The following is a 575,110-nucleotide window of genomic DNA, read 5'->3' on the forward strand; positions in this document are numbered from 1 at the left end:
CTGCATCTTATGGTGCTGACCAGCAGGAGTGTACATATGAAAGAAACAAGGGAATAAAATGAATATGCCACATTTCGTTTCATTCATTTCAGTTAAAATGGCACAAACACTTTAAAGTACTATGTTTTCGGCTGTCTCAAGGTTTTGTTTCTCTGCCCAGCCACACTAGCTTGGTGCATTTGTTCATGATCACAAATCACAAACTTCTGCCTGTCTTCCAAAGCTACAAGATATTTCAAATGCTACCCTCCAAAACTGTTCTCTTGATAAATGTAACATCTGGGATGTTATAGTGTTAAGGAGATATGTAGACAAATGTTAAACAGGGAGGGGGAGGAGAAGACATATCTTCCCAGTCAGCATCCTAAAACTTTCTCACTGACCTGAGGGGGAAAACTGAAAATATAGAAAGGAGGAGTGTGGGAGAGAAGCAGAAGTTCTATGGAAAAAATAATTCCGCTGACCACCCAGGAGAGCAATGTGAGATTAAAAGCACAAATAGCTCATTTCAGACATCATGCCAAATCATGGTTTTCATTAAACATATTCCAATGTTTGCAACTTCCAAGCATACAAAAGGCAAGTCACTGCAAGCTCCTTATCCATTTTTGTTTTCTCAGAGCAATCCGTTCCTACATTCCCTACTCTTCCTGTGGCTCAGCAGCCTCTAAACTAGAAGTTGCTAACCTGTGACCCTACAGTTGTAGACTCCAGTAGCCATCTGCTCCAGCCAGCATGGCCAGTGGTCAGGGATGATGGGAGTCCAAAAACATCTGGAGGGCCAGAGGTTAGCCATTTCTGCTCTAGATGAGTCTAGAGACAGAGTGGTGTCTATAAAATCAAGCATCACACCAACCCAAGATTAGCATAAACCATGGCTTGCAATCCCACTTCCAGCAACAGTTTCTAATTCTGGGTTGTCAGCTAATTGCAAACCATGATTTGGCATGATATCTGAATTGAGTCAATGTCACCCTTTACTGTATATCTGCCTAAAAAGAGAGATTAAGAGGGTGAGTGGAAACCGAAGAAAGCAGGTAGCTGAAACCATGCAGGTGATCTGGTGTGAACAGCACAGAGTAATCCGGGGTAGCAAGAGTAGAAGTTTGTGTGAATGGACACTCCATAAGAAATATTCCATTTAGCAGCACCATGGAATATGACCAAGCCCATGCTCCCCTGTGCCCTGAAGAAGTGTGGCAGCTCTTTTGGAAAGAGTGGCATTGCCACCACTTGTTCTTTCAATAAACAGAACTTTGTATGAATACATCAGCCACAAGGATGTTAAATTTTCATTCACCTTCTCCTATCAGTAGCGTAAAATATTTTCTCGCTGCCCGCTTGCAAACGAACCTTGTTTCGGTACCAGCAAAAAACAGACACCCAACCAGCAAAAAACAGACACCCAACCAGACACCCAAGAATGAAGACATTCTTCTAAGCCACTGCCCAAATACTGCTGAGTAAAACAACACAAATCCATCTTTGGATTGAACGGTCTTATATCAGTTTGGTCACCTTCTTGATCCAGGGCACAAATTTGCTGACTTTTGTGTAAACACCAGGAGAGTCTTTTCGCCCGCACCCATATCCCCAGGAAGTGATCCCTAGAATTACCCAGTGTCCACCTGACCTTTGACACATTAGCGGACCCCCACTATCCCCCTGACAGCTGTCCACCCGGTTATCTTCAGAAATGTTTCCAGCGCACAGCATACGATTAGTGAACTTCTTTCCATAACGGGATTTGCACACTCTTCTTGGGAGTAGGGGCACCGAGCCCTGGAGTAATGTCCTTGAGTATGACCTCCCTGAAACAATAATAGGTTATATATCTAGTGTAGCTCAGATAACCAAAAATCCTACCCACCAAACACAACTATTGTTCTCCAGCACAATTTTGATTAGGTTAACATAGGAAAAAAATATCCTTCCCTAGGCCAGGATGGTATTCTAATGCAATGTGAAGTGGATTTTGATGTGATCTTCTTATACAGTCGTATCTTGGATCCCAGACAGCTTGCAACTTGAACATTTTGGCTCCAAATGCCGCAAACCCAGAAGTGAGCGTTCTAGTTGGCAAACATTCTTTGGAAGCAGAACGTCCAACAGGGCTTCCTCAGCTTCTGACTGAGTGCAGGAAGCTCCTGCAGCCAATCGCAAGCTGTGCCTTGGTTGCTGAATGTTTTCAGAAGTTGAACGGACTTCCGGAACGGATTCTGTTTGACAACCAAGGTATGACTGTAATGTGTTTTTAATGGGGCAGGGGAGCTGGTTTAAATAAAAAGTTGGCAAAATGCTGGATGTGTTTACAAGACAGGATACGCAAAGGTTAGCTGTAACTAGCATCATGTGTCTAAAGGTAAAGGTAAAGGGACCCCTGACCATTAGGTCCAGTCATGACCGACTCTGGGGTTGCAGTGCTCATCTCGCTTTATTGGCCGAGGGAACCAGCGTACAGCTTCCAGGTCATGTGGCCAGCATGACTAAGCCACTTCTGGCGAATCAGAGCAGCGCACGGAAATGCCGTTTACCTTCCTGCCGAAGCAGTACCTATTTATCTACTTGCACTTTGACGTGCTTTTGAACTGCTAGGTAGGCAGGAGCAGGGACTGAGCAACGGGAGCTCACCCCGTCGCAGGAATTCGAACTGACGACCTTCTGATCGGCAAGTCTTAGACTCTGTGGTTTAACCCACAGCGCCACCCGCGTCCCTATCATGTGTCTAGGCATACATTAATTCTGCAAAGTGAACTGCCCAAATCCTTGTAGAGCAGAGTGATCTTGCAGTGGTTGCTGGAGCACTGCTTTCCACATGCTGCTGATCATAGGAAAAGAATTAGGGTGATCTGGGGACATGCAGACTGAGATCTGGGAATAATCCATGTGTATTATGTGATCATCTGCAGAGTTCTATAACGCCAGGGTAGCTGGCAGCCTATTCAGTAGTGCCTATCTGGGATTATCCCTCTTAAACCTTGCAACTATGAAAACAGAAACAGAAACCTGCATAAATTTGTGGGTACATTTCCTGTGCACGGCCTTTCCTGTGCCCATTCTTCCTTCATACACTCCAACATCTTCCCAAGCACTTAGCAAATACGCTCAGTATTTACACATGTAGTTCACATACTGCTATGATACAGAGACACCGTAGGCATACGCTCGGTCTAATCAGCACATTTGATGGCGTTGCCTGTCCCTCTATTTCCCAACAGTGGCAAATGGGTACATCCGTTCCCAGGCCTTATGCGTTGGCAGTTTTTAAAGCTTCCAACAACTGGAATGTTTGCAAATATCTCAATAAATGCCCTATCAGATGAGAAGGGAGGGTATTTAAATTAATTGCCAGAGTTCTCAGCCAACGGCTAGTGCGGACTGTGTTTACCCAAGTCTTTTTCTTTAGCAGAATTTAAAATGAATTTGGCAAAAAGACTGTCTTTCCTGCAAATCAGCTTGTTTTGTGCTTTAATTTGATGCTGAATTTGTCTCTGTATAGTGAGCGCCCTAAAAGATTATCTAAAGCTGGGTAGAACAGACACCCCAAATATTACTATCTCTTTCCATGTGAAAAATCCTGACACAATCTACAACTTACCTGTATCTCCCCAGCCAGATATGACGCAGGCCTGTCTATCTATAGAAGACTTCTCCTTCCTCTCAGGAAGGCAGACAGGAAGGACATGGTGGCTGAAGGAAAGACAGTTGCCGCTTTTGCCCCGAATTCTGACTAAAGCAATGTCATTGTCGTTGCTGCTAGACTGGTAGTTCCTATGAAGGACAATTTTCTCCACCGGCAGCTCTCTCTCGAACTCATCCCTCACACCAGTGTGGTGGTCTCCCACACGCAGCAGGTAGCGCCGTACATCTACTCCAAACCTGGCCATGAGAGAATGATCAGTCAGTCCATTACTCATCCATAGAGATGACTCACCTTTGTCTCCTTTTCTTGTTCAGCATTGAAATTTAGATTGCAGTCTCCCTGGGCACAGACCCAGCTTTTCTGTTCATGATATTCTGCAAGGCATCATGTTAACTGATGGCACTAATGTGAATACACAAGATCACCATCTCAAGACTGCCACTCTCTTGTGTTTACAAAAGGTGGCCAATTGTGGGCTCTCTTTACTTAGGTAGGTATTTTAGGTGAGGGCCATAGGTTGACGGTTTTGAGTTGGGGACAGAATGGCAATCGTGCTTTGCACTTCTGCACTTTAAGGACTCTTTTACTTGCAAACAGCCTGTTACCTTTTGAAGCAATGTGCTGCCGTCAGCACCCAGCAGTTGCTGATAAGAGTCGCCCCACACAGCAGACGAGCATCTCTGTGAAACCCCTTTAGACGTAGCGAGACCTGCCAAGGCCAGCCTCCTCTGAAAGAGAAATGGGAGGCAACGTGAAAAATACAGAGGTAGACGAAATAAGAACAGAAGGAAGGGTTATGTGAAGGATGCTCCATGCTTCATTGATTTGCGTTTTTTCTTAAAGAAACTCTGTTAGCTAGTGGCACAACCTTCTAGAGTAAAGTGAGCGTCACCAGCATAAATATCATGACTGAAATGAGCTCATTGATGTTTGGTGCTGTACAAGTACAGACAGCAAGAGGTCATCGCTAAGGGTATTCAACTGAAGGCTCATGAAAAAGGCAATAAGAGGATGCAAAGAGAATGCACCTGCTTAGGTCCTGCCACAGCACTGGCAGAGGAGACTGGGGGCAGGTCATCCAACAGGACAGCCAAGGCAGTTTCAGTACCAAATCTGGATCAAAATGGGTCTAGATAAAGGAATCTAAGAATGCCTAGAGGTATGCAAGCACCTTGCCCCCAAATCCAACCTGATGACACTTGGAAAAATAATCAGAGTTCCGAGACCATTGCTTTCAGAGTGGTTTCAAAACTGCCTCCTTTCATAACAAGGCATTAAACGCCTACTGGGCTCAGTAAGCCATCCCGCTTCTTCCCAGTCTTATGAGCCAAGAGGTGCACAGAGCAAGCAAATAGGCAATATATCGCATTCCTACAAGCAACTTTTCTGTTATAACCTTAGTCCTCAGTAATGAAATTCATTCAATAAATTACGGCTGGAGTCTGTCCAAAGCATCCAAATCATGATGGATGCCAGCATATATATTTTTAATTCTCAAAACACACCGCAAAAACAATGTGCCAATTTTGGCTTCTTAAAACCAGCCTCTGGGCCTAGATAAAGAAAGCCCCAAACCACTCAGAGTAACTCCACTGGGTGGCACTGCATAAATGCAAAACTGGCAGAAAAGGGTTTATGTTTTTGTCATCACCATCATTGACACAGTACAGGCTCAAATGCAAGATCTCACTTGTATTTTTTAAATTTGGCTTGAGTTTCCCATCACTTGCATTTGAACCATCTTCCTGTCATTGTCCCAAGCTCCCTAGTATAACATTACTGAATAGACTCTGCTCTGTGGGAAAGGACACGAAGGAGCAATTACCTAGATTGGCCAAGCATTTTCCTGCCTAAGTCAACTTATTTCTGAGAAGAGAGTACCATTCAGTTCCAAAGAAGTATATACCTGATACTATTTCTTACTAGGGCTTGCCAATCAGAAGGTTGGCGGTTCGAATTCCCGCTACAGGGTGAGCTCCGATTGCTTGGTTCCAGCTGCTGCCAACCTAGCAGTCTGAAAGCACGTCAAAGTGCAAGTAGTTAAATAGGTACCACTCTGGCGGGAAGGTAAACGGCGTTTCCGTGCGCTGCTCTGGTTCGCCAGAAGTGGCTTAGTTATGCTGGACACATGACCCAGAAGCTGTATGCCAGCTCCCTCGGCCAGTAAAGCGAGATGAGCGCAGCAACCTCAGAGTCATCCGTGGCTGGACCTAACGGTCAGGGGTCCCTTAACCTTTAAATTCCACTGAATTCAGTTCCATTTACTCTCTAGTAAGGGTGCTTAGAACTGCAGCTGGGCAGTGTAGTCGTATGGTATTGCTACACCAGTGGCTGCAAACAATGGCACAACATTGGCATAACGTAGCCACAATCTTAAGCGACAAAGTAGACAACAAGATAAAACCTGCTTTAAAGGAGAGTCAACATAGAAACACTGGCAGACATTCCTTCGGTGTCCTTGGCAATTCTGATGCCACCCACCGACCACTGCGTTGTGCATCCCTGCTGTCACATTAGCCATGCATGAAAGGAGCCGATCAATGCACAGCAATGCCCAAACGACCCAATGACATCACCCTACACACCATGCATACAAAGCACAATGCGTCAGCAGCCACAAACGCAACCCCAGTACAGACAGCTGTGGCACAGCAAGCAGGAGCCCAGATAGACACATCTGAGGCAGATGGAACTCAGGACGGACAAATAGTCCCAATCAGAACATTTCCTGGCACTTACATATGTCAGAATGCCTGTGAGCGTGCATAGATCTTTTAACTAGTCAAGGCGCAAGTCTTTTGGTGAGGAAGGGGTTTAACCCTAGGTGAAAAGGAGAGGGTGTCTGTATTGCCCCAGGCAGGGAGGCAATGGGTGATTCTTCTTTTTCCTGCTGCTACTGGGTTGTTTTCATTTAGTGGACCCATTTCTCTATACATGATTACTGGTTAGTTATTTGTTAGTTCAGCACTGGAGCTTTTGATTGATGCAAGAACTCAGTGGAAGGTGTGTAGGGAAACTGTTGTTGTCTGTTTAGTTTTTTCGGCAAAGGATGAATGCAGGCGTATTACGCTGGGGTTACGTTCCTGGATAGCGCGTGTATACATGCAATTGTTTATAGTGAGGAACAGCAGCTAAAAAGCCGAACTCTGCCAAAAATCCGCCCAACTACAATCGCTCCCTCCAAACCTCTTTTCTCAAACCCCAACGCTTCACAGGCCTTGAAGATCGGTGCAAAGGCTCCTGGGATTGCAGCAGCAAAGACTCCTAGGACCGCTAGCTGTTTTCCTGCTCTTTTCATGCCATTTTTGCAGTTTTCCTGTTCTTTTCGGGCCGTTTTTGCTCCTTTTGCTCCTTTTGCTCCTTTTTGCAGTTTAAATCACTTATACATTATTTCAAAAACTTATGTCATGTGGTACGGCTTAATTTCTAAATACAGTGGTACCTCGGGTTAAGTACTTAATTCGTTCCAGAGGTCCGTACTTAACCTGAAACTGTTCTTAACCTGAAGCACCACTTTAGCTAATGGGGCCTCCTGCTGCTGTTGCGCCGCCGGAGCACAATTTCTGTTCTCATCCTGAAGCAAAGTTCTTAACCTGAAGCACTATTTCTGGGTTAGCGGAGTATGTAACCTGAAGCGTATGTAACCCGAGGTACCACTGTAAAATGTATATGGAGTATATGTTTTCTGGAAACCATACTTGGGCCCTCTTACATAGAAGCTCTTTCCATGTCCACAGATGTGCAGAGAACAATAAGTAGCCCAGCAGCTGACTTGTACTTCACGTCTGGTGGTACAGTCCTCCAATGCACCTGGAGCAGCAGAGGCTAGCTCAGGGAGTACACAGTGCAGGGTCAGGTGACATGGTCCTCTACAAAGTGCCGCCTGAGGCGGCCACCTTACTCTGCCTAATGGTAAAGCCGGCCCTGCATATGTCCCATCCTGAAGACAGCAGAAGTGAGCAATACAAAAGGGCGCTTGCCCAACAATCAAGACAGAGCTGGATCAACTACAGGCTTCATTGAACAGCATTGGAGTGAGCAAGAATAGAATTCCAAATGAGTCCTGCCTAGTTAACTGCATTTTCACCAGCAATTGCAAAAGACCAAAACAGAGCACAAACCCCGCTCTTAAATTTGCCCGTGTATTGCTTGACTATCAGGAATCTCACCCTTTGACCAAATGATTAGAAGGGATTAGAAATAATCCTAAACACTACTTGGGAGCAGTGTTAATCTTTCGCTCTGGGTAATTCATGCAAACCTCATGAGGAACTATGAAATACACCCAAATTAATCCATTTTTCTATCATGCAACAGAACAACTGGGCTAGGAATATAAGAGGCTGGTTTATACCAGCTCAGACCGTTGGTCCATATAGCACAGTATTGCATTCTCCATCTAGCAACATCCTTATTATTATTATTATTATTAATAAGTTGCAAGTGAGGTATTATTATAATAATAATAAGTTGCAAGTGAGGTACCTGAGAGATTTGTTTCCACCAATTATCCTTTTTTTGCGATGGTGAAGCAAGCGCCGTCCACACATGCCGAATATTGAACCTGCCAATAAAGCCAAAGTGATTTAAACACATAGCCTCACATCATAGCCCTTCAACACAATCTGCCGGTACTCCGTTAATGAACATTTTGCCCTTGTATAAAGATTTTGAAAAGATAATACCACTTTAATTAAAAGACAACTTTTCCCTTCTCTTGCACCACTATCTTGCATGAAAATTTCAATAGATTAAAACCAGGGGAAATGCTTACAAGCCATCATGAATGTTAATGGTCAATACTGAAAAGTAAAAATGAAAACAAGAAGAGTCTGGTGAAGCATTTCCCCACCCATAAAAACAAAGCATCGGAGAAAATAATTGTTTCGGACAAAATAAAACATGCACGTTACGCACACTTTTTGCAAATTCGATCTAAAAATCAGTTGCAGCCCTAGGCAGGCATAAAGGTCATGGAAACTCATGGTGTTGAGATACTTGATGTTGTAGTTGGAGGCGGTTGACAACAACCCTTAAAACTCCTTAAAACACTAACAAATGTATCATGGCATAATCTTCCTTTTAAGGACATACTTTTAATAGCAAATGTTGATGGCGGTGGTGACAATGCTAGGTTGCAGCACCATGGTCAGCAGAGGGAAGTACCATGGTTGGGAGTGGGAAGCCTTATTCTGGGGCCTTACCAAGAAGTCAACAAGCTATTGCCAGCAGTAGGTTCTGAAACAAGAGCATCAGGGAGCATTAGGACTGATCTGTCCATTGGGTAATTCGCACACTGCAAAACAATTAAGTGGGATTGAGGAAGGGTGGGGTTTTGGGAATCTAACGTAGGGGCCTGCTTTGGAGGCAGGGACTAGGGGCCTGAATAAAAGACAAGAGTGTGGATGTCACAAATAACCCTGTTCATCGGGGTTCACTTGGTGCATATTGCCTCGTGTGTGTGTGTGTGTGTGTGTGTGTGTTTTAGGGGGTGGGATCAGGGCCAAGGGTCACTGAGAGTTTGTTGGGGTGTTTTTTCACCCTTTCTTCCCATTTTGTTTGTCAGGGTGGGGGGAATAGCTCCCACAACTTGCTATTTGCTTTTGGAGTTGCCATTTGCTGTAATGCAAAGCTGCTCTTTGTCTAATGAAAGCCATGATTCTCTAGAAGCTAAACTTCATGCTAAAGTCTACACACAACTACTGAAAATGCCACGGAGAGAGAAGAGTACGGTTAATATGCCACACACCTGCATTTGTGTTTGCCTGGTTCTCCTCCTCCTCCTCTATGTAGTCACAGATCACTCCGGCATCTTTCCAACAGCTGTGAATGTTGCTCTTGCGGGTGATGCATTCCCCCAGGGTGTGCTCAGTGCCACTGCACTCCACCTTGTCCAGATGGATGGGTGCGTGTCCTTCAGCAAGGTAAGCCATGGACTTAGCTTTTGCAATACCACTGCAAGGAGGGAATCAGTTGAATGGAACACCATGGAAAACAAGCTTCTGTGCTTAGAAAAGCCCCTCCGAAAATCAATCGCCATCAGATTATGGACTCCCTTGTCCCCTAAGAATCCAGGTCACATTATGTCACCCACTGGTAGGAAGCAAACTGCACCAAACCAAAACTCAAGGAAGGACTCCCTCGGAGCAGGGAGATCATAAGCAATGCATGCCAAACTCAAATACTTCAACACACTGAGGTACCATTAAGATCAGGCCATTTCAAGGACATGGACAGCTAATTAAACAATCTATGTCCTTTTGAATTGGGGAGGGGAGTATTATTTGGTTGGTTACTATGTTGTGTAAAAAGGTAAAGGGATCCCTGACCATTAGGTCCAGTCGTGACCGACTCTGGGGTTGCGGCACTCATATCGCTTTATTGGCCAAGGGAGCCTGTGTACAGCTTCCGGGTCTTGTGGCCAGCATGACTAAGCCACTTCTGGTGAACCAGAGCAGCACACGGAAACACCGTTTACCTTCCCACCGGAGTGGTACCTATTTATCTACTTGCACTTTGACGTGCTTTCAAACTGCTAGGTTGGCAGGAGCAGGGCCCGAGCAACGGGAGCTCACCCCGTTGCAGGGATTCGAACCGCCGACCTTCTGATCGGCAAGTCCTAGGCTCTGTGGTTTAACCCACAGCGCCACCCGCGTCCCAATTTGTTGTGTATGTTTGTGTAAATTGCTGTAAATTGTGTAAATTGCTGTAAATAGCCCTGTGATCCTTGGATGAAGGGCAGGATATAAATTTAATTTAAAAATAAACAAAATAACCAGTGGCCCTACAAATGTTGGATCCAGCTCCCCTAAGCCCCAATTGACAGAGCCAATGACTAAGGGACGACTGGAGTTTCAGTCCAACAACACTGGGAGAGCTGCAGGTTCCCCATGCCTGCATTGATCAATCCTCACATAGCCTGAGAAGAATCAGCACAAAGAAGCTGCAAGAAAGAGCGCTTCAGCAATACAGGCAGACAAACAGCACAGAATCCACAAACTGCATTTGCAGATTAAACCAAAGCTGTTTCCACTGCAAAATGGAGAGAGCTGGAAAAGACCCCTTGAGGAATGAGGGAACAGAGCTCCCTTGAAAGTCCCAAGAGGCAAAAGAGGGCTATGAATAAGCACCTGTGGATTGGGGGGGGGGGCATAGCAGGCTTCACCCTTCTAAAAGCTTCATCAGGCAAAACTAGCCGTTGACCATGGACTTTGAATATTCTACCCTCCAACCTTAAACAATACATTGTGAATCAATTACCTGTAACCCATCTGCTTGCAAACTACAGCTGCATCTCTATCTGTCCAGCCCTGGTCACAGACACTGCCCCACTGTCCATTCAAGAAAACCTCGACACGCCCCTCTTTGGTGCCGTTCCCATCCACCAGCCGCACAGGGATCCCTGCATGTTAAAAAGGGCACTGTTTAGAACACACTAAAGAAAGAAGACAACTGAATAGTACAATATAGTAGAGCTGTTGTTGTTTATTATAATATATTGAACTTATTAGTCCCTTTTTAAGTAAAAGTAACTTGAAGTGACTTACAAAAGGCAACACATACATTGAAACCAACATAAAACGAAGAGTTCATCCACACTTCTGCTTGTCCCATTTCTAGAAAGGCCATGGGTCCAAGAGGTTTTCCCCTGCTCCTTTTCCAGGGAAAACCTGATCTTTAGCTTTAGATCAGAGTAAGTGGCAGGACTAACACATCCCACCCAGAGTTAGTATGGAGGCAAGCTCTTCTTGTAAATAAGATCGGCTTAATTAAAAAGGGGGAGGGGAGAGAGATACAGACAGAAAGGAAGAACGTGTTTGGGAACCAAGAAGCTCCATTTGTTGTGGAACTTAAATAACCTGGCCTGAAATCAAGGAAGTGAAATAGATAAAATGAAGGAGAAGGAAGCAATACACAGGTCACATCCATGCCATTCATTTAAAGCACATGGCTTCCTCAAAGAATCCTGGGAACTGTAATTTGTTAAGGGTGCTGGGAGTTGTAGCTCTATGAGGAATAAACTATAGTGTCAAGTATTCTTGGCATGAAGTGGCGTAAGAGCACTTTAAATGTATGGTGTGGATGTGATCACACTTGATTAGAAAAGGCTAACTGACATCCATTCTTCTGAAGTATAGTTGTACCTTGGAAGTTGAACGGAAATTGTTCCGGAAGTCCGTTGGACTTCCAAAATGTTCAGAAACCAAAGCACAGCTTCAGATTCAATCAGAAGCCACGTCGGACGTTCTGCTTCCAAAGAACATTCACAAAACGGAACACTCACTTCCACGTTTGCAGCATTTGGGAGCCAAAATGTCCAAGTACCAAGGTGTTCGGGATCCAAGGTATGACTGTACTAATTCACTCCTCAGCTCATTTGTCTGATGGGATTAAAGGTAAAGGTAAAGGGACCCCTGACCATTAGGTCCAGTCGTGACCGACTCTGGGGTTGCAACGCTCATCTCACTTTATTGGCCGAGGGAGCCGGCGTACAGCTTCCGGGTCATGTGGCCAGCATGACTAAGCCGCTTCTGGCGAACCAGAGCAGAAACGCACAGAAACGCCGTTTACCTTCCCGCCAGAGCGGTACCTATTTATCTACTTGCACTTTGACGTGCTTTTGAACTGCTAGGTTGGCAGGAGCAGGGACCGAGCAACAGGAACTCACCCTGTCGTGGGGATTCGAACCACCGACCTTCTGATTGGCAAGTCCCAGGCTCTGTGGTTTAACCCACAGCGCCAACTACAGCTAAAGGGAAACTAACAGCAAGAACAGGTCCAGGTACACTCTCTAGGAGCCAAACAAGATGCGACGCTTTCACTTGTCCTGTTCACATGTGGGATGGAGTGGGTGGGTGTGTACCTAATTCTTAACATCGAAATGAGGATGTGAAAGAAACCGAGTCTTGCCACCCGCCATATTACCTCCCTCCTGTTCTCTCACTTTCCTCACAGACCAGCTGCGATTAGAGCCAGGATCCAAGAAAAGTACCTCTACCAATGGAGAGGAGGCTTCAGTGTCCCTCGCGTGTGTACCCCTTTTAATGTAAAAATTATATCCTGCCCCTCTGATGTGTGAACAAGGTAGGTGCACACACAAACAAACCCCTATCATGTCCACTTGGCCTGAAGTAAATGGATAAAAGAAGGCCAACTACTTTGAGCTCTACAGCCCAGAATCCAAGTGGATTTCCCAGCGAGGGAATGTGCTGCACAAAGTTGCGTCAGCACCAAGCTCTCACTGCCTTGGAAAATCCATAGCTAATTACCTGTAGCCTCTTCAGTGATCCTGTTGCTATCGGGGGAGCAGTGGACACCCACGTCCTCTTCGTGTGAGCAGTCGTGCTGCCCCCAGTTGCTGTGCGGGCAGTCAAAGAGCGACAGCTCACTGCCTGTGCAAGCTACATCATCCAGTAAGATGAAGCCTTGTCCAGAAGCAAATTCCCCCTCTGCTGCCAGCTGTGCGGGGCCACTGGAGGAAGCAAGCAAACATGTTGATAGCAGATCTTTTCCTCAAGGGATTCCTGTGCAGAACATCTGTCTTAACCAGCAAGGGCTCAATATCCCTTTGAACCCATCAATGCAAAGGAAGGTCCTGTAGCTATACTTTCTTACAGGGCCCTGCAGATACTTGACAGTGTACTCAGAAAGCACTGGAAATCCTGGAAGGCCTGCTCTCTGCCTTGCAGGCCTTTCCCCGCCTGGTCTGGAAGGGCAGGGCCAGGACTGACTCCAGCTACAAAAGCTGAGGCTGCTGAACAGACTCTTGGGCTGTGGCGTTGTTTGGAGGGTTTGTTGTGGGTAGGGGTTGCTGTTGGTTTTTGTACCTTTATTATAGATCTTGTTGTGATTTATGTGGAAATTGGTGGCGTATTTTTTATGTTTTATTTATTTATTGTTTATGACTACTTTTTATGTTGCAGTTACATATTTTTTTTCATGTTGTAAACTACCTTGAGCATGGCTTGAACTGTGCAAAGGCGACATACAATTATGTATGTATGTATGTATGTAAGGGAGGGTGTAGGAATAAATAATTCCCTTGTTTCTCATTTAACTCTAACAAAACAGTGTGTTTTACAAGGACTAAAGGCAGGATCCTTTGGTATTTTTAGCTTTCCCTTCTCTCATTTTTCTCTGTTTCACCCTCACAGCTAAAATCTGGATTCTATGCCCTGTATGTATACCGACTTGCCTTTTTTGCTTATGTCATTCTGGGTATGTTCATGGTATTATAATAATAGCAAAAACCCTAATATTAATCATACATAGGATTGTGCACATTTTGTAAAAAAAATATTTTTTGTGAGCTATTGTTTCTTTTGGAGATTTAACATATTTAAACATTTGTATAAAACAGAAAATCTGCACCACTTCCACACTCTTCAAGATCTTCCCTTCTTACTAAGGGCAATACACAAAAGTATCATCAGGAGTTGTGTGTTGCTCTCCAATTGTGAAGTCAGTTTTTATATGCAAGGTTTTGTCTTGATTCAGATACCGCAACTAGTCATAGTTGAGGAAGATTAACTATGGTTTGGTGCAGTGACTAAGACGACAAACCCTGGCTCCTTGCCAGCCAGCAAGCCAGAATCAGAAACTGTGGTTTGAAGTGAGTTTGCAAACCATGGGATCTGCTAACTAGTTTGTCATAATTGACCCACACAGCTGGCTAATCTAAAACCCCTTGAAAAGAAAAAAGAAAAGAAAAGAAAAGAAAAGAAAAGAAAAGAAAAGAAAAGAAAAGAAAATTATGTCATTCTGGGTATGTTCATGGTATTATAATAATAGCAAAAAACCTAATATTAATCATACATAGGATTGTGCACATTTTGTAAAAAAAATATTTTTTGTGAGCTATTGTTTCTTTTGGAGATTTAACATATTTAAACATTTGTATAAAACAGAAAATCTGCACCACTTCCACACTCTTCAAGATCTTCCCTTCTTACTAAGGGCAATACACAAAAGTATCATCAGGAGTTGTGTGTTGCTCTCCAATTGTGAAGTCAGTTTTTATATGCAAGGTTTTGTCTTGATTCAGATACCGCAACTAGTCATAGTTGAGGAAGATTAACTATGGTTTGGTGCAGTGACTAAGACGACAAACCCTGGCTCCTTGCCAGCCAGCAAGCCAGAATCAGAAACTGTGGTTTGAAGTGAGTTTGCAAACCATGGGATCTGCTAACTAGTTTGTCATAATTGACCCACACAGCTGGCTAATCTAAAACCCCTTTGAAAAGGAAAGGAAAGGAAAAAGGAAAGGAAAGGGAAAAGGAAAGGAAAGGAAAAAGGAAAAAGGAAAGGAAAGGAAAAAGGAAAAAGGAAAGGAAAGGGAAAAAGGAAAGGAAAGGAAAAAGGAAAAAGGAAAGGAAAGGAAAAATGAAAAAGGAAAGGAAAGGAAAAAGGAAAGGAAAGGAAAAAGGAAAAAGGAAAGGAAAGGAAAAAGGAAAAAGGAAAGGAAAGGAAAAAGGAAAAAGGAAAAAGGAAAAAGGAAAGGAAAGGAAAGGAAAGGAAAGGAAAGGAAAGGAAAAGAAAAGAAAAGAAAAGAAAAGAAAAGAAAAGAAAAGAAAAGAAAAGACAGAATATTATTTAGACTTGCATTTACCTGAAGCCAAGCTGTCTGCAAGCCACCTGGGCATTAATACCTGTCCAGCCGTCATCACACACGCATCCCCAGCTTCCATTGTGGTATACCTCCACCCTTCCTTCATTGGGTTTGTGGCCTCCTGCCAGTCGAATAGTACCTTCTGCTAGCATGAGTGAGAGAAGGATAGGCAAGTCATTAAGCAGGAAGAGTCCTTCCCTCCCATCCTATGATCCTGAATACTACACACAGTTCAAGAGGTGAACACCCCCAATTACCTTAAAGAAATGTCTCTTGGCAATAAATCTTTCGAGAGAGACAGCTTAGATGCCTTATAGCAGGCATCCCCAAACTCGGCCCTCCAGCTGTTTTGGGACTACAATTCCCATCATCCCTGATCACTGGTCCTGTTAGCTAGGGATGATGGGAGTTGTAGTCCCAAAATAGCTGGACGGCCGAATTTGGGGATGCCTGCCCTATAGCCTTCTGCTGTAGAGCAAAGCCAGGAGGTCCTCATTACTCCAAACCATGACAATGACTTTATATTAAAACACAGCAGCTACAATGTCAAGCCCAAGTCAAACACTTTTAAATGCTGTTTATTTTAATGAGAACAAGTTAAGCTTGTGTTTCATGCACGCACTTAAATGAATGAGAATTAAATGCACAAATATAATATGATAATAAATAAGTTGGAAAACACCAACAATGTGCTGCCTCAGATAGGGTGGTTGTTGTTTTTTTGCATTTGAAAAGAGAAGTCAGCACTGAAATCAAATCTCAGAATCTCCACTTTATTCCTTTTCATATTATAATGTTTCTAACCTCCCTAGTTGCACAAAAGAGGCTGGAAGTATATTTTTATTTATTATCTATACCTCTGAAGATTGTGGGGCAGTGTACAATATAAAAATACATAGCATAATAACAGACAAAAACAATACCCCCCCTCACATATTATTTCATTCATGTTTTCCCTAAAGGCTTCAGCCAGAAACTGGGAAGGAGATAACAAGCCTGCCTTCATTAGATCATCCAAGTCCTCCCCAACTTCTTCTTATAGCAGCTTTCCATTACTCCCCCTCTGCGTTTAGCACAGAAGCTCCTGTGTATATACTGCTATAAGGAATCATGGAATAGTGAAGGGAGCAGACAGCAGCATTTGGGGACAAAATCACTGAGGTAGGAAACCTGTGCCTGAGCTGAACCACTTTAGACTGCAGGTGGGAGCTTATCTAAACGAAGTCATCACCCTACAAAATAAACAGATTACTGCATATAGAAAACAGGGAGGAGGCTAGGCTAGTCTCCTTTGTTTACTAGTTTTAGACTCACAGAGAATCTGGGAGTCCCCACCAGCACTCCGAAGCGGTACAATGCAGCCAAATATTTGCCATCTCAATGAGAAAAAGGGTTCATGAGGGTCTGCCTCCAACAAGCCGCATGTTCTCTGCAGAAGTGTCAGAGGCATCCATACCTGCAAAGGGGTCACAAATTACCCCTGCATCTTCAATGTGGTCACAGTTGTGTTCTTCCCAGCTACTTTTCTTGCACTGGTCCAATGAAAGCTCATTGCCTGAGCACTCCACTTCATCCAGCAGGATTGGGCCCAAGCCCTGTCCAAATTGAGCCCAAGACACGGCCTTTGGGGATCCGCTTGGAGGGAGACAAACATTGCACACCGTGAGGACCCACAGAGTTACCTCATCATCACACAAGAAATGTGATCCAGTATGGCAGCTTTGCGTTCATAAATGTCCCCACATAAAGTAGAGGCATTGACAGATTACCTGAAGCCCAGCTGTCTGCAAATCACCTCAGCATCTTTGTCATCCCACTGGTCGTCACAAATGGTGCCCCAAAGGCCACCATGATAGACTTCCACTCGACCCTCAAAGCTCTTTTTGCCCCCCACCAGACGAAGCGGAGATCCTACACCTGCTCTTCAGGAAGGGAGAGACAAAAAGAAAGAAAGAAAGAAAGAAAGAAAGAAAGAAAGAAAGAAAGAAAGAAAGAACATGGAAAGTAAAATAAAAACTGACTCCTCGTAGCAAAGGACAACAGTCATTTAGCAATAACAGTAAAACCTTTTATTTTTATTTTTTTTGTTCAACGAAACATCGTTGCTTCAGGGGTTATACTCCTAATGTTTCTACTGCTGTAACAAAAGAAAAAGGGGGAAAACCCATAATCAGAGAAAACAAGAATATTCCTCAAGAAACTAAAGGATCTATAGGGATCAAGTGTACATGGTTTCAAACACCAGCAATGGGAGTGCACAGCATCAGCCTACTGTTGGTTCTAGTACAGTGGTACCTCAGGTTACGTACCGTCCTCAGGTAATGAGCTCCACTAACCCGGAAGTAGATGCTCCTGGTAGCGAACTTTGCCCCGGGATAAAGGCGGAAGTCATGCGAAAGCAGCGCGGCGGCAGTGGGAGGCCCCATTAGCGAATGCACGCCTCAGGTTAAGAACGGTTTCCAGTTAAGAACGGACCTCCAGAATGAATTAAGTTCATAACCTGAGGTACCACTGTATATGGAGTCTGCAGGTTTTCATAATGCTTCAAAATCTTCTTTGACCAGAGACAACAATTAGGCAATGAAATACGCAAGTTGTGTTCACGTGTGCATCCTGGGCAAAGATACCTGTGTCGTGCCTTTTTCAGCACCGTTAAGAATGATGGTTTGTTGCTTGCCATTTTGCTAAAAGGGCTGGAATGGTCTTTTGGGTGTGCTTTTACTTTTAGTAAACAAAATTAAATTAATTCTCTGGCTTACCTTGCGGTGGGGCACATTTGGCCACGGCATTTCCGTGCTTGCAGGTTCTGAACATCTCTTGGTAGCTACATTGCAACAACATCTTCTCATGCCCACGGCAGTTTGCGGACTGCAGGTGGAAGGGTATTGGACCCAAACCAGAATAACTCTCCCTTTGGGCTGTGCCAATTTCGCTAAGCCGGAAAGTAGAGCATGCAATAAGTCCAATGGAGATTAAAAGTCATAGTAATAATAACAACAAAATACCATAACACTGTTCTGGTCCTGTGGTAAAAACCAGGAGGGCTATCACATGCCTGAACATTCCTCCATTAAAAAGAAACCAGTTTTGAACCTAGAAGCTGGGTGTCTATGGAAAAGGGTTCTTCTTCACATGCTTGGATTCTGTGGATATTTTTTTTTACTGGCCAGATAAAATAGGTAAAAACAGTTGTGCATGCTGCTGATTTGGGTGCCGGTGCTACAGTGGTGTGTATGTACAAATTAAGTCCCATTTTTAGAGACAACTTTTTCTTCTTACATACTATAAGCAATCCAGTTTTTCATTGTTGACTTAAGAAAAAGTTGCAAATTCTCCCATATGGAACTGAACTGCATTGTTACAGAAGAGATGAGATATGTATAGACAAGAGAGTTTCAGAGGATCATTCAGTTGCTCCAGCCCAATTGGGAAAAGTGCTACAAGTTTTATGAACCTCTCTCTATTTAAATGAAGACTACCTAAGACCACCTATGGAGGAAATGTTATTCCACTCTAGAGAGGCAGAAGCTCTCTCTCTCTCTTTGTCCAGTTGTGATTGGTTTGCCATATTTGCCCTATTCATCGGTGGCCCCTTTATCCTTGAAGCAGATTCGAACTCAGGTCAGGTTTTCCTCACATTGGGGTTGTGGAAAATTAATATATTTAGACTGCCTTTGTCTCTTTGTCTGTTTAGGAATGAGTAAAATGTATGTTTTCAATAATATTGTTATGAGTTTTTGGGGGATGGGGCAGGGAGGAAGTAGATTGTATGCAGAGATCCTTCTAACCTCTGGATCCATCAAGTGTTAAAATATCAGCCAAGCTAGCTTCCTGTTTGAGGTGATCACCTGGGTGACGGGCCATTAAGGGAAACAAAGGGAAGGGGTTCAGTGTGAGATGGCAAATGGACGGGGTCCCTCCCTCAACTCATGGTTAGTTAGAAGGACAAAGAGAGAGTTAGAGCTGAGTTGCAGTAATGTGACCTAGACAAATCAGCAAGCTGGAAAGAGAGTCAGAGCAATGTTTTAGAGCAATGATTGATTTCTGTCTGAGTCCAAGGATGTGCCTATGGGAGAAATAAGACCTTTTGGAGGCGTTAATCACAGGTTCAGGGTTGATATATGTGCAAATGAACCATATATCATAAAGAAACCACAGCCACTGTGCCTGATTCCAAAAGGAAACACGAACCGTGGGTGAACGCCTGGAACCCCTGGAATCTCGCACTGCTCGGAGATTGGGGTTGCATGCAAGAATATCAAGGGGATTATGGTCTCCAGCATCTAGCATAAGAAAGAGGTGCTGCCTCCCCACAATGAGACATCCCTACCTGAGTCCTAGCTGTCTGCAGACCACACTGGCATCCCAGTCTGTCCAGTCATCCCCACAGATAGTGCCCCACAGCCCATTGAGGTACAGCTCCACCCTGCCACTCTGAATCAGTCGCACGGCACCTGTATCAAAACAGAGAGAAGCCAAACAGTACTGCACCAAATCTTTGAAAAGGCCGAGCAATGTTTAAGCGCAATCTCCCCACATCAAAACACACACACAACAAAGCAAGTAAAAAAATTCCTTCCTGTAGCACCTTAAAGACCAACTAAGTTAGTTCTTGGTATAAGCTTTCGTGCATGCACACGAAAGCTTATACCAAGAACTAACTTAGTTGGTCTTTAAGGTGCTACAGGAAGGAATTTTTTTACTTCGACTATGGCAGACCAACACGGCTACCCATCTGTAACTACAACAAAGCAAGTCAAACAAAGACCCTGAATAGTTCTTTTAGTTTGGGGCTCCATCTTCAGAGCCCCTCTAACCATGAAAACAGGTTCCTAGAGAAGGACACCCAGAGTTGCAGCAGAAACAATGGAAGCAGTTCCTAGATTCTTAGGAATCAAAGTATTATCACCTTGGCAAAAGCTGAGACCACCCTCCTCCACTTTTTCCTGTTGCTTCAACCTTATCCTTTCTTCTTTTGCAGCCATTGACTTTCAGATCTTTTGAGTTCTTAAATGGGAGGCGAGCAGTTCCTTCCACCTTGCAAGCACTCCTAGCACATAATGTTTGCAGTCGTCTCTTTAGAAGAGTCAGTGGCAGCGACACACTTGGTACTCACCTTGGCTGCAGTCACAGTTGGCCCAGCCTACGGCTCCAGAGGCAAGTTGGTAGAAGCACCAAGGCGTGGCGCCACCTTCCGGATTCCTGCAGTAGTTGTGATTCCCTAAGCCCCGGTTTGGATACTGATGAACGTAATCAGGAAAGTCCAACCAGTTTAAGCACGCCGACCCAGACAATGTCACAGACAGCGAGCCATTGTAATATCCTAAGGGCTCCATCTCACATGCACCAGATACTGGAAGCAGAAGAGAAAAAGAAAAACTTGGCTTAAGTTGCCTCTGGGAACAACTTACTGTATTTTTCGCTCCATAAGACACACTTTTTCCCTCCTAAAAAGTAAGGGGAAATGTCTGTGCATCTTATGGAGTGAATGCGTGGTTCCTGGAGCCGAATTGCCCAGGGGCGAAAAGCAGATCATGCCTTTTTTTAAAAAAAGAGGGAAGGGGGTGTTGAAACAAAACTGCTGAGCAGCTGATTGGCAAGCAATCGGGAGGGATAAGGGACTCTAGGTATAAAGGAGGCTGCCTGGGAGGGAGAGAGGTAAAAGCACATGGATCCTCAGGATTTTTGCACTGGGTCCCCCCAAATTCACCATCAGATCACATAGCATGTCCATGGCTATAGCCTGCATCAAAAAATCACGCATCCACTGTTTCGTGGGGCCGCAATGGCGCAAAAACGTGGTTACAAAGCACGGATCCACATGGATTCTCAGGATTTTTGAATTGGGCTACCCCAAACTCACCGTCAAATCACATATCATGTCTGTAGCCACAGCATGAACCACAAAAATCATACATCCACTGTTTCGTTCAGAATCCCCCCCCCCCCGTTTTCCTCCTCTAAAAACTAGGTGCATCTTATGATCAGGTGCGTCTTATGGAGCGAAAAATACAGTAGGCAGAAGTGCCAGAGGCAAGTTATTATCTTTCGGTTTGCTCCTCATCTGCAGGTAGAGGTGAGCTGAAAACGCCCATTCTTTCTGTGGCCTGCAAAATGCGGAGCCATTTCAGCCATTTTCGGGGTGGAGAGGAGGCACCTGGTTGGCCACTGTGAGAACAGGAAGCTGGACTAGATGGGCCATGGGCCTGATCCGGCACTCTCTTCTTATATTCTTTGGCAGTGCTGGGTTATTCAGTTGGCAGACCCAGCATGGACTCAGGGCACCAAAAAAGAGAGTGCTTTTGAAATAATTTGGCATTATATATATATATATATATATATAGTGTCAAAGTAGTCATCTAGAAAAATTTGAAATGAGCTACTTTTTTGCATACATGTGCCATTTCAAAAAATAAAAGTTTATTTGACTGTTTAGTATTGATTTTATTGTGAATGGCACATGGGGAGGCACCATAAACTTTTAAGTGTTTAGAACATCGAGAAATTGAGGAGACTCGTTTAATCAAAGACTTGTAGGATTGGAAGGGAGCCAAAGAATAATCAAGTTCACCTCCCTAGGAATCACAGGTAAAGAATCCCTGGCAGATGGCCATCCAACCTTTGCTTAGAAACCTCCAAGGAAGAAGAGTCCACCACCTTTCAAGGGAGTCCGTTCCACTGTTGGACAGCTCTTCCTGTCAGGAAGGTCTCCCTAATGTTTAGTTGGAATCTGGTTTTTCATAATTTGATTTCATTGGTTTGGGTCCTACCCTCTGGAGCAGCCAAAAAGAAGCTTGCTCCCTCTTCCCTGTGGCAGCCCTTCAGATATTTGAAGATGGCCAATCATATCACGTTTCAGCCTTCTCTTCTGCAGGCTAAACGTACCCAACTCCCACAACTGTTTCCTCATAAGGCCTATATAAACTATATAAACAAGACAAAATTGGGAGGGGGGAATTCCAGAGGTAAATATTTTCTTCCATTGTATGGAAATTTGACAACAGGATAGCGAAAATGGATTCCACATGCCCCAATGGTAGCCAGGAGACTGATAACTGACGAACTGGAAGAATAGAGATATGATTCCCCTTAATCAATGGCTTGACAACATTGGCAGCATATGAACTTATGGACACAGACTTTCTTTGGATAAATACAATGAGTTTTGGAATGAGTTTTCACAGAATGTATTAGGTTACTGACAATTATGTGAGCATTAGGATAATAACAATATACACATCTGTATACAGTGGTACCTCAGGTTACATATGCTTCAGGTTATATACGCTTCAGGTTACAGACTCCGCTAACCCAGAAATAGTGCTTCAGGTTAAGAACTTTGCTTCAGGATGAGAACAGAAATCATGCTCTGGCGGCGCGGCGGCAGCAGGAGGCCCCATTAGCTAAAGTGGTGCTTCAGGTTAAGAACAGTTTCAGGTTAAGTATGGACCTCCGGAACGAATTAAGTACTTAACCTGAGGTACCACTGTATTAATGAATGGTAATGTAACAGTGTTTTTTCTCTTTTTTCCCCTCACTCACTTCTTTTCTTTCTCTCTCTTTTTTTTACTCTATCTTTTTATAAACAAAATTATTCAAATATATATATATAACCTGTTCCTCATAAGTCTTGATTTCCAGACCCATTGTCATCATGGTTGCCCTTCTCTGCCCACATGATGGCAGCAGTTTTTCTTGCTCCCCTTTTGTTTTTTGGAAGTGGCATTCGTCTATGAGCCCTCTCACCATCGCCACTTCGAAGTGCCTCACTATGTTATGATCATGACATAGCATCATCCAAGAAGCATTGCTAGGTACTGGGAATGGCAGCCCACTCTGGACAGTAGCATGGTCCAAGCATTGTTCCAGAGGCATGTTTTTTTTTGGGGGGGGGAACAGTGGGCCCCCACGCCAGAGCCCGAATAATGCCTCTAGAACGACATTACATCATGTTGTAGAATCATTCCAGTTGAGGCTTTGTGGGGAACAGGGAAGCAGCCTGTTCAGAAGAGGTGGGCAATGGGGTAGGGTGGGGAAAACAGCTGCTGTCGCTTTCTCCCCAGTAAACCCCTCACCATCGCTCCCAACTATGTTTATTCATGTTCTCCGTCTCTTTAAATCCACCCACTTATCTACCCCTTTTCATAGTAAAGGTTCCATTGGGAACTTTCAGGTCAGTGTTCTCTCTTGAGCCTGTGCCCACTATTCTGTGGGTGGGTTGAAAAAAAGAAAAAGGAAAACTGGTCCAAGCTTTGCACCATGAAAAGCTAAACTGTCTGGCCTGCATAAATTTTGCAAATGTATGCATATTTTATATAACGTTTGCATAATGCAAGGCACTGGTGCCTTGCCTACTGGAACTCTTGTTAAGCCTTCCGCTCTGGTTTGTGGCTGTATCGGAGAAGCCCAAGGCTGAGAACTTCTTCTCTTCCTGCTTGGGAGCAGAAGTAGTTCTGCTCATTAGGTAACGCTGCCACAGCTCACCTGACCTTGAGATAGGAGTGGATTCTTGGGGCTATGAAGGATTAGTATTTAAGGGAGCACGCACCTCTTCCCTGTTCTGTTCTCCCATCCTGAAGTCTCTCCACAGAGTTCAAGGAAGGAAGAATCTTTTAAATCTCATGGTACACACACTCTCTCTCTATCCAGCAAGCCAGTCTCCCCATCACACACATACATTTCCCTTTTTTATTAACCAGCGAACACCCTCAACATGCTGTAGGTCTGCCTGAGATGTTTCCATTTAATTCCCCCCACCCTTATTTGAATTTGCAAACTAATATATTTTGTCCCTTTAGAATCCAGTTTGCTTCCAAACTGATCAGCATGGGACCACACAGATCTGGTTGCAGAAAGAATGTTGATAATGACAAAGACGAAATTAGAGGGAATAACAATACCTAAATTACCGGTAATTTTCTGCTGTATTCTTACCTGTGTTCTGCAAATTATTCTGACTAGGCTGGGATCCCAAGAAAGCCTGCAAGGGGTAGTGGGGGCGGGGGGGAGGGGAGGGAGGAAGGAATAGCAAACATGCAGAGATGATTATCCCATAAAATAAACATAGATTTTTGTCCCTAATGCTGTGAAGCCCATTAAGAGCACAGTGGAAACACGCGTGCATTCGCAGGGTCGCCTGCCTCCCTCCTTGCTGTCATCCATTTGCACTTTCATCCATTTGCACTTCTGCCTAGGAGCAACTAGATGAATAATTGCTGGGCTGCAGGGGCTTTGCTCATGGGCTGCTGAAAGGCTGCTCATCCATACTTGGAGTTTATGTAAGTGCTCTGGGAGCAGGGAGAAGGGGTGGAGAGAGGCTGCAGGTGGCAGCTGAAAGAGTAATCGTTGTACCTACCACAGAGTAATGAATTGTCCACATTGGTACTTGTTTCAGTAATTTAGGAAAGTTTTTCTCTCCATTGTTTTTAGAGAAAACAGGTCACCAAAGAGGGCACCTCCCTGTTGCCCTGACCTCCCTGCATTGACCCGGCAGAATACTAAATGCTTCTACAAAGCTTTCCCTTCCACTAAATCAAGAAGGACCTGCTAGAATCATTCTCAGAAGCGCAGAATGTAACCCTCCTCTCCAGCCCAATATTGTGTTGTGCCTGGGATGGTGCTCAAAGCAGCAGAAAGGAAATCAAATTCAAAAAGGCCTGAATTTTAGCTGCAAAGAATGCACTCCTGATTATACCTTTGAAGACATGGCTTGAGCTTTCTTGCACCTGACATCAAATGACATTAAGCATGGGGATGGTGGACTTGATTCTCCCCAAATGGCCTGGTGGGCTGAAGGTTCCCTACACATGTTCTAGTGAATCTGGAGAGACCCTTAAGTATAATCATTCAAGAAAATCACACTAACAAAATTTTAATGGAACATCCCTTAAAGGAAAAAAAATTTGACCATAAATTAGGGACTGCCCCCTAACTGCAACAATTTGAAGCACATCTCAGTTAAGCTGCTTCTCTTGGCTGTTGGCTGGAAAACGAATAAGGTCCAAGCACAGGGCAGAGGAACGGATGGGCTGAGTATACTGTTCTGGAGCCCAGAGTCCTGTCCCACAATATAAGCCCACTGCCTTGAGGGAAACAGTGAGGATAAATTGTAGAACATGCTTCAGGATATTTATGCAAACTTATCTTGTGAGATTTGCTGGAGCCTCTCAGAGGCAGTGTTAGAACAGCCTGCACATCGGTTCTTCCTCTATCTGACCACGAGTGGAAGCTCACAGGGCATGTTGGGTCCAGGCTCACAGAACCATGGAGAGCTCCCAGTGAGCAACTTGCTCTAAGGAGGGCTAGGATTCAACTGATCTTCTATCTTGTTCCTGGGATGAGACCCTTCTGCAAGGAGTGGAAGGCCTTAAAGGGGCATTCCTCTGGCCCAGAGCCTAGCAATTCTCTGTTAGTTTTCTCCCAACTTGTGAACCGCACTGATGGGCAGGCATGAGGGTGCCTGGGTCCCTTGGTGTGGAGGGGGCTGGTTTCTTGAGAAGCTGCAGGCTCAGTGTTTAGGGAAGTTTTTAATGTTTGATGTTTTATTGTATTTTTAATATTTTGTTGGAAGCCACACAGAGTGGCTGGGGAAATCCAGCCAGATGGCCGGGGTATAAATAATAAATTACTATTACTATTACTGTTATCATCATAATCATCATCTCTGGAAGAAGCAATTCAGGGGTCACTCACTTGAGAGGTCCGTAGCTAACAGACTCAGGCAGGGTGTTGGTAGGGTAGACAGATGGACAATATTCCGATGCCTTTAATATTAACAAAATACACTTGCAAAATTCCCTCATTTGTACAGCTCTAAAGAGTACTGGAGTTCATGTCCTCTTTATCATCTTTGACTCTGGTGCTGCTGGTCCAGCTCATATGGCTGGTCAGGTCATTGTTGGATTCCAACCTGCTGCTCAGGGCAGAAGTCATTATAATTCTGAACAATGATATGCTGGGCATAGCTGCTGAGCAGGTTAAGTCCATTCCTCTGACCTATGAAAATGAACCCAAATCTGTGTCTGTTTGAGCAGCCCACTGCCCTGGGGATGGACAGGACTGTTTCTGATTCTTCAGGTGGGGGAATGATCTATGCTGCTGGGGAACTGCTGTGAGACCAGCAAAAATCTGGCTAACTGAGTAAGGAGGAGACATGTATCTGATTCAAGAAGACTTTGAGAGAGCGCAATGGCATCCCATTTGAAGAAGATAGATAACCATATCATTTTACTTCTGTCTTTTCTTCATTACCAAGGTTGATTGATTCAGCATTTATTTGACACTGAAGAACAAACCAAAGGTGTCAAGCTCTCTCCGTCCCACACACAACCCTGAAAGGACACCCTTCATAGCTTTGAAAGCCACTGTTGCTTGAAATTGCACTGCTTGTTTCAAGTCTTTGTTCCATATGAATTTCCAGTATCATCTCCATATGTTCGATTTAATGGCTGCTGGTGCAACTCAGTAGCTTGCAAAGCTTTAAAATGTTCTATGACTACCATCTACTGGACAAAGAACTGTTCACAGTTCCAGACTCTATATACTTAACACACACAAACACAAAACCACCTGTCCCAATTTTCCCTGTTTCATAAAGTACCATTTCCATTTCATTTGTACATAAGCAGCAGCAAAGAGAAAAGGATCTCTCCAAACTGAATGAATGGACAACATGGAAAATGAGAACCAAGGTATGTTAACTTTTCAGTGTTCAAAATTCCAACTTCACATATATACTGATGTGGTCTGAAATGGTGGTATCTATTGAGGGAAAATAACTTGGGATCATTGACAGTTCAATTAAAATGTCAAACCGAAATGAGCATCCCTGCTTATGGGCTTCACAGAAAGAAAAGGGAAAGGTATGCATGCCTCCCTGAATTCAACTCCCAAACCCAAATAAGAGTGCATAGAGTTGAGCTGCAGCATTCAAACGATGAAACTATGGGTCACTATCAATGTCGTCTACTTAGGAAGGTCCTCTGATGATAGAAATGCTCAAAATAATCCACCTCAATGGTCAGCCTCTTGAATTATCCAGTGGACTAAAATCAAAGTTTTCCAAAACACCAGATTGGCTTTGTAGAAGTAATAGCATATTTCACGGCGTTGTTATTTTTTAATTGCCTCAAGCATAAACTCGGTTTTAAATACTGTTTTGTTTTACTGGAGTTTGGCTGTCTTGCTAGCATTAATAGGTCTGTTGCTATGATTTCCCTTTATAAACCCAGCAACACAACCAAAGTGATCCTTAATGGACTAGAATCTCACTCCAGCCTTTGGAATGTGACAACCATCAGAACAGGGGGAGGAAGGGAGAGGAGAAAGTGTGTGGCGGAAGAGATGTGTGAGTTAACTCATTGCTCTTCTTCGCAATTTGAAGCAAGATTACTAGTTGTGCTGCCTTGTTTTTGAAGTCCACTAGTTTCCAATAGGCTCTGTTTGTATGTATGCTATGAAGCTCCAGGGCTCTCTCTCGCCCAAAGAAAACTAGTCCCTGTAAATATGCTCCTGGGATTCTCGCACCTTCAGGAAAGAATGAGCGTTTAAAACAATACTTTTCTCCATGGAAATGCTACTTTTAAGATGTAGACCTCTATGAGTCTTAATTTTTCAAAGCTCTTCATAACGGAAACTATTGTATTCCTCATAGTATAGGTAGGCAAACCAAAGGAAACCAAAATTACAGCACCTGGGAATCTGCTGCAAAGGAACAAATGAGACAGCCAGCGGATTTGCATTCACTGTATGTACTGGCAAGTCAGTATGCTGGCAATTCAGACAGCATGGGATGGGCTTGATTAAGGGAGCTCCACCCTAGCCCAGCATGAATGAAGATGCTACAACTCACAACTGTTGGGGAGCAACACCCTCCTTTGCTATCTGACACACACACACAAACACACACACACACACACACACTGTAAAAATACTGACAGAGGAGTTAGATACCTTTAACCATTCTAGCACCCACCTAATACTTTCAGTTTCTGAGTCCAGACCACACACCCATTTATCATAAAACAATCAACCAGCACTGGAAGAGCAAGTCTCTAATGCAGCATTTGGAACATGGGAAAGACATGCAGTCTACAAAAAAAACCCCAGTATATTTAAGGATTCCCTTAAATTTGGCTATATTCTCATGACGAGAAAGGAAATAATGAACACAACTCTTCCCCGACCGCAGCATTTGCCACCCCTTTCGCAAACCTGCCTGCGCAGCCCAGATTGCATTTTCACAGCCACATTTCCATCACAACGTTAAGCAGCCAAGAGACTTAATTCTAAGTAGATGAGATCTCCTACCTTCACAGAGCCAAGACAGGGGAGCAAATGCAGCAGCGGGAACACTTGCAGCAGCACCATCCTTCCACAAACAGTGAGCTGGTTCTTCATGTTTCACATTTTCCCTCTACCGCTGAGCTGATCATCTGGCCTCCTGCTCCTCCTCTGCCCACCCCCCTTCAGTTTCACAGAGGCTAGGAGGCTCCTGTCATCTCTGTGCAAGGAAGAGAGCAAAGGGGTGGGGAAGATGGAACAACACCAGCCTGGGGTGCTTGCTTTCCTCTGCCTCACCTTCCTCTTTCTCCCTTCTCTTTTCCTTCTCCAAAGCAAGGGAATACCATGTGATCCAGAAGTTCTGAACCAGCTTTGCAAATAACAAGGGGCAAGTGTAGACGAGCAGAAAGCAGCCTTTAGGTTTCCAGACTGGTCTCTCTCTCTCTCTCTCTCTCTCTCTCTCTCTCTCTCTCTCCTACCTCCCCCTCTCCTTGGCTTTCTCCCAATCCATTCCCTCCCCTTTTTCTTGCTGTCAAAGCTCTTTTTTTGGCACAGTTTATACACATCTCTTTCTGGTTCCAGCCTCCTCCCTTCCAACCTGGATCAATCCACCAGGGGTCTCCTTCTCTCCTCCTGAAAACATCCTTTTCATTCTCTTACCATTATTGTGGCTGTGGACACCACTGTACCTTAAAAACACAACACATTCAAAGCAAATTCCTGCTGCCAAACAATCCTGGGAACCGTAGTTTGTTCAGGGTGCTGAGAATGGTATCTCTGTTAGGGGTAAAGTACAATTCCCAAGGTAGCTGCAAGGTGCTAACTCAGAGCTATCCACTGGAAGAACAACAGTATAATTCAAGTGGAGCAAAATCCTCTGCTTGAATTTGAAAGTGATTCGAAGGAATCTGGACTTTATCCTTTCAGCTTAATCAACTACTTGAAGTTGCCCTGGACTATATTCTTCTCAGCTTCCCACCCTCCCGCCCTGCCTAGGAAAAGCTTCACACAGAGAGCATTCCTAGACAAAAGGCTCCAGACTGTGTAGGATGCTACCGATAGATTGGTGCATTAGAAGCTGATCTGTATTTCCTTCAGTTGACAGGTCTCTCCCTTGAACTAAGGCTTGGAGGTGGTTCCTTGTGGCAGGAAGAATGGCTTGGTTGCTGCTGATGCCCTCCTCTGTGGCTCACGTTGTGTGGTAGCAGACTGACATCGGCCATTGACCCAGATACTCCCAGGCTTTTTCTCCCACTGGTCGGCACAGGATTCTCTCCTTCTCAGATGACCTATTGGAAGGAACAGCAGGAACATAAGACGCTGCCATATACTGAGTCAGACCAATAGTCCATGTAGCTCAGTACTGTCTACACCAGGGTTTCCCAAACTTGGGTCTTCAGCTGTTTTGGGACTACAGTTCCCATCATCTGTGACCACTGGTCCTGCTAGCTAGGAATGATGGGAGTTGTAGTCCAAAAAAAGTTTGGGAAACCCTGGTCTATACTGACCATCAGTGGTGTTCCAGGGTTTTAGATGGGGGTCTCTCCCACTTCTACCTGGAGGTGCTGGGGACTGAACATGAGACCTTCTGTATGCCAAGCAGATTTTCTCCCACTGAGCTCCAATCCTTTCCCAAGGTGGCATATGATTTGCACTGAAACAGACCTGATTGCAGGCAGCATAGCTTTTTTTAAAATACTATCAGTGGTGAATAAACCCTTCTTCTCAATTACCATTGTGATCTAAGTGTCACCCAGAAGAACTGTTCCAGGTGCTCAGCAACTTGTGGTTCGGAGACTGAAACATCTACTGCCCATTGTGACGAACCTGCAACTTCTGCAGCTCCCAGATCACATGGTCCCTTTACCAGTTTTTAAATCTTGCATGCTGGAGAACTAAATTTGATTCATACCCACACTGGCTGGTGAAAAGCCAGCTGGGAGAGGCTTGGCATTCAGTTGACTGAAACTATTAATGCCTTGCTGAGGGAGGGAAGAGCACCAGACAAGCTTAAATCCAGAGTTATTTGGCCTTTCTTCAAAAGCTCTACCTCCTAACTGGCTAGTCAGGATTCAGACTTTCGCGCTGTCTATTCCCCTAGTTCTTTCTTTCCACTTGTAGGTGAGGTTACTGAGTGGTTGCTCTCCAGCTCAAAACTTCTCTGGATACTACCCACTTTCTAATGAGAAGCCACTCTGGTTTTCAGCCTCACTGTGGCACTGACTAGGCTCATGGCTTCCAGTCCTTGCCTTGGGATTAATAGGAATGATTGTACCCTGACATATTCTTCCAAGCCCACGTTCCCAGCATGTTCACACTCCTGTATCAGTGCTGTCTACGTTGGCTTGGTCATGTCCACAGAACGAAAGATGGCAAGGTCCCCAAGGACGTGCTCTGTTGCGAGCTGGCTTCAGGCACCAGGCCCATTTGCAGACCAACTCTGTGTTACAAAGATGTCTACAAACGTGACATAAAGGCTGGTAACATTAACCCTGCCATGTGGGAATTCCTTCCAGAGGACCACAGTGCCTGGAGACAGATAGTCAGGTCTTGAATCCGCAGCAGGGACCAGAGGAGGAACAACTGCTGGGAGGAGCACAGAGAGAAGAAACCCCATGGTGCATCTGCAACAGCACAACTGGACGCCTTCATCTGCCCAAGCTGCAACAAAACATATCTCTCCCGTGTCCCATATCAGTCTCTACAGCCACAGCAGGCGCTGCAACCTCCCAAGAGTTTGACTTCACCTCCAGAAACACGCTCCTCCATTGCCTCCCGAGACAGACAGATGTCAACTCAACTCAACCTTACTGATTCTGGTAGGTCTTTCTGCAGCTTCTGATACTGTTGATCATGATATGCTGGTGCGTCAGTTATATCATTTGGTGAGCACACTTGAGATTGCTTGAGTGTTCTGCTAATATTTGGCAAGAATACTCTTCTAACATTCACTTTTCTGTACCATGCGTTCAAACAGGCAGGACACATGAGGAGGAATCTTTGATGGCTGCTCCACAGTTGATGAACTGAACTCCTTTTCTAAAAGTCCGTCAGCCTTCCATCATATGTCCTCTGGAAGCATTGTAATAATATATTGTGCCGCCTAGTTTTTAACAGCTAGGGGAGAACAGATACAGGAACATTTAAATTTCTATGTATTAGAGAGACATCACCTTGCCAACAAAGGTCCGTATAGTTAAAGCTATGGTTTTTCCAGTAGTGATGTATGGAAGTGAGAGCTGGACCATAAAGAAGGCTGATCGCCGAAGAATTGATACTTTTGAATTATGGTGCTGGAGGAGACTCTTGAGAGTCCCATGGACTGCAAGAAGATCAAACCTATCCATTCTGAAGGAAATCAGTCCTGAGTGCTCACTGGAAAGACAGATTGTGAAGCTGAGACTCCAATACTTTGGCCACCTCATGAGAAGAGAAGACTCCCTGGAAAAGACCTTGATGTTGAGAAAGATGGAGGGCACAAGGAGAAGGGGACGACAGAGGACGAGATGGTTGGACAGTGTTCTAGAAGCTACCAGCATGAGTTTGACCAAACTGCGGGAGGCAGTGGAAGACAGGAGTGACTGGCGTGCTCTGGTCTATGGGGTCACAAAGAGTCGGACACGACTAAATGACTAAACAACAAATGTATTAAATTTGGCTATGCTGTTTAGTATATTTCCCCCTCCCTTAAACTATTGTTAAGCATGACAGCAATTGATAGAAATACATCTTGAGTCCTCTTTGATTTGATGGAAGACTGTATTCCAACACAATGGTAGAAGAAAAAATATAAAGAATAAATGAAAATGGCAAGGACAGATACATTTTCCTGCCTATTCTCTTCACCCCACCTCAACTAACCTTTTTAAAAACAAAAAACCTGTGTGATTCATTTCATTTTGTTCCATGAAAACATCAAGTTCTCCTTTAAACAAGCAAGAACTTTTTGGTTGAATTGACACAGCTCTCAATGTGCACACATCCTCCCAATGGCACCTCTCATTTTTTGATTCCCAGTACCCTGCACTTCTCTGCCAGCGCCTTCTTTCTGCCACTGCTACCAAGGTCTAATGCAGTTGTGTCAAATGATGAATTAATTGCAGGGGCTGCTGCTAAGAGAAGGGAGTGGTTTCTCTTGGGTGTTTTCTACTGCAGTGTGTCTGGCCAAGGAATTGCAATCATTTAATTAGCAGCAGGCTCTGCTTGCCTTCAGAAGTGAGACACGGCAAGGGGGGTGGGGCATGGATTTGTACAGAAATAACCTTGGCAAGTCCTCACGGATTGTATTTAGTATGGTTCACAAAGGAAGAAGGGGATTTCAGTACTGGGTTGATATACTCCTTTATCATGAACACAAGAGGAAGCTCTGGTTACAGGAAGCAAATAAAAAAATGGGATGGTTACCGGTACGTACCTGTTCCCTACAGCTTGTTTGTCCTGTCAGCATTACCCAAATCTGTTCCACCCATTACCAGGCTGACTCAATAGTTGATGGGCAGGGAATCCTGTTCTAAGCCACATTTGCATGTTGATGCATTTTAAATATTGCCTACCTTTAGCATAGGGAATGTAGCAAGGGTGGAGAATGTGTGCCACCCCCTCAGATGGTGTGGGACTACAACTCCTATAGACCCCAGTCAGCATAGCACAAATCCAGCCACATCTGGAGGATCATCCCTAGAATACACCATGGAGCAAACAAATATAAGTCTTGCTCTGTTGCCAAGAAGGACCCAGATGTCATTGTCTGAACAGTGCCAGAGCCAGATACGAAGTGAACCAACCCGGACCCTGCAATCATCATCAGAGGTGCTTTTTCGCATGCCCCCTCCATGAGAGGAAGGTGGCAACATGAGAAGTGGCCTTTTTTGCAGTGGCTCCCTGCTTTCTGAAATGCTCTCCCCAGGGAGGCTCACCTAGCACCCTCATTATATATGTGGCCTTTTACAAGTGGGTGTGATAATTTTTAATGCATTCCCCCTCTAGGCTTTAATGTATTTAGGTGTGTGTGTGTGTCTGGTTTTAAGTCGCTTTGGGTTGCCCTGAGCAGGATAAAGCAACTAACAAATTAAATAACTAAATAAATAAATAAATAAATAAAACCCTTCAGGGTTATCCCAAGTCAGTTGATTCCTATTTATTGTGCCTATAGGGTGCCATTTTGGCTACACTTTTGAAAGCAAATAAATCTTGAATCAGAAATAGCATGGTGGGGAGTCGGGGGGGAGGAGAAAGATGAGATATATAAGACATGAGAGAGTCCTGTCAACCAATTAATGGAAATTTTCTACTAGATCTGACAGGATTGTAGGAGAGTGGTGAAATTTTGCAAGATTTTGTAAACCAGATGTTATCTTTAGAAAAGTCTGAGGTTCTCAGACTGGACCTTCTTCAGTGTACAATCAGTGGTGAGATGTACCAGGGATCTGGTTTACATGCTAGAAGACCTTTTGGCTGATTGTAGAAGTCACTTTAGAAACCAAGAAAGGTGTGGCATGGCTTAATAAACTGAAATAGTTTTATGAAACATGGAAAGTAGTTAACAGTAGTTAAGATGATTGCCTTTCAGACACTGGCAGCTAAGTATCAAAGTGTAACTCGGGTCAGGAAACCCAGAACAATGTATTCATATTAACGCTATATGTACTCCAGTTTTGTGTCTTTGTGCTTAATAGTGTTCCCCTGTTTGAACTTGGGTAGAACAATCCTAAGGTCTGTGGTGAAGGAATCACTTCCTTCTAAGCCCTGCCAATCATACGGGTGACTGTGGGAAGGTGCGGGAACAGCTTTCCCAAGTTTTTCTCCCATTTGTTGTTTTAATTTTTTCCCATCCCATTGACAGTTCCCGGGCTGGTATAGGATTGTTGTTGCTTTTGCCTCTTTTGGATGTGTGTCAGTAGAAGGAAGGGGCCTCCTCTGATCTGCTGCCAACATACCAGTCTCTGCAGCCATTTCATGTGCATCTGCTGGCAGACCTGCTTCTCCACCCACAGAGAGGGAGGTCCTCAACATCCTATGGTCCTCAGTCACTCTCCCAGGGAGCAAAGTTCTGCTCCCTTAACCATTTACTGTCATGTATAGTTGACTATTACTATTATTGAATATATGATAAGGTTGTAAATTTTAAAATATTTTAAGGAGGGAGAGCCTCAAAATAAGGCCCAAATAATTTACAATGCAATATGCCCAACATGTGTTCCTCAGGAGCACAAAGACCAGTAATAAAAAGGACAAAAATAAGAATACTGAACGTTAAAATAACCTTACACATTCCACCAACCACATAAACAAATGGTGTATATCAGGGATGTTTGACAGGTCCATCGTAATCTACTGGTAGATCCCCTGGAGGTTTTGGTAGATCGCTGGCTCCCTTTCCTCAGCATTGGTAAATTAGAACCCTGTCCCACCCCCTCGTCTCATTGTTGCACAATCTGCAAAACGGAAGACGAAGTTTACTCAGTGAGGCCGTTTGCTTTCCCAGATCTGTTGGTGAGTGGCTGTTCCTTTCCCCCCCAAAAAAAACCATGGCTACCCTCCTCCCTAAAAAAAGCTCAACAACTTCGACCTGAACCCCCCAAGACTCCCAAGTAATAGTCTCTTGGGAGTTGGCCACCCCTGGGGTATATCATCCACACTATTGAAAATAGGAAATATCCAGAAGAGAGAAGAATTCCAAATATAATCTAGTCTAAATTCTTTGGTTAAAATAAAAACGTTAAACAAAAGAATGCCTTAATAAAAAAATGTAACTGTTTATCAGAACGTAAGTCACTTGCAAGGTCAGATAACTGAATTTAGCATTCTGCAGATTTAGTTTCAAATAAAGGAAAGGTCTATGGAACATGACAAAGAACAAATGTAGCAGTCAGCAAAAACTGAAGTCGTATACTCACAAGTCTTTCATCACCACCGCCTAAAATGCAGTTAGATTCTTTTTATCTAACTAAAAAACCCCCACAATCTCTCAAAGTAATCTTTGTTGTTATTAGTCAGTGACCCTTCAGAAGGCAGCATGCTGAAAAGTGTTGTGTGCAATACAGCATAAAATTGTTTCACTTCAAGCATATTTTGAGGCTTTACCTTCCCTTTAGTCCCCAGCAAACACAGCACCCTTAAATGCAATACTTTTAGTAACCAAAGTTAAAAGTTTTATGAGAAAAAGTAGAGAAGTGTTAAATCAGGGAGCAGGGAGAGGTTTTTGCCCCTCATAAGTGAATGGAATCCAGGAACGGATTCTAAGAACTGCCAAATTCTATGGACAGAATGGGGAGAACTCAATCCATTCTCACTCCCCTTAAAGCACTCCTGCTTCTCAACTTTTTCCTATCCACCACTGAAAATCAGGGTCAGGGTTAGACTGGGAAGTTCCCATAAGGAAGTTCCCTAGTTGTGAGGCAGATGTTCTGGTGGTGGCACACAGATGGCACTATGAAAAAGACTCTGAGCTTTATCTTTGTGTGATCCTACAATAATTTAACACTCATAATACTTCCCACCACCACCCATGTCATACTGGGAACTCTTAGCTGCAAGGGTCACGCTTATGGGATGCTGCTGTTTAGCAGTTTGCTGGCCAAAGTCTAAAAAGAAAGTTTGATAGCAGATAGGATTTCACAAAAGATTTTATTTCACTGACGACTCAAATTTGGTGCTAACTGAAGAACATTTCAAGCAAAAGTTCATCTGGTCGAATAACTGCTGGAACTTCTCTTGGTATCCATGGAAACTTTAGGTCTTCATCTTATCTCAACAGAAGTTTTATTCCAAAAAACAGTATGAAATGCAGGAAAACATTTCCCGTCCATTTCAAAGGGAATGACCAACAAGCGGTGAGTTTCTTCAAATTCCAGTCCTGGTGTTCACAGATACTTGGGGAAGCAATTCTCTTCAATAATTGTATGTGATATTTGGAAACCTTTTCAGTAATTTGTTGATTTGTTTTGAACCAAGTTTCCCCGACTGGCCCAGAGATTCTTGTCGAAGATTTTGCTTGCGTTCTGCCTGAAAAGAACAGAAACAATTTCCTATATTTATTAAACTGACGCACAAATCCCACCAATATTCCCAATGTTACAAGCATCAGCCTCTGGACAATTAGAAAGAGCTGCATTCAGAAGCCAGTGGTAACTCAATTTATTTGAAACAGTGAAATGATAAATATTACAGTCAAGGAAGAGGAGCTGGACTTTTTACTATCAATTCCTAGGAATAGGAGGACAATATATCCTTAAGACGTTATTTGAATGTACTTGGTCACATTTTGCGTCTAGTCAGTTTCCTGTTGATATGAGTGGCTTGTGCAGCAACAAGGGAGGATCATATTTTTCTAAGAATAAGTGTAACTCACAAAACAGAAGCCTTGGCAAAGTAACTATAGAGTATGTGTATTATATCAAAACACTTGTGATTTGAAGCAATTCGATTGACTGTAGGCCTTGAACCCTAAGAAAAACACTGGCAGGTACACTTTCTGTTTTGTGGTCCATGGTCCCTGAGAATCCTCTTCCTTCTTGAAGCTTGTTTCCATTGGCACATGCCCTCACGGTTACTTGCAATTTATGGTTTAATAACACAGTGGGGTGCACTCAAAAGTCACCCCTGCACAATGGGAATGATTATTACATGCAAGATGGAAACAGAACTTAATCTGTCTCATTACACGTTTTAACAAGGTTGAGATACAGGTCCACTATTATAAGCCTACAGCCAAATATTCCACAAAGTAAAAAAATGCCCTTGTGTAGGTGGTGGCCTACTTCTGAAAACTGCATCATTGCTTCATAGCAAAGGCAGGAATAAGAGTCCTTTACAGTGGTACCTCTGGTTAAGAACTTAATTAGTTCAGGAGGTCCATTCTCAACCTGAAACTGTTCTTAACCTGAAGCACCACTTTAGCTAATGGGGCCTCCTGCTGCCGCCGCACCGCCGGAGCACGATTTCTGTTCTCATCCTGAAGCAAAGTTCTTAACCCAAGGTACTACTTCTGGGTTAGCGGAGTCTGTAACCCGAAGCATTTGTAACCCGAGGTATCACTGTGCTCCCTGTTTAATTTAAGGGAAGGCAATTCTTGCCCTGATGTACAGCTATAACCACATTTAAAAACAACTTGTCTTGAATATATATTTTTTTTAAATGACTGTGACTCAGGTGTTGTAGAAAAAATCAAGAAGAACTGGTCAATTTCCTGAATATTGTTTACATGAATTTATATTGGTATAGCAGTGATAGCTTTAAGTCTCTCTCTCTCTCTCTCTCTCTTTTACAGTCATACAAAATGGCACAATCCCATGCTTATCAACTCAGGAATATGCCCAAACAAATTGAAAAGTACTAACCCCAGGAACTGTGTACAGGATTCTAAATTTACATGCTTAGCCTTTATTTTACTGGTTGGATTGGTTGAGAAGTCAAATACTTGATCAATCTCATTTTCAGGCATGGAGTGCACAGCAGAAGCACCCCAGATATCATAAAGTTATAAACTGGGGAACACACTGATATTTGTTTATAAAAAGAACTCTCATGGGATTTTTACATTTCTAAAGCTTACCTGAAACAAGCATTCCTTGCTGTTGTCCATTAACACACAAGGCCATATTCCTCTGCTATACAGTGGAGGTTTCTCTCCTTCCAAATTGGATTGTACATAGTACATCTTGTTTAACATATCTATACCCTGATTTTCCTCATTAAAAGCTAACAAAACCAGGCCATCACTTAAATTTAAAATGTAAGTTATTACAAAAAAACACACCATTGAGAACAACAGTAAATGCACCAGCTATTTGCAATTTCTATAACCGATTTTTCCAGCAACCTGAAACTCAAAACTGTCCATGATAAGTCAAGAACCAAAGAAATATAAAACAGAAAAAAGTTGCTAATAAAAACAGCTGCTCTTTTTCAGGTATTTTTTTATGTTTGGTTGTTTCTGTTTCAATTATATATTTTCTTATTGTTTTAGACATTTTTGCTATGAACTACTCTGAAACTTGTGTTTAAAAAGCAGGATGAGAACTTAAAAAATAGTAATAAACAAACAGATATGAAACCACAGATGCCATAGGAAATAGATGTTTCAACAATTGCAGAAGCAATTCCATCTGCCACACACCGGTATTTTATAAATATGCAGCCACACAATAGCATATCACCTGATGTAACCAATACCTTAACCTCATTAGTTTTGTAGCGATTTCATTAGTTTCAATGACACCTGGTATGTGATGGACCTATAATCTCCATGCATGGGCCCTAATGGCAAGTTCACATATTCAAACTACTCACATCATTAACCAGCACACCATATCTTTTTAAAGCTGTATTATCTGGGTTGCACCTTCGCATTATACTGTCTTGGGCAAATATGCTTACCATTTGCTAAACCACCACTGTTGCCAGTTTCACACATTCAGGTTAACATTCAGCAGTAAGCAATTAAAATGTAAGGACCTGCCTCTCAGGATAATACAAACACAATGATGGAGATTTGTAATAATAATAATAATAATAATAATAATAATAATAATAATAATAATTTATTATTTGTACCCCACCCATCTGGCTATGTTTCCCCAGCCACTCTGGGCGGCTTCCATAGAAACCAAAAATACAGTAAAATATCACAGATTAAAAACTTCCCTGAACAGGGCTGCCTTAAGATGTCTTCTAAATGTCAGGTAGTTATTTATCACTGTGAAATCTGGTGGGAGGGCATTCCACAGGGCGGGCGCCACTACCGAGAAGGCCCTCTGCCTGGTTCCCTGTAGCTTTGCTTCTCGCAATGAGGGAACCGCCAGAAGGCCCTCGGTGGTATTACATGCTCAAATTATGTATGGAAACTAATTTCCTGCAGCTTGATTAGAGGATAAATTGGGACATAATTACTTCTGCCTTTGCAGCGCAGTTGAAGAATGTCTGGATCTCTTGGGCGCAAGTTACATCACTGAACTCATTCTGCTTCCAACAGGCCATCATTAATGACATCTCTGTGATGCATGTTGCCTCTGTAAAAGAAAGGAAACTGCCATTACTCGGGAGCATTTTATAACAGTGACAACTCTATTGCATGAATACCATATGAAACACTGAAGACGGTAAAAGTAAGCAGATTCTTCACACTGTTTTCTATTGTATCCTTAATCCAAGAAAACACACGCCTCCATTGGAATTGGGAATTTCACTTCTAGTTACTAACTGAATACAGTCAAACCTCAGATACTGAACGCCTCTGTTTTGGAACATTTTGGCTCCCAAACGCCGAAAACCCAGAAGTAAATGCTCCGGTTTTCAAAAAAAATTCGGAAGCTGAGCGTCCAATGCAGCTTCCGCTGAGTGTAGGAAGCTCCTGCAACCAATCAGAAGCCGCTCCTCGGTTGTCGAACATTTCAGAAGCCAAATGGGCTTCCAGAACAGATTACATTCAACAACCGAGGTTTGACTGTACTTTTCATATGTAAGGAAGCCACAAGGATGAGGGCAATGGTTTTATCAGTCTGCCTGCCTCTTCTCAAAGCTTCATATGTTGTCAGCGGTTCAATTCAGACATCATGCTAGATCATGGGTAAGGAAGTTTGAGGAAAGTTTGGTTTGATATTTTGACTGGACAAAAATATGGTTAGCTAATGAGCCAGCAACCAGAATTTAAAAACATTGTTCGCAAATCTAATATTTGTGCTAACTATGGTTTGGCGTGACGTCTGAATTAATAAACCATAGTTATGACTGTTGTTCCACCAAAGACACTGCAACTAAAGATAAGATGGGTGACCAAACAGAGAAAACAGACAAGCATCTAAACCACAGTTTACCTATCATTTGCTTGGAAGCCCATACTATGATTTGGGTTTTAGTGTATGGTTAGTGGAAACCACGGTTTGGCATAACAACTGAACTAAGTGACCATAGTAGCACTGTTCTTTTCTGCACAAGAAACATCAAAAACTGAAGTTCTGCACAAAGGAAAGGCAAATTCTGAGTTCAAAATGAATAAAAATTTAATTTAAGCATGCTTAGGTTTCATAATGTAACTCAATTAGGGACTCGGTGTTTGCATTTCTCATGAATTTTGAATTTCTTTTTCCAGAAGGAACTGTGTGAAGGAAAATGCACGTATAAATGGTGAACAGCAGGGGAGGGAATACAACACGAGGACATTAGAGATGAACAAGTTACAAACTCTAGAACACTTAACAGCAGAAGTTTTGGCAAAAACTGTATTTTAAACCAAGGCCATATGAAATCTTTGAAAGGCTAACAAATGTAATATAACGTAAGTTTTTAAGGATTAGGTTTCACTTTTTGTAATTAAAAAGCAAGGATCTCAGAAGCCTGTACCAGTTCTTGGATTGTCTATGAAATTCTATGCAGGCTGAATTGAAGAAAATAGAGTCCTGATCACAAAGTAACAACCCATTTTTCCCTGCCAACCAGAAAGAGTATTTCCTACATACAACACATGGTTTCCTCCCTTACTTTACTTTTATAAATACTGAGGGAACAATTAGCATGTTTTACAGTGTTCCAGTTGTGGAATTTATTCCCTCTGGCCATTTGCCACAGACGAAGTCTGGTAGCCTCTAGGGCACTATGAAGCAAAATGATTCGACCAAACATTCCTATTCAGCTGAATGTAGGCAAACACACACACACCCTGCCCCATGAATTTGCATGCATGTGTGACAATGGCCAAGGAGGCGATAAAAGTATCCCTGCAAATTAGCAGCCAGTTTCAGTTAACAACATATGAGCATCAAAACATGTTTTCAGTGTGAATGAAGAACTTTAAGCTGCAGTCTTATGAAACTTACTTCGGAATAACTCCCATAGAATTCAGTAGAGCTTGAGTATACATACTCAAAGGCTCTGTTCATAAGAGAAACAGATCACTAAGCAATTTGCCTCAGGTTGCATATGTAGAACTTAACACACCAAGAGCTCTGTTCTCAAAAGCGCAGCAATGATAACGCCAATCCAAATAAAGCATGCACACAGCATAGAAGCATGTTAGAAAAACATTAATCACGATGATCACTTCCTCCTTGCCTGTGAAACACCCCCTCCCAAATAGCTGATTTGTACAATTTCTGCATTTCTATCAGTTTAGGGATGTTAACAAGAACATCCTTCACCTGTGGACAAGGTTGCATCTGACAGCTGCCCTCACATGTGCTCTGCACATACAGATGTATTCTTTCTGTGGGGATCCTGGACCAATCAGCACTCCTCCCCCCCAAAAAACCCAGGGTGTTCATTTGAAACTCCCTTTTTACATGCATAAATCCAACAGCAGGTATGAGGAATGGTTTATATACGAAAAAATGTATTTATGCATGTGGTTCCTCACCCAGCTAGGGAAAGACCGTAGCTGATTCATGACGAGTGTCTTTGTTTAAATATTGGTGTGTATATCTGTGTGCAAGCTGCAGTGTGGTTCTGCTGTGGAAACTATCAAAAACATGTCCTTGCAACACTGATTGTTTCACGTCAGGTCCACATTAGCGTTCTGGTTAACAGCCAGACGCACCGACCCATTGCACCACAGACTTACATAGCAAAAGTAGTCACAAACAACAAATAAAACTTCAAAAAGTACACAACCAAACCAAACAATTTCCACATAAATAATCACAAGACCAAAAATAAAGATACCAGAAATTAATATCAATAACAGCAACAACTTCCCCGCCCACCCCCCAAAAACACTAACCAACACCCCAGCGCAAGAGTCAGCTTCAGGGACGTTATTATTTCATTTACTATGTTATACACTATCATGGGGTTTTTCGATATTGCAAAACTACCCTGTGATTCTCAGGTAAAGGGAAAATTTAAAAATAATACAAAACAAGTGTTTCATTTGAGAGAGAGGGAGGCTTTTCCTCTGTCTGCTTTCTCCATGGCCCGAGCAGTTTTATAAACCTCCCTCATGCTGCCCTTCTGTTGCTTGCCTTTTCTCTAAGCTGAGAAACCCCAGACACTGCAACCCTTTCCTTCACAGGGTGTGGGTGTGGTTCGCAGTGCTTTGAGATTCACTCTAACTAAAAGTGACAAAGAAATACAGTGAATCAAATCAGTGTATGGGTGCTGGTGTGAAGTTTAGCACCAGTCACATTGCTACTCCATGCAGCACAACAATAAAACTGTTAGCACATTTGCAAAGCTAAGCAGGGTCTGGTATGGCTTCAAAATAGGACCGGGAATCGCATGCAGCGCCAGATTTAGTGTAGGCAGTTTCCCCTCACAGGATGTCAAGATAGATGACCCGCAGGGTCCCTATTGCTCTACAAATAAAGGATATAACCAGGGAGAAGAGTCAATGGAGGAAGATTGGAAGAAATTCAAAGACTATCTTCAGAAACATTGCAAAATTAAAGAATGTTAGAGTGATGTTGGATTGAAAATAAGTGGTTTCCAGCTGTACAGGTTAAAGTTAATGACAGACTAAGATTAAAGATTAAGATTAAAGATGTTTAAAGAAATGGAAATTTGACATTAAGAGGGAAAATTTTAATGTTATATGATACTAAGACTAAAGATCAGGTTGAAAGAAGTTGAAATTATATATTTCAATATCTTATTAAAGCTAAAGATTGGGATTAAAAAAGTGGAAAAGAAATTGCTGGACAAACAATTTGAATTGGAATACAAAAGAGGGAGGTATGAGGAAGTCCAGAAAATAAGTAACTAAAAAACGGTAATGGAAAAGAGATATGGTTTTTAATTGTTATGTTTTTTGTTCTTTTATTGTTGAATCTTGTTTTTTTTGGTGTTTTTGTTATCTTTTTTTTTGAGATATGTATGGTGTACGTTTTTCTTTTCTTTCTTTGTTGTTCAAAACTTTAATAAAAATTATTTTAAAAAAAATAAATACAAATAAAGGATATAATTGTATGAAATATTATCCCTTCCTCATAGGGGAAAAGGGGCTTCACAATCCTAATACCAGCTCATTTGGCACTGCAGAGAGTGAGCCTCTTCAATCTCAGGTTTGTATATTTGAGCCTCACTTTGGGCAAAAGATTTCTGCATTGCAAGGGGGTTGAACTAGATGACCCATGATGTCCCTCCCAACTCCACAATTACACGATATGATTCTATGAAATAGTCTCCTTCCCTCCTTCCCAGAGCAGCAAGGGCTTCACAAACCTAACAACCCCTAGCTCTCTCTTTAGAACATACGTTTGTGCGATACACCCAAGAACAGTGGGATTGAAATGCAGCCAAAAAAAACTGATATGACAAAGAAATAAACGTCAGTACTGCAAAGTCGGTAGAGCCCAAGGCTCTTAATCTCAAGGGTTGTGGGTTCAAGCCCCAGGTTGGGGCAAAAGTTCTAGATGACCTATGGGACCCCTTCCAACTCCCTATGACTCTAGGCTTCATATCCAGAGCAGCAGATACCTTGGAATTAACAGACACTGCTGAACCAGGTTGGTGTAGCCACAGCGGTCCGCTGCGCATGGAGTGGAGCGGTGTGCAGTCTGAGTTGGTAGTCTATGGTTGCCACCTTTGGTCTGGCAAAATACAGGGCAGGGCTGGGTAGGGTGGGGTGAGAAGTGACTTCAGAGCAATCTATTACAAACTATTACAAACTATTGCAGCCTAATAGGATGGCCCCTTTGACATTTGTCTCTCACACACACACTCATGAATTTGCAAATCTGTCTGCGCTTGGCTACCCAGAGCTCAAATACGTGACCTTTCTTTTTCTTTTTCTTTTTCTTAAATGTTATTTATGCTTTTCAGGTTTATACATTTCACTAATTTTTCAATCATCTTAACATTTCAAAACTTGACTTCCTTCCCCCTCTTTCTGCGGTTCCTTAAATTTATTTTTAATATCTCCTGCATATCCAAATTAACTTAATTTGCTCATTTATTCATCTACTTTAAATATACAGTGGTATTTCGGGTTACATACGCTTCAGGTTACAGACACTGCTAATCCAGAAATAGTGCTTCAGGTTAAGCACTTTGCTTCAGGATGAGAACAGAAATTGTGCTCCAGCGGCGCAGCAGCAGCAGGAGGCCCCATTAGCTAAAGTGGTGCTTCAGGTTAAGAACAGTTTCAGGTTAAGTATGGACCTCCGGAACGAATTCAGTACTTAACCTGAGGTATACTGTATACTCTTATACAACTGCAGGTTATTACAATAATCCTCTGTACAATTTATCTGGTAAATATTCAATGAAATACATGACCTTTCACACACCCTTTCAAACACGTGTTTGTAAACCATGTCCAGGGGTCCTTTACCTTTTTTTACCTATTCGGAGAGGGTCCCTAACTTAGCAAAAAGAGAGAGACCTGAAATACAGGACAAAACTGTAGTATCAATACAGGACGTAGGATTTTACATCGCAATAGGAGACAGGAGAGGGGACAACCCTAGCTGGGACTGTGGAGGAAACCCACCTCCGAGGCCCAGGCGCCGGTTGGAGACCTGGTTGGCCAGCACCAGGGGCCGGTAAGGCCTCACCCGGGGCTGCTTGCCCCGCAGCTTCTTCAGCTCGGCTAGCCGAGCCACCCAAGCCGCGTAACCCGACGAAGGAGCCGCCGCCGCCATCTTTGCGCTTTTGCGACAGCCAAGGGCCGGCCGGAAAGCAGCCCTCGCCGCGTGACTGTCGCGCGAGGCTGTAGAGATAGGAAAAGTAGAGAGTCGTGATCTCGCTCACGGGGGTGGGGGGAACGGGGGACTGTCGGGTTACTTTCCGCTTTCGCTCTCTCTCTCTGAGATGGAACATGAGAACTCGCGCTAGAAATACAGAAAGACAGCGGGGTAAGGTAACTTACCTCGGGACTTAAGTCTTGTGGGGGAAATGCGATCCGTTATATATATATATATATATATATATATATATATATATTATATATACACGCACACACACCCCCCCCATATACATATATAATATTTTAATATTATATATATTAATTATATATAAAATAAAAAATACTGTGGTTGTGGTGGGAATAACTTTAATTTTAAGTGTTAAATAAAATATTAAAAATAAAATTAAAAATAGTATATATACAATTAATATATATACTATTTTTAATTTTATTTTTAATATTTAATATTAAAATATTGTTTTTTATTTTATATCTCTGTATATGTTTGCATGTGTATGTATCATTTTATTTTTTTTACTTTATGAAGTAACTATTTTATTAAGGATTTTCTTGTTTTACAGAAGTAAGTGTAATGCCTTGTATTTCCCCCCCCCCCCCATGTAACATTTTTACAAATCCGTTTCATTTGTTGAGGCATTAGGGGGAGAAGAAAAAAAGGAAAAAAGAAGGGGGGTGGAGAGAGGGAAGATGGATGGGGGTGGGGTCGGGTGGCGGTGTTTCTATTATGTTTAATGTATGTAGAGTTTGGTGTCAGCGTTGCTTGTGTTGTTCACTTGTGTTCCTTGTGTATGTATCATTTGAAAACATTTTTAAAAGATGAAATCCCAGTATGTCAGTATGGTCACCCATCATTCCGTCTCTTTTCCCTCACTATTCAAGTTTTGAGTGTGGTTAGCTCAGCCAGTAAGAGCATGAGACTCTTAATCTCAGGGTTGCGGGTTCCAGCCCCACGTTGGGTCAAAAGATTCTTGTATTGCAGAGGGTTGGACTAGATGACCGTCGTCATATTCCACTCCGATAGCCTCCCAAGCTCTCAATGACAATGCAATGCATTGGACATCCAATTTGGACTCCAATTATCTGCAAGCATACAGGTAGCTCAAGGACAAAAGGAGAGACTGCAGGATCAGGCCAGTGGCCACTATGTAAGTGCAAATCAAAAGTGCACTAATTCCTGTTCCCCATCAGACCAGTCCCAACATTTTCCCTTTGTTATTCTCCCTTAGCCCGCTTGCAGATTAACCTGTCATTTTTAAGTAAGAAAGCAACTTCTGGCATGATGCGGGATAGGGATCGATGGTATGTGCAGCTCTGAAATGCCCATTTTTCTCCTAAGCTATGCCTATAGTGCTTGGAACTACAAAAGCAAGAATAGTGACATGCTTAGGATGCCTGCTGTAGTCAGAATAAATATCTGCAGACCCACCCTTTTCTCTGCAGTGTCCTTGTGCCTCATGGTGCAAGATATGAGATAGTGTCTGGGTCAAGCCGTAAGTATGCCGTTTATTACGGCATGGTCTATGTTGGCTCAGCAATTGCATCACTAAAAGGATTTCCTGTCTGATGAATTCTGTCTGATGAGTGGAGGTCTTTGCACAGCCTCGGGAAACGCCCACCCCCATTTGATTAATCTACTTCCGCAAGCGGTGCCTGGGGTCCAATTAGACTCAGTTATTCCTGCTAAAGGAACTCGCTGAAATTAAAAGGATAGCCATTCAATTAAAGCAGTGGCTTTTGAGAGGGAACAGCAAGGGAGTTCTCAAATACAGTGTGGGAGAGGACTGGCCAATACATAAGCTGTGAGACGGAAAGGGATGCCCATTGGAATCAGGTAGCTAACAGGGACCTAGAAAGCAGTGGGTCATTTGTTCAGTAGTTGTCACTTCTAAGTCCGCTTACAGCTGCTCTTTGTCAAAGAAAAACACTGGGCATGTAATTTGCAATGAGAAAACGTAATTCGAAAATGAAATCAAGGACATTAAAGCCATGCAATTTCAATAAGCATGTCGCCACTTACACTACACATCAGTCAGCAATGCTACTCATAATGCACGCACTCTGCGCACTGACCTCACCGGTGAGACTGTCCTTCGGGTCGCAAGAGGAGAAATGAAAAATGCATTGTCTGGCTCCCTGTGACCTGCTTGGAGCAGAGAGGCTGGAAGTGGAGAATGAGCGGCTACTTCATTGTCCGGTAAAGAACAAGGTATAGAAAGCAACATGCTCTTTTATGCTGGAAGAACAAGCACAACTACTCTCTTGCCTGGGGTGGCAGATTGCCTTACTCATCTAAAAGATTTCCCAGTACTGTGGTACCTCAGGTTACATATGCTTCAGGTTACATACACTTCAGATTACAGACTCCGCTAACCCAGAAATAGTGCCGGCGGCGTGGCAGCAGCAGGAGGTCCCATTAGCTAAAGTGGTGCTTCAGGTTAAGTACAGTTTCAGGTTACGTACGGACCTCCGGAACGAATTAAGTACTTAACCTGAGGTATCACTGTAACTGCTAGAGAATAGGAAGAGAATTTTAGGAGAATTCAACTACTGCTGCTGCTGATAAAATCTAAACACATCCTGTCATCATCCACTGTTCAAAATCAAATTCATTCTCACAAATAGTTCTCACTCACATGTTTCTTAACAGCCTTTCTACATCAGAACCGAACCGTTCAAGGTGGCTCACAAAGCAAATTAGTGTTTGGGTAATCCTCGTGGGGAAAAGGTGTATAGATTGAGCCTTCACAGGGAGAAATATCAGCCAGTATTGGCTGCTAAGAAGGCAACAACACATTTCCAAGGTCTTCTTGTTAAACCTTCTAATAAAAAATTCAGAAACAGATTTCCTGAAAGACCAACTGCCCTTGTATATGCCTTTAACATCACTTAAATATGGGGGAACTACTCATGGGACGGCACCATACATAACATCACAGAGCAGTGATATGGATTTCTCCCTGCCATGTAAGAATCATGGAACAAACCACCAGCTGTTTCAGATGTCTTCTGACAATTTATATTTTTGTCACCTGTAAGACTGGACTGTGTTGTACGTGCCTGACAATTCCGAATTCCTATTTTATCTACTTTTACGTGTTTTTATATTGCCGTTTTACAGGTTTGAGGGAGGAAAAATTGTCGCTGTGGGTTAAACCACAGAGCCTAGGACTTGCCGATCAGAAGGTCGGCGGTTCGAATCCCCGTGACGCTCGGTCCCTGCTCCTGCCAACCTAGCAGTTCAAAAGCACATCAAAAGTGCAAGTAGATAAATAGGTACCGCTCCGGCGGGAAGGGACCTCTGACCATTAGGTCCAGTCGTGGCCAACTCTGGGGTTTCGGTGCTCATCTCGCTTTATTGGCCGAGGGAGCCGGCGTACAGCTTCCAGGTCATGTGGCCAGCATGACTAAACCACTTCTGGCAAAACCTGAGCAGCGCATGGAAACGCCGTTTACCTTCCCGCGGGAGCGGTACCTATTTATCTACTTGCACTTTGTGCTTTCGAACTGCTAGGTTGGCAGAAGCAGGGACCGAGCAACGGGAGCTCACCCCATCGCGGGGATTCGAACCACCGACCTTCAGATCGGCAAGCCCTAGGCTCTGTGGTTTAACCTACAGCGCCACCCATGTCCCACAGCATGAGACCATATCCAGTATTTATTTCCTAAGCAGCTTTGTGAATGAGCAGGAATTTGAAGCTAGGTCTCCCCAGCTGTAGTCCTATACTAACCCTTATACTGCAGTCTTACTCACTGTTTGAGGGCGTAGGTGGGAGTGAATCAATGGGAATATTTTTGCCATAAATGAAATACTGCTTCTCAACATAAAATGTTGTAGCAACCTGCTACCTTTTAAGCCATACCTTCCTTCCTTGCTATGTTGCATCCTTGGGAGCGAGTTCCATTGGATCCAGAATGTCCTTATTCTGAGCAGACCTACACAGGATCATATGCAACTTCTTCCTCTTACTCTCAAACACAGGCAGCTCCCCCAATGCAACTAACCTTGAGGCTGAAGCAGGCCTGTTGAGATGATGCTTGAAGACTTAACTTTTAAGGCACACCAGCAGCAGAACTAAATAGTGAAGGAAAGCAAGTAGCAAAAAAGGCAACTGGATAACGATCGCGGTTGTGGACAGAAAACCAGGATGAATTGCTAACTCTCCAAACAAACAAATCAGGAATGGATTCCACTGTAGAAGTATTTTGATGCTCCTGTGATTGCTTCTGGACTTGGGAAACAATGGCAGCAACAGCCAATATGCAACAATTATTAACAGGAGCAGCAGCAATATCAGTGATTTAAGAGAAATAAACCTCATTTCTATTTGAGCAACCACATAAGAATTATGCAGTAGAACACTGACCAAAATGGGCTACGAAGAAAGTGCAAGATCTTATGCCATGATTGAGATCAATCTATATTCATGAAAATAGGAAGCTATGGGGGAGCATCTTTTCAAGATGGTGTTTTCATTTTATGAGAAGGCCATGTATGCTAATATGTTTCACTGCATTCCTAGCAGGAAGTGAAGGTCATAGTATTGAAAGCTGAAATGTGTTTAATCCAGAAAGCAAAACATTATAAGCACCTTACGGAATTCTTTCAGATATCGTTGCAAATAACAGTTTTATTTGCCATGACGGAACTTGATTGAGTCACCTGCACACCAGCTCTCTCTCCCATCCCCAAAATACAGGGCTTGGAAAAAAATAATCAGTATTTATTTACTAACAATGACATAAAATACATCTTCATATATTTTTATTTCTTTACAAATTAAAAGATGCATTGAAAAAAGTGAAGAAAGATTTATGATCGTATATTTTCTTTTATATTAATTCTAGAAATTAGTATTCTGGAAGTCCGGTTGTTGAGTCTTGGGGAGCAAATCTCTTCACTGGTTTAAAAGATTTCTAATTTTTTTGGTTGGAGACAGTATGTATGTTTGGCAGGAGGAAGGGGGTGGGGTTAGCCACACTTGCAAATGTGTTTAAGACTGCTGAGAAACTCACTGAGGTGTGGCCAGTTAACAGTTTTTGGGATACTCCCCTTCACTGTGTGATGAAAGGGAAGACAAACTAGCTGCAGTAGAAGGAAAAATATTTACAAACACACACGCATACACACACTATAGTTCAAGGGACTAGAAACCACACTCCTGGATTATTTAATCTGTCATGTATATAAGGTTTCAACTTCAATTTTCAATGGCAGATGGAATAAATGCTTTACTTATATTCAGTCTTAATCCATCATTTGTCTAAGCGATCTACCTCCCTGCTTTTCCTTTTTTCACGTTTCGGTGCTGCCGGTTCCCCAAGTACATTCTGGGCACTGCAAGAATTCCTAAGTGTAGCATTAGAAACAAAAGGTTAGTGTCTTTTTAAAAACGAATGAGCCCTTTGACTCCTAGAGTCTCAAACTCATCATCTTTCTGTCTAATACAAAGCAGAATACTTTCTGCTCAGCCTTGAAGAGGTCAGCCATAAGCCTGCTTGATTTGTTGTAACAAGACCACAAGCAGGCATGCCACAGATATCCTACACTGATGGACTAGTAAGTACTGCCCAGATGTAGCCATTTAAGTGCTGCATGACCAAAATTATTCAGAGCTACTAAAGGTTTGAATTTCAGAATACATTAGTGGCATGATTTGAACCTTACGTTATGAATATGAGCAACTCCTTCTGCATTGGTGCTACAGGACCTCTCAGTGCTTCTTGGATACAATTCAAACATAGACTGTCTCTCCTAGCAAACTCCTGTGTTGCATATAAACACAACTTTTTCAAAGTGATAAGAAGGGGAAAGCACGGCCATCTCCTTCGAAAAGGGTATTCCAGACAAAACCCTACCGCGTGAATGGAAAGAGGCAACAGACCACCAAAGCAAGAGGACACTGGCAGAAAAAGAAAGAAGAAAGAAAGAAAGAAAGAAAGAAAGAAAGAAAGAAAGAAAGAAAGAAAGAAAGAAGATGCTGTTTTTCTCAAGGGGTGGTGGAGGCAACACCTGTTTATACCAACCCCGAATAATTTCACTTTCCCCAAAACAGCACCTGCTCATTATCACTCACTTATTCCAAGGCATATCCACACAGAAAAGCAACTACAGTGAAGGCATGCCTACCCTGCTATTTTCCCTAACAGCTCAGGTGTTTCCTAGAAGATGCCACTGTATAACTTGCTTACAGTATATTGCTCTCTCCACTTATAAGCGAAGGTGTAAAAACCCCCAGCTTGGCTGCTTTATCAATCTCCTACTCTTTGGTTGAACAGGGCCTGCCACCTTCCACTCCCCCCCAAGCCCGCCCCCCCCCCAAAATTGGCTCCTTTTCATCCAGTGTATCACATGCACAAACTTAACACCCACTGTGTGGTTCTGAAGAGCAATCACCTTTTCACCTGATGCTTAATCTTGTATAGTGAAACTCAAATAACATTTGTTATAACAGAACTGGGGGGCTGGGAGGCAGGAGGTACAGATACCTGCCAAGCACAAGAAGAGGGCACAGGTCCAAGGCCTGGAATCAAATAACATTCCCACACCCACCCCTATAGCTGATGTTTCGTCTGTCCATGCCTCACTTCTTCAAAGGGTTTTGGGAGATGCTGAAACTGTTAATGCACAGTGTATTAAAAATTATGGAATTGTACAGCTTTCTGTATTGTCCTTCTCGAAGGAGCTGGGCCCATTCATCAGGCGGTTAGTGAACATAGAAGTGTCAGTGCTGGAATCCAGCGCATCTCCAGCTCTAGCTCAGCAACTGGCGGATCTCCTTGTGCATGTGACAGAGGAAGTCCACATATGAAGCACCCCCATTCATGCTCTTATCTTCCACCAAAAAGTGTTTGAACAGCATATCCAGTTTGTCTTCCTGCTTGACAACCATAAGCTACAAAGCAAAAGGAAAAATTTAGTAAGATGTTAGAGAGTGGTGCCTTTGGTGCAAAGTGTTAATGGAACCTTGGAAGTTCTAGCATTGGCTAGCTATGGTTTGTACAACCAAATAAGTTTCTGACACCATATAATGAAGCCCCGTTCTAATCTGCATAGGGAAAACACTGTTAGAACACACTGTGAGGTTCTAGAAACTGCAAGTACTACGGTATTGTTATTTACGTCCCCCCCCCCAATTATTCAAACATAAGTTTCATATACATTACTTGATGCACAGAGATTACAGAAGGCAACAATTAAAAAAAACCCAATCACAAGCAAGCATCAATTACCTTCATATAGCGTGATCTTTGAGACTGGAACATATCAATGACAGACCGTACTCTCTTTGAAAAGGGATTGTCCAAAACTGGCAGCACGCACTGCAACACAGAGTTAAAACATCTCACAGATGATCAAGAACCACTTCAAAACATCCATTCGCACATGGGCCAGCGGAGTTATTTACTAGTCACAAATATGTAATAATCAACAGAGGTACTAAACAGCTAGCTTGGATCTTCTCAAAACTAGCAAGAAGGAATATTCCCAGTTCAGCACACACATAAGTAAAGGTAAAGGTACCCCTGCCCGTAGGGGCCAGTCTTGACAGACTCTAGGGTTGTGCGCTCATCTCACTCTATAGGCCGGAGCCAGCGCTGTCCGCAGACACTTCCGGGTCACGTGGCCAGCGTGACAAGCTGCATCTGGTGAGCCAGCGCAGCACACGGAATGCCGTTTACCTTCCCGCTGGTAAGCGGTCCCTATTTATCTACTTGCACCCGGGGGTGCTTTCGAACTGCTAGGTTGGCATGCGCTGGGACCGAACAACAGGAGCGCACCCCGCCGCGGGGATTCGAACTGCCGACCATGCAATCGGCAAGTCCTAGGCGCTGAGGTTTTACCCACAGCGCCACCCGCGTCCCTCAGCACACACATACACACACAAAATGATGAATGAATCACAAAAACCACCCTGACCCACATGTAGAAGAGCTACCCAACCTTGCCAAAACTCTTTTCACAGCACTGCTCACTCTTACCCATGATTTGGCAAGTGCCACAGCTCAGTGGCAAAGCATCTGCACTACACGTAGAAGCTCCCAAATTCAACCCCTGGCATCTCAAGGTAGGGCTGGGAATGCCCCCAGTCTGAATCCTGGAGAACTACAACTAAACAATACTGAGCTACATGGACCAATGGTTTAGGTGTGGAATTGTAAGTAACTGATCTGTTCTATCTACTGTGTTAAGGAGTCAGAAGACAAATCAGAGAGTTGGGACCCTTACACAGGGCTGGTCCCATTATTCAGAATCTTGCCAGATCTTTTGGGGGAAATCCTGCAAGCAGAAAGTTAGGCAGCACCCTAAGAATGAGGAGAAATCTTCTTGTTGCCCAGGATGACCCCACTTACCATATTGCTGCTGATTTGGCCAAAAGATGCCACTCCAAAGAGGTTCTGGATCAGCCCTTGCTGAACATTTGCTCCTACCCACAAAAAGATGTTCAGCCCATTTTCTAGCAGATATATGTCACCCTTGGAAAGCCGCTCTTCAGAGTTTCTGATTGCTGGTGGTAAGGAGTCACTGTTGGGATCTATCTTGGTCTGTAGATATAGAACTGGAGTCACTGTGCTGCAGGACATTTGCAAGTTCACAACAGTACTAAACAGGATGAACGGTTTTGCAAATGACCACTGAATCACACAGACTGGGACAGAATGTGGCAATCATTGCAAAGCTCTCAGAATCCCATCTTTTGTTTAAAAAGACATGTTCAGGAGGAGGGTTGTAATTCAGCAGTACAGTACATGCTTTGAAAGCAAATGGGAACAGATTCAACCCCCAACCTCTCCAAGTTGGGCTAGAAAAGACTTCTGTCTGAAATCTTGGGCAGCTGCTGTCCGTGACTGGACCAAGCCGATTTGCTTCATGTATTAGGTTTATATCCCACCCCATTACATGGGACCTTGGGGGCAAGTCACAACCATTTCAAACACAGTAACAACAAAACTGACCACACTTCACAAAATATATCAGGTAGAATGGCAATGTAACTCAGTGCACAAAGAGCTCCCAGGCGCATAATGGCCCACTCAGAAAGCGTGGTGGAAGAGGTGAACCACACGCATCTACAACAGAATGAGGAGGAAATAAAAATCTACACTGGGAACAAGGGAATCAAACCAACCTTACCCACCGGTTGAATCAAAAGTTGTCACAGGGGGAAAAGGGGCCTGATTTGAATCACGCTAAGCAGTTGCAGAGCCCAGGAGACCCAGCCTACGCCATTTCCTCCCTAGGGGTAGGAGGAGACCAGCAGTGCCTAGGGAAATCCCCAGAGTGGCTGGGGAAACCCAGCCAGATGGGCAGGATATAAATAATAAAACTGTTGTTGTTGTTGTTTGCCAAGAGGCTGCTACAGAGGCTGCATGGCTGCTGAGGTAGAAGATCTGACCTCCAGAGAATGTGCCGCAGCTGTTGCTGCTACTGTGACTTTGCCAATGTGGCGGTGGAAGTGCCAGCAGCAGAGGCAATGCATTCCTTAGAGCCCAGATCTTCTGCCCCTGATGATCCTGCTGCACATGACAGTCGCCTCATGGGTGGGAAAAAATATTCCATAGCTGGGGTGCTATTGCTGAGAAGTTCTCTGGTGAGCCACGGATCTCCTAATCTCATGTAACAATGGCACTGCCAGAACAGCCTTCCCAGCTAACCTCAAACCTGGCCAAAATGATATGGGAAAGAGGCGCTGCCCCTTCAGACACCTGTCCTAAGATGTTAGTAACCTTTACATTGGCAGACCTGGTTGAGAATATGACCCAATTTCCCTGTATCAAGGGGATGCAAACAGGGCTCAACAATTCTTGGCTGGTGTTGGTACACAACCAAACGTTGTGGTCTCCAGGATGCTGACCTTCCCCTTATTAGTGGACTTGCACTGCCTTCCTTACATCCTGCTGCGGTTGCAGGTTTACAGCTGGAAAGTGTGGCAGAGGGATATTGTGTGGTATTCCACAGGAATCACAGCTCCTTGTTCAGACACTTGTGCCTAATTTCCCAAGACTACTAACAGGCTGAGCTCAAGGGTAGCACTGCGCATGGAGTCTCCTGATACTCTTACAGTACCAGGGAGAACAATACTTTTTATTTCCTTATATTGCAGGCAGCATGTCTTGACATAAACACAACTGTATGTGTCAGAGCTCCGACGCAAGAAATGTTACAATTTTTAAAGTTACAAGTACTCTCAATTTAGACAAAGCAGCCTCACCCAAAAATCTTAATTCCCCCTTATTCCGTGAGTTGTATGTTTAAACAATTACAAGTTTTCTATGTACAGAAGTGCTTACCAGTGGCAGGAGTCTGGGGTAAAAGAAAACATTTGTATCTGCCACATCCATGGAGGTGATTAGCTGGCGGATGTAAGATCGGTCATCAGTGGTGACTTCTGCCCCAGGCTGAAGCACATCACTTTTCAAAACACAGTTCAGATACACAGGGAGCAGTTTCATGCATTCAGGAAGAATCAGCTGAAAGTGGCAAGAGACGAAATTAGAGAAAATCACTCGTTAGGGGAAGGGGTGGCAGAGAGAAAGAGAACTTAAGAGCATTTTAACTTTGTAAAAATTGAAGAGAATCACTGCTAACATTGGCATAGATGCAAAACAGGTATGTCCAGTTTAATCCTGGGGTAAAATCCTAAAAAAAAGCGCAACAACTTCAATCCTAAAAAAAACTCAGCTAATATGGTTGGCCCTTATGGCCCTTCACTTCATCAAATTTGGCCCTCTTTGAAAAAAGTTTGGACACCACTGATGTAAAAGAAACAAAACCGTCAGTCTTTAACAAAGATCAGGGTAACTACTTCAGGAGATTCTTTAATTTCTACTGCTGTATTTCAGACTAAAACTGCAACCTATCGTAAATATCAGAAGAGACCTGAAAACAACTTCCTTGAACACTGCTTAGTACATACTGCATATTCTGCAGCATGTGGCTTGCTTATAGGCAGGGGCCTTTGAAGTAAACTGCCGTAAAAGCAATTGCTTCTACAACCACTTGCAGCTCAAGGCATATTATGGTCTGGATTGCGTATGTTGATCGGAGATAGTGAATGGATTTGCCCCTGTGTTGGGGTTTACATGGCCTTTCAGGTTCTTTTCACCTGCAATACTATGGTGAAGTATCTTCACTATCACTGTGCTATAGTAAGATTAAAGTTATTGCAAGAAAATAACTCAGGTTCATTTCTTGGTTTCATAAAGTTCATGAAATGCAGAAAGGCTGGAGCCACTACCCTATTTCACAAAGCAGCTATCTGGAACGCAGTTCTAAGGAGTGAGCCAGAAGGTTCCTTTCCATGTTAGCATCATTATTAGACAGACTACTTCTGGCTGCTCTCCCAGCCTCCCAATTCAGGATTAGTACCCCACAACCAAGAAGTTACCTGTCCGGCAGAAGAAGGGCTAGCACAGTTTTTCCGGTAGCATGCCAGTATCTGCGCACATTGATTGATCAGCGTATCTCTCACTGTCTTGACTGGATTGTTCAGAACTCCACGATATGCTTTAGGAAAAGAACAACATCTTGCTTAGAAAGTCCTATGCAAGCTGATGTAAAAAAGATTTAAATAAGTCGCCTGGAAAACCACCAACAAGGTATCTTGTGCTGCTGTGGTAATATGAGGCTGCTTTGGACTGAGTCAGTCCATGGCTCCACCTAGTTAAGTGCTGTCCACTGGCTGGAAGTGTCTCCCCAAAGCCTAAGGCAGACCCTTTCCCAGCTCTGCTATCAATAGATCTTTTAACTGGGGGTGTCAGGGACTGGACCTGGGATCTACTGCATGCAAATTACATGCTTCCCCACTATAGATCCTCGTGTTAGAGAAATGGGGGGGGGGGGAGAGGAAGTAATCTTAATTGCTTTGTCTTGATAAAGAGAGATCAATTGTTACTAAACACACTTTCACCATGGACATCAGTGATTTTAGCACTTATTGCTTAGCAGTTCTATTATTATTTTATTTATTTACACCCCACCTTTCCCCCGACAGGACTTGAGGTGGCTTACAGATAAAAAAATTAGCCTCCCCTAAGAACATAAAGAAGGGCCTGCTGGATCAGACCAGTGGTCCAGCATCTTGTTCTATGGGAAGCCCACAAGCAGGACCCAAGTAAAAGAACATTTTCTCCACTTGTGCTTTCCAGCAACTGGAATTCAGAAGCATACTTCTGGGCACACGTATATTAAGTTCTATACCCCAGAATCTGTTTATTTGTATAGTAATGTAGCCAACCTGCACATTCTAAATGGATCATTCTTAAACAGGAAAATTAACTTTATAGATATGATGACATTTTAAAAGATGAAGGTCTTCCTGCAAAAGATGTTTCTCCCTGTCCAAATATGAAAGATATGGATGATAGTGGGAGCTATGCATGTTGTGTTTCTCGGATCAGGCTTTTTTACTTGATATCTGATTACTTCATTAAGCCCTCTTGCTTGCAATAAAAATTATGGCCGATACATTCCATGCGTTTATTTTGGCAGCCTCTCTTAAAGGCGAGTCCATGGTTTCAGGCCACACAATGATGTAATGTAGTGCTAAATCACACGCATGCTGGCAAACCGAGGGGATAAATTTGTCATAGGCTGAAATAGCTGGGAGAAAACATAAGCAAGGTTTTTTTTCTATCATTAGCCATGGTCTTAAGACACTGTGAGAACAAGCTTAGTCAAAGCAGGTTAGTCTATTGCCAAGTCCTGGTTAGGATGCTCTTATATGTAGATCTACCACCCACTGTGCAAACTGTCTTTCACTACATAAAAAAATTGTCCAGTAGCACCTTAGAGACCAACTAAGTTTGTTCTTGGTATAAGCTTTCATGTGCATGCAGACTTCTTCAGATACACTGAAACAGAAGTCAGCAGACCCTTATATATAGTTGGAGGGTGGGGTTTTTCTCAGGAGGGTAGTAGGAGATGGGTGATTGACTCAATGAGTATGGTAAACCTGCTGATGACTGTTAACGATGGCAATTAGTCCTACAGGAAAAAGCAAGGGATTGTATGCAGATGATTAGCATATGTAATAAGACAGGAATCCAATATCTCTATTAAGACCAGGCCTCTCCATAGTTTTCATATCTGGTCTTAATAGAAATATTGGATTCCTTGCTTTTTCCAGTGTATCTGAAGAAGAATATTTTGACTTTGTCTTTAACTACATTCGCTTGGAAGGCAGCACACACCCATTTACATTAAACTATATTCACAGTACAAGAAGAATGTTCCCTCCCAAAGCTTCTTGTGAATAGTTGTCTTCTCCAGGAAACTGTTACAGGTCAACCCCTTACCAAATTTGGCCAAGAAGTTGATAAGTGTGTCCGTCTCACAGTTCCTATAAAGATCAGCCAGCTGAGTGCAGCAGTTCAAGGAGAGGTTGTGAATACGCAGTCGCCTCTGTCCTGCACAGCTTGTATACAATATAGCACACTACATGAGAGAGAAATTACAAGCAGAACCGTTAGCATGCAAAAGAAAGTTCGGTACCACTACGTGGGCTTCCAACAAATCTGACACAACTGCCGTGCTTAAATGGCTGAAGGCCTAAACAGCACTGAATATTTTGGGGCTAAATAAGAATTGGAATAAGGGAGGGAAAACACGACCCATTATCGCCCATCTCGCATGCATCACCTGAAGAAGTGCTCCACTTTCTTCACTAAGTTTATCATCATGTTTGAACTCCACGGTGATTGTTTTGTCACAGTCTAGGCCGGCTAATTCCACATCTGTGGTGTTGCTCATGTAAAAAGCTCCAAAGAAATCTGTTGCACGAATACCTGGGAGGCAAGAGAAGATGTGGTAAGAAATCCTTTAGAGTCCATCATTCCAGAAAGCTACCACTGAGCAAAAGGGATTGATACTGGCAGTATAGGGCATCCTAACTTTCTCAGGTTCGAGCGCTAGACCCCTGCACACTGCTAAAATCCAGACAGCATCTTCATAAGTACGTACCAGTGCTTGTGCGGACCCTCATCACAGCATCGAAGCCCACTTCTTTCTGAACATCTCTGCGCAAATCGTTCAAGAAGCGTTCCTGATCCGTTTCCACCTAGCGTACAGAGACAGACAGCAGGTGTCACACAAGAAGTACAGAGGTGCCCCAGGGATATTAAAAGTGCTACTATCCTTCAGTCCTAGGATCATCTTGCTAGACTCTCTCCAGGAACAAACCCTATCCCATTAAATTAACACACAAAATATGCAAGCACACCTGCAGTTTTAAAGAAACCCATTATCTGCAAGCTATACAACGATCCACTGGCTCCCCAGTTCATTTCTGGGCTCAATTTAAAGTGCTGGTTTTAACTTTAAAAGCCCTTAGGACCTTGGGACCAGGTTACATGGAAAATGGTCTTCTGTCATGCATATATACCTAAACCTGAAGCTTCTCTTAAGAGGTGCTGTTTTGTGCCCGTTGCTGCCCTCCCCACAAAAATGAGGCAAGGTGGGTGGCTACTACAGAGAGAGAACTGGTGTCAGAAATCCAGCCATGGGAGAAGCCTTCCGGAGAGGCTCACCTGATGCCATCTTTATGGCATTTTGGCACAACGGGAAGGCTGCTTGTTTCAAACAAACTAAAAATTCTGGGCCGTCATTCGGTAAGCTATGCTTTATTTTGTACTATTAAGATGGAAATTAAACCCATCTTTAGTGTATGCTGATTGGAGGAATTCACCTGAAAGCCAAGACACTCTTCTGAAAGAGAATCACTGCAAGAAACCATTGCTCTTTCTGTACGTTTTTCATCTATCCGTGACAAAATGTCAATTGTACATTTCATCATGTACAAATGGTAAGTCAAATTGGACTGCTGAGCCAACAGGTTTCAGAGAAATCATGAAGCAGGGCAGCATTGCTAGTAAGTAACAACAAGAGAACTGTTCTTCGTGTAACTGGAAAAGGCTTGCAGACTCCTAAAAAACCCAAACTGGTCCAATGAAAAAGTTAATCCAGCTTTTTATCTACTCTCCTCTGAGATCAGCAGGGCAACTACTGTCTACTTAAATCATCTACATGGAGCAGGCATCAAATCAAAAATAGATCATACCTGGAAAAATGTGTACTTATAAAGGGAGCCACCTGTTTGATGAGGAACAACCCCCAAGGTAGCCACATCCAAATACTGATTTGGGAAAAGGAAGAGGTCCACACAGCAGCCTTGTGCTACACATTCCTTGGCTAAGTTGTTATAGAAGTTTGTCTGAGGCTGAAAGAGCGTCTAGGGAGGCAAAGGGGGGAAAAGAGGAGCAGAGAGACAAGAAATAAGATTAATAATTGACAATTTATGATGCAGCAGGTTTACGGTCTGCTCGCTATTCCTGATCATGTGACAAAAAAGAAGAAGCAAAACCAACCACAGGGCACAATACGTGATGTCTTGCAGTACATCGGGGACATTAAAACGGTCTACCTTCAATGATGACAATGTTGGAACACTCCACACAAGGCCAGCTTTGCAAGACCCCTGATGAATTTTCAACCAGTTTTTAGCAAAGTTTCTTAATGTAAAATATTTTTACAGCATGCTTTAAGCCAAAGATTTACCAAGTGATTTACAACTTAGCAAATATAATAAATCACAATTTTGAAACCTTAGAAAAACCTACTACCCACAATTTAAGAGCACAAAATATCACTAAAATCAGAACTAGATAAACAAGTAACTCAAGTAACCTGCAAAAGGAAGTTAAGGTCCTCTACAGAGTTTTTTGATCCAGCGTCTCAGGTTTTCCAAGGCTTACACTACAGCGATACCTTGGTTTTCAAATGTAATCCGTTCCGGAAGACCATTCAAGTTCCGAAACATTCGAAAACTGAAAACGAAAGCCTCAACACGGAAGTCGCGTGGCATGTTCGACTTCCAAGGCGCGTTTGAAAACCGAAGCATTTACCTCCAGGTTTACGGCATTCAAAAACCAAAATGTTTGTCAACGGAGACGTTCAAAAACCGAGATACCACTGTACTGCGCTATATATATATATATATATATATATAAAATAACTTTTTATTCAAAATTAAAACAAAACATATTATCCAGAAACATATCATCCTTATTCCCCCCCCCCCATTTTTCCTCCCTCCCCCCACAGCACCAGACTGCTATATTCTAATACAGGGGTCAGCACAAATTTACTGCGCCTCAGGTCGGTGTCTCCGGACGAGTGCGTGCCTATATGCATGCGCACATGCTATTTCCGGCCCACTTCCGGGTCGGAGGAGCACCGGAAATAGCTTGTGCGCATGTGCACAGGCCTCCTCCAACCTGGATGTGCACAGGAAATAACACGCGCATGCGCACAACCTATTTCCAGTGCTCCTCCAACCTGGAAGTGGGCAGCTGCACAGCAAAGCGCTGGTAAGAGCGGGCGGCAGCAGTGGGGGTTGCTGTGGGCCAGATAAACGAGTCCCTTGGGCCTTATTCGGCCCACGGGCCTTAGTTTGGGAACCCCTGTTCTAATAACTGCAGGTTATTCTTTGTTGTATGACTAATTACTGTCAATTTCTAGGATGCTACAAGAGTAGAAAAGAGGAAAAGAGGAAAGTTTAGGTGGGGAACTACTGGAAGGAGCTTTAAAAAAAATTAATCCTGCCTGGCACGTCCTTTAAGAAACAAGCTACAGAAACCATTTTAGAATAAAACAACACACTTTGCAAATAGCTTTGTTCTGAACTAGCAAGCTCAGCTCCTCTGCTCAGAATGGGAGCTAGCACATCTTCCTGTTTAAAAAAAGGAAGGCTCTCTCAACAACTCTCTTTCCAAGTGCTGTTCAGAGTACCTCAAGAGGCAGAGTGAATATTCATAGCTAAATGTTAAATTTGGTTCTAAGAATTCTGCTAAAATGTTGTACATATATAGGATTCTTTTTTCTTCTTGTCTGACAGCTGGAAAAAAGTGACAACACATGCTTTCATACTAACTACTGCCTCTCTTAGGAATCACCACATTTAAAAACAATCATTTCATTTTTTTTCTGCAAGTTACAGCAGGGGGGTTACAACTAATGGAAGAGATCTATGCAGCTTTCTGAACCGGTATGTCCCTCAAATGTTGAAAATGACCACGTTGCTGAGAATTTCAGGTGATTTCCAGGAGAGAAAATAAGGCATGGTGTGCTTGTGTGAAATGTGCATCCTGTAAACAGGAAAGTATAATGGAAGAAAAGCAGGCAGAGGAGTTAACAAGGAAATATTTTTCTTTAAATGAACCCACTGGTGAAGAAAAGCCAAATTGCAACCCACAGAACACAAGTCCCGCTACCTTTTCTTTATCAGTGTTTATCAGTTTCTTGTCATCTCTGTTCTTCAGCTTCCCTGGGGCCTCCGCAATAGGCAGTGATGTATGAAATATAAAGAGCTTGCCAGCACACTCTGCTGCCTGCAAGTAAGCATACAAAAGCCATTAAGTAAGACACAAATATAACTGAGGGACTCTGGGTTCAGTGACCCTGGGTCTGCCTTCAGCAACCATGTTCTCCAAACATACGTTGTTTTAAGATACTGAGTGCTGTCTGCTATAAAAAGCAATTCGGCTCCCCTACAAGTAGAACTAAGGCCTAAAATACTTGACATGGCCTGTCATCCATGACAGTGCTCTGTGCAGTCTCCTTACTCTCAATATGCTGCAATATGTATTTGGAGCCCCAGATGTTTGGCAAGGGAACAAAGAAACTAGAGCAAATGCTAGTAGCCACAAGCTCATTACGTGTGCCCATTACTGAAGCCCACCATATCTGCCCAGAAGCCTGACTGCTACCCCTGAAAGCAGAAGACCGAAGTTTTTCAGTTACAAAATTTGGAAGGGAATAGTGGCCATATGAATGGGGCAGGGGGCCACACTTGGCAGCCCTCAGCTTTAACAACCAGCTACACATATACGGCTTGTACGTTTGTCAGATTAACTTAGCAGGTTTGCCAAAACTTCAGCATACCATTCAAACAGCTTAGAAGTCCGAGACTGCAAGAAGAAGCTTTCAAAAGGGAAAACATAGCACCAGGTTTCTGGCTGCCCATCTACAGTTCCTTTAAATGCGCTCTCAGATCGTTTAACTCCTTGAAAAAGAAAAGCACCCACCAAGAACCCCGTGGAAGCTCAAATACAAACAGATGTATTATGTTAAAGGTTTTTGTGGACTAGAGCTCACTTGTGATGCATGAAGTGTTGGCAGATTTTTGTATGTGCTTGCAAAATGGGTATGGGGGATGTAGACATCAGGACCAAAAGGCCATGAAGATGCACAGTGCTGTGATACTTCTATGTCAGGCTCAAAAGCATGGAAAAATTGTTCTTATCTTTGGAGACATACAATCCACAAAAGCTTACTGAGAAGTCTCATGACTGTGTTTGCTACCGCTGGTAATGAACAATTTTTAAAACAGTTCACTAGAAATGTATGGTAAGTGTGCAGTGATAGATCAAATTCTTGCTTTCAACGCATTCCTGAAACCCAACTCCGTCTCCACTTTGCAAGATCCTCTGTGCTCACGGAACAGAATACCTCTTTGCTTTTTCCCGTTTTTACCAGTTAGACTATCCTATAAGTTGCAAGGCAAGCTGTAGTTAAAAAGCCACTTTTAATTGTAAATTAGTTACATTTCCATAAATGCTTCATACATTTATGACCTCCTGTCAACACTTCAGCAACTTTCGGAAGTGCTGGGAAAGAGGTTCCAATACTACAACACAAAACAAAGAGATGTTAGAAGTCAATTTAGAATGCTGAACAAACCTTCAGAGCCTCCATGCCAGCCTGAATTACTGGGGCAAACACAGTTTCTGTTTCTCTTGTATCAGCAAACATTTCTGGTATCTGATCCAGCAAGCTGCAAATCAAGGAAGTGCAAGTCAAGAGACATGTAAAATTCACTAGGTCAATTCCAGTCAGTGGAAACTGATACTTTGCAGATTAAAGATATGGCATGTTTGTTTGGCCATTTTAACAGCTTCTGGGAAAAGGTGCTTGCTTCCTTTCCCTGCATATGGAACAGCAGGTTTTGGGTCATGTACTCGCCTTCTTTTTCCAATTGCCTGACCTTTTTTCAGGGGAGGCTCCTTTTACGGGCAAAGTGGGACAAAGCCCTGCCAAGATTCTGAACCCCCTCCCCAAAGCCAAGGCCCTGTCACACAACAAAAGACCAAGGCTGAGAGCAGAGGGAATTCCAGAGAACAAGTGTGACAGCAGGGACCCATTCCGAACCAAGATGCCAAGCACTTGTACAACTGTAATGTCGTCTGGACAGACCAGGACTTCCAAACACACTATTCAGGCTTGTGCCCTGGAGAGGTCACTTTTGGTGAAGCAAACACAGCAAACTGCTTAGATGTTCACTATTTATTTGCAAGGCAGAGGAGGAGGACCTCACAGGGAGTCACTGCCAAGGCTCTGCCCTTGTGACCTCCTGGACTCCACCCAGGAGCCCCACCTTGGTGCCACTAACATCCACTGTACTTTTTCTATATCTATAAAGGAATGCAGTGCAAGCTCTCACAACAGCGGGTAAACCAGCCCACCACAAGAGATGCTCCCTTTCTCTACCTCATCCTCAAAAACCACAATTATTTTTATGGGTTTTGGTACTTAATACATCATTTTCTTTAAGCTTATGTACGGGCAAAAGAACCTTAGAAATATGTGTTCCACGATAGCTACTGTATGTAACAGGACATACAAACCATTGATTGATCTGTACCAGCTCCTACTTACCTAGTGAAAACTGTGCGGGATTCATTAACATTCACCAGGAAACCATCGAGCAGAGGGACAAACATATCTGCTACATCCGACACAACCATCATTTGTGGCTGCCCCAGAGAGCTCTTCACATTATAGAAGTGCAGAACTTTGTTGTAGGTGACAAAGCCCACACGGATGGCTGATTCTTCCATGTTTCCTTCTCTGTTTTTTTCCCAAAAAGGAAAAAAAAGGGAGAGAATAAATTAAATACGCCATGAAAACACACATGCAAAGTAAAGCAGCGTAAGCTCAAATAATAGTGGCACCATATGATTCTGCTCCAGATTCTACAAGCAGCATTCAACTGAAAATTCCTAGCAGATAAAGAAAATATACAAATAAATAAAACAAAGCATACAATTGTCAAATGCTCCCACATTGTGAGTATTTTATTGAGAGGCAAATCACTAAATATTTTCTAAATAAATAAATGGGCAACGCAGTTATGGTTCCACACAATGAGAATGTCTTGGGAAGCTTGCATTCCACATTCATCCTACTCATTCCTTTATAATGGAATCTCATCTGTATGGTTACCTGGGCAGGTAGTCCAGGAGCGTCTTCAACTCTTCACAGATCAGCCTTACCAAGCCACTTCTTATTGCATTGTATGATACATCGATCATGAAAATATAAGCAGGGGGGTTGGGATACTTGTTATTCTGACAAGAGAAGACGAAAACACCATCACTAAGCATTTATTATTAACATGTATTTCGCACACTGAACACAAAAACTGTATACAGTTCTATCTGCAACTAGTTCCACTTCCATTGTCCACTGTTGCCTTGATAACTATGCTTCTTATGCCAACGACAGGGGGAAAAAATCACATCATGATCCTTAGCATCACCACACTAGAACGAGGTGGGTAATTATAAAGAACCTGGTAGGATGTATGTTCTGAGTTGAGAATTCCCAAACGTATATTACACATTCAGAGAGCAAAGTTGCTCTCCCAGTGGTTTTCCTACAGATTTAAACCCTCTTCCCTTGAGAACCTCAAAGGAAGAGAATGACCAATGCACCAGTAAAAGAAAAACATGTGAGAGCATTCCTCAGCTCACGCCCTGGACAGGATTTCCTAAGCTTATTAAATGCATGTAAAGAGTTTAAGAGCCTAGAGTCCAGCTCTTAGGTAAGCAGACAACTACTTTGTGTACTTTGCCTTCTAGTTTCATAAATCTGACAATGGTAACCTGGTGCAGTGCATTATGTTATTTGGGTCATCATCAAGAAAATACTTTTTCTCCCTTGGAATTAAGGGAGCTCAAGAATTAAGGACTTCAAGAACAAACCCATAAAAGTCTATTGTTCCTACCTTGAGCAATGGGGCAAAAGTGACATTTACTTAGCCCAACACTGTGCTTACAAGTCATCGTACCTTGCAGTAGTCAACAGTTGCCAAGAACTCATAGGACCCCAGTGATAACTCAGGTCTGTCATAGTAGTCCACCCGCCTGCCCGTGTGATCCAAGTGCTGGAAGTACTGAGATGGCACTAAAGAAAGGGGAAGGGGAGAAGAAAAGAGAGAAGCTCAAATACATGCAATTTCCTAGATGGGTAACCATGATGTTTACCATGGTAAGGAAGGGCACTGCAGGTACCAAACCAGGAAGATTTTGATAAGACACTTGGGAAAACACCACCAGTAAGAAAGAAACTGCAACTATCAAAGGCCTCCTGGATCCAGTTTATTGCGATTTGGCCAGCTATGGACCAATTTCATGCATGACATTTCCTATTTTTGTCATTTACCCGGACCACTTTAAATAATGGAGCAGTTCCATGTTAATGAATATTGCAGTGAGCCAATTACGCAGGGATTCTCATGAAACTGAAATTCCCTGATTTTTACGTGTATACTCACAAACCAAGTCTTAGTATAGGCACAGCATGGAAAGAACAGTCTGCTACAACCAGTGTTACCTAATCAGGTCTGCAGGTATACTAAAACTGAAGAATGCCGTACATATACACAGGTTTGATGCACAGACTTGCTCCAAAGTTTAGGAATATTTAAAGCAAGAAAAATTGCTCAAGAGTCTAGTGGCATGCCTTCCTCAGCTAGAGCATTTTAATTGATTTGCCCGGAATTTTACTATTACCATTAAAATAGGGATTTGTTATATCATTAGATAACCGTCTTTGCACTTTTTTGCAGCCAAAATAGAAGCATCTCCCTCCCCACCCTCTAGAACTGATTCTTAATCGAAAACTCTTACCCTCAGTGACACAACTACAGAAGCAGCATTGAAATCTTCTTCCACCTTCAATGAATTGCATAAAAGGGCACATGTAGGCTTTACACCTATTGCATCGGATAGGGCCTGATTCTCCATGGTCTACCAAATAAGGAGGAGCCTGAAAAAAAGGGGGGGGGGAAAGACATTGGTGCTATTTAAAGTAGCTTCCCTTTTCCTCAACAGGTGATATCTGGGAGCATGTCTTCTACCACTTTGCTCTAGCATTCATGTCAGCAAAGCAACTTGCCTTTTCCTACATCTGTCCTGTAATATAAGATCAGCTGTGTAAGACTATACCAAGCAGCAAATCCCTTATCTTTTCTTATCATGCTCTCGGTCCCAAGAAAAGAAAACCCATTCTTTAGCATAACTTTTAGCGTAGCTAAAAGCTTACAAGCTCCTTGCTTGAAACAACTTATGTTTGATTAAGAGCATCTTACTCTTAAGAGGTAAGAAATATGGACCCATTTTATTCATATTAGAGAACCAGAATCCATACTTGTGTTTATAAAAAATATGTAGTGTGCTGCCACTGCAGAGGCTATAAATGAAGTCCTTAAGGCAGCAAGTACCCCTTTTCAAGGCCTCCAAAAGCCTCCTTGCACTAAGGAGCAAACATCTCTAAAGGACAGGTGCAACATTTCAACCATTCTGAAAGTTGGGTTTTGCTAGTCTCACTTTAACACCCCTTCTCCTGGATACTTCTGAACATTAACTGATTCAGTGTCTTATTTCCCCTAACAGGTGGGGGACACAGCTGCCAGACAAGTCCCTAGACACTGGAAGCAACACCTGCCAATTTTAAAAAAAGTATTGCATAGCTAGGCTCTGCATGAAGCTATCAAAAGGCTTTTGGGTGGCCGCTGCAAAACTTTCCCTTCCCTCAATAAGCATCGGCTTCTAAAAACCAGTTTATCAGCCTGAGATAGGAGACTACTGAATTAGATTAATAGCTCTTTTTGAAAGCGAAACATCTGTCCAGCTTTCATTTCTCTACAGATAGTTTTTTTGGCTTAAAGGGTTTGAATGGCTGAAACAAGTTGTAGAAAAAATTGGGTTTCATTGTGCTGTCATGCTCTAATGCGACCTAAGGCAGGGATATGCAGCGAACAGTCTTGTTCAGCTTTTCATTCACTCCTATGGGATAAAGTAAAGCACTGGACTTCGGTAACAAAATCTGCAGCATTCCCCCATGACTTGGGGACAGTGGACAGTAAATATGGTGTCAGGTCTGGGGACACAGCTTCAGTGACTCCACCAGGAGCCTTAAAATGCATTCCCAATTGTTCCTTGAAGAGCAGGACTTACATTCCGTGCCTTTTAAATTTTGCACCAAATCCAAACCCTGCTGAGATTGGTTTTACTTGGAGCTCTTTACTTAGGAGTGGAGCCAATCCCTGCCAAAAAGGGTGCATGAGATCAGTGCCAAGGCTCAGTGGCATCAAACTTGGCTGCTAAGGATCTGGCCCACTGGGCTGAAAAGCTTCCCCACCCCAATCTAGATGTTAAAGAGGATGGGCAACACATTGAAACCTTGTGGAACATGACACAAATGATTGCATTAAAGATTGCTAGTGCTTAGGTAATAAATACAAGCACAGAAAACTGCACGGCAAGTAATTTTGAACATCTACTTGAGCACTTTTATTTGGATAGATTCATTAACTAGCAGTGCTAACAGTATGAGTGGTGACAAAACAAACAGGTGCTACTGACAAATTTGCTATTTTGTCTGAAGGGTCAGGGATATCAGTCTCACCTCTTCTGCAGGAAGTACAGCCAACGGCTTTATGACTGCAGCAAGAGGAACTTGCGACTGCTTGGCCATATCTGAGGTGCATGGGATATTATAGGATGTACATCTTATGTAGCGGGGACTGGCATTACCTGAAAAACAGAGAAGAAGAAAATCAAAACTCTATCCGTACATCAACACCAAACAAATCACTTTATTTCAATGACTTGTATCCCAACTCTTCAATTTTTACACTCAAGGGGGACTAAGAGTCACATATTGCTAGTCACCATCCACCTAACCTTGGGACACAGGGGAACCTGGAGAAGGACCTCTGAAGAATATACTGGCATGTAGGCAATTTCAAGTGGAAGAAGGGACTCCTGTGTGTATGGACATTAGGGTTCACAGCCAGGATGGTGGTGACTAGCACTGATATATCTAGTTATATGAAATAGTAAGGGAAACACTCAGATTAATCTATGATTAGGACTTAACCCTATGAAATTGATTATTTCAATGAAAGCTCATGTCATAATAAGCTAATCAATTTTAGAAAAGAACCCATGTGCGACTAACACCAAAAGGTATTATGCAACTTCAGAAATTAAAACTTTCCTTGCAAGTCAAGCCCCCACTCCAACATGCTGTTTTTAATTCTGCGGTTCTCAGAAACCTCTAGCTTAGTCTTATTTTTTAAGCTTAATATATTAAGCACCTTTTATTTCATAATGGAACATACACCAGGTTCCCAGGCAGTCTCCCATCCTGGTACTGATAAAATCCAAGCCTACTTAGTTTTATGCATAGTTCCTGCATCAGGGGCCTGTTGTCGCTTTACAGCTCTGACACTTCTTTTTTTAAAAAAACCTGTTTACTGTGTTCATGTTCAGGTTGAGTTAGTTGTTCTGAACACAAATGGTATGAGCACCTTCAAGTATCACTTGAATCTATGTGATCACCGTCTCTATGACAAAAGGCCATGTTGTTTTCCTTCTTTTTTCCGGCAACGGCTGCTACTTATCTTTGTCTGTAGCTCATGAGAGACTTTGTTGTCTTTACTGCAACAGACCGACATGGCTAGACCTATGGAAAATCTTTGGCTAGGTGAATATTTTACCTTGATCTTTGACCAAAAAATTGGTAGTGACAAGGGGTGGGACTTGCCCACGGACTCCAGTGATGAATGGCTCTGACCCACGATTATTCCTGTCATCTTCAATTACCTGGATCTAAAATGGTAAGCAGAAAGTTAGTGGTACAGTGGACGCTGTGCAAAAACTGGTGATAATGCAACTTTCAAATTTAGCGTAGCCAAAGATTTGCAGTCGATCACTAAATAACAACTACATATGGTTTAGGAGTCTATCATGAGGATTTTGGGGATAAGTGAATAGTCAATTTGAAGATAATACAATTGGCATGTTAAACTCTACATTTCCAGATATTAAGTCCACTAATCTAAAAATCCCGGGCCCAAGGAAGTTCCTGCTCATTGTTCATCAGCAACTTTTGTTGCAAACTGCCTGTCTGAGAATTTATCACCCAAGAATTTTGGAAGCATTTTGGCAGCACTGTAGTTTGCCATGTCCCAGTATGCTTGTTTTCAAAAGGTGGCTCAAGTTAAGATGATAAACAACAAGACAAAACCAATACAGTGGCAAATTTAAGAACTCGTGAGAGTTAAGCTTTAGTTTTCACCGAGATAACTTGCGTATGGGCTGTGCCACTTCTGAATGCAGGTGCGAGTGATATAATGAATTGATTTTCAAAACAAGACAAAATCCACTAAAAGCTTCACATCAGGAAGAAGGCTAAGTTGGGTGCTAATTTACACCCAGCCACACTAATTCTTCCCTCCCACTTCTCATCTTACTATGGCCATTCTGGGCAATCTGGAAGTACTAATCCCAATGTCTGGAAAGGAATTTCCACATCTGTCAAGCCACCACAGTCTTTGGCAAGCTTCTTCTCCAAAAATGCACTTCTGCAAAGCCCTTTCAGGTCCACTTATCAGGCACTTGTCCTCACCTTTGCCCAGATTGCAATCTCAGGTTACCATTCATACTACCCTGAGTTCAATTCAAATCTAAGAACAATCGCGCCATTAAGCAATAGTTGGTTAACCACAGTAGTTGCTGGTCTGTAAACCAAGGAGCGGCCACAAGTTTTTAAAATCTGGATAATCCTGCTTTCAGCCCTTCAACATAAAACAATAAGGCAAGTTAAAATGGTAATGTAATATTATTTGAAACTACTTTCCACCTATTGGCTTACAAATATGTACTTGTTCCTCCCAAAAAAGGTATAGAAAAGATGATATTCTCTGGCAATCCACCGCTGTATGGCTTTTAAGTACTAGCATGGAAATATACTTCACCTTGCGAATGAGAGTATTCAACCCTCCCTTTCCCTTCATGTCTTTATTCCTTTGCTAGTATGCCTCCTATGACAAGAGCACTAATAAATACCCTTACACTTGGATCTGAAACACACCAATGAAGAGGCTGTGTACAAAAGGTGAGTGACCATGCTGGGAAGATACTACAAACTAACTGAAGTTGTTAACAGCACTGAGGAGATTCAAGTGTTGTGAACCAACTTCAGCCTGTTCAAGACACAACAACGCAGGGGCAATAGACAAGCCACACTGACAAGTTTAATTGCAAACCAATTTGCAATTTGTCATTTTGTCTGTTACTGAAATAGTATTGTGATAGACTACCTTTCATTAATAAACCATATTCAATAAACTGCTGCCTAAGCAAGACATTACAGCAGAAAATTCAATGTATTTCTCATCTCCATTTCCCCTTAAATATATACTCATGAACTTCTTGTATTAGGAGGGAAATTAGTTAAAATAATGACTTCTGAATCTCACTAAAAATCAAAACTTGAACCCTTTTTTAAATGTCACAGAATGACATAAATAAAATGAGTTTTAGGACTTCTGTCCAGGAATATTATACAGGTTATGCACAAATCCACTGGAAATTCCCTCTTAGTTCAGTGGGCCTTGTGAAAAAACACACCATTCATTTCAGAAGCGCAGGACTGAAAAAGAGTTCCAAGTGGATTATGCCAAATTCAATGCTGAATTCATAATTATTCATAGTGCAAAACTGACAAATGTAATATTCAGAAGTATTCTGCTTATAAATTACTTAATTTCAAGAAGGAAATACCACTTCATTACCTTATAATGCCAAACTTCTATTGCCCCTTGATTTGTGGTGTGAAGAGGATTTCAACGTTCATGATATTTTATTCTACTTATTGTAATGTTGTGAGCAGAAAGAGAGGGGTGGGATGAAGATGAAAGACTAACACCAGGGGGTAGTTAGCAAGAGTAAGATTATTTTGCAGACACAAACAAGCAGCCACCAACATGCAGACAATAACAGACAGAGAGACACCGCACTTACTGGGCTAGGAATTGCATCTGGATCTATTCTGTGTCTGGGTTTCTGCTGAGGTGGCAGCTCATTGAGTTGCTTTTTTTTGTTTTAAAATAGAAAAAAAGAAGTAAAATTGCCACAAAAAGGGAAAAAGAGAGAATAGTAAAACAAAACTAACAAGCAATGTTACTCCTATCTGTCCTGTTTCCATCACTGTTAGATATATGTATAATGGACAACAGTTCATGCAACAAGAGGTGAAACAACATTATTATCTTCAGTTCTACTTGTTATTTCCACATCTTGCTCCCTCATTGGAAATGTACTTAAAATGAGCACTATTCTTGACCAAGCTGGCAGCTCACATGCTTGCTCAGTTCAGCTTTGGAGAACGACGGGCTCAAGAACATGCAACTCCTTTTGAGATGTCAGTTAAAGGAAGAGCACAGAAGGAAGCAAAGCTACTAACATATCTCAAAGTTTTCAAGCTGCAGGTTCAGTGTTACAGCAAAGGAGGCTGTAGCTTCATCCTTCACAAGTATAAGTTAGCACGACAGCATAAAGCTGGACATACAAAGAGTTACTTTGGAGAAATAGCTGTCACTGTCGCTGCTTTAACCACCTGTAGTTGTGGCCTTTGGAACAATGGCTTCACAAAACCCCACTGGAATTCAGAGGATAAAAGACCAGCACACCCAAATTTAAAGCAAGCAGACGCTCTGTACAACTGGATATATGGCTGTGGTGTTCCCCAGAACTCTCATATGTGAGTTGCAATACATAAAACTTAAGAACAAATCCTCATGTTTTCACACCAGGGTTCATGCAAGTCCTACATTCACTGGCTGGCAAGAAACTGCATGCTCAAGGGCATGGGCACGTCAAGCTTACTTTCCCAACCTGATCTTGGTACCTGGTAACAAACTGTTTTCGAAACTCCCCTTAATTTCAAAGAGGCGTGTCTTCAGGCCGTGCAGTACTGAAGTATGGAGTCTGGTGTTCAAGGCACCCAAGCCCAAAGCTCCCTTAAGAATTCTGTAATTCTCCCTTAAGATTCTATGTAGTGCAGTTCTTTGGATCCAGACTGCGCTGTGCAGCTGTTTTACACAACATGGCCTTAACCTAGCAAGGGTCATTATATGCTAGAAAACCGACCAAATGCCATTCTGTTACAACTCGAGAAGCGGCATAATAGCCCGCCATAAGCAAAGTTAAGTTGCTTAGCCCTATTTCGCAAGTTCAAAGAAGCCATTCAAAATACTGTTTTACTAACATGAACATACTCCAACCGAGCCCAATCACGTGGACAAAGATATGAACTAGACAGAATTACAACCGTTCACAGTAATTCCTGTGATCCTTTCCCAGGTAGTGTAATTGCAGGGCTTGCTGCAGATGATTATTATCTTGTGATAATCCAGTTGATACGGTACATTTCTTTATATAAGTATACAGAGATGGTCAAGATTGCCAATAACAGTAGTGCATAGGCATGCCTTGTTCTGTTCAAAGCGAGCAAGAATGAAACAAATTGATAGAAGCTACAAAGAGGCAGGTTTTTAATCTTCAGAATCACTTTCTAGGATAGGATATTTATTTCTAAAATGGATACAACTTACTGGACTAGGAATGGAGTCTGGATCTAGACGTTTTGGTGGAGGTGGCGGTGGAGGTCCAGGCTGACTCCCATAATTTGCTGGCCCAGGGTAAGCTGGTCCATAGTTTGGCTGGGTACCTCTATTCTGTCCAAAGGACCCTGAAAAATATATATGCTAGATTTAAGTATGCAATAAAATTAAAATAAATTCAACTTTGATAGTAAACACATCACCACAAAAGCACCTATAACCACTTTTCAATACATATTATTCCAAGATTCTGATAATACAAATTTCCAATTATGATTGATGCTTAAAATCCCCGTAGAAAAGAAAGCAGAGGTGTATTTACTAGGTTTATTAGGGAAGTACATCCCACAGGAAAAGAAAACAATTTTTCTATACGCCACGACAGCCACCAGAATAGTTCTCGCTAGTAAATGGAAAGGTGAGACAATACCCACAAAAGAAAATTGGGTATGTATATTAAGTGAATTTATAGAATTGGCAAAGTTAACAGCAGCCATAAGGCTCCGGACAAATCAAATATTAAGATTAGAATGGCAATGTTTCGAGGAGTATATGGAAAAACACTGCTCTAAAAAGAATACGTTGATATGCATGGATTATGTATGTAAAGTATAAGCGAGAATATAAATCAGAAATGGGTATAAGATGTATTATCTAAAGAATGCAATGACAATATTCAAATTTGAACTAAAGGAAGTTGAGTCGTGATGGAGGGAAGTCACGGGGGTGTGTAGGGTTTATGTTTGTAGTGTAGAGTGTATATCTGTTTAGTTTTGTTTTGTTTGATTTTGTATCAGTATTTGTTTATTTTACTTTTTTCCCCTGTATCATTTATCAAGAAATAAATTTTTAAAAATTCAAAAATTCAAATTATGATTTAGATATATGACTAAGAATGAAACCAATTTTAAGATGACTGATAAACATACCTGCAGACAGATTTTTCAATACTGTAAAGTTCAGTAAGGAAAATCAGCTTGAAAAGGCAACCCTTTCCCCAATAATTTCTGTTCCAGTGCCTTACACTGCTCTATCCTAATGCATTCCAAATAACTCCATGGTGAAACAACTACGCAAATAGAATGAAAAGGGTTGGAATTCAGAGGAACTTAGTCCCACTTTAGCCTCTCTGAAAATAAAGGAGTAAGTTAGCAGTGGCTAACTTAAGTCTCGCTGATTTCAACAGGAGCAATGCTATGGCAGAGTTTCTGTAGCTCCAACCTATTGCGTATATCGCATCTCTGCTGGCAGATTTTGCATTCCTTCTTCAGAAGTTTCATACACAGAACTATGTGTGTTTGGTAGCCGCAAGACTTAACAATCCAGTTCTGTACACCAAGTAATCCAAAAACAGCATGATTCTGAGTATAGAGAAAAAAGGACGGGCCAAAAGATAAAAAGACCTCCCCAAAGAGAAGCAAACAGTTCTTATACAGGTTGCAAGCAACTTTCTAACTCACTGTTCACTGAGCTAGGAAGCAAAGGAAACTCAACTTTGGAAGTCTCCATCAGAGGAATGTAGGAAAAAACAGTAGCTGATTAACAAGCCAATCCCCACCTTTATATTTAGGTTTTAAAATCCACAGGAAAAATATATTTGTTTAAACAACTACAGAAAAAAACATTGATGCAATAACAGCAATCAGAACCACCCTGTACATCAAGGGTAGAGAATGTGATGTCCACTAGATCAACTCCAACTCCCATCAGCTCCAACCAGCATGGCCCATCAGTTATGATAGCTGTAGTAGTCCAATATCTGGAGGACAGCCTATTGGCTACAACTGCTTTACATCCTAATAGGAATGACTTCCTGAGGAAACATAGCTACCAAGTTCAGTTATCTGCAAGTTGCTAATTTCCATTGAATTCAACGTATTTTAAAGACCTCACTACAAATTAGCACAGACATCTATTATAACAAGTGTTAAAACCCAATTGACCTTTATTCCTTAGCCCTCTCTCAGCAACGTACTGAACATACCATTCTGCTGCAGTGCATATCCTGGTTGGGAAGGATGGCTGGGAGGTGGTCCTTGCAAGCCTGCCATTGGTGGTCCGAGGGGTGGCCCTGTCATAGCTGGCTGAGGTGGTGGTGAGGTCACATGGTTTGGCTGGGAAGTGAGTGGCCCAGTAGCTGCTTGTCCCGGTAATGATGACCCCTGCATCGGGGGAGGCCTTGAAACTCCTGCAGCAGGAGGGTAATTGGAAGCACCGACCCCAGAAGATGAAGGCGGCGGGGCAAACCCAGGAGCTTGATGTGAGAGGTTCAGGGCTGACGGAGGACCAGAAATAGCAGGCTGTGCCATAGGAAGACCCTGAGACAAGGTGGTAGGAGGTAATCCATGGGGCACAGCAGGAGGTGGCGGTCCTTGGTTTGAATAGGGCACATACTGCCCAGATCCACTCGAAGTAAAACTTCCTGAGGCAGGAGGAACTGATGTTGGCGGACCTGAGGAGAAGAAGTTAATTATGGTCACATCTTGCTTTATAAAAGTGTTCTTCTTCTCCCAGTGTGCATGAGGTGTTTTAGTAAACTAGCCCCTCACCCTGGATCCAAAGTTATTTCAAGGTGGAGAGAGAGAGAGAAAACAGAAATGGGGGTGCTTATTAACAAGCAGGTTTTACCATTCACTTTCATGATTACCAATACCAATACTTGGTATTCGTCACTGGACCTTATGGTATCCTATGGTAAGAAAACCATTGTAAAGAGCTACTTATCAAAACATTCAGTTTTAAGAATGGAATGGAAGTGAGAGCATGATGAAGTTGCAGTTCTCCCACTTCAATTTTGCCCTGAGCTCTTTGGATGAATGACGGTATACTTTTTTTTTTTAACTACCGTACTACTGCTGCTACTACTACAGTTGTTGTTGTTGTTGTTGTTGTTGTTGTTGTTGTTGTTGTTGTTATCTTTAGTGGAGCTGAAATAAAGGCCAAACATAACAAACTCTATGTGCATTTAAATGGGCTGTCTCTGCAGTTCTCAGAGATTCTTTTAATATGAATACCCCAGATTACTTTGACTGGTATCTCAATACTCTGAGTAGCTTAAATCAATAGTTTTAGCGGATCTAGTGCGAGTATGACCTACGCTGGATTATCAACCTTAGTTAATTTAGTTGGTCCTTTTTCCTTGCTTAATATCTTGGAACCATTTTATATATTATACTACTTGAGTTCCAACTAAGAGCTGTTGCGACAGCATGCAATAGTTGCAACACAGGGACCTGTTTATTGCATTTTATAGAACTTGCAAAAGAGAGAAGTAATTGTACCCATAGCAGTCTGGAAGATCCTTCTCAAGGGAACTCCAAATCAGTCTATGCGAGCAAGCAGCATTCAAACGTTCTGGTTACTCACCATAGCCCAGTACACCTGGGGAGGGAACAGAGGTCGATGCACCACCTATATGCATTCCTGCCATATGATTGGTCAGCTGCTGTGTGCTCGTTGGAGGTGGCCCATATGACTGGAAAGTAGCTGACTGGGTAGCAGATGTGGGCGTTGTTCCAGGCATGAACTGTTGAGAAGCAGGAGGTCTAAGAAAAGGAAGCAGAATAAAGACAGTCCTTTGTTACTTGAGCCACTCATGTATTATTATTATTATTATTACTGATGATGAGACAGTGGTGATGAAGAAGATCTTCCCAGTGGCTCTGCGGTTTACAGAATGGGAAGGTTCTAAAACCCCTTTGCAGCACACCAATCAATCAAAGCAACAGACGTTCAGGCACTTCAACTTTCCTAATCTAAGATGAAAAGCAAAGGAGAAACTATCCAGTTCATCATCTGCTGGCTTCACAACCCTCTGTTGCATTTATTGCCTGGGATGATAGGTTGAAATCTCTGTTCTTAGGAAAGCAGACAAGGGTGGGTAAGTGGCTTGCAGAGGCAGCTCTGGGGTTCTGCACTAGTGCCAATGCTGCCGCTCCCCTACTCCTAAAGCCTGTGACCACTCAAAACGTGGTTGCTTTGTTTCAAAGTAAAATATGAACTTGCAAGCTGTGGTTAATGGGTTCACTTTCTTCCCACTTAATTTTTGATCTATTTTTCCTTCTAGTTTTTAATGATTTCCACTGTGATGGTGTCTTTTGGTTATGTGTGTGTATAAATATTAAATTAAATAATAAATTAAATATTAAATTAAATAAGAAAGTTATGTGCAAGCTTTTGCCTACACAGTAGCTATCAAAGACATACTATTTTGCAAAAGCAGTGGAGGCAGAGCTCCTGCTCTGCAGAAGGGAGAAAGGCACAGCCCAATTGTGCAAGCAGCAGTCTGATTACCCAGATGAGTAACTTACTCACTCAACATGGCTGAATTAGGCGTGGTGGTGAACTATGTATTGTCCCTGTTGCCTAACCGCAAATTCAGCTGTGGGTAGACTGCTTGACTGAGACAGACGTACTGCTCACCTTTTTTCTAAAGTTTTACTGTAACACTAATTGCTAACTGTCTTGAGAAGAGCATTCTGGTGCATTACAAATAAATGAAGTATATCCAATTAAGTGTGCTTATAGAAAATAGAAAATTACCACCACATTTAGTAGCTGTAAGAAGTCAGCCCAACAACTTCTCTACGTAACAAACCAAAAACACACCACTTTGCCCTACAGGGAGTGGATGGGTGCTCTGTCCCCAAAATTTGATAAAGACGGCAACTATTTTGCATGGGGGTTCCATTACTGACCCCCACACGCGTTGGTGGAGTGTGCATAAGCCCTGCCATACCCCATTTTCGGGCCACTTCCAGGTTGGCAGCGACAAGTGTGTGTGTCATCGAGCATCTGACTGTAAAATTGTCGCTGTCTGTACTGACAGGCTTAGAATCTGATGACTGTTGTCCTAATTACCTTTGCAATGGAGCTGTAGATGCAGGAATCCCATTGCGTACATCTCCTTGTCCAAACTGACTATAGGCCGGCTGCCCAGGAGGAACTAATGTGCCAGATGCTGAAGCAGGTGCTCCAGAAGTAGTGGGAGCTCTCAGGGAACCTAGAAATATTGAACTGCATGTCAGTCATGTACAAGTAAATAAGCGGGGACTCACTTATGAAGATACTTAAAATATACTAGGCATGATCTCTCGTGAGATTAACAGGAAGCAAATGCATACAAGGAAGAACAGAAAGCTATCAAGGTTTTCAACAGCAAAGACAGAAAAGTAATAGAAGCATGTAAATATGCTATTAAAAATAAGGCTTGCTGTTCCTAGCTTTTTTTTTCCTTTTTCCTTTTTTTTGCTTTAAAGAGCATCTCAGATCCCAAGAAAAGTCACTATTGTGGACGATAGGAACAGACAAGGATTTGTCAGATTACTTATAACATTTTTCTTTTTCGACAAGCCGTGTACAATCTTTATTTGCATGAGAATCTTCTCTAACAAGTCTTACTGGAAATATTAGAACTATTACCAAAATATGGGAGCTGATTTAGAGTTAAGGTGTACAGCTTTTCCAGCTTTTTATCATTAAAAGGCCTGAAAAATAATACTGTAAAACAAAGACAAATTGTTGCACAAATTAGGAATTTTGGCACGGATAATGTATTATCTGGCCAAAGTTCAGAAAATTCTGACATAAGAATGGCAGGATTATATCATCGGTTTAAATATTTTGAGCTGAAAGGCAGGTGTCTTGTAAGTGCAACCACTTTGTTCTTATATCTCGGGGCAAATAAGATGTTAAAAAAAAAGAAGAAGACTGCCTTTTGCTGGTTCTTTTGAGTATTCACCATGTATTGCTAAATATGTGAGATTTTAATTAGCTAGTTACTCCTCTAAGACAGATATTGTTAACACACATCTTTCAGGATTCTCTGGTGGCATCTGCTTCTCAGAAGAAAAAATGGTTGTCATTGGAGTTGACAGACCAAAGGATTAGAAGGCAGTAGATATGGGGACGGGAGGGGATCCATCTCTGTGTGCACATGCATGCAATTTGGAACTGATGCTCTGCTTGCGTGAATACAAGAGAAAGAGGTACCAAAACTTCATTTGATTTGAATTCTATTTGCTCACTTCCTCTAGTAACATTCTATGCATCTATTGAGGTTCTGCCAAGTCCACTCAGATTTGTAGTTTACAGTAAGAAGAGTTATCACTAGACACCTTCTCTGGTTCAGCTTCCTCTCCTTTGGGCAATATGGGTTTACCAATGGGCTACTACAACATATGCCTAATATCCTTTTTGAATTGTTAGGGAAACCATTAGGGTAACAACAGAAGTAGGCCTACTCATAAAAGTTAACTGCCTTGTCAAATTACTTCAACAATGTAAAGTACAGGATAAATGCACGTTTGTTGTTTAGTCATTCAGTCATGTCCGACTCTTTGTGACCCCATGGACCAGAGCACGCCAGTCTTCCACTGCCTCCCGCAGTTTAATATAAAGATTTATACAGCTATGGTGAAGTTAAGCTTTGCTGCTCCCTTTTCACCAGCGGTCATATAATCTAATGCACTTCCTTCTCAAAAGAAGAAAGAATTTCTATTGGAGAAGCACAACCATCAAAAGTTAAGCCATCTGGCTGAGAGTCTATGACATGAAAGCGGTAAACCAGTTTTTCATCCTAAGGGGCTCATTTCCTCATGCAAAATCTTCTGACAGTTACATGCTAGTGATGGGCGGGGCCAGAGGCAAATTGGTCAGCGCAATGGATGCAACCCTTACCTCTGAACAGTAGTCTAGATTACAGCTACATAAAAGTCAGAGGGTTTCATCCAACGCCAGTCCTGCTCAGAGTATGTATGATCCTCCTTACTTTAGAAACAATCAGTCTGCTAAAGTGATAGCACTTCCATGTAAGAAAGATGCATAAACATGTACTCTGCTGCAGCATACGCACACTGAGAAGTAAGGAGTACATGCTGTTTTTAAGCTTTACAAAAAGTCTTGAAGGAAATGAATCATGTTCAAAGGGTGATCTCCACCTTTAGCCACACTCAAGAGCAAACCCACTGAAATCAATGGATTTAAGTCTCCTCTGAGTACAACTTAGTTGGATCTCACCGCTGTGTCCCAGAGATCTGCACATTCCTTGTAATAAGGCATCACAGCTCCACACATTCTAATAATTACATGGCTTAGCTTTCAGATGAAACAAGAGTAATGTTTCAGAAGGAAATGCATCTGAAACAGTCTTTTCTCATAAGAGACAGTGCATGAAAAGGAAAGCATTTACCTATGAAGTTGGGAGTAAAAGAAGCATCAGAATCAAGAGAGACAGGAGAGCCCTTAGAAGGAAACCCCATTGAAGGAAAGTAACCTAGAAAGACAATATATGCATCAGTAAGAATAGACTTGGAAAACTTCAAATAAAATGCATTGTGCTAGTCCTACAAACGCTGGAGTTTCCTCCTGCTTAGCAATCATTGCTTATTTTCAATATAGTTTATTGCTACCTGTCATGAGACGTCAGGGATGAGTAGTTCCAAAGTAAAAAAAAATGAGAAGATTCACCTCAAACAGAAGAACCTTCTGCTTGATGAGTGAACTACTTGGTGAGCAAATTGAGCAGCTCACCCAGTAAGCTACCCTAAAACAAGAAACTCCCCCACAAATATCTGCCAATTTTACACATGCCTTCAAACTGAGAATGCAACATCAACATTACCTTTCTGTTTAACATAAATAACTATTAAATGTAGCACGTGTACCTTTCCTGCCCCGACCTGGCCACAGTGATCCATGCGATGGTCACCTCCAGGCTTGACTACTGTAATTCACTCTATGAGGGGCTGCCCTTGAAGCTGTCCCAGAAACTCCAGCGGGTGCAGAATGCTGCAGCGAGGCTCCTCACAGGGTCTCTGCCATGGGAGCATATTCACCCAGTGCTTTTCCAGCTGCACTGGCTCCCGGTGGAGTACAGGGTCAGATTTAAGGTGCTGGTTTTGACCTTTAAAGCCCTTCACGGCCTAGGACCCTCGTACCTACAGGACCGCCTCTCCTGGTATGCCCCATGGAGGACCTTAAGGTCCAGGTCCATATATAGCAACACCCTAGAGGTCCCAGGCCCTAAGGAAGTTAGATTAGCCTCAACCAGAGCCAGGGCCTTCTCAACACTGGCTCCGGCCTGGTGGAACGCTCTGTCTCATGAGACCAGGGCCCTGTGGGATCTGATTTTTTTCCGCAGGGCCTGTAAGACAGAGTTGTTCCACCTGGCCTTTGGCTTGGAATCAGTTTGATTCCCTCCCCCTCTTTCTTTTTCCTTTCTCCTCCTATGAAGAGATTGCACCCTAATGTTTTAATGTTGTATCTTAATCTTTTTAAATTGTATTTTAATCAACTTGTTTTTATTATTGGTTGTTAGCCGCCCTGAGCCCTGTCTTGGCTGGGGAGGGCAGGGTTTAAATAAATTATTATTATTATTATTATTATTATTATTATTATTATTATTACCTTTGCAGCAGCTTCCTTCATTAAAGCCTAGTATAAACACAACTCTCTATGGTCTCCACTATGATTCCCATGTGCAAAGGTAAGAGAACTAATATTCATTCCCATACCAAGACTGTAAGTCATGATAAAGCAGCTAGTTTTCCTGAGGTTAACACCACAAACTTTACTCCTTCAAGTGGCCTTTCAGCTAGTTCTGCTGCCATTAATGCCCACTTCTTTACACCAGCTGACTAACAACTAAGCATCTAGCACAACTTCCTAGGCAGCTAAATTTGTGCTAGGGGCTTCCAGTTGCTTTAATGCTTGTGGACCACCAAAGCATGGAGCCCTCCCAAACCCCATGCATAACCATGAAACTGCGTTGCCGCCTGAACCATCTCCCATTGCTTTATGAAATATAATTGTATGCACAAGTTCTTAAATCATGAAGAACAAAGGACATTTATCTGCATCCAGAGAACTGTAGAGCTGGAAGGTACTCTGAAGGTCATCTAGTCCAAAGCAGGAATCTCAACTAAATCATACATGACAATTGGTCATCAAACCTCTGCTTAAAAACCTCTATGGAGAGTCCACCATCTCTCATGGGAGTGTATTCTTCTGTCAAACAGCTCTGACTGTCAGAAAGTTCTTCCTGATGTTTAGTCAGAATCTCCTTTCTTATAACTTGAATCCATTGGTTTGGGTCCTACCCTCTGCAGAGGGAGAAAATAAGCTTGCTCCATCTTCCATGTGACAGCCCTTTAGATATCTGAAAACGGCAATCATCTCTCCTCTCAGTCTCCTCTTTACTAGGCTAAGCATACCCAGTTCCGTCAAGCGTTCCTCATACAGCTGAGTTTCCAGACCCTTTATCAACATGGTTGCCCTCCTCTGCACGCATTCCAGCTTGTTAATATCCTTCTTAAACTACAGTGCCCAGAACTGGACAGAGTACCCTAGGTGTGCTCTAACCGGAAAGAATAGAGTGGTACCATAAATCCTTATACTGACTATTTTAAATGCATGTTTGAATTTTTTTGTTGCTACCACCTCAGGGGCACATACAGAACGTTAAAAAGTAGGGTAAACGGTTTTTTAAAAGAATCTAAAAACAAAGGTCATTTCCCCCTTTATACCAATGAAGGATACCTTGTGGGGGGGCTGTCTGCGGATATCCTGTCATTGGACCATTGTAAGCACCATACTGTGAGGTGGGAACGGTCGGGATTGGCTGCCCTCCGTAACCAGGCGGCAGGTATCCTCCATATCCAGGCTGTGGCTGCCCATAAGGTGGCCCTGTGTGAGTTGGCTGGTTTACGCTCATTGTGCTCACATCCCCAAACTAGCCTTCACCTGTGAGAAAGGAAAGAGAAACATTAGGAGCCATCATTCAAAACAAGATATTGTGCAAAAGAGCTGAAATGAAGAACCAGACCTTGCAGTGCTAGCCAATGTTTGCTGTTTTCTAAACTAATTTTACACACACATTGCACTACAGCTGAGTAACTTGTGAGCTCCAAGCTTGTTTTAGGTGTATTTCCCCAATATCTCTTAAAGCTGCCCAACCTTTTCATCCAATCAAAGTTTCTTCCTTCCAGTTGGTTTGCTCCTTGCTTTTCCTGACCTTTAGAGGCAGGGTTTTTTTTTTAAATCTTTCTGTGTAGTTTCAGAGCAATCAGACAGAAAAATATTTTATTTGATAAAAGAATATAATAATTTCTTTTTCATTTCTTCCCTGGTTGTATGGCTTGGGGATCAGTTTCCCCCCCATCTCTGGGTAGAAAATAGTAGGCTTCTGCCACTTATATACGTTTGTAATACAAAACAGGATAGAGCATACAGGACTAATAAAAGGTAAAGGGACCCCTGACGATTAGGTCCAGTTGTGGACAACTCTGGGATTGCAGCACTCATCTCACTTTACTGGCCGAGGGAGCCGGCGTACAGCTTCCAGGTCATGTGGTCAGCATGACTAAGCTGCTTCTGGCAAACCAGAGCAGCACCCAGAAATGCTGTTTACCTTCCTGCTGGAGCGGTACCTATTTATCTACCTATTTATCTACTAGGTTGACAGAAGCAAAGACTGAGCAACGGGAGCTCACTCCATCACGGGGATTCGAACCGCCAACCTTCTGATTGGCAAGCCCTAGGCTCTGTGGTTTAACCCACAGCGCCACCCACGTTCCTTACAGGACTAATAGGGACAACTAATTCAGAAAATATTTTCATTTGCTTTCTAGATAAGGAACATTATTGGTTCACTGTACAAAAAAAAAAATATTCTCCACATACTTATTTGAGTGTAGCACTGAGGCTTACTTCTCAGACCTGCTTAGAATTGGGAATTCTAATCTTAAATTCTGGATTAGCTAATCCAGACCACTTTTATCTCTGGCCCCATTCATCACCAGTTTATGGTCCCTGCCAATTACTCCCAGAAGAAACTGGGCCATCAATGAGAAATAATGTTGCTATTATGAAGCACTTATTTTAAAAATAAAAAAAATCTCATACATGAAAAAACACAGATTCAACAAGAATTAAGGTCTAAAAGCTATGACCAAATAAGGCATTCATACAACCCTCATGAGGCCCAGCCAGCATATCCTTACATCTTGGTTGACTAACCTATGGTCCTACAGTTCCCATGGTCCCTGACTACTGGATATGCTGGACCTGAATGGAATTTCCTTTACTACCAGGTACTAATAATCTGTATTCAGTAGCTGATACTCTTCAGAACACTATCTACTAGTAGCTAAAAGGTTCATTTATAGCAGGATAATCAAGCATTTCCAGCAGTATGTCAGATTGTATCAGTGCAAGGGATGTTTTGCAGGTGTGATCTTCTGAATCAGCACACACATAATTCAGAAGAAATAAAATACATTGCCTTCATAATACACTGAAATTTTAGTTTAAAGCAAGGCTACAACCATTAACAGCAAAACACAGCCCTATTTGCAACAGCATAAAATATATCATTGCACTATTGTAGTATTAACAAATAGACGTAACATATTTTAAAAGCATAGAACACTTCCAAGACTACAGTTTGCTATGATGGCCAAACTAAATTCATGGTTCACCTATCAAACAAGAAATAGTACAAACCATGATTTGTGAATCTAATGTTATGGCCATTACTATGAAACTGATTGTCTAGTTTTGCTTTCTACCTTCTCAACAAGTGGCTCTAAGCTACAGTTTCCCTAGCATGTGTTTAGAAATTCAAACCATGGTTTGGTCCTAAACTATAGTGTAAAGACTATGGCTTGGTATAATGACAGTATTGACCAAAAATGCACAAGCATAAAACTGAATTCATTTTTTAGAAATGTTACAAGGAATCATACTGAGAGGACAGTGCTTATTCCATAATGCATGTTTTAATTTTTGCATCCTGGTTAGCAAGTGAAGCTACCGCAGGGGAATGGCATTTGCTATGTCCCTTTTTTTGTTCTGCAAGCTTCCTGCTCATTTCCCTTTCTCCATCTTTTTTATTTTTGCCATCTGCAAATATCTAAGTGCCAGCACAATGGGTTCTACGACAGTGTCTAAGCATGCTAGTATGTTGTACAGCTGGTATGCAGCTCAGTATTGTGAGGTATACACTCAAACGCCTTTAAGACCTTTGAGCTTTGGACTTTGGCACACCTCACTCTGAATTAATGCTCTTGTTTTGTGATCACCACAGTGCAGTAGGATGGCACGTGTGCAAATCTATCAGCAGATCTCAATCTGCCTTCAGCCCACCTGTGCTTTAAAAGGATGCAACAACATCACCTAGAATTGCTACACTAGTCCAACATTGCATATCATACTGTTACATTAGTACCACAGCTGGGGTGCTTGCAACACCCTCACTCACTGCTCCTTTCCTCACCCCTTGAAAAGGACATCACTTCTTTCAGTTCTATGTGCTTTTCAAGGCTCTTATTGCCGTATTGGCACTTGAACAGAAGCGACAGAGTAGGAGGTAAACGGAAGAGAAGTAGGAGAGAATAATGGAGCAGCTGGTGGGACAGAAGTCAGGAATGCACACTCAAATATGCACACCATATCCAATACAACAGATCCTCTTTAAACTCTATTTTCTCACAGGCTCCTTCCCCATTGGCAATCAAATAAATGTCACACCTATCTACTGAATGAACTGCAAAACCAAAAATCACAGAATTGATGCTTTCTAGCACTGCCCTTGTGAAAAAATATAGACTCAAGGTGTAGAAACTTATGTATCATCATAATTTTTACAAGGGATCCCCTCCAATCACAGGTCAACTCTGTATCCATAGATGTGCTCTGTGATTTTTACTGCGCAGTCTACCACCAAGGTAAGCTTTAATTTGGCAGTGGCTATTTAGGGATGCTATGTAAAATTGTGTAGACTGAAAAGGAAACATTTTAATCCTGCTAGATATTCAACCTTTACCCAGATCCCTTGGAAGTACAATGACTCCCTTTCTGCATGTGCGCTTTCTCTACCGGGGAAGAGAAGTACAGTGGTACCTCAGGTTAAGTACTTAATTCGTTCCGGAGGTCCATTCTTAACCCGAAACACCACTGTAGCTAATGGGGCCTCCTGCTGTTGCTGCGCTGCTGGAGAACGATTTATGTTCTCAACCTGAAGCAAAGTTCTTAACCCAAGGTAATATTTCTGGGTTACTGGAGTCTGCACCCTGAAGCGTATGTAACCTGAAGCATATGTAACCCGAGGTACCACTGTAACAAGAAGGGTTGGTGCCCACAACACACTCCCAAAATTCTAAATGTCTCTGTATTAGCATAATCACCCTGTTATATACACATCTAGCCTTGCACAGACTAATAAGTGGACCACTTGTCCATAAAACTGATCCATTCTTCTGGCAAGAGTGAAACCCTTTCCTAACAAAACTTAGAAAATGAACAATATGTAAATGTCCTGTTGCATGAGGTAGTGGGATAGGACAAAATTAGGGAATTTAAAGCCTGCCCCCACATATAATCCGCAAATGAAGAAGCTACTCTTCTGACTTCTATGCGTAACTAATGCTGCAGTCCAAAGTACAATTTAGCACAAATGCAAGTTAATGTGCACTGCTTGGGAAAAGGAAAGCACCATGGTGTGCTTTGAAATCTTCAAGGTGAACCTAAATTTCAAAACAAAGTTATTCCATTAGTTGCAGGTTCAATCCCCATAAGAGACAGCTGCATTTTCCTGCATTGCAGGGTGTTGGGCTATATGATCCTAAGGGTACCTTCCAACTCTGCTTCTAATGCCAAGTGTTTCAAAAGAAGTCTTTAATAGTAAACACTGCTACTACTTCTGGAGGAAAAAAAAGGCTCCTGGGAACGCTTTTGTTGAAATGCAGCCTAACTCCTACATAAACACAATATTGCTTCATCTCAGTTTCACCTTGTCAAGCCCTGTTCACACGTTCGGCAGGATCGACTGGTAAGGCTTTTCTCGGGTTGTTTCCCTTTTTGGCTGCAGATCAGAGTGTGGGGTTACTCCCTATGAGCTAAATCTCCCACATACACCAGCAGGCCAGGGAAAACATTTCCTCCCCGCTCTCTATTTGGAAGTTGTCCGAATAATTTCCCCCAACTCCTGTATTAAACCTGTTACCGACAAGCCTCAGGGACGCACTCACCCGCACCTATCAACCTGCACTTGTGAATGCAGCAGACGTCAAGCGGAGCACACTTTGCGTGGTGCCTGTGTGAAGCAAAGCGGGGAGGAAGGAAAAGCGCCGCTTATTTCCTGCCTGTCTGGGGGGGTGGGGAGGGTTGGGTTGGAAAGATTCATTTATTTTAATGTCATTCGTTAAATGCGTATATCGCCCTTCAAGCGAAGAGCACCGAGCGGTTCAATACATAAAAGTGCAAAAAAATGAGATCACACAAAATACATAATAAAAAGAACAGACAAAATCCTCTCACAAACACGTTTAAAATGGCATTTAATCAGCCAAAGGCCTGGTAATGAGAACTCGCTAAGGGAGAAGCTAAGCCGGGGATCCATCCGGACGGCTCAGCACAGGGCCTCCCCGGGAGGCCGGAGGCGTAAGCCTGCCAGGATCAGGCCAGGCGCGCTCCGGAGTCGGGCGGCGCTTTATCCCTCAGCCCCGGCCTCGTCGCGGAGCCGCCTCCCCCCTCCCGACCCCGGTCCCTCACAACCTCGCGCCTCAAAAGAGATCGGCCCGGCCTCTCGCTTACCTCAACCGGCTGTCCCCGCTCCTGCTGGTCGTCGGGCCGCCGCTGGCGCCGGCTTCCGCTTCCTGTGCCCGCCGCCGCCGCTCACCGGAAAGGCCCCTCCACGTCCGCTCCGCTCTCCCTCACAGCTTGCCACGTCCTCACTTCGCTCGCGGCCTTTGCTGCACTCCGCTACAACAGGGACCCGGATGTCGCTCGGCGACCATAGAGGCGCGCGGGAGAGAGAGAGCGAGCGAGCCAGGGAAGAGGAAATGGGCCATCACCGTCTTCCGTGACGCGTTTCCGGTCAAGATGGCGGCTTTTCTGCTACCTCAGGGGCCGCGTTCGCTTAAATCATCCAAGTCCTCAGGGGGCTGTGGCGCCCGACTGGGCCCTGGTTGTGATATCGTCGTAGGATGGTGCTGTCCACTGTAGCAAACGGGAGGCTAGTTCTCCCTGACGTGGTAGTACTTAAGACTGTAGTTGGGGAGTATATTTATTTATTTATGCTTATTAATTTCGTCGCTTGATTGTGTGGGGGACGGGACCGGACAATAACCTCAGAGTTGTTTACAAAAAGATGAAATAACAAAATCAAGAAAAAATCACAACCATACTTTAAAACATACATTTTTTAAAATTTTTAATTAAAATTACCTTAACTTCCTGAGCATCTGGGAAGTCTTGGCTGAGCAATGATGTTTTCAACATACTGAAAAAACCAGAGTGCAGCTACCTTCTTGATCTCAATAGGCAGGGAGTTCCAAAGTGCAGGTGTGACCCTCCTATCCATCCTGCAAAAGGCCCTGTACTTAGTATGTAGCAGAGGAAGCCAACTTTGAACCTTCCTTCCTTTTTATTTCATTATTTAATTTTTAAATTCATATGCCACCCTTCATCAGTTTACAGTATATAAAACCACAAATATACATAGCATCATAACCATACCCCACCACACAAGTAGTTTAAAAGATCATTTAGTTAGCCAATGGCCTGGGATAAGAATAATGTTTTCACTTGGCACTGAGAGATACATAATGAAGGTGCCAAGTGAGCCTCCCTGGGAGGAGTTAAGCATCCCTACATCTTCAGACACACTTGGCAAAGAGTGAGTCTGTGGACTATCCTTTCAAAGCCTTCAAAGTTAAGTTTGTTGACAACAAAGATTGATGCTGGAGAGACAATCGTGAATGGCTAAAGCTAGGTTAAGAATTCTGCTGCGGCAGCAGTGGCCAAGGTTTCCTGCTGATCTGTGCTATTTTGATGCTGTGCTGCCTGTCCAGCAGAGAGATCTGGTGTGTTTCACTTTCAAGACCACATTAGAGAAGAAAAAAGGCAAGTTTAGTAGCTGGCCAGTGCCCAAGGTGATTTAACAGGTTGTAGCTGTTGGGGCTGTCTATTGCATACATACAGGAATCTAATTCAGAAGTGTTTCGTAATCTGAATCCACATCTGACTCTGAAATGGTACAGCTGCCCCAAAGCTTATCCCATCAAGTGAATTTGTGCATGGGGCCACCAATTCTACAGGCCATAAGGCTTCTTCCTCTCCTAGTGTGCTATAAATCTGTTTAAATTCAACATTAATACACAGATGAGTAACACTTGATTTCCCGTCCCCTGATTGTGTAATGCCCATGATGATTTGCAGCTGAATGTATTCATTTATTTTGACTCTACCAGAAGTCTTGACTCACAGGAATTTATTTATTTTTTAATTATAGTGCATTAAGCTAAATTGTGAATTACATACTAAAGTAAACAAAAAATATGGGTTTATGGCTAGAGAACCTAACAATATAAATTCTGGCTGTGGGAAAGAGGGAGGGAGGGGAGGAATATGATACAGATGTTATCTCTGTAATGTTTAAATCCCAATAGCTCATTCGCACATGCATATCACTTATAAAACATTGTAATAATGTTTTAAGTTCTCTTCAATGCATGAACAAGTATATCCAGTTTGGTCTGAGTAAATAACAGTTGAATCTGGGTTGCAAAGCTTTCATCGGATTTAAAACTTAGCCATGATTTTACTATACAGTATACAGCTGTAATCCTATAAAACATAGAGGAAGTCCAATTGAACATAATACAACTTCACTAAGCCAAACATTTCTAAACAGGCAGTTATAGGATTGCAGTGTGAACTTCTGTAAAATGTGGGAGGAGCAATGTGACCTGCTTCACTGCTGTGCTGAGCTATTAAGCAAATTAGTGGGAAGAGGCAGGGTTGATTGGACACATGGATTACTGGGGAAAGCTGCAGCAAAAGGGTGGTTGTGCCATGCAGGCGGTAGACTATTGATCCATGCAGTGCTCCTCTGATTGGCTCAGATTTGATTGGAGAAGCTCAGCCCTTTCCTAGTACAGTGGTACCTCGGGTTACAGACGCTTCAGGTTACAGACCCCGCCAACCCGGAAGTAGTATCCGAAAAACTTTGCTTCAAGCTGAGAACAGAAATTGTGTGGCGGTGGCGTGGCGACAGCAGGAGGCCCCATTAGCTAAAGTGGTACCTCAGGTTAAGAACAGTTTCAGGTTAAGAACAGACCTCCAGAACGAATTAAGTTCTTAACCTGAGGTACCACTGTATGGGGCTATACCCTGCATTTGAATCTGGCACCTCCAGCATGGAAAACATACAACTCTTCCTGCCTTGTTTGTGCAGAGGAGGGGAGAAGACAAATTCCCCATTATGTGTATAATTGCTGTCTGTTGCTATAGCTAGGTGGTTAGGAAACTGCTTTGTAGTGTGTGCAGGTACTGGGGGTAGTATGCAATGTAGTACTATGACAATCCTCCCTTTTCTCCTCCTCCCGTGTACTGTTCTGAGAGTTCTTCTGAACACCGCCCCAAGCCAATTATGGGAATTGTGGGGGTGCACAAGGGAGAAGAGAGGGGAACCCCACTGCTCAAACAGAAGTCATTGCACAGGGCTTCTGCTGATGGGGCTTGTTAGGTGAATTCCACCCAAAACAGTTCCCTCTCTTTTGCCTCTGACATGACTTTTGGTTTTGTTTTGTTTGCCAGACATGGAAGAGGTGAGTGGAAACATTTTCCTTCTGGTGAGGCTTAAAGTACCACGTTAACAATAACAGCAGCAGCAGCAGCAACACATAAGGTTATTCCATGTGTGAGTACTATATGGGCATCAACACATTCTACCAGTTCCTTCCACAGGGGAATGTCTTCTAGAACACCAGGGGCATATCTGTCATTTTTGTATTTTCTGGTTGTGTAATTTCCTCATCTCTGCCCAGGGTGAGAATATACTCGATATGGTAGTTGCTCCACAAGCTCAGAAGAGGCATATCTCTAGTTATCATGTGTTTATAGGTTTGCTTTGCTAGTTGGGGCGGGTATTGACTTTCCATTTCTCCATTTCCAACATTTTTGTCATGTCGTCCAGTCATCATGAAGGAATTTGTTAAAGATCAATTTGGGGCTGCTTCTCTGAAATTTTACAATTCTGATATTGATTCAGGCATTTCAGCCTATTACTACATAATGATAGGCCTGGATTGTGCTATCAGTAGTTTTTGACCCTTTAAGCATACTCCAAATGGGAAATCCTTGTGCACAGGCCCGACTGAAATACCGGTAATTGGCAGCTCCCTTTCATTTAACAGGCTTGCACAGGAGAACGTTTCATTGGATGGTATCCATTGCTTTGCATGAAAGAAATGAAGGTTGCTTTGGCTAAGGTGGCATAAACATCTGAATGGTTTTGTGTGCATGTTGAAAAACACAAAAGACTGCCTTCAGGAGCTTTTGAAATACCAAGTTTTATTGCAAAGCTTAAATCAAATCCTCCCCAGCTGGAAAAGTGTGAGACAAAGCTCTGGAAAGAGACAGGAGGAGAGCTATTTTCAGCCATGCTTTAGTGAAACATCCAGAGTCTATTGCGGGCCAGGAGGTGGGGGGGGGGGGAGCACAGAGGGTGAGATTGACAAGATGCATGTGCAAAATGACTCTGGCCTCTTACCAAAAGTGGAGTCAAAACGGCTGGTGATAGTCTGCTCAGCAGCTGGAGATCTAGAAGGGTATGGAGCATTGGTCTTGCAGGACTAACCTCTAAGGAGGAGGGGGGAAAGGAAGTAGTGGGCTTTAGGACGGACTTGAGAAGGTTGATGCTCCTTGCAGCAATGGAAGAGGAAAGCACCATACCTTAAGAGTAAAAAAAGGTTTATTTTTATTTTCGAAAAGGACATTTGTCACCAAAGGAAAAAGACTGTGCTGAAATCATGGGAGCTGAAGAAGAAGAGGTCGTTGTCACTCTCTCTGGAGGAGCACCCTGGGGCTTCCGTTTGCAGGGGGGCTCTGAACAGAAAAGACCCCTTCAAGTGTCAAAGGTAGGAAAGGAATATATTCTAACCGTCCAAAGGTGAAGAAAGGCCAATGGTTTAATATGTGATGAAACTCGTTTGACTGCTTCGCTGCATTTAAATAAGTTTATTCTCAGAGCAGAAAGCATGCATTCAAACTACTTCCACCAGAATTGGAATGCATCCTTCATCCTTGGACTGTGTAGTTACCCGTTTTAATATACAGTAACAAGACTTATTTCCAAGGAAACGTGCATGGAATTGGACTTCAGGATACTATTAGGCAACCTATAACTTGTGAGGTTCATATAGTATTGTGGACTGGTTTGTGCAGCCAATGTTTTTGTTAGCATCCTTTTTATTTTTAAGGTAAGCTAATGCACTGGTTACAGTGGCACATTTTAAAATGTAACTCATGGATTGAAAATGAGGCGCTCAATAAAATGAAGCCTAGATTCAATATGGTTTCAAATATGGATGCAACATTTAAATGGTTAATCAGATCAACCTATTTACAAATTTTCTGCTGATTAAAACAGTGTTCCTGATTAGTTGGGCAAGTACTTGTAAAAAGTGCAAATGACAAGCACCATCTTTGTTGAAAAATATTTTTTAATGACAAGCACTGTCTTAAAATGACTGTTTCACCCTTTTCTCACATGAGAAAATGCCTAATGTGTGCACACATCATGTAAAAACAAGTATATATTTTGCTTTGGAACTATTGTTCTACTCCATATGCACATTTATTCAACAATTAAATTAATTAAGAAAGATTACATACATACAACTCTCTAGACGCGATGCTTTTTCAGATCTGTGGTTTGTTTAAACAAGGCAGGTGCATGTATCTCTCAATTGTTATTTGTCCCTTGTAGATTAATGAATATGTATGCAAATTGATTGTGGGGCTTTGTCCCATGAAAATAGTTACATAAATTCTTCTCTGGTTTGGAACAAATTTCATGAACTTCTGGAAAGTCAGCTGCCTCTCTGTCTTTAAGAAATGCTGTATTGACCTATCATACATGAAAGAACAGTTTCGATGGAATGATCTGATCATGCCCAGCAAGAGGAGAGGGTTCCTAAATGCAGGCTGCTGAAATAAAGGCTTATAGTCTTTCTTGTGTGCAAGCTATCAATTTCTACCTATCTAATCTGTATGCATATGCTGCAATACTGCTGAAGGTAGCAGTGATTCATGTTGAAACTAATGGAATATATTAATCTTGTTTTATGTAAGTTGCATAACATACAAAACATTCAATCATGCCTAGTCATGATTGTTAGCTGGACACTGGGTACCTTGCTATCTCCCACTGAGCAGCAAAATGTAATAGCCATTGTAGCAGCAGCGGCAGCAATATTAGCATAGTTTATTTTTTATATGCCACTGTTCTACCAAATTGAGTTGTTTTAATTTTTTGATGTTTGTTGCTCTGGGCTCCTTTGGGAGGAAGATTGGGATAGAAAATTATCAAAATAAACAAATGTACTCATATACAGCATAACCAAATAAGCCATTCAATAAAATAATTAAAAATACAGTTTACAATATCTAAAAGCAAATACAAACAACACTAAAATAAAAGTAACAAGGCTGAACAGTTTTGGACCTTAAAACTGGCAGTAATAAAACTAGGTGTTGTATTTTAAAAGGCTGTTGAAATAAATGCATCTTCAGTTTCTATCAAAACAGACACACAAAGCAAAAGTCTGTCCAGTTTCGATAGGGAGAGCATTCTAGAGTTGCACCCTGCCACAGAAAAAGCCCTCATCTATTTTACACACTTGATGAATGTCCCAAGATAGCACCCCTAGAACAGGACCTCTAGAGTTAATATTCAGTCCCAGGTGGGCCTATATGGGAGCAAGCAAGAGAGGAACAATAGAACATGAATTCATCTTTGTTGATTGTTCAAAACTTCCTGCACTGCACAAACTTTAAAAATTAATGAAGCAAACCAATCCTCATATTATCACAGGACTGGAATTAGGTTACTGCTGTGCTGTTCAGATATGCACCCATCATCCCTGGACAGTTCACCAGTGCTCACAGTTGGGGGCTGTGACAGCACTCATGTGCTAGTGACGCATGAAGGAAGCCAATTAAGTCACGATGAGAGTATTTCCACAGCACACCCATGCATCACTACAAAAAACATGCAAGATGACACCATTCTCCCTCCAGTGACCCCACTGACACAGCCAGTGGTAACTCCCACCCCTGTCGGTTTCCATACAGGGGTCCAAACCCCTTTATGCTCTTCGCAGCCACTGTTTTTGAGGACAGTACACAACCGAAAGGAAGACTTGCAACACAGCACTCACATAGCTTAATGGGCACATATCGTCTCTGGGATATGGGTTCAAGAGCTGCTTGGGGATGGGAAAGAACCTTTCCCCAAACGCCCAAGGGAAGGGGGTGACGGGACACGCAACAAGGGCAGCCACAGCTGTATACTGGCAGCAACTTCCAGTGGTTCACACTACCAGTGGGCATAGTGTTGAGAAGCAGCGGGTGGCAGTTTAAGCCCCATTAGGGAGAAGGGAGGAACATTTACATCTTTCTCATGCATGGGGGGAAAAAGTTGAGGGCAAAAAATTAGGAGTCCCCAGGACTCAAGCACTACAGAGCAGATGCCTAACCACTCAGCCACAGCAGCAGATAGCATTCAGATGCCAGGAGCAATGGGAGGGGAAGTCAGCTGTGAAGTCCAGGGACGGAAAGTGAACTGGTGTAAGGTTGTGCTGTTGATGGCTATGTGGCTGTGAATTACTGGGAAAAAGAACACAGCAGTGTGCTACTCCCTCATGCTGCCAACGTCTCTACCCTATTTCAGCCATTCTGCCAACACATATTTTGCCAGTGCAGCAGCTCAGCTGGAGAAGGGTTCAGCCAACACTAGCTGCCACTGCATCCAAGATATTCCGCTGCTTCATCCGGAGTTCCACTGGGGTAGTAGGGCTTCTTCCAAATGCTACAGCCCTTCATCTGCTAGATCTTCAGGAAAGGGTTGTCGCCCCCAAATCAGTAGTTATCAGAAATTCAACATTCTTGGATGAATCGTTTAGCTCCTGCAATCATGCTATTGCAAATGTAGCCTCTATGCAGCTTCCAGAAATACCTGTGTTACTGGAAAATGAGATTAGGTTCCAGACCTAAATGCTTTGGTAGAAGTAAGCTGTTAAAGGGAATGAGACCTTTGTCAGTCTTTGAAGCTTTGGTGACTAGTGATGGGATACTACATGCAGGCTGAAGAGCATATGTGCACCACAAACTTAAACAGGTCTTTCTGTATTGCCCTTGGGATTCTCCCTAGACCACATGCTGCACACAAAAACCCCTTGAGTCTTTTTGCCAGGACATAATGTATCCTTGAACACACTTGCTTGCCTTGGACAAGAGAAAGGAGTGTGTGAGTATGTAGAAACTCATCTGCACTGTATAGTTGTACAACTTTAACAGTCATGGCTTCCCCCAAATAATTGTGGGAACTACAGCTTGAGAAAGCTTGTGAAGTAGCAGCATCAATTCTTTTTTCTTAATGATCTAGCCAGCTGCAGCATCACAGTTTTATGTGGCTGAGAAAATAGATGTGGGGTTACTTCCTCCCTAGAAGCATAACCATTTGCGGAGAGGTGCCCATGTCTTCTCAAAGAGTGCAACTCTGTGGAATTGGGGGAAATGGAAAAGTCTGCACACAAGTTGGGCTGCTACTAACATCAAGTTCTTTTGTCAATATCTAGTGTTTTGTATTTTATGTTGGGGTGATGTTGAACCCTGTGTAACTGAAGACTAGGGCTGGTCTCTTCCGTTAGGCCTCAGGGAGTGGATTTGGAATGTCACTGAAAGGCGGCAAACATTAGTTATTTAATTTATTGTCTTTTACTCACAGGGAGACTCAGAGGTATTTGCTGTATTGGGGTGCATATTTAGGAGGCAGGGTAGCATATGTTGTTTTGCCCAAGGCAGCAAAATGCTTCGGGATAGCCAAGCCCGGTGCTCCTTCTTAAAAGTAATGGAGAAATTGAGCAGTTTATATACCAATACTGAAACCATGCCTGATTGCATTGGGTCCAAATAGTCCATCTCATCAAAGAGCACATGGAGTCACTGTGGTCTATCCAAATTTGAGCATTATTTAGCTGTTAATCCACTCTGCCCCCCTGCCTTCAAATTGGACCAAAGCAGTCAACACCCACACATATTTGAATTTGTTTATAAGAAGCAACTTCCCTCATTCATACCAAGAGACTTTCCCTTTTTCTAATTTGTTGGTTCTGTTATGCCAGTTAAGTACCAAACAGGGCATTTATACAGATTTGTGCCAGAAACAAATTTCTAAGGGCACAATCCACTATGAATTGCTATGTAAGCCCCATTGTGATGTATGTATGTATGTATGTATGTATGTATGTATGTATTCATCATCTTTTATATGTGAACAAGTGGAAATTCTAGTGTTGGTGGGACACAGTTGTTGAATACCATCCTGTGAACTTTGTTCAGTAACAGATTGGCAGCCAGTGTAAATTCTGCAAACAAGGTGCTATATGCTGGCAGTAGTTTGTCCCCATAAGCAATCAAGTAGTTTTGCACTCCTGCAACTTCTCGACCAACCTCAAAGGTAGCCCCATATAGACTGCATTGCACTACTCCAACTTTGAGGATACCAATGCATGGACAACTGCATTGGTCAAGCTGTCCCAGCCCAGGAACGGCCACATCTGTTTTACCAGCCAAAGCTGGTAATAGGCACTCCTAGCCACTGAAGACATCTGTGCCTCTAATGACAGAGCAGGATCCACAAGCACTCCCAAACTACGCACCTGCCTTTTCAAAAAGAGTGTGACCAAGAGCAGGCAACTTGCTGACTTCCTGGTTTTGGGAACCACTCACCCACAGAGCCTCTGCCTTGCCAGGAGTCAGACTCAATTTATTAGTCCTCATTCAATTCACCACTGCATCCAGACACTGGTCTAGACCCTTCTCAGCCATTCCCAATTCAGACACTACGGAGAAAGAATTGGATATCATCAGCATACTGTTGACACCTCAGTCCAAATCTCCAGATAACCACTCCCAGCAGCTTCATACGGATGTTAAATGGCTCTGGGCTTAACCTCAGATAACATGCTAATCAACAGAGCACTTCAACCCTATAAACCAGCAAGCTGCCTTTACATGCTCTCTGTTCAAAAACATATGGCTGTTAACCAGAAGATTAGACCAAGCTATTAGGAGAGTCCCAGCCTGTGAACGCCTATTCCTGCTGGGAGATTTTGATGCCAGAGTTGGGGAACATTGGGATGGCAAGCTTCCCAAAGCTATGGGGAGCTGGCTTCAGGCACCAACTCTGTGTTACAAAGATGTTTGCAAACAGGACATGAAGATTGGCAACATTAACCCCGTCATGCAGGAATACCTTGCATACGACCGCAGTGTCTGGAAACAGTCAGGTTGTGTATCCACAGCAGTGACCAGAGAAGGAATGACCACTGGGAGGAGCACAGAAAGAAGACACTATGGTGCATCTACAGCAGCAAAACCAGATGCCTTCATCTGCCCCAGCTGAGGAAAATGTTTCTGCCGTAACAAGTCTTTACAGCCACAGCAGGCACTATAACTCTCCAATGGTTTGACTTGACCTCTGAAGGCACACTCTTCCATTGTCTCCTGAGACAGACGGGTGCCAACTAACCAAGCGGTGGTTGGAGCCCACCTAAAGACAGCTGTGGGCAGGATTCCTGCATTGTAGGTTGTTGAACTAGGGTCCCTTCCAACTCTACAGTTCTATGATATTGTTATCCTGTCACAGAGAACCCAATGCTGTATTCTCAAAAGCCTTTCATCTGGTCTATTTAAATTTTCTTCCATCAGCGGTTCTGAAAGGGAGGTTCCAGAAAATCCTTTATTGTCAACATTATTGTCTCTGTGAATCAATCCGGTGAGGTAGTATCTATAACTCGCATCTTACGTACTGCACGTCTTATCATGATATACATAAGATTTTTATGGATCTCTTTTATCAGAAATTTCCAGGATGATTGGATTAAATTGGATCGTTAAATAATACTAGATTGCTTTTCTGCTTAAAATTGGACACTTAATGTGAGCTGTTTTGTGAAACTAACAGAAACTCCAGTTGGAAATGGGACATACGAACTTGCCGTGAGTGAATGGATTTTTAAACTCCACTCATTGTGGCAGCTGCTGGTTCTGCTGAATTAGCCTTTTGGAGGAGTCGGGTTATGATACTTGACATATCCTTTCCATTCCAGTGGAACAGCTGTTGCTTAATACCTTTTCTCCTCATCAGTGCATTACGGACACATGTATTCATCCTTCCCTGTTTAATTATGTTGCTCCTCTCTCGTCTTCCTGTAGGAAGAATTAGGATGTTTTTATATATCAGGATTTCTGGCAATAAATAGTATTTCTTTCTTATTTGTAATGCACAGTTCATACACTGGTTGAGCATCTGTTGTAAAGATAGTGGTATCACCCCCACCCCAGACCTTCCATGTGTCCCTATTTTACAGGGATGTCCCTGATTTAGAGAAGCCATCCCAGTTTCTGATTTGATCCCAGAATGTCCCACTTTTCCTTAGGATGTCCCTATTTTCATTGGAGAAATGTTGGAGGGTATGGAGTTATCTAACCCCTGAGCCAATCCTGTATAGGGAAGTTTTTTTACTATTTAATGTTTTATTGTGCTTTTATATATGTTGAAAGCTGCCCAGAGTGGCTGGGGCAACCCAGTAAGATGTGTGGGTTATAAATAGTAAAATTGTCATTATGGAATGGGACGTCCCTATTTTCATTGGAGAAATGTTGGAGGGTATGCCAGCCCTGCAATTTGCATCCCCCCTCCACTGGGGAAATCCAATTATACTCTCACATAGTATATTTGTATCTATTAGGATGACTTATTTTCCACTGCTTGTGATGTTTAGGGAAGTTTTTAAAGTTTGATATTTTATTGTGTTTTTAATATTCTGTTGGGAGCCGCCCAGAGTGGCTGGGGGAACCCTGCCAGATGAGCGGGGTATAAATTTATTATTATTATTTATTATTCTTTAGATGGGACAACGAGAAGAGGCTGGTTCACTCTTCTGAATTACAAACAGCAGCAGCTGAACTTTTCAAACAGCACACAGCAAATAGTAGAGGGGATAGCAGAAGGCATTTTGGATCAGTTCAGTTTCTTGTGTGTGATTACACAGTATGTGATTACGAAGTCACATATAAAGTCAGCCACAAGGTTTATTGCAGCACACTTTGAAAAGTACTTTATAGTGCTGCACTTAGTGAGTTTAAGTGGGTCCTTACTGTTTGTTTCATGGTTTATATCTAGGAATATGTTTTTTGCATCGCTTGGAATCACCATGCTGACTGGGATTGATTGGAGTTGTAGCCAAAAACATCTGGAGGTGTAATATGTGCAAAGCCCAGACGTACAGAGTGTGGGTTGCTTTGAAAGTTTAAGGTACACATTATACTTTTAAATATAGTGTGTACTTTCGTCCTCTCTTCCCAGATCATCTTTTTCACTGATACCAGTCCAGGCTATAGTTGCAAAGAAACTGAGAACTAGTCAGTCAAGTTGTGTTGGCAATGTTATGTTCCAAAGGGATTTATGAGTTTTTGAAAAGCTGCCTCTGGGAACAAGAACAGTTGGGAAGTCTTTCATCCTATTTTTAGAGTTTCTCCCTCTGTGTGGGGAGCTGGCTGTGAAGACTGAGAGTGGACTTTGTTGATTTTAGATGCCCGGGACACACAACGTAGTTGGAGACTGCTTGGTAAATGAAGAGCTTTGCTGCAGAGTTTTTTCCTTGCTCAGTTACGTACAAACTGGAGTTCCCGAATTGCCATAAATCCTGACATGGACCAAGCTGTGGTTAGGCCAGAGTACTCTGATCTGGCTCCAAGCTCCAGATTTCATAGCCATGGAGGCTGAGAGTTGCTAGGAGTACACTCCAGGAGTGCAAGATTCTTAAGAGACGAATTGTATGTGATGGTTGCCATTGCCCCTTCAAGCAAAATTGGGTTTGCCATTGAATTCCTGTCAAGTGGCGTTAAGGCTTAAAACACAACATGCGTAGGTTAGAGGCAGGAGCTGAATTCACTCGCTTCATTTTTCCTGACCCTCTGAAACAGCCTTTCAGTATCATCTTTCCGCTGGTGAGATGCCATGAGTTGAAGTAATTCTAGGAGGAAACATCTTTAAACTATGTTTTTTGGGGTGAAAGAATTATCGAGAGAGAGAAGGTTCAGACACTTTCAATGGCTTTGTGATTTTAGGCTGCTTTTACTCTTGGGAGGGCCTTGCAATAGGGTTGTTTAGATCCAATTTGTCAATGTGTGTGATTGGCACATGAGGATCCACACACTTCTGTTTTTTCACTCACCATTTCATTGCTTTGCTTCTTCTTGTCATCCATACCACTGGGTGGAGTTTGGTAGAAATATCCTGGGTATGTTTGGGATTTTTCTGTCCTCTCAATCATTCCTCCCCTAGTTATCGTACAAAATTTAAAAGCAGTCTGCTTGGTCTATTTTTAAAATTAAAAATATATTTGTTTTTGCAGAATTGTAATTTAACAGAATTGAGGCTAAGAATGGCTTTTGCCCTCTTGCTGTAAGGGTTTTAGAAATGGACTGACAGTGTAATCCTATGCAATGTTTACTCAGAAGTAAGCCCTGCTGGGTTCTTACTCCCAGCTTCCAGAATCCAGACTGTCACTATTTTGTGAGTCTGATACAGCTGTATACCAACAAATTTAGGTTGCACAATTAAAGTGGATTTGGTGCTTTTGCACACACACAAAAACCCCACATCCCCCAAAATTCACAGAATGTATGTGGTAAGAAAAGTGATGGGAATGTGCACTGGAAAATGTGGAATAAGGGCAGTGATGGGCAATACCATACAATGTCTGTGCAAACAAATTGGAAGGAAAACTCAACAAACAACAATGTCATATAATCTCCACACAGATTTTGTGCAAACAAAGCAGGATGACTGCTTAATAAATAGGTTGTCTGGAGTAGCATTTGGAACTCTGCAGCTAGTGCAGGCTGGTCCTTCCCTACCATGATGGGATAGAAAGTTGTTAGCATGATCTTTAGTTCCATATGAAACCTGCTCCCCATTTATTTTTATTAATGTTCAGAATATTATGGAACCACAGAAACATGTAAACAATAACAAAAAAATCAATAATATATCCAACTAAAAGCAGGGTATACAAAACCTAAACATATAAAATAATAACAATGATCTGTTCTGATAGTGGAGCAAGAGGTAAAGATAAATAATCAATTCCTCTTTCTGCTCTATAGCTTAAAAAAACTGTATTAGTGTGGTGGAGCACTCCACTCCTCAGGTTCAGGACTGAGTGGGAGGAAAAAGGTAAAGGTAAAGGGGCCCCTGACCATTAGGTCCAGTCGCAGACGACTCTGGGGTTGCAGCGCTCATCTTGCTTTACTGGCCAAGGGAGCTGGCGTACAGCTTCCAGGTCATGTGGCCAGCTCACCCCGTCGCGGGGATTCGAGCCGCCAACATTCCGATCAACAAACCCTAGGCTCTGTGGTGGAAAACTCATTGCCAAACCCCCAAATCTGACAATTACCAGATTGCATGAGAGTGTTGGGGGGAAACTGGATTTGGGAGAATTTTAATTTTAGCAAGGTGCTAAGAATTCCCCCTTAGAACTCCTTGGCATGCATATGCACACACCTATTAGAATGCTGCCATTTTCAGGGGGTGACATCTAGATGTGTCCATCTACTTGCTCAGCAGGATTTCCCCTTCCTCTCTTCCATCTGCACCCTTAAATTGTGTGGGACCTTCCAGAGTAAATGGGGGTTTGAAGGTTGGAGGGGAGAGAAGAGGAAGGAGAAGTACTATTGTGTAAGTGGAATCCCATTCATGTAACACTGGGTATCATCCAGAGAAGTCTGTTCTCCCCCTTTTTGGGCAGGTGGCTTTGCGGGCAGGACCTGGGCCTCCCTGGTAAACTGGCCTATCGCAGGCCGGATCGTATTCCTGCCGCCAAATGGGCCAATGGCGGCTGGAGTTAGTGGGTGTTCCCCTGAGTGTGGGACCAACCAACCAATTGCGGCCCTTGGCACCCCGCCCAGGGGAAGTTTAAATGCCTGGCTGGCAGGGCTGTCCTGCCTTTCTCTCGCTGCACCCGCTCTCCCACTCACCCACCCTCCCTCGGATTAGGGTTTTTCCTGGATGGTTTGACCTTGCTATGGACAATGTCAGCCACCTAAATTTTCAGGGGCCAGGCAAGAATTTTTTCCACTTTTTTAATTGGCACCACCACTTGGGTTTTCGCCTACCTCGTAGCAATCGTCACAACTTTGAAAGGCGGATGGGTAAACCTAGTCTTGGTTGGAGGTGAGGTGGTAGCCTCTGCCTGCCCCTCCATGGGTAAAAGAATCCAGGAGGAGTGGCTCCTGTCCGATACCCAGACGCGGGCTAGGGCCATACTACTCCTCCAACAGGGACCACTTGAGGGATACCCCGATTTGATGTAGGGTGTGTCCCCCACCCCACCCCGCCGCTGCCATCTTCATTCTTAGAAACACTCCCAGCAGATGGGCAGGAGTGACATGTAACCAATAAAGTTGTGGCCTTATTTGATCCTAAATCAATATCCTGTGTTGTGTCTAGTTATTTGCACCTTACGGAACAGGGTGGTTATGGGGCCTCAATATGCAAATGAAAAGCTGAGAGTCTATGGCTGTGTACATCCTCCATACATTTAAAGGACATCATTTCCCCCCAAAGAATCCTTCTGTAGTTCATTAAGAATGCTGGAAATTGTAGCTCTGTGAAGGATAAGCTGTGGTTCCTAGGATGATTTGGTGTTTGTGCTTTAAATGTATGGTGCATGCAGCATTCTTTGTGGAGAAATATCTCCATGAAAGAGTTGTTTCTCTCCAAATATTGGGCTTGAGGCACCTTTTTCCTAGTCAGTTACATTCTTCAAATACAAGCAGATACCTTCGCTCCAGCTTCTCCCAATGATAGCATCTCACATGAGTGTACATAGTTCTTTATTTTGTTATTTGCCTACAAACTGTATCCCAGAAAACTTGGTGAAATGAGGGAAGGAAACCAGATGGAAACCGCTCGGTTTGATAGGAGCAGGAGAGCCTGTTTGCTCTGTTGCTCTATTACTAGGTTTCATGTTCTCATTCCAGATTTTTTTTTTTTTCTTTTCCAAATGTTAGAGGCAGAGGAAGGGCAAAGTCTCTGGAAGGCCAGGATGATGGCATTTGTGCTGATGAATGTGGCAGATGGAATGAGCAATTTCTATTTTAAGATTGCAGGAAAAGCTTGGAGCTGATCCCCAGAGGCTGATAAAGGTCCAACAAGTGTCTAGACAGCTCATACCTCCCAAAAAAAGATAGGCATTTCTTCCTTTTCCTTGCTCCTCCACTTTGCAGGGGAGACACGGAGGACCAGGATGTTATGCTAGGCTCATCATCAGCAACTATGCAGTTTTTTAAAAGTAGGGGTACACTGGGGGAAAGGGGTTTGTTTTCATTGGGACCACAGCACACTGAGAGGGAAAGGTTAACCCTATCCTCCCCATGTCACCTAGGTCCTGATGAAAGGACCCCAGTTGTTGCTATTAACTGCCAGCTGGCAGGAAGTGGAGTGCCTGGTTTTGGCCAATGGGGGGTGAGTATATCCCATGCCTTGAGAACACTGCCCCCCACTGTTGTGGTTGGGAAATTGCTGGAGCAATACAGTTCGGCAAAGGAAGATGGTTCTCATGTATGGCAATGCAGGGGGAGGGAAAGACTTGGGGTATTTGCAGCAGGTCCTTTGGATATATCAGCCCCACACTCACTCCAGTTATTTGAGTGGAGGCTGTTGTTACCTATCCCAATTTGACGTACCCATTTAGGGTTGTAAGGAGAGACGTCTTGGTACTGTGCTCAAGCTTAGGCCGTTCTTTGCAGAGTAGTCCCTTTGTGTGCAACATGTCCTTTCTACGTCGTTTCACGTTACTGAAGTTGCCCCTTGTGAGGGCTAGGTGTGAATGCCATGAGACGAGAGAGACGACACACACTAAGCAGCTGTCATCTGAGTTATGGTCTCCCTATGTGGGGTTCGCATCAACGATGGGGTTGTGGCCATGGGCTGAAGGGATATAGGATGTGGCATAAGTGTGCCCCTTTCGTGTGCTGACCAAACCCCCTTTTCAGCTTTTCCATGATGGTAACTGTCATGCTGTAGGTATCCCTATTGATAGCCCAGGAGGGAATTTTCTCCTTCACTCTCTCTTCTCTGCTTTTCCCTTTTTAGATCCGTAAAAGAAGCAAAGCATGCCGTGGGGGCTTATGGGAAAATGATGAACTGGTAACCATCAATGGGAAATCATGTGCTGGCCTCTCACATGCCAGCGCCATGCAGATCATCGACTCCTCAAATGGCATCCTCAACATTGTTGTTAAAAGGTAAATGATAACAGCTGTTGGCTCTTGGTGTCAGCTGAGCACGGTGAAAAATGCAGCACCCTGTTAAGGTAGCACAAACTGATTTTGATTAAATGTTCAATGTAATTATATATGTGATTTCATATACCTTCCCAGCTATGCCTGACCTGTGCTCCTACTTCAATCCAGAATGCATGCAAATGTCATGCGAAAATTACTCCCCCCACTAACAGTTACAGGGACTCTTTTTCATTTTTTTTATTATAAATGATATTTATTAAAATTTCAGAAAAAAGAGTTACATAAAAAACAAGAAAAGTAAAAGCAAAAAACAGAAATAAAAATACAAGAAAAATACAAAATACGAAATACAGAATAAAAGAATAAAAAACACTTTAAAAAAAATAGATCAATCTTTCCATGCCTTACATTCATATTCTTGTTTCCCTGACCTCCTCATACCTCCCTCTTTTGTATTCCAATTCGATTTGTTAATCCAACAATTCCTTTCCCTCCTTTTTAATCATAATCCTCAATCTTGATATATTGTAACATTAGATTTTTACAAATTAAAAACCAATTTTTCCATATTCTTTTGTACCTATACAGCTAGAAACCACTTAACTTCAATCCAACATCATTCTAACATTCATTAATTTTGCAATATTTCTGTAAGTAGTCTTTAAATTTCTTCCAATCTTCTTCCACCGACTCTTCTCCCTGGTCACGGATTCTGCCAGTCGTTTCTGCCAATTCCATATAGTCCATTAATTTCATCTGCCATTCCTCCAGTGTGGGTAGATCTTGTGTCTTCCAGTGTTTAGCGATGAGTATTCTTGCTGCTGCTGTAGCATACATAAAGAAAGTTCTGTCCTTTTTTAACACCGATTGGCCGACTATGCCCAGGAGAAAGGCCTCTGGTTTCAGGGACTCTTTTTCATTATATGTAGTCTGTTTTTTAAAAAAACCTCAGAATGAATCATATTAGGCTTTTGGACATGTTGGACATTCAGAGTGTGACCAGGCTGGCCTGTTTAAAAGAAGATGTCAGACGTGTAAGAAAATCTTTCCTGCACCGTATTCCAAGTGCCTGATGTCTCTTTTAAGCCGCAGCTGTCTTGCCTTCTAATACAGCATTAGGACACTAGTGATCCTTGTGGCCTGAGCGGGTGTTGCATTGACATGCTATTATTGCACATTCAGTAGCTGAGAGCCTGGTTTAAATTTGAAGCCAGCTACATGGAATGCTGCATGGGTAAATTCTTGCTTGCTCAGCACTTAGTGTAAATAGGATCAGTGTAATAGCATCATCTATCCAAGTTCTCATTCTGAAGGCTTATGGTTACTTTACTTATATATATTTTTTATAATTGCATTGGAGGGTAGATATCAAGAATATGTGAGCCAGGTAGGTAGGTAGGTAGATAAATAAATAAATACATTGATCAACACCACACCAAAGACTTATATGAAAATGTGGGAAAATAAGATAGAAGCTCTTGTGGAGATTGTTAAGCAGTTAAAAAACAGAAAGCAAAAGGTTAGGTTAAACAGTTTTCATATTTCAGGAAAGTTAGCAATGCTATACCCAAAATAACCTGTACCAAGATTGTTGCTATTTACTGTATTTTTTGCTCTATAAGACACACCAGACCACAAGACGCACCTAGTTTTTGGAGGAGGAAAACAAGAAAAAAAATGTTCTGAATCTTAGAAGCCAGAACAGCAAAAGGGATCGCTGCGCAGTGAAAGCAGCAATCCCTCTTGCTGTTCTGGCTTCTGGCATTCGCTCCATAAGACGCACACACATTTCCCCTTACTTTTTAGGAGGGAAAAAGTGAGTCTTATAGAGCAAAAAATACGGTAACTTATATATCAGGAGTAAGATGTGGACAGTGAGTGAGGAGAGAACCCCTGTGGGCTTGAGTCGTCTTCTTTGAATGCAGCTCCTTGTTGTTTTGCTGATAAATAGGCCACCATGGCTGCCCTCTGGAAGCATGGAGATAAGCTGTTCAACAAAAAAAAGAAAAAATTCCGCTGAGCTAATGCAAACGCTTGAGTGAACCAGAGCAGCTCTTTAGATCCCAGCCACTCGGCTCAGTCAGCATGAGCCCAACTGGAAAAACTCATGGCTGTCAACTGAGCCTTAGTTTAAAGTTGTGTTCCTGGCAACAGTGCCTGCAATATCACAAGCAGTGCCAATGCAGCCTGTATGGTCTTTTGACAGCCTTCTCTGGGCTGGAGTATGCTTGTGGGCCCTCTATTAAGAAAGATGTCCAACGTGTAAAGACTTGTATTCTGACACAAGGTCAACATTAATTAAAGGATAAGTTGCACCCATGGGACACTGCTATGCATGCTCATTTGTATAAAAATTAAAGTAGTTAACAATTTTCTCATTTATCAATTGTATGCAGTTAGCAGCTTCTTTTAGTGTGCCATAACAACGATAAAGCATAACACTGTAGGCTTAGGCAATTTTGACCATTTTCACATAAGGTGGCACTATTTATTTTTAAAATGCCTTGATCTGATCCTAGATCATCTGGTACTTGCCCCTCCTGCTACTTGCATGTATCTCAGTGGTGAATGTCAGATTTTGCACACACAAGAGGCCATGTTCAGTCCCCTGGCTCTCCAGTGAAAAGGACTGTGGATAGCAAGGCTGGGAAAGACCTCTGGTTGTTTGCCAAAACAGATGTGACCCAGGATCAGATTTCCTGATTACTTTCTTAAAGCAGCAGTGGGGAAGGAGGGTGCTCTCATTTGGATTGGAATCACAGTGCTCAGAAAGGAGGCGTTGACACATTTTCCTGGGTGCTGTCAGTGCCGCTTCTTAGGTCAAAACTGGAGGCCCTGGTTGCTGCTTTAAAGAGAAAGAAAATGTTGGGAAATCCAATTCTTCTCTCCCACGTCATACATATTTCAGCCTTGAGACACTGGAGAGTACTGCAAATCAAAGGAAACTATTAGCTAGAGTGACCAATGGCCTGACTCAGTATTATCTACCAGACCCCAAACTTGCATCCTAATTCCTTGAGAAATTTCATTTCAAGTTGGACTTCTAACATTAAAAGAATTTTCTCAAGAAATTAGGGTTCACGGTACAAACTTGATACTTTATCAAGTTGAGATGTGCTTTTAACCGGTTTTTCTGTCGGAGTATGTATATTGTGTGTTTGCTGTTTGTATGGTGTTTTGCTAATTGAAGTATTCTATAAATCAGGGATGTCCAACACGTCAATCGCGATCTACTGGTCGATCCCTGTGAGGTTTTGGTAGATCGCAATTGATCGCTGGCCCCCTTCCGGCCCCGGTCCTTCTCCCTGCACCGGCGTCTATTGCTGCAGAAGGGAAGGCAGAGTTTAGAAACTCCACCTTCCCTTCTGGGCCAGCGATCATAAGATTAGTGGCTGCTTCTGTTGCTCCCTCCCTCAGAAGAGCTGCAAAAAAGTCCCTGCCCCCCTAAAAAACGGGGCATCTCTCCTCCCCCCAAAAAGGTGAACAACTTTGATCTGTACCCCTAAAAAAGAGGGTAGATCACTGCCAGATTTTAATTTTGAAAGTAGATCGCAGTCTCTCGGGAGTTAGCCACCCCTGCTATAAATGTTGTGTAGTTGTAGTTTTTTGTTTTGTTTCTTTTCTGTGTGGGGACACTTATTATGCACTGTATCTAACCCAGTATAAAACAGCTTCATATTTCTCTTTCGTTAAGAACTAGCTATTCTCCAAGCATCCAAGGGCATTGTGCATTTTCTCTGTTTCCCATTCAACACCATTCTTGCAGGGTTAATCTTTCTTAAAAACTATTTTATAGAAGATTGATAAATATCAAAATCAACAAACAACTAAAATTATATCTTACTTTTCTGATAACTGAAGCTAACAAATGATGGATAATAGATATGCTGAGACCACACTCTAAATAATATGCACAGTTGCAATTGCTTAACCTAAAAAAAGAGCTGGAAAAGATTCAGAAGAGGGCAACCAAAATGATCAAGGGGTTAGAGCAACTCCCCTGTGAGGAAAGGTTACATCATTTGGGGTGTTTTAGTTTGGGGAGAAAGTGAGCAAGTGGGGAGATGATAGAGGGGTATAAAATTATGAATGGGGTAGTGAAAGTGGATAGAGAGATTCCCCGCCACACACACCTTCTCAACTTACTAGAACCAAATCCTGTGACAAATTAATCTTTTTGGTATACTGTTTTGAGAGCTTTTAGGGGGCCTTTTTGGACAATCAAACAGTGTCAAAATTTTATGAAATATAGTGAAAATAAGATACAAAAATGCATTATATTATTGAAAAATGCCATGCAAAAATGTGCAGATTAGGGAAAATTACTTAGATGTGTATATTAGGTGTTGTTCCAGGTGATGAATTTTTATGAGGACTTTACTGTAGTTTTCCATGTACAGTGGTACCTCGGGTTAAGTACTTAATTCGTTCTGGAGGTCCATACTTAACCTGAAACTGTACTTAACCTGAAGCACCACTTTAGCTAATGGGGCCTCCTGCTGCTGCTGCCGCGCCCCCGGAGCACGATTTCTGTTCTCATCCTGAAGCAAACTTTTTAACCTGAAGCACTATTTCTGGGTTAGCGGAGTCTGTAACCTGAAGCATATGTAAGCCGAGGTACCACTGTATAAAACTAGATTTTTATCCTTTAAAAATTATGCTAAAAAGTGAGAGTCATCTTATACATGGATAGTGCATAGGGTGGGCGTTTGATTGGTTGCTGCCTCAGCTGTCCGTGGCTATTTGGTGTGTTATTGGTTTCTGCGTCAAGGGCTTGTGTTGATTGGCTGATGCTGCAGCAATTGGGCGGGCGATTGGCAGCTTCTGCTGGTGAGGGGACAGATGAAAGGTGGATTCGCGCCGCGTGTGGGTGAGCGATTATCGGCAATCCCCCCTAAAAAAACCTCAACAACCCTGAGCCATCTCCCTCCATTTTCTTAAATTTGAGTCCCCCACAATAGGGGGCACCTTTTACATGGGGGTGTCTTATACACCGAAAAATACAGTATTTTTATTCTTTTGCAAACCAATGTGGAAAATTGAACTTAAGATTAGAAAAAGGAGAAACTGAGAGAAACTGAAACTAACAGATTCACCCAATACTATTAACAAGCCATATTTCATACTAAGAGGTTAAACTTCTTCATGAGAGACCGATGGATGCATAACTAGATACCTTTCCGATTTTTGCTTAATTTGTATGAGTGGCCTTCTGACTGCAATATATAGGAGGTTGGGGATTCACTCTCTGTATCTTCATTAGCCATTGTGTGACACATTTTCATAATTTCCTAACCATAAATTGACTTTGGTTCTCAAAAGAGCTATATTGGAGATTCTGCACGGGATCCACATAACTGCATGAACTCTTCATCTGTTGCCTTGTGTGTAACTGACCCAGAATCTCTTATTTTATTTTCTTCTTCTTTCCTACAGGGTGCTTAGTGGGAACCCATCTGTTGAGGGGCTCCTGCGTTCCCCTTCCCCCAGGCAGCTGCAAGTGCCCTCGCCAACTTCACCGCTCAGCCGGGCATCCCAGTTGCGCAGTCCTGAACCGGCCGTTCCCCCTGCTGCCCTGGAACCTGAGCAGCAGCCCCGACGGCAGCAGCCCCTGGAGAACATAACCTCACCCCCTGATAGCGAAGCGTACTATGCCGAGACCGACAGCGACGCTGACAACATTGCCCAGGAAAAGCACCGGAGAGCTCGCAAGAAGAGCCCCCGTTCTCCCCCAGGGGGACCAAACAATAAAGCAGGCGAGCCACAGGACGAAGTGTCCCTTTCTGAGCTGAGCGGGTACGACAGCACCCCCGAGGCAACAGCGCAAGCTGCAGAACGTGGAGAAAACCTTAGCGGCGTAGCCAAGAGGGAGATAGTGTGCCAGCCAGGAAGCCGCACCGACACCCCCTTCTCAGAGAGTGAAGCTATGCTACTGCAGCCACCCTTACCTGAAGACAGAGAGCCTTCCCCAGAAGCCATGCTCCTCCCACATGCAACTAAGAACATTCGAGCAGAGAGGCACCTCATCCCCATGATAGGGCCTGTGGAGCACCCCGTCGATGAAGACCTGACCACCACCTATGCAGAGAAAGCCAAACAAGCCAGTAAGTGTTCCTGGCAGACCTGCTTCCCTTTCCCTTCTCCCCTCTTCCCTCCCTGCCCCTCTCCTTTTTGCAGATTTCAGCTTTTCTTCATGCATAATTTGGATTTCCTTAGTGCAGAATTTTAAGGAGTACACACAGCTCCAGTTATAATTCCGCATTGGTCACTATTACCTTACTATTATCTTCTTTTGATAATTGTATTGGCTCAAGTTACAACTCAGGAAACCCGAGAGCTCCGTTAACTGCTTCTCCACCTGAAGTGCAACAGACTCTGATCCTTGCTTTACAACATTTATGTCCACTCGACTTCTTCAGTCTGTGGGACTGGCATTGTTACAGCTGCCACATAATACCGTATTGGCCCAAATATAAGCTGCACCTGAATATAAGCCGCTCCCTTAAAATTCCGCAGGCACTCGCACCCATTCTGTTTTACCATATGTCTGTTTCAGCAGTGATCTCATAAAAGTTGATTTTTGTAAGGTTGCGAATTTAAGCCGCACTTTAACTTTTCACGGTCGGAATTTGGGGGGAAAGTGAGGCTTATATTCAGGCCAGTACGGTACTTGTTCCACACCTGTAAGAAATCCATCTTTTATTCTGGTGGCACCTATACTTGGGAACTCCTTGCTTATTGACATCAGGTTGGTGCTGATGTCAGTTGTCTGGGCTATCCTATCCAGACATGCAGAATTTACATGCCACATTTCATTTTAGCCATTGTTGATCTTAATCATATTTTGACTATTCCAATCCTTGTTTATAAATGACTGATAGCAATATTTTTTAATGTTTTACTTGATATTGTTCTAACCACTTAGAGGTGTGTTTTATACATTTTGCTAAATATATAAATGTTTGTTTATTCCTGCACATGGAAAGGGACAACAGTATGAGAACTAGCTTTCAAAACTACCTTTGTCAGGCACAAACAATGGTCAACCACATGTCCCAAAAAGCCTCGCCCAAAGTCTAGTTTACTGTTGAAAATTTAGATCTCTGAGTCTTCTTCAGAGTCTTCCTGGGGGCTGCTGCTTTTGCTGCCAAATGATGTTATGGCCCTGCTTCTGGGATGACCTCCAAGTTGCGAGTGGTGCTCCTCGTGGATTGCAGCTGGCCTGACTCATTTAGCTTGCTGCTCAATGATACAATGCCTTGGACTGGGTAAATGATGTCAGCAAAGGGGCTCTGAATCAGTGGTGATTTCTGCTCAGTAAGTGAGCCCAAGCAGTGACTCAGCAAGATGACAGCATTGACTTCTTCTGTTTGGGTGGGGCATAATGAACTTAATGCAGTTCCCCCGATAAAACAATAAAAATCAAAGAAAATGTGACAATATGCATGCTTTACAATACAAATTTATATCAGGTTTAGATCATATCTAGTCCAGAATCCACTTTGTTCAGATATAACACTAAACGATGGTTTGGCATTATGTGAATGATCCTCATGCTCACATGCTCCCCTTTCACTCCTCCTGTGGTGCAGCTGTGAGGTGGTGACCAGAAGCTTTCACTTCCAGTTTTTAAAAATTCTATGTGGTTACCATTGTGTCCAAATCCAGGCAAACTGTGGTTAGTCTTAACTATGGTTTGGTACATGGGTAGGCAAACTACAGCCCGGAGGCCGGATCCAACCCAATCACCTTCTAAATTCAGCCCACGGACGGTCCAGGAACCAGCGTGTGTTTACATGAGTAGAATGTGTGCTTTTATTTAAAATGCATCTCTGGGTTATTTGCGGTACATAGGAATTCATTCATTCCCCCCCCCCCAAAATATAGTCAGGCCCCCCACAAGGTCTGAGGGACAGTGGACCAGCCCCCTGCTGAAAAAGTTTGCTGACCTCTGGTTTAGTAGAACAATCCACCCCCCCCAAAAAAATCCCTCAGTGGTTTATGAATTTGACTTGTTTCTCTAAACAAGAGATAACCCTCAGTTATTAAAAAATGGAAGTAAAACCTTCTGATATTTTAATCACTGTGCCAGAGAAGGAGAAATTGAGAAGGAACCCAAGGTTCACCCATGTAACACTAGACCATAGTTTAGTGTTATGTCCGAATCCAGTCAATGAGTTATATCAGTTAAATTGCCATCTGAGTGATCTGTGCACACGCACTGTTGATCATTGGTGCTAGATTTCAGAAATCATACTGTTGTTTACCATATTTCCCCATGTATAAGACTAGGTTTTCCCCCTAAAAAATAGTCAAAAATTAGGGGGCGTCTTGTACACAGATAGTACTGAGTGTGGACTGGTGATTGGTTGTTGCCACAAAAATAGGGGGCGTCTTATAGATGGGGAAACAGTTGGTTTTGAACTGTTACGGTTACATGCAGTTCACAGCAGCCTTTCTTGTGTTTTTCAATGTTTGGTTTACTGGTATACACAGCCTGCAATTCTAGTGTGTGGAGGCCTACCAAGTCTCCCTATTTGCAAGGCCATTTCTCCTAAACAATGCCCACCAGCTCACACCTGACATCATATGTGACATCAGGTGTACAGCAGGTAGATATGTAGCTGCAGACAGCAGGACTGGACCTCCCCCAAGCACACCAGCTGATTCACAAGCAGTTCAGTTCTGTTTGGTTTGGATGTTTTGGAAGGGAAACTAACCGGTACTACCAAACCTTGTAGAAAGTAGGATTGAACCCTGTGTGCATCAGTTGAGTGGGACAGCCCAGCTGCCAATCACCTGACTTCACTTTAACGCTTGTCAAAGTGGGGAAGATTTTATTTTATTTGATTAAGAATCACATTTCAGAGTCAAGAGCTGAGTGATCTACACTGCAATCCTATATATGTTTAGTCAGAAGTAAGTTCTGCGGGACTTACTAATAGGTAAGTCAGGCAAACCTAAATTGCCAGCCCAGGAGCTTTAGCCACCTTAGATGGAGGATTTTTCTCTTTTGAATAATGCACAGCCATGAGGCCAATGCTGAGCAAGGCACGGCATGCCCAGCTGTTCTCTGCTATTTGATAGTCCTAGCAGTGGGTGAGCAATGTCTTGCATCATGGCTTATTTTCATAGGCAGAGTCAGAAGGGTCCTAGGAAGGCCAGATTATTTCCTATGGAGCATTTCTTTTTTTTTAAGAATAATTTTTTATTAACCGACCAATCACATCAAATCAAACCAAATTACATAAATTCCAAATTACACAGACGAATTTTAAATTTTTGTTGGGGGTACCCATATTTCAAGTTCCGAAGGGATCCAATCAACTTCTTGCTTCTTACTGCTGTTTTAATGTCCACAAATCTAACCTTATGATGTTCACAGTACTATCCAGTCCTTTCTTATTATTTTTCCACATCTCTTGTTGTTATTTTCATATATTTTTCCTTTCTCTTTGTGACCTCTGATAATCTCCGCAAGCTGGTTAGAACAGTTTGTAATCCTGCGTGGATATTATTTTTTTTATCCAGTAGCCATATCCAGACTCCCATAACAGCTTCTTAATTACCCCATGTGGGTCGGAGAGATGGTATTGTCGGCCATCTTCCAATGCGCCCCCTAGTGGCCCCCCATGGAGCATTTCTGAGGGTGCTATAACTAAAGTATTCTGTGTTGTGGGGCAATCCCAAGGCAGGTGGTGCTATGACTTTAAAAAAATTATTTTTGGTTGCTACAGTGAGGGCGGGATGCGGGTGGCGCTGTGGGTTAAACCACAGAGCCTAGGACTTGCCGATCAGAAGGTCGGTGGTTCGAATCCACGTGACGGGGTGAGCTCCTATGGCTTGGTCCTTGCTCCTGCCAACCTAGCAGTTCAAAAGCATGTCAAAGTGCAAGTAGATAAATAGGTACCGCTCCGGCGGGAAGGTAAACGGTGTTTCCGTGCGCTGCTCTGGTTTGCCAGAAGCGGCTTAGTCATGCTGGCCACATGTCCCGGAAGCTGTACGCCGGCTCCCTCGGCCAATAAAGCGAGATTACTGCCGCAACCCCAGAGTCGGTCACGACTGGACCTAATGGTCAGGGGTCCCTTTACCTTTACCTTTACAGTGAGGGCAGCTCCTAATGTGACACACTTCCTCCTCCTAAACAATTAGCATTTGCATATAGGAACAAGAATCTGAAATCAGTTACTTTTTTTCTTAAAAAAATGTGTACACACACATTTTCACACACACCTTTACTTCCCCATGTGTACAACTCTGAGGAAGCCTCAGCCAATCTAGCCTTCTTAGGCTGTCTGTAAAGAAGAGGACCAGTGAACATGCAACACAATCTGCTTTTGTGCTACTATTGATTGGGGAATTTTTGCAACTGAAGTGTGCCTGCATAGTTTTGGCACACTACTTATCTGTAGTTATATTTTGAAGAGTGCAGCATTCATTCCCCACCCCTCCAATCCTGAAGCTGTAATGCAGAAACAATCCCTCAGCAGGAGTAGGGAGAAGAAGAAACACCCAGCTGCTCTTGATTCATTCCGGATTGAGGTTGAATCCTGAAAAAAAAGAACTGTTTCGGGGGGGGGCAGGGTGTGTGTGGGGGAACTCCTTGGTCATGAACAGGGTAACTCTGCCCCTGAAGGACCAGGTGTGAAGGCTAGGAGTAATACTGGACTCACAGCTGACCATGGAGGCACAGGTCCAGGGTAGCTGTTGTATCAGCTGCATCTGGTATGCCGGCTGAGACCCTACCTGTCTGCACACTGTCTCACCAGAGTGGCACATGCCCTGGTTATCTCCTGTTTAGACTACTGCAACATGCACTAGGTGGGGCTGCCTTTGAAGATAGCTCAGAAACTACAACTAATCCAGCTAGACTGGTGACTTGGAGTGACCCCCGGGGGCCTATAACACTGGTCCTAAAACATCTTCATTGGCTCCCAGTATGTTTCCGAGCATCATTCAAAGTGTTGGTGCTGACCTTTAAATCCCTAAACAGCTCGGCCCTCCATCCCCATTTTTCTTTTTTTCTTTTTTTAAAGATATTTATTAAGATTTTCAAAATGTTACAAAACAAAAACAAAGAAAAAAGTACAGAAATAAAAATGGCTAAAAACAACTCAATCTTTCCGTTACTTATTTTTCATTAGCTTATTTCCCAGACCTCCTCACGCCTCCCTTTTTTGTATTCCAGTTCAGTTTGTTGGTTCAGCAAATCCTTACCCTCTTTGTTTATCCTAATCTTTAATCTTAAAGTATTGTAACGTTAAATTTTTACCTATTAATAATCCATTTTTCATATTCCCTTATAGTATTACAGCTGAAAACCACTTAATTTCTATCCAACATCATTCTAACATTCATTAATTTTACAATATTTCTGTAGATAGTCCTTAAATTTCTTTCAATCTTCTTCCACCGACTCTTCTCCCTGGTCTCGGATTCTGCCAGTCATTTCCGCCAGTTCCATATAGTCCATCACCTTCATCTGCCATTCTTCCAGAGTGGGTAGATCTTGTGTCTTCCAATACTTTGCAATGAGTATTCTTGCTGCTGTTGTGGCATACATAAAAAAAAGTTCTGTCCTTCTTTGGCACCAATTGGCCGACTATGCCCAGGAGAAAGGCCTCTGGTTTCTTCAAGAAGGTATATTTAAATACCTTTTTCAATTCATTATATATCATCTCCCAGAAAGCCTTAATCCTTGGGCACGTCCACCAAAGGTGAAAGAATGTACCTTCAGTTTCTTTACATTTCCAACATTTGTTATCAGGCAAATGATAAATTTTTGCAAGCTTGACTGGGGTCATGTACTACCTGTATATCATTTTCATAATATTCTCTCTTAAGGCATTTCATGCCGTAAACTTCATACCTGTGGTCCATAACTGTTCCCAGTCAGCCATCATTATGTTATGTCCAACATGTTGTGCCCATTTGATCATAGCAGATTTCACCGTTTCATCCTGAGTATTCCATTTCAACAGCAAGTTATACATCTTTGACAAAATCTTAGTTTTGGGTTCTAACAGTTCTGTTTCTAATTTTGAATTTTCCACCTGGAAACCAATTTTCTTGTTCCATCCCCATTTTTCAGCCCAGACATAGAGATCCAGCTCTGAGGGCCTTCTGGTGGTTCCCTCATGGCAATGTGGTTACAGGGAACCAGGCAGATGGCCTTCTCGGTAGTGGCACCTTCCCTGTGGAATGCCCTCCTGTCAGATGTCAAGGAGATAAAGAACCACACATCTTTTAGAAAACATCTGAAGGCAGCTCTGTTCAGGGAAGTTTTTAGTGTCTGATCCTGTTTTAGTGTCTGATACTTTTTTGTTGGGAGTCACCAAGAGTGGCTGGGGCAACCCAGTCAGATAGGTGGAGTATACAGTACATTCATTCATTCATTCATTCATTCATTCATTTTTCTACTAGGACACAGCTTAGGTGGGCACACACTGTTTTCCCTGTATTGTTCACACAGTACATTTGTTACTGTGGCTGATACTTCATGCACTCAATTATATGTAACACTCAGGCCTAGATGAGACAGTTTATTTATGATTTTTTTTTCATTAGTGGCAGTCTGAATCATGAGAACTATATACAGTGGGAGGGTTGTTTCCCTCTCTGAAACATAAAGTACACTGAGTATTTGCTTTTCTTTCATGTTTGATGTCGTTAAATCGAATTGGGGGATGAAGGTTTTATGGTCATATCTGCAGGGGTTGGACTAGATGACCTTTGGGTGTACCTTCCAACTCTACAATTCTATGGTTCTATGATATTTGGGCAGGGGGAGCTAATCTTGATGTTTATTTTGCTCAAGGAGGCTTAGTTTGGTCAGAATCTAGTTTAAACCTCCAGAGTTAATGAAAAATACATTACTTTTGTTAAATGGGCCACCACAACCACTAGAGGGCCATGAAAACGGGTTTATTAGACTCATCTACCTATGTACTATCTGGAACCAAAGTGGCACATTGGTTGCCAGATATGATTCCCAACCCCCCAGCTCTTCCACCCCACTAGCATATCAAGCAACCCCACCCAGCCTTGTGGACAGCAGGATCTAGAAACAATCTAGATTAAAAGCAACATGCTGAGGATGAGCATGAATAATTCTGGATTGGGGAAAACTCAGTTTTTGTTCTACAGACTAGTCAGTGTATACATAGTCTGTGTATTGTATCCAGAGACTTATGGTACTTGTAGCCAGAGGAGACACCAAAGGAGCTTTATTGAAAAACAGTCTATAAATTAGCTATTGGTCTGCCCTCCTTCTGCATCTATCTTTTTCTCTAATAATTCTGGGTAATTCTTCTACAGTTCCTTCTTCCCAAGCATGAAACTTTGGAGTCTTATTTCATTCCTCTCTTTATTTTTAAAAAAATATTGTATATAAGTTACTGCCATTTTTGACTTTTTAAATATTGCTAGCATTCTGTTTTTGTTCCCTCTTTTTGAATACTACTTAATGGTTTATTTGCTGGCTTGCCTACATTTCATCTTTGTTTATCCCTTTCTTCATTGACTGCTTTTTTCTTTACTGGATTCAATTTAAGCTACAATACTACTTTTTGCTTTTAAATCCCTTCACTCTTCCCCATCTTTCTCTTTTGCCCTACATCTTTCTGTCAATATGTTCCTCTGCTAAACCTTGAGTACTTCCTCTGTTTGACATCACTCCACTTTGCTGTCCCTTGTCTCTAAAAATCCAGACCTCCTGACATTCAGCCATCTCTCCCCCTTGAAACAGGGCTTAGACCACATTCCAAAAGAATCTCACTCTTCTCCCTTCATTCTGCCTTCTGTGCCCCTTCCCCTCTCCTTATAACAGTGTCTTTTTTGATCTTTTCTTTTTCATATGCGCATTGAATAGCAGGGGTGGCTAACCATTTTCAGGCCCATGGTAAATTGAGTGTGACCAAAGCAAAAATGTAGGTATGGCTGAAGTAGAAAATTAAAGCCCTTTTAATAACTTCCCCAGAATTCCCATTGCATATTTATTTTATTTCTTTGTTGTTTATTTAACTCCCTGCTTCCTTCCAAATCCTTCCCTTCATTTAATTGCCCTCCCCCAAAAAACCCATTTATCTCTATCTCTCGTTTCCATCAACGAACTCTTCACTTTATGAAACCCCAAATCATTTTATCTTCTTTCCATCCAAAGTGAATCCATCCCCTTCCTTAACCCCCCCTCTCCAATTAATTCTATTTGTACAACGTGCAGTGACTAGCTATTCAGGCATAATGATAAACAAGTAATAATAAACAGTCTGTTTACAGGGTTGCCAGCTTTTGATTTCAAAAATTCTGGGACCTGGCTGAGGCTAGGGTTGGGTCCAAGCAGTAGCGCTTAGAAGATTTGCTGGGTCCAAGAGAATAACAATAGCTTCCTATTTATTTTTTTGTAACATAGTTTATGTTCATTTTCATCTTTAAACTGTTTAAATGGTTGCATCAAGATAGATCATTGTCTACATTAGACATATGACATGCAACAATTACGTAAAAATAAAACAACAAAAAACACTCAAATAAACATTTCTGAATATATAAACAAAGTTGCATTGAAGTTTATATACCAAAATCATTACAGTTATTACAGATATGGAACGATGTGTAGTAATGTTTATTGGTTAGATTGGTGACCATAAGTAAAAGTATTTTGTATCAATAACAATTTGAATTTATGGGGTGGGGGGGAGGAAAAATAAAATAAAATAGGTATTTCCTACACTCAACTGTGCTGTAAACTCTGGGTACTGTTCCACCATATACCTCATTATTTGTGTAATCAATAAAGTCACGCTGGACTGCATTCTTCTGCAGTTTTTAGCATGGCATTGAGGAGCTGATCAGGGAAAGTGGGTGTGAGGGCAGTCTCGACTGCTGCTGTAGCTACTTCCTCTTTCATCTGATCTTTCTTCAGCTGCCATGCCTTCCTGAGCTCTGCAGAACTTGTGGAGGGCAGCTATGGTGGAGCTGCGCATACAGTACAGCAGGGATCAGCAAAGTTTTCCAGCAGGGGGCTGGTCCACTGCCCCTCAGACCTTGTGGGAGGCCGGACTGTATTTTTTAAAAAAGAAAATGAACAAATTCCTATGCCCCACAAATAACCCAGAGGTGCATTTTAAATAAAAGCACACATTCTACTCATGTAAAAACACGCTGATTCTACTCATGTAAAAACACGTCCGTGGGTTGGATTTAGAAGGCGATTGGGCCGGATCCGGCCCCCGGGCCTTAGTTTGCCTAACCATGTACTGTAGTACAGCATGTCTCACGTGTCACAGAGTGTGAAATGGTGTTCTCTGGTTCATCTCCCATTTACTTAGAAGACATCTGAAGGCAGCCCTGTTTAGGGAAGTTTTTAATGTTTGAAATTTAGTGTTCTGTTGGGAGCTACCCAGAGTGGCTGGGGAAACCCAGCCAGGTGGGCAAGGTATAAATAATAAAATTAGTAGGAGTAGGAGTAGTAGTAGTACAGTGGTACCTCGGGTTAAGTACTTAATTTGTTCCGGAGGTCCATTCTTAACCTGAAACTGTTCTTAACCTGAAGCACCACTTTAGCTAATGCGGCCTCCTGCTGCCGCCGCACCGCCTGAGCAAGATTTCTGTTCTCATCCTGAAGCAAAGTTCTTAACCTGAAGCACTATTTCTGGGTTAGCGGAGTCTGTAACCTGAAGCGTATGTAACCTGAGGTACCACTGTAGTAGTAGTATACTTGGTGCCTCTGGACTAGAAATGGGCAAATCTGTTGATTTCGGTTTCTCATATTTCCCCTCTTAAGTTCAGTTCGCCACATCTATTTGAACCGCTGCTTATTTGAAGGAGCGTGTTCAAGCTGGCTTTTCCCTGAGAAGCTACATCCTGAATCAGTTGGGGGCACGGGAGGCCTTGCCCTTGCTGGATGGCACACCTGGGCCTTTTATGGGCAGGACATAGAGTGTGCCCCGGAACACATCTGCTGTTTTTGAACAGGCTGGAGGATGCTTTGGGGTCCAAAGGACCTTCGTGGTAGCTTCTTCTTGTTGTTTTTAAACACACACTCACTCTACCTTGCACATATAAAGGACATGCAGCTGCTCTTATTCTCTAACCTCTTATATTTGGCTCTCTGTGTTCACTGTGACAACTGCCGTGGAAAAATTGTTTTGCCTGCCAAAGTTCACTCAACTTTGGCTATATTGAGAATGTGTTCTTGCTATACTGCATCAGTTACTCTTTATGGATCATATGTAAGGATATGAACAGGGTCAAAATGAATAGGGCATGATCTAGCCAACCTTAAGCACGTTTAAATCCAATAGATTTTGATTGAAATGATGTAAGCGCATGTGATTAACTCTACAGCTGAAATGCGTGAGACAACCAAGTTCTTAGCTTTGCTGGATCATGCGCATAGTGTTTTGTAGGAGTTAAAAATTCAGCAAAGCACAGGACATCATCTGTTCTGTAAAACATTTCAATCTTTTTCACTTCAAATTCAAATATCTCACCAATAGAAATCTACTGACTGGGTTAAAACTTGATAACACTCATCATATTCTACAGGCTCAATATGTTTTTCACTCCTGTGTCTACATACACTGATTCACACACTGTTATATATACTTCATGAAAACATACAGATCACTCTCTTTCAGCCTTTATCAGAGAACCTTTGCCTTTATCAAATACCTGTTGATCTGCTATTGCAGTGAATTTCCGTTGGTATGGACAGACTTTCACAATTCGTCCTGTACTATAAATAGTCCAGCCTTTGGAGTTGTTTGCTTTGAGGTTGTACTGCAATGTTGCTTAATCTCTGGCTGATGTAAAAAGTGGTTCATATGACTATGTCATTCTGTAAAGGTTATTTGTTCTTTATTTTCAATGGGGAGTGAGATTGAGCTGCAGAGAACTTAGTTACATGGTTAAATAAACTGCTGCTTGCATGGACCTCCCATTCTCAGGCATTGGCACGGTCTAGATCTTATACTAGGAAAAGGGGTTTCTATGAACTCCAGTAACATGCTGGAAAGAGATATTAGGCAGTCCAAAACCATCCCACAGTGCTGCTCCACTTGCTTTCATATAAAACTGGAAGGGAAATGAGGCCATGATGTGCTCCTGATTCACACTGCAGTAATTTCAGGTGTTATTTATAAAATCAAAGCTGCTTGTTTTGAGTAGCTGTGTTAAATGGAGGTCCTGAAGTATATGACAGCATGTGTCACTTTGACAGTAGTCAGAAATACATAAGAAGAATTTGGTGCTTTTGGGAGGCAGTGTATGTCCAGCCAATATCACACAGTAATGCATGCAGACATTTTTGTGACAAACAGTGCAGTAGACACCCTTCTACCTTCTCCCCCTGCAAAGTTCATGATGGGAAATAGTGGAGGAACTACCTGGTCCAGAGAGAGGAAAACACCTATTACACCCTTTCCTCATCCTGATCTCACAATGGATCCTTGCATTGTTCCGGCAGTATATTGTAGCAGGAAGAGCTGGGGCTATATATATTTTACCTTTGCTGATAAATTTCACTCTTATAATTCTCCCATCAGGAGGGTTCTTCCTTGGTGATTCCATGTTACTTTGCCAATTCAAATTTATCTCTCCTTAAAAATCTCATACTCAGCTACAGCTGTTAGAACAAGGAGCAGGTTGATAATTGTGTAACATCTGGAAAGTGAGGCACCACTAAGGGCTCATCCATGCTTACTTTTTTGCCACTTATCTAGGCACAGATCCAGGCTTTCCATGTCCAGGTCCAAGCAGGTGTGTGTGTGTGTGGTTTATCTTTCTTCTTCCCCTGGCATGCTTTCCCTGGGGAAAGCCATGTTTTACCACTGATCAGAGCAAGTTGCAACCGGGTTTTCCATGGATTGTCATTTGCTCCAATTCAGAAGCAGATTGTGGGTTTTCTGGGGCAGACTGGGACATTCTTCTTAGCAGTTTAGGAATAGACTGGGATCCCACATTCCGTTGTGACCACCTCCTGATGTTTTAAAACAAAGGAAACATAACTCCAAGGTGGGAAACAATCCTCTTTTAACTCCAGTAGGTCAGTTGCCCAGAGTCCAACTAGGATATGAAGGCAGTCATGTTTGTTTGTTTTATTCACGTGTCTGCTCCATTTATGACTAATTATTTAGACATCGTTTCAGGCCAGAGTCAGTCTTGGTTGCTCTGAGGGGATGTTACCTATTGTGAGAGGGGCAAGCAGACTGTGACCTTGCTTCTCCTGCTTGATCTCCCCATGGCTTTCTGTACCATTGACCATGGCATCCTTCTGATCTGTAGAATGGGCATTGGGAAAACTGACTTCAGTTTTCTGTTCCTACCTGGATGGAATTGCATTCTACAGAAAAGAGCAGGTTCACAGCTTGCGGATGCTGCTGGATTCAACAGTGCCAGTGGAGGCTCAGGTGGCCTCAGTGGCTCGGAGTGCCTTTTTCCAGCTCTGGCTGGTTTGCCAGCTACAATTTAGGTCCAAGGTACCCCAGGCATCACCTGAACCCTTATATCCCAGCTCAGTCACTGAGATCAGCATCTCTGGTTGTTCCCCGAGTTGACGAGGTTCATTTGGAAACAACAAGAAACCAAATCTTTAGTGATCAGCCCAGTCTTTTGCCAAAAGAGATTCAACAGGGTTCAGCCGTTTCAACTTTTGAACGCCTGCTGAAAACTTTTCTGTTCTGCCGGGCCTATGCAGGCATCCTTCCGCAATGGTCAATTGATGCCTGTTTTATACTGTTTTAAATGGTGATGAATGGCCCATCTCCATTTGGAGAAATCTACACCGATGTTGGGACACGGGTGGCGCTGTGGGTAAAACCTCAGCGCCTAGGACTTGCCGATCGCATGGTCGGCGGTTCGAATCCCCGCGGCGGGGTGAGCTCCCGTCGTTCGGTCTCAGCTCCTGCCCACCTAGCAGTTCGAAAGCACCCTTAAGTGCAAGTAGATAAATAGGTACCGCTTTATAGCGGGAAGATAAACGGCGTTCCGTGTGCTGCTCTGGTGCCGGTTCGCCAGAGCAGCTTCGTCACGCTGGCCACGTGACCCGGAAGTGTCTGCGGACAGCGCTGGCTCCCGGCCTCTAGAGTGAGATGAGCACACAACCCTAGAGTCTGGCAAGACTGGCCCGTACGGGCAGGGGTACCTTTACCTTTACTTTTACACCGATGTTATCCTTTGTAAGTGACTGTATCAGAAAAATGCCATTTGTGAAACATGCCTGACTATCAGGAAAGATGACAGTGTTTTTTGATTTAGTACCTTCATGCTCAGTGACTCAAAGAGTCCCCTCTCCTGAGCGCAAGTGTGGAAACATTTGTGGCAAGGGACATGTCCTATTTTAAACCCCATCTATGGGAGGAGGATGGGAAGTGGAGCAAGTGTTTGACAGTTGACAATGTCCATCACACTGTTTAGTGATGATGCCTGGGGGGTAAAAATAGAGAGAGTTACCTCATGGCTTTCAGCAGCAATGTCGAGGAGACAAAAGAGAGGCTTTAAAAGGCTAGTGGAGCTGTAGGCAAAGGGCCTGGGCTCTTTTAAGGTTTTGGTTCTGCTCCAGAAGGGAGCTGTTCTGCTTCTCCCTCTGTTTATGGAGAGCTGTGAGTTAAGGGTGTGTGACATGCCCTTCTCTCCGGGACTAGATGTTGCTTTCAAGAGCTTGGACCAACCATATGCAGGTACCAGTTTGTTTTGCATGCCAAACTTTTGCAAGCCTCCTCACAGGCAGAGGCTCCACTTGGAATAAGGGGCTTTGCTTTCAGATGGTTTGTGGAAGGAAGCTGTAGATGAAAGGTAGCTGAATTTTTGGACAGTAGGAAGTGGAATGAGGAGAACCAGCTGGAAGGGGCTTTAAACATCCTGTCAGTTGTGCAGTGACTATTTGCCTGATTTGATCACTAAATTATAATGGCCGTAAAGAAGGTAAAACAGTGCTGATGAAAAGAATTGGTGGTTGATTCAGGACAAGGAAAAGGAAGCATGCCTTCAAAAAAGATGCACAGTGATTTTATGGAATTTGCTCCCACAAAATGTAGGGGTGACCCCTTGGGGAGGCTTGCTCTGGAGGGTGACTAGAGAGGGTGACTCATGGGGGAGAGAGAACTCATTGGCTATTAGTCATGATGGCTACTGGGGATCTCCACATGCCGAGGTGAGGAGGGCAGACGATGCTGCCTTCATCCCTGAGCTTCTTGGAAACAGCTACCTTTGGAAAAAGGATGCTGAACTAGATGGATCCTTGGTCTGATCTTACATGATTATTAAATGCAGAGGATTTCAAGTTTATTGGAATTTCAGCTATTGTTTCCATTGTACATTCCGTTATTTTTTATGAGGTGTATAGAGCCCTGTCGGTATCTTCAGCACCTTCTGTTCCCACAGATTTGTCTGTCACTCGTCTTGACCTTCAGTGTGCCCAGCAGTGGAATGGATAACATTCCAGAACAGCCCGTATCTCAGTGGTTGTGCCTCTAGAATGGATGGAGCAGCAAAGGCAGGAGAAGGAGGGAAAAAATGAGAGGAGGCTGAAGCAGGAAGTGCTGCCTTTTCTCTTAGGGCATTTTAAACATGACATTAAAAATGTGTTTGAGACTCCTTCCTATTTATTTGTTTTAATGTCTCCTATGAATACTGTTCTTGCATGATGAGGGAGAGACAAGAAATGGAATGTACACACCAACTACACTGGAGTTAATTTTCATTAGGAATCGTTTTACAGTCAATTTAAGTCTCGCACGTGAAAATGTTTCACCATGGTTATCTTGGACCATTGATTAAACATCAAGAAAAATCCATCGGAAAAATATTTTCCCCCGTTTTTATTTTAAATGTTTTCCATCAAGTTACCCCCTCAGATTCCAGAAACTCTTCAGCAGAGAAATGGAGATGGATGATAGCCTTGACTGCAATTGACAAGGCATCATTTTCTTCTTTAAGGTGATGAAATGTGTTTGGAATCGTGTATCCGCTCGTGGCTCCCATCATGTGCTCTCTCCTTGCAGCACGCCCTTGGCTTGTTGTCTACTGACCTCCCCCCCGCCCCGCCCCACTCATCCCCACTTAAATTCTCTCTGTTACAAACACACATACTATGCTTCTCTGTGCTGGAGTAGAGGACACTTGTGCTCGAGGAGCACATGCAACAAAACGAGGTGGCAGAAAAATACCATTTCAGAGATCTGCAAAGGGAAGATCATATTTTTACATGCTGCTTTACATTTATTTATTTATTTATTTATTTATTTATTTATTTGAATTTATATACTTCTTGATTGTACGGGGGAAAGACTCAAAGTGGTTTACATTCTAATAGAAAACTAGCGCAGCGCAGGAAGGGGGCTACTTGAGCAAGAATCATACAATTGTAGAGTCAAAAGGGACCTTTCACTTTGGTCTGCCAGGGGAGGAGGTGTTTCCTCTTCCTGGAAGCTATTTGTGGGGGATCATCTCAAAAGTCGCCCATCTGGAGCCTGACATGGTCCACCCTACTCAACTCTGCATGTGTAGACCCAGCCCTCAGTCCTATGAAACCTGTCTTGGACTACCACAGGCAGTGGGAAATTGTTACCTTGATTTTTGTCCAAACCTCAGATCCAAACTGGAAGAGCCAGTGTCAGAAGTTTTTTATTTTCCCCTATCCAGCCAGCTCTGATATCCCCACATTACCTGAATGCTTGGCAGAGTACTGGTAATAGTTAGTAGGAGGGGCAAGAATATTCCTCATGTTGATAGGTAACTCTTAAGAACATAAGAAGAGGTTGCTGAATCAGACCAGTGGGCCATCTAGGTCTGCATCCTGGTCTCACAGTGGCCAGCTAGATGCCTGTGAGAAGTCCGCAAGCAGGTCCTGAGTGTAAGAGCACTTTCCCCTCCTGCAGTTTCCAGAAACTGATATACAGAAGGATACGGTCTCCGGCTGTGAAGGCAAAGCATAACCATCATGGTAGTAGCTGTTGATAACCTTCTCTACAAATTTGTCTAATCCTCTTCTAAAGCCATCCAAGTTGGTAGACACCACTGCCTCCTGTGGGAGAGGGTTCCATAGTTTACTACACACAGTGTGAATAAGTACTGTATTTTACACATATGAACATAAGGCAGGCTTGGCTTTCCAGCCAGATTCCCCACAGTATCCTGACTGTGCCTCTCTTTTTGTCACTGTTCCTTGCAGAGCTTCATCGCAGTGAGAGTATGCAGGAAAAGAATGTGAAAGAAGCCAAAACCAAATGCCGAACCATTGCATCCCTGCTGACAGATGCGCCCAACCCCCATTCCAAGGGCGTCCTGATGTTCAAAAAGCGCCGCCAGAGGGCAAAGAAGTACACCCTGGTCAGCTTCGGAAGCGTTGATGAAGACCGCTGCTATGACGAAGAGGACGGTGTCTTCCCAACCAGCGAATCCGAGTTTGACGAGGAAGGCTTCTCTGATGCCCGGAGCCTAACAAACCACTCGGACTGGGACAATACTTACCTTGACATTGAGAAGCCCAAGGGGCCTCCTGCCCACGAGCAGGACCAGGCTCAACAAGGCCTCAGCGGGGTATCAGGCAAGGGGGCGCAGTTGTTTGAGCAGCAAAGGCAGAAGGCTGGGGAACATACTGTGGAGAGAGTCCCTACTCATGAGCCAGAAGAACAGCCCCCACCTCCACCTGTCCTTCAAGCGCATAACATGTTACACAATGAAGCCCCCACTCCACAGAAGGCAGAAAGGGCCCCTCTGAGTGTCCACTTAGAAGCTGTACAGGTCTCTAGCCAGCTGCCATCACCCAGCCCTGCTCAGCTCCAGTCTCCATCAGGCATCTTCGGAGGAGGAGGCGTGGGCTCCCCGAACTCGCCAAGTGCCACCAGCATCTTCAACAGATCCGCCCGACCTTTCACTCCAGGTTTTCCCGGGCAACGTCCTATGACTTCCTCTGTCGTGTTCAGACCATCTGCGCCAAGGAAAAGCAGTGAGAGTTTTGGTGGACAGAGAACAGCGGCGCCTCCTTTCTCCCCTGTCACTCCAGGGACCACTCAGCTTCCTGCCGCTCCCACGGCAGTGCAGCCTAGTGGCCCAGCAAGTGCCTCTGTGTCTCTGTATATCCCAACCCCTCCATCGTTGGTGCAACTCTCAGGGGCTGGAAATTCTGCGGAGGCCAAGCCACCTTCCAACACAGCCCGAACCTCCACAGCTTCCATATACCTATCGGCACCTTCTAAGCCAGCTGCAGAGGCTGTCGCTGCTACACCCCCGCCATTGCTGCCTTCCCAAGGCCAAGAGACGGCTTCTTCGACTTTGTACATCAGCCCCGTCCAACAGCAGCCCCTCTCCCAGCCCTTCACTGCTGTAGCGCCACCCATCTCACGGCCTGCTTCTGAGCCCTTTGCCTCCAGGGAACAGAGAGTTGCAGTTCCGGCTCCCAGAACAGGTATCTTGCAGGAAGCTCGCCGGCGGAGCAGCAAGAAGCCCATGTTCAAGACTGCGGAGGAGAAGAAGAAGAATTCCCCCAACCCCGAGTTGCTGTCTCTAGTGCAGAACCTGGACGAAAAGCCCAAAGGAGACCACCACGGGGCAGGCTTTGAGTCTGGGCCCGAGGAGGACTTCCTCAGCCTGGGGGCCGAAGCCTGCAACTTCATGCAAGCCTCAGGCCGGAAATTCAAGACCCCGCCCCCAGTAGCTCCTAAGCCCCAGCAGTCAAAGGCCTCTGGCGGACTGGTGAACGGCTCCTCCTCTGCCAACGACATATCCCACTTGAAGGGGAAAGGGGCAGAGCTCTTTGCCAAGCGACAGAGCCGCATGGACAAGTTTGTCGTGGAGTCTGCTCTCACACCGGCCCCAAAGGCCAGAACCCCATCCCCGACCCCTTCCCTGCCTTCCTCCTGGAAGTACTCCCCCAACATCCGCGCCCCACCCCCCATCGGTTACAACCCACTGCTCTCTCCGTTTTATCCCCTGGCAGCCAGCAGGTCGCAGGCCAGCAAGGCAGAGAGCAAAGTGAAAAAGGGGCCCAGCCAGAAATCGGGGATCAAGGCCATCGACTTCATGCGGCACCAGCCGTACCAGCTGAAGTCCGCCATGTTCTGCTTCGGGGATGTGCCAGTCTCTGACGTCCAGGCCTCCACCGCAAGCCAGGCAGCCCAGCAGTCCAGCCTGTCTTTCACCCCGGCCAAGCAAGTGCCCGTGAAAACAGCTCGGACCTATGAGATCCGCCGCTTCTCCACACCTGCTCCAGCGCCGGCTTCCAGCAGCCTGGCCCCTACAGTGCTGGCCCCCCGCTCTGCCACCACGTTGGATGAGCCTGTGTGGAGGACAGAAATGACCTCCATCTCTGCCCCCGCTTCCCCAGGGCCCTTCCAGGTGGCTCCCCCACAGTATCTAAGCTCCCCTGACCTCAGCCAGCCAGGCAGGGGGCCTTCCCCAAGCCGACCCTCCTCATCCTCCAGTTTCCAGGTAGCGAGACCCAGGTTCTCAGCTGCACAAACTGGGATGCAGGCACACATCTGGAGACCAGGTTCTGGTCACCAGTGAAAGAGAAATAGCGCTTCCCCATCCCCATCAGTGGGCTTCTTCACACGTGGTTTTTTAGGTGTACACCTAAGGGTTGGGGGGGGGCGTACATCTTCAAATTTAAAGTGTAAATGCAGCAGTTTATCCTTAAAGTGCACCCACCAGAGAGCTACTATTGGCTGCAGCTCACTGCTGAGTTCCCACTTTGTGGCAAACCCAGGTTTGCTGCCGTGTAGTAATGTGTTGAGATGGCCCACACGCGCAAGGCAGGCGTTTGAACAGAATAGTTACCTTCCGCTCCTCCCCTCCCTTTTCTGTTTAAGTTGAGTTCCTGTAAATTAGGACAATGAAGCCAAATGGGGAGGCAAGCAGCCTCCATTTCCGAATCACTGAACTATCCACTTTTTGGACTTGCGACGTTTCCAAGGGATTTAACTGTGTGTGGCCGGAGCAGGAGGAAAGTAGCAACGATAGAAGGGTTTGCCATTCACGTAGCGGCAAGATTCATAACCGCCCTAGGAAAAGCAGTGCTGTGCATCTGAAAACAAGTGCATTTTTATCTCTGAGAACAGCTCCTCGCCTCATCATCCGGAAGCCCCATGTAGTGTGAATGTGGTGGTAAGATGGAAAAGAAGCAGTCGCAGAGGCATGGATGGACCCTCCTAATTGTCTCTCAACACCTGCCTGCTAAAGCCCACAAATTCAAAGTTTTCATCACTCTCTTCCAAACAGGATTATCTTGGAAGCTTGTTGTGAGTTCCTTGGGGAGGCAGCCAGTGATGTATTGCAAGTTTCCGCTCATGCTAGGTGTAAGATACCCAGTCTTTGCCCTGCCTTAACTGAGAGCAATACTGTAGCACAGCCAAAGTTTTCCAAGGAAATGCAAATTGTTGTTGTTATTTCTTAAATTTGTATACGGCCATTCTTCTGAAGATCCCAAGGTGGCTCACAACAGAAAATCACTTTCTCTTTTGCATTTACAGGAAAGGCTTGGCAGGCATTTCCTTAGTATCCCTGTGTTATGTCTCTGTCTCCACATTAGCATTACGAAGCAAATACGGCGACTGCCAGGCATGGCATTTGCCTTGTAACATGCTGTTCTCTCTTGAAATGCCCCAAGACTGTGCCCCAGAATCATCTGCTTCTTCAACAGATAAGTCAGATAGAAAGTTTGAAAGCAACTGGTTGACACAGATGTGTGTGCCATTTGCTACGTAATTAAATGAGACAGGAGACATAAATTCCTCAAAGTTTCCTGGTCCTCTTCTGAACAGCTGAACGAGAGGCTGTGCAGGACTGCAAGGGCTGAAAAGCAGCATGAGATGAGAATTCGAGGTGGAAGAGGCACAGAGGCAGCAAGGCAGTCAAATGACTACTTCTTTATGGCAGTAGTGGGGTGAAGGTGTGTGAAAATGCAGGGAAGATCTTCTCTCCATCTCTCTCCGCTTAGTAGCCAATTTGCGTTGGTCAGAAACCGGACAATGTTGTGTGTCGAAGCACCAGAGAAGGAGAACCCTTTCAGAAAAATGAAAGGAAGACCAAGTGTGGAATTTTGGAGTGCAAGGTTTGACATTAATCTCTTGCTAGAATAGGACACTGTAAGTGGGAGGGAGGAATATGTGAGCAAGTGTGGGAGTGGTTTTCAGAGTCCACAGGACAGAGTTTTAAGGCGTTCCTGTACCTCAGATGCTTGGTCCAATGTCTGACAAGCTAGCAACTGGAAATGCAAGTCCAGGGCCAGTTTTTGTAGACTCTCCCAGGTCAATGAAAGCTAGCAGGGGGGAAAGGGATGGCTAGGAGTCGTATATCTACTCAAAGCCAGAAAGGGATAGAACAGGCAGCTTGCTGGAAGAACTGCCCTGGATGTGCTTGGGGTGTTTTTTGCATCCTCAGAAGCAGGCGGTGGCCATACTAAAACCAAGAAAGTGGCGGGGGGGGGGGAGAGAGATGGCGTTAATCAATGTAATACCTTTAATTTCTGTCAACATAACTTGAAGCTTCTGAGTTCGGCCTCTTTACCCATTTGCATGAGAAAATAACTATGTAAGGTATGAAGCAAACCCAGCCCCTGTCCCCCAAATATTTAATATGATGGTGGGGAGATCCGTTTTAACAAAATGCTGCACAGTGTATACCTGATTCCCACACAAACTTGACCTTTCCTGGCTTATCTTGGCCACAGTCCAGGCCAGTTCACAATGTATTATTTGTATGGAGGCCCAGGTAAAACACCAAAGTACAAGGGCAGGCCACTGTTCCTGCAGAAACAGGGGCCTAATTAATTGTTTGTACTCTTGGGGCATTCAGTCTCTACTCAGAGAAAAGCGAGGGCAGGGCTTTTTCCCCAGCTCACTGAAACTCCGTTCCAGCACCTCTCAGATGGGTGCCATGCTCATTATAAGAGAGCAAGGGAGGTGAGTTCCAGCACCTCTTTTTCTAGAAAAATAGCAGTGAGCAAGGGTGAATTGACTAGGCCCACGACCTCCTGTGGTGCATCATTGCTGCACAGTTTAGAGCCATTCGTGAGTTTGGGGGGTGATGTTCTGAAGTGGAGAGGCTCCCCATGTGATTTAGAGCCCTATGTGTTTGCACATGAGGAGACTGAGTGGCTGAATAAGGCTTGTAGCATGGAGAAAAGCATGTCTGCCATTTGAAATCAATGCATCATGTATATGTTTTGGCCAGTTATCATGAGGCTCAAAAAGCAGCTGAGATGCCGATTCCTTACTCCCTGCTGGTTGGAGAAGATACACACACAAAAATACATATATACTGTATATATGAGAATACTCCTGATCCTGTGAGTCAGGTGATAGCAAAGAGCCAATGCCCTGTCACTGCCTGTTATCGTAACAGTTTGCTGCACTCTTATCTTATTGTAGATGGAGTCTAGATATTGTTGGACTACAAACTCCCACCATTCCCAGCCACCTTAGCCAACTGTAAGAGATGATGGGTGTTGGAGACCAACATCATCTTGAGACGCAATGTTGGAGAACACAGGCCGATCTCAGCTGTCTGTTGCAGGAAGTTATCCTTTCAGCAGGCGAGGGTGGTTGAGGTGGGGCTCCAAGTGCAAGAGGGTGGATAGGTTCAAGGAAGAGTAGATCTGAAATACTGGTTAACATTGTCTGAAGAATACTAAGTCTGAAGAATGCAAACCTGTCATTCAAGAGGGAGACAGATGGAGCACAAGGGTGGTTTGTAATGTGCGGTTTCCACATCCAGATATGTACTTAGGTCCAAGGTCGAATAAGTTTGGGAGGCCTCAGCATCCGTGTAGTCCTGCTGACCTTATGCAGCCAAGTTTGAGTGTTGAGACCTAGCAAAATCTGGCCTGGGGAGGTGGGGTTGATCACTGGGACATACTTCTCGAAGTTGCTGTGCCGTGAAATGCAGGTTGCCAGTTTCCGACTCTTCTGAGCCTCCTGTGTGTTTTACAGCTGCTTGACTGTCTGCGAGAAGCACTGTAGTGATGGTAGCAGAACCTGCCTGGCCTGGCCTGGCTTGCTCTGCAGCAACCAAAGGCAAAAAAGCTCTCTTGGTGCCCTTTCACTAAGAGCCCTCCTGGAAAGGCTTAGTACAGGCAGGAAGTACGGATCAGGGTAGTGATATGCTTACCTTTGAAAACGGGTGCTGGGCACCATGAGAATGTAGAAGATAGGCTCTTCCCATTCCTTCATCCTGACCCAGGTTTTCATAGTTTAAGAAGAAATGTGAAATGGTGGAGGGAGGCAGCTTCTTTGCAAGAAGCATGAGAAGAGAACACACCAGAGCAAGGGATCCAGTGCCTCTGTTCTGCATGACAGCCCCTGTTGTGCCAGTCTGTGCTCTAGAAAGGTTCCAAGTCCAATCTTAACAGCTTAGGAATTGAAACCAGGAGCTAGAATTCAGAACAGCTTAGGAAGCAATACCGGGAGCTAGAATACAGAACAAGAGTTGGGAGCAAGGAATTTGGAGGAGCTCTTGATGAGGCTTCTGTCATTTTCACGGTCACACACAACCCAGCTGGAAACCACATCAGTGAAATTTTCACATTACCCTTTGTCAGATACCTTGTCATTGTTTGCTATTTAAACCGGCAGCTCTCTTGCTTCTCCGGGAGGGTGTTCAAATTTCACATCCAAGAAACGAACCTGCCAGCAACATCCTGAAATACACAGGGCTGTACATCTCAAGCAGTAAGAAAACTTTGTTCTGTTCTTTTGGAAATATTTTTATTTCATTTTATTTTTGAAGTTAAAAGTCACTTTACAACTGCTTGTGCTGAGGAATAAATTTCTGATACGCACTTTAACCGTTGCCTTCATTTGCCTCTTTCATTTTCAGTTTCTTTCACAGTGTGATCCCAAAACATCTTCACACTTGAACCAATGCTGTTACATTCAGTCAAAGTGACTCTGCATTGCACTAAACTGCCGGTCTAAGATAATGAGAGAAGGCGGCATTTAAGTAGCATTGATGCTGCTCATGTAATAAGCTGCTTTATCAGGCATAGGGAACCGCTGGTCAGGGATGGTGAGCATTTTAGTCCACCAATGACTGGACAGCCACAGTTTCAGTATATCCGTGTGATGCAAAATCTTCAAGGCAAGTGAATGAAACATAGTGAATCCTGAGATGGGGAGGGAGCTCTAATGACGGACTTCAACCTCTCACCTGTTGGATTCCGAGAAATGTATTGCTCCCCCTCCTCACACACATAATGTACACATCTTGACTGCCTTATATTTCCCACACTCCTGCAATCCAGCCCTTTCTCCTGGTACATAGCCTGTTAGTGGCAAACAGATTCAGTGGGAAACAAATACACAGAAAACACTGGAGAGTCAGAACCAAACCTGAAACTCCCTAACAGCCAAAAAAAAAAAAAAAAAATCAGGATTCCATACTCTACATCCTTGCTCTCATCTGTGAAAGTTGTGGGATTCTCCAGACCATTTGCCCCTCCCCCCTTGAAAAAGTGGCTCTCTGTTCCTCTAAACCCATTAAGACGCTTCTATCTTCTTCCCTCACAATCAGAGGAAATGATGGATGCCTCTCAAATCCCCAAATCTCCCCCTGGAGAGTTCTCAGTGGTCTATGCCCTTTTGAGACTGCCCTTTGTGGTTTCAGCGTGAGTTTTAAGGCAGGGAATGAGGAAAAGCTCTTACAGTCACCTCCATTGTGCTCCTAAACAAGGTCCCTTCTGCAAGTTGTTTACAATATAGCAGGTTTTTAAAAACCAGTGCAAATATGTGCCTTTTCTGCTATCATGTATTAGGCCCACTGTGCATCTTGCAAATGTCTTCACTGAAAGGTCAAATCCACACTATTCATGGCTTTCCCCAAAGAATCCTGGGAATTGTAGTTTACCCCCACAAAGCTATAATTCCCAGCACCCTCAACAAACTAAAGTCCCCATGATTCTTTGGGAGAAATCATGTGCTTTGAATGTATGGTGTGGATGTGACCAGATTCTAATTCCTTCCTCCTTTACAAAGAGGATATAAGGCAGGCACACACGGCCACTAGATGGTGGTCTTGTGCTTCCATAGCTTAGCAGGGTTCTGCATTCACCTGCTGTAGTGATAAGTTGGGAGGATTTAAAATCTTATGGCAGACTTACAAATCCTCTCCACTTAATCTTTTGCCCTTTGGACTTCACAGAGAATCACATCTGGCAATTACTCTGTGCCGCATATTTGCAGGGTTGCAAACCGATCGCATGTTCTTGGCTCTGCAAACGGATGGCTTGCAAAAAAATCTATTTTGCTCCACCTGCGCTGTTAGGATCACAGGCCGCGTCACAATTCTTCCACTTTGCCCAGCAGGCAGCTGTGGTCTAATGATGCTAACCTTTTCTTGCTTGTGCAGGTTACAACTAGTAAGGGCTTGCTGTTTGCTGCTACCTTAGGCTCTCTGCAAGGGTGAGATGCATCACACCACTGAACTACAAGAAAAACAAAGGTCTGCGGAAAACAGAAATATAACAACTCAGCATGGAAGCATCATGTATGAGGTCTTATTTAGAGGTATGATTTTGCATTTAGTGGTAGGAAAATATGGTCACATCATCAACACCATATATTTAATGCACATGGCTTCCCTCAAAGAATCCTGGGAACTAGTTTGCTCCCCACAGAGCCACAAATTCCTGCACCCTTCACAGACTTCAGTTCAGGATTATTTGGGGGGAAGTCATGTGCTTTACATGTGTGTTGTGCATGTGGCCACAGAGCTGGGTTTGTAAAAGCCTAGAGGTTTTGCATTCCCTACGTCCGATGCAACAAAATCATCAGTGGTTTAAAACCAAATACACAGAATAGAAATACAACAGAGCATAATTTTCTAAACCAGTTCATCCAACAACAGAATAAAAGGGTGAATCTAACCCTAGCCCACAATATTCAATCTATAATACTAACTAATAATAATAATAATAATAATAATAATAATAATAATAATTTATTCATACCCTGCCCATCTGGCTGGGTTTCCCCAGCCACTCTGGGCGGTTTTCAACAAAACACTAAAATACAATAACCTATTAAACATTAAAAGCTTCCCTAAACAGGGCTGCCTTCAGATGTCTTCTAAAAGTTTGGTAGTTATTTTTCTCTTTGACATCTGGTGGGAGGGCGTTCCACAGGGCAGGTGCCACTATCGAGAAGGCCCTCTGCCTGGTTCCCTGTAACTTGGCTTCTCGCAGCAAGGGAACCACCAGAAGGCCCTCGGTACTGGACCTCAGTGTCCGGGCAGAACGATGGAGGTGGAGATGCTCCTTCAGGTATACTGAAACAAAGAAGATAAACAGAAAGAAAAAATGGGGGGTGTCAATTACTTAGGTTAAAATATGAATAAGGGTAAAAGGTAAAGGACCCTTGGACGGTTAAGTCCAGTCAAAGGCGACTGGGGTTGCGCCACTCATCTCCCTTTCGGGCCGAGGGAGCTGGCATTTGTCCACAGACAGCTTTCTGGGTCATGTAGGCAGGATGACTAAACCGCTTCTGGTGCACGGAACACCGTGACGAAAGCCAGAGCGCAGGGAAACGCCGCTTACCTTTTAGAATATGAATAATATGAGAAGACAAGTGTAATCACAAAGAGGAAGAGGAGGGTTTGTTGTGTGCTTTTGAAGCAAAGCACATGAACCAAAGCTCCGCATTCTGTTTTAAAGACAAAAATCAAAAGTACTTCTCATAAGTACTTCATAAGAGAGCACCTTCCAAAAATGGGACGAAAGGGAACCAACCCTCCAAGCAGAGAACCAGCTCCAGAAAAGAGAGCATCTGCCTTACTTCGGCTCAGTACAGTGACCACTCTAAAGTCATCTTGCCCTTCTCACAATGTTCCAGTTTCTGCTTCGGTATTCCATTGTGCTAAAGTTTAGCACCTGGCTGCAAACAGCAGAAGAGCTATTAGGACTCTGTTGTGAAATTTAAGGACTTCTTGAGGCAGCTTACAATGATTGGATTGGGATAAATGACATACACTACAAAGCACACATTTAAACCAGAAGCATTCGGTATTCAGGCAATTCTACTACAGGGATGCGGGTGGCGCTGTGGTCTAAACCACAGAGCCTAGGGCTTGCCGATCAGAAGGTCGGTGGTTCGAATCCCCGCGATGGGGTGAGCTCTCGTTGCTTGGTCCCTGCTCCTACCAACCTAGCAGTTCGAAAGCACGTCAAAGTGCAAGTAGATAAATAGGTACTGCTCCGGCGGGAAGGTAAACGGTGTTTCCGTGTGCTGCTCTGGTTTGCCAGAAGCGGCTTAGTCATGCTGGCCACATGACCCGGAAGCTACACGCCGGCTCCCTCGGCCAATAAAGCGAGATGAGCGCCACAACCCCAGAGTCGTCAGCGACTGGACCTAACGGTCAGGGGTCCCTTTACCTTTACCTTACTACAGGGTAACAAAGGCCTACTAAGTGACCTCAAGCCTCCTTTCAGCTTAATCTACCTCACAGGGTTGTTGTGAATGAAATGTGGAGTGGGGATCATATACAGTACATTGGGCCCTTTGGAGGAAAGCCTGAATATAAAGATAGCAAATGAAATAAAGTTCACCTTGTAGTCACATTTCTTCTGGCTGTGTTCATAGCTTTAACAGCAAGAAGACCCAAACACCTGACCAGGTCCCTGAAGAAAATTGTGTTAATTTGCATGCCAATACGCTGCTTACTTGAGTTTGTTGGCTGCTGTGATAGAATCTCCTTTTTAAACACGTTGAGCCTGTAGCCTTACGAGCTGACCACATGACAACTGGCAACAGCAATGAAATGGACAAGATGCACCAGCAACCGCAGCTTGTTATCCGTGACCTTAATTCAATCTTGCAAGAATGTAAGATGACACAAATGTCTAGGGCTGGGAGTGTCGATAGCTATATGTGTGTACACATGGGGCAGAGCCAAGAATTTTGCCTGCTATACCTTTCAGTAGAACTGCACATGCCATTGGCTTTGAATATTTAGGGAAGTTCTGTCTTCTGAAGCTCTCTCTCTCACACACACAATTCTAAGTGCTGTGGACTTACAAGAGGAGTGACACACACTGCCAACAACGTGTGTTCCTTTGACTTTTGTATATATAGACAAGGAGGGTCAAAATAGCTTCTGCTGGACTGGAGAGTACATAGATTTGTATGCAGAGCAACAGAGTTGCCATATCAACTTTCATAATGAGGGGCACCGCAAGCCAAACTCAGAAAACGATGTTTGGGACCTGAATGTGACACTTCTGCAATGTGTGGTGATACAAACCAGGACAGGTTCCTACAGAGAAACGGGGGTGCTGCATTATATCAAATTAGAACTTGGTAGGAATGACACGGGTGGCGCTGTGGTCTAAACCACAGAGCCTAGGGCTTGCCGATCAGAAGGTCGGTGGTTCGAATCCCTGCGACGGGGTAAGCTCCCGTTGCTCGGTCCCAGCTCCTACCAACCTAGCAGTTCAAAAGCATGTCAAGTGCAAGTAGATAAATAGGTACCGCTCCGGTGGGAAGGTAAACGGCATTTCCATGTGCTGCTCTGGTTCATCAGAAGCGGCTTAGTCATGCTGACCACATGACCCGGAAGCTGTCTGTAGACAAACGCCGGCTCCCTTGGCCTATAGAGCGAGAGGAGCACCGCAACCCCAGAGTTGGCCACGACTGGACCTAACGGTCAGGGGTACCTTTACCTTTAGGAATGACAAGAGACCCTTTTGCCAAAGCAGTGCCCCTCACTGCTCAGCAGGGATTTGCTTATCCCTGGACCCTAATTTCAGAGCACCAAAGAATCTCAGGTTTCCCCAATTCTTTCTTCGGTTTTGTCAGAGCATCCTTACAATGCTACCACTCTAAGGAAATGAAACAAAACATCAAACATCCTTTCTTTCTTACAGTCATGAGATTAAAAAAAAACCACACACACATTTAAATATAATAAACTGCATGTAACCTTTCATGTAGGTTTTATATAATGTGATAGTGAGAAGCATGGACAGAACGTGGTCCGTACATTTAAAATTATCCCACTGTCACTACTGGCCATGCAAAGCAAAGAACGAAGAGTCAGGATGAAGACCTTTCAGTCAAGCAGGCATAGTGGAAAGTACTTTCACTCAGGCATAGTCCCAGCCTGCCATAATCCTACAACATGAGGACTCCACAGAAGCAGAGTCCACAGGGAATGACGGCTGGTCCATAGACACCCTAGTGGATCAAAGTGAGTGAACCTTGAAGAGAGATCCCCACAGCTGGGAACCCCATTACCTTGACTGCAGCAGGAGACTCTGGCCCTTTAACTACAGGAGACAGAACTTAGTGGGTGGGGCTTCCAGTCAATAACTACTATGTAGACCTCCTATAAAATTCAGCCAGTTGCTCTAAGCGCTTGCTGGAACAACTTGGTTGTGTTGCTTTAGCAGCTTTATCTATGATGCTGAACTCACAACTTGGGTGCTTTTGCCTGTACAGCCAGGAACTTCTGACCTCCAATTTTGTGGACTATCACCCCTATTGGATCCCTGCGGATCACAGTACAGCCTGACCTGGAACTTCATATAGTTCTTCAACATGGAGGAGAGGCCAATGGACTGCCTGAGTGGGTAAAGCTATCTTAAATATAGAGCCTAAAGGGACATCATAGCTCAGCAAGCCATTCAACCTGGAACCTCAACAACATACCATCTGGGGGTGGGGTGTGCAATAACATAACTTTTCAATTTGTAGCCCTAACAACTCCCGGCACCCACATGGAGAGGCCCCCATGGGATAGCCCATGTCTGAGAAGGGTGCTCTGGCCTGATAGCTGATTGCAAGAGACTGAGAGACTGAAAGACTGCTTGGGAAAGGTTTTCTCTTTCAAAAAAGAAAGGGAATCCAGAGAGTGGATGCTCTGCAAGATCAGGCGCTGACGTGAAACGACTCATACGTTCTTGCACAAGGCTATGGGAATGAGGTTACTTGCAGGGGAGAATGCTGAATGTATGAACCAAGACATGGAGAGCCTGCCTACAAGCAGCTGGTAAGACCCCAGCAGCACAGGATCCAAGGAAACTTTCAAAGAATTGAGATCCATCAATAGCCAGCCAAATCCCAAGTCTTGATGACTCCCAGAGCACTGTCCCACAATTGACAGTAGTTATGTGGAAGAGGAAAATTGAGCAGGTGTAGTTTGCACAACAAGCTGTCATTCCCTCTTCTGCACGATTATTAACAGTGCAAGAGCCCTGCCGTCTTTTGCAACTGACCACAGTGGTTCAGAGTGTGAGTACAGCATCCTCTTCTTCGGAAAGGCCTTTTCCTTTCAAATTCTATTTCTGATGGATTCAGGGACTCTGAGATTGTGTTAGAGGGTTTCAATAACTGAGGGGTCAGGAGCTGGGTCACAACAGCGCTGAGGGTAAGCATAAAAGCTCCTGGTGTCACATAACCCAAGCTGGAATTGCAGCAGTTACCAATGCTGAATCTGACAGCACTTGGTGTTTGGGAAGAAACACCTTGAATATGACCACCTTACTTGACTGCATCTTGCTGTCAGCAATTCCTCTACACTGCACCCTACACTGCACCCAGTTCAAGAATTATTATTATTATTATTATTATTATTATTATTATTACACACACAAACACACACCGCCTATCTGGCTGGGTTTCCCCAGCCACTCTGGGTGACTTCCAACAAAACATTAAAAATACAATAAAACATCAAACATTAAAAACTGCCTTCAGATGTCTTCTAAAAGTCAGATAGTTGTTTATTTCCTTGACATCTGGTAGGAGGGCATTCCACAGGGCAGGCACCACTACCAAGAAGGCCCTCTGCCTTGTTCCCTATAACTTCGCTTCTTGCAGTGAGGGAACTGCCAGAAGGCCCTCGGCGCTGGACCTCAGTGTCCGGGCTGAACGGTGGTGGTGGAGATGCTCCTTAAGGTATACTGGGCCAAGGCTGTTTAGGGCTTTAAAGGTCAGCACCAACACTTTGAATTGTGCTTGGAAATGTACTGGGAGACAATGTAGGTCTTTCAGGACTGGTGTTATGTAGTCCTGGCGGCCACTCCCAGTCACCAGTCTAGCTGGATTAGTTGTAGTTTCCGGGTCACCTTCAAGGGTAGCCCCACGTAGAGTGCATTGCAGTAGTCCAAGCGGGAGATAACTAGAGCATGCACCACTCTGGCGAGACAGTCCACAGGCAGGTAGGGTCTCAGCCTGCGTACCAGATGGAGCTGGTAGACAGTTGCCCAGGACACAGAGTTGACCTGCACCTCCATGGATAGCTGTGAGTCCAAAATGACTCCCAGGCTGCGCACCTGGTCCTTCAGGGGCACAGTTACCCCATTTAGGACCAGAGAGTCCTCCACACCTGCCCGCCCCCTGTCCCCGCCCCCAAACAGTGCTTCCATCTTGTCAGGATTCAACCCCAATCTGTTAACCACCATCCATCCTCCAACCGCCTTCAGGTACTCACACAGGACCTTCACCACCTTCACCATGGCTTTGACATTTGCAGCTCTTGCTTGGCATGCCTTGTCCTTCCAGTCCCTTGCTTCCCTGTGTTTCTCTTAGGGCGCCTCCAGACTGCTTAATATTTTGTGAGACATTTAGGTTGCAAAAATTGAAGCAGTCTACCCTCTAGCACAACAAATCCATTTAAAAAAAAGAAATGGACTGTTGAAAGTGATGGGGAAACACTTTGAAAAGCACAAGATAAATGAACGATGAGCAGGACAGGACATAAATGCTCATTGTTCTTGCATAACCCACCTCCATGCAAACAAATCAGGATGAATGCTCAATAAACACCGGATATAAACTAACTTCTGTGTATGCTTTGTGCAAGCAAACCAGGATGAATGTTAAATAAATAGGTCATCCAGGGGGAGCCCTCTATTCCCACAGTCCTGCTTTTCTCCAGATTTCCTGGCACACATTCCTCTCAAGGAGTCAGGGTTCATGCCTTGCTTCCTTGCTCTGAGGCTTTCTAAATGGAGAGGCAACTTATAAATGTTAAAAGTAAATGTAGAAGGTAAAAAATTTCCCTGTCTGCTGCAAGTACTCATACTTCTGTTGGTAAAAGTATGTGAACTGAAATGCAAAGTGTCTATTTTCTTCCTGCTTCGCGCACTAGAGAGTTGAAACAAGTACACTGAGTCACCACCATGCCAATGGCAGCAGAAGTGACACGTGGCACGACATAGAGGGGCTGTGATCATATTGCTCGTCTGTGTTCCCCTCCGAGCCCCAGAACCTTTCCACGCCCATTCATCTCACAGAGCTGCCGGCCAAGTTCTGCAGAACTGCATGCCCCAACCGACCCATCTCTTATCAGCTTGCAGCCGATTGCCCTTAAATGCGCGATTTCAAGCATGTAACCCATGTAGCTTTTTATGCAGGTAGCAGCAATGCTTACAACCCAGAGGAAGGAGAGTGATGTGCAGAGCTGGTCCCCTGCTTGGTATCTGGCCCCAGGTTGAGGTAGCTGTCGTGGGAGTGCTGAGGTGCACTTTTCTCTCTTCCCAGCCTTGCCTGGGCTGGTGCTATCTGAGACTCTTGGACTCCGAGATCCCGTTGACTATTAATAACCCCAGGATGTCTGTGTGAGCAGTGTCTCCAAGAGTCAAATTCGCAGCACTCCACATCAGCACTTTGTGCTGTGCAGACCCTGAGCAGGGAGCGTGTGGGCCCCAGGATACCCAGGGGGGGTCAAGAAGAGCTACTAAGCCTCCTGCAAGACCAAGCAAGCGAAGAACGCCAGACACACCAAGGTCTGCTCTTGCTGCTGGAGGCTCTGCGGAGTGGCCTGTGCATGCGTGCCTGAGGTGAGTGCCTCCACAAGGTGATGGTGAGCCGGGAAAGGTAGCTAGGAGGGATGGGACATTAAGAGAGGGGGCGGAACAAATGGTGGAAAGTCTGCATTGCATAGCAGTGCGCTGCCTGGCAGTGGGGAAGGGGGTTAACAGGCAAAGCAGGCGGAAAGAAGTACTTGCGCCTGTGAGCCTGAGACCCCTTTCCTCCCTAAACGCTCCCGGAACCACTAAATCCAGCGGACCCTCTTTCCTACACTAGAACAGCAAAGTCCTGCTGAAGTCCCGCTCTTGGGGACAATGACCATTACAGAGATCCCTTTTTCTTGAAGCGATCCACTCAAAATTGTCACCGCCGGCACTGGCAGCTTCAGCAGTCTTAAGTTACCATCCAGGACATTTGGGAAGGCTGCCAACTCTCCCGTTCCTTTCGTGGCCTTACTAAATGTCAAAATAGATCAGCTCTTTCTCTTGGATGTATCTCAGTATACTGCACATAAGGGTGTTTCCTCCCATGTTTCCCCACTTACTAACTTATCTCACTAAGTAATACTACAGCAGAAGTTCTTTCCCATTCCCCATGAGGTCAGGTAGTAGCACCAATGCCTTGCCAGCTAGTTTCTGCTCCTTTTCTCTATCACCGGAGCAGCTGTCCAGGGTCTTGCCAAAGTATTCATACGGGGCATTTAATTGGCACATCATCTGCCCTTGATTTGGAGATATACACATTTGGCAACTACATGACATGGAGTTCACACTTGTCGGAAGGATCCCAGTTAGAAAGAAAAGTGTGGAAATCAGTAAATAACTCCATTCCAGAAGACATTTTGTTGACCTGTAGGGTTCTCATTTGCTCTGGCCAAGGTGCTACACAGCAACAATCAGCCTTCACTTCTCACCTCAAACTGTTCAAAATGGAATTTTAAAAAATACCGTAAAAACAGTTTTAAGATGAAGGAGCTCTAGCCCAGCCTGAGCTCTTGGGCTCAAATGAGGAATTACAGGGTGAAATGTGTTTTGTCTTTTGATACAAGAGTAATGCTGTCCTTTGCCCTTGAAATCTAAGAATAATGAATGAAAAACCTTGCTTGCAATGGATACATTTCACAAATCCTCTCAGTTTAATGCCTGCAATTCTGTACTTTTAATCAGAGACTGGAGAACAGATGGCAGAAACAGCAGAATTTAGATGTCTAGCTAGCTGATTCTTCTTCTGCTTTAAATAGAAGGTGCAATCAGCTCCCTGGACATCAAGATTCTACCAGTTATGCCATCTGTCAAAGAAGTCCTACCTATTTTGTCATGGCTGAGAGTTTGGGGTGCAATTGCCAGAACTCTCCCACATAAATGTAGAAGCAATTAATTTTAATGATGGCTAGCAAATGAATGTAACAAATTCATCTGTTGAATTCCTTGTCTCAGACATTCCTCATCTTGCCAAGGGAAAAACTGGAAGACAAAAGGGTGAATTAGGATTGTGTGGTGAAATAATATCCCTGTGCTTTTGTTCCTACTGGTGTAAGTAACTTCTGCATTAGCAAAAACAAAAGTAATGGAAGGGGTTTTCCTAAGCAATCGTTTTTTTGAGAAAATAACTTTCTAAGTTTCAAGAGATTGTCCTCTATCTATATTCAACCTTCAAAGTGTACAACAAAATACAACAGCAGATTAATTATCATTTTATTGCATTGATTATGATTAGGAGTGGGTGAATAATTCCATTTTGGTTTATGTCAGTGTCTCATTTTTCCAATCTGAGCACAGTTCTCGACATTTCCACATCAGTTTCCATTTTTTAAAAAATCTCATGAACATTCATCAGCATTTTAGTGCAAATTTCTCCTCCTATACACATTTTTGTATGCAATTTTTGCCTAAGGCATTTTTGCAAAGCATTTTATTTTCCCTAATAGTTCTATTTCTCCAAAAATAATGCATTTCTGAATGTTATTTTCACTGATATATCCATTTTCATGCATATTTTATCTCAGTATGTGCATTTTTGTACACATTGCTTGGCTGGCGAACTGCACTGCAAAATTCAGAGACGTGTGAATTTTGAACAGTTGCATTTCCGTTCACATATTGTTTTGTAAAATGTGAATTAGGCAGATTCGCCTTTGTTTGTGAACTGAATTGAACCTATACCTACCTTGTAGGAATGTGGCACATAGGTAAATAGATCCATTTCTACACAGTCTTTCAAAAATGTTGAGGTTCTCAAAGGCAAAATGCAGTATACAGAGACCAGAGCAGCTGCTAAGGAAAGCAGAGAACACTGATTGGTGAGATTCTGGGAAACATATAAGAAAATTTAAATTTCCAACGAATGCTTGTGATGATCATGATTTGGGGCAATGATTTGCTTACTTTAATGGAGGAACCCCTGCACAAAACCTTTGGCTAATATGGTGGCTGCTTGCTTCATGGGAGATGAGACACAATTTCTGAAAGGATGTGAAAAATATAGGAAGGAGTGCGATGGCTGGGAGGATCACAAGAAGAGTTTTTTGCCCAGGTATGAAGTTGGCCAGTCTCTTTAGGCAGCCATATAGGGAGCAGCAGGAATAGGCCTGTAGAAGTGTGGGTACCATTGGCATAGGGAAATGTCAGAGGGATGACCTGGGTGCTAAATTTAGGCTGTTCGGTAAGAAATTTGGGACCTCCATGGTGGCTTTCTCTAAATAGACCTCCTGTTCCCAAATAGGAGCAGTAGGGCAAGCAGAGGTTCTGATGATCAACGGATTAACAAGAAACCAGTAGTTCTAACAAGTACATTTTTTTCCGCTATTAACAAAGGAATATTCTGTGCAGGAAAGAGATTACAAGCCAGCAATGAATTTAGAACTAAAACAGAATGGAACTGGGCATTATGATACTGAAACACTTGAAGAAGTAGTTGCAAATTAGAGAGTGGTGTGGACATGAACAGATTTTGCGGGGAGGGGGGACTCACGACGAAATTGCTAAAATCTAAGCAGGCCCTGGAGGTCACACAAAAATTCCCACAGTGCCATTTCCTTGAATAAATTGGCAGCCCCCTATAGCTGCCTTGAAGTTGGGGGGGAAGGGGGTAGATCTAAATTATGGTTCTGCTGAAACCTAATTTGGCTCTTGGACAGGGAGAGCGAGATTAAAAATGTCTCTTAACAATTAAACTCCCTGGGGACTTCTGGTCAAATCATCACCTTCTCTGTCTAATCTATGAGGCCACCACTTTCCTGAAGCTAAGCAGGTCTAACCTCCTGGGAACCACATGTATGACACTTCGGGCTCCATTACAGAAGAATGGGTAAAATGCAAGTGTAAGAAAATGGCCGCTTACTCAGTCTCTGGGTGGGCAGCAGTTGCGGAATTCCGCCAGCCAGCTGCAAAGAATGGTGGGATAATCCACCACCCCTAGATTTCAAATTGGCCATCAGGTAGCGAGAGGGCCCAGCTATAAAGGCCAGCTGCATCCAAGTTTCGGACCGTATTCAGATCCGAGAAGGAATTTCCTGCAAACAAGATTGACCCTGTTTGGAGGTTTTGCCTTCCTGATAACAAATAGTCACAACTTTTGGCAGATAAGGCGTTGGGTGGAATCCTTTAGTCTAATATCGGGTTGGTGTGAAGTGGTGCATCACCTCTAATCCAAACTGGAGCAATCGCAGGGTTCTCCATTAGAGGGGTCTAGTGAGAGCTCTGTCCAGAAGCCAAGCATGGGCCACCTATGTAGACCCATGTTTTGAGGAAGTCCCATAATCTCAGGCACGACCCCACTCAAACATCTGTCACCCATCTGGAGGCTGAAATTGCATATGCACCCAATGACTGAGCCAAAGCCTACCTACAACTATAAAAGTTATGGCCAGTTTTAAAATCCCAGAATGTTTTCTTGTTCAGTTTGTTACACATAAACATTGCCTAGGCCTTTGCTGCCTGGGTTGGGGGTCACTGTGAGTAGGTCCGCTATAGCAATGCAGGCAAAGAGTATTTCAGTGGAAAACAAGCAAAATTACATTTGAGTAGAAATATAGGATTGTGATGCCAACGCAGAAGTTTGACAACTGTCAAAAACTGAGGTGTAACTAATGTAGTCTTAATAGGGTACCCAAATGTTAGTGAGGTGATTTTGAGGAATAGGCCTAGCCAAAATAAGCTCTATGTGCTGTTGTTTTTTAAATCAATGTAACAGAAAGGAAAGTGGACATATGCTGGACCTTTGCCATTGGGCTACGAAATGTGGAAGTTTATTGGTGCATTTTTTTTTCTGGTGGGTGGCTTGTCATGTGTGTGGTGGTATTTCAGTGGGTGGTCCCTTTTGCCACACCCTTGCTTCCATTTGCTTTCCCCTAAGAACAACCTAACGGGACGTGGGTGGCGCTGTGGTGCAAACCACTGAGCCTAGGGCTTGCCGATCAAAAAGTCGGTGGTTCGAATCCCCACGATGGAGTGCGCTCCCGTTGTTCGGTCCCTGATCCTGCCAACCTAGCAGTTCGAAAGCACGTCAAAGTGCAAGTAGATAAATAGGTACTGCTCTGGCGGGAAGGTAAACGGCGTTTCCGTGCGCTGCTCTGGTTCGCCAGAAGCGGTTTAGTCATGCTGGTCACATGACCTGGAAACTGCGGACAAATGCCGGCTCCCTCGGCCTATAGAGCTAGATGAGCGCCACAACCCCAGAGTCTGGACCTAACGGTCAGGGGTACCTTTACCTTTGCCTTTTTAAGCACAACCTAATCATAAATTTAACATGCTATACATATACCATGCTCTTTGCCCCTTCTGTTCCCACCCCAATATATATTTTCCCCTTGTAGCTCCACTTGTAAGGAGCAGGTTTCACTCATTTCCCTCTTGTGTAATCTACACATATGGCTACGCATAGGCAGTCCAATGGAAGAATGGAAATCACTTAACTGTTGCAGTAGGGGGCTAATCCTGTCCCATGTTCGTCTTTATTTGTCTTGGCCTCAGCTTAGGGTATTTTGAGGGTAGGGTGGGTATATGTCTTACCAGCTGCCAGCTGTGCCTTTGACTGGGGATGTGGACAGAGTTTGCACTTTTTGAAATCGCTTACAAAATGTCACGCAATTCGCTGTTTTGTGCCCCCAAGCACAGTGAGTGAGATTCTTCGAGAAATCGCAGGATTATAGTGCTCTGCTTGGTGGTGGTGCTTTTTAAAATGAAAAATCTTTTTTTCCATAATGAATTCTGCTATTCTAGCTTCCCGTTATACAAGTAATCTCCTGGACATATGGCAAGTAGGGTGGTTATTATTATTTTTTTTTTTAAAAAACCTGTTAAAATTCCCAGAAAAGCTCCCCCCTTTTTTGGGGGGGGGTGTTCCCAAAGAAAGCTAAACAACTTTGACCCCCAACTTTGTCTGGATTCCACTTTGGGGGATATAGCAGCCCCAAAAATATGCAAGATTACGTAAACCAAAACCATGCTAGAATTTGTGGCTGGAATTCATGTTGAGAAACATACAGTCTGTCAAAGTTTTTGAAAACAATTATGAATTTTGTACAATTTTTTTTTACTCTTTTTACATCAGATGTATCACATTTATGAAAGAGAACAAGGTGTAAAGTGGGATGGGTTCAATAACGTGAGAAAAATGAATGAAATAAGACAACATTACAAATCGCATCGTTATTGATAACTGAAACCAGGAAGAATAGAACATTGATAACTTAAGCGAGAAACACATGGGGATACATACTGCAGACTAACCTGCATCTCTGGAATACCTGAAACAGCCAGAAATCGTTAGTGGCAGAACTAATTTTTTTGCTCAAGTCAAATCTGCCCATTTACCAACATACATTTTCATGAGCACAATATACCGATAGATACTCCCATTGTTAAAAACAAAACAAAACACCTCAGAGAAAAGCACTATGAATAACTAATGTCATTCTGTTGCAGTAAAGATGTGACCTTTAAAAAAAAGCTATGCTTTTAAGTAATAGATTTAAGTAATCTGATAATATGTAAACTAATCATCAGATTACGTTTCTGCCATACAGCATGTTGTATCAACTTCTATTGAACATTGTTGAACAGGTTTCTAACAATATATCTGGAACATTTATATAGTCCAGTGTTAGCAGAGAATCTTCCTTAGCTTCTTCAGCCTAGAAATTAATAAAGAGGCTTCCTGGTCCTTTCTGTCCTCCTCAGGGACATGCCACATTATCAAATTATTTGTTTTGATTTACTTTCCAAATCTGCAGCCTACACAGTTATCTTACTGAATAAAATCTCCTGCACAGCTTACTCATCACTCAATTTCATTTGTTGTTTTGCTACATCCTTCTGTATATTATCATAATTAACAAATATAGTTCTCTGTACTGAGGTGACTCGTCTGTAGACCAGAGATCTCAGAACCTCAATGAACCTCAAACATACCGAACAGCTGGGTACCAGGTCATGAAATTTCCTGTTGGCGCTTATTATTATTATTATTATTATTAGTCACCCATCTGACTGGGTTGCCCCAGCCACTCTGGGTGACTCCTAACAAAATATTAAAAATGCAATAAAATACTAACCATTAACTGCCTTCAGATGTCTTCCAAAAGTCATATAGCTATTTATTTGTTTGATATCTGATGGGAGGGTGTTCCATAAGACAGGTGCCACTACTGAGAAGGCTCTCTGCCTGGTTCCCTGAAACTTCACTTCTCGCAGTTGGGGAACTGCCAGAAGTGATTGCTGAAACTGGCCGAAACTGCAAAATATGCAGCCAGAATGAAAAACAGGTCATGTGCCATCATTGTTCCTTAGGGTTTGCTGGGTCTGGAAAAGATTCCAGAAGCATCTGTGTGGACTGGCCCCTTTTGTCTTGAGAGAGGAAGTTGGTAGACACCTTTTCTATATATGCCAGAAGGGGGAAGGGATTAGCAAACGAAAGAAAACTCCACTGTGAAAGAGGCAACAGCTCTCTGTATTTAACCTAACACGAATGAGAAGTTCATTTACACTATTCTATTCTCGTACAGAAACAGCATGCCTCTTGCAGGAACCCCGGCTCCCAATAAGAAGAGAAAGCCTACTAAACTCATTTTAGAACTAACCCAAGAAGGTAAGATGTATGTGCACCTGAACGCAGACATAAAATCCTCTCTGAGCACTTCCTCCCTAGAGTATCTGTGGAGTGCCAAACAGAGAACAAGCACAGAAGCTTCTATGAAAATGAAGAGTCATGAGTGGTTAGGTTACGGCTTATGTAGAAGGACCACAACAGTCTCCTGCTTTCTAGAATATTTACAGAGCCAAAGGGCTCACCCCAAAGAGCCAAATTGTATGTGATGCAGTTCGTCTCAAGTTTTTTCTTTTTCTTTTACAAGAAGAAACCCACAAGCAGAAGAATGGCACAGTGAGGGACACAATGGCTACCCATATTTTCCCAGCTGAGGAGAAAATATGGATATTTATTTCAATCTCTCACTGTCACTGATGTTAAGTCCTTAGATTTCAAGTAGCACTGCAGCAGCAAATGTTACTTAGATATACACTGACCAGTGGCGGATTTACGTATAAACTAAACAAGCTATAGCTTAGGGCCCCACTTTCTTGGGCCCCCTAAAAAAGTTCACTATTAATATATGTCTTCTTAATTGTATTTCAGTTCAACAATAACTTTGATAAAATACATATTTTGTTATGTGCAAATGGCTTTAGATACCTATTAGGTCCATATAGCATATATTCAACACAAAAAACAGTGACAATTTGTTCTTGACAAAGGACAGCTGGACATATAAAGGGCCTCATTATCTTCAGTGGTTTAGGGCCTCATCAAACCTAAATCCGGCCCTGACACTGACATATGTGCCCCTCCTGCACTACACATTGAAAACAGTTTTATGCCACTTTAAACAGCCGTGTCTTGCCACAAAGAATCCTGGGAACTGTAGTTGGTTAAGGGTTTTGAGAGTTGAAAGGAGATTCCTTATTTACCTCACAGAACCACAATTCCCAGAGTTCACTGGGAGGAGGGATTGAGTGTTAAACCACTCTCGGGATTGCAACTCAGAGAACTCTAAAAAATTATAGCTCTGTAAAGGGAATAGTGGTCTCCTCACAATGCTCAGCATGGTTAACAAACTACAATCCCCAGGATCCTTTGAGGGCATCCATGTCTGTTTAAAGTTATAATACGTACAGTGGTACCTCGGGTTAAGAACTTAATTCGTTCTGGAGGTCCATTCTTAATCTGAAACTGTTCTTAACCTGAAGCATCACTTTAGCTAATGGGGCCTCCCGCTGCTGCCACCGCGTGATTTCTGTTCTCATCCTGAAGCAAAGTTCTTAACCTGAGGTACTATTTCTGGGTTAGAGGAGTCTGCAACCTGAAGCGTCTGTAACCCGAGGTACCACTGTAATGCGTTAGAGGTACAGTACAGACAGGGTGGTAAAGAGTCGGGAAAGAAGTTAATTGTTTAATTATCTTGCTTTGACTGGAAAACAGGCATGGCTTGATTCTGAATCGCTAGTTCTTTGACTTGTTTATGGGGGGGGGGCATAAATATACTTGCACAAGCAAGCCACACGAAGCTCTGATTCAGTATAGTAAATGAATGGCAGCGCCTTGGCTGAAATGCTTCAGTATTGCTTGAAACCTTGTCGCATGGCCTCCAGCATGCTGTGCACATAGTTTATCAGCACAGCAGCCACAGCTAGTGACTGCTGGGGTTGGGATATGAACAGCTGTGACCTAAGAACCATGAAGGATGTTAACGGTGGCACAAGTTTTAGGACCAGGTGGCCTTCAAGTTTAGGGCCTCAAACATATGCAGAGCTCAGACCCTGCAAGATGAGCAAAATGGTGTTGCTCCGATTGTGTGGCGTATAACTGGGCTCATCCCAGCTCTGTACTGCGGAAACATCAACAAAATCACAGAGGTTCCCTTGTTACAGTTCTCATGGTGGATTCCTGCTGAGGAAGCAACAATGGAATCCATGAGAGGCAACCGGGATTGCTGCCTTAGAAATGAAATGTTAACAGCCTGTTTTGTTTGTTTATGTTTGTATGTGGTTGGGAAAATTAAATAAAAATATTTCCTTTTAAAAAATGGCGAAGACCAAAAATTGGCTTCTGCTGGCTTCCTTGGTGTCAGGGCTAGCGTACATTAGAATTTCTAATGAGCATAATCTGCCAATTTCTGTTTGGATTAGGATGGAAATCATCAAAAGTAAAAAAAACCCCCAGAGATACAGAGACTAAGAATTCTGCTGTCAGGTGTGCAAATGCCATGCCCATTTTCACTTGCCTGAGTCAAACATCTGTTCTGACAATGACCCATAGAGATCAGTCCTTTTGCTCTGTCTTTTGACACCCGATTTCTGCTGTAAACGGTGGAAGTGGACATGGCGAGAGAGTTCCGATCTCCACTTCATAGAATAAGCAACTGAGGACGACAGGTTGGCATGAAGTAATTTTAGTTTGTAGGCTAGTGTTATTGCTTCTCAAAGGTACCGCCAACCCTGCTTGATGCCACCTGAGTGATATTGCCATTAACTGAGAAAGAACCATTTGTCTGTGATAGCTGGTAGTGTGTAAAGATGGGTGAAGTTGCAGGGTGAGTAGAACAAAAAACTGAACATGTTCAAAACTCAGTGGTGCTTGCTAAGCAGGACAGATAGAAGTAAACATGGTTAAGACTCTAAATGTCACTTCCGGGATAGCCAGAGGAAATGTCACATTGTACAGATACTTTCTTCCATTGTGGGGCTATCTCTGCTCTCCACATAATACCACCCATTACACGGCCCCTTCCTACCACGTCAAACTTATTGCTTAAGCTTGGCTGGCGATGGCTTCTTTGCTGCTGCTCTTCCTCCTCCTCTCTAGCTCTCAGGTAATCTCACTCCCTTTCTACTTCTTCCTCCTGCAAAATTTTCTCAGCCTCATTCCCTTTATGACCTCCTTTGTCCCTTTCACACCCATTAACTCTGATAGCCTGGATCCAGGGGTCCCACCCTTGCTCTCTCCTCCGTCTACTGTTTGGTATTCCTGTCACTCCAGCTGTTCTGGGCCTGCCAGGGTCCCTCATCCCCTTGGCTCTGGGCTTCCCTGCTCTCTCCTGGCTTGGTCTATCCCTCGTCTTGACTCCTTGTGGTCCTCCACTTGCCCTCCATCCCCACTGCTTCTGGAACGCAACCATGGCCAGCATCCCCTGGTCTTCCACAGGGAGAAAACAACACACAGTTGCTGAGGAAATAGCAGATAACAAAACCTTGTCTGTTATTTCCCCCTTCGTTGGAAGATCATAACAACTGCTTTTGATATGACAACATGTGGCTTTTCTGGTCATACTTCTTACATGAAAGAAACATGACTAGAAAAGGTACCATTGTGTGCATTACATGTACAGTAACAAACTGTTTGCAAGGACACACAATTTGATGTCAATAATGTAGGAATTTTTACAGGGCAAGATTGAGGCTTTTTGTGTGTGTCTTTTTGGTGATTAGTAACAAGATGGTGGCCATTCAAGACCACTATTTGTTTCTTCATTTATTTACTTATTTCACTCATTTCCTTTAGCAATAATACTTGCAAGGTAGTCTACAAACCAAAATAACAATGCTACCAATAAAATAACAATACAACTATAATTGAAATCAAATTAATCAAAAGAAACATACCCACATAGTAATATATGCTTGAGTCAGGAGAAAACATGCACAAAAGTATTGTAAAATAGATGACATCGGTGTTATTTTTCTAGAAAAAGAGGTGTTGAAACTTACAATGAACACTTCCCTCATTCTCTCAGAATGGCAATGGCGCCCACCTGACAGGTGCCAGAACTGAGTTCTGGAGAGTTCCGGCTGAAAAAAAGTCATTAATAACCTATTCAGAATCTATTTAAAAGCAATGAGAGTTCTCACAGAAGGGGATTCAACCATAGCAGAGCTGCTCCTGAAAAATCCTTGCCCCTGTGTCCATTCATCTAATCTTTGCTAAAAATGGGTCAGAGAGCAAGGCCTCAGCAGCTGATTTTAATGGCTGAGGTAAGTTTGTGTTTGCGGAGGAGATCCTTCAAATAACTTTTGAAAGGTTAAAACCAGCACTGAAATGACTCGTTGTTAACCAGCATAGTTGTGGTACAGAATCACTAACTGCCTTGTTCATCTCAGCAAGTTGGAGAGCCAGAGTTTGAACCAACTGCGCTCTCCAAACTGTCTTTAAAAGCAGCTCCACTTGGAAAGCATAATTGTAGCCCAGTCTAGATGTGACCTGTGCACTGTGGAGGCTGGTCCATTTGGGTGAATGGGGGCACTGCTCCATCAGTCTTGCTCTCAGCCAGCTGCTACCTGTTTCTTCCAACCACTCCAAGGGATGGCACCGCCTGTCTGCTTCCTGCTCCTCCTTAGTCTCAGTACCACCTTTATGTAACTCAACAAGGAGGAGTAAGGTGACTAAATCTTGACTGTCATTGGCTCTGGTTCCACCTACTGCAGATTTCTTTAAAAGGCTGTGGGGATCATACCCTGTTAGAAACAACATAGTTTAGGGCAACAACGCAGTTGGTAGGCCGCAAACCTTCAAGCAGTCTCCTCAGGAAGCGAACGCTTGAAACCTAACTGGGCGGTATACCATATACACTCATGATACAGGTGAAATCAAAGTCAGAGTGGACTCGAATGATTTTTATCTGCAAAAAGTATCGAAAACCTGTCACAACAGGCCACTGATAGCTCCATCAGCTGCTCCCTTGGGCTTGGCTGCAATAAAACCTTCACCACTCTGAAAAAGGTCAGCTGCTTGGCACTGTGCAAATGTGTGTTCCCAAGCCTACATTTTGCCAATATAATGGGAATGGAATCAATTAAACAATATTTACAGAAAGGAAAGAAGGGTGTTTACCCCCACCAGCACATGGGGATTCTCTCTTACCTTACAGTCCTACCACCCAGGTCATTTAAGTTCTTCTTACCTATTATTAAATTATCAAGGGCCCATAATTTCCCTTCAGAGAAGGCCAATTCCACCAGTCCTACTTTATAGGCTTTTTGTTTTTTAACTGCTCTGGTTGCACTGGTTTGGAGGAATGAAGAAAGAGGTCAAAATGTAGGTTTCTTGTAGTTGTAACGTTGTCCTTGTTGTACACCTTCAGTCATGCCACAAGAAGGGTCCAAGCTGAACCTGGGGAAGAAGATCAGCATCCCCAGGGACGTGATGCTAGAAGAACTCTCTCTCCTCACCAACAAGGGATCCAAGATGTTCAAACTTCGTCAACTAAGGGTAGAGAAGTTCATATATGAGAACAACCCAGATGTGTTCACCGACAATTCTGTGGTAAGTATAGAAAAGTATAGAAATGTGTGGTCAATTGCATTTGTCCATGGTGATCATAGACGAAAAAGGATACCTAGATGGTTGTATGCTGTCAAAAGTGCCCAAAGGCAGGACCGGCTGTGGTTCTTGGTGAAGTTTGTTTTTGTGCCTATATAAAAGCTGGCCCTAATACAAATACTGATCTTCAAATTAGGTGTATACCTCCATACAAATGCATGGTAGTTAATAATAACTTTTATTTTGGCAGCACTGCTGCTGAATGATTGGATATATTCGGGAGGGGGCATTTGAAATCATTTGGGAAGCAAGATGAGGCCCACAGCTCACCAGAGCGGTTTTGGGTTAGTAGGTTGGATTGAGATATAAGACATTCAAATTCCTGCTGTCAAGCTCATTTGGACAGACTCAAGCTGGTCTGTCCCTCTCATCCTAGCCTATGGTACCTGATCTTTTGAGGACAAAATGGAACAAGGACATCTTGTCTAGAGGATGAGGCAGAAAAGCAGGTCACCTTACTATCTCCCTCGTATATTAATGTTCCAATAATATTGTTTCACCTACTTCTACAAATTGTTTGAAGTTCCAGCAGCAGTCGCTACAGGAGCTATTTCCTTGTGAGGAGAAAGTACTGGAGATGTGTGGCATTTTTTGGTGATATATGTTTATTTATAAATATACAAAATGTGCACAGAGATCCGACAACTGTGTTCCCACATAGGAGTCTAAAACAGTGCAAGGGACCCAAAAGCAAATATAATCTACCTGCTGTCCTGCCCCTGCTAAGAACAGACCCAGATTGCTGCCTGTAGCTGAACTACAAATGATTTCCCTTGCTCTCAGGCAAGGTGCATAGAGCCTAAAGCTAGGCAAGTTATTTTAGCATCTGAGGCAGAAAATCCTGCGAGTGTTTCTCCTTGGGAGTAGAAATACAACAGCAGGAACAATTTGCTGATCTTTCGTGACTCTCAAAATTAGTTGCCCCACTCTGCCAAATGTTAGGGCTGGCACTGCAACTGCAGAGGATGAATACCATCCAGAAGCAAGAAAGCCACATCACTTAAGAACAACAAGAGGGAAAATTTACATCATACATATATATTTTATTATACATTGTTAATATACGTGATGCTATAAAATATTGCTTTTATTCTTGAATTTGACTCACTGTGTTTGAAGTTGCTTTTCGAGGCATACAAAGAGAAGCACATAGGTTATAATGAAGCAAATGACCCTTCCTACCATTTTAAATATAGCCGAAATAGTTTAATAGACCAGGGGTCTGTTTTTCAACCCAAAGGGTTGTAATTCCTTGTGGGGAGCCTTCCAGGGGCTGCATGTCAGGGGGAAATCCAAAGCATGTCCTGGATTCACATGTTGCCCTGTTCTTCATAGTGTGATATCTCATTATATTTCCTAGACCCTCCCTAAGTTTTGCAGTCAAACTAAGGAAGCAAGAGATAGTGGCAGGCAGAGGCAGAGCTTCGCTGCTGCTTCTCAGGCCACTGAATTCCATGTGGCAAGCAAAGAAGGTCCTAGTCTTTCCTCCATATCTAAGTGCTGGGCCTTGGACAAGGGCAGCTTTTTCAAGCTACGTGCCGACCAATAATTGCTGGCCAGTGGCGTAGTGTGCAGGGGCTCAGGGGCAATTGTCTTGGGTGCAACATTGTTAGGGGCGCAAAATTTAAACACCCGGTGCTGCCTCAATACAGCTGTGCGCTTCTGTCGCTGGACTCTGTTGTAAACAGCTTCTCCATGCGAACCAGGAAGTGGCCTTTCCAGACAACAGAACGACTCTCCTCTGTGGCTGCAATCTCTTGGGTGACACAGATGCTGTTAGGCAGTTGAATGCGCATGCATACCCTGTCCATTTCCTTCCCTCCCATCCCCCCTCCGCACCTGCAAGGCCCCGGATGCTGGTAACCCACGCTATGTTGCAGACCGCCCCTGGACTCCCACAGGGCTTTTGGCTCCAGGACAGTGCCAGAGGCTGGAGCTCCTAATTCAGGACCCCCAACACCATGCAGACACCATTAGCGGTGCATGTAGGTCGCAGACATGAAATATGATTGGCTTTATTTTCAATGGCTGTTGTTTTTAGCAATGTTGGGGTGCATACCCTCCAACATTTCCCCAATAAAAATAGGTACGTTCTAAATAAGAATAATAAGAATATTTATACCCTGCCCATATGACTGGGTTGCCCCAGCCACTCTGGGTGGCTTCCAACATATATAAAAACATAATAAAACATCAGACATTAAAAAACTTCACAATACAGGGCTGCCTTCAGATGTCTTCTAAAGGCTGTATAGTTACTTATCTCCTCGGCTCAGGGGTCACATAACTCCATACGCTCCCACATTTCTCCAATGAAAATAGAGACATCCTACCATAGCTTCCCAATATTTCTCCAATGAAAATAGGAACGTTCTAAGGAAAAGCAGGACTTTCCGGGATCAAATCAGAAACCAGAGCAGCTTCTGTAAAGACTGTCCCTGGAAAATAGGGACACCTGGAGGGTGTGGAGAAGGGTTCAGGGTTCAGAATCTTAGGTGGCTTCTCACTCCTGACATAGGAGATGCAGGCAGCAATTCTGTCCCAATGAGCATAGGGAGATTTACTTCTAAATAAACATGTACAGAATTACAACGAAGCACCTCACAGGTTTTATTTTAACTTTTTATAGAAATATTACCTGCACAAGTAAGCGCAGGGTTGCTCATCATCAGCAGTATCGCAGATTCCAGCCGTTAGCGACCCGTGACATGCAAAAAACCCCAGATCCTTGTAGCATTCATTGCTTGTCATGGATCTATTGAGGTTTTCATTACTTTGCCAGCAACTGTGAATAGTGGTTTGAGTACTGGGGAAATGTAGTTCCCAAACAATCTGGCAGGCTATTTGAGGAAAGGCGTTTGACTCCCTTATAACAACTGACTAATTACAGAGGATTTCAGCTTTCATGTACAACACAACATGGATTTGGAGAGGTCTTAACTTCCCCCGTTTCAAACTAAAGGCTCCTTTCTACGAGGGCTGAGGACAGTGACTGAAGGCGAGTGACTGTAACTCCAGACGTGTTGTTAATAACATAGACTGTAAGCATTTTGGGAAGCTCTTCATCAGGGAGGTGGAAATAGAAACACACATGGTGGTCTCAATCATTCCCTTTAGGGCACACTGAAAAGAGCTTCATGGCATCTCCCCAACTCAGCAGGCCTCCTCCCTCAGTGACGTCAGGACCTTGAGATGCCTAGCAGTTCCATCTCCCTGAGGTGGATCGTTTTTCATTGCCTAGTTCTCCTGAAGCACATATAGAAATGCTGGAACTAAAGAGAGCCAAAGTGCCTTGCGGCATCAGGAAAGTTGCCGCTATTGGGACTTCCATGTGAGGCAGCTGAAGGGCACACAAGTGGAGTTCTCTCTCGTTGAAACAGAAGGCTTGGATTGCACCAAACTTGAAGGTGCCCTCTGGGCTAGCCAGGCTATTTGGTGACTAACTCAAGCCACTTTGGGCAAATGTCCAAAGGACATCAGTATGCCAGCCTTTAGTGTGCAGTAGACATGCAGCTCCTGTGCCTTGGGGTTATTTTAGTCCTATATTAAAATGGCATTGAAAGTAACAACAAAAACAAAAGTGAAATGTATGGAAATGCCCTTTCCTGATGTCTGAAGGAACTACTTTTTACGTGAGCTGCACCACGCTTGGCCCTGTGTCCCACTGCAACGAGCACTGTACCTTACAGAACAGCAGTGAGCCATACCACATTGTCACTTTGCCAGGACAAACATTTTTCTAATGCCCCCACCAAACCGTTGCCCTCCCCATCTCTTCTACCTTTGTGTGTGTGTGTAAATAGAATGTGCACACATCTACCTTCTCACTTGTCTTCTTCACTAGATATCTCATACCTCATCTCTACCATTCCATCATTCATCAGCCTCCCAAGCTTGCAGAAATATAGTTGTTTTGCACATATATTGTTTTTTTGTGTGTGTCACAAACATTTCTCCCCTTGGTTTCATGTTCTGTGGATGGAAGTACTCATTTGCTCATTTCCATACCATTTGCCTGTATTCAAGATATTATGAAGGGGGGAAACCTTTCAAGATTCATCAGTATCTCTTATTATTATACCCAGATATTTATTAATGGGGACACCAATTGCACTTCCGGTATTAACCCGAAGAACTGACTTTTTGGCTTTCAAAGAAATAACACTTTAAATAGGGTTTCTGTTCACCTGTCTGTTCAAGAATTAGAACCAGGTGTTATTGGATTGTTGGGGGAATGAGAACTCGGTGTAAGATGATGAACAGTGTGGAAAGAAGAAATGGGTAACATTTCCCTTGCCCTCACACAATGCTAGAACTCAAGAGCCCCTTTCAGCCACTTCATATTAGGGTTAAATAAACATGCAAGGGGGAGCCTTGGGAACCAGCGCATTGTCTGCACCTGCATCACTCTCCCCATAACTCTCTTTGAGCGGGAGGGCAAACCTGTGAACTCAGGAACCTAGGGAACTCTAGGTTCCAAAATGTGGCGGGAGCCCTGACACGATGGCTAGGAGTGTTAGTCGGCAGGTGTAAATTCAGGAAAGACAAAAGTAAGGACTTATTTGCACAATCAATGTATGCAATCCATTGTCCCAAGATGTAGCGAATAGTTTGGATGACTTTTATTATTATATAAATTTGTGAAAGATAGGTCTCGCAACAGCTGTTGTATCCATGATCAATTGGTCCTTCAGTGAATATCTTGGTGAACAGCCCATCATTTTATCCCTTTTCTGTTGCCTCTGAACAAAACATACCTATAGCTATTGCAGACAACACACATCCATATGTCTCACCCCATTATGTCTTCATAATGCCAATATGGGTCATAATCCTGCTGGTGTCCCCCAAAACTAGTCTCTCCCAATCATTTTTCATAATAAATGCATTTTTCTATGTACAAACATCTAAAACAATACCCTTTTTTTCCCTTTGGCTATTTTCTGATTGGCATCGTTCGCTCATGAGTTTGCAGACTTTGCCTAAAGCACAGAGAAGACTCCTCTTTGGACTTTTGTCTCTCCCTTCCACCAAGCCTGGTGTTTGGTTTTGTTAACCCTTCTTCGCTCGGCCTTTTCGAGTCACCATCCAAAGAGTCCCTTCCTAATTGTACTCAGGTGGAGCTCATCTGTCCCCAGAACTCTTGGTTTCTTCTTGAACAGCAGCTCTTGGGTCACATCCACACTAGCTATTTAAAGCACAACACATTGCTCAACAAACTACAGTTCCCAGGATTCTTTCTGGGGCGTGCTTCAAATGTATGGGTGTGTGTGTGTGTGTGTGTGTGTGTGTGTGCAGCTGTAGAAAGGCCCCAGTGGAAGGGAATGTTCCAGTTTAGTGTACCAGATAAGCGTGTCAGATTTCGAGCAGGAAGACCCACGTTTAAATCCCTGCTCAATTTTTTTTTTTTTTTAATAATTTTTATTAAAGTTTAAAACAACATCAAACAAAAAAAAACAGAAAAACTCACATAAAAATAATACAAAACTTAACAATAAAAACACAAAACACAACACTTAAAAACAAACTCTCTTTTCCATTTCCAATTTTACATGACTTATTTTCTAGACTTCCTCGAACCTCCCTCCTTTGTATTCCAGTCCACTTTGTTTGTTCAGCAGTTTCTTTTCCACTTTTTTTAATCCCAATCTTTAATTTAGTAAAATGTTAAAATATATAACTTCAATTTTTTTAAACCTAGTCCTTAGTCTTAATATCATATAACTTTAAAGTTTTCCCTTTTAATATCAAATTTCCATAACTTTAACCTGTGCAGCTGGAAACCACTTGTTTTCAGTCCAACATCACTCTAACATTCCTTAATTTTGCAGTGTTTCTGAAGATAGTCTTTGAATTTCTTCCAGTCTTCCTCCATCGACTCTTCTCCCTGGTCACGGATTCTACCAGTCATTTCAGCCAGTTCCATATAGTCCATAAGTTTCATCTGCCATTCCTCCAGCGTGGGAAGTTCTTGTGTCTTCCAATACTTTGCGATGAGTATTCTTGCTGCTGTTGTTGCATACATAAAGAAAGTTCTATCCTTTTTTAACACCATTTGGCCGACTATGCCCAGGAGAAAGGCCTCTGGTTTCTTAGGGAAGGTATACTTAAATACCTTTTTTAATTCATTATATATCATTTCCCAGAAAACCTTAATCTTTGGGCACGTCCACCAAAGGTGAAAAAATGTACCTTCAATTTCTTTACATTTCCAACATTTGTTATCGGGCAAGTGATAGATTTTCGCAAGCTTGACTGGGGTTATGTACCACCTGTATATCATTTTCATAATATTCTCTCTTAAGGCATTACATGCCGTAAATTTCATACCTGTGGTCCATAACTGTTCCCAGTCAGCAAACATAATGTTATGTCCTACGTCCTGTGCCCATTTAATCATAGCCGATTTTACCGTTTCATCTTGAGTATTCCATTTCAGCAGCAAGTTATACATTCTTGACAAATTCTTAGTATTGGGTTCTAACAATTCTGTTTCTAATTTTTGTTTTTCCACCTGGAAGCCAATTTTCCTGTCTAAATCCCTGCTCAATTATGCAGCTCTGGGGCAGTCACCAGCTCTCAGACTATCCTACTAACATAGTAGTTGCAGACCCTCCAAGTGTCCCTATTTTCCAGGGGCAGTCCTGGATTTACAGAAGCCAGTTTCTGATATGATCCCGGAATGTCCCGCTTTCCCTTAGGATGTCCCTATTTTAATCAGAGAAATGTTGGAGGGTATGAAGACATCTGAAGGCAACCCTGTATAAGGAAGTGGGGTTTTTTAATGTTTAATTATTCATTATGTTTTTATATCTGTTGGCAGTCCCCCCCCCCAGAGTGGCTGGGGCAGCCCGATGGGCGGCGGGGGTATTATTATTATAATTATTATTATTAATAATAATAATAATATACTATTATTGAATCAACCATCTCTATTTTCATTGGAGAAATGCTGGAGGGTATGCAAGCAAAGAATATGTTCTTTTAAATATCCCACAGGCCAGAAACTAAACAACTGTTTCAAGGGCGGGTGAACAGGACTGCGTCCATACAAAGATGCAGAGAACAAAATTAAGGAAGTTGTTTACCAAGCCATATACAGTATATCTCACTGAATGAGACCTCCATCTACCATATGATATACCCAATGACTTAGGAGCAGAATTATGTGGGCATCTCCATTTGTTTGATCACCGCCATCCTTCCATATATTTTGATCCTCTCGTGACAAGGCTGGTAAACTTGTCACCCTTCAAATAGACTTCACCTTCCATCCTCCTTGACCACTGGCCATGCTGACTGATGCTGCTCTGTCCCCTTTTTTGGTAGGAATATGTGGTCAAAAGAGTTTCTTTACTATGTACCTTGGAATTAGGATTGTTGTGTATGGGACGTTTTGTGATTGGGCTAGACAGAGGCTACAGTATTGATGTTATTGTGCAGCTAAGTTAGATCAGTGCCCAGGGATTTCCTCTTCTTCACTCTTATCTTCCCACATCCCCTGCTCAGTCTGGCTTTCCATTCTCCTTGTTGAAGGCAACCACCAAACTTTTGAGCTGTCTGTAGAAAATCCAGGTGGTGCATGACTGGATCTCAGTAACTGAAATGCACTGGATGCATCTCGCTGCATGCACACTTTTTATTTTGTACTGCAAGCACCACTAAATACCACTAAATATGCAGTTTACATGCATGAGATTGTTTCAAATTGTGGGCGTAGCCATTCTTAGAACAGCTCAGCATTTCAGAGGATCAATTGTGGCTTTGTTAAGAGTGGGTGCTTTTTGCTAGCTCCTTTTGCTGGATAATGGGATGCAGGTGGCGCTGTGGGTTAAACCACAGAGCCTAGGGCTTGCCGATCAGAAGGTCGGAGATTCGAATCCCCACAACAGGGTGAGCTCCCGTTGCTCGGTCCTAGCTCCTGCCAACCTAGCAGTTCGAAAGCACGTTAAAGTGCAAGTAGATAAATAGGTACCACTCCTGCAGGAAGGTAAACAGTGTTTCCGTGCGCTGCTCTGGTTCGCCAGAAGCGGCTCAGTCATGCTGGCCACATGACCCGGAAGCTGTATGCCGGCTCCCTCGGCCACTAAAGCGAGATGAGCACCGCAACCCCAGAGTCGGTAACGACTGGACCTAATGGTCAGGGGTCCCTTTACCTTTACCTTTGCTGGATAAACACAAGGCTGGGGCGCCCACAATTTTGGTAAGCGCTCACAGGGACTTTAGCCTGGCAGAAGAGGAAGCAGATGCGAGGGAGGGAAGCAGCCCAGATGGTTGTTGGCGGCTGGAGTTTAGTGAGAAGCTGTGTTGAGGAATTGCCCACCTGCAGACGTAGGCATCATCGTCACATGCTCACCCTTCAAGCAGTCTGGCCTCCTGAACTCAGAAACCAGTTGCGGATTTCAGTTCGCATTTGTGCCGCTCCATGCTTCCCTGTTTAGTACGGGAACAGACAGCCCTACCAGCCACAGCCTCCAGCTCCAGGCAGCATCAGAGATGAAACCTTCCATGACTCAGATTCTCTTCCTCTTTTCCTCTCTCCCCCTCTCAACCCCCAATCCCATATTCCCTAACATTCAGAGGGAATTCATTCTCCTTGTTCTTAAAATGGGAAATTTATATAGGCAAGGGAAGGAGATTCCCCAGAGCTCTGTCAGTTTAGTTTGCTGATGGCTCTGTGCCCAGACTGCAGATTGGATGACCTGCCGTGAAGCCCTGGCGACTGCAGCTGAATACATGGAGTGGAGTGTTAGATAATTCTACACTCAGCCTTGTGGGGTTTTCACTTCTTCTCTCCTATATTTAGCTGACCGAACAGCTGGCCTTGGAAGCCTGTTTACAGCCTGGAAAGCTTCTCATCACCAAACAGTGCTGCATGTAACAAGCAAGCAAAGTGCTTGACCCTTTAAAAAAAACCAATGTGGGGTTTTGCTAGGATCCCTCAGAGGTGATTTTGCAGGTGGACCCAGCGGGCCTTGCAATTCTGCAACCGTGTGCCTTTGCTCAACAGAACCTGTGTAGTTGCTGTTATCTCTCTGTTTTATGATTTGCACAGGCTGCCTATGTGATTCCTTAATTTCCCCCCGCAAAATGTATTTAGTGAAGGCAAATAGCTGGATAATATGAACATCATCTAGTTAGTGCACAGATTGCCTGTTGTTGGCAAAAGTCAAAATGACTTGCGGGGATTAGCTACATGGAGAAGGAAAAAAACCTGCAGGAAAAAACGCCCGACAAATCTGCACGCAGATGGCATAGCAGAGGTGTTTGTTTTTAATCATGGGGTGAAGAAGGGCACCCTGCTGATCAACCTCTCTCCATGCTATTTCTACAATTTTAAGAATTGGTGGAGGAGGTTCCCTTAGATGTCAATTAAGCTACCAACCAATCAATGTCATACACGTATGGATTTTCTTCCCATACCCAACTCTAAGTTTGTAGGTAAACTTGACTAAGTCAAGTTTAAAATTGCAGGTTGTTGTTGTTTAGTCGTTTAGTCGTGTCCGACTCTTCGTGACCCCATGGACCAGAGCATGCCAGGCACTCCTGTCTTCCACTGCCTCCCGCAGTTTGGTCAGACTCATGTTTGTAGCTTCAAGAACACTGTCCAGCCATTTCGTCCTCTGTCGTCCCCTTCTTCTTGTGCCCTCCATCTTTCCCAACATCAGGGTCTTTTCCAGGGAGACTTCTCTTCTCATGAGGTGGCCAAAGTATTGGAGCCTCAGCTTCACGATCTGTCCTTCCAGTGAGCACTCAGGGCTGATTTCCTTGCGAATGGATAGGTTTGATCTTCTTGCAGTCCATGGGACTCTCAAGAGTCTCCTCCAGCACCATAATACAAAAGCATCAATTCTTCGGCGATCAGCCTTCTTTATGGTCCAGCTCTCACTTCCATACATCACTACCGGGAAAACCATGGCTTTAACTACACGGACCTTTGTTGGCAAGGTGATGTCTCTGCTTTTTAAGATGCTGTCTAGGTTTGCCATCGCCTTTCTCCCAAGGATCAGGCGTCTTTTAATTTCGTGACTGCTGTCACCATCTGCAGTGATCATGGAGCCCAAGAAAGTAAAATCTCTCACTGCCTCCATTTCTTCCCAAAAATTGCAGGTAGGCTTGGTAATTTTTGTTCCTTTTCTAGCAGGTCTCCTCCTGCTGCTATGCATTGTTTGTGTCTTAGTTGTGCCTTTTACCGCCCATTACATCTTGAGTGCCACCCTAGTATTGCATCAAGGGGCACTTTGTCCTAACAATCTAGTTCTCAGAACCTAAATTATTATTATTTTTTAATTATCATTATTATTATCAATTAAATTTGTATCATCTGAATATCACAGGGTGGTTTACAATGTAAGTAAACCTAGCAAAGATACAGAGACTCTTACCAGCGGCAATTCTCACTATTGCACCTTTCTAATATTTTGTTTTATCTAAAGATTTTATATGCTGCTTAACTACAACACTCTCTAAGCGGTTTACAAAGATAACCTTGAGGCCACCCAACCATCCCTGCCAACGCATGTACACCTATGGCATAACTGCTCACAGGGTGGATTTGATTTAAATCAAATAAATTTAAATCACGATTTAAATCACTAGCTAGTAAGACTTGATTTAAATAATTTTTTACAGAAAGACTCATTCTTTCTGGTATAATCTTGATATTTACAACCAGATTAAGGTTTCATTTTTGGAATAATAAATTTTCAGAGTAGTTTTTACAGTTATATAAAAATTACTGATTTGGTTATACTATTAGAAATACATAGACTGATAATTATGAAATTATTGGGAGGTTTAATAAGTTAACTGTTTATCATTGAACAACTTTTCTGCTGTACTTCATTGGAAGGAGAGAAAAACAATCATTTCCTTAATAACAATTTAAACAATTTATTTAACTAAAGCAATAACATTATAGCATATGTATCCATGTTTGTTAACTGATGTGGTTAAGCAATTAAAAAAAAAAAAGCTAGACTGAGTTTTAGCACATATGAACAACTTGAACAAATCCCTATTTCCTGATGAATAGTATTTGGACTATAATGTAACTTAAATAGAAAACTTTCTTTAGAAAATCCAATTTACATTAAAAAAAATTGGATTGATTTTTGTTAGCTGGAAATAGGTGTAATGAATCGTCACCTTGACATTCACACTTCTTTCTTTCTTTCTTTCTTTCTTTCTTTCTTTCTTTCTTTCTTTCTTTCCTCTCTCTCTCTCCCCCTCTTCCCTTCCAGGATCATTTTCAGAGATTCATCCCATCTGGGGGACACTACGGAGTTGATTCTCACGGTTATTCACACAGTGGTGGGAGGATGGTGGGCGGTGTAACTGTAGGGCAATATGGATCCAGTAAACTTCAATACCCTCCTGCTCCTCCTCCAAAGCCTGGGAGCAAAGGTGGAGCTGGAGGAACAGGAGGAACAGGAGGAGGCCACACCGAGGGATCTGCCGGCACAGGAGGAGGCGGGGATGGTAGCGGAGGAAGTGACACCACTGGCGGGAAAGGCAAGTACCTGTGAGCACATACACACACACATACAAGTTTAAGCGAGGAAAGATGCCAGGGTTTTGGGGCTATTGCTCCAGAGATCGAAATACGTGTTTCAGTTGAGCAAGAAGCAATCCACATCCTGCCTTTTGCATTATCTTTCCCAAAATCTGGATACCCCTGACAGTCATAAAACATTCAATTGTTTATGCTTCCTGGTCCATTTCAGCACCATGGAAAGACTATGGTATAAAAAATAAAATTATTATTATTATTATTATTATTATTATTATTATTATTACAGTATTATTATTCCTACTACTAACTTATTCCAGCTGCATCCAAATAAATGACAATGTGGCACTCTGGTAAATTCACGCAGAATGGCACAACTTGCGTAATTTATTCTGAATGGAGGCTTCCTGATTCTTTGGTACAGAATTTGGATTTTGTTTGAAGCAACCTACTGTCACCTTTTGACTTTATAATTCATAACATTTATCTGCCCCACTGGCATTCTTTTATGTGTTCCTCTGTTTTGCCTTTAAAAAATGACCTAAATAATCTGTTGTTGTTGTTGTTGTTGTTGTTGTTGTATTTCAGGTGACAGCAAAGGTGGAAGTGGGAAACATGTCTCCATTTTTAAGACCTACATCTCTCCATGGGAAAGAGCTCTAGGCATGACCCCACAAGAGAAAAGTGAATTCACAATTGACCTCCTTTCTTATGGCTCCAAAGCAGACCTCTGCCATTATAAATCTTTCAACAGGTAAGGGGAAACTTTTGATATATTGGTGGAGGCTGACAGTGGATGGTAAGTAAGATTATTGTGAGTTAAACGGAAAATGGATTTGATCTGGAGCTTCAGCAAAAGGAAGTAAGACCCTCGTATTAGGAAAAAGACCCTTTCCCCTTAAATGCAAGGGAGATGAGCTCTTTGGTTATTAGGGAAGCTGTGAGTACAAGACAAAATAGCCAAGGTCTGTCGATACTGGAAGTCCCTGTTTCCTGCTAAGACTGAAACAGGCTCCGGTTCCACCCATTGTGAGAAGCCAAGGGGTAGACCTGAACCCCATGCAAAATGGCATTTTGGTTTCTTCCAAATCGATGATCCTATAAACTGTGAAGGGCTGAGCAGAGAAGATGCAGAGAGTACACACACGAAGAAAGATGGAAACTGACAGAGAGTTGTTGCGAGGAAAACTGCGCGACAAAGTGGCAGGGGAGGGGAGGGTACGTTGAATGTGGACAGTGCAACAGCGGGGAAAGATATTTGATTGTTTGTTTATTCAGTTTCTATACTGCCTTTCATCTGGGGATCACAGGGCTGATTACAGAGGCGTACTTGGGGGGGGCGCACACGAAACTGGCCTCCACTGGGGGCGTAGGCCCAGGCCCCCCTCCAAGGAGTCACCTATCAGACTGTGGAGAGTGTGACGCATATGTGTGTGTGCTGTTGTGGCAAGATCAAACACAAGATAAGGTTCCCGTTTGTCTCACACTGTGGCACAAAGGCGTGTGGTAAAGTGATTTTTTTAAGGGAGAGAGTGCCGATACAGCCCCTTGCCAAGGTTGCAAAAGACCCTAGGTACACCTCTGGTGGTTAACAGTATAAAAACACAAAAATACGTAACATAAAGGTAAAGGTAAAGGGACCCCTGACCATTAGGTCCAGTCGTGGCCGACTCTGGGGTTGCAGCGCTCATCTCGCTTTATTGGCCGGCGTACAGCTTCCGGGTCATGTGACCAGCATGACAAAGCCGCTTCTGGCGAACCAGAGCAGCGCACGGAAACGCCGTTTACCTTCCCGCCAGAGCAGTACCTATTTATCTACTTGCGCTTTGATGTGCTTTCAAACTGCTAGGTTGGCAGGAGCAGGGACCGAGCAACGGGAGCTCACCCTGTCGCAGGGATTCGAACCGCCGACCTTCTGATCAGCAAGCCCTAGGCTCTGTGGTTTAACCCACAGCGCCACCTGCGTCCCAACATAAAGGTAAAGGGACCCCTGACCATTAGGTCCAGTCGTGACCGACTCTGGGGTTGCTGCGCTCAACCACCACAAACAGTTTAATTAGACAAAGGGGAAGATGAAGTCCCCCCCCCCAAAAAAAAACAAAGGCGCCAAGCGACTTTCCCTTGGGAGAGCATTGTGAGGCGTTGCTTTTCCTCAATTAACCAGAAGCAGAATTAAAACAATGATTCCACAGGGCACGATACTATGTTATATTATCTGGCAAGGCTTTTCCGCTTGACCAAGATCCTTCTATCATGTGCAAAAAGGTAAACGTACCCCTGCCCGTACGGGCCAGTCGTGTCCGACTCTAGGGTTGCGCGCTCATCTCGCTCAAGAGGCCGGGAGCCAGCGCTGTCCGAAGACACTTCCGGGTCACGTGGCCAACGTGACGAAGCTGCATCTGGCGAGCCTGCACCAGCACAGCACACGGAAACGCCGTTTACCTTCCCGCTATAAAGCGGTCCCTATTTATCTACTTGCACTTAGGGGTGCTTTCAAACTGCTAGGTGGGCAGGAGCTGGGACCGAATGGCGGGAGCTCACCCCGCCGCGGGGATTCGAACCGCCGACCTTACGATCAGCAAGTCCTAGGCACTGAGGTTTTAACTACAGCGCCACCCGCGTCCCACTCTATCATGTGTACTCAGAAGTAATTCCCATTCAGAAGAAGTCCTCTGCTTCTCCCTTCCAGTTTCAACCTCTAGTTGCTTTCTGTTCAGCACCGTACAGCAGTAGTAATTAATTGCCCACAAAGCATTTGTTTCCCTTTTTCATGGGGCAGGGGAGGCTTTCATTTCTATGTAATTAAGGGGAAGCTCATCACTGCACACATCTTGAGCGACCTAGAAAGCAATGAGAGAGGAACTCAATGAGGACACTTCTAATGAAAGGTACAGTAGCCCTGAAAGGCCTCAACAGCACTTTGCCAATTCAGACCGGTCTTGAAAGACCTACATTGGCTCCCAGTACATTTCCGAGCACAATTCAAAGTGCTGGTGTTGACCTTTAAAGCCCTAAACGGCCTCGGCCCAGTATACCTGAAGGAGCATCTCCACCCCCATCGTTCTGCCCGGACGCTGAGGTCCAGCGCCGAGGGCCTTCTGGCAGTTCCCTCACTGCGAGAAGCAAAGCTATAGGGAACCAGGCAGAGGGCCTTCTCGGTAGTGGCACCCACCCTGTGGAACGCCCTCCCATCAGATGTCAAAGTGATAAACAACTACCTGACATTCAGAAGACATCTTAAGGCAGCCCTGTTCAGGGAAGTTTTTAATGTGTGATATTTTAGTGTATTTTTGGTTTCTATGGAAGCTGCCCAGAGTGGCTGGGGAAACCCAGCCAGATGGGTGGGGTACAAATTATAAATTATTATTATATTATTATTATCAGACTAGACCAGCTGGTGCCACAACTGCATTTTAAGTGGGGGGAAGTTTGCCATGAATTGGGTCTGTAAAAAGATAGCAGGACCACAGAGAGAGAGAGAGACACAAAAAGACTGGAATGCTAAGGGTTGACAATAGCATCATCAGACTTCTCTGTAAAAGGTGAGTGAATGAAGGGGCAAATCAGTTTATATTTGTTACAAAGCTCTGGTCTTCTAGGATGCAGTCATGTAGAAGATATGGGGTAAGCCAGACTGGTGTTCTACTGGGCACAACCACCTTCCCTTTTAAATAAAATTCTGATTGTTTGACATTATGATCAAACACAATCTGTATTGTGACGTTATTATTTTCTGATTATTGTTTTCTTCAACACTTTGAGATGAAGCCTGCAAACCCGGTCTCAATACATTTATTAACAAAGATTTTGTCTCCATGTTGATTTGTTCATACTTCCCTATTTTGGAATGTCTTTTTTGTCTTCTTTTTTTGGTAGTGTGGAACAGAGAAGGGGTTTTTCTGCCCACCGTGTCTCCATTCCAAATCACCCTATTATGCGTAGCTGTTTCTCATTCCCCTGCCCTTCCTTTCCTTTCCAGGGTTCAGACGTGTTTTGCTTTGGATAGCTGGAAAATAAAGCTAAGCATCTTCATTATCAAAGTAGTGGCTGGGTTGGCTTTGTCCCCGGGTCACGTATAGCTAGGGCAGGCATAGGCAAACTCCAGCCCTCCAGTTGTTTGGGACTATAATTCCCATCATCCCTGACCACTGGTCCTGTTAGCTAAGGATGATGGGAATTGTAGTCCCAAACATCTGGAGGGCCAGAGTTTACCTATGCCTGAGCTACGGCTTCCCTATGCACTGAACTGTCCCTGGTGCTGAGGCCAAAACCTTGATTGCCAATTCTACTTCTCCCTAGGACTGCAATGCCGTATGGGGGATATGAGAAGGCAGCCAAGCTGATGACCTTCCAAATGCCCGAATTTGATGCTGGCCCTTTGGTACCCGAACCTATCATTGTGTGCAACCAAGAAGTCACCAATAGACCATCTTTCAACAGAACCCCGGTACCCTGGCTGGGGTCTGGAGAGCCTACTGAATACACCATTGAAGTGAACGTGCCAGTTGCAGGTGAAACAGAAGAATTATAGAACCTTCCTTTCCCGCCCCATCCTTTCTGCATCTGCCCACATGCAAGTCTGTTACAAGGAGCTGAAAAATGCACTTCCAGTCCCAGAGATTCCTAATCTTTGTCCTTAGAACAGCCAAGTTCCCACTAGGTTCTCAAATGTATCTTTGCTGTGGTATTTATCCATATCAGAGGTAGAAGAAGGAAAGCACTAAAGTAGGAAAGAAGAAAGAGAGATGGTGTGGGGAGGGGGAGATAAATGACTTATATATCTGCCCTCCAAAACAAAACAAAGGGACAGTCTTGGAATGTTTAAGCTGCCTGCCTGCTCTGTACCGGGTTTGATCCTGTTTTATCATTTGGCAAAAACAAATAAAGCATCTAGAAAGAAAGAAGACAAGACTCTCTAATCTTTGTTTCATGTTCACAGTTTATTTAAAACATCCACATCCTATTTTACATTGCGGGGGTGGGGGGGAATCTAACAGGGCACAAAGAACTACCATTCAGCTTTGCCATGATCCAAGTTTGCCAAATATATTTGTGGCTCTGGCATGTAAGGATGCACCAATGGGACTGGCACCAACAACCGGTTCAGTTGCGCATCAACTACCAATAGGTAGCTTTTGAAGTTGCGCAGCTCTTGTGGAATTATGCTGCTCATCTGCTTAGCAGTCCAAGAAGAAATTTAAACCTTTTACTCATCAACTTCCTGTTTGACCAGCCACAGTCTAAAGGCTCTTCCACGCAATGGCTGGATCAACACTGCAGCCCCTTATAGTTGCAAGGTATTGCTGTACTAGGTTGTTGTTGTTGTTGTTGTTTACAAATGCAATCGCTGCTCATTTTAAAAAAATATATAGCCATTTGGTTATTGAGAATAAAATGAAGTATAAAACTTCATTCCTAGAACCATCCAGTTAGCTGAGATTAAAGGTTAAAAGTCAATTTCAAGCTGCCTATTTTGCAAAAAGGAAATTGGTTGAATACAGTGGTACCTCGGGTTACATACGCTTGAGGTTACAGACTCCGCTAAGCCAGAAATAGTACCTCGGGTTAAGAACCTTGCTTCAGGATGAGAACAGAAATCGCATGGCAGCAGCGGGAGGCCCCATTAGCTAAAATGGTGCTTCAGGTTAAGAACAGTTTCAGATTAAGAACGGACCTCCGGAACGAATTAAGTACGTAACCAGAGGTACCACTGTGCTGGGGATTTATCCCCCTCCCCCCCAAAAAAACCTAAAGTAGCCTGACACAAGAAATCTACTTTAAATAGCGCCAAACTTTTTGCTGTTAGGAAAGTGATGGATAATGCACTAAAAAGGTGTGGGGGAAATGATTGATTAATGGGAAGATGTATAACCACTTATGAAAGGAAATCAGGATGAATGTTCATTGTCATATAGTCAACCTGCAAACAAATCAGAAGGAACATGGGGAGGGGGGGAAATCCTGACATCACCTAACTGCCACATAAGCTGTGTGCAAGCACACCAGGAAGCATGCCCAAGAAACAGGAACCCAAATATGGTGTGGGGGCAGAAGGTGTGGAAAAAGGGTACCTAGCTGGTTTTCCAGGACTGACACCACTCCTATCCGTAACTGTATTAATGTCATGCAGGTGGTTGACGTGACCTGAACTGCAGAAGGAAAAAGCAACAACTCAACAAAGTCACCATAAAAGTAGGCTGCAGAATCCTGAAATAAAGGGTCAGTAGTTGCAGTATTACTTCAGGGTGGGGGCCTGTGTCATGTACCTCAAAAGCAAGCCAGAAACACAATACAGTACCGAGGCAGAGTGCAAATTTGGATCTGACCAAGAGTCATCGTATCCTAGCTGGGATTTCAGACTTTACTCAATACACCCCTCAGTTCCTGTTCAATGGTAATAGCATGCAACTACTTGCCTTGGAGCCTCACTTCCTGTGAATGATATAAAAATCACACTGAAATGGGAGACTGGAAATTCCCCAGGTATGCTGGCTGCACTTCAAAACGTTACAAATTAATTGACCTTTTTCATGGAATCCCGTGCTTAGTGCAGTCAGATGTAAGTGAATATTAAGCAGCATTTGTGCAGCCATCGCTACCCCACATTTGGCAAACCCTCACCATGATCAACTCCTGCCCAGAAACCTATGTCCCCATTGTGGAAGGACGTGCAGATCCAGAATTGGCCTCCACAGTCATCTACGGACACACTGTTAAGGCCATATTCATGGAAGACCATCTTACTCGGCTACGAGTGTTAAGTTGTGGGCGAACATATCAGACGACACAGCGATTCTTCCAAAGCAGCTCTTTATTTGTAAGCTGGAACAGAACTGAACTGAAGAACTCAGTCAGCCTGCTTGTATAGAGCTCCAGAACAACGTAACTGTAGCAACTTTCTAACACTATCCAATCACTGAACGTCACTTTCGATCCTTCATTTGCATAACTATCTACAGTATCCCCCTGCTGGCCCAGGGTGAGAACTTCAGTACATAAAAACGAGTGATCGCCAAAGAAGAAGGAAGATCGCCAAAGAAGAAGGAATAATGCCATGAAGCATGCTTTGCCTTCTCCAAAGAAAGAGAAAGCAGCCTGTTTTTGCTTACCCTCCCAACACCCTATTTCGTTTTTCATCTATTAGGACCCTTATTCTTCCATCCCTGTGTTGTTGCCTAAAAACTCAAGGAGTCACTCAGCATCCACACATGTAACTGGGAGTAAGTTCCAGTGAATTTGGCTGGATTCAATTCTGTGTAGACATAGTTAGGACTAAGTTGCTAGTCCCATAAGCTTCAGAAGCTTATATGTTGGATAAAAACATCAGTTGGCAATTACTAAGGTGCCTAAGCAGTATGCTTACTCATAGGATTCAAAGGTAACAGGGTGGTAAATTAGATCTATTATGCACTGGCTACTGCCCAACACAGTATGCTTGCCAAGTCTGCATGTACGGCAGTACCTTCTCTGCTAGAGTGTGAAAGTGCAGTACTGGAGAAGAATGGTATCCTAAGAAGCCACGCTGCCTGCTTGGTCCTACAGCTGAAGAGAGAATATCTTGTGTTATTTATCAATGAGTCCAGAGGCATTGCACAAAGAAACAGAGAGGCGGGCATGTGAGACAATTTGTGCTGGAAGATGGGTTGGAAAAGTTCAGTACTGTCATTAAACTAAACTTATTAGGAAGAAACAGAGCATAAATTAGATAATGCATAGTTCTCCCCAAAATGGGTTTCTAGACTACTTATGTAAGAAATTCAGACCAATCAAGTGTGTTTTGGGATTTTAACATGCAATTTATTTTATTTCAATGTTTTGTGCTTTTGTAAACCACCCTGTGAGCTTTGCTGAGGCATGGTATACACATTAAGTCAAGAAAACTGTTTTATTTAGCAAACTGCATCATGTTACAGTGACCCTGTTAAAGCAGATTCTCAGCGTGGGATTTCTTGTCATTGTGACTATGTTGTACCTCTTCTGAATATCAGTTGCCGGAAATTATGAGCGGGGAAAGTGATGTTTCCCTCAGTCCTGCTTGTGGGCTCCCCATAAGCATCAGGTTGGTCACTGTAAGAGCAGGATGCTGGTCCCAATGGGTCTTTGGTCTGATCCAGCAGGGTTCTTCTTACATTCTTATATCCTTACTCTTGAACCTAGTTCTGTTCCTTGAAAGGAGTAGGGCAGCTTGAAAGCACCTTTCATCAATTATATCTGAAAGGCCTGCTGTGTACGCCTTACACAGAAACAGGGATTGAGCTAATGTCTTCCATGCATTGAAACCACAAAGCCAGAGCGCACAGAAACGTCGCGACGTGGGTGGCGCTGTGGTCTAAGCCATTGAGCCTATTGGGCTTGCTGATCGGAAGGTTGACGGTTTGAATCCCCGCAGCGGAGTGAGCTCTTGTTGCTCTGTCCCAGCTGCTGCCAATCTAGCAGTTTGAAAGCACACCAGTGCAAGTAGATAAATAGGTACCACTGTGGTGGGAAGGTAAATGCTGTTTCCGTGCACTCTGGCTTGGTAGACCTGTGGAGTACGGAACACCCACAAGCTCTGAAAAGGATTTTAGCAGAACAAGTCAGACTGCTCATAGTTGCCACACAAATTCAGTTACACAGCACCTCAGCCAAATTCCACAGTGCATATTGGATGAGTAATTACTTCCACATTCTACTGGAAGCACACAAGCATCTTCCAGTAGCCCTGAAGCAAGTGCAGACTCGGGGCTTTATTCTATTTCTTCTTGTTAAGTGTTTGCCTTAATTATTTTGGGTCCCGCAGAGAATCTCAAGGCATCGCCTCCACGGCACCTTCAGTTTCTGAACGGGTCAGTACACAGACACGATGACTTAGAGAAATGAGTGACTCTTGTGGTGAAGAGGCAAATCTTTTTAAAAATATGTGCATCTCCTTGTAGTTTTCAGATAAACATATATACTTTAAAAAAAAATAAGAACTTGGTGTTGCAGTTAAAACATATTGCGAATACTAAAAATCCCAGCTCTATCAAAGACAATAAGCAAAAGATAGCTGAATGAGGCTTGGACTGCCCCCTATAGGCTTCACTGATTATTTATTACCCTAACTAATAAACGCAATACAAAACAGAATACATTGCAGCACTACCCATATCAATCCAAACCATGCCCAGCAAGTCAAGCAGCCACAACAGAAATATTCTAGAATTTAGAGAATTTAATTCTCGTTTTCCTGATAGTATTTCATAAACAGCTGAAACAGAAGAAAAATCAATAAAATGTCATTCTTCAAGCTGATCTACATCTGGCCATTCTTGAGATCTGCATATCCTTCTAATTTAAGCATTGCATGCATATACAGAACTTTTGGCAAATTATCCTTCAATCGAACTTCATCTGCAGCAACGTTCTTGTACATTTTTGTACAGGGGAAGCTCAAAAGCTGAAGTGATCCGCGATTGCACTCTGATCTGGGTTCACCTGTGAGGCAGGTGAGGAATCCTTCCTTGGGGAAGTAACATACCAGTCCTAAGGTGTTGAAAGATCTGCCTAGGCCAGCAGAACAGAGGCAGCTTGTGCAGGAGAAGACTCCTTTGGCAATCTCACAAGCGCCACTGAGCCTCTTTAGTCCTGTATGCAAGGCTGAAAGTAGACGGCAGCTACATTTAAATCATCTATTTGAGATTATATATTCTAATTGCGTATGAGAATCAATGCAAAACCAATCTAATCATTACTTCTGAAAACAATCATTGCTGTTCTGTATTGAGAGGTTCCACCATGGGCAACCTTCCTGAAACTGGTGGCCTCCACATGGACTTCTGTGAATATGTGTCAATCTGAACTTTTTCTATGGTTTATTACTCTAGATCAGTGCTTTTTTTCTAAAAAAAATGTTTATCAGTACTCTCATTTTCCCACTCATATTGAAATACTGCCCCTCAATGAGGCCAGACTTAGATTCACAAAATGTTTAGGGGTATGCTTACCCTTGTGTCCCCCCCCCCCAAAAAGCACCGCTGTAGGTCATTGCATAAGTAAAAAGGTTGACATAGCTTAGTATATGACAGGAGAACCTTCCTGACTCAGGCAACCAGCCTGATCTCAAAAACATGTCCTGGAAGGCATTTAGAAACACCCTGAGCTTCTAATACTTTGCATAAAGGTCAGCACATGTAAATCTAGCTACCATTAAAATTTACTTACCACTTGAATGGATACCTATCAAGATCAGCGTGGGATAATTTTGAGAAAGGAGGCGGACAGGAATGGCCAGTTTTGTCAATCCATCTCTAGAACCCTGTTCTTTCAACTGCTAATTAAGCAAGATGGGCAAAGTTGGGAAGGAAGCAGGAAACTCTGGGATAAGTTTCAATAGCAGTGTAAAGCTGTGGAAATTATTGGACTTGCTAATCTCAAAGCCCGCTGCATTCTCCTTTGGAATGCACCAACTAAAAACAGTACAAAAAAAGCTAGATTTTGAATGCTTAGTTAGCTCTCCTAGCTCCCACAAAGAATTTATGCAGGAGTCTCAAGGAATCCCAACACCCGCTTTGTCTTAATGACAGATATACCCTTTCCTTCCTCTTCTTCTCATCTTTCTATTAGTGTGAGATCTGTAGCAAAATTGCCGCACTCACTTCTGTAGGCTTACGAGAATAGTAGAGATTCTTTCACTCTTTAGCTCAAGGTGTGTCTGTATTATAGGATTTGCTGCCTGCTTACATAGTAATTTTGCTGTCTGAAGCAGCATTTATATATTCTGTCCCTTTCATTTGATATTATTATATCAAATGATTTATTAACCAAGCTTTCTTTATTCATTTTGTGTAAGGACTTATTGTGAGCGTAAGGTTTGTTATAAGAATTTAAGGACTCAGATATATAAATCAAATGTACAAAGCAAACACGTACATAAATACATAAACCACATGTCTGAAACAGTACAGGAAGACAGTCCTGAAACCATTTTGACTCTCCCAAACTGACCAAATGCTTCTCTGCAAGGAGAAAGGAAATGAAAAAAACATCCCCATTGTCTCTGTGCTCACAAATCCTGCCTTAAGGGCACATTTAAGGTGTGAATAGGGTGAGCCAGTGACCTGTGACCTGGATTCAGGAATTAAGTTGTTATAATAACAAAAGAATATAATAAGCCCTTCTGTGATGTATGTATGATGTTTCCGGGGTGGTCTGGAGTTTGAGGGTGGGCAATTTAAAAAGTCTATATAAGGGCGGGCACACCTTTATTCTGGGTCCTCCTCCTTTCCTGCGTGTGAGGGGAGCTCCCTGTTGCAACAGCTTTAATAAAGATCAGGCTTACTAGCTGCTTTACTTCTCAGTACAGTGGTACCTCGGGTTAAGTACTTAATTCGTTCCGGAGGTCCGTTCTTAACCTGAAACTGTTCTTAACCTGAAGCACCACTTTAGCTAATGGGGCCTCCTGCTGCGCCGCCGGAGTACGATTTCTGTTCTCATCCTGAAGCAAAGTTCTTAACCCGAGGTAATATTTCTAGGTTAGCGGAGTCTGTAACCTGAAGCGTATGTAACCTGAAGCGTATGTAACCCGAGGTACCACTGTATTCTCTGGTTGGCCTCTGTTATTGTCTCCTACCGATGGAGAACCTACAAAGGACTCTATAAGGGCTCTTGTGTATCCCATAAGGGAATAAGGGCAGATTCTGTTTACAACAGGTTAAGGGTAAACAAATATTCATAACGGACAAACATCCTAACTCTAGCAAAAGATCCCAAACACTCTGGACATGCACATGGGTTCAGACACATACAGCTGTATTGGCTGGAACTGATGGGACCTGAAGCCTGAAACATCTGGAGGGAACCCAGGTATAGGAAGACTGGTTAAGAGCAATTACATGCACAAAGCTGGAATTAAGCAGTGACATTATATAACTCAGCTCACACTGCATGTGAGCTGGAGGTGATGGAGAATGGATGTCACCTAACCATTCATGCTCTGCTTATTCACTGTGGCTATAAAAGATACAGGATCTCCCTATTTATTTATAAAATATTTTTTATCCTGCTTTTCAGCCCCACACAGGAACCCAAGGCAGCTGAATTCACAATCAACAGTTTTAAACATAGCCTAATAAAATTAAATGGAATGTTAGAAACCCGAGCCTTTTCACAGAGGGTGAAAAAAGAAGAACTCTACAGGATCAGACCAAAGTTCATTATCCTGCTCCCCACAGTGGCCAAACCAGAGTCCTCCAGGAAATTCACAAGCAGGGATTAAGGGGATTAGACCTTTTCTGCTGTTTCTCCCCATCAAGTGATATTTAGTGTTGTACTGTATTGCCTCTGAACCAGGATGATTCACTATAGCCATCACTTTCACTAGTACTGACCTTGGGCAGAATGTACTGATGGCATGCTAGGCAAAATGGCCTCAGCTGTGAACAGGAGAGGGAACTCTGCATGCTCAAAACTCTGCGGTTTCCCAAAATACAAAAAAAGAAAGTGAGAAAGCCACATGCCCCTAACAGAAACAAACAGCCCACCCAGACTGCACATGAAACGGCCACTAGGTGGATCTAAGACAGGCATAGGCAAACTCCGGCCCTCCAGATGTTTGGGACTACAATCCCCATCATCCCTAGCTAGCAGGACCAGTGGTCAGGGATGATGGGAATCGTAGTCCCAAACATCTGGAGGCAGGAGTTTGCCTATTGTTAAGTTGTGGGCGAACATATCAGACGACACAGCGATTCTTCCAATGCAGCTCTTTATTTGTAAGCTGGAACAGAACTGAACTGAGAAGCTCAGCCAGCCTGCTTATATAGAGCTCCACTAGAATGCAACAGTAACCATTTTCTGTAACTAGCCAATCACTGAATGTCACTTTTGATCCTTCATTTGCATAACTATCTACAGTATCCCCCTGCTGGCCCAGGGTGAGAACTTCAGTACATAACACCTATGCCTGGTCTAGGACGGTGCATAAAAGGGGAGCTTGGAACAAATGCAGAAGTGAGAGGGGCAGTCAGCTAAGCTGCCCACACATAGCACAAGCCACCTTTTAATCACAGTGGAAGAGAAAGCAATTGTGCTGGATCTTGGAGGTAGGAGAAATTACGGCAAGGAAGCGGTGGGGTGAGTGAGGATCCAGGAAGAAGGGAGGGAGAGGGAAGGGTAACATGTGCAGCAGCGGCACCCAAGAGACATGGTGCAACAGCAGAGAGAAATAAAGGGTGCGGGAGAGATAGCTGGTAGAGAAGAATCTGGAGGCAGAATGTCTTCCGCACATACACACAAGGCCTCACTTGTCATAACTAATAGTCGTTGATAGATCAGTCCTCTAATACAGGGCTCCACTGGGCTCCAGGCTGTATCTGGCTCCTCTGCCATGCCCTGCTCCCAGCTCACATGCTGCTTCCGGTCCATCATCCTGTCCGAACATTGCCTAGGAGAAGGCAGAGGAGGAAGAAAGATTAAGCTGCCCTTCATTCCCCAGACGATCAAGAGCGAGAACAGGGACCGATGGAGCGACTGCTGCACAGATTCACACATGAAGGACTGATTGTGTGTGTGATTTATTTCTGAGTAAAATATGCCCAAGAGGAACAAATTTATTGAAGGGATCTAGGCGAATATTTTTGAGGTGGGAAAAATTGACTCGGGGCAATCTCCAGGTAGGAAATTAATTTGGGACGAACATTGATTGCCGTCAGGATCTGGTGGCGGTATGTGTAGGAGAGAGGGAGAGAGAATGAATGAATGAATGGGGTGCATGCTGGTATGAATGAATAAGTGAGAGGTTGCTCATGTGTGTGATGGTGATGAAATAAAAATATGATCCACCTAGATAATATCCCACTAGCCAAGTTACACCAGCAGAACAGGTGAAAGCAGGACGGGGATGTGGCAGAGCTACAATTTATCCTAAGCTCCTTCATTTTTACTGACAACGATGACACAACTTCAGGCCAGATCAAAGGCTGGTGTAAATATTTTTCCTCCCTTTGAAGTCAACAAAGCAAAGAAAAATTAAAAATAAAAAGCTGTCTTCCTGCTTCTTGCCATGCCAATGTGGAAATGAAAGAGAACAGGATAATGTGTGGACCCACACCCAGCCACGTGACACCTCATGCGGTATACAAAGTGCACACTGGGAGGCCACAAGTGAGATGAAAGGTGCCATGGCCCTTTCCAGAAGCTATTTAATTTGTTTCTTGTTCTTCTGTGTGGGCCTAGCTGCCACAGAGATGCATTAAAGTACCCAACCCAAAGAAAAGCCCACAATCCTGAGGTAACACTACTTTGTGATGAAAGGATGTTAAAACTGCTTCACTCGGTAAATACATTTGGAAAAGTGCTCCTGAAAATTTTAAAAATTGAAATGTATTCAACATAGTGCATTTTGTAAATAAATTGTGAGTACCACCAGGTACTTGAAGCTATATGCTTTTTCACCTTCTGGTGCTTTATTTCCTTCCATGTTAAATTTCTCAATCTCAACCTGAGGAATAATCCACAATTCAAAAAATATGGACAGGAAATACATAAAGAACAGGGGAGACTCATCAAGGGGAAAAAACAAATCTGCAATATAGACACGTTGCTAAAGACATACCATTTTAGGGGGGAAAGAAAAAGTGAGCAAATGAGATTTTAATCAAATTTGCCACTGTATGTATAATATTTTTGTTTCCTCTCCAGATTTAAGGTTATCAGCCTCATAACTACAGCAATCCTCTTCAGAGGTCGACAAGAGAACACACCTGGCATTCTTCTAGCAAACGTGTCTTTCAGCTTGAGGCATGTTGATGCACTCAGTTGTGGGAAGCATAATGCACCGTTTGTTTATTTATTTAGATGAGTTATATGCCGCCCTTTGCACACATCACAGGGCAGTTTACAACAAGGCAGGTTATGACTGGGGAGCGGGCCCAATTCTCCTGGCTTATTAGATCAGGGGCAGGAAAGCAGGTTGGGTGGCCTGTCTGTCCATGGTGGCAGTGCTGAGCAGAGCGCCAGCCTACACACCTAAAACCCATGGCTTTTTTTTTCATCTGGAACTCAACAAAACTCAGTTCTGGCACCTCTCAGGGTGGGCACCATGACATGGTGAGTTCTGGCACCTTTTTTTCTAGAAAAATAGCACTGCTAAAGCCTCACCCGTCTTAATAATACAGAACCTGCCCCTGATAATAATAATAATAATAATAATAATAATAATAATAATTTTTTATTTATACCCCGCCCTCCCTAGCCAAGGCCGGGCTCAGGGCAGTTAACAAGCAATAATAAAAACAAGTTGAATGAATACAACTTAAAAACAAGATTAAAATACATTAAAATATTGAAACATTAAAATATTAAAATGCAGCCTCATCACAGGAGGAGAAAGGAAAAAGGAAAAAGAAAGAGGGGGAGGGAATCAAACTGGCTCCAAGCCAAAGGCCAGGCAGAACAACTCTGTCTTACAGGCCCTGCGGAAAGAAATCAGATCCTGCAGGGCCCTGGTCTCATGAGGCAGAGCGTTCCCCCAGGCCGGTGTTGAAAAGGCCCTGGTTCTGGTTGAAGCTAATCTAACTTCCTTAGGGCCCGGGACCACTAGGGTGTTGCTATTTATGGACCTTGAGGCTCTTCGTGGGGCATACCGGGAGAGGCATGTGATGAATACATTCTGGGAACAGAGATGGCATGGTGGATGCTGCCAAGTTGAGATGTGCAGGCCATTACTGTTGCCAGACTGCCCTCCCTAGTCTGAATCACGGTCAGTCTGTGTGTGCTGCTGCTGAATTTCCCGGCCTGACCATCTATCTACTTGTTCTCCCTGACGTACACACATTTGGTGCAGGGGCTGATACAAGTAAGATGGCAGTGCCAGAGCATTTTGGGTTTGCAGGTGCAAAGTTCTGCTGCTGCATCATCCGCCATCCCTGCTGTTTGCCCCTCAGCCCTGGGCACCAGGCCTGCTGGAGACGGATGTTGCCAGTATACGTTTCTGAGATAGAATCCTAAGACATACGCAGAATTTAAAAACAATGCGATCTCAAGGACCACCCGCACATTAGAGAGCAAGCTTTTGCCACCAGCCTGAAGAAAGCAAAGGCGGAAATGATGTTTGAGGTAGAATCCTATGTTGCAGTTATTCAGTCTTTTATTCATTAATTATACGTATACCTTTAGGCGCCAGGCAAACATGTTCCTTTTTAACCAAGCCTTTGGTTGACCTGATTGACATATTATATACCCTTTTAAAATATGGCTCTTTTGGGGCGGATGTTATTTTGTTATTGTTATTTTGATTTTATATAAAGTATTGTGATCTTTTCTGTGAACCGCCCTGAGACTGCGGTATATAAATTCAATAATAAATGAAAACAATAGCTAAGGAGAGAAGCTCTTTGCTGGCTAATTGCATTAGGCGGATGCAATCAGATCGCCCCCCACAAGAAAAGGAAAAGAATATTGTTAGCTTATTCTTTGCTGAGAAAAGACCCCCTTACAATAGAGCAGAATAGAAGGCTGGTATCTTCCCAGGACCACTTAAAAACATCAAGAAAATCACAGGGCGCTCCCGAGCAGCCCAACCACAAACACCCCGCCCCCAGGGGCGTAATGGGCCAGCGCATCTGGCTATGAACCAGCTGTTTAATATCCCTTCCAACTCAACAATTCTTTATTATTTCTGTACGCTCTGCAGTAGCGGCGGCGGGCCTCGTTCGCTCTCGCGATACTTGGGTTCCTTTATTCCCGCCGCCACATTCCGCCCCCCCCCACGCCCCGTCCGCGAGCCGAGGCAGCAGTCTCTCTCTCTCTCTCTCTCTCTCTCTCTCTCTCTCTCTCTCTCTCTCGGGCCGCGTCCCCTCGCGCCTGAGCTATCGCGAGAAGCGGTTGCCTTGGCTCCCCGTAGCTATAGCAGTAGTGACACAGCGGCCCGGAGGGCGAGGGGGGCGGGGAAGGAGGCGAAGCCGCCGAGGAGGCGAGGCGAGGCGATGCTCTTCGCGAGAGACGCTCCTGAGGGGGAACGGGCAGGGTTGGCCGGCGGTGAGTAGGCATAAGTTGGTAGACCCCGTTGAAACTCCTCGGAGCGGGCCGGGGAGAGGGCCTTGCTTCAAGCTGGGCCGGGTCCTGAGCCCGCCTCGAAGCCGGGGAGCCCAGAGACCTCGGGGGGGGGGGGCGGAGGGTAGGGCGGCGCGCGACCCTGACTTTGAGGAGGGGTTTTTTGGGGGGGGGCGGGATAAGCTCCCCCCTCCAATTCCCTCGAAATATGGGCCCCTCCATTTTCACTCACATTTTGGGGGGGGCATTGTCCCCACCCCCGTCGTTTCAGGGCACACCCCCCGTCTCCCCCCAATATCGTGTAAATGCTCAACTAGACTCTTAATCCCATTCCCCCCCCCCCCAATCCCGGTGTGGGCGCCTTTTTGTTGTTGCTTTGTCACGCTACAGGTGTTAAATGGGCACAGCATAGCTGGAGAATGCCGTTGTCACACACAGACACATACCCACACCCCGAAACTGCAACAAAACACATCCTTGTTGAATAATCTTAAGGACTCGGATTCATCAGATGCAGAAAAATGTTATCATTTTGTCAGGCATGTTCATATGGGTTCCGGCAAAACATTGGCTCTGTTGGTATGGGCTATTTCGTTATCCTTGTTTGTATAAATTTGGGCATTAGCAGGCCAGCTACTGCTACTTAACATTTTACGGCCTCCTGTAGCCTGGACCTAACTTTTTAAAATACCTCCCACAATTGTATATGTGTGTGTGTGTGTGTGTGTGTGTTATCTGGCAAGAAAAGATTATCTTTGTGGCATCTGAAAGCCTACTGCAGTCCACAATGCTTATGCGACAATAAACTTGTTTTCAAGGTTCCACAGATCTCTTTTGCTCCGTTCTGAAGGATCATGCTTCTTTCATTGTTCCCTGCTTCACGTTATGCATTACTAGAAATGCCTGGTAACCTTTAGGAATCTTATAATTTGAAAACCGTGGATTAAGGCTGAAATTACAATATATAGACAGTATTGAGCTATTCACTTTCTGCATCTTCCTTATAACAGAAGGCAGGGGTATTTTGAAATAAAGGCTGTTCATCATACTGTATGGCATTGGCTTTCAAACTATTGTGCAGATTGTTGAGTTATTTACAAGTTTATCAGGGTTTTCTCAATGGGAAAATGAGTAATGGCAACCAGGGTTCCTTAAGTTTCTGCAAAGCAGGCTCTAGTCTTTTCCTGCAAGTAGATCCATTGCCAGTGGGCTACAGAAGCTGGGAAGGTTTTGCTCTTCCATGCAATGAAATCTTACCTCCCTCATGATTTGCAGCTGCAAGAGAGTATCATGTACAGTATTCTCTATTCAGAAAGAGCAATGATGAACACCTTGTTTCTGTGTGTGTGCACTCTGAAATGTGTTGTGCAACTCCAGGATCTTTTGGATGAGTTTGATCTCAGGTCTGATTTAAGTTATAAAATTTCATTCCCCTGACAAAGGGACCCAGTTTATTTCCCCAGACCTCTCAGTGGGTTTTCATACCATCAACTGTGGTACCATCAACTTTTTGATTCATTGTCTGGGTTAGGGGCACTGTTTTACAGCGGTTCCTTTCACACTTAAAAAACTAGTTTAAATACATTATTGTCTTACAATATGTTATATAAACAGCTCAAAGAAAGCCACCCTAGCATATAAAATAGCTGCATTTCTTGTTACTGTGTAGTCACATCTACATACACGTGCAAAGAAACACGATGCCTCTAGTATCCCTTTTCGAGATTAAACTTGCAGAAATTCTCTCACTGTAGTCCTAGGCACACTTATCTGGAAACAAGTCCAACTGAACATAGTGACATAGTGGGGCTGACTACTGCTTTTTATTAGTACAGTGGTACCTCAGGTTACATACGCTTCAGGTTACAGACTCCGCTAACCCAGAAATATTACCTCGGGTTAAGAACTTTGCTTCAGGATGAGAACAGAAATCGTGCAGTGGTGGCGCAGCGGTAGCAGGAGGCCCCATTAGCTAAAGTGGTGCTTCAGGTTAAGAACAGTTTCAGGTTAAGAACAGACCTCCAGAACGAATTAAGTTCTTAACCCGAAGTACCACTGTACTGGTTTTGTGGTTTTTGAAGGGATGCTGGAGAAACATTTTTTTTGAAGGGTTGTGGGAAATCAGGTGCTGTATTTATCAGGGTGTAATTCATTTCAAATCCATCTTAAACTATAACTAGTATTTCAAGTTGAGCATTTTCTGAAGGCATTATTGACAAATTACAGTATCTTGAATTCAGAATTTAAAAATTAAAGAAGTCTACCTGTATTTATTATTACAGTACCAACTAGCTGCCTCTGTCCTCATCTGACATGTTGCTTAGCACACCCATGCAAACTAGCTACAGTATAGGCATGAATGGAATCTCGTATTCAATAATATCCTTGACACATAGGGGGAAAATTCCATTAGTTTTGGGTGACCTCATAGTTTCACTAGATATGCACCAATTAAATCAGTATATCTTCTCTGTAATGTAAGTAATATATAATATCACATCTAAAATACTGTAAATATTTATGCAGTGCAATTTGATGTGGTTCATTACAGGCCCATGAAGAGCAGGGGGCAGATGGGTGCACTTGTCTTGGGCCTTGGTGGGCTAAGCTGGCCAGGGGCCCTCACCAAGGGCCTACTGGACTTATGCTATCATGCAAAGAACATCCTGAGCCTCCCAGCTGACTGGGGACTCTTGCTTCAGTCAAGCTCTGCCTGGGCCTGGTTCATAATGCCTGTCCATGGACTGAAGCATAGTTTGAATGTTTAGAGATCTTTGCCATTGTAATTTAGGAGTAGATTCTATTTTGCCAGTTTCCATCAAACATTATACACCTTGTATAAAAAGTCTTTTTGGTCAGGAGAGGTCCCCATGAAAACTTCAGAAAGTTAGATTCCTTCTATGTATAAAAACAACAGCCATCTTCCATTGAATGCAGCTTCAAATTTCATGAATTTAAACAGGGGAAATGGTACATTAGACAACTTTTGTATTATTTAGCCAAAGAGAAAATGTTCCCCTGAGCTGTATTTTATTCCTAGTTAAATGTACTGATTGCCTTTATACAATAAAAAGCATGCAGAGGGTGAGCAATTTAGTCTCATCTGTTCCAACTATCTACAGAAACCTATCCTCTTTTTAAAAAAATACTTGCTAGGATAGCAGCTCAATCGTATCTTTTAATATTCAATAAGGACAAGACTTCTGCTGGGCTTGAGAGAGGTTTGGCAAAGAGTCCTCTGCTCCCTGGAAAATGAAGATGATGGTGGCTGCTGCAGGAGTTTTGCCAAGTGCTTCGCTTCTCTTAGTGCTGGGCTGAGCACCATCATCCACTGCTGCTGTGAGCCACCACTGTCCAGTGCTGCCTGCCTCACTGTCTGTCTCCCATAGGTTGCCAGGACTGTGATGGGGCAGATTGTGATGATGGGAAGAGAAACTTCACAGCAACTTCTACCTTGGTTTCCCCAGAATGCCTGTGGGCACATGTGGGAGAGTATCTTTGTAACAGAGTTAAAAGGAAAGAGAAATCTGGGGCACACATAAAATGGCATGTAAGAGACAAGTGACAAATAAGATCAAGATACAGAATTTAGAAGGAAGTTAAATGACTCGCGTGTGAAGAGTTTTGATTTACCAGTGTCAAAACATTTTCATAAAGCTGCTGAATAAACTGTTAAACAGTAAAACGTCATTCTTCAGTACAGTACAGTCCTAGTATGAAAGGAGCTCTGATGTAGGCGGATTCAGCTCTGCCTGAGATTATGTCTCCTCCCTCCCACAGGTTCAACAAAGGAAGAGGTGTTGTGGCACCCTGTTGCATTGCAAGTTATGTTGCTTTCACACTAGCTTTTTTTCCTGGAATGTTTCCTAATACCAGCTGGAGTTGCTGAATCAGGTTCCTCTTTTGAGTTTGGCTACAGGAAAGCGAGTTGCTTTTCCTCAGCAATCTTTCCCAAGACACTGTTTTCTGAGGAAGGACAGCAGAACAGCTCCAACTCCTGCTGTATCACAAAGTGGGCTCCACTCTTCTTGCAAGTCAGACCACTGCCATGGGGCTGGAAGAAGGTGGGAGGGTTTTGCTCTTCCTTACAATGAAGCCTCCTCCTTCGTGACAGATTCCCCATCAAGCTTGCTGTGAGATGGAGCATGTTAGAATGCTTTCTTATCGGCCCGTTTACTAGTTAATTCCTGTGCTGCTGTTTGCAGGTGCGAAATCCATGCAACCAACAGGATAGGAAGTCATAAGGCTAAGCAGGGGCAATCTTGAGAAAGATTGTTGCTTCCCCATCCTTCTTGGAAGTTAACCAGTAGGCACACACAAGTAGGAACAGTGTGCTAATGACAGCACTGCCAGATCATCCAACCCTGTACAGTTTTTCTGATATACAGGAGAAATCATGTGGGTGAATTATTAATTACTGTGTTCCACTGAAGAACCAACTGCTGTCTTGGAACCTAACTTTGCCATTTACTATGTGTAAGCATGCACCTGACATAAAAAGCTACATCAATTTGTATTGGCACAAAATTGGCCTGATTCGTGTAATCAGAGATTATACACATCAGGGATGTAAAGAGCTTTTTAAATGGACAAGAGTTGTTGTTTTTCTTTCAGTCTTCATGGATACTAGGGACTCAAATCCGTTAACACAGTGGGACTTTTTTCTGAACAAATATACATAGGATTGTGCTGCATGACTGACAGTGGATCACAAATAACTAGGTATGGTTGAGCAGGCAGGCTTATTCTTTTTTGAAAGCCTGTTGTATCCGTTTAAAAGGAGGAAAATCAACATGTTCTTACATACTTGAAATCCAGGATGTGATTAATGAGGGAATAAGAAGACTGCTTGTGGCTTCTGTGTTAACAGCAGCTGAGGATGCTTTCTGCTGGAATATAATTTTGAATAGCTACATTAAAGCTTGTTTCTTAGTTATTTCAGTGCAGCAGGATTAATTACTAAAACTAAAGTCTGAATACTATTTTGGAAGACTTTAAGTTTGCAACTAAAAATGTTATTCAGGAGATGCAGTGATGATAGCTCTGTAGTACTGTATTCTTGCTGGGCTGATAATGAGTTCTTTAACAGGGCTACATATTCTGCCTGCCCAAGACAGTCTGATTTGCTAGTAGATAATGTATTCTTCACTGTAGCAGAATTACATGAACATAAAATCTGGATGCTGGTTTTAATTGGCCTAATCATATGGAGTATGTTGTTGTATTAGGGTAGAACATGTGTCTGATGCCCACCTATGCAGCCCTAGTTTTGGGAAGTTTTGAAAATGTCATCAATATTCAAACTATAATTCCCTGCAAATGCACAAAAGGGAGGGCACTTTCTGTTTTAGAATACAGCTACATGGTTCCATTGTTAAAGGTTTTAGTCTCCTGTTCTGAAGAATGATTATGGCTGCTGTTCTGTAATCAAGGATTAGAGTCCTAAAAATAAACCAAAACAAAGCTCTTAAAATTTTGCAGGTACTACACTCCTTTTGTTGGATCAGTAAATCAGTGAAAAGAGAATTGCTATGGGCATCATGGGTATAATAAAGTGATTGCTTTCAGTATTGTTAGTACAGAAAATGTATGCATAATTAAATTTTTAGATTTTAATTTTTTTACTTTATGTATCCTCAAAAGATCAGATAGGCAGGGCTTTTTTTTTAGCAGGAGCTCGGGCAAACTCAGTTCCTGCACTTCTCAGGTGGATGCCGTTGCCGTTCTAAGAGAACGAGGGAGACGTTCATGGTGAGTTCCGGCACCACTTTTTATAGAAAAATAGCACTGGAGATAGGTAATAACAGTTTGTCTCCAGAATCTTCTGATTATCCCTTAAAATTAAATGCTCATGCAAATAAGATTTCTCGCCTTGTTTCTGAAACACTGTAATATGGTCCCTAGCATAAACCCTTGTAGCAAAGTCAAAACTGAATTAGGCAAACATACACTGTAGCTAATTATAGGATCAGAGTGGGAAGGGACCTCAGAAGTCATGTGGTCTATCTCCTACCCTGACAATGTAGTAAATGTGCTCCTGCAGCATCCTTGAAAGGTGGCCATCCAGCCTTTGCTTAAAAATGTCTAACAAAGGAAAGTCCACCATATTCCAATACACTACAGCATATTTCCTTGCTGTAGGAAGATCAAACAACAAGGGTGCCAACTTGAATAAAATGTTCAAGGAGGGGCAGGTAAGCCCCACCCTCATAATCGATCACATGATGTGGTGCATGCACACCGTTTGAAGGGCAATGACCATCAACTTTGGGGCCCCCCTCAAATATTTTAGGGGGGCGAAGGGATCTTGGCCCCTAGGAGTTGGCTCCTATGTCAAACGGCTTGTACAATAAGGAAGTTCTTCTTAATGTTTAGTCTAAATAACTTTCTTTCTTGTATCAGGAGCCATTTCGGTTATTCATCAGGAAAGCTTGCGCAGATGAAAGGGATAAAATGAACAAATTGATTTGCATTTAAACATAGAGAGAGAGAGAGAGAGAGAGAGAGAGAAAGACAGTACAGTTAGTTTAAGCAAGGAGTATGCCACTTATTGGGGCCTGAATTATTTAGTTTAGATGGAAAACAGTTTGACAGAAACAGTAATTCAATAAGCCGATTCATGAAGCCAGTGTAGTAACCCCCCCCTTCATTACTTCCATCAAAGTTCAAGTAAGGCAAAGGTCAGACCAGTTAATACAGTTGAAACCGAGAATTCTAATGCTCACTCAGAAACAAGATCAGTACACTCAAATGAGAGTGAAAAGTGTAGAGTTGTTCAGGTACATACTTCAGGTTCTCCTTTTAGCTGTTGGTACAATCTTATCCATTAGGCTCTTCGGACTGTCAAGCAAGGCTTCATAGAAAGCCAGGAATCTGAGTCAATATTGTTGTGCTGTGCTTCCTTTTGTGATGTCCTAAGTGCATGTGCTGATAACCATGCTTGGTGTGATTGCTGAGATGCTACCACAGCTAAGATTGAGGTTTTTATCTAGGAAAACTAGGAAACTCCTCCCTCTGTCTGTGCCTTGTTAAGGAGCTATGGTGTTACTTGGACCTGCATGTGGTTGGTGAAGACAACCAAAAGAGCATACAGTACTTCTCCTTCTGCATTCGCCATGTCCTCGAGTCAGTTTCTGAACACCTCTATTGTCCTTACTCTAGAAGTGAAGTGGTGTACATCTTTTCAGTTGTGGCACTGCAACTCTGAGAGAGGTCCAACTGGTCTCCTCTAGGTGAGCAGTGAAATCTTGATTATTTAGCAAGGCTTGTGTGATGACTTGATACTGCTTGACTGGTCGATTTAGATGTAGTTTTAAGCGTAGATTTCTGTGTAGCAATCTCTCTGTTGCTTCCCCCTGACTTTGTAGATTATTATGGCTTATTGTTGTTTTAATCTTGTATAAACTTTGTTGGTAGTGGAGGTCCTTGAATCCTAAATTTGTTGTATTAAATGGTCAAATAACTAAATAATGAACTGCTGTTGGTTGATCATATATGTGGGGCTGTCTCATCTTGGTTGTGGCCTGGGTGAGCAAAGTATATATAAGGAAATAGTCTCAATGCATATGGTGCATTAATTTTGCTAAAACTAACATTGCTAGGTTTCATCATGTGGACGGTAGCCTCAAATGTTCTATGTGCTGCTTTTAATTTCCATGAAAGAAATATGGGAAATAAATGTAATAATTATGAAAACAAATTCCCATTCCCTCCTCTGTTCCCATTACATTTTTGTATTACTTGAGAATGATAGCATACCTCACACAATCCATTGGATCTTTGATTATATTTTGTCGGGGGGGGGGGAGAGTTCTGTCGAACTTGAAAGTACCCAATTTTCCCAGCAAAAGTAATGGCTATGATGACACCATTAGCAATGAAAATCTTCATAGTCTCCATAGCTTCTGTTGAGACTACCAATTAATTTCTCACAGCTGTTGAACAATCTTTTTTTTGAACTATGAGCTATCTTAAGTTAAACCAGTGCCTTGCCGTTGAAAAGTAGTGTATCCTGTTACCAATCCCTTGAGCCACCCAGATGCCTCTTTATCCCAAATCTTACTTGATCTCTGCTCCAGACTCTACCATGTCCATTTAACAACACATTAAGACTGCCTGCTCTGGATGTGAGTAAACGGTTGGTTAAATATAGAAACAGTTTCTTATTTAGTGAAGATTTCCATGACAAATCCTTGTGGATCACCATATAAACACAACCATATGGCCAAGTCCAGTATTATCTTAAAACGATTAGCTTGGAGCTTAATACTGTCATTAACTGAAAAATACACACATCATTTTATTTGTATTCCACCTTTCCATAGTTCTAACCATGCTCAAGGCAGCTTACAACACGAAGACAATTGCATAATTACAAACATAACCAAAAGGAGCCTTAAATAATAAATAAAACATCAAAAAGTACATAACGAAATGGAACAATTTCGACATAAATCATAAGAACTAAAATAAAGATACAAATGATTAATATCAATACCAGCATCAACCCTCAAGCGAACCCCCTAAACAGTATTCCAGGCCAAGATTGAATTCACAGCTTTTGCAACTGGCTTGTGTCAAGCTATTGATAATTAGATGTAAAAAAAGTTGCCATAAGCATAAATAAAAGAACATTATCACACATTCATTAATTTCTTGATCTCATGAGATCTTATTGATTGTTGTTTTATTTAGTGTTCATTGATGATGTTTAATGGAACCTAACTGGAGCTTTTTTTGTTTTTGTTTTTTTTTAAAAAAAGGAAAGAAAAACTATAGGATAACATCAATCCCACATTGATTTTAAAAAGTACTTCAAGCAAAGCAGTTCACACAAATGCATACTTACTAACCCCTCAATTATACCTGTTTTGTTTATTTTTAAATAGTTTCTGGGATGGACAGACTTTCGTTGTGGCCAATTTCATACCTATTTGCTTGGCACCATTCTATCTGTCATTGAAACTGATTGTTACCCCTTCATTTGTATAAATGTATTATAATATGGATTGTTTTTCTTTTCTATATTAGCAAGTGAGAGCAAGTATGATTTAGTGGTTTGGGTGCTTGACTAGGACCTGAGAGACTCAGCCATGAAGATCACTGGGGGCCTTGTGCCAGTCTGTCAGCCTAACCTACCACAGGGGTGTTGTGAGGATAATATGAAGAGGAAAGAAATATGTACACCACCTTGAGATCCTTGGAGGAAAAGTGGGATCTAAACACAATAACCCACCTTTTTATCATTACAGCAAGCTAGCAACTGATTGATTGATTGCTCAAATTTATATTGAACTGTTTGCTCCAGTGTGTAACACTTTACATTTACTTAAGATGGATCTCATTTGCCTATTTGTTACGCAGGTTGTCCTTTTTGGAGCTGTTCACAATTTGTGTTTTCACCATCCTAATATAAGTAATCCGGGACGATCTGCAAACTGGAGTTCCTTTCAGCTTAGCATTTACACAGATCATTTATTATTAAGTTAAATCATATGTTTGTCCTCACTATTTTTATGATAATCAAATATCTGTTTTGGTCCATTGTGTCTTTGCTGTAAGAGTTTTCAATTTCACTGTTTAGTTAAATCCAGAGACTTTTTTTTCCATGGAGAAAGTCTATTAGGTATATGCATGTCAACAGTACAGGTTGGACAGTGTTCCAAACTCCCATTGTTCTAGGTGCATTTTGTGACGGGGAATTTCATTAGTGCGAGCAATTTCTGAGCTCTGGGTGCAGTATTGCACCTAAGATTTCAGATTAAACTGCAGAATGGAAAGAAAAGAACCTTTTTCTGCCTCTCCCCTTCTAGCTACTCTCTGAAGACTGGAGAAGAGACCCTCTTAAGAATATTAGGGGGGTGGGCAGGAGAAGGAATAGACCATGTGAAAATTGAACATAATATTTTAGCTGAAGTTTGTTCATTTTCAGCTTTGTAGTATTATTATTATTATTATTATTATTATTATTATAAAAAAGCACACCTAGACATTCCGCTGTTGCGCCCATAACCTAGGTTTAAGGTGCCATTTAGCTCCTATCTTTCATATCTCAGTTTCTAACACTGAAGTTGGAGAATCTTTTCAAGCAATTCTAAGACAACATTTGACTGAAATTTGTAAAATTTAATAGACACTATTGGTTAGATTAGTGCTTGTACTCTTTGGAATTGCAACTTCTTCTTTTGTTTAGCCAGGTTTCTCTTCCCCAGTTTTCTCTGCATGCTGCCCAGTTGAGCCTTTCTGTTTATTGATGTGTTTCAACTCAAGAGAGGTATTTCCCAAGCAGTAGTGGCTGTGGTGATGTGCTACAAACTCATCTATTTTGCAGCGCTACGAAAGGCTCCATGTTTCTGTTGCTGTCAGCTGACTAGAGCCAAGGCCCTTTGTTTTTCCATTGTTTTTTCTACCAAGTGGGATGTTGATGGAATTGATTGAAATGTATTGAAGTGTTTAGTGCTGATTGTGGTTGGGAAGTCAGCTCTGAAAGGAAACTCATTGTTCTGAATGATGTGTCCTGCGGTTTAATATTTAGCTGTCAAAATAAAGATTTCTCTCCAGGGCCAAGCTAAAAAAATAATAATAGAATTGCTAATTTAGCATATGCTTACAGGGCATAGTAATAAAGAGGAACAGGAATTATTTATTTTGTCCACTTTCGATGTATTTTAGAATAAATATTTGATTTTGTAAAATTGCCGGGGGGGGGGGGAGAAAAGATCCCAACAATGCTACAATTCTCTCACAAATTAATTTCCACCCTTTGCAGAGGCGCTAGCCACAGTACCAGTATTTGGTACTGGTGGTGAGGGCTGAAAGTATCCCAGATACATGGTTTCCCTTGTACCAAAACCATTATTTGTGTTTTTACCTCATTGCCTTGATATTATTTCCCCATCCATGTTTAGAGAGAGCTTATAAAAATAAGGGACGTGGGTGGCGCTGTGGGTTAAACCACAGAGCCTAGGACTTGCCGATCAGAAGGTCGGAGGTTCGAATCCCCGCGACGGGTGAGCTCCCGTTGCTCGGTCCCAGCTCCTGCCAACCTAGCAGTTCGAAAGCACGTCAAAGTGCAAGTAGATAAATAGGTACTGCTCCGGCGGGAAGGTAAACGGTGTTTCCGTGCACTGCTCTGGTTCGCCAGAAGCGGCTTAGTCATGCTGGCCACATGACCCGGAAGCTGCACGCTGGCTCCCTCGGCCAATAAAGCGAGATGAGTGCCGCAACCCCAGAGTCGGTCACGACTGGACCTAACAGTCAGGGGTCCCCCTATAAAAATAAATCTGATGACATTCAAATAGAAGCAGCCTTACAATTGTGTGTGTCTGGTTTTGGGATGTCAAACTGGAAGCTATTGCTGAGAGGTAGGTTGTAGAATTTTCCTTATCATGGAAATGTTTGTGAAGGTCAGATTACACAAGGTTCTTGCGTGTGGGTGCTTTGGGGAGGTGGGTACCTAGATCAGTATTACCTCAGTGTTGTCTGCTCACAAGTTCTTACAGGTTCCTTATCTTGAAGCAGCAGGTCAGCACCTGCTGGGAGATCTTTTGTTGAATAGTCTTGACTGTCTTTTTCCCTCCCAAAGAGCTAAAGTCTTTGACTATTATTGGGAAATTTATTTCTAGGTAAGTGTCAGTCAAGAAATTCTGCTGGAAGGGTGTGGGGGGACTCCTTTGCTTAGTGTAAAATTGGGTTTAGCAAAACTTGATGGATTTGGCTGCCAAGAAATCGGCAGCTATTTAACTGAGTCTTGCTATGCAACTTTAAAGATTTGCTGTGGCTGTGCTGAATCAAGTTCAATAGCTCAATGTGCAAAATAATGGCAATATTGTTCCATTCATATCAGTAAAGCAAGAGCTGAGAACTTGTGTACTACCAAATTGCTGTTTATTTCAACATCTGACTTGTGTAGTCAAAACAAAATTTCAGAATAGAACATTATGCTGGTAAAGAAAGTCAATTGATAGATGAAGTTTTAAGGATTAAGATTAAAGTCTGTTCAGAATCAAAGTTATGGCAAAATAGTTTTGCTTAACTGGTTTAGTGATCTCAGCCCAAAGCATCCAGTCAGTTCAGAATTTAATGACTGCATATCTGTCAGCATATGGATAACTTTCTCCAATAACAAATTGGCTCAATTCTCCTATTCTAACGTCTGCAATGCTCTGACTTACTAAATTCATTTTGATATGGGGGGGGGGGAGACTATTGGAAAACTGTGACAAGGACCTCGAGTGTATTTGAGAGAATGGAACTAATCAAATTTTCTTTTTCATGTTTGTTTTTCACTTGCTTTATTATTGTGCTCAAGAGAAAATGGCATAACATTAAACTGTTGTACGTTATGAGTGTTTGAGAAAAAGTTGGCCATGTCTAAGTGTATTGCTCCTTATATTATGTAGATGTCCATTGTGTACATCCTGGAGGCCTAAGTGGGAGGAGATACAAATTAGGAAAATACAGTGGTACCTCGGGTTAAGTACTTAATTCTTTCTGGAGGTCCGTACTTAACCTGAAACTGTTCTTAACGTGAAGCACCACTTTAGCTAATGGGGCCTCCTGCTGCTGCTGCGCCGCCGGAGCACAATTTCTGTTCTCATCCTGAAGCAAAGTTCTTAACCTGAAGCACTATTTCTGGGTTAGCGGAATCTGTAACCTGAAGCGTATGTAACCTGAAGCGTATGTAACCCGAGGTACCACTGTACGTGGATCGAAAAGGCTTCCTACTCTTGCAGCAAACAAACAAACAGAATGTTGGAATGGCCTCCCCACCTGAAAATGGCAGGTTGTGAAAACCCAATAAATGTCCCAGCTGAGTGGGAATTTGAACTTGGGTTTCCCTCCTCTTAGTCTAGCCCTCTAACCACAAGTTTCCATTGCCTCCTTTTAAATGATTTTATGTAGGAATGTGTTTGTGTGAGTTGAACAATAAAGCAGATAGTGTATAGGAGAACTACCAACTACCCAGGGCAAATGTTTTCTTTCATCTGGAGAAAGCTCACTGCCATCATCCAATAACTTTTTCATCCAAAACTTTCATCCAAATCTTTACAAAAAATCCTGTGTGTATTCTTCAGTGGCAAAAACTGAAGTGAAATCACCGGGACCTGCTTTTTAAGAGATGCATTTTGATGACAATCATGAAAATACAACCACCTTCTAATTTTGTGTGTGTCATTATGTGACAGAGAACTCTTGTCACTTCTCAGTAGTGCATATTTGTCTTATGATTAGCTACTGTTTTAAGAGATACAAAAGAAGCAAAACTTGTAACATTTTAGATGTAAAAGGAATTAGCCTGTTATTGCTGTGTTGTGTTTGGAGTATTTAACATGCAGGTTGAAGATACAGTGGTACCTCGGGTTAAGTACTTAATTCGTTCTGGAGGTCCGTACGTAACCTGAAACTGTTCTTAACCTGAAGCACCACTTTAGCTAATGGGGCCTCCTGCTGCTGCCGCGCTGCCGGAGCACTATTTCTGTTCTCATCCTGAAGCAAAGTTCTTAACCTGAAGGACTATTTCTGGGTTAGCGGAGTCTGTAACCTGAAGCGTATGTAACCTGAAGCGTATGTAACCTGGGATACCACTGTACCTGCTTCCTTCCTGTTGCCATAGAGTATATCGGCAGCAGAGCACATGGGTAACCTTTGCTATCTGAGTAAGGGAAGCCATGTGCATTCCCTCAGCTTAACAAGGCCCCCAGTGAATGTTTTAAAGGACAATGTTTGTTCTGTCATTTTGGTGAAAAGAGCGAGGCTTTACCTTCACTGCCAAAAGTAATCTGGCGGGGAGGGGTGGAATTGTGATGTAAAAAGAAAAAGGGCTTCTTTCTGCCTGAGACCAGTTCATCTCTCTGCTCAGCAACAATTGTTCCTAGGACAAAAGGGTACTAAGATCACTCTTGGCTACTGAAATGGAGCCAGCCTCTAAGGGTGGATACATTGCAGAGGGGAAGGAAAGGAGGGATACCACAATTTAAAAAAAATCAATTTACAATGACCCCATAGTTTGGACAATAAATACTACGAGAACCAAAACTCCCTTTTTCTTTCCTTCTCCTGACAATTCTTTGCTGGTGTGTGTGTATAATATGCCTGCCACTTTTGTATGCAAAACCTGTTGGGATATTGTCTGTAAAAGTTTGCTTTAACTTGGACAGCAGATCTTCCCACAGATTTCCTTAGCATATTCTAAAACTTTTAATGAGGAAGACTAGGCCTTCAGGCACAGAGGAACAAGCATGGTTTGGATTTCAAATTGCTTTGTCAACTAAATAGGAGAGCAAGGATAACTAACATGAGGAGCCATTGTTAGGGATAATGGGGTTTCAGTCCTGCCCTCTTTTCTTCCCAACCCTATACTGCATATAACACCAGTGTCTCACAACAAATTTAACTGAAGAACCTGAAGAAAGAGACAATGGATGTGTTTTTGAAAATGAGGGGAAATTATTGTTTTATTTAAAAAAAGAAAAGGAGTGTGCAGCAGCCCCCAGTATTTAAAGAGCCCCAACCCCATTACATCATTAGAACCAGAACATAAACTGGAAAAGAGGAAAAATTTCAATGTTTGGTCCAGATCCTAGGTGCTGCACCCTCACTAAAGGAGACTGTATGGATGATTCACGAAATGATTGTAGGATGACGTGTGTACCTGAGCTTATGGCCTCAAATTCACTTTATCTTATATGTTGCCTTATTGCAAAAATGACGACTGGACTACTAATCCTAAACGGAATAGTTGCCCCACCACCCCCTCCAGAACCCACCGCTCTCAACTGACTGTCAACTGCCTCGCATTCAAACTCCCTTTCAAATCCTCATCTAATTGTCACTCACCACCGGAATTCCACAATCTCTCTTTCCCTCTCCCTCCTTAACATTCCCATAATAATTCTGATACAATTACCTTAATAACCTTATTGCATTCAATATTTTATACACGCTGCTGCCTATAACCATACTGTTTGAAGCACTTGAGCTTCCCATTCCTGATTCCTAGAAATGGGGGAGCAAACTGCAGGTTCTCCATCCCTGTTCTAAAAACCAGATGTCTTCCCCCAAATGATCCTGGGAATTGTAGTTTATTAGGGGTTTGGGGGATTGTAGGTCTGTGAGAGGGAAGCCACAATGGCACGAATCATTTCGGGGGAAGTTATGTGCTTTAAAGGCGCATTGGATGCAATGAAGGAATCTCAGCTAGGTGATCCATGGCTGATTGCCATCCAAGCACTGCTTAAAAACCTCCAAGGAAGGAGAGTCACTGCTTCAGGCCCTAAGCGCCTCTGGAGCAGGAGAAAGCAAGCTTGCTCCATCCTCCATGTGACACCCCTTTATATTTAGTTATTGAAAAGGCTGCATGGTGTGGATCTCATATCAATGTTATGAGAGTGTAAGCAACACATTTCTCTCTCCCCTTTCTCCACACCATGCAGAATTGCAGTGGTAACCAGAAGGCTGGAGTTTGGAGCCCAGCCAGGGCTGGCTGTGGGCAGGATCCTTGTTTTGCCGGGGGTTTGACTAGATGACCCTTGAGATCCCTTCCACCTCTGCCATGCTATGATTATATCAAGCAGCTAAAGGAACAAAAAGATGCTTCTGAAACATTTGGGAATCATAGGCACATTCTCCCCACCAGTGGCTTCCGGCAAGAGTTTGCATCTTCCTTAGGAGAGAGGCAGTCCAGAACAAGGAGGGAAAGGCTCAGAGTTCAGGTAGGTGGAAATGCCAATTGAATGCCCTATACTATAGGAATGCTTTCTTCCCGTGTCCCCCACCCTCATGTGCCAGACTGGTGCTAGCATGGCTGGGAGCCAGGTGCCTGCTTATTCCTCCATTTTCTTTGCAGGGGGGAGCCTTTCCCCAACATATACTTTGTTCTGACCAAATCCCTGAAGAGATGTGATGACCCTCAGGTACTGGGGCAGAGGGAAGGAAGGGGTCCTTATGAAACACATTTGGGGAGTCTGTGGCTTCCAGCAGGTGCTTTTCAGAAGCATTGCACTCTCCAACAGGGGAGGCTGAGCATAGCCATCACAGCTAGTTGCCTTTGATTGGCCTCTCCTCCATGCAATTGTCTAGCCCTCTTTGAAAGCCATCCCATCCAAGATGCTCTTGTGGTGCATCTGATTCTCCTGTGGTTCCTTGCTCCTGCAAGGAGATGACTATGGTGAGATCCTTTGGTTAACATCTGTCTGGGCTGAAAAATATTAAAGAATCAGAGGACTGGTGAGTTTCGCTTGAAGCACAACTGATCAAAGGCAGGCAGATCTGTTAGCATCTTGATAAAGATGCTCAAACAGCAAAGGATGCTATCATACCCCACAAGCATCTCAGAAAAAGCTCCCAAGCTGATGGAGAAGACAGCAGTTAAGTGGTCAGTGGGACTCCAGGTTGCCGTTTCCAGATCCCACCACAGCCCTTCCAAGTTGCCCAAGAAATCAATGCCACAACAGTTTTTTCCTCACACCTCCTCCCCATGATCCCTCATGGGGCCTTCTCAGACATATGCTGTGTCTGAACCAGCAGATCCCACCAAACCAAGTAATTTGAGGACCCAGTCAGAAAAGGAATGTGCACAGTCATACCATAAATAAGCAAAATAACTAAACAGGTACTAGAAGTCACCCCAGAACTGGCCCTACTGAACATCTTCCAAGATAACAATGCCCACTCACACTAGAAAGAGCTCATAACCCACCGACAGCATACGATTCAATATGGCTAACTTAACCCGACAACCCTCCTCACCCATGCACAAACAAATCCCACTGCAGCCAGCCAAAGAAGAAGAAGAAGAAGAAGAGTTTGGATTTGATATCCCGCCTTTCACTCCCCTTCAGGAGTCTCAAAGCAGCTAACAATCTCCTTTCCCTTCCTCCCCCACAACAAACACTCTGTGAGGTGAGTGGGGCTGAGAGACTTCAAAGAAGTGTGACTAGCCCAAGGTCACCCAGCAGCTGCATGTGGAGGAGCGGAGACGCGAACCCGGTTCCCCAGATTACGAGACTACCGCTCTTAACCACTACACCACACTGGCTCTCCCTCACTGGCCAAAGACGATCAGCCACACCCTAGGCCACCCCAACCCCTCTCACCACCAAGGAAACATAACAAGTGAATAGAAAGAGAACTTCCCCAAGTGACGCTGGCAGAAAACCCCCAAGCATAGACTAAATAAAAGAACTTAAGCTTTGCTACCCCATCCCCTCTCTCCTGTCCCCACATCTGGAGGGCCACATGTTAACTAACCCTGGATCAGAGGAATACTCCATTTCCCCCCTCTATTTTGCCTCCTCAATTTTGTTTTTTTTTTGGGGGGGTGGGGGGGGGGAGGGTAGAAACATGTGTCCAATCCCATATATATTAAAATCTATCTCTTAGTGCCTGCACATCTCCGCAGCCATAGTTGCTAAGCCATAGTGTGGCAAACCAGCCCAATAAATAATGTGCTTTATTAAGCAAAAGTTCTGGTGGATGTTATTAGTGAGCATTTAGGAGTATTAAACAGGGATGTGGGTGGCGCTGTGGTCTAAACCACTGAGCCTCTTGGGCTTGCTGATCAGAAGGTCGGCGGTTTGAATCCCCGTGGCGTGGTGAGCTCCCATTGCTCGGTCCCAGCTCCTGCCAACCTAGCAGTTTGAAAGCAAGTGCAAGTAGATAAATACCATATTTTCGCTCTATAGGGTGCACCTGACCATAGGGCGCACCTAGTTTTCAGAGGGGGAAATCAAGGAAAAAATATGACACCCCCCCCCCAGCTCTGGGAGCAGCGGACATGCTGCACGCAGCCTGTGCACTTCTCCCAGACCTTCTCCCTGCTATTGCGGGAGGAGGGAGAAGGGACTGATTCGGTCAGACAGTCCCTTCTCCCTCCTTGGGGAAAAGCCCCCAAGAGCGGCGCGTTCTTTAAAGGCTGCGTGGCTCCTGCGGGCTTTTCTAGGAGGTGGGGGAATTCCCCCATCTCCCACAAAAGCCCACAGGAGCCGTGCACCCTTTAAAGAGCACGCAGCTCCTGTGGGCTTTTCGACCGAGCTTGTGGGGCTGGCAGTGGGGGGAAGCGCTGCTTTCCCCCGCCGCCAGCCTCAAAACCAGGTCGGGGAGCAGTGCAAAGGCGTCGCGCGCCTTCCCGCTGCCCCCCGAGCCTGCGGGGCCGGCGGTTGGGGGAAGCGCTACTTTCCCCCACCGCCAGCCTCAAAGACCAGACTCTCCTGGCCTCAGCGAAAGCAACGCGAAGCCTCCGGAGTGCAGGCATCGGAGGCTTCGCGTTGCTATCGCTGAAGCCAGGGAGCCTGCATTCGCTCCATAGGACGCACACACATTTCCTCTTAATTTTTGGAGGGGGAAAAGTGTGTCCTATAGAGCGAAAAATACAGTAGCTTCCTCTGGCAGGAAGGTAAACGGCGTTTCCGCGTGCTGCTCTGGTTTTGGTGTTCCGCTGCACCAGAAGTGGCTCAGTCATGCTGGCCACATGACCTGGAAAAACTGCGGACAAACGCCGGCTCCCTCGGCCTGTAAAGCGAGATGAGCACTGCAACCCCAGAGTCGTCTGCGACTGGATTTAACTGTCAGGGGTCCTTTACCTTTACTTTTTTAGGAATATTAAACACCTGTGTATGGTTTGAATGAAAGTATCTTGTGTTCTTTATTACTAATCCATACCCTGCAACATTTCACAGATAAAGATTTGACACATGCATGTAACACCTCCCATATTGTTAAATATGGTGGTTTAATATATTTAATATTACCCCTCTTTTCTCTGCAATAGCTTGTCCTGCACTGGTTTAAAATCTGATAAGAGTCTGTTTGGTTTTTGGGCTAAAATTATACTTGAAAAACAATGAGTTTTCTCTTGGGTTATTAAGAATCAAAAGGAGCTTCACCAACATATGCAGTTGCTGTCTGTGCACTGCATGGTGCTTTAGTGTTTCTGCGCACATGTCTACATGCATATAAAGAGACAAGATGCATCCACCACCCCACTTCTTGTGAGCCTGGGAAGAGAGCTAAATATGGAAAACTGACAGCAGCTCTGGCAACTCCCACTAAATTTTTTTTATCAAGACTTCCCCCAAAGGCAAATATAGAGACAGTGATTGTACAGGAAATATAGATAATCAGAGCATATGCTGAATAAGCATGTGCTGTGCAAGAACAACACTCTTAGGCATTTATGGTGGGAACATAATTTCAAAAGTTACAGAATACAGAGCATCTTTAGGCATGGGGTCGAAATTAGGGATGTACCAAGCATGTCGATGGAATGTCTTTATACAATATAGTCACTTTTTTCAGATTCCTTCTTTAAAACAGGGATTAAAAATTCCTAACTCAATTACATGAACCCAGCCTTAGACCAATGAGTGTATTGATGGAGGTAACTCAAAACTTGTTTATAGTAGATTATTCTAAAACAGGCTTCCCTAACATGATGATTTCCAAATGTTGGACTACATCACTGCAATACCTCAAGAGTGGCCTCTCTGCATATAAACCAACCTAGACTGTGTTCATAATCAGAGGCCTTTCTTTGTGTTCCTCCTCCATGTGAGGTCCAGAGAGTGGCAACATGAGAATGGGCCTTTGCTGCAGTGGCTCCCAGTTTGTGGAATTTTCTCCCCAGGAAGGTTCATCTGGTGCCTTATATATCTTTAGGCACCAGGCAGAAATATTCCTCTTCAACCAGACCTTTGGCTGATTAATATTCTACAGCTTTTTCAATGTATTTGTAGGAGGGGGGTTATTGTATTGTTGTTTCTGTTTCAGCTATTTATTTGTGCTTTTATCTCGTGTTTTTATCTTATGAGATGCCCTGAGACCTTTTGATGAAGGGTGGTATATAAATCTAATAAAGAATATATCATCCCTAACCACTGCTGGCTGTGGCAGATGTGAGCTGAAATGGAACAATATCTGGAGGGCACTAGGGACTTGGCTAGATTGGTAAAGAAAAGGTGTTTTATATGTGTTGTATAGGTGCTATAACACTGTGACACTAGATGGCACTGTGGAGTCCTGTCTTTCCATACCGGATATCCCCGTATGTGTTTAACTGAATTGCTTCTTTGACATGTCTAGATCCAGAGAAGACTGCTTTAGGAAGTGAGCAAACAGATTCTTCTTACTCATAAACTCATGCACACACACAATCCAACACTCTTTCTTTCTCGTGTTCTATTCACCTAAGCAGGTGAGCAGGGCTAAGGTTGCTGGTTTGACCACAACACAGCCTTGAGCCTCATATACTAGGAAAAGCTAGCCCAACATGAAGTGTAATGTGGATATGTTGCTGCTACTGTACCACACTACTCTGCATCTATGTCTCCCCTTGCAGGCCAATTGCCACCACTGTGTTCCTCCACCTCTTCTCTGTCCAGGTCAGTTGTGTACACACAATTTAAAGAAGAAAGAGGAGGGGTTGGCATGGTGTTAAAATCTGGCCTGGCAAGCTTACACTTATTCATCCTTTGTTGCCTGTGGAAAGCAAAAAACTGAGTGCTAGTCAGTCAATTCACAGCAGACAGGAAGAAAAAATCCTGGGTGTGTTTGTATTATTTGTTTGCTGAATTGTGACCATAGATCATATTTATATTATATATTGCAGTAGAGATAGTAGGATTAGGAAAAGGGACATTTTTGTAGTGACTAGAGGAGGAAATGGAGGTAAAATATTCAGAGCTAAAATGTTTTTGAAATCTTAGTCTCTAATATGAAAGAGAGATTTCTCTCATCTACCTTTACGCATTTGGGGCAGAATTATGGGACTAAACTGCATTGTCTTTGGTTTATTGCTTATTATAGAGGAATTGTGAATTGTCCCCTGCATTTCAGCGAAAAATGACATTTCTTTGCTGTGGGTTCCCCCCCCCCCCAAAGGAGCAATTTACATCCAGGCTGAGCAGAGCAGAGCAGGAAAAATGCAGAAATTGAATGATTACGGGAGTATGTTCTGCAGTGCCGAGAACACACTGGCAAGGGCGGTCTCTGGCTGTCACTTTAAAAAAAAAATGACCTGCTTGTTGGAGGAGGGGCAGTTTCCTGAGAATCAGGTGCATGTCTGTAGAGATGATGTCATCTTTCTAAGTAGACCTGCTTGAGAGAGACGGATGCAGAGGAGGGAATGATTTCCTAATTGCAGATCTCCAGCTGGGAGGAGTAAGAAATGGATAGAGCACAGGCAGTTTGTAAGTATTAAAAATATTGCTGAAGTCATCCGCAGTCTTCAGGAATTAATTGCTGTGTGAAGGTGATACAAAGAGCATGCTTCTTAATTGAGGACTGTGGAAAGACACTGGTTTGAAAAGGTGTTTTTTAAAAATTACTAGTGCCCCATGTTTAGAGGTAACATTTCTTAGGTTTCTTCCTAATGACAGTAAGTGTCATATGCTTTCTTCCTAGGGAAAAAAGCATGCTGCGTGGCTTATTGAGTAATTGTATCTGCCTTTTCATACTGCCTTCTTTATACTAAGAGGCAGTGCTGTAGCACTCACTTGTGGTAAAATGTAGTCCTGTATTGATGAGAAATGTCCTTGGTCCCCAGGCACTGCTTGCTTGTACCTTGGCTTTTAATTTTTGGCTTGCAAATGTAATTAACACATGCAAGATGGGCAAGAATAACAAAAGTTAGCTGCTTTCTTGTCTTTGATATCAGCTGTCAGCCGGCTTCATGGTCTGTGATGTGATTGTTGGACTGCGCTGAAATAGTTCTGGCATTGCACCACATTATCTAGGTGAACAGAGGGTCTCTAAATAGTGGCTTCATGGTGACTTGTTAGCCATTCTTCTCAGTATTCTCTTTCAGAAATAACCAGGCCTCTACAGACTCCTTAGGTACCCACATACACAAGGAGAAGCAGTTAGCGCTAGTGGATAGGTATGGTAGGTATTGAACTGTAATAGTAGACCTAAATTAAGCTAGCACAGACCTAGAAAGACTGCAGTTACAGCATGTGACTGTAGTGGATTGTTGTTTGCTCTGACACGTGTAAATTTCAGGAGGAAGTGAAATGTTTACTTTTGATGAAAGCAGTATTTTAAGGGAAGGGAATCTGTAATTGGATTGAAAGACTAGCAGAACTTACTGGCTATTTCAGAAAAGGTTCTTTGTGTATACTACTTGCATCTTTAGTGTTTATAATATCTACCAGGTATGAAGCACTGGACATAGGTAAAATGTACCTGCTGTTGTGTCTTGTGAAGTTGAAAGTAGAATTATGGTTTGGTGGCGAAAGTTGCTATAGGCAGTGGGGTACTGGCATATAGATAGAAACAGGCAGTGTGGAATGGCACCCTTAGGTGAGCTGAGTTTCAGTGTGAAGAGGCCCAGAGTTTATATACAAGGAAGGTAATTGGTTCATCCTGTTCACATGACTGCTTTGCCAGAAGAATTCTGCTTGAGGTTTCCATCTGATGACTTGAAAGGCCTGCAAGCTCCTATTCCGATGAACTCTCCTGCTAGCACAGCATGTTAAGGGAACCGGAACCTGACTCTCAGTGTTCCGATGTGAATGCTCCAGTCCCTGACAAGAATGCTGCACTTATGTGTTGGTGCTGCCTCAGTTTTTTTCTCCCATGGTCCCCTTGGATGCTTATCAGCACACGGCTTTCAGTAGGTTCTAGGGCACACACATGCCCTGTTGTGGCTGCCTTACTGCCTGAGATTATTCTATCAGCTTCATAGGGTCACAGGAGAAGAAAGTACCTGATCTTTGGGTAGGCCTATTTCTACAGAGCTAACCATCCCTTACTGATTAGGTGTGTATTTATTATAGGTTGAAGATGTACATTTGGAAGTTGGATTCATGAATGGAGGGGAGCTATGTATTCAGAACTACTAGAAGCAAATGGACTTGCTTTAGCCCAACATAAAACATGTTCTGAAAATGTACACTGTTCATTAGAAAGGGAGTTCATTAGTTGTGTTCTTAAAAGCTTTAAGAATTACATGGTAACTGTTAGACCTGGAAGTTTAGTCGAGAGCTAGGAATCCACCTCTTGTAGATCCCTAGGTGTACCACTTGTGCTGTGGAGGTGGGGACCCTGCTGTGGGATTTTACAGACCTGCAAATGCTGCTCTACCACTTTGTTTCATGCTGAAGGTAAAGGACTGTTCTGTTCCAGGCAGTGGTCTCAGCCAGATGAGGTTATAGCTCAAGGTGTCTTTGTGGGTTGATGTTAGGCACAAATTTGTGTTCCAGCAAGGAAACCAAGGCAAAATCAAGGATATCCAGGTTCTGATCTAGCAAGGCAAGGTTCAGCTTCTACGAAAGCAAAGACCAGCAAAGCGGAAGCCAGGTTCCAAGGAGGTTGGGGTAGGGAACTTTTTCAACCTGGAAACCACATGCTAGTGGTGGGTAGAGCCATAAGCAAAAATGAACAGAACGGTGAATATTAATGTTACATTTGTATAGTAGGTTTACTGTACTTACCCACACTCTTCTCCATCCAGGCAAGCAATAAGCATTATCAACGACATGCTCTAGCCAGGCAAAGTACTCAAGGAGAGTACACAACAGGGATGGTGAGAGGATGTGCCTGGGGAGAATTCTAAGAACCAGACAGAGAGGCACCAAGAGCTGCATTTGGTCCCTGGGCCTGAGATTTCCCATCCCTCCAATAAGACAAAGTCTAGCAATTTTGTTGTTGTTTAGTCATTTAGTCCTGTCCGACTCTTCGTGACCCCATGGACCAATGTCTTTGTCCATGGAGTTTTCTTGGCAGGGATACTGGAGTGGCTTGCCGGTTCCTGCTCCAGGTGGATCACGTTTGGTCAAAACTCTCCACTATGACCTGTCCATCTTGGGTGGCCCTGCCCGGCATAGCTCATAGCTTCTCTGAGTTATTCAAGCCCCTTCGCCACGGCAAGGCAGTGAACCATGAAGGGGAAAGTCTAGCAAAGCAGAGATCAAATTCTGCTAAGGCAAGGCAAGCAAAGCAAGTAGCACTGTGGATAGCTCCATTTGCCACTCAGGCTCGAGAGTCAAATGTTGCTTCAGCAACAAGCAAGCCCAGACTGAGCCAGCAGTTAAAGGGTCTTCAGTAGTAGTAGTAATTGTTGTTGTTGTTTGTACTCTGCCCATCTGACTAAGTTGCTCCAGCCACTCTGGGCAGTTTCCAACAGAATATACAAAAACACAACAGAACATCACACATTAAAAGCTTTCTGATACAGGGCTGCCTTAAGATGTCTACAGAAGGTCGTATAATTATTAATCTCTTTGACATTTGCCGGGAGGGTGTTCCATACCTTGGGCATCACTACCGAGAAGGCCCTCTGCCTGGTTCTCTGTAACCTGAGTTTTCATCATGAAGGAACTAGCTGGACCTCAGTTTCTAGGCTGAACAATGCGGGGTGGAGACACTCCTTCAGGCATGCAGGGCCAAAGGCATTTAGGGCATTAAAGGTCACCACCAACACTTGGAATTGTGCTTAGAAACGTACTGGGAGCCAATGTAGATATTTTAGGACCAGTGTTATATGGCCCTGGCGACCATTCCTAGACACTGGTCTAGCAGCCGCATTCTGGATTAATTGTAGTTTCTGAGTCACCTTCAAAGGTACCTGCCTGTATGGGGCAATACAGTAGTCTAAGCAGGAGATAACCAGAGCATGTACCACTCTGGCAAGACAGTGGGCAGACAGGCAGGGTCTCACCTAGCATACCAGAAGGAGTCGCTAAACAGTCGCCCAGGACACAGAGTTGACCTGCGCCTTTATGGACAGCTGTGGATCCAAAATGACCCCAAGGCTGCACAGCTGGTTCTTTAGGGGCACAGTTACCCCATTCAGGACCAGCAAGTCTCCCACACATGCCCGTCCCCTGTTCCCCAGAAACAGTACTTCTGTCTTGTTGGGATTCAGCCTCAATCCGTGGACTGCCATCTCTCCCAGCCACCTCTAGCCACTCACACAGAACATTCACCGCCTTCACTGGTTCTGATTTAAGTGAGAGGTTAAAGGTAAAGGGACCCCTGACCATTAAGTCCAGTTGTGGCCGACTCTGGGGTTGCGGCGCTCATCTCACTTTATTGGCCGAGGGAGCCGGCGTACAGCTTCCAGGTCTAAGCCACTTCTGGCGAACCAGAGCAGTGCACAGAAACATGGTTTACCTTCCCGCCAGAGCGGTACCTATTTATCTACTTGCACTTTGACATGCTTTCGAACTGCTAGGTTGGCAGGAGCAGGGACCAAGCAACGGGAGCTTCACCCCGTTGCAGGGATTCGAACCGCCGACCTTCTGATCGGCAACTCCTAGGCTCTGTGGTTTAACCCACAGCGCCACCCGCGTCCCGCCAGTGAGAGGTTAGAGATGGCTATTATCTGCATACTAGTGGACACTCAGCCCAAACCCCCAGCCATTTTATATAGATGTGAAAAAGCATGGGGGAGTGGATGAAGCCCTGAGGCACCCCACAAATGAACGCCAGGGGTCTTAACACTCACGCCCCAACACCACTTTGTGGACACAGCCCAGGAGGAAGGAGTAACCACTGACTGATGGCACAGAAGTGACTGTAGTTTTCTGGAGTCCTCAGAATTTGAGGATGTCAGTGTAACTTTCTCAGGCTGGAGTGATGGTGATAAAACAGTCCACTCCTGTGCTACAGCTTTCTGGACAGTAAAGTTTGACTTATTCCAGGGGCAAATCCCTCTCTTACTTTGATACTTCCTCTGAATCTCTGGCCCCATACCCCAAAGATGGGGAGTCTGTCCATGGGTCTTGAAAAGGGGACAAGGTGCTTGTGCTATTGTGTGTGTGTACGTACGTGTGCACACACATATACACGAGGAATGAAGTACTGCATATGTGAGAAAGTAGGGTGTTGCTGCATATTTGAGGGTTGATGCGGCATTTATATTTCAAAAGATACCATGGGTTTTCAAGAAGAGATGCCTGTGGCAGCATATTAGCTCATGGACCAAATTGCAGTTCTGTCTGTGTGGTGGTAGGATTTTGCCGTCACCTCTGCTCACATCTTTTCCAGTGTGCTATCTTGCAGAGCCATTGCATACATTCCGCTTCAGTGCACTGAACCCTTGGAGCTAAATGATGCCGCGGAACTTGGATTTGTGGGTCATGCAGTTTGAGTTGGTGCTCCTCAACTGTAGGTTAATAGTTTCAATGTCCATGCCTATTCAGGGCTTTAGTGTTATATGAATTTTTCATAGCAAAATGCCAGGTATGCTAGTAAATTCAAACTGCTCTGAGTAGTAAACTCCTGTGCAGGTGCATTCTCTACCTGTTGGTGGAAGTGACTAGTAGATGTCTTCTTCAGACACTGTCTTTGCAATTAATTTCTTCCACTTAGCTTCCCAGTGTAGATTGAGTAAAAGTGTCATATTTGTATTGGAGCAGCTGCACTGAAGTACAGCACAGAAATATTTCCTATGCTCTGTTATTAATGATAGTTCTTTGTGGTTTCTGTTCAGTCCAGCCTTTGCGATTAAATATGTGCAGGCCATACTACTTGGGAATCCCAGAAAGTTCTGATAGTTGAAAAGGCCTTTGGCTCATGTTTTTCAGGGAGTGTGTGGGAAAGTGTGTGATCTTATACTTGTGTTTTTATAATATCTTTAAACAGGCATAATTACATCTGGGCAGTATTGTTTCACGCCATGCTGTTCATCATGAAGTAAGTGGTAGCTTCTCACGATCTGTTTGAACTGAACAAATCTCAGTGCTGTTTGTTATGAAAATGCCCTCTATTAATAATTTTATGAGCTATAGATCCCAGAACAAATAGCAAAATTAAAGGATAATGCTGAAACTAGGGCTGTGCTAATATTTTGGCCAAGAGTTTTTTTTCAGACGCTCACAGAGGTTGGGGAAGAAATTGCCCTCAAAAACTGGGGCAAGATGGTGAAAATTACGAGAAATTAGCAGGTGTGCTGTTGGAAACGCTGGGGGCGGGGCAACAATGCAAAGCCCCCACACTGACATATACTGACATGTACTAGGACACTTACATTTTATTTAAATTACAAGATAACTGAGTATGTGTGCATGAATGTTTCTATGCTTGTGTCCATGCTTCCTTTAATTAATTTTTTAAAAAACCACAATCCTTGTGCAGTTCTGCAGCTGGAGCACTTGAAAGCAATGCAAAAATATTTTGCCATTCCCAGTTTCTCCACAGGTAGCATCACCAGCTGCTCACAGGTCCTTCTGTTTCGAAACACCTTCCAGGAAGCACAGGCAATAGTGAGACTGCAGAGCTGCAAAAGCATTGTTGGGGATTTTTGGTGATTAAAGGAAGTGCACACGTACACCCTCAGTCATCTTGTAATGTAAATAAAAAGTAAGTTTCACAGCATACCCTTGCTAATTTCTAGGGATTTCCACAACAGTTGTTCTGCAGGTCAACAATGCTCAGTCTGGTAGAGCTGCCAGGGAATGAGGTGGACAGATGGAATCAATTGCCTCTCCCCCATCCCCATGCTTGTACTGCCTGGTTTGACAGTCAATCAGCATCCTTTCCATCTTGTACTGTCAGTGCTTCATGTTTCAGCTGCTTGCTCTTGGCTGAGAGCTGTAGGATTAAAACCCTTGCTAGGCACAAGCCTTAAATATTACTGGGAGGAGAAATGTTATTGCACCTATTGCTGTGACAGATCTATGGTGTTTAAGGTTTCCTTTGGTTAAACTTCTAAAATATTGTTTATGGAAATATTTAAAACATTTTTATTTATTTATTTTGCAATAAGAGACCATCTTGCTCCCTTCTTCCCAGTGATGTACTGTATTTGGTTATACAGGACATATAAGATTGAGCTTCATTTTCCCATGCTGTTCAGTTCTGTGTCCTAACAATGTATACTCAGAAATAAGTTCTACTGAATTCAATGGGATTACGCCCAGATAAGTGGGGTTAGGAATATACCCCTGCATATTAAACAATTTACCACTATCATTTATACATATACTGGTTTGGTTATTCTTCCAATTGTTTCTCTCGTCTTTCTTTTTCTAATTCTCTCCTTTTCAATGAAGAAAAATAAATATGTTGCTGGCACAGAAGGTAGGAGTGTAAAGGGGAAATTCTAAGAATTTCTGCCAAATACCTTGAAATTTATCTTACATCCCTCTTTTTATATAAAGTATTTGAGCTGCAAGATTTAAGAGGTCTTTCACCCATCTACATCAGGAGAGCTTGTGGCTTTCCATTTTTGCAGCATGATATGTTCAGTCCTGTAATAATCACATGCATTCAGTTCTGCAGTCCAGACAGCTGCAACAATAATCTATTTCTATGATTTTTCCAACTATGGTCCAAGATAAATATCAATACTTTTAAGTTTAACAGGGCAGTGGGTCTGTGATCAAAGAACCACTGACAGTCTATACTTCCAAGTGGTCTTGAAAGAAAAGAAATGCTGAATTGACAGTAATAAATGCCACAACTCCTTCTATACTCAGTGCAGCTGTACTGAGTATGTGGGGTGGAGAGATTGTCCTCCACGCCATCAAACTTTTTGTCAATTAACATCACAATCCTAACCATATCTTTAAAATCCTATTGAATTTGGACCCCACTTATACAGTATTTTCAGGAGTTATACAAAGATTAAATATCTGTGGAGATTATTTGACTTAAGCTAGAGAGGTTAAAAGAGAATCAGTTTTAAGAAGAAATCTTAATGCATCTAAATCTAAATAACCCTCACTTCTTCCTTCAGGGCAGTTTGACTTTGACTTGGTGAAATTCTGCACTTCCAGGACTGCATCAGTCTAGTACTGAGTGCAGTACTAGATTATTTGATGTTTAGAAAACAAAACTTGCCATTGTAGCTGTAGAGATAGTGTTTGGAAACATAGGTAGTGACTGCAGAAGTTAATCATTTAGCTAATTGGTTTAAAACTTTTTTTCTACCCTGCCTGCCAATAAAATAGGGACGTGGGTGGCGCTGTGGGTAAAACCTTAGCGCCTAGGACTTGCTGATCGCATGGTCGGCGGTTCGAATCCCCGCGGCGGGGTGCGCTCCCGTCGTTCGGTCCCAGCGCCTGCCAACCTAGCAGTTCGAAAGCACCCCCGGGTGCAAGTAGATAAATAGGGACCGCTTACCAGTGGGAAGGTAAACGGCGTTCCGTGTGCTGCGCTGGCTCACCAGATGCAGCTTGTCACGCTGGCCACGTGACCCGGAAGTGTCTGCGGACAGCGCTGGCTCCCGGCCTATAGAGTGAGATGAGCGCACAACCCTAGAGTCTGGCAAGACTGGCCCGTACGGGCAGGAGTACCTTTACCTTTTTTGCCAATAAAATGTTTTCAATGTGGTTTGCAATAAACATGCAAAACAGTGATTAAAAACAGATAAAAGATCAGCAAATTCCTTAATAGTCAACCATAGACCAATCTGGAAACAATTAAAAGACTAGGAAAACACAGTACTTTTAATCTGGTGCCAAAATGAACTGATATGGAGAAGGAGTTTCACTCCATTGATAAAGCCTAATCCTGATAGCCAACCTCCTCATTTCTGGGTACCATGAGTCAAGCTCCTAAGAAATACTTCCCAACTCCGCTTTTAAAAGGCCTAACACTTCCTTCCTCATTAGCTAGATCAGACGGTCACATCCTCTCTAAGCAGTTTCATGTAATATTGAATGGCATGGGAGTTTTTGAATAGCATGGGAAACTTGCAGAACCTTACCACATAAATGTCATGGTCCAAAGCACCTGTGTCTCAGTTTTACCTTCTGGAACGATTCAGCCAAATTATCAAAACGTTATGCCTTCCATTCCCACCCCGACAAAACTGTCCAGAACAATACAATCATACCAAGCATGATATGCACAGTTGTTGTCTCTTTCCTGATATGTGTCACCCAGTGGGGTGGTTTTATTTCTCAGAGCTTGCTGGAAGCAAGACTGGAGTGGGTCTAGATCAGGATGTGAAACCCTGTGGCCCTACAGATATACCGTATTTTTCGCTCTATAAGACGCACCAGACCACAAGACGCACCTAGTTTTTGGAGGAAGAAAACAAGAAAAAAAATATTTTGAACCCCAGAAGCCAGAACAGCAAGAGGGATCGCTGTGCAGCAAAAGCAGCGATCCCTCTTGCTGTTCTGGCTTCTGGGATAGCTGCGCAGCCTGCATTCGCTCCATAAGACGCACACACATTTCCCCTTACTTTTTAGGAGGGAAAAAGTGAGTCTTATAGAGCAAAAAATACGGTATTCAGTTTCCAACTCCACCCAGTCATCAGCTGGATAGCTCAGTTGGTTAGAGCATGGTGCTGATAAGGTTGCAAGTTCGATCCCTGTTGAATTTTATTGTTTTATTTAACTTAAATATCAGATTTCCTGGCTTTGGAAGTTCTTTCCCTAGCATTTAGATTTGTAGCAAACCAAACTTATTTTTTGCTTAGGGGCAGGTTGTGGGGGGAGGCTTGACTTCAGATATGTTTGAATACTGTCTCTTTTTCTATCAAGATAAAGAAGATAACTTTGCTAGTTCTGTTCACTGTAAACAGCTTCACTGTTAGCTGCCAGCATTGAAAGCATTGAGGTTATATGTTTTATTGGATCAGGTGCTATTGGTGTACATTATTAAGGAAGATTACATTGTGTTTGATGTAACTTAAAAACAAACAAACAAACCTAAATTTTGCTGTGGTGATCTTTCTGTGTGTCCCCCGCCTCTTTTTTCTGTTGAACATTTTGTTTCTGAAACAACTGTTATGGAATCCCTTTCCCCCCTAAGCTATGACTTGGCAAGCTGTGAAAACATTGTGCTCTGTTACTTTATTGGGAAGTTTGTATCATAAAAAGCTAAAGGTCGTGATATGTTAGTGGATTTTCCCACGTTTAGGAAACAAAGATTTAGCAGGTGTCTGGGATTTGACTAAATCATAGTGGTTCTCAAAGGGTAGGGCATGCTGCACTGGTGTGGCAGGAGAGAATGGCAAGTGTGGCAGGCAGAGTCGAGGACAATCAAAGAAACATTTAAATGTTTCAGTGTAATATAGGCTAGGATAGTATCATTTATTAAAAATATATATATACAACCAGAAACAGTATTCATGCCTCTCTTCAAGAGCATTGGCTATTCCTCTACGGTTTTCCACAACGTATCTTTGTCAACAAAGAATTTTATCTCTGACAAATATGAAAGATCAGAAAAGAGAGAGGCTTATTCCATGAAAAGAGTGGTATCAGTAGGTTTCCAGAAATACAAAAAATAAATAAATAAATAAAAATTGAAGGGGAAAAACCTGAATGAGGAAAGTGCATTAAGAACTGAGCATGTGCAGTGGCCATGGAATGCTGACTTCCTGTTCAGGGGAAGAGATGGAAAACTTGGGGAGAGAGTGATACTTCCAGGAATCCAGGATATTTTCCATATCCTGGGAAATGTTATGGTTAGCTAACTGGAACCCCGAACAGGAGCACTCCAAACAGCAGCATTTTGTTGCAGCTCCCACTTGTATCTATTTAATGCACATTACTTTGAGGCTGCTAATTTATATGATTGCTAAGTCATTTGATCATCCCCTGCCTCCTGGGAAAGAACATTATGGCAACGGGAAGACCAGCCTGGTCCATCCATCACCCCAAGAATTAGCAGCTGAAGGGGATTTCTTTCCCTTCTCCCTGCCAGAGAGAACACTTGGCTGCAACTCTGGGTTGACCTCAGCTGCATCTACCTTAGGGACAAATAACAGGGCGCAAGGCCAGGATCCTGCAGCTTAGCAGGGAGCGAAATAAATTACAGGGGCAGCTGCACCAATATATTTGTTCACCTTTAAAAGTCTTTTTTGCAGAGGTGGGTGTATTGCAAAGTGAAGCTCCAACTGCACCTACCGTCTTCATTTTCCCAGTGTGCCTGTGGTCCCACATGGAGCCCAGGCACTCTAGGGAAATGAAGTTGGTGGGCGTGACTGATTCTTTACCCTTGGTCATTGTAAGAGAGGAAGAAACTAAAGGGATCTCTTGGTGTGCAGCTGCAATGAACCCCTTCTGTCATGGCCACTATATTAAATTTCTCTAGGGAAATGGGTGCAATTTGGAGCTTTGCTGCCCAATGCACATTACAAAAACCTCTGTCAAAAGACAAAGGGATTAATTTATCTGTGGCCCTGCCCCCAACTGGCACAGGTAGAAGGGATAAATGGATCAACCAGGCTGCATAGTGGGTGGTGGTAGGAAATGAGTCCCTTTACACTTTTTACAGAGTTTGTTGTTGGGCATGATGGACAGCAAACTTCCGGTTGTGCCCACCAGCAACCTCTGTATAAAGTTTAAAAAGGGGGGGGGGGGCAAGCAATTAAGGTTGCTTTGCTGGTGGGCGGAGAGAGGAAACAGGACACCAGAGTGACTTGGGTACTACAAGGGGGGCCCCAGCAGTCATCTTGCACAGGGACCCTTCAAAGATTGAGAACAGAAGAGAAGTGTACCCTGGCACCTTCTGTCAGGCACGGGGGGAAAGGCTTCATGTGTGTACGTGTGCGCATGTTCATGTGCATGGAATTTTTCTCTTCCTGTTATCACAGCCTGTTGCTTGTAAGTCACTGTGAGAATAACTTGATTGAAAGTTGGGGCATAAATCTTCTAAATAAATAAATGGAAAGTATTCAGCAACACTTCTGCCTCTTCAGTTCCTGCTGCACTATTAAATATTTATCCATTCTTATTTAGCTTTTTATAAAAAGCTTTGCAGTGTCAATAGTTGTGCTGCTTTTTTCCAGTCTTTCTCAATATTTACTCTAGTAAAAACACATCACGTTGCAAGCATTAGTGGATATATGCCAGTAGACTACCTCTCCCTTCTGGTGTGTAAGGGACTTACTCACATTTCTTTACAGTTTGTACATCGTATGGCGAGGTAGGGACTATTACAAGACCCTGCAGTGTGTGGCCTTTTCTTTCTTTGGGTTGTATTCAACCATTAGCACAAAGACTTCCTTTTGTGCAATAGAACTTCCCTCTCTCCCCCCTCCAATCTGTTATGGGGCTTTCCTCAACTCAGAACAGGTCTGTAGGTAGAAGAGAGAAGTTTCATTGCTCAAGAAGTCATCCTTCTGCTAACCGTAACCTCATTATTCTATATTTATTTATATCCTGCCCTTTCCATAACAGGCAGCTTGCAGATAAAATAAGAACAACTAAAAGCAGGGATGATGGTGATGATGGTGATGATAAATTAATAGAAATCTATCTATCTATCTATCATCTATATCTAAAGATCTATTAAAATTATACAAATAATTACAATAAAACCAGCTAGGCACCCTTTCATTAAAAGCAGATTTCCCAAAAGCCTGTTGGAATAAGAAAGTTCTCACCTGCCAGCAGAAAAATGAGGAGGAGGGAGTCAGTCAAACTTCTCCAGAAAGGGAATGCCAAAGTCTGAAAGCAGCCTCTGAGAAGGCCCTCTGTTGCATCCCTACCAAGCATGCCTGGGAGAGTGGCAGGACCAAGAGAATGGCCTCCCCAGAAGAACCTTGACAGGTTTGGATGAGGTCCTTGCATGCTGTGGCATTACATGAAATACAGACATGTACCCGATACTTTCAAAACTTATGAACTGTCCCTAGATAATAAGGAATAGTTGGTCAGTTATGGAACTGTTTTAAGTAGCAGTTTCAAGAGAGAACCTTTGTTGCTTGATGCTTTGGGGTTTTCTATAGAATATTTGTCATACTTTTCTGACCTCTCCCTCTCTCCTTTTCTTCTTCCTTTCTTCCTTTCTCATAGCAGGGAACAGGTAAAGTGGATAGCTTGTGTGAGAATGCTCCATGTTCTTGTAGTATTTCCAGGGCTTAAGCATAACTTGAGCTTCTGTTTGAATTTAAGAGACCATTCTCTTTTGCCTGGTTATTCAGTAGCAAATACCGTATTTTTTGCTCTATAAGACTCACTTTTTCTCTCCTAAAAAGTAAGGGGAAATGTGTGTGCGTCTTATGGAGCGAATGCAGGCTGCGCAGCTATCCCAGAAGCCAGAACAGCAAGAAGGATTGCTGCTTTCACTGCACAGCGATCCCTCTTGCTGTTCTGGCTTCTGAGATTCAGAATATTTTTTCCTTGTTTTCTTCCTCCAAAAACTAGGTGCGTCTTGTGGTCTGATGCGTCTTATAGAGCGAAAAATACGGTACTTAGCTTCTATACCAGGGGTGACCAACTCCCAAGAGACTGCGATCTACTCACAGAATTAAAAACTGGCAGTGATCTACCCCCTTTTGGGGGGTTTAGGTCAAATAGTTGTTAAGCTTTTTTTAGGGAGGGGGAAAGCCTAACCTCAAGGGAGAAAGTGGAACAGCCACTCATCAACAGGTTGCTGAGTAAACTCCATCTTCTGTTCTGCAGATTGTGGAACAATGGAGGGTGGAGTGACAGGACAGGGTCGGATTCTATTTTACCTACGCTAAGGAAAGGGATCCAGCGATCTACCAAAACCTCCTGGGGATCTACCAGTATATCGCAATTGACCAGTTGGACATTCGAGTGCTCTTCGTGTATTAGAACAGATTCCCTATCAGGAGAATCAGATGTGTTCAGTGTAGTAATTTTGAGGCTGTCCCAGAGTTTTCCTCAGATCTCTTTCCTAGGGAGGAAGTAGTCAGTCAGTCAGTCACTGCACTCTCCATGGCATCAGAGGAACAAATATTTTACAAGTAGGAGTAATTAGAGAAGAATTCATAGCTGCTTATCAGGAAAACTGAAGCATGTTGAGGGCTTGTGATGCCCCTGCAGCTGCTTATGTGAGCTAAAGTGCCTTTTAAGCCCGTACTGTCTCTTCAAAATTGCTTGACTTTTGTTAGATGTTTGATTAAACTTCTACAAAGCAGAAAATTGCTCAAAAGGATTCACAGGAGTTCTGTGGTCTCTGTTGCCTTTATCCTACTTTGTCCATTTTGCCTGTATTAACCTGAATTTGAGTGTTATTTTTCACAGGTAGTGCCCATTTGCAATAGTGTGTTTCATGCCTTCCACATCTTCCAGTGTTGCATTAGACAAGATATAAAACAAACACCAACCCACAGACATTTACTAGATTTCAAGATGATGCAGCCTTTGAATTACTCTTAACAGCACACTCCCATTTTTATAAGCCTGCTTCTCATATAAACTGATAGGTTTTCTAGGGGTGTGTGCACATACTCTTTTTACTGAGAGTGGTGTGAAAAAAATAAGTTGACTGTCCCATGGGAAAGTGAGTAGTGTTGACAGCTCTTGACATAAAACATTATGGCACCTGGATGGGGCCTTAGGGTTGAAACTTCTCATGCCTAGGGGCAGGGCTTGCAGAAAATGCTCTGCTCATCTGAGCAGTACACCTGTTGCATGTACATACAAGTTCTGTGCAACAAGCAATGCTGTGAATGCAAGTTCCCCTAGATCACTGTGCAATCCAGACTACAACTTTTCAAGAAAGCAGGGAAGAATTTCTCTGCAGAACAGATAACACAACAAAATGAGCCAAGCTACTTGGTGTGCGTCAAGTCACATATATGGATTATAAGGCAAAGGGATTTGTTGGAAATCTATAAAACTCACTTAGCATAGTCCTTAACTGGCACAGTTCATTTTGGGTGGGTGAGCAAACTGTGGATGTAGCTCCTGGCCAGAGGACTGAGGGGGCATGACGGGGACTGCAGCCACAACTGGCTGTGCTAGGGGTGTGGGACCTATCACATGATTGATTGATTGATTGATTGATTGATTGATTCAGTCAAATGAATCTCAAAGTGGCTTACAACCAATAAATAACCAAAACAAAATAAAACATAATAGCATATTGCAAATACAGCATACATCATATAAAATAATTAACAAATTATCAATAAAACAGTTTCAATTTTTAAAAAAATTAACAAAACAGCAACTAAAAACTAAACTTCACAATTATGGCAAGTCGTGTAATTAACAAATCAATGCGGCATTTAGAATCTATAAAATGATATTAAAAACATTAACAAAATAGCAACTAAAAATATAAGCTAAGCAGTAAGTTCATTCACACAATCTCTGCCAGCGGCGTAGCGTGGGTTGTCAGCACCCCGGGCAAGGCAAGTAATTTGCGCCCCCTAACCCCTAACCTGCCGCCGCTGCCAGCTGCTTCTTGCTGCTGCCTGGTCTGGTCTGGTGTGGTTCTCTCCCGCGCTCAGTGCTGTGCTGGGCGGCCGCTGCACTGTCCCTCCCCCAGATAGTCCCTCGCTCTCTCTCCGCACCGCACGCCTGGCACCCACCCCCTCCACAGTGGGCGGCGACCCAGCGGCTTGGATCGGATTCGCACAGCCAGCACTGCAGTGAGAGAGAGTGAGTGAGCCAGGTAGGGGCAGAGAGCTGCGAGTGCGAGCGCGCCCCCCCCAGATGTTGCGCCCGGTGTGGCCGGCCCCCCCTGCAACCCCCACGCTACGCCACTGATCTCTGCACCCCCATGACTCATACCCTTTCCCCTTTAAACAAAATAAAACTGTACAACAAACCAACAAGACAATACTAATTGAAATAATGAGAGTTACATTTATACTAAAACTAAACTAATCCCCAGCCCCGACAAATGTCCATCCCACCCACAAAGTGCAAAAAACATTTAAAACACCATAAATTAACAAGTATTTTAAACATTTAAAAACTTTTAAAAACATTTTTGACATACTCAGAGTAAGTGTGGGTCCTGCACCCTAGGCCATGTGAAAATGGGCCTTGCAAGCAGGGAGCGGTCTTCCTTCCACACTCACAGCAGCAGCAATGTCCCGGTGGCCTCCTAGGAGCCATTTAGCTGATCAGGGAGGGTAGGCTAACCAGCTAGAGAATAAGATCTAGCCAAATAGCATCTGTCCCTGCTTTTGGTCTTCCTTCTAGACCATGGAATCCTTGGTTCCTTGTTATCTACTCACTCTCTGTATGTATGATTCATTCAATTCATTAAAGTTAATGTTGTGTCCTTTCTCTCCCATAAAACATACATCTTGCAGGATTAGATCCTAAAGAAAGAAGCTAACCAGTCATATGATACTGAGACTTGGCTTGTATAGTGGCCGGAGTATCCAGCTAGGACCCAGAGGACCCAGGTTCAAATTCCCATTCATCTATATTGCTCAAAATGTGACCTTGGGCCAGTCACCATCTCACAGCCTTACCTACCTCACAAGGTTGTTGCAAGGATAAATTGGGCAGGGAAACCACACACTGAGCTCTCTGAAGGAAAAACAGCAATCTAGTGAAATAATGTACAGTATCAACATATGGAGGTTGGGCAGGGAGCTGGAACAGACATGGTCCACAAGGGTATCATCTCACTCATCAGACACTTAGTCTAGCAGAGCAGCTTTATTGTGTCTATGTATCTAGTGTTCTTGGGACAGAATAGAGATTTCTGTTTGTCTGTAATTGAGCTCACAGAAATGGTCCTGGACCCAGTGTTGGAAATACCCTGAGTGTTAGTCCTGGATGAGATTTCAAAATCCTTACTATGGTTGCTTGTGGCTACTGTGACAACCACGGGATGTCCCACTGTGTTTCTGGCCCTGTGCAAGTTGCTGGTAATATATCAATATGGAATTCTGTAGCAGTCAAGAAAAGGGACAGTTTGTGAGTGGAAGACACCAATCACAAACCTTTTGTGATGGATGGTTGTAACAGTGGGTTGGAATGGAACTCTTAGGAATGGAAAAAACCTTTGCAAAGATAAGGGGCCAGCTAAAATTTCTCTCCCCCAGAGGCTTGCTGCATTCAGGAGGATTCCAAACTCCCACTGGAGTTTCCAGCTGACCTGGCAAGCTCTCTTGCTCAAGAAGTTTAAAGATGCCGAATTGACCTAGTCAAGTGGCACAAGTATTCTCTCTGGGACTGTGGTTTACTGCACAGCTGCTAGAAATTAAGCAAGCGAAACAATAGCTAGAGCACAGGAGGTAGAGAACCCAGAATGAACCTGGCAGTTTTAAAGCAGTCTGGACAGAAAAGTGGTCCTGTTGCTGCATTGTGTCTAAAGCAGGCTTCCTCAACCTCGGCCCTCCAGATGTTTTGAGACTACAATTCCCATCATTCCTGACCACTGGCCCTGCTAGCTAGGGATCATGGGAGTTGTAGGCAAAAAACATCTGGAGGGCCAAGGTTGAGGAAGCCTGGTCTAAAGTATGCTGTGCAACATAACTTTTCATACTGGTTCATAGCCCCGGATGATTCCCTGCAGTCATCAATTAGTCCTCTGTGACTTATTTGCAAGGCATTTTGAGGATAAAGTTCCTTATCCCCCCTCCAATAAGGGTTCCATATTAGCTGCATAACCTTTTGCTTTATTTTAATAAATTGTGCTCCCAATTTTATAATCACTTTTGTCTATATCAGTTACCTTAAAAACAAAGTGCATTTTTAATTGAAAGCCCTCACACTTCTTCTTTTATGATTGGATATTATCAGAAATCCTCATGCTTGGTAATTTATTATTACTGTTCTACCTTTCAGGATACAAATCCTTCCAGGGTGGTGTAAAAGTAACGTTAAAATACGTTAACAGCAGCAATATATAAAAAATCATTGGGATTGTTACCACAGGGCAGTTGGTGGTACATGGGTCCAATGGGGAGAGATCAGCTGGAGCAGGCTCAGGTCTTCCTCCTTCTCTTGGGATCTTTCACATGGTGGCAAATGGCCCTGACTTCTGAATCTAAAGGGGGATGGATGGTTCTAAAGGGTCTAGTGATAGCTTCTTGCCCAAGGGCCCAATAGATAGAAGACTTCTTTCAGATTTTTCAGAGAATGAATTTTAATGCAGTTGAATGAAAGACTAGCCCTTTCCTTAATGTCATTAAATATTAAGACCTCCTTAAGAGCTTTCAGCAAGGAAACAAATGGAACCTTAAAATTTAACTGATTGTTAATTTAATTTATATTATAGGTTTTAATCACATTGAGTCTTATTTTTTAAATTAATTTAAACTAGATGTTTTTTATTGATTGGCTACAAAAATTAAAATGAAGTGCTACATTTGTAGCTTCATCTAGCCTGAGAATACAAAACTGCACAGATTTGTTTATGTCATTATGTTGTTTGACATACATCTGTTCTGCTTCTTAACACACAAAATATTTTTCAAAACATGTTTTGTTTACTAGATAATTAACATTTTCCACATGATGCTGTGTCATGCTGGGGCATTAGATTCATTTATAATATTGCAAGAGAGAGAATTTGGGAAACATTAGTTTAAATTGTAAGTTGTGTGGGCACATTATTACAACCCCCCCCCCCAATTGCTTTTAGCAACATAGCAAGCATTTATTTCTTATACCAGTACATTGGATAATGCAACACCTGTTCATTGTAAGTATATGAAACTTTGGAACAATAGTTAAGTGTGTCCAATTTTCCATCTAAACTTCTGGGATGAATTGTCAATATCTTTGAGGACATAGATTCCGTGGACATGATATTGACATGATAGATCTCCACAATGCACCCTGCAGTAAGAACAAGAACAGACTTTATTCTTTTTCATTATTTTTATGTCTATACTCATATTTCTGTTGTATATTGTTATAATAATAAAAATGCACTTACTGGCATGAACTGGTGGGACCATTTGGGGACCCCTTGACTTGATGCTGGTTGGGGAGCCTGTAACCTCCCGATGCTGAGTTCTACTCCCATTATCCCTCACCATTTGCAATGTTGGCAGGGGCTGATGGAAGCTAGAGTCGAACAACCTCTAAAGGGAAACAGGTTCCTCATCTCTGTCTTAATATGCTTTCCAAAGGCTATAGTCCTAAAATTCTGCCTTCAAGCGCTCTCCCCAATTTTCCTCTTCCTTGTCATACCACTTGTCTATTGCTGTTCCAAACACAGCAGGAAATGGTTTGTTGTAGCAGCTGTCCAGTTAGGGTTGCTTTCTTCCACAGCAAACAGCTCTGCTTTGGCTGCCATGCCTCTGATCTTGAGTCTTGCCATATTCTCATCATATTTTTTTTGGACAGGGTTCGCTATTGTTTCCCATGAGAGTGTGAATGAAGCCTAATCAAGAGTGATTTTATCAAATTCAAATGTGGCTTTTAAAATACATTTATATTTGCAAGGGAAAATCTCACAGAAACAAGCCATAAGACAAATGCTCATCTGAGTTAGTTCATATCAGGCTTCCAAGCAATAAGGAATACTTTACTACATGACATAAAAATGGGCATTTGTACCCACATATATTACATTTAAATGAAAGGAGAGCTAGATTGCTTTGGAGTATCACATAGTTTCTTGGTGTGAGTTCCTACTTGTTTCTTTAGCCCCATTGAATTTAATAGGACTTCCTTTTGAGTTGTTAGTAATTAGGATTGCACTGTTAAGTATCGTCCCCCCCACTATGTGCTATTGCTTGGTAGGTGCCCTTTTAAAGTACTCTTGCACCATGTTCTTGATTGAAAAGTAATTCACTCTGGTTATGCACCACAACAGCAAAAGTGGCATCCTGTTATCGTGTTACAAGCAAGTGGAATGCCAAACAAGCACATTATGAGAGATGGAGAACAAAACTGTCTAGCTTTTTCCGTTTGCTATGTTGTCACTAGGCAGCAGCACATAGTAGATGGGTTTTTAAAAGAGCATTAATGTCAATTTTCACAGTGAAAGATTAAATGCTTACATGCATCATCTGATAATTGGCTGGCTAAATCCTACCCTTGTTTCATAGACTTAACATGGTACATATTAACTGGGTCACTTTGTTGTTTATGAAATAATTGTTAAATTATCTAACCCGGTTAGAAATATCCAAGAAAGCTTGGAGCACCTCAGCAACCCGGTGCCCAAACAACCCCTGGCTTCCCAGCCTGACTGTAGGTTTAGAAAAAGGGGGTAGGGTTTATCCCTCAATTGCACTGGGCTTTGAACAGGAGCTTGTTTGTGTTGTGCTAATAGGACAGAACAAGATATTTTAATTTCTGTTTCAATGGGTCTTCTGTACCACATAAGAAAGGAACTACTTGTTTATTATACCAGATGGGACAAGTTTAGAAACTTTAGGAGTTTGAAACAATTGTTTGTTGGTTGTTTTTTTTCAGAAGACCTGTAACATTATATTCTTCGTGCTCTGATTAAGAAACATCCTTTTTTGTTGAAGTAATCTGATCTGGATAGAGTCTAAACCGTTATAGCTTGCCCCACATATTTCCTTGGCCCCTCTCAGCCATGCTATTGCAGAGGTGTGTAACTTCTAGGAAACCGAGTGGGAAGAGATTTGAGAAGCTGGCAGAAAGGTGACTCAGTACCCTTGTCAGAAGCTTGCTCCTCAAAATATTTTGAATCTTACTGCTCTGTTAATTCAGTAAGTGGCAGCAGTTAGCAATTCATTATTGTCCCAGTGGTAAATCTTGGATGCTTAAGGCACCATTTAATTTTTTTTTTTAATTGACTTGCCTAGTGACTCTAGGGTACTAGGATAAGTAGTCACATATGCCCCAGATACAGACATCTTCCTTCCGAGAGATGTTATTTAAGAAACTTGTTTACTCTCATCTCTCATTTGTGGCTTCAATTTAGATCAGTGTTGTTTTAAATAGATTTTAGTTGGCTGATTGACACAGTATTCAAGAGTCCTTTTTTCACTAATGCCCCCCAAACTTTGATTTACATGTGGAGTAACTTCATATAGGTGAAGGTGAGAATGGATTTCTGTACACATACACTTTCAAAAAAGATGTTCTTAAAGATTGAGAAGACCCTCTGAAATAGAATGGGATATGGCAGTAGACATTTTTTTTGGGGGGGGGGTGTTTTTATTTTTGCAAATTTAGGTACCCTGACTTGGCATAAATATAAATATTTGCCTGTAAGGCAAAGTCACCATTGGATATAATCACTTTCATATTCTGCTGCTCTTATTGCTGATACTTTGCAATAAAGGAATTTGTTTTGCTTCTGTTAAACTGAAATAATTAGTTTGGAATCCACAATGTAATTCTATTTTTTTTTCTTTTGCCACAATAGAATTAATTCATATAGTTATAGATAACGTGGCTATATTTTAAGGCTGTATAAATGAGTAGTTGTCACTGAATTCATTGCATTAAGTGCTTCTGGATTGGCTTTTGAGTTTGAGCAAAGACTGGGACTGGCATTGGAATAGGTCTTGGATATTATTCAGTGTTTAGGAATGTTGGAGAACTGGTTTGTTCTTATTCTTTGTACTTGCATGCCCTAAAGGAGCATAGATGAATAGTTAGGGCACTAAAGGAATAATTCTTCTGCAAAATCTGAATTATGCTTTCTTACTTCATAGGGATGTGGAGACTTAATTAATATTTTGTAAAATCTGATCTTCAGATAATGAAATGAAAGAGCAAAATACCCATTAGGATGACTGAAGCTTGCATTGGAACACACATTTGTATTTTTTTCTGGACTGTGTTCATTATATTCTAATAAGAAACATGCTATATAATGGAGGTCCAGGAAGCAAAGGCAGTCTCCAAATGCTTTTCATTTGGTCCCCAACAATAGCCCCCATCTGAAAAACTAATGGACACACCATTTTGTTCTACCAACACTTTTATCCTGTATCAACAGAAAGTAAGACACTGGCAAAAGGCTTTTTAAAATACACACACCCATGTGAACAGCAAGAGACTTTATAGTAGAACTCTCCTCTTAGTGTGTAGTTTAGGTGCTCACTCCCATGTGTAAGCCAAGACACGAGACAGTAGTGGTAAACAGCTGTAGGTTGTCTGTAGCCTGTCCTCTCTGCTGCGGTATAACCCTATGCAAGCTGATATCCCAAGTGTTCTGTTTATCCTGCTTGAATTAAGAATTCCCTAACAGGGAGGAAGTTTTCTCTCCTCTCTCCACCTCCACCGTTTAGTTCCGCAAACAGATTATTTTCTTCATGGGTTTTTCGCTTTTATTTGCTGATTTTTTGCACATCTGGAAGAATGCGCTGCCTGAATTAAAAACATCTAGGTAACAAGCGACACTGGGAAATAAAAAAATAAACCTTTGAAAGAATCTTAATCTTCATCATAATGAACTGAATTTTCTGTCTGCCATCTCTTCCATGTTCAACAGTGATTTAGGAACCATATCTATAATACTGAATAGAAAACTATCATTTGTAATTATTTATCCAGAATAGAGCTAGGTAAATAACTGGCTACTTTGAGATTTCTCTGAGCATGTGTGTAGCAAGAGATACTATAGCCCAGCCATAGGCAAACTCCGGCCTTCCAGATGTTTTGGAACTACAATTCCCATCATCCCTAGCTAACAGGACCAGTGGTCAGGGATGATAGGAATTGTAGTCTCAAAACATCTGGAGGGCCAGAGTTTGCCTATGCCTGTTATAGTCTCATCATATAAAGCTATGTGTAATGTCTTAAAATATGCAAGTTTCCTGTTCTAGGAGTATCTCTAAACCTGACCATGGTAATGCTTCTTAGCTGCAATGGTTAGATTCTGGTTGGGATTTTGTTTTGCTTTGTTTTGACTCTGGTCCCGAGTTTCTGGTAGGAGGTGAGGCAATGCTAATCTTGGCAGAAGAGAACAAAACCAAGTGAGTAATTAAGTGATGCAAGCCTTTGATTATTTTTCTCTCTCTCCTCTCTCTCTCTCTCTCTGGCACAGCTAGGCATTCCATTTGCAAGAGAAGGAACACTAGAAGAAACTGCTCAAGTTCTACGCAGGACGTTAAAAGAACTTCAGGAAGACCTTTTTCTGCTCGGATTAAAGAACATTATTCTTGAATCTCTCCTTTGCTCAGCTTCTAAAGAGCCAGTTTGCCTGAATCAGTATTCCAGCAAGAAACTACTGACAAGAAGCAGTGAGGGGGTTGGCTTTTCTTTACTGGATCTTTTCTCTGTTGGATTTGGCTCATCACTCTGAGAAGATTTCAAAAGAAAGGGAAGTTGTTTTTGTTTTTGCTTGTTTTGTATCCATTTTGAACACTTGCAATTTTATTATTTGCAAAGTGTTACCTGAATTGTTATTATTTTTATACTAAAGGATGGTACATAATCACAACACTCCTTGAAAGACTATGACTTCTTTTAGTTTGCCTTCCATCTTTTCAGCTCTTATGACAGGTGTTTCTCTACATGGACTATAGTTTTATATAGCAAAATTAGCAGCATTTGAAGAAAATTATGGTTTACTATACCTTGATGCAATACAAATGAGAACTCTGGAGACAGAATTTTGTTTTGGTGTTATGCAAGCTACTTCTGATTTTGAATCAAGGAAAGGACTTTGCGTACATAACATGCAGGTATAAAACCTTCCATATGATAAAGACTGAAGTGTGAAAGATGTCTTGGAAGAGGAATTATTTTTCAGTGGGACGGGGCACTGTGCAAGGAATGTTCACTCCACGTAATACAACATCTATAGCACCTAGTAAAGGTCTCAGCAATGAGCCTGGACAGAACAGCTGTTTCTTGAATAGTGCATTGCAGGTAAGAAATCTAAAAGAATGTGTGCCTATCTTTTATACATAGTTTTTCTCTTAATTTTTTTGTGCTATGGTGCTTCTGTGAGAACATCTAAACAGCAAAGCAACAACGTAAAAACTATCAAACCCTTCTATGAATTTATTTCCTCTTAATTCAGGTACCAGTCACTGGTACAATTATTGTTTCTTGTCTCGGATTTGTATAAATTCATTTAATTATTTTATGAGGTTAAAATGTATTTCAGAGTGGTAACAAATGTTACTTCGAAATCACATACAATTGCAAGGCTGTTAGCAGTGGTTTGGATTTGACACTGGGTTGAGGTGAGACTCTGTTGCACAATCTTTATGTAGGCTTTTCAAATTGGCTCCCATGTGAAAGTTGTGCTTGGGAATAAATGGTGTGGGCACACCCTGTTCTTGTAAATGTAGTATGTTTTCACTGCTTTTAATTCTGAATTTTGAAATTGTTGTAACCCACCGTAGGGCCTGCTGGTGTAGGGTGCATAATATATAAATTGTGTAATAATAATAATAATAATAATTTTTTAGCAAGCATTAGTTGGAATGTAATAATGTCAGGAAATGCCCCATTAGCTTGTGACAATTATTTATAATAGTCCTTTGGTTTAATTACACAGTATTTTTAGAATAAGTTTAAGTGGCACCTATTATTCTAATTTTATGAAAAGATTTGCTAAAGCATTTGATCTAATTGCTCAGGACTATGAAACTTTGGTAATAAAGCCAGGATAGACATACATCTGATTTTGTTTACACCAGAGATCGTTGGTACTAGTACAGGGTAACCAATAGAATTACTAAGTTTTATGAGAGCATGACATATTCTTTTTGATTAGAGACAAAAATATGCAGAAATATTTTTGTGCAGGTGTGATTATTGTTATTGGCTGCTTTAGTTCTATGGATAGTGGCATATCACTTTTGATTTTCCCTTACTAAGAGAGGCATGGAAAACTGTTGAGCAAGTAGTTCCAGGCAGTGTTATGGATACACATGATGGTACACTAAATGACATTGATAGCAAAACCGCAGGGTTTTGGAGTATATCTGTGTCTAAGCTCTGTGTTAAATGGAGTTGCTCTGAAGCGGGACATGTATCTGCTTATTTTTATTGAGGCAGCCCATTCCTATTTTTTTGCATGGTTGCCACTTTGAAACCGATGAAACTTTATTTAGTAGTGGACCTGAAATGGTTTCACCTGGAAAATATGATCACCCCTATTTAAAACTAGGTCCTTGACATGGGCATAGCTAGGATTTATGTTGGGGGTGGGGGGAGAACTGATCTATCTGCGACAGAAATGGTCAGTTAAGTATTTTTATTTATTTATTTGATGGGAGGGGGCAAGTGCCCCCCAGCCCACTGGCTATGCTCATGGTCCTTGATCAGTAGACCAGAGGAAAAGCTAGAAGAGGAAGTGTTGGTTTATTGTCTCATATTAAGAGGCACTCATTGTACTTCTGTTGCTTTATCTGCAAACATCCAGGACAACAAGCTACATTTTTAAATAGTTATATTTAGGTTTCCTATCTTTTAAATATGAAAATTACTTCTAACAGTAAGCTGGCAGTGAAGAGGAGATAAACTACACTTTAGTAGTTAGAACTTATACCAGACCTAGAATTTGGTCATATCCAAAATATAGAACCATTATTATGTTATAAACTGCAGAGAGAACTTTAATCTTCGGCTTAGTCAGTGAAATGATAAAAGCCTTTAATTCAGGGGTCAGTAAACTTTTTCAGCAGGGGGCCGGTCCACTGTGCCTCAGACCTTGTGGGGAGCCGGACGATATTTTTTTTTGGGGGGGGGATGAATGAATTCCTGTGCCCCACAAAAAACCCAGAAATGCATTTTAAATAAAAGCACCCATTCTACTCATGTAAAAACACCAGGCAGGCCTCACAAATAACCCAGAGATGCATTTTAAATAAAAGGACACATTCTACTCATGTAAAAACAGGCTGATTCCTGGACCGTCTGCGGGGCAGATTTAGAAGGCGATTGAGCTGGATCCAGCCCCCGGGCCTTAGTTTGCCTACCTATGCCTTTATTGGTTAGATGCTATGAAGGGCTGTAGCTCAGTGTTAGAGCATAACTGCCCTGCGTGAAGAAGGTCCCATTTTTTTAACCTTATCTATCTCTATCCCAATGTTTGAGTTAGTATCACAGAATTGCAGAGGTGGAAGGGACCATGTGGGTCATCTAGTCCAACCCCTGCAATGCAGGGATCTTTTGCCCAACATGGGCGTCTTTACTAGTCCTATCTAGAGATGCCAATCAGAAACCATGGACATCCATTGCCAAGCAGTGTAGACAATACTGAGCTAAATGGACCAGTATTGTGACTTGGTATAATGGAGCATCTTGTGCATGTTCATAAAATTAGTTTATTAATGTTATTATTTTAAGAGCCATATTTTATTTTTTTAGGATTATCCCTTACAGCAGATAATGCTAGCCTATATAAAATACAATATGACCCCCCTAATTTGAACTGCTCCCCAGATCCAATATTATGGGATGCTTTAATATAAAAATGAATTTATTGAGCCATTAAACATTTGACTATCTTGGTAAAGAAATTCAGATCCAGACAATAACTAAAGCTTTTTAATTAAAAGAAGATGAAGAAGACATTGTCAGGCTTTAATACCTTGCATTGTTATTAAACTTTCACACAATCAAATTAGCATTTAAATATATTAAAAATAAGATCATTTTGATAGTGAACTTTCTAGCAATTTTGAAACAAAATGGGGCCACTTTGGGACTCCCAGCGAGCGGAAGTATAAGTTTGTACACTAAAAGAAAAAGAAAGAAAGAAACCTGAGCTCCCATGACCTATGGAATGTTGTGAGCATGAATATAAGAATATTCTACATAATCCATATAATTGTCTGGAGAAAAGCTTCTGGAATTAACTTCTGCCTTTGCTGCTACTTTGTTCTGGGCTGGAGGTGGAGAAAGAACATGCTGCTGGCAATTACATCTCCTCTAAAATCCTGGATTTTTTCATTATTTTCTATAGGCAACTCTCATTTCCATCTGGGGAGAGAGAAAAACAGTAAAGGAAAAAAGTCAGGCAGACTATGAGTCTAGCAATTAAGTTTGTGGTTTAGGACAGTTGAGCCAAGGAAGTTGAAGGTATCAGTTAAAAACAGAAAATGAAGGAAGAGAGGGAAAGTTGACATGCTTGAGCATTGGCGCTGTGTGGGGTATAATAATAATAATAATAATATTTTATTTAAAGCCCACCCTCCCCAGCCAAGGCCAGGCTCAGGATGGCTAACAAGCAATAATAAAAACAAGTTGAATGAATACAACTTAAAAACAAGATTAAAATACATTGAAACATTGAAACATTAAAATATTAAAATGCAGCCTCATCACAGGAGGAGAATGGAAAAAGAAAGAGGGGGAGGGAATCAAATTGGCTCCAAGCCAAAGGCCAGGCGGAACAACTCTGTTTTACAGGCCCTGCGGAAAGAAATCAGAAAGAAATCGGAAAGAAAGCAGGGCCCTGGTCTCATGAGGCAGAGCGTTCCACCAGGCCAGAGCCTGGCCGGCCGTATAAGCCAGAGTTAAAAACACACACACACACACACACACACACACACACACACAAATAAATAAATACCCACACTGATAGCTGATATACAGGCAACTCCCCACTTGTGCGTGACCATGCATACATGTAGTGCTGGGAACCCAGAAGTGGTTCGTGGGGAGACCCTCCCCAGAGCCTGAAGAGGACATCCTTTTCAGGATTTGGAGAGCATCTCCACACAAGCCAGAGGCGCAGTGGGGCTTTGTTGAGATTGTTCAGCCTCCCTACCTAACAACTGACATGCACTTTTCCCACATGTCAGCTGAAGAGCCTTAACAAAGGCCCACTGTGTGTCCAGCTCACGAGAAGACCTGCCCCAAAGCTCAAAGAGGGCATCCCCTATGGTCTCCAGGGGTGGTCTCCTTGTGAGCCACAAGGACTCAACAGAGTGCTGCCCACTTACATACATTTCACTTATGCCCTCAGGGCCTGGAACGTAACCCTTTGTAAATGGGGAGTCACCGTTGTAGCACTGGGTGGAGGAAGAAGGTTTTAAGAGGGTGATGGGGGCGGGGGGAAGGTGCCAACTTCAAAAAGCTCTACAAGCCCCCTGTTGCATGCTGGCTGGAATCATGAAGAGGAACACTCATAATAGTGGCTGGATATATAGTGTAGTATTTTGCTGCAGCTCCATTGCTGCCAAAAGTAGTAGCCAGTGTTAGATCCATACTCTCTGAATTGGTCTAATTGCTTTTCCCACATCATGCATAATTTTATACAACTCTATTGTATCGCACCTTAGTTGTCTTTATTAAAAAGAAACTAAAAGGCACCCATTCCTTCTCCCTTCCATACTGGGAAACTATGGTTACCAGGTTTGGAAGAAACCAGGATTTTACAGCAAATTCCAGCCGTGGTTTATGGTCCTAGCTTGTTATGAATTTCGTAACCATAGTTTCCTTGTTCTCATGAAATGGGAAACTATGGTTAATTAAAAACTCTGTGACTTACTGTGTCCTGCTTAAAAGAGATTAGAAAAGGCTTGAGGACAGAACAAGTGGGCAAAAGGCTCATATAAATAAAGTGGCTGAATAATGTGAGGTATGTGTTTGAAATATATTAGGAATACTTATATCACCTAGTTTATTCTGATAAAGCACACCTCTTTCAATCCTGGATCTTAACCCCTTTTATCTTTTACTCTTTTAATTTTTATTCTCTGGGATAAATTGACTGGTAGAGCATGAGGCTCTCAATCTCAGGATTGTGGGTTTGAGCCCCATGTTGGGCAAAAGATTCCTGCATTGCAGGGGGTTGGACTAGATGACCCACATGGTCCCTTCCAACTCTACAATTCTATGATTCTATGATACTAACTCAAACATTGGGATAGAAATAGATAAGGTTAAAAAAAATGCTAATCTCCAGATTAGATTTATCCCAAAGGTACTTAGATGCTGTTGATGAATTTATTATCTGTCTAATTTTAGCAAGAGATTCTTATCTAAGACATTCTGAAATGGATAATTTAAAAATCACATTCTTCTTCTTTGCTTTACAGGTTCTCTGGCATCTGGATATATTTCGACGTAGTTTTCGACAACTTACAACACACAAGTGTATGGGAGATTCCTGTATATTTTGTGCTCTCAAAGTGAGTAATTTGTCAGTTCAGTTCAGTTCAGATTTAGATGAAAAAGTAAGTGTATATTAGCTGCATCTTCATTCATTGAAGATTCTTATCCTGCCCTTCCTCCAGTCAGGAGCTCAGAGAAGCTCATGACTGATAGATAAACAATCATACAAAATGAGATTTAAACAACAAAAGTCATAATAATGTTGTAGCAGTATTTCAAGGTATGTGCTCACTTTACTTTCAAGCTATACTTTGGTCACGCTGAAGTGAAGCCATGAGATAGAACTTTGTGAAGTGCTTCAATTTATGGACTGTAACTCAGGTTTCTCCAGCAAGAAATTCCTCACTGTGATTTTTCCGTGTGATTTTCCCACTCATGTGAATATAAATTCACATTCTGCAAGAGTTAATTTGTGTCTTACTGCTCATACGCTTTCGTCTACATTGAGTGTCGTCGTTCAGAACCTGTCATACCTGCTCATATCAAAATAAGACGTGCTCCTATTGTAGCTTTCATAATCTGAGCTGCAATCTTAAACCTCTGCCTTGGGAAAACAACCGTGAGTGGTAGTGATGCATGGATCAAGGCTCCTACTTGCTTTCAGGCCAGCTGTCTTAGTGACTGTAGGATGCAGAAGTGCTGCCTTGACACTAGAACAGTTTTCTGATCTATTATTCATTTTGATGTCTGCTGTGCACAGTCCTTGCTTTCTTTATTCATCTAATGTATGATTTTGGTTTGGAGTTTGTTTATCTCTGCTCAGGGAAGGGGGGGGGGATTGGTCTGTGGTACTAAGCATGCCACAAAGAGTTTGTTTGCCTTCCAGGGATTGTAGTGCCAGGATGTAGGACAGAGGGTGTTTTGTTGTTGGTGGAGAAGAATGCAGCATTGATTTGTACATTCTGCTAGAGCTTCTGTATTAGAAGTTTTTCATATGTAACAAAAGCAGGAAGAATTAACTTTCTGGGCAGAACGGGTGTTTTCTGAGGTGAAAGCTGAGACACACAGTGTTTGGACTGACATTAGGGACAAGAAATGTACTGTTCTAATTTTAGTAGGTAAGTCCATATTGAGCAAGCAAAATAAATTATGTACATCTGTACAGATCTACTTACATTGCTAAAGCTGTGTTCTGGTTTCTGAGACTCCTGGCGCCACTGCCAACTTGTTCTTTCAAAATGTCCTCTTGTTAGGGTAGACACTCCCTCTGTTCCAGGATTGGGGAACCTGTGGCCTTTCAGATGTTGTTAGACTCCCAACTCCCATCCAGAATGACCAGTGGCTAAAGATGGTTGGAGTTTTCATAGAATCATAGAGTTGGAAGGGACCATGGGGATCATCTAGTACAACCCCCTGTGATGCGGGACTCTTTTGCCCCGTGTGGGGCTCAAACCCACAGCCCTGAGAAGTTGTAGCCCAGGAGCATCTGGAGAGCCACAAGTTTCCTGTTCTGTGTGTAATCATACTGTCAGCATCGCCCTTGAGCCAGTGCCACCAACTGGACTCATCCACTTCAGCCCCGACTGGGCTAGGCGAGCTGGGTAGCACTTCCAGAGACCACCTTCTGCACAGGAACAGGTCAAAGTGCTGTGGACTCACAGCTTAGAGTTGTGAGCACCGGATTCACTCCCACAAGAAGACAGTCGTCGCACAGCAGAGTCTAGCAGAGTATATAAACAACTCGGAGAGCAGCTCTGTAGAATATCTTCTTTATTCTATCTACAACTATTATACAACTTTATACAGAGCTAAATAGGTCTAAGCATAAATGAATGCTGCACTGCACTGAGTGTCTGCAGCTGCTCTTAGCAGCAACCTTATCTCTACACACGATCTCTAACACTCAGTCTCTCTCTCTCTCTCTCTCTCTGACACTGACTGACTGACTGACTCGGTGCTGGAGCAGAATAAATAGAGAGCAGAACACGCCTCCTCCTCTCTGGAGAATCAGCAGACTCTCCAGCACGCATTATTTTAAGGAACAAGATACATACCTGAATGTATGACTGGATTAGTAGGCATTCTCTCCTTCAGTCAAAGGGTGTATTGTTACAGGCCACCCAAATCTGTGTCAAGCGGTGCACATGATTCCAAGGGTCTTGGTGCTTAGCCAGGGTTTGTGGTTTGCAAAATTAGGCACAGCAGAGGCTATAGTGTCTTTATGATATATGGTTTATTTGCGCATATATGCAACCTGAAGCTTTCATTGGAGGGGTTCACAGCGGCAGCACCCCAAAGCGTGCCAGCTTACTCCATAGTCGCAGCATCAGGATCTTTTCTCTGCAGCCTCTCTTGTTCTGCATGACACATCCCAGCTTAACTGTTCCTCTCTGCTTCCTGGTTACATCCTTTCCCTGAATTAAGCCCTCTTTGTCCATAGAGGGAGGGAAGACTCCATTCATTTGCACTCTAACACCTATTTCTTTTGAGGCTTTGAACTCCTAATGGTTAATCCCCCCCCCCCCCCGACTATTTTTGCTTTACTTCATTAACACTTGTTGATTGACTAGTATTACAATGTCCTATACACAACCCAGGAAGTGTGCCTAGAATACACACTATGCTTCCTTAGGTTTTAACCCCTAGATAGTATGACTCAGTTTTTAACACAAGCTTAATGAAACACCTCAAGTCACCTCCTCACTTAATTGGCTTTTGATACTTAGCTTAATTGCACACTTAAATGCATGAGTCTAGCTATCACTTCACACCGGGAGACTACTGTATTTTTCCATGTGCAAGACGACCTTTTTTTCGGAAATTGGGGGGTCGTCTTATACACAGGTTAATAAGTTAAGTAATCGAGGGCTGGAGCTGCTTGCAAAAAGAAGCTCAACAACTATTTTTGCAATTTCCCAAAGAAAGCTCAACAACTTCCTTAATTTTTAAATTTCTTAATTTTGGCCTCCCAAAATAGGGGTCGTCTTATACACGGGGTCAGGTTATACCTGGAAAAATATGGTAGCTTTTGCCACCCCAAACCTTGCACCCCCAAATTTATAACATTATTAAGGCTTAACATTTTTTTCTCTGTCTCTCATTCATACCCCAGTTGCTATCATCTGCAGCAGTGTTAGTAGAAACATTTGTCTTGAGAAAAGGCAAGGAAAATGATTGTTGTGTATCATTACCTTTCTTATTTTTTATCATTAGCCATTAGTTATTAAGTAGTCTACTGTCACTCTGGGGCAATGTTGCTGGGTCCAAGAAAAAATTATTTCCTCCTATTTTGGTAGCAGATTTTTGTTGACAGCAGTTTAAATAATTGTTAATCTATTGATTAAATTTGCACAAAGGTAAAAACAATATTTCTTCACCAAGAAGTATATTTTCCTTGCTTTTTAGGTCATACACAGGTGTCATTTTAGGAAAGTAGGTGTGTGAAAGAAGGGTGAATACCTCTTTTAAGATGATACTCTATGCTTTCCTTTAGTCTCTTGCCAAGCCTCCTTTTTCCTAATCTACACTTTAAGTATTTATTATTTATTATATTTCTTGTTGGAAAATGCCCTGGGGTGCCCCTGCAGCCCCTGAACTCACTGTTCTTCCTAAAGGAGCCCAGAGGTCATCTAGTGTGCAAATTCCCTGCCCTTCTAGAAGCTAGGCTTGCTCCATATTAGTAAACAGGCAGCCCTAAAGGTTAATAGGGAAATTTCATTGGACTGCAAATACAATGATCGTAGTATTGCTTTATTGTAGAATTTGATTTTTTAAATGAATGTTGAAAAGTGCCTTTTTAAGCTCCTTCCTCACCCATGAAAATTCTTTATTAAAAAAGACTGACTAAAGGTGGCATGACTCATGATTTGTATTCAGAAAAACTCTCATTACACAAAAAAATGGAAATTAAAGGTCCTAACGGATTGTGCTTAATTTTGAAAATAGAATTAGGAAAATGGAACCAGAAAATAACTCTTAGGATGTCTAATTCTAATAATGCTTACTGGTGGTTTTATTTCCGTTTGAAAAAAAATTAAAGATCGCAGGATGGAAGTTAATATTTTATTCAAGGAGCTTGAACAAAACGTTGGAGCCTTCTCCCTCGTATTGAATATACTGTATATATATAAATCTACACAATATTGTATATATAAATCTACACGATATTGATTTGATGCGATCTGAGGAGAAGCCAGAGTATATTGTTTTGATAAGCACACGCTGGTAGATTTTCACCCTTCACCCCAAAACTGAAGTTTTTGCTCTTGAAGGCATAAAGCCTACTCCATTGTTTTAAAATGATTTTCATTAATTTTAAAGGAAAACATGAAAATGAACCATTTCAATCAGTGCTAAACAATTTACAAAACTTAAATCAGGATCCAGGATTCTTACAAATAAACAATCTATTAATAAGCATCTTCCTTACAGATTCCAAGTTACCTTTTACTCCCAAATGAAAAGATTCCCACTGAGCTTATTGCTTAGAATCCAGGCAGGCTTACGAAGCACCTTTCAGTTTCTTCCTGCCCTTTCCTCGCCATTAAGAGCTTCTAATCCTGGTCCTTCTTGCAAAGGACTTCTAGCTGACCCCTGTACCTTTTGTTCCAGTTTGCTCCCAGTCTCTCCTCTTGCAGGCTCTCAGTCCCCGTGTCTCACGTACTTCCTCCTCTCTCAAATTCTTGACCTTTCTTGCATTCAGGTGCCTGATTCCTCTGCTCTTGACACCACACCATCTAGAGCGTTCAAAGCTAACCCGGGCCCCATGGCTCTTCTCCTGCTAGCTTTAAGCCCCGGAGGGGTGTTGCAAGGGCCTTCTCCCCAGCTGAACTGCATCCCTCCAGCCCCCAGGCAGTAATGAGGCAAATTCAGGAGCTCCTGGGCTCCCACCTGCCTATCCATCAAAACTTTCTCCGCAACCACATTGGCTCATACTTTATGACTGAGATTTTAAGTTGAAATACTGATTGGGAATTTGAAATCTTATGGCAAAAATAGATCAAAGGAAGGTATGTGATAACATGATTTTTTTATTTATGCATTTTATTGTTTTTGTTCCCTGTCCTTTCTCCAAAGAGCTCAAAATACTCCGTTGCATGTTTTGGAATAGGTAAACAAAATGTTGAAACTGATTTTTGCCAGCTAGGAAGATTTTGTGATGCTTAGGAGACTGTCCTCCACAAGATTTCATTAGCGTTACGGTTAGAAGCCCGTTAGCATCATAGGAAGTTAATTGCTCATTTAGAAAGGTAGAAATTATTGCAGACTGGAAGAAGACAGTGTCCCTAAGGTCACTAACACTAAGAAGCTTTGAGTTAGTTGTAATGGAAAGTGGATTGGAATATTTCTAGCCGTAGATGAAAGCAAATGGGGTTGCTTTTAGTAGTAAAACGTTTTTAAAAGGACTATACCAGGGCTAAAATGGATAGAATAATTTAAACCATTTGAGACAAAAAATGTATCAAAGTACCAGCAATCAGCAAACAAGTGGGTCTAAGACTGTAAGTCATACATGTCTGGGGTGTAGTAGTTATAGTGCCAAACTAGGATTGGAGAAGCTCAGTCTCAAATCACTCCACCATGAAGCTTGTTCAACTAGACACAATCTGTCAGCCTAACTTGCCTCACAGGATTGTTTTTAGAATAAAAATGGATTTTCTACGTATTTATTCTTAAGTCCAATTTTGCTAAAGCTATATTTGCAGATGTTTTCCCCATGGCAATTTATTGATAATATGAATGTTTAGAATAGTTGCCATTGGGTACTAACTAAGGACTGCAATTTGCATTTTGACATTGGGGCTTTTTAAGTGCCTTTCCTGTTGCATCCCCTTGCACACCTGAAAATTTTCTCCTGGTTGTTGGAACCCTTTGCAGCAGAATGGAGTCCAGTGCAAGGAGGTGCAGTCAAACTAAAATAGTCAAATCCCCTACATGTGTTTCAGATGCTGATGTCTTTTGTTATGCCAGTCAGATGCCTACTATTACAGGCAAGTCAGGAACCTATAAACGACCACCTGTTTGCTGTATCTTAAGAACATTGAAGCCTGCTTGTTTATAGGGTTGTTAACAAAAATACATGCAAAATGTTTTGTGCAGTAACATCCCTGGCAGTTACCTCTGATGTCTGGATTTGGGGATGGTATGCTGGTGCAGTCTAGTAAACACTAATTTAGCACGAGCATGTGAACCAAAAATAGGATAAAAGTAAAACATGTAGCTAAGATGCCAAAAGCAGGAAAAGAGTGAAAGTGTGAGTCTGCAGTTAGTATCAAGGTTTTCATATATGACATGATAACATGACAGATACTGGTAACCTGGATTCACTTTGTGTAAATGTACACTCATTTAAGACATTGTGTCTGTCCCGAAGAAATAATGTGAGTTTATGTAAAAGTTGACCTTTAACTTTCCTCCTATCCTAGGGTATCTTTAACCAGTTTCAGTGCAGCAGTGAGAAAGTGTTGCCATCTGATGCACTTCGTAGTGCTCTTGCAAAGACTTTTCAAGATGAACAGCGTTTCCAGTTGGGCATCATGGATGATGCTGCCGAATGCTTTGTGAGTATGACTTCTGTGGAATAGCTGAAAATTCTTGTAGGAAAGAATGCCTTGCTAAGCACAAACTAGGAGATAAAATCCCCATATTCTCAAATGGGTGTGACCTAGCCACTGTGATCCACGCGACGGTCACCTCCAGACTGGATTATTGTAACTCGCTCTACGTGGGGCTGCCCTTGAGACTGACCCAGAAACTCCAGCGGGTGCAGAATGCTGCAGCGAGACTCCTTACGGGGTCTTCGCTGCGAGATCACATTCACCCGGTGCTACACCAGCTGCACTGGCTCCCGGTGGAGTACAGGATCAGGTTTAAGGTGCTGGTTTTAACCTTTAAAGCCCTATACGGCCTAGGACCCTCGTACCTACGGGACCGCCTCTCCTGGTATGCCCCACAGAGAAACTTACGGTCTTCAAATAAAAACATCTTGAAGGTCCCAGGCCACAGAGAAGTTAGGCTGGCCTCAACTAGAGCCAGGGCTTTTTCGGCTGTGGCTCCGATTTGGTGGAACGCTCTGTCACAAGAGACCAGGGCCCTGCAGGATTTGACATCTTTCCGCAGGGCCTGCAAGACAGAGCTCTTCCACCAGGCCTTTGGCCAGGGCACAGCCTGACTCCCTCCCTCGGCAATCTTCGCGGAGCTCTGGCCCAATAGTTGCCAGTGGCCTGAATTAATTAATTTTATAATGAATGATTTTAGAGTGTTGTTTATGCTATACTTTTATACTGTTTTATTGTTGTTAGCCGCCCTGAGCCCGGCTTTGGCTGGGGAGGGCGGGATATAAATAAAATTTATTATTATTATTATTATTATTATTATATTAATAATAAGTATTTTACAGCAGAGGTAGTAGTGAGGAACACTGAGCTGCTTCTAGTGAGACACTTAGGTAGGCTATACAGTGTAATAGTGAAGATAATACTGTTGCAAAAGCAGGTGAATTTAACAACTATTTTAACCCATCTAAACAGCTGCGTGTTTGTGAATAAGACTGTGAGAAAAGCCACAGTTTGGGGCTTAAATAACGATAGCATTAAATTCTACTAAGAATATAGTTTAGCCTTCACTCTCTTGCTCTCTCGCTGCTTAAGTAGAAGCATAATCTTAAAATTTCAGATCTTTGAATCTCTTACATAAATCCTTCAAACATCCATTGTTCTAGAAACAATCATGGCAGCTGTTAAGAGAGTGATCTTTCTTGAATTCAGAGACAGTACTGGCCAAGTCATTGTGTTAATTTTACCAGGAAGAGAAAATGTTATATCTGGCATAATCTGATGTCTCTGCTTGGTGCCTAGTGGGTTGCATCTGCTCCCTTATTTTGTTATTTTAAATGATTCTTGCCACTAACACCTGCCATATATTTACCCTTTTCTTTAAAAAAAAACCTATAACTAGTTAAGGTTTTGAGGTACAGTATTTATTCTGTTTCGAATGCCAGTGTTTTGCGTATCCGTGTTTCCTCTGACTTTTGGTGCATAGTGTCCGGACTTAATTGAACTGGGAAATCTTAGTTGATATGGCTCCTGTTTCCCTGTGATTTTGGCTAGGTTTGTGAAGCTGCCTTTCTATATCTGCTGGTGAAAAGGGGGAAGTAATATTAATTGGCAGTCACTTCCTTATTGCGTACCCATACTCACAATAGTAAAAGGATATGTCATAACTGGTTATATAAAACCCACTTGTAATGTTTGGTAGCTAAAACTGGAAAAGGCTAGGAACTCAAGACTTGCCAAGCCAGCTTATAAATGCTAACAAATACAGTATACAGTTCGTGTCATCGCAAAATGTGATATTTGCTAACCTTGCAAGCTGGTAGGCTGGCATAAAGGTTGTGGATGGAGAATGCAAATAGGTTCCCACTTAAACCTTATAACAACTTCATTACTTCACTTTCTTTCCTTAAAAGGTATGTCAATACTACTTAAGCCAATATTATATGTACTTGAGAAATCACTGAACAAAAGATAATAACGTTATACCAGGTCAGTAAGCAGATAGCTAGGCTCTGCCTGTCACCCTTTGTCAGCCCACTATTTAGATGCTGCTTTGTATTTCAGCCAAACCACTGACATTTGAATATTTGTCAAAATTAATAATGGCAAAACCTGAAGATTTGGTGTAACATCCAATATGGATGGAATACAAGATGGCTTTCTGAGTTACATTAACTCATTCTTGACATTAGCTGTCAAGCTCCTAAATTCTTAAATAAATTTAGAATACTTAGAAGGTACATCCCACCTGACCCTAAAATGTCACCTTTCATTATTTGTCTTTTTGAAATTGTTTAATAATTCTTATTTTTATTTCCTCTCTCCCTGGCTGTAGGAAAACCTCTTAATGCGGATTCACTTTCACATTGCAGATGAATCTAAAGAAGACATCTGTACTGCCCCACACTGCATTTCACATCAAAAGTTTGCAATGACCCTATTTGAGCAGGTATGGTACAACATATCCATCCCAAACCAATTCAGTCCTGTGATATAGAAATGTGGAAATGTGCATGAGAAACTGTTTTCAGTTTTGACTACTGACGGTTTTTATTTCTCTGATTTAGTGTGTTTGTACCAGTTGTGGTGCCACCTCTGACCCACTGCCCTTTATCCAGATGGTACATTATATCTCGACCACTTCACTCTGGTGAGTCTCAGTTCTTTGCAATGGAAAAGAAAAGGAAAAAAATTCCCTTTGTGTCAGGAGTCTTATCTACATAACATACCATATATGTTATGTATATTATTGCTAATTGGCCCCCAGTTCATGATATAATAATACTTTTCAGATATTTTTATTTATATTATTTATCATATTATTTATATTATATTATATTATATTATTTATATTATAAAAGCATTTGTATACAGTCATACCTCGGGTTGAAGTAGCTTCGGGATGAATATTTTCGGGTTGTGCTCCGCAGCAACCCGGAAGTAACGGAGCATGTTACTTCCGGGTTTCGCCGCTCATGCATGTGCAGATGCTCAAAATGGCGTCACGCGCATGCGCGGAAGCAGCGAAACGCGACCCATGCACGCGCAGACGCACAGTCGCGTGTTACGTTTACTTCCGGAAGCGAACGGGGCTCTGGAACAGATTCCGTTCGTATCCAGAGGTACCACTGTACCTGCTTTTGGCTCTCAAGAGGACGCCCCTCCCTGTGTTTTACAGCACTAAAATTATAATAGGCGCTTGGTGGATCAGGCCCACTGTTCTCACAGTGACTGACTTGCAAGGAAACTTGCAAGCAGGATTTAAGCACTCTCCTCTCCTGTGGTTTCCAGCAGCTGGTATTCAGAAGCATTGCTGCCTTAAACTGTGGAGGCAGAGCTAATAGCCATAGATAGCTCTCTCCTCCCAGGAATTTGTCTAATCCTTTTTAAAAGCCATCTTGGTTGGTGGCCATCACTGCCTCCTGTGCATAGCTGACAACGTTTCCCTTTTTTAAAGGGGAAATTCCCTTATTCCGAATAGGATTCCTCGCAAGAAAAGGGAAAAGGTGACAGCTATGCTCCTGTGGGAGGGAGTTCCATAGTTTAACTGTGCATTGCGTGAAGAAGTGCTTTAGCCAATTAGAATTAAAATTTAAAGATATGAAAACCAGAGGGAAAATGAGATAATTTTTACACTGCATGGTGTGATTTGATTAAATATACAAATTAAACAACATGTGGACAAGAAATATCTACAACTTATATTGCAATATGGTGTAGACAAGCGGGCACTGCTCATTAGCTCACTGCTATTATTCTGTGTTTTCCAAGTTGATTCGTTGAACAATTCATTGAACTGGTTTATTGTAATCGCTTCATTATTATGTTCCGTAAAATAATATGTTTAGTATTTTACACCCCCCCCCCCCGTGGCCCTTTTTTTTGTCAGTCGTCTCATGTTTTATGATTTATGTGTGTGCAATTTTGTAACAGTAAAATGATAAATAAAATATAACAAACAGAGAGCATTAAATCAAGCAACAAAAACAAAGCTGCAAGCAGGTAGGAATTAAAATAAATCAAAGGCATGGCAAATTAAGAAGACTAATCACTTGCCTAAAAATCATTATTGAGGAGGCTTGTCTCTTGGGAGGGAGTTCCATAGCTGAGGGGCTGCAATAGAGAATCTGATCTTTTTTGCATTTTAATTGGCACAAATGTGGCTTGGAGTATTTTAGAAAAGGCAGCATAATATAGGAAAGAAAATGATTAAAACAATGTGTTATAAGTATTCACCCTTGAGGAACTTGTTACTGTATGTTTACATGACTAACAAGTTCCTTTCTGATCAAATTAGTAACTAATCGCTTCCCTTTCTCTGATACTGTAGTCTTCCTCCCAATCGACATTAAATGTAAGCTCTTTGGGGGAAAGGATCTGTCCTCCTTGCTTAACTTGTTTTCTAAAGCGGTGTGTATTCTGAAGCTTTTATCCAAATATTATATTGCAAGAAATGCACACAAAAATTGGCTATGAAATCTTAAGAGATTTCAATTAGTTTTCAACATTTGTAGGATGTGGAGGAGCAGGATAGTGTATCCAGTACAGGGCAGTGAGCCGGCCGTTAAATCCTTCATTGCTAAAAGCATCGCTCAGATGCACATTAGATTCTGAATCATATGTTGCCCATGCACATGTTTCTGTTCAGCTTGTGAGTTTGATTTTTAAGCTGAGACTCTGTACTTCTACACCAGATCTTAGGATACATACGCTTTATTAAAGTATTGATCACAGACCAAAGTCTAATGTTTTTAATTCTTGCTCTATACATTTTCCCCCTCAACTTAAAGCAATCAGGCAATTTGCATGCTGGAAAGACGGGAGAAACCCACTCCAGATATGTTTGGAGAACTGCTACAAAATGCCAGCACCATGGGGGACTTGAGAAACTGTCCGGTGTGTATATGCTGTTTTCCTTTAATAGAAGCAGTCGACTGAATGGTATCTACTGAAAATCTGTGTCTGCCTGTATCTAATTGTAGAATCCGCCATGTCTTAATTCATCAGCCTACTAGAAATAGTAGAAAATATTGCTGGTTTCATAATGGAAATTGTACAAGTTTGTGTATGACTGTCAATTGTCAATATTGTCAATGTTCTAACTGGGTGAGGTTTTCTGACTCTCTCCTTGTTTCATATTGTCAGTTTACTTAAACTCACTGTGGGTGCTTCCAGACAAAGAAACCTGCACCACCTGCGCTCATATTTACTTTGCGAATCAGTTACATTTCAAGCCCTTTCTGTCTTAGAGCAATATATTTAGGGTGGAAAGAGGTCAGGAATTGAGAGGATACGAAACAACAGGAAGCCGCATTAATTCCAGTTTTAGTTAACCTGGGACTTTATTTGTTACTCTTTTTTTTCAGAGCAACTGTGGGGAAAAGATTCGCATTCGTCGTGTACTGATGAACTCTCCCCAGATCATCACTATTGGGCTGGTGTGGGACTCTGATCACTCTGATCTGGCTGAAGATGTAATTCACAGCCTCGGCACGTGTCTTAAACTGGGAGATGTAAGTCCATTGCATTCTATGGCAATATGTCTCTTCTCCTTTTTTGTTTATGCCACTGCTGTTAAATTTTTGTTCCTTTTTACTATCAAATGGACTGCATGGGCTAGATTTAAGGTTGAGCTAAATAGTTAACTTCCTTTCTTTTCTTTTTAAGAGAAAAAATAATAATGACCTTTCAGTAGTTTTTAGATGCAATTTTCATACAAAAGACAATACAATTTTTGCTTTTTCTTCTTTTTTAAAAAGCTTTTCTTCAGAGTAACTGATGACAGAGCAAAACAATGTGAACTGTATTTGGTTGGAATGATCTGTTACTATGGAAAACATTACTCTACCTTCTTCTTCCAAACAAAGATCCGCAAGTGGATGTACTTTGATGATGCTCATGTCAAAGAGGTAAGAAAATTAGATTTGTTTATTTGAAAGTTCAGTAAAGACGTTTGGGTGTTTGTGAGAATGTGGGTCTATTTTGTTTTTCCTAAAGATTTTTAGATCATTTTACGATGGGTTTTCATGTTTCAGCTCATACTTGCTTCACCTCATGCAACTTGTTCTTGCACAGCTTTCATTTATTTCCAGGGATCTCGTGCTAGAAACGTGCAAAGTAAGCTGTGCTCATTGCTACTAAAAGTGTCGCTCACTAGGAAGGCACTTTATTTTTGAGAGCAGAGGCTGGTGTTCATGTAACGGCTGCTATATGAAGGGCATTTTAAATCACTTCATGCAGTGGCTCTCCATGTAGTGAATGGTTACAGATTATTATTCTAGGGACAACTGCATATCATTTGAATAAAATAGAAATGGGCTGCCTCCCTATAACAATATGTGTTCTGGTCCATATATCTAGAGAGCTGTGCAGGGCAAAGGCAGGTTTTTACAGAAATGTGATCACTTAAAAAGGAAAAAGAATGCTGAGTGTGAGGGTAGGGTACCAGAGAAACATGGAGGGGGGGGGGGAGAAAAAATAGGAGGCTTACTTAACCACACCTTCCTTTTGACTATACACGATGGATGCCCTTTCTGATATATGTTACCCCCGCAGCATGTGTAATATTTGGTTGTGTGATATATGAGTGGTATTTCTTTCTACGTTTGCATTGTCCATTGCTGAAATTGTTCCTGGCTGGCAGTGCTGCTTGTGTCTACATTTCAAATACCTGTGGACTTGTATACAGCACAGCCACCAATGCCTGATATCATGACACTTGGTGCATTGCTCAGAGTGCAACGTTTGGGTTACTTGTTTGCCTTCCTGCATCAGGTTGGAACCCTTCAATTTATAAGCTTTATGTCTTATTCCCTTCTTCTCAGGTGTTTCTGTACAGCTGGCTTTTGCAAAGCTTGTAGCTGAATGAATCGTAAATAGCTTATGTAGTTCACCCATCAGTGGCCTGTCCCAGCTGGTTCCCCATTCTTGTTCTTTCTGCAAAATGAAATACAACAGACTGTAGCAGATGTTGGCTAGTGCAAACATGCCATCATTTAAGCATGCTGTTTCCTAATTAGAAGTTCTTCTCTCTTGCTGCTCTGGATGAAGTACTTGCCATGAAATCTATCATTTTGAGCATACAGTTCACTTTGATATTCTCTATGGTTCTCATCTTCTGTTCCTACTTGTCAAAAGCCAAAAAGTAACAAAAGGAAGCATCCTATTGCAATGTGAATATTCACAACCCCTAAAAGAGGAACTTTACCTCTTTAATTTATTTTTGGTTGTCTTTCTCTGCCGTAAAATATCTGTATTTAAAAAACATCCCTGTGTAAGGATAAAATGCATTTTAAGGTGTTTGCTTCAGTGCATGTCTGTGAAGTACAGGTGGTGACCATTTTGCATGGGGGTTCCGTTCTTGGCCCCCATGTGCATTAGCGGAGTGTACATAAGCCTGCCCCACCCTGTTCTGCCACCCATTCTGCTCTCTCCTGGGTCCAAAAGGACCTGCAGATCAATTGGACATGTGCGTAATGGTCACCACCTGTACGAAACAGAGTAGTGGTTATTGGAACACTCAGAATGCTACTTGTATTTTACATGCTGTACAAATCTTTTTCTGTATATTCATTCTGATGGACATCAACCCTTTGATCTTGAAAGTATGTGCAACTCAGATTTAAATAATTAAGAGGTTTTGTCAACAGTAAATACTCCATTGGCATATCATTTTCATTTTTAAGGCTTTTCGACTCATTTTATATCTCAGAACGTTACTCCATTGCTACATTAAATCTTTTGTATGTAAGTTCATAATGGTCAATCAACGTTTGATTCCTGCCTGCCTCTCTGCCAAGACCAATGTCTTTATCATATTATGGTGGCAAAGGAGGGAGGCTGAGCAATTCTGGCAAGGGACCAGGAGATTTAGAGTAGTAGGTCCACAAGCACATCCAAAATCCTATTGGCTCATGCCAGCCACATGTGGAGGGTAAGGTGGTGCTTTAAGCTGGTGAAATTGGAGGACTGCGCCTTTAAGCAGATCCATGTAGCTACCCCCACCCCTACCCAGAAATGGTCCATTTCAGAATTTCCCACTGGCTACTGCTGGTGAAAAGGCTACTGCATGCTGTCCTTGTCCTCAACTACCAGCTTTTTGTCTGCATGAAGAAATGTGCTCATGAGAATACAAATTATCACTAAAATCTTTAAATCACATAGCCTTTAAGAATATCCAGTGAGGGCAATTCCAAAAACCTAAAAGTTCTTGCTCAGGTTTGTCTTAGGAGATGCGTCCAAAAAAACCAAACCCCTCCCCAGCGAGTACTACATTTGCTCATAGAGCATGCGGGGGGGGGGGGGAGAATAAGATTTCGTGACTTTCTCCAACTGAAAGCATTAACACTCATTCAAAAGAAATAAAACAGAATTATTTTTAATGTAACCTAAGTTCAATGTGAATCTCCGTTGACTAATGATGTGTTATTTTTTATCATAATTCCAACTAAATGCAGGTAACCTCTACTAAGATGTGTTTTGAACTTTTCCAAAAATTTCAGATAGGTCCGAAATGGAAAGATGTTGTGACCAAGTGCATTAAGGGTCATTATCAGCCCTTGCTACTACTATATGCAGACCCGAGAGGAACTCCAGTGTCAACGCAGGACCTTCCCACACAGGTGGACCTACAACAGTATAGCAGGACCTACTATGATAGTGAAGACTCAGGTAATCTTTGAGCACTCTAGTTTCAGAGTTTTGCGTGCATTTTTGCCAGTCACCAAGATATATGGTGTGTTTGCCTGGTGAAATAACAGAAAGCAGAAGAGTGGCAAAGAAATCCTGCTGGATAAGAGATGGTGTCAAAGTGTTCTCCAAAACTCAGTATGCAAATAAAATACCATTTTTTAAATCCAGAATTTCCAATGGGACTTGGAATCATTTGTTACTGTTAGGCTGCCGCAGTGCAGGTTGTGGCCTTCTGGTGAATCCTCAGGTGCTTAGATTTCATACTGAAAAACACAAGAGGGAACTGACAAGGACTTGCAGAGGAGCAAGGCAGAAGTCAGGGGCAAGTGATTCTCTAAATTCTTCTGCCTACCTGTTCTTTTCCCCACAAGGAATTGACCATTGTACAAGGTTAGATTGGGTTTAGATGACCTTTCACCTGAGCCCAGTTCCTGTCTTGCAGCAGCGTCAGTTCACACAGTTGCCAATCATGTAGGTTTGATGTTTTCGCTTTTGCCAATGCTGCATTTGATAGGAGATTGTCCCTTGGTGAAGCTTTTGCAACCTACTTGTATCCTCACCCTTTTGTCATTTTGCTGCTGAGCTACATCTTGAAGTCTACTGAATTCCTGATTAGGAAACAGGAAGTCTTCCCCTAAATTCCTGTTCTTGAGGAACAAAGGAGGGACTATTTTCTCACTTGTTTTTATGGGTTTGACTCATCATTTTTATGGGTTGGGCTCATCATTCTGAACAACAACAGCTCCACAAGGAAGGGCAAATCATGACTAGCTCTTCCTCCTGCCTTGAAGACTGGAGGGCATAACTCAGCAGCAATTAATTCCTTCATTTCATCTTTGAGAAGAGGAATGTAGGAGCTAAAAATTTATTCCCCTCCCCAATGCCTTCCATGTAGTATGTGAGGTAGCAAAGGCCCAGGGAGATATATTCATTGTTCTCTTGAATGCTTGCCACTGCTAGAGCATCTTTCAGAAGCACCGTAAGAGCTTTCCATTTGATGAACTGTTTGGTGTGGCAGGGAGCTAGGTTAAAATGCTACATCTGTCCCAGTGCTATAGGATCATTTCGACTTACTTGCGGTAATGCATCCGGCCATGTGCCCTCTGGCCCCCTTCCCTTCCTGACTGGTTGAAGCTAGTTGGAGGGGGATGATCAGGTAGACCAAGGGTGTTGTGAACACATCATTGTGTGATGGGGTGCTGCCTGCAGCCCTTAAGGAGGTGGTGGTGTCCCCTCCAACCCAATGGTGTGTAATAAGTACTGTCCAGTCACCAATACCCAATCTTGAACAACTTGTGTGCAGGATACTTTAAGTGCCACCTGAGTCCTTAAATACTAGCTTGATCACTCAGTTCATCCAGAGTACTGCTGTTATTTCAGGAGCCGACTGGCTTCAGCTAGCAGTCCGGCAGTTAGTGTCGCCAGACCCATGCTGTGGAATAGTCTTACAGCAGAGATTCGGACATCTCTTGAAGACCTTTTAAGGCCAACAGGCTATTCAGTAGTTTAAACTTTTGCAAGATGAGATGCTTATTTTGTATTGGTTTATGCTATTTTATGTTGTATTGTACTTGCATATTTTGCTGTACACCACCTTAATATTTTAGATGAGTGGGTTTTAGAAAAATATTTTGTATAATAAGAGTTTTTTTGTCAGGTAATTAAAACATTTCCTGTGCTTTTGAGGAAATTTATCAATTGCAAAAAAAAAGGTTGTTCTTGGCTGCACTGAGATATGTTATTATGCACAGCGGTTGTTGTACATCATTGTATAACACTTCTCAGTTACTGTTTTCCATCTTAGCCCTTTTCTGATTTGCCCTTCTAATTCTCCTATCATTTCTTTTTATCAGGGCGTGAGCCTTCTATCGCAAGTGACACTAGGACAGACTCTTCTACAGACAGCTATCCCTATAAACATTCCCACCACGAATCTGTGGTCAGTCACTTCTCTTCTGATTCTCAGGGAACTGTCATTTACAACATGGAAAACGATGTAGCTTCACAAAGCAGCAGGGACACAGGTAATCATTTTCTTCATTTAAGGCAAACACAAAGTTGGCCCTATTATGAGCTACACTGAGCCACATGGCTTAAGGCAGCAGATCCGGGGTGGGGGTGAGGGTGGTGGTGTTTGAGCTCCCATATGCCTCCTGCAGGGCCACCCACCCAAGTTCAGGCGATCAAGTGTCTTATCAGAGTAGGGATTTTTCAAATGTCTGCTGGGCTGCCAGCCTGCCTGTCAGATCCTTAGAGCTGTGCTTCCCTCTCCTTATTTCTTGGGTTGGGACTATGAAAACAAAGCCATTGAAAGATATGAGCTGGGCTTTCTGCAGCTGTAGGAAAAATCAGCAGTATCTGTCAATGGGTGGGCATTTACTGTCACCCAATCCAGCTCAATTAAGGAAGGAAAATGAATGGTAGAAGGTAGGTGAGCTGAGGGGGAGCAGGTGAACACTAAGCAATGGGCCAAAAGCAATGGGAATAGTTGAAGACAAGAAACAATTTACTTTCCTTTCTTCTCTCTGTGATTCTTTGATCCATTTGCTGCTGCTTTTCTTTTGCTACCTGTTTTGTCATTCTGATGTGCGTTCCCATGCTTTGGATTATGGTCAAAGTTTTGCAACCCGCCAAGCATTGGATATGGATGTTGTGAAAAGAAACTGTTCAGAGCCAAAATAGTGCAGTGTGGCTAGTGGATCTGAATATGAAAACCCAGGTTCAAATTCCCACTCAGACTTTAAGCGCTTGTGGGATGACCTTGGGCCACTCCCCCTTTCTCAGCCCAATCTAATTCACAAGGATGTTGTGAGGATACAGCGTGGAGGAGACAACTGCTACCTTGATCTTTGTTGAAGAAATGTAAAATATAATTGCAACACATGAATATGCTGATGTGAAATGAATAAGGAGCTCTTTTGGATGTGGCCCAGTCTGCTCCCACACCCGCAAGAGGGAGTTGCTGAATAATTAAAACACCAGCAACACAGCATTACACAAAATATATTCAAAACAACGTGTTGTTTCCCCCATACCAGGCTTTATTTCTGTTGGTTCTGTTTTCATGGTTTGCAAATGTTTGAAGTTTTAAATATGCTACAGTAATAGGCTCCCAGCCCTAATAAGAGAGGAAGGTGAGCCAGAAAAGGGAGCTGAAGCAGGTATCACTTCTATGTAAACATGTAATTAGTTGCAATTAACTAATTCACCCTGTGCATCCTTACCTGCTGAGTTACCTGGTGCCCTGTGTAGTTCCCATGGTGATCAGAAGAGTTCATGCTGGGTCCAGTATATGTAATCTTTGTATCTATAAGTTCTTTCGGTTGCCTTGGGAACCATACAGGCTGGTGAACAGCAAACATGAAATCTTTTTCTTTCAAAATATTAATGCTTAAGGACTTTCTCAAAGCTTGCCCTTGTCAAAATTTTGTATTGTTTCATCTCTAAATTTCAAGGTCACTTATTACTTCCCTTGAAGTACTAGGAGGGGCGGTTATCTCCTCCTATTGGCTATGGGCAAATCTAGTTGCTGGGGCTCCGTTAGAAAGAGAGTTGTAGGCAGATAGTGATGCAAAGATATGTTCCAGACCTTATGGGCAATTTTAAAAAGTAACATCATCGTTGTTGTTGTTGTTGTTTCAATGCCACTTTTATAGAAACAAATCTAAAGGCATTTTACAAAACCTTAAAACATCAAATAAAACCGTGCAGAATAAAACAAATCACTGCATCCAGATGACATCTACTCTCAGAGAGGACTTAAATAGCTCAGATAGGAAGCTGTTGATCTGACAAAAATATGTAACTTTCCCCTAAGATTGGTCTTCATAATGATGGACTAGAAAATGGCCATTACAGTGCTCTCTCTTTCTTTTTTTAAAGTAATGGGGTGGGTGGCAGTGGCGAGGAATGCAGAAAATTGCAAGCCAGTTAGCTTAACATCTATTCTAGGTAAATTGTTGAAACACACATTGCTAAAGAAAAATTTATCAAGCATATGGAATAGAGTGATGGACAAATCTTGCTGAAGAAGGATCAATATGATTTTTCTAAGACAAATTTTATCTCACTAACTTTTTAGATTTTTGTTAAGAGTTCCAGTGAGCCCACTGATCTTCTTTTAATTGGGGGAGGGAGGGAATCTGGAATGGCACAGCCGTTGCCGAGAGCAGAAATGCTCCAAGGAGGTTTTCCTGATCAGTTTGTACAGCTGGCTGATGACACAATGAGTCAGTGCCAGTACTAGGGCACAGCAGAGGCATTTGGGATATTATGTTGGGAATGCTAAGAAGGTAGTCAGGAGAGAAACCAAGCTATAATGTAGCAAGCTTGATCATCTGTGGTATGACTGGAAATTTAACCATAGTTTGTTAACCAAAGCATGACTTAGCGTCACATGCAAACCATACCATTGTTGGGTGGGGGGTAAGTAAGGGACAGATGATGGAAGCTGTATGAAATTATGCATGGTATGGAGAAAGTAGATCGAAAACCCTTGGGGTTATATCCAGGGTCATCTGGAGAAGATGGATGGTGGGAGATTCAGGACAGGCAAAAGGAAGTACTTCACAAAACACAGTTATACTTCAGAATTCCCTTCATAAAATATTACCATTTTGATGGCCACTAATTTAGACAGCTTTAAAAGGTCATTGAACAAATTGATTGAGGATAAGGCTAGCCATGTCTCCTAATCATGACATCTGTACCATGCCTCTGAATAGGAGATGTTGGAGAACAACTGTGGCGGAGGACTGTTGTGTTCAGGCTCTGCTTATGGGCTTCCCATAGGCACTTGACTGACCACAAACAGGATGGTGGACTATATAGGCTTTTGGTCTCATCCAGCAAGGCTCTTCCTACATTCTTTGCATACCATGTTGTTATAGAAGAGCTCAGTTATGGAAAGGGAATATATATGTATTTGAGAAGATGAAAGGAAGTTCTTCTGAGCTGTAAGGCAGAACTGCAAGGAAACAAAACTAGAAAATGATCCCTTCCCCTTCTTGTTACATACATTATTAAATGTATTTTCAACCTTTTCAGACTTGATTCCCCCTCCCCCCATTATTATCTTACACAGTATGCTGAATTTCTGAACTGGGGTGGCCAACCTCTGACTTTCCTAGATGTAGCTGGACTCTAGTTCCCATCAGCTCTAGTAGTCAGGAAAGATGGCAGTTGTAGTCTAGCAACATCTGGACCAAACACAGGTTCTCCACCCCTGTTCTCAACTGGGCTGATAGCTGTGGTATGATACCAAGAAAAGACCATAAGTGCAGCAGGAGGAAGAGTGAAACAGAGGTATCACATTCGCTTGGAGAGATGCATGAATTCTGTCTGTTAGTATGGTAGTACTGAAAGGTGCTAGTGGCCCCGGAGGTTTTTGAGCCAAAGCTCAATGCATTGCCTCCTGTCCCTCTGTATTAGCTGTTTAACTTACCACATCTAGATGGATAGTTGCTTTTATTATAATGTAACTCTTCACTTACTGAACTGATACACTTACTGAAAGCTATTCATTTTACTCAGTTCTAGCATTAACCGGCAGTTTGTGGGGAGTGAAAAAGGTCTGCTATTCTTAGAATGCAACACAGCCAATTGGAATGCTCTTTCCATCTGAAGTATATTCTTTTCTTTCAGGACACCTGACTGACAGTGAATGTAATCAGAGGCATATTTCCAAAAAGGGCTCGCTGACAGACCGCAAGAGGAGTTCCAGCAGGTCTCGGAAAAAGGGAGATGAATCACAGCCGTCAGGATATCACAGTGAAGGCAAGAAGAATGGTTTAATTCTTCTGTGTGTCTGTCCAGCATAGATTGAATCTCTTCTTTTGCCTCTGCCAGTTTAGAAAGATGATAAACGTACTGTTAATTTAAAAGAAAGTTATGTAGCTCATACTGTCTTCTGCTTCTATTCTTGAGCTGCAGGGGAAACATTGAAGGAGAAACAAGCCCCCAGAACTGCCCCTAAGACATCCAGCAGTACCAGCAGGCTGAGGGAATTTAAAGAGACTGTCAGCAACATGATCCACAACAGACCATCACAGACAAGCCAGGGCTCTCCACGAACAGGGAAGGATCAGGCTGAGATACAGTCACTGCCCAGAGCTCTGCCTGCTCTGTCTCGAGACTGGGAAATGGAGAGCACAAGCAGCGAATCCAAATCAAGTTCTTCTAGCAAGTACCGTCCAACTTGGAGACCCAAAAGGGAGTCACTGAACATAGACAGCATCTTCAATAAAGAAAAGAGGAGACAGTGTGGTTACACACAACTCAGCCCCTTCTCTGAGGATTCAGGTAAGAATTTGAGAGAGGTGTGGGTTGGGAGAGTATGAAAAATGCATTCCTTTTTTTTATTAGTCACTATGTAGAAACAACTGATAACATTGTTAACTAGTATGCATAGCCAGTAAATTTTCTTACGTTGTATCAGATGAATCTGTGAGGCTAGTCTGAATTATCCTTTGTGCCATTTTGGCCCTGTGAACAACGTGTTTGCTGAAATATTTCAAACACACTCAAAGGTCTATATTTTCATTGTGAGAGGTCCTTTCGTCATTCCCTTTCACTTGTCTATGCAAAACACAGCAGTCATATTTTGCTTTTTCCTGCTGTACAGTAATTTAGGACGCTAGATTAGAAAAGCAATTGAGGACAGCTACTCACTACTGTTTCTGTTGAATCTCTCTGACAGTGAAATTGACTGATACAGAATCAGCGAGTGACTAACCCTGGTTTGCCTCGAATAGAAAAGCCCTTTAATTGTCAAACCAAAACCCAGTCTTCAGTAAGGAAACATCAGAAACTATATTCTCCGTGTGAAAATGGAAGATGGGCGTACTCGCTAATCCTGCTCCTGCTTATCCATAATGGTTAGGGATGCAAACTTTTTTTTTTAAGCAAGAAACCTGCACAAGGAATGGTGAAGACATTTTGAAGTGGTCTCCACTTCAGAGGTTTCAGAATTAGAGTTGCTTGGATTTAGGATGAAAAAAATTGAGGCTGTTTAATGGTGTAGCAATTGGATGGGAAGGAGGTAGTGGAAACTATTGATACGCTCTATAAGAATTGGAAATTGCTGAGAATTCAATAGAAATAGGAAGACAGGCATCTTTCTAGGTGAATTAAAGAAATCGAGACAGAAGGATTGATTTACATAACCAGTTTCTATCACCAAGTAGAAACAACTCATTTAAAGCATTTGTTTTAATTAAAAATAATTTATTTAGATTCTTCTTTAACATGAATATAACCTTTATGCAAACAGGTGGCACCCTCCAAGATTCTGAAATACTTAACTTTAATAAAATGTTATACAGTGCACTGCTTATTTTTAGATAATAAACCAATTGCAGGGATCAGGTAGTTGCAAAGCATAAAATAGGTGCAAAAAGGTCACTCAGATAAGTCAGTGGAATAACAATTTGACCTGACCTGGCCATAATCTAGGTATAGGATGACAGATTGTGATGATTTTCCTCACAGGACTTCCTTTGCCAAAGCAAGCAGCTTTTCATCATTGTTTATGGTTGTGTTTATTGTAAATCAAGAGCTACTTTCAAACATAGTGGCCACACTTGGAGCGCACAGTCCGCTAACTCATAATCTTAATTTACTAGGTATTGATCTGCACAAAAAAGATAATAAGCAGAGCACAATTAACAAGTTCTTTGCAAAGCAATGCAGGAGGTTTTGTGGCTTGAAAATACTGCTTTGGTAATTGATGAGAGCTCATTCACAACTGAGCATACCCAGTGGGTTTTTGTTTACTTGCTTGCTTCATTCTGTTTGCTTAGGGTTATTTCCAGTCTCTATAGCAACTGACAATCTGTTAAGGGCAAGCTTATTTATCATGTTGATTTGTATTAAAGCCAGATTTCATTTAAACCATTTTAAAAAAATATACTTTCAATATAACTTATTAAAAACCCCAATTTAAATCTGATTTTCAAAAAATCGTCTTTTATCTTTCATCATAGTTATGTCTTAGGGGACCTCTATAGAGTAGGGAAGAGGAGCCTGTGGTCCTGCAGACATTGTTGGATTCCCATTAGCCCTAGTCACTCTGGTCAGCTATCTGGGACAATAACATCTAGAAAACCACAAAGAAGAAAGACTGGTTGCTTACCTGCAGTTGATGTTCTTCAAGTGGTCGTCTGTGCAGTCACACAGCCCTGTTGGTGCTTCCCCTCTCCTCCCCCCCCCCCAAAAAAAAATCTGCTGGCAGTTAGAAAGAACTGAATGGAAAAGTCCTTGGCTCACCTCTTTAACCAAAGGTTCCTCGTATTTCTGGGAGGGAAGGGTAGGTGTTGGTTCTCTGGCGAAGGTTCTAGAAGGCACTGGTCCCAGCAGTGTTGAGTGCACTGATAACAACTGAAAGAACATCAATTACAGACAAGCAATCTTTCTAGGATGCTGAATTGTATAGAGAGTGTGACAGAATAAAATTTGATTCTTCACTCATGTTCTTTGTATCTTATCAGCTAAAGAATTTATGGAAGAGGAGCCAAAGGAGCCAATCTCCCAAACAAGATCAAACCAACCCAACAAGTATAAGCAATGGACTCTAGGTCGGGGTGCGCACTATATGATGGATCAACAACCTCGTCTGATCCAAAGGATGGAATCTGGCTATGAAAGCAGCGAACGCAACAGCAACAGCCCAGTCAGCCTGGACATGCCTTTATCAGAGAGCTCCAGCACCTCCAGGTAAGTTTCATAAAAATATAACCTGGTTCCAGTTCCAGTGCTCTAAAGCTCAGTTCACACATTACCCTCGTAATATATCATCGCAAGATTTCTCTGTTAACCACATTGGGAGCTTACATGGAGAGATGGTCTGTAAATTAGAATAAATTAAAAATCTGCACAGGCCTCCCAAGGGCTTTCATGGCTGCTAAATTGACAACTGAAGAAGGGTTTGGATATGATATCCCGCTTTATCACTACCCTAAGGAGTCTCAAAGCGGCTAACAATCTCCTTTCCCTTCCTCCCCCACAACAAACACTCTGTGATATGAGTGAGGCTGAGAGACTTCAGAGAAGTGTGACTAGCCCACGGTCACCCAGCAGCTGCATGTGGAGGAGCAGGGAATTGAACCTGGTTCACCAGATTACGAGTCCACCGCTCTTAACCACTACACCACACTGGCTACAGGTGCATGTGTTGAAGGGATGCTTTTCATCTCTCATTTTGCCCCATTCCCCAAGTGGGCAGGGCAGCCAACACTATACTTTCCTTTGCCAACAGTGCCCCACTATCTCTTGCAAAGAGGAACAAGGAAGTCCCAAACTGTTTACTTTCTTGTTCTATTTGACTTTAGTTATTCCCACCCACTCTTTATGTTCTGTTCTAAACTGCAGACAAGAGGAGCCGAGCAGCTAATATTAGAGATAACAAGGAATGATAATTGTTGGGGAGTGATTTCCTTGTTTCTCTGTGCAGGAAAACAGTGTTGCTGGGGGACAGAATTGCCCACAGTGGCCAGATAAAGAAGCTTCCTGTTAAGAGGTTAATGTATAAACTAAGCCTAGGATCTTGGAGTTTGAGCTAAAATATAAATTCACTACAGTGTTGGAAGTAAACAAAACACCAGAGATTTCAGCCCCTTGTTCTTAACTTTAGACCATTCTATGGGAGTGCATTTTGGGGTTCTAAGGAGCCAGAATGCCATATGTGAAATACAGGATAGGTCCTTAACCTCTACTTTTAGGATCTGTATACTTCCGACTGAAAAGGTAAAAATGTTAACTAATGTTGAGGAAGGTATGGAAATCACCTTTTGAAGATCTGGCAGGTCTAAATCCATGGCTTCTAGGGCAAAGGCTATACAATAATACTGCACCTATAGTGTAAAAAACACTGGGAGGGCAGGGGAGGAACAAAATGGGGAGGGGTGAGGTGGAAAGGGTTTGGACAGGTGTGGAAAGTGGGTTGGCAAAGGCCTTTGTGAGTAGGCAGGGTTGGTGTGTTAGACAAGCAAGGACAGCAGACCCTAGTAGTTCATAATAGAATAACCTTGCTTTTCTTCGGGTTAAAGAGATTCTCATATGAAGCGACCTGGAGCTTTTGTTCCTGCCTGGCGTAACATTCCCAAATCACATAGCAGCAGTATCTTGGAGGTAGAATCTGCACCAACTGCTAGTAGCTGGTCAAAGAACAAGCACGCCATCGGTAATGGTAAGGTTTTATTTTCCCTCCTAAAGTACTTGCAGTCCTTGGAGCATGTTATTTCTATTACTGCCTCCGCCTGCTGGGTTTCCCCCCCTCATCTCACACAAGTAGAAGGCATCAGAGCTGTGGGTATTCCTCACTGTGTCACACTAGCACAAGTTCTTAGTATTGGCGGCAGAGTATCATTGGCCCTCAACACCAAAAGAAAGTCTGGTGAAAGCAACAAGGTGGTAGCTCAAGTGACTGGGATAGGCTGTGAGGGCTCAGAGCACCTGCAGTGTGAACAGAACACACTACATACACAATTTGCTGAATAATCAGGCATATTGAGAAAGGAATGAATCTTTTCTCTTATACTTTCAGTTCCATTTAATAGAAATGCCACTTGACACGTTTTCAGTTGTATTATTTTTGCTTGGTGCTGTGGCAGTGGGGAAAATGAAAAGCAACCACAATTAGAAGTAGGCTGTTGTCATCCAGAAAAATACATGGTTTTTTTGTAAACAACAAAGAGCCTTGTGGTACCTTAGAAACCAACATTTGTTATGGCATAAGCTTTTGTGAACTGCAGTCCATACCATCAGTTGTATGAAGCGTTATCCTAAATTGCTGGCGTGGGTGGGTGTCTGTCTGTACACACACACACACACACACACACACACACACACACACACACACATATTTACCAGGTAAATCACTGTTTAGATGCTTGCTTTCATTTTCAGTCTATTCTGCACTACTACATCTAGGTGCAAGAGCCTTCAATGGTGGAGCAGTGGTCATAACCATGGTTTGTAAAAGCATACTAAACAATAGCACAAAACATTGTTTGCAAACCCGCTTCAAACTGGTTTCTAATTTGGGTTTATTGGCTAATTACAAGCTATGGTTGGTCACTTCATTGCAGCAACCACCCAGAAGTTGTAGGACTGCAACCCCCATCATTCCTTACCATCGGCCAAACTCCATGGGAGTTGTGAGAGTTGGAGTCCAACAACCACAGAGTCCATAGGTTCCCAAGCCCTGCACTAAACATAGTTAAGCTTTATTGGTTGTGGTTTATTATGATGTCTGAACTCTGAGAGAGCTGGGGGGGGGGGGAGTGAGTTTTAACGTAGATTGATCTGAATTAGCAAAAGGAAATGGGGTGGATGAGAAGCCCAAGGAACAGCCTATGTTTTCCAGACTAATTTGGGGAACAAGAAATTGTACAGCGGTTTGGGTTTTGTGGTGAAAGAATAGAAGGTATAGGAGATGATGCTAAAATTGCATGCCCAGCAAGTAGAGAGGTATTGGTGTGGGCAGAAATAGCAGGTTTTCGCCTCCTTGATAAGTCTCATATTGGAAGTAATTGCTTGGTACAAACTTTGTATCAGCTATAGTAGATTTAAGAAAACTGACCAAATTTATTTTGGGGGAGGGGGGCAGTGTAATCCTGGAAAGAAAACGGCATGTTTATTAACAAAATGTGGTGTTCTTGATGTTTTTTCCCTTCTCAAGGCGGGGAGGTGCTTGTCTCTTCTAAGAGTGAACTGGATGAATTACAGGAAGAAGTGGCAAGGAGGGCCCAGGAGCAGGAACTTCGAAGGAAGCGGGAAAAGGAACTGGAGGCTGCAATGGGCTTTAATCCCCGCCCAAGCAGGTTCATGGACCTGGATGAACTGCAAAACCAGGGTAACATGTATGGGCAGGCTATCCATCTTGCACAGAAGCGGTAGGATTGGGGTTGGCTGATCTGTGCCTAGGATGATAAATGGGGAGAGAATGGTTTACTACAAAGATCATTTTATACCCTTTGGGCGTTGCAGTGTAACTTCTGTAGCAGTTTCATACATACTTGCAGAGTTTGTTAGATGTGTTTCAGTAGAAAAAGGAGGTCCTTAGCTTTATTGATTTCCTTTCCTTTCTGTCCTATCATTGGATCCCAAAGGGCTCTAAAGGCATTAAAATAAGTGAAAATAAGTGAAATATTTTTTTACATTGGGGCTGCTGTCAAGAGTGAACTAGATGAATTACACCCAGAAGCTATAAAACGCCCAAGAATGAAAAACAAATATACAGATTTCCACTAGAGATAATATGTTTTGTGATACCTCTTATTCTGAAGTTTTTTTTCTGTCTATGTTATATCCACTTTTAAACAAAGTTCCTCAAAGTAGTTTACAGAAATGGAGTTAATAAACCAACTGCTCTAACCAGTAGTTTGAACTGAGCTTGAAAATGAACAGAGAGCTAGGGAAGCTGTTTTTAAAACCGCAAGGTATGTTCCAAACAATCAGTTCTGGTTAGTAGCGTTTTCACTGCATTGTACACAGGCTGTCATTTCTGAATAGTCTTCAAAGGGAGTCCAACATATAATATGTTGCAGTAGTTAATTTGGACGTTGCCAGGGCATAGATGACAGGTGGTTAAGCCATCTCAGTCCGGGAGGAGTCTCAGCTGGTGCACTAGCTTTAGATAATGAAAGGGACATCTGAAGTTGGTGCTGAAATTAACAGCAGTTTCAAACTGTGAATCTGACCCTTTAGGAGAAGAAGAAACTCTCCAGAGCAGGCTGAACAAATATTCTACCTTTTCTGGACTGAGCTTCAGTTTATTAGCCCTTATCCAGTTCATTACTGCTCCTGGGTTCCATATTTAGCCCACCCACCTCCTCCCTGTATTAGAGGAAAATGAAGGATAAAACTGGATATCATCAACATACTAATGATACTTGCTTCTTAATCCCTGGATAGCTTAGCTGCATTTGACCCACAGTTTTCCCTCTCTTTCTCTCTGCTGTGCTTATGATTCTGAGAAGGGTCTGCTATTCAAAATGTTGCAGAGCTAAGGTTGCTCTGCGTTAGGGAGGGGATGTTGTCTTTTGCTGAGGTGAAGCGGGGAAAGGAAACTTGAAAAGAATGTCAATGAAAACGAAGAGTGCTGCCCCCTTGCAGGGAGGACTGATGGCTTTGAGAGGTCTGTGCAGGAGGCAGATTCAGTCTTTGAAGAGTCACTGCATCAAGAGCAGAAGGGAGACTGTGCTGCAGCTTTGGCTCTCTGTAATGAAGCTATATGTAAGTAATTCTTAATTGCTTCAGCTTACCCCGCTTTTTGCAGTTTACTAATATCTAATATCATCACTTAGGAAAGTAAAACTGGACAGGTCAATGCAAACTCACAGTTGGAAAAAGCTTGTGTGTGTCTTAAAAGTGTATGGAAGCATCTTCTTTGTGAGCACCATCATCCCTGGAATTCAGTCCTAGAGTTTCCCCATCCCCTTTTCCGACTGGGGCTCCTTTTGAACTAAGGCAATAGAAAGAGGAACAAAAATGTTCCACTTGATGCCAACAGTTCTGAATGCTGTATTATTCTACCTCCTGCTTTCCAGCGGCCTGTCTCCCCCACGGCATACATTCCCCCCCAGTTCAGAGACTGGTTTCTCAAAAAGTTTAAATTCCCAAAGTACAGCATATAGCCTGATTCCCCCCAGAAAGGAGAGAGTGTATGCTGTACCAGTTGAAATTTTGTGATGGAAGAAGAGGCATCAGTGTTTCAATAAGTTTAAGACATGTGCTGTGACTTTTGGGAACATGTGCTGCTGCATTTCTTTATTTTGATACGTTATATTTTTGATTGGCTGACTCTTTCCCCACCCTCCATTCCCTTCTTGCTGGTTAGCAAGGTTGCAGACAAACTGATTTCTAATGTCATGGCTTTGGAAGGTTGAAACTATTTCTTTTTGGAAGTCTGTTCTCATGGATTAAAGGAAACAAGAAGGCAAAATACAGACTTCATAAAGGCTCTGGTAGCAAGTGTCCCAACTGGCTATATCTTGGATTTCATATCCTGACCAGATTCATTTGTATATAGAGTATTATTACAGTATTTGGAGCTAAACACGGCCATTTGAAATGAAACAATTAGTTGCTTCAATGCATCAGGGAGTGACCCATGTCACAGAGAAGAGGGGGTTTCCTAAAAAAAGAAAAATAACAAAACTCAGCTTCGTATCTTTTCAGTTTTGATTAACCTGTTTGGACACATAGCTAACCTGAATGTGCATTAATGGGAACGGATGCATCCTTGTGGACTCTTCTGTGGCAGTATTTGCATGTTTCTTTTTTATGTTTTTGTTGCATCTTTTGTTTTTCTCTCCCTCCCCCCCAGTTTTGTTTTTGTTTCTGCTATGTTTTCTTTTGCTTTTTAGCTAAACTAAGACTTGCCATGCATGATGCCAGCTCTAGCACTCACAGCAGAGCTCTAGTCGATAAGAAGCTGCAAATCTGTATCCGAAAAGCACGGAGCCTCCAGGATCGCATGCAGCAACAGCAGCCAGCACAGCCGCCGCCCACCCGCCACCCGCCACTGGGGGGCAACATGACCCAATCTTCAAGGTAGACTAAGAATATTGCAGTACTCCAGATCTGAATTGGGCCTGATCTGGAAAGAAGAAGTGAGCTTATATGTTCCCCGGTTTGTGTGAAACCCCTTCTTTAACTCATGCCCCCAAGCAACTTAGAATATCGTGGACCTCTCCAGGTGGTGAGAATAATTGGATTTTGTTTTTTTGGTGTTGAACAGTGCAAACCCTGATCCAGAACTAGGACCACAATCCATTGAAAGGTTAATGCCTCTGTAACAGATGTGGGAAAGGTGTCTTGTTTTAATGGAAATGTTCAATTTGGCAGGGGTAGGGGGTGGAATATGCATTCTAGTGCTGAAGATGGAAGTATACATCTCATTTTTAAAAAGTCTGTAAAGTATGCACAGTGGTTGAGGAATGCTGCTCATAAGGCAGTAAGCTTGCTGGTTTTGGGGGGTTTGCTGTGCTCATTTCTAAAGGCCACTCTTCTTCCATTCTTCCAACAGGGAATAATAGTACCTCTCCTTTTTGATTTTTTTTTTTTTTAAATAATGTTTATTAAAATTTTCAAAAATACAGAAAGTAAAAAGTTAAAATACATTCAGAACCTTATTTTCATATATCCACTTTCTGGGACTCCCCCCTTCCCCCACCCCTATCATATTCCTGTTTCATATTGTTGGCTCCACAAGCTCTCAATTCTGATTAAAAACTTAATTTGTTTAGACCATTGTTCGAATTTAAAATTTCTACACTCCTCATCAATACCCTTGATAAAAAGCCAAAGATTTCTTTCCCAGGGCCCACCCCATTTTTATTCCACAATTTCCCTTTTTTTTTTAATAATAAAGACACCCCACATAATAGAAATATCAGAAATAAGAAATAAAAGATATAATAGATGAAACAAAACCAGTTCAAAAAAAGAAATTAACAAGCCTTTGGATTTTAGTTCTCCCCCTCTGTCCCCGGTTTAATTTCCCCCTGACCACCAAACCATGTTATCCGCCTGGAATTCTTACAATCCATAAATCGCCTATTTTCCCCCAACTCCTTGCTGGTTTTTTTTTTTTTGGTTTTTTTCCTTTCATAATTATTTTTTAAAACACTTAACTTCAGATCTTTAATAAAGCTCCCCCCATTGTTCTTTCCAAATTGTAGTCCAGTTTCCTCTTGTTCCGCTGCTGAAACGTTCTAATTCAGAAGCTTAGTAAGTCTGCAGGGATTATTGTTATTCAGGAACAAAAACTTGCGTTCAGTCCCTTCCTTTCTTCAATAGAAAATTCTATTGTCTCCTTTAGCTGTACACCCTGTAGACAAAATATTATTTCCGTTTTGCAGCTTTCCCAGAAGATAACCAGTTCTATAAAATTCCAATGGTATTTTTCCACTTACGACCATCTTTGTAATGTCCCGAAACTCCTCTAGGGGGATTGTTGTAACTTTGTTTTCTCTAGTCCAAAAGTCCGATTGTTATCCATGTTTTCGCCATTTTGTATCCAGGTTTTAAAAAGTTGTAGCAAATTATAACAAATTTAGCCAGCAAAGTTCTCATAATAAAATCCTCTCTGCTTTCCGACTTTGACAGCTACTTTGACAGCTGTCAAAATCTCCGACTCTTTTCACCAGGCTCTCTCTTCAATCACCCCGGTTCCCGGGGGGGGGGTTACGTTTCTTCTCCCTCAATTCGTCCTCCAGCACAGTTCTTATAATTTCCCATCGTGGAATTCTTAGTTTTTATCAGCAATACAAATCTTTTTGGACCTTGGTTTCCCCGTCCTTGTCTTAGAAGGTTTACAATAGGGGGGGGGACTGACTTCCTTTTTGGATCCCCCCCTGCTCGTGTCCAAATCAAAAGGAAATTCTTTTTTTCCTCCTTTTAAACCCAGTTTCCAAATTACTCACGGGTTGTTGTTAAAAAGTCCGAATTTTCAATGGAAGAAGTCAGCGCTCTCCGCCAGATGGCATGCGGCTGCGCTCGGCAGGGATAGCAGAGGACTCAAAGCACCACGCTTCTCCCCGGCACCCGATCCGTAGCCTTTAAAAAGGCTCCTTCACGAGTCGGGAGGGCGCTGACGGTGCCAGCCGAGTCTCCATGTCCACGGCCCTCGTGGCCGTGGTTTTTAAGGGTCCCCGCATCGCCGGTGCGGTAGGACCCAGCCCCTGCCGAGCAGGCTCCCTCCGGAGCTCGGAGGGAGTCCGCCATTCGGCGATGGCGCCAACCCGGAAGTCCCCAGTACCTCTCCTTTTTGAAAGGCTGAGAATGGTGTGGGCATAGGAGCTGAGTGAATGTTCCTTATCACTAGTGATACTGTGGATGTTGGCCAACAAGGAACCAGCAGGGGCACACAGGGAAATTTACTGCATGTGCCTAGCTAAGGGGGAATCACAACAACAAAATGGCAGTTTAGATGCTGAGAAAACAAAACAGAACCACCTATAAGGAGAAAGACAGAGAGAGAGATCCACTGCAACAGCCAAGTGCAACAGCTTTGCATTAATTGTACAATAAAACAATTGTCTAGTAAGGTATTTAAAGAAATTGATAGTGGTTTGCTAACCCAGGCAGGTTTTCTTCACCACAAAGAAAAAAATAATAGATAGGTGACGGTACCATTTAAAAAAGGAGCCGTGTGAAGGCCAAAATACGATGTGAATGAGTGAGAGTAAAAAAGAAGAAGAAATGCTTTACAATACCAAAGTTGAATACGCCATGTAGATAAAAGAAAGCCCTTCTATTAATGAGTTTTGACGAGACATCGTCGGAAATCACAATGATGACCCTGCAATAGCTGTCCACAGGGTGTGTGCACCCCAGCAACCCAACACTGACTGCCATACAATCAGTTATTGTCTGATTTCTGCAAATCCTGAATTACTATTTTTTAACCAAGTTTGTGTGTATGGAGGCTTCCTGGTCTGCAAAGTAGTTTTAGAATGTGGCACAAAGTGTTTGAGCATGTTCTTCAGTACCAATCAAATTGTCAACGCCAAGTTACAGGTACTGAACCAGGATCAATACTTATGTGGTAGCAAGCTGATTTTTAAAATTGTATCTAACGTCCCAAAATGCACACAAACTAGCAAATAAAATGTGGAAGCATGCCTTTTTCCAAACTAGTATTCAGTGAAGTCTTTAGTAGAGAGATAGTCAGTAAGTCTTTGGAAGTATCCTGACTTCTGCTCAGTTCTGGGGCATGCCGTTTCTTTTCCATGCATTGGAGGGTTGCTTCCTGTGTTCTGAAATTTGGGGACTTGGAAGCAGGAAAACTCTCTTAGTATCAAGGGGGATGAGAACCTCCCTACTCTAGTACTTCAGAGATGCATCTGAAAAGAGACACATGTTCAAATTTTCCTCAGCTTCAACAATAGCTGTATCATATGGCCAAATTGCTTTATAGTAAAGGGCAAATAGCAGTTGGGGTGGGTGTGAAGAGAGCGAGTGGCAGGCAGGAAGTTGGTATGATCCGCAAATCCAAACCAAGAACACATTTCAGACTTGGGACGCACAGCTGCTTTTTCTTCAGAATGAAAGTGGCCAGTTTGAGTATGCTTTTTAAAAAGCACAAATAACACAATGCAGATTTATGCTAAGCCTTGCTTGTTACAGCTTTCTTCTAGTCCTTTTGAGATTTAGCTGGAAACTGGCCTGAAAGCCAAAATCCTTTGGGTTGGGGGCAGGCAGAAAGGGCTAGAGAAAAGAGACTCTGCCCTTAGGTATTTTTTCCAAAATCCAGGCTAGTTTTGCTTCAGATTTAATAGTTATCAATTTACCCACCTTATGGTGGTCGTTGGAGAGATGTTACATTGAAACCGGACCATATCGCCCTATTTCCTCTCATTCAGACTGTTGTGGTTGTGACAATCTCTTGTGGCAAAAAACTTGGAAGACATCAAAACTTAGAACATGTTACGTTATTAGCTAGAGTTCTTGTTATTTCCTCCATTACAGTGTGCTGTGGTGTACTGTATACTAATTTAGATCCCTACGGTGTGTATTATACAGACATGAGTGAAAATAAGATCTCTGGAAAATAAAGTTCCATCACAGTTTTAAAATTTGACATCACCATACGCACAAAAAGTATTCTTTTATGTATTATATTTTGTAGATATGTATCTGTTACAGAAATGCTCATGTTAAAACAACATTACTTCAAAGGTAATTTTTAATGTGGAGAGTAAATCAACTTGTAACACTATTATAGTCACTGGTTCTCAGGGTGAAGAGTCAACTCCATCTAAAGTGCTTACTGGTTGAATCTTCTGCATGATACCTTCAAACTTCCTTTTACACTTTCTTTTGGAAAACTTCAGCTTAAAAAAAAATGTGGAGAAAATAAGTTCTAAGAAGAGTTCTACCATAACACAGCAGATGATGCACATAAGCTAGGAATTGCATCTTCTTGGTTTTATGAGGATCTCCTCTGCCCTACTCAGATTAAAAAAACATACTCCGTGTTTGGGTTTCCCTCTAGATATCTTCCAAGCTGCAACTGCATTTCACATGCACTTTAACTAGGAGTATTTTGACAGAATGCACACTAAAGGTCTTTGTTATGGATACTGCTTTGTGAATGATGATGATAAGTACCAATGGGACTCACGCCTGTAAGAAGACTAAATGTTATCCTGAAATCAGTAGCCTTTCTTCTCCCACCCCACCAATTTATTATTTTTTAAAATGCTAGAAGAATTAACAATGTGCCTTGTTGAAGGTGAATTAGAGTGGGCGTTGGTGGCGCACAAGGGGTTTCAAATTCATCCTAAGATTTGTTTTCCAGTTAAGAAGCACTAAAAACTGACTGTGATTTTATGTGTGTTTCAGTGAACAGACTGGCCCGCTCCAAGTACTGCTGAGCCAGAAGATTGTACTGGAACCCAGCAGAGAAGCAGAACTTGGGTCCAGTTCTTACTTCCATCCACCTGCTTCCCATCATGAAATGCAGTCATCCTATCCCAAGTCCTTTCTCCCACCTCCTCCTGAAAGCAACCCCTCTTGCAAGCCTTCTCTGAACTTTCAAACTGCTTCTGCTGGTTTCAGTGATCGAGCTCCCTCTTTTCCAAGTAGACATGGGGTGGGTGACAGATCCACTGGAACGGAGAATGAAGTCTGCCATGATACAGTGCGAGAGGGAGTCTCTCCCACTAGTCTAAAAGACAATAAGGATTGCAGCAGTAGCAGTAAGCTCGAAGAAGTGCATAACATAGTGGCTTCTCTCACACCATATTGCAAATTGAAAAGTAACATGGTAAACTCTGGATCTTTGCCTACGCTCTTCCCCTCTTCACATCCAGCACAAGCACCATCTGATAAAAACAGCATTCATAATCCATGCTTCAAACCATCAGGTTTTTCAGAGAGGCCTCTTGTTGAGCAGCAGTGGGCCAATCACGCCATAACCCTGACTTCTCTTTCCCCTTTGCCCCACTGTCCTCCAGATCCATTGCCGACTGCAAATAGGTACCCAAGAGCAAACAGCCATGAGAGTTTACATCACTCACAGGAAGAATTTGTCAGTGGGGGTTCTCTGAAACCTGAGATGATCAGTGCTAAGGGGCATGTTCGCTCCCTTGCAGAGCAATTTCAGCGGTTGCAGGGTGTCCCCCAGAAGGAGGGCACTCATGAGAAAGAAAGGGAAGCGTCTGTCTGTCATGATCAGTATGCTCCAATGTTACAGCAGGAGCCCTTCAGCAATCCTCAATTCCTAGGGCATAGGCAGCCAGTAGTTGGAAGGCAAGAGAATGGAATATGGCTTGCTGAAAAGTTGAACTCGTGCCTGAGTTCTAGAGACAAGTTCAGTTCCGGAAATTATTTTAGTGCTCACAGTAAAATGTCCGAGAGTTCTGGATCACACAATGAAGAACTGTGTAACAAAGGGGAACAATGTTCCGTAGATCCTGACTTATCCCCAGGGAAGTTCAACCACGAGGGAGAAGTGAGAGAGGTGAATGACGGCAATCTTGCTGGCTTGGTTACATCTATGCCCGTGGACTGTTGGGTAGACAATGTTAAAAGGTATTATAGTTCTCAGCTGGATTGCAAGAGTGCCACCTGTCTTCCGGTGCCTAGGAACAAGTCGCCTGTGTCTCATCAAGTAGCCTTTGGGGAGGACCCAATACAGAAGCACCCACAGTGGAATGAAGACACAGAACAGGAGATTTCTGAGCTGGAGTCACTGTATCAGGCTAGCTTACAGGCATCTCAGACAAGCCAGTCTGTATCAGGAAGGCTGGACAATCCCTGGCATCCATTGGGCAAGACAGGTAATGTAAATGCTATGAATTGCCATATATGTATATATATATATATATAGGGGCCTAGACTGGCAAAATATTGCAAGTACTCAGTGCCTTGGAGTGTATAAAAGGCATTTCGATTTAAATTAAAGGCCAGTGGCATTGCATGTTTTGACATATATTGCACCAGTTGGTAACATTGGGAGTTTGCAGTATAATTTCTGTTGCTCAAAAAGGCAAAATATGAAATTTTTGGAAACAAATGTGTAAAACGAACATGTCATGAAATAAATGCTTAAAGCACACAAGTTATGCAGAGAAATCTATATCGCCAGGAAAATGCTGCCAACATTTCCCCCTGAACTGATATGCTTTGATGTTCCGTCACTTTCTTCATTCGATCTGTGCACGTTCCTTGTAAAGGTTTCCCTTGGTGCGCAAGTCTATCAAGCTCCATGCAAAAGCTCAAACCTCTGCCATTAACTGGAGTGTTCTTGTGCTATTTCCTACAAGTCATACCTACTTTTCTTCTATGCCAGAACCTCATATTTGATGGGTTATTATTCCTCGGAAGAATTCAATTTTTATGAACACGATAATCAACAGTTTTGCAGCAATTCTCATTAATCATGACCTATCTTCAGTCAAGATAACCCTCTTAGCTTGGCATCTGGAACTGCATTTTTTACAAACTTTTAGCAAGCTGTGGCTTTTCCTAAGTTTAAAAAATAGAAATGTGCATTTCATGAGGAAGAAGCCACGGTTATGCAATATTCTGACATTGTAGGATGAGTCTTTTACTCAGCAGATCATGCCTGCCTTTTCCCTAAATTGATGGTAATAGCCAAAATTGGACTGGTAGAATAGAAGGGGTTAGGGTAAGGCCCTTGTAATAATAATAATAATAATAATAATAATAATAATAATAATAATAATAATATTTATTTATACCCCACCCTCCCCAGCCAAGGCCGGGCTCAGTGCAGCTAACAAGCAATAATAAAAACAAGTTGAATGAATTCAACTTAAAAACAAGATTAAAATACAACAATTAAAATATTGAAACATTAAAATATTAAAATGCAGCCTCATCACAGGTGGAGAAAGGAAAAAGAAAAAAGAAAGAGGGGGAGGGAATCAAATTGGTTCCAAGCCAAAGGCCAGGCAGAACAACTCTGTCTTACAGGCCCTGCGGAAAGAAATTTGTAGTCTTAAGGTTCTAGTCTTCCCCTCCCCTGCCATATCCTTCCTTCAATCTTTCCACTTTTCCTGGTTTTGCTCCCTGTATATGCTGAGCTTTCAATGCTCCTAGGCCAGCATGGGTTGTAATTGGGAGGCAACAGGATGAGTAAATTTAATTCCATGTGTTGAATGGCCATGCCCTACCATTCTTCCTGTGTTCTGCCATCAGTGGCCTTTGAGTGCTCCAAGGAAAGTTCAGTTGTGCAGCTTGGTGAAAAACAGTCACTGGTGCAGACAGTGCAGCTCCTCTGCCAAACACACATATAGTTTTTCACCTTGGTTAATATGAAGAAAACTAAGGCAATAGCTGTGAAGGTATAAGAATATGAAACTAAGTTATGAGTAATTTAGCTAATTATTTTACTACTGATAATCTGCGTAATAAAAATGAATTGGAACTGTATAATTTTAAATTGTGACTTAATTGTTTCTGAACCTTAAATATGGTGTCCTGTAAAATAATAGGTTATGGGATAGATTATAAAGATCTCTGTTCTTTTTGCTAGCTCTCATAGTTTATACTACTGTACTGATCACTGATGGTTGGCAGGAAAAACCTGAATGTTTTACAGATGTATACTTAAAAGTTCAGCTTACCACTACTTTTCCCCCTCCCCTTCCCCCACAGCATCTGCAAACTTACCTACCAGAAAGATGCGCGGTGTAGCTTGCATGGGTCTTTCAAAAACACCAACAGCAGAGATTGAACGTAACCTCTATGGAACCATTGCATCTCCAGTCTCCAAGGTAGCAACACATTGTACATGTGTGCTGAAAAGAGGGTTGTGTTAAATAAAGGAATGCTAAAAAGATGTGAGGAAATGAAGAGGTAGAAGCCGGGCAGTTATAAATACTTGTTTTAGATTAAACCTTTCATCATATCCAGCATTAGAAGTAAGGTAAAGGTAAAGGGACCCCTGACCATTAGGTCCAGTCGCGGACGACTCTGGGGTTGCGGCGCTCATCTCGCTTTATTGGCCAAGGGAGCCAGCGTGCGGCTTCCGGGTCATGTGGCCAGCATGACTAAGCCGCTTCTGGTGAACCAGAGCAGCACACGGAAACGCCGTTTACCTTCCTGCTGGAGCTGTACCTATTTATCTACTTGCACTTGACGTGTTTTCGAACTGCTAGGTTGGCAAGAGCAGGGACCGAGCAACGGGAGCTCACCCCGTCGTGGGGATTTGAACTGCTGACCTTCTGATCAGCAAGTCCTGGGCTCTGTGGTTTAACCCACAGCACCACCCGCGTCCCTAGCATTAGAAGTAGGGGCAACTAAATAAGTTTACCTGGTCATGATCCTAATAACTTTTTAGTATGGTTTACTGAACCATAAGATGAAAGAAATAATGTTCTAAACCCAAGCACACATATGCCAGTCCTTTCCCAGTGGACTTAAATCAATACAGAGCAAACTGTTCAATTTCCACATTCTGCTGGAACAGTTCTTGAGCTGGGCTAACCTGATGCTGAACATAGTTGCTGCATTTTAAGATGGCTTCTCCACATCCAGCATAATACCATTATTTTCTAAATCTGATGCAAACTGATTTCTATTGCTTTGCAGCCTTGGGTGGAACCTAACATAGTGCTAAGAAAGTTGTTCCATCAATGCAAGTATTTCTGCTTGTGCAATGGAACGTTCTCCCTCTCTCCTCCCATTGTGCTAGGGGTTCCAACAACCCTCTGAAGCAGATTTGGGGGTGGCATGGAGCATGTGTAGGGGGAGAAGTCCTGGGGCACAAGTGGAAATCCATTCGTAGAATGCCCCCCTTTGCTTCCTTATTTTTGCCATTTCTGAAATGGAAATGTTAATGATCGATGTAATTTCAGTGTCCATTTCTGAAACTGTGTGTCATATTGCTGTGGTCTCCTTTAGCTAACAGTGTTGTATGCCCGTTTTCAATGGCAACATCTCTTCAGGTACCATACCCAAGAAACCACGGCAGAGAGCCAGAAGAGGAAATGTACAGTGCAGAGAACTTCCGCCGCATTGCACGTAGTCTCAGTGGGACCGTCCTCACAAACAAGGAGGAGACACTTGTTTCTTCCCACAGTTTTGTAAGTACAAGATTCAAATATGAGTGTGATTGAGTCACCCCCCACCCCAAATAATTTCTTTAGCTTTATTGCCAAGTTCTAAACGGGGGGGGGGGGGGGACATTTTAATAAGCTTGTTCTATGAGCCGTTCTTACATCTCTTCTCATTTAACAGAAAATGCCTTCCTGCTTATGCCATTGGCACATGGGTCAGTTAAGTTTCACCTCTCTTTTAGGTTGTTTTGCTGTTTTTAGTACCAGTACATTCTAAACCAAGGGTAGCCAGTCTGGTGCCTTGCAGATGTTTTTGATTACAACCCCTACCATCCAGGACTAGTGGCTATGCTGGCTGGAGGTGGTGGAGAATATTATAGTCCAAGCCTTCTTGGGGGCATCCTACTCTGTATCTAAAACCTTTCAACTGCTTTTCCAACACTTTCCCCTCAGAACCCCACATCCAAAGCCTTCGCATTAAAAGATTGTGAACAGCCATGCAGTCAGTGGGGTGCTATGGCCAAATTTCAAAGATTCTAGGGCTGTGTTTGGTGCAACATACACTCATTTCTACTAATCATAAAGTGCTTCAGAGTGCAATCCTGTATTCAGAAGGGAATTCCACGGTGATCAGTGGGACTTATTCACAGGTACAACCTGCCTGCTTAAGCAATCCACCCAATAGTGCTTCCCTTCCTCATCATCTCCAAAACAGAATACAAGTCCTTGGAAATGAAATACACTTATAGAGACCCTATAAGAGACCCTTACAGGAGTGTTCCTTTGGGGCAGGAATGCCTCAAATCTTTCTTCAGAGGGCATATGGTATTCAGCTCCCACCTTGAGTTTTAGAATCACTGGAGATGGTGAATATGTTTTGGAAGGATAAATCTGAGTTTGTGTCTGAGGAATCTGCAGGGAAGATGGAAGAATTGGAACTGGAGACCTGAAGATACAGACTGATAGAAAGATCAGGATATCTGGGAAGGGCAGAGAAGATCTTGATTTTCAAACCACATGCAATGGGAAGACTGGTGTAAGGCATTTATTCTTTGTGTTCCCTGTTCAGGGACAAATAAATCATGCATTTATGCAGCATGATGTCTGGAATTTTCTAAAGCTAAATTCAACCCCTTTTTGCTTTTAAGCGTGCAGTCCACTTCTCCCAAGAGGAAGTTACATGCCCAAATAGGTGGAGCAAGAGCCCTCCTGCACCATTCTCTTGACAGCATCAACACCAATAGTTTTCTCTGTGGCTTTCTTCCACAGTGAGCCCGCTATACCTTTTCTTCCTTTAGCCTGTTGGAATTCTGCCTGGGTCAGAGGAATGTGCCACAACGTAGGCACCGGCAGATATTCCTGTCGACCTCCCCGCGTCTCCCAACCTCTGCTGATAAGCAGGCGAGGTCCGGTGATTCTTCTCAGATGTATGAGAGGAACACACCGTTCTTCCTCTCTCCCCTTTGGTGTCCCCAGGGAGGGGAAAGAAGCAGACAGAAAACTATTTACATCATTTATTTCTGCCTCTTACATCAGTACAGAGAAACATGTCTGCACTCAACAACAGCAAGAGAAAACTCCTCCCAAGTACATCCAGTACGGGTCATATGACACACACACACAGAGCTAACATCCGGTGCTCAGTACAGAATGGACTGCCCCTTTGTTCCCATGGCAACAGTCACAAACATCCTGTCTGGCTTTCCAGCCACAAGCAGCTGGCTGAGCTGCTAAAGCCTTTGCTTGCTGCAGCATTGGTGCTTTATGGTAACATACTCCCCCTAAAGTATCAATGTGTGCTGCGAGCAAAGCGTCATCCAGAGAAGAAAACAAACAGTTGTTATATTTATAACATTCCCCTGTTGTTTCAGTTCCACCCTTGGAACTACCCGCCACTGGTTTAACCAATGTACCTCTCTGGTTGTGTGACTTCGCATTACCTCGGTTAACAACTCTCTGTTGTGCCTTTGTCTCTGACTCAGACACAGCTTCAATCTGTCCTTGGTCGTTTACAATAGCAACATATGCAAGGTTAGCAAACTCCTTTGAATACCTCTTGGGTGGTACACCCTTCGTTGCTCTCTCAGACCTACGTATGAGGTTCTGATCCTCTGTGCTCACTGGTTCAACCTTTGGATTCTGTTGAGAACCAGTAGCAATCAGTGGTTCTTCCTTTACCTGTGAAGGTCTATCCATTGTGTGAGATTTCCTCTCAATGACTGTGACAACTGAGCTGTCTGAGCTATCGCTGTCATCATCAGTACTACTGAACTCAATAAGATCAAACTCATCATCATCATCATCTGAATCGTTTCCTGTGGGAAATGTCTGTACTACCCGCTCTTGCTTTGGAGCACTCTCTAGGAACTTTGTGAGAATCACCTGACCAGATTCAGACAAAATTACTCTGTAGAGACCCTTTTCATAACCCACAAAAATGCCTCTGGCATTCTTTACACCACCTGGAGCTTCTGTTCTCACATGAGACCCGAAAACCTTAAAATAGGCAACAGAAGGTTTTCTATTAAACAGCTTCTCAAAAGGAGAACATCCCAACTCTGTTGAGACCTTTCTCAACCACACATGAAGATAGGACGCTAGCGATTCGGCCCAATATTCATGTGGTAAATGTGAACTCAGCAATTGCGCATTCTTTCCCTTTTGCAATTCTTTGTTCACTTTTACACAGATCCCCCTGTTCCACGCTTCTTGCGAAACTGCCACTTTGTGGTCTATCCCTTTTCCATCCAGGAACTTCTGAAACTTCTGTAACAGAAAAACTTGTTTGTCATCTGTGAAAAGACAATCAATGTTAGCATCATGCATACTTTTAACCTTGTCACAAAACTCCTGAAACTTTTCTAAAGTTTCTTGCGGTTTCTCCATCATATAAACCCAAGAATAATTAGTGAAACAATCCACACACACAAGGTAAAATCGTGCACCGCCTCTAGATGGTTCTAGAGGACCAATCACATCAGCATACACCCGCTGAAATGCTCTGTCGACCTTCTTCGTCACCTTCCTGGTGCTCACACTGGTCACACCTGCAAGAGAGATTTCGTTAGAAACAGAAGAATTACATTTCATGTAATCACTTTGATCAAAAGTCAACAAATACAGTCCATCTTTCTCTTTGGCAGTAAGAAACAGTTCTCCATCTTTGTAGATCTTGCAGCTTTTAGCATCATAGGACAGTTTCAGTCCTTTCTTTGCAATCTGCGACACGCTCAGCAGATTAAATCTCAGTTCTGGAACCAGGTAAACATCATTTATAGTCAAGTTTAGACTCTCAAGATACACAGTCCCAATTCCAGTCGCTTCCAACTCCTGACCGTTGGCCTGTTTCACAGTGAAGCTTTGCTTCTTCAACGTCGAAAATAGTCCTCTGTGCGGGCACATGTGAACCGTTGCGCCCGTGTCAAGTATGAACGAGTTCCCAACATCTGGCGTGGTTCCTTTCGCCATCATAGCCTTTGCAGGTTTTACCTGGCACTTGGTACGGCTTTTGCCTGACGCCTGAGGCTTCGTAGAGCTGCTCTTTGCTCCTCTTGACTGGCGCGGCTTCTTACAGTTTCGCTGTAGATGCCCAGTCTGTCCACAATTGTAGCATCGGACAGCACTCAATGCTACTCCATGCTTCCCAGTAGCATCAGCAGTGGGGGAAATAGAACTCTGTTCTTCCCTCCCCCTGTCTTTTTCTTCCAGTGCAGCAAGTCTGTCGTGTTCATTCAGGACCACAGCACAAACTCTCTCCGCGGTCAGCTGCGCGGCCGGTAGGGAACCAAGCTGACTGGCAACAACCTTGTAGGTGCAGCTAAGGCTGTTTATCATCATGAAGCAAAACACTTCCTCCTGAAGACGGAAATTGCGTTCCACCATCTGTTGACGCAGAAACTTCATTTCTGTCAGGTGCGCTTGAACATCTCCATCAGGCGCAAGTCTCAGATTGGTCAATTTCTCAAAATACAGCATCTCTCTGATGCGTTGTACGCAGCGTGTCCCATACCTCTTTCGCATTTTCTAAATGCTGAACATGCACCAACTGATCATCTGAGACACACAGAATTATAGCAGTCCTGGCCCTTACATTCCGTGATTCCCAACCTCTGGTTGGTGCTGCAGGGATGGGGTTTTCAATTACATCAAAAAGCCTCTGATTCTGCAGCAGGGCCTTCATCTTTACAGACCAAGATGCATAATTGTCATTGGTTAAGCAAGGAGGGCAAGGCAAACCTCCTCCTTTCTTGGCATCCATCTTGAAGCCAAGCCTCTCTCACCTCCAAACAAGCTGCAAAATCCAACAGCTGTTTTTTTCTTTCTCACGCAGGCAAACTGCAAATTGTTTACGCTCTTTGCACCTGGCAGCTAAACTCAGGCTGCTATTGAAAAGTCCCTTCCAAGAGCTCGTAAACCTTGTAGCCAAAACATTCTCTTGTTTTGTTTCGCTTTCCCAGGCTTACACTCAGAGTCCAGCCCCTTTGCCAGTAACTTTCCATCTTTCCGTTACCTAGCAACAATGCATTTCAATGGGACTTCTTATCTACCACAAAAATTTGTGGAATGCAGGCCTCTTCTCCCGGAGCTTTTGTTTTCTTTGAAACGCAGCTCCGTGAACCAGGGAATTAATCTTCCTGCGTTCACACTTTTAGCCCAAAATGCAGCATACCTTGAACTTTGTTGCTCTGGAAAACACCTCTTCTTTCCATCAGCTGTCTGTGGAGCCTCTGGCTTCTGTCAGACGCTTTTCTTCCTCCTTGGAGCAGAGGAGGACAATCCACCAGCCTCTCATGCAGATGTCCGATGAATCGCAACCATCCTCTGCTACCACTGTTGGAATTCTGCCTGGGTCAGAGGAATGTGCCACAACGTAGGCACCGGCAGATATTCCTGTCGACCTCCCCGCGTCTCCCAACCTCTGCTGATAAGCAGGCGAGGTCCGGCGATTCTTCTCAGATGTATGAGAGGAACACACCGTTCTTCCTCTCTCCCCTTTGGTGTCCCCAGGGAGGGGAAAGAAGCAGACAGAAAACTATTTACATCATTTATTTCTGCCTCTTACATCAGTACAGAGAAACATGTCTGCACTCAACAACAGCAAGAGAAAACTCCTCCCAAGTACATCCAGTACGGGTCATATGACACACACACACAGAGCTAACATCCGGTGCTCAGTACAGAATGGACTGCCCCTTTGTTCCCATGGCAACAGTCACAAACATCCTGTCTGGCTTTCCAGCCACAAGCAGCTGGCTGAGCTGCTAAAGCCTTTGCTTGCTGCAGCATTCGTGCTTTATGGTAAAGCGTGCAGTCCACTTCTCCCAAGAGGAAGTTACATGCCCAAATAGGTGGAGCAAGAGCCCTCCTGCACCATTCTCTTGACAGCATCAACACCAATAGTTTTCTCTGTGGCTTTCTTCCACAGTGAGCCCGCTATACCTTTTCTTCCTTTAGCCATCTTTTTTAGTCTTCCTCATTCTCAATTTGCATTTTTGTTCTCCCTCCCTCAGTGTACTTTCCCCAACAATCATGTGCTTTGGGTGCAATGACCTTCTTTAAGTAAGTGTTGGAAGGATCGTGGCAAACCCCTGAACCCCTCAGATGTGACTGTTCTGCCTCAGTGCAGTGCACATGATGGCACTAGCTAGCAGTCAAAAACAGCATGCCGCAATGTATTTTTTCCTTTCGATGCCATTCTGTGGGAGCACACCCTTTCAGCTTTGGATGCCTCAGGCTCCACCTTCTCCCTCATCACAAACCTGCTCTCCCCCACCCCATGCTTTCGCCTGATCCCAGTGCCATAGCAACTTTTCCACATTGGTACTGACCTCAGGTTCTAAACAAGCGGGGAGAAAAGAAAGCTGCTGCTGACTCTTTTCCACCAGGAGATCCTATGGGAAAGGGGAAGGAAGGAAGAAGAAGAAGCAGTGCCGTTCACCAACTTCCAGCACCAGTTGCAGCCCTTCCTGGACAGGAATAATCCTGCTTCAGTATTCACGTGCTGGTGACTTCCCATTTGGATTACTGCAATGCCTCTGCAATGCCTGGGGCTGCCTCTGAAGACAGTCTACAAACTTCACTTAGTTCAGAATATGGCCATGAGTGTACTAAGTGGGCCTGGGTGAAATGAGCACATAGGCTTCAGCATATTCACTGGCTCTCAGTTTTGTTTCTGAGCTGAATTCAGAGTGGTGGTTTTTGATCTTTTAAGGTCCTTCACCATGGCTTGGGACCAGGGTTCCTAATGGACTCCCTCCTCCTACCTTTACCTGCCCAGGCACAGACATCTTCAGAGGCCATTCTCAGGGTGCTGCTGTTGCCAAATAAGGTGTGGCAGGCAGCTATGAGAGACAGGATTTATTGTGTGGTGGCACCTTAGCTGTGCAATGCCTTCCCTATATATTTTTATTTACACACACACACACACACACACACACACACACACACAAACCTGACATTTTCCTTGATCCTTTTTATTTCCCCAGATCCTTTTAATCTATTTTAGCTTTAAGGTGTATTTGGTTTTATGCTGTATTATACTTTTATTGTCAATTCTTTTACTCTTCTTGAATATGAAATTGTTGCTGTTGCTTGCCACCTGAGAAGAGAGGGGCTTATAAAGATTGATAGCAAAGAGGAAGAGAACAGAGACCCAGGCTGAACTTCTCCAGCAGTGCTGAACACACACACACACACACACACACACACACACACAATATTTGGTTTAATATCTTCAGTCTTTGCTCCTGTCCAGATTGCCACAACTCTCTGCTTTGGGAGACAAACCAGGCACATGTCTATTTATTAACAACTGCCCGCTAGTTTTGCAATAAACTGCTTGTGGCGGGTTACCTTTTAGTATTAAAAGGAGTGGGACATCTTATGTCCCTGTGTTTTGATGCTTTAAGACTTTCGCCCCTACTCCCCAGCCCAGTTGCAATATCAGGCTTAAAGCAGTAGAATTTGAGGGAGTAAAAGAGAGCAAAGGGAGAGAAAAGGCTGCTCCCATTTCCTGCCTTCTCCTTTTAAAAGTTGGATCTGCCACTGCTGCTTTGTAACTAAAGCTGTTGATTGCATGTTAAGTATGAATGCATTTGGTCTTGCCCTGAATTGTTACTTCAGCAGATATTAGGACAAACTCCAGCAAATGTTGTTGTGCTCTTCTGATATTCATGTCCTTGGCTCAGAAGGTGAGATCAATGAAACATCAATGAAACAATTTTGGATTCATTCTCTATAACTGAATCACTCTCCTGCTAGCTCAACCAGGCATTATTCACCTCATTCTTATCTCCCCTTGTCCTGTTCTCCAGTAGGACAATTGCTTCAGGTATAATAATCACATGCAGGCTTGGGACTATGACTGCTTAGAGCATATACACTCCATCCATGCTGCCAGTATTGAACCCAGCACCCACTGAAAATCTTGCACATAAAATCAGTTTGTCTAAAGGATTAATGAAACCAGTCACTATTGGGGGGGGGGTATCCTTTTATTGCTTATGTTGGTGCTGATGCTCTTTGCCCTGGAATGATGCAGACAACCTTCTGGAAAGACTTATTTGGTTGGTCTCAACTTCTTTACACTGTTAGACAGTGACAAGTGGGACTTGCAACAAAATGTTGCAGTTCAGAGTGCTCCTGTTCCGTGTTGGTCATGTCTTCTGTCAAGATAATTCCATTCCATTTCCACCTCCTCCTTTTCCATTCCTGCCCCAGCATTCCTTGTCCACTCAATAAGCTCGAACCTCATTGGACTGTTTAGGGGTTTTGCTTCCCCTTAAGGGTTTTTATCCACAAGCTTTATTTAATATTTCTTCAAACCTTGATGTTCCTCAAGGTTACTAATAACTTCCTTCTGTTTGTGAATGGTACTGTTTTTACTACCTAAGGGTTGGCATTCTGAAAACTGAGTTTGCTATTGGTGTATACAATGTTTGCCAAGTAATGTTGGCGTACAGAAACTCTGTTTTATTAAGTTACTAGTATATGAAGCATTTTTCTTATACTTATTTCCCAATGCTGTATATATCTGGCATTTCAATAAAATTTTGCAGGTTTTTTTTTAAAGAAATCGGCAACAAAAAGGTGATTCTTCAAGCATTTCTGGTCATAGTCACCCATTGGTTGGTGAAATAACCAATCTGTTTGTCTGTACCTTGACTTTCTCATCTATGAACATGTGGGTTGATGGGAATGGTATGTGTCTGATATCGAGGGGAACTGTGGAGCTGAGCAACAGGCAGCAGTGAGCAAATTCACTGAGCCCACAAGTAGATCCTTGGTTTCTGAAACCTTCAGGAAACCCTGGAAAGTATAGACATGGGGGGAAGAAGAAGAATAATTTATTATTTATACCCCGCCTATCTGGGTTTCCCCAGCCACTCTGGGCGCCTCCCAACCGAATATTAAAAACACAAGACAGCATTAAACATTAAAAACTTCCCTAAACAGGGCTGCCTTCGGGTGTCTTTTAAAAGTAAGATAGTTGCTTATTTCCTTGGCGTTCCACAGGGCAGGTACCACTACCGCAAAGGCCCTTTGCCTGGTTCCCTGTAACCTCACTTCTCGCAGTGAGGGAACCGCCAAAGACCCTCAGCACTGGACCTCAGTATCCGGGCTGAACGGTGGGGGTGGAGACGCTCCTTCAGGTATACAGGACTGAGGCTTTAAAAGTCAGCACCAACACTTTGAATTGTGCTCGAAAATGTACTGGGAGCCAATGTAGGTCTCTCAGGACCGATGTTATATGGTCTCGGCGGCCACTCCCAGTCACCAGTCTGGCTGCCGCATTCTGGATTAATTGCAGTTTCCAAGTTGCTTTCAAAGGTAGCCCCATGTAGAGCACATTGCAGTAGTCCAAGCAGGAGATAACTAGAGCATGCACCACTCTGACGAGACAGTCCACAGGCAAGTAGGGTCTCAGCCTGCATGCCAGATAGAGCTGGTAGACAGCTTCCCTGGACACAGAATTGACCTGTGCCTCCATGGACAGCTGTGAGTCCAAAATGACTCCCAGGCTGTGGACCTAGTCCTTCAGGGGCACAGTTGCCCCATTCAGGACCAGGGAGTCCTCCACACCCACCCGACCCCTGTCCCCCAAGAACAGTACTTCTGTCTTGTCAGGATTCAACCTCAATCTGTTAGCTGCTATCTATCCTCCAAGATATGTTAACACTCAGGTGTTTGTTGCACCTGAGATTGGGATGAAGGCAGGTTACAGATAGGTTATGAGTTGGAAGGGAAACTTCAGTGGTCATGAGGGTACCTCAACTGAGAACTGCTTACAAAATTTCTGTTTAAGAACCGAGCAGCATAGCTCTTCACTAGCAGAAATTTACAGACTATCTTCAAGGGCAGCTTCATGTAGAGTGCTTTACAGCGATCAGTTTTCATTGATAAAAGCCATTCCTGTAATTTGCTATTATTATTAGACACATGAGCTGGGATTTATCTTGCCCAACTTCATTATGATTTTCCTGACTTTGTGAAATTGCTTGGATTTGTGTAAATGGACATGTCTCCTTGCAGTTTAACTGTTTCATTTGACTGCTTCACAGGTCTGCGATATCAGGAAAAAAAATGTTGTAGGGGCTATGGTAAAATTAGCATGTACGGGTTAGCAAATGAGAACTATTTTATGTCTGAAATCTTATGATTCTAATCTTGGTGTATCATTGGTCATTTTAAAGATAATATGTATTCATTTGAATACTTCCCCCCCCCCAACGTTTAAAAATGGGAGTTGGATATTTAAAAAGTGGGGCGTGATATCTCCAAGTCACGACCTGCCCTTTTTTTCTTACTGACTGCTGGCTTCAAAATGAGAGTTGATTACAATGCAGAATTCCTTCCATCCTCTCGCTGCTCTTCAATGGTTTTGCACAGTGTGGGATTGCTGAAAAGCAGACACACCAAATTCAGATTATGAATAGAACTAAACCTGGCCTTGCTTACCTGGTATCTATGCATTGCATATGCCAGAGATCTTGATGCATCGCAACCTGGAAAAAACCCCAAAAAACTGAATGTCCCTGTTAATGCTTCATGTTATCCCCACCCTCAGCTTACTTTGAGGATAGTTTGTGCTGTCCACATACTTAACATGCTGGGGATGTTAAGAAATATGTCCAAGGACAGCCAGTATTGTGCCCTTTAGATGTTGCTGGAGCACAGCTTCCATCCTTGACCATGGGCATCTTTATTTATGCTCTGTCTCTAATCCACTTAATTTACAATGTTGACGTGTTGTTTTTGATGAAGACCGTGGTTCTTTATTTATTTTAACAGTTGATCTTAGTAATTTTGTTCATGTATGTGTCTTCAAATTACGTTGCGCTAGTTTTGCAATAGTAATAATAATAAAATAACTATACAATAAACAAGTTTTTAAATAAATAAATAAATCTTGGCAATTCTTTTACAAGTTCTGAGAACTGTGATGGCCACACCTATAACATTTCTATTTCTCTTCACAAGCAGTTGCATGCCCTTTTTGGAGTGACCATATCACTCAGTTGTCCCTGCACTCTCCCCACCTGTTATCCCAGTTCTTTACTTGCCTGGTTTTTCCCCAGTTCTGTGTTTAATCATTATTTTCAATTCTATTTCCCTTTTGTCAAAAGGAAGTGTCCAATGAGAGGAAAATGCCAGTGGAAGCCAGACACCGTTCCTCCAGCACCACTTCCCTCACTTTCCCTCACGATTCTCCTCCTGTGTTACCCTTTGATCCCCAGCACTATTCAACCCAACTGCAGCACCTCTCCCATGATGCACCAGTGCCTAGCATGGTGGGCAAGACACATAGGCCATCAGGTAATCACTGGGCTCTTCCTCCTCCTCCTCCTGTGTCATGGGAGAGTAAGTACGCCGCTCTTTCATCAGCTGTAGCACAAGGCTCTGGGCTGGGCTCTTCTGCAATAGTGATGCTTTTGATCCCTCCAGCTGCCTGGAATGATGCATGACCTTTCCACAGTACGTTGTCTTAACACACCGCACTGCTCAATCCATACTGTAGCGAGTGGGCATCTAAAATAAACGGTTCATCTTTAGCCTATGTTAAGTAGCAGTATTTCTTCATCCTGTCATGGCGGTATATCTGTCGTATGACTCTATCCCCCCACAAAGAAAAGGGTGTGAGAAGAGTTGGCATTGTTTGTTTGCGTTGTTGTTTTTACATACTAGGTATAGGCTTATCAAATTTGGTGGAGGTATGGGATGAAGAATACCAGTCATTTCCCTCAATCTTTCAACACCCTACCATCCTACCGACCATTGAAGCCTTTACTCTTGGAAAGCGAGGGGCAGTACTGTGTTGTTGTTTTCTTTCCCCAAACCTGAACCTATTGCCTCTTCCTTCTAACCCTGGAGTCACCTTTAGGAGAAGGAGGATGTATGTTATTTCATATCTGTCGTAATCACCCTAGTGACCCTGTGTGAGGGGGCCATAGTCAGGTTTTGCCTATAGTTCAGTATTGTCCCCAAGGAATGAATAGCAGCTATTTATGAATTTTACTAGTGTTTTGTTTTAAAGCACTCAAATTCCTTTGTTATTAGCTTCCGAGGTACATTGTTGATATATCATTACTTAAAAAACAAACAAAAAACATCTGCTCGGGGCAAATAATTTTACATTTTTCCTTTTCTCAGGAAATCAGAAGAACATCCAAAAAATTTTGGTTGTGCCTGACAGGGGTGAAACTTTCCAAGGTGAAGACAACCCAGCTGTGGCACTGAACTATGGGAGCCTCACGTACAAACAGCAGGGCCTGCCTTCTCAACTTGGGCAGAGACCTCTTCTTAATCAACATTTAGGAAGCAAAGAAGCATCTGGCCCCGCTGGCCACTGGCTGCAGATGAGTCACACTGCCAGACAAACAGCAACACTGCCAGATAGACAAACAGTACACTGGGGATACGCTGCTCCAACAAGCAAGGGATCACAAAAACATTTACTCCAGCAGCCACTGCAGCAAGGAAAACGGGATGCTTGTGCCGCTGACTGTAGGTCGCCGCTTGGCACGAGTTACAGTACCTTAAGCATACCTCAGCGGGCTTCAAGAGACACAGGTGGCTTTCAAGGTTGTCCAGTGCCACCCACACAGGCCAAGGCTCCAGGTCCCAGAAGGGTAGATATGCCCCCGGATGAAGACTGGCGGCAGAATAGCTATACCTCTCAGCCTGGAGCAAGGAGAGTGTTGCCAGTGCACATGATAGATGGAACTTATTCATCTGCTTCTGAAGCTCACCGTAGGATGCTGGCCCGTGCAGCTGCTGCTTCCATGCACAACAGCAACTGGTGAGGTCTCTTTAACTTCAGAAGGGATTGCCCCCTTATGAAACAGGTTGTCTGAGCTATAGTTGATAAGACAGCAAAATTTTTTTCAGTCCGTGTCTGTGCCAGTCTTGTCTTTAAAAGTAGCTATACGATAAGTGGAAGCTAATTGCACTGTGTTTCTGTACTGCCGAACCGCTGTCCATGGAGAACTATTTGGAGACTCCATTCTCAGCCTCTCTCCGCAGAAAATGGTTTCAGGCCCACTAGCAATTGGAAGAAGAGCAAGAGCTGCGAATGAAATCGGTTGTTGACAACAGGCTGTGTTTAAAAGGACTTAAGTCATGAAAAGCATCGCTACTAATCCCATATGCCAACCCATTATTCAATTTTGAGTTCTTCTTCTCCGTTAGGTGGGGCCTGATAAACTTCCCATGTTCTCTGAAGTTAGAGATTTGGCAGTGCTTATGGGTTAATGAGGCAAATGTATCCTTCTTTGTGTTGAGATGTTAGGCACAGATGACTGCAGTAGGTGCTAGTGCGGAGCTGGAAAGAAGGCATAGCTCATGTGTAAATCAGGCCTTCTCCCACTTCCTCAAAGCAGACTAACAGTGCTTCAGAAAGCAAAGACTGTTAAGGCTGCACACTTAATTATAACATTGTAAACACAGAATCACTTTAACTATTTTAGGGTCAAACATACTTGCCTTTGTAAGTATTTTTCAAATAAATTTATGAAATAGTTATATTTATTGGGTGGTGTATGAATTGCTCTTTTTGTCTTTCAACCAGGCGATTTAAAAAACCTAACAAACTGGTATTCTACAGTTCTTGCACATTCATTAGCTCTTACTTTTGCTTTGCACATGAGCTGCATATTATGGAAACTATCCCCTGGCATCTGATACAGGTTCGCTCATGATCCTGTATTTGGAGCAAACCTCTGGAAACAGGTAGGACTTCCCACTCTATAGGCAGAGGTGTAAGAGTACCGTGCTGCTATGTTTTTGGCATCCATCTATCTGGAGAGACAAGGGAGTGTGCCTCCAGAGGTGAAGACAAACGGCTACATTAGCAGCACCGAAGTAACCTCAGGGCGCAAGCCTGGGCAGTGTGTTTGGAGGTTTTTGACTGCCCAGATGACAGGACTCCCCCTCCCCTCTCACCCTCACTGATGTGGTCCAAAGAGAAGCAGAGCTATACGTTTGACACCAGCTTGGCTGCAGCAGTTGCTAGAAGGGGGCGTACCAAGGCACCATCCAGCCACCGTAGGGACTCCAGATTTGCGTAGGATTTACTTCTTAGCCTTTTCTTCTCCCGAAGGTGTTCCTAACTCACCAAGGATTTGAGACCCATCAGCTACCCTCACCTGGTTTAGCCAGCCAATCAAAGCCATTTCCAGGGTGTGGCTGCTGTTACATGCTGGCAACTTCTAGTAGCCACGGGTGAAAGCTGAGTGCAGGGTATGGACCAAAGGTGGACAAATTACCCCAGAAGCAGCACAATATGTCCCCCAACAGAGATACTACCTCTCCCCTAACACCCTATACTAGTGTGGTTATTCTATAAACATATGTAGAAGTTCACCAGTGTGGTTGGATGAAGGCCAAGAAGTTCAAATCCCAGCTCAGTCATCAAGCTTGCCAGGCAACTTTTGGCCAATCGATCTCATACCCTACCTCATAGGGTCGTTGTGAATATTAAATTGAAAGGTAAGGCACATGTATGCTGACCTGAGCTCTTTGGAGGATAGGGGGGAAGTAATTAAAGATAAAAATTAAAAGATAAAACAATTTGTTAACAGGTAAGGAATCTCCATACCATCTGCTGCCTGTCAGAGTTAGTCTGAGACTTTATTTGAAGAAAAACTGCTCTCTGCCTGTTAAAGGGGCTGGGCTGGCTACTGACTTCCATATGATCTCCGTTCCTTTTGGGATTTTTTTACATTGCCTGTAGCTCCTGCTAAGAGGTAGGTGTGTTGAATGAGTAATTAATTGCTTTTTAAAAATTAGGTATTTTGAACTTAGGAGCTAGCTGTGCCAGGAGTGTTGGTGTGTGAAAAATCTGAGCTTTGTGAATTGTTCTTCTTTGTCTCATTGCTTGAGTCCTGCAAGAGCATGGCACATTGTTACATTATCCTTTTAGGGAATATTGTCAAAGACTTGCCAGTGTTACAATGAACACCATTGTTTGCTCCCACACAGAAACTATTAGACTGAAAAGTGGATTGTTAAGTTCTTGACCTCCATATAAAACCTAGACTGCTGCCTAGTGTTCCTTCTAAATACATATGCCAAATTGTCATCCTGCTTGTAAATTATACTCCCCCCCCCTTTTTTTTGCAGTGCAACTTACTAAATGTACAGCTCATTTAACATGATGCTGTGGTTTCGGGGGGGGGGGCTGCATGCAGTCTGAGCACTGAGCTGCAGATAATATTTTTACACCTGACCTAAATGTGATATGGTTGCCCATTCAATTTTCAGTATTCCTCTGTAGCACTGTCATATGATGTCTCTAGTAACAACCACGCTCAGAGCAACCTTTTAAAAGCTCTCATGTCACCTGCTAGTGGTGATGCAGGAGCAATCAGCTGGAGTGAATTGCCTTGTTACAAAGCTGAATAGAGCACAGCTGTGCCAAAAACAGTCTTACTGGGCTGCAAATCAAGGCCAAAGGCTCCTATCAGAGAGGTGCGAGCATCATTGTGAACACTGACTTCTGATGCTGCCCCGATTCTGGTGAAAAGTAAGTACATTGAGTATAAGGTGAAACACAGGCTGCTATTTCACTTTTGATTTTATTTTTTGCTTTGTAGATGAGGATTTGTGAAGACACTGGTTTTCTTACATTTTAATACTTTTAAGGTGGTAGAATAAGGTAACAAAAGACAACACACAAATTAGGTTACAAGGTGGTGATCTATATGCCCTTATCGCTTGGCTGGAACCCAGGCTAATGAAGAAGGTGCTAGTGTTAGCTGGAAAATAAATGCAAATTTGATCACGTTTGAATTCCTACATATTGTAAGTATTTTGTTGCAATCAGCTTGGCCTACGGTCAGGGATGTTGCTACAGGCACTATTAAGATAGGTGGGCTATAATTTTAAATAAATGGGAGTGGAGAGAGAAGTATGTGTGTGAAGAGAAAGGTGCGTTAAGGGGTGTTTGAAAATGTGGCTTGGGTTAAGGATTCAGCATGTCCTGTGTCGGGTGTAGCGATGTGTATAGATGTTAGGAGACTATATATTTATTAAATGTTATGCTTCCTCACATTTGTGAGTTCAGCAGAGTACATCCTTTTGCAGCTTATAAAGAAGCTTAAATAGGGTAGTTTTAGCCTTTCAGTTTAAGTAATGCAGAATGCTTTAAGGCAGACTGGATTCTCCTGATATCCCCCCCACTTCTCCCCCTTAAAACAATAATCACACAAGCAACATTGTAAAAAAGTAAAAAGAACCTTTACTCAGTTTATGTTGCAGAATAACAGATACAGTAGCTTTGTTCAGGTAGGCTTAAAATGGCAATTCAATTAGACATGCTTCAGTTTAGCTTCAGATGATGTCTGAACTACGAAGCTCAGCCATGCAGATTGTTCTCAGCTTTCTGGCTTGTGGTGGGCAAAAAGCTTTTTGGCCTGGATTTTCACATTTTGAAATATGGCAACCCTATGTTCTCTCTAGCAAACTGGTCCAGGAGCTTCGACTTATAACACTACACAGGTAAAACATTCCCTCAAGGGTCACACCTGCTGCTTAAAAATTATTTGTCAATAGCAAATAAAAGCTAGGAAGGAGAAATATGTGTAGCATGGAAGTCTAAGCAAGCTAAAAAGAGATCAGTGTTGTTTCATAAAAATCTCATTGTTACGATCCTGAGTTCACATAAAGATATACAAGGTGAATATATTCCCCTAGATGTAGAAACTGATGCAGAATAATAATTTCTTAATATGGATGGTCTTGATCTAGTCCAAGGTGCCCACCAGTTTATTGTCCAGTTTAATAACCTCTCTCTAGACAGAGGAGGCCCTCTCGGATAAGCATCCTGTATCCCATAGTCTGAACCAGGACCACCTTCTAGTTTTTATAAAAGCCTGGGTTTGCCAGTTATAAGTCCAGCATAAAAGCCTCTAGGCAGAGTAATTTAATATTAATGGTGATTTAATATGAAGCTACCAAAAGAGCCTTTTCTTTGGACAATCCACGAATTGTCACATGAAATAATTTATGCAGCATGATGACACTGGGGAAGTGAGCTTCCTAAATGTTTCGGACGCTTGAAGGCTTTTAAAGGGAACTTTATTATAGCTTCTGCCTGTGCAAAAAAATAAAGTTGTAATTGCAGTTTCGTTCACTTTTTCTTTTATTATTATTGCTGGCGCTGGATTTAGGGAAGCCTCCGCAGTTCCCCTCCACAGGATACTGAGCCGAGAGGGTCCAATCCCATTTAAAAAGCAATCGTGTCTGTGTGGAAAATAAGAGTTATTATGGGAGGTCCCTTGGGACTGTGGCTCTCGCCCTTGTTTTATTGCTTGGGGGAATTTCGACACGCTTCTTTTTTTTACACTTTTGTGAGCCGCCTTGCAACCGTCCAATATCAATACCGCTATGGGGGGGGCAGTTAATATGCCACAAACTAATATTCCTACTGAGAGCAATAGACGCTTTAAAAAAAAAGAAAGGGGGAAAGAAAAGCATTTCGGAAGCACCCTCATTTATTTGCATGAGGAGCCTTTAATTATGGCGCCTCAGCCGAGCACTTCTGAAGCGCTCCCTTAAAGCCTCCTCGTGGCGGGGGCGGCGGGGCGCGGGGGGGATTGCGGGCGCGGTGCATGCCGGTCCCGAGGCGGGCTGCACCCGCCGCCTCGTCACTCGCGCTCGCGCGCTCTTTTTCCCTCAGCGGCTAGTCCGCCGCCATGTTGCTTTGGGCCCTGGCTGCTCCCGCCCGCCCCTAGTCTCTCGCCGCCCGCCCCTCGCCCTCGCGCTGGCCGGGCCCCGGCGGGAGGCGGATAAAGAGAACCGCAGCCGGGGCGGGGGGCGGCCGGGGCGGGTAGAGACGCTGAGGGAGCCGCCGCCGTTGCTCCTCTCGCCGCCCGCGCCATGTCCGGCAAGGAGGGGACTCGGGTTGCGCTGGCGACGCCTCACGGTACCTGTGAGCGGGCCGTCAAGGGTGAGTGACAGGCCCGGCCAGGCCCGGCCGCCTCGCTAGGCCCGCCTCCTGGGGCTGGGCTGGGCGATCCCGCGCCTCGCCCGTCAGTTCCCCTCGCTCCGCGTGTGTATGTGGGGAGTTCATACGTGCTGTGGGTGCGGGCCTGAGAGGCGGTTGCAGGCGCCGCTCGCGTCCTCTTCGTGCCCGCTTCCTCACCCGAGGGAGGGAAGAGCGCATTGGCTGCTTGTTTGTGTGGCGCCTGCCTGCGAGCGTGGTTGTGTGGTGGATGTCCATCGGGATGCGGGGGGGGGGGGATTTTTCTGTGGTGTTGTAGTTGTTTCCTTTATGCAGCGAAGGTGCGGGCTGGGTTTTGTTCGGTAGCCCTCCGAACAACCCTCTTGAGTTGGGCTGAGAGAGTTTGTGGGGTTGCCTCCCCCAACCTGAAATTTCGGCGGGGATTGCTTATTTGAATCCTGGGTTTTCGGGTTAGTTCCCCCCCCCCCAAGGCAGGGAAACAAAAAGGGGTGAGATGGAAGGGAAATACATTGAGGGTTCCAGCTGGTATAGCACAGCTGTTCTCTGTCGAGGGCAATGTATGTAAAATGTATTACCATCATTATGTATTTTATTTATACCCTGTCTTTCCCCCCGGATGAGCACAAGACAGCTTACAGATAAAAAGAACTGCTAGGAACGTGATTAATATTATTATTGAAAAGCTTTGTTTGTCAAGGGCAGTATAGTAGAATGAAATATTGGTATCTATATATTTATACCCCAACTTTCCCCCTGATTGGGACTCATGATAGCTTACAGATAAAAACACAAACTGCTAAAAACATCATTTAAGCTAAATAGGAATAAAGCTAAATTATTAGTTAAAAACATGAAGGAAGAAGAAAGAACCGAATTAGAACAAAACATTGAGATTGAAGTCCATAAAAAGGTTAAATATTTAGGGATTTGGTTAACATCAAGAAATATAAACCTATTTAAAAATAACTATGAAAAAATTTGGCTTGAGGTAAAAAGAAATTTAGAAATATGGAGCAGAATGAATCTCTCAATGTTAGGAAAAATATCAGTGATTAAAATGAATGTGTTGCCAAAAATGCTATTTCTTTTTCAATCAATACCAGTCATCCTGAAAGATGAATGCTTTAAAAAATGGCAGAAAGAGATTTTAAGATTTATCTGGGGGGGGCAAGAGGCCTAGGATAAAACATAAAATACTTACAGATGTAAAAGATAGAGGCGGGTTTGCCCTCCCAGACCTTAAATTGTATTACGAATCTGCTTGTTTGGTATGGATCAGGGACTGGATGAGATTGGACAAGCAAGAGGCATTAGAACTAGAAGGACATGACAACAGATTTGGTTGGCATGCATATTTATGGTACGGGAAAGGGAAGATTCATAGAAGCTTTTACAACCATATAATCAGGAAATCATTAATGAGAGTATGGGAGAGATATAAAGACTTACTGGAACAAAAGACTCCATGGTGGCTTTCACCACATGAAGCATTACTGCTCAAACCACTTGGAAAGAAAGGAAAATGGCTCATCATCATCTTAATACAGAGTGATTTACAATATAAAAACAAAATAATAATAATACATAACATAGTATCAAACAAAAAACACTGTTCCCTCCCAGACTTTTTAATTAGCCAAGGGCCTGGGAGAAGATCATTTTTTGCCTCCCACAGGGGCCACAACAGAAAAGACCTTTTCTTTTGTTGTCACCCTCCCAACCTCTCATGGCACACGAAGGAGTTCAGGTGCTGATCACAGGGTCCAGGTTGGTTCATATGGGGAGAGATGGTAATGTAGAAAAAACATACAGTTAAACATTAACAGAATTCAAACTATATATATATATATATATATATATATATATACTGATAATTACAATAAAAACAGTGTGGCACCAGTCTCTTCATTAAATGCCGTACGGTCACCAAATGAATGAGTTCGATTATGTAGAAGGAGACACTCAGTATTCATTGCCATATAAATCAGCAACAACCCGTTAAACTTGGCCTGGTAGTTCAGTTGAGCACATGTGTGTTATGTGCACAGTAGAATGTACCACTGAGCATCCTAACCACTGTGTTTTGCACTAGCTGCAGATTCTGAATAAACTGTAAGGACAGCCCTACATATAATGCAGCTTGGTGATTCAGCAATATAAAAATAGCAGAAGTACTGTAAATAATAAAATAAAATAAATAATTCACTCTGGAGGCTACTGTATCTAAACTGTCTCTGTTCAGGAAAGGGTTCACCAGCCGAAAATTGGGTGTGTTTTGGTGGTAGAGAGTCGAGACACATTACATTCATTCTACACCAAGTGGACTGATTGACACTGTGCTTCCAGATCCAGTTTCCTGTCCTGATGTTTTTAAACTTTTATGTATTGCCTTTATGCCTATGAATCTATCTGTGGCTTAAAACTGGATTTGCAGCCTTGCTCCTTTCATACCATCAGCTCCCATCAACAACTTGGCTGCCAAATTTTGCATGAGCTGCAGATTTTGAACTGCCTTTAAAGGCAGCCAATGCACTGCAGTAGTCCAAACTAGGGTTACCAGTGCACAGGCAACAGAAGTCAGGCTGCCCCTGTCCAGATATGGCTGCAGCTGGGCCACCAGTTGAAGGCTCATGCAACATAATGGATCCAGAAGGTACCCCCAAGCTATGCACTCACTCCTTCCAAGAAGGTGTATAGTATTCAGCCTTGATTATTGTAAATCTTAGATCTATTTCAACATCATCATATTGAAATCAGAAATACTATGTCTGATCTTGCTCTAAATGTAGTTTTGTCATCCTAAAATCAATTGATGAGAAATCTAGCATAACATAATTTGTTTACAATTCCTGAAACATGAGTTTTTTGGCATGGTTTAGGAGTGGCTCTGGGAGAGAGCAGAGCTCTTTGCCTTGAATGCCTGTTTAGCAGGTGGAAATCTAACAATCTGACAGACATTTTATATGTAATCTCTTATTTGTTTTTTTCTGTGAGTCAGTGGCCCTTAAAAAAAAATTCAAAGATTTCCCACCCCTGCCTTATACTTATCATAGAAAAAAGACCCAGACATGGAGTAGTCTCCTAACCTGGTTACCATCTTCCCCACTATGGGGAGAGCTAATTTACCTATAAATTAGTATATGCAAATTTGTATCCTCTTTTGGGAGGGGCAATACATATATAGTGTACTGGGCCCAAAGAACTCGGCACACTGATCCCTCTTGTGTGCCCAGAAACCTGCCCTCTCAGACGTGGGCAGGACAGCAGGATCAGACCTTTGTTCACATTGCTGAGGAAACAGCTCTCCTTGTGGGAGGATTCTCTAGCCACCACCTTCAGGAGTGTGCTGTCCAAGGTCCTGATAGCCCCTACCTTACCTGTTGTGACCCTGCCTTGCTTTGCCTGCTGTGACTCAGACTAACTGGTAAGTGCCTCTGCAGCCGTATGCTTCGCCTGAGCTTCAAGCTGGGTCAGGGCAGGACACATGCTTTTCATTAGACAAAGTGGTCCAGGCAGCTGCTGCTGAGAGACTACTTTTCTTGGCTGCTTACAGCAACTTTCTGCCTTTACTGAACCCATTCCCAACTTAACATTTTTTTTTTTATGTTAACAGTGCCATCCTACAAATTTGTATTCAAAAGTCTCGGTATGTTCAGTGGTGCATCCTCCAGTGTCATAGGAGGCATATTATAAAGCAAAACATAAAATAAAAATGACCCCTCACAGCATCTAAACCTATTATAAAGTAAGCCTTGTAAATGCAAACATATTCATTATTGCTTTGTTACAGTAAAGCTAAACTTGATTGAGTGGGAGCTTTTCTATTATTTTGGTATTTGCATTTGATGGAGTAAAGTGTAGTCCACAAAAGGTTATGTCTTTAAGATGCCACAAGACTTTGTTGTGCTACAAAAACCTAGCATAGATATCCCTCTGGAAATAACAGATAATGAATCTTATAATGTATAAATTATCATTGAATAAAATCTGTGTGGTCTTCTGTAAGCTGAGTCAATGTTTTGAACCAGATACCATTTTTAAAATGAAATAATTAAATTTGGGTTCAAACCCCCTGTAATGAAGGAATCTCAGCTAGATAATATATTACAGATAGCCATCCACCCTCTGCTTTAAAACCTTCACAGAATCGTAGAATTGTAGAGTTGGATAGATATTGGCATTGATTCTTTTTCCATAACACCCAGCAGGATTTAATTGGGAACAAAGGGGACTGAATAAATTCCCAGTAACAGGGCAATCTGAGCCTTCAGTCTGCTTTACTGGATGGGGTTTGGGGGTGGCCCTCTGCTGAGCCCTGCTTGGATCTACCAACAAAGAGCAAATACCCAAATGGGGAAAAGTTGCTACCAGCACCACTGGCATTAATTCCCACCCCATGTCTTCCCTTTTCACCTAGGGAGATTAAGCCCTTCCTCATTTAGTGTTGAGTGCAGCAGCCAGCACACCTGCCATTTACCACTTGACTGGGACTATCCCAGTCAGTTGGACAAATATAAGTTAAAACAATCTCCTTTAAGGAACAAAACATGTCCAAAAGGAGGTGGCTGCCCTTGTGGCATTCTCCTTTGGTGTCATCCCTTTGGATGGCACTGGCCTGGCCTGTCACATTGCAGCATGTTGCTTTTATGGGCAGGAAATTATGCCAGAGTTAATTTTTACCGTCGTATCTCCATTTGGTAATGCCATAACCATGGAGCTTCACAGATGGATGAGGACTTTTAGGAGTTGAGGAGAGGTGATGATAATATGCGTCCCCTGCCCCTTTCCTCCGCACTGTCCAGCACAAACACAGAAAAAAAAGCAGAGTTTGTGACTTTCTACACCAAACCATAGCTTGCTCTAACCACAGCTTAGAACCCAAACAGTGTCCTGAGCTTCCCAAAGTAGCTGGTTTATAATTGCTTTTCTGTTTGCAGTTTCATTGTCAGATTTTTTCGTTTACTCCAGTCCTTATGGTGAATCAGCCTGTGGAGCTAGATTATAATTATGGCTTTGTTTAACTGAATTCAGACAGCTCCTCAAACTGCTTAATGAACTTTAGTTTGGCATTATATATGAACTGAACCATACTCTTGTGCTCTAGACCAAAAAGGGAACTGGGAAAGGAATGTACAAATAGGCCCCAGCTTGGTTTTCTAAGTTGCTGCAGTCACAAGACGTAGGGAATATGTTTATTTCAAACCTCAATGGTATCCTAAAGCACACTCTTTTATTTCTCTAATAATAGTGCCTGCCACTTTTCCTGTGTGGAATACTAAATCAATGCACATGCATTTCTGAAACTGAATGGCCTTGCCCTCACTGCCAAGGAAACTATATTTTTGTGTGCTTTGTGCACACCCTATAATGTATTCCATCCCCACACATTCAGCCCCCTCATTTTCCTAGTATACATACATAAATAACCAAGCCAACTGTTTCTTCCTTCCTTTTTTAAAAAGTCACTTTTTTGTCTGTCTTAGATCAAAATGGTGCTCAGAGCTTTTTCAAGTCATTGATTGTAAGTAATATTTGCGGTATTTCATTTTCAGCTGTCCCTTTTCCGCCAACACACCGATTAACATCAGAAGAAGTGTTTGATGCAGCTGGAAAACCTCGGGTTGATATTTTGAAAAACCACCTAATAAAAGAAGGTCGGGTAGATGAAGAAATTGCACTAAGAATCATCAATGATGGTGCTGCAATTTTAAGAAGAGAGAAAACCATGATAGAAGTTGAAGCTCCTATTACAGGTGCAAGCTCTGGCTAACTGTTGCCACTTTTAATGTCATAAATACATGGAATGAGGTTTCAGTACCTTTGGAAGTAAAATAATTTAGGTAGAAAGATTGAAGGTGTAGAATTTTCGCATGAATGGTAAAGAAAAGAAAGGGATTATATGAGCTTTGAAATATACTGGGGTAGTGATGTCATTGATAAGCCTTGAGACCTGTCCTCCCACTTTTTCTTCCTCACGTGGTACAATTGCAAGGAGGTGATTTTATGCTTTCAGTTGACTACAGTTTAACATTACATCAGAACATAAACCATCTAGTACTAGCTGTGATTTGCGGCCAGGTGGGAGGAATATTCATAATCTCTGGTTGGAAGTTGACTTGTTTCAAACAAACCATAGTTAATATTAACCATAGTTTGTTGGGTTCAGATGCAATGAAAAGCTGCAGTTAAAATGGCATTGTATCTAATCTCCTTGCTGGTGTGCCAAAGGAGAGAGCAGAGGGTGAGTGTGCAAGTCTCAGACTTGTCTCATATCATTCTTGTCATTATACAAATCATGATTTATTGTGATGTTTGAACCAGCTCACTGTACCTTGGATGAAGCTTTGCTTTTCAGCTTGCTAAAAAAAATACAATTTAATGGTCCACTGGAAACTAGAACAAGTCTTTCTGAAATTTTATATTTGCTTAATAATTTTAGTAGTGATATAATTTACACTTCTGAAATTGAATACATTTAAATTTTATCTAAGGCTTGATTTGGTTGTTTATAAGTTTGGCTATGTGTCAAGTTTTGCTTTTTGTAGCTTATATTTTTGGGGAGGCAGGATTAAATACTTTAAATTATGACATAAAGGTTGTATTTCCTAATTTTAGAGTTTTAGTATTTCCCAAAATACATTGGACTTCATAGAATAAATAACATATTTATGCACCCTTATATTGTCACGCTTTTAGACTTCTGCGTCATTTGCTTTTGCTACACATAAAATACCCATCACTTTATGTGCAAAGATGATGGTGCCTTGTGACTAGGAATGCACAAGTATTGCTGCTTCTTATCTGAAAGAGACCAAGCCTTTGTGAACCTTCCAAATGTATGCTTCCCTTCCTTTGTGAATGTTCACTAAGTCTTGAATTTTTGTTTAGTGTTTCATTAGTGAGTGACTACAAAGCATCCTCTGCTGCTGCTGTCTTTCCCATTTCTGCTCTAAGGTTCAATAACTTACCTTGGAGCAGGATGGGGAAAAGTGGCAGAGATGTCTTGTAATCCCCAAAGGTAAAGGGACCCCTGACCATTAGGTCCAGTTGTGGCCGACTCTGGGCTTGCAGCGCTCATCTCGCTTTATTGGCCGAGGGAGACTGCGTACAGCTTCCGGGTCATGTGGCCAGCATGACTAAGCCGCTTCTGGCGAACATGAGCAGCGCACGGAAACGCCGTTTACCTTCCTGCCGGAGCGGTACCTATTTATCTACTTGCACTTTGATGTGCTTTCGAACTGTTAGGTTGGCAGGAGCAGGGACTGAGCAATGGGAGCTCACCCCGTTGTGGGGATTCGAACCACCGACCTTCTGATTGGCAAGTCCTAGGCTCTGTGGTTTAACCTACAGCGCCACCTGCATGCCTTGTACTCCCCTAGCCCCAGAGAAATGACTTTTCTTGATGAGGATTGAGATTACTAGTGGGAAACTGATGGATGTGCATCATTTCTGCCTGGGAAGAAGGCCCTCAGACACTGCTGGGACATGGACACTGCCTACCACCTCTCCAACCTTACTTTGGGTTCTGAACTGAACAGAGAGATCTTGGGGCAGGGAAGGGGAGACGGTACTCGCAGGATAAATATGATCATCCACCCTGCATGCAGCAAACCTTCTCCCAGGCAGAAATGATGTGCATAGCATCACTTTCCTTATGGGGATTTTGGAACTGATAGTTAAGAGTTTGCCAGGAAAAGCCACTCTACCAGGACTTTCATCTTCTCCCCCCCCCCCCCGCAATCCTTCCCCCCCAAGATTAGTTACTGGTCTTTGGGGCAAGGAAAGGGGGAACACTTGCTGGTGCTCACTGAGTCAAAGCAAGGACAGATTGCACTTTTAGCAGGCTGTGAACACGGCTGTGCACACAAGCATTCAGGCTGGGATGCTGTTCACTGTTGCAAGTGCTCCTAGCATCTTGAAGATTCAATGGGCATGATTTTTCATAGACCAGAGGTTAATTAATTAATTAGATGGTAGATTAATTTGGAAAGCTGGTAGATACATAGGCAGTGGAGGTTGAATCCTAAATAATAGAGTTCATTAGCAAATTTGACAGTGTTTATTTCCTTTTAAATTAAGACTATGTTTGTATATTTCAGAATATAGCTTTATTCTTGAACACCTAGAACTGGTAGGTATTAGTAATCTACTGATTACTGCAAGATGATAATAGTAAAAAAAAAATTGAAGAATTGGCAGGTGTAATTGGTGAGTAAAATAAATCATGTCAAATGACTACAGAAAGTTGATATGATTAATGCTTTGCAGGAAATAAAGGCTACCTTTTAATATTTTGGAACTGGACAGAACACTGGAAAATCTTGCATAAGAAATGTTGGTTCTGAAATGAGATAGGTTATTGTGCTTTATTTTTAATATAAGAATTGCTTTAAAGTTGTAGACATGGATATTTGAATAGTATGACATCAAAAGTGTGAAGGTTAATTTCTTCCGCAGTTCTTTTCTGCATTTTTAAAATATTGTATTACATATTTATTACTGTTCAATTCAAGTTAAATACTATCGGCTTAACTGATGTTCTGACTGACCTTATTCATGATTCATTTCTTGGAAATTAACTTTGCCCCCTGATGCATGTGCTACTCAGTTGACAACAGGTAGGTCTTTCCTCAGTTAGCAGCCTAATGTTCAACTTCCCAGACAGATATTGAGTTCCTTTCTTTGATAAAGCAGATGGTTCTCTGCTTTCTACACAGATGCTAGGCTTTTTAAGAGTGGTTTTAAATCATTTTTTACTTTGAAGTCTTTCTGTCCCTTTATCTTTATGAAAAATTTCCCCTATCCCTTAGGAGATTGTGCTCTTTTTACTTTCAGGCTGCGACCTTTTCAGTTAAAGAGAATCCGCTTTCTGAATGCATTGCAGCTGGATTATACTTTTGACTGGTTTCTATATATAGTGTGTCAGCCTCCATTTGTGTGTATGTGTTTCTCTCCTCACCCCCCCCAAAAAAGTATCTATATATATGGGATCGTAGCCCCAGAGAAGTCTGCAGCAGCATTAGGAAAAAACTGGGAGCCAAATACACAATGCTTTTCTATTAAGTATGTTTTCCTATCTACCACCATTGATGGTGGAGCTGCATAGTGAACACCACAGGGAACATTCAGTCAGAGTTGGTTGTGGAATGGGATAAATTCCGTGGTCACTCAGAAAACAAGTCCATATGGGAAACTCTGTATCACACTGCCTTGTTAAACAGAGTAAATGCATGAAATGTCATGTGCCAGAGTTGGTTGCCTACAGGACTATATGCCATTGGTGTGTGAACACTTCCACCCAGTACCACGTGGTCCTGGGAGAGGTGGAAATTACATGCAGGAATAGTTAACAGAAAGAAGAGGGGATGTAAGGACAAAGACTGAAAGGAAAATTAGGAAAAAGAAGAAAGGTCAACATGAGGAAGAGATTGGAGCAAAAGTTATGGTAAAAAATGAATGGAGCAATAGCAAGTGATAAATTAATGAGGAAAAAGAGGACAAGTTTGCTTGAATACAATTTAAGATTCTAGTTCTGCAATAATCTAGATTTGAGAAAGTTCAAATAACTTTAGTCTTCCTTTAGGGAAGTTGGAAATAAAAATGTTTGATAGCTCCTAGGGTATGCAGACAACCTACTGAATAGCCCTGAACAGTTTATATGTTCCTAACACTTGAACATTCTTGGTGGCACCTGACACTGCAAATATTTTTCCCAGTCCTATTAATCTGAGTGTGAACAATAGCTGAAAAACAGATGGTGCAAGATTGGTGCTGGGGTGGGAAGTCATTGCTACTTAAAATTAATTTTAATTGCTACTTAAAATTAAGATGCAATGACTAGATTCTTGACCTGAAATTCTGATTGAATCAAGTTTAGGTGGTTTTCCCACCAGTAGAACTTCATCATGGTTTTTTAATCAGCAGCATTTTTATTGCAGTGTGTGGTGACATTCATGGCCAATTCTTTGACCTAATGAAGCTATTTGAAGTGGGAGGATCACCTGCTAACACAAGATACCTGTTCCTTGGTGACTATGTAGACAGAGGATATTTTAGCATAGAGGTAATTGAATGTGTGTGTCCTGATGTTAATATCAACAATGGTTTTCCCATTTATTTGCTATAGTAACTGTTTCACCATGGTAAGATGTATGTTTATTCTCTCTGAAGGAGGTGATGATAAAACTGCTATTAAAGAAGCTGAGTTCTAGATTCCTCAGCTTTGGAAAATTACTGTCCCATTTCAGGCTTACTGTTGCTCAGCAAGGTCCTAGAGTGAGTGAAGTCTTGCCAGCATCAGGCAGTTTGGAGGACGCCAGTTATTTAGAACAGCTCCATTTTTTTTTCTTTTTCCTTTGCCTGGATTCAGGATGGAAACTGCCTTGTTTGCCCTGGTGGGTGACTTATCCTGAGAACATTGAAAATATGACCCCACTGGTTCTTCTGGGCCTCATGGCAGCTTCCAGTAACATAAACCATTATATTATGTGCCTACACCCTTTATTAGCCTTTCTTGGTTTGTAATTTTTTCCACAATCACAATCTTTCACATATTACTACACCATAAGGCAGTGTTTCGGTCCGCTAGAGGTTTCCATGTGCTAAAGGACTTCTGTTCCTCCTCTTGACCACTGACCTTTGGAGTTCCTCAGGGCTCTGTTTTGCTCCCATGCTTTTCATCATCTACATGGAATTGTTGGGAGAACTAGTGTAGAGATTTGGGCCACAGTGTCATCAGTATGCAGATGAGACACAGCTCTTCATGTTTCTGTAATCTAATCTTAAGGAGTCGATGGAAGTTCTGAGCAGGTGTCTAGAGGCAGTTCTGGGATGGATGAGGGCAAACCAGATTAAGCTTAATCCTGACAAGATGGAAATTTGGCAGGTTGGGAAACTGCTGATCTGGATGGATGTATGCAGTCTGTTTTAGAGAGGATTGCACACCCCCTGGCAAATGAGGTAGGCACTCTGGATTTGCTTCTGGGCTTGGCACTCTTGATGAAGTGGCCAGAACTGCTTTTCATCAGCATTGGCTAATTTTCCAGCTATCACCCTATCTGGAGAAAGTAGCTTGCCTTAGTGGCATGTGCACTGCTTATGTCCAGGCTGGATTACTGATGTGTTCTATGTGAGGCTACCTTTAAAGATAGTTTGGAAACCATAGCTGGTGCAGAATGCAGCAGCAAGAATGCTTATTTGGGCCCAAGCAGCTGGAACACATTGCACCAATTCTGTACCAGTGGTTGCCTGTTGGTTTCATGGCCCAACTTAAATTTGAAGCTGCTAGGTTCCAGATTTGATTTGAAACCTATAATAGCCTCAGAACGTTTATGTACAGCAGCTTGTTCTCTGACTTGTCAATAAGAGATGTTGGGTTGATAGGTCCCTAGTACAGGGACTTTCTGGGAGTGGCACTGTCCTTCTGGAATTTCTTATCCCCATCCAAGAAATAATTGTGGCACGCATCACTGTCAGTTTTTAAGAGAAATGTTAAAACATGTTTATTTCAATCCACTTTTTATTAATTTTATTAATTGTGATAAAAAATTGCTCAGAATTCCTTCTAGAATGACTACCCTTGCCACATAATAGGCCTGAAAAATAAGTTGTACCCCTGTTAGCTGTACGTTGCCTGCTCCTACATTACATCAGTAAACAATTAGGAAACTGACTGATAGGCAGCAAGCATTCTAGAGTTCTGTGAAACTAGATTCAAAGATTCACTAGATTAATTGTGAACAGCTTTTTATCTTTCTTTTTTTTTTTTTAAAAAAGGAACTTTCTTTTCTGTGTGCTTAATACGCCATACCATACAGAATAGTGTGCTCTTGGAGCAGAGCCATCTAGGTTGACAACTGTGTGTAAGGGCATCTTAAGATATTTGGATGCATTTTTTGGAAACACTGGGCCTTTCAAAACTGATGTGGCTGGTTTTATAATACTAAAGCAAGGACATTCCACTGTGCTGCTGTACACCGGGCATTTTGCACAGAATTTGATACTATGTTCTTGTACCAACAGGAAATATTCATTAGAATGCCTCTGAAGTGTCAGGCAGTTATTGCCAAGTAGTAATGGATTTTAGGTTGCCACCATGTTTGAACTCAGGTTTAGCCACAGAGTAGAATTACACACAAGTGTGGATGGAAGGATCCATTGGGCAGTATGTTTAACCCTTCTGCTTGTCAATTCTCATCTCGTCACTTCCCCAGTAGGAATGTTTCTTGATGGGGAGGAGGTAAAGGGGTATCAGGGGAAAGATGGGCTCAGTATGCTATTCCCACCTGCCAATTATTGCCTTCCAGTTCCCTTGCCTCTCAGCAGTAACAGAATGCAAGTTGGGAATTCTGTCTTATTCTGTGTCATTCCTTTCCGAATTGCCATGGTAATTTTCTAATACATTGTCCTGAGTTCCCTGAAGGAAGGGTGGTATACAAATGTGATAAATGAAGTTTAAGTGAGCCTTATTCTATACGTCAGCTGGATATTATGCTGTAATACTTGAAATGGGGCTATCACATATGACTAGTACTCTTGTTTTTCAACAGTGTGTGCTATATTTGTGGGTTCTGAAGATTCTGTATCCAAGCACATTATTTCTTTTGAGAGGCAACCATGAATGCAGGCACCTCACAGAATATTTTACTTTTAAGCAGGAATGTAAGTATTAATAACAGTGGTAATTGTTGGCTTCCTGAATACTTAGTTATCAGTCGTCCCCCTTTTTTTTTACACATTTTTGTCTTGCTTCGTATGTATTTGAACGTTTTCCGGGATCTGCTGCAACATTGTAGTCTTGAGATATCTATAACAGTACTGTGTATGTGTTTCTTTTGTGCACTTTCCCATGAAAATGTTAGAATAGGACATATCAGTATGGTTATTTCTTTAATAAATCTTTGTCCTTTCAGCCCAAGTGGCTGCCAGGATAGGATGGCAGCCTACCTTGCTATTAGACTCACATGGATTTCATTAAGTGACTTACCCCTATATACAAATTGAAATTGATGGCTATCCTACAGCTCTTATCACTGTGCCAAACAGCAACAAACCCTTTGAGCTTAAGATAACAACCAGCCAATCAATTAAAAAAATTGAAGACAACATGTAAATACATTTACCAAGAAATGAAGCTAGATCCATATATCACAGGTCAGTTAGCTAACTTTATAGAAAAGTTGCTTTACTATAAGAGGAAGGCTGCAGAGCCTACATACAGATTGGGGCCTCCAGCAGATCAGGTACGTGTGGACCATATATCCACTTTTTAACTGAGCCAGGACAACTTCCTGCCTGCAGTTCTTGGGGGTGCACCTGACCATGATCAGAGTATTCCAGCATTGGAATTTTGTATGGACAACCAGGCTGCTAATTATTTTTAATGGAAAGGTGATTTTTAATGTACTTATTTGCAAAGCTGGTATTACATGAGCAGTATCCTTCTTTCCCATTCCAACATATCATATTGTTAAGACACGTGTCAGCTTATATTCATCTAGTTAAATGTGCTTTGCCAGAGAGTTCTCCCTTTTATTTTATTTTTTGTTTAAATTATGATACCCATTCATCAATTTTTCAAGGAACAATCTTGATAACTTATTTTTAAATGCTCCTTAGATGTAAGCCTGCCATCATAAACAAATGTATGTCATAGACTGTGTCTCTCTCTCTCCCCACCCCCACCTTTATAGGTAAAATAAAATATTCTGAAAGAGTCTATGATGCTTGTATGGAAGCTTTTGATTGCCTTCCTCTTGCTGCACTTCTAAACCAGCAGTTTCTTTGTGTCCATGGTGGACTCTCTCCAGAAATAAATACAATAGATGACATTAGGAGGGTGAGTGTTACTGTGCTAAAGGCATGGGGATGTTGGGGTCTTTTGTAATGGTCTTGACGTGCCACTCTTAAATGTTAAGCTAATTCAATTCTTGTCCTTTGTTAGACATCAAATGAAAATTAACTGCAACCCTATACATGCCTGCTAAGAAATAAGCTGCATTGAGGCTTAGTCCCCACTGTGACTTAGTTCCTGGTAAGTGTGTATAGGATTCCAGCCTAATCCCCTGATTTATGGAGTTTTTCAGTCTGAGAAGGTAAGTGATAGATGAAAAAAAAACATAAAGTAATGAATATCCTTTTATTTCTTTGGTATGATTGGATGTTTGTGATCTATATAGCTTAACACGAGAGTGAAAATAATAAAAGAAAATGGACATACTGAAAATGAAGATCACTGTGGTATTTTTCATTGAAACAGCTAGATAGATTCAAAGAGCCCCCAGCATTTGGACCAATGTGCGACTTGTTGTGGTCAGATCCCTCTGAAGACTTTGGAAATGAAAAATCACAGGAGCATTTCAGTCACAATACAGTCAGAGGATGTTCCTATTTTTATAGGTAAAAAATAAAACTGATCAAGTTGATAAATGATTGCATGAAAGCATTACTTTATACTCATAGTTGTTTCATTTCACAGCTATCCTGCAGTTTGCGAATTTTTGCAGAGTAATAATTTGTTGTCTATTATCAGAGCTCATGAAGCACAAGATGCAGGGTAAGTATCTTGCCCTCCCATGATACAAATATTCAGTACTCAAATATTCAGCTTCACCACTTCCTTTGTGACACAAAGTCAACTGTTCTTATTTTACAGTTATAGAATGTACAGGAAAAGTCAAACGACAGGGTTCCCATCATTAATAACAATTTTTTCTGCACCTAATTACTTGGATGTCTACAATAATAAAGGTAAGAGCATATTGCTAAGAAAGGTAAATATGTATGAAACATAATCTGTCTTTGTTTAAAAACATTTCTAAACTGTTTAATATATTTTTTTTTAAATCTCCCGTGGTGTACGCTATTTACAAAAAAGATTAGACAGTAAAATAAATACAAGATAAAAGAAATACAGTGGTAGCTTGGTTTAAGAACAGCTTAGTTTATGAACAGCTTGGATTAAGAATGCTGCAAACCCGGAAGTAAGTGCTTTCGTTTGTAAACTTTGCCTTGGAATAAGAACATGTTTTGCTTCCTGTCGAGTGTGTTCCATTTGTAAATTGAGTCCCCCACTGCTATGGGAAAGCACGCCTTGGTTTAAGAGTGCTTTGGTTTAAGAACGGACTTCCGTAACAGATTAAGTTAGTAAATGAAGGTACCACTGTAAAGGTACCACTGTAAAAAACATAAAAGCAAGTGATACAGAAATTCAGGGGATTCATGCACATTAATCATGGTCCAGTCTTACAGGTCAGGAAAGCCTAGGCAAAAAGATGTCCTTACAAGACATCTGAAGCAACTGGTGGTTGCTGCTTCGTCTATAGCAGAGTGAAGGGGATTCCACAAAAAAGGGGGGCAACAGCAGAAAACGTCCATGTCCACTCATCCCCCTATGATATTATGCTGGTTATGGTTTCACGAGTAGAATGTTTGAGTAGTTGAAGGGATGAATGAATTGTACAATATGTATGCAATTGAACACAAACGTTCACAGTAACTTGTATGAAAGAATCCAGGAAGTTCTTTAAAATGCTATGGTCTGGTTCTGCTTCATAGATTCTATGCCCAGGCACAGGCAAACTTGGCCCTCCAGACGTTTTGGGACTAGAACTCCCATCATCCCTAGCTAAAAGGACCAGAGATGATGGGAGCTGTAGTCCCAAAACATCTGGAGGGCCGAGTTTGCCTATGACTGTTCTATGCAGTGCTCCACACGGTCTGCAGAGGCACATTCCCATATGCAGAACCATCTGGAAACCTCTGGAAGATTAGAAGAACTGAAGTGCAGATACAGTTACATTTCATTACATTTCCACTCAGGGTAATTTCTCTCACACACATGGCCACAGCAGAAATGGTCCTCTCTTTATAGAGCTGCTTAAACGTTTGCCATAAGTTTGTTCGATATCTCTCCAATATTCAGTTGTTTCTCTTTAATCAAAATTTTGCACCATGGAGAGAGAGAGCTTTATTTTTTTAATGCCGTAAGTGCAGCGTCTACATTCCAAAATCAGGCGTTCATGGCTCCTGCCTTACATGGTTGAGTGAGAGCCTGGTCATGGAAATCTGCAAGTACTTTCAGAAACCCAGTGAAAGAATTTGCAAATTAAAGGCTCAGTACCTCCCAAGTCACTATGTGAAAGAAGCCCTTCAAGACATACTTCATCATACCAGTTCTCCTGTATTCCTAGGTGGAACTTCTCTGTAGGCTTCTGCCTCCCACACTTCATTATGTTCTGGCCCCTTTCCTGCTGTTTCTTCAATATCTGACCTGAGTCACCTATATCTGGCTCCTTGTCACCTGCTGATCCAGAGTGCAACCCGTAATGCCAGTAAAGCCTTCTGGTTCCAAATCTTCACCTAAGAATTAGAACTTTGGATATTGAACTACCAATGCATTGTCTTCAGTGCTTAGATTCTGAAGTGGGGGGTTATTGGGTTGTTGTTTTGATTTTGATTATATATTTTGTGGTTTTATATTCTGATTTTGTGCTGTGAACCACCCTGAGACCTCCAGTTATAGGGCAGTATATAAATTCAATAAATAAATTAACAAAATTATAAATCCTCAGCTCCTGAGCATTTCAAAATTGATTGCAATATTTAATCCTTCAGTGGTTATTAAGGTTAGTTCTACCTTCTAGTCAGGACTCAGGGGGTGGCAATCAAACTCATAGCCCTCATGTAACTGACACTCTCCAACTCAGTTCCAACAGATGAGAACGAGTGGGGAGAATGAGGACATTATGCTCACATTGCAGGTTGGACAAAGCCAGAGTTGTTTCCTTCTGTTACAGCGTAGGACACACAGAGACAGACAGACAGAGTGATGGAGGGCAGCGGGTTGACAATAACTTGTAATGTAATTCACTATTGTCCCTATATTGCAGGTTATGGTGGGGGTTACCACAAATTGTGTTGTGTTCTCCAGATTTCAGATGAGGGCGCAAGCTGCTTAATAGTAGCTTACAACAAGTCTCTTTAATGGAAATTGTGTATCACAGATACAAGCCCCCATTGCAGTACTACAGAGTGTACATGTGTTATCAAGATGCAGGTAGTTACACAGGATATGCATTTCAAGTCTAAATCACCCGAAGCGCATCCACATTGAAAACAAGACAGCACAGGAAGAAATAACTCCTACAAAAAATACCTCAGGTAAATCTCTAACCATCTCCTTTGCACCACCAGCAGCGCACTGGAAGCCAGCCCTCAGTTAAAAGTAGACTCATTGTGCTTCACTTACATGCAGACACTTGCTTTTACCCCATCCTACAATGTAGAATAGAGACCCCGAATAGGAAAGCAGAGTGTGACTAGCCCTCTGGAAACAACCGGCTTCACTAACCTCACCCAATGCATAGAATTCTATAATATGTGGGATGAGGGGCCAGTGTTCCTAATCTTCTACACCTTTCTAAAAGGTCACTACTGTATATGTGTGACTTCACAGAAAACTGACTTATAAGAACAGGTTACAGATAAGCAACTCTGCATTCACTCTCTATTGCCTTCGGAAAGTGGGACTAACACTGTCTGAAGTGAGATCAAGCTTGCACTGGAGGCAGCAATTGTGTGAGCCAGTGCCTCTATGAGTGGAGCTCAGTTGTGGCCCAGCATTGACCCTGTGCATTCCTGAGGTGATGGTGAGATGTGAGAAACATTTTTTAAAAGGAGGAAAGGGAAACTAAGGAAAAAAATAACAACCTCCCCCCCCCCCAAAAAAAATGATATGGTGAAAAGAAGGTTCCCTCAGAATGGATCCAAAGAAACATTAGTGGGAAGAAATAGGAATAATATGAGGGTTTCAAAAGCAAGGAAATAGCTAATATGAAAACAGTGCTGTATATTTTTGAAATAATTCTCAAAAGGACTCAAAACTGATGGAGATGCTGTATTTCATATAGATGGAAATGGAGAGCAAGTGTCTGGGGCACTGAAGAAACAATAATAGGGCCTGGCTTTAGAGAATGCTCACGTGAGAGTTTTGCTGTGACAATGGAAATACAAGGATGGAGCCTCAGTGTTGAGAGAGAGAAAAGGCAGCAGGTTTAATTCTTCTTTGAGCAAATGTTACACAGCATCATGTATGTGTGTGGCTGTCTGGGAAACACTTTCCAGGCAGTGTCAGGAGTTTACAGGAGAGACATCCCCACATCTCCTAGCACCCAAGACAACCAGGTTATATACTGGGAGTGGGGAACAAGAACTTTCTATTTTCTGTCTTTCTAAGGGGAGCAGAAGTGCACAGATATCAGTGTACCTGGCATCTGCTTATACATCTGTTCACTAGTGGTGTGATCCCTTCCCTGTTGGATGGAGAGGAATGTTCCCTCCTGCTTGCCATCACTTCAGACTTCTGCATTTATACTCTTCCTCTAGGGAGGTGGCTTGGTTTTTATGCTCTTCAGCACACTAATTCCTTGAGTAACTAAGGGTGATCTTGGTAGGAGTGGGAAGTAAAGTAGGGTAGCCTTAAAGTGCTCTGGTATAAATCTCCACACATCTAGGGCAGATGACCACTTTCTACTGAGCTTTGGAGCATTGCACATGGCTGCTCTCGGGATAAAAGTTATTTTGTTTATTAAAATATTTCTGTCTTGCCTTTCAGCCCCAAGTTAGTTCAGTCTCAGATTAAAGCAAAATACAGTATAAACCACAAAGGGAGAACAGAGCTAGAAGACTTGTTCTTGTTTATATTTTGATTATGTATTCTGTGTTTTTATATCATGATTTTATCCTGTGAACCGCCCTGAGACCTGGGGTATAGGGTAGTATGTAAATTTCTTAAATAATAATAAAAGACCGAGCTTACTACTAAAATATATGTGCAGCAGGAGGGGAAGGGGGGAAATCAAAACCTCAGCAAAACAAGATATATCTACAGAATGTTGGAAAGTGTTTTGAGATTGGCCTCCCAAAGTAACAATTCCCACAGCCTTGGTGCTGAAACAGAAACCGCTGATGATAAAGAGATGCAGGGCGAGTCCTCAGATGAGAATCACAGTGGGTAGACAGGCTTATGTGGAAGAAGGCGATCCTTCTAACAGCTTGTTCCCAAAATGTTATACGTAATAATAAGCACTTGAATTCTTTCTGCCGGAACAAAATTAACAGTACAGTGGTACCTCTGGATGTGAACGGGATCTGTTCCGGAGCCCTGTTCGCATCCTAAAGTGAAGGCAACCCGCGTGTGAGCGGGTCACGATTCACCGCTTCTGCGCATGCACGTGACGTCATTTTGAGCGCATGCACAGAGCGCAACCCGAAAACGCTCAACCGGAAGCTACTTCAACCCGAGATATGACTGTATCAGAATGAATATGCTCTGAAAAGCCACCATATTTTGCACCACCTAAAGTCTCCAAACACATTTAAGAGACTGTGTTCCATAGGGTGCATTTCATTACTCTCATCTGAATGTGACCAAGATAGTGCAATTTGCATTCCTGAATTACAGTGGTGCCTCGCAAGACGAAATTAATTCGTTCCGCAAGTTTTTTCTTCTTGCGAGTTTTTCGTCTTGCGATGCACAGTTTCCCATAGGAATGCATTGAAAATCAATTAATGCGTTCCTAGGGAAACCGCTTGCCAGGCTGGCGGTGCGGAGAAGGGCTTTTCTCCCCACCGCAAGCCTTCAGGACAGGTACGGGAACAGAGGGGAAGGCGCGCAGCGCTTTCCCTCTGTTCCCGGGGCTTGCGTGGGAGGAGGGTTTTTCCTCCCCACCGCCAACATTCAGAACAGCATTCTGAATGTTGGCGGTGGGAAGGAAAACCCTCCTCCCACCCCAAGTCTTCAGGAAAGCCATCCGATGCCGGGCGGCGGGAGAAGGTGTCCCCCCCCGCCCGGCATCGGAGCTTCGTTCCGATGCGGGGGGAGGCGTTCCCCCCCCGCCCGGCATCGGACCTTCGTTCCGATGCCGGGCGGCGGGAGGAGGCGTCCCCCCCCGCCCGGCATCGGAGCTTCGTTCCGATGCCGGGCGGGGGGGAGGAGGCGTCCCCCCCCCGCCCGGCATCGGACCTTCGTTCCGATGCCGGGAGGGGGGGAGGAGGCGTTCCCCCCCCAGCCCGGCATCGGAGCTTCGTTCCGATGCCGGGCGGGGGGGGAGGAGGCGTTCCCCCCCCAGCCCGGCATCGGAGCTTCGTTCCGATGCCGGGCGGGGGGGGGAGGAGGCGTTCCCCCCCCCCAGCCCGGCATCGGAGCTTCGTTCCGATGCCGGGCGGGGGGGAGGAGGCGTTCCCCCCCCCCAGCCCGGCATCGGAGCTTCGTTCCGATGCCGGGCGGGGGGGGAGGAGGCGTTCCCCCCCCCAGCCCGGCATCGGAGCTTCGTTCCGATGCCGGGCGGCGGGAGGAGGCGTTTCCCCCCCCCCCGCCCGGCATCGGAGCTTCGTTCCGATGCCGGGCGGGGGGGAGGAGGCGTCCCCCCCCGCCCGGCATCGGAGCTTCGTTCCGATGCCGGGCGGGGGGGGGAGGAGGCGTTCCCCCCCCCAGCCCGGCATCGGAGCTTCGTTCCGATGCCGGGCGGGGGGGGAGGAGGCGTTCCCCCCCCCAGCCCGGCATCGGAGCTTCATTCCGATGCCGGGCGGCGGAAGGAGGCATTTCCCCCCCCCCCCGCCCGGCATCGGAGCTTCGTTCCGATGCCGGGCGGCGGGAGGAGGCATTTCCCCCCCCGCCCGGCATCGGAGCTTCGTTCCGATGCCGGGCGGCGGGAGGAGGCATTCCCCCCCCCCGCCCGGCATCGGAGCTTCGTTCCGATGCCGGGCGGGGGGGGAGGAGGCGTTCCCCCCCCCCCAGCCCGGCATCGGAGCTTCGTTCCGATGCCGGGCGGCGGGAGGAGGCATTTCCCCCCCCGCCCGGCATCGGAGCTTCGTTCCGATGCCGGGCGGGGGGGAGGAGGCGTTCCCCCCCCCCGGCATCGGAGCTTCGTTCCGATGCCGGGCGGGGGGGGAGGAAGCGTTCCCCCCCCGCCCGGCATTGGAGCTTCGTTCCGATGCCGGGCGGGGGGAGGAGGTCCGAGGACAGTGGGGAAGACGCGCTGCGCTTCCCCGCTGTCCCGGAGATTTCCCTATGGGCTTTCGTCTTGCGAAGCAAGCCCATAGGGAAATTCGTTTTGCGAAGCGCCTCCAAAACGGAAAACCCTTTCGTCTAGCGGGTTTTCCGTCTTGCGAGGCGTTCGTCTTGCGGGGTACCACTGTATATTTGAGTCAGATATATAGACACGTGTCACATAGACACGATGTAGTAGCGGCAGCGGCAACGGCAACGGCACTATTTTGTGAGAGTCCTAAAGGACAACTGCAGCTAGTCATTCCAACGTACCTACCTCTTCAGGGCAGAAGGAGTGTTTCATTACTCAGGAAGAGACATCTATGTTAGTGAATCTGATGCCATCACTCAGTTTCCTTATCTTTCCCACCTTCACGTTAGCTTAAACCAGTTGGCAAGGCCACAGTTGTTCCGGATGAGAAAGAAGCACAAAGGTCTCTCAGTATACCCTGATACAGTGGTGGTAAAACCTCAAGTCTGATCATCTTGTGCAGAATGAGAATTTGACTCATCTAAAGCTTTAACTGGCTTTCCTTCCAGCATCTGCAACTTTCAGGGAGAGCACTCATCTATCTTTGGAACTTCCTGCTATGTCCAAGATGACACTAGCTTGATATTCTGTGTTGCTGCTGCTTGTTAGAGGCCATATTGGATTACATCCTGCAAGTTCCACTGTGTGCCTACTATGGTTGTGGTTGAATAGTTACAGGGGCTGTTTAAGCATAATGCCAAATGCTCTCCTCTTGTGCTCTGAAATTAGTAACTCCTAGTCCTTGTTTGTGACAATTGTTTATTATTTTGTTCACACCAATTCATGGTTTGTGTTTGCTTGCTAGCCAGGCTCACAAACTAAGGGGCTTGTGCCTGCTTAAACTCGCATATGAATAGCCCGATAGAATCTACAATTCACACAACTGTTGGCTGTTTAAAAAATGTCAAATAACCCTTAGGTGTTGGAATGAATGTGCTAGCTGAAAGGTTTGCAATTATTATTGATTGCTTGATACATAATTTCAGCTAATCACTAAAACTTTTTTACAGCTGCTGTATTGAAATATGAAAATAATGTTATGAATATTCGGCAGTTCAACTGTTCACCGCATCCTTATTGGTTGCCAAATTTTATGGATGTCTTCACATGGTCTTTGCCATTTGTTGGAGAAAAAGGTACGTCATATCATGAAACAAGGCATAAAAACAGGTTGTCACTCAAACATTTGCCACTTATCTAGTGCTACATTTATGCAAGTAGATTTAAATGCATGCTTTCAATTGATAGCTTGTGTGTTTCTGTGTGGCCAGATAAAACCTGCCTGTAGCCCACCAATTCAGACACCGCCTACAAACTGTATTTTTGCCCATTGTTTGATATTCACTTTGGTTTTTGTTTATTTTTGTTTATTGTTTTGTTTTGTTTGTTTTTTGTTTTGGTTTTTGTTTCAGGCAGGTAGCTAAATTACAATGCTTGTTGTTCCAGGCAGGTAGCTAAATGCTTGATGAGCTCCGCTGAGTTGCCATGTTTGACTGTTAGGTGGGTTCAGCATAGTACGTTACACACAGTACTATAGTTGTGCTTTACATTGTTGGGCTGCAGATTTTTATTTATGTATGTAAAACAGACATTTCTGTTAAGAGTCAGCAGCCATCAATATACTGCACAAGAACTTCCCGTTTTAGGCGCAACTGATATGCATGCAATCACGCACAGCACCGAACCCAGAAGTAACTTGGAAATGTCATAAAAAGTGTCATTAGAAGGGCAGGATGGGGTGGAGTAGGGTGGAATGAGGCAGAACGGGGTGCTTGCAGGTTGTTTAAATTGCATGTGATTTCACACAATCTGGAATGCAGCCCCTGCTGGGAGCAAGGACTGATGCCTTCATGCCCTGTTTGTGAGCTCTCTAATGGCACCAATTGTTCTTAATTTCTAAGAACAGCAGTGCTGTTCTTTTATTAAATGACTTACAGTGAAGGACTGGAAGTTGACCTATTTAGCTTTCCATATAATTTTGTTGTTTCCCTCCAATGTATTTTGCATTTTTATAGTATTGTAGAATTTTAAACTATTCAGCTTATAATAAGTATTATGATGTGTTGGATTGTTTTTTATTTTATTTAGTGACAGAAATGCTGGTGAACGTTCTGAGTATTTGTTCTGATGATGAACTGATGACTGAGGGTGAAGATCAATTTGACGGTAAGGCTACTTTTATGACTTACGGGTCTGTACTGTGAATTCCTGAAAGATTTTATTCTGTGCATAATTTGTGAACTTCTGAGGAATGCTATTAGATTTTTAAAAGAGAGTCTTCAAATGATTCTGGTATATTAAGAATTGAAAACTTGGTGTGCCTATATTTTCTGTATTAAAATTCTTCATGTAAAATATTTATTCCATTGCATAGAATAAAAAGACACGAGACCTGCTCCTTCATTGTCTCCCCCTGCAACACACACATGCACGCGCGCGCGCGCGCGCGCACACACACACACACACACACACACGATTGCCATCATGCAAGGGGCAGAGTAGGGATGAACTATTTGGCGCCAACACTTCCTACACCCCCCCAACATATTGAGGGCTAAATCTCTTCAGTAGGGAACTTGACTAGGCTCCCTTGGGCAATCTAGAACCCTGACTTAGGGGCTAAATCATAAGTGGAGCCTGTGCAAGTAGAAAAGACTCCTTGCTGCCCAAGTTCAGCCCCAAAACTGTGAGGAGAAAGATGGGATTGGTAGCAAGGAAAGGGGAGAATGACTGAATAGGGCTGTAGATTATCAATTATTTAGCCCATATTTCACATTTCTGCTTCCTGATACATGTACTTTATTATTACTCATTGCAAGGAAAGCTATGAAGTCTGTTTTGTTTATAGCACTATAAGTGAATTTGGTCGATCTATGGTTCAGTAGCAACAACTTTTACTTATTTTGACCGGGGTGCTTTTTATACTATATTTAACAGTGTTTGTTTGTATATTTGTGTTACTTGAAATTTATGTCTTTCCTACACTTTATATCATCCTGTCAACACTCATTGAATACTGAACAGACATTACAAATGCTACCAATATATTTTAAAAATGCACTCAGCAGTATGCAGCGTTCTATGAGAGTAGCAGTTTTCCATTTTTCTTCCTCATTTTTCTTTTCAACTTCCATTCTTTATTATCACTGCCAATGTAAAAGCTCTTCCTTTTAGTTTTCCTCACTCACCTTTTTCTCCATCATTCACTTTCTTTTTTTCTGGACTCTCCATCTGAAGAACGAATCATATATGGCAATAAAAAAGGTACAGAAAAGACGGAGTAATATTGTTTTGAAATATGGCTTATCAAAGTTATCAAAGTAGAGAACACATTTATATATTTTCCTTATATAAATGTGTAGTATTTGTTTTATTGCCAGTCTTTCTGTGCATGAAGGGTTTCTCCTCTTTTCCATTCCCCTTTTGTAGTAGCTTTCATATTTTCCCTACTTTTAATATCTCTTTTTCTGATCCTGCATGTGTAGGAAAGTTTTCAGTTGTCTGCCTTGTTTATGATTTTAGTGTAAGCATTCTACATTACAAATGGTGCATGAAATGTGATCTCTGTAATGTTTCAGTTGCTGTTTGTGCAGTAATTTTGTTCTCTTCCAGCTAATATTTGTATGAGAAAGCTTTAAATCACTATTGTGCTAGTTTCAAGCTGATGTGTATAATAATAAGTTAGAATAATTTATATTACTAGAGTAGCTTCTTCCACAAAGGGAAGAACTAAACAGGCCTACAGGGATGCGGGTGGCGCTGTGGGTTAAACCACAGAGCCTAGGGATTGCCGATCAGAAGGTCGGCAGTTCAAATCCCCGCAACGGGGTGAGCTCCTGTTGCTCAGTCCCTGCTCCTGCCAACCTATCAGTTCGAAAGCACGTCAAAGTGCAAGTAGATAAATAGGTACCGCTCCGGCGGGAAGGTAAATGGCGTTTCCGTGCACTGCTCTGGTTCGTCAGAAGCGGCTTAGTCATGCTGGCCACATGACCTGGAAGCTGTACACCGGCTCCCTTGGCCAGTAAAGCGAGATGAGCGCCGCAACCCCAGAGTCGTCCACGACTAGACCTAATGGTCAGGGGTCCCTTTTAACCAGGCCTGCAAGCAGAAGTTTGCACAAAGACTTTCGCTAGCACAACAGGGCTTTCCCTGCACCGTCCTCTCCCCACAAGCCCCCTGTTTTTACCCCTCCCCATTTGCATGGAGGAGGTTAGGATAACTCCCAGAAAGGCACATGGGAGGCAGGTGAGCAGAGATTGCTCCATCAGCATAAGCATAAGTGTTTGTACTGATAGAGCAATCTGCTTGGTGCTATATGGAATTCCTCGCAGAACTTTCATTATGAGCCGAAGTATATTTTAATAGCTTTGAAAGAGCCTGTTACTAAATATTGCTGCAGTGTTATTGCCGCAGATCCAAAGAACTGTGCAACTTGCTCTACACACGTGAGGGAGCTTTCGACTTGTGTTTCATTAATGGCCCTCTCCCAGCCTCCCCGTTGCATGGAAAACCTTTGGGGGGGGGCTTTTTAAAGCTGTGGTATCACATAGTGGGGATGGTTCTATTGTTTAAAAGTAAAAATTAAACATTCCATGGGGCTTGCCCAAATCCTTGGGTGCACCAAATATAACCCAGACATGACCTTTATTGACCAGGCTTTGGGGACAGATATTAAACACAATTATGATAAGAATGTAAATTATGCAACCAGTATGCTGGTAGTGGCATGTTAGATTGCCTACTAAGTGTGCATCTTAAATAAAGAAGAAATGTCCCAGTAATTCTCTAGTCTTCCTTTGAAAACTATATTGGAAACTGCTTTTTGTTCCTTATATGTCTCCCAGTTGCACACTGTATTAAGTACAGTCTTACAGTTCATTGGTTGAGGAGACAACTTCCATTCTAGTCTCCTTCCCCCCCCCCCTTCCTGCTTTCTTGTGTTGTTGGTGGGATTTTTGTTCCTATCCATGCCCAGAGCTTAGTATTTTTTTAAAGGGGGAATCATGCAACTGAGTTTCATATGTAGTTAAAGCAAGTAGCCTGCAGTACAAAGGTAAAGTATACATGCTCTTTGCCTCTGACGCTGCTCACCCCTGGCAGGCTGCCCAGAAGGGAATGTGGCCCTTGAGCTGAAAGGTCCCGCACCCCTGTCCTACAATCTTAGTAGACCACATCCCTGAAGGAAAACCATGTTCATGTGTGTGTATGGGAGTCTAATCTAATTTTTCAAACAAAGAAGAGATACTGTGTTTTTCCGTGTATAAGACGAGCTTTTTTGACCCAAAAATGAGGTTCAAAATTTAGGGTCATCTTATACATGGGTAGTGCTGAGGGGGGATGGGCGAATGGTTTTTTGGCACGAGCCTGAGATTGTAAGTGGTGATTGGCCGCTTGATTGGGGGGGCGGGGATGCTGAAAATCGCTCACCCCCCAGAACGCAGCACACAACTGCCCGTGTCGCTTACAATCGGCGCTTACAAAATCAGGCTCACGTTTCTTTCCGGTGGGTGAGCAATTTTCAACATTCCCCTCCCCACACACAATCAAGCGGTCAATTGCCGCTTACAATCTCGGGCTCACGCTTCGTTCCAGCAGGTGAGCGATTTTCAGCATTGACCGCCGGAACGCAGCACACAACCGCTCGCGTCGCAGCTGCCCGATCACCACCATTAGCCCTCCTGATTGCCGCTGCAGCAGCCAATAGGCAGCTGCCTTTGTTGCAGCAAGCAGGAGCATGATTGGCGGCCGCTGGTGGGGATCAGGAAGCTGATAGGTGGTTTCTGCTATCAGCTTCCTGAAAGGAGCAGGTGGTCCGTTTACTGCATGTGTAGCGAGAAGCGATGGCAGAGGTGGCCTCCTCCTCGCAAGCCTTGTTGCCTGGCTCCGCGCGATCGTGTCCTGCCTGTTCCCTAGCCTCCAGCAAAGCAGAGCAGCTCAACAACTCTGCCCCCCCCCAAAGAAAGCGAAGTGTGTGTGTGATAGGCAGCTTGTTGATAGGCAGCTTGTTGGATGCGTGCGGCTGTCAGCGTTTGTCAACTATTTTCCCTTAAAAAAAGCTCTACAAGTCAGGGCAATCTCCCCCCACTTTCTAAATTTGGAGTCCCCAAAAATAGGGGTTGTCCTATACAATGGGGTGTCCAATACATGGGAAAATACGGTATCTGCCTGGAAGAAACTTACAAGTGAGACAGCACTTAGGTTGGAATGAAGTATACATGCTAGGAGAGGGGATGTTAGCTAGCTAATTGAATTCATGAATCACTTCCCACAACAGAAAGTCCTGAACTGATTTACATGAATAAAATATAGTGATTGTGGGAGATAGAGGGAGAGATGGAGATGGATGAATAGACATGCTGTTCAGTGTTCTAGAACACTGTCGATTTGGAGCACATTTAGGTTGCCAGTTAGTAATTTGAATGCCAGCTATGGTACAAGTCCCATTTATTCCTTGAATTTTCTATTTGTGCTCAGTCAGGTTCATAACTGTTTAAGAGATCAGCAGTCAAAAGCCTAAGAATGAAATGCCATCAGTAAACAATTGGCAGCAATTAATAGTCTTGATATTTGTCACTTAGTGTTTAGAACTGTTTAATCTTTTCAGGATGTTTGGTGATCTGTGGACTGAAGAGATTTGTCTGTGATGAGGCATCATTATTCAATCACCTTAAGTTCCAGGCTGAAGGAGAACCATATGTTATCACAGTTTTATTGATGGTCACATTGTATGCAATTTTTGTTGTGTGCTCCATTAGCTTGAGACTTTCTTCTTCCATTGGAAGTAGGTACAGCTGCAGCACGAAAAGAAATAATCAGAAACAAAATCCGTGCAATTGGCAAGATGGCAAGAGTCTTCTCTGTTCTCAGGTAATTACTATTCTCAACTTGTCTGATCTGTTTATATGGAAAGACTACGTGTTAGCAGCTCCCTACCCGCTCTTACAATTAAGTGCGACTGTAACTTTTTTAATAGATGAGTTATCTATTGCTAATACTGTACTTCTGCTAAACATTTATTTAGCACCAATACTTGTTTTTCAGAATGTGGAGCTATCCTAACCCTTTCTCATGCAGCTGAATAGTGAGAGCAGAGCAAAGGTGATGGCAGGATCAAAGAGTAAAAAATAATGGCAAGAAAAGCTGTGCCAAAGAAATGGGCTCTGAAAGACAGGTGCAAAGGAGGGAAGGGAAATGATGTCATGGGCGCAGTGAATGGACAACACAAGAAGCAGAATTTAAAGGCAGCAGGAGTAAGAGACAAGAACAAAGGGATCTGGTATTTGGTTTCGCTTAAAAATAATAATCCTGCCACATCCAAGCTCAGAGTAGCTCCTGACATATAATACTTTTGAAAGGCAAGAAGATGCCAAAGATGTACAGTCGTACCTTGGAAGTTGAATGGAATCCATTCTGGAAGTCCGTTCGACTTCCAAAATGTTTGGAAACCAAAGCGCAGTTTCTGATTGGCTGCAGGAAGGTGCTGCAGCCAATTGGAAGCCACAGAAGCCCCGTCAGACATTTGGGTTCCAGTGAACGTTTGCAAACCAGAACATTCACTTCCGGGTTTGCAGCGTTCAGGAGCCAAAACGTCCAAGTACCAAGGTGTTCAGGATCCAAGGTATGACTGTACATATAATGGGAGGAGGAAATGCCTTTCTTTCCTTCCTAAACACCAGGGAGCAGGGCTGGCAGACCTCTCCTGAGATTGTGTTCCCCAGACTTCACCTTCCTCTCACTATTCTAAATCACACCCTCCCTGCTATTTTCACTTGCAGTATTACATTTCCCGGTTCTTCAGTGTTAGATAGGAGACAGTGGATTTGGGGAATAAGAAGAGCTCAGGCAAGGACCTGCATGCAAGTCTGAAGTATATTGGGTATGAAGACCTCTTTGGGTAAAACAGTTTCCCCCCTCCCCTTTTTTGTCTCCTAAATTCAGGGAAGAGAGTGAAAGTGTACTGACACTCAAGGGTTTGACTCCCACTGGAATGTTACCTAGTGGAGTATTGGCCGGAGGACGCCAGACCTTGCAAAGTGGTAATGATGTTATGCAACTTGCTGTGCCTCAGATGGAATGGGGCACATCTCACTCTTTCGCTAACACCACACACAGTGCATGCAGGGAATTCCTTATGCTTTTCAGTTCTTGTCTTAGCGGCTGATGATAAAGCATAACTTTATGTATTAATCAGGCAATGTAAAATCAGTATTTAACCAGGGTATTAAACAAAAAGCAAACAGTATTAGTCACACTGTGCTAATCTTTGTCTGTCGTTTAGCTTTCCTTGATAGAGCATTTCAGATAGCAAGATTATTTATGAACTGGGAAAAGATTGGCAGGGTAGGTCAGAAAATTAAAGAGACACCGTTATTTCATCAGATATCACAAATGGCCTTATTCTTTATTCCTACAGTTTTATTACAAACGTTAATCTGTTTAGTAAATGCCAGTTGCCTTTTAGTATTGATAGCTACAAGTTTCCAAGCTCAATTTTGAATTCCACATATGGAAAATGTGCTTTGTTTCGTACCCTGGTGATCGATGCCAAAGTTTGTTCCTTCATGTTGTTTGTCAAATGTTCTGTGTAATACTACTTGACTTCCCTGAATTGTCCTTGTAAGTTGCTATTTCCTTCCTCTGCAGATGTAGCTGCTTTTTTTAGATCTGTCTGTCTTTCTCTAGGTATCGCTGTATGTCTGTATAAGTGTGTAAAAAAATTAAATCACTATCTCAGACACTTGTCTGTCTCTTGATGTACAAGCAACTTCGTAGCACCTTATTTTTGAGGTTGGCTGCATTTGACGCTGCACCCGATGCATTCTGATGGCTAATGTAACTGAAAAATAACCAATAGCTGTTATAAAATCCAATTGAGAATAAAGGGGCTAAATGAAAACCTTGTAAATAAGTCAGACTCAAAGGGTGTTTAAGTGTGCTTATATTTTTTGCATGAAAATAAAAAGAAAATAACCTGTAATCTGGCTCATTGAATACTTTATAAAAGTTGATGGATTAGTTGTTGCCAGAAGAATATTGTGAGATTCTTTTTTCTTTTTTAATTTCTTCTGACTATATAGTTCATTTTTTTGTAATGGATGTCAAGAAAGAAAGTGGGCGTCATAACATTCCTGAGCTTTATTAACAGAAAACATTTTAGTTTTCTGTGTCGATATTTCTGTAATATCTGTGTTCAATTTTACAGCACATGTTTTTTCTTGTCTGTCAAAAAATTTTTTTTGCCACCTAATGTAATCAAAATTCAACATTTTAATGTAAATTTGTGAAACTTTTCTGGTACTGTGTCAGTCTAAAATATTTTTTGTTTGAGTTAACACCTTTTAATATTATTTAAACTGTTTTATTTACTATCATTATCCTCTTGGAGCATATAATGTCTCCAAGTTCACTTTTCATAAGTCCTTATATATGTATGTATGTGATCTGTGAATGTCTGTAATAGCAAATGGTGTGTATGTTCCTTGTATCATCAGATTTCCCCCTCTAAATGTTACTTTCAGTGTGTATATTCACTACCCAGCTTGCATATTGTAGTTTTCTCAGCACTATGTAAGCTGTAGAGAATTGGAACATACGCATTTGATCGGACTTGATAATGTTGTCTCATGTTTGTTTTAAAACAAGACAAGTGGACCTGACATATAACATCAATCAAAAATTTTAATTTCAGCATGACCACAACTTAGAATTTTAACTAACTTTACTCCTTTAGGAGCCTCAAATGGCAACAGTTTAACAGAAATGTTGTGAATACAGTAGATTTTTAAGGTGCTCACACAATTTCTACTGCTGTTGATAGGGTAAACCAGATGATTCCTGTTGCAAGTTAGACATTTCTAATGTTTAATAGAAAGTTGTAACACAAATCTTTCATCACTTACAACAATGAAATGTTACAGTAATTTGGACAAATAGAAAACTGGCATTCAGGAGTCATTTTGTTTTCCAAAGGAGTAATGCCATAGTGTTGTCTACATTAAAATTAATGTAGTAGCAATATAAATCAAATGGCTTCTTGTGATGAAAGATTTGACTGAGCACCATTGCTTTTATCCTATATTTTATTTTATTTTTTTGTAAAAGCAGCTGCATCTTATGGGTGAAGCTGTTGGGAGTGGGCATCCAGCCCTTAATAGCCTGACATTTCCATTCTTTAATTCAGGTAATCTTTCAGAACTATGAGGTACAAATGAAATACAACATCGAGATATTTGAGTTTTGGTATCTCTTTTGCTAGAGGGGGGAAAAACCCTTCCATAAATGGGATTAGCATTTCAGAGAAGCTAATTCAGCTCACTAATTTACCAGTAGTTTGTGCCAGACCTGATGCAAGTTAAGTAATTTCATCATGTTTGGTTGGAATTACATGCTTAAAACGGTATCTCTGATTGTGCTGGTATGTGTGTGTTCTTGCATCCCACAATCACCTCCCTTTGCACTGTTGTTGTAGTCTAGGATTTAACCATCTTACACACTTGTAGATGGACTGGTCTCGTAGTAAGTAGTAAGATGGTTGAAGGTGAACTCTTGTGAGGTAGTAACTGCATTTCCAAACCAGCACCCTGATAAGTGCACTGTTGCTGCTGCTGTATTGCTTGCCATAGGAGGAAAAATTACTTGAAGAAAAAGGCAAATGTTTCCCTGTCTTCCTTGACTAGACTGAATTATTTTTAAAAGACAGCAACCTTTATGTCACTGGTTTTCAGTGACCTGGGTTGTGGTGCAATGGGATTCAGAAAAAATAAGATATTGTCTCTTGAGTTTGAAGGGAGCCCAGTAAGAACAATCCAGGCTTTGCCTACAAACTAATGCTGTGGCCCTCTTGCTATGTTCACACGGAACGATAAACTGTTTTACCATTACAAGAAGGAGCCAAGTCAACCTTTGTGCTCTTCTCTGCCACGTTTACAACAGCCACAAGGAGGAGATTGGAATCTTCAGCTTCAGTTGTCAATTAACCACAGTTTAGGGATAACATTTCACCTGAACTGTTCATAAACCACAGTTTGAAATTGGCTTGTTTCAGTAAACCACAGTTAGCACCAACTGCAGTTTATCCAGTTTCAAATGTAACATGAAACTGCAGCTAGTCAAAAACAGAATCAGAAGCTTCTGATGTTTCTTCACAGCCAATCCTATAGGAGAAGAGAGGAACAAAGAAGCTCACTGCCTGTCTAGGTTTATTCCTACAATAATAAACTGTAGTCTGTTGTTGCATCCAAACTCAATAGGGCTTTTTCAGTCCCATTTCCAGATCCAGGAGTATGGCAAGCTGCTTTTGAAACTCAAGTGGGTTTCTTAAGAAATTTTAAGTTGGCTTTTGTGTTAAAGGAGAGTTTTATTAGAGTCACTTGGGATATGAGTTTGGTTATTCCTGAAAGAGGTGAAATTAGTTTCTTCATTGTTTTTTATTAGTCCACTTCTGTTCCTGCAGTATCTTGGGAGATTTCTACCCCCCCCCCCCAAAAAAAAAGCCTGATTAAAAAATACAGCAGTGTTTGGGGGGTTTTTTTAATGCACATAAAACACATTTTGAAGCAAAGCTTTATCACTGTAACTTTTAACAATATATGCCAAAACAAATGTTTCATTGTATTTCAAAGAATACAGTTCTGCACTTAAATGACAAACTGACGATATAAAACTTGAGAATTATAGGTTGGCTTCAGCGTCTTTATCAATGGTTTCATTGTGGGTGAGTTTGTAGGTAATTCTGTAAACACAATATTGATCTGAAAGACCTTGTTGTCCATAACTCCTCCAGTTTCCACTCCTCTATATTCATTTGTAAATTTTGTTCCCACCTATTTCTTAATCCTACCCTACTGATGGTAAACGCAGAAGAGGAACTTTTTTGATGGTAATAAGAGATCATTGCTTTATAGAACAGGTATTTGTCATCTAAGATCTTACTGAGCTAATGGCATGGGTCACTGCTTTTTCAGTTGTCATGGTGCGTACACAGAGATGTTTGAATATTTCATCTCTCCAAAGCAAATTACAAAGAAAAACAGTTAATTCTTGATGATGTGATCATCAGTTTGTTTTACCTTTACATTCCTTCTCATGTGAAATAGTGTTAGTCTATTCATAAGCATATTAGAAAATGTGCAGAAGAATATCCAAAGTTTTATTTTTTTCATAGCTACTTTAAACAGTAGGGGGTTCACATCCGTTTTTAAAATCTGGGGATTCCCGTTATTAACTGCAGCTCACCTACAAACATGCAGACTTTTCAACTTCTTAGTTTGCATGGCAACTGGTTACATTTTTAAAAAATATCATCATCATTGTATGTAAAGCAGCAGTTACTCATGATGATGATGATAAGAAACATTCCTTTCTTAAATTCTTGTGTTTGACTCAGGAATAAAATACTTGATATTTTATTGCATGTTGGTATTGTGGACTAATGAAGAAAGTCCTCCCGAAACATTACAAACGGTCCCTTTCAGCCCTTTCCATGTTGTTGGGAACTCATATTAACCTGTGGTTTCTTTAAAAATAAATAAATAAATAAATAAATAATAGTATCAAAGCCAAAAAAGCAAGGAAATTTTTATTTTCAAAAAGGACTTCTTAAATCAACCTTCAGCTAGTATAATATTAATCATATTTTTTTCTGCTATGTGATATTACACTCTTCATCTTTCTCATTCATTTTGCATGCATCTACTCACTTCTGTACAGCCACAGTAGAGGCAATTGAGGCTGAAAAAGGTATGGTCTCAGTGTCTTTGCTACTGGCAGGGATTGGGGTCTGGGAGGGATTTAGAAGTCTGTTCTGCTCTTTCAACTTGCACAACCAGAAATGAATCAATACACTGATTCATTTGTTGTTATCTGTAGCATTTTGTTTTGTCTTGATGATGACTTGCCTTTCGCTTTTGGGGTGATTTGCTTTTTCTGACTGTGGAATAGGGATGTGTTTTCTTTCGTTAGCATAATAGCATGCTATGTTTATGTCCCCTCTTTTAGTTGACATACTTTCTCTGGTGATAATGGATTTTAAATGTCTCCAATCCAGCAGGCCACTTTTAAGTATATGCATGGCTTGAACACTCAAATTGAGCTTTTCATATTTGCTAGCCCCCCCACCCCTGCACCCAATATTTTGAATGTGACTTCTCAACAATACATCATAGCCATGAGTTTCAAAAGTAGTTTCTGGTGCCATACAATAATGCAGCCCTCCTCTCTTCCACTGTGCGCAGATAGCTTCCCATATGGTTTTCTGGATTGAAGTCTGTGTCTTTTCGTTTCTTTCTCATAACCCATCTGGTAGTGCAAGATTTAGTTTTATAAAGGTGTTTTTATAATGTGTAGTATTCATTTGTGAACATTAAGTGCCAGGAAGCTGGCAAAATATAAAATGTTATCTTTGGATGAGAGCCGAATAATAATTTAGACATGGCCAATGGTTTGCCTTATTTCCAGAGACGCGTCTTATTTTGGAACGGCAACCTTTCATGCCATGTCACTGCTTTGGCAACTCTGCTCAGATTGCTTGGGTGGTGTGGGTAAAGGTTCCTGAAGTCTTCTTTGGATCCTAGCCTTAATAGCCACTATCCATGACAACTTTTATATCCCGTCTTTGTCAGGCCATTGCTTTACTATAAGCGACAAAGTATGTATATGTGCACAAATGAGCTACCAAGCAAATCTGTGGTCTAATCACGTTTGCAGACTAATCTGTAAGGCTGGTGCATATGCTGCTTTTCAAATGTGTGCCAAGTCTGAAGACTTGGACTATACTTATTAGTGGCTCAACATCCCCTTAAAAATCTTCAGAGGAACTTGCCGGGCCAGCAAGCTCCCTAATGGTTCAAGCACCATATTTATACATCACTGTTGATGATTAGTTACATTTGCAGGGTGGGATTGTCTTGGTGGTGGAAAATGGAGTAAGATGCTTGGCACCATTGTACAGAACTCTAGTTTCTATAGCAGTGTGTGCACATGTCATTGTTCTTCAAAACTGAAAAATTTTCTTATTATCAGTGTTCAAAATAAAATGGGCTCCTGCCTGATGTGTAAGGTGATCTGTTGAAGTCTAGGTACCATCCTTATTTTAAGGTGGCTTCCAAGGCTGTTGTGATTATTTCTCACATGTTTAGCCTAGGTATTCACAGTCATATCTTGCATCGCTGCCAACTTTAGTTTTTGTGTTCTCATAAGTGATGTTTGGAATGCCTAGCGGCCTTAAGCAAAAATTGGTATGATATACTGAAGAAGAAAAGTCAGAGAGGCTGTACAACTCTGCTCACTTTTTACAAGAGAAGTGTAAATACATAAAATCACATTTAATCTAACTTACTGGTTTTGTGGGTGTTTCCCCCCTTTTTCTTTTTTACATTTTGATATTTCTTAGAAGTTACTAAGAATGCGCAGAGCTTTTTCCCATTACTGACATGTCTAATTTGCATTTTGTTAAGCAATACGAGGATTCTCTCCACAACATAAAATCTGCAGTTTTGAAGAGGCAAAAGGACTGGATAGGATCAATGAGCGAATGCCACCAAGGAAAGATGCTCTTCTTCAGGGTGGCATTAATTCTGTGAATGCAACAAATGCCAACGGAAACAATGGTGCTGGCAACAACAATGCACAGTGACCATCGCATCTGCTTACTTACGTAATAATTCGTTGAGGACTGCTTCTTGAAAAGACAGTAGCCAAAACATCCCAGGGAGATGCAGTCCGCACGCTTTACCCGGAGCGAAATCACAACTTGATCTTACCGAAGAGAAGCCATGATGCTTTGGAGATGACAGCCACTCTTCTAAAAGTGACAACATGAATATTAACAGTGCATATTTGGAACTCACTTTGTGGAGAGAGATCCAGGGTCAAGCTTCTGCTGTTATCACTATAGACTTAGCATGTTACTTTTTTTATCATTGTCAACACTTTTTATGTTTACAGAATGGGATTGTAGAGCTAGGTGGTGGGTTTGTGAGGTGGTTTTCTTTTGTTTTTAAATCGGACGTTCTAATGCATCCGTATTTATTTAATGGTCTTATGAACTGTCTTTAAATGATAGTTTTACAGTGGTCTTAAAATATAAATCTGAGGCTGCAGACATGTCTGTGTTTTAAATAAGTGAGGAAGAAATGCCAAAAATCTTAGTAATTATGTAAATTTCTGGTCTTGGGTATACTCCTGTTGCTAATTCTGTATAATGTTCAACATATTATTTTTAGTTAAAACTTATCAGAAGATTTCTATATAAAAATGTTTATTACTTGAACCATAGCTTTTGAAAAATATTTTAATTTAGAAACTTTTTTGCCCAACTTTTTGAGACTTTCCCCACACTTGAATGTTAAAAGAACTATTAACAGTATAAAAAAAAAGTTTAAAATTAAAGTACTTTGTGCATTACGTTTCAAGTAAATTTGATTCATATCAGATCTGTAAAGCTTGGCTTTGTATTTTCTGTATGCATGTTTTAATTTTGCAGATATTTAATATATAGACCTAGGGTGTACAGGAGAAAACATCCTATAGGTTATGCAGCACAGCTGTTATGGGTATTTTTAGTTTATTGTATTAAAGTTGCTTAAATAGTTAATAATTGTTGGGCTGAGTTGCTGCAAGTGTGTTCTTTTAATTCTGTTTGGTTGTTTTTGTTTTTGTTTTGAACTTTTGGCCATACAATGCATAATTACTCTGGACATTATGATGTTAGTGAAGATATAAAATCAAGATGCATGTTATGTTTTTGATAGCTGGACTGTTCGGTTAAAATAAAATCAAACCATGTGTTGATCTAACGAATGAGGAACTGTAGTTAAATTCTCCCAACATTTTGTTACTTACCTTTCTTATTCTGTGGGAAGCTGTTGGAATCTTACGGCAATGGATTTCACCTGCAGTGTATTTGCCACAAAGTGGAACTTGTGTGTGGCCCTAAGTTGGCTATTTGATGCATGTTTTAAACCATTCAAGTATTTTATAATAATAAGCGCACAATAAAGTTTGTGCATGGGCCTCAGCTCGGATTGGTTTGCTTCTGTTTTTGTTTGCGTAATGAGGAACACAACACAATCAACCATTTTAGTTGACCTCCTGGGGGCAAATATCTGGAATGGGGAGGTTCCCAGCACATTTTAGAATCTTTGAAGTCCCCGAGTTAAGGAAGCCTCGCTATGTCAGAAGTTTGCTCCAACTTGAGGAAGGTGACAGGGGCGGAGCTGGTGTGCTCATTCCTACAATCCTTCCTCATATAGTTACTTGGATGTAGAGCAGTGCTGTACTTAATGAGACTATTATATGGTGGGTGATTAGATCTCAAGCACAGCTAACTAAAATGGCAAAGGAACATTTCATTTGAAAGTCAGTGATGGTTTTGCATGTATGGGCAACGTAGAGTTAGCAGCTCTTTATTAATGATGTGTGTAATTTGGGGTGGGGTGTTGTTTATTTTTATTGATTTTTTTAAAAAAATAAAATTGAAAAGTAACAGCCATATTTGTGCCCAGCGTTCCCAGCCTCCTCCATCCCTATCACAGGTGACCTCCCATGACCTATGTCACAAGGTGGTTGTGAGGTTAAATGGGGAGAGGGAGAACCATGTATGCCACTGTGAGGACCTTAGTGGAAAAGTGGAATATAAATGAAATAAAGAAAGAAAGGTAAGCCCGCAGGTACAATACAAAAGCAGCAAAGAACGTCCACTTTCCAGTGTCTCATGTATACAATTATAAATGTGTATGAAATACAGTGGAACCTCTGTTGTCAAATGTAATCCGTTCTGAAAGACCGTTCGACTTCCGAAATGTTCGACAACCGAGGCTCAATCCCATTGAGAAAACCGAGAAATGTGCCCCAGAAGCCATTCAGCTTCTGATGCGCTCAAAAACCGAGGTTCCACTGTATATTGGGGGGGGGGTGTCATCGCCTCCTACATCAATTAGAACGTGCAACAAGTATATGCTATTTAACACCAATGCTGCTCCACAATAAAGGGTGGGGGAAGGGTGAAGTGGGTGAGTCCTCGGAATGCATGCACATAATGTGGGACAATACTGACTTTTTCCCCCTTTTCCCACAGGTTTATCTGAAGCTTCCACCTGTCCCAATCTGCTATGCCATTCACTAAAGAGGTGAGAAACAGCAATGTCTCTTAACTTGTGAGGTGGGTGGGTGGTTGGAGAGATTAAATGGTTAAATATCTGAAATGTTTAACTGCAAGAGAATGCAGTTCCACTCAGCTTCATTTGTTGTGAATTGGCTGAGTGACTTGGCCCACAGACTTATTCCATATTAATTTTATACCTTGAGATGTCCATCAAATGACTTACTTACGTGCATTACTTGAGGCACAGCAGCTGTCCCAGAAGTAAGATAAAAAACTGCACACAGTGCAGTTTTGTTTTCTTGGCGTAAAATACTGGTTCCTTTTAATGTTTGTGTCCTGGTGTCTTGAGGATGCCAGAGCAATATAAACTAACAAGGGGCAGCCCTGCCACATTCTTTTAGCATCTTCACATCCTTCTACAGCCCTGAACACAGACATAATTATTTCCAAATGCTTGTTAAGCATCTTCTCAATTTAGAACTCATTCCAACTGCTGGGAAGTACTATTAGTGGTATAAGCCTGATGGATCTGTCCAGATTTCACCCTCCCGGCATGGAAGGGCTCCTGTCTGTGAGGCTTTTGATATAGCAGAGGGATCTCACTGGTAGAAGGGAGGTGACTTGCCTGTTTCCAGTTCCCTCTGCAGCCTTCACACACTAATCCAGAAGGTGTCTCCGTCTTTCAGAGTAGGTTTTTGGAGGCTGCAGGGGAAGGGGAAACTGGCAAATGCCACCACTGTACTACATTGTGTTCTGGGTAGTTCCCACCAGCAGGAGCAAAGTCTTGAACCAAGCCTACTCTTAAAACCTCACATATTATTAAACTTGAAGCAGGCAAAGTTTTGACCTCCTTACTCTCTGCCCCTGCTAATGCAACTATTTCTGTCTGCTTACTGTTGTCTTGCTTTTTTCATCTCGTTCAAACGTACATGGAGTTAAATATTACTAGCCTCTTAACTGTGAAGAACACTGGGTCAACATGGCCTGGGCTGCTGCTCCACAAGCATCTCCTTCACTGAGGTCCTCTCTCAGCGAAGACAACTGGTTTAGTTTTGGGTTATAAAGTTCTACTGTTAAAAGTTATATGAGAGTCTGTGCTCGGGTTCCTCACTGCCATAACTGGACTGAGTCCTAGATATACTGGAAGAATGTAACAGTTGTTGGATAGTCTAAATGTTCAACTTTTAAAGCTGTCATTAGCACTGTGTGTTAGTTGAATAGGTGTTTGTTAATTCACTGCTCATTAACACATTGTGTCAAGGGCTTTACATGTTCACACAAGCTACAAAATCCTGGGAAATGACCCAGCTTTGTGATTAGTTTCAACTTCCTTTGAGCTGCATGGCTGTCAGAGGCAGAATGTTAGATCCAAGTCCCAGATTTGTCTGTTCACGTTACAGGGGTACGCTAGTAGTACAGCTTAAAAATGTATGAGAATAGGAATTGGAAGGTAGGTTGAGGCTTCAACCCTGAGATGTCATCAGTCTGCCAGACAAAATCGCTAGTGTCTGTTTCAGCTCAGATTAGGAAACGCTTACTACATATTATACAGGTGAGTCTTTTTTGTATTTAATCACATTCTTAGTACATGTGTGATCTTCACTGTTTTGTTGTTTCTTCAGCTTGCAAGCCTCCTTGTGTATAGTAATATAGAGAGGCAGTATACAAATGAACAGTGAAATGAAATGAAATATCTCATGCCACTGAACTTTCCTCATATAATCAGGATGTGTAAACCTGAGTGCTGGAGAGGTCAAAAGTTTTGTAATAAAATTCCTAAATTTGGGCATACAGGGATCTTCCTCTGTAGATAGTGGTGGTATATATTACTTCACTTCAATATGTGCTAAACTAGAGCTTTTCTGCTTGGGGCAGAATAACCAAGAGGACTCCCAAAGTCTGTCCTGCTGGCACCACTGTGCTTGAATAGTGAAAATGTTTCTATGACTAGCAAGTAACAGGGACTTTGACAGCCCAATTAGATGCCTCACTCAAACACACAGTAGCAATATGGGATCAGACTCTGGAGAAATGGTTCTTGAGTAACATTACTACCATATGAACAGGGTTTTGGTCACTTCATACAGTGGTTGAAGATCTAGTTAAATCATAATCCTTTTAATGGATTGTTGTTCCATTTTATCAGTAGCTAGTATTTGCATACTTTGAAAACTGGAAGGGTGAAGGATAAAGCTCTGGCTTATGCACTTCAGGTTTCTAAATGAGACTGCAACAATGTGTTGCAGTGCAAAGAGCTGCAGGTTTCAGCTCTTAGTTGTTTTAAATTGTTTTTATTAAAGATTTTCTTGGGTTACAAAAGTACATACATCTCTGTTTTTGCATCATACAGTCCTTTCAACAGATCAGTTCTATTCGATGTTAGACGTTGATGTTGTATACAGTATAAGGTTGTGGGAAGAGAGGTGGGGCGTAGTAAACTTGCATTTTTACAGTGTATGTGCAAGGTTTTTGTGTCAGAGTCACATGCATAGGTTCCCTTTCTATTCATTCATTCGTGTTCATGGGGGCTACAGTAAGTTGGTACAGTAAGTTTTGTTTGTGCATGAAGGGTTGTTGGCTCAAGTTAGCCATGTCGATTTGCATGCTATCGCTGGGTTCTTGTTGGGCTGTGTGTGTAATAAAGGGGAACCACACTGGGGTGAAGGCATCCTTGTTTATTTGTCCCTGTGCTAGTTTTGGTTTGTTGGTTAGCTTTTCTAGTAAGGCTGTTTCCCATACAGTTTGGTACCAGTGCTCCACGTTCACTCCTAACAGCTCCCTCCAGTGTTGATGTTCTTGACTGCTGAGAGTAGGTGGGTTATAAGCTCTTTGTAGTGTGAGTGATTGTCTTGCAAAATGTTCCAACGGGGATAATTCTGCCATGGCTTCTAGTACTGTTTTGTTATTTTGCATATTTATTGAAGGTTTCAGCAAGACAGCCACGCATTATTCCAAGATACTTTATTATAGCCTTTTCTCCCCACCCCGGCATGTTCGGAACTGCTACAAACTTTGTACATATAGGAAAAATTTCCTAAGTAGAAAGGACTCTTTGTTGTATGTGTGAAATGCTCACAAGAGTAAGGGGTGGTTGTATTTTACTAATGTGGTTCATTAAGTCTATTCTGAGTAATTTAGCTACAATCCAAGGTTATTTAATATTTTTATAAGAGATACTGATTTATATTAATGTATTGAGTATAACCATGGTAACAAGAAAAAGACACTTCACTACAACTCAGACAGCAGGTGTCTTATTTTATATTGTAAAGTACATGATGTGCGAAATTAAGGCAATTATATGTGCAAAATAAACCATCCATTAGAAGCATACTTGTTTACATTGTCTAGGATAACTTATGCTCTTATATGCAATGATAGTCATTTGCCCAAGCAGCTCATTTTCCATTTTCTTTGTTTCAGCATGGTCTATTGACCAACAAGGGCCAAGAGCAGACGCCTGTAATCTCCACTTGTGTCACTTTGTATCATTGTGCCCAAAGTCTTCTGATACATCTGGGTGAACATCTGTTTGATTTGTGCAAGATCAATCTGTGCCAAAAGAAACAAAGCAGACAACTGAGAGAAGACACAACTTAATTCATGAATCCCATTAAACTCAACAGGCAGGTCTAGTGCCACTGAAATTCCAGGCGGATTGTGCCCCATTCACCCGCACCGGGCATTAAAACTTCAGTGCCAGTTTGATGATGAGGAAGAATTAATTTGACACCGGAAACACAGTCTGCAACATGTTACAAAGCTACTCAAGACATAGGTTTGCCTAGCGATCCAGCCTCTAATACTGCTCTCTGTGAACAAGTAAGTAATGCATATATGCTACTCTCTGGTACAGTGGATGATGTGTAATGCAACCTTCCACATCAGGGGAGAAGTTCATCATGTTATTTGTATGCCACCTTTCCTGAAGGCATGGTTTTCACTATGGAAAGATAGCATGCAAATAATAACTAGGGCTGGGCAGTGTTACCATATTTTTCGCTCTATAGGACGCACCAGATGATAAGACGCACCTAGTTTGGGGGGGAGGAAAAAAGAGAAAAAAATATTTTGAATCCCAGAAGCCAGAACAGCAAGAGGGATCTGGCTTCTGGGATAACCGCACCAAGCCTCTTCAGGGCAGCGGGATGAAGGCTCCCCCTGCCCAAAGAGGCTGCGCGCAGCTAAGGCAGAAGCCAGGGCAGGCGCATGGCTGAAGGGGCGCTGGGCACTTCTCCCTCTCTGCGCAGCGCCCCTTCAAGCGAAGCTGGAGGAGGAACAGAAAGAGGCCCCTTCTGTTCTTCCTCCGGCTTCCAGGCAGGTGCGTGGCTGAAAACTTGGGAGCGCAGCGGGAACTCACGCTGCGCTCCAAAGGCTTTGGGCGGCTATCGCTTAATCCAGGAGAGTGTTGCTCTCCAGGCTTCAGCGAAAGCAACGCGAAGCCTCCCTCTGCACTTTGGATCCTTCACGTTGCTATTGCTGAAGCCAAGGAGCCTGCATTCGTTCCATAGGACGCACACACATTTCCCCTTGATTTTTGGAGGAGGAAAAGTGCATCCTATAGAGCGAAAAATACAGTACATTTTCAACATTGTGGTGTCTCACCAGCAAGGGGTGAAACCAACCTCAGCTCTCACTGTGGAAGTTAAGGTGCTTTCACCCCAGCGCCTGGTGGATGGGAAGGCTCCTACCCCCCAACTGAGAGTCCTGGTATGCCAGCAGCAGGGACCTCCTTTTGGAGGCACTCTCTGCTGGTGTGGTACCTCTTTCCCCTGGGAGGAAGATGCAGTCAGCTTACCCCCCCCCAAAAAAAGATGGACCAGGCAGCAGTAGCGAAGTTCACAGAGCCTGTCAGGCTCTGTGCGTTGACTGCCCTTGCCTATGCAAGCCTCTTCCCTTGTGGGGTGGTAACAGACAGCTCACCCTCCCAGACAAAGGCAGCCAAGTCCTCAAGCCATGGGGTGCAAAACCACTGTATCCACGCAGCCTCTGCACCCCCTGGCTGAGCCCATCCAACCCCCTAAGCGCCAGCAGTTGAGGCAAGTGCACACAGGCTTGCCTCAGCAGGTGAAGTCTAACAGAGCCAGAGGAGAGGTGGGTGTTCCTTTAAACGTCTCTGTTGAGGGGTGCACACCTCGATGGAGAAGTGTGACAGAGCCTGCACTTCCCCAGCCACAATCCTGCCCACGTGCAAGCGGGAGTGGGGCTGGCAAGCACTTTAACAGAGCCCCCCCCCCCCCCCACCGCTGGCTTGTGCGGTGTCAGGGGATCTGCAAAACTGCTTGGCGGGGGCAGCGGCGTGCTCAGCCAAGCAGTTTGCACAGTAGGATGGCGGCTTCACTCAGGAGGTGGCAGTTTCACCCATACTACTGAGTGAAGCTGTCATCATGGTCTGCCCCCTCCTAGCAGTCCTGGGCAAGATACTGATGTATTGCCAGGCCTAATAACACGACAAAAGCAATCACACACAATAAATACATTCTTAAAGTGCATGGCTCCAACCTGTCTTGGCAACTGCAGCTGCCCCTACCTCATGTTCATAGCCAGTCTTTCTACCTGGAAAGCCTCTAAAGCAATGACTCAATAATGAAGACTGAGGTTGGGGCAACTATCACTGCCAGGAACAATGTGGCACTGAGTCTGCTCCCTAAAAGAAGAGTGCTTTCTATCATCTAGATCTGTGCCAGCTCAGGTAACTGGCATCACCACTAATGGCCTTGAATCTATACAATGTGCCACTTGGGTTGTACAAGTTTAATAAAGAAAGCTGCTTATAATACCAGAAAAGTTTCAACTATCAATTTGTCAAAAGTGTTTACAGCTTCTGTTACCTTTCCATTGTGCCTGAACTTCATACAGTAAAAGACTGTGATGGATTTGCGTTTCAATAAAGGAGCCATTTGACCGCTTTGGAAATATGGCCAGATTGTGTATATAATGAACACAAACAAGATTAAATAACCAGCCTTTAATTACATATTAGGTAAAAGTTACACATAATAAATTCTTACCTCGCTGCGAGTGACTACAATTCGAACCAAGGTAGAGTCATCTGTGCCGGCTCCTTTCATGGAATGATAAAGCCTCTCTGCAAAAAAGGCTGGGCGATTCAGAGCACATTGCACTGCAATAAAACAGTATGAAGATCAACTCAAAGTTGACACTGACAGCTCAAAGCCACAAGAGTCTAACAGCATCAACCTGCCAGAATCTTTAATCCAAACTGCATTTTTGTCATTGCATTCCCCCCCCCCAAGTATATCATAACATAAAGATTATACAAAGACCAAGAGTCCAAAAGCATAAAATTATCCAACCCAATAGTAATTAAAAGTAACAATCATGTCCTTACTAGGCAAATTAGAGTTAAATGTTAGATCAGCCCTAACTGGTTCTAGGGAGGAAATGGGTAGTGCATCTAGCCCAGTTCCTAGTGATGGCTTGCTTTAGAGAGTGTGCCTCCTAGTGGAGGGAAAGGATTACTGCACCACCAGCAATCTGAAGCAGTGGTACCTTGGTTCTTGAACAGCTTAGTTGTTGAACAAATTGGCTCTTGAACGCCACTAACCCGGAAGTAAATGTTCCAGTTTGCGACTGTCTTTCGGAAGCCAAACATCCAAAACGGCTTCCGCTTGAGTGCAGGAACCTCCTGCAGCCAATCGGAAGCTGCACCTTGGTTTTCGAACGGTTTCGGGAGTCGAACGGACTCCCGGAACAGATTAAGTTTGACAACCAAGATACCACTGTACATCACATGTGCAAATTAAGCAACTGACAATCAGTCCTCTTATTTTGCATAAATTATTTTACAGGTCTGGGAAGGGCACTGAAGCCCCAGCTGATGCTCATTAATCAGTGAAGTTTCCAGCACCTAATAGTTGTAGGTGCTTGGTAAATAAATTGCCCATAAAAATGACCTCATTGAACAATGAAATGCAGGAAAAGTCCCTTACCGATAGCCTTCAAACCACGTTCTACATTTCCTGAAAACTCCCGGCCAATGCTGCTTAATAAATCTCGGTTAGCAACCTGCAAAAATATGAGTAGGAAATGTTAATTTTTTAGCCAAAGAACTGATGAAAGCCAAATCCAGTCCTGTCTAGTCCACACAAATGCCCTCCCCTTCTTGTCTACCTGAGAGTAGGCTTCAATTGTGGCTTTCAGCTGGGGAAAGCTTCTAGTTGCCAGGACCATATTGAAGGCAGACTCATCAGTCCCCAGCTTCCCTTCACCAGCTTGGAAAAGGCGCTGAGCATCTTGTTGAGCCTTTTGGTAATCTACAGTTTGATTCTCATCCCGATTACCCTGTAAGAGAGAAAAATATTGATTACTACTATTATATACAGTAAGCCCACAACTTATGCAGGGGTTACGTTCCAGGGATCACAGCTGAAATTGTGTATAGTCAGAACTCATTGGATTCAATGGCAGGTAGGATTGCCAAGTCTTTTTCCCTGGATGCTCACCCTCTTTTAATTTTCTTTTTTGCCAAGTACACACATTTAGACATAGCAAATCAAATGATTAAACATCTGGCCTCCATTTATGCTTTATAGTATCCTTGTCTGAACACAGCTATGGCTCCACAAATATGCAAAACGAAATGAGCAAAACTAAGATCAACTGTTCAGTCATCTCATGATTTCAACCGTCTAGAGGACAAGGCAAGATTAATTTATATTTAAAGCCACTGTAACTGTGACCAGGGAGAAATTAGAAATTAATACTTGCACGTTACGGTGGTAGCTAAATTAAGCAGAGTCACAGTATAAGATAAATACTACTAACATGACCAAACTATTTCTCTTTCTATCAGTTAACAACAGACTAGTCCAGTACTTTTATTACTTTTATTGTCAACAATGACAATTACTTAGGGGAGAAATTTAAACTGAGCTGGATAGACAGACTAGTTTCAAACTTTCTTGGCACTGCAAGATTGTGAGCATTGAAATGAACCAATTTTGTTCCCATAAAGAGGATGGGGGAACCTGCAGCTCTCTTAATGTTGCTGGACTAAACCTCCCATTGTCAGTGGCCCATGCGGACTAGAGCTGGAGTCCTTCATCATCTGGAGAACCAAAGGATCCGTCACCCACACCATAGAGCAAGATATGACAGAGTGGCAGCACATTAATAAAAGTGCCTATTTTGGGGGGGGGGGGGTTCAATACAATGTGCAAAAAGAGGAGGCCTGGTCCATGATCTGTGCCTGTATCAACACATTAACAGGTTGAACTAGTTAGGAGAGATGTATTCCAAATCAGAGTTTTGGTTTGGGCAAGATGGAACAAGTCTATTTAACACAGTATTTTGGTTGCATCTAAGAGAAAAAAAATTGTCAAATACATCCCGTTTTTGGGCACCATGTTTGTGTGTGGGCCAAATGACTCGTGCAGGAGCGCAGCCCAGAAGACACACATTCTGGCTTTTGTGCTGGGTCATGTTGAAGTGTATGGTGGCACCATTTACATAACAAAAACTACCACATTTTGAAAAGTAGGTCTATGGCTTGGATTTTGAAAAAGGGGGGTCCACAGTACTAAGCTAAATGGGAGCTACTGATCTATTGTGTCTGTTTTATTCAATAATATTCAGTAATAGGTCTCCTTCAGAGCTGAATGTCACATTGATCGGGTCCTAGAGGGTCATGTTAAGTCAAAACCATTTACTTCAAGAGATAGGTATTTGAAATCTCCATCTGATAGAAAAAGCCTAGTCCTATCATCAAATCCTATTTCATACAAGGAATGGTACCTAACTCAGGATACATTTCAAAAGGGGTGGAAAACTTACAGCTGGAACTGTACTTGGTGCAAACTAGATACTTATATGGTGGCCTTGTTATCGAGAACAAGGTAAACGTGTGCTTGGTAAACATAAATGCGACAGAAGGTGGTTGTTCATCCTACCTGGCACATAGATACAAGTAATCGTTCAAAGTGTCCTGACGTATCAGACCGAATATCATGCTCGATATCTCTTCCAAATTCACTGTTGTAACATCTGACAATTTCTCGAATCTCCTGGTTTGTCCTTGTGCACAGAATCTCAATCAGCACATTCTCCTGTGTGCCTGCACCCTGCAGGCAGAGAAACAAAGCACTACAGACATTACCTCAATGCAGGCTGCTCAGAAAGCTGACCAGAACATCTAATTGTTTTATTACATTAGAAAGAAGATTGATCACTTTTTTGTACTGTAGGAACATCTGAGCCATATTGCTTCATTCAACTAGATCATGTTGCAAGCCATTGTGCGTCTTTCAGCTCATGCAAAAAACCTACTCAACAAACTTGCTTCATCTAGCCACCAGCTACCAATAGTTCCCAAGGTTTGTTACAGAAGAAAAGTATTACAATCTAAGAGCATAATCCAGTGATGATCTCATTGGAAATGAACAGGATGCAGGCACAAGCACGGGCGAACATGACTTCGGTCTACTAATTTTAATGGGCCTATGCGTTAGTAAAACTCAGCTGGCTACAACCAGGGAACTGTGTCTATAGGGCATTTGTCACTTGTATCTCTAACACATACATATTTCCATATCTGGGTATATATAGAAGTCATGCAGCCAGAAATGTAAGGAGCTTGAGCAAAGAAAGCAAGGACACCAATCAATCCTTCAGTTTTTCAGAACACAGAAGGCCTTGTCCATTTCTTAAAATAACTAAGGGATGTGTGGGGAGGTTCATGTTAGGAATTGGTACCATGTACATATAAATTACACTTGGGCACTGCTATGCTCTTTGCACAGGTTTCTTTCATTGTCAGTGGAGCAATATTTTCAACTAGACTGTAGCTTAAATTCACAGAATGAGCATCCCTGCCTCCCTCCTGAAGTACTCCCACAGTTGTCTTACAAGTATTTCAGCATCCAGATGAATCATAGTCACCCAGCCCTGCTACTGGTGACAAGCCAGCACTGCATATCTGACTTGTTGGCTGAGGATGACAGAAGCGTTGTCACTCTTCTTCTGTATGCCTGACATTAAAAGTTTCTCTCACCCGCTTCCCCACCCCAGCTCTTGCCACTCCCAACCTGCCTTTCTGGAAAATTGAAGGGGGCTGAGGAGAAAACCAGGAGTGGATTCCAATGGATTTGGGGGTGGGGGTGCTAATTTGATGGTTTATTTGTTTCTGCCAAGCACAAGGCGTTCCTGGATTGCACATGTGCCCCATTCCCCAACTCTTAACGGGGGGGGGGGGTGGAATAAAGAACTGGGAGAGGGGAGAAAAATCATCTCTGACTCTGACTGAAAGCCAAGTGAATAAGAAAACAAGAAGTGGGGTTCTGTGAGTAGAACAAAAGAATATGCAAAACAGAGGACCATGGTTAATTTTGCAAGACAGGCATTGGGGCCTATCTTTATGAGAGATTTGCCATAATTTTGAGAGAGTGGAAGCAGGTTGCATTTGTCTGAATATTCTGGAAATGTACACTGCATATATTCCTTAATTTTAAAAACTATTAATACAATTTTCACCTTTATTACTGAAAATAAGTTTTGAAATGACACTGAGCTAGTTGAGCATTTATGGTCCTTTTACAGTTAATGTGATCATTTTACGTGAAAATAAATGCCAGTGAAAACCATACCTTCATGGCATGCCGCAAACTCCAAGCATCATAGTAGGTACTTGGCATGAACAGTGCAAGGATCAGCTCTTCCATATTTCCACTTAGCTCCGACTTCAGGTCTTTAATTAAATCCTGTCCAATTACAAAGTGGTATCAGAAAGACATACATTCATAAAATATGCATGCGCACACAGACTGAAAATGTACAGTTCAGCGGCTGACAAATCAATGTTTACTGAAGTCTAGTGAGATATATTTTCAAGGCAGAAAATGAAGGCAGTAATGATAAATCAATTTAAAACTTCTTTTAAACTAGGGGATCGTAACACAGGCAGCCATTTTAGAAGAAATTACTATTTTATTTTATACAGCAGAATGCAAAAGAGTTGGTGTGTTGTAGACATGTGCCTTGTATGTCAATACTAGTACCTCAACAAGGCCCATACTGACTTTTTATGTCAAAGAGCTTTTTGGAATCTTCTATGATAGGAGAAGCCTCTGTCTGAAATAGGTTGCATCACTCAGCACATACTGAACATGAAGCTACTGTCACCACTTCACTGTTACACATTATACTAGTAAAGCACAGCCAGAGGCTATGTCCACTCCTAGCTTTCTTGAAAACCACTACAGGGGAGGGTCCAGTATTTGACAAAATAAAGAAATGAAGTTAAATTACAGACCTCACTCTGCTCACGACAGTTAAGCACACAAGCTGTCCATATGCTGTACCAGCTGCTGATTTGCTTTTCATTATTATGACTAAAACAAAATCACCAGCAATCATACCTTGCCATACATGGTCTTGAAAGCAGCCTTAATTTGCTGTCTCTGACCATTGGAGCGGTTGGACACAACATCAATGATTGCCTGTTCATCCGTTCCTAGGGAGCAAGAAGGCAACTCAGTGTAGTCTCGTATCAAGCCATTTCATCCCTTTTATTGTACACCCCAAGGTGTACATCGGGTAAAAACACTGCTTTAGTACAGAGACTTTGCAAACTGCTCACATTCATAGATTTCCTGTACAAAATGAAACTACTTCACTGCAGAGTTTGAATGCAGAGAGATCTCATAGGCTTGCTTAAAACAGGTATTTAGCAATGTACACTGTAGGGAAAAGATTTCAAACACGGGGAAATCTGACAAAAGTTCTGGGGTAGAATCCAACTGTGCAAGTGGACTTCTCTCATACAATGGAACTTCACCTCCTCTCCTCCCACCTGCAGCCACCAAATCAGGCACCACCAAAATCTGCCCTGGACAGTGTTGGATACACTTTAGACAAGGGAGTTCCCTGCCAAGGACAGTATCAAGGAGCATCTAGTGCCCTGCGTATTGTGCAATCCTCTCTCATGGTTACGATTCTTCATGCCCCGCTCTACAGACCCATCTATCCCAAGTCTTGCTGCTCTTTTTCACTGTTGCCCATATTTCTATTTTTAAAAATCCAAAATGGAAACCAAGCCATGGAAAGAGGAAGCCATGTTGAAAAAAATATTCCATATAAACAATTCAGGTTGTAGAGTGAAAGGTTGATTTGCACCCCAAGTTATGTTAAAGACTATGGTTAAAATATATACAAGTGTTGGAAGGATCTAGTGAGAGACGTACAGGATTAAGGTAGAGAAGAGTGTTTGGTTTCTGGGCTACACAAGTTTAAACACGAACACTATGAAACACAAAACCGCTCTTACCAAACCCTTTCATAGCCTTGCGCAGAATTTCTGCATCCCGCCCTGCATCAAAGTTCGGAGCTGGTCGAATTGTGCCTTGCATATGTTGAGTCATTGCTGCAGGCTGAGATTGAGAAATCTGTTTTACCATGTTATTGATCCATGTGAAATGCTTATTCAATCTCAACAATGAAATCTTAGGCATCAGTACTTTAGAGGGAAAGGAGAGACATCCTAAGCAGTCGGGAGGCCAATATATTCCAGATGAACAGACTTGGTTTACTAATATGATGGGGCGCCTGTCATCGGCTCAAGCCTTTATAAGTATTTGCAGGAAATTACCCCAGCAATCTATTTCAGGCTGGAGGACACATCTCCTCCCTTAGCATTCAGAGCTAAAACAGAAACACAGAGAGGGAGATGTAGGCTCGAGGCGAAGAGAGGGAGAAGGAGAGAATAACTGAAGATGCAGCTGCAGGAAAAGCTCCACAGCATTTGGGGCTTTCAACAGGAACACAGGCACAGGAAGAGAATGTAAGAACCTACTAAAAGCCTACTGGATCAGGCCAATGGCCCATCTACTCCAGCATCCTGTTCTCATAGTGGCCAAACAGATGCCTGTGGGAAGCTTGCAAGCACAACAGCCTTCTCCCCTCCTGCGGTTTCCAGCAACTGGTATTCAGAAGCATACAGCCTCTGACTGTGGAGGCAGAACACATGCATCATGGCTAATGTTGATATCCTTTATGAATTTGTCTAACCCTCTTTTAAAGCAGCTGACTCAATGATAAGTAGGAGGGTGGAAATCCCTCACTCCCTTGGGAGTCAAAGGAAAGTTTATTGGGTGAGGCAAGAGGCAACAGCACTGCCTGTGTCAACTGTGTACAGGGGCCAGTCTAAGAGAAGGAAGGAGGAGGAATCTGAGCACAAGGAGGTGGTAGAAGAAGCCCCTAGGAGGGTCCTGTGATGAACTGGGATCCTGAATTCTGAGAACAAGGGCTCACTATGTCTACTCCAAAGCAAGAGTGGCCTGAACCTCAAGGGGGATGGCTTAGAGGGGGGAAAAACCCTGTTGTGAAGTGTAACTGTTGCCAAAATCTATTATGTTCCAAGTTACCACACTGGAATCATCAAGGCTGCAAATCTCAAAACATGACAGGCCTTTACAAATGGCTACTGCAGAAGGGTTTTATTAGCATTTAATTTAAAAGCAGGTTTTAAAAAACTAATTTCAAACTTCTCCCTCTATTTAAATTTTACTATTTTGACTATTATTATTATTATTATTTGCCCCCAGCTCTTTCTTTTACATGGAAGGCTACAGCTCAAGCGATCTTCTCCTTGTGTACTCCAATTCATCTACCGTCCTTCCCAATACATGATAACAATAGTTTATTCAAAATCAGGCAAGTAAGTTCCTCTCCCATTTCAAATCATGGTTTCTAATTCAGGCCTGGAGGCAAAATATGCAGCAACTATGGTTTGCCACATATGGATGACAAACTATGGCTGTCACAAGGAAGTGAGGTAGGGAATTTGACACACACCGGAAGTACAGCTGGTGTATGCCTGAGCTGAGATTCCACAACCTCCCTTAGAAAGTTTTTCTTATACTTTCATTAAGCATACCTTTTTGTAGTTTAAACTGGTTCTACTTGTCCACCCAGAGCCCTTGCAACAACCTAACCAATAGTTTGCTTAGCTTGATTTCCCTCAAAAGGAAAGCTTGCCCCCTAAGACTGAAGGACTCAGTTATATTTACAGTATCCTCTGGCTTCTCAAGCCAAACTCCAAGAGGTCTATTCAAATATACTGCATACACAAGTGAGTAGTTTTCTATACTGATCTGCAGAACTGGACCACAACATTTTTTCTTCGTCAAAACAATTTGCATTCCCACCATGATCAAATAAAACCAACAACATTGTCCCATTTTATAATACAAATGACATACCTGAGGTGGTGTTGGAGTTGGTCCACCTGGATACCCAGCTTAAGAAAAATATAAAATTGAAATAAGATTTTATTGTTGCCATGCTGTGTGCATAAAATATCATCATAGCAAAATGTGAAGTTTGCTACTGATTCATGCACTGGTTTTCAGCTAATATTTCCTCATGCAGATCAGGGAGAACTTCAGGACTTGCAAAGAAGCCTGCAGGCTTCACAGTGACATGAGCACGTACCAAACTGTGTCACTTTCAATCACATTTCAGATTTCTGTCTCTTTCCTTGCATCTCCTGCTCCCTTCAGGGAGCTGTGCATGGAACAAATACTTGCTGGATGCAAAGCTGATCATTAAAACACTATCACTTGCAGCCTGGATCTCCCTAACTTTATTTCCAAGGTCCTTTCCGACACAAGGTTAGGAAGTGGGACTACGGTAAGGCCCAGTGCAGATGTGGCATTAACAGCAGCATAACCAAGATGAGGAGGAATGCCACAAATTCGCAGGTTCCCTCTAGCTTTTTGGCAGCAATTTCCCCCCTCCTTTTCCTGGTTTGTATTTACGCGGGTGTCATGTTATATCTGCATTGCCACTGAACAGATTAACATTAACGACAGGAGCCAACTACAGCAGCACCCATGCAATCCAGGATCATGCAGGACCACTAGTGGACTCACAAGCCAGCTGGGGCTGTGCATAGATGCTGTTTCTGTGAATCACTGTCCCCACATGGGATTATACATGAGGCCGGTGCAAGAGTTGCAGGCATTCGTCTGTCTCGAGAGACCATGAAGTGCGCTTCTGGGGTTGAAGTCAAACTGCTGGAGAATCACAGCACCTGCTGTGGCTGCAGAGACTGGTAGTTCATAGCTGTTCCCTCTCACATTGTTTCTGCTATGTTAGCAACATCGAAGTGACCTCTCTGAGGCAGAGGCCTGGGCGGTGTGTATGGAGGTCCTGGGCTTCCTAGATGACAAGACCCACCACCCCACCCCGCCCCACGGCGTCAAGGATGTTCCCCCAAGGAAAGCAGAGCAATACATTTGGCACCAGCTTGGCTGCAGGAGTTGCCAGAAGGAGGTGTACAAAGCCCCATCCAACCATCTTAGGGACTTCATTTCAAATTTGCGTAGGGTTTGCTCCTTGGCCTTTTCTTCTCCTGAAGATGTCCCGCAAGGCAGTGGGTAACAGTACTTAACTACTATTTTGTGTTTCAGCAGTGGAATACAGACTTAGAGTAAGACTTACAGATACAAGTTTGCTTCACTAGTCTCATATTTTACAGGGTGCATTCCACCTCTAAACCCATAAACAGAATGATTTATCCTTTCCATATCCAATCACAATAGTCGTTCAATACCTGGTATTTGTGCTGGTCCACCTCCCATATAATTTTGGGTTGGAGGCTGCGGATAGCCATAGCCAGAACCATTTGAAGGTACTCCAAACCCAGCGCCTGGAATAAATACATTTAAAAAAAATAAAAAATCTGATACCATGCAAGTGCAACCAAAATATTTCAATCACAAAGTACAAAATATATAGTTAATACATCAAATTAAAGAGCTAGAAAATACTCAGTTGGTTTAATGTCTGTTTGAAAACCTGTATTACTTGTGCGCACTACCAGAATCCTAATAATTTTTTTCCTTTATATTGGGTAAGGAACTTTCCCAAATGAATCAGGCAGCTCACTGTATGCTGTGGGCAGAGGAGGGGGGCAAGTTAAAGAATCATTCAGCAGTCACTGCAGAGTTAAGGCTAGCTGTTTCAATGACCAGCATTAGCCACACTTTCCAGGCACGGCCCATGCGCTTTAGAGCTCAGTGTCTGAGCACCTTTCTTTCTTTTTGCTCCAGAGCTTTCACCACGAAAAGCTGGTCTTTAAAGGTGAATCAGAGCAAATGGCAATCCACAGAAAACCCAAACTGCCATTTGCTCAAATTCAGCTTTCAAGAGTGGATTGTCACAGGGAAAGCTCCAGGGGGGTGGCACACTCAGACACAGAGCTTTAAATCATGGACTGTGCCTGGAGAGAGCAAAGGAAAGGTACGTCTGGATAAGCCAGCCCTTGTCTGAAGCTTACCTATTCCTTAACATGGTTCTGGTTTTATAGTAGGTTTTTAAAAAGTCACTCATGTGGGGCCAATGGTGGCAAGTACGCAGTAAGCTAACACTATGTGGGATTGGGACTGGTGTGTGGCCTTGAATAGTCACTCTCAGTTACGCAGTGTCCTTCCCTAGCCTGTTCAGTGCCTGATTGGAAGACAAATGGGAGCTGAGCATTTAGGTTTGCCCTTTTCATCTAAGCTTCTCTGACCTTTCTGAAACACAGAGAACATAACCACCACCTCACTGAGAGCACTGATTCATTTCTTTCTTGCTTAGGGTTTAGTATGAAGTTGTCCTGTTAGTCAAGGACTTCCTCTTCCTCATGCCCACCCCCCGCAAACTCGTTCTGGGGGGTTTCCACAACCTTTCGGAGCAGATCTGGAGAGTGTGGGGATAGATAGGTAGATGCATTAACAGGATGGTTTTGTTGGATACAACCTTGTATTTCTTAAGCCACCAAACACAGGCATTCAACTACAGCAGAGATAAGCAGCCAACAGTGTTTCAGCACATTACCTCCAGGATAAGTTGGCATTCCACCAGGCTGAGGAGCCCCAGGGTATCCAGCAGGCGCAGGGGGGTACCCACCAGGTGCGGGTGGGTATCCTGTAGCCCCTGGGAAGCCACCAGCTGGTGGAGCAGCAGGATATGCACCACCTCCCATAGGTGGGAAGCCTCCAGGAGCAGCAGGGTAAGTATATTGACCAGCAGGTGGGTAAGTAGACTCTTGCCCTGTAGGCTAAACACAAGCAGTAGATCAAGAGTTAACACAGTTGAGAAAGAAAGACCTAGAGAAAGTCACAGAAAATTTAAAATCTATACTGAGGCTCTCACTTCAGCTCCACCACTTGCTGGATTAAAGAAAACAACTCTGCTGTACTTTAAAAAAAAAAAATCACACATGGAACAAATATGCTTGCCTAATACATACAGTGCAAACCTGACCATTAAAACAGTTAATGCAACAAATTTTGGGGGGACAGGGGTGTGGGGGATTCCCTGGCGGGTGTGGGGGATTCCCTGGTCCTGAATGGGGTAACTGTGCCCCTGAAGGACCAGGTGCGCAGCCTGGGAGTCATTTTGAACTCACAGTTGTCCATGGAGGCATAGGTTAATTCTGTGTCCAGGGCAGCTGTCTACCAGCTCCATCTGGTACGCAGGCTAAGACCCTACCTGCCCGCGGACTGTCTCACCAGAGTGGTGTATGCTCTGGTTATCTCCCGCTTGGACTACTGCAATGCGCTCTACGTGGGGCTACCTTTGAAGGTGACCCAGAAACTGCAATTAATTCAGAATGCGGCAGCTAGACTGGTGGGAGTGGCCGCCAAGACCACATAACACCGGTTCTGAGAGATCTGCATTGGCTCCCAGTACGTTTCCGAGCACAATTCAAAGTGTTGGTGCTGACCTTTAAAGCCCTAAACGGCCTTGGTCCTGTATACCTGAAGGAGCGTCTCCACCCCCATCGTTCAGCCCAGACACTGAGATCCAGCACCGAGGGCCTTCTGGCGGTTCCCTCATTGCGAGAAGTAAGGTTACAGGGAACCAGGCAGAGGGCCTTCTGGGTAGTGGCGCCTGCCCTGTGGAACGCCCTCCCAGCAGATGCCAAGGCAATAAACAACTATTTTACTTTTAAAAGACAACTGAAGGCAGTCCTCTTTAGGGAAGTTTTTAATGTCTAATGCTGTATATTTTTAAATATTCAGTTGGAAGCCGCCCAGAGTGGCTGGGGAAATGGAGGCCAAATGGCCGAAATATTGGGAAATTCTGGAACAAGATGGAGACAGATTAAAATTGCAGAGCTTTGAAAAATTGAAAAACAGAGTATGAGATTGGCTCCATTATTACCAAATAATGGAGGCATACAATCTGGACAAAAAAGTTGGTTTCCAGGTGGAAAAATCAAAATTGGAAACAGAATTGTTAGATCCAAAAATTAAGAATTTGTCAAGAATGTATAAATTGCTGTTGAAATGGAACACTCAGGATGAAATGGTGAAATCAGCTATGATTAAATGGGCACAAGATGTTGGACATAACATAATGATGGCTGACTGGGAACAGTTATGGACCACAGGTATAAAATTCACGGCATGTAATGTCCTGAGAGAAAATTTAATGAAAATGATTTATAGGTGGTATATGACACCAATCAAGCTTGCAAAAATTTATCGTTTGCCCGACAATAAATGTTGGAAATGTAATGAGACTGAAGGTACATTCTTTCACCTTTGGTGGACATGCCCAAAGATTAAGACATTCTGGGAGATGATCTATAACGAAATGAAAAAGGTATTTAAGTATACCTTTCTGAAGAAACCAGAGGCCTTTCTTCTGGGCATGGTTGGCGAATTGGTGTCAAAAAAGGATAGAACTTTTTTTATGTATGCAACAACAGCAGCAAGAATACTCATCGCGAAGTATTGGAAGACACAAGATTTACCCACTCGGGAAGAATGGCAGATGAAGTTGATGGACTATATGGAATTGGCGGAAATGACTGGCAGAATCCGAGACCAGGGAGAAGAGTCGGTGGAAGTAGACTGGAAAAAGTTTAAAGACTATTTACAGAAATATTGTAAAATTAATGAATGTTAGAAAAATGTTGGAATGAAGTTATATGGCTTTAGTAGAAATGTTATAAGGAATTATGTATAAATAGACCAATAGAGTATTAAAGGGAAAAATAAGGTTAGAATCTGTTAAGATAATTAAAGGATAGAAAGCAGAGGAAGATGGAAAGGAATTGCTGAAACAATCAACAGAAGTGGAATACAAAAAGGGAGGTGTGAGGAGGTCACTGAAATAAGTGAATGAAAGATAAGATATTGAAATTGTTTGATGTCTTTTAAATTGTTTTTGTTTTGTTTTGTTAGTTTAATGTGTTATGTAGTGTTTTTGTACTGCATTGTATTGTTCTTTTTTCTTTTTCTTTTTTTGTGTGTGTTTAAATTATTGGAAAAGTAATAAATATTTTTTTTTTTAAAAAAACAGAGTGGCTGGGGAAACCCAGCCAGATGGGTGGGGTATAAATAATATATTATTATTATTATTATTATTATTATTAATGTAAAATAAAATGTAAATGTAAAATTCAAAATGCATTTGCCAGGACCAGAGACAGTATAATAAAGTTCCAATCTTGGAGTCCTCTTATGTACTCAAAGCATACATTTCAGAATAACTTCTGCAATATGTATGCATGCATGTAACTAAGACAAGTTTTCATCAAGAAGATGGAACAGTATCTATTCTACAGAAAGCAACATCAGTAGTGACATCCTCTCAACTGCAGTTGTTTAATCCACTTCTTGAAGAGGTTTGAAAGTGGGGCGTGTTTGATTTATATGGTCTATTTAGTTCCATTTATGGTCTATAAGTAAGCCAATATATCCCTTGTTAATTTGTAGTGTCCTCAATAGATGTTTATAAAACTATTTGTTCCACATTTGGTGCATTTATGCCAACTGTTGCTAGTTTTGCTCTGTGCACTGTTTCATTTAAGGAAGATAGACCAGTGATTTGCATAGGACTATAGTTATTGGATCTCTGTTTCTAAAGTTTCTCAGTATACTGCAACTCCCTTAGATCTTTTATCCTGTTTTGGAGTGAGCTCTTAAACTTACAGTTTCCCACTTAAGATTTCATGGAAAGCATGCTTAAGAAACCAAAGCTAGACAATGTAGTGATGATCAGTAATTTAGATGGTTTTTGAAAGGGATTATAAATTCATGGACGATGAGCATTCCATGTTGGTATTCTGCTATCTTTGGAAGATGCACCTGTTTACGCAGTCATTTTTAAAAACAAACCATAAAACAATTGCATTAAAACAACACAGTAGTTAAAACAGGAGACTCAGGTCGATAGGTCAAGGGAATGACTGCGTAAACAGGTGCATCTTCCAAAGATAGCAGAATACCAACATGGAATGCTCATCGTCCATGAAGTGGGAAACCTCTTCAAGAAGTGGATTAAAATATATATATATATATAAAATAATATATATAAAAGAAAAGAAAAGTGGATTAAACAACTGCAATTGAGAGGATGTCACTACTACATACCATCAAGTGCCAGATATGGAGAATACCTCTGCCTCTTCCTCCTGAACAGCTTCTGACAACATTTGATGTCAGAAGCTAGACTGAAGATCTCTAAGCTCAGAGGAGAGAAAGACAGAAAACTCCCTGCTTATCACCAGGGCTACAAGCGTCTTGCAAAGAAAGAAACAGATACCCAGCTCTGCAAGGTTGCCAGAAGTTGGGCTCCCCTGTGAGTGTTTCTCCCTTCCTCTCTGAGCTTGCCAGAGAGGCAGAGAAAGCTCCATCGCATGCACCCAGTTTCCAAGCACTTTGCAAAATGGTGAAATTATCCTGTCCTGCAAAGCTGTTGGAGTCCACCACTGAAGCAGAAAAAATACAGATCTATACAGAAACTGGCTCCAAGGTTGTGGCTGAGTAAACACTGGCCCTTATTCACCCTACCCACAACACTGGACTTCGGACTAAAGTAAAAGAAGCAAGGTCAACCATAATGCCTACTGTTATCAATACAGAAAGAGAAACTTCATTGATCAGAAATCCCAAAGGAGCAATGAAACAGACAATTAATTATTAATTATCAAAGGAGCAATGAAACAGACAATTAATTATTATGGACAACAGGGATCTTGGATCTTTCCCAGAGGGATTCAAATTTCTCTTTGAAAGGAGAAAGTCTACACCACGATCAAGCATAAGCAGACTGTGGGCAAAGACCCTCCCCCCGCAAGTCATGCTGGAAAGAGGCGATTGCACATTCCAGTTCACATCACAGATAATTTATACCCTAAGATGGTTCGAATATTCCTCCTACAATTGGTTAAGAAACTGCAGTTTACAGGCTTCCCGATCCGCCTACATCACGTTTGCTCCTAAACATGTACCCCCAACAATAGCATATATCCCATGTCCACTCAAATTAGCAGTTTTTACAATAGGGGTGTGTTTTATAATATTCATGCAGCATTTAAGCCTACGTACTAGCGTGTGGCGCTGTGGGTTAAACCACAGAGCCTAGGGCTTGCCAAACAGAAGGTCGGCGGTTCGAATCCCCGCAAGGGGGGTGAGCTCCCGTTGCTCAGTCCCTGCTCCTGCCAACCTAGAAGTTCGAAAACACGCAGTTCAAGTAGATAAATAGGTACAACTCTAGCGGGAAGGTAAACGGTGTTTCCATACACTGCTCTGGTTCGCCAGAAGTGGCTTAGTCATGCTAGCCACATGACCCGGAAGCTGTACGCCAGCTCCCTTGGCCAGTAAAGCGAGATGAGCGCTGCAACCCCAGAGTCATCCGCGACTGGACCTAATGGTCAGGGGTCCCTTTACCTTTTTTTTTACTAGTTCTTAAACTATCATCTGCTATTTCTCCTTGTTATCTTGGGTCACCTCTAAACTATAAATCTATCCCTCTTTCAAGGCTAACAATCTAACACATTCTTTACTTAATTTTAACATCAGCCAGGGAACGAGCCTCTTAGGGAGTCAAGCTTCTGAGTCCAACATTTGCTTTGTCTCAGCAACTCAGGATGTAAGACATTTACAACTCAGGTAGTAAAACATGCTAATAAACAGTTCTGCAAAGGGGCCCTCCTTGGGGCTTCTTTGAACCTCTTTGTTCACTGAATCGTTCTTAAGGCAGGCATGCTCATCTTCACCATACCATCCCTAAGAATAAAAGTCATTTTCATTCATTTATTCCATACCCTCCTATTCCAAAAATATAGTATCAACATCAAGACAAAGGGAAGTGAGGGCAATAAGCACATCATACAGTAGAGAGTGTTCAGTCTCAGGGTAGATTAAGACCTACAAACATTTACAATATACAGTTCTGGGACTGATTAATATTTCATTGCCCTGAAAGAGTGTGGTGGTGCATCTCCCTCCTTAAAGAGGACCTGCTTGGATGCAGAAGTACAAACAATTTTGCCACACACACACACAAACAAATCTAGTAATACACCACGCTACCTGAATAAAAAAGTAAAAACTCTTTACACAATACCAACCATATCACTCATGGGAAAGATAAAAACAAACAGTTAAAATAGTGAATTACAGTACAAATAAAATGTAGACATGGAACAAACAAACAAAAAACAGCCAAAAGGGGGGAAAAACACCACAATGAATAAAAAAGGGAGGAGGGAGAGAATGAGAAAAACACTGGTAAAAATAATACACATTATAGTAGACAAAATTAAAGATTATAAATAAAAAGCAACATTATAACAACAACAAAAAAGCCGAAACCAAACATGAACAAAAGACCAAACAAGAATTTAAAGCATAAACCCTGAAACAAGAAAAAAATTATGAAGTAAAATATACTATTATGAAGAAGTGGACGAACACAAGAGCGAAACAATGTGTGTCCATTGAGTAAACATGAAACAGGAGAAAAATAGAGAAGTAAAAGTGCCATTGAGAGCATTTGCTGGAGAAGCACAAACTGTGCTTTTATGTGGTGAAACCTCAGAGCACTTCGGAGGACAGAAGATGCAATTATGGATGACAGAAGCAGATTGATGTGGGTGAGTCAATATCCTTCAGCACAACAATTCAAAACACTCTTAACATTTTCTTTTCCTCTGCAACTTCAAAACCCAATACCAACACAATGCAATAATGCTCGCAACAATAAAATAATTTCTAGACCAGTTGCACCTTACAAATTACATCTGTGTCAATAACAGGAAAAAAATTCAATTTAATTTTTATTAAGCAATAATATGCGCTTGTTATTATATATAGTTACAACACAAGCCTCAGTGTTCTTACAGTAGTCCTGGTCTTGGGCGAGAAGCACTGGCAATATCTCTGGGAGCTGTCTGAAACCCAAATAAAATTGATCCAGAAAGCTACCCTGGGACTGCTTCAACCACTGGTGGCTAACCTGCAACTCTCCAGGTGTTGCTGAGCTCCAACTCACATCGTCCCTGACTATTCCATTTCCAACAACATCTGGAGGGCCACAGATTAGCCATACCTGGCTTAAAGGCACCATCTGATTGAAGCTTTATGCCTACTAAATACATAGCAAAACAATGCAAATCATCATTGTCTATTGCTGTGCTAAAGTGTGAAAAAGAGATAGAACTGAAATATAGTAAATACTTACAGGATAGCCAGGGAAAGCAGGGTAACCTGAAGGGGGATATCCTGGGTACGACATTCTGTAAGACAAAAGAAAAGCACTTGAGAGCTTTTACTTAAGAGTTACGTGATTTCCTCATGTGAGCACTTCACCACCAGCAGGATATAACAATCTGTTCATTGGTTGGAGCTGCTCACTGTAGGGTTCTGGTACACCAGCATGTTGATTGTGGGGGAATATGCCAGCAAAGCAGACCTTTGGCAGGTCTACTTGACAGTTAGGTGATCCCACCCACCTATCAGCCACCATGATGTTGAGCAAACCTTGTTGGTCCCACATGTCAAAGTGGACCAACAAGGGCTGGAAGGAGATAACGATCTAGTCCATGGGCCAAAAAGGTTTCCCACTCCTGTTTTAATGCATGTGCCATCCATATTATGGCCGTGATAGTCTTTCATCAGAATACAGAAGGGCAGGTTTCTTTTTTTCCTTGCTGAGCAACTGGGTAGAATATGCACCTTGCCTCCATATAAAAGGGGGAAAGACTTAAAAGCTTAGAAATCAGAGGTGGTGAATTGAAGTCAAGCCTCTACAAGCTCCACAGTGCCTATAGCCCTCTCAGGCATTTTCTGTTGTTCCAGAGAACTGAAGTCACATAATATGAGCTTACTAAAGGCCAGCCAGCTATGTTTCCATCTCACAATGAGTCACTAATCCATGTTTCAGTGTATCCTCCTGAAGTAAAAAATGAGGACCACACCCTCCACAAAGGCAGTTATGTAACGCCAAGCAGGAAACAGAGTAGTTCATTTGACTGTGGAAAACTATGTTTGTGTTTTAGGAAAAACAGTCTGAAGTTTAAAAGCTTTCAAGATAATTTAAAAGGATCTGTCTTTTTTATATTAAGGCTATCTGGGTAGCATTCAGTTACAACAGACTCTCTTCTGCCAAGCTTCATAGCAATGCAAATTAAATTAAGACTTTCCTTCTAATTCAGAATCTTGGAAGAGAAGCACTGATGAGGCATGGCTGTGCACTTTATCGCTGGATCAGTAAATCAAGTCTCCACAAATCTACTCCCCAAGGAGTAGAATCTCCCCTCCTTTTACCATGGGAATGGGAAGGAGAGGTTTAATGTCACAAACAGCTCCAAGTGTTTCTCAATGCAAAGCTTGGAAGGAAGCTCAGGGTACAAAAGCCCCAGCCTGTTTGTCACTTGGCCAGATATGAAGATTCCCCCTCTTCCTACTAGGCAATTCCCATCACCCTGCAGTCTGGAGGTGGTCATGTTGCAATTGTGCAATACACTTCCTCTTGAACATACAGGGGACTTGGAAGTGAGGGGTCAGAGGTGTCCATAAATTATGACCTGCTAGTGAGCCAAGTCAAAATCTGTAGATTCCTGTACCAGACTACAGTCAAACCTGTTTCTGAAAACATCCCCTTCTTCCATGGCTACACCTTTCACATTTGCCGGTGCAAATTTAACTTTGTTACATTGCCCATTTAACTAGGTCAAATCTGAGATACAGAGGGTATGTGAGACTATGCCATCTATTTCATTTCGCTTTGCCATATGCTTCAATGAATGTAACAGTTGGCAATGAAGTTGCTAGTCCCTTGCTTTGTCTGTGATCCTCTTCCATTTCCTCTTATTTATATAGGGCCTGTTCACTACTTCAGCCCCAAGTATCGCTACAGACCTCTTCTATTCCACACACAGAAATCTTATTCATTAACTGTTTATTCATTAACAGGTTCACTCAGCACTTTCTTCCCCTTCCATACTGTTTCCTAGCAAGCCATGCAAGAGTAAAACAAAATCCAAAGTTGACTGTTAAAACTGTGATGACCTTCAGCAATGTTTGAGAAATCCTTTTAAAGAGATCTTGACAGGGGAGCAGACACACAGAGATATGTCTATACATATCCACAGTCCAGGACTAGGTAACCTTGCATTTACAGTTTCTGCTAGACTGATTTTCAAAGGAAAAACCTTTACCTCTTTTTCCAAACCTTGTCTTCTCTATGAATGATAGCAAAGCACATTTCTGGTCAGAGATTGTTTTGGGAAGCTTTAGGGCATTTTTGCTATCGTTCTTGCATTAATTTCCAAAGCCATTTCAAAATGGGTAGTGGTGTAAATAAAACTGACTAATCATGGAATGGTAAGGATTTGCTGAACTAACAAATTGAACTGGAATACAAAAAAGGGAGGTACGAGGAGGTCCGGGGAAATAAGTGCAAGGAAGATAGGTTATGGAAAATCAACGTGTTTTTAACTGTTTTATTTTGTATGTTTCTTTTTATTTTTTACTTTTTTGTTATATCTTAAAAACTTTATACTTTTTTTCTGTATTCTGTATTTTCCTGTATTTTTTAAAACTTTAACAAATATCATTTTTTAAAAAAAAAAAAAAGACTAATCAGGGAAAAAGCATGAAGGAACACAAGAACAAGGAAACTTGGTTAAAGAGTTTGAGAAGGGTGAGGCACCAAAGCAGCATCTTATCAAGTAACTGCAGGAATGGGAGATGGAACGAAACCCAAACATGAGATAAAGGTACCCACTACTTCAAATTAAGCTACAAATATAGAGGGAAGGTTTTTACAGTTTTTAAAAGTGCAATAAATGCATCCTTGTTACTAAATTGTTTTTTGGAATCCGGATATCCTCTACCTAAGGTAATGTTTTAGTGACAGGAGACACCAAGATTTTTTTAAAGCATTCAAACCATCAAGTTACATTCTTCCCACAGGCCAGTGAATCCAGTGCTCTTGCATAAACATCACAGGCATCTACTAGATAGCACTGCAATACAACTGGAGAAGAAAAAAATAGGGGAATTCCGTAAGTAAGATTTCACAACAGAAATGGACAGAGCCACAGGGAATAAGAGGGCCAAAGCATTATGTGGGAGATTGACTATGGGAAATAAATACTGACAAAATCTCTCTTTTTTTTGTAAAAACCTCAATGGAGCAAATATTAGGTTACAATATCCAAACACTATGTTTATTAACTTACTCTAAAGACAAGAGAGTAATGCTGCCAAAGGCAGCATTAGCCGTATATATGATAACAGCAGCTAGAACTATACCCAATCCTGAGGACAATGAGAAATCAGTCTGAGAAGATAAAGCACTATGTGCTAATGGCAAGACTGATAAGCTAAATGAGGGTGAAGAAAAGAGAGGAAAGACACACCTTCATTAAAAAGGGGAGCCTGTTTGCTGAATGCTGCAACAGAAATCAGCTGCATTTAAATACAAATACAGTTATATTTTATTATCCTAATGAAGTGTTTGTTTTAAAAAAAAGAGAGAGAAAAGAAATAAAGCAACCATAAGAGGAACTGAATGAAAGGAATAGCACTGAGAGAGCAGGTGGTGACAGCTCTTTAACCCTTTTCATCCCCAACCTGTTTCTTCACACCCATCAAGCACAATCTGCTATTAGCCCTTTCTGGGTGAAGACAGATACTATGCAGGCAATTGTCCCATTCCACAGCAGGGCTAACACCAGCAGAGGGAAATGCCTTGCCCTAGCTTCTCTACTCCAAGTCGGTTTGGGGCCCCTTAAAAAACCCCTGCTTTTTTAAAAAAAAAAAGCTTTAAAAATACATATAAATATATGCCTTAGTCCGCCCAGTAATAACATAGAGCTTAACAGGAAAATTGAATGAAGGTAGCAAAAAGGAATGTAGAAAGACAAGAGTTGAAGGAAGACCGGAGGAGATGTGCAAGGGGGCATACATGAATACTCTATGGGTAGGAATCTGGGGGGCCCTTTATGGATTGCCTGCACTGAAGAACAAATAAATATATAACTCATCTGCAGATTGTCACATGTAATGGCCCTACATGAATTTATTTCAGCATCTATGCTTCAGTGCACAAACATTTATAGTGTTATTTGTCATATCTGATTATATGCTCACTGATTTCTAGCCTACACTAATTCCTATATGATAGTGTCTAAGAAACCCATATATATAGTGTGTAAAATTGCTTTCAAGATTATATGACTGATTTATTTTATTTTGTTGTTTTTTAATGAGACAGCAGCCACTTTTTTTTCTTGTAGTTGCGTTTGTTTTCAGCTTGGGCTGTTTTGAATTAACAGAAAATAATGATGTACTATGAAGCTGTACTACGTGTGCTCAGATTGTTCTCAAGAACAGAGTCTCCTAAAAGGCAAGTCAAAATTCATAACAGCCTGCTTCGGAGTTCAAACACAAGCTATTAACATCAATATGGAAGGTTCACTTTGGGAGAGAACATAAAATCACTTTATGTATGATAATCATTTTAATCCCACCCCCGGTCTACCCTTTCAATTAATGTTTTTGCATGAAATAGTAGCTAGAAATCTACAGGGGTAATTGCTCACTCATGTATGATCAGCGGTGATCATTAAGAGTGAACACAGGAACATAGGAAACTTGTTCGTTTGTAGGGGTAGTCTGTTAGGGCTAGTTTTTCAGGGTAGTTTTAATAAGAGGTAAGTGCTAAAGAATCATGTAATGGTCATTATCTGGTTATTTAAATTTCAGTTTTATGGACTTAAAATCTTACCCATCTTTGAGATGGGGCAGTTTATATGAATAAATAAATTGCAAGTACAGGACCACATAGCATTGTTTGATTAAGGAGAAAGTGCAATCTCATTCTGTCTGAAGTCCCGATTTCAGGATTACTTCATAATCTCCACCCCATATATAAATAAATGCCACACCTTTTAACTACTCAGCCTGCTTGTTTGCAAAGAAACTCAACAGCAGTTAACAGATCTTTAATATTAACTCAAAGTTCTGCAGGGAGAACCTACTGAATGAAGGCCACTGTGAGCACACAAGGCAGGATGGCAAATCCAGGGTTACAGCTACCTTGTATGACTCATGCATTTGCCCACTGTCACGCTTTCCGTTTTGGACATACTGTACAACTAAAAGCAAATGTGTCAAGAATCATTGCATCGCAAAAGGCACACAGTCACAGAATCACAGAATTGTAAAGTCTGAATGTGCCCCCAAGGGTCATCTTAATCCAAGCCCCTGCAATGCTTCACTTCAGCGTAATCCAGAAAAACTCCAGTACTTTCACAGTGTGTTAAACAAGAAGAGGCAACTACTAGTTACTGTTAACATTGAAAGCGCATCGGCAAACAAATTTCCTCCAAAGAGCATGCATGCAGTTCAGTAACCACTTTAAAAAAAAAAAAAAAGCAAAAGCACCTATTTCTTTATTTATTGAATTTATATACTGCCCTATACCCGGAGGTCAAACCTAGACAGCATCTTAAAAAGCAGAGACATCACCTTGCCAACAAAGGTCCGTATAGTTAAAGCTATGGTTTTCCCAGTAGTGGTGTATGGAAGTGAGAGCTGTACCATAAAGAAGGCTGATCGCCGAAGAATTGATGCTTTTGAATTATGGTGTTGGAGGAGACTCTTGAGAGTCCCATGGACTGCAAGAAGATCAAACCTATCCATTCTGAAGGAAATCAGCCCTGAGTGCTCACTGGAAGGACAGATCGTGAAGCTGAGGCTCCAAGACTTTGGCCACCTCATGAGAAGAGAAGACTCCCTGGAAAAGACCCTGATTTTGGGTCAAGGAGAAGGGGACGACAGGAGACGAGATGGTTGGACAGTGTTCTCAAAGCTACCAGCATGAGTTTGACCAAACTGCGGGAGGCAGTGGAAGACAGGAGTGCATGGCGTGCTCTGGTCCATGGGGTCACAAAGAGTCGGACACGACTGAACAACTGACTGAACAACTAAATAACAACACCCGGATGTCTAGGGCGGTTCACAGTATTCTGTGTATATATATATATATATTCTGTATATATATCTCTTGCCACAACCATCATAAAAAAGACTCAGGGCCAGCCTAGCAGCAGAGGCAAACCAACCCCACGAAGGGGCAATTCCTGGGGCTTCCTCTGCCGCTTTAGGCGAGGCAGCACCTCTGCCCCTACTTTCTTGAGCAAGCAGCCGGTTTTATAGAATGCCAGCAGCTGAAGAAATCACGCGCTGATCTCCGCGGCTGCCGCCTGGGGCGCAAGGTTGAGGGGAAGGAAATGTGGAAAAAATAATGCGCATTTATCCCTTAACGTTACCCTTAGTTACTCTCAGCCTCGGTCGCCTGATTTCCAAGGGAAGCTTCTCTTTCCTAACCTTGCCCTGAGTTGAAAAGAGTCGTGGTTGCCCTGCGGCTGTTAATCCGAATTTGATCCACCACCGAGGGAGGGGAGAGAGAGAGAGAAAAAAGGCAATGTCCGCAGCATTAAGAGTTTGCAGTTCAACTCTCGAGAAAGGGTCTGGAGGGGAGGAGGGGGCTTGTTTGTTTGCTCGAGCCCCTGAACTTCAAAAACTTGGCACGCTCAGAAGCGGGGAGAGAGACCGTTGTCCCAAAAAAGCGGGGCGAGGGCTGAGGAGACGTCCACGTCGTCAAGAAGGAAAACAAACACGGGTTTGGTTTAGAACACGCACACACAACACGGGAAACGTCGCTAGAACTTAATACCCCTATTACCCCTATTACTACTGCTACTATTACTACGGTATTTCCCCCCCCCCCCCCCCGCGGGTTCCCGCCTTCCCGCTCTCACCTGAGGCGCGGCCGACAATCCCCGCTAACGCAGCTCAGCGAAGCAAAATGGAGACGTCGCGCGGGCGAGGTGAGGCCGGCGGAACCCGGCCCGCCCCTTCCCTGGGGCCGGGGTTGACTTTCGCCCCGCCCGCCTTGAGGAAGCGAAGACCCGCCGCGTTGCCCCAGCGGCTGTGAGGAGAAGCGGCGTCGTTGTTCAGGGCGGCTCTTCTCGCGGGGAGGGCCCCGCCGTCACGTTCGCACGTTCAGGGCGGCTCCGCAACGCGGCTGCGCGTTACCACCACCCAGGAACCTGGGACGTTTGAACGGCTCGCAGCTGCCCGCGAATGTCGCACTTGCTGTCGGGCAAGGTGGTGGCTATACCACTCCAAGCTCTCTTAGCCGAGAGGTGGATTAGCTAGACCAGCCGTGGGTGGGCAAATTGGACTCGCAACATTTTTTACCGGATTGCATTCCCACCATCCACAACCACGGGTTGATGGGAGGTTTGCAAGGTTCAGGACCAGTGTTAGAAACTGGGGTGGGAGCTAAAGCTAGCTAGGAGCTAAATGGCACCTTAAGCCTAGGTTATGGGTGCCACAGCGGAATGTCCAGGCAGGCTTTTGAATGCAAGGCTGAAAATGAACGAACTGCAGCTAAAATATTATGTTCATTTTTCACATGGTCTAGTTCTTCCTCTGCCCACCTCCCTAATATTCTTAAGAGGGTCTCTTCTTCAGGCTTCAGAAAGTAGCAGGAAATAGGGAGGCAGAAAAAAGTTTCTCTTTCCTTCCACTCTGGAAGTTTTAATCTGAAATATTAGGTGCAATACTAATAAACAGCTCACGCTAATGAAATTCCCTGTCACAAAATGCGCCTAGAGCAATGGGGGTTTCGAATGCTGTTCAGAACCACTAATCTACACCATTTCAATCCAGCCTTGAAACTGCTTTGGTCGCTCTAATAGCAGGAGACAGAGTAACAAGGGTAACAATTTTCTTGGACCTTCCAGTGGCTTTTGATACCACTAACCGCAGTATTATTCTGTGGGTAGGAGCATAGAGATAGGAGATTCATTCATGACATCTTGGCTGTGGCTCCCCAACAGGCTTCCACCTTATCCCCAATGGTTTCTAACATGCATATGAAGCTGCTGAGGCAGCTCATCCAGAGCTTTAGAGTGAAATGTTACTAATAACGCTGATGACCTCTATTTCTCCTTGTCATGGGAGTCATGTGAGGCACTTAAAGTTCTGAACCAGTTCCTGGAATCAGTAATGAGCTGGATGAGGGCCAATAAACTAAAGCTAAATCCCAACACACTGAGTTTCTGTGAAAACTTCTCTGGGTGGTGTTTAACCTTGTTTTGAATGGGGTTGCAGCACTCCCCCAGAAACATCATGTTCCATCTGGGGGTGCTCCCTAGAGGACCACATGTCTTTAGTTGCATAGATTGCTTTAAAGAAGTGCATATGTGTATGTGTGTGTATAAACAACAACAAACAGGCAGTAACTCACGTTTTTAAAGTTCCAAGTTATGTGCTGCATCTTAAAATCCCCAATGAGCAAAGATTGCAATTGCCATGAGGGTCCTTCATTTGTTCCTTCTTTCTACCTTGTTTAACATTCTATGGTGCTGGTGTGATGCATACCTATCCTATTACTCATAACCCACATAGCTAAAGGAACACTTACCCCTGTATCAACCTGACCACACATTGGACTCATCTGTTGACTCCTCAGGGTACCCTCACCCTCAGCTGAGGCAGGTGATGACTAGGGAGCGGGGCATCTTCAGCAGTAGAGCCCCACTGAATTCCAGTTCCTAGGAATCCATTTTTGGCACCTGCTTTGCTATCCATTCATTGCCTGGCAAAAACTTAATTCTCATGAGTCTTAGTTGTGGTCGGTAGTTCAACCATTTGAAATATTTTGAGGGCTAACCTGCAGCCCTCTAGGTGTTGTGGACTACAACTCCCATCTTCCATGACAACTGAATGTGCTGGCTAGAGCTGAGGAGAGTTGGGAGTCCAACAACATAAGTAATCCTTCATAATAGATTCAGGCAGGTAGCTGTGTTGGTCTGATGCAGTTGAAATAAATAAATAGTCCAGTAGCTTATAGCCAGAACAAGCTTCATAATAGGTTTGATTCACACAGGAACTGCTGCTAGAGATGGTCTCTATATATTTTTGTTGCCTCTCAGTCTTATATGTTGTTCAAATATCATGTTTCATTATATTGTGTTCTCTATTGTATGCCAACCTGCAGTTTGCTGAAGGCCAGTTTAGACATTAAAAATAAATAAATTAGAGGTGAGCTAGGGAAATGCAAGCCTCTTCATCCACCACCCCAAGCGGTGGTGTAATTTGTTGCCTGGCTCTGAACTAGCCATCAAGGAATGCTGAAAGAACACTAATCTCTGCTTTCCTTTAAACTAAATGCAACAATTGTATAACCACACTCTATCCAACTTAAGCTAAGCAGCTGAAGGTTGACCTTTCCCTATGCAAATTACTGGTCAATAGTCCAGAATGGCTAATTGATGTCTCATCAGTGGGAGGCAATTGTTAGGTAGGAGATCAGAGTTCGAAGGAAGATACACCAAGCACTGCTTGACACAGCTGAGAGGAGGCGATAAATATTGGCTGAAAACACTGCAAAATGGAGAGGAAGAGGGTCCGAGACCTCTGCTTGTCTATTATATATTTTGAAAAATGATTTGTCCATCTGGTCTCCAAAGTTTGGAAGTCTGTTGAGATATCACAACCAAACAGCACAAGAGTTCACAAGCTGGGGGTGGCAGACATTGCTGACTTTTGGACACCATTTTGAATCAAGATGGTGGACTGAAATGTGACTTTGGTGTGATTTTTTAGGCTTAGGTTCTGCCACCTTTCAAGATATCATCACCAAACTTGGGATGAGGGTTCCTGAGGTGGGTGCAGCAGTCTTTGTCAATGTTTGGAGTCTGGGTATCATTTTAAATAAAGATAGCAGACCGAAATGTGACTTTGACATGACATCACCTGCTTTTGGTATGACACACATACTATCCATTTAACTCACAGTATTTTTCAGTTTCTGAAATTTTCTGGGCAGCACCGAGCACTCCCCACTAGTATATTTACAAATAGTGAAAATATTACAAGTGACACCCTCTATCTCTAGTGCACTCTCATCCAAAAGGAAACCAAAGTTGCATAGGGTTGCCTTGAAACTTTTCACTGCTCATCATCACTAAGATGCCAAAGTGCAAAAGAGTGTGCAAGCATAAAAAAAGATGCCTGAAAGCAAAACACACATAGGTGTCACTAGAGCTCACAACTCGAATGTGCTATATAAACAGTAATATTGCCAAAATCACAATATAGGTGCATTTTGTGATACGGAAACTAAGAGGTAACAACCAACCATATGTGAGAAAGGTCCCTTTCTTTCTCTCTCCTTTCCCCTATACCACCTATCAAAACTGGTGGAAATTTATAATCTCCATGTTTTTGTTTAACAATACATTTCCATTTGTATCATTGATGAAAGAGCTGCCCCTCCCTGGCAAAGTTGTTCATAAATTTTAGTCATGGGTAAGCTTGCAGTGTCTTGAGACTATGAAGGGGCTCTGTAGCCTTGCTAACAGGTAGAATGCAAAAGGCTGCTGATTGAGAAGACAACTGTTAAGGCAAGCTTTTAGTATTAATGAGTCGAGTGGGGCAGGTGATAGGCAGAAACTGCAGTTCTTTCATTCATTAAAGGACATGCTTGTGAACAACATCAGAAGCAAGATATACCTTTGCCTCCTCCCTTTTGTTTTCTTTCTGCCAAGCATACAATATATGCTGATAGGGGACAGACTAGTAACAATGGTGTGTTTTTACAAGCATCACAAAAGAGACCACAGATGCTGCCGTCTCAGGTTTCTCAAGGGCCATTGTGTCACTACCATTAGCACAAATCATGGGTTGCCTCCACCACCATTTGACAGCCCAAGTAAAAAAAATAATATCCCAGTACAGACGAGGGCAGTAGAACTTCCAGAGATATGTTCAAGTTTAAAGGGCTGCTCAAGCAGGGACCACTGGTGGGCCCCCTCTGTCAACAGGTTCTCTCCAACTAACCTGGCTTTGTTGGCAGCACTCAAAGCTTTGTTGGGTATAGCCATCCTTTTAATTTCCTGTAATTCCTTTGCATAGGACGCGGGTGGCGCTGTGGGTAAAAGCCTCAGCGCCTAGGGCTTGCCGATCGAAAGGTCAGTGGTTCGAATCCCCATGGCGGGGTGCGCTCCCGTTGCTTGGTCCTAGCGCCTGCCAACCTAGCAGTTCGAAAGCACCCCCGGGTGCAAGTAGATAAATAGGGACCGCTTACTGGCGGGAAGGTAAATGGCGTTTCCGTGTGCTGCGCTGGCTCGCCAGATGCAGCTTTGTCACGCTGGCCACGTGACCCGGAAGTGTCTCCGGACAGCGCTGGCCCCCGGCCTCTTAAGTGAGATGGGCGCACAACCCTAGAGTCTGTCAAGACTGGCCCGTACGGGCAGGGGTACCTTTACCTTTTACTAATTCCTTTGCATGGCACTAGATCAGGGGCATTGTTGGTATTATAATTAAAAGGTTGGCTAAATCCAACCAGGTGGCACTTCTTGGAGTATCAGACTGAAAATAGAATTTACAGTGGACCAGGGCAGGAATCGTTAAAGCTGCTGGGATCCTGGCACCTGCCCAAGGAAATCATGTCCCAACAGTGGCACTAAGACCATCACAGGCAATGGAAAGTGCTATTAACATCCTCAGGTTAAAGTACAGTTTGCTACCCTGACTTAACTTTGCAACCGGAATACACAATTTGGGCAGGCATGCATTTATTTGTCTGTTTTTTGGGGTTGCAGTTAATAATAATAATAAGTGCTACTGTTGAGCGCAAGTCTGCAATGTACATAGTGGCTAACCAAGTCAGGATCTTTGAAAATGCTGTTGCTTCCCTTTTATGTGCATTAAAAGGTTCAAATCCCTCTCTGATGAGTCCTCACAAAGACATCACAGCGGGGATATTTTCTGCAAATGTGGAGATGAAGTGTGGTTGCTCTTGTATTTGGGGTTTAAAATCACAAAGGATATTATTTTTCGACTTCTCAGGATAGCAATAGGAGAACTTTGTTGCCCAAAAGGTTCTCAAAATGAGAAACCGAGGACCACTCTTTCCAATTAATCTGTTGGCTATTGCCCATCACAGATTAAGCTAGCAACTGTATAAGTGTTTTTTAAAGCATAATCTAGGAAGATCAAATTGATCTAGAAAGCCCTAAATGCTTATGTTCCAACAGATTGTGCCCTTCCGTGATAAATTATAAGTAGAGGCATACAGAGAGGCTTTCAAAGGTTGCTTTGTGTAGTCCCAAGGTGAGGAACTCTGATGCACTCCATGTTGTTGGGATTCCAACAACTATCAACCCAGCAACCATGGGAAGAATGGATGGGAACTGTAGTGCAGCAACATTTGGAGGGCCAAAGGTTGTAATATTATTTTTTCGTATTACGTATGAGTAATAGCACAGCTGTAGAGACCTGATGAAAGTGAAGGCTTCAACAAGCTTGGCAACAGTGAGTGTCAGAGAAACAAAGAGTTTGGAATGCATTTTAGAGAGATTATAGTTAATCATGAGATACACAACTAAGTATCATATGCCTCTTGGCAGGATAGCTCCCTGTAACAGAGGAGACACTGTTATGTGTTTAGCCAGAAAACACGCTTAGGAGCCATACCCCCTTGCTGACACATGTGCTTTATATAGAAAAAATGGGACTTTAAACAATGGCTCCTTGCCATGGTTTAGCATCAATTCAACACTGTTCTGAACAAGTCCACTTCCAATAAACTCTTGTTGCCATTTGGCTGGAATCTAATCTGTACTCCTGATTCCAAGAATATTGAACTCTTAGAGAGTCTTGGGGCAGAAGCCTCTAGGCCAAGGAAAAGTCAGCCAATATCTCCCGCTCCATTAGATTCTCACAATTCTTCACTCTATTTTATGGTTTCTTCCCCCACCCCAAGTACTTTTGAAGATCAAGCAGTTTGGCTAGTGCTGAAAGAACTTCGGCCATTTAGAAGAAAGGTTTCAAAGATCAGCAATATTTTATGTAGTTTGTTTTTGAAATGTTTGTGGTATGTATTATTAGGTTGTTCTTCCTCTTCCCTCAGGTGCTGATGTTAAGAATAGATTTGTCAAAAAATGAATTAAAAAGGATGGGCTTTTACTTGGTTGGTTATTAAGATCTAAACATGAATGGGCAAGACTCAGCAGCTTGGGAGTTGCTAGCTTATTTTTAATTATTGTCTTCCTCTTTGTGATCCTGTTTTTGGGGGGCGCGGTTCTTCAAGGGTTGGAAAGAGGGGCCAGGATAAAGTTGACAGTTTAGCTATCAGTCATTTCAAAAGTTATAGTCCAATTATAAGAACTGAATGACAAGGTTACAACTCCATAGTTTTCTTCACCTTCTCCTCTAATAAGATGGTTAGGAGTTAATTACAGGTTTAGGATTTTTTCATTGAGTGCGATCTGTGACTGTGTGAGATTTGCCAAGTAAGTCACCATCAGCAGGTCCTGAAAAGAAGAAAGGAGCATGCAATAAGATTAGGCAGAAAACAGTCGTATAAAATAACAATCTGTTAATTTGCAGGAGCGTATTGATACTTAGGTCCACCTGGTTGTGCCAAGAGACTGCAGAGCCTCTTAGGCTCCCAGTTCCAGATTGTTTAATACAGCTTGAAAGCCTTGCCAAACAGTTACATTATCGTGAAGCTTCGTACCAACGGGATTTAGTCCAGTAAGAGAGGTGCTCTACTAATTTTGATCTCATTCTCTGCAATATGGTATAGGAAGGGAAACCTTATTCTGCCTGAGGGCCACAATCCCTTGTAAGCAACCTTCTGGGGGCCGCTTGCCAATGGTTGGTGTGGCCAGAAGCAAAAGCGGGCAGAGCAATAAATGAAACTCTTCTCTCTGTACGGTAGACTAATTCCAACCACACAAAAGCCAGAGGTTTTGACATCTCTTCATACACAAACACCTCCATCCAAACAAGCAAGATGAATTATCAAAGTCTAAGGACACATTCCAACCGGGCAAAAGGACTTGAAGAGAGCATGGAGCAGTGACAATGAGGTGTGTGGCCTGGGTAGCCAGGCCCCAATGTTCCAGACCCGTTGTCCACAAAGGCTGCACAGTTGTCGTGCCTCCATTTTCCAGACAGGAAACCTGAACCAGAGGTAACCACCACTATCTTGAGTTATGCAGTCTGAACTGCATGGCCACTGCCAATAATTTTACATGTCCAAGACTGCAGTGTGCAGTTGGGTAAACCGAGGCTCTGGTCAAGACCTAGGCTGTGACTGCAAAACTACACAAGAGCATTCAAGGGAGCTTGTGGGAAAGAGCTTATACATAGAACATACTGACTTGGCTACCATCCTTCTATAAGCAACATGTGTATGGACAAACCCCACCCCAACGCTAACTTTGGAACTGGTCAGAGTCCATATTTTTATCCAAATGGGCAACTTTTCAGAATATGATCCAATACAACACAAGTTCTTGATTTGCAGGGAAATAAGCCTTCATAAAAGGCAGCCAATTCAAAGTCCCCTCTGGTTGTTCAGGAAGGTTGCTGCACCAGAGATCTAAGGCAGCCTTGCAAGTCAGTACACACAAGAGATGCTACTAAACCAAACAGGAATCACCAGCTTACCCACCTATACATCTATATCTTAGCCAATTGTGGCACATTGCTTGCATGGAGGAAGCTTCCAAACAAGCGATGCTTTTACAAGCCAGCTCTACAGACTTACGTTGATATTGCTGTTCAACATTGTCTCAAAGTCCTCTGGCGAAATCTTCGGAACCTGGGTGATAAGGTCCATCAGGAAGCGGCCAACAGTGTTGTCAGCAGTCACCTTACCAGACTAGATATGAAGACAGGCAATGTTAACAAGTCATTCAAAATAAAGGTGCACACCAACAAGGGTGCATTTAGTTTCTGGCCAGACCACAACACTATCCTCACCAGCACATCTTCAGCATACTGCAGCACCGTGCTCAGGGTATCCTGAATCCGAGCAGAAGCAGCTCCCACTTGCTGAAGGTCACTGGATAAACTGATCACTCGATTTGGACTGAAGCAAGTCTTCATGATGAGATCAACTGAGAACACAGGGTGTGGGAATGACTGTTAGAACAGCATTTGTCGCCACTGACAATTCCAGAAATTGAACCTAAAGCCATGTACCGTAGCAATAATGATGCTTCACTGCTCATATGCAGACTTCTGAATCCATTGCCACACCCTTTCTAGTGGGAATTCAACAACTGCTATTTGATGCTACTGCCTCATCTCTTCCCCCTGGCCACTGCATGGTTATTCAGCTGAAAGCATTGTTGGCAAAGCCTTTCACTCATTAGAAATTGAAATCCAATTGTTAAAAATCCAGATTGCTGAAGGTTGATATTGCCAAATAGTGTGCATTTTCCAATTTAGAGAAAGCATTTAAAAGCTGAACATGTTTAGATGCAGAACAGTGTCTCTGGGCACACACGCATGTTGCTACTGTCGCTGCTGTTAGTGCTTAATTTCCTTCCTGTCAGCCAAGTTCCCCTGCAAGTCCCTCCTCCCACCTGCTTTCCCTCACAATGTGGCAAACATATTATCTAGGACCTGAGCTGAAGGAAGGAAGTTGCAGGGGCAAAAAGCAATCAATTGGAGATTAAGGCCTCTCACTCTACCCACTCGATTCAAGCAATGCACCCACTGCCTTTTTGCAGCTGTTCTCAGCCACCAAAAACCCAGCTGGACCCAAATATTCATAAACACAGTGGTATCTAAGCACTGAGCAGCGGACAGCTATCATTGTGCTCTCACTGCTGCCAGGAAAAGCCAGCACCATCCTACTGCCCAAGAACAGGTTCTCCAACCCCTGGAACAAAGTCATGTGGTGGTGGTAGGCTGTTTTCCCACATGGCCATGGCCGAACTTTGAAAGAGCAGCAACTGGAAAATAATACCTTTCCCACAGCCCTTATTTCTGAAAAAGAATCTTACATTTATTGTAGGTTCATTTTTATTTTTTACTGTGAGCTGCCAGTAGGAGGCCTACTGACAGGCAGAAAGGCAGGATATATATGGTTAAAACTTAATTTTTATTATGAGCTAAATAAATGTCAGTTCATTCAAGAAAATGCATTAGTTGATCAGCTGGTTATTATAGCCTTAACTATTACTACTCTACATCATTCAGCTCCAGTCTTACAAAAGAATGTTGGGTAACTGAATCCTCCGTCTTTTGTTCTAAATCACCCACAGCAAACCACCCCCACCCCCACTACATGGAAGTAGAGAGAGCATACACAGAGACAGCAGCCATAATATGCGGAGGCAACACAAAGGAGTGCTATGAATGCTCTAGACTGGAACACACAACTATGGTCAAGTTGGCGGTGGAATAAACAGATATGTGCATTTGACAACTACTCGCCCCAGGCAAACCAGATGGCTGCTGTGGATTAATTAAATAAAATCCCAGTCTTCCAACCTAATGGTCAGCATCACCCATAGGAATGAGTGGCAACTATTTCACTTATATGGGGAGCAGCAAAGGGGTGATCACACAAGCCCCACTCCTTATCCCTAGGAAGATCAGCATCAGGCATAAGTGGCAGGTTAGGCCACTCTTAACTGCATCCTAGATTACAGCCCTATTACTTTATCCTACAGAACACTGTCAAGCCAACCTCTACTTGTCTCAGCCCCAAATAATGAGAGAAACTTGGGAGGACAGGCACACACTACAGTCATACCTCGGGTTACAGACGCTTCAGGTTGCATTTTTTCAGGTTACGGACCGCCGAAACCTGGAAGTACCAGAACAGGTTACTTCCGGGTTTTGGCGGTCGCGCATGCGCAGAAGTGCTAAATCGTTCTTTGCGCATGCGCAGAAGCGCAGAATAGCAACCTTCACGTGCGCAGACGCAGGTTGCGAACGCTGCGGGTTCTGAATGTGCATCCCGCAGGGATCACGTTTGCAACCTGAGTGTCCACTGTACTTTAATCACTCAAAGACATTTATAAAGTATCAAAAAAGGACAAGAATACTTACCACCTATCCGTTCTGTGTCGTAGTAAGTATATTTCACTGTGAGCGGAGTGAACATTACTCCCATAGTCTTACCAGGGACTCCCATTGCAGTACTAGAGGAAAAATAGATTTTCTTAGCACAACCAAGGGCTCAGAGGAAGCTTTATAGCACCCAAGAAGGTGGTTACACTGGCTTGATTCATACGGCATGGTAGGACAAACTATGGCTTACCGAGATGGTGCCAATGTGTGGGGTTTTGGAGGAGCTCACAACCACTTGGCTCTTCCCAGGTCATTTTTGTTGCCACACTACACCAGACTATGCCTAAGTTTGCCTTAGGGTGTCATCTGAACCCAGGATCATGGCTAAGCTCCCTCTTCACTAACCATCAGCTAACACCAAGAACAAACCTTGGTTAGTACAGCTCACGGTTAGTGAAAGGAGAGTTTAACTATGAATCCTGCTTCGGGCAACACAATAAGCCAAACTTTGGCAAGAACTGCAAATATACAAATAGTACTTCTGAATGTTCCGGTGGACAAATACCTGATTAAAAAGCAAGGAAATTGCAGAATGGTAGGAAATAAAAAAAAGCACAAATGAGAACATTAACACCTGCTCTCATCCCATCCCTTCTCCATACATAGTACGTGGCGGACCATCCACACAATTGGGATCCTTAAAAGCAGGATGACAATTTTTTTCCTCTCTCCTTCCTCTGTAATGCCCACTGAAACATTCTCCAAATCCTTTCTTAATTTGAAACTTACAGTCAGGAGCCCTGGAATGTTCTCATAAATTAAATGTCCTTGGGTATATGAGACAGACAGAGCCTTCTCCGTGGTAGCGACTAAATAAGAGACGTTCTCCCAAGCAAGTTCCACTGGGCTCAGTCTTTCTGTTTATAGATATGCTTTGAAAACATTTTTATTTTAAACAGTCATACTTATTTGATGGTCTACTCTATTGCATTTAGATTTTCGTTTTTGATATGTTATTGTCTTACTTGTTTTTGAAAGGCCATTTTTGTGAAACACCAGATTTCTAGTTAAAAGGAACAAAGATGGAAGTAGAACAAGTGCAGTACACAAAGGTTGTTTTCTAAATACCTGATATAGGCCTTAATGCTCATGCGCCCATTTTGTAGACTGGTGTCCACCGTGAGGTGAATTGGATTGTGTGCTTCTCGACTGTAATATTCGTGAATCAAGACAGAGTGTTCTGTGATGTCATGCCCTGTTGCATACCTTCAAAAACGTAATTAAGACTAATTAATACCTGCACACAATGAAGCCCATTCATTTAACACAGACCTTTTAGACGCAGATGTGATATGCCAGTGAGATATATTAAACAACGCTAATTCAGATGTAGATACATCCATAAATCATTCTTGTGCTGCCCTCTGAATTACATTAAAGATATATATCATAACTTGGTTTGGAGGCAAAAGATTCCTGCATTGCAGGGGGTTGGACTAGATTACCACTGTGATCTCTTCCAACTTTACAATTCTATGATTTGTTGATAAACCAGTTGCATCACAAAATAAATACAAGGAAAAAAGATAGCAAGAGACTTGCCAGTACCTCTGCGGAGAAAGCATAAGCCCAGTGCAATTAGAAACTGCACTTAGTTAAAATAAACCAGAATCAAATGTTTGTCATTTGTTTAAACTAACTACAGTTAGAACTAGCCACAGTTCTCCGAGTCTGGATAAAACAGAGAACTGTGGTTAATCTAAAAGTGAAAGCAGATAAGCTTACAATATCCTCTTGGTTGTGCGGAGACAAAAAGTAGCAGGTAGGTATATGCTTCTGAGGCTCACAAAACACTTGTTCCTTTAATCACAGCCCACAGTTTGTCATTATGTCTGAACCAGGCCCTTACACAGTGAACATATGTTATAGGTATGGGGAGACTGGCACATCCAACGTTCATAAGTAATGTAGCCGCATGATACTCCAGCCATTTAACCAATTGGTCTATACGGAACAAGATGTTCCTCTCCTCCAACTAAATGGGCAGTCAGTTATTTACTGCAGTCACTGAAGTCTCTTGCTGGGTACAAAAAAGGACTTTTGAAATGTTTTTGTGCGGAGTGTAAGCCATCATTTGGGGGGGGGGGGGACTTTGGATTTTGAAAGATGGCATAAAAATATTAACAAATATGTATTTATTTAACATGTTTATATCCCACCTTTCTCCCAAGTTGGGACTTGGCAGCAGTGCTTTTTTAAAAAAAATATCAGATAAGACACTCTAACATAGAACTAACAGAAGTCAGGAAATTGCTGTAGTTCTGCCATTTTTAGGTAAGTCACAATTAATTTTACCTTCTCTGGAATGAGTTATGCAACACAGGAGTAAACACACTTTTGCCCCAGCATAACTTGCACTGTACATCAACAATTTTAAAAGCCCATTAATGCTGTTCTGTTTTTGTAACAAGAAGAATAGCAACCTACCATCCCAGAATAATTTCACTGGGAGAAACTTTCTTGTGCAGTTCATACATATTCTTGGCAAATTCCATGTCAACTGCCACCTAGAAGTAAAAAAAAAGGAAGTAAGAGAATCTGTAGCAGTGAGTCTCATCTATTGCAATGGTAGCAACTCTCCAAGGTCTGAAGCAGTCTTCCCTGCCTTGTTAACTAAGTTCTTGTGACTGTAGATGCTGGGGACTGAAGCTGGAACTCTGCATGCACAAAACCTGCTCTCTGCAAATGGTCTTATAGCTTCCAAGCTAAGCAGTTGGCTCCTTACCTCTCTCGCCCTGACCTAGCCACTGTGATCCATGCGACGGTCACCTCCAGACTGGATTATTGTAACTCGCTCTACGTGGGGCTGCCCTTGAGACTGACCCAGAAACTCCAGCGGGTGCAGAATGCTGCAGTGAGACTCCTTACGAGGTCTTCGCTGCGAGATCACATTCACCCGGTGCTATACCAGCTGCACTGGCTCCCGGTGGAGTACGGGATCAGGTTTAAGGTGCTGGTTTTAACCTTTAAAGCCCTATACGGCCTAGGACCCTCGTACCTACGGGACCGCCTCTCCTGGTATGCCCCACAGAGAAACTTACGGTCTTCGAATAAAAACATCTTGAAGGTCCCAGGCCACAGAGAAGTTAGGCTGGCCTCAACTAGAGCCAGGGCTTTTTTGGCTGTGGCTCCGATCTGGTGGAACACTCTGTCACAAGAGACCAGGGCCCTGCGGGACTTGACATCTTTCCGCAGGGCCTGCAAGACTGAGCTGTTCCACCAGGCCTTTGGCCAGGGCACAGCCTGACTCCCTCCCTCGGCAATCTTCGCGGAGCTCTGGCCCAATGGTTGCCAGTGGCTTGAATTAATTAATTTTATAACGAATGATTTTAGACTGTTGTTTATGCTGTACTTTTGTACTGTTTTATTGTTGTTAGCCGCCCTGAGCCCGGCTTCGGCTGGGGAGGGCGGGATATAAATAAAATTTATTATTATTATTATTATTATTATTATTATTATTATTCCCTGCCTTCATTTCAAACAATCACCAGGTTATCAAATTTCCAAGAAATGATGCTGCACCAGGGTCACAGGGATTTTGAAACCTAGAATTCTCTAATCTAGCTATCAACTATTTTAACACCACACTGGGCTTAGCTCTGAGTGGCCAGTACATGACATAATACAGCATGGGGAGGAGGCAGCTACTCACCTCATCTTCTGACTCATTGTGAGGCACTGAGAAGCAGTTGGTGACTTCTACTGAATGCTTGTCAATGGTGCCTGCAAAATTAAGGACAACATGTTTCTGTAAGAGAAAGCCTTTCTAACCAAGGCCCCAGGATCATGCAAGGAGAGATTTTGTAATTAAGGTATAAGACAAGGATGAGCGATTGTCAGCTGCTGGGCTGGTCTCAGCTCATGAAGCCTTGCAATTCCAGAATGTTTGTCAACTGTGCCTGTGAAATTAAGAGAGATATTTCCATGAGAAAGCATCAGCCAGATCCTTGCCATGGCCCTTTCCACAGTTTTGTTGGGAGCTAGAGGGAGAGGCAAAAGTGCTGGAGGGTAGAGGGAGGAAACCAAGATGAATAGGCAAAATGCCTTCTTTAGGCTGGAGAGTGTCTTATGTAATTCGAATTGAAAAGTGTTGTGGGGAGAAAGAAACCAAAATTTAGGATGCTGGAGGGAGAAGCAGGGGGCTTGTTTTTTAGGGGTGCTGCTGCTGTAGAGTATCAAAGCATCTGATGTACTCAAAATGCAAAGTGCTTTCCCTTTTATTGCTTTCTCTCGGAGGAAGAAAGGGAGGGAAGGATGAAGTCGACTGAGTCTCCAACATAATGTAACCCCTGACACCTTACAGCTTGTGGATTGCAGCCCTTGACAAAAGGTTTCCCACCCTTGGCACAGAACTTAGGAGAAACCTGACCAAAAGAAGCAGAAGATTCAGGTTTGCTAAGAAAGTATACTGGAATTAGAAACATCACCCAGCTTTCTTCTCCAACTTCAGTTTCTTTCCGTATCTATTAAAGAATGCTTTTTATTGTGGTGTACAACAATGTGGCTATAATTTACACTAGCCCATGGGATCACGTTTCAGTATAAGGCCTGAGTACAGTTGTACCTCGCAAGACGAATGCCTCTCAAGACGAAAAACTCGCAAGACGAAAGAGTTTTTCGTTTTTTGAGTTGCTTCACGAGACGAATTTCCCTATGGGCTTGCTTTGCAAGACGGAAACGTCTTGCAAATTTGTTTCCTTTTTCTTAAAACCGTTACAGTAATACAGGGTGCATTGCTTGAAGAGGTGCAGTTGCGACTTGACTTCTGGGAGCAACTCATAGCACGCGGTGTGGTAACCTTTTTTGAGGTTTTTGAAGATTTTTTTGAAAAAATTGAAACCGTGCTTCGCAAGACGAAAAAACTCGCCAGACGAATAAACTCGCCAGACGAAAAAACTCACAGAACGAATTAATTTCGTCTTGCGAGGCACCACTGTATTTTGACCTGGTGCAAAAAAGAGCTCCCTGTTCCTTCAATAAACTATTTCGAAAAGTACAATGCAACAGATGCACTTTTCCTTGCCTTTTATGACAAGCTATCCTCTTCCAAAATCCCCTCTTCCACATAAATTCAGAGAATTGTAGAGTTGGAAGGGATCCTGGGGATCATCTAGTACAACTCCCTGCAATGCAGGAATATGCAGCTGACTTATAAGGGGATCAAACCTGCAACCTTGATGTTATTTAAAGCACATTTAGTTCTCCACTACATTTGGGCATCCTAGGGGTGAGATGTGACCATGCAAGAGGTACCACAGCCTAGCGGCTTGACCTACAAACCAGTAAGTTCCTGGTTTGCCTTGTCTCTCTGCCATAAAGTCATAAATTCAACACCCATCTGCAATATGGGAATAATCATACTCACTTGCCTGACAAACTGGTTGAGATACCATAGTGAGTGAAGTGTTCTGAGAGCCACTACAGTTGACGTGAATAGAACAGGGAGATCTGGCTTCCAAATTCCTTGCTCAGCCACTGCAGTATACACAGGTGGGCTGCCTTTTAGGCTACTTCACAGGAACGATCCTGCGCACCAGCCAAACAATGACAGAGGAAGCAGGAACAAAACGCAATAAATAATGCACCATTACAAAACGGGAGCGTCGAAGCAGCAAAGCTGCCATGTGACCTCAGCTACAAGGCATGAAGCCCAGATTCAAATTTCGCCTCTGCCTGTCAAATACGCTTGGAAAACTTTAATAGGAGGACCCTATGACCCTCCACTTACAAGAAATGATGGGAACTGGAGCCCACCAATGTCTGGAGAGGCCAAAAGCTCCCCATCCCTGTCTTTAAACTGCAATCCATGCAGTTTCAACCCCTGGCCTGTGGGTAACACTGCAAAGCAGTCTAAACTAAGCACCGCATAAATGCTGCCAAGCAGCTGCTTTTAGCTTCTTGTACGTTTTCAACACATGGTAGCTTTTCACTGGTTTATCTTTTTGTAACAGGCTTTGAGGGTTTGGGTTGTTGATGTTTACAAATGATGTATAAACTTCATGACATAAAAAAGCATAAAAATATTAACTAGCATAGCTACATTTTAATTAGTATGGTGATGACTAGGTGGTTTTACATCTTGATTTTATTCTGTGAACCGCCCTGAGGCCCCTGGATATAGGGCAGTATATAAATTTAATAAATAACAATAATTTTGAGTTTGACTGACGACCATATGTTTATGGGATATATGTATATGTATATGTTTTATGGGATAAAAACATAGGAAGCCTAAAGTTATTAACTGGCAAAGCTACATTTAAATGAGTACACAGTTGACTGACTTCCGAGTTTCACGTTTGTGTTTTAACACCCAATTGGTGTATACATTTTACGAAATAACTACGAACTAAAACTATGCCAGTTAATTAATTTATCGCTTCCGCTTCATAAAACCTATACACCAGTCGGTTATAAAACAAAAGCAAGCCAGCGAAACTCCAAGCCGGTTATTACCAGCCTAGCGACGAGTGCAAGGTAGGTAAAGAACGAAAGGCGGGCTTCTGAGCATGTGCAGAGTCCCGGCCACGAGGAAAAGCGGCGGTTGGGACGGAAGGGTGTCGTTGGCCTTACCGAGCAGCGTCCCGATGACCCGGGCAGCCCCCTCGTTCCGCCGCTCGAAGCTGTCCACGATGGAGGCGAGCACCACCGGGTGGATCCGGACCGCGCGGCCGCCGGGGAAAGGCGCCGCCAGAGCCGGCGGCGGGGCAGGAGCCGGAGTCGGGGCCGGCGCCGGGGCGGCCTGAAGGGGAACCGGAGCGGGAGCCGCGGGAGGCGCCGACGAAACGGCGGCGGCGGCGGTGGTGGCAGCTGCGGGCGGGGAAGCAGCCGCGGGAGCAGGAGGCGGCGGCGGCGAGGGCGTCGCGGCGCTCTGAGGGGAACTGGCTGCTACGGCCGCCATCTTGTCGGCGAAAGGGACCCGTGGAAGCGGCTCCTCGGCGCTGATAGGCTGAGCCGAGGCCACTGGAGAGTCACGTGCTTCGCCCTCTTCCCGAGGAGGCGCGTCACGCCTCCCATCCCCCGCGACGCTTTGGTTGCCGTCACCATAGACGTATAAAGAATGCAGAGTGACGCGTTCAACCCGAGTGCCGTGGAGCTTCCTAGCTCCCTTTTCAGTTTCTTCTTCCTCCTCAAGGCGCCCGTAGAGGAGCAATGGAGAAACTCAGGGTTTTCATCGTGCTTGTTATTGCATAAGAATTGTAGATTTGGAAGGGACTAATCCAACCCTCCCCCTGTAATTCTGGAAGCCTTTGACCAATGTGGGGCTCGAACCTACGACCCTGAGATTTAAAATCTCATGCTCTAGCGATTGAGCTACCCCATGTTAAATAGGTAGTGGTTCTTCCCTGCCAAATTGTACTTGTAGATATTTGATTTCTTGCGGGATGGGCTAAGGTAAAGGGACCCCTGACCATTAGGTCCAGTCGTGACCGACTCTGGGCTTGCAGCGCTCATCTCGCTTTATTGGCCAAGGGAGCTGGCGTACAGCTTCCGGGTCATGTGGCCAGCATGACTAAGCCGCTTCTGGCGAACCAGAGCAGCGCACGGAAACGCTGTTTACCTTCCCACCAGAGCGGTACCTATTTATCTACTTGCATTTTGACGTGCATTCGAACTGCTAGGTTGGCAGGAGCAGGGACCGAGCAATGGGAGCTCACCCCGTCACGGGGATTCGAACTGCCGACCTTCTGATCAGCAAGTCCTAGGCTCTGTGGTTTAACCCACAGCGCCACCTGCATCCCTTGTGGGATGGGGAGTGAGCTTTAAAAGGTTGTGTTGTGTTGTGTTGTGTTGTGTTGTAATACCAATACAGTCCAGTTACAGTGCTGGTGGGTGGACTGCCCTTCAAGCAGTTTACAACAATCTGTAACATGGACTAATTGATATTACAGGTATAAGTGGCACAGAAGACATATAGATTCTTACATCAGTGCCCTACAACTTACTATACCCATCACACATGGGCATGACGACAATTATGTTGATGCGTTACAACCCTGCAGTGTAATCCAATATTATCTGGTCATCTACTAAAGGGTATTTTTACGGAAACACTCTTGGGGCAGAAAGGATACATTTTCCTTACGCTGGGAAAATCTACAAGCCTGTTTTGGTTCTAAAGGATTTTCCAGGTGATGCCCCACATTTTCTGAGTGTTGCTGCTAGGAAAGCCTTGGTATCTTGGGTGGTTTTCTTATAATTTGTATATCATTTTTCTGTTTTAAGGAGGGGTGTGTGTGTGCTGTTTTCTCCATTACTTTCAATATGTCCATATAGAACAGCAAGTATTTTTTTATCAGAAACACAGAACTGTAGAGTTGGAAGGTGTTATGTACTGATGTTCTCACCCTGGGCCAGCAGGGGGATACTGTAGATAGTTTTTACTCAGGTCCACATATGCAAATAAGGGATTGAAAGTGACGTTCAGTGATTGGATAGTTACAGAAAGTTGTTACAGTTACGTTGTACTGGAGCTCTATATAAACAGGCTGACTGAACCCTTCAGTTCAGTTCTGTTCTGGCCTGTAGGGCTCCCAAGGGTCACCTAATCTAACCTCCTGAAATGCTGGAATCTGAACTAAAGCATCCCTAACATATGGCTATCCAATCTCTGTTTTAAAACCTCCAAGGAAGGAGAGTCCACCTCCTTCTGAGGGAGTCTGTTCCACTGTCAAAGAGGTCTTATCGTCTTATCCTCCTGAAAAGTTCTTCCTGATGTTTAGTTGGAATCTCCTTCCTTGTAACTTGAAGCCATTGGGTTCAGGTTCTACCCTCTGGAGTAGGAGAAAACAAACTTACTCCACCCTCCATCTCACCCAACTGCATAATTACATTCATAGGTAACATATGCTGAAAATGGGTTCCACTCTTATTGGAACAGAAATGCGAAAGACCTTGAGGAACACAACACACAGACACCTAAATCAGAAAATCAAAGTCTTTTCTGCAGGAGGATCTCTTAGTATTCTGTAGGTACTGCTCTTCCACACAATCATGTGACGACAGCAACAGAATCAGACCTTTAGCTCTACTATAGACATGATGTCTGCCTGCTCAGTTGAGTCCTGAGGCTAGGCAATCACACTGTTGCAGGCCACCCCAATCTCTGCCGAGCCATGTGAGATTCCAGGGGTCTTGAAACTTAACCAGGGTTTGTGTTGCCTTTGGAAAAATGAGGCACAGTGGAGACTGTAGTGTCTTTAAGATATATGGTTTTATTTACACATATATATATATGCCGGAGTCTACAGTGGAGATTGTTCAAAGCAGTGGTTCCCAAATAGCTAATTACAGAGGACCCCTTATTTTTCAAAAGTCAAGTCATGGACCACTGACTTTTGAAAATTTGGTAACTCTGTGACAGAGCAAATTTTTGAACAAAATGTGGGGTAGTCTCTAATAAGCAAAGGATTTTAGGTATACAGTGGTACCTCTGGTTACAAACTTAATTCGTTCCGGAGGTCCGTTCTTAACCTGAAACCGTTCTTAACCTGAGGTACCCCTTTAGCTAATGGGGCCTCCTGCTGCCACCAACATGTGATTTCTTTTCTCATCCTGAGGTAAAGTTCTTAACCCGAGGTACTACTTCTGGGTTAGTGGAGTTTGTAACCCGAAGTGTTTGTAACCCGATGTTTTTATAACCCGAGGTAAAACTACTAAAAAATAGACTAGGGCTGAGCGATATCTGGTTTTTAACATTGTGATATATCAGCAGCTAAACATCACAATATTCCAATATATCATGATGTCTCAAATTGGAGACTGGGTGTGGGGATGAGGGAAGGGGCAACTTGGAGATCGGATGGGTGGGGGGAAGGAGTGCAAGCGGAGTGGTTTTAGTGGGAGGGGATGGAGGGTGCATCAAGGCGCCATCAGTGGGGCAGCCAGCCGTGGCAGCCAGTGAAGATGAACGTCCACTGTGGCTTCTGCTGCTTTCCTGCTGAGAAAAGCTGCTGTGCCCCAGTGTCAGGGGAAGGTAGTGCCACGGTGCCTTGAAGTGAGGGCGATCAGTTGCCGTGTTTTCCCTCAGCACGAGGGAAGGCAGCTCAGATCAGCAGCATTATCGGCTGAGATCTTCATGTGATATAAACGGTGCCTTGAAATCGGCTGCCCTGCTCTCCCTTGCACAAGGAGCAATATATTGCTGTGTATTGCTGGCTGAAAATCATCATTGTGGCGTAATTTCAAAGCCAATTTTGGCCAATAAACTGAAAAACTGCACAGCCCTAATACAGACATAAAATTTGAGATATTGCCATGCAAGAATGACAATTTAGTTGGGAGGGAAGCAAGAGATAGGTGCATTTCCCGGACCCCTAATTGGGAACCACTGGTCCAGAGCATTCACATCTCAAGAGGGGCTTGCTTCCTGCAGGAGCACAGCCCTGGATTCCAGGGCAGGGGAAATAATTTTCTTGTTCCTTTAACAGCTGTTTGGCAGTCAGAAATCCAAAAGGCTTACCTTTCTTATTATGGAAATACAGTGGTGCCCAGCAAGACGAATGCCTCGCAAGACGAAAAACTCGCTAGACGAAAGAGTTTTCCGTTTTTTGAGTCGTTCCGCAAGACGAATTTCCCTATGGGCTTGCTTCGCAAGACGAAACGCCTTGCGAGTTCTTGCGAGTTTGTTTCCTTTTACTTAAAGCCGCTAAGCCGTTAATAGCTGCTAAGCCGTTAATAGCCGCTAAGCCGCTAATAGCCGTGCTTCGCAAGACGAAAAACCGCAAGACGAAGAGACTCGCGGAACGGATTAATTTCGTCTTGCGAGGCACCACTGTACAATTATAGGAAAAGCATCACCCTGACTACTGTGATTTTGTGTTGTCTCAAGCCCCCTCTTCTGGGTGGCAATCTTTTGTGTGAGTCACACAATGGCTGCTGTGGAGTTTGTCCTGAGTCTCAGCACTCACTCAAAATCCAAGATTTGCCCACAAGTCCAAAAAGCTTGGCAACCCCTGGTGCAAGACCTGGGTACCTCGATGACTACTTACTCCAGTATAAAACTGACATACGTTGAGGTAAGCTGGTGCCCCATCTATGGAACACTCCTCCCACCCCCGGCTGGCTCACCTGGTGCCTAAACATTGCAAGCTGCACTAAAGGGCTGAATATAAACAAATATTATGCAAAATAACCACATCACTTAATTTGCTTATTTCATTAAGTTGGCAGTGACATAATCCTTGTGACATAATCTAGAATTTTTTTGGGAACAGGAAACAAACCAAAAATTGGCGAGAAGTATAAAATGATTTCTCACTAGTGGCATCCATATTGAAATTCTGATCACTGTTCTAATTAGTTTAAGTAATATTTCCTGACAATGACAAACCTAGACAGCATCTTAAAAAGCAGAGACATCACCTTGCCAACAAAGGTCCGTATAGTTAAAGCTATGGTTTTCTCAGTAGTGATGTATGGAAGTGAGAGCTGGACCATAAAGAAGGCTGATCGCCGAAGAATTGATGCTTTTGAATTATGGTGCTGGAGGAGACTCTTGAGAGTCCCATGGACTGCAAGAAGATCAAACCTATCCATTCTTAAGGAAATCAGCCCTGAGTGCTCGCTGGAAGGACAGATCCTGACGCTGAGGCTCCAATACTTTGGCCACCTCATGAGAAGAGAAGACTCCCTGGAAAAGACCCTGATGTTGGGAAAGATGGAGGGCACAAGGAGAAGGGGACGACAGAGGATGAGATGGTTGGATAGTGTTGTCGAAGTTACCAGCATGAGCTTGACCAAACTGCGGGAGGCAGTGGAAGACAGGAGTGCCTGGCGTGCTCTGGTCCATGGGGTCACGAAGAGTCGGACATGACTAAACGACTAAACAACAACAATATTTCCAGTTTCCAAACAGAGGCAAACATCTAATCTACAGTGGATCATAATGTGCTATGCATCCCACTACTGTGCAATCTGCAAGGATTTCCATGAAGTTTGTGCAGAACCCCTATGCACTGCTACCTGAAAAAAGATTGTCCAGTAACTGTATGGAGGATTTAATCTGCACTATTAGAATTTATGAATAAAACCAGTGTTTATAAAATGAACTGCAAACACTACCAAAATAAGAGGGCCAAAATCATTTAATATCTGTCTGCCATTTAGATATGAAAAGAACTGCAGACCCACCATGGAATTTAACTACACATATAAAACATTTTCAGATAGCCAGCCACAATTCACTTACAGTAAATTGTATTTATTTCTCCTCTTCCACAATTTTCCAAGGTGAAAATAAGTATCCAAGTGAACTTACCTCGGGAAAACTGTTTTCGCTTTATACATACATACACCATACACACAGTTTAGGGCTAACCAACTCCCTTCACAGTAATTTGTCTTTTGGGAACACCTGCATTATTTGGAATCTGCCTTGCCTTGGCGATACATGTTAAAATTAATCTCCAGTCATCTTTGACAACAAGGAACCCTGAAGGCCTTGCTGCAACAAACCTCCAGAAATAATTGTCATTTGTCCACTATCTATTTCACCATCACAGCCTGTACACTTAATAGGTGCCTCTTCTCATGAGCCAGAAAGCTTCTTTCTAAATTAACAAAGCACACTGGAATTGGAATGTGACCTATCCTCTGGCGTTTTGATATATGGAGAATATGTAGCACTTTATTCAAGAATTGGTATTCTGTAGTACTGCTTGAAAAAAATTTCCAACTGCGAAATTTATCTATTTTTTACAATCAGAGCATTTGTCTGAAAAGTTTATTTTAAATTTTCTGAACACTTAAAGCAGCACTGCTTTAGGTGTTACACAAGTGTCCAGAGATAACTAAACAAAATTAAACTTATAAATTACAAGTTTTTGCTTCTGAAAGAGCTTCAGTCAACAGAAAACATGACACACGCACACACACACATTGCGAGGAAACCCCCCCAAAATGTCATGCAACAGCAGGCAGGATGTAAAAAGCCACCTAAATTCACACGTTTGTACATTGAATCATCAGAAAAAGTATTCTTTAGTAAATCTGTACATCCAAATACATTTGGGAGCTACATCTAAGTTACATCATTTAATGTTTTATACACTTGTTACCCCTTTTAATCATCAAGTAAACACGCCAAACCGGGGATGGGCGGCTGAGTTAGGAAAAAAGAAAAAAAATCATTGTAGACATTCAATTATTTTTGTTACCTAGACCACCAAGTGTTGAATAAAAACCGATGGCATCATCTTTATTTACCGTTTTTTCTTGCTAACTGTACAAAAATTGCAGTGCAGAGAATTCCACCTTTGTACTTAAGATTCTTTGGATGGATCTCAGATATAGCTGGATATTCCTTTAATGACGAACCAATGGAAAGTCGGTCCTATTAGACTGATACTGCATGCAAATATTTGCCTTTTTAAAACAAATGCATGTAAATGTTAGAATAGGTGATACTGCAAATTATCCTGGTAGCATCCAGTGTCCCCTTACCCTGTAAAATAGCACTAACAACTGGATGGAGGAAATCTTTCCAGAATAGTATTTTAAAGTACCAGAAACTAATCAGCAAAGTTTTAGGATCCACAAGTTTCATTTTCCTTTTTTAATTAAATGGAACAAATGTGTAAATACAGTTTTGTCCTCTTCACTGAAGAGAGCTAGTCTATTTCATCTTTGTGAGCTAGTTTTTGGGAAGATTAGCATGTACTGGGGAGTGATGCCTACCGAATACAATCCAAGCTTTTGCTGAGAACAGTTGAAGAAAGTCAGTAAGAACCTAGGATCAATGAAAACAGATGTTGCTTTAAATGATCCACAAAAGAGAGACCCACAGAGTGCCCAGTGTTAAATACACAATTTTCTCCTTGCGCTTTCTGGTGTGCAAGTTTATATACTCTGTCCCCCACCCCACCCCACCCCACGGGTTAACTGTTCCAGAGTTCACTTTCCTTAGTCAATTTTCACATTAGTGTAGATTTTTCGAACAAAGGCACTTGTTCCCATATAGCCAATAGCTCCTGCAAAAACAAGACAAATATATATAGGTTAGATTCGCTTAAGTTCTACAAGACAATGGCTGCAATCCTCAGCTTATCTGCTACGAATATGTATTATCGAATTCATTAGGACTTCCTCCCAAGTAAAAGCACATCAGATAAGCTTCAATAATTATGTTTATGTCATACGACCATATAGCCTGCAAAAAGCTCCTTCCTTAAAAAGCTTAAGATATGCACCATTGTCATTTTTGGTATATCATTTTTTTAAATTTACATTTTGTTCACCCTGGAGTGCAAGCTTCTTTTCATCTCAAACAACACATGCATTTCGGCTTAGTGTCTGTACATGTGCTGCCAAGAGCCATACATATGACAAAAACCTTAAAGACTAAAAATCTGATAAGCTAGCAAACTCATGTTCCTCAACCAGAACGAATCAGGTCCAGAAAACCAATTTATGGAATGCTTCCCCCCATTTAGGAGTCTTCCTAGCTTGTATTTTCTGTTTTCTCAATAGACTACGAACTCAGAGACAGGAGAGATACATGCTAATTTAAGGCTGAAACCCAATATAACAGAATGGGCCTGGCAGAAAAGAGAGACAACAGCATTTCAGTATGCTGCAGAAAACTTACCGCACATTATTCCCAGCGCTGTGCTAAATACTGCCATATAACCAAAGTAAAATGATGTCTGAAACAAGCCATACATCCTGAGGGGGAAAAAGAAGAAGAGGAATATTTTTTGTATCTCCCATATTACCAATAATCACATTTTTTAAAAATGTGAAGTATTAGCTTTCTTAATTTAAAAGGGAAGGAAAATACAAAATGTCAAAGGCTACGTACTTTGTCTTGAAAAAGTAGTAATAAAAGGAATACATGTAAACATAGATTGCAGTTGAAGCAGCAGACAGAAAACTTGTCCATTGCCTGAAAAACAGACACAAATATTTCAAACAACTGGGAATAAAAGCCTGGCAAACAGTACAAGAAAATCTAGACAAGAACTGTAACAGGAAGTAATAAAATTTGTTCAACTAATTTCCACCTTGCATGAAAAAACAAGCTAGCTTTCTTCATACTGTTGCACAAATTGTCCACAATCCTTGTGCACTTTTGTGGAACCACCATTTTCCAGTTCTGTTTCCTCTCCCTCTCTTCAGAGGGAGAGATTTCTTTTTCTTGGCATAACTTTTAAACAATGCATTTAACATTGGAGACTCATCACTTAAATAAAAACATTTACCTAACAGAATATGCATGCCATTTAACTGTAAAAATCTTCCAAGCATTTTACACAAAATACACATTATAATTGTCCATAAAAAGAAGTCAAACATAAGTAGACCTAAACAATTCAAAATATAATTGAATCACCAGTTTTAAGTTTACATTATTTAAAGAGTACACATATAAATGCATCAAGTTATGTATCTGGTTAGGCTTGCTTAAAACACATACACTTACACCCACACCCCTGCCTGCCTACCTGCCTCAAAGGCTACATGTTACCCCACTGAAAGACAGATTTCTTGCAAGTGCAGAATAGACTTTCTGTGGCACTAATTTCTAGGTTTTTTGCTGCTTAAGACTGACTTGTAAGTAGGGGGAAAAATACTTACCACCTATAGTCCTCTGCATTCAGTAGAAAGTATGTACACACGATTGTCACACATACGGTCACAATGCAGAGAATAACCAGAACTAACATCATGAAGCCATAGACATAATAGATTTTGTAAGCCCAGAAGGAAGTGAATATAAAATACCTACAGAATAAAGAAGCATTGTTTATTGTACAGACATGAAGGTTTAATTAAACCAGGCTGATAATGCCTAGTAAAGCGCTTGCAAAGTTCTCTAGGCAGAAGACTCACATTTCAATGAAAATGGATCCAAACGGGAGAATCCCACCTAGGCAAACAATAACAGCTGGTTCCATAAACCTGAAAAGAAATTAGAATTAACTTTCTCATTTGACCATAACTAATGGAATAGCTCACTTAAGAGAGGGGCTCTTGCAGAATCACTGAAATCAAACGCATAGCTGATTTAAGGATGCACTGGTGGCAAGATCTAAAGGACTGTGATCACTTCAGTAAGGTTCAGACCATGTGAATCCTGATTATCCAGAACTGTTGCTGGCTTAGTTGCATTCTGCATGCAGTTACTGCTCTGGATTAGAGCGCCAGCCCCCTGAATTCCACCTGCGCAAGGAGTTCATCACTGCTAGACCGAAAACACGATAGCAGTTCTAAATCAGGAATAAGGAACGCCTGTTCTTCAGGCCAAATTAGGCACACAAGGTCTTCTCCCCTCAGCCACACCCACCTGTCCCCACATCGACAACATGTGTGGGGCAAGTAAGGCTATGACTGCAAAAGGAACCACTGGAAGCTTTAATGTGCATCCCCAATTGTTCCTTGGCAGGCAGGGGTTGCGTTTGGCACCAAATGCAAGCCCTACTGGGACTGGTTCCCCTTGGGATCTCTGCCAAAAGCGGAGTTTGCAGCAGTGCCAAATCCTTTCAGCTTAAGAGTGAGCTCCCAATTCTTCCTTTGACGTTTGGATCACCTGATTGACAGCTGGTTACTGCTCACCTGTCAAAAGCAGCCCACGGAGGGTAGCCCAGTTCCCTAATCCTGCTCTTCAAATTATCCACAATACTCATCATTGGTGCTGTGGTCTAAACCACTGAGCCTCTTGGGCCTGCCAATTGGAAGGTCCGTGATTTGAATCCGGGTGACGGAGTGAGCTCCTGTTGCTCTGTCCCAGCTTCTGCCAACCTAGCAGTTCAAAAGCATACCAGCACAAGTAGATAGATAGGTACTGCTGCAGTGGGAAGGTAAACAGCGTATCCGTGGGCTCTGGCACTCGTCATGGTGTCCCATTGCGCCAGAAGCGATTTAGTAATGTTGGCCACATGACCCGGAAAGCTGTCTGTGGACAAACACTGGCTCCCTTGGCCTGAAGCTAGATGAGCGCCACAACCCATTGTTCACCTTTGACTGGATTTAACCATCTAGGGGTCCTTTACCCTTACCTTTTATTACAGGCAACAGACCAGAAATAAGACCGTACATTGCCTCAACCACTGATAAAAAGATGTGGCAACTACCAATGACACCCATAGGATTTTTATCTCTCAGCAAGTATTTAACCTAAAATTGAACTGACTTTCTTGGTAGCTGTAATGGGTATGAGTTACTCGTGCGTAAACTGGTGCCTCTCTAGGCTAATTTGCCTTGTTAAACCTTTCTGACTGCACAGCCCTTTCTCATCGTGGCTGCCTCAGTCGCTGGCAGAATCCGTCAGTGGGCGTTTCTTGAACCTCTTCCAACATAAAAGTTGTTTGACACCCAGTCTCCTCCTCCTCTCACTGCGCGGGAGTCTTCTGCACAGGGAGGGCGTGGGTAGCGGAGGACCTGTGCCCTCCTCACTGAGGTCCAGTGAAGAGTCCTGGAGCCCTCTCTCCGATTCCCCCATCTGCCCCCCTTTATCCCTGGTGTTGCGCTGATTCGCTTCCCCCTCTACTGAGCTGTTTCTCCCCCTGCTGCTGGGTCCTTCGCCAGCATCATCTAGGAGCCTCCCCTTCGCCTCTCGCTCCGATGTCAGTTCCCTGACAGTAGCTTGGCTAGTAAAGGGGCAAACCTACTTACAAGGGCAACCACCTACTTCACCAGATGCATGAATGCCAAGAGAAGCCATTTATACTTTACCATTTTTTCTCTGGGATTGGACGAGGAACAGCATTGACTCGGCAAGGAAAGTTGGGCTGACCCGAAAGGTTCCGTCCCAGTATTGTGCCAACAAGGTTCAAAGGGAGGATAACAAAGAAGCAGATGCAGCACACAGCCACCTGTAAACTCATAATCACACAAGAAGAGAGGATATAAAATGCATCAAAGCACGTGCACGCATTATAACAATTTCTGCTTCCTAGCAACATTAATCTTAACATGCCTGTTCAGAATAGCAACACTAAGATTCATTCCATGAAAGGATAAGTATATGAAGGGGTGGTGGTGGACGACAGCACCAGGCATGAATTTGTCTTCTCCTCTCCTGGTAGAGGGAACTTTGGGAGCCCACTGCATCAGCTGTCCTGGAGCTCAGGGTTGGAGAACTCACTCTCTGCTTGGCTTCTCCCCCAATAAAGACAGGTTGTTGTCTGGTGGTCAGGAAGACCCCCAGGGCGTCCATTTCCAAACCTGGACTGCATTCTCAGGGTCTTCCTAATCCAGCTGCTCTCCTTCCCTCAAGAGAGCAGTGGATGATTTCTTTTTTTAAAAAAATGGGAGAAGTAGGGATTTTCTGCTAACATTTTAGCCGCCAAAGTCCCTTTGTTTGTTTGTTTGTTTTCAACTGGAATGAAAACTGAACTTAATATAAATTATGTCAAAGGAATATGCAGGATGATTCCTATCTCTGCTGAGGGACCAGATGCCTTAAGTTTTCCACAATGGTCATCTAGAAGCAGTCATTATATCAGGCTAGTTTGCATCCTGAACTGCTTCCATGTTGCTGGCTGTTTTTAAAAATTAAATAAGATTTGTGGTGGAGCTTACCTTCCTTCTCTCACCCCCCGCCACCCAATCCCTGTTTCTTGGCATGTTGTGTATTTTGTTATAAGCTGTGGGGCAGGGGCTGTCTTACTACAGATCTTGCAAGTCACTGACATGCAGACCCTCGAAAGGGCCCCCCATCCTTGCTTTAAATAAACTAATTATCAGGATGCATCAGTAAACCTAAGCTTTTGGCTTTCTTGTTGATGTGATGTAATTCAAAGTTTTGCATGCAAGTTCCTGCCTACTTTAAACTGTTAATTGCCCAAGGCAATGTATAGCAGCCTTCTTGATTTAATAGATCAAACCTACAGCGCTAATGTACTCACCATTGTTCCAAAGGGAATAGCCCGCGATGCATGATAATAGATGGCAATGAAATTAATGAAGAAGGCTGTGCCACACACCATTGCAGGAATAAGGAACGCCCCAATGAACATCTGCTTTATCCACCGCCTTCCTGCAAAGAGAAATATCCCAATGAAATTAAGATTCAGGACTCAAGCGGCATGTGAACATGTTCCTCTCTGTAGCCAAAAACAGTGTGTTATGATATAGGAATGGTTAGGTAAAAGGAAAGCATAATGTATATTCAGTATAGCCCTGAAAAACAAATTTTGGTTCAGGGAAAATATTAATATGCTAAGATCAAAGTCTGATAATTTTTAGGCTGGAAATGTCTGGATCCTAGTATTATCTTTCTTGCGTAGATCTAAAACAGACTCACATCTCAAATGATTCTATCACAAACCTTACTTGTACAGTGGTACCTCGGTTTAAGAACAACCCTGTTTACGAACTATTCAGTTTAAGAACTCCGTAAAACCGGAAGTTGTGTCCTGGTTTGCGAACTTTACCTCGGTCTAAGAACGGAAGCTGAACGGTGGAAGGGCACCGGCGGCGGGAGGCCTCATTAGGGAAAGTGTGCCTCAGTTTAAGAACGGTTTCGGTTTAAAAACGGACTTCCGGAACGGATTAAGTTTGTAAACCGAGGTACCACTGTATATGCTATAGTCAAATAAGTATTTTGAAAGGTAAAAAAAATTACAATCATGAGTCATTAATACCAGGAATAGCTTCTGTATCTTTTTAGAAAAGGCTCAAAGTAAATTCCAGGGCAGACAGAGGACATTCACCATCTGGTGGCCAGACATGGTTCTACGCTCTCCTTTGATAGTTACTAGTATGGTGGATCGTGGGAATGCCATGGACGCAGTATATCTTGATTTCAGCAAAGCATATGATAGAGACTCCCTACACTAACAAGGTGGTAAAATAGGGGCTAGACAATACTATGAGATAGAGCTACAGCTGGTTGAGCAACCGTAGCTAACAAGCGCTCATAAAACATATCTGCATCGACCTGGAAGAGGGCATTGTCCTCAGCACTATACAGTTCAACATCTTGGCACAATTCTATCTTTCACCGCTGGGATTTTCAAGACAAGAAATAGATACAATTGATATGGTATCTGCAGGAGAATGGCCCTCTTGTTATTTGTGGTGTCTTCTGCCACCTAGGAAACGCCTGCAGCCTCCCATTCCTCTCCAAAGCCTTAGATTGGGGTGTATATTTCCACCAAAATGAGAACAGAGTCTGGCCTTCAGTAGATTCCAAAGGGTTTCTTCAGATGGCAACATATGCTCAAAGGGACATGAGAAGATACTGCAGCAGCTGTTCAGCTATTCTGATTATCATGCTGCTGAGGTACTGTGAACAAGAACCTTTCTCGACCTCTGCCACAGGACACAAACTTGCTTACCCTTCACTGACTTAACTACCGAGCCCTTCTTGACTCCTTTCTGATCAGGTGGGAGCAATCTATCCCAAAGACAACAGCATACTACGACTGTATTTGCAACCTCTAACTGCGGCCACAGTGTTAATTTACTCTGTACACTTACTCAAGGTATTCTCGCCACAGAGAAATCTGCTAGGCAGAAAGCTGTCTGCAGAACCCAGAAAATTCACAACTGTATAATGGTGCAGGTAATCCCAAAAAGTCAAAAGCAACCCAGGATGGTGATAAGATATTAAATTCCTTCCAAAATTATATTTAATACAAAAGTAATTTTTAAAGTCTCACCTCCTTGCCTGGCATAAAGGCTTCCTCCAAAGTAGCCATTCACTGGGGATGTTGCAGCATAAACAAAAATAGCGGTACTTAGCATTGATCCTCTCCTAAAATGAAAGACATGTAGTTTTGGCTACACAAATGACTGCCTGAAGTCTACCAATGTAAAAAGTGACAAGGAGCAAATTGTGGAAGGTAAGCTGAATGTTTAGCTTCAGCTAGTGCAAAACACCAACAATTTTAAAGTGCTGCAAGAACAAAATCCCAAAGTGCTTTGAACATCTGGATTAAGTATTCCATTATAGCCACAGTTACATGTCACCATAAGCTGCCACATGCCAACCTTGGCTTATTGGAAGAACAACCCATGTTCCCAGACCACATGGTAAGCCAAAGTTTGTAGTTTGTTCCTCCCCTAGCGTGAGCAGGAGCAATAATCAAGCAGTGTGACTCATTTGTGATAAGCTATGGTTTGTAGCTTACCATGACATGCAAACTGTGTCACCTTGCAAAAAAAGTAACAACTAGAACAGTTTAACAGTTTTGGGAATAAGCAACATTAAATTATGTTCAAATATATTTTTAAAAACTTTACCTAAAAATCTTTTGGCCAAATTCTATTACAAGATCTAAATTATTTAACAATTATGCCCTTTTAAACACAATTCCTTGCAGATCAGAAGTGCTGGTATCACTGTTGTAGCCTAGCAGTACAAGAATCAAAACCATAGGAGATACTGCTAATTCCGATGTTGGTCTTTCAATTCACAAGGCAAATTGTCATAGGAGCCCTCTAGTGAAATTTCAGAAATGTCAATGTTTTTCAGATTACAGCAGTCTGGAAACAATACTCATAAGTTTTTATTTCTGCTAGGTTCTACAACAGGGGTAGGCAACCTAAGGCCCAGGGGCCGGATTCGGCCCCATAGCCTTCTCAATCTGGCCCGCAGACAGTCAGCATGTTTTTACATGAGTAAAATGTGTGCTTTTATTTAAAATCCATCTCTCGGTTATTTGTGGGACATAGGAATTTGTTCAGTTTTTTCTTCCCAAAATACTTTTTTCTTCTGGCTTGCACATACAATTCCACAGGGTTTCCACAAAAACAAAGTGTCTCTCCAGAAGAGAGACTGGGAGAGCTGCAAGAGGCTGTTTTTCACCACTGGCCTGATGCTCTCTCTTGCTATTCTATGCATTTTTTAAAAAAGCAGATACACTTTTAAAAAAGCAGATACACTTTACACCTTTTGAATGAATGTCAGTCCTGGAAAAATAGTCTTGGAATCTAGCAGGTTTGGGGTTCTTATCTAGTTCATGGCCAAGGCAACTCTTTTGAAGTCTGGGGCATAATTCATCATTTTTCCTCATCTGACGGGATGCGCCTTTCCAGGTTGCCTGAGCCTCTACAATGCTCCCCCAAGTAATCAGTTTGTGTTACTAATTATGCTGTTAATCTGCACATAGGAAGTACAAAATCTGGAGGTTTCTGCCAACTCCTCCCTCTTTCCATTTGCACCACACTATTTCCAAAGGGTTCCCCAGCCCTCAAGGGGCACAGGGAACAGGAAAACCTTGACAGGAACTCTTGTTTTGTTCATAGAAAGAAAGCCAGGATCCAAGATGTTGTTTTAAACTTTTCATTTCTGAAATTACGCTCAAGAGTTCTGCACCATGATGGCCGTTGAGAATGATTTATGCACACAGTGGTGGTTCTCATCTCCTGGGCATAGAAAAATTGCCCCAATGTGATCCACTTTGTAAACTGTAAGAAGTTCCTGAATCTCAGCCAAGATCTTTTAAGATATGATGAAGGCACGAAGCAATACTCACTCTGTGTATAAATCCTCCAGCATTGCAACAATGATCACTATGAAAGAAACTGCAAAGATTTGGCAGCCGGAACCAATCAAAGATGAAAATATTAAAGGATGACTGGATGGTCTGAAGACATCGCCGTGAACCTGTTTCCAGCCATATTCATCACCTAGATCTCTGTCCTGCACACAAAAAAGTTTGAAAACAATCACCAGGAAGGAAATGGCTAGTAGTCAATCCCATTTAAGCAAAAATACCCATTTAAGGAGGAGAAAAAGCGACAATGGCCAAACTGTTATAGGAAGGAAGCACTTTGTGAGACGCTATGTATCATAAAGGTAAAGGGTAAAGGGACCCCTGACCATTAGGTCCAGTCGCGACCGACTCCGGGGTTGCGGCGCTCATCTTGCTTTATTGGCCGAGGGAGCCGGCGTACAGCTTTCGGGTCATGTGGCCAGCATGACTAAGCCGCTTCTGGCGAACCAGAGCAGTGCATGGAAACGCCGTTTACCTTCCCGCCAGAGCGGTACCTATTTATCTACTTGCACTTTGACGTGCTTTCGAACTGCTAGGTGGGCAGGAGCAGGGACCGAACAACGGGCGCTCACCCCGTCGCGGGGTATCGAACCGCCAACCTTCTGATCGGCAAGTCCTAGGCTCTGTGGTTTAACCCACAGCGCCACCCGCGTCCCGAATGTATCATGAGATGTAATAAATATTCCAAAGCACTGTACATGAGGGTACTAAAGCTCACTAAATGGCACGTGCTTGATACAGTGAGGCATTCAGCAGAAGGTTCAGCCAGGCGTCTGGCTACTTGTGGTTAGAGTGAGTTGCCATGGTTGGCTGTGATCCATTCTCTTTGCAACGCTAGGGTGCTACAACAGATTTGTATTTCAGCTGTACCCATTGCCTTAGTAAGAATTCCTGGAAAAACAACAATACCAAATCCTGGGGGTCTGTCACTCAAATGCTAGATCCCAAAGAGCTGCTCTCCGTAGACAATCAGCTTAGGCAGGGAGGAGGGGCATTCTGTGCACAGAAACCTTGCTAAGGGCTCTCAAGGACTGCCCCAAGGAGAAAAATCTTTTCTTTCAGAGGAGCTCAAGCTTAGAACCTCCGATGTAAGGAGAACATTCGAGTACTGTGGTTCTTGGTCATTCATTTCCAGTGCTCTAAATGTTGGGTGTTTCAGAGGATCTCTCTGCAACCGTTTTAGCATCACCAAGAGTGGATTGCTTGGACATAATTCCTGACTTATGTGTTGATTGGCTCAGGAGTCAAAAAGCTCTTTCGCTAATGAGCTCATGCTTTTGAGTGTCAATACTCTGCTATACTACCAGTGGGGATTAAATGGCTTGGGCCCTTGCCTCAATCTGTATTCAATTGTGCCAGGTCAGCAAGCTTTTGAGAAAGTTCTTTGCCATAATCCACTTGCATTCCTTTCTTTGGAACAAGGGTCGAAAGAGTAAAGGAATGTTGCTCCAAGCAGCTTTTCTTTTATGAGGTCTTGCATATCTGAATGCTCTGAGACTTTCCAACACCACAGTTGCACTTGTTTGAAGTCTACTCCTTGCACTCCTAAATAATTCCCTATACAGTCATACCTCGGGTTGAATATGCTTTGAGTTGAGCGCGTTCGAGTTGCGCTCCTCGGCAACCCGGAAGTAATGGAGCGCATTACTTCCGGGTTTTGCCGCTTGTGCAGACGCTCAAAATGACGTCACGCGCATGCGCAGAAGCGGCGAAAAGCGACGCGCGCATGCGCAGACGCGCCATCACTAGTTACGTTTAATTCTAGATGCGAACGGGGCTCCGGAACGGATCCCGTTCATATCTAGAGGTACCACTGTAGTGGTAGGGAGTTCTCTTGACTTTCTGTCCAGGCATGTTGGGGTTGGGGGTTGGAAATGCACTACAAAGAAGGAAGGAAGGAAGGAAGGAAGGAAGGAAGATGCAAGCAATTAAACTGACTATATGGGGGAAACTGACAGAATAGGATAGGCTTCCTAGTCACCAAAAGGACTAGCTGCACCTCTGACAGTCGAACATAAACTGAGCAGCAAGATACCCCCATACCCATATCAAGGAACTTCAATGTTCCTGCTTTTAAGCCCTCACATAAATTACACAGAAACACCGAGGAACTGAAATCTGACCAAAAACTTGTTCTAGAGATCCTTTCCTTTTACTGAAAAATTACTGTCATTTGGACAAGTTTTCTAGAAATGAAAATGCAATTTTTAAAGAGAAATAGTAGCAGATAAACAAGACTTTTACCATATCATCCATTTCTTCTTCTTTACTGTATCGGGCATAATCTTTTCTCAGTGTCCTCATTAAAATCATAGAAACCAAGCCCACCAGGAAAATAACCATCATGAAGGAATTGAAGATTGAAAACCAGTGAATCTAAAATAAAAAAGTGGAAATGTGTCAGCTTGTTTATTATTTAAGCAAGCTACTCAAAAGGCAAAATAAATACTGTAGCCCAGCGATGGGGAACCTCAAGTAGAAGGGCCAAATGCTTCCCAGAAGGCCTCTCAACTTGGCCCTTGGGACTGTTCCCAAGCCACGCCCCTCACTGTCCTGCTCCACACCATCAAATGCTCCCCCCACCTGGTTAAAATGTGACTTTGAAATATAATAATGCTTCTTGTTTGACTGGATGGAGAACGGTGGTGGGTGTTCATTGCATAGCTGAAATGTAGCCTACTGTACTAAGGTTTAAGAGTCACATCTAATAATAATAATAATAATAATAATAATAATAATAATAATAATGTTGGAGGGGCAAGGTGAAATTAAAAGATTGAAGGAACATATCCTAGAAGCAGAGCTCATATGTAAAGCTAATGGAAGTTAGGGACACTAAAAAAGAAGAAGAAATTCTTGTTGCATGCTGCTGTTTAAACACCACAGGTTTTAAGTGACCTCTCCAACCTGAACCCTGGTTAAAGATCTGAAGGAGAGTTCACTGTCCGATCTGGACACTACCCATTCAAGATTTATCCAGGACAGGAGTTTTCTGGGTTACTAATTATTATAATGTGTATATACATAAACTGAATAAAGGAAACATACCCTGTGTTGAAAGAAAGATGGGTCGAGGTACTTGTCAAATCTGTCTTCAAACTTCACGTCTGACCTTTTCCATTTCACCTAGAAAGAAATTAACACTTAGAAAGCTGACAATATTTGGTTATAGGTCTACTGAATTCCAGTTCAGCAAATCACCTATAGTTAGGAAAAAATAAAACAGGTTGTGAACTGGCAATCTTGAGTTGCCACCTTTCTTCGTGACCCTACTCCTGTGGCTAACACGCAAGAGAACCTTTTCCTAGTAGGGAGACAGAGATAAAGAATCACTTGGTTTATTTCAGTCATTATTTTCTCCATGTCAACTGCTGCTGAAGGCACAGGGGAAGGGCCATCAAAAAAATAACGGCAAGCTGGCAACCATACAGGAAGAAGGCTGTTGAAGCAGAAGACCATGTGCCAGAGCACCGTTAATATGCAAGAGCCAAACTCAAGAAAAACTCTGCTTCTATACAACCCTTTAAAGCACAGAGGTGCTTTTTAGGGTCTGGACTTGGAAATCCTAAGCATGCAGAGAGGCCCAACATACAGCAATCCAGGGCATGAGGTGTGGGAGTAAGTTTGTGAAGATGACCTGCAGTTATATTCAACTGCCAGCTCTATTTTTATATATTGCTGGGAATAGGGTAGAAAGTGACAACAAGCACACCAGTTAGCTCTCAATGCAAGGCTAAAATGACGAAATTAGCTCAGCTTGCTGAATGGCCTAGTCACCACTAACATAAGAGTATAAATAATGTTACCCATGAATTTGAATTACTTACAGAGTAAGACATTTGGATTTTGGTGTTGGGAACTAGTTTAACTTTTCCTTCACTTGTCAGATTCACATCTACGATTCTATTTCCATTATAGCCTATTTCAAGTTTTTTGTACGTCCAGAGATAGTAATCTTCGCCATTTTCGTCAGCTTCACCAACGATACCTACAAAGAGAGGGGAACGGATATAAGTAATATTATTAATTCATGCACCAAAGCAGGTTTTGTTTTGCAGCAGGCCTGCCATCTACAAGTGCAGCCCCCTGAGGGGAATAAAGATGGGCTTCAAGAGTTAGATACTTCCCTGCTGTTGCAGAGATAGAGAGAACTGCAGCCTGCAGGCAAACTCTGCATTCCACGCACACAAAACGATCCCACAGGAATCCAAATTTTGGGTAAGAAAGCTAAATTACACAACATAAAACAAATGTGCATAGTTTATTTTGCTTCCGCTAGTCATGGACAGGGACAAGGAGCAATATAGGCACTGACGCACTCTTCTGAGCACTGTTGATTCAATTCAGCTACACCTTCTCTGACTTCCCTTCCGAGATTTCACCAAATTTGCTGCCCATTAACTGATCAATTAAAAGTAAATTTGGATATAAACATTAAACCTGGAAGTTTAAAATCAACTTACAATGTAATAAAAAAGAGCTATCACCCACTGGGAAGGGATGGCTTCCATTTTAACAATCTCATTGCAGTACCCCAGTGGCCTTAAACAGATGCCTGCAAGTTTATCATTATAGATTAAAACTAAATTAACTAAATCTGTAGTAGATTAATCTATCAACCAGACAAATTAAAGCTTGCACCCCTACTCAAATCAACGGTCTTAATAACATTACCATATCCTTGGAAAACTTGCACGGCTTAAAAAAACCCTTAAAAAATCATAGACCGCTTCATAGCACACAGCCATCAAAGCGTTGTACACAGTAAAAACAGAGTAAAACTCAGAAACACAAATTTGAAGAACAATCGAATCAATTCAGCAAACTCTAAAACAACAAAATCATTTTATCAAATATAAAATTTCACCTCAGCCTTCCTAAAAAAAAAAAAAATCAGTAGGTGCCTAAACACCATCAGCAGGGAACCAATTCCAGAAAGATGGAGCTGCCACACTGAAATCCCAGTTTCCAAGTGCACTTCTGGGGCATATGATAGTCTTAGCATGCAGTGCCCCATTTGAGGAGCACAGTTGCCAAGAGGGGATATTGGGGGTAAGGTGGTTCCTAAGATATCCTGGTCCCAAGTTATATAGGGCTTCAAATGTTAAAAGCAAGACCCTTAATTGTGCCCAGTAACGTATTGGCTGGCTACCCCAGTCAACAAGCTGTTGCATTCTGCATCCCCTGCAGCTTCCAAGTTAAACCCAAGGGAACCCCATGTAGAGCATGTTGCAGTAATCCGGTCTCAAGGTTACCCATAAAACAGTAAAAAACTGTAATCATGTGTGTCACTCCAGCTGTGTAACACATACCCATTCCTTCCAGCATGACGCAGAGCTACAAACACAGAAGCAAGCCTTGTAGCTTGTGCCAATTGCCACTGCCAGTTATTCAAGGTTCATGTGGAAGAGGCAATGCTTGATCAAATAGGGAAGAAAGTAGGATAAAGCAGGACAGAAAGGCGTCAGATAAGATCAAGGGTATAATACTTATTTAAATGTTTTCTGGTTCTGTAGGCAAACATTTCTTACCCCATATTGGCAAGTCATCTATGTACATCTGATACCAATAATGATTTTTGATAGCATAAACAAATGCATCTCTTGTTTGCTTATCCAAGTCTATTTCACAGTAAGTTGTCTGCATCACATCATCTGTGGAAATTATTTTAAAAAAATGCATTAGTAGTGCATTAACTGAAAGTTAACTGAGCCTTGGATATTACACTAAACACTATTTTATTAAAAAGATCAGTCACTCAAAGAAGATTTCCCCACTTTCAACCCCGCTGAGCTCCTTTATGCTGCACGGTTGCTAACCCTTACTGCTGAACTACAAATAAAACTAAATCCACCCACAAGGCCCCAAAAGTCTATTGATGGGCATCAAATGCTCAAGGACTTAAGAGCAACCCAAATCCCGCTTTTTGGCTTTGAGTATATACAGTTCTGAGTCCCTCAAAGCACACAGGCTGAATAGACCATCACTCCTGTCATGCTTTTCTCCAAACCAGTAACCAAACCACAAGATCAATCACACACACACGCACACACACACACGACCCCCACAAAAAAGAGAATGTGTGTATACCTATACTTAGGAGATAGGATTCTGCCTGTGCAAATTTTCCAGCCATCCTTCATCATGGTTAATGGTAACCAAATTAAAACCCTGGTTTCAAATACAGTGGTACAGTGGTGCCCCGCAAGACGAATGCCTCGCAAGACGGAAAACCCGCTAGACGAAAGGGTTTTCCGTTTTTGAGTTGCTTCGCAGGACGAAGTTCCCTATGGGACGAAAATGTCTTGCGAGTCTTGAGATTTTTTTTTCGCTTTCCCCCCCCCTTTATCTAAGCTGCTAAGCCTTTAATAGCCTTTTAGCAGCTAATCCGCTAATCCGATAAGCCTTTAATAGCCGCTAAACTGCTAATAGCGCTAATCCGTTAAACCGCTAATAGGGTTGCTTCGCAAGACGAAAAAACCGCTAGACGAAGACACTCGAGGAACGGATTAATTTCGTCTTGCGAGGCACCACTGTACCTCTGGTTACGTACTTAATTTGTTACGGAGGTCCGTTCTTAACCTGAAACTGATCTTAACCTGAAGCACCACTTTAGCTAATGGGGCCTCCCGCTGCTGCTGCGCCGCCACGCAATTTCTGTTCTCATCCTGAAGCAAAGTTCTTAACCCGAGGTACTATTTCTGGGTTAGTGGAGTCTGTAACCTGAAGCGTATGTAACCCAAGGTACCACTGTACTGGTTAATAGCAATTCCCACTAAACCTTTTTCCTAATCTTAAGGTCAACACCAGCATTAACCTTTATGATGATGTGGGATGGTGTGGGAAAGGCCCATGGAAAGGAACAGGAGTGTGGCCTGCTTCTGAACCCTTAACAATAATTGTGAACAAAAGTAGTATCAATGATGGTGTTGGAGGGTTAACGAAGAAGTAACTGAGCTGTATTAAACAAATTTCTGAACATAAGACAATATAATTCCAAGTGTGTGTTTAAGACTGGAACAGTCGTGTACAAATTTAGAAAACATTAACAAAAGCAGTTTACCTTTAAATTTAATGTCCAGACCACTGAACTCCAATTCAACTCCTTGCAGTGCTTCTCCGAGAGTTTCATGGTAGTGACCAATGCTTTTTTTGGATCCACCACAGAAAGGGAGAGAAAAATATTTGTATGTTTCCTGGCGATTGTGGTATGGTCCTACTGTATTCATCCATAAAACAACTTCTTCTTTATCTTGGTACTGAAAAGAAAGCATATTGAAAATTAAAAGGATTATAAATAAATGTGTTATTTAGAACAGGAAAATCTGTGAAGAATGTGCAAAACACAGTGGGGAACATTTTTGCTTTCAAGGGCCACATTCCCACAGAAGTAAACTGCTGAGGGCCAGCTGAGCTGGAGCTAATTATAGGCTCCCTTCTTGCCACTCACATGAAATTAGGCCAAGCTTATACAGCCTTACTTTAAAATTACCGTATTTTTCGTCCCATAGGATGCTCCATCCCATAGGACGCACCTAGTTTTTTTTGGGGGGGGGGGAATAAAGGAAAAAAATTTTTCCTTTATTTCCCCCCCAAAACCAGGTCGGGGGACAGCGGGATGGCGGCGCTGCGCCTCCCCGCTGTCCCCCGAGCTTGTGGGGCTGGCCGATGTCTGCCTGAAGCGCAGGGCGCTCTGCGGGGCGCCGTGCAGCAGGCTGCTATCCGCAGCCTAGGGAGCCCTGCGGGAACTCCCGCAGGGCTCCCCAGGCTGCGGATGTCTGCCCGGCGCACGGGGCGCTCTGCTTCAGGGCGCTCCGCGCGCCAGGCGGCAGGCTGCTATCCGCAGCCTAGGGAGCCCTGCGGCACACAGATTTCCCCTTCATTTTTGGAGGGGAAAAAGTGCGTCCTATAGGGCGAAAAATATGGTAGGACTGCACTACATATTCAGATCACTTTCTATCTTGCATCCATCTTCTGCAGATAATAATAATAATAATAATAATAATAATAATAATAATAATAATTTATTATTTATACCCAGTCTATCTGGCTGGGTTTCCCCAGCCACTCTTGGAGGCTCCCAACAGAATTAAAAGCACAATAGAACATCAAACATTAAAAACGTCCCTAAACAGGGCTGCCTTCTAAAAGTCAGATAGTTGTTTATTTCCTTGACATCTGATGGGAGGGTGTTCCATAGGCCAGGCGCCACTACTGAGAAGGCCTCCTGCCTGGTTCCCTGTAACCTCACTTCTCACAGGGAGGGAACCGCCAGAGGGCCCTTGGCACTGGACCTCAGTGCCCAGGCTGAATGATGAGGGTGGAGATGCTCCTTCAGGTATACTGAGCCGAGGCCGTTTAGGGCTTTAAAAGTCAGGACCAACAGCACCAGGTAGCAGACTGTTGGCTGAATTGTGTAAGTTTAGCAGGATAATGAAGTGTTTGTCATTTGTAATATATGGGCGTTAAAATGTCCAAGAATCCCATCTTACTTTTGATGGCTGCTCACATTCAGCAGACAATAGTAAGGTCTGAGTTTTCTCAAAAAAAGGTACATTCTGCTTATCATCTCTTGACTTCCTTTGACAAACAATTATTGGTGGTTTGCCACCAAAACACACAGCTCCCTTACTGGTGGCACAGCAGTTGCAGATCACAACACTAATAGAAGCTGGCCTCAGCTTTGCCAAGCACAGTGCCCTGGCAGTTGTCCATGCACCCTCACACAAGGCAAAGAAAATCTTGGAGCATAGGGCTACTGCAGTGTCAAAAAGCTGAGGCAGGGCTGCAGCAAGTGGGTAGATAGTTAGGAGAAAAGCAACTGAACAGGGCACAGGGAAGCTTATGAGAGGGCACAGGGAAGTTTTTGCTACCTACCTCAAAGTGACCAAAGTACACTAGGTTTCTACCTAATTTGGGCTGCTAAATGTAAAAAAAAAGTGCAGTTAAATATATTTTTTCCTAGTAAGTAGTATCTGTACTCCTTTTTAAATAAGAGTACACGGGTCAAGTAATCGTCAAGGAAGATGTTAAAGAGGCATGGGTTAGAAATCTAGCTGGAATATGGCATCTTAAGATGGGAACAAATGTCAAAGGCTTCAGAGGAGAGAAGCAATTAAAAGAAGCTAACAGGGTAAATAAGAATAAAGAGTCCTGCTGGCACTTTTAAAAACGAACAAATTCATTGTGGCATAAGCTTTTGTGGACTACATTCCCCCCCCCCATCAGATGCATAAAGTATTATCCCAAGTTACAGGTACATATACATTGCTTTTGGGGTGTATGTGTTATGAACAGTAAGGTCAGAGAGAAACCTTGTCTCTTAGTTGGTTCGTGCCAGGGTAACAACCAGTGGGCTGAGTTTGTTAATTGGCTTCACTAGAGGATCAAACTGTTTTAACTAGGAGCATTCTAAAATAAGTTGTTTATCATCATCATATTTATACCCTGGGGGACACGGGTGGCGCTGTGGGTTAAACCACAGAGCCTAGGACTTTCCGATCAGAAGGTTGGCGGTTCGAATCCCTGCGACGGGGTGAGCTCCCATTGTTCGGTCCCTGCTCCTGCCAACCTAGCAGTTCGAAAGCATGTCAAAGTGCAAATAGATTAATAGGGCCTGCTCCGGTGGGAAGGTAAACGGCGTTTCCGTGCGCTGCTCTGGTTCGCCAGAAGCGGCTTAGTCATGCTGGCCACATGACCCAGAAGCTGTACGCTGGCTCCCTCGGCCAATAAAGCGAGATGAGCGCCGCAACCCCAGAGTCAGTCACGACTGGACCTAATGGTCAGGGGTCCCTTTACTTATACCCCACCTTTTTATCCTGACAGGGACTCAGTGTCTGTGTCGTTAATGAAAGCGCTCACATCTGTTTGTGTATTAAATTTCATTTAATAAATATATTAAATATATACATTGTGTATTTAATTATATATTTAATTAAATATATATTAATTGTGTATATTTAAAATATTAACTATATTGCAAGAACTTTAATTTATGGTATGGTAATTTAATTCAGTGTATGGCCCATGGGTTCTGTGTCAAAGTACTCTTGTGGCCCACTTAAACTGAGAGGTTGGACCGCCCTGGTCTAGGACATAAGGAAAGTGGCTTCTAGTGAGGTGGGAGGAGAATTCAGTGAAGACAACATCTCTGAGCCACAAAAATGAAAAAGACTTCTGGCATGTAGGTTTGCGAAGTTAATGAAATCTATTCGATACATAATTCAGAAGCTTTCTTTTTACCATGTTATTTCTCTTTCGGCGTATCTTATTTTCTAAACACTTGTTCCATGCCACCTATGCTAACCATGGGGAAAAGAGCTCAAAACGTTGCAGATGTTTATATAAGGTATAAAACAGGATACAGTATCATCCACATGGACTCTGTGGCTTATTCTGCTGATACAAGCTACGCCGCAATGACCAGCTAGTCCCCTCTGTCCTGTAGGAAGCCCCCAATATAGTAATTTATATGAAATACAGATTTCATGATGTGTTATTTTTAAATGGGAGAAAAGACCAGTTTGGATTATTTCTGAGGCTTCCAATGGACACTTCTCTTGCCCTTCCCACTGTGCATTGACCGGCACAAAGATCCTGGCTTGTGCCAGTTCCTCATTTTGCCCAGAACAGGCAATTCTGGCTTAATGTCTGTTAACCAACCAAGAAATAAGCCTGATCCTGGCTTCTTTTCCCAATTTAACTATACAGTTGTACCTCTGCTTACGTATCCCTCCGAATACGTTAACTTTGGGTTGCGAACGCGGCAAACCCAGAAGTGTATACTTCCGGGTTTCGCTGTGTGCGTGTGAAGAAGCGCTCAATCACACCGCACACGTACACAGAAGGGCGCCTCCAGTTACAAAGTTTTCAGGATGCAGCCAGGCCTCCGGAACGGATCCCATTCGTAACCGGAAGTACCAATGTATTAGGTCTGACAAAACACAGAACTCTTGGTTAATATACAAACCAAGATGTTTGCACTGAAACCAGTGTTTTCTTCTGTGTTTACCCATTCATCACACCCAAGAGGAGTTGTGGCTTGCTTCCAAGAAGCTGCACACTTTTTTATTCTATGGAAGTGAAATCAGCTACACAAAACCAAACTATGCCTTAGCAGAAATAAGCAGATTCCCGAAAAAGCTTGCAGTCACTTTACTCCTCCACAGGCCCTTTTGTTGCTGTGCTGTGCTGCGGTTTGGCTTAGCGCACCATCCAAACCAGGGCTTCCGGTTCAGCGAGGTGAATCCAAGGTTTGTTCTTGGTTTATAGTTCATGGTTAGTCTGGGAGAGCTAAACAATTAACTCTGATTCAGACAACATGGTAAGGCAAATCTTGGCTTCACTTATTGCAGCACAGCTCCAGAAACAATGGCAGAAAGAAAATCAGCTACCAGCTACTCCATGGGAGCCCACACATTCATGTTAAGCTAATGTTTGGCTTAGCATAACGTGCGAACCAGGACAGTCTGTGGTATAATACTGCCTAAAAATCAACACAAGAGCATTAAGAATACCATTGTTCCCCAAACTTTCAGTTATATCACACTGATAAGAGAATCTGTTTTTCCAAGCATGGAATAGCTCCCACAAATTATATATCCTCATAGGATACCTAAAATGTTATTGAATATTCATCCCCAGTAGCCAATGTTTAACCAATGTTCATAGAGAAGCTTGATTCACAATTTAAAAAAATCAGCTTTCATCAGTATGACAAACAATTTAGGTTTTCCTATTTGCCTTAGACAACCCCTTGTTTCTATGTACATGTTACAAGCATTCCTGTCATTTATCAAAAACTGTTAACAGCTGCCCTACCTATAAAGTCAAGCATTCAATATTCTGCCAGGGAAAACTTTGTTGATTTAGTAGCACTGTTATACCAGGGATTAAGGCATATGCTATGTGCCAGAACACACTCATCCCTCCTTGTCTTTAACAGAGTGTAGCCTTTGAACAGCACTACGTAGGCTAAGGCTGCAGTTCTAGCTCCACTGAATTCAATGTGACTTACCTCTGAGTAGGCATAGGACTGCAGCCTTAGTCTAAGATCTGGCCATTTAGAATCATAGAATCATAGAGTTGGAAGAGACCACAAGGGCCATCGAGTCCAACCGCCTGCCAAGCAGGAAACACCATCAGAGCACTCCTGACATATGGTTGTCAAGCCTCTGCGCACCAAGACTGTACAACTCTTTGTTGAAAAAAATCTGCTTGCTGCTATCACTGCTTCTGCTTGCCTTCCAATAAACCAGGATATCCCTGATAAAGGGTCTGGAAACCAATGGTTGTGGGAGTTGGGTATGTTTAGGGGAGACTGAGAGGAGCCATCTTCAAATATCTAAAGGACTGTCACATGAAAGATGGAACAAGCTTGTTTTCTCCCATTCTGAAGGGTAGGGCCTGAACCAATGGATTCAAGCTACTAGAAATGAAATTCTGACTAAACAGCAGGAAAAGCTTTCTGAGAGCAAGAGCAGTTCGACAGTGAAACACACTCCCTCAAAAGGTAGTCCTCTCCTTTATTAGAGGTTTTTAAGCAGAGGTTGGGTGGCCATCCATCATGGATAGGTTTCTTCAGAGTCCTGCATTGCAGGTGAATGGACTAGATGACCCTCAGGGTCCTTTCCAATTCTACAATTCCTCTTCCAATAGTTTTCAACAGATATTGCTTTTAAAAAGGAATTCTGGTTGTTGGTCTGAAGACCAATGACCATCACCCACCTCCAGGAAGACTGCTTTGGCCCCATTCGCTATGGATGGAAAGGCTGCAGGATGTTTGCTTCCCCACTTGCTGCCAGAAAGAACCATTCAGCTCCACTTTAATGAAGGATAACAAACTCTGGAACCATCCACCAGTTAGAAAACCAAGGCCTGCCAGGTGATGTGTATGTGAGAGTTGTGCATTACAGTTGGTTGCTTGAAAGGGAGAGCACAAATCTTTAAAATAAATAAATATACTGTTCGTGGGGTTGTTTTTTGTTGTTGTTTTACAAATTTACTTTGTAAATATGTACTGTGGGTTTTTATGTTGCTTTAATTTTCTATTACACTTTGCCACTTTGAATATTCTTTTTATAGAAAGGCATAGAGGGGAAAAGAAAGCACACATGAACAGGAAGTCCCAGAATCAAACAATTCCATGGCTTTGCAGGTTCACCCGTAATGCTAAGCCAGCCTCTGGTTTCCTTCTTCCCCACCACAGCAAAGGGTTAGCAGGGGGAAGAGTGAACTGGAAACTTGAACAGTGTGCACCAGCACACTGCTTGCTTGTATGAGACCACAGATAAAAATAAACAATGGCTTAACTTTACACGCGAACCAGGTCAGTATTTTATGTGCTGCGCATTTCCTATGTGTTGTTATAGGCTACGCGCACCCCACAGCGCTGCAGGTCGGCCACGGCTTATGGCAGCATATCCAAGATTGCACATGCAAGTCCCTTGCTTAACTGCTCTCTAATGGGGCAATAACCTGCCACAGGAACGTAGGTATCCCCCACCACCTTTTGCCATGCTAGAAGCCAAGACACGCAGAGAGGCAAGCTGCTGCCTCTCCCAACCTTCACGTGAAGGGACGACTATCACTAGCGCATCCACGCCGCTGTTCTCAAAACTTGCCAAGCCCGTTATGCGATGTGAGACGAACGGTTTTTTGTTTTTTTTTAAGCGGATGTGGCTGGCGTTTCCCCCCACACCAAACTCTCGCAGCGCAACGTTCCCTCAAGGAAGCGAAAGGGGTGGCGATATCCAGCGAATCTCTCCTCTTCCAACGTGACACGGGGCTACAAAAGTCTGACTCGCCATCCTATGCTCGGTGAACGGGGCCGGACGGCGCAGGATGGAGCTGCGCGGCATCCTGAGCTCGGTCGGCCGCTTCGCCTCCCCCCTCCACTGCAGAAAAGGCGGCTCCTGACGAGGCCCCCTCACCCCCGCCCTGGTTCTTGAGTCCCAACAGGGCAAGAAGCCTTCCTCGCTCGGAGAGACGCGCGACGGGCCCTCACCGCCGCCAAGCGAAGCCCCACTGGGCCCTCTCCCTCCTCGCGGCCCTCAGGACAGGCCTGGAGGAGGCAGAGGGGCCGCCCGAACCAGGCCCTCTGAGGCAGGGCGGGCAAGCGAGCGACTGACTGACGGCAGGGCGGAAGGAAGAGGGGAGGCCGCCCGACCCCGCCGCCTCAGGCCCTCCGCGGCGCGCCGCCTCACCGTGTGCTCGTGCTCGTCGGCGCGGCCCCGCAGCACCAGCAAGGCCGCCACGCACCACAGGAGCCCGGCCGGCGCCATCCCCGTCTCCACCAGCCGCCGCCGAAGAAAAGGAGGCGCCGCCGCTTCCGCCGTTCCCGCCACGTCATCCGGGCGCACACCGGAACAGCCGGCGCTTACGGCGGCCGGCGCCGCCCAAAAAGGCTCAGAAGGCGCAGGCAAAGGAGAGTGGGGGGGGGGAGGCGTCGGCGGAGGGGCCAAGCACCACTCCGCGCGATCTTGTGACGCGGGAACGAGAGATAGAAGAGAGAATGCGGGAGGCGCCCGACGTGCGCCGGGTTTCCAATGAGTGGGCGGGGCGAGGCGAGCCGTCAATCCCGCAGGCGGGGAGGAGCTGCATAGGAACGGCATGTTAAAGCCATGCGGGGGCCGCGGCTGCTGAACTAAGCGAGGACTTCCCTGAGTTTTTTATTCTTTGCGGGGGACCAATGCAGCACACATAGTCTGCGCCTAACGATTATTTATTAATTTTTGCATCCCGATTTTATTATTATTATTATTATTATTATTATTATTATTATTATTTTCCTTGAGTCCCTGTCAAATAAAAAAGCGGGGTGTAAATAAATACAATAATGAATATAAGAATCACAGACAGAAACAGAAACCGCTAAAAACGTAGAGGGGGGGGGAAGCAACCGATAAAGATCATGGGTTTGGAACAGGAGCGGGAAACCTGATTTTCAGAAATTGTAGTAAATTAATTTAATGTGGTTCGATTTGTAATACAGTGGTACCTCGGGTTACATACGCTTCAGGTTACAGACGCTTCAGGTTACAGACTCCGCTAACCCAGAAATAGTACCTCGGGTTAAGAACTTTGCTTCAGGATGAGAACAGAAATCGTGCGCCGGTGGCACAGCGGCAGCAGGAGGCCCCATTAGCTAAAGTGGTGCTTCAGGTTAAGAACAGTTTCAGGTTAAGTACGGACCTCCGGAATGAATTAAGTCCTTAACCTGAGGTACCACTGTAATTTGGAAAATTAATTAAAATAATTTGGGAAGAAAATAACAATTAAACACGGATAGAAAGAAAACTCTCTGTGCATGAGTGTATACATATATAAAAACTAGCTCCGTTGGGTAGAGCATGGTGCTGATAATGCCAAGGCTGCAGGTTCGATCCCTGTATTGGACAGCTGCGTATTCCTGCATTGCAAGGGGTTGGACTAGATGATCCTCAGGGCCCCTTCCAACTCTACAATTCTATGGAGATAGTGTGTGGAATGGCATAATAAGAGTTATGCCCATGGACCTTAATTCCCAATGTCTACACCTTGACCAGATACTCTGCACAGAGGCTGCATGCAAGAGAGAAGTGAGATGTCTACAGTTCCCTTACAGTTCTGCTGTCTGCTCTCCTCCAGACACTGGAGACCTGCTTGCCATAGCAGGTGAGGGAGCAGACCAGACCAGCACACTGCAGACACAGGGTCCAGGGGGAGCTCAGTTGCCCCTGCTCCCACTACAGCATGTCGGGAAGAGTAAAAGGTGCTGACCCTAAACACCAGATGAAGAAAGCTCAGGAAACACTTCCACACAGGGGCACCTCCAGGCAATACAGTACAGTATTGTGACCTTTTTCCAGGAGAATGCAAGCTCCCTTTTCCACTATGCACTGGAAGCAGTTACTGCAGTGTAGCTCTTGAAGCTACTAGCTCTGCCTCCTTACTGGAGCTAACATTGTATGGCTCTCCCTCCTGGCTTTACTCTTCACATTCCTGCGCTTCTGGGAAAACCCCAGTCAGCCACAGAACATTTCCTTGTTGGCTCAACAGACACCACACTCACACTGCTGATCATTCTCCCTCCTCCCCCTTACATGACTATAGCAAGTCAATTCATCAGTGCCTGGAGCAGTGACGTAGACAGTGAACACTGCGGGAAAGGCATGCAGAAGCAGAGAGGACAATCTTTACCTAAGTCATACCCAGGAATGACCACTGGGAGGAGTGCAGAGAGAAGAATTGCTGTGGTATATCTGTATCTGCATCAGCACAACCGGACGCCTCCACCTGCCCCACCTGCAACAAAACATGTCTCTCCTGTTTTGGTCTCTACAGCCACAGCAGGTGCTGTAATTCTCCCACGGTTTGACTTCACCTCCGAAGGCACACTCCTCCGTTGTCTCCCGAGACAGACGGGTGCCAAGAACGTACTCGGGGCAAGCCCGGCGAAATCAATGGACTTAATTGATTTAAATGGTTCTACATTGAGTATGATTGGATCTCACCCATAGACTTACCCTCACATACACCTTACTATAAAATATCCAGGATTTGCAAGATGGGAACTGGTGATGTAACATCCTGCCTGGGCATGTGTCTTTGCATAGTTCAGGCATAGGCAAACTCGTCCCTCCACATGTTTTTGGGACTACAATTCCCATCATCCCTTACCACTGGTCCTGTTAGCTAGGGATCATGGGAGTTGTAGGCCAAAAACATCTGGAGGGCTGAGTATGCCTATGCCTAGCTTAGTTGCTACCTTTGTGAATGGGCAGTAAAGGTGGGGGAATGACTCACCCTCTTATTTCATAAAATTTATATACTGCTTGATTGTTTAAAAAAAGAAAGCCCTCAAAGTGGTTTTGTCCTCCACCTGGCTAGGGGGAGGGGACAACCTAAGCTTGCAGTTTTGGACTGAAGGTTGAACTACTCTCTGGAAGAATCCTGTGGTACTGGTGGCCCCTAGGAACCGAATGGAAAGTCAGCAGAGTGATTAGGTGAAATTATGGAAGGAAGGTTTAAAATTTACTGCATGCAATGCCCTAAAAGAAAATGTGATGAAAATGATGTATAGGTGGTATATTACACCTGTCAAGTTAGCGAAAATGTATAAGGTCAGTAATAAATGTTGGAAATGTAAAGAAAAAGAGGGAACATTTTATCACATGTGGTGGGAATGTAAAAGGGTGAAATGCTTCTGGGAGATGATATATAATGAGTTGAAAAAAATGTTGATATATACATTTATAAAGAAACCAGAAGCATTTCTATTGGGCATTATGGGGAGTGACATAAATAGAAAGGAATGTAAGCTCTTTTTATATGCAATAACAGCAGCAAGAATATTATTGGCCCAAAAATGGAAGCAAGAAGAGTTACCAACGATTGAAGAATGGAGGATGAAGTTAATGGACTATGCAGAATTAGATAAACTAACAGGAAGGATTCGAAACCGGCGAGACCAGAAATTCACGGAAGACTGGAGTAAATTTACGGACTATTTGAAAAGTAATTGTGAAGAACAGATGACATTTGTAGGGTTGCAAGAAGTTTTGTGAGGAGTATTATTAGAAGTATTGTAAAAATGGACAAGGGGGAGGATGATTTGTTAAGAGATGTAAAGGCAATATAAAGTTAAGAAATGCATAAGAAGTGGTTAAAACGGTGGATCATCAGAGGTGCTGACGGAAGTCTAAAAAGATTGTATAAGTGATACGTTTTGTGGTACATTTTATAATTTATATGTTAAAATTAATAAAAAATATTATAAAAAAGGAACCGAATGGAAAGTCATATCTGCTGGACTGTTAATGTTGTGAGCTGTCTCTCTTATGCTCAACTTGTGTATATGTGCAAACAAAACATTATATTACAGAAGAACCATCAGTCTCCAATGACCCGCATTCCAAGGAAACAGAACCCTGGGTGAACACAGCACCCCTGAAACTTCACATTGCTCAGGACATGCCTAACAATACATTTGAAAACATATTGGTTTGTGCAAAAATATCTTAACCTGAAAAGGGCATTGCTTTTGTACCCTGGCTGGATACCAATGTCTCTCTTAGGATTGCAGGCATTGTATCCCCAACCTTAAACAGTAAATCCTCAAACCTTTTCAAGTTAGCTCTCCATCCAAAACTCACTTTCACCAACAACCACAACCACGCTAATGAGCGAACAGAGAGTAGGGAAAGGCAAATCAGTCAGTTTGATTTCTCTCAGTTTCTGATTTTCCCACTCATAAATTCAGTTAATCACATTTTCACATCAGTTTGCACTTTTAGAGCATTTTAGTGCAAATTTGTCCCATGAAACATACCTTTGTAATTTTGCCTTATACACATTTCTGCAAGGCCTTTTTCCTAAATATAATGCATGTCTGTATGCTTCTTTCACAAATATATGCAATTTTGTTTACGTGACTTGGCTGGAGAACTGCCTTGCAAAATTCAGAGAATGCAAATTTTGAAGAATGGCTGTGTTTTGGTTTGCATATTGCTTTGTAAAGTAGTGTGAATTAGGTAGGTTTGTCTTTAATGCAAACAGAATCAAATTTCTCCTCCATCTCTAGTGGAGAGTAATGTTCACACACAATCATGTGTGAGATGAACTACTGCATGGGAGGATTTTCACAGGATGGGAGGAACTGGGCCAGTAACACAGAAATAGCAGGGCTGGCCCACCCATGAGGCAAAGTGAGGAGACTGCCTCAGGCAGCAGGATCCACAGGGCAGGAATGCATCACCCTCTAGTGGTATGGTGGCACTGACAGCTGTGGTGCACTGCTTGATGGCCACATCTTCTGCCTTCTCAGCTTCCCTGCAACATGTCGCCTCTACAACAGCCTTTTGGCGAACAGGAGGCGCTGCTGCCTCCCACTCTTGTTCCCAATGTAGAAACCCACAGCGAAGCCTTCCCAGTGTTCCCTCCCTTGATCCTGATGTAGCTCTTCATTTAACCCTTCTTCCCCGGGGCGCCATTTTGTGGTTTGCCTCGGGTGCCAAAAAGTCTTAGGCTGGCCCTGAGGATGGGAATAGAGATGGAGTAGGCTATCTCTGGCTGTCTCCTAAAATCAAACCTAGAAGTTAAAATCAAACCTAGAAGTTACCAGCATGAGTTTGACTAAACTGCAGGAGGCAGTGGAAGACAGAAGTGCCTGGCGTGCTCTGGTCCATGGGGTCACGAAGAGTCGGACACGACTAAACGACTAAACAACAACAACAACAGAAGTTAGAAGAAAGGACCTCTTCACAGTGTTCCTTTCTAGGCTTGCCTGGGATGATGAGGGCACACACTTTCTTTACAAAAGCACTGGGGGTCTTTAGCTAAGGCACATTAAGCACACACCACTCTAAGCAGCCATACTTCATTTCTTCTTCCATATGTATTTTCCTCCAGGAAATTTACTATGAGAGATATTCTGCACAGTGGTGTTTTTTATTTTGTTAAACCTGATCTGAGGAGTTTGCTGCTGGAACAGACCCTGGAAAATAGTATCAGCTGAGATGGTCAGGTCAAAGGGCTGGGAAAATAAAGATCTGACTGCTGCAAGATCTTAGTCTTCTCTCACTTCTGCAGATGTGTTGTGCATTCCCAGGGGTTTCTACCTGACCGTTGAGAATGCACACCTCAAACCTTTTAACTCTGATCTGCTGTTTGCCTTTACAGGCTGCCTCTGAAAAAAAGAATTCAGACTCTGTAAAAAGAACTATGTTAAACATCTGTGCATAAACTTTATTGATATTCATAAATTATACAGAACCCAGGTTCCTTAACATCCACAGTTTGCTGGGTGGCTTTTGATAACATCACCACAGAATTAATACATACCAAGGCATGGACGAAGATTCCACAGAGGTCCTGTGTTCTAAGGCACAGGACTTAAAGTGCAAAACAATGCTCAATGTTTCCCTGTAATCTGAAAAAGCTACTTTAGGCACCAATTTATAGTCTGAAATATAAAATCACCATAAAACCGGTAATCTGCTTGGGCAGATTTCGAAGGAGTTACTCCATTGTGTACTGTGGTTGAGCTTCCACTGCACTGTGAGTGTGATTCATCAAAGCTTTACTTGAAGTACACTCATTGAAATTTATGAAAATCGCTGAGTTAGGTCCATTAATTACAGTGGGTCTACTCTAAGTAATACTTAGTTGAATACAGCCCTATGCCATCTCCAGTCTGCCTACCTGAAAGTGTCATTTGTTACCTCATTTGTAGAGAAACAGAGAAAAAGGTCCACTTGTAGGTATTCCATTTTCACGTTGAGGGATTGCTACCTTTGATCTGGTGCTATTAAGAAGGATGAATCGCATAATTCTGAAGAAGCTCAGTGTGTACTTTCCTCTGCCGTAACCAGTTTGTTCTGAAAAGCCACGACTGCCAAGAGGACAATCAAATTCTTGTTCTTTCCCCGACCCCCTCGGTTTGGTTTTTTAAAGAAACCTGTGCCAAAATTATTCATTTGACGGGGCGGAGTGAGGAGAAAACCTTTGCTGGATATTCAATATTATTAAAAGTCAACCTTAAGAATAAACACCATGCATTTTCGTATTCAGCATCCTGAAGATTTAGCGCGGCATTTCACGACCTCTCGGAGGCACAGGGGGAGGAGGACAGAAGTTGTCACTGCTAAAAGGCCTACAGAAAAACATTTGAAAAGCAGAGCATAAGAATAGCTTTGGAATATTACACGTGCTGAACTTCAAAGGCAAGGAAACAACAGAATGTCTTTGCGGTTTTTATGTGAATCACCAATACAAAATTGAAACAGAAAAGCTATTGTTAATATTCTTACTAATGATGTCAGTCTACATTTATTTATAAAAATATTTATATTCTATTAGTCATATAAACTATCAGACCAGCTTACAACTGTTTTACATAAAGCCATGCAATTAAAACCATATAAATGTTTGTTTTTAATTGCCAGAAAAAAGCTTGGCAACAGGGGCTTAAAGGTTAAAACAGAAGGAGGCTGGATCGGTTTCTTGTTGCTGTCAAATGAGTCTTGCCAACTTAGGAGACAACCAATGGCACTCTTGCAGATGATTTCAGTGATTCAGCTGGGATGTAAGGGGTTAGGCAGTCCCCAAGGACCTAAGTTGTTCAGGGCATTCTAAATTAATACAAGGACCTTGAACCTGGGTCCGTGTTATCTGGGTAGCCTGTTCAGATGTTTTAACCATGGTGTCACATGTTCTCAACCACAAACTCTCATCAGGAGTCAGGCTGCTGCATCTTGTACCAGCTGGAGCTTCCAGCTGGACCTGCCCAAGGCAGGTCCACATATTGCTGTAATGCAGCCTCAAAGATACCAATGCACGGGCCACAGTGGTCAGGCTCTCTCTGTCCAAGAACAGATGAAGCTGGCTCACCAGACAGAGCTGGTAAAAGGCACTCTTACCTTCTGGGCCTCTAATAACAGAGATGAATCCAGGACCAGGAGTAACCCCAAGCTATACACTTTCTCCTTCAGAGAGAATGCGACCCCATTCACAATGGGTAACTTGCCAATCTCCCAGACATGGGAACTACACACCCAAAGAGCCTCTGTCTTCCCAGGATTCAGACAATTTATTGCTCCTCATCCAATCCACCACTACCTTCAGACACTGATCCTGAGCTTTCACCACCTCTCCCATTTCAGATGTTAGAGATAAATAGAGCTGTGTGTCATCAGTATACCGGTAATAATTTTATTATTTATACCCTGCCCATCCGGCTATTTAACATATAAATGTTAAGTAGTGCTAGGGAGAGGATAGTATCCTTTGAAACTACATAGTATATGACACTCTATAGAGTAACACAAGCAAAAGAAACAGGCCCCTGCCCTGAGGTGCTTAGAGTGTTGACAGTGGGGGGGGGGGGGGCAGAGAAAGGGGAAAGAATGAGGGAGGCAAAGCATGGAAATGATATGAACAAATCCACTTATGCATACATGCAACTTCATTTCAAATTCCGATAAAACTAAAGCACTAGGTGAAAAAGAAGTGGTTCAAATATAAAACTGGCTTTTACCTCATTGTGCAATTGGAATAAAAGTGAAAGAAATACTGAAGGAGATCACCTTACAGCAGCTATTTATGACTTCCAACTCTTTTTATATCTGCACGCTATTTATAATCAGCACGCTAAATATTTTTACTGACGATATGGAAATGGCAAAACAACTGGCTTCCACGAGCCTTTTACATAAGTAGAATGGTTGCTTTATTTCCCCGAAGTTTCGATAGGCTCTAAATTAGCAAAAGAAAAAGCGGGGGGGGGGCTGTGTTTTGTGTAAACATCCCTCCAATAGCTTCCTGTCTGCTCCTGGATCCAGCAGGACTTCATTGTCCTCCTTAACATCAAAACCCCCTATGACCTTGCACCACTTACTTCTCCACATGCCTTCCTGTGATCTTTGCTTGTCCAGCTATACCACCTCAGACATCTGGTGGTTTCCTGCTCCTTGAAAGAAACTCTGCCCTTGCTGTCACTTACGCCTAGAACTCCCTCCCATAACACCTTTGTATGATTATCCCTCCTACTTCCTTCAAATCTTTCCTCAAAAACCATCTTTCCCGCAAAGCCTCTGGTAGGACCTCCTAGTTCCTATGCCTTACCATACCTCCGTCTGTATTAAGCCTAAGCAGCTGTAACTGGAACAAAATAATAATTGCATAGTCTCTTGTTTATATCTGCCACCATCGCATATCATCTCCCCCCCCCCCCCCGTTTCTATTTTAGATTGTAAGCCCTTTGGGGCAGAGACCTGTCAAAACTGTTCTTGAGGTAGTTGGCAGTAAAAAGGTAACAATCATGATGATATTAATAACAGCAACAACAACCTGCTAGCAACTCGAGGGGGTATCCTTGGAGGTCTTGCAGATGGTCTGTCTGGCGGCTGGGTCCCGGGGTTGAAATTTCTCTTTACTTCTGGTATTTCATTATCCTACATAAAGATGTGAAAGTAAGCTTTCCCCGCAGCATTTCCTTGGAAAATACACAGCCACATTTGTGTGTTTGTGTGTGTTTTCCCCCAAGCACAATTCAAAGTGTTGGTTCTGACCTAAAAGGCTTTGGCCCTGTATACCTGAAAGAGCGTCTCCACCCTCATCGTTCAGCCAGACACTGAGATCCAGCTCCAAGGGCCTTCCAGCAGTTCCCACACTGCAAGAAGTGAGGTTACCAGGAACCAAGCAGAGGGCCTTCTCGGTAGTTGCACCTGCCCTGAGGAATGGCCTCCCATCAGACGCCAAGGAGATAAATAACTATCTGACTTTTAGAAGACATCTGAAGGCAGCCCTGTTTAGGGAAGTTTTAAATGTTTGATGTCTTACTGTGTTTTAATTTGTTGGAAGCTGCCCAGAGTAGCTGGGGAAACCCAGTCAGATGGGTGGCATAATAATAATAATAATAATACTACACATACATGTTTGCATTGCCTAGGACTATGCTAGATCTGCCTTCAGGCCTTCTTCTATGAATGAATCCGTGTGCTACACAACACAGAACGCTGCCTTAAACCAAGCCAGACTACGGCTCTATAATTAAGTACTTTGGAACTACCTCGTCATCTAACTAGTTCATTGATTTTGAAGTTTTATATACTGCCTATGGATATGCAAAGCAATAGCACGGTAATCTAAAACAGAAGAAACGGGGGCAAGGGGAACCCTGTGGCCCTTAGTCCTCTGGTTGATGGCAAAGGCCAGAGTGGGTTTCTCTTCAACTTTGCAGCCCCAGAGCTCCTGGCATTAGGAACAGTGTATTATTTTAGGCAGGGTAGGGAGTATCACGGCCCCACACCCTGGTCCGTCTCATGTGGATCTGCTGGCACCAGATCCCATTTCCCATAATATTGTTCCTGGGAGACAAGAGTGCTATTCTGCCAAAGCGGTCTTTTTCTTTCTCAGTTCCCCTCAGCGAAACCTTCCAGTGTCACCACAGCATCAACAATCCCGGCTTGGTGCCTCAAATTAACTCTTCCCGCTACTCCTTTATCAAATTCTATGCCAGGGTTGGGGGACCTGTGGCCCTGCAGTACGGTTGTTGGGCTCCAACTCCTATCAGCCCCAGCCAGATTGCCCAATGGGCAAGGATGATGGGAGTTGTAGTCCCAACACCTCATCACTGCTCTATGCGGCCTGTTTGCCATGTATTCTAAGCCCACAGTCAAGAGGCTACTGCTTGTACACTGAAACATGCATTTCTGTAGCTTTAGTGAGGGATTAGGCCAGAGCAGTTGTGCAAGTTTGTTAAGAGAGAAAATTTCCAATGAGAAGTGTTACCTCGTTGTCTCCATCCATCCCACTGCTGGCACTCAGTATACTTCGTGTACTGGATCGGTTGCTTGAGCTACCTGGTTAGATGAGGAAACAAGCCCAGCTAGAGATTTTCAAGCATTTCATAAAGTGTCCACACATTCATGTTTTGTTGTGAGGAACCACCTTCCAATCCTTTCCCCTGGCCCTGAAACCACCATTCCGCTTATTCCTATAATTTCTGAATTAGGGAAGAGCTCTGTATGAAGTTATTTATTCTTACCTCTCGGTTTCTTTTTCATTTTGTGTCATGTGTCTGTTAGATTGTGAACCTTTAGGCAGGGACTGAATTATCTTTCAATATGTGTACAGTGCTTAGAGAATTGCATGTACTGAGAAACAGGCTTTATACATGTTTATCTTACAGGTTAATGGATCGAAGAGGGAAGGTTTTTCCCACTCCCCTTGGAACAGAGACAAGGAGGTGTGGAATTCTGCACCAGTAAATTAAATTATTGCTATTGGATGAAACTGCAGCATGATGAAACTCAAACTTTTGCCAATCAGCAAAAGGAAAACAAGGAAGTAAAACATGTTTTATGTTTGGTTATCTGAATCTGCGGTGCGTATAGCGAGGTTTGGGTACTAATTCCTCATGTTTGGATAAGTGAATTTTTGCACAGGAAACTTTCATAAAGTGTATAAACAGACTGAGCAGTAAGTTCAGTGAGGGTAATACAGAGCATTGGCTGGGAAAGCAACAACTGCTAAGTGCTCCATCCTTAATGACTAGAAATCCAAAGCATCCTCACCTCTCCCTAGATGGCTTCCTGGCTGTTTACTTACTAGTAGTACTTGAGGCGCTTTCTGTTTTCCAGTCCCCTCGCCTGATTTCTTTAATTGGTTGGTAGAGGTTTTTCCGAGGATGAGCTTCATAAATGCTACACTCTGGTTTCTTGGGGATGTTTTGAGAATGGCCAACAGGGACAGTGATTTCCAAATCTAGGAAGAAAAAGTCAGGAGTCAAGGCAAGGCAACTTATTATTACTATTAAGGTAAAGGTAAAGGGACCCCTGACCATTAGGTCCAGTCATGACCGACTCTGGGGTTGCGGCGCTCATCTCGATTTATTGGCCGAGGGAGCCAGCGTACAGCTTCCGGGTCAGGTGGCCAGCGTGACTAAGATGCTTCTGGTGAACCAGAGCAGCGCACGGAAACGCCGTTTACCTTCCCGCCGGAGCAGCACCTATTTATCTACTTGCACTTTGAGGTGCTTTCGAACTGCTAGGTTGGCAGGAGCAGGGACCGAGCAACGGGAGCTCATTATTAAAACACATTTATTCAAAAATTACACTTCAGCTTTGTCCCTTTGGCAGTGGGCAAAACTTTTTCAAACTGGAAGTTATGCCTCGTTGCTCATCTAGTACCTTCCTTGGCATCCGCAGCTAAAATTCTGATTCTGCCCCAAACAAGGTAATTCCTCCTGCACTTTGGAAATCTGTGCATAGGGCTGCTTGGATTTTCCACTGATGTCTCTTCTCCACCCTCACTGATGCTGTGCAAGTAAAGGATCCCTGGATGGTTAAGTCCAGTCAAAGGCAACTATGGGGTTGCGGCGCTCATCTTGCTTCAGGCCGAAGGAGCCGGCATTTCCAGGTCATGTGGCCAGCATGACTTAAACCGCTTCTGGCACAACAGAACACCGTGACGGAAGCCAGAGTGCACGGAAACGCCGTTTGCCTTCCCACTGCAGTGGTACCTATTTATCTATTTGCACTGGAGTGCTTTTGAACTGCTAGGTTGGCAGAAGCTGGGACAAAGCAACGGGAGCTCACCCCGTTGCAAAGATTCAAACCATGGACCTTCTGATCAGCAAGCCCAAGAGGCTCAGTGGTTTAGACCACAGCGCCACCCACGTCCCCTTCAGTAATACAACAGGCAAAATTGGCATCTAGTAGGCACATCCCTGTAGTTACAACAGCCACCGCTGCACCAGTCCAAACCATACATTTTCCACCAGTGTCTTGCTATCATAAATGATGGCATTTGACGAGCTACAACGCCAGTGAAAAGAACATAATGTTAACCAGTTGCTATTTGGGCAGTCTTGGTATGCTTGTGCACATACAGCCTGAGATATTCCTGCCCTCTGTGTGTCAAATGACAGTAACCACAGAAGAAACATTGTTTTGCCTCGAGTCTTTATCATACTCTTTTTATCCACAATCTTGTTTGCATCCCAGGACTTTCACAAAAATGTATACATCTACTTAGAATTTATGGGAGTTGTTTAGCCTGCTGAAATGTAAAGATTGTACTAAATTAACAAAAAATGAGTTATTGAGAGAACACCCATTTATCAGTGATGGTTTCAGGTTTGCTCCCACATTTGAGGCTCTTCAGATTGCTGGGGCCTGTTTTGTTTTTGCCTCAAAAGCCTCACAATCAGATCAAAGTCAAAAGAGGTTAGAAAACCAACTAGAAAACCATTACAGCAGAGTGTACCATGGGCTAACTAAATAAATGCACAAGTGGAACTACTTCTGCTTTTGCATTGCGACTTCCCCCTGCCCTTGTGCATGCTCCATAATGTCCCCAAATCTGCTGTGGAGGGTTGGGAAAAACCCCTAAGAGATTTAGGCAGAGCACAGGGGGAGGAGAGGGGGGGAAATGCCCTGCTGTGCAAGAGGAAGTTGTTCTGCTCATGCAAAGTAGTACTTAGCAAAATGTTGCGTACAACCCTTTAGCTCCACCACACTTGGCTACAGACCAGGAGTGGGAGACGTCCAACTGCTGCAGTTTTCAGCGTGGTCACCAATTAGTCAAGCCCTTTACCTGCATGTTTGCCAGCCTTTTGCTTCTCAATTTGCCGCCGAGTGATGCTGTCGCGTAATCTTTTCAGGTTTTCCTGGAAACGCAAAACGTTATTTTCAAGGATCTGAACAAACATGCACAACTATTCATAATGGTTTGCAAAACTGGAAAGATCTAACTGAATCTGAGGTAGATAATCCCATTTCTTCTACTAATACGTGGGCCTCACCATCTAAGATTTTAGGAAAGAGATTCTAGTGATCATGAAGCAAGATTTAACTAATTATCAGCAATTCTCCATAGCTTCCAGTCCATGTTGTTCTGATCTTATAAAATGATCCCTGTCCGTGCACTTTTTTGTGAGTCCTCCTAGCTATGACTCCATAGGTGCTGAAGGTATTTCCGAAGGGAACGCAGGAAATACTTGTGTAGCTGATGAAGTTTGACCCACGTTCAACACGCAATCAATAGCAAAATGAGTTTTGCAGCAATTTGGTGTGGTTAACCAAGATTGTGTTACATACTCCAAACAGTCTCTCTTTCCAACCGTTTCTGATTATCAGCAAAGACTCCAGTATGGGCACAACATCTGGCTTCTCTCTTAGCCTGTAGCTACTTGCATATTTTTTAAAACAAGACCACCCATCAGTGTGGCTTCAAAGACAAGGCTACAGTACAGCTGGGTACTATGGGCTTGTTTGTACAAGGGAGATGTTTGGGATGGTTAGGGATGGTGACATTTTCAAGGGCTTGAAATGCAGGCTCCCTCCTCGCAGACTAGTTAGCTCTAATGCAAGTTGGACAATGTTCTCTTTGAGCTTGCCGTGAGTTTAATTGGGGCTCCTGCCCCAAATACCACATTTGCAAATGGAGCAGCAGAGCAGAAGCCCTCAGCTGTGAAGAGCTGTCATCCATTTGACAGGGGAGAGACAGGGAGGGGAAATCTACTAACTGGACTCTGCCAGGATTCCTTGCAAATCCCCTCAGGTTCTTGTGAGGAAAGCTTGCAAAACTCAAGATCGTTTCTGAGGTAGAGAGGCTCCGTCCATCCCTAGAGATTGTCCTCATTGTCCTTTTTGTTAAAGACACATTTGGGACTACTAGCTTCCAGCTCCTACAATCTGAAACCACAGCCCACTTGGCTCTGCATTCTGAATTCCACTATGCCAACTTATGGAAAGGCACAGAAAACAGCAGCTTTTTACCTTTCCCAGCAATGACAACAGGAAGACAAAGAAAGAATTATGTGTGGTATGTGGTAGGGTAGACTCCGTAATGCTGTTGCTTTTTATATTTCCCAGTGAAAAGCACTTTTTGGTTTACACACCTGCTGAAAGCGAAATGATTCCGACCGCTTTTTCTGATTCAACTGCCACTCCTTGAAACAAAGGACAGCTTCATCTACAGTGAGCATCCCCAGTTTCACTTGCTCCTGTAAAGTGATGAGTTGCCTTTGGCCTGGGGTTTTCATCCCAGCAAACGGGTCATATATACTGGTTTGTGGCTGAGCCTTTGGATCTCTGTCTGCTTGCTCTGGAATGGAAACAAAGGAAACGCTTGGAAAATATCATCAGAACCCCTGTTAGAATAAACAAGTTCCGTTTTAAATACTGAAATACTAAATAAGGTGGGTAACAATGTGTAATAGAAAAAGAAGCATGAAATTAGGTTAAAGGTGTGTGAAAGAAAGTAATAGAAATGGAAAGAAATTGCAACTGAGTAGATTGGAAGTCTAACACAAAGGTGGGGTGAGGGGTGGTGGATGGTGATGGGAAAAGGAATTATCTGTGGGACTGAGTGCAGTTATGTTTGAATATTTTTAAGGATTGTATGAAATGTATGTTTGTATGCTTGTATATTTGCAATATGTGTGTATTAATGCTGAATTATAAAACTTATAAAACAATGAAACTTATAAAACAATAAAAACTTTTCAAAAAAAGGAAAATATCATTTTTTTAAAAAGCAAAACACTGCTAGATGTGTCATGTGGTTCAGTTCAGGGACGGTGTTTGAAAAGGGCTGAGGGTCTGCCGGCTCTGCAGGCAAGGGGTGACATAACTGGGCCTGTGAGGCTCGGGGTGTGTTCGCCCACAGGGGAGCCGCACAAATAATATTGTTGGTCAAGTGAGCCGTGGACTCAAAAAGGTTGAAAACTTCTGCTTCCAAAAGTATATTTTAAGGGAACACCTAGAGCACATCATTGCTGTAATGAGTATGGGTTGCTCGTGCGTAAGTTGCCGCCTCTCCTGGCTATGTTGCCTTGTTAAACCTTTCTGTCTGGACAGCCCTTCACTTCGTGGCTGCCTCAGTCGCTAGCAGAATCTGTCAGTGGGCGTTGCTTAAACCTTTTCCAACATAAAAGTTGTTTGACGCCAAGTCTCCTCCTACTCTCCCTGCGCGGAAGTCTTCTGCGCAGGGAGGGCGTGGGTAGCGGAGGACCCGTGCTCTCCCCGCTGGTGTCCGGTGAAGAGTCCTGGAGCCCTCTCGCCGATTCCCCCATCTGCCCCCCTTTATCCCTGGTGTTGCGCTGATTTCCTTCCCCATCTGCTGAGCTGCCTCTCTCCCTGCTGGGCCCTTCTCCAGCATCATTTGAGAGTCTTCCCTCCGCCTCTAGCTCCGATGTCAGTTCCCTGACAATTGCTTTTCTAATCCAAATGCTTTTGCTACTGCCAGCCCACTCACTTCTCTTACTTATTCCACTACAGCAATTTGCACAGCTCATCTACACTTAATATGGTAAATGATATTAACCATGAATGGAAGTCATACCCAAGAATTAGCCTGTCAGGCAATGGGAAGAGTAGCTATAACTCCAACTTACCTTTCCTAATATTGCCTGTAGACACGTAGAGGTTCCCAGGTTTCTCCTGGTGCTTTCCTGCAAAAACTAAACAGTGACAAGCTATTTAAGGCATGAGACAATTCGGCAGATCCAGACCAAACTTCAGTCAATGCAACTATTAGGAGAAATCCCATTCTAAGCAAAAACAACAATGAACAAACCCGAAACTCTTGAGTTAGCTGATCTGTAGATCAGTGTGGGAATCAGCCAGCCAACTTCCATTGGTCTATAGACAACACAGTAAGACAGATGCTATACTCATCACCGTTGCCATGTGTTGCCAACACTGACTTAATAAAGAATACTATTGCAGTCTATGAAAATCTGAATGACAGAACATACTGAAGACTGATATGTTTAAAGGAAAAGGAATGGGATGGGATGTTCCAGCATTGTGATTTGCAATTTGAAAATTCTAGAAGCTGATTTAAAAATAATAATCAAAGGTTTCACATGAAAGAAGGCCATATTAGAAAGAAACATAATTCCTGCCATTGCTGCTTTATTCCCATTTTAGGGTGGCGTCCAAACGCTGCTATGGTGGCATCTTGCATTTCTATGGGGAGTTCTGATTTCTGCCCAGGGAACATTTCAAAATTTAATTTGTGTTTGATTTTCATTTACTTTTTAGAATTAAAAATAATAATCTGTAAACTGGGCTATAAAACAGGATTTACATATTCTGAATAACTGAATGAATGGCTTCTCCAATGAGAACACAGAAATCACCTAGCGAGGCAATGAGAAGATGGTTCTAGAGTAGGGTTGCCATATTTCAAGAGGCGAAAATCCAGACACAAAAAGGTTTTGAGCATTCTTTTTAGGGCAATCGTCCGATAGCCCCTCCTCCACCGCCACCAAGCCTGAACCAGAAACACCTGCACACAATTTGTTTTATATAACCCCCCCCCCAATCCAGGACATTTGCTTTAGATTGCAAAATTCCCTCCCAATGGGCATGTAGGACCCCCAAAAGAGCATGTACGGGAATTGCTGGAATATTCTAGAGGAGAGCCTAGATCAGCACTTCAAATGCTGTTTCTGCTGTTCAAAAACTACTTCTACTGGCTCTGGCAAATCTCACAAGACAAGATCTGGAAATCTCAAATAGATAAAAAGGAACTAGGTTCGCACAACCAGGTTCGCCTCATTTTTTTTCAATCCGCAAGAATGGGCAAGTTGCAGACTGGGTCACGCTCTCAGGCCCCAGCAAAGTGTCCTCATTCCTCTCACGCTTGGTCCCTGACACAAGGAGGTTCTGGATCATATAAACAGGTTTGTTCTCTCCACGAGTTCCTCCCAGGAATGAACCTAACTGTGGCCTTGAACGTTCCTGGAGGCGGTCGTATGTTGGCTGTTAGTTGCCTGGACAGGCCGAAATAATGGGAGCTCACTTCTGTTTCCCTTTTATTTTCATTCCTTTGGTATTTGGCAAATATGTTGTTGGGACCCGGAAGACTAGACAAAACCTCTTTTAAAAAATGAGAAGCATAATTCTTTGAACTCAACTATAAGAATACAAGCTGTGAGTTTTCCTATCCTAGGCTGTATAAAAGGTAAAGGTAAAGGTACCCCTGACCATTAGGTCCAGTCGCAGACGACTCTGGGGTTGCGGTGCTCATCTCGCTCTATAGGCTGAGGGAGCCGGCGTTTGTCCGCAGACAGCTTCTGGGTCATGTGGCCAGCATGACTAAGCTGCTTTCTGGTGAACCAGAGCAGTGCACGGAAACACCGTTTACCTTCCCGCCAGCACTTTGATGTGCTTTCCAACTGCTAGGTGGCAGGAGCTGGGACCGAGCAACGGGAGCTCAGTCCGTCGTGGGGATTCGATCCGCCGGCCTTCTGATCAGCAAGCCCTAGGCTCTGTGGTTTAGACCACAGCGCCACCTCTGTCCCTTCCTAGGCTGTACAGCCTACAGCAAAGATGGAGAATCTGTGGTCCTCTTGACGTTGCTCTGCAACTCCCATCATGGATGACCACTGACTTGGGATGATGGGAGCTGACGTCCAACAACATATGGGGGACCAGAGGTCCCTCATTCCCTCGCTACAGGCTTTTGCAAAACAATTTTGAGATAATTCTGCTTCCTCAGTCACCTTTATAGATGTATGATTCTTTGTCCTGTGGTTTAGTGGAGGGATCAGGTCTCGGAACAGGGACAGGTGGCCTATTGACCAATTCCTGAGGGAAACTGTCCTGTTCCACCGTGTGATAGAGTTCTTCATCTTCACAATCATGGTATATATCCTCTTTCGGTTCTGGTACATCCATGCTCACACCTAGAAAACAAACTCATAATTAGAAAGGGGGAAACTCATGCAGAGTGAAGCAACTGTGTGCATTTAAGTTTTACATAACTTGTAGAGTGTGGGGTGGAGAGAGCTTTTATATATCTTATGTTAGTCTGGATATTTTTGTTTTGTTGGCTATAGAGTCATTGAGGGAATCTCTAATATTGGACCCGCTGTATTTGAACATATTTACCCCTGCATCACTCTGAACAAAAGCCAAGGACTGCCTTAGCGTGTCATTTGAACCCAGGTTCATGGGTAAGCTGTCTCGACGCGGATGATGAGCTTTGACCAACAAGCCTTGGCTACGGCTTGCAGTTAGCGATAAGATTTGTTGTTGTTAATAAAATTTGTATATCCTCCTTCATCTGAAGATCCCAGGGCGGTTCACAACATAAAAATACAAAATATGAATACAAAATACATAATAAAATAAAAACAAAACAAAACAATAACCCCCTCCCACAAACATATTTAAAAGGATCATAGAATGCTAATCAGCAAAAGGCCTGGTTGAAGAGAATTGTTCTCGCCTGGCACCTAAAGACATGCAGAAGAAGAAGAGTTTGGATTTGATATCCCGCTTTATCACTACCCTAAGGAGTCTCAAAGTGGCTAACATCCTCCTTTCCCCTACTCCCCCACAACAAACACTCTGTGAGGTGAGTGGGGCTGAGAGACTTCAAAGAAGTGTGACTGGCCCAAGGTCACCCAGCAGCTGCATGTGGAGGAGCGGGGAAACAAACCCGGTTCACCAGATTACGAGACTACCGCTCTTAACCACTACAACAGCCTTCCTGGGGAGAGCCTTCCACAAACTGGGAGCTACTGCAGAAAAGGCTCTCTCTCATATTGCTATCCTCCAGATCTCTTCATATGGGGATCTTAACTCTGAGCCTTCCTCTCTGCATATGCTCACCTTCTAAGAACTTGCGCATCATATAGGCCTTTGTTGTCCGTGCGGAGGAGCTGCTAGTCTCCGACTGAAGCATTTCTACGTCTGAAAACAACAACGGACAAACATAATCCACTGGGTTCTTTGAAAAGCTTCTCTTATCAGCATCTAAGAACAACTGAGACATGACTCCCATTGACAGCTGCTGAAAGGGGAAAGCTGCTCAAAAGGCTCCACGGCACTGCAAATTAAGGCTGAAATGGGTGAAACTGACTCCACCACCACCCATGTGAACGAACCCACTTGCATGGGGAGTTCCTGTAGTGGCACCATAGCTCTTGATTTTGTTTTGGATGGGGTAGTACTTCCATTTGGGGAAAAGCCAGGTTTGCAGTATGAGGGTTTTCCTGCATTCAGTGTTGCATCAGGATGCTGTGATAGTGGCTGTGCACAGCTTAGGCTGCTGAGCTGTGCATATTGCTGAAAAGTCAGGTCTGGCTATGATAGCACATGCCCTAGTGACACCCAGATCCAGATTGGATTATTATTGCAATGTGCTCTGCATGGGGCTACTTGTGAAGAGTCTTTTGACACTCCCACTGGTCCAGGATGTGGTAGCAAGAGTCTTAGTCAGCACTGTCCACTCTCGAGGGATATAAATTTAATTAATATAGGCCTAGGACCCTCGTACCTACGGGACCGCCTCTCCCGGTATGCCCCACGGAGAGCTTCAAGGTCCATAAATAGCAACACCCTAGTGGTCCCGGGCCCTAAGGAAGTTAGATTAGCTTCAACCAGAGCCAGGGCCTTTTCAACTCTGGCTCCGGCCTGGTGGAACGCTCTGCCTCATGAGACCAGGGCCCTGCGGGATCTGATTTCTTTCTGCAGGGCCTGTAAGACAGAGTTGTTCCGCCTGGACTTTGACTTGGAGCCAATTTGATTCCCTCCCCCTCTTTCTTTTTCCTTTTTCCTTTCTCCTCCTGTGATGAGCCTGCATTTTAATATTTTAATGTTTCAATATTTTAATGTTGTATTTTAATCTTGTTTTTAAGTTGTATTCATTAGACTTGTTTTTATTATTGCTTGTTAGCCGCCCTGAGCCCGGCCTTGGCTGGGGAGGGCGGGGTATAAGTATTATTATTATTATTATTATTAAATAGGTAAAAAAATTGCCCATGGGACCACCATATTACACTCATCATTGCAACAGCTGCATTGATTACCAGTCTGTTTCCAAGCACAGTTAAAAGTGTCGGTGATAACCTCTGAAGCCCTAAATGGCCTGGGTCCAGGGTATTTCACCCTGTTTCAGCTTGCCCATTCCCTAAGAGCTGGCAGCAAAGCCCTTCTCTGTGTCCCACCAATGATGGAGGTGCAGTTGGCTGGGATGATAGGAAGGACTTCCTTGATGGCTGCACCCAGACTGTAGAAAACCTTGCCCTACTAGGTTTATCTGGCCCACTCCCTTGCCATTTCTGGTGAAAATGTGCTGAGCCTGTCTTGATATTGCTGTTTTATCCTGGAATGTAGTACTTTGACTGCTGCAAGCCACTCTGAGTAATGCAAATAAATAAATAATCCAGTGGTAAGGTGAGTCATTTCCTCATACCTACCAAACAAATTCATCCAGAGGCCACGATCTGAAAATTCTTTGTTCTAATTTCCAATGTTGTGTGCATTTGGACTTGAAACAAGGTTAGAACATTCTGTGTTTGAGCTCCTCTGCGTGATACCTGCCATGTTAGGTACAGCCAGACCCAGTTTATTTACTGATCTTTATAATGCACTTCCTTTCAATCTGAGTAATTTACCAGTCCAAGAGAAGCTGTTAATTGACACTGGCTTTGTTCAGATCTTTTTTGTTTCTTTGCTTTTTTTGGATAATGCTTTCAAGGTATTTTTCATGGTACAGAAGATACATTTTGAGAAAACAATTGTTACAACAGTAAACAACTATTAACTTGTTCTGATAAAATGCTTTGTCTAGATCTTGATCAGGCAGAGAGCTAGGAGGAAGGAGACGTTTTATTCTACTTACAGCAATACATGGTGGCAGCCATGACAGACTCTTTAGTCTGCCCTTTAATATCTTAATTTAGCTTAGTGGATAAGGAGTCCAAGTTCGATTTAAAAGAGGAAGACTATACATACACAAGTCCTCTGTAGTAGCACCAGGAACCAAGCCAGCCATGGATTCGTAGAGCTCCTCATCACAGCCAGGGTTCAGAGAGCATTTCATCAGCAGGTCACTGGAAAGGTGAGCCATGGACTCATAAACAGAATCATCTTCCTCACCCTGCATCAGCTGTTCCTTTATGTGGCTTTTCAGCAAGTCTGCTGTCTCCTAGAAGGTGAAGAAAGAAAATCAACAGACCCACAGAGGCAGTGGTGGTGGTGGTGAATGCCATTGAATCAATCTAAGAGCATGCCCATGTAATCAATCCGAAACATGACCCCTCCTACTACACCTGAGTCTTTATATGCAGTGGAGCGTTCATGGCAGGGCAGAACTTTGGGGTGGAAGCCAGCAGAATGAGCAGAAAGACCACCATACAGGGGAGCAGTCTAATCTTACTGCATTTTGTTCACTAGCTGACGCCAACAACATTTCGCTAACTCTTTTAAACGTTTAGAGGCAGAGCCCCTACACAACCATAAGCTAGCCACTTTTTGAAACACATACAAGCAAATTTACCCCTTTCCTTTGCAGTCACGCACCTCTAAACTTCATGAAACAGCAGGATGGTGTTAAATCATTATTTTATTGCATTTAGCTTTCTGCACTTTCCACCCTCTAGGGTTGGTGTGCACATTTGCCCCGATTCCATAAAAACTGCAACCCCTCCCCAGAGGATAGCTCTTTTCCCCACATTAGGTTCCTCACTGCCCATTATATGTGGAAAAGGAAAATGTCACAAGTGATGCTAAATCAGGAACTATCATGTCTATGCAGAGAATGACATTCAGAGAAGAGGGTGGATCTCATGCAAAGGCCTAAGCCATACATTAAATCTTTAAAGCATTCCTGTCTCCCAGAAAATTCCAGAAAAGCAGAGCAAAAAGGTGCTGTTACCTTTCACCTCTGCCACTGATCCACAGACACACCAACCTGCCTGTCTCCCAAATCCACACTGCTTCTGCGGTGCTTTTTCTATCTACTTGAAGATCTGTTCAACTTTGTTCACAGGTGTTATTTTTCCTCCTACAAACACTGAAGTATGCCAATATCGCCAGGCCTTAATTTCATAAGTATCACCTACCCTATCAATTGCTCTAGATCAGGCATAGGCAAACTCGGCCCTCCAGATGTTTTGGGACTACAACTCCCATCATCCCTAGCTGTAATAATTATAGGGGTTGCTCGTGTGTAAGTTGCTGCCACTCCTGGCTAGGCTGCCTGGTTAAACCTTTTCTGTCTGGACAGCCCTTCACTTCGTGGCTGTTCAGTCGCTAGCAGAATCCGTCAGTGGGCGTTTCTTAAACCTTTTCCAGCATAAAAGCTGTTTGACGCCAAGTCTCCTCCTACTCTCCCTGCGCGGAAGTCTTTCTGCCCTTTCTGTCCTGGAGCCCCCTCGCCGATTCCTCCATCTGCCCCCCTTTATCCTTGGTGTTACGCTGATTTCCTTCCCCAGCTGATGAGCTGCCTCTCTCCCTGCTGGGCCCTTCTCCAGCATCGCTTGGGAGCCTTGCCTCCGCCTCTGGCTCCAATGTCAGTTCCCTGACACTAGCTAACAGGACCAGTGATAAGGGATGATGGGAGTTGTAGTCCCAAAACATCTGGAGGGCCGAGTTTGCCTATGCCTGCTCTAGATTCTAGAGCAGTGTTTCCCACACTTGGGTCTCCAGCTGCTTTTGGACTACAATTCCCATCATCCCTGACCACTGGTGTTGCTAGCTAGAGATGATGGGAGTTGTAGCCCAAAAAAAACAGCTCAAGACCCATGTTTGGGTAACACTGTTCTAGAAGGGGGTGTTGGGAGTTTTCTCATTCAGGTTATTATTTTGCTGTCAGAAAGGAATCATACATGTGAGCTAGAGAACTTTAAGTAAAATGCATCTTCAGCTTCTGGAGAATTGAGGAAGGGGACCCACATTCAAATACTAGTATCACTTTCTGAAGGAATAAAACTGCAGCAATTGAATTCTTGCCCCTGCAGTGCAGTTTCTATGTGAGACACCACCCTAAGCAGTGTGAAGATTCAGGAGTCCCCGTACTGATGTACCCCCTTTCCACCATCCTGACAACAGGGAATGGAAGGGCGACAGCCCCTCTTACCACATATTCATCAATGAACTGGCGCAGATCTTTGAAGCCCTCATTCTCTGCAATGTTGTTGGGATAGTGACCATATTTGTTGGCAACACTGTAAGCCTGTAGGGCTCCTGGGCACGAAAGCAAGAGGGCAGTGAGGTTCTTCAGACCGTATTTAGCAGAAAAGTGCAGCAGAGTTGGCAGCTCTTCATCCCTCTGGCCTGAAAAGAAAGAAGAAAACAGGCATGCAAGACGAGTTACTTTTTTTAGTTTTACTCACGGATGATAAATTCAGCAGTTCTCAGTCGTTATGCTGTCTCGGAGCTAGTGTCGTGCCCAAACCTCCGATTTCTCAGAAGTTTCCTTCCCAGGTGAAAGAAGCTTTTATTTTTTCTACCCTAATTGCAAGGTGCATTAGAACCTTGGACCTTTTGGACCAGCAGCCCAGATCATGATATACAGTCACCCCATGGGCCAACTTTCACAGGTGAGTGGGGCACCCACCTGTTCATCATCTAACATCAAGGTGACATCAGGTGATGGACAGGAGGGTGGTCCTGTTCACCTCAGCTGACCTGTAGGGGTGGAGGTGGGGATCTGCCTCCTCACTGGCTGCTCTCAGACTTTGGAACTCCCTCCCTAGAGAAATAAGATTGGTTCCCTCCTTGTTGCCCATCCACCCTAGTGAAAGCATTCTACAGTGGTACCTCGGGTTACATACGCTTTAGGTTACATACGCTTCAGGTTACACACTCTGCTAACCCAGAAATAGTGCTTCAGGTTAAGAACTTTGCTTCAGGATGAGAAAAGAAATTGTGCTCCGGTAGCGCGGCGGCAGCAGGAGGCCCCATTAGCTAAAGTGGTGCTTCAGGTTAAGAACAGTTTCAGGTTAAGAACGGACCTCCGGAACGAATTAAGTACTTAACCCGAGGTACCACTGTAGTTCCAACAGGCCTTTGGGAACTGACTGTTTTTAAGGAAAGAGCTGGTGCTATGATATTTTTATTGAAATGGAGTGTGGGTGTAAACAGTTGCACCTTGGTTCTCGAACACCTTGTGACTCAAACGTTATGCCTCCTGAATGCCACAAACCCGGAAGTGAGTGTTCCAGTTTGTGGACGTTTTTTGGAAGCTGAACTTCCAACGCGGCTTCTGTGGCTTCCAACAGAGTGCAAGAAGCTCCTGCAGCCAATCAGAAGCCGTGCCTTGGTTTTAGAATGTTTTCAGAAGTTGAACGGGCTTCCGGAATGGATTACATTCGAGAACCAAGATACGACTCTATACTATTAGTGTTTAATTGTTTTTTCATGATTGCTTTCTTTTCTCTGTTTTTAGCTGTTTTTATTTTAGTTGCAAGCTGATCTAAGTTCACGTCAGGTGTAAAGGCAGGATTTAAATAAATATAATAAAACAACAACAACATCCAGAACATTCCCTGCAGAGAAGGCACTGATGAGCAGGATTTAAAGCACACCCAGCAGCTTATGAGCCAGGGGGCTAAATTCTGATGTTTTACTCTTCCGGAGCACACTTGTCTCTAGAAGCAGATGTGTTACTCTCAAATGTTTGTGTTGAGCTGAGAACAAGACAGCTTGACCAAACCCTCTATCCTATACTACCTTGTATTGTGTGGGATGGTCAAACACGTCAAACTGGCATTTATTCCTTCTATTAAAGGGAAGTTCTCTTTCTGCACATAACTGCGGCATTATGGGAAGTCTTGCTATGGGAACTATTGCTTCTTTTCTCTTGCATTCTGGGAAGTCTTGCTTATAATCTTTTCTCTGCTTCTGACCACACTGTTCAAACCTGTTCTAAACACCAAGACATTCCCTCATTCCTCAGTTCATTTTAAGTTCATGAACAAACAATATGATCTGTTCTTAATGCACAGCTGACCACATCTACGGAACTCGATTATTATATTCTTTCATGTTATGATCAATCATTAGTAATTGTTTTAGTCATGCTATATCAATCTTTAGTTATAATTTAATTAGGAGGTTTTATGCCTGTCTAGTTCCAGCTCCGTTTCCCAGCCTTTAATCTATCGGTGATAAATGTTCATATGTAATTCCCGCCTTGTACTTATGTTAACCAATCAGCAACAAGTTGCTTTGTGTTTGTATCAACCAATCAGCCACAAGCACACCTGTGGCAATGTTTGTAATATTCAATAAAAGAGAGTTCCCGGGGTTTGCCCCGGCAGACGCCTCTCATATGACACCTGCCACTCGTCTGTCGTGGATTCATTCCAACATTCTATTGTACTGTGCCTTTTCACAGAACACAATAACTTTCAAACCACCACCACACTTACATGCAACGTCTTCTTCCTCTAGCTGGTTGATCCCTAACAGGTGCAAACCACTTGCAGGAAGGTTCTTTTTCATTGACTCTGTCAGGATTTTGTCTAGTGCTTCTGTGTTGTAAGGGATTATTTTAAATGCCTGAATGAAAGGAAGGAACCCGTTCATATCAGATTATTTTAGCCAGACAGTATGTTTTAATATATCAAGAGTTCATCCATCACCTGTAAATCTCAAGAACAGAAGTCACCCCCTTCTGGGGAACTGTTTACCCACATTCAAAGGCACACCTGATATTTAAGCAAAGGTGCCACAATACTGATAGCACCATTGTCCATCTAGAGCTGCCTTTGCCAAACTGATGCTTTCCAGATGGTTCTTACCACAACTGTGCTGGATGAAGTTGATCAGAATTGTACTCTGATACTTCTGGGAGGCCACTGCACTGGCAAAAGCTGATCTAGAGTCTCCCCATAGGAATCAACCCTGCGCTTATCATGTGAGGCCTTTCTCTGTGTCCCCATTCCTTGAGAGGTTTGGAGAGTGACTACACGAGAACAGGCCTTTTCTGTGGTAGTTCCCCATCTGTGGAATGCTCTCCCCAGAGAGGCTCACCTGGCCCCATGTCTTTAGACCCTGGGCAAAAACATTCCTCTTTACCCAGGCAAATGAACAGTGTATGGCCTTTTAAAAGTGGGGGCATGGTTATGACTTTTTCATGTGGTTTTATTGTCTTTTATTATTACACTATGTAAATGTTGTTTCTAATGTTGTTCACTGACCTGGGATTGTCAGATAAAAGGCAATATATAAATTGAATCAATAATAATAACAACAACAACAACAATAATAATATGCACACACTCTCACACACTTACATTTAATGAGATTATAAAGGTAAAGGGACCCCTGACTGTTAGGTCCAGTCGCGGACGACTCTGGGGTTGCGACGCTCATCTCGCTTTACTGGCCAAGGGAGCCGGCGTACAGCTTCCAGGTCATGTAGCCAGCATGACTAAGCCACTTCTGGAGAACCAGAGCAGCACACGGAAACGCCGTTTACCTTCCTACTGGAGCGGTACCTATTTATCTACTTGCACTGTGTGCTTTCGAACTGCTAGGTTGGCAGGAGCAGGGACCGAGCAACCGAAGCTCATCCCATTGCGGGGATTCGAACCGCTGACCTTCTGAGGTTAATCTTTTTATATCCCAAGGTCTCTTATCCAATTTCACGCTGGAACTGAGAAGTAACAGGGTTTATGGGTGCTCCATTCTTTCTTTGAATTTAGAAACTTAAGCTACTAACTTTGCGTAATATGTAGAATAACATCCATTCAGCAGCAGCTGATGTCAGAATCACTCAGCCGTTTCACAGTGTTCAGGTAACCTCATCACCATTCCCACAGACCAGGGGTCAGCAAAGTTTTTGTGGCCTGCGAGGGTTCACAGTCCCGCAGACGCCACGGTGGGCCAGAGTGCATGCGCAGGCATGCACAAATGCTATTTCCGGCACTCCTTCCGGTCCGGAGGTGGCGTGCGCAGCTTCCCATTGGCTGCAGGAGCTTCCTGCAGCCAATGGGAAGCTGACCAGCGTCACTGATAGCGGTCCCTGCTCTGCCCCACGCCAGTTTAGCGCCAAGCACAGGAGCCAACCGAGCAGGCAGCGGGGATCATGGGCCGGTTAAACAACCCCCATGGGCCTCTTGGGGCCCATAGGCCTTAAGTTGCCGACCCCTGCCATAGACCCCTGCTGAGGAACTAGACCTCATAATTGATTTTGTTGGTTTCTGGACTCCAACTTTCCCACTATTACAGAGACTATCTAAGCACCTAGCCCCTTTTTTGCTTCACTGCAGCAATGAGCAAGCCCTTCCTTTCATGACTGCTATTGTAAGCACCTTCCTCCACTGTTGTTCCCAAACAGAAAAAGTGAATGCTTAACTTGTGGTGCCATGGAGCAAATTCTTTCTAGCTACTGCTGCATCTAAAATATGTTTCCACATCACACAGTAGTAAACATGCTCCTTGTCCCTTCTTGAAATAGGAAATAAAATAGGAACCTAAATTTCCATTTAAATTCATAAATACCTCCATGGCTGAATTTTACATAGAAGGTATATTGCAGTTGTTTGACAGATCTTTTTCAAACTAATCATTTCTGTTGCCACCCTGGATTTTAAAACAAAACAAAGCAGCATGCCCATTAGGCATAGCTTGTGTCTCTCAGGACTATAAGAATTATGCTGATATGCAGTTAGCTATTTTCAAGGTTCCTCGCTAATTCCTCGCTCCTTTGCCCCATTTTTTAACATTTACCTGACACATAAATTCCACTGGATTTGCTGCAGTAGACAGCAAGTTGCTAATTTCTTCCATGTCAGTGTAATAGCAAATCCTTGCTTCAGCTATCATCAGATCCCCAGAAAACAATCGCAGGCATACAGCTCCAGGCGACAGGTCTGTGGGATAAGGCAAAGATTAATCAGTAACAGACAAGGTACAAAAGAAAACCCACTATGCTAGAAGAATCAATAAAGAACAATGCTCTGTGTGGCCTTCCTATGAACACAGTTGGTACAGTTCAGCTTTCGAGGGATACTACGGAGGCTCACCTGTTGACAGGTAGTGCTTGGTTTCTTGGTGGATCTCTAAAAGCAACATCGGCTACTACCGTATTTTTCGCACTATAGGACGCACTTCGGAGCGCTCCGGAGAGTTCCCGCCGGGTTCCGAAGGCTTGCGGATAGCAGCCTGTTCTCCGCAAGCCTTCTGAGCGTGGTGGGAGTTCCCGCCGGGCTCAGAAGGTTTGCGCAAAGCACCCTGTTGTCCGCAAGCCTTCCGAGCACGGCGGGAGTTCCCGCCACGCTCCGAAGGCTTGCGGATAGCTTGTTCTGGGGGCTGGGGTCGGGGGAAGCCCCCGTCCCCAGCCCCGCAAGCTCCGGGAGCGGCGGCGAGGTTGCGCGCAATCTTGCCGCCTCTCCTGGACCTGTTCTGGGGGCTGGGGTCGGGGGAAGCTCGGGCTTCCCCCGTCTTCAGCCCCGCAAGCTCTGGGAGCTCTTTGGGGCTGGGGGGGGGGAATAATCCCCCCCCCTTTATTTCCCACCCTAAAAACTAGGTGCGTCCTATAGTCCGGTGCGCCCTATAGAGCAAAAAATACGGTAATTCATTCCCTAACAGCCAATGTTGCTGTTAGGGATGCGCCAAGAAACTAAGTACAACCTGTCAACAGGTGGGCCTCTGTTTTCCTCGAAAGCTGAACTGTACCAACCATGCCACCCAAAACCAGTGGCAGAGCTGCTATTGCTATGCCTCTTTCACATGTATCTGAATGTGTGGAAGAATTTAACATGCCAAGAGAAACCTACAGGCTTCAGCAGTGGAAGCGATGACGTAAACCTAAAGTTATCGAAGAGAACAAAACTGGAAGGTCAAGAATCACCCAGCAGCACAATCAGTGCTTTGAACTTGCTTTAGCCATGATCATGTGATGAAACCAGAGAATGCAGGAAGTATTTACTCAGAACTCCTGGCCTAAACAAAGCCCAAGAAGAAATCCTGAGTCCTTGCTATTTATTTATTTATTGGAGCTGGCCGGAAGGGGAAGCACAAGAAGGATTCAGCACTGCCACAGTCCTCTCTGATGAGCAGTTTCAACGAAACCTGTTGCAGTTTACAGTCACCAACTCCCTTAAAAGATTCACGCATGAAAACTAAACAGGGTCCCTGCCAGAGCCCTAAGCACAATTAACTGCACTACTCAGCCCTTAGGAAAATGAGAAAAAATCCCTACATATAGGAAGAAACTTGTTTTAAGGATTTTCGTACTCTCTAGGCTGTCATTTGAATAAAAATTAACTTAGCTTCCACAACATAACCCTTCCTATTTTGAATGACAAATTTAAGTTCCGTTATGCTTCTAAAATTACCACACAGCAAAAATTAAGCGCAGCTCTGGCCATTTGGCAGAATGTGGGGGAAAGAGGAAGCGCAAGACAGCTTCTGCTTCCTGTGGAGGCAGCCCTCTACACATCTGGAGCTCAGACGTCAACCAACCCATGATGATGAGGCTTGCAAGCCCCCACTTCGGACGCAATGCAGCACGCTAACAGGAAGCATGGTCTAATCAGGCTGTTTTAGCTCTACTACGCTCTAGCAACTATCTATTTGCGGCTTCGTGTATACAGTTTTAGCTTCCAGCGCTCACTTTTTCGGAGCCTTCATAAGAGGACATAGTTTGTTTCACTTTCTGCTTTCTTAGCTGATGCTAAATTTGCCTCTGAGATAAGGTGCAATTCTGTTCAATATTTTCTGCGGCAGAGAAGCGTTTTAGCAAAGCAATGCCAATTTTGGAACCTACCAGGTGCGGAAACCGAAACGGTGTACTCATTCTCTATCCTGGCGAGAACTCGAACTGACTGGCAGCTCTCGGAGGAAAATTCCACTTCCATTTTTACGTGGCTATCCAGCTTACATTTTAGGACGATGTAAACTATTGTCTTCGCCTAGAAGTAGAGAATAACATTTTAGAAACACAGTAATATCTGCAGGCTCTTGAATGCTGTACAGTCATTATTTATTTGTTTAGCAATCCCTTTCTCCACAAAATGTGCCCAAAGTGACTTGCAATACTTTAAAGCGTTAAAATGTAGACATTATATATACATATGCATATACACACACACATATATATTCAACAACTTCTAGTTTTTTGGCTGTAAAATCAATCTTTCTGCAGAGAAAGTAGCACAGGATCTTGAGCAGAATCTTCAGTATTTTCTGTTACTTGCAGCCCAGAGAGAAAGATGGAAGATAATGACAGTTTTCACAGAACTGCAACTGAGAAGGACTGTGTGGAGATTCTTCAATAGGTCTACGAGGTGGGATTGAAAATCTCGGCCCTTCGTCTCCCTTCATTCCCTACCAACAGTGGCTGATGGGAGTTGTGGTCCAAAATACTGTGGGAGGGGAGGCAGTTGATTGGCAAAGGCTGCTTTAAACCAGAGTTAAGCTTAACTGTGTTTTCAGGAAAATGAGGTGTGATGGTGCACAGGGCAAAAAAATCACAGCCACCTTGATCCTCTCCTGCTCCTCCCCTGCATGCTGGGAGCTAAGCCATGGTTCGGCTTAATGCTATGTCCAAAGCAGGGTTCATGGTTTGTCTGTATCTGAACAAACCACAAGTTGTTGCCAATATCAGTTCTTGGCTTGCCACTTGTGTTTTATTAAGGGGGAAACAAGCCATAAGCTCAGGTCTGGAAGTAAAGCGAAACCAAGTCATGGTTGGCTTAGCTCCCAGCGTTGCAGCAGTAGCACGACTGAGGAAGAAGCAAAGCAGCCACACGCTCACCTTTAAACCATGGTAGGGCTCAGCTATGGTCTAAAATGATGTGTGAACACTTCTGCAGAGGGTCATTCTCTGTGGCTGCCCCACAGTTGTGGAACTCTCTTCCCGTATCCTAAAGGGTCATGAAAATCTAAGGCTAAAAACAAGGCTTGAACCAGAAATCAGCCAGGCTGAGGACTGGCCAAAGACCGATGGAGCTCAAAAGGACCCCTCACTAGCCTGAGGTCTGCCCCCTTACTACCCTCCTTGCAGGGCCCCTGGTTAGCCATTCTAGTGGGCAACAGTGCCACCTGCAGTGCCCGTGTACCATTTTGGATTTCCCAAAATGAAATTCAAGTTGAAAAGCAGCACTGAAAACCACTGACAGTAATCTAGTCTCGAGGTTACCGCTGCACAGACTATAGTGGTCAGGAATGGCTGCAGTTGGCAAACAAGACAAAGGTGGAAAAAGGTATTCCTGGCCACAAAGGACACTTAGGTCTCCAGGGACAGAGATCTATCCAAGAGTACCCCCAAGCTACACATTTGCTCTTTCAGAGAGTGTGCAACCCCATCCGGAACGGGTAGCTTGCCAATTTCCCACACATGGAACCACCCACCCAAGGAACCTCCATCTCCCTTATTTATATATGCCACTACTGCACCCCGTGTCTTGGTAGCCCAAAAATGGAAAGCGCGCGAGGTCTCAACCAAAGAAGAGTGGTAACTTAAGTTGACAGAATATGCAGACTTGCAGACTTAACATATAGAATAAGAGAACAAGAAGAACATATGTTTAGAGAAGACTGGAAAACGTTTATTGACTATATGGGAAATAACTGTGTACAGCTGAAAACGCTGGCAGCATTAAGATAAATTCAACCGTGTAAATAAGTTATGATGGATGCAATAATGGAATACTGACTAGTATAGTTTCTGTAAAAAATGCAGGGATTTATGATATGTAAAATGAACCATGGAAAGAGAAGAAGGGAAGTCATTGATATTTTAAGGATGTAAAAATGAGCACTTTAAATTGTAAAAGAGAAAATTTAATAAAAATTATATACCAAAAAAAGAAAAGAAAAAAGAACCTCCATCTCCTCAGGATCCAAATACAATTTATTGGCCCTCATCCTGTCCATCACTGCATCCAGACTCTGATTCAAAGCTTTCACAGCCTTTCCTGATTCGGATGTTATGGAGGAGTAGAGCTGAGTGTCATCAGCATGCTGATGGTACAGTGGTGCCTCGCAAGACGAAATTACAGTGGTGCCCCGCAAGACGAATGCCTCGCAAGACGGAAAACCCGCTAGACGAAAGGGTTTTCCGTTTTGGAGGTGCTTCGCAAAACGAATTTCCTATGTGCTTGCTTCGCAAGACGAAAATGTCTTGCGAGTTCCTGCGGGGTTTTTTCCCTCCCCCCCCCTTTTTCCCAAGCCGCTAAACCGCTTATCAGCTGATCGGCTAAGCCGCTTAACAGCTGATCGCTAAGCCGCTTATCAGCTGATCCTTAAGCCGCTTAACAGCTGATCGCTAAGCCGCTTATCAGCTGATCCGCTAAACCCGCTAAGCCGCTAATACTGTAGCGCTAATCCGCTAAACCGCTAATGGGCTTGCTTCGCAAGACGAAAAAACTCGCAAGACGAAGAGACTCGCGGAACGGATTCTTTTCGTCTTGCGAGGCACCACTGTAATTCGTTCTGCGAGTTTTTTCGTCTTGCGAAGCACGGTTTCCCAAAGTCTTCAAAATCACCAAAGTCTTCAAAAACCTCAAAAAAGGCTACCACACCGCGTGCTATGAGTTGCTCCTCGAAGTCACCCCGGGTATTAACGGTTTTAAGAAAAAGGAAACAAACTCGCAAGACGTTTTCGTTTTTCGTCTTGCAAAGCAAGCCCATAGGGAAATTTGTCTTGCGAAGCAACTCAAAAAACGAAAAACTCTTTCGTCTTGCGAGTTTTTCGTCTTGCGAGGCATTCGTCTTGCGAGGTACCACTGTATCTTGCTCCAAAACTCCTAATGATCATTCCCAATGGCTTCATACAGGTATTAAATACCATTAGGGAGAGAATGGTACCCTGTGGGATCCCACACCACAAATGCAGGGGGTGCAAGGAAGACTCACTCACTACTTTCTGGAAATGACCCTGAAGAGCACTGGGAGAGCAAGCAGGATTGAACTCCCTTTGTCCCTCTCATGATAAAGGTCAGCAAGACTGATTCAGTTCCAAAACCAGATCTGAACCCAAATCGTAGTGGATCTAGATCATCAGACATACCCAGGAATAACCACAGTTGCTCCGCAACCACCCTCTCCACCACCTTTGCCAAGAAACAGATGTTGGTGTTTTTAATGTTCTGAGAAGTTTTTAATGTTTGATGTTTTGTCGTGTTTTCAATATTCTGTTGGGAGCCGCCCAGAGTGGCTGGGGAAACCCAGCCAGATGGGTGGGGTATAAATAATAAATTATAACTATTATTATTATAGGGACCGGTTTATATTTGTTACACTTTGCTGGATCTAGAGTAGGATTTTTAAGAAGTGAATGTACCACTGCCTCTTTAAAGGCAGTGGTTTTATTTAGCTTTCATTGTCATTTTGCTTTGTTTGGTTTTTTTAAAACTGTAACAGTAACATACCATGAGATTTTACCTACTGTATAAAGTTTAAAGCAATATACAGTAAAAAAAAAAAATGCTTCACTGCAGGAAGACAAGGAAGCTGCCCCAGAAATCAAGGGTATCAAAGTGTAAATTCAGGTATGCAGCTAAATTCTGCAGCAGTCAAAAGTCCAAAGCTATTCGAGGTTCAGAGCAAAAGCGGCCTGGGTAGCCGTGGCAATACTGAAGATCAAGTCCCGAACATGAGTGCGCTACTTCAGTTGTTCCACAAGCAGGTAAAAGCAGGAACACCTGTGCTCTAGGCTTGCCTCAAAGCCAACAGAACTATTTGCAGGTGTGTTATAGCACAACTGCGACGCCAAACACCCGCCAAACTCCTCATGCCCTCCCCATAACACAGAGAGAAATGCAATGCAATGTCCTCAGGTTGTATTCCAGGCAGGCAAACACATGCAAACAATGCTGCAAATAATAATATTTGGGAAAGGAAAATGCCCGAGAGGACGGTGTTGCTTCACATATTTCTCTAACAACACACTAGGGGAACCCTCATAGGATTGCTTATTTAGCCTAGTTATTTAGCAAGGCTCGGTTCTGGAGAATCATAGCTCAGCCAAGCTGCGTTCACAGCACAGCATCACACACACATTTTGCCCTTTCACGGCAACTTTGAAAGAATGGAGACATACCGTACCCCACAGCGAATGCGATCAGGCTGCACTGTAATTAGGCTTCCTAGTCTGGTCACCAAGTTCCCATGCTCTCGGCTCATTGCAATACTGCACGAATGGTGTGTGTCTCTGTCGTCTTCCGCTTCTGCATCAGTCACTGAATCACAGCCAGAATCTAAGTGCAGGACAACGGTTAGTGTTACTTCTCAATGCAGTCCAGCAAGTTCGCGAATTAACTAAGAAAGTCCCTTAAAAGTCAAATGGTTTAATGAAAGCTAGCGCTAGCAAGGATGCACATTCTGCACACAGATGGGATTATCTTACATTGGCCTCAAGCATAAATTAGTTGGAGTTAACTAATTAGTGGGCTCTTTAGCCCACTGGACTCATTTTAAGCTGCAGGTGCTAAGGCAGAATTAAGTGGGGCCTGGATGAGTTTGTGACCCACTGGCTTCACTCAGATTCAGTTGGAAAAATGACACTTTGGGTTTTCAAAATGCCTGATATGGATGTGACGGAATCAATCTCTGATGCTTCCACTGTGCCTACCATGTCACTCCCTCCACCTCAGGAGTGGTCAAGACACTGTGCCTGAATTTGTCTCTCCAGAGGGTGGTACACCACCCATTCCACCCACCTGTCAAGAGACAGAAACACTTCCCCTGTCATCTAGGTCCTGGAGATGCCAGCAGGGGCATAAAAAAGTGGTTCAGGCCTCCAGGCAGAGTTCCTCCCAAGTTCCTTAAGTGTTTGCCCATGTACAGTCCAGGAAGAACAGTTTCCCCAACTTGATTCTGTATTGTTTGCACTAAGGATTAAGCGTTTCACACAAGGGCTGAGCTACACATTCTCCACAGAAGACTTTTGATTTGAGATGTGAATAGTGGGGATGGAGAACAGCAATCCCTGGCAAATTTTGAGCTGATGGTAAGTGAACTTTGGGGTGGCTGAAACACTTCCCCGCCACTGCCAGGTCCTCCTGCCTGGCAACAGCTGCCACCCCCCTCCAAAAAAAGCCCCCTGAAGACACGTTAAATAGCACCACTCTGACAGGGACTTCTGGAGGAAATGGTGGGCGTTAATATTTTTAAAGACATCTTCGTCAAACGATGCAGTAACATCACATAGTATTGCTTCAGGGAGTTTTGGCGGTGGGGGTAATAGCTAATAAAAGCTCTAGTGGCAACAGTGAGTTTCAGCTACTGCATCTACCATTCCACATCCTGAAAAATCACCTCTCCCCACCCCCTCAAATTTTGTAGCCCACGAATGAGACAGTGAAATGGAAGATTGCATTCTGACACTGCATGAACCCTATAGAACAGTGTTTGAGATTTGCTCCTTAAGGCAATAAAATCTGTGAAGTTCATGATCATCAAGTGTCATTGCTTGTGCAGGTATATTTGGACCAAATATGGAGTGTTCCCATACACAGTGTTTTTTCCTTAGTTTCTCCCCCCCCCCTTAAAGAAGATGTATCTTTAAATATCAAGAGTACCAGTTGAAAATAACAACTTTCCATTCATCCCAGGTCTTTGTGAGAGTGAAGTTGTTTGAGATTGTGCTTATCTCATCAAAATCACGAGAGATCTTGCGGAGTGCAAGAGGTCTCATCAGAAATCAGCGCTGATGCCTGCGCCACGTGGGCAATGCAGGTGTCAGAGTGAGGCTTTCCATTTCGCCTCAAGCGCTGAAACAGGACGCCCTGCCCCTAACAGGGGTGTCCAAACTTTTTACAAAAAGGGCCAGATTTGATGAAGTGGACATGTTTGAGGGCTGACCAAAGTTGTTGAGGTTTTTTTAGGATTGCTGAGCTTTTTGCTTTTTTTTTTTTAGGATTTTGCCCCAGGACATATACAGTGGTACCTCTGGTTACGTACTTAATTCGTTCTGGAGGTCTGTTCTTAACCTGAAACTGTTCTTAACCTGAAGCACCACTTTAGCTAATGGGGCCTCCTGCTGCTGCCGCGCCACCGGAACACGATTTCTGTTCTCATCCTGAAGCAAAGTTCTTAACTTGAGGTACTATTTCTGGGTTAGTGGAGTCTGTAACCTGAAGCGTCTGTAACCTGAAGCGTCTGTAACCCGAGGTACCACCGTACTGCCACGGGGACCAGATTAAATCAAATGGTGGGCCAAATTAGGCCCTCGAAACGGACTTTGGATATGTCTGCCCTAGGAAGTCCAGATTGGCATTCGCTGTGTCTGTGAAAACAAAGCCCTCAGTGAGGGCATCTGTTTAGTTCCTGTATCAAAGGTCCTTCGGAAACATATATTTAGATTCCTCTTTTTTATGTGCCTTCTACCGTGAAGATGTAACTATGAAAATGTGCACATGAACAGCACCAGTGACCTCAGTAGAACTTTACTGCTCCATCTGGGCTGTTTGAAAATGTGCTCTCCTGAGTGCGTTGCAAACTTCCACAGGCATATAACCTCCAACTGCAGTAAGCAGGTACTAACAAGCTAGCAAGTTGCGAACCTTTGCGCTAAACTACTGAACAACTGAACCAGACTACTGTGACTTTCAGACATTTTCAAATTCATGCAGTTCTTTTAATGAACCAAGCAATGTGATAAGAATCACCCACATGGTTGAACACTATGTAGTTTTCACCTCTGAAGTATCATTTTGGTTAAGTTTTTGCCTTTTAAAATCTCTGCCACAAAAGCCACAAATTCTTATAACGGGATATTTTTAGCATCGCTCTGCTTGTGGTTAAGATTCATTTTTAACTTCGCTATGATGGTGGTTTGTATGATACCTTTAGCTCTTAGGCTTACAGACGCAGCCTAAACATATTTGCTCGGAAATGGGTACCGCAAATTTCATTTTCTACTCAGGAAGCTTGGGGTTTGTAAACTCTTAAGATGCATGTGCTCAGAAGCAACACAATATGCTGAACTTGCAATTTACTTGTTCTCTAGGCATTCCCACTGACAAGGATCCTATCACTTAAACTTTGGTTTGTAACAAAGCTTTCCCGCTAAATATTTTGGCAAATCGCTTGGATCAAATTTGCAGCCTTAGGAATCAGCAGGAACGAGGCCTCTCTTTGCAGATTTAGTAGCCTGGCTCTCTGGGCACAAGGGGCTGGGATGAATGCTAAGGTCAGTAGAATATAAACAGGAAGTAAGCATGCTTAGGCTTGAAGCCTCTGAAATGCATATGCTGAACATTCCTGCAGGCACACCTTAGCAACAATTCCTCAGCATCTTAACAACTGGAGCACAATGGCGAGTGGTGGAAATCTCACTCTGAATACAACCGAACATGTGTTAGTCATATTTCTTCTTGTTGCTGCTGCTGTTAATTCAATTTATATACAGCCCACAGATCTCAGGGCGGTTCACAAGATAAAATCACAAAATAAAATCTCAAAATAAAAACAAAAGTAACCCAATAACCCCCCCAACACTTTTTTAAAGGGTATTGGATGGTTAAAGAAGAACTTATTTGGCTGGCACCTTAAGGTGCATAATGAAGGTACCAGGCGAACCTCCCAGGGAATAGCATTCCACAAACGGGGAGCCACTGCAGAAAAGGCCCGTTCTTGTGTTGCCACCCTCCGGACCTCTCAAGGAGGAGGCACAGAAAGAAGGGCCTCAGAAGTTGATCTCAGGGTCCGGGTAGGTTCATATGGAAAGAGGCGGTCCTTGAGGTATACTTCTCTGCTGGTATCCTCAAGGAGTTGCCTGGTCGAGTTGTTCCATGTGGTCCAGACATTAGTTAACCCAGATTTGGGCATGTTGAACTTTGTAGCACATGGTGACTATCTCTGAGCTGCTCTGACAAAGTCTCTTGACTTCGTAACAACTCATCAAATCTGGTTGCAGTGCCCAATGCTACATCTGGCCCAGTTTCAAGGGATCGTTTCCTGTTGGTGTGGCCCAGTGACGTGGACAGGATACTTGCAGCAGTGCATCTGACCACATGCCCTCTGGGGCTCCTGCTCTCCCTGGCTGCTTAAAGCTAGCCAGAGTGGGGTGACCAGGTGGGCCCAGGATGTTGTGATTGATGCATCCTCAGAAAGAGTCCGCTCCTTAAACAGCCCACACTGGACCCAATGGTGTGTAGTAACTACCAGCCAACACTACTTTTGGGGGAAAGATGGTGAAGAGGGTTGTGGTGGAGCAAAATGCAAGTGTTCCTGGATGAAACGTCATTCTGGGCTCAGGCCTGGAATCAGTTTTGGTCATCCTGTTGGATGGTTTTTTACTGAGAGACAGAGGACCCTGTCACTGTTACACAATCTCTCACTGGCTTTTGATACCATTCAAAATGGTACCCACTTTGACCGAAGGTTCAGGATGAGCATCGGAGGCATTATATTACAGTGCTTTCGTTCCCACCCGCATGGTCGAGTCCAAAGAGCAGCACTGGGCAAGTGCTCTTCAACTCCCTGGCACTTGGGCTATGGAGTACTGCAGGGAACACTGAGTTTGATTTCTGGGAAGGTGGAGGCTCCGTGGGTAGGCAGTTCTCATGTAGAGAAGACATGCCAATTGCCTGTTATGGAAATGCAATGTCCCAGCAGCACTAAAGGGCTCTACTCTCAAGGCATGCAGATGTTTTAGCAGTTTAAGAATACCTAAAGCTTCTGAAACTTCACACTTTGCTATAAGGACATTGTAATGAACGCGTGGCATTTAAGCAGCATAAATGGTATGCAGGACTGTATCACAACTGTAGTGGTAGGTAGGTTGTGCGCAAATTGCTCAATATTTGAAGTTTGGCTTTACCAAGACTTTCACTAGCCCTCGTTTCTATGGTTACCAAATTCTGGTATATAATAAGGTCACACAGTATTTTATTTTCCATCCATGCTCGCTTACTAAGGCTGGCATCACCTGTTTTCTGGCTCTTATTCTCTTGGACTTAGATGGCAGCAATACCATGTCTGAGAGAGTCTTCTCTGCAGTGGCCCCCAGGTTTTGGGTAATGACCTCCCCTTCAAGTTGCATTTCACACCATCGTTGCATGCTTTGCAACGATTGGTCATGGCACACCTTTGGTCTTCTCTCCTCCTACACAGCTGTTTTGCACAGCTGTTTCGTTAACTTAATTAGTGGTTAGTTTTGTAGTTTTATTTTATGTTATTAACGACGATTTGTACTTGCTTTTAATTGAGATGCTTTTGTAGCCAACCCTAGGACTATTCAGTGAAGGATGAGTTATATGTGCAAATAATAATTAAATAAATTGGAAGAAACACCATCCATATATGAAATGGTAATATAGCTTGCCATAAACATTCTGAATTTATAATATTGGCAGCAATTTTCATAGGGTTTGTAAGGTACTGATGAGGTACCCATGACTGAGACGATGGAACAGGAGGCGGATGAGCGACTTAAAGCCACAGTCAAAATCCAAACATTTCAACAGGTATTACCAGGTTACCTCCTTCTGAAATAGCCTTCATGACAGCTTCGACATAGGCATCTGGGTCATCATCGTAGGTAAGCTGTTTCCACTGGGACCAGTCCTTGAAGAATTCTTGATAATTCCCACATTCTGATATTCCGCAGAACAGCTTCACCACTTTATGGGGGGGCTGGAGAACCTTCTGCAGGCTCTGAAGGACATCAGGGACATAGAAACTCTGCACCAGCTCAGAGGACAGCAGAATAATGATGCACTTGCTGCTCTTGAAGAGGTCCAGCTCCTTGGTGGAAATAGTAGTTCCGCTCTCCACTTGATAGCTCCAGACTTCTTGGCACGAGCGAAAGATGCTCTCAAGGTAGTTGCACCATTCACTGGCGTCGTTCCCATATAGAATCAGCACACTGTGTGCACTGGAGTGTCCTTCTGCGAGGGAATAAATAATGTAAACATATTATACAAACGGAATCTTGTTTATTTGTTACATTGCTCAGTTGATAGAGCATAATCCCAAGGTTGTGAGTTTGAGCCCCATGTCAGATAAGAAGATTCCTGCAAGGCAGGAGGTTGAGTAGGGACTTGAACCCTGGTCTCCCAGGTCCTAGCCTAACACTCGAACCACTACACCTGTGGCTCATCTTAACCTGCCCTAGTTAAATCACCAAGCTTCACAGCAGCGGGCAAGGTAAACAGGATTAGGACAGAAGTGTGTCAATAACGACTACGAACAAACCAGTGTTTGGTAACCATAGAAATGAGGTCTGGTGAAACAAAACTTTTTAGCAATTTGTGCGTAACCTACCTACAAATGCAATTGAGATACAATCCCGCAAACCATTTAGGCTGCTTAAATATCCTAAAATTAAAATGACACATCTTCTGTATAATTTAGCATTCATCTCAGAAGAAGTATATATCTTGATCTAGCAGTAGTTATATCCTCTGTCTTTACATTGTGTTGTAAATCGGTCAGTTACATGTGATAAATAGTTGTGAATCATCTGCCTCTAAGTAGTAAATGTAGCAATTCTTTTGGTTCCGTAGACATGCGCAGAACATGCTCATGCATGACACATGAAATGATATTATTCTGCTCAAATCGTTGCTGTGTGTTACATGTAATCTACATTTCTTTAGAGCACAGAAAGCACTCTTCATAGAATTATTACTCCAAGAAGCTTTACACAAAAGCATCCATCAGTTTATGATGCAGAAAAAATATATGAGCCTCTCCTTTTGAACATAATATAGCAGGGATTCTCTTACCAGGCAACTGTTGGTTGAAGGAGCTATTTGATCAACAGTAGTGAGATCAACCACAGGAAGTGGTTTTCATTTCCCCATTTTTTGTTAAACTGAATTGTTCTTTTATACCTTTATGCATAGAATCATGGGATTAACATAGAATGTTGATACATGGCAAGAAAACTCAATGAAGCTCCCAATGAGTTCTGGAGCTAACAGCTCAAGCTCCTTCCTCCTGATTGCTAGATTTGGCATTAAAGATGTGCCAATTACTCATAAAATTTAACAAAAGCTTAGCCATGTGAACTTTAGCACAGCTGAAGTAAAAGAAAGACTACCATTTGTTCAGCTGGCAATGCATAACAAAACATCTTGTAGTGCTAATAATTCACTGCAATTGTTGACAAAAGCTATCAAAGCTTCACGGCTTCTTCAGGAAACTGCACCTTGGAAGAGATCTTTGTGCAAACTGGGAGAAAACAACTTACCTAGCTTGGAAATCCTGGAACAAACAGCAAGCTGTATAGGATTATACAACACAACAGTCCAACTATAAAACCTTGTTACCCGGTGGCCCTGGCACCTCTAGACAAGAGGGAATAGGGTTGGGGTGACAGTCCTCACTTGCTAAAATGGTAAATCCTAGCACAAGCCAATTATGCCGGAAGCCTGCTGTGTGAAAAGCATGGCAGCTTAGATCAATATATTGAATTAACCTCCCAAGGCTTACTGTTTGGAGCTCTTTGTACCCCTTACAATTGCCAGGTGTTAACATGGCAGTGACAACATTCCTGACAAAATTCCTCATGCGACCGTCCTCTACACTTCTCAGAGCGTCCAGTCCTCTAACCCTTCCTTCTCTGCCAACTTCATTCCTTCCAATAATGGCATCCTGTCTTGAGACCTTGTGGGAGATTTTGCCGAGGTTCGACATGCTCAATGGCTCGTCCTTCCTTCCTTTCATTCCGTTTCTTCAGCAAGCATTGCTCCCTCAAGTCTCTGCTTTGCGGACAAATCCATACTTCGTTCCCCATCTGTTATCAACTCCGAATTGTGGCTCTGGACTTCTCCCCTCAATCTACTCCTTTATCCTCCAAGTGTCCCTATTTTCCAGGGACAGTCCCGGAATTACAGAAGCCGTCCTGGTTTCTGATTTGATCTTAGAATGTCCCGGTTTTCCTTTTTCCTCCCCTCCACATCCCAGAGAACAATTAAAAGTGGTGTGTGTATGTAGGTGCAAAAATGGAGTCTTGTTTATACTGAAAATAAAAATCCTGCACCAATTAAAGGAAATGGTGAAGCGGGCCGACGAAGCCCTTCCTATCATTTTTAAGGAAAGGGTCACCAATCCACTTTTAATTATTTAATTGCAGGCAACCATTTAAAAGAAAAAGAAAAAAAGAAAATGCATTTAGTGCTTATTCCTTTATTGTTAATGGAACCTTGCACTGTCTACTGAGAAGTTAAGTCCCACTGAATTCAACAGAGCTTACTCACAGGTAACTGGGTAAAGACTGGGCAGCCTTACACTGCAATCCTAAGCATTTTTACTCAGAACTAAGTCCCACTGAGTTCAATAGGATTTACACTCTGGTATGTGCCTGATCATTCTCACAGTTTCGGTTGTTGTTGTTGTCACCTGCCTTTTCACCTGACAGGGACTCATAATCCCTTCCCTCACACATTTCTTTACAACAATCCTGCGAAGTAGGCTAGGCTGAGAGGTTGTCATTGGCTCAAGGCGGCAGATGAATATGTGTATATGATGTATATGTTTGCAGCAAGGTCAAACGCGGGAGAAGCTTCCTGATGCAGAATGTCTCTATTTCTATCAGAGAAATGTTGGAGGGAATGCACTCCCAGCCACGCCATAGCACACACCCTCTCTTGGCCTTATCAGGGGCCCTCTCTCATCAGCCCGTTTTTACCTCACACCAACTTCCTTTCTCTCCAGCTCTTCCCTCAGCTATGCTGGCCCTGCACTCCTGTGACCTCAGCCTGCTCTATAACCCAACTTCTGTACCTAAGGCCTATGAGAGGTTCATAACCCCACCAAAGGGGGCATTTCCCCATTTTGAAAGATGCCAAACAGAAAGCGATGGGATCAGTTCCCCATGAGCAGAGCAGCCCCCGCAGGGAGCAAAAAGGCTTTTAAAAAGAACTTTCAGGAAGAAAAGTACACGTGGGGAAAGTTTATCTGCTCCCGGGAACCTGGTCCCATGGCGCTTTCAATCGCCCTTCACTCCTTTCTCATTTTGTAGGGGTGTAGCACAGGGCTGGCCCAAAACCTTTTGCTTCCTGAGGTGAAAGACAAGATGGCGGCTCTCTTTAGTCAACATACAGAAGCTGACTGGACTGGGAAGTGATTCTTAGTTCACTGCTGGCAGTGGGGTAGTGTCCTTCACAACGAATGCAGTAGGTTAGCTTGTAGGGGCCAGAATATGTCACATAGGGTACACAGCTCTCTTCCCAGAGGGGAAATAAGAGAAACAGCAAGGCAGCTGCCACCACTGGCACCCAGCATCTGCTGCCTGAGGTGGTTGGTTCACTTTGCCTAATGGTAGGGCTAGCCCCAATGAAGCATGACTTGAGCTGGGCTATGTGTTCAGCCTTCAAAGAGGCTGTCCTGCAATGTGTGACACCTTTATTTCCCAAGCCTAATGGGTGGACCGGGCACTTCTGCAAGGTATTACAAGACTCTTAGCTGTCTATATTTTGCCATGGTTGCCTGTGTCCAGCTAATACTTCATATTGTCTTGGAAGTATAGGGTGAATAAGAACCTGACTGCATTTGATGCTGAAGATTTGTAATCAGATCTCCCAATATTTTTTATTGGCTTCAAAGCAGCAACAAGGGTCTCCTAAGTCAGCATTTCCCAACCTTGGGCCTCCAGCTGTTTTTGGACTACAACTCCCATAATCCTCAGCTAGCAAGACCAGTGGTCAGGGATGATGGGAATTGTAGTTCGAAAACAGCTGGAGGCCCAAGGTTGGGAAACACTCTCCTAAGTTGATCTGAGAAGTGAGTGCTGACATAGGCTTGACATTGCACTAAGTTAGCAGCCTTCTCCCTGCTGTTTTGATACAGCATCAGTCATTCCAGCCATGACTCTTCCCATAGTATAGTAGTTTGGTCCTATGTTGCTAGAACACAGCCATGATAGCTTGGGAAAGCAGGCAAGGTCTTCTCGTTGCATTAAATTATTTGAAATGTGAGCCGCCTTGAGGAATTTGATGCACTGAATGCCAAGATATGCATGCAATAAACAGGAATTAAAATAGCTATAATTTCACATACAGTTGCATTGTACTTCCTTTGTATGCGCTTCTGGGTAATGTGGGTGTGATCCTCATGTGAGAATAGCTCATGCAGCTTGCCATAAGGGACATGCATGAGTTCCCCCTTTGTAAATTACTCTCACGGAAGCACACAGACAAAAAAGGAAGAGAAACTCACTTGTGCTTTCTGCCTCAGACTGCAGTCTTTAGTAGACTTGGGGATGCACAGAAGACAATTGATTTAAATAAACCTAGTTGTGGCTGGCTTTGCACAGGGCACACATCCTATCCTGCTAATATGTGAAGCCACCCTTGGAATGATGCTCAGTCCAATGCAAACTACCATTCTGCTGCTTACATCGGGCTACAACAACAAGCTCAGCAAGCCTGTCTAATGCCTTTTTTAAATTGGCAGTGCTCAGTCCCCAATTCAGCAGTGGAACTCGAGTGAACACAAGTGAAGCAAGCTGAGAAGTGCTGCCAAGCTCGATCACTTCCAAAAACAATCCCTAACCATTAATGTTACCCAATCTGCATATCCAAACAAGAAAGGACCTTGAACTGCTGATTCATAACTGTCAAGATTATTCTGAGTGAGAGTTTTAGAGGCCAGCATGGGAGGGAGGGGGGTAACTTCAACAGCCCAAACTTTTAACACCCTGACTACATATGACAGTCCAGGTAAAATTATACGAGAAATCTAACAATAAGAGATTAAGGCTGCAGTCCTCTAAACCCTACTGGAGTCAGTGGGATTTGCTTCTGAACAGACATGTATAGAGCAGATTGCGCTGTAAGACTGCAGTTCTTACTTGACAGCAAGCTTAATTTAGATGAGCGAAATTTATGAGCTAATTCCCCGAATAAATATGCACAGGATCAGGATGCTAAGTACAGTGGTACCTCGGGTTAAGTACTTAATTTGTTCCGGAGGTCCGTTCTTAACCTGAAACTGTTCTTAACCTGAAGCACCACTTTAGCTAATGGGGCCTCCTGCTGCCGCCGCGCCGCCAGAGCATGATTTCTGTTCTCATCCTGAAGCAAAATTCTTAACCTGAAGCACTATTTCTGGGTTAGTGCTTTCTGGGTTAGTGCGGAGTCTGTAACCTGAAGCGTATGTAACCTGAAGCGTATGTAACCAGAGGTACCACTGTAGCAATCTTATGCAGAGACAGTCATTCTTAACGTCACTGAGCACAGGTGCGCCTAACTATGCATAGAACACGACTGTGTGCGGCACAGTTAGCTGGGAGGAAGCCCCACTGGATATACAGGGCTTGCTCTTGAGTAAACATGCATAGGATTGGGATGCAATACAGTACTACAATCCTAAGCATCTGGTAGGACCTGAAGTCTTTGGGGCATTTCCTTCCGACTAAACATACTGCAACACTGGATCAGCAGGATGTATGAACCAACACACACATCTATATAATAGTTGGGATCAAGTAGGATCACCCAGTGGCGTAGCGTGGGGGGTGCAGGGGGGGCCGGCCGCACCGGCCGCAACATCTGGGGGGGGGCGCGCTCGCACTCGCAGCTCTCTGCCCCTACCTGGCTCACTCACTCTAGGGGGCGCAAATTACTTGCCTTGCCCCGGGTGCTGACAACCCACGCTACACCACTGGGATCACCTTTTCCACCCGTGAAACAGACGGGGGTCTAATTGTCCCACCTGATCTGCATGGATTTGGTGAGATTGGGCAAAGCGCACTTTTAGGGCTTCTATTGCCGAGGTCAAACTGACCAAGCAGCCGGGTCTGGGCTGGAGAAAGGAAACCAAGGGCTTCCGAGGTCCTCGGGGTGGCCACCAGTTTTTTCGGTTAAGGAAGGCGCCTCAAACTTTAACATCGCAGAACCCAACTCGTGCTCCCCCTCCCCAAAACCTCTACAAGGCGGTCTGTAGGGCGGCGAAGGGAGCTTGTGAACCCCCAGGCGGCTCTGCGTAAGCCCCCTTCGCAGGGGTAGGGAGGCGTCCGGAGAGGCGCCTCCGGCTCCGGCTTTGCGCGCCACGGAAAGCGCACTTACCTGGAGCTGCCGCCGCCGCCGCCATGCCGGACTTCTTGGCCTCGGGGAAGCCGAGCTCCGGCCGGCAGCCAGAGGAGGAAAACCGACGGGGCGCTCCCGCTAATCGCGCGGGGCGCCTGGCCCCGTCGCCGCTGCGGGACAGAGAGAGGGAGAGAGAGAAGCGGAAGGGCTGGCTCCCTGCGCGCCCCGGCAAGAGCTTGGCTGAGGGCGGAGACCACTTCCTCCCTTTCCACTCTCTCCTGCACGAAAGTAAATGGGGGGTGGGAGCCAACCGCTTCTTGGCTGGTGGGGGGGGGGAGATACCCCGGTGTGGTATATCACCCTGACGTCCTCTGAGAAGGATTTTTAATTTAATTTAATTTAATTTTTAAAACATAGCCCGGGGAAATAGACCCCTGCCTTGCGTTACCAGACAGTAGTAATATGCAAAACAAAACTAGTACATCCTTCCCCTCCCCCCCCCCCCCGGTGTGGAAAAGTCTGGGCTATGCTATTTTTGATGCGTGGGGGTTTCATACCTGCCTCCATGAAGGAGGTGTTACAACACCCCTAATAAGAGGGACAGGTTATCCTATCAGACCCAACACACACTTTTACCTGTGGTTGATTTTGGTCTTGGAAAGGCAGTGCCCATCGTTGGCCATCTCTGAGCAATGCACTCAAAAGGGTGTTTATTTATTTGATTTATAGACCACCTTTTATCCAAAGATGCCAGGGCAGTGTACGACATTATTATAATTTATGGAGCATAATAATAATAAAATAATAATGCAGAGCATGAGAATAACAGGCCATAGATTATTTAATGGCCAAATGCCTGGGTAAAGAGGAGCGTTTTCACTTGGCACCTAAAGATGTGTAGCGAAGGTGCCAGGAGAGCCTCCCTGGGGGGAGCATTCCACAATCAGGGAGCCACCACTAAAAAGGCCCATTCTTGTGTTGCCCCACCCCCCCAACCTCTCAGAGAGGAAGGACATAGAGAAAGGCCTGGGATGACAAACACAAGGTCTGGGTCATGTATTGATGTCCTGAGCCATGTAAGGCTTTATAGGTTGGAACCAGCAGTTTTAATTGGGCCCGTTAAATAACTGGCAGGCAGTGCTGATTTTTGTTACAATTATATTCACTAAGCATTTAGAGGCAAACTGCTTTGATATTTTTTCTACAAACAAGAGATATATAAATTTTATGCAACAAATAAATTATTGAATTTGAAATTTCTGAAACAATATGACAAATAAGCCATCCTTTGAAATTTACACTTATCCATATTTTGCATTGCGTTTCTCCAACAACCAAAGTTTAAAAAATGGGATATAAAGTGAAAATAACATACAAAAATGCAATATATAGGGGGTAATTGCTTGTAAAAATGTGAACCTTAATCAAAACTTATGAATATTTAATCACAAATTGCAACAGAAATGTGAAGAACTGAATTTTAGATCAGAAAAATGAGAACCCAAGATTGAAAAATCCTTCAATCCCCAAATCATTTGTGCTATGCTCCAGATCTCATGCCCCCTTGACATGATTTTTTCCCCTGTTCTTATTACACTTTTGGGCACAGTGCCAGGGAGACAGACCGCCTTCAACCTACCACCTTAATTTGCTCAGATACCTAGATTTGCATATATAGTGTATATACAAATTTGTTTCATGAGGCTGTGCTCCCAAGTCTTAAGTATCTAGCAATGTCCTTGATGTGAAACAGCCCGTTGCATTGTGAACACATTCCTGCTTTAAAATGCTCTTATTTTCACAGTCCTTGAAGTTGATCAGTGAGGAATACCGTATTTTTCGCTCTATAACATGCACCAGACCATAACACGCACGTAGTTTTTAGAGGAGGAAAACAAGAAAAAAAATATTCTAAACGAAACAGTGGATGTATGATTTTTGTGGTTCATGCTGTGGCCACAGACATGTGATCTGACAGTGAGTTTGGAGTAGCCCAATGCAAAAATCCTGAGGATCCATGTGGATCCATGCTTTGTAACCACGTTTTTGCACCACTGCGGCCCCAGGCAACAGTGGGTGCGTGATTTTTTTGGTGCAAGATGTAGCCATGGACATGCTATGTGATCTGATGGTGAATTTGGGGTGACCCAGTGCAAAAATCCTGAGGATCCATGTGGATCCGTGCTTTGTAACCACGTTTTAAGTGGGGAGGGAAGGAAAAGCACTCAAGGGACAAGGATGTGTAAGCGGCTCCTCTCCTCTCCCACTTTGCTCCTTTAAAGCAAGCAGGCTCTCTGTCCCTCTCTCCTCCCCACTCAGCGGCTCTTCTCCCGCTTTGCTGTTTCAAAGCGAGCCACGGAGGAGGGAAGGAAGGGGAACCATGGATCCTCTGCTCACGACTGCAGCAGATCCCCCTGTCATCCGTAGGCATTCGCTCCATAACACGCACAGACATTTCCCCTTACTTTCTAGGAGGAAAAAAGTGAGTGTTATGGTACAAAAAATACGGTACCTGTTTCTTCTGTAAATCCTTCTGTCTGATACTACTTTTCTTCCTTCCTTCCATGCTGGTCTGGTGCCCTATACTAACCCATAGGATAATTATAAGAGCTTGTGTTAGTGGTTACCAGTCTAACCTGACAATTGGGCCAGTCTGTTACAATGCAATACACGCTTACTTAGGAGTAAGTTCCCTATGATCCGCCTACTTCTGTAAACATGCACACAGGGTTATGCTATGAGTCTTTTGCAGCCCAAGCATTACACAAATGAATTTCACTGAGTCCAGCAGGACTTACTATTATTATGTATTGTTAGATACAAAAAAATTGTTAGTTGCTTTATCTTGCCCAGGGCAACCCAAAGCAACTTACAATAAACAGACAGACAATATACCCCATACTGTTATGTTGAAAACAAGAGGAAAGAGAAATACAATAAAAACATCCCATCCATTTTCTCTCATATAAGTTGTTATGAACAAAATTTCTAAGTCATATTAAGCGAAGAATTGTCAGACTAGAACCTGGGAGCTCTGGATTCAAATTCCAACTCAGTAACAAAGCCCACTGGGTAGCCTTGGGCCAGTCACTGTCTCTCAGCCTAACCTACTTCACGGGGTTATTGTGAGACTAGTATGGAGACAGGGAGACATTACCCTAGGTTCCTTGGTGGATTATAAATACAGTGGTACCTCAGGTTACATACGCTTCAGGTTACAGACGCTTCAGGTTACAGACTCCGCTAACCCAGAAATAGTACCTCGGATTAAGAACTTTGCTTCAGGATGAGAACAGAAATCGTGTGGCGGCAGTGCAGCAGCAGCGGGAGGCCCCAATAGCTAAAGTGGTGCTTCAGGTTAAGAACAGTTTCAGGTTAAGAACAGACCTCCAGAACGAATTAAGTTCTTAACCCGAGGTACCTTTTTTCAGTCAGAACTCAGCAGAACTCAGTTCTGGCATCTCTCAGGTGGGCACCACTGCCATTATAAGAGAACAAGGAAGGCATTCATAGTGAGTTCCGGCACCTATTTTTCTAGAAAAATAGTGCTGAATACAATATAAATAAGTAAATAATCTGGCATATGCACTTCTCAACATGGGCGTATCCAGGGGGGTGCAGTGAGGGGCAGCTGCCCCCCCCAAATCAAGTAAATAAATAGAAATACTTAACAAACTGACCAATTGTATCACAGATAACTCTGTTCTGCCCCCCTAACATAATGCCTACCCCCTGTAAAATAAATCCTGGCTACACCCATGCTTCTCAACCCATATAAGTGTTTAGTTCTGCCGTCTCCCAACCTAATTTTGAGAATGATAAAGGCGCTTAGCATTATCTGCAGCCAATATTCCTTGGAATGTCTGTCGCTTTAAACCAGTTTAACTCTGGTTTTTGCTCTGGTTCGTGCATCAGTGTAAGAAAGAGCATTGCTAGCCACATCAGAAGTCCTTCCAGTTAAGGACTCCCGCGGCACAGATTTTCCCTTTGGGCTACCATTGAAACCCTAACGGGAGCTCGCCACCTACCGCCTTTTCCAAGGTAAAGAAAGAAGTAGTCAACGTGTCGGCCGTCAGGTGTTCCTGGACTACATTTCCCATCATCCCTGGCGATATGAACCATGCTTGCTGAACATGCTATATCCATCTATCCACAAACAGTTCAACGGTCGTCTTATATTCTCGTGTAGCAAACAAATAAACTAAATATCCACCGTGGGCTCGACAACCGAAACATTCCTACTTCCATTCACTTCTGGAATCAAGACGCTTTGAACTTCACAAGCGTTTACGCGCTGCGTAAAATCCCACCGCGTCGGCGCAAAAACGCCAAAGGTTGCGCCAAGCCGCTGCCGGAGCTGCTTTTTTTTATAAGTAATAATAATAAAAATAGTCAGATAGTGCCCAATTAAAACCCCAAGATCCCAGACATCTCTCTTTTTAAAACAATCCCAAAATAAGGGGACGCTAGCTCTCCCTTTGGTTGCAGTAGCGGGGAGGGAGAGAGCGAGAGCGAAAAGTCGATTGAATTTTGCGCGGTGTCCCTTGATACTTTTTCCTATCTGTATGTTTTGGGGTGGCGGGTTTTGTTGTTGTTGTTGACGGGAGCCACTGCTTTTCAAATAAATAAAAACTAGAATGTGTGCTCTTGTGCACGCGCACGCTCGCGTGTCCGCGCGCGGCGTTTTCTGTTAAATATCCGGTGCCGGGCTCCAGCTTCCTTTTCCGGCGGCGACATGGCGAAGGCGCGCGTGGTGCCGAGCGACTTGTTCCCGCTGGTCTTCGCCTTCCTGCAAGAAAACCATTTCGAGGGGGCGGCGCGGGCTTTCGGGAAAGCTGCCGGCGTGGTGAGTGAGGGGGCAACGCCGGGGGGGGGGGCTGTTGCTTTTCTTTGGGGGGGCGGCGGCGCGTGCGCGTGTCTGTGCGCAAGTGGAGGCGACAGGGATGCATGAAATCCCCGGAGAAGGGAGAGGGGTCTCGGGGGTCAGGCCCCTTTCCCCGCCAGCAGTGTGCCATAACCTCCAACATTTATCCGATGAAAATATGGACGTCCCAAGGGGAGGTCTCCCCAGGTGAGGTGGGGGGGGGACGACTCCATATTTGGAGGTCAGGGTTCAGATCCTGAACTGAAGGGGCTGGTTGGGGGCGTGATGGGAGTTGCAAAGGGGAAACAGTTGGAGGGGAGCCTCCTCCCGTGGAGAGGCGACGTGCTGCGCTTGTCTCAAGGCAGCAGATGTTTCTCCTCTCTGCGCACGTGGGGGCTAGGGGACGCTTGAGTTTTTGCAACTTCCGCCTTTCCAAAATGAGGGGCGCGAAACATTGTCACGTGGCTGGGGAAGCCAAAGGTGTGTTGGGGTTAAATTAATAGAATTTAGTTGGCTTGGTAAGTAGAACGTGTGCAAAATGGCGTAGAGTCGTTTAAAAAACCTGTTGCCAAGTACTTGCGGTTCTATTCCATATTCATATTACTGTTATCATTCACCTGACATTTTCAGAAGGTGAAATTAAGATTGTTTCTCCGAAAACAGTTATGTGCTTGGTAGACTTCCGAAGCTAGATGTTGTCCAGTCACAAAAGCAATAGATTTGAATTCCTCACAACCAGAAACATACTTTTAAGGCCCCTCATTGAATAAATTCACAGAAATTAAGTTTCACCCCCTAAAATGACATGCCCTAATGTGGGATGGAGGTGATCTGTGGGCTTCTGTGGAAGTTAGATAATCTTTGTTATTTATACATTAAATTTCTATGCCACCCTTCATCCGAGTACCACAAAGTTTTACAAAGCAATCTTTAAGGCAACATGTATATGAGTGAGTGGTAAGTAATTGATAAAGGAGGAAGGAAATGTGCTGATGGACTGAGGCAAAGAGCATTTACTTTGAGGGGCTGTTGGGTTTGGGGGTGGGGGTGGGGATGGGCAAAAGCGCCTGAAGAGCCCAGGGCAGGGGTCAGCAACCCACGGCTCCGGAGCCGCATGTGGCTCTTTTAAACCTTTGCCGCGGCTCCCGGGCGGATACTAGCGAGGGGAGGAGGCGCATTGTGCGCCCCGACACTCCCCACTGTGGCGGGCGCTGTACTGGCTGTGACGTCGCATGGGGGCAGTGCGTGCGTTAGTCACGCACCGTCCCGACGTCACTTTCCCGCCTGCCCGCCCGCTACATTGTAAGGGGCATGTACGCTGGTCACTGTTTTGAAGGGGAGTGAAGAACACACACACAAAAAAAGGTAACTTGTTAATTTAACGTTTATTTCTATGAGGAGGAGTAATTCTGAGGGGTCAAACAAAGAAATAATAACAATTAAGATTGTTATTCTGTTTCAGTGTATCTGAAGAAGTGTGCATGCACACGAAAGCTTATACCAAGAACTAACTTAGTTGGTCTTTAAGGTGCTACAGGAAGGAATTTTTTTATTTCAAAGAAATAATAAAAAAGTGACAAAAAAGTTATTTTTATAATGACGAGTTTTGCGGCTCCCAATTTTTTTTTCTTTGGAAACGGGTCCAAGTGGCTCTTTTTCTCTTAGAGGTTGCAGACCCCTGGCCCAGGGTGTTGGCAGCAGGAGGCTCCAGAATTCGCAGCACATGGTACTTGCTTGCAAGCATCATAACTTACTGTCAAAAAGGTGTTTTTCCCCATATTTTATCATTTTTGTGTTGTGTTTGCATTTTAGACAAAACAAGACCCCAATGCCGCTTCTCTCCTTGATGTCTTCAACTACTGGCTGAAGTAAGTAGTGTAGTTTTTCAGGGAGAATTACTGCCTGTTGGTTCCAAGCAATTTTTCATTGGTTACCTGTTGGTTTGTTTTAGTAAAGCTGTTCATTGTCAGTCTCTCCCTCCCTCCCCCCCCCCCCCATGCCAAACTAGGAATATGAGTGTGTGTAGTTCTGGTGAATCAGACTCAGGACTTGCCTATAAAAGATGCTTCACAAATTGGTATAACACCAAGTAAATGGGATGGTAATGAAGGAGTATGAATTCTTTGACATCATCAGTGCCTCAAAGGAAGTCCTAACATAGGTCTAGCCTACGTTTGATTGGTTTCATCATGTGTTTTTTTAAAGCTGTTCTAACTTGTCTCTGTTGCTCCTAATGCATTGCTAAGCTTAAGCAGCCACACAGGCCCTACTATAAAGCAGGAATTCAGGGGAGGGGGCGGAATGGCATATTTGTAGCAATGCCAGTATGCAGATGGAAATTTGCAGACCGGCTGTGGGTGATCCACAAAGCACACATGGTGAGGTAATACATATTAAAAGTCAATGGGACTACTTACGAATAAATGTGCACAGCTGGATGTTTATGGTAAAATATCATACGTGAAATGTTTATCAAACGTATTATTTCCCCCCAAAAAGCTTGCTACACCAGTTGATTCACTGGTGACATTAATCTCATAGGTGCTGTGGGGACATGCTTTTCAAAGGCACACATTATTCTTTGCCGTCTTTATCCGCATGAATACATATTTATTTATTGCATTTGTATGCCTCTATCATGGATCATCAGGTCTCCTATTCAGACACTGACCAGATCCAGCTGCTACTCATGTCTTCAGATCCTGCCCTGGGATCAGAGGAGAACCACATGTTCTTCTTTTAAACTGGTTCTGTTGACCTTGACAAATCTAAATCCAGCTGCAGAGGGATGAGAACCACCAAAGAAAATCTAGCACGTACATCATCTCTCAATATTGGTACAAATATATATGCCCATGCATTCTCTTTATTTGTCCTGGGTTGCTTTGTGAGTAAACTTAGTTGTAAAAGTAAGCCAAGTGTACCAATTCACAAGCATTGGGGTGGGGTGGGGTTTTCACATTGCGCTTGTGCAAATGGATTTAGTTCTGCGCATCCTGTTATTTGTGGGTGCCCTATGCACGTGTTTTTATCACGCAGCAGTGTAGCAGGGAGTGTTCAGTTTTAATCATCGTTAGCATGAGGACCAGTTTAAAATACAGTTCCCCCTCCCCCCAAAAAACCCCAAAACGTGCAGTTCCTGTTTGTGCATACTTGAGAAATCAGGAGTAACACCCACCCACCCACCCATGTGGATATGGAGTTACCACTACAGTGGTGCCTTGGGTTACATACTGTTCAGGTTACATACGCTTCAGGTTACAGACTCCGCTAACCCAGAAATATTACCTCGGGTTAAGAACTTTGCTTCAGGATGAGAACAGAAATTGTGCGACGGCGCAGCAGCAGGAGGCCCCATTAGCTAAGGTGGTGCTTCAGATTAAGAACAGTTTCAGGTTAAGAACAGACCTCCGGAACGAATTAAGTTCTTAACCTGAGGTACCACTGTATTTGCGAGGGGAGGGAAGTCTGTTCAGCACTGATGCGGAGACACCCCACCTTGAAATCCAGGGAGTTCTGTGGTGCTCAGAAGGAGGTAACAGGACCTTCCTGGTTATTCTAGATGTGGAACCAAAGCCAAGAATGAAAGGATTCCGCTCTCTCAAAGTAGGTGCACTGTGGTAGCCAACAATGCAGTCCTACCCATGTCTACAAGGAAGTAAACCAAGTTCAGTTTAATAGATCTTGCTGGATCCTAGAACGACAATAGTTATACCTCTGTTTCCCATCTTCCTTCAGTCAGTCCTGCATTCTTTTTTGGCTGCTGTTTCTTCTTGCCTATCTTTCCCCCCACAAGATGGAGCTTTTGATTCATTAGTGAAGGAGCTAGGAGAGAGGATTTAAACCTGAATATTGGTTGTGAGAAACCACAGGAGAGGGCAGTGCTCTTGTGCTTGAATCCTGCTTGCAGGTTTTCCCACAGACACTTGGTTGGCCATTGTCAGAAGGGAGTGCTGAACTAGACGGGCCATTGACCTAAGTAATCCAGCAGCCTCTTCTTGTGTTCTTAGGAACAGAAAACATAATACTGTCACCTTTCCACCAGCACCCGGGGTCACAGATGAACCTCACACACAGGTCAATTACACAGTAGTGACTGTGATGTTTTCCTTTAGGTCGCCTGAAGCCAAAAAAAGACAAGCTGTTCCCAATGGCCCACCAGCAAAGAAGGCAAAGAAAGAATCTTCATCCAGTTCGGACAGCTCCAGTGAAGATGAGAAGCCCCCAGCTAAAAAACAAGGTAAATTATGCTAGTTTGCTCCAGTATGCAGATAAGATGCTTCATACTGGGGTGCTGATTTTGCTTCCGTAAGGAGTAGCCCAATTGCATCACTTGTGTGTGGAAACACCTATCTCCTCCCGTTGTTTCTGTCCACATTTGGATACGGATCACGTGCTCCTTGAACAATCCAGAGCAAATAAGTTATTCAGTGCCCTTGAGTAAAGGCTCCGTCAGCCACTATACCGTAATGTTTATCATAAACATAACTCAATGCAGTTGGAAGTCCATGGCCAAAGAATATTAGGTAAGGGGGGGCTGTAGATTCTTTAAGGAGTCGTACTCAGCAAGTGGGGGGGAAATATGGAACTCATGTAAATCCACTTGAAGATTTTTGGGGGGAAGAAAACAAAATCCAACCCAAACTGAGGGGTATGTTTTACACGACTGATAGTAAAACCAACACATGCAGATGTTTTGCAAATGTAGCTTTATTTTAGGGTTAAAATAATCTGTTCATAGGGTGGGAAGAAGTGGTTTATTTTTTGGGGGGGTGCTCTGCAATAGCAACTTTTGCTGACTGCTGTCTGCCTTTAAGATGAAGAAGATGGGGCTAGATTCCTTTCTAAATAACTCAGTATTTTCTTTTTCTCCCCACCCCAAATCTAGCAGCCAAGCCTGCTGCGGTAACCAAAGTGCCAGCAAAGGCAGCTCCTGAGAGCAGCAGTGATGATTCCAGCGACTCTTCCGATTCAGAGCAAGAGAAGAAGTCATCAGCAAAGGTGAGATTCTTGCCCATGCTCCTCCTCTAAGTCTTGAAAAGTCCTAAAGATGCCCTGAAAGCTACAAAACATGGAAACTCATATGGCTCTGTGAGCTGACCAGCCCTGTTTTTTTATTATTAGTGTTCTTAATAACAATGACATTCTTGTTTAGGAAAGAAAATAATGTGAAGGCGAAAAATGGTTACCATGCCCCTAAGATTTATTCTTGGTTGCTTACAAAGAACTCTCAACCTTTATCCAAAACTTTTAAAACATGGTGGCAGATAATTTTGGATATTGGGTGGAGGTAAAGGCCAGGACACGACGTCAGTGGAAATGAGGGTCGTTCTGGAAAGGGTTTGCTAAAAATAAATAAAAAATAAATTGGGCAGTAAGGGATGGTTTTTAAAGGAAGCAAGGGGAACCAACTGAAGTTGTGATGCCCTGTTCTCCTCCAGGGAAGCTTTACTGTACAGACTATTTCCAAAGGTATTCGAGGGAACCCTGTGATTCCTCCGTAAAATCGGTAATGGTGGCAATCTTCTCTGAAAAGCAGTGAGGCCACCATTGTTCATCTTAACCTGAAATGCATAGGGGCAGAAATATGTGCTGTATATTCTAAACTGCCCTCTTGGTTCATATGGAACAGTGGTGGGGTCCAATAGTGCCCAGCGCCCTACGTAAAATAAGCATGCACACTAGAACATTTCCTGGAATCCTCTGCTATGGGTCTCCTGGTTGTTCCAAGTGTCTAGGAGTCCCTTGTGGGGTATGGATTTATTGAAGCTATAATTCTGAAAGTGCTGGTTTTGAATATACTCTGTGTACACAGTTTGAGGGTAGAATGTCTTAAAATATGAACATGGAATAATAGAGGCGTTAAATCAGGGTTTCCCAAAGTTGGGTCTCCAGCAGTTTTTGGACTACAATTCCCATCATCCATGACAACTGGTCCCACTAGCTAGGGATGATGGGAGTTGTAGTCCAGAAACAGCTGGAGACCCAGCTTTGGTAAACTGTGTTAAATGGTGACCATGGGCTCTTATGAAAGCGTATTGGACCCCATCCTCCAGGCTTCTGACATGTATTTGTAACTTATTCGTGAAGTTGCCAGCAACTGTACCATAGTGAGAGCAGAGAAGGGTGGAGCGCTCCTCTGCTATGACACTGGACTGGTAACATTTGCATGCTTTGCTTCCCTGGGAAAACATAGAATGGGTTGATGTTGTGTGAAAAGCAGAATGGGCATTTGAGCATTTAGGCCAAGCAAGGCAGCACTCCAGGATATGCTGTTAAGACCAACTGTGCTGGTCCTGTGGGCTAACCGAGAGGCGAGGTCCAAGTCCAGTCCGAGGTCGAAGGTGCAACATGGAGGTAGTCCATAAAAGCTGAAGCTGGGAGCAGGGCAGGGAGTCGGGTGAGGTCAGGAGCTCCGGCAGAAAAGCAGGACAGGGTTCAGGCAGGAACTGACAACCAACGATGTTGCTCCCGCAACTTGGGACTGGGGCTGGCTAGCTTTTATCTGCCCCGAGGCATAGGGTGGCCCCGATCCTCAGGTGACTCACCTCTCCTGGCCTGGAGGCGAGCACTCCTCCTGCGGGAACTTAGTTCCCTCCGCCTCTCTGCCCTGAGCCTCTGCAGCTCAGGAGAGGCTGGAGGTTACCGGACCCAGAGGCAACCTCAGTTTCCTTTGACGGAGCTGAGAGTGGAGCACTGCAGGCAATGGGTCCTCCATCACCTCAGGAGCCAGAGCAGACACAGCTGGTGCCTGCACCTGAGGATCCAGCCCTGGCTCAACTGGTTCTGGAGGCGGGGAATCCTGTGCAGGCTGGGATTCCTCAGGTTCAGCATCCGAGTCCGAATCCCAGGCCATCACACCAACTTTTGCTGAAGACAGGCTTATAGTCAACTAAATATTATGTAAAATATTACTAAAGTAATGTGGCTTGTGGTGTTGACTGACTTCTCTCGTTAGAAGGGAACAGCTCTCCCGGTTAAGAAAGCTATCGTGAAAACAAAACCGCAAAAGAAACCCAGCAGTTCTAGTTCAGATTCAAGTAGCTCGGAAGATGAAGCTCCAAAGAAGCAGCAGCCAAAGCCAGAGGGAGGCAAAAAGGGAGCAAAGCCAGCTTCTAAGCCAGGTAACTCGCCTGCATTAGTGCAGAAAACCAAAATGCAGTTAACAAGTTCTCACAGGAGAGCTCTGAAAGGATTTTGTGGCTATTGAGTTCATTGAATACGTGTATAACCAGAGTTTTGTTCTGTAGACGCAGTTCTGTGTTACTTCTAAGTTTGGATCATTTCACAGACGATAGATACATAGGGCTGCCTTTGAAATGGTTTAGAAGTTCCACCTGGTCCAAGGGAGAGCTGCAAGATTAACTGGGAGGGTGAATCAATCACGTTATGCCAGGATCATACCAATTCAGCTGCCCCAGCTCCCATTGCGTTTCTGGGCCCAATCCAGAGTGCTAGTTTTAACCTTTAGAGCCCTTAATGGCTTGGAATCGGGATACCTGAAATACTACATTCTACGTCACACATACTTGCTGAAACAGTGAGATCTTCACAGGCCGTACCACAGGTGCCTCAGCAAGGTGACGGGCGAATATTGGGAACAGTGCCTGCTAAGTGGTGGCACCGTAGTTGTGGAATACCTTGCCCACAGAGGCTTGTCTGGCGCCGACTTTATGGTAATTTTTGCACCAGGCAAAGACTTAACTCTTTTTTGTTTTCCCGGGCTTTTTAAAAAGAGCTTGTGTTCTGAACCACAGTTTATGTGCTGCGTGTTTTTGAGACTGGCTTTTATTTTCTCTGCTGGAAATGTTTCTGCTGCACCTGTTCTAGGTTACTGGGTTGTCGTAGAAAAGTAAAAGTTACAAAAGTAAAAAAAAAAAAAAAAAAAGGTCATTCATATCCAAATCACTGAAAACGGGGATAAAACTTGGACAATATGAATTTCCTTTTCTAGACCTCAGGCCTGATGCAATGCTGAAGACCCTCCCTCCTTTATGATAGCTCAGTTGGTAGAGAATGAGACTTTTAATCTCAGGGTTGCGGGTTTCAGCAAAAGATTTCTGCATTGCAGGGGGTTGGACTAGAGGATTCCTGTGGTGCCTTCTAAGTCTCTGATTCTATTAATATATCATTCTTAATGTGCTCAGAACAACAGTGGGTTTTTTTGACTGCATGATACCAACTCGTTAAGCCAAGTACAAAGAAATATGAATCCTGTTTAAAGTAAACTAAACTAATCTTGCTGAAAACAATAGAAAATGATGTTCACTGTTTTGAACTTTGGAAAGGGGCGGTAAAAATTATTGTAGCGCTATGCATATGCAATAGCTGGATCTGAGCTTTCTAATTTCCTCTGTGCATCAAATATTATTTGCTTTCCCAATCAGCAACAAAAGTCACCAAGGTGACGTCCAAAATTAAAATTACCAATGGCAAAGCGGAAAGTAGCAGTGACAGCAGCAGCAGCAGCAGTGAGGATTCTGATGCAGAAAAGCGTCCACCTGCGAAGGTAAGCAATAGATCTTTGTATGGTGGCTAGAATTGCTAAGGCTTGTCTTTCCTGTATTTATTTCTTGTTTGAAGGGAACTCAGTTACACAAAAGCATGGGAACTAGGCAAGCATACTTGGGGTGGAGCCTTTGTATGAGTTCTGTGGCCTATTTACACTTGGAGCATTCAAGACTTTATATGCTATTTTCACAATCCTCTACTCAAGTCTGTCTTAGACTTGTGGCACACATGTCCGCTCCTAAATTCAACTTAGGAACTCCTCTGAGTTCAGACAGGCTTACTCCCAGATTAAGCGTGCAAAGGATTGCAGACGTAATCTTCTAGCTGTTCCCTGTGAACATGGAGAAAGTCAAAAATTTCTCTTGACTTTTATATTTTCTCCTTGTGAGATTATGCACCCCAGAATTTCTCAGCTGATACTGTGCCTCTACTATATTTGTATTGTGACTCCCCCCAAAATATTTTTTTGAATAAATTTTATTAGGATTAATAAAAAGAAATACAAAGCTTAACATCAAATGTCTCTTTTCAATCCAAAACTAAGACATTGATTTAAATGCAGTAAAAACATAGGGGGGAAAGAGAGAAGAAGGAAAACAGGAAAAGTAGAAAGAGAAAGAAAGAAAGAAGAAGAAAATAGTTCAGATGTGGCTGCCCTTATTTTTATACATTCCTCAAAGCTTGCGCTGTTCTACATCATAATTCCCGTAGATAGGAGTGTTGCAGTAGACCATAGCTTTGACTTTCAAAAATAGGGTTTTGATGAAGTTCCTCACAGAAGGCTTTTAAGAGAACCTAGTTGTTATGTGGCAAAAAGATAGATCCTTTTTATAGGTAACTCTTTAAAAATAGGAAACAAGAAGTAGGAATGATTGATTGGCCATTCTAGGGAAGTTATTGGAAGAGCCCTCTGCCCCGCCCCAGTTTTCTATATTTAAATTGGTGCTATTTAACAAACCATGCGAACAACAAGGTAGCAGTGTTTTCAGATTACACCAAATTATTACGTTTTTGTATACGCTGGAAGCCGCCCAGAGTGGCTGGGGCAACCTAGTCAGATGGGCAGGGTAGAAATAATAAAATAATTGTTGCTGGTGCTGTTGTTATTGCCGAAGGAGTCTCAAGCAGAGTTTGATGAGCTCCAAAAGCATCAAAAGTGAAAACAGGATGACAGTTGAGAGAGTGCAAAGTAAAGTACTCTTGGACAAAAAATAACTAACTTCTGATACTGATTGATTAGCTGCGTCTATCCAGGGAAGTTCTTGTGCTCTATTGGCAAGTTGGATAAAGAGTAATGAGTAAGTTCACTGGGAGAGGAGAGAGATTCAGCATTCCATTCGCAGCAGAAAGGGCAAGTTCCATGTTGGGAAATGGATTAGAAATAACAGGGCAAGCTTCCTAAATCAATATAGAAATCAGATGCAGTCAGATTTAGATTAATATGTCAAGACCATTTTTTTTTTTTAAAGTTATGGATAGAAAGGGCAGCCAGTGGTCCATTTCTGTGTGTTTTCACTAGGAATGACCTGCTGAGGTCAGTGAGGCTTCCTTCCAAGTAACTGGAGGACAGTAACCTCAAACTTGGCATTTGTAGCGCTTATTCCTTTTTGCATGAGAACTAAGGCTGCAGCTCTTAAGCACAGTCCTCACTATACAGTGGTGCCTCGCAAGACGAAATTAATCCGTTCCGCGAGAGTCTTCGTCTAGCGGTTTTTTCGTCTTGCGAAGCAACCCTATTAGCGGCTTAACGGATTAGCGCTATTAGCGGTTTAGCGGCTATTAAAGGCTTAAAGGCTTAGCGGATTAGCTGCTAAAAGGCTATTAAAGGCTTAGCAGATTAGATAAAGGGGGGGGAAAGCGAAAAAAAAATCTCAAGACTTGCAAGACATTTTCGTCTTGCGAAGCAAGCCCATAGGGAAATTCGTCCTGCGAAGCAACTCAAAAACGGAAAACCCTTTCGTCTAGCGGGTTTTCCGTCTTGCGAGGCATTCGTCTTGCGGGGCACCACTGTAATCAAAATGATTGCTCCGTATGGTGGGAAAGGAACCGTTTCACAGGGTTGTCTCCTCATCTGCAACATGGAAAATGGTCTATAACACACATTTATGCGTTAATATAGTTCAGGAAGTATTTCTGGTGTGATTCAGTAATGCTAGCCTGGTGTAAACAGTAAGCAGGTGATGCTGTTAAGGAGAACATACGTGTAGAAGCAGAAGTATTAGCGGTAAGATAATGCCACATTATTCTGCTTCTTGCATTGCTGCGTCATTTTACATTGCTTACGAAGAAAGAGAGAAAAGGAATGAGCTGGTTTTCATTTTTCATCCTCTTTCGACTCCTAGTATGTAGTTCGGTCCCCCTAGACAGCTACTTTATTCATCTGACAAAGTGGACTCTGGCCCCACAAAACTTATGAAACAATACGTTTGTTGGTCTTTAAAGAATCCGTATGACTTCTTCCTGCAAGACTCTTTAACTATCCTTCTGGAATGAATTCTCTTTTAATAGCCTTTCATGTCTCCGGCTTGTATTTGAGTTGTGTGCCTGGTAGGGTAGCAAATGATTAGCTTTGGATGGCAATTGCTCTTCAAACTTCACCCTTAATGAATGGGCAACGGTGGGTCATCTTCTCCCCTGTAATAAGAGCGAGCCAAAGAAAACTCCGCAGTCCAAACCTGAAGGTGCTCGTCTACCCACAAAGAAGGAGAGCAGCAGCAGCAGTAGTGATGATTCTTCTGACAGTTCAGCAAGTGGGAAGCCAGTGTCAAAGCCCAAGGCAGGTGAGTTGCTGGCGGATGCTTAAAATCCATCCTGAAGCTCCAGTTGATTCCAGAGCAGCGCCACATTATTAAATGGGACAGGGAAAATTGACCAGGTTATTATGCCAATGCTGAATAACATACCCATCAGGGAGAGAGGACCCTGGTTACAGAATAGCATTTCCAGGGACGTTTACCCTCCTTGTGTTCTTTTGAAGACCTTTCTCAATAGTTTTTGTAATTTTAAATCATGTGTTTTAACCCAGGGAGTGCAGCACGTTTTGTGAGTGCCGTGTCGCTGTTGGTGTTTTGACTTAATGGCTTTATATCTCATTTTGTATTTTAATTCTTTTTTTGGGGGGGGATAAATTTTATTAGGATTTCTAAAGAGAAATATAAAGCTTAATATCAAATATCCCCTTTTTAGCAGCCAACGCTAAAACATTGATCTAAATACAATAAGAACATAGAAAAAAAGTGAAAAAGAAAAGCAGGAAAAATTATTATTGTCCATGCCAGGTCAGTCAACCTTTGCTACTGTGTCCTTTCTTTTAGCAGATCAAGATGATCAGGTGACAGCAAAAACTGTGAGGTTTTTAGCGGGGGGCAATTAGAATATGATCTATTGTTTGATTATTGATGTAAACCCCCAAAATGTATTTTCTATGGTTAAGTTTTTACCTCTACCTTCAGTATATTTTATTTTATTTTATTGCTATGGCTTGTGGCTAATGCAAATAAAGATTCTTCTTCTCTAGAAAGAGAAATAAAGAAGTAATAGACAAGAGACTTAAAAAGAGAGAGAAAGAATAAAGTTCCGAAATTAATTATTTTTCGTGCTTGTTTATTGTAATGTGCCCAATCTGTGCCTTCCTGGAATCTGCGTTAGATGTAACATGTAACATACGGGGTTTACTAGCCTGGAGATGGGGTGAATTATAGCCCCAGCCCTCTTTCCTTCCCCAGAGTTTGCCTGAAGCCTGGGCTTCCTTTTGGCCCTGCGCTTGCTGTACACAAACCACAACTGTCTCCTGCCTGCTGTCTCTTAAAGCTTGAGTAGAACATAGGCTTGCTTTCCCACCTGACAGAGCCAGAGGAAACACATGTCCTTCAAGCTCAGAGCTAGAGGGACGATGAGGAGACATGCGGCTTTCGCTGTAGCGGCTGGTGGAAGGTCCAAGACTTCCATAGGCTGTGTGTCGAAGCAGAGCAGTTACAAATTTTTGTAAAAGAGGGAAAGGAGAGGCATGTGGGCCTAGTCTGTGCCTAATAGGCACTGAGGCAGACCAAATGCCTGTCCCCTCTCCAACTCTGAGCTGTTGGCAGACAAGGGTTTGTTTTCCGGCCCAACTCCAAGCTTAGAGCTGGAGAGCGGAGCACGATATTCCCCCCCCCCCAAAAAAACACCCCACAACTTTATGTTGTATTTCAGAGACATAGCACAAGGTTAGAGACAAGACCCTGCCACTTGGGTCTGAGAGAACTACCAGCAAGATTGGCCATATATGGTTGACTTCTTGCAGTATCATTTTGAGAAGCATATGCTGCAGAGATCCTCTTGGCTAGATGATTTAAGACACACACACACACACACAGTGTAATGTGACTAGCTTCATATTTGTCTCTCGTGTTTTGGTTGTTGGCAGATCTCATTCCACCAGATTCTCTTTTGTCCCTTCGCAGGCCAGTACAGCGCTGTGCCACCTCCTTCGTCCATAGAGTCAAGGAAGGGCAAAGCACAATCTCTGCCTGTAAAGACTTCTAAGAAAAAGGTGGAAAACCATGATGAAAAGGAGCAGGTGCCCAAGAAGAAAACAGCAAGTATGTATTTGTGGAGAGGAATTAAACATTAAGGTGACGGCATCCATATTTGATGGAGGGGACTCAAAAGACAGTCCTTGTTTCGTTGCATTTTGGGCAGGGAGTTTATGCACATGTATAAAATAGGCTCTCTGTTGGATACTGCCTAATGACTTGTTAAAACTTCTAGAAAACTAAGGAAGCTTCCAAGGTTGGCCTTGGTTCTGTATATTCCAGAATTCCTGGCTTCTCTGGCTTGCAAAAGGCTTTGTACCAACAAAGAGATACGCCTGTACCAGTTGAACAAAGCCTTTCTCTGTCATGAAACATGTAAGCTTACAAGTCCCCGCAATCACTGGCTGAACGCATGTTAACAAACACCTTTTGCACATCAGTTTAAAGTGCTTGCATGTCAGACTTCGATTGCAAAAGGCTAGGTGCCTTTTTTGGTAGCCTGAGATCAGGATACTAATAAGTACCCCAACTCCAGAAACCTTCGTACTTAAAGGGAATGTGTCAGGACTGTTCAGATTTGTGCTGGGCTGGCTGCTTTTAAAAAGTCTTCTTGTACGTACATCTGGGTATGAGCGTTTGTTAGACTGGAATTGTTTGGGTCCCCTTGAAGAGAAAGTTCAATGAAAGCAGCCTGATTTTCTTTGTAGCTAAAGGACCTGCGGCTAAGCCATCGCCTGCCCCCAAATCTGCTGCTGTTTCCAACCAAAAAGAAGAGACTAGTTCAGACAGTGACTCAGGTGAGTACCACAAACAAGCACGTTCTCTGGATTCTTTATCACTGTGTCTTTTACTGAGGAAATGTTTGGATTTGCATACCATGGAGGCAGTGAGTGAGACAGAAGTACCCTCTGTTTCAGGCTACCTGTCAGTTGCTTTTGATGTATACAACTAGTGCAGAATTACTTTGCACAGGGGATATCTCACACATATCCCATCTCACGCTTGGTGAAGAATCGTGCTTAGGAGTGGATTGGGGGATTCTCTTGGACGTTTTATGTCCAGAGGCTTGAGGCAGAATAGCAGAATGAACGGGCCTTCTCTGTAGTAACTCCCCATTTGTGGAATGCCGTCCCCAGGGAGGTTCGCTTGACGTCTTCATTATATATATTTTAGGTGCCAGGCAAATGCGTTCCTCTTCAACCATGCCTTTAGTTGATTAATATTCTACAGCCTTTGAAATGTAACAGGGGTTACTGTTTTGCTGTTTGGTTTTACCTATTTACTTGTTTTTATCCTGTATTTTATTCTGTGAACCACCCTGAGATCATACGATGAAGGGTGGTATAGAAATCTTAATACATAAATACATTTGTACCTTGGATCTCAAATGCCTTGGCTCCCGAACAAATCGGCTCCCAAACGAACGAAACCTGGAAGTGAGTGTTCTGGTTTTTGAACTATTTTCAGAAGCCAAACATCCGGGGGGGCTTCCGATTGACTGCAGGACGCTCCTGCAGCCAATTGGAAGCTGCGCCTTGGATTTCAAGAAGAACCAAGGTACAAATGTAAATAAATACCTGACAATAATGATGCTGATTTATTACTTATACCCCGTCCATCTGACTGGGTCACCCCAGCTACTTGGGGCAGCTTCCAACAGAATATTTAAAAACCCCATAATGAAACATCAGACATTAAAAACAATCATGCCCCATAAGTCTTACAAGCTGCTCTTGTATATTCCTGAGGCTGGACTGTTGTTGGAAAGTTACAGTTCCATCACCAAAGTGCACCTTTGTATACTCTTGCGCATGTCATGGGGCAACAGAGAGCGATACTGCTGGTAGGATGCGGGTGGCGCTGTGGTCTAAACCACTGAGCCTCTTGGGCTTGTCGATCAGGAGGTCGGCGGTTCGAATCCATGCAACGGGGTGAGCTGCTATTGTTCTGTCCCAGCTCCTGCCAGCCTAGCAGTTCATAAGCACGCCAGTGCAAGTAGATAAATAGGTCCCGCTGCAGCTGGAAGGCAAAGGGCGTTTCCATGTGCTCTGGTTTCCGTTACGGTGTTCCCTTGCACCAGAAGCGGTTTAGTCATGCTGGCCACATGACCCAGAAAGCTGTCTGTGGACAAACGCCGCCTCCCTTGGCCTGAAAGTGAGCTGAGCGCCGCAACCCCATAGTCAACCTTTGACTGGACTTAACTGTCCAGGGGTCCTGGTGGAGTGGGATAGGTTGCTTGTTTAGCCTCCATTGATTCAGTGGGTGTTTTTTGACCTGTACCACTCCTGAGGTCAGCGTAATAATTTATCAACGTTCGGCTGTAAGGTAGCATAGGGTTTGGTGTATGTCCACTCCTTGCCTATCATACTCTAGCCTCTACCCAGTGTTAGACTTCCTGCTGGTCATTGTTACATCAGCATATCTGTGATGTTGCACCACCTGATCTCCACTGGCAGAGGCCTATCTCGAGAGATGCTGGCACAACAGGGCTTTTGCAACGCTTTGAAAACCCCACCTGGCATATCTTGAGCACAGGACTGTAAAGCTATCATTAGCACTTCTGTTTGCTTTCGTTTAAACCACACACCTCGCTTGGAATCTCTGCGGTGAGAGGTTAAAATGTGCTGGGACTTAAAACCACTGTCTTGTTTGGATTTTGTGCATAGATAGTAGCTCTGAAGAAGACAAGAAGCTTCCTGCCAAATCGTCTGCAACAAAGGTTGCTGCTAAACCCGCTCCGTCAAAGGCAGCGACCAGCTCTTCTGATAGCTCAGGTACCTGAGGTTACAAGCAGACAAGCTCCATGTTGATCATTACTGTTCCCATATTACGAAAAGATCTGGCCAGTTACACAGATCCCTGGACGTGTTCCTTGCCATACCTAAAACAAGTAAAAGCCACAATGCTGCAAGTACTTTGCTTGATTTTCTTCTACCACTCCTTGTGCCCTTTAGGCTTTAAGTGTGGCCCTGCCGATGAGCTTTAGGATATAAATCAGGGTTGGGTCCACGGCAGTGTCCAAGAGATGCATGTGACTTGAGGCCTTTTTGGGCGGCGCTGTGGGTTAAACCACAGAGCCTAGGACTTGCCGATCAGAAGGTTGGCGGTTCGAATCCCTGCGACGGGGTGAGCTCCCGTTGTTCGGTCCCAGCACATCAAAGTGAAAGTAGATAAATAGGTACCGCTCCGGCGGGAAGGTAAACGGCATTTCTGTGTGCTGCTCTAGTTCGCCAGAAGCGGCTTAGTCATGCTGGCCCCATGACCCGGAAGCTGTACGCCGGCTCCCTCAGCCAGTAAAGCGAGATGAGCGCTGCAACCCCAGAGTCGGTCACGACTGGACCTAATGGTCAGAGGTCCCTTTACCTTTACAGCAACATTTTACGTCCCCACTTCCCCAGCCCTCACACTGCCTTCCCAAATCCCAAATTTTGGGCTTGTCCCCACCCCATGCAGCAAGCCAGTGTGTGACCTGCGGGTTCTCTTGCAGCTCACAAGAGACTGCCCTGATGTAGATGTTCCATAGAAAAGATAACCTTCCACCGTTTAAGTAGCCATTGTTTTTTATAAGGACTTACAATCACTTAACCGAGCCTATTCCCTATGTTTATTTATGCTCCAGTTAGCCACAGAAGAGGTGCCTGTCTGTTTAAAAACCGGCAAGTATCCTTGCTTCGTTTAAATTGTCTCAGTTGATCAGTGAGTAAATATTCCAATCACTGCACAGGAAATGTGTACACATATATATCTCGTGTGCCAATTTGTCTGATAATTAGTATGGGCAGGGACCCTATAATTACCGTATTTTTTGCTCTATAAGACTCACTTTTTCCTTCCTAAAAAGTAAGGGGAAATGTGTGTGCGTCTTATGGAGCGAATGCAGGCTGCTCATCTATCCCAGAAGCCAGAACAGCAAGAGGGACCGCTGCTTTCACTGCACAGCGATCCCTCTTGTTGTTCTGGCTTCTGACATTCAGAATATTTTTTTTTCTTGTTTTCCTCCTCCAAAAACTAGGTGCGTCTTGTGGTGTGGTGCGTCTTATAGAGCGAAAAATACGGTAATCTCACACCCTCCTAAGTCAGCTTTCCTTACAAAATCCTTTCCCCTCCTACTTTTCCTTGAATAGTGAAAACACTGGTATTTGGATTCGTCCTGTGGGTGTACAACTTGCCCCATCTGAAACTGAACTGTGAAAATAGTGCAGAACCTGCGCTGCTTTTGTCGTTCAAATTTCTCCTTTAAAATTTGCTTACCTAGATTCTGACAGCTCTGAGGATGAAACTCCTGCAAATGCTGCAGTTAAACCAGCTGCAAAGGCGGCAAAGAAGATTCCTGTGATGGTTGGAAAGAAGGCGGATGCTGGCTCTGGGGATAAGAGAGTTGCTCCCCCCAAAACTGGTGCAAAGAGTCCCAAGTCAGGATCCAAACCTAGTCTCTCTGCCTCCCAAGCAAGCAGTTCTTCAGACTCCAGCAGCAGCTCAAGTAGTGAAGAGGAGCAGAGCAAGCCTGCCCAGAAGTCGGCTAAGAAGTCGCAGGCCAAGCCCGTTCAGAAGCCGGCTAGCAAATTGGCCAGCGGCAAGAGCACAGTGGCTTCGAAGCAAGCGGAGTCCGAAAGCAGCAGCTCTTCCGACAGCTCCAGCGACGACGAGCCCAAAGCGGCAGGGGAGGGGCTAAAGAATAAAGCCAAGAAAAACAGCAAGCCGTCGAAGAAAAAGGCATCGAAAGCTTCATCCGCGCCTGCAGGCAAAACACCGTCTTCCAAGACTCTTACATCTGAAGCAGCTAGCGATGGGGAGAGCAGCAGTTCTGATGATGAAGATGACGACGATGGGGCTGTCAATGGAGGTACGTCACTGCCAGCCAAGAAGGAAGTAGGGAATGCTGAATATGAAAGAAAGTTAATACTGTATGCAGGGTGAATTTGATTTAAATCACGATTTAAATCACCAGTCAGTAAGGCTTGATTTAAATCATGTTTTTTTGCAGAAAGACTCATTCTTGCTGTGCTGGCATAATCTTAATATTTACAACCAAAGGAATGTTTCATTTTTGGAATAATAAATTTTCAGAGTGGTTTTTACAGTTATATTACTGATTTGGTTATACTGTTCGAAATACATAGATAATTATGAAATTATTGTGAGGTTTAATAAGTTAACTTTATTTTTGGACAACTTTTCTGCTGTACTTTGTTGGAAGGGAAAAAACCCAATAATTTCCTTAATGACAATTTAAACAATTTCTTTAACTAAAACAATAACATTATAGCATTTGTATCCATGTTTGTTAACCGATGTGGTTAAACAATAAAAAAAACACCTTAGACTATGTTTTAGCACACATGAAAAACTTAAATACTTATTTCCTGATGAATAGCCTTTGGACTATAATGTAATTTAAACAGGAAACTACCTTTAGAAAGATTTTTCCTCCAAAAGCATTTTATTTCAAAAATCCGATTTAAATTTTTAAAAATTCCAATTTAAATTTTTTAAAAAATTATTTTTAAATTTTTTAAAATAAAAAACATTGATTTTTATCCACCCTAACCGCATGCATGAATGCCACATGTGCAATCTTTTCCCAGTAACTGCAGTGCATCTTATGTTCAGTGGGCAGTTAAAAAGAATATGGGTCATTAAAGTAGCACTGGATATGGGTCACAACAAAATATTTCTTACTTTTACTCCCACCCCACCTGACTGCTTATTCTATGGGCTGTTCTCTTATATTGAGCAAGATATCATTGTGTTAGGGACGCATGTGGCGCTGTGGTCTAAACCACTGAGCCTAGGGCTTGGCGATCGGAAGGTCGGCGGTTCAAATCCCCTTGATGGGGTGAGCTCCCGTTGTTCGGTCCCTGCTCCTACCCACCTAGCAGTTCAAAAGCACGTCAAAGTGCAAGTAGATAAATAGGTACCACTCCGGCGGAAAGGTAAATGGCGTTTCCGTGCGCTGCTCTGGTTCACCAAGAAGCGGCTTAGTCATGCTGGCTACATGACCCAGAAAAACTGTCTGTGGACAAACGCCGGCTCCCTTGGTCTATAGAGCGAGATGAGCGTGCAACCCCAGAATCGTCCGCAACATTTACCTTTTACCTTTGATTGTGTTGAAACACGGCAGGCCAATCCAAGAAGAAACGAAAAAGGGAGGACAGCCAGGGGCAGGAGACACCAAATGCGGGGAAGAACAAGAAACCCAAAACACCACATACGTTCCCCAAGATGAAGCGGGTAAGAATCATGGCGTTGTAGAGTCGGGAGGGACCCGGGGGTCATCTAGTCCAACCCCCTGCAATGCAGGAATCTCAGCTAAAGCATTCCCAGCAGATGGCCACCCAACCTTTGCTTAAAAACCTCCAAGGAAGGAGAGGCCTACAACCTCCTGATGGAGATCATTCCACCATTGAACAGCTCTTACTTTCAGAAAGTTCTTCCTGGTGTTTAGTCGGAATCTCCTTTCTTGTACCTCGAAGCCATTGGTTTGAGTCCTACCCTCCAGAGCGGGAGAAAACAAGCTTGTTCCCTCCTCCATGTGGCAGCCCTTGAGATATTAGAAGATGGCCACCATATCTCTTCTCAGTCTCCTGGGGAAGACTGAGAGGATCTCGGGAGAAAGGGTGGAATTGCCTTCTTGACAAGAGCTGCGAAAAGCTTTCATCTCTGTTGGTTGTCTCCTTTTACCCTGAGAAACCTTGTTGAGGTGCTCTAAATTTGCCAGGAGCAGCCTGGCATCTGTGGTTCTAATCCAGGGGTTGGCAAAGTTTTTGTGGCTTGGGCCGGTTCAAGGTCCAGCAGACGCCACGGTGGGCCGGGCCGGAGTGCGCACGCATGCGCAAACACTCTTTCCGGCGCAGAGGAGGTGTGCGCAGCTTCCCAGAAGGTGGTCCCTGCTCTGCTCCGCGCTGGTTTAGCACGGCGCACGGAAACCGAGCGGGCAGTGGGGGTCCATGGGCCGGTTAAACGACTCGCATGGACCGCTTGTGGCCCATGGGCCTTAGTATGCCGGCCCCTGTTCTAGTCACTGGGGCATCATGAAGCATTTCTGTCCCAGGAAGATGCTTAACTTTACAGTTTTGGTGCATACGGCCATAAATCCAATGTAGTTTGGGGCTCATTGCTTTAAATTAGCACGACGGCTACTGCAGGAAAATACCAAAATACCAATTTTCTTTTGACAGCAGTCCAGTCCTTTCCGCAGAGTAAAAGCAGAAGAGATTGAGGTGGATGCACGAGTAGCAAACAATTCATTTGATGCCAAGGTAAGAGGAAGATAAGAGTTGCATTCCTCCAGACTGTAGTTTGTGCAAAACTGTGGGGTTTTTGCACTGTCTAGGACCTGTTTGCTTAAGGGAGCATTGCCTCTTCAGTAACTACTCGGTGTTCTTTTGCTGACTGGTGGTCACTGACTCGCTGTATCTCTTCCAGAGAGGAGCTGCGGGTGACTGGGGCGAAAAGGCCAACGAAGTCCTGAAATTTACAAAAGGGAAATCCTTCCGACACGAGAAGACAAAGAAGAAAAGGGGAAGTTACTGCGGCGGCGCAATCTCCACGCAGATAAACTCCATCAAATTTGAAAGCGACTAAACTTCAGTTGCCTCCTCAGAATCCAAGGCCTGAGCATGTGAAAAGATGTGAAGTGTAGTGGGATCTCTCTTCCACAAAGCATCAACTCTTGTATTGGTAACATGGGAAGATGGTTGCTCTTTTGCGTAATGACAAAACTTAGCCGTGTCTGTGACTGTCTCTTGAGGACTTCTCAGACTTTCTTAATTAAGTACAAACTTACTTTTAGATGACACAAGTTCAGTTCTAGCAGACCTCATGAAGCAATATGTATGTTGTTCTTGTTTTGCTAAACACCCCTTTTTAATCTTCCAACAAATCTAACATTAAGGATGCACCGAAAGTGACATTCATCTCTATTGCTCCGCTCCTTGGTAAGGAATCTGGTCTTGCCTGCTGTCAAAAGGGTGATCCCACCTTCGCAATCTCGCCTATCATTTTCCCCCTCTTCATTTGGGGCATTCATAAAACATTTCCATAATCTCTAAGAGCTGGGCAACTTGGTTAAATCCAGGCAAATCTCCCCTTTCCTATAAATGGATTGGCTATAACTACTTGAAAATCCCTGAGTTAATTTTTTGGGCCATCGTTTTTGTAGATGAGGCAACAAAAATGTCTGCCTGTTTCCTTTTGGTTTCTCCAAAAGCCAGGAAAATACCCAAGGGTTGAAATAGCTCCAGAGTGCAGGGCCACTGATTGTTATCTACGTTTGGCAATCACGTAATACCTTCGAGGGGAAGTAAGAGTCCTTGCATGGTGGCTCTGCCAACTAATATGTCGCTCGCAATGGCCGTTCTTATTTGGATAGTGTGCAGTTGGGCCCGTTGAAGCCTTCGTCCATCTGCTTTGTTTTGTTTTTGGGGAATGTGATGACTTTTTATTTCCCAGAGATGGCCAGGTCCAGTTAAGGCTCTTACGTGAGAAGCTTGCAACCTCAGGCATGTTAATCCTTGCTGATGTGCTTCAATGTGGCCAGAGAAGCCACAATGCTTCTTTAGGGTGGAGCCTGGACGCCAGCTGCTAAAAGAAACCGGACCTGTTCAAGAAGTACCATCTGATGATGGAAAGATGGGAGAAGTGGTTGTTGGGAGCTCTCACCCCACCCCACCCCCAAAGAGAAAACCTTCAACCATGTGTTTCCTCCATTTGGAGCATAAAAGTAATAAAACCCAGCAGATTAACTGCGTGGGAAGCTGGCTGTCAAGAGAGAGCATTTTAGATGTTTCCCTGTTGTGGATATCGCTGTACTTCGGAATCCGTCCACAGTAAATGCTATGCCAGCAATGTCTGCGGGTTAAAGACAAAACCGTCAAGGTTATAATGTGTCTTAATGCCCCAAAGGGCTATTCTTTTCACAGCCTTGGCCCCTTGCCCTTTGATGTCTTCAGATTCCATTGGCATGGTACAAGAAACTGGCAAGACTCAACTCCTCAATGGTGTTGGGACGGTTGGATATTTTATTTGAATAGACAAACATTTAGTATAATAAAAATGTTTTTAAAATGTCGATAAGGGTGGTTGTTGTTTTTTAATCCAGACCTAAGGGTGTTTGAATTGAGGTGGACAGAAATTGCTTTATTAAGTCCCTAATGCACTGGCATTTAACAGGGCAGCTTTTCAGTCCCATTTGGGAATGGTAGAGCTGTGCTCATTCCATATATACAAAGAGTTGTTTGATGGGGGGTGGGCAAGGTAGGGGGAGGGGACCTGATTTGTCAAGAGGCAGTTCTGGGTGACTAAATGCTTCTGCCTAACACGGGTGGCACTGTGGGTTAAACCACAGAGCCTAGGACTTGCAGATCAGAAGGTTGGCGGTTCAAATCCCCGCGACAGCGTGAGCTCCCGTTGCTCAGTCCCTGCTCCTGCCAACCTAGCAGTTGGAAAGCACGTCAAAGTGCAAGTAGATAAATAGGTACCACTCCGGTGGGAAGGTAAATGGCGTTTCTGTGCGCTGCTCTGGTTCGCCAGAAGCGGCTTAGTCATGCTGGCCACATGACCTGGAAGCTGTACGCCGGCTCCCTCGGCCAATAAAGCGAGATGAGCACCACAACCCCAGAGTCGGCCACGACTGGACCTAATGGTCAGGGGTCCCTTTACCTTTACTAAGGTCTAGGAGTTCTCCTGGATCTGTCAAGGTGGCAGCTAGCACACAGCCTTATATCCGGCTCTGACTGATTTGGGAACTTCACGCTGTGCTGGGCAAGGAAGTATCTTTCACCACTCTCAGACGCACCATTGTTCTGTCCAGATTTCATGAAAAGGGGTGTTTGTCTGGCAGCGGTAAGAGCTCTTTCCTGCCCAGGAGAGCACGCAGCTTCTGCGTTTTGTGCCAGCTCCCACCTAGGCAGCCAGGAGCAGGGCAAGATCTGGAACAATCCTCAGATAGCCTTAAAAGCCACCCTGATCTTTAAGGCAGAGGGTGAGGCACAGGGGACCAGAAGATCTTCTCCATCTACCCTACAGTGCCTTCTCCCACCACCCTGCTGCAGTTAGGTTTTTAAAACCTCCTGGAGCCAGTAAGTGGTGTTCTCCAACCAGAAATATAGGATAGGCACAAGCTTGTTTTGTTGTTGGGGTTCCCTGCCACTCACCCTTCTCCTGCATCTTGAAAATGCCAGCAACTGGTTTCCAAACCAAGCATTTTCCAAAGTATAATTGCCCTGTGTCTGTAATTAATTGCAGGAGTATCTTGACTCTTCCCACTGTCTGGCTCACACCCCACTCATTTTTGGAATGTGGCTTGCAACAAGAGGTGAGAGTGACTCTCGACCCAAATAAAATGTCCAGGCCCCACTTTTAAAGAACAACCTACCTCGCGGTTAATTGGGTCTCTTCCCCCCGCCCCAATACAAATCTTATCTGGAGTGCTAACTAGTTTTATTAGCGCTCATCTAGTCAAATTAAGGACACCTGCTGCTCTAGCTGACACAGATGAAAGGGGAAAGTAGAACATTAAAAGTAGAACATTAAAAAAAAAAGAACATTGAACACTTTCTTCATATGGCTGGTTTCCAGTGCAACAGCACCCAGCCTACGAAATGGAAAGTTGTGGGAACTTCACGCCAAAGGAATTGCAGTCTTACCGCTAGTTGAAGCCTGCTGAGGTCTGCATTGGATCCGCTATAAAGCCATCCGTCTATTTCCTACCCAACACATGTGATCCAGGATCAGGCCTGTGTAGCGTGTCAATTACATAGGTGCAAAAGGAGCAACTTGAAGGGTGCTAGTTAAATGTTATGCTATCTACTATCATCCAGCAACTGTTTAGTTGTGGACAGCTCCTTGAGCAAGAAGGCTCACTTTATTTTCTGATATCCTTCATTATTTTTTATAATTTATAATTATATTATTATCCTTCATTATCCTTTATTTTTATTTTTTTAAAAGTCATCTCTGTTAATGGCCAGTACCATAACTAGAGGCGGGCACATTTCCTGCCCAGATACAGATGGGCTTATAGGTGCAATTGAGACTGGGGGGGGGGGGATTGTGCATAGTATCAGTTTAAAGTTGCAGGTTCTCTGAGCACTGGAAAGACTGCCTTTATTACTGGACACAGCGTTTCCCAAATCTCCAATGTCCTGGAGCAATGTGGCAAACTCAAAAGTCAGCCGGTCTTAGGCAACATCTGACAGACAACTGCACATGTTCACTTAGGAGCAAGTTGGATTGGATTCAGAGGGATTTGGTTCTCTGGAAATGTGAATAGCCTCATTCTGCAGCCCTAAGTATTTCCCGTTCTGCTACTATCCAAAAAAGTCACGGGCATCAGAGCATCTGAATTGTGTTTGCTACTCGCCTTCAGTTTATTCCTATTCATTTTCTCCTTCTGTGCTATTATGTTTGTTTGGGATCTGCATTACAGTGGTACCTCGGGTTAAGTACTCAATTCGTTCTGGAGGTCCGTTCTTAACCTGAAACTGTTCTTAACCTGAAGCACCACTGTAGCTAATGGGGCCTCCTGCTGCCACTGCTTTTCTTAAGCTCAGATAGGGCTCTCTCTCTCAGCCCTACCTGGAAATGGCAGGACTTGAACCTGGGACTTGCTGCGTGCAAAACATGACCTGCCACTGAGCCCTTTCTCTATTTTACAGTAACCACCGTAATAAGAAAAATGACAACCCAAGAGGGACTTAGAGCGGATCAGTCTGCTAGGGTTAGGAACCTAGGATTCTGGAATAAAAGAAGCACCTTGCTATGTAAGAGTAGGAAAACAAAAATTCTGGCTGGTAAATACACCATTACTCTCCTTAATTTTTTTTTTTTTAAATCATTGTGTTGTCATGACGGCAGCCAAATGTTGAGCTGCATCTTTGTGTGGGGCATCCCCAAGGGCTAAGTGTGCTCTGTCCCCAGTATCAAATCTGGTTCTCTTTCTCTTGCCTCGGTTAGGCAACAGGGTGAGCACACAAATTAAAGGGGAATGAACCTGTTCCTAGCGTGCAGCTTTAGTTACAGGCATACAATGCAGTTTTAATAGGGTGGGACACTGGCGGAGAAGAATGGAATCATTGTTGACAAGAGAGCATCACACACATGCGTCAGGGTGGAGTGTGCACCTGTTTGCTCTTCCACTCAGCCATGGCTTTCCATTCAGGTCAGTCTCCCATCTGGCTTTCCATTTCTCTCTAACAGCATTTCGCAGCCATTGCGCCCGACAGTCCCCCATTGGCCTGGTTTGGTGGGCTTCTCCTTCAGAATTGTTTTTCTTCTTCGGCAAGCTTTGGGGTTGCTCCAGATCTACTGCTACCTCTTGCAGGGGTGGGGCCATTTGAACACCAGAAACCATTAATGAAGATTGTTTATTTTGCTGCTTGAAGTTGCCCCAATATTGTGCCTCATTCAGCCTACAGTGGTGCCTCGCAAGACGAAAAGAATCCGTTCCGCGAGTCTCTTCGTCTTGCGGGTTTTTTCGTCTTGCGAAGCAAGCCCATTAGAGGTTTAGCGGATTAGCGCTACAGTATTAGCGGCTTAGGTTTAAAGATCAGCTCATAAGCGGCTTAACGATCAGCTGATAAGAGGCTTAACGATGAGCTGATAAGTGGCTTAACGATCAGCTGATAAGCGGCTTAGCATCAGCTGTTAAGCGGCTTAAAGATCAGCTGATAAGCGGCTTAGCCAGCAGCTGATAAGCTGTTTAGCGGCTTGGGAAAAAGGAAAAAAACCCCGCAGGAACTGGCAAGACATTTTCGTCTTGCGAAGCAAGCACATAGGAAATTCGTTTTGCGAAGCACCTCCAAAACGGAAAACCCTTTCGTCTAGCGGGTTTTCCGTCTTGCGAGGCATTCGTCTTGCGGGGCACCACTGTACTATTAATAAGACTGCCTCAAGGGAAATCTTTAAAAATGTAGTATAAACACCGACAAATGGGAAACAGTTGCCTGTGAGTGTTCCAATTGGAGAACAGCCTTTTCTAAAGCTGTCATGGGCTTTGAAGACACTCAGACTCGGGACGCAAGGGAGAAACATGCCAAGAGGAAGGCACACTTGGCAAACCCTCACCGTGATCAACTCCTGCCCAGAAACCAATGTCCCCACTGGAAGGACGTGTGAATCCAGAACTGGCCTCCACAGTCACTTACGGACTCATTGTTAAAGCCGTGTTTATGGAAGACAATCTTACTCTGCTACGAGTGATCGTTAAAGAAGATGATTAATAATAAAAATAAATAATGAATACTAATGTTCAATGGCAGCTTAGCCTCACAGAGTGGTTGCAATCCATAGCTTGTTTTTAGAGTCTGCTAGCCTGGTTTCATTAACTCGTAATATGTTTTTAATAATAAATAATAAATTACAGTTAATAAGTTACGGATTGCAACAGCCCTGTGAGAGGCTATGCCACTGAGCAGTAGTAGGTGTGGGATTGTTAATAATAATTTATTTCTATGCTGCCCACCTGACTAGGTTGCCCCAGCCATTCTGGGCAGCCTCTAACAATTAAAACATTAAGCACAGTAAAACATCAAACATTAAAAACGTCCCTGTGGGCTGTTCCTTCCAACCCTATAATTCTATGCTTCTATGAATAAGGGAGGCAGGGAGAGAAGGGATTCAGTCCTTTGCCCAGTGCCACTCTGCAAGCAGCAGAGAAGGCGCCAGGTTTTTTCCCCCAACCTGCAGGAGGACATCCACTTTGATGCTGATCCCAAATGTGAAACTTACTGGAGCAGCAGACGCAGTGGCGTAGCGTGGGAGGTGCAGGGGGGGCCGGCCGCACCGGGCGCAACATTGGGGGGGGCGCGCTCGCACCCTAATCTAGTGGAAGAGACTCGAGTGCTAAAATCCACGGGTTAGGGGGCGCAAATTACTTGCCTTGCCCCGGGTGCTGACAACCCACGCTACGCCACTGAGCAGACGTCACCCTGCCCGCCCTCCTCGTAAAATTGAAACTGGGTGTTGTGGCAAATTGGTACCTTGGTTGTCACAGTTGATGAGAGGGAAACAAAGGCCGCCCCCTTCTCCCTTTGGCGAAGCTTTTCCTTCCGTGAATTTGGCAACAGGCAGCGAAAGATCCGGCTGAGCTTTGATGGCGTGGGTTTCGAAGAAGGTGCTCCAGCTCGCAATGAGAAACAGGTGCCTGCCCATCTTGTGTAGGCTGAATGGCAGCTTGCTGGCATGTCTGTTCCTGTCTAGTTGCACCTGCCGAGCAGCTGCCTCTCCTTAAAAAAGAGAGAGAGAGAGAATAGGGTTGGTGGTGAAACGAGACAGGCACACACCAGACGGGTTGCTTGCTTGCTTGCTTGAAGCATCCCCATGTTGCCTTTTGGGTCAGATTGCACGGGGGGTGCCTTTTCAAACCGCTCTTCCTTCGCGTGCACGCGGGCGCGCGCCGGAGGTGCGGGGTCTCTGCGTTGTAACATTTACCTCCCAGCTCTCCTGCAAGGAGCTACAGGTGGCCCGTGGTTCCCCCATTTTATCCTCGCAACAGCTCTGCCGGTTGGTTAGCGGGCAAGCACCCAGCGAGATGCGCGGGGATGCTAGCCTTGCTCTCCCCCAGGCCCGACAGTCCAACACCTTCAGCCGCTGTTACGCCACCCTGGGCCACCGGGGCCTTAGCTTCCATCTCCTTCTCCTAGAAATTGAACCAACCAGCCGAGCCCAGGACTTACTGGCTTAAAAAAATGTGGGGGGGGGGGCGGGAGAAATCCCACCACGTTCTTCTGTTAGACGGCGAGGGTCCAACCACGCGCGGAGCTGTGCGTCTTGCGCACCCCTTGGAGACTGGAGAGGTACCCAAAGCGGTGCAATTTTACGCGCTTACCCGGAAGCAAGCCCCACGGGACCCTGTCCCGTCAATTCCCTCAGAGGGCCGCAGAGGAGCCAACTCTTAGGGGCCCAAGGTCCAAGCCCCTCAATAAAATATTCGAGGGGGCTGGGCCTCCCCGAAATTGATGGGTATTGCCATTCAAAAATAATGTGTGTGTCCGGGTCTTGCGATCCATTATGTAGGGCAGGGCTTACCTTGACACCCCCCCCCCATATGTTATTCAATTGGCACTCCTGGAGAGGCCCTCTCCCCCCTGCTGGGCCAGAGGGACCCCATCTTGGCTTCTGGGCTTAGGCGGAGAGCAGGCAGGGCCGCCTCTGAAAGGCGGCGAGGCCTTGCCTCCCGCTGCCGGTAGGAGTGCCTCCCGTGGGCCGAGCCCCGCCCCGCCCCGCCTGTTCTCCCCGCCGCCCGGGGCGGGAAGCGCAAGGCAAGAGATGGGACAGGACCAGAGCCAGCCCAGCCACCAGACGAGGCACCGGGGAGCACCAGACGGACGCCAGGGACCCCGCTTCCGCGGGCGGGCAAGGTGGGCAAAGAGAGTCCCGGGAGGATGGGGGTGGGTTGTGGGCTTTTCTCCTTGGGGTTTTCCCTGCTGCGTTGTCCTCACCCCACCCCACCCCGCCACCTCCATCCCCCGTCTCTAAGGGACGCGTTTACGCATTAGCACCCTCTTCCCCCTTCGCTTCAATGTTAACTCATCTCCCAGGGGCGCTTCCAGGCGGGGGGGGGGGCTGGGCTCAATGTTTGTTGTTGTTTAGTCGTGTCCGACTCTTCGTGACCCCATGGACCAGAGCATGCCAGGCACTCCTGTCTTCCACTGCCTCCCGCAGTTTCTTCATAGCTTCGAGAACACTGTCCAACCATCTCGTCCTCTGTCGTCCCCTTCTCCTTGTGCCCTCCATCTTTCCCAACATCAGGATCTTTTCCAGGGAGTCTTCTCTTCTCATGAGGTGGCCAAAGTCTTGGAGCCTCAGCTTCAGGATCTGTCCTTCCAGTGAGCACTCAGGGCTGATTTCCTTCAGAATGGATAGGTTTGATCTTCTTGCAGTCCATGGGACTCTCAAGAGTCTCCTCCAGCACCATAATTCAAAAGCGTGCTTTGCAATATTTCAGCGATCGCAAACGGGACCTTGGCGGCAGGTTTGGCTTTTTCTAGTTCGCGCGACAGGTGTGCGCGGAGGTTGTACGACGACGCCGTCGAGTGATGGTCCTTTCTGGCTTGCTTGCGGGCCGGAAGGCTCTGTGACCTCGCCTCCAGCAGTTGACACCCCATCTTTCCCTTTCCCCTCGCTTCCCACCAAGGACGCTTCCTGGGTAGGATCTAATCACTGCCTGGCAAATGTAGCTACGAGTCTTTTAATCATTTGTCGTGGGTTCGAGCCCTGCGTTGGGTGAAAGGTCCCTGCGTTGCGGGGGGTTGGACTAGATGACTCTTGGGGTCTCTGGAGACTCTACAGTGCTGTGATTCTAAATTCTGGTTGTGCAACTGCCCTTGATGCGGAGGCCTTGTGCAATAAATAAACCAGTTGCCCTGAAAGATTTGGTGATTACAACAGGGATGTGGAAATGCGCTTGGTAATGCAATGGAGGTGACTGTTGCTTGGCTCAGCTTCTTTATCTAATCCCCTGGCAAACAAAGCAAGGATGGATGCTCTACCATCCAGTCTTTCGGAAGCTGAAAAATTGTGCAACCCTGCTCTTGTGCTACCCAGGAGAAGGAGATGAACATGGAGGCAGCAGACACTGCTCCTGCAGCAGCCACCTCTGCTCCTTGATTGCCTGCGCAGCACAGGCAGGGCTACAGAGGCAGTGTGGTGCAGTGGTTAAAATGTTGGACCCAGGACCTGGGAGGCAAAGGTCCAAATTCCTACTCAGCCATGAAATCCACCAGGTGACCTTGGGCTGTCTCTCGGTCCAAACTACCTTACAGGGTTGTTTTGAGGATAAAACTGGGGAGGGGAAGAACTGTGTACGGCGCCCTGAGCTCCTTGGAGGAAAGGCAGGATGAAAATGTGAGGATAATTATAAGAAAGGCCAGCTGGGAGTTGGAACAGCAGCAGCAGCTGTTCTCACCTGTCAGCTCCCTCTGGCCAAGAACGCTGGGTCCATCTCATTCTGAGAGTCTGTGGCGGAGTGAATGGAGGCAGCTGCTTCTTTGAACAGCCACTTACCTGCTTAGGGTAGGAGATGGTGCTGCTGGTTTGCTGGGAGGAAGGGCGCAGTGACCCAGTGGCAACTAGGCAAGATTTGGTGCCAGCAGTTGCCAGTCTGACGGGGACAACCGCTAATCCTGTCCCTGCCCCATAGGGCAATCTCAAGTAAAGGAGGTTACCTGAGCCTGTAATGACTGTACAGAAGAAGGAACATCGTTCAAGGCAGGGGTGGGCAGCCTGTAGCTTTCAGCCTGAGTTTGGGGGTCTTCAGCCTGGCTTTGGCCATTCAGTCCTCTGGCAGGAGAAACCTGCCTTTCCTCCTGTGGCCTGCTAGACAGGAAGGTGACGGGTAATGAGACAGAGGAGGTGGCAGATTGATGGGTGTTTCCCCCCCGCCCCCACAACAGATGATCCCTGAGGGAACGTGGCCCCTAACAGATGGAGATTGCCCACCCCTGGCCTAACAGTGGTTGGACCAATTTAAAAATCACAAGGAAGCAAATTTGATCAGTTGGTTAGAGCACAGTGCTGATAATGCGAAGGTTGCAGGTTTGATCCCTGCATGGGACAGCCGTATTGCAGGGGGTTAAACTAGATGATCCTCAGGGTCCCTTCCAACTCTACAAACCTATGATTCTAAATTTAATATAGGAGCGACTGCCCTTTGCTTTTGTTTTAAAAGGCATTGTAGGAAAATGTGCCGCTGGTACAGGACAGGGTAGGAGACCCGTCTTCAATACAGCTGCAGCCTTAAGATGGGGCCAGCCAATCCAGGGCCGGCCCTGTCATGAGGCAGAGGGAGGTAGCTGCCTCAGGAGGCAAATGCTGACAGGTGAGGAGAAGGCAGAGCTCTGTGTGTGTGACCTGGTCTGCCTTGCACCCCCTGAGATAGCCTGCTGCCTTCAGAGGCAGTGGTGGATGCTGTTGTGCTGCCAGCAAAGTAAGATTCAGCAGCTAGTCTGCTTGGCTCTTGTCCACAGAATGGGAGGGACTGCTGTCTTGTCCTTTGCCTCAGGCGGCGAAAGTTCTTGGATTAGGGCCGCGGTAGCCCTGCATATACTTACCAGGCAGTCGGCCCTTTTGAACGCAATGGGACTGTTATAGAAACCCAGTTACTTGTTGTGAGAGGGATATTGTGAGTGAATGCAAGGTCTTTTCACAATGGTACCACTTTATGAAATCCTTTCCCCAAGTTTTTCTGACACTTTCTTCTTCTTATTTTCGGTGCCAGGTGAAAACCATTTAATTTGCCAAAGGTGTTTTTTTAAAAAAATCTGTCTAAGAGCAGTGGACTTGTAATCTGGTGAACCGGGTTTGATTCCCCGCTCCTCTACATGCAGCTGCTGGGTGACCTTGGGCCAGTCACACTTCTCTGAAGTCTCTCAGCCCCACTCACCTCACAGAGTGTTTGTTGTGGGGGAGGAAGGGAAAGGAGAATGTTAGCCGCTTTGAGACTCCTTCGGGTAGTGATAAAGCGGGATAGCAAATCCAAACTCCTCTTCTTCTTCTTCAGCTTTAAAAAGAATTCTGTGCTGCGCTCCTCCCCACCATGTTCCACTGTTTTCATTATTGTAAACCTCCCTAAATCCCTAGAGCTGTAGGATTGGAAGGGACCTTGAGAGTCATCAATCCAACCCTCCGGCAAGGCGTAGCTCCCTGAGGGCTAACCTTAAAAAAGAAGACGAAAGAAATAGATAAAAACACGCAATAACATTGGGGACGCATAAACTGTTGAGTGACGTTGCATGTGCTTCCCATGTGCGCCAGCGGCGTAGCGTGGGTTGTCAGCACCCGGGGCAAGGCAAGTAATTTGCGCCCCCTAACCCCTAAACTGCCGCCGCTGCCAGCTTCTTCTTGCTGCTGCCTGGTCTGGTCTGGTGTGGTTCTCTCCCGCGCTCAGCGCTGCGCTGAGCGGCCGCTGCACTGTCCCTCCCCCAGATAGTCCCTCGCTCTTTCTCCGCACTGCACGCCTGGCACCCACCCCCTCCACAGTGGGCGGCGACCCAGCGGCTCGGATCGGATTCGCACAGCCAGCACTGCAGTGAGAGAGAGTGAGTGAGCCAGGTAGGGGCAGAGAGCTGCGAGTGCGAGCGCGCCCCCCCAGATGTTGCGCCCGGTGCGGCCGGCACCCCCTGCACCCCCCCACGCTATGCCACTGATGTGCGCCACATCCCATTCAGCCTGAAGTTTGAGTGTGTCTAGTAGAAAAGAGTGGAAGTTGCCCAAAACCTTGTCGAAACAAAGCCTCAGCAGCCACTTCTGCTAATCTGGCTCCAGCACCAACTCAGGGATAGGGAAATTCATGCCATTCCATACCCTCCAACATTTCTCCAAGGAAAATAGGGGCATCCTAAGGAAAAGCAGGACATTACTGGATGAAATCAGAAACCGGGACGGTTTCTCTAAATCAGGGATGTCCCTGGAGAACAGGGACACTTGGAGGGTCTTCTATCCCAGTATTGTTGGACTCCAGTTCCCATCAGGTTCAGCTAGCAAGGCCAATCGATGGTAAGGGAAGATGGTGAGCAACACCTGCGGAAGGGACACAGGCTCCCTATCTGTGCACTAATTGGACAGACGAATCTTTGGGTGCCCCTAGACTGCTATTCTGGGGTGGGATTCAGTCACATAGCCATAAGTGCAGGTTGTTCATTTACAGTTCATTGGGATCAAAAGACCAGACTCATGGGCATAGCCAGGATTTACCTTGTGGAACACCCTTCCATCAAATGTCAAACAGATAAAACAACTATTTGACTTTGAGAAGACATCTGAAGCAGGCCTCTTACAGGAAGTTGTTAATAGTTGATGTTTTATTGTGTTTTTAATGTTTTGTTGGGAGCTGCCAAGAGTGGCTGGGGCAACCCAGTCAGATGGGTGGCTAATATTGTTATGATTATGATTATTTTATTTAGAGGGTGTCCCCCGCCCGCGACTGGGAAAGCAAGGCAATGCAGTACAGTACCTGACTTCTGTTAGCTTGGCTGTCAAAACCTGTGGCTGCCAGTATTAATCAAGATAGTAGAAAACACTGTAGGAATATTGCTTCATCAGCGTATGTGGTCATATTCCACTATCTCTTGGGAGCGGGATTATTATATATTCTCAGGAGTATTCTGAAAAAGTGACGCCTTTCTTGCTCTGACTAAATAATCTTGGTGTGGAAGTCTGTCAAAAGCCTGTTTAAACGATGAATTGTCTTAATCAGCTTTCTCACTGCTGGCTATAATTACCTAAGTAGGTGTCACAACTCAGCATTGGATTGGGTGTGCCTAATGGAGTTCTTATACCTTTCGTCTGCTTGGCTCAAAACGTGCCAAAATCTGAGCTGGCATTGTCTCTGCTCATTGCATAACAGGCCGGAGAGAAAGTAATTCAAAAGAAAGTGAGGTGAAACCTTGTGTTTGCTGCTCTTCGCCTGGAGTCTGCTAGCCTGCACCTTCTGAATTTTTGAACTGGGCAAAACCCTATTCTTACTCTGGAACCTCAGGCTGGTGAGGCAAATGTGCCACTCTGTACCTCTCTCAGCTTGGCCCTCACAACACTACACAACTCACAATTCCTTCACCAGCTGCTCCCACTCTCCCCAGGACACATTCCTTGCCAGCCCTGCTTTGCACCCTCCTGGCTGAAATGTGCCTTTGAACTCTGATAATGCTTGCCTGCAAGTTTCTGTAGAAACTAGCCTGCCATACAAAATTAACATTGATGTTTGCTGTTCCACCCACTTTTGCCTGTGGCCCCCAGAAGCAAAGGTGGCCCTTGAGATTCCAAAGGGTTCCTCACACAACCTCTGGAGAGATATCCAGATGCTTTTCCTTAGCATTTTTCTCATGTCAAACTCTGCCCACTGTGGCTTTTGTCGTCAGTTAAAAACTGCCATCTTGATCAGGAGCAGTTGGAAAGCAATCAATGCTCCCCTTTTGGTTTCAGATAGTACAGGGTTTCCCAAACTTGGGTCTCCAGCTGTTTTTGGACTACAGTTCCCTCATCCCTGATCACTTGTCTTGATAGCTAGGGATGATGGGAGTTGTAGTCCATTGACAGTTGGAGACCCAAGTTTGGGAAATTCTGACATAGTACATGGGTAGATAAGTCTGAAAAAAGCCCCAGACACAAATTTTCACAGCCCTCTAGCAGGTATGGTGACTTTCATTTGCCAGAAGTAATGTATTTAGCCTTAACTCTGGAAATGTATACTCAATTCTGACCAAACTAAGCCTCCTGATGTATATTTTGCTCTCAGCTGTTTAGTTTGGTCTTGGCCACCTTGGATCTGGACTGTTTTAACCCACTAACAACACATCCTGTGGAATTCTATCTGTGATACTTTATCTGCACAATCAGAATGGATTTCAGGAACCAAAAGGTCATATTGGCCCCAAAATGGACACTAGGCGTTCTGTTTTGGCAACTGTAACCCTGGTTTAAGGAGCCATTTGCCCCCTAGCTTATATATCTGAGTTTCTAACACTACTGGAGGGCATTACTGCTTAAAAATCTCTACCTACCATCTAGGCAGCACAGTATTGTTCATTCTAAGAAAAGACAGGTGGAATTCCTATATAGCAAGGATGGAGAATCTGTGCCTCTCCCAATGTTGGCGGACTACAACTCCCATCATCCCTGACCACTAGCTGTGCTGACTGGGACTGATGGGAGTTGGTGTCCCACAACACTGGGAGGATCGCAGATTCTGTTATACGGCATATTAAGGAAGCGTTGCATCAACAGAGCAATTCAACTACCAGGTTACCCGACTTCCAACTACAGGTTTAAACTCGGAGATGATTCTTCTCCACTGTTTTCTTCTTTTAGACAAGCGTTCTTTTTTTAAGTCCCTCTGACCCAGGGAAACTTTTCTGGCCAGATTTGTTCCAGGGCCTTCCTGGGGAGATCTCAGAAGCTCACCCACAACCCAAGGCAATGTGGCAGAGGCAGTTTATGGGCACCGTGCTGCAGGGGCCACCACAACAGTGCTTTGAAAGGGAGCGCAAGAGGCAGCTGGCGCCGAATTTTAGCGTCACACAGGGTGTCGCTGAAATTTGAGAGCCCAAAGTCCACCACTGAATATTACACCTTCTTTTCTCTTCCAGGGGAGCCTCTGTATCTGTTGAGCATCTTTATGTTATTATTTAGACAATTTCTATACCAGTTGCTGTAGAACTTTGCTCCAAAGTGGTGTAAAGCAAACCTGAAAAAACTGCCACAAAAAAATACATAATCATCATCTTCTCCTCTTCTTTGGCGATCACTCGTAGCCGAGTAAGATTGTCTTCCATAAACACGGTTTTAACAATGAGTTTGTAAGTGACTGTGGAGTCCTATTCTGGATCCAAACGTCCTTCCACAGTGGGGACATTGGTTTCTGGGCAGGAGTTGATCATGGTGTGGATTTGCCAAGCGTGTCTTCCTCTTAGCATGTTTCTCCCTTGCGTCCTGAGTTTGAGTGTCTTCAAAGCCCATGACACCTTTAGTAAAGGCTGTTCTCCAACTGGAGCGCTCACAGGCCAGTGTTTCCCAGTTGTCAGTGTTTATACTACATTTTTTTAGATTTTCCTTGAGACAGTCTTTAAACCTCTTTTGTTGACCACCAGCATTATGCTTTCCATTTTTAAGTTTGGAGTAGAGTAGTTGTTTTGGAAGACGATCATCAGGCATCCGCACAACATGACCAGTCCAACGAAGTTGATGTTGAAGTTGAAGAATCATTGCTTCAACACTGGTGATCTTTGCTTCTGCCAGTACTCTGATATTAGTTCGCCTGTCTTCCCAAGTGATGTGTAAAATTTTTCGGAGACACCATTGATGGAATCTTTCGAGGAGTTGGAGATGGCATTTATAAGTGGTCCATGTTTCACTAGCATACAGTAAGGTTGGTAGTACAATAGCTTTGTAAACAAGCATTTTGATTTCCCTGCGAATGTCCCGGTCCTCAAACTGTACTTCAGTCAGAAGAAAGCCGCACTCACAGAGCTCAGGCGATGCTGGATTTTGGCATCAATGTTGGCCCTTGTGGAAAGATAGCTGCCTAGGTAGGAGAAGTGATCAACATTTTCCAACGTTACACCATTGAGTTGGATTTGTGGCACTGCAGAGGGGTTATTTTGTACTTGTTGGTGCAGCACTTTGGTTTTTTGGATGTTGAGTGATAGTCCAAGCTTTTCATAAGTTTCTGCAAAGATATTAGGATGGTTTGGAGGTCATCCTCTGAGCGTGCGCACACTATGTTGTCATCAGCATACTGAAGCTCTATGAGGGAAGTTATGGTAACCTTACTCTTCTCTTTCAGCCTCCTCAGATTGAAGAGCTTTCCATCTTTTCAATATATGATTTCTACTCCAGTGGTGAGTTTCCCTTCGACAAAGTGTAGGATCATGGCAGTGAAAATAATGAATAGAGTTGGGGCAATAACACAACCCTGTTTAACACCTGATTCCACTGTGAATGGTTCACTTTGAGAGCCATGGTTATCTGCAATTGTTGCTGTCATATTATCATGGAAGAGTCGAATGATGTTTACAAATTTATCCGGGCAGCCAATTTTCAGAAGGACAGTCCACAGGGCATTACGATTTACAGTGTCGAAAGCCTTAGTCAGGTGAATAAATGCCATATGCAGGGGTTGGTTTTGCTCTCTGCATTTTTCTTGAAGCTGTCAAGCGGTGAAAATCATGTCCACTGTCCCCCTAGAAGGCCGAAAACCATTTTGGGATTCAGGAAGGGTCACCTCGGATACTGTTAAGAGATGGTTTGCTAAGATCCTTGCAAGAATTTTGCTGGCTGCAGCTAACAGAGAGATGCCTCGATAGTTTCCACAAACAGTTCTGTCACTTTTTAAAAAGAGATTGATAATTTTGGCATCCCTAAAGTCTGCTGGGATCTCTTCTCTTTCCCAGATTTTTTGGATGAGCTTGTGAAGTTGTTGTGTAAGTTCAATTCCGCCCACTTTGAAGATTTCGGCAGGTATCCCATCAGGTCCACTGGCTTTGTTGTTTTTCATTTGGTTAATAGCTGTACACAACTCTCCCAGATCTGGAGATACTGCAAGCTCATCTCTAACTTGTTTTTGCGGAATTTGAGAGAGGATCTCAGCCACTACGGGGGAGTTGTGGTTAAGGAGATGTTGGTAATGTTCTTTCCAGCGCAGTGCAATAGCTTCTTTATCTTTTAGAAGTGTGATACCGTCTGCTGAGCATAGGGGGCATATGCCATGATTTATTGGCCCATAGATGGTCTTTGTGGCTTTAAAGAAACTCTGTGCATCATGAGTGTCGGCTAAGTGCTGGATCTCTTGAGCTTTTGTTATCCACCAGGCATTTTTTAGTTCTCTGGTTCTTCTTTGAACCTCAGCCTTAGCGTTGGCATAGGTTTTTTTCTTAGTGGCACAGTTTCTATCTCTTTGCCAAATCTGAATGGCCTTCCTTTTCTTGTCAATCATGTGTTCAATCTCACTGTCATTCTCATCAAACCAGCCCTGGTGTTTTTTGGTTTGGTATCCAATAGTTTGTTCACAGGCTGCAATAATGGATGTTTTTAGCCTGGTCCAATGTTCCTCGATGTTATCAGGGAATTCTGAAAGCAGATGGTCCTTAAGAGTCGTTTGGAAGCAATCCCACTTAAGGGGATCTTGAAGGGCTTGAGTGTTCATTTTGTGCCTTGGTTCACTAAGTATTGATAAGCATATAGTAATATCAGTTATGTCACCTTCTGATGTGCACATGCACTCAATAACCCCTTGCTTCCTAGCTCTCGCCCAGGATCCCACCCAAGCACCCTAGAGGAGGAGGAGGAGGAGTCTGGATTTGATATCCCACTTTATCACTACCCAAAGGAGTCTCAAAGCGGCTAACATTCTCCTTTCCCTTCCTCCCCCACAACAAACACTCTGTGAGGTGAGTGGGGCTGAGAGACTTCAGAGAAGTGTGACTAGCCCAAAGTCACCCAGCAGCTGCATGTGTAGGAGCGGGGAAGCGAACCCGGTTCACCAGATTACGAGTCCACCGCTCTTAACCACTACACCACACTGGCTCTCCCCTACAGCCTCAACGAACTCACTGATCATCCCGCTGCCCCCCAAAAAATCACACTGAAGAAGGTGCACTCTAGGCTTCCCTTTACAACAGGCACCGAGGTTCATGGAGTTTCTGCAAACTGCCCATTCAGCACTGAACCAGCTGCACACCCAGTTGTTCCAGGCTGCAGCAGGCTGGGTTGGGTGACTTTCCCAGGGAGTCCAGAAGATGGCAAATAGGACACCCCTCCACTCACAGCTCTTTCTCTGCACACAGCTCCTCTTCCAGCCCCCTTCCTCTGTTTCTCTTATCGCTCTCTTATCGCTCTTCTCTTCTGCAACAACTAAATGACTGCCTGTAGCTGCTCCAGAGACCGCAGCAGAGAAGGACTCCTTATTCAGGCTAATGATGCACAAATGCCTGTGTTTTGTCATCTTCTCTGGAGTCATGTTTCTCATCTACCTTTCCAGGTAGATGCTGCTGGAACGAACACCAGAACGGCAAGTGGGTGGGAGCAAAAAGAGGCAGGTATAATTCAGTGGCTTGGCTTGAAATCTGGAGGAGAACTCAGGGTGGAAACGCCTCATATTGAGAGCAAGCTTGGTGATTTCAAGCCTGATGTCTGTTGACTTTAATGGCATCTCTTGTTCGGTCTGGGACTTGCAGTGTTTGAATTAATGTTAAGATATTGGAAATGTGGGATTGGAGGAAGAGGAGAGGACCTCTGCAAGTGTATGTTTACATGTTTAGTAGAGTTGGCACCGATTGCACTAAAAGCAGTTGCATAGCTTCCTTAAATATGTAGATTACCTTGTCCTGAATGCATTCCTAACAGGTTCCTGTTTTAAAATAACTGCTTACTATGGAATCAGGTTAGACTTGGTTAGACCTTATTTTGCATGTTAACAAAATGCAGAATGATGTTCCACCACCATCGCAATATGCTGATCTTTGGAACTGATAACAGTGCCTCTGAACTGTTGCAGTAGCTTTGTATATTTAATATATGTGTTGTTATACGAAACAAATAATTGAAAAAGAAAAGAGTGAATGAAGGTGACACAAAGTGGGCATAAACATGGGGGCATCTCCACCAAACCCTGGGGAGGACCAACTGCCATAATTTCCCAAGTCCTTTATAAAAGGCTGTTGAAATATACTCAGAGTCGAATGTGAATTTCATGCTCTTTATTCAGCTCATAGTGGTGAGGAGGAATGAAAGTTTCCCCAAAATATCCGCTTTATATACATTATTTACACAATGGGTCGCACGTGATTGGCTAATTCTGGGATTCTCCTGTAGGCCAATCCAGTTGCGGATTCACTTCCACCTGGAGCTGGATTGGGTGGCTCCTGCGGACCAATCATACTGCTGCATTGTTCTTGGACCAATCAGACTGCTGCATTCTGAATCCTATTGTTCTAGGACCAATCAGACTGCTGCTTTTTGGATCCTATTCAATTCAGTACATAACACCCGTATAACTTTACTATGGGAAAATGTATTTCTGATCCCCCCAAGGTTAGGAACATTTAGTTTTCTTTAGTTGATATATCTTTCCTGGTCAAACAGGAAGGCTTCTTCAGGCTTTACTGTGGAGGCATCGCCTCAGAGCTACTCTGCAAAAGGGCACAAGCAAATGCTCCAGTACTTGTAGTTTGCGTCGAACCTTCTCAGACCTGAAATTATGCCTGTAACCAAGCCTAAGCCTGTGGAACTGGGATAATTGCATATCCTATCCATGTCTACCATAACTTTGGTAACTCCCATCACTCCAGGGCTGGGATCCAGGCTGGCTGGGGGTTGATGGGAGATGCAGTTGACAACCTGAGGGAGGGCGCCATGTTGGCTGTCCCCGCCTCCTCTTCATTCTTGTCCCCCTTTTTTCCTTGTCTCAACTTTTACATGGAAAGCCCATTAGGGTTTGAAATTCACCAGGCGCATTTTGCGCCTGGCTATCGTTGGATCTGGACTGTTTTCACGCACTAATACCCCATCCTGTAGAATTAATAATAATACAGTGGTACCTCAGGTTAAGTACTTTATTCGTTCCGGAGGTCCGTACTTAACCTGAAACTGTTCTTAACCTGAAGCACCACTTTAGCTAACGGTGCCTCCTGCTGCTGCGCCGCCACCGCTGCACGATTTCTGTTCTCATCCTGAAGCAAAGTTCTTAACCTGAAGCACCGTTTCTGGGTTAGCTGAGTCTGTAACCTGAAGCGTATGTAACCTGAAGCGTATGTAACCCGAGGTACCACTGTAATAATAAATTTTATTTATATCCCGCCCTCCCCAGCCAAGACCGGGCTCAGGGCGGCTAACACCAGATATAAAACAATTGATTAAAATACAACTTAAAAACAAGATTAAAATACAACATTAAAATGCAGCCTCATTTCAGTAGAAACTCAAATCAAAAACTTTTGGGGGATAAAAACATCAAATCTTCACCAAGGCCAACTATCCAGACTGGTCCCATGTGCGCCAAAAAAAAAAAAAGCCAGGGAAGTCCCCACAGAAGGAGAAAGGAAAGAGGGGGAGGGGATCAAGTTGACTCCAAGCCAAAGGCCAGGCGGAACAACTCTGTCTTACAGGCCCTGTGGAAAGAAATCAGATCCTACAGGGCCCTGGTCTCATGAGACAGAGCATTCCACCAGGCTGGGGCCAGTGTTGAAAATTCAGTCAGTTATATTTTACCCGCACAATCAGAAGCAATTTCAGGAACTAAAATGCTTTTTCTGTGCAGCCTGAGCAGGAGCAGTGAACGACGTTACAGTTTATTGTTGTCACTTGTCTTTCTTTACCCTGCCCTAGTGCCCTGCTCAAAGTTGTGGAGAATATTCTTGCGTTATGAATGGTCCATGTCGTCATTAGGAAAAAGAGGTTGGAATAGGCTCCTATGACCCTGGTCCTCTAAACTAGCCAGGTGTTTAACTGAGAATCAATCACAGTCAGTCCATCCTTTGAAAAATAAGGCATTGGGGCCATCTTGCCCCAAAATGGCAACTAGACTTTCTGTTTTGGCAGCTGAAACTCTGGTTTCAGGAGCCCTTTGGTGCCTAGCCTGTGTATTTGAATTTCTAACAGATTGTTGTACAGATCTGTCGTCATGTGCACCCTGTAAAATGCCAGACACACTGTTGGTGCTTCACATCTGTATGTATATATATAAAAATTGCACAGAACTGCAGTTTCTGCGATCAAACACTTTGATTTGCATTACACTAAGTAAGGTAAAGGTAAAGGTAAAGGTAAAGGGACCCCTGACCATTAGGTCCAGTCGTGACTGACTCTGGGTTTGCGGGGCTCATCTTGCTTTATTGGCCGAGGGAGCCGGTGTACAGCTTCCGGGTCATGTGGCCAGCATGACTAAGCCACTTCTGGCGAACCAGAGCAGCGCACAGAAACGCGTTTACCTTCCTGCCGGAGCGGTACCTATTTATCTACTTGCACTTTGATGTGCTTTCGAACTGCTAGGTTGGCAGGAGCAGGGACTGAGCAATGGGAGCTCACCCCATCGCGGGGATTCGAACCGCCGACCTTCTGATCGGCAAGTCCTAGGCTCTGTGGTTTAACCCACAGCACCACCCACATCCCAAGTAAGGTAGAAATGCATTTAATTTGCTCTGCTTCCTCCACACCTGGCCCGCACTGTGAACCGTTCCCTACTTGCACTGCTAAAGGATGAGGACTGACTCTTATTCTTTCTCTGCAGCAATTGACATGAAGCATTGCCTACACCTTGTGGCTGCCCTCTTTGCTGCAGTAGCCATTTGCGTACTTCCTTGCCACAGTGCCAAAGTCCTGCTGGTGCCCACCATCGTCTTCGACAGCCACCTGCATAACTTTGTACGGGTAGCGGAAGCGTTAAGCAGCCGGGGTCACGATGCCGTCCTCCTCCTCCACGAAGGTCGAGTCGTGGAGCCTTTTCCCCGGGGCTACAGAGTGCAAGATTACCAAGGGGTCTTCAGCACAGAAAGCGCCGACGACTGGCTGCAGGAGTTGCTGAAGCGAGTGTTTGAGGGGAAGATGACCTCCATGCAGCTCTTTTCCATCCTGGAGAAATACCTGGAGAACTGTGACTTGATACTGGGAAACAAAATCCTCATGCAGCAACTTCAGAGTGAGGTCTTTGACTTGGTGTTGGTCGATCCCAACGAAATGTGTGGCTTCATTGTCGCCCACGTCCTAGGTGTAAAATATGTGGCGCTCTCCACTGGCTTTTGGTTTCCTGCTGAGATTGGAGCCACTTCACCTGTGGCCTACGTCCCCGAATTTAACTCCCTGATGACTGATCAGATGGGCTTTTTCGGCCGGACTTGGAACATCGTGGTTTTCATCATCTCCCGTGTAGCCACCAGGCTGTTCATCATGCCCAAATTTGACCACCTAATGGCGAAACACGGGGTGGAGCCGCAGAAATCCATGCTGGAGCTTATCCAGGGCTCGAGCCTCTTTTTCCTGTGCAACGAAGTGGTGCTTGACTTCCCGCGACCTTTGCTTCCCCATGTGGTTTTCACCGGGGGGATTCTCACAGAGCCTGCCAAGCCTCTCCCAGAGGTAAGTAAATGGAACGCAATACACCCAGTGGCAGATCTATGGTATGTGGGTGGGTGGATGTGGGGCATTTGTCCACCTAAATAAATATGAATTCCTGCAAGAAGAGGGGTGTGTGCGGAGAGGGTGATAAAATTTCCTCCTTTGTGCTACCCACTCCCCAAAATGGCCTGGAACAGTCCCTGTGGTGGGTCATACAGAGGGAAAAAGTGATGGTGATAATCATGCCCTGCAATGGGTGTCCCCCCCCAAAAAAAGTGATAATAATTGTGATGGTGATAAGGACTCTCCACTCTGCAAACAATTGGGGAGCAATCTGGGAAAAGCTGATAATATTGACAACACCTTTGCACTGGCCTCTTCCCCCACCCCCCAAAAAGAACCCAACAACTTGAGAACAATCAGGAATTAAATGATGGTGCGACCTCAGCACTGAGCTCCCCCTGCCCCCCCCCCCCCGCCTCCCAAAAAACAAAACCTGGGAACAATCAGAGGAAATGTGATGCTGATAATGATGCCTTTGCCCTGGGCTGCATTCACACATACAGATATGCGCCGACAACTTAGGAATAACTGCTGCTGTGCGGCAGGCATCCGAAACAAGAAGAGGATGCTACATCCTCCCATCACCCTCATATTCAACTGTGTGTCTTGAGATGTGGAGGGAATTGCGGGAATCGCCCATCACTCATTTTGCTGCCTGCCACATGGCCCGGCAGGCAGCAAAATGAGTGATGGGTGATTCCCACAATTCCCTCCACATCCCAACATACACATTTTTTTTTAAAAAAGTAGCTGCCTGCCGACAGCTTCCTGTGGATGGATGGTAGCAAAACAAAACAAGTGGAGCAGATCCTGAGCATCTTCCTCCACTGCTCCACATACACATTCCCCCAAAACACTTCCATGACCAGAGCAGCTGCTCCCTGTTTGCTCCACAAAGCCACTGAGCAACAAAGCAAAGCGAAGGCAAACAGGCCCCAGCATTCCACCTCCGGTATAGATAGCTCCCTGCACATTAAACTTTGAAATTCTCTTTCTAGAAGGGCTAAAGACTTCCTTTTTTTTAAAAAAAAAAAGGCTCAGAGTCTGAAGCCCCTGTTGGCATGTGTCATAGTGCAAGGTGCTCTACATGGGGCTACCTTTGAAGGTGACTCGGAAACTACAACTAATCCAGAATGCGGCAGCTAGACTGGTGACTGGGAGTGACCGCTGAGACCACATAACACATAACCTGGGCTGCATGCACACATGCACACTAAAGGATCTTCACTGGCTCCCAGTACGTTTCCAGGCACAATTCAAAGTGTTGGTGCTGACCTTAAAAACCCTAAACGACCTCGGTCCAGTATTCCTGAAGGAGCATCTCCACCCCCATCATTCAGCCCAGACACCGAGGTCCTCCTAAGGGTCTTCTGCTGGTTCCCTGACTGTGAGAAGCGAAGTTACAGGGAACCAGGCAGAGGATCTTCTCAATAGTGGCGCCCTCCCTGTGGATCACCCTCCCTTCAGATATCAAGGAGATAAAGAACTACACAACATTTAGAAGACACCTGAAGGCAGCCCTGTATTGGGAAGTTTTTAATGTTTGATGTCTTATTATGTTTTCATATATGCTGTAAGCTGCCCAGAGTGGCTGAGGAAACCCAGGCAGTTGGGCGGGGTATAAATAATAACATTAGTAGTAGTAGTAGTAGCAGCAGCAGCAGCAGCAGCAGCAGTAGTAGTAGTAGTAGTTTGTGGCCTAAGCTCACACATTGCAGGTCTGTCCCAGAGCCTACCCAGACAGGTCAGGGTATAATTAATAAAATTATTATTATTACTCCAATTGCACCATTACAAATATAGACCTTTTAGGGTTAGGGTTACTTATTCCTCACAGCTCTGACTTCATTCATTGCTTAAATCACTGGCAGGTGACTCATTTAACAAAGAATTGCTTAGACATTGCACATTATAGAACCATAGAACTGTAGAGTTGGAATGGACCTCGAGGGTCTAACCCACTGCAATGCAGGAATCCATGACGTGCAGTGAAATTTTTCTTAGAGGAACAGTTAGGGCCAGAGGCGCCAGCTTGCGAGAGCGATTGGGGAGGAGGAATGTCCCAATGTTGCACAGGTGAGCATCGCACCTTCCTAAGCTTGGGAGAAGCTTCCCGGGCTTTGGGAAGGAGGCACCGGGCTTTAATTGAAACGTAAAGCAGTGCACAGGGATGAGTAATAAAACCATAGAATTGTAGAGATGGAAAGGAACCCAACCCCCTGCAGGAATATGCAGCTGTCCCGTTTGGGGATTGAACCTGCAACTTTGGCGTTATCAACACCATGCTCTAACCAATGAGTGCAGTAGTTGAATTTTCTGTCACCATTCAGGTTTATGGAAGGTGACTTTCTGCAGCAAGGGAACCTCCTGTCCCCTGCAAGTGAGCCTTTGAGGAACCTGATTTTCCAGAGTTACGTAATGTGTCGGAGCATCAGACTCCCAACTTCAGGCCTTCCTAGAGTTGCGACGTGACCTGAATTGCAGCAGGAATGGAGCTAGCACATTCATCCCCACAACCCTCCCCCCCCCCCACACCATCAAATATTAAGTAAACATTCTTTTGCCACGACATGGATGCTTTGTGTGAGCAAGGGAGACCCGGGTAACAAGTGGTTTTAAATAAGAATTGTCCCGCGATTCCTTTCCTCTGATATTCTTTCAGTGCAGAGAGATTTCTGAGTTTGGTGCTTTTCAGAGCCCTGGCAAAGAGGAAGTTAGTTTTGCGGCGTCTGCTGTCTTCAAGGATGGGGATCCCACAGGAGAAGGGCAGAGAAGTCCAACTGCTTTGCCAGAACTCCTGGCAGGCCACCATGTATGGTCTTACCTGGGCTTCTATTCTCAGCTGAATGGTTTGAAGTCTCCCATCCAAATACTAACCAGGCCTGACCCTGCTTAGCTTCCGAGATCAGGCACGTTCAGGGTAGTACAGCCATAGACCTGAAGGGCTTGAAGCGAGAAAGCTTGATATTGCTCTGATGTGCAAATCTGGGGGTGCTTTTATACGTGCAGGGCCTGCGTCTCTGGATGGAAGCCGCAGATGCTGGTGTCGTCGTGGTCTCCTTTGGAATCGGTATACGAGTCCTGCCAAAAGACCTGGTGGAAAAGATGGCCGGGGCGTTTGCTCGCCTTCCCCAGAAGGTTGTGTGGAGGTAACACCGGTTATTTCGTGATCTGTAACTGCATTGTGCTTGCGGACAGCCACAAAGCAGAGAAGGGATGCCTCCGCACTGCCGTGGATTCGTGGAATCTGCCCCAGATCCCAAACAAATGGGGGCCATGTTCTAGAGGGGCAGAACCGATCCGGACACCCCATCAGGCTGCCTTTCCCCCTTTTTCTCTGCCTTCGGCATTTTGCTGCCTCGGGGAAAGGCCAAGATGGTGCTGAGCATACAGAAGCCAATTGGACCATCAGTTGGACCTTAACACCAAAGCTATTAATGGGAAGCCAATTGCACCTGAATAGGGTGGCAGAATAGTTATGGGGGTATGGGGTGGGCTCACACAGCTCCATCTGCCACCAGCAAGGGCCTCAGGAGGAACAGTTGTGGGGGGCTGTCACAACTGCTTCCTAATATCTCCCCCCCCCCTTTGAGGAGGTCATCTCACTCTGCCAAAGGTCCAGCCCTTCAGATGAGAGTCGTCCTAGACACCAAGGACCAGGCTGTTTGAGAATGCACCCAGACACAGTAACTGCCCCTTCCACCTGCCAAAGAGCACCCTGACGTGATTCTGTGCGCGTTTACTCAGAAACAAGTCCCTCTGGGTTCAGGCAGATTTGCTCTAAAGGAAGTGTTTATCTTCCTTCCTATACAGTGGTACCTCGGAAGTCGAACGGAACCCGTTCCGGAAGTCCGTTCGACTTCCAGAACATTCAGAAACCAAGACGCAGCTTCTGATTGGCTGCAGGAAGCTCCTGCAGCCAATCAGAAGCTGTGCCGGATGTTCGGGCTCCAAAGAATGTTCGCAAACCGGAACACTCACTTTGCGGTGTTCGGGAACCAAAACGTTCGACTTGCAAGGCGTTTGTCAACCAAAGTACGACTGTACCTGTTTGGCACACTCCTTCCACCACCGGTGTTCCCAGGAAAGCTGCTCCAAGTGGGATTCTCCTCCCAACATTTAACACAGCTGGGTTGCTTTCTCAAGCAGCTGGAGGGATGGTGTTCTTTGCCGTTGGAGTGGAGCAAACAAGAGAAATTGTTTGTGTGTGCACTCTGGCCAGAGAGACCAAGAGGTAGCATATAAAGGTAAAGGTAAAGGGACCCCTGACCATTAGGTCCAGTCGTAGCCGACTCTGGGGTTGCGGTGCTCATCTCACTTTATTGGCCGAGGGAGCCAGCGTACAGCTTCCGGGTCATATGGCCAGCATGACTAAGCCGCTTCTGGCAAACCAGAGCAGCACACGGAAACGCCGTTTACCTTCCCGCCAGAGCGGTACCTACTTATCTACTTGCACTTTGACGTGCTTACGAACTGCTAGGTTGGCAGGAGCAGGGACCGAGCAATGGGAGCTCACCCCGTCGTGGGGATTTCAACTGCAAATTGAGACCAAGAGGTAGCATACAGCTGGTTGCAATTTACCCCTAAATCTTTAGTTGCAGTCAACTGGTATTTACTTATCTTGTCGGTACCTACGTTTGAGATATCTTCTTCCTGCCAACCGTAAAAGCGGCTAGGGTAAGGTCTTGGTATGGGACATGGGAGAAGGGTTAAGTGGTTATTATATTTTAGACAGCATTTTTTTTTAATACAGAACCTGCACGTAATTGGCACTTTCACCCTATGTATTATTACATCACACACTATGTATTGTTAAACGTTTATCGTTTCCTCTCATTCTCCCCTGAGTTCAGGTGGGAAGGAACTTATTTTAAGTGACGGATCTTTTGCTGTCCCCCTCCCACTGTCCTTTGGCAGATACTCTGGTCAGAAGCCATATAACTTGGGTGAAAACACACTGATGATGGATTGGCTGCCTCAAAACGATCTACTGGGTAAGTGAAAAGGGATCAGCCAAATGAGGGGGTTGGACTAGATGGCCCTTGGGAGTCCCTTTCAACTCTACCATTCTATGATTCTATGAGAGCAAGTTACTTTTCCTTGCCCGGAAGGAGAAAGCAAACGTGCCCTTCTCCCTCCATACCCTATGTGAATAAATGAACTGCTTCAATGTCTTTTCCAGTCTTGGATAACTGGCAAAGCTAATGGGTTTTTGTTTTTGTTTTCTTCCATAACATTGCTGGTCCAGGATACCTGAATTGATTTAAGACCATAGTTGAGCATAAATCTCCCCTCCTTTCAGCCAAATGCCAGTGATTTGTGCTTTAAAAAAAGTTATGTGCTTAAGGGGGCAGATAGCAGAGCAGCTGATGTTTATTTAGTTTGGCCTTTGGGTGTTACAGTGCCCTCTTCAGATTTTGGAAACCTTCTTCTTCTTCTTCTTCTTCTTCTTCTTCTTCTTCTTCTTCTTCTTCTTCTCCTTCTCCTCCTCCTCCTCCTTCTCCTTCTCCTTCTCCTTCTCCTTCTCCTCCTTCTGTTTGGCCCTGTATAGTGGGTTTTCTTTGTAGCCCAAATAGATCTATTTATTTTTTCGTAAAAGTATTTTTATACTTCCTTTTTGACCCTAACAAGGATTACATGAAAGCTCACCAGTTTGCTGCTCAAACATTCAGGTATTGCCGTACAGTGGTACCTCGGGTTAAGTACTTAATTCATTCTGGAGGTCCGTTCTTAACCTGAAACTGTTCTTAACCTGAAGCACCACTTTAGCTCATGGGGCCTCCTGCTGTTGCTGTGCCGCCGGAGCACGATTTCTGTTCTCATCCTGAAGCAAAGTTCTTAACCCGAAGCACTATTTCTGGGTTAGCAGAGTGTGTAACTTGAAGCGTATGTAACCTGAAACGTATGTAACCTGAAGCGTATGTAACCCGAGGTACCACTGTATGGCTATAGCAGTCACCAGCCTGTATCATCAGATATTAGGAGCGCTTACATAAATAATAATCTGATTAAAGAGCCTTTTAATAAGGATGTGCCAGCGATTTTAGGACCTCCCTATGATGGGATGGATGCATGGTTTGAGTTACTGTCTTCAGAGCTTCTGCAGCCTTATTCAGCTTCCAGTCAGCCATGCATAGATATCAATACCATTTTTAAAAGTATCTAGTTAGACAGTGTAAATCAGATGTGTCCACACCATCATTTGCCAACTCTGGGTCTCTAGATAGTTTGGACTACAACTTCCATCAGCCCCAGCCAACATGGTTAATGGCCAGGGATGATGGGAATTGTAGTATAGCAACATCCAGCAGGCGCCAGTTCCAAAGATTGTTCTACACTTACAGCAGTGGAATGGCTTGATTGGGGCGGGAATTCAAGGCATCTGCTAGTAAGGTAAAATAAGGACACAAAACCAGCCGTGCAAACTTTTGTTAATCTTCACAGGGAGCACAATACCTTAATTGGGACTGAAAAGCACTGGTCGTGGTTTAAGTGCTGGAATTAACAAGAGAACTTTGTGGTGACTGCATTGTGGCCAATGCTTTTTGGGGAAAGAGGGAGAGCTGTGGGGGGAGGGTGTCAACCCTTGTGTGGAAAAACTTCAACTTGCGTAACTTGGGATGCAACGAAATGTTGCCTGTAAACATATTGATAGGATAAGTTCAACTGTCAGTAACGCAAGTGGTTCAGATTTAAGCGTTATATTTCCAATCAGTACAAAGGGCAATAGCAATCTTCCTTCAAATTACAAATTAGTCTGTGGGCTGTTGTAACGTAGCCATACGACAGAGAACCATAGAATATGATGTCAGTCCTTTGTAAAATTGAGGCCCGTGCATCAATAGCTTAGATTTTTCAGAGGAATGTCCTAGTTTTGGAATTGACTGATCTAACTTAGACAAATGTTTGGCTCCCTTTCATCTAATTACCGTATTTTTTGCTCTATAAGACTCACTTTTTCCCTCCTAAAAAGTAAGGGGAAATGTGTGTGCGTCTTATGGAGCGAATGCAGGCTGCGCAGCTATCACAGAAGCCAGAACAGCAAGAGGGATTGCTGCTTTCACTGTGCAGCGATCCCTCTTGCTGTTCTGGCTTCTGAGATTCAGAATATTTTTTTTATTGTTTTCCTCCTCCAAAAACTAGGTGCGTCTTGTGGTCTCGCGCGTCTTATAGAGCAAAAAATACGGTAATTATAAAACTAGACTGCATCTGTCAATCCAATTTCAGCACAATTTGCAGAAAACATTTAACGGCAAATTTCTACAGTCCTAATCTCAGTGGACCTAATGGTCAGGGGTCCCTTTACCTTTTTTTAATCTCAGTGGATGGTTGTCAGCTAAGCTTTCCTCAGAGAAAACCATTGACATTAATAGTATTAAGTTAGTTGTGCCTCTTAATTTCAACGGGTCTACTACTCTGAATAGCTTGCGTGCCTCATACCGAGTCAGAAAACTACATAATAGACGGTGTTTAGCAGATTTGGTAATTCAAGTAGATATTATGGATGCGAGCTTTTAACATTGCTCGATTTCTGCTGCAGGCCACCCCAGTGTGAAAGTCCTTGTGAGTCACTGTGGCATGAACAGTATATTTGAAGCCATTTACCACGGGATTCCAGTTGTGGGCTTCCCTTTCTACGGCGACCAGTTTGATATTATGACGCGAATTCAGGCGAAAGGGATGGGTATCCTCGTGGACTGGGGCCAGGTGACAGAAGACAGCCTCTACGAAACTCTGTCCACAGTAACGACTAACCCAAGGTAAGTCAGCCTAATAGCAGCCTTATTCAAAGAAGAGCAAAGGAGTGAATCGTTGGTTACTGCATTAAAGAACTGCAAGAGCGGCCCCTTAGATAAGTTACGGTACTTTCTGTTTTAGCCCCGCCCCTTTTACCTTCTCTCAAAGAACCCTGGGAAGTGTGGTCTGTTAAGGGTGCAGAGACCCCTATTCCCTTCACAGAACTACAGTTCCCAGAGTGCTTTAACAGTCAATCTCTCCCCAAAGGGTACTCTGGAAATTATAGCTGTGAGGTGACTTGGGGCCTCCTAACAACTCTGACTTTTAGGAGACTACATTTCCCATGGTTGTTGGTTTTTTGCGGGGTTGGGGGGGGGTAGCCATGGCTGTTCAAAATGGTATGATATTGTTTTTACATACCAGTAGTGGTGATGAGGCCTATGGTTCTGTGACAGTGAATGAACCATGGACTTAATTTCTCCAGTTATATGGAGCACTACTCAGAGACACACACACACCCCGCGACTCAATTAACTGTTTTTGGGAGAGGCATTCAATTTGCATGTTTGCTTCTCCGTCTCATGGATTCAGCTGATATAGACAGATTATTCTGTGGGTGGGTGCAGGCACCAGGAGAGCCTGTAGCTCTGTGGTGAATTGGCCAGGTACCAGTAGATGCTTCTGCTGAAGAGATACAAGTTTGTCATGGAGGAATCTGGGAAATATGCAGATGAATTCTATGGTGTCCTGTCCCGGTCCTCAGGAGGAGCCCATGGGATGCAGCAAACCAGGCCACTTGCTGCAGCCACAGCACTATGGAGAGCTCCGAGTGAGCCTCGTGCTCCAAGGAGGGCCTGAGGTGAGCTGAGGCCATTTGAGCCTCTGCTTCCAGTCCACCTCTCCTGAGCTTTGACTCCTTTGTTGGACAACATTGCTAATACTCTGGCTTGAAGATGGACACTTGACCTTCGCCCTCGGGCCTCCTGCCTGGTGTGCTTCTTGCACCACTGGACTGCAAAGCTCTTCACACCCAGGGGAAGGTCTCTGTGAAAGTCCAGGCCACAGTTCTATGGGTGCCGGGGCTGTGGAACCAAATTCCTGCCTCGGTTTCAGTGGGCTCCTAAACAGCATCAGCTGGTGGTCCTGTAGCTTCTGATTCAGTGTCCTGGTCCTTTGTGGACTCCAGGATAATGACTGATGGATCCTTTGTGCCTTTGAGTCCTGGAGAGATTTGGTAACGTAGCAATCAGTGGGGGACACGCCATTCTCCTAGCATTATTGTTGACATTCCTCTTTTGCAGTTTCTCCAAGGTTGCCAAGAAGATCTCAGAAATCCACCTGGACAAGCCCATTCCTCCCCTCAACCGGACAGTCTACTGGCTGGAGTATGTCCTTCGCCATGATGGAGCTCCATTCCTCCGCCCGGCCCTCTACAAACTTTCCTTTTACGAGTATTACTGCTTGGATATTTTGGCGGTGCTGCTGCTGTTTGTGGGAGCCATCCTCTATGTTGTCTTCAGGCTGAGCTTGCGGTACAGAAGGTCCGACGTCAACCCAGCACACCTGAATGGCCACGTTTTGAATGGGCACGTCTTGGAAGGGAAGAAAGTGCAGTAGGACTTGGCCCTGATCTGAGTAGACTGTGCCTCTCTGAATAGAATAGATAAGGGCGGTGATAAGGCCAAAAATGGATAGGGCTGGACTTTGTGGGAGCTTTGAGATGGGATCTAAGTCTGTGAAATGCTGGAGAGGACAACATCCTCTTTGCCATTCTCCCATGCTATGTAAGACGGTGAGGAGAGAGCAGAGATTATGCTTTTTAGAGTGAGTGAGTAGCTGTGGAATGCCACTGCCCCATATTGTGTAAGGATAAAGGGAAATCCTTTATTATTATTGCAAGGAACCTGAAAAGTGGTGCTTTAAAACTTTGTTTCAAATGGCTGGTACTCCTCAGCTTTCCTTGGCACACCACACTCTTGCCTTTGTGTGATACTGCATCATTTTTTAAAAAAAATAAAATAAACCGCAAATTGCTTCCTTCCAACCAGCGTGTGAATGTGAATTTGAAGGCAGAAGCAGATATTTCAGGTTTGCGGTTCTTGTTGGGATCGAGGTGCAACCGATGGCAATCTGCCCCATGCTTCGCTTCAAGGGAGGATCTCTCCTTCCTCAACGAGAATGATCTAAATTATTGGGAGAAGCTGAGCAAGCAAGGTTCTGCGCCACTAGAGCCTTTCAAATAACTGAGGGAACACTGCCCTTTCCTCCTACATATTGTACCTGCCTCTGATTCCCCCCCCCCCCGAAACCAGCTCTTTTGTTGTTGCTTCCCCAAGGACTGCTCTCCTAGGTCTTTCCTGTCCCCACTTGGAATGCCCCCGCGTTGCAAACTTGAAGGGGAAAGGACGAAAACAGGGAATGGTCAAGGAAGGAGAGAGAGGGGACAGGATGGGTGCTTCTGACCACGTGGGCTCCTTTCTCCCTCCCTAGTCCTCCTCTTTCTCCCTGCAGGGAGTTGCAAGAATAGCGAAGAGTCTCGCAGTAACTCGCAAGACTTGAAGGTGCCACAAGTCTGCTTGTTGGTTTTGCACAGCATGCTAATGCAGCAGTTGTGGTTGTGTTTTGGGACATCCTCCTGGTTCCTTCTCAAGTTTTAGAAGCCTCCCATCTGCAGGGTTATGGTTGCATAACCTACGACGTCAAAAAGATAGCAATCAGCGTTTTTCCTGCCTCCATCTCCATTGCAAACCCACGCACTGTTTTGTGCTCTGCTCTCCAAGGCTGTCTTTTGAAGATTCCCCCCAAAAATCTCCTACAGATGCTTACTAGGTACAAAAGGAGAAAATACACATTAATATTGCCATCTCTGTTGGAAGGGATCCCAAGGGTTATCTAGTCCAACCCCCGGCAATGCAGGAATCTCAGCTAAAGCATCCATGACAGATGACCATCTAACCTCTGCTTAAAAACCTCCAAGGAAGGAGAGTCCACAACCTCCCTAGGGAGACCGTTCCACTGTTGAAGGTCTCTTACTGTCAGAAAGTTCTTCCTGATATTTAGTCAGAATCTCCTTTCTTGTAACTTGAAACCATTGGTTTGAGTTCTGCCCTCCAGAGCAGGAGAAAACAAACTTGCTCCCTTTTCCATGGGACAGCCCTTGAGATATATGAAGATGGCGGTCGTATCTCATTCTCCTCTTTTCCAGGCTAAAGATACCCATTTCCTTCAACCGCTCCTCATAAGGCTTGGTTTCCAGACTCGTGATCTTCTTGGTCACCCTCCTCTGCACACGTTCCAGCTTGTCAACACCCTTCCTAAATTGTGGCGCCTGGAATTGGACACAGTATTCCAGGTGTCGTCTGACCAGGCAGAACAGAGTGTGACTATTATTTCCCTTGATCTGGACGCTATACTTCTGTTGATGCAGCCTAGAATAACATTAGCTTTTTTTGCTGCTGCATCACACTGTTGACTCATGTTAAGTTTGTGGTCCACTAAGATGCCTAGATCCTTTTCACATGTACTACTAGTAAGCCAGGTGTCCCCAATCATCTTATATTTGTGCATCTGGTTCTTCCCGCGTAAGTGCAGAACCTGACATTTGTCCCTGTTGAAATCAATTTTGTTAGCTTGGGCCCAGTTCTCCAATCTGTTCAGGTCATTTTGAATTACGATTCTGTCTTCTGCGGCATTTGTTACCTCTCCCAATTTGGTGTCATCTACACATTCGATGGGACACGGGTGGCGCTGTGGGTTAAACCACAGAGCTGAGAACTTGCTGATCAGAAGGTCGGCGGTTCGAATCCCCGCGACGGGGTGAGCTCCCGTTGCTCGGGAGTGCAAGTAGATAAATAAGTGCAAGCAGATAAATAAGTACTGCTCCAGTGGGAAGGTAAACGGCGTTTCCGTGCGCTGATATATCTGAATCAATACAACCCTCTGCATTTGGGGCTTCCCTCGAGGGTGTGTCTATGGGTGCTATCACAAAAGTGTGAAAGTTTGAAAGAGATGGTAACATGACCGCTCTCTTGAGCTTTCTGAAATGAAATTTCAGAAATCTGCCTGATAAAAAGGTAAAGGGTCCCCAGACCATTAGGTCCAATCGTGACCGACTCTGGGGTTGCGGTGCTCATCTCGCTTTACTGGCTGAGGGAGCAGGCGTACAGCTTTCGGGTCATGTGGCCAGCATGACTAAGCCGCTTCTGGCAAACCAGAGCAGTGCACGGAAACGCTGTTTACCTTCCCACCGGAGCGGTACCTATTTATCTACTTGCACTTTGATGTGCTTTCGAACTGCTAGGTGGGCAGGAGCAGGGACCGAGCAACGGGAGCTCACCCCGTTGCCGGGATTCGAACCGCCAACCTTCTGATCGGCAAGCCCTAGGCTCTGTGGTTTAACCCACAGCGCCACCCGTGTCTGAAATGAAATTTCAGAAATCTGCCTAATAGCCAGTGTTAAATTCGAACTTCAGCTTAGTCCCTGTGTCTCTGGTGGGGTGGGAGGACAAAAATGCAAAAAACCAAAAACCTCCAGTGCCTTTTTTTTTTTAAGCGTTTTGCCTTACTAATGAAATGTATGTTGAAGCTGCTCCCAGTTTGACCCTTTTGTTTTTACTGTTTTCGTAGAATCATAGAATTGTAGAGTTGCAAGGGACTGTGAGGGTCATCTAGCCCAACCCCTTGCAATGCAGGAATCTTCTTTGCCCAGCGTGGGACTCGAACCCACAACCTTGACTTTAAGAGTCGTATGCTGTACGGACTGGGCTATCCACTATCTGCTATTGTCCTGTGAGTTTTCCCTTCCTAGGCATTGGGTGGGGTGGGGGGAGGAAGAAATAAACTTGCATGTCTGAAAAGTTTGTCCCGTTTAACCTCTTTTTCTTTTCCTTTATTTCTTTCTTTATACCGCCCCCCCCCCTTTTCTCTTCATGCTTATATTGTATTTAGGACAAAATTTTAGTTTGTACAAAAAAAAGAGGAAAATATATTTAATATTAACTTTTGTAATTCTCTCTATAAACCCTAATAAAATGTATTCAATTTTTGTGTGTGTGTGTGAAAAGTTTGCCACAGGGCCCACAGCACTGAGACTAACCCCATTGGTTTGTAAATATTTATTTACAGTGGTACCTCGGGTTAAGTACTTAATTCGTTCCAGAGGTCTGTTCTTAATCTGAAACTGTTCTTAACCTGAAGCACCACTTTAGCTCATGGGGCCTCCTGCTGCCACTGCGCCGCCGGAGCACGATTTCTGTTCTCATCCTGAAACAAAGTTTTTAACCTGAAGCACTATTTCTGGGTTAGCGGAGTCTGTAACCTGAAGTGTATGTAACTGAAGCGTATGTAACCCGAAGCGTATGTAACCCGAGGTACCACTGTACTTGCCTTTGGTGCCCAAGATGAAGGGCAAGTTGTACGGAAGCCAAGCAGACCAGCAGTTGACAGAATAGAATCCTCAATCGTGCCTGAAAGCAAGGAAAGTCATAAGGCACACACTATTCTGTCTCCTGACATTTTCCACTGCTGCCTACTTTGCAGTATCCGCTGCCTGAGGCGTCTGGCTCCCTCCAAGCGGAGGCAGCTGGGGGCCAGTCTTGTTCACAGCCCTCCTTCCTTTCACCAGGGCACCCAACCAGACGCAGGCCTGCTTAGCTAACACTGCAAGGGACTGGACGCAGATAGCTTTATGAATTGCGGCTTCTACGAGGCGTGAATGAACTTGCTGTTCCTGTCTGCCTTCCCCTCCCAATCAGGTTATTAAGAACCTCACCTAGTCATGAGGAAAAACTGCTTGCGGTGGCAGATGGCACCCGAGATAATTGTGGTTACAGGAATGAAGAAACAAATGTGTGTGCATTTGGGTGGATAGTGGAACCTAAATATTAGTACAGTGGTGCCTTGCAAGACGAAAAGAATCCGTTCCGCGAGTCTCTTCGTCTTGCGGGTTTTTTCGTCTTGCGAAGCAAGCCCATTAGCGGTTTAGCGGATTAGCGCTACAGTATTAGCGGCTTAGCGGGCTTAGCGGATCAGCTGATAAGCGGCTTAGCGATCAGCTGTTAAGTGGCTTAAGGATCAGCTGATAAGCGGCTTAACGATCAGCTGATAAGCGGCTTAATGATCAGCTGATAAGCGGCTTAGCGATCAGCTGTTAAGCGGCTTAGCCGATCAGCTGATAAGCGGTTTAGCGGCTTGGGAAAAGGGGGGGGAGGAAAAAAACCCCGCAGGAACTCGCAAGACATTTTCGTCTTGCGAAGCAAGCACATAGGAAATTCGTTTTGCGAAGCACCTCCAAAACGGAAAACCCTTTCGTCTAGCGGGTTTTCCGTCTTGCGAGGCATTCGTCTTGCGGGGCACCACTGTAGAATTGTGTGCCAGTTCTGGAAGTGTGTGTACCTTATTAAGAGGAGTCTCTGTTGTATTGTGGCCAGAATGTGATTTATGGGCTTCCTCCTTTCTGCTTTCCATTAGATGCTTTTGAAAATAAACACCTGAGGTTTCTCCATGGAAATAAGTTGGGCTTTTGGGGGGTTGTTGTTTTTTTAATTTAGATTTTCAGATTTACAAACAATCATCAAGCAAACAAATAAAACCATTTCCACAAGTTCCCTTGGACTTCCCTCCTCCCTGTCTGTGGGTAATTTTGTTAACTTTTTCTCCCGCATCTTCTCTGTCAATCCAATTCTATTAAATCTCCAATAAAACCACAGTCCAACTTTTAACTACAAGCGTCATTCCAATCCTACTAATAACCTTAATTGTTTATATATATATTTCTTTCCCATTCCTTATTAAAATTTTGGTCTTCCTGATTCCTAATCCCTCCGATCAGTTTTGCCATTTCCACATAGTCCATCAGTTTAATCTGCCATTCTTCTCTGGTAGGTGTGGTGGCTTACAACATAGTGAATGTGCTATAGTTGTGGCTTTGGAAAGAAAGGCAAGGTGTAACTATTTTAAAGAAATGAGGTTCATGGGAAATTTGGCATGAAGCGGGCAAGGCTTAGAAATTTGCATACCATCTTGCTGAAACTATTACTTGTCGATGTCTGATAGCAGAATTCTGGGAATATTTTCGAGGAAGCACTTTACAGCGTAGATGAAAGCATTTTTAATGTTTCAATTGGGAAGCACTAAATGCATGTTCAGAGGCTATTCTGAAATAAGCAAAAGTGAGACTTGCATAGATTTCAAACTGTGTACGTAAATGTAATATAGCACCTTACCAAATTGCACCTTGTCAAACTTCTCAGATTTATACTTGCAAGCCATCCTGCATTGGTTCATCAGGACTACTTTTGCTGGTGCAGCAGATAATATTCTGTAACGTCTCTGATGCATTTGCAACTTTCCAGTCTCTCTTTCTCATTCCTGCTGGAAGATCAGGAACTTTGCCATTAGTCTTCCTCCATGTAAGGCACTCCCAACTGTACATGAAGCAGGTTGCTGGATCCAGGTTTTTTTCTGATACATGCAGTAAATTCATTGCAGTGATAATTTTTGTTCGTGTAGAAATCAAATTGCAATGTATTCAAGTTCTGTACCTTCAGATTTCCCTCATATAGGCATATCGGTGTTTTCAGGGCCAGATTTAGGTTTGATAAGGCCCTAAGCTACTGAAGGTAATGGGGCCCTTTATATGTCCAGCTGTCATTTGTCAACAACACTGTCGCTGTTTTTTGTGTTGAATATAAGCTATATGGTAATTTTGAGGGGTGCAGGTGGCGCTGTGGGTTAAACCACAGAGCCTAGGGCTTGCTGATCAGAGGGTCGGCGGTTTGAATCCCTACAACGGGGTGAGCTCCCGTTGCACGGTCCCTGCTCCTGCCAACCTAGCAGTTCGAAAGCACATCAAAGTGCAAGTAGATAAATAGGTACCGCTCCAGCGGGAAGGTAAACGGCGTTTCCGTGCACTGCTCTGGTTCGCCAGAAGTGGCTTAGTCATGCTGGCCACATGACCCGGAAGCTGTACGCCGGCTCCCTCAGCCAATAAAGCGAGATGAGCGCCACAACCCCAGAGTCGGTGACGACTGGACCTAATGATCAGGGGTCCCTTTACCTTTACTTATGTGGTAATTTATGGACCTAATAGGTATCTAAAGCCATTTGCACATAACAAAAATGTATTTTATCAAAGTAATTGTTGAACTGAAATACAATTAAGAAAAAGTATATTACTAGTGAAATACAATTAAGAAGAAGTATATCAACAGTGAAATAATTATTAAGTTCTAACTTAAAATGGTTGGGGGGCCATTACTTACATCATAGGAGCCTACACAACACAAAACACTGTTGCTGTATGTAGGTTTTATTTTATTTGTTTTTTATCTTATATTTTAGAAATGTACATTCAGTTTGGTTTTTTCCTTTAATTTTTTTGGGTCCCCCCAAGAGAGTGGGTCCCTAAGCTATAGCTTGTTTAGCTTATACATGAATCCGGCACTGGGTGTTTTGCATCCCAAGACTATCATTCTTTTAGGACTCACATTTTCTTGTGATTCAAGCTGAGATGCCCAAATTAGTAATATTTCAGTTTCCAGAAGTGTCAAGATGCTGTCAATTGTCGTTGCCAAACAAAACATTACTGGTGCAATACCCAGTAACTGTGCGTGCAAAGATTGTAATCTTGTACCTTTCTTTTCCTATTGATTCTTGCCAGGAATCATAGTCAGGAAGACTGCTGTCACCCAGGCATATAGTCCCAGCCTACAAAAGGAGTGTCTTTAACACCCCCAGGGGCTAAGCTTATCAGGACAGGAGCTGGGAATGTCATGGATTTCACTAGGGCATGGAATCTCCTGCCAAAATTCCAGGAATAAATTTTCAGGCCCATAGACCTCTCAGTCTGTGAGAAAGTACAGATCGTCACGGATCCTTCTAGAATCTTAGAAGTGCTGTACATTATATTCTTAATGGCCTGGAACTTGTACTATCTGTCTGTGGTAGAAAGGTCTTTTGAAGATCACCCTAGGAAGTGTGATATGAGCTGCTTAGAGCATTGCTCAGTGCAGTAATAATTTTTGTGCTATGTGATTCTTTGTGAGCCTTGCTGGAATATATGTGTTGCAATTGTAATCATATTTTGTCTAGTCTGTTGCAATAATACTTTGTCTATTGCCTTGTAACTTCTTATCGGATGAGGTTGTTACGGTTGTGACCTTCAGCATTTTTGGGGGTTGTTATATAGAGACATCACCTTGCCAACAAAAGTAGAGACATCACCTTGCCAACAAAGGTCTGTATAGTAAAAGCTATGGTTTTCCCAGTAGTGATGTATGGAAGTGAGAGCTGGACCATAAAGAAGGCTGATTGCCGAAGAATTGATTCTTTTGAATTATGGTGCTGGAGGAGACTCTTGAGAGTCCCATGGACTGCAAGAAGATCAAACCTATCCATTCTGAAGGAAATCAGCCCTGAGTGCTCACTGGAAGGACAGATCCTGAAGCTGAGGCTCCAATACTTTGGCCACCTCATGAGAAGAGAAGACTCCCTGGAAAAGACCCTGATGTTGGGAAAGATGGAGGGCACAAGGAGAAGGGGACGACAGAGGACGAGATGGTTGGATAGTGTTCTGGAAGCTACCAGCATGAGTGTGGCCAAACTGCGGGAGGCAGTGGAAGACAGGAGTGCCTCACGTGCTCTGGTCCATGGGGTCACGAAGAGTCAGACACGACTAAACGACTAAACAACAACAGCCAAGACCAAGATAACACCGCCCGCCCCCGCCCCCGCCCCCCCGCATTGGATGGAACTTAAGAGCAAACATAGACTTGAACCCGCCACAGTTAAAAGGGGGAGGGTGGACCACATTGTTTTATTAATCTGTTCCAATATTTCTTGGTCGGTGGCTTTTGAGATGCAATTCACTCCATTCGTGTGAATTCAGCAGCCACTTGTAATGCTCTGCTGCCACCTTCTGGCCAAATATATATTGCATGGCCACCCTCTGAGCAGATGCACCCCTCACTGGGTTGTTCATGGGTGTAGCCTGGATTTTTTGTTGGGAGGGGCAGGCTTTTGTTAGGGAGCAGCAGAACCTCGGATTTGCATTGAGCTGTATTGATTTGTATTGACTGGAAGGACAGCTGCCCCCCTTCCCCCCTTGGCTATGTCCATGTTGTTGTTGGCATCCGTCTGCCTCAAGAGACAATGGAGTGCGCCTCCAGGGGTGAAGTAAAACTGTTGTGTTGCCAGCACTGAAGCAATCTCCCCAAGGCACAAGCCTGGGCAGTGTGTCTGGAGGTTCTGGGCTGCCTAGATAACAAGACCCCACCGCCTTGGCCTCACTGATGTGGTCCAAAGGAAAGCAGAGCAATATGTTTGGCTAGCTCTGCCTTCGAGGAGCTAGGAGCCTTGGAGCGGGGGGGAGATCCCCGCTGATGTCAATAGGGACTACCCCGCCCTGCACAAAGTCTCCTAGCTGTGGGGAATAGTAGTGGGAGGGTCTCCCTTGCCAACATGGCCTTCTCAGTAAGAGAGATGTGGGTGGCGCTGTGGTCTAAACAACTGAGCCTCTTGGGCTTGCCGATCGGAAGGTCAGCGGTTCGAATCCCCGTGACGGGGCGAGCTCCCGTTGCTCTGTCCCAGCTTCTGCCAACCTAGCAGTTCGAAAGCGCACCAGTGCAAGTAGATAAATAGGTACCACTGCGGCGGGAAGGTATACGGCGTTTCCGTGCACTCTGGTTTCCGTCATGGTGTCCTGTTGCGCCAGAAGTGGTTTAGTCATGCTGGCCACATGACCCGGAAAGCTGTCTGTGGACAAACGCCGGCTCCCTCGGCCTGAAAGCGAGATGAGCGCTGCAACCCCATAGTCGCCTTTGGCTGGACTTAACCGTCCAGGGGTCCTTTACCTTTTTTACCTTCTCAGTAAGAACTGAGCTCTCCTGTGCCTTGTGGACACATCAAGTTCCTTGTTCCAGGGCCACACTGCTCTGCCACACACCGATATGAATCTGGAGATACACCCCCCCCTCCCCGGAACAAAAACAGAAAAGAGTTAAGGTCCAAGGACAGGGAAATAAGTTAGGGAAGACAGCCAAGTGGCAGGCAGAAGTCCATCAGGCAGAAGGCGGGTAATTCGAGTAACCGAAGGGAAAATGCGGCAATATCCCCTAAAATGCCAACTTTGCCCAGAATGAGGGGGTACAGCAGACTGAAAACTTTATGGCAGGCAGTGACTTTCTGATATGCCTGCTGACTCTTAAGCCAAGAACATTTTGGGGCCGTGTTGAGAATATCCTGATTTGACACACGTCACTGTTCACTTCTCCAGTCGGAGCTGGATATGCTGGACTCCCGATTTGAATTCATAGTGGCAGGTGGGGAGCCTTAGCGAAGGGACACTTGCACAAAAGTGAGCACTTTGCACAGGTAATAAAAACAGCCAACGGGATCCTCTAGAGAAGAATGGAAGGCAGTTCCCTAAGCACTTAGACGGCAACCGGGAACCTCAGATCTGCGCCTGCGGCAGGAGTGAAGGGTACAAGAACAAAACAACCCATACAGGTGAGCAAAGGAGAAGGGATACCCGGCGCCTGATGCCTCTAATCTTCCTTCCTCCATCCATGACACATTCCCAAAGCAGGAACGCTGAAACACCAATGGCCACAAACCATTGAATAAACACATTGGATCAACTTCTCTCTCTCTCTCTCTCTCTCTCTCTCTCTCTCTCTCTCTCTCTTTCTCTCTCATATGGGTTTATTCATCCAATACTGGTGAGATGCTCAGCTCTGTCCTGTCCTCCTTTGCAGGAGGACAAGCAGAGGGCAGAAAAGAGATCCATTAGCTTTCCATGCAATGCACTCTATTGTAAAGCTGCAGCAGGGCTCCATCAGCAAACAAAAATTCAGCCCACACTCACAACCTCCAAATCCAGATCCTGAGGTAAGGAGCGTTGAATTCCACCTACATTATGTAAGGGGGATGCAGGGAGGAAATAGCCTAATTTCCCTTGTTCTACATTTTGCTAGTTATGGGACACAGGGCTCGTCCTTCAACCATTTACAAGATTGATTCTGTTCATTCTCTGGGTTGAGCAAAACCCATCTGTGGTCTATGGCAGCTTTTGCCAAAAAAAAAAAAAAAAAAGGTGTGCTCTGTGCTGGTGCTGATGTAGCCCCAGAGAGCATCAGATTGGAGAAGGCTGGTGAGAATTCACTTAATGTTCTTGTCCTGGGTGACATCGCTGACCTTTTCAGTCTATTGTCAGGCCACAAAGGGACCGAACCCTTTGCAAAAGTTGTGCTCTGTTGCTGGAATTTGCTGCCATCTGTATGCTGTGAAATCCCTGAACAGCTGTCTGAAGTAAACAGTAATGGGCTGGATGAGGGCCAATAAGCTGGTCAGAGAGATCCTGTTACAAAGGTCCTCAGGCAACCACATTGCTTACCAGTTAGTTTCAAGGCCTGATTCAAAATGCTAGTATTGTATGGGAAGCCTCAAATAACGAGGCTATTCCCATCTACTGGGATTCTTAAAGGAGACACTGCTGAGAGTGTGAGAGATACAGGTGGCCCCACACCTCTGCCCAGCCATCTCTTGTACAGTAAAGTGGTAAAAAGGCAAGATTTGGAGATTAGGATGAACTTCATGTTAAAGAAATTAAAATTTTATGTGCATAAAATGTTGTGTTTGCATGCATCGTGTTTGAAAAGTTATGAGGTTTTCATTTGGTGTCTGCTAATCGATGACTCATCCCAGGGAACCGGAAGCCAGCTATCTCTCTCAACAGGAGCAAGTTGCTTAGACGGAGCTCTCTCTGGGACCAGAGAGAATAGTTCTTGGACAATATTAAATAGTAAGATCTTAAAAAGAAGACTGGCCTGTATTGCTAGTTGTTTAAGAGCAATGTGTTCATTTGTTTTTGCAATGTTTATTTTGTAACTAGTTTAAGACAGTTTGCAGTAGAACTTTAGGAAGTCTTTATTGTGGTGAGAGCTTATTGATTTATACTCTGCACAAGGTCCACATCAGGGAACTCCACTCACAGCAACTAACACTTTACCCCTGGATGAGGGAGTATTTATCGTGTTTCTCTGCTTCTGCATTGTCTTGTTTTGTTGTGTCGATGCATTGTTTTAATGTGCAAAATATTTTACATGCTGTTTTGGGTTGGTTAGCAGGGTGCATATAAAGAATGGAGCGATTAGCTAGCTTGCTTTTCCTATAGGGCAAAGGGGCTGCATCTGTAAAGGAATAGCTATGGGGAAAGGTTTTGCCAGCTTGAAGGTCCGAAATATTATTTCAGAATTGGCTGCTACACCCAGGGAACCTACAAACTACCAGCATAACCAGGAAGTTTAGGTTTGTGCAATTAAAGTGGATTAAGACACTCGTGTCACGCCAGCACAATAAATAAACTTTTAGAAAGAAATTGATTTTTTGTGTGTGGTTTGGAAAAGTGCCTGGGAAATGCATTTAAAAGTGTGGGGTGAATGGAAGATTTAATGGGAAGACATGTAAACAGCCCAAAAACAAATCTCGATAAACCCAGGAGGAATGCTCACTGTTATATAACATCCCTGTAAGCAAACCTGAACAAATGCTCAATAAAGACCAGATACAATGTAGCCTCTGTGAAAGCTTTGTGGAAAGCAAATCACGCTCAATAAATAGGTTGTCTGGAGCAGTGATTGGGTTCATGCTACACGTTTGAAGACAGTTTTTTTAAAAAAGGGTTCCCCACGTCAAGGCTGCAGTGAGAACATAATGGATAGACAAAATATACCAGATAAAAATAGGCATACTTGTGTCAGTTTACATTTTAAACTTTAGCAGGACCAAGAATAGCCTGGGAATGAGACAAATTTCTGGTTTTGAAGTGTTCTCAGTCCACGTCCCCTTGGAACAGTGTTCCACATTAATTCAAGCTTCTAAACTTTTGGAGGCTGAAATACGACTCTCCAAAAACATTATAACTAAAAGCTTATGTAAACAAACACGAGTAAAACGCCCAGAGTACCAATATCTTGGCCTTTCAGTAGAAAACGTGCAATCTACCCAAATATGAAAATGTAAGACCTGGCGATCGGCTGCATGGTGCTATTTTTGACAAACTTGAGGGTAACACCTAATTTTTAGACACTGAGTTCTAGGATTAAAAAAAGGTCTGCTTTAACTGCAGAGCCCAGTTTCTTCACCTTCAGGGGGGGAAAGCAACGGAACACTTTCATCCTAGGTGTTGGCTCCACGTTGCTCTTGCAATAAACAGACACCCATAAAGATTGCGAGGATTTCTTCCGATTTATTTTGTAATGGAATTTATTGTTGGGAGCATGAAAGAGCCATTGACTGTAAAAGGAAAGCAATGGGGTTCTGTATGTGGATATACTGATATTTAACTCCCGCCTGGTCGAAAATGAAATCCAACAGGGAATGTTTTATTTGCTCATATTTCTCTGTATCTTTTCACTCTTCCCTTCCCCGACTTCCACAGGTAGGCATGAGAAGGACTATGCAGCTCTCGGTTGTCGCTGTTGTTTTTTTGCTAAAGTCAAAGTTCTGTATCCCTTTTGGCGACCTGCTAGCAGCTTCTGCTGTAGTCTTAGAAACCAGTGTAAATCGGGGGGGGGGGCAGGATCTTATCATCGTGCCCGAGTGGATCTCTCCATTCAGCTGGGTCCCAGACCCTCCCCATGGCTCATAATCCCTCTCTCGCCCCTGCCTTCACAAACTCTGAACCTTTCCATGAGACCACATCTTCCTTTGCGGACTCTCAACTACAAAAGGCCGAAATCTGCAAAGGAAAAGAAGAAGAAGCGACAGGACATTGTGCAAACATTCGTGAAAGAAGTCTAATCCTCAGTGCACCAATCTGTGGTCTTTCCAGCACAGCGTTTAGACCTCGGAGGGTTTCGTGTCGGCAGGCATGCAAATCGCCGCGGCGCACAGACATACGTTGGTGAGTGGAATCGGCAGCTGCACCCTTGGCCCCCCCCCCTTTCCTGGATCTCCCTCTCTCCGTATTGTTGCACGAACGGGTTGCCTGTTCTCGGACGGGAGCAGGAGCAAGCCGAGAGCTATCGCATTACAGCGCCGGATTGACAATGACCTCAGAGCCTGGCAGAAAAGTCCTCTTTCCCAAATGGGCTTTTGATGAGCGGTTGTGTTTACTTTCGCCAAAAACAAAAGAGAAGAGTCGGAAAGTTTATAACAGCATGGTCGTCACAAAGCACATCTTCCTGGAATTTGGTCGGTCTGGGTGTGGCTGTCGGGCTAATGGCCAAGTTCCTGATTATCGGGGTTGGGTGGGTGGTTTAAGGGTCCTAGGCCTTCATACTGGCCTGTCCACAGCGTACTGGCAAGGGCTGAGGCTGGAGGCTGCTGTCTGCACTGCCGGATAGGTGAAGTTGGCGTGCTGTTTGGCCTTCAACCTCAGGCTAGCTAGGCTGGAGTTGCACGTGTCCCGGTACGTGTATGGGCTGGCTGGGGAAGCGTATGGGCAGGTACTGGATGAAACGGCCGAGTTAAGGCCGGGGCTGTTGAGGTTGTTGAGGCTGGGGCCTGGCACGCCAGTCACTGTGGAGGGAGCTACCATGGATGAAGGCATGGGCATGGAGCCGATGGAGCTGGGCGTGGAGAACATGGGCTGCGACGAGAGGGGGCTGACGTTCATCGAGTTGAAGAAGGGGAAGCTCTTTGCCGACAGGGTGCTGGTGGCGAGGCCTTTGGTGGCCCAGCTGTTGTACGAGTAGCCGCTGTACATGTCATCGTAAGGCTGCATCAGTCCATTGAACTGGGCTCCAAAGCTGTTCTTGCAGAGTTCGGCCTGCTGGTTCCTTTCTCGCTTCCTCCACTTGGCCCTGCGGTTCTTAAACCACACCTGTGAGAGAAAGGGAGCATTTTTCTTAAGTTAGCATTCTGCGTGTGTTAGCTTGGTGAGAATAAGAAGAAGAAGAAGAAGTTACCCCGCCCATCTGGTTGGGCTTCCCCAGCCACTCTGGGCGGCTTCCCAAAAAATATTCAAATACTGTAATACATCAAACATTAAAAGCTTCCCTAAACAGGGCTGCCTTCAGATGTCTTCTAAAAGTCTGGTAGTTGTTGTTCTCTTTGACGTCTGATGGGAGGGCATTCCGCAGGATGGGTGCCACTACCGAGAAGGCCCTCTGCCTGGTTCCCTGTAACTTGGCTTCTTGCAGGGAGGGACCCGCCAGAAGGCCCTCGGTGCTGGACCTCAGTGTCCGGGTAGACACCAGGCGGGGCTGAACTACAACTCCCATCGGCCTCAGTGAACATCGCAAAGGATAATGGGAGCTGCAGTTACAACGGGTCCTCAGCAATAGAAGAGGTGGAACTTGCGACAAAATGTGGCAGGCATCCTCACTTCTAAAATGAGTACAGGATCCCAGCCAACCATCATCTCCCACCACCCAGTGTTCCAACTTTCTTTCCCCTTCTGTTACTCCTCATTCCACGTCTACTGAGCATGCTTAGTCCACAATGGGCTTTTGTTGGTGTTCCTCCTCCCTGTGTCCCCCCCGCCACGTCCTTTCAACTTGTTCATGTTTGAGTGGGAAAATGTACTTCTGCAAACCTCAGGCTTTCCTCAAGAATGCGAGTATCTCCCCCTTGTTTCTTAGTGGTCCTACTTTGGTGGCACTCGCCACTTGAGTTCACTATTAGGAGTGATTGTGAGAGGAGTGCCTCGCTTTTTAAAATGCAAGATTTTGAGAGCAATCTGTAACTCAGAAAGTACTTGCACTGTATAATAGCTCACACAAAAAGATAAAAGCCACACGCAGAGGCCTCTTCCATTCTGCTTGGTCTGCTATGTGGTTCGCTATCGAATCCTCAAATTCTGACCACATTAAGAGAAAGCAGAGCGGGTGCGAATGAGGCCTACCCGGACTCTGGCTTCAGTCAAGTTGGTCCAGACAGCAATTTCCTCCCTGGTGCTCATGTCCGGATAGCGGTTCCTCTGGAAAGTGGCTTCCAGCTCCTGGAGTTGTTGGCTGGTGAAGTGAGTTCTCTGCCTGCGCTGCTTCTTTTTCAAGGAGCCATCCTCAGGATTGGAGTCATCGGTCTGGTTCTGCTGTGACTTTTCTGTGTCTGTGAAAGCAAAAGCAAGAGCACCGATTTGTTGTAATATATTACTGACTCACAATTGCCTGCAAGAAAGGGTTAACCTGAGCTCAGGTTGCCAGTGGGGGTGGAGCTTAGCAGGCTCTGAGTCTTATCTCTTCCTGCTTCCTGGAACAAGCAAGAAGTCATGCGGTCATGGCTCCCTGCGAGTGAACCGAATCTCTCAAAAAATGAAATTCCGAAGCCTAACCCAAAGATTGCATGATTCTTTTTGTAAAGAAACAAAATACTTTTCTTTTTAAGTCATTTGGAACCTTTTTCATCTCTGTTTTACTGCCAGTGGTTGGAGACTTATTTGCTGTAACTTCTGGAAACTTTGCGAGTAAAATATTCACTTATCTGCAAAGTCAAGTGTCTGTGATTTATTCTAGCCTAGGGGGTGGATTGGAGAGAGGGCACGGCCTGGGAAATCCCTGAGGGCCAGCTAGAGGCCTGGATTTTGGCCTTCAGGCATGAGGTTCTGCAGCTCTGCTTTACCAGTTATGATACACTCATGTCTAAGAAACAAACAGAGCACCTCCCTTTCTAATCAAGCCAGAGCTGGAGGCTATGAAATGAGAAGCACCGCTTGCTGTCCAGAGCAAAGCCAATTTCGTACTTACCGCTGTGCTCTTGCCCCTTGCAGCTGTGCTCATGTTGTGGTGTCCCCGACTCTGAGAGGGAGAGATTGGGACTGTGGGCCTCTGAATCAGTGAGCAAGTTGAACTCCATCGGCCTGGAATAGGAACCGGAGAAGAGCTGAAAAAGAGGCCCAAGTGATGTCTGAGTGGCATATACGATTAGGAGGTCAGTTTACTTGGTGGGAATAAGTTCGGTTAAGTGGGGTTAACTTCCAATAAGTGTACTTGTTGCAGCCACAGGCTAACACTGTGAAGAATTAGTGTCTTTACTCCAAAACAGGTCCCATTGTGCACAGTGGTATTTAATTCTGGGAGTGCAGCTACCTTTCAAAGCTAACAAATAAACCTTCATGTTTGTGGACTGGTAGGTTCATGCCAAATGTTTGTGATCTGGTTACTTTCAGAAGCTAAAGACAAGCTGACCTTTGGCCTCTGCTGCAAAATTTATACCTATTTCCTCAACGCAGGTGGTGTCAAAGCTGGGAAGCAATGCCTGCTTGTGAATTGGTGGGCATCTTCTTCCTTCCTTCCTTACCTCACATTTCCCTCCAATTTCAGCCTGCACTTTTATTACAGGGAACAACATATATGCAGTAAGAAATATTTATGTCCCGTCCCCCCCATCCCCTGCCGACTCCTTTTCTAAGATAAAAAAAGGCAGCGTTTTTAAGAGAAAAAACCTCTGGAGGGTTTTCCCCCTCTGCAGTAGACGTGAAGGCAAGCACAGTGGTTTGGCACATGTGCGCACGCATGCATAGACAAGCGCATGTGCGCGCGCCACGCACATGAAAGCGCACGAGTTGCCCTGGCACTTTGAGATGGTGCAGCTGTACGTGAAACGCTGTGAAGGCGGGAGCCACGTTTGCCTCAATATACCTTTTTCATGCAGCGTTTTGTGCAAGGAGGCGAGTCCATCTGCGGCTCTGGCTATTGTCATAGCTTTTGCGTGATTCCTGGAATTATGCAGAAACGCACAGCACATTAATTCCTCGGATTAAGACTTGATTAAGATGTGTGTAACTTTGCAGTCTCAGAATTTATTAAGGCCCCCTTCTCAAGGAAGCAGCAGATGGAATTTCGGCCCAGTGTTTGTAGATGATAATTCCACACACCCCCAGCTATTTGCATACGACTGCATCTGCCACCACAATTTCCTTTCTTCCAGGGACTGATGCTGCAAGGACCGGATTCAAATTTCTCCTTTTTACCTGCTAAAGACCTGAAGAGAGACAGTCGCCCCCTCCAGCAAGAGGTGACAAGTTTAGCCAACTTGCAGAAAGGTAAGCGGCATAAAAAAAAGAGATCTGTAGGCACCCCAGAAACAGGTTTTATTCTGTCTGAAGCAAAGGGTATTTTCTGAACAATTTTGCTTCTGTACAAGAAGCTACATCTATTTTTGCAGCCCTGGCCCTATGTGTTTCCATTGACTGAACTGGGACACAAACTCAAAAGGGTATGTTTCAGAACACAGCCTCAAATATTTGTTGCTGTGTGAGCAGTAACAGGCAGGGAATTTCTCGTTGTTCTATGCCCTGGCCCCAAATCAGCTTGTCTGCTTGTCATTATTTCGAAAATAATATTTTTTGGGTGCTGTTTGCTGGTATGAACTAAGTAGGAATTCATCTCTGGCTATTTCCAAGCACAAGAACTACATTTCACTCTTCTCCCTCATCACTGAATAGAAGTAGATGTTCTGAAGGAAGCCATCTTCCCCTTGATGATGTGAATCAACACGCAAACGTATCAGCCGAAGGACCAGAACTACCCAAAGCACAAGACTTGACACAGGACATTTTTAGCTCAACAACAGAGATAGGCCAAACCACAACAGAAAAAAAAAACCAACTAGAGCTAATTTGAATTAAAACTAGTGTTGGTTTTTTTTTTCCTGGTGGTACACAGGACTGGCATCCCCCCCAATCAAAGTCTCCTTCCGAAAGCCCAGGAAGCTTGTGCCTGGCTTACGGAGGGAGGTAAAAAAACAACAACCGGTCATAACATCTCCAACATTCCCCTTCTTCTTTTTCCCATGGTTCCTCATGCTATCTGAGTTGACTTTTGCCAATGGCAGTTCAGCCCCATTCCCCAATTCTCAGTTCCCGGGGAAAGCATTGACCCTAGGTATGTGTGAAAGGAGGTGGGTCAATTTGGGGCCTGAGTCATTTGGGGCTCCAAACCCCAACACAAACAGCTTGAACTGGGCCTGGAAAGGAACCAGCAACCAAGGCAGCTGTTTTAAAACAGAAGGGTGTATGAGATCGAAACGGAACTAGAATCTGGATGCTGCATTTTGGGCCCACTGATGTTTCTGAGTTGTCTTCAAGGGCAACCCCACACAGAGAGCATTGCAGTCATCCAATCTGGAAGTTGCCAGAGCACAGGGAACAGTGGCCAAGTCATCTATATCCAAAAGAGGTTGTAGCTGGCAGAGGCGGAGGAAGCCACTCGGGCGCCTGGGGTGGCACACCCAGGGGCAGGGCGAGCCGCCCACAGAGGCAGGGTGAGCCACCCATAGGGGCAGGGCACACCATGGGGCCTCTGGGGTCTGCCTGCCTCCTCCCGCTCAAGACGTAACCAGCTGTACTTTTGAATAAATAAGGTACTGCAACCACTACCATGCTATAAGATCCACTATCCTGTAATATTACATATGGTATGTACAATTGTTTATGTTTTTTTATATTAATTTTGATGTAAAAATGTGTGAGATTACGATATTGTATTTATTTGCGTTACCTAGAGCCTAGAATCATAGAATCATAGAGTTGGAAGAGACGAGTCCAACCCCCTGCCAAGCAGGAAACACCATCAGAGCACTCCTGACATATGGTTGTCAAGCCTCTGCTTAAAGACCTCGAAAGAAGGAGACTCCACCACACTCCTTGGCAGCAAATTCCACTGTCGAACAGCTCTTACTGTCAGGAAGTTCTTCCTAATGTTTAGGTGGAATCTTCTTTCTTTCTTCTTGTTCTACTGATGAAGCCTAGGATGGCGAAACAAGGCTAATATTCTGGAAATCCTTGTCTTAGACTCTGTGAAAGGATTCTGTGGAACTGTAACAACCCTTAATGTGGATTATTGGACTCTATGAACAGACAGGTGGAATAGATACTTATACATGTATGGACCTTATGCATGAACTGACTAGAGAATGAACTGATCCACTGGGTCTTCTGCTTTTTTCGCTGAACTTTATGAGACTTCCGTTGAAATCTACAATTTGATACAATGAATATTATACCTTATTTATTCAAAAGTACAGCTGGTTAAGTCTTGTGTGTTTATTGAGTATGTTTCCCATAACCATAGATTTGTTGTTTTGCCTCCTCCCACTCAGCTGCCCTACAGCTGGGTGGGAGGCAGCGGGCAGACCATTTGGGCAGCGCAAAGCCTGCGCGTGCCCAAGCCGCTGCGTCTCTCCCAGAAGAGACGCGTGGCTCGGGTGTGCTGCAAGCCCCACGGTGAGTGCCACCCAGCATTTTGTCGCCCCCTCAGTGGTGACACCTGGGGCGGATCGCACCCACCGCACCCCCTTCCTCCACCTCTAGTAGCTGGCGAACCACCAAGAGCTGAACAAAGCCACTGCTAGCATTTAAGGGTAGCTATTCAGAGGGACGCGGGTGGCGCTGTGGGTTAAACCACAGAGCCTGGGACTTGCCGATCAGAAGGTCGGCGGTTCGAATCCCCACGAGGGGGTGAGCTCCCGTTGCTCAGTCCCTGCTCCTGCCAACCTAGCAGTTCAAAAGCACGTCAAAGTGCAAGTAGATAAATAGGTACCACTCCGGTGGGAAGGTAAATGGCATTTCCGTGCACTGCTCTGGTCCGCCAGAAGCGGCTTAGCCATGCTGACCACATGACCCGGAAGCTGTACGCCGGCTTCCTTCAGCCAATAAAGCGAGATGAGCGCCGCAACCCCAGAGTCGGCCATGACTGGACTGAATGGTCAGGGGTCCCTTTACCTTTTATTCAGGGTACTGTGCAGACTTCCACTCTGTTGCTCTGAAGCTGTCCGTTCTGAGGCACCACGAATGGGTCTATCTAATCCTCATTACTGCTTTAAATACACACACTGAGCCACCAGGGGAGATGGTTTGTCATTTGGGCCATGTGTGGTGTCATCAGCATAAATATGCACTTCTCTGCCCAACCATGTTCCGGGGACCAGGGCAGCAAATTGAGATGATTTCTGATTTCGAACGTACAGCCCAGAAACGCACAAAGGGGGGAAAGCAATCTAAGTTCAAGGAAAGGTCATGAATTTCTTGTATATAAGAATTTGGGGGTGGGGGGAGAGTATAAAGCATCAGGGTAATTTTCCTACACTTGTGATCTTAATGGAATTGAAATGGGAACCATGGGAAACCATTAATCACCGGAAGATAAACAGCCACGATTAGCCTGCTACTCAGAAGTAGCCGAGCGCCTGTCGGTAAGGCAAGGCAAGCTATAAGGTTTTTGCATTATCCAGTCCTCTGTTTCCATCACGTTTATTTGAACCAGCTACCAGTTCAAGGTACAGTGTTACCTCAGGTTACATACGCTTCAGGTTACAGAATCCGCTAACTCAGAAATAGTGCTTCAGATTAAGAACTTTGCTTCAGGATGAGAACAGAAATCGGGCTCCAGCAGTGCGGCGGCAGCAGGAGGCCCCATTAGCTAAAGTGGTGCTTCAGGTTAAGAACAGTTTCAGGTTAAGAACGGACCTCCGGAACAAATTAAGTTCTTAACCCGAGGTACCACTGCACCAGTTTTTTAAAGCCCAGTCCCAGTGTAGCCTTAGATAGCACTCTCTCCTGTTTCTTGCCTCCATCTTTTGTGATCAGTAAGTAAGACCAGCAACTAAGGCCAAAGGACGTTTCGTTGTAAGAAAGGGATCATTCACACAACTTATTCACAGTCAGCTTTCTAACAACTATATGTATTTTAAATTTTCTGTTGTAAACCTCTGAGCACCTTTTAGATGGAAAGTAGCTATGCATTTACAATTCAATATAAAAGAAATACACTATGGCTTACTTTTAAAAGTTGTGTAAGTAAAGGGGTAAATGGCCTGTGAAAGACTTGCAGTTCCTTCCTTCCTTTTATAGACCATGAAAACTACAGAGAGTAGAAAGTTAGAGAGAACCATCTCATTGTCTACATATGCTGTTTCATGCTGAATGTTTAAATGGTTTTCCCTGCCTGTGGAAATCAAATGAGAAACCCAAGGTTTTAATTTACCTGAGACAGGGCGACAGAATGTCCACTCTCAGACAAATTTTCTTTCTGACATATTTCTCTTATGTAAAACATTAGTTTAAGGTTTGCCAACACTTTAAAATAATCCTCCCAATGCAAATGAAGTCCGTGGACCCGAAATTTGAGGGTCAGTGCAACTGGGGCTGAGAGAGAGTGGCTTGTGAGAGTAAACTTCACTCTGAAAACTTCAGAGGGTTAGGCTGAGGCCAAGGGAGTTGCGCAATGTGATCTACTGCTGTGGTACTCTTTTTGAAGAATGAGGAACTCTGCTCAAAAGAGCAGCTTACGATAGTCTTGCAATGTAAAGGTAAAGGGACCCCTGACCATTAGGTCCAGTCGCAGACGACTCTGGGGTTGCGGCGCTCATCTCGCTTTACTGGCCGAGGGAGCTGGTGTACAGCTTCTGGGTCATGTGGCCAGCATGACTAAACTGCTTCTGGCGCAACAGAACACCGTGACAGAAGCCAGAGTGCACGGAAGCACATTTACCTTCCCGCCACAGCGGTGCCTATTTATCTACTTGCACTGGTGCGCTTTCGAACTGCTAGTTTGGCAGAAGCTGGGACAGAGCAATGGGAGCTCACCCCGTAGTGCGGAATCGAACCTCTGACCTTCTGATCGGCAAGCCCAAGAGGCTCAGTGGGTAAATATTTGTTGTTGTTGTTATGCACACACCCCTTGGCTCAGCGTCCTGTGCGGCGGGAACTGCCGGCACCGCCTTAAATCCAGCACTGCTGCTGGATCCCAAGGAGATGGTAGCTGCTTTATTCCTCCCTGGCCAAAGTTTGGCTCAACCCAGGTCTGTGACTAAGGTCTCCCCTCTAGCCTTTTATTCAAACCTGGAATCATGGTTAATGCAAGCCTTGGCTTAGCTGCTGCCCTGCGCTAATCTGGGGTGAGACTATGCTCTGAGAAGCTGCAGCCATCAGGGTAAAATGTGTCCCCACATATCACATGTTGTTGTTTTCGTTCTTAACCAGCTCTGCATTGCTTTCAGGTTGCTGTTTCCTGCACAACTGTGTCACACATACAACCTAGAATGATCTAACTATGGCAGGGAGTGACAAAGGACTAAAACAAACTTCCACGTTAAGTTAAGAGATGCTGTCTGGAAGCTTTCTAGACAATCATTTTCTCTGGTGCTTTGATGCCACTGCAAAGCCAAAGAGATCCATGAGCAGTCATGGGGAAACCTTTGATACCACATCCTAAGGTTCATGGGCAAATTAAACAGCAAAATAATGTACTGTATTATAAAAGTAATTTATGGATTTACAGTGCCTTATTGAAAGACAGATCCATGTAGCGAGCTTGGAACGTTTGTCAAAGAGCACAGGCTTCCCTACTAGCTTATCAAGTGGAAAACGCTTATCAAATATCACACACTTTATAGACTAAAGATTGGGGGTGATGTATAGGTTGGCAAAAAAGAAGATGATTTTGCATACCCTTCAACATTTCACTCTTGTAAATGAGTGTGTAGTCCTAGGGGCAGAGTCCAAGGCTCGGATTCGCCACAACTAGAAAACAAGAGGTAAAAGTGTGCGCGTGCACTCATTCCAACTAGGCAATAAAAGCTGTGAGGCAAGCCACATACCACACAGCAGTCCAAATACACATGAAACACATGTCTATGCACATAGCTTCCTTTATGCAATTTACAACAGGAATTGGGGATCTGTGGCTCTTCAGCACTTAGCTTCCCAACTCCCATCAACCCTAGCCAGCATAGATAATGGTTAGGGATTATGGGAGTTGTAGTCCAACAACATGTGGAAAGTAACCTAGATTTAAGGTGCCATTTGCACCTAGCTCATATATCTGAGTTTCTAACGCTGGGTAACTGACTATGAGTTTAATTCAGTGGCTAAGGCACAGAATTCTGAAGTAGATATAAAGAGAGCACTTCTGAACATATGCAGACTGTTTTCCCCTCGCCACTGAGCAACTGCAGGTTTCCCCCTTCCCACACACTTAAAACTAAGAAGTGGTGCTTACAGAAGGATGGCATATCACTCACACTTCTCATTTTAGAAATTAAGTACTGATCTAACATCAGTTGCAAGCAAATGATGACCAGAGCACATATACATGTTCTCCTTTCCGCAAAACAATCCTGTTCTTGTTTTCCTTTCCCCAGTTAAAGGTAAAGGGACCCCTGACCATTAGGTCCAGTCGTGACCGACTCTGGGATAGCGGCGCTCATCTCGCTTTATTGGCCGAGGGAGCCGGTGTACAGCTTCCGGGTCATGCGGCCAGTATGACTAAGCCGCTTCTGGCGAACCAGAGAAGTGCACAGAAACACTGTTTACCTTCCCACCAGAGTGGTACTTATTTATCTACTTGCACTTTGACGTGCTTTCGAACTGCTAGGTTGGCAGGAGCAGGGACCGAGCAACGGGAGCTCACCCCGTCGCGGGGATTCGAACTGCCGACCTTCTGATCGGCAAGTCCTAGGCTCTGTGGTTTAACCCACAGTGCCACCTGCGTCCCCAGTTACTCTTTCACAAATAGGGGTTTTCGTTAGCGGTGAATTTATTCTGCTTTAGTTCTGAAATGCTTCCCTGCGATATCCCTGTGTGGAGAGGCTATAGTGCAACAGAAGCGGAACAAAGATTTGCAGCATAAAAAGTTATGGCATTTCAGCAGGAAGTTATGGGATATGCACAGGTTGGAAATGAAGCTCCTGCTTTAAATCTTCTACATGCTGAAACAGGATTGGAAGCAGAACCAAGTATGACCGCTCCGAGATCATCATCAGCACAAATCATCCTATGTGTACAATAAAAAGCCCCTCCGGAGGGGCCCTTTGTTGTTCTGATACACAAGCTCACCAGAACTCAGCCTAGGGGATCCGATATGATACGAGATCTGAGTCCTAGAAGGTAGCTCCACAAATGCTGAACGCATTTTTCTCAACAGTTAACAGGGGCTGCCTCCCGCCTCCCCTCCCATTCAGAATTTGGGAGCTGGCTGTCCCTGAATACATGTTGTCATTATTAGAGCTGCCTCCACAATCCGTCCCACACAAAAAACCCACTCCTCACCCTACTTTGCCTTCATTTCAGCAGCCCCAAAGGGTGTGTTTCTTACATCTCAGGAGAGTGGCACTTTTTATCTGTATTGATGTTTCCTGTCCGCACTAGTAGGTGGAGTTTGATGTGTTTGCTCACTATTTTTGTCCCCTCCCTGCAATTTATTGTGTCATTGACATGCTGCAAAATTCACCTGCAACCCCCCCCCCCGACCTGTCTGGGTGGGCTCTGGGACAGACCTGCAATGCGTGTGCTTAGGCCAAAAACTAATAATAATAATGATGATAATAATAATAATAATTTATTTATACCCTGCCCATCTGGCTGGTGTTTCCCCAGCCACTCTGGGCGGCTTCCAACAAAAGATTAAAAATACATTAAAACATCAGTCATTAAAAACTTCGCTAAGCAGGGCTGCCTTCAGATGTCTTCTAAACGTCAGATAGTTGTTTATTTCCTTGACATCTGATGTGAGGGAGTTCCACAAGGCGGGTGCCACTACCGAGAAGGCCCTCTGCCTGGTTCCCTGTAACTTCGCTTCTCGCAGTAAGGGAACCACCAGAAGGCCCTCGGCGCTGGACCTCTGTGTCCGGGTTGAACAATGGCGGTGGAGACGCTCCTTCAGGTATACATTAGTGGCTTAAAAAACAGAGAGGTCACACACACACACACACACACACACACACACACCCCTCCCGGTTGCATTTCAAGTCACATTTTCACTCTGCTGTGCACATCGGAGAGGGGCGGGGATGCCTTCACCTGATGCGCATTGCCTGATTTCCTGCAATGTCCCCCCCAACGCCTTTTCATGAAACCATCATTTGTGCAGACGCTGTCATCCATGCAAGCAGAACAGCTATCTCTAAGGTACATCTGAAGGCAGCCCTGTTTAGGGAAGCTTTTAATGTTTGATGCATTACTGTATTTTAATATTTTGTTGGAAGCTGCCCAGAGTGGCTGGGGAAGCCCAGCCAGATGGGCGGGCTATAAATAATATATTATTATTATTATTATTATTATTATTATTATTATTATTATTACACACCTTAACTGTAGAGGAAATGTGGCTTCAGTTTTCCTTTCAGATTGGAGCTGGTTTGAGGGAAAACATACCAAACAACAGTATTTCTCAAGACACTATGAGGTAACGTTGCGTGTAAAGGTAAAGGTAAAGGTAAAGGGGCCCCTGACCATTAGGTCCAGTTGTGACCGACTCTGGGGTTGCGGCGCTCATCTTGCTTTATTGGCCGAGGGAGCCGACATACAGCTTCCGGGTCATGTGGCCAGCATGACGAAGCCACTTCTGGCGAACCAGAGCAGCGCTTAGAAATGCTGTTTACCTTCCCGCCGGAGCGGTACCTATTTATCTACTTGCACTTTGATGTGCTTTCAAACTGCTAGGTGGGCAGGAGCTGGGACCGAGCAATGGGAGCTCACCACGTCGCAGGGATTCGAACCGCTGACCTTCTGATCGGCAAGACTTAGGCTCTGTGATTCAACCCACAGCACCACCCGCGTCCCTAACGTTGCGGATTCAAAACCAGAGGCAGGGGCACAACAGATTAAGGTATACACAGCCTTAGAATGGCAACAACCAAATAAAGAAAGTGTCCCATTAGGATTACATTAACACTTCCCCCTAGGGGGGTCATCCTGCAAATGTTATAGCACAGGGCTGTCCAACTTCCAAGAGGCTATGATCTACTCCCACTATAAAGAAATCAGGCAGTGATCTACTCATTGGATTGACCAGAGTTGTTGAGCTTTTTGGGGGAAAGGGGGGGGGGCATCAGGGGCCCGTGATCGACCAACATCGACCAGGGACATCCCGTGATCGACCGGTAGATCTCAAGATCGACCTGTTGGACAGGCCTGTTATATCAGAACCAATCCTTTGAAACAAACTCCGAGAAGGTATTTTGTTCGGATGCTACACCCATAACAAATTATACCCCTGGACCTGGAAAGACGCATGAAAATTTGGGTCACCGATTCTCATTCTGCTCCTGCTTTCTCTCAAGTGTGACAAGGAACCACATTTTCGAAGGACTAAAGAGAGTGCTTGCTTGCAGATACAGGTAATTATTAAAGTAACGACAACAATAACAGAAATCCTGTTCGCTTTATGTGGGCCGCAACATTCCCATGCATATTAATGGACGATGAGTTGGTTTCCCTGGTGCAAAATTCAGAGATGAAAGAAGAGAAGCCGGGAAAGTTGTTTTTAAAAATTATTTAAAGTCAGAAATATTCCGATTCACTTCATTTCCTATGCAAGGTACCGTTAAGGCAGATTTCTTAGCAGCGGAGCAAAGAAACAACATTTGGGATAATGACAAGCTGGAGAGGCCTTGCCTTTTAGGTAAAGGGTTACCTGCTGCAGACAGCGAGCTGAACTTTGCGTCTATGAAACAGGGATGACAAAAGAAAAACAAAACACTCTGTGCTGTTGTTGTGATAGTTCATCTGTTCTGTAGGCTAGGGGGAATTTGCTGACGCATCCTTCAGGAACCTCTCCGATGGGCTGCTGCAAGAGCTACTAACACCATGTTAGGTGAGGAGAAAAAGGGACCCAACCACAATTGCCCCAATGGTGAGGTGTGGAGTTTCTCTGGTCTTACAGCTTTTGAGATCACGTTCTTCTCCAGAGATGGGGGCTGTGACCCTGTGTTGCTGCTGCTGCTGATTTCATTGCATTTATTACGATTGTTTAAATTTGTCCTGGTGCTACTTGTGTTGTATTACCTTGGAAGCTTTGGAAACGTGAATTTATAATTTTTTTAAGCAATGGCAAGACTTCACAAAACTGCCGATTTTCATTCTTGCCCACCATTCAAGGGAAGAGCTCAAGTCCAGCGAAGGAGCTAAGGGTGGCTGATTTATCATTGCTGTTAAACATCCTTTACTCTAAAAGGTCTAAGAGATTAAATACTGAACATTCAGAGGAGAGATTGCTAATGTCACTTGTGCTATGGAACAATTCAGTGAATATTATTTATCATATTTACATCCCACCTGTCCCTGTTCAGGAAGACGTACCGTGGTACCTCTGGTTAAGTACTTAATTCATTCCGGAGGTCCGTTCTTAACCTGAAACTGTTCTTAACCTGAAGCACCACTTTAACTAATGGGGCCTCCTGCTGCTGCTGTGCCCCCGCCACGCAATTTCTGTTCTCATCCTGAGGTAAAGTTCTTAACCAGAGGTACTATTTCTGGGTTAGTGGAGTCTGTAACCTGAAGCGTATGTAACCTGAGGTACCACTGTACACTACTTTATTTTATCTCCTTAGGAATAGTTTGGCAGAGACATCAGGGCTGTTCATCTGTTACATTCAGTGCACATACAGTTTTTGTACAGTGTACACAAGATTGCTAATTTTTACACATATGAATTTATGGACATTCTATACATATTTGGTGGCATATGATCCCGTGCAGCACTTTTTGATAAAAGCTTTTTCAAATTCTTGCAGAGCCTATTCCAAAGACACAACTATAATATATATTTTGAAATTAGATTTTTTTTTTAATTGGTTGGGGCTAGAATGCTGCTTCTTAAATATTGTGGGGTGGTATCAAACATTCTGTCAGCTTGAATGGCTACAGTGGGATTTATTGAAGCAATTTTTAAGAATTGCTAAGAAATAGTCATTATGGCTGCAATCCTACACACATTATAAAGTTTTTAACATTGTTAGGGTTATTGGCATCTTTGGTCTTAATTTAAAAAAAAAATGTTACATTTTTCTATTACGCTTGCTCTTTTTATAGCTTTGTATGGTTCTTTTTGTTTCAGATTCTTATCTAATGTACAAAGATTTGGACATTACTTTCTCCCATTTTTTCCTCTGCTTTCCCTCATTTTCAATTTTCTAATAAATGGATTTTTTAAAAGGAAGTGGGTGATAAGAGTTTTCAGCCTGTTTATTTCAGTGGGTCTAGTGAGTCAAACTGGACGCGGGTGGCGCTGTGGTCAAAACCAGAGACCCTAGGACTTGCCGATCAGAAGGTCGGCGGTTCGAATCCCCGCGACGGGGTGAGCTCCCGTTGCTCGGTCCCTGCTCCTGCCAACCTAGCAGTTCGAAAGCACGTCAAAGTGCAAGTAGATAAATAGGTACTGCTCTGATGGGAAGGTAAACGGCGTTTCTGTGCGCTGCTCTGGTTCGCCAGAAGCGCCACATGACCCAGAAGCGAGATGAGCGCCACAACCCCAGAGTCGTCCGCGACTGGACCTAATGGTCAGGGGTCCCTTTACCTTTAGTGAGTCTAACTAACGTTGGACTCCACCCAGTTAACATTTTCCCACTTACAAACACTGATTTAACAAGAAGGGAAGAAGCAAAATGAACGGTTCAGAAACACATATTCAAATTAAGGTGGGTCTCTAAATAACTACAGCAACAAAAACAGGAGAGGATAGAGTTCAAAGAATCAGCTATGTACCACTGAGTAATTAGGGTCTCTTAGAGCAGTCTGTGTTCCCGCTGCTACAGTCCTGGACTGGGAAGCAGCTGTGGAATTCATCCTGCCATTCCCTGGCTGCAGAATGATGTTTTAGGGCAGGAGGCAGCAGTTCTCTGCTCCACTGTCTTATCTGCATGTTGCTTTTTGCTCTCTGTCTCTCTCTCTGTCTGTCTCTGTGGTTTCACATGATCTTCCCTCTCCCAAATCTCCCACTCTCCCATCAAAACAACAACATGTCCTCTTAATCTCCTGCCAGCAGGCTCCTTAGTGCCAAAACACTTGTGTTCCAGGTATCCCACAGGAAGCCACACTTTACACAGGGTCATGTAAGGTTATAATGTGCGTCCCCATCGGTTCACACGAGGCAGAAGCATTTCAGGAGAGTGGAGAGGAGGGATGTGCCTTGTGGAGAGGGTCTTTGACCCCAGGAGGGGCACAGCCTGGGGAGAGTCCCAAGGCCTGGACAGAGAAGTTTTGGGTGCTGCAGTCCCCGACCCAAACCAAGTAAACAAATAAAAATACTTAACTAAAAGTAGAAACAATCAGAATCATCTTTGAAACTGAAATACTTGCTGAGGTCACTTGGATTTTCAGCAAATCCAAGAAAACTTGTTTTAGTTTAGATTTTTTTAAAAACAAGACCCCCCCAAAAATTGTTCTTTGTAATTTTGCAATATATACTCGTTAACCACATGAAAGGTACTCCCTGATGTCAATATTTTATTTAGCTTCCTAGTTTTCAAACGACTGACGATTTTGACAGGTCCATCTGAGCACTTGGGGTCAAAAGAAAGTAATTTGAAACAACTGTCGTTGAGACACTTAATTCTGAATCTGCTAGCCCGAGGATGGTGACAGGTGGGTGTCCTGCTCCACCCCCAACATAATAATAATAATAATAATAATAATAATAATAATAATAATAATTTATTATTTATACCCCGCCCATCTGGCTGGGCTTCCCCAGCCACTCTGGGCGGCTTCCAAAAGAATATTAAAATACTGTGATACATCAAACATTAAAAGCTTCCCTAAACAGGGCTGCCTTCAGATGTCTTCTAAAAGTCTGGTAGTTGCTGTTCTCTTTGACATCTGGTGGGAGGGCATTCCACAGGAAGGGCGCCACTACCAAGAAGGCCCTCTGCCTGGTTCCCTGTAACTTGGCTTCTCGCAGTGAGGGAACCGCCAGAAGGCCCTCGGTGCTGGACCTCAGTGTAGAACAATGGGGGTGGAGACGCTCCTTCAGGTATACTGGACCGAGGCCGTAAATCCTGGCTACGCCCATGATCCCCACATCACCTGTATTTATACATATGCACAGGTGTGGATGTATACAATAGATTCCACAATACATTGAGATGGGCTAGGGAGACCGGGCTTACATTCCTGACCAGCCATGTAAAAAGGTAAAGGTAAAGGGACCCCTGGCCGTTAGGTCCAGTTGCGGACGACTCTGGGGTTGCGGCACTCATCTCGCTTTATTGGCCGAGGGAGCCGGCGTACAGCTTCCGGGTCATATGGCCAGCATGACTAAGCCGCTTCTGGCGAACCAGAGCAGCACACGGAAACGCCGTTTACCTTCCCGCCAGAGTGGTACCTATTTATCTACTTGCACTTTGACGTGCTTTCGAACTGCTAGGTTTGCAGGAGCTGGGACCGAGCAACGGGAGCTGACCCCGTCGCGGGGATTCAAACTGCCGACCTTCTGATCGGCAAGTCGTAGGCTCTTTGGTTTAACCCACAGCGCCACCGGCGTCACGTAGCATGGCTGAAAACCTATGCAAGTTGCCTGGCTGGTCAGTAAGCTGCGTCAAACTCCCTGGTCCTGTCTTCTGACTGGTTTTGCAAAACAAAAAGAGCTTGAGTCAGCAGAAATACATCCTTTGTTTAGAATCAGCAATGCAAGCAAAAAAGTGTTACCACTGAGACTGCTAGCATGAGATGGGAACCCGGACAAAGGAAAAGAAAGAAGTATCTAGTCTGATTATTTCCCCACATCTTCTGACATCCTCTATGCTGGTTTGTCTCAAACAACAGCAAAACTTGAATGCCTCGTTGTCACCTTGTTTACTTGTTGGAGAAAGGAGAATCACACCCCTGCCCCTCTAGGCCTGAAAATACCAAGGATGGCCTCAAGTTTTCATACCAGAGAGAATTCAAGGCAACCCTGGTATTTTAGCAGACACAGCAATCCAGGAACATCTCAGGGCTGCCAACTCACAGCCCTGTCTGTGGCAGGAATCCCATCTTCCCGTCATGGATGCAGAAAGGGAAGAATAGAGATTTGGTTCCCATTTCCGGTAAAGTCCTAGTGAAATGACCTCCCATCATTCCCCACCCCCAAAACAAGCCCACTGAACTTTACACCACCTTCCCACTTAGCAAAGCTGCCTGCACGTTAGTCAAAATCTACACACAAAATATGGGATGGGTCGCGATTTGCTGTTCAGGCCAGGGGTTCTCAAAGAATGTGGCAGAAAAAGATAGAAAGTGTGGCAGGAAGATTCAAGGGCAATCAAAGAAACACTTAAACATTTCAGTGTAGTATAACAATTACCGTATTTTTCGCTCTATAAGGCGCACCAGACCACAAGACGCACCTAGTTTTTGGAGGAGGAAAACAAAAAAACAAAAAAATATTCTGAATCTTGGAAGCCAGAACAGCAAGAGGGATTGCTGCGCAGTGAAAGCAGCAATCCCTCTTGCTGTTCTGGCTTCTGGGATAGCTGCGCAGCCTGCATTCGCTCCATAAGACGCACACACATTTCCCCTTACTTTTTAGGAGGGAAAAAGTGAGTCTTACAGAGCAAAAAATACAGTATTTTACGTGCAGAATATGCACAGATGTCTTTTTAAAATGAGAGCAATCCTACTTGTGATTTTATTTCCCAATACATTTCTTCTCATAGAATCAGAGAATGGTTGAGTTGGAAGGGACCAAGAGGGTCATATTGTCCAAACAACCTGCAATGCAAGAATATTTTGTCTCCAAAGTGGGGCTCAAACCCTGAGATTAAGAGCCTCATACTCTACCAACTGAGCTATTTCACCTGTCAATTAAAAAAAACCAAAATCTTACAGCAATTTTTTATTATGAAAAAAGTTGCCAGAGGGGGAAAAATTTGAGAACCACTGTCCAAACCCATCGAGGCCATCTCATGCGCCTTTGAAAGCCAAACCGGCCCATGTGGAGCCACTCAGTCAGCACCCTTCGTACCCGCAGCGCTGAGCTACCGGGGAGCAAGGGACCAGCCTGCCCTCGAGGCTCGAGGGGGCGCCCCACCACCGCTCCCAGAGGGGGCTGGGAAGGGGCGTCTCTTGCTCCGCCCGCCCTGAGCAAAGGGATCAGGCTGCCAGGATACGTAGGGGCCGCCTCGCCAATCGCCCACGAGGCGGGCTCTCTCCTGCCAAGCCGAAAGTGGCCACGTCGGGGCGGTCGGCAGCTGCAAGCCAGCTGCGCCTTTTCTCGGCCGCGCTGTCCCCGCAAAACCAGGGGGAGCTGGTGGGGAGGTGCCACCACCCAACTGTGGATCGGGACCACGAAGTGCTCCTCCAGCTCCCTCCGCCGGGGGAAAAGTGTTGCAAAGCGTTAGCCGCGAATCGCGCCAGATCAACCCGGTAGCGCGCGCGCGAGGAATCATGAAATTGGAGAGTTTAGAAGGGATCCGGAGGGGGCGGGGTGTCATCCAATCTAACCCGCTGCAACGAATGAGAGCGGGGGTGGGTCGGTGGGTGGGGGTCGGGGTGGTATGTCAAAGGGACTGCCTCTTTTTCCTGCCACCATTCCGCCGCTGTCGCTGAACTTGCGCGGAGTGCAAAGTGCGTAACTGACTCCTTTCTCTCTTTATGCAGATCCACTCTTGGGAGAAGCGATTGCGGCCCAAACGGCTCCCCGCACCCCCACCCCCTGATGCGAACCTGGTTTGTCCTGAGCTGGGCGGCCAGAAGGCGTCCAAGCACCGCCGCCACTGCGCACACGCGCTTCTGTGGTTGCGCCCCGATGGCAACTACTAAGACAGAGAGCAGGCGACGGCTTTCCGCCTTCTAAATGCTACGGTGCTTTCTTACGGCGTTTTGTCTGCACAACAGAAGCGAGCAAGGAATTGCGGAAAAACGATTAGGCAGCAGGGGCCGGCCTCCCCTTGCCCCCCCCCGCCCCCTTTCCCAACGCACAGCGTGGGGAGTTGGGTGGCGACGTGGGGGGGAGTCCAGCTTGTGCGCGAATAGTCCGTCGAGTATTTGGCGTTTTCAGCCCAGATTAGATGCTGAGCTTTTCTTACCCGAGCCACAGTTTGCTTGTGGCACCGACGTAGCAATGCCTGCTGGTTTCTGATCATATGGGATGGGGGAGTCGTTTGTAAAGAGCACAGTGTCCCCGCACTGGTGATCAAATGCCAATTAAGCCCTGATAAACTAAAACCGCACAGTAACATGCACAATATTCGTGGGGTGGGGGGAAAACGGTTATTATGGACATATTTTTAATTATGGTTTTACTATGGACATACAGTTTTGCATACCGTTGCATTCCGAGTACGAAAACACGCAAAAACTGAAAAGGTACTTTAGTGTCACGAATGTGCAAATTACTGCATTCTATCTTGTTGAATTATAATTGCGATTATTTTAAATTAACGGACAAACGTATTGATATTGTGGTTTATTTAGATGCATTTACATCTTCCTAGTCGCCGTGGTTTTCATTCCGAAGAAAGTCAGGATGCAATATGTTTTTTGAACAATTTTACTGTTAAATTATTTTTGATTTGGTCTTTGAAAACTACTGTCTTCTGTAAGTAATGTTAAATTATAAATAGAAACTTGAGTAGAGAAAATAGTCTCAAAACTATTAATCAATAACTATTAATAAAGTAACTGAATTAATAAGGTGACATGAACATGCATTTGGGTTTTGTTTTTCGTTTGAGGCTTTGCTTTTTGCAGCGGTTTGTCGATTTAATCATCATTCTTCTCTGAAGGGTCTCCTTCCTAGGCAAAATCCAATTTTTATTTTCGTTCACTGAGGGCAGATTTTAACCAAAATTAAAAGTTCTGCTGATAAGGAGCCGTATTTGCCAGCAAAAAGCGGAGAAAAATTAAACAAGGGTTCCCAAGGGGGAGACTGAATATCTCCTCTTCTGGGAACCTGCAAGATCCCTCCGGTTGTAAACAGCAGCACGGTCCTTACATAAATATCATTTGTCTATCTGTCCAAAAGCCGACGGACTTTCCCCGCGCCATTTCGCTTCCTCTCTCTTCCCCCTCTCTTTCTCGCACACCCGCAAGCTTGTTTTTAGCAAACCGTTACCTTACAAAAGAAACCCCGGCTCATAATTTCGCGCGTCTACAAGCACCGCTTTTTCGACTCTGCGCGGAAACTAAACCGGCGTCTGCGTTGCAGTTCAGAAAGCAGAGTTTATCTGAGTCGGAGGGATCGCCTCGGCTCTCCTGCCCAGGCGCCTCGGCTGTGCCCTAGCCACCGGATCAACTCACCCTCGGGTTCCCGAGCCCCGCGCCCCGTCCGTCTCACTGCCTAGGAGCACTTCGCGAAGCCTCGACGGCGACGAGAGGCAGTGCGCTGCCGGGGAACCGTGGAGTGGGGGACTTTCCACGACTGCAGAAAACCACGCCCGGCCCACCGGCTGCGGCAGGGGGAGGCTGAGCAGAAGAAAGACCGGCCGACCTCCACCACAGGCTCGACGGGAAGGCCGGGACCAAACAAAGGACAAGATGCGCCCTCACCTTTCCAAGAGCAGCTGGCAGAATAGGCATCACCACACGCGGCGGCGGCAAGGCAAAGGGCGCGCAATGCAGCCGTCGGGCACACCCAGCCTTGTCCCGGCACCCCGCCCCGTCCCGCCCCGCTCTCGGCTGTCTCCGTTGCCTCGCGCCGCGGGGAGAAGCCGGCGCAGCGACCACTTACAGCGCGCGGCGTCCGTGCGCCCGGAAAGAGCCGTCGGCTGTCCTCGCCTCGCCTCCGCGCCAGCCTTCGGGGCTGCCCAGCTCCGGCTCCGCTCGTCGTAAGTCCCTGCGGAGTAGCGCTGCCGAGCTGCGTGCGCTTGGCCGCAGCCTGCTGGAGGAGGGTCCCGCCGTCGAGTGCGTCCCCTTCGCGGGGGCCATCGGCTTTAAGGATGAGGCCATCGGCGCCCCCAGGCAGCTGCCATCGGGCAGCGCGCGCCTAGCCCGCCCCATTCGCAGCCGCGCGGCTGGCCAAGCGCCCCCCGCCCCCTTCCCGCGGCGAGGCGAGGCGTCGTCGGGCCCCGCCCTTGCCAGACTCTGGCGCTTCCCCGGCCCGCCCCCTCGGAGGCCCGCTAGTGGGCAGGGGCCTGCCAGCTCCCTCGGGCGAGGAAGGAGGGGTCGCGGTGGCAGGGCTTGCCAAAGCCTCCAGGTGACAAGGAAGGTCCCGGCAGGAAGGTTGTCCGTCCCCTCGGGGCTTCTCTGGAGCACCCAAAGACCAGAGAGTTAGGGAACCGGAGGTAAATGCAGGCATGACTGGCAACCTTTTAAACGGTGAACATGATGCTCAGTGCCGGATTTATGTACTGTATAGGCTAAGTAGGCTGAAACCTAGGGCCTCTAAGTCTAGGGGGCCTTGCCAGCCCTCCCACTCCCCAGCGGGCAGTCTCCCCTCTCCCAAAATTGCAAACCCAAGACTTCATGCTAGGGCAGGGCAACTCAGGCCCAGCAACTATTAGACTCAGGGCTAGCCAGTGGGTCCAATTTGAAACAGTGGGGTGAAACTTTGGCCCCAGTTCACAGCCAAAGTCTGCAAAACTTTATATCTTATAGCTACAAATAAAATCCATCTAGATTGCCCTGGTGCGGGGACCCCCTTAGGAGCGGCCCACGGGGCCCAATTTGGCCCTATTGCTCTAATTGCCTTTAGGTCACCCCTGATGAGACTGTGCAGGGGTTGGACTGACAAGCCCTGCACCTTCTAAGTCCTTGGTGTCACCATTCAGAGTACAAGACTCAAGGACTCGTTATGGAACTAAGGGGGGGGGCACTTACTGGAAATCAGTTTTGTCACCTCCCCCCCAAACCCCAAGATAATGAGCCCAGCCACCTTTTATTCACAGTTGCATAAGTAATGCACTACAGCATGGCCATAAACTTGTACATTCAACTGCTGAAATATATACCCAATATGTAGCAATGGAGATTTATGTTACTGCTTTATGAATTAACACTGCGTGTTATGAATGGACTCTGTATTTTGTGAATTACCTAAGAGCCACCAATAGAGAGCTCTAGAATCTGACAGCTAACCAATTAGGTACTACCAAATAGCAACCCCTATTGCTGAAAGCAAGTAACCAGCAGGGAATGCTTCAGCTCAGCCTTTGCATTGTTGACTAAACACCCCCTGCTGTGCAGATAATGGAGAAAACTCGTAAACTGTATCCCTTCTGGCATCCTGGCCAACTCTATTACGCTGGTGTAAACCCTGGTGCACCAGAAGCCCAGAACAGCAGCAAATAAAATCCACTCATACGTCAGCAACTGATAAGACTTGTCAACCAGTTCTTCCAAAGTCTTCCTAAATCATAAAGCTCCAAAATACAGGCCAAAAGAGAGCAGGTCTGGGAAGGGCGAGGCATACAACGGGCACCACCAGTGAAAAGGCCCTGCTCCGTGTAGCTCCTGCCCTGTCATTTGATAGGGTGCCCACTGACATGGAATGTTCTCTATTGGAGTCTCCAGGTCCAATACAAAGACCATAAGAAGTGAGCAGGGACCTTGAAGTTCCCAACAGCTGTTAAGCAAGCAAGCAAGCAAGCAAGCACACAGGTCACCTTTGTCACACTCAGGATGCCTATGTCCTGGCCAGGCCTGCACCCAATCTTGTTTTTGTACAATCTTGTCTGTTCTCAGTAACCAAAATTATATTATCAATGTATACAATCAGAAAGTTGTTTCCTTCATTTGCAAGGAATTGTACAAAACAAAGTGGCACTAATAAAGAAAAGTTCCAGGGTGGCAACAGAAAGCAAACTACAAATGCTTTTGCAGTTCATCAAAACTATCCAGCAATATCAGGTTATAGGAAAACTGGTGCTATTAACAGTAATCCTTCTAGTTGGTTAATTGGTTCGGCAACTTCTATGCACATGACGTGTGATGCTAATTATTTCCCCCAAGAGTTAAATGATAACTAATTAGAGGCAGCTACAGGAGAGCTATGAGATTCAGGTGAGGGTCAGATGCCTTGGCAATCCCAGCAGGTATATAACAGGACGACCCAGCCTGCGGCCTGCCCAGGCTGGGTCGTCCTCTTATATACCTGCTGGGATTGCCAAGGCATCTGACTGACCCTCAGCCTGCCCAGGCTGGAGCCCAATCAAAAATGCTTCATCTAAAGATTTTAGCCTAGAAGCAGGCCTATGCAGAATAAGAAATTCCATCAGATATGTAGATCCCAACATATCCAGGTGGTTAAAGTCTTGCTTTTGTGTGTGGTCTGCTTCCATTTTGTCCTCTGCACATATGCACTGTCGTGATACTCCCCCTGCCTCAGTTCACAGTTTTATTGTTCTATCCAAAGGTCATGACAAGGTTGTAGCAATAGCATTACTATTACTAATACAGAACACATTTCCATAATAAGTCAACATGACACCAACCATCTTATATGTAGCTTGATTTCAGATTAAAAGCCTCCGACTCACCACAAGTATTTTAAAAGGTCTCTGTTGCATCATTGCCTCCCTAGAAGGCTTCAGTGCAGGTAGGAGCAATTCTTTATTCCACTTATGTTCATCTGTTTTATCATTTTAACTTTTTCATGTTTTTGAGTAAGGTTGTACATATTTCTGTGTTGCAGGGGGTTGGACTAGATGACCCTTGGATATCTTCCAAGTCTACAATTCTATGAATTATCTTGATTTTATTGTTTTAGGTTTTTATTAATCCGATTTTAGTTTGTATTTTTTCACAAATCAAGCGGCGCATAAATTTTATGTAATAAAGAATAAAATTCAGTGCAACTAACACGTGACAAGGTAAAAATGTAGTAGTCAGCGATGCATTTTGTTTTTTGGGTGGTAATTTTTGGGAGAGATCAAAACACACACACACAAAAACACCACACCAATGAGTTGCGCGTTTGACCATTCACACGCTCCCGCAGCCCAGAAATGACAAGCTGCACCCCACAATGCACAGCAAATCTTAGCTCTGCAGTGCAATCACACTTGATTCTCTCTCTCCCGGGAGGCTGCTCACCTATCCGGAGGGTTGGCTTTTCTTTTCCTTTCTCTTTCCCACACAGCTATTGGCAACTAGCGATGCCAATATCGCCAAGCCTTTCTCCTGATTGGCCTCCTCGCTAGGGGGCGGCGGCGGAAGGGTTTCTCCTCCCCGCCCCCCCGCCAACCTCCCTCGGAACGAGCCGATCCCATTGGGCGGCGGGTGTCCTGTCACCTCAGATGCTGGTTTCGATTGGCCGAGATCCCTCCCCGTCCCCGGCAGTAAACCGCGCAGCAAGCTAGGCTGCGCCCTTGTTTCCACGTCAGTGAGAGAGAAGCGAAGAGGGGAGAGGAGCCGGTTCCAGCCGTTCCTCAGGGCGGCTGCCTTTCTCGGAACTAGCGGGCTTTCCGGAGCGGGCCGCCGCCGGTCCGGCTCCCCGGCAATGCCGAGAGGCCCTCCGACGCCTCAGCAACTGCCCTCAGGCGCCGCCATTTTGGATGCCGGTTGGATGGAGGGGTGAGTGAGCCAGCCAGACGTTCCCAGCTGCCCGGCCCGCAGTCGGGCTTTGCCTGCTGAGGGAGCCGAGGGAGTTTGGGCCGCGGGGCCTGTCCTGCGTGTGTGGGGGCCGGCAAGGGCCCGAAGGTGGTGTCCGGCCCAGGCGGGTCGCGAAGGCCGCGGTTTCCCTGTCTCGGCAGGCAGGGCCGAGGCAAAGTGCAGCAAGGGACCGCTTGACCTTCCGGCCGAGATTATCACTGTGGTTGTTTTGGTTCTGTATTTACTTATAACCCGCCTGACGGGACTCGAGGCGGCTTGCAGATAAAAACAAGAACCGCTATAAAAGAAGAAAAAAATAAGCAGCGTCCAATCGAAAGTGGGCCCTGAGCTCCTGTTGGACTGCAACTCCCATCACCCCCTGACCTGCTAGCTAGGGACTTTGGGAGTTGTAGTCCAACAGCTGCTGGAGACAGGGGTGCCAACTTGAATAAAATATTAGGGGGGTAGGGGCTAAGTCCCGCCCCACATAATAGATCACATGGCACGGTGCACACACGTTATTTGAATGGCAATGCACATCAACTTTGTGGGGACCCGGCCCCCTCAAATATTTTATTTTTTTAGGGTGGGGAGTTGGTTCCTATGGCTGGAGACCCAATGGAATTGAAAACTGCATGCCTATCTAAGATCTGTTTTGAAACATAACCAATAATCTCCATAAGAACAGCACGGCACCAGTCACTACAATAAGGGCAGCACCGACACCTTTAATTAAAAGCAGGCGTTCCCAAAGGCCTGTTGGAGTAAGAAAGGTCTTCTTCACCTGCTGGTTGGGAGGACAGCAAGGCAGAAGACGGTCTGGAGGAAGGGAGTTCTGAAGTTTCCTGGGAGCCGCCACCGCCGATAAGGCCCTCTCTCGTGACCCCACCAAATGTTACTGTTGAGGGTGGCCTTCTGAGAGAAGGGCCTTCCCCCAAAGATCTCAGAGTCCTGTACAGGTTCCCGTGAGGGAATAAGATCCTCCTGCACTCTTGGGGCAGCTGAGCTGATGTGATTGGTGACTCTTTTGTGAGTCGGCCCAGTTTTGGCAGTCCAGCTGCTGCTTCCGGGGTGCCCTAAAAAGCATCAATGAAGGCCTTTGCTGGGGAAGGCAGTGTGCATTTTGCAAAGCAGAATGCCTGAGACTGTGCCCTCAGCTTCTCTGGTTAAAAGATCTGTGACAGCAGGGCTATAAAAACATTGCTTGCCTAAGGATCTGGCCATTGGCTTGATTTTGGGACAAGCTTCAGGGTTGGGGAGGGATAGGCAAAACCCTGCCTGCTAGGGTCTGGGCACACGCTACATTTCATTGGGTGCTGTGAATAGTTTTGAAGGAAGTGAACATATTTTAATTTGTGCTAGGTGCCTGGGAAGACCCAACAGCCTGGGGCATGCAGTTTAATGTGAGAGGAATGAGGCTTGTCAAGTACAGTGGTGCCCCGCAAGACGAATGCCTCGCAAGACGAAAAACTCGCTAGACGAAAGGGTTTTGCATTTTTTGAGTCGTTCCGCAAGACGAATTTCCCTATGGGCTTGCTTCGCAAGATGAAACGTCTTGCGAGTTCTTGCGAGTTTGTTTCCTTTTTCTTAAAGCTGCTAAGCCGCTAAGCCGTTAATAGCTGCTAAGCCGTTAATAGCCGCTAAGCCGCTAATAGCCGTAAGCCGCTAATAGCCGTGCTTCGCAAGACGAAAAAACCGCAAGACGAAGAGACTCGCAGAACGGATTAATTTCGTCTTGCGAGGCACCACTGTACAGAGGATTTGGGGGTGAGGGACAGTATCTCAGGTAGTCTGATTTGCACTTTTGGATGGGAGGCAGCATTAGGGTTTAGAGTTATCTCTGGTCTTCTTAGCCCTTTGCATGAATGCAGAGATCTTACCATCACCCCGGAGTATTCCAGAGGAGTCTAGCACAATTTTGCATTTAGGTGGATGGAATATCTCTCAATGACAGGGAGCACACTGCATCTCATCCTTGCCATTGACACTCCAAGTGACTTAGGTGTTGAGGGTATGGATGTTGACTCAGTGACCTTCCCAGCTTGCCCAGGTGGGCCTAGGTGGGCCTGGGCTGGTTCTCATAAGGCAATGCTTTATATATTTACACACTTTCAAATATGGCTGTAAACACACCTTCAAATATGGCTGCAAGTGCTATTGGAACATAGGGGAAGAACAGATCTGTAAAGTGTCTGCTGGAAGTCAAAGAACTGGGTGTCATTATGAATGTGGAAGTACCCAGAACTGGCATTTGGGGCCTGTATACATGCCTCGTGTCCACATAGTGTTCTTCGTTTTTGAGTTGGTGGTGATAGATTCAATGTAACACACAAACATGCCAGCTCTGCCATCTTTCCAAAGGCAAGTAGATTCAACTTGTCCTCATTACTTTTTGATACATTACCATGTGGCTATCTAACTTGAACAGAGCTTCCTCAAACCTGATTTGTTGGAGGTTGAGTAGCTGTAATGTTTGATTTTTGAAGTTGGGTAGAGTTGCAGCTTAGAGGAAATTGCAACTACTTATGACTGTTGAATATATGCAATATGGGATAGATGCTGGATTACCTGAACACATGGACTGCACTGCCCAAATGTGTATTTCTGTCTGACAAGCAGAAGGGTTAGCTGTCATAATATATAGACCTCTTAAAGGTGTTTTTGACAGAAAGAGTTGAGCCCTTGAGCTATAAATCGTTTTTGCAAGTGTGCCACAAGGAAAGCTTAAAGTATGAGAGAATGCCGGTCTTAACAAACACTGGGTGTGGTTTTGTCTCAAGTCTCCTAGACTGGGGAGCAGGCACTAGTGCACTTCAGCAGAGTTTGCTGTATGCTTAATTCCACAGTACCTCCAACGTACATATTCAGGTATGATGTAAACTCCTGCTGCCCATGCCACTTGTGGATTCACCACAAATGCAGTATTTTATTTTTTCCAGAAGATTTGTATCCTGCACTTTTGCAGTGCATTCACATTGCTCATTTTACAATTCCATCTTACAACGATAGTATCATTCTATCAACAATATAAGAATAAAACAATGTGAAAATGGAAAACAGTGTAGTAGATAAAAACCCTAAACAAGGTCCACAATGTGTCATCTGCCCAGCAAGATGAAAGCTTGCCGGCGGAGAAAGGTTTTCACTAATTGGCAGAAATGGCAAGGGAGGGGACCAACTAGACCTCATGTGTTCCATAATCCAGAAGGCCCTTTTTCTTGCCACAAACAATTGTGCCTCCATGACTAGGGCAGCCCAGATATAGGCCTCTCTACAAGATCTTAGGAATAGTAAATATCCAAAAACTTGCCAGTTCCTTGATTTTAATTTTATTTTAGGTTGGTTTTAATTGTGTTTTAACTACATTTTATGCAAGCTGCATTGAGGGCATATACATAAAAATACTATTGGACTTGACTGGAATAATGAACAAAACAATGAAATTATTTTAATTTCATCCTCTGTCCTAAGACTTCTCTCATGGTATAACACTCAAGGGCCTATTTTCACCCTAGAATAAGGATGTCAAAATTTATATAATGAGTAGATAACTCAGATCTCTCTTGTTTGTTTCCTTATACAGTGGTACCTCGGGTTACATACGCTTCAGATTACATACGCTTCAGGTTACAGACTCCACTAACCCAGAAATAGTGCCTCAGGTTAAGAACTTTGCTTCAGGATGAGAACAGAAATTGTGCTCTGGCGGCACAGCAGCAGCAGGAGACCTCATTAGCTAAAGTGGTGCTTCAGGTTAAGAACAGTTTCAGGTTAAGAACGGACCTCCGGAACGAATTAAGTACTTAACCCGAGGTACCACTGTAGAATGTAGTAGATAAAGAAATATCAAATGCTGCTGATTCATTTTCAGTTTATTGTCGTTACTCCATCCCGACACTGGTTCAAAACCAAAGCTGTGTCTTATTTAGATATAACAGAGAAGCAGTGCTCGGGATTGCTGACACTGTGTCCCAAAGATCATGATGAGTGCTCCCAACAGTTTATTTAGATGTTAAATAGTGTTGGGGACAGAATAGTTCCTAGAGAGTGCAGGTGTCTGGACAGTGAGGTATGCTTACCCAGTGTTATTCCCTGAATCTCATCCCACAGATAGGAATCTAAGCATTGGAACACAGCACCCACAAGTCCAATCTCATAGAGTTGGCCCAGGAGAATACCATGTTCAACACTGTCAAAATCCGCGGAAATATCCAGCTAGAGTAATAGTGTTACTCTCCCTGTTTCCATCAGAACAACTAAAGCTGGTTCAGTCCGAAAGCTTGGTCTGGAACCCTGTCTAAAATGGGTCTAGATAATTGGTTTCCTTCAAGTGTTTCTGAAGCTAGGCCATTACCCCACCCCACCCCACCCCTGCACAAGCACCTTGTCCCTGAAGTCCATCTCTGTGACTTTATCAGTGAGATGCCCACCAAATGGTATGGAAATGTACCCTAGAAATTGGGGAGGGAGGCCTAGTCTAATGGGCAGGGTGTGCTTTTGGCTGCTTCCCAGATTGGTAGATATATCTGTGCTTTTCCAAATACAGTGGTACCTCGGGTTACATACGCTTCAGGTTACAGACGCTTCAGGTTACAGACTCCGCTAACCCAGAAATAGTACCTCGGGTTAAGAACTTTGCTTCAGGATGAGAACAGAAACCGTGTGGTGGCGGCAGCGCAGCAGCAGCGGGAGGCCCCATTAGCTAAAGTGGTGCTTCAGGTTAAGAACAGTTTCGGGTTAAGAACGGACCTCCGGAACGAATTAAGTACGTAACCAGAGGTACCACTGTACTACACTGCTGCACAGATGTACTACAGTGGTACCTCGGGTTACATATGCTTCAGGTTACAGACGCTTCAGGTTACAGACTCCGCTAACCCAGAAATAATACCTCAGGTTAAGAACTTTGCTTCAGGATGAGAACAGAAATCGTGCTCCGGCGGCGCGGCAGCAGCAGGAGGCCGCATTAGCTAAGGTGGTGCTTCAGGTTAAGAATAGTTTCAGGTTAAGTATGGACCTCCGGAACGAATTAAGTACTTAACCCGAGGTACCACTGTACTTGGATTGTTCCTCACTTCTGTGTGCATTTCTGATCCTTTGCTTCCGGGCTGTTAACCACTGGCAGGCTTTACTCACTCTTTTTTTTTTTTTACAGTGCTCAGTTGATTGCCAGATTAGTAGTATGCCAAGTACTAACCCATATCTTTCCTGTAGTGGTTTACTTAGCACAATCTGTGGTTTGCTGGGTCTAGACTGCGACGTCATGAGTCCTTTCCCCCCAGGTTTATAGTGGCTTTTTAGGGTTTTCTTGCTTTTGAAGTGCTAAAAGTTGTACAGTATCTTAAAAGAAATACAGTGGTACCTCAGGTTAAGTACTTAATTCGTTCCAGAGGTCCGTTCTTAACCTGAAACTGTTCTTAACCTGAAGCACCACTTTAGCCTATGGGGCCTCCTGCTGCTGCTATGCTGCCAGAGCACGGTTTCTGTTCTCATCCTGAAGCAAAGTTCTTAACCTGAAGCACTATTTTTGGGTTAGCGGAGTCTGTAACCTGAAGTGTATGTAACCTGAAGCGTATGTAACCTGAGGTACCACTGTAGTGAAACTCTAGATTTATTGTACATGCTGACCCTCATTTCCCCAAAGCAAGTGAAAGAAGGAAGGAAGGCTTGATTCTGATTAAACCTTTTGGTTTGATGGGTTCAGTGTCTTGAGAAACTAACATAAAAATGTTGTGTCCTGATTTGTGAGCTGCCTTGGGGTCTCTCTGTGAGCTAAAAGATAGGGAGGGTGGAATAGCTATTAATAAAAACATACAAAACAGACCGTACCAAGATAATTTAACTATTTCTCATTTCATGAAATATTTCTATCATTTTTGGCATCCAAAGAGTAGATTCTGGGACATACTTTCAAATTTCTTTTCCTGGTATGGTATAATAATGTTATTTTTTGTATTTGAATGGGTACTAATTTAGTTTCTCAATTCTAGGTCTGTCAGGATTGTGGAGAAGAACATTTATATTATTCAAGGCGAAATCAATACAGTAGTAGGAGCCATAAAACGCAGTGCAAGATGGAGTACTCATACACATTTGGTAAGCTGCTGAGTGTTGCATGAAGTGAATCTTGAATCTGTCTAATATCAAACATATATGAGAAACTGAAATAGTTATTTGCTATATGTTGCTGTGGGCAGCTTTGATCTTCCATTTGTATAGGCACTTGTCTAATTCTAGTTAACAAAATAATTTGGAGTGTGGCATCTATTGTATAAGAGACTGAAAAGTGCTGAACTCTGGGACAGGGTACCAACAGGATATTGTGAGCCCACTCTACTGCACCCACATATTGGGATAATAATACTGGTCTAAATTGCAGGGTTGTTAGTATCACTAAGATGCTCTCTGAGCACTAGAATTGTGCAAATTCGTAGTATGGGTGCTACATTTTTATACACCCATTCACATAATACCTACTATTTGCATAGTTCATGCATCTGATAAAACAAGATCCTGCTTACAAAAAGTTTATGTAGAAACAAATGTGTTAGTCTTTAAGGACCCACAGACTTCTTAGGTCTTTTTTATTTCATGTAGACTCTTGTAGCACTAAACACCCTCCTGGCAGTATCGCTACCCCCTTCGGGATTGGTTGTTAAATTCTGTGTTGTTGGAGGGGCTGGTACAGTCTTTCCACACCTTTGAACTGGGATAAAGGGTTGTCACTTTCTGTTCTCAAATCCTGGTGCCTTGAACATTGTCTTTCAGAGCTTGTCTAAAATGCTTTCTCTCAAAAGCTTTAAAAATGCACACACCCATGTGATGTAATAGTTCTGATCAAAGCTTTAAACTTCTGATTGGAGCAGTTTAAGAATTGAGAGACAACAATTTAAAGACAAAGTGCCTTTGAGTATGAAGTAAAGTTCAGAGAATATTGTAAAGAAATAATAAAAGTATACAAATTCCTCCCCAGCTTTATAACCTTCTGCTGTGGCAATTGGCAATTCCAGTACATTTTGCTGCCCAATGTGAAACTCAAATGAACATCCCATTTGAGATAGTCTAGGGATAGGGAGTATGTTGTTAGACTACAGATCCCATCTGCCCCAGCCAGCATGGGCAGTGGTCAGGTATGATGGGCATTGTAGTCCAGCAGCATCCAGAGGGCAACAGGGAGGGAAACCTATGACAGTCCATCATCTGGAGGTGGGCCACAGGTGACTCACAACTGTGTTTAGCCATTCATACTGCTTATTCCATTCATTTCTTAAGGCTGCTGTGAATCTATGCATACTTACCAAGGAATAAGTCCCATTGAACCCAGTAGGACTTCTGAGCAGGCCTACATAGGATTGTTCTGCATACCCACCCACACCCCTGCTGACCTGGATATAGATGCACTGTGTGTAGCAGCTGAAATCCTTTTGGCAAAGGAACTGTGTGCTACCTCTGTGACCTTCCTCCTAACACCCATTTTGCACAATGCAATCAAGCTGGATTAGCAGCTTGGTAGGAATGGGGTGGCATGGCGGTACTGCTACTGTTGAACTGGCACAACAGGTGGTGGGCTAGCAAGCTGGCCGGAGCACGAGGCAACATGCTGAAACACTCATTCCCAGCAGTCAATGACCATGTACTACTAGTAGGGCTGGGTGATGTCAGGCTTTCAACATTGTGATGCATCACCAGCCAAACATCGCAATCTGGCGATACACCATGATGTTGAAATAACTTGCTGCATTGGCCTCAGCCAACTGTTGCAGCTCTCACTGTGGGAGCTGAGACACTTTCACCCCAGTGCCTGGCGGACTGGGGACAACGCAGCTTGTTTGCATGTCTCAGCTGGGAAGCGGGAAGGCTGCTGCCCCCCAGCTGAGTGAGCCCCTGTTTTTCCCCTCTTGCACATGACCGAGAGAGACCTTGGGGCTTCTTTGAAAAATGATCTGTTTAAGTGCTTATTGAAAGATGATATAAATATTTTCTCCCTCTTAGTGAGGAAGTTTTAACTTAGTCCAGTTCCTACTTAGTAACAACCTTTTCATATGTTTAGGATGAAGACCGTGATCCTCTTTTGCACAGCTTCAGTGTTTTGAAAGAAGTGCTGAATAACATAACTGGTAAGCTGTTGTTTTTTAAGTTAATATTGGGTATGTAGAGGATCAAGGCACATACCTAAATTCTGCAGAGACAGATTTATTGTTTTTTTAAATAGGGATATGTATCAGTACAGAACAGCATTGCATTCACAGCTGGCACCAAGACTGTGGAATCTAGGTTGACTTTCAAACCATGCCTTCACAGTGCAGTGTACATAATAGGGTCAATACATAAATGAAGGGAGACATATTAGGTGGTATTATAATGAAAGAGCATCTAGGCTTTGTAGGTCTGTCAAAGTTTTATGATTTAAAAGTGCAAAACAGCTCATAATCACATAGCCAAAAATGATGAAATGTAGCTTGGAAGATGTATGTTTTTTTAAGATCCTGCACTGATGGGCTCAAATGCACTTCATTGAGTAGGGAGCTTTATAGCTGTGGTGCCATCATTGAGAAGACCTGTCTCTTGTGCTTCCAACCTAACCTAGCAAGGTTGTTCTACAGTCTGGGCACCATCTGTATATGTGTCCTTTCAGAAAGTGTCTAACTTTGTGCCTCTTGAGATCTGCTTTTGTTTGATTCACTTTGTTGTGTTTCTTTGTAATAGTATTGTTTAATCTATTGTGAGCCACCGTGACTATTTTATATACGGAAAAGTGGGGTATAAATTACTAAACCAAACTAATTAGACACTATCCTTTATGCTATTTTGTTGGGAATGGCATGTGAGTTTTTGCCTCAATAATGTACCGAGTTTAAATCTTAACTCATGCATGAATGCATCAATGGCATTGGACAGGCAATAAATGCTTCATTCTCTCCTCCTGGTATGCCATTGGGAGATAATGCTGACCTACCTTATGAGGTGGCTGTTAGGATTGCACGTGCTTTTAAGCTGAAAGGGGCTACATCCTCCCATGTGGTACAGAATACCTTTCCACATTTGCTGAGTAAGCATAGTGCTCCCCACAACCCTACACCCTAGATACCTAAAATTTAGCTGTGCAAATTCATTTGAATTCGTAAAATAAAATTGGAGTAGAATGTTTTGGCACTTGAATTTCATTGGTTAGAAACAGAGTGTCTTGCCCTCCATTTCCCTGACCGTGCTTTTTTCCGTCTTCAGTTGTGGATGTGACAATAGCCAAACTAATGACATACAAGCACACAGGAGGAAAGTGATACAAGAAGATTGGAGGGGGCTGGTTGTTGTGTGTGCGTGCCAGCTGTATGGTTTGGGGCTGAGGGTTGATAAAATATTTTCTTCACAAATCTCCTGACTAAAATCTAGATGACTCTTTCATACTTTGTGCTAGGAAAATACTCAGAATTTTGGTTTAGAATTTCTGCCATGATGCATACATTGGACTAATGTGCATTTGTGGAATCAGTAGGTAAGTTTCCTGATATTCATATCACTTGTGAAAAGACCATGCCAGCCTTCATGTCTCCTGTGTGTAGGTTAATTCTGTCATGTAGCACTGACTGGAAATCCTTCCTAGGTGTTCTTGGGAACAGACTTGATCCTAGGCAGGGTATTGGTGGGCCCTGATGGCATGTTGTACTATTGTCAGAGACCTCCACTTTCAAGAGGCAACACAGGGGCAGAGTTCAGCTCTTACTTGAATTCGATTTGAACATTTCTTCATTAAGTTACAGAAGCAATGACTTTCATATTCAAATTTATTCAAGCAGTAATCTTTGACATTTGAGTTAGCTTTTAGAACAGTTTTGCATTTATAGTAATATATATTCTGTATTTCCTCAGTCCCTACTGAGTTTGTTTTAATCTGTGCTGGATGCAAATTTCCAACTGCCTTGTCTCATTTCTTCTCGTGTTCCTCTTTCCTTCTCCCCTCTGTGGACTATGTTTGATCAGGTGTGGCAGGAATATCCTTTCTCAAGCTGCGCCCTTTATATTAGTCAATATTGCTCTTCTCTCCCTCCCGTTCTCTTCCATCTCCTCTGAGCTTTATCAGTTGACTTATAATTTTGGAATTCTCATTGGAGTCTGTAATACAGTTTGTTCATTATTTAAACAAAATCTGTTTAATGAGCAGAGAGGGGCAATGTAAATGTTAGGCATGTTGCAGTAGAGTACCTTTGTTCTCCTTGGAGTCTTTGCTTATTTAACTGTTTAGGAATGATGTATGGGGTGCCCTGATTTGGGAAAGAAGGTATACCATAGAGTCAACCTAGCCTAGGAATACAGTGTGAGTATCCTAACTTGCCCATAGATTCAATACCTTGTGGCTTTGGATTTTTGTTTTTATCTTGGCTTTAGTTTCTTACCTGTACAAAGTGAAGGTGCAAGCAGAGAACATCTTTTAGCCCTATCCTTGCTTTTTCTTAAACCATGTCTATATAAGACTGTTTCCTTTAATTTTTGGTGCAGGATGATGTGGTGGCCAATAAAACAATAGTTGAGTGATATCTCACGTTGGCAACTTGCAGATTGGTTTAGAAACATAAGTAACCTTCCTATTGATACATAATACAAATTTTGAAAAAAGAAGAAAACTTTCTTTAAATCGAAGAACTTACCTGGCTTAAAAACTTTCCTTTTTTAGTTATTTTTTTAAAATTAAATTAAAATTAAATTAAATTAAAAAGTCTATGTGGGGAAATATTTGGGATTATGAAGAACATAAAAGAACATAAAGTAAGATCATGATCGCACTTACATAGGCGCTTGTCATGGCTAGTGCCCTTTCACAGATTTTAATTGTCCAAAGAAAGGCATAATTCTTCTTGTCCAAACTGGCACCTATTTACTGTTTGTCTTTGGTCAATTTACTTGCAATTGACCAGTCTTTGGGGCAACACTTCTTAACCCTTTACCCTCCACATGTCGCTGTACTGTAGTTCCCATCATCGCTGACCATTGGCCATCCTGGCTGGGGATGATGAGAGTTGTGAGTCGAACAACACCTGCAGGTCCACAGGTTCCCTAGGTAAAAAGAGCAGTCCGTCTTCCTTCCCATAAAACCTGTGTGTGTGTGTGTGTGTGTGTGTGTGTGAGAGAGAGAGAGAGAGAGAGAGAACTATCCTACCAGACTCATTTGGACTCAGCTGCATATCTCTTTTCCAATGACAAGGCTGAGCTGCTGAATGCTTGAAATAATGGGCAGTCGCTGAGTAGCCAGCCTATGCAATCTAAGGAAAGACTGGGAATGAAAATGTATACAAAAGCATTTCTTTTTTAAGCTGACATACCTGTAACTTCTTCAAACCCAAATGGTTAAAGATTTAGTGACCTTTGCATTTCATTTTGCACCAATCCTTAATTATTTAGCCTTTGGGCAGGAGAAAGTAAACAGAGGAAGATAATATTAATGTTGACTCTGAATCACTGTGGCAATTAGTGAGCCTCAATTAGGTGAGAATGACCTTACAAATCTTGTCGTGGACTAGGGGTGAATGGTGGTGTATTTAGTAATATTTTAATAAAATAGTGAATAAAAAGTGTGCTGTTATCTCAAAGTACTCGCCATTGTCTGGAGCATGGGCAGCAAATATTTTTAAAAGGCAAGACATACTAGGTATGCCATGCAGATCAGGTGCTTTGGTGTCTACTCCTGTGCTGGACCAAGTACCAAGGTGGGCATAGCTGGGAGAAACTAACCCCCTGACCCCTCACCCAGGTCTTGATTGTATATGCCAGGTCAGCATCCTTAACCCTGATTAAATTGTGGGTGAGGGAGATCTTAATATGGACTGACCTGGCATTTACAAGCAGCATATTGAGACCCAAATACATTGTTGGCACAGCCACAAGCAAGACTTTGGCTGGGAAAAGGGTCAGGACACAAGCTGATACAGTCTGTGCCAGAGTCCAGACTTCAATCATATACTGTATTTTTTGCTCTATAAGACTCACTTTTCCCCTCCTAAAAAGTAAGGGGGAATGTGTGTGCGTCTTATAGAGTGAATGCAGGCTGCGCAGCTATCCCAGAAGCCAGAACAGCAAGAGGGTTCGTTGCTTTCGCTGTGCAGTGATCCCTCTTGTTGTTCTGACTTCTGAGATTCAGAATATTTCCCCCCCCCCCTTGTTTTCCTCTTCCAAAAACTAGGTGCGTCTTATGGTCTGGTGTGTCTTATAGAGCGAAAAATACGGTAAGTGAACATGAGAGAGGCAGACTTCAGATTTGGAACAAAAATCTTCATCTTTCCATTTCCAATGTATCATATTTCCATTTTAATTTTAACTGCAAGGCCACAGAGGACCAACAAGTGGGATACAAATTAAAAACATAAATTTTAAAAAGTGAATCTTTAGATCACAACTACTGAAATTGCCATGTGCTTGTGTGAGGGAATGAAGAAGGAATGAAGAGAAATTATTGGAAGGCACTGTTCACCCCCTCAGAGTGCCTGCCTGCAATGTGTGTTTGAAGGCTTTGCGTCCAAGTGTTCTGCTAAAACCGTTAGTATGCATGGCTGTGCTTGGACAAGGCAAGCATGTTAGTTTGCCAGGCCTGTTCACTTCAGAAGTGAAGTAGTTTTTGCTGGAACAGAAATGCTTGCTGCTGCCTTGTAATATAAACTCTCCAGGGCATTTGTTCCTTGGACCCCGTTCCACCCAGAAGTCATTTTTGTGCAGCATTTCTACAGCACAATCACATTAGCAACAGACTTCCTCTTTTATGTGTGAAAAGGAAGAGCAAATAACTTTGGTTTCAATCTCTTATTTTTCTGAATATAAAAACTGGTCCTGTGGTCCAAAAAACTGAAACATAAAAAATAAGGCAAGAGGTGTTAAGCATGGTCAAAATCCAGACAGGTTATAAATTATCTAGATTCTGTTTATAGGTTTTATAAATACAAAAACATTTGGGGTTTAGTTCAGAAGAAATATTATGTGGTAATGTTACATCTCTCTGTTACTAGAGCCAATTAAGTGCATTTTCTGCAATGGGTAATGCTCTGTCTTGACCAGTAGGAAGCAGACTATTCCAAATATCTTTCTGAAGGCTCTCTTTCAGCAGTCTCAGTCCTCAGATGTTTCACTGCCTCAGCAGTAGATGCTTTATTGTTGTTTAGAGGCAGTTAAAAAAACCTCAGTGGAAGAGCAGAAAGCCTGGTTTTCTTTTCCTGCCCTTTGGCTTGTCTCTGCCAATCTTTTAGGAACTAAGCAGAGAGTGCTGAGTAAGTGCTTTGAGGTGATCTTTGATCATTTTTGTTCAGCTCTTATTTTTAAGTGAGCTGACCTAATATGTGGATTGCAATGCTGTTTTCCTTTGGTTTTTCCACTTTTCCAAATGTTAGATATAGTTAATCAGCTCAAAAGAATGTATTAAAATAGATATTTAAATGTGGACAAACATTTATTTTATATTAAAATGCATTCAAAATGCATATTTTAGGTTAAATGTGTATTAAAATATGTTTTTTTTTTGTGGGTGAAAGTTTGCAGAATGATGCAGAAATGGGAAAGAATGGGCTTATGGCTGAACACGGACACAGACTAGAAATAGACTAATCTGTCCATCTCTATTTTTTGATTTGCCCCACAATTGCCATTTCTACCTGATAAGGCCTCAGAAGAGTGTGGCCACTTTTTGCTGTTGTTGAGCTCTGGTAGTGACAAGGTAGTAACAGTATGGAGTTTGGTACTGTCAGGTGGTAAAGTAGCTTGGAATTGGTGCTAGAGGCCCAGAAAAATGTGTGGTTCCTGTGATTATTGTGTGTTCTTTCTACCTTTTGGTCTTTGCATCGGTCTGATTTGTCTCTTCTTGGTATTGGTTTGAATGCCCACTTAAAAAATATAAAATCATGTATTTATTGAGCTTAAGAATCACCCTCCTTGGACGATGTACAAAAAAAGGATAAGCAACAAAATTATATCAGTAATTAAAACAAAAGCAAAACTAAAACATAACTTGACAGTAATTAAAAACACAACCCATGCACTGCTGTTCAAGGCAAACATTAACTTAACCGATTATAAAGACTTGGGTAAACATATGTATTTAGTTGATGTCTAAATCCCAATAATGAAGGGGACAGACACATTTCCAGTGGGAAATTTGCGGAAGAGTTTTCTATGGGTCTGGTCACCATGAATCCTTGGGGCTATGAGGAGTGCCCTACCCAATTTTAAAGATCCAGTTGGCTGGTATTGGAGGTGGCACTCCTGCAGATGCTTGGGCCCTGAAACAGAGGAAGCTGCCTTATACGATGGTCCATCTAGTTCAGCATTTTTTACTCCGACTGGCAGCAGCTCTCCAGGGTTTCTGACAAGGAATCTCTCCCAGGATCTAACTGGAGATGCCTGGGGTTGAACCCAGGATCTTCTGCATACAAAGTTTGATGATCTACAGAGTTATGGCCCTTCCCTGGGTTGTTTAGGGCTTGATAGACCAGTACCTTGAATTGGGCATGATGGAGTCCTGGGTGTCTCATTCTTGTCCCTGCAGGTTTTCAGGCCATCCCAAGTCCTCCAGGCACAGGCCAAGTGGTGTTTTAACCTCTTGGTTGATCTCTCTGATTCAGATCAGTCTGTTTTGGGGGAATCCTCTCATACAGGAAGGGAGAATTTCCACAGAAAGTTCCATTTTGGGCCCTTCTTCGCCAGCTTTAGTCCACATCTGAAAAGATAACAGTGCTTGACTTTGAGCCTCTTGAAACCCAAAAGCTGTAAGGGATTAGTATTTGCAAGAGCAGCTAGTTTGTTTTCCAATGGCACATTTAATGTGTTTTGTTCTTCAGGTCTTGGTATTAGGCCACTATTTGACGAAAGGCTTCTGAAATCACACAACTGCTTCCCAAATAAATTTTATTTATTTATTTAATTCCATTTATGGGTAGCTTCCCATAAATTACAGTGGTACCTCGGATTACATACGCTTCAGGTTACATACGCTTCAGGTTACTCTGCTAACCCAGAAATAGTGCTTCAGGTTAAGAACTTTGCTTCAGGATGAGAACAGAAATTGTGCAGCGGCGCGGCAGCAAAAGGAGGCCCCATTAGCTAAAGTGGTGCTTCTGGTTCAGAACAGTTTCAGGTTAAGTACGGATTTCTGGAATGAATTAAGTACTTAACCTGAGGTACCACTGTATCTTGAAGCAATGATACAATAAAACATCAGCAATAGAAACAATTTCACATATAAAAAACAATTATTACAATTTTAAAAAAATTCATAACACTTTATATGTGGAAACAATTTGAAATCCAATACAGACAACGATAAAATGGAAGGCTTTTCTCTCTCTTTCCTGCTAAAGGTGAACAGCAAAGGAAGCCTGAATGAAAAGCACAACTATTTCTCTCCCCCTGCCCCCCTGTCCTCCTGGGCATTCTCTTGATTTTCCCTGTGTCCAGGATGATTGGCAGGAACATGTGCCTTAAGTACAGCTGGAAATATGCAACTGACCAAGTTGGGTTGGGTCAATAGCAGGAGTGGGTGGCTGTCAGTTCAAGAGACAAATTGTTCTGGGAAAGGAAGCTTTGTCTTTTAACTGAGAAACAATTTCTTACCCTTCTGGGACTTCCAATATAGAAGTTGGCAAGAGGCTGTTGCATTTGCTACAGTCTATCTTTTAATCATTGTTTATGGCGACTATAAACAATAGGACCTCTATCCATATAATGGAAATGTTTCCTGAGGATGATAACACTGCTAGTTCCCTCCACTTAGACTATTTCGATTGAAAATGATTCTGAATGGCAAACAACTTTTTAGAAAACCTAAGGACAAGTATGGCATAGTTTTGTTTCTGCCTGTGAGAACTGTAATGTAGTCACATGGGTGGGTCTGAGCAAAAATGAAAGGCTTAAGGAATAAAAAGGGATGTAGAGATTCCTGTATCTGGGGTCCAGAGACTTCGGGGTGAAGTAATATGGGTTGCAGAGATACCTGGGTGTGGGGGAACCAGTGCAGAGAGGTCTGTGAGAATAAGGAAAGAAGTAGCTGAGAGACAGAGATACAGAGATTGATGGCGTGGAGGAAGAAAAAGGGGGATAAGAAATTGGGGGTGCAGGAAAAACCTGTGGAGGTGCATGGAGAACAAAAAACGATAGAGAAGATTGCTGAGAAATGAGGCTGGGTGTAGACGTAACAGAGATGGGGGTGAAATAACATGATAGTGCAGAGGGAACATGCAATGGAGTCCTGGAAAAGAAAACAGAGTGTTATAGGGTGGAGAGAGAATGTTGGACAGCAGAGAGCGGTCCAGAGATCTACAGTGATGAAGAAAACGAGAGGAGGATATCATGCTGTGTGGAATGTTCATGCATGTACAGAAGAAGATTGATAGAAAATGGGTGGAAAACATTGACTTGAGATTGTAACAAAATGTTTTTTCACTGCAAGGCAGGGCTGGCACCAAACTTCAGGGGACCCTCAACCTGGTCTATGGTCCCTCTATTCTTATTCCCATCTTCCTCTTTGCAAAGGTCCTCCCTCTCCTCCACCCTGCCATACTTTTTTTAAAAGGGCCTTTTTTTCTACCTAAATGGAATGTTCATATTTTGCTTGGACCTGGAATCTACATTTTTGTGTGTGAAAAATGACTTGTACATAAGGCACCTGCTTCTTCTTCTTTAAAGCTTTAAATCCACCTCTTCTTCCCTTCCTTTTCTGTTGTAAAGGTCACTTTTTAACATCTGTGTGCATTAACAAGATTTAGATAAATCCTTTCATTTTTATTCATACACGTATTGGTGTTTAGTGAGTGGAAATCACCTTGGTATTCAGAGGCGGGCAGAGCTCATTACAGGTTAGGTACAGCAAAACACTCAGTTTCACATTGAATGCACCTCTGAATTTTAATTCTAAATCAGATATCCAAGGAATGTTCTAGTGAGGACTAAGTTATTCATATCAGTTCTTCTAAAATCAGAATATCACTTAAAGAAGCCTTCAGATGCTCTCACTCTTGTGCTTCTCACCAGCATGGTTTTTACCTGTGGAGTAGTCTCACCAGAGGCAGATTTCAGTTCATGAGCTGGGCTATCTTTAGAGAGAGAGAGAGAGAGAGAGAGAGAGAGAGAGAGAGAGTGTTTATAAACATTTTAACCTGCCCTCCCTCAAAACAACAAATATAAAATAATAAATAAATTGTAGGGATGTTTTCAGTTGTTTAACACTAAAAGGGACTCTAGCCATCTCTTTAAGTATCTTCCCACACTCATTCCTTTTGCAAAGCCTCTGACTATCACCAGCTCCAGGAATGGAGGCTGAACATAGAGCAGGAACAGGTGAACTCTGAAGAAGGCTGCCAACCCAGCAGAAGTTCAGAGGAAACTTGCCTCTGTTTGATCCTCAGCTGGGTGATGGCTTGAAGCTTGGTCTCTTTTCTCCTGAACAAATCTTATCTGGGATTTGGATAAAAATAGACTTATTTCTTTAAACATTCTGAGTTGGAGAATAACTTCTTAGTTAAAGGTTTGATTTGTAATGCATCTGAGCATTATAAGAAAGAAAGATACTGTATTCCTAGATAATGTATTATAAATCATACAGTACTGGAAAAGAACTCTGTTGTCTGTACCTATGTTAATCACTCCAGACTTTAAATTGCTTAGTGAGATATTTAGCTTTATGCCTAGTACGGTAGTGTTTAAAGATTTGGCTGAATATTAGTTAATGAGTCAAGTTCAATGATTTCTGGTTGCCATTGAACACCCTAAATAATTTGGTATCAGGATACATTGCAGACTGTGCCCCCTATATAAACCATTCTTTACAATCTTCTGAGGAGACTCTATTGATCATTTCATGACCAGAGGATTTTTAATTAGTGACACTATAGAATCTGGCCTTCCTGGAATGGAATTCTATGCCTTCCATTGGGTAATTCATGAGGCAGAGACAGTAATGACTTTTAAATGCTTCTTAAAAACATGTATTCCCTACTCCCCGTAAGCTTTCCTGAACTCTTACATTTTTAATATTTGTATTGTACACATCTAAGTTTTATTTGTGATATACAGTTATGTTTCTATCTTTTTAAAAGTTTTAAAAGTGATTATATTGAATGTTGTTTGCATTTTCATTGTTATATTATTCTTTTTGTAAACTGTTTAGAGATTTAAGTGGTATATATATATTTATAAATAAATAATGAAATAGTCACCCTGGAATGGTGTGGGATCACCCAGAGCAATCTTTCCATGAGAATATTAATATGCTCATATTTCTTTGGATAATATGTTGTGTCATTTAATTTCTATTATTTGTATTCTATCTTTCAAAAATATATTCAAGGTACTTTACCTTTAAATACAGTTAACTGCTATATCAAATCAATTATATAAAGATGAAACTATTACGAATATTAGAAGCAGCAGTAGAATTTTGGTTGTTGGCATCCGTCTATCTTGGGAGACAATAGAAGAGTGCATCTTCAGGGATGAAGACAAACTGTTGGTGAGTTACAGCACCTGCTGTGACTGTAGAGACCTATATGGGAGAGATGTGTTTAGTTGCTGCTGGGGCAGATGAAGGTGTCCAGTTGTGTTGATGTAGGTGTACCACGGCATTTCTTCTTTTTGCTTTCCTCCCAATGATCATTCCTTCTCTGGTCACTGCTGTGGATAAAGTACCTGATTGATTGTCTCCAGGGATTCTGACATAGTGGGGTTAATGTTGCTAGCCTAAGCACATTTCAGAGGCAATATCATGAAAAAGTGTACTGGAAAAGAATAGTAATCAAAGCCTGCTTAGTAGTAGGCATTTGTATGTGTGGTGGAGTGTAAGCATATATCTTTTGGGAGGCAATTCCACACCCCAAGTTCCCTAATCAAAAAAGGCTATATCCCTTGTACATCTGTATCAGAAGGGGAAAAGAAAGAAGGACCTCAGAAATTGAACTTTTTCTTAAGAAAGTCCATATGGGAGGAAGTGAAGTCTGAAATACCTTGGTCCCAGGCCATTTTAAACCTCTGTAGGCCAAAACCAACATCTTGAATTGTGCCTGGAAACAGTTTGGCAACCAGCACAGCTGGTGAAGAATTGCCAAAATGTGATTTGATATGCTAGTTCCAGGTAAAACCCTGTTGACTGTATTCTAGATCTGTTGAAGTTCCTGGACTTTCTTCAAGGGGAGTGCCATGTAAAGTACGTTACAGTAGTCTAACTTGGTAGTGTCTAATAAGTGAATGACTGGGCATGCCTGTTTCAGGAACGAACAGAGCTGGCATGCTGGAATAAGTTGTTATAAGGCAGTCCTTGTTGCTGGTTGGTAAAATGTGCTGCCTGAGCCATCCAGTCATGCAGCTGCATCCAGGGGTACCCCAAGCTGTGTACCTACTCCTTCTGAGGAAGTGTGAGCTCATCAGTATACCTCTGTCAGATGATCGTGTTCCTCCCAGAATAGTGCTTCCCTCTTGTCTTGCTTCAGAATTGCCCCCAGGCAATTTGAACTGTTATTTCCTTCCCAAGATACTAAGCTCTCTCTCATTGCCATCTGATTATTTTTCACATTCTGATCACTCCCAGTCCTAATGTCCATATGACCTCGCCCAACAATTTCATGTAGATAGTTGAAGGCGGGCTAGCATGTTACAAGCAGTATTTTGTTTATTAGGGTATTTATCTACCACTTAATTAACAAAGCTTCTGAGAGATTCTCAGATAATAATAATACGGCCGCCGAGACCATATAACACTGATCTTGAAAGACCTACATTGGCTCCCAGTACGTTTCCGAGCACAATTCAAAGTGTTGGTGCTGACCTTTAAAGCCCTAAACGGCCTCGGTCCAGTATACCTGAAGGAGCATCTCCACCCCCATCGTTCTGCCCGGACGCTGAGGTCCAGCTCCGAGGGCCTTCTGGCGATTCCCTCATTGCGAGAAGCAAAGCAACAGGGAACCAGGCAGAGGGCCTTCTCGGTAGTGGCGCCCACCCTGTGGAACGCCCTTCCAGCAGATGTCAAAGCGATAAACAACTAGCTGACATTCAGAAGACATCTTAAGGCAGCCCTGTTCAGGGAAGTTTTTAACGTGTGATATTTTACTGTATTTTTTGTTTCTATGGAAGCCGCCCAGAGTGGCTGGGGAGGCCCAGCCAGATGGGCGAGGTATAAATAATAAATTATTATTATTATTATTATTATTATTATTATTATTATTAAATCACAGAAACAGAAATGGCCTGTGGGCATGCAATGCCACATTATGACTAAGTAAAATTATATATTTTCTCCATTTCACTCTCTATGAGTGGGAACAAAAATTATTTGAGTTAAGAAAAGTTGTCATCCCTACAAGTTTAATGAAAATATTTAGCTTTTTGCAAGAATCAAGTAGGATCTCCCTAACAGTATATTTGCAAGTCAGCAGTGGTTTAATAGTTGTCATTCATACATTTATTTTAAACTTTTTTTTGCCCAGAAAATGGCTGTAGTATATAACTGCTGATTAAACTAACCTTCAGGAACTGTTAGTAATCCAGTCATGTGATATGTTGAATGGAATGTGGCAAATAACTAAATGGGTTTCTGTGAGGAGTCCTGAGCCTCACAAAGTTAAACAAGCGCACAGTACCAGGCCTCTTTGTGTTTCTTTATTCTGATTAGGTGTCGGAAATGATTAGGATCAACTATTTTCTTTTTTTGTTTTGTTTCATTGGCTGATATCCCATGGTGTACTCGAGGAGAGAGAAAAGGGGACTAGGCTCAGCAGTTCTGCAGTGGTGTGGAGTGCATTAACTTCTGTCTGACTGCAGATGGACAAAACTGCAACAGAATACCGATAGAAAACTTTTCTGAGTTTGGTGCCACTGTGTTGGCATCCACCGTTTGAAGTTACTAGAAGTGTTCTGCAAAAACTAGCAGCGTACTTGTTAGCCTACCATATGTGGTTGCAGATATATATTTTTTTAGAGATGAATTCTTCCTTAAATGCTGTGTGTGACATTGCCACAACTTCTGACACGCTGGCTCTCAACCCCTGGCATTTAACATCTTCATGCATCACCATTGCAGGAGATGAGGATGACCTCTGGAAGAAGCATGCCATTCTCAGTAACTGGTCATGAAATAGCAACCCAGGAGAAGATGCACATCTTTTCAGGTGTTCAGCAAAGGCTGTAAGGCCACTTTTTCAGGAGGACTTCGATGTAGTACTATTGCTAAATAGAGCTGTATCTGATTGCTTTTAATCTGTTTTTATGTTCTTTTGCTAATCTTGTGTGTGGGTTTTTATTAGGGCTGGCACTCAATTAAATATACTTAAGTTGTCGAATTGTATTATTTTTAATTGGTTAAATATGCAGAGGAAAAAGCCTGCTTGCATTTAGATGATGTGCATACACATGCACACGAAAGCTCATACCAATAACAAACTTAGTTGGTCTCTAAGGTGCTACTGGAAGGAATTCTTTTATTTTGTTTCGACTACGGCAGACCAACATGGCTACCTACCTGTAACTAGAAATATTGCAGCAAGTATCAGTTTAGGAGAGACATTCACACAGGTGGGGCTACCTCTTCTAAGATGGTGGTGGTGGCGGTGATGATTATAATTATTAATAAATTATACAATACGCTTTGTCAAATATAAAAATATGCAATATAAAAATCAAAACAGTTACATCAATCTACTTATAATAATAATAAATAATAATAATGGAACACAGATGATAACAAAATACAGATTTTATTTGCTATGGGAAGTTTCTATAAGTACATCAATTGGAAATAATTTTAATCATTAAATTTTTTTTGATTAATTGGGGACACTTTTAATTGGATTAAAATGTTTTGATAGATTAAAATAACTAGTCAACCAAATGTTGCAGCTCTAATTTTTCCAGATTTTTGTTTTGTAACAATATTAGAGTTTCTGCAAGAGGTACAAATACATTAAAATATCAAAAATTGTGGTCAAACCTTTTGCTTTACAATGGAATCTTTGGCACCTTTTAGTTTAATACTGGTTTGCAGTGCTTTTAATATATTGCATCAGTTGAGTTTGACTCAAATAATATCATACCACCCTTGGGAAAATTGATGTGTTCAAGATGGCACTCATCAAAGCCAGAAAATAACCAAATATGTTATTGCAAGACACAGGAATATCCCCACTCTCCAGGCTCTAATTGTAGGATTTGGGGTATATGGAGGATGTGCTTGTAGCCTTCTAACGTATGTGAGAGAAAATAAACCACACCTAAATGGATTAATTACCTTAATATTGATTGTGCAGCACAAATATTAGAATTGCTATCATTTTCTGTTCCCTATATCTTGCAAAAATATATTACTTAGTAGAAGTGGTGTGGTTCAGCATTCACACTCCTCATAACTAGGGACTGTGTGGTGATTCCATTTTTTCAGGGTCCACCCTGAAATGTTCCAGAACTTTTATTTCATGCAAGCACACTCCCAACATTAGTGCTTTTCGCTGCTCTGCACTTTTCTATTTGAGGGAAGAGGAGGTGCTGGCCAGCAACTGATACATATGGTGGGGGACGAACTAAATTATTGGGGTACAATAGGGTAGAGGGACACATGTGGATTAGCTTTTTTGATGTAAGTTGCACTTGGTAGAATAAACCTCATGTTTGGCAAGATGATTTCTCAGAACATAAAAGTTTTGAGAATGGTGTTGAAATTTTGTAAGACACATTATAATTATAAAGTTGGAAGGAATCTCAAATGTACGTAATCTAGTCCAACTCTGCTGATTGCAGGAAACTCACTGTAACAGCATTCTTGATGGATGTTGAGTGCTATGAAAGTCTGGCAGCTGTGCTATCATATCAGAAACTTGGATTGGCAAATCACATCAAGCTTATTTATGTTTTGTAAGAGAATAAATGAAAGGAGAATTTCCATTGCTGATCTCTTGTTTTTTGTGGCATTATGCTCCATATACACTGTATTACTTGAGGGGGGGAAAGAGTGACTACCACCGTTGAAGACAAGGCAAGAGAAATACATATTGTGCCACCATCCAGATGTATGGAATGATGTTTGATCAGACAAGTTTATAGAAATGACATTTATATGATGTGGACTCAACAGGAATGTCACAACATATACACATTGGTGGGAACCACATACTTGCTTTTAGTCTGATCAGCCAATAGAGAGTGGATATACTCGTGAATCCATGACCCCATGAATCCTGATTATTGTCTACCTGGTGCTATCCTAAGCATCATCTTTAGTGAAAATCTGCCAAGAAAAAGTAAACATAGATGATGCATTAGTTAGTAGGTTTTGGGGGAACAAAAGCAGTTTGCCTGAAGGCTTCACTGAACCATTAAGTAGAAATGCCGTAACAATGAATACAATGTGTTCGTTTGGATTGCTATGTGTTTTAACAGCAACCTCATTTATTCCAGGGTTATGTGCTTTATGATGACGTAAGATATGGACCTCAGAAACAGTTTTACATATGAGTTGGTATCGATACTATCATTATTGTCTTTGCAATTCTCATACCACATTTGTCACTATTATTCTCATGCCACTTTTGTCAGTATTAAAGAATTTGCAGCTGAAAATTCCGTTCAAGCATCACAGTTACCATTACAGATAGATATGTGGTCTTTTGGATTATCCATTGTCCATCACAAGATGCAATACAAGATTACGTTGACAGATTTGTAACTTACAGTGTAAGAATATTGGTTGAATTTCCACGTATTAGACACTACAAATAGTCACAGCAAATAGAGCATTAAGAGTACTCCCAAAACAAACCGCTCAGGAGATCAAGAGGGCATATGGTTGGGCATATAGCCGCAAGGACCTTGTTCACATTAGCTGATTGCATTAGGTACTTCATCTGGATTGCTATAACTGTAGATTCAAAGTAACTCCAAAGCTGAGCAGTTTTATCCTCAAAATGTTTAACCAGTTGGTCACAGTTGGTCACAGTTGGTCCTTGAATACTTCAGTATCCCCTTCCCCAGGATGGTCAAGGGTGCCATTGGGTGGTCGATAGACATGCAGTATCCCCAGTCTGTCTCTCCAGTCCAACCCTCTAAACCCACCCCAAGATCAAAAGCTTTTGTGGTAAAGCAGATGGTACTTCCTTGGACAATAGCAACACCTGTTTGCTGTTGCTGTACTGAGTACCTACAGAGCTGAATTAGGCGAGGCCCACCCAGCTTACCCATAAATGTCTTGTTAATGCATGCTTTGTCAGCCCCTTCATCCACAATCAAGTTTTAGGTGAGCGTGGTCTTACTATGGACTGACGTGGTGTTCAGTAACAGCACCACCAAACCAGAGGACTCAACAAATAAGTTACCAGAAACTTTTAGAGGATCAGGAGGGCTGAAACAATGAAGTTCTGAAGATCATGAGCTGTAATTGTATCAGCAAGTGAACAGTCATGTTCGGTCGGAAGGTGTCACTGTGGTGCATTTTGAATTTGCCTGCTCTGATTTTTGCAGCTGTTACAGGACAAACAACTGCAGAAATAAAATGGAACAATTGTATTGGTAGCAGTGAGGAGAATGAAGACAACTACAAATACAGAGTCTAGATTTGATTAGCAATTTTGTGCAATTTCTTCATGTCAACCCATAATTGTATTGCTCCTTTGTACTACTAATTGTGGTCACTTGCAAACACTGATACTCTTTTCAGTGTATGTTTATTAAATATGTTTGATTTCTTTTAAATTCAAATATATTTACAGAGGTAATATTAACAAGTCACAATGCATATCCAACTTGCCCAATTACTTAAGAATTCCTAGTATTACAGTTCAGTATCCAGTTAAAATTGATTCTCTATTTCTGTGAGGGAGTTAAATAATGGCTAACTCAAAAATAAACATTGAAAGGGATGTGAAAGTCCTCTCTCCAAAAGCCCAATATGAGTGGAAAATTGCTTATAGACCACTTCTGTTTCAGATTGATAACTCAACTAATTTTTAATGTAGTGTGTTTTAAACATTAAAAGGTAAAGGAACCCAGGATGGTTAAGTCCAGTCAAAGGTGACTATGGGGTGCAGCACTCATCTTGCTTTAGGCGGAAGAAGCCGGTGTTTGTCCACAGATAGCTTTCCTGGTCATGTGGCCACCACATGATTTTAAAAATTATTGCTGCTCTTCACTCTTAAGCTGATGTACTGGTTTATATTGCCATCTCCAGGACTGGGATATATTTGTAATCACTGTTTCAGGAAAACTGAAATAACTTGTATACCACACATATGAAGCTAGGGAGATAATTGGCTCATCTAGTCTGGTACATTGTTGGCAGCTTTCCAGGGTCTCATACAGAGAGGTCTTTCCCAGTACTCCTACCTGAGATCCTTTAACAGAAGCTGCCAGGCATTGAATCTAGGATGTTCTGCACATTAAGCAAGTACCCTCGCTGCTGTTACGTTCCTTGTCTTACAGAATACTTTTTCCTGTGTAAATTGCTAAAAAAGTTAGCAAACGACCACAGATTGATGTGTAATAAATGAAATGTTGTGAATTTCAGTACTTTACATTTAGCCTAGTGCTACATTTTTGCAATATAGTCGTATGAGTCATTTTTAAAAAGGGGACGACGACACCCAATTTCAGCATTTTAAGGATTTTTAACAAATAAAAGTTGTTATTTTGCTTTACCCTATGAAATGTTCTTTTCCTTGTAATCTTGGACTGGCTCATGTATTGCATGTTCCAGTAGCATTAACATTATTTGTTCCTAGGCATTGAAATATAGTTCAGAGGGTCTCTTATCTGTGTTACCACCTTTTGAGGAAATGTTATAACCTCCAAGAAATATTGTCTCTTTGGTGGTGTCCCCAGATCTGTACCATTGTCTCCTTTAGGGAGATAGTGAAAAACTTGCTGCTTTACCTGGCCTTTGAGCCTTGAGTTCTATGCAGTTGATTTTGATGAACTATGTTGTACTCTGTTGTTGTTGTTGTTCTAATAATTGATTTTTCATTGAATTGTATTATTTTGTGTTCAATTACTGTTAGTCATATTTATTAGTGGTTAGTCACCTTGAGGACTGTTGGTCAAAAACTGAGAGATTAATGATATAATTGGAATAAGAGATCACATTTCTGGAAATGCCAATTAACTGCTATTTCCTACAGCTTAGATTCATGAATCCTGAACTCAACATAGTTACAACACTCTGAAATAATGATAATAAAATATCACTCACATGTGCAAAACTAAAATACAATTGAACAACAAAGCAGATATTAAAAATAAGACTATTAGATTATGTGGCAGGATTTAGTTATAACACTTCTTACTATGGAAATATTATTAAATATTGTCTCTCCATATTTCAGACTATTTTGTTCCCCAGCCTCCATTTGAAGGAGGAAAAAATTGAATATTTGTTCTTCCATCTTCCTGCGTTCATCTTTCTTGGGTGGCCAGTTAAACTTGCACTGGAAATTCTGCCATTTCTAGTAGGCTGAGCCACAATATCATTTGGGTGTACAGTATGTCCAAATCAGTTTATTATTTTCAGATCTGGAACACTTTTTCCAACAGTAGTTCCCATGCCATACAGTAATAAATGACCTTCAGAAACATTTCTGAGCGACATATTTGTAACCCTGTGTAGAATTGATACTACACGGGAGGCTGTTTTTAACATGTCATTGCAAGCAACTCATTTTCTGAAGTGTTTTCTGGATTTTGTCTGGGGCACCATTCTAAGTTTCTAAATTTGATTTTCCATTACAACTGCTTTAGTACCTTCCTTGACAATATATGCAGAAGAGAAAACTGTTATCATGATTTCAGTTTGGCATTTTCCCCCTGTCTGTCATTCTGTAACTCCTGAATCCTGGGAAATGAAATGGTCTTCTTTGTTATGGCAGAGTACCTGCAGTGAAGGCAGGTATTCTGTGGAACATCTGTTTAATCTCTGAATGAAAACAAGGCTTGGGAACTGGTTTTTAGAAGTGGAGAGGAATTATTTCTCAGCTTGTGGACATGGGAAGTGCATGAGGCCTGAAGGTTTTCCTTCTTGTTCTTGTGGATTACAGAGTACAAAATAGAGCATTGGACATACTCTTCTTCAATGGCTTTGAAGTATCTGCTGTAAACAACTGTCAGAAATCAAGTGTATTTTGTTGGGTAGGTTATGTGTTTCTGTTTATTGGAGGTGACATTAGCAGTGGAGCAATGGCAAAAAGGCCATGTTGCCATTGCTAAATATACATCCCTGGCAGTCTGATAATAGGTTCCAGGAAGTTCAGTGGAAAATTAAAACAAAGCAACATTTATAGCTGATTGAACTTGAAAAGCAGTTTTCATGCTGAATGGCAAATATGTGGACTTCAGCATTCCAGGAGTCTGATGCAATCCCCGCTGGATGTGACTGACCTTGTGTGTACAGAATGGACTGTGGATACAGCAGCATGCAAAACTGCTTCATCTCTAAAGTGCTGTATGGGAAGGCAAATTTTGCTCCATACACAGAAACAATTCTTCTATACACATGCCTATATTTATATAGTACACAGAAGACTAAAAAACTTTTCTTATTACTTGAAATTAACACTTCTTAGTCCCCCAGTGAATCATAAACTTGATTTCCCCCATAATACTTGCATGTTATGATAATGCAGTGACTTAGCCGATTGAGAGTGTGTTGGGATGTTAAAGTGAAACTATTCAAATTGTTTCAATAACCTAATAATTTGGAAACTAACAGTACAGTAAGTTCCACTGAGCTCAGTTCCACTGCATAGGTGGAGAGACTTCTGTGTTTAAACACGGACAATGTTCTGAGGAATCAAGGTTTTTTGTGGCTTCCTGTAATGTTGTTTTAAACCAATTGAACATTAATTCCCAGTCCACACATTCTGCTCATAGACCATTTGGTGTATAGACTGATAAAATATATAAAAAGCAGAATTTGTGTATTAGCTATGAGTTACATTTGGAGAAGTTCATAGTGACAAAGTTGGAGAACAACATCATGGAAAATCTGGGGGTATGTTCCCATAGGGACATGATGGATTAGAAAAAATAGAGATAGGGGAGACTACAAAGGTGTAGGAAGGGCGATATGTTAGTCCAAAGCATTTCAATCTTTCTGACTCTCTCTCTAGCAACTATAAATGCAAAATGTATTGCAGTCCATTATTCTGTGAGACTACTCAGATGTCAAGGAAATAAGCAACTATCCTACTTTTAAAAGGCATCTGAAAGCAGCCCTGTTTAGGGAAGTTTTTAATGTTTAATGCTGTATTGTGTTTTTAATATTCGATTGGGAGCTGCCCAGAGTGGCTGGGGAAACCTAGCCAGATGGGCAGGGTATAAATAACAATAAATTATTACTATACTGCAACTGCAGTGATAGTCCCATATATGAGAACATTGCCTATGCCACCTTTTTTATCTGGCAAAATACAACTACTGAGCCTTTTTGTGGTTTTTTATCCAGGACTTTTACTCTAAGCTTTATCAAATATAGCTCAGTCGGTAGACCATAATACTCTTAATCTAGGGGTTGTGGGTTCAA

At 43.5% G+C, this 575,110-nt stretch overlaps 15 protein-coding genes and 3 long non-coding RNA genes across 50 annotated transcripts in view; 9 read left to right on the forward strand and 9 right to left on the reverse strand.

The window, feature by feature from the left end:
- Positions 1–1,392: 1,392 nt before the first annotated feature.
- On the reverse strand, positions 1,393–34,943 carry LOC308477570 (neurotrypsin-like). Of its 3 annotated transcripts, none has more exons than XM_081006298.1 (17): positions 34,800–34,943; positions 29,589–29,821; positions 28,560–28,752; positions 24,186–24,231; positions 20,368–20,604; positions 19,582–19,705; positions 18,011–18,183; positions 17,021–17,168; positions 16,708–16,886; positions 15,252–15,396; positions 12,913–13,115; positions 10,904–11,045; positions 9,393–9,598; positions 8,129–8,207; positions 4,249–4,371; positions 3,599–3,879; positions 1,393–1,811 (listed from the first exon to the last, which is right to left on the reverse strand). In XM_081006298.1, exons 3-17 carry the CDS (start codon positions 28,647–28,649, stop codon positions 1,501–1,503), a joined length of 2,487 nt encoding a protein of 828 aa, XP_080862424.1. In that variant the 5' UTR covers positions 28,650–28,752; positions 29,589–29,821; positions 34,800–34,943; the 3' UTR covers positions 1,393–1,500. The 3 variants fall into 3 exon arrangements, with proteins under 3 accessions (XP_080862424.1, XP_080862423.1, XP_080862425.1); XM_081006297.1 differs by lacking the exon at positions 34,800–34,943 and adding an exon at positions 30,232–31,676 and having other exon boundaries at positions 29,589–30,197; XM_081006299.1 differs by lacking the exons at positions 29,589–29,821; positions 34,800–34,943 and having other exon boundaries at positions 15,252–15,393; positions 28,560–29,499.
- A 1,196-nt stretch (positions 34,944–36,139) lies between these two features.
- CHCHD1 (coiled-coil-helix-coiled-coil-helix domain containing 1) lies at positions 36,140–45,135 on the reverse strand. Its single transcript, XM_081006334.1, has 3 exons — positions 44,953–45,135; positions 39,423–39,541; positions 36,140–36,536 (listed from the first exon to the last, which is right to left on the reverse strand). The coding sequence occupies exons 1-3, from the start codon at positions 45,101–45,103 to the stop codon at positions 36,423–36,425; spliced, it is 384 nt and encodes a 127-aa protein (XP_080862460.1). The 5' UTR covers positions 45,104–45,135; the 3' UTR covers positions 36,140–36,422.
- A 4,571-nt stretch (positions 45,136–49,706) lies between these two features.
- On the reverse strand, positions 49,707–88,692 carry SEC24C (SEC24 homolog C, COPII coat complex component). Of its 3 annotated transcripts, XM_081006494.1 has the most exons (25): positions 88,512–88,692; positions 83,457–83,660; positions 81,109–81,192; positions 78,780–78,921; positions 77,286–77,464; positions 75,904–76,371; positions 73,911–74,047; positions 72,319–72,387; positions 70,011–70,122; positions 68,915–69,042; positions 67,135–67,273; positions 66,294–66,409; positions 65,447–65,571; positions 64,880–65,071; positions 63,905–63,998; positions 62,437–62,553; positions 60,225–60,395; positions 59,129–59,225; positions 58,808–58,953; positions 58,465–58,603; positions 56,556–56,674; positions 55,459–55,638; positions 53,521–53,712; positions 52,399–52,488; positions 49,707–52,061 (listed from the first exon to the last, which is right to left on the reverse strand). In XM_081006494.1, the coding sequence occupies exons 2-25, from the start codon at positions 83,629–83,631 to the stop codon at positions 51,921–51,923; spliced, it is 3,552 nt and encodes a 1,183-aa protein (XP_080862620.1). In that variant the 5' UTR covers positions 83,632–83,660; positions 88,512–88,692; the 3' UTR covers positions 49,707–51,920. The 3 variants fall into 3 exon arrangements, with proteins under 3 accessions (XP_080862620.1, XP_080862622.1, XP_080862621.1); XM_081006496.1 differs by lacking the exon at positions 81,109–81,192 and having other exon boundaries at positions 88,512–88,691; XM_081006495.1 differs by lacking the exon at positions 72,319–72,387 and having other exon boundaries at positions 88,512–88,691.
- A 2,845-nt stretch (positions 88,693–91,537) lies between these two features.
- Positions 91,538–134,085, forward strand: SYNPO2L (synaptopodin 2 like). Of its 2 annotated transcripts, XM_081006502.1 has the most exons (5): positions 91,538–91,620; positions 92,694–92,839; positions 105,151–105,302; positions 110,739–111,406; positions 127,474–134,085. In XM_081006502.1, the coding sequence occupies exons 2-5, from the start codon at positions 92,732–92,734 to the stop codon at positions 129,807–129,809; spliced, it is 3,264 nt and encodes a 1,087-aa protein (XP_080862628.1). In that variant the 5' UTR covers positions 91,538–91,620; positions 92,694–92,731; the 3' UTR covers positions 129,810–134,085. The 2 variants fall into 2 exon arrangements, with proteins under 2 accessions (XP_080862628.1, XP_080862627.1); XM_081006501.1 differs by lacking the exon at positions 91,538–91,620 and having other exon boundaries at positions 92,555–92,839.
- An 8,779-nt stretch (positions 134,086–142,864) lies between these two features.
- On the forward strand, positions 142,865–171,834 carry MYOZ1 (myozenin 1). 2 transcript variants are annotated; one of them, XM_081006541.1, is made up of 6 exons: positions 142,866–143,073; positions 150,048–150,130; positions 155,175–155,356; positions 166,657–166,927; positions 167,514–167,679; positions 171,225–171,834. In XM_081006541.1, the coding sequence occupies exons 2-6, from the start codon at positions 150,055–150,057 to the stop codon at positions 171,454–171,456; spliced, it is 927 nt and encodes a 308-aa protein (XP_080862667.1). In that variant the 5' UTR covers positions 142,866–143,073; positions 150,048–150,054; the 3' UTR covers positions 171,457–171,834. The 2 variants fall into 2 exon arrangements, with proteins under 2 accessions (XP_080862668.1, XP_080862667.1); XM_081006542.1 differs by lacking the exon at positions 150,048–150,130 and having other exon boundaries at positions 142,865–143,073.
- An 11,941-nt stretch (positions 171,835–183,775) lies between these two features.
- Positions 183,776–285,767, forward strand: USP54 (ubiquitin specific peptidase 54). 4 transcript variants are annotated; one of them, XM_081006490.1, is made up of 23 exons: positions 183,776–183,920; positions 227,487–228,313; positions 233,446–233,538; positions 239,887–240,021; positions 242,351–242,464; positions 242,583–242,665; positions 244,806–244,911; positions 245,382–245,528; positions 245,775–245,924; positions 248,517–248,685; positions 250,560–250,730; positions 254,350–254,481; positions 254,638–255,006; positions 257,193–257,418; positions 258,750–258,889; positions 260,384–260,557; positions 261,820–261,939; positions 263,073–263,259; positions 268,057–269,495; positions 271,339–271,457; positions 272,631–272,768; positions 283,367–283,556; positions 284,391–285,767. In XM_081006490.1, the coding sequence occupies exons 2-23, from the start codon at positions 228,167–228,169 to the stop codon at positions 285,041–285,043; spliced, it is 5,202 nt and encodes a 1,733-aa protein (XP_080862616.1). In that variant the 5' UTR covers positions 183,776–183,920; positions 227,487–228,166; the 3' UTR covers positions 285,044–285,767. The 4 variants fall into 4 exon arrangements, with proteins under 4 accessions (XP_080862616.1, XP_080862619.1, XP_080862617.1 ...); XM_081006493.1 differs by having other exon boundaries at positions 254,350–254,475; positions 254,632–255,006; XM_081006491.1 differs by having other exon boundaries at positions 183,806–183,920; positions 227,491–228,313.
- Positions 263,567–268,050, reverse strand: LOC308477712. Its single transcript, XR_013986668.1, has 2 exons — positions 265,469–268,050; positions 263,567–263,747 (listed from the first exon to the last, which is right to left on the reverse strand). It is a non-coding gene; the product is annotated as an uncharacterized lncRNA (long non-coding RNA).
- Positions 285,768–287,632: 1,865 nt separating the features above from the next.
- PPP3CB (protein phosphatase 3 catalytic subunit beta) lies at positions 287,633–327,297 on the forward strand. Of its 8 annotated transcripts, none has more exons than XM_081006530.1 (15): positions 287,633–287,763; positions 295,755–295,955; positions 300,141–300,265; positions 302,751–302,862; positions 303,894–304,039; positions 304,460–304,599; positions 304,679–304,756; positions 304,856–304,950; positions 312,293–312,418; positions 313,371–313,448; positions 314,520–314,546; positions 318,065–318,149; positions 319,221–319,318; positions 323,991–324,020; positions 325,736–327,297. In XM_081006530.1, exons 2-15 carry the CDS (start codon positions 295,928–295,930, stop codon positions 325,912–325,914), a joined length of 1,347 nt encoding a protein of 448 aa, XP_080862656.1. In that variant the 5' UTR covers positions 287,633–287,763; positions 295,755–295,927; the 3' UTR covers positions 325,915–327,297. The 8 variants fall into 8 exon arrangements, with proteins under 8 accessions (XP_080862656.1, XP_080862652.1, XP_080862654.1 ...); XM_081006526.1 differs by lacking the exon at positions 287,633–287,763 and adding an exon at positions 289,917–290,187; XM_081006523.1 differs by lacking the exon at positions 287,633–287,763 and adding an exon at positions 290,397–290,416.
- A 4,030-nt stretch (positions 327,298–331,327) lies between these two features.
- On the reverse strand, positions 331,328–358,617 carry ANXA7 (annexin A7). Its single transcript, XM_081006540.1, has 13 exons — positions 358,460–358,617; positions 351,868–351,922; positions 345,223–345,445; positions 343,955–344,050; positions 342,600–342,637; positions 340,667–340,769; positions 339,759–339,853; positions 338,988–339,101; positions 337,296–337,466; positions 335,518–335,688; positions 335,337–335,412; positions 334,395–334,507; positions 331,328–331,935 (listed from the first exon to the last, which is right to left on the reverse strand). The coding sequence occupies exons 2-13, from the start codon at positions 351,919–351,921 to the stop codon at positions 331,813–331,815; spliced, it is 1,377 nt and encodes a 458-aa protein (XP_080862666.1). The 5' UTR covers position 351,922; positions 358,460–358,617; the 3' UTR covers positions 331,328–331,812.
- Positions 331,942–336,725, forward strand: LOC308477724. Its single transcript, XR_013986680.1, has 2 exons — positions 331,942–332,209; positions 336,362–336,725. It is a non-coding gene; the product is annotated as an uncharacterized lncRNA (long non-coding RNA).
- Positions 358,618–364,730: 6,113 nt separating the features above from the next.
- EIF3F (eukaryotic translation initiation factor 3 subunit F) lies at positions 364,731–375,510 on the reverse strand. The gene is made up of 8 exons (XM_081007241.1): positions 375,168–375,510; positions 372,247–372,317; positions 371,022–371,101; positions 369,663–369,800; positions 368,574–368,665; positions 366,489–366,625; positions 366,274–366,387; positions 364,731–365,029 (listed from the first exon to the last, which is right to left on the reverse strand). Exons 1-8 carry the CDS (start codon positions 375,493–375,495, stop codon positions 364,952–364,954), a joined length of 1,038 nt encoding a protein of 345 aa, XP_080863367.1. The 5' UTR covers positions 375,496–375,510; the 3' UTR covers positions 364,731–364,951.
- Positions 375,511–380,662: 5,152 nt separating this feature from the next.
- TM9SF3 (transmembrane 9 superfamily member 3) lies at positions 380,663–405,404 on the reverse strand. The gene is made up of 15 exons (XM_081005500.1): positions 405,244–405,404; positions 398,103–398,298; positions 396,571–396,693; positions 394,867–395,027; positions 394,088–394,165; positions 393,284–393,415; positions 391,019–391,185; positions 389,201–389,295; positions 387,443–387,573; positions 386,268–386,407; positions 384,426–384,494; positions 384,171–384,317; positions 383,395–383,478; positions 383,182–383,258; positions 380,663–382,564 (listed from the first exon to the last, which is right to left on the reverse strand). The coding sequence occupies exons 1-15, from the start codon at positions 405,319–405,321 to the stop codon at positions 382,497–382,499; spliced, it is 1,746 nt and encodes a 581-aa protein (XP_080861626.1). The 5' UTR covers positions 405,322–405,404; the 3' UTR covers positions 380,663–382,496.
- Positions 405,405–410,739: 5,335 nt separating this feature from the next.
- On the reverse strand, positions 410,740–455,787 carry PIK3AP1 (phosphoinositide-3-kinase adaptor protein 1). Of its 3 annotated transcripts, none has more exons than XM_081005462.1 (17): positions 455,234–455,787; positions 444,711–445,118; positions 439,330–439,481; positions 435,047–435,191; positions 433,006–433,148; positions 430,701–430,830; positions 428,405–428,601; positions 426,280–426,472; positions 424,153–424,233; positions 423,039–423,221; positions 420,921–420,986; positions 419,424–419,629; positions 418,118–418,190; positions 416,129–416,284; positions 415,310–415,380; positions 413,867–413,970; positions 410,740–411,671 (listed from the first exon to the last, which is right to left on the reverse strand). In XM_081005462.1, the coding sequence occupies exons 1-17, from the start codon at positions 455,349–455,351 to the stop codon at positions 411,602–411,604; spliced, it is 2,496 nt and encodes an 831-aa protein (XP_080861588.1). In that variant the 5' UTR covers positions 455,352–455,787; the 3' UTR covers positions 410,740–411,601. The 3 variants fall into 3 exon arrangements, with proteins under 3 accessions (XP_080861588.1, XP_080861589.1, XP_080861587.1); XM_081005463.1 differs by lacking the exon at positions 455,234–455,787 and adding an exon at positions 451,245–451,425; XM_081005461.1 differs by lacking the exon at positions 455,234–455,787 and adding an exon at positions 446,505–447,049.
- A 109-nt stretch (positions 455,788–455,896) lies between these two features.
- On the forward strand, positions 455,897–478,169 carry NOLC1 (nucleolar and coiled-body phosphoprotein 1). Of its 2 annotated transcripts, none has more exons than XM_081005496.1 (14): positions 455,897–456,051; positions 457,882–457,937; positions 460,185–460,309; positions 460,958–461,070; positions 463,028–463,193; positions 464,457–464,578; positions 467,225–467,360; positions 469,023–469,160; positions 469,802–469,891; positions 471,761–471,868; positions 473,350–473,937; positions 475,216–475,325; positions 476,273–476,353; positions 476,520–478,169. In XM_081005496.1, exons 1-14 carry the CDS (start codon positions 455,941–455,943, stop codon positions 476,676–476,678), a joined length of 2,103 nt encoding a protein of 700 aa, XP_080861622.1. In that variant the 5' UTR covers positions 455,897–455,940; the 3' UTR covers positions 476,679–478,169. The 2 variants fall into 2 exon arrangements, with proteins under 2 accessions (XP_080861622.1, XP_080861623.1); XM_081005497.1 differs by having other exon boundaries at positions 460,961–461,070.
- Positions 478,170–484,318: 6,149 nt separating this feature from the next.
- LOC308477178 (2-hydroxyacylsphingosine 1-beta-galactosyltransferase-like) lies at positions 484,319–508,479 on the forward strand. The gene is made up of 6 exons (XM_081005575.1): positions 484,319–484,453; positions 497,812–498,656; positions 501,708–501,847; positions 503,616–503,692; positions 506,239–506,458; positions 507,737–508,479. The coding sequence occupies exons 2-6, from the start codon at positions 497,820–497,822 to the stop codon at positions 508,050–508,052; spliced, it is 1,590 nt and encodes a 529-aa protein (XP_080861701.1). The 5' UTR covers positions 484,319–484,453; positions 497,812–497,819; the 3' UTR covers positions 508,053–508,479.
- A 12,181-nt stretch (positions 508,480–520,660) lies between these two features.
- On the reverse strand, positions 520,661–543,072 carry PITX3 (paired like homeodomain 3; the record flags this gene model as incomplete). 6 transcript variants are annotated; one of them, XM_081005668.1, is made up of 5 exons in its annotated part: positions 520,661–522,258; positions 523,282–523,487; positions 524,123–524,258; positions 525,017–525,093; positions 542,804–542,842. In XM_081005668.1, the coding sequence occupies 4 exons, from the start codon at positions 525,053–525,055 to the stop codon at positions 521,710–521,712; spliced, it is 930 nt and encodes a 309-aa protein (XP_080861794.1). In that variant the 3' UTR covers positions 520,661–521,709. The 6 variants fall into 6 exon arrangements, with proteins under 6 accessions (XP_080861794.1, XP_080861793.1, XP_080861795.1 ...); XM_081005667.1 differs by lacking the exon at positions 525,017–525,093 and having other exon boundaries at positions 524,123–524,235; positions 542,804–543,072; XM_081005669.1 differs by lacking the exons at positions 525,017–525,093; positions 542,804–542,842 and adding an exon at positions 542,623–542,710.
- On the forward strand, positions 523,553–540,797 carry LOC308477277. 2 transcript variants are annotated; one of them, XR_013986434.1, is made up of 4 exons: positions 523,553–523,838; positions 524,146–524,306; positions 525,306–525,420; positions 540,733–540,797. It is a non-coding gene; the product is annotated as an uncharacterized lncRNA (long non-coding RNA). The 2 variants fall into 2 exon arrangements; XR_013986435.1 differs by lacking the exon at positions 540,733–540,797 and adding an exon at positions 525,823–526,236 and having other exon boundaries at positions 523,558–523,838.
- A 3,276-nt stretch (positions 543,073–546,348) lies between the features above and the next one.
- Positions 546,349–575,110, forward strand: part of GBF1 (golgi brefeldin A resistant guanine nucleotide exchange factor 1) — an 84,122-nt gene continuing 55,360 nt past the window's right edge. For 5 of the 8 annotated variants that reach the window (XM_081005400.1, XM_081005402.1, XM_081005403.1 and 2 more), the window contains exons 1-3: positions 546,350–546,585; positions 552,594–552,699; positions 554,654–554,720. In XM_081005400.1, the coding sequence (XP_080861526.1) occupies positions 546,512–546,585; positions 552,594–552,699; positions 554,654–554,720 (247 nt within the window). In that variant the 5' untranslated portion in view covers positions 546,350–546,511. Of the gene's footprint in view, positions 546,586–552,593; positions 552,700–554,653; positions 554,721–575,110 lie in introns of all 8 variants that reach the window. The other 3 variants (XM_081005399.1, XM_081005404.1, XM_081005401.1) reach the window with 1 other exon arrangement.

Source organism: Podarcis pityusensis (genome assembly GCF_964106645.2).
Source record: "Podarcis pityusensis genome assembly, chromosome: 5".
NCBI classification, from domain to species: domain Eukaryota; kingdom Metazoa; phylum Chordata; class Lepidosauria; order Squamata; family Lacertidae; genus Podarcis; species Podarcis pityusensis.

Bases quoted from the DNA above. Each gene is read 5' to 3' on its own strand.
- LOC308477570 (XM_081006298.1), bottom strand. From the start codon at position 28,649: ATGAAGAACCAGCTCACTGTTTGTGGAAGGATGGTGCTGCTGCAAGTG. The intron at 16,887-17,020 runs GTAATCTGTCAA...TCTCCCTCCAAG, and splicing joins TGCAGACAGCTGGGCTTCAG to CGGATCCCCAAAGGCCGTGT. The intron at 15,397-16,707 runs GTATGGATGCCT...CACTCATGCTAG, and splicing joins AATTTGTGACCCCTTTGCAG to CAGAAGGTACTATTCGACTG.
- CHCHD1 (XM_081006334.1), bottom strand. From the start codon at position 45,103: ATGGCGGCGGCGGCTCCTTCGTCGGGTTACGCGGCTTGGGTGGCTCGG. The intron at 39,542-44,952 runs GTGGGTTTCCTC...TTTCTTTTACAG, and splicing joins CCGGCGCCTGGGCCTCGGAG to AGGCAACATGCATCACAGAG. The intron at 36,537-39,422 runs GTAATTATGTCC...TGTTCTTTTCAG, and splicing joins ACTGCGCTGCAAAGGCAGAA to GCAGAACGCAAGCAAAATCT.
- SEC24C (XM_081006494.1), bottom strand. From the start codon at position 83,631: ATGAGCGTAAACCAGCCAACTCACACAGGGCCACCTTATGGGCAGCCA. The intron at 74,048-75,903 runs GTATGTTCAGTA...TATATTTTTCAG, and splicing joins ATATGCACTGCAGCAGAATG to GGTCCTTTGGACAGAATAGA. The intron at 66,410-67,134 runs GTAAGAGTTTTC...CCCTTTCTTTAG, and splicing joins CTGTAGTTGTGTCACTGAGG to TGCCATCTCAGTACTTCCAG.
- SYNPO2L (XM_081006502.1), top strand. From the start codon at position 92,732: ATGGGAGCTGAAGAAGAAGAGGTCGTTGTCACTCTCTCTGGAGGAGCA. The intron at 92,840-105,150 runs GTAGGAAAGGAA...TTCCCTTTTTAG, and splicing joins GACCCCTTCAAGTGTCAAAG to ATCCGTAAAAGAAGCAAAGC. The intron at 111,407-127,473 runs GTAAGTGTTCCT...TGTTCCTTGCAG, and splicing joins AGAGAAAGCCAAACAAGCCA to AGCTTCATCGCAGTGAGAGT.
- MYOZ1 (XM_081006541.1), top strand. From the start codon at position 150,055: ATGCCTCTTGCAGGAACCCCGGCTCCCAATAAGAAGAGAAAGCCTACT. The intron at 150,131-155,174 runs GTAAGATGTATG...GTACACCTTCAG, and splicing joins TTTAGAACTAACCCAAGAAG to TCATGCCACAAGAAGGGTCC. The intron at 155,357-166,656 runs GTAAGTATAGAA...CTTCCCTTCCAG, and splicing joins TGTTCACCGACAATTCTGTG to GATCATTTTCAGAGATTCAT.
- USP54 (XM_081006490.1), top strand. From the start codon at position 228,167: ATGTCTTGGAAGAGGAATTATTTTTCAGTGGGACGGGGCACTGTGCAA. The intron at 257,419-258,749 runs GTAAGTTTCATA...TTCGGGTTAAAG, and splicing joins GAGAGCTCCAGCACCTCCAG to AGATTCTCATATGAAGCGAC. The intron at 261,940-263,072 runs GTAAGTAATTCT...TTTGCTTTTTAG, and splicing joins TCTCTGTAATGAAGCTATAT to CTAAACTAAGACTTGCCATG.
- PPP3CB (XM_081006526.1), top strand. From the start codon at position 290,118: ATGTCCGGCAAGGAGGGGACTCGGGTTGCGCTGGCGACGCCTCACGGT. The intron at 300,266-302,750 runs GTAATTGAATGT...GTTTTTCAACAG, and splicing joins GAGGATATTTTAGCATAGAG to TGTGTGCTATATTTGTGGGT. The intron at 314,547-318,064 runs GTACAGAAAAGA...TTCCATTGGAAG, and splicing joins CATATATGGCAATAAAAAAG to TAGGTACAGCTGCAGCACGA.
- ANXA7 (XM_081006540.1), bottom strand. From the start codon at position 351,921: ATGTCGTACCCAGGATATCCCCCTTCAGGTTACCCTGCTTTCCCTGGC. The intron at 345,446-351,867 runs GTAAGTATTTAC...GCTTGTGTTTAG, and splicing joins CTGCTTTCCCTGGCTATCCT to CCTACAGGGCAAGAGTCTAC. The intron at 340,770-342,599 runs GTATGTCATTTG...TCTCAATCTCAG, and splicing joins CAACTCCAACACCACCTCAG to CCTGCAGCAATGACTCAACA.
- EIF3F (XM_081007241.1), bottom strand. From the start codon at position 375,495: ATGGCGGCCGTAGCAGCCAGTTCCCCTCAGAGCGCCGCGACGCCCTCG. The intron at 368,666-369,662 runs GTATTTAGAAAA...TTTTTCCTCTAG, and splicing joins AGCATTAAGGCCTATATCAG to TACTGCAATGGGAGTCCCTG. The intron at 366,388-366,488 runs GTGAGGATAGTG...CTTCATATCTAG, and splicing joins AGTATGCTGAAGATGTGCTG to TCTGGTAAGGTGACTGCTGA.
- TM9SF3 (XM_081005500.1), bottom strand. From the start codon at position 405,321: ATGGCGCCGGCCGGGCTCCTGTGGTGCGTGGCGGCCTTGCTGGTGCTG. The intron at 389,296-391,018 runs GTGAGTATTGCT...CTTTCATTTTAG, and splicing joins CTGGAGGATTTATACACAGA to GAGAGGATCAATGCTAAGTA. The intron at 384,495-386,267 runs GTAAAGTATAAA...ATTTCTTTTCAG, and splicing joins CCAATCCCAGAGAAAAAATG to GTTTATGGAACCAGCTGTTA.
- PIK3AP1 (XM_081005461.1), bottom strand. From the start codon at position 446,901: ATGAAAGGAAGGAAGGACGAGCCATTGAGCATGTCGAACCTCGGCAAA. The intron at 426,473-428,404 runs GTAAGAGGGGCT...TTCACCTTCTAG, and splicing joins AGTTCATTGATGAATATGTG to GAGACAGCAGACTTGCTGAA. The intron at 411,672-413,866 runs GTTGTTGTTGCT...GTTTTTCTGTAG, and splicing joins CCCCCTCGAGTTGCTAGCAG to GCCTTTTAGCAGTGACAACT.
- NOLC1 (XM_081005496.1), top strand. From the start codon at position 455,941: ATGGCGAAGGCGCGCGTGGTGCCGAGCGACTTGTTCCCGCTGGTCTTC. The intron at 463,194-464,456 runs GTAACTCGCCTG...TTTCCCAATCAG, and splicing joins AAAGCCAGCTTCTAAGCCAG to CAACAAAAGTCACCAAGGTG. The intron at 469,161-469,801 runs GTATGTATTTGT...TTTTCTTTGTAG, and splicing joins GCCCAAGAAGAAAACAGCAA to CTAAAGGACCTGCGGCTAAG.
- LOC308477178 (XM_081005575.1), top strand. From the start codon at position 497,820: ATGAAGCATTGCCTACACCTTGTGGCTGCCCTCTTTGCTGCAGTAGCC. The intron at 498,657-501,707 runs GTAAGTAAATGG...TTATACGTGCAG, and splicing joins CTGCCAAGCCTCTCCCAGAG to GGCCTGCGTCTCTGGATGGA. The intron at 501,848-503,615 runs GTAACACCGGTT...GTCCTTTGGCAG, and splicing joins CCCCAGAAGGTTGTGTGGAG to ATACTCTGGTCAGAAGCCAT.